The sequence below is a fragment of the Zootoca vivipara genome, chromosome 12 (genome assembly GCF_963506605.1).
Source record: "Zootoca vivipara chromosome 12, rZooViv1.1, whole genome shotgun sequence".
Taxonomy (NCBI): Eukaryota; Metazoa; Chordata; class Lepidosauria; order Squamata; family Lacertidae; genus Zootoca; species Zootoca vivipara.
The window spans coordinates 25,885,340-26,405,389 of record NC_083287.1 but is presented as its reverse complement, the minus strand read 5'-3'; the positions used below and the strand labels follow the sequence as shown (position 1 = coordinate 26,405,389).

Below are 520,050 nucleotides of genomic sequence, written 5' to 3'. Positions count from 1 at the left end.
GTGGGGAGAGTGCTGTTGCAACATACTTGCAGGCTTCCTATAGGCATCTAGTTAACTACTGTGAGACCTGGATAATAACAAGCCTTTGGCTTGATTTAGCATGTTCTTACTACTTTAGAGGGCCCTTTTTCTTTCTGTCCACCCCCCCAGCAGCCTGTTCTCCCCTCAACACTTTTCTCTATAGCTAAGCTATGACACCGGAAGAATCCTTGGAGAGAAGGTCTGTGGAGAGGTAGGGTTGGGGGTTGAGAGGATGGCTCTGGATTCCTTATCCTCACAACCCTTTAGCTCAGGCATCCCCAAACTTCAGCCCTCCAGATGTTTTGGACTACAATTCCCATCTTCCCCGACCACTGGTCCTGTTAGCTAGGGATCATGGGAGTTGTAGGCCAAAACATCTGGAGGGCCGCAGTTTGGGGATGCCTGCTTTAGCTGCCTCAGATAGATGCTGTCCCCCACCCCTCTTTCTATGTAATTGAGGCAGCTCCATGTTTAAACACACAGACTGCCTGCGAACATAATGGCTGGCATTGGTATGGAGCTACAAGTTTGAATGTATGAACTTACTCTAGATAGGCCTGGTTAATCTCCACTCAGTGAACATGCATAGACAATCACCGTCCCACTCATTGGTAATAGGAGTATCCCCCCCCCATAAATAAGTACAGTAAATAAAAACCATTACCACTCGATACACATGCTTGACTAACCTACCCTAAGCTTAGAGAGCTCATCACAGCGTAGTTCGTTGTATGGGTTGGCAATTCAGAGTAATGTTTATTGGTGTAATGGAAGGAAGAAAATTAGCAGCTAACTATTTTTATACCCAGGCCACGAAGGATTATACTGTAGTATTAACTGGGGTTAGGAGGGCATAGGAGCAGAGAACACAATAAACATTTCACATCCTTTGCTTGAAATCCCTTCTCTAACCTTACCCAGAGCACAGACAACCTGTTGCAAATACTTAGTGCCAGACTTTCCAGGAAGTACTGTTTCAGCAAAGTTTTACTCGAATAACTGGTTTGGCTAGAATAATTATGTGAGAAAGTTAATCAGAAATCCTCCAGATCTTTTGTAAAATAGTCACGCAATTTAGAAGATGATTGTTGTTGTTGTGATTGTTATTAGTATCTTTGTTGTAGTTCACTGGTGGATGTACTAGGGGGAGAAGGAACCATTTTAGATAAACATCTCCTTATGGTGAAAGAGGTTTGAAATTATGTGCAAACTAGGGAAAATAGATTTAAATTTAACTGCAGCAACACTTTCAACTTGGTAGCTGAATAACGGTACAAAAATAGCAAGGGATTCTGAGGAAGAGCATATGTTCTTCAGCAAATGAGAAGTGTATGCATAAAAAAGAAATTATATAGATAAACATAAATTTAGAAGGGAAGGTATTTTTCTGACAAATCAATAGAAGATGGACATAGCAGTGATGGCAAACTAGGATGACCACATAATGATTCATCCTTTCATTAAAGGCTGAATTGGGACCCCTACACTTCTGGCTTTCTAATATTAGAAGTATCTCACAGGGACTCAACCCCCAAAGAAACCCCAGGCAGCAGTAAAGCAATAAACAACACAATTTTAAAGAGTATTTAAAATCATGTACTGTATCTTCACAGCTAAATCATTTCAGTGTTGCCAGGAACATTATATTTCAGCCATCAAATGCCCAGATGAACCGAAATGTTTTGAATTTCAGCTGAAGGCTAGTAATGAGTGAGACAGACAGACCTCACCTGGAAGGGCATTCCATAAATAAAAGACCACTACCAAGGAGACCCTGTCATGAGTCAGCTCCATCCACATACAAGCCTGTTTTGTTTTTTTAAAATAAATATAGCATTCATGTTTCAACTGTTGTCTACCAGTTTTATTGCCTGCCTATCCATTCCCAGGTCCAATTTAAGGTGCTGTTTTTAAAGCTCTAAATCAGGCATCCCCAAACTGCGGCCCTCCAGATGTTTTGGCCTACAACTCCCATGATCCCTAGCTAAGAGGACCAGTGGTCAGGGATGATGGGAATTGTAGTCCAAAACATCTGGAGGGCTGAAGTTTGGGGATGCCTGCTCTAAATGGTTTGGGACCAGACTAGCTGAAGGATTGCACTTGTACCAGACTGCCCAGGCATTGAGATCAAGATTTAAAGCCACATCTGCAATTGTGTAGGTTTTTTTTTAGTAAAATAATTATCCACAGATGTCAATGATTAGCCTTTCTCCTCCCATGCTGAGAATGTGAGAGATACTGAGGATCCAATCTAAATGGCACATGAACAAGAAAGAGCCCCTGGAAAAGGTCACATTATTTCATTCTCAGATAGTGGTGGAAATCTTACAGTTCTTTTTCTCTTTGTTATTTAAGCTCTTTGGTAAATGAGACATCAAACACAGGGGACAGGATCCTATTAAGCACTTGCCATCAGTGCTTCAACCCTCACGCAGGAGTTGCTGATACGTATGGATACAACTATGAGGTTTAATTCATTGGAGGAAGAATGAATGAGGATTCGTGTCTTCGCTCTGTGTTTCATTTCCAAAGTTTTATTGAAATGTGCAGCTCTTCTGTAGCAGTTTTATCACCTGGCACTCCACTCGTCTTGTGCCATTCTCACCGAGTGCATGGTGTATGAGGTCAGATCATGCTGTGAAAAAAAAAGGAGATGTACGCTAATGAGAAACAGTATTATCAAAGAAAAAGGCTTCACTTTAAGGAAGGAAAAATGGGGGAATTATGAAAAGCACAGCAAGTTCTGGGACTTACCCGACACTATGAGAGTAGCAATTACATTATCATGACATAGAACAATTTGGGAACTAAAAGGGACTCCCATAATAATCACAAATTAAATTTTGCCATAGAAAACTCTTGTGGTTAGCTTTAGGGCTGGGGACTGACAGTGCTTCAAGAACCTACCGGTAAGAAGAACCTGCTGGATCAGGCCAAAAGTCCCATCTACTCTAGCATCATGCCACCCCACCCCACTTGGGAATACTGTACTGCATCTGACAGAGGAGGTAGCAATCAATAGCCTTATCATCCATAAATTTGTCATCATTGTCAAATTTTTGATTGTCACTCCCTTTGGGTATAAGCTATTTTTCTACATAAAGGAATTAGAAGGAAATTCATTGCCACAGGGCTGGAGATGGAGGAAAAAAGGCTCCAGATGCAGACAAACCCCGTATGTCCAGGCCTTTAAAGGGGCCAGCTTCCCCGCTCCAAATTGCTTTTGCAGTAAAGCATCAATGCGGCAGTGTAAATATTAAATAATGGACTATTGGTTAGCAAACTTTGAGAATACACGAAGAAGGATCAAGAAGCTGTCTTACACAAAACAGTCCTTGCCTCAAACACTTTTGGGTTTGGGTTCAGAATTCATTTAGAATGCTGTACTGAATAAATTCACATTCACCATCAAAGCACTTTCCTACTTGGCACAATACAACATTATTTTCTTGGTTTGGGACCAAAGCTGTAAACTGAAAAATGTTTTGGAGCCAATCACAGAGCATTTTGCTTCCATTCTCATCTGTTCAGGACTAAGTAATTGTGAGAATGAATAACTGATTTTATTTGCATTTTTTTTGTGTGTGTTAACATATACATCCTTAGAGCTTCTGGACAACCACTTCTTGAGTTAGGCAGATTGCTAGTTAACAGTCCAGTGTGGTTAATTGATGATTCCTCATGGGAGGTAATGGTTATGAGATGGTCTCTTGAGATGACCACTGGGTTGGTTTTTATGCAGTGTTCAGCCAAATCACCTGCTGGTGTGCTATAAACCCAAGAACAAGCTAAAGTTACATCTCATGGTTTGTCTTGAGTGAGACAAACCATAAATCTGGCCTTGGGTGGCACACCAAACCAGAACATGGCTATGGCACCATAATAACAATTATTATGAACAACTATCGTCATCATAATCACGTAAAGAAAGCAAAGGTTGCAATACAATGCACACTTACCTAGGAGTAAGCCCCATTAAATGGAATGGAACTTATTTCTGAGTAAATATGCATAAGCGTACATTTTAAATCTGGTTGCAATGCAGCCACATCTTCTCACTTCTGGGTGAAAGGGTGTATGTGTGTAACAATAAGTTGCCTGCTGTGAGCCTATATGATATGTCGGTGGGATGAGAGCTTCTTGCAGTCAGAGCAAATCTAGTTGTCTTTTAAAGAAAACAAAAAACAAACCTGAAGCATATGTTTTATGAGAATCTGCCACCAAAGCGTCTGAGATAAGAGCATATGGATTATATTTCTTTCCTTGTCACTTACTTTATCTCACCCATTACTGACAGCACGCAGCAAAATATTGTTTCTTGTGGTTTCTAAATGAGGCCAGGGAACAAACTCATGTGAAAAGGCAACTGTGTTGTGTGTTGATAACATTATAAAAAGTGGGTTGTCTCTGTCCCACAAAGACTCACACTCTGCATCAAGGACACCCCAGATTCTGGGCTCAAAATGAGATATGCAGATCATGTTTTTTTGTGTGTGCATAAAATTCCTTAATTGCCACACTGCTCAGACTTCAATATTTACATGGTGCTGTGTAGCATCTCTTTTAAATATTAACATCACAACAGACAGTGCTAGTATGCTTTGAACTTTTCTTTGCAACCATGAGGGGGAGACACTTGCAATTGTGTGTTTTGTTTTTTTAAAAAGCAAGCAAGCAAGCAAGCAGACAGGAACTCTTGGATTCTGCAATTGATTATACGGTTCAATCAAATATATGGCTTAGGCAGAAATCCTATGCACACTTTTTTTTTTTTAAATAATTTTTATTAAGGATTTTCTTGGTTTACAAAGGTAGTACAATGTCTTATAATCTTTCCCATGCATCGTTTTTACACATTGAACTTGACTATTAAGACATTAGGAAGAAAAAAGGGGGGGAGAGGTAGGTGGGTGGGGTGGGGGTGCCGATGTTTCTATTTTCCTTGGTATGTGTAGGGGTTCAGTGTCAGCGTTGGTCCTGCAGGTTTTCTGTTGTTCGCTTGTGCTCCTTTGTTAGTGAGAGAGGTCGGGGGTTGGCTTAGGATGCGCTTGTTCGTTTGTGTTTGGCTGTGATGGTCTTTGGTTTCTTGTGTGAGTGGGGTGGGTGGGTGCTTTGTTTAGGATAGCCATATTGATTTGTATGCTGGTGGAGGGTTTTTGTCATTGTCTCGTTGGGCTGTGTAGGTGATGAAGGGGAACCATATTGGGGTGAAGGTGTCTTCTTCCGTTTGTCCCCGTGTCAGTTTCAGCTTACTGGTTAGTTTTTCTAGTAGGGCTGTTTCCCATACTACTTGATACCATTGATCCATGTTTACTCCTGACAGGTCTTTCCAGTTTCTGGTTATGATGGTTCTGGTTGCTGACAGTAGGTGGGTTATGAGTTCTTTGTATTCTGCATGGGCGTTGTTGTCCTGGAAGATGTTTAATAAGACCAGTTCCGGGGTGATTTCTAGCACTTGCTTAGTTATCTTACAGATTTCTCGTATGGTTGTTGTCCAGAATGATTGGATTTTGGGGAGAAATCCTATGCACACTTAACTGGGAGTAAACTCTCGTGAATGTAGTTGGACTTTGACATAGGACTCTGACGTTAGCCTCTTACTCCTCATTCCAAAATGTAAGCTCTGATGGTAATTGGTCTTCATTTCTCTCTTTGTCTATCTCAGATTGTAAGCTTCACGGGGCAGGGACCTGTAAACCTTGCCCAGGAGAGGGCATGGACAGGGCTGAATAAAATTAGTAATAAATGAGATTTAAAACAAGCTGCTGTACTTTTTAGTTGCTTAATGGCAATGGAAGGAAGAAACAGGTTATGAGCACTTCTTTTTATCTAGCATTTGAAAAAGCCAAGCCATGGGGTCATAAAGGTTGAGCTATGAACTCAGCATTCCACCCTATTAATTGCTCCTGTCATGCTTCCCCAGTGTTGCATTATTGCTGTCTGGAAGGGTACTATAGGGCAATGCAAGCAGGGCAAAAAAAGAAAGAAAAGAAACTGAAACATTTGTGTATAGAAAGTTTCGTGATTTTATCAGGAAGTTACAGGACATGAACTAATTGGAAATGAAGCTGAAAAATTTGCAGACCCAACCAGCATAGTGGCATCGTGTATATCCAGCCCAATGCCATTGTGAGACAAGCCATCATGAATGTGCAATGAAAAGGACGTTTGGAGGGGCCCAAATTGGAATCAGGGGCATACTCCCCTGTGAGAGTGCATCCACACACAGGAGTATTGCATTAGTTTCCCTGATAATGATGCTAGGCTTCGGTCCCTTTTCCTGATGTTCCTATCACATTACAGTACCTGTAGTGCTTTGGAACTGTGGAGTTTTGACTTGTATACCAGCACATTGTGCTGAATTTCATTGACACCAGTGGGCATAGTGTGGCACAACAACAAATGCCATTAGACAATGTCACTACCCCCCCCCCGCCTATCTGCACATACGTGCTTCTATCCCCCATGATTCACCCATGAAAATAGTAGGAAAGAACTGTATGCCACCCCAAATTATGTTAATTTGCCCCTGCAATTTTCCAGGTTGGAAATAGTGTTTTTTTTTTAATCAACACAGAAATGAGCACAGAACATGTACTATATTAAAAGAAAGCATTTCTTCACACTCACTCCCACAGGAACTCACTCCCACTGGAGGCAATGATGGGCAGCAATCAGGATGGTCATTCATTCATTCAGCCTTATTGGCATAATAATCTAGGTGGTTTTAAAAGATTGGACAAATTATTGGAGGAGAGGGCTATCAAAGGCAGGAAGCAGGAATGCTTCTGAATGCTACTTGCTGGAGACCACAGGAGGGGAAACTGTTGGTCAAAACCAACAATTTTAAGGAACATCCTTGGCCTGTAGGGCTCATATATCTCCTTGTTCAGCTCTTGAGACTACAGGGGCAGGCACAACAGTAGGACTTAGAATAGCTGTCACATGGCTCAAGTTTGCTTCTGTGTTAATAACCTGGGAAGTGGCAACAAAAGACCTGAGATGGGTGATGGTAAGGTTTAGGGACAGAGAGGATGCCAAGGCAGGCAGAGCCAGAAGTCTGTGATATGTTAAGAGTGTCCCAGTAGACACAGCAGAGTGTGTCTGTGCCCAGACATGTGTGAGGTTTCTGTTTGCCTCTGCTGAAGAAATGACTGTCTTTTTTTCTCCTTTTGGCGGAGGGAGAAGGACAGGAATTAGAAGGTAGAGTAAATTTAGAAGGGGCCCCAAGATCAAAATGTTTGAGGAACGTTTCAAAGGTCACTTGAAAATGTCAATTTGTTTCCTGTCACCATGGATTTTGTTCTTTAGGAAGAAAGAAAAGAAAAATCTGTGGGCACACACATTTGAAAGAAATAGCTAGGGGAAATGAAACAGCACGTCCAAACTTCTAAAAGTTACACTTCCTCAAGGAATGACAGTAATGCATGACGACAAATCGGACTGAAAATGAGTTTTGGAACATTTGTGGTATTTTTGTTGCCTTTGTTTTTAATGGTTTTTTAAAGAACAGTTTCTCGAGAGAGCCATTATAGGCATTCTTGATCTTTGGCATGAAGTGAAAGCATTCTCCCCCTAATCTGATTTCAGTTTTCTGAATACAGGATGCAGTTATTTGCCTGTTCTCCCCCCCAACCCCCCCTCATCAGAACAGATTTGGGAAGGGAAGGTTCTATTGTGCAAATGCAAATCTTTGTCATAGCAAATCTGTTTAGCTGGATACTGCACCTGACAACGTAATAGTGGGGTGCTTCAAGGCATTATTTTATCCCCAAAGCTATTTAACATCTACATGTAGCTGTTGGGAGCAGTCATCAGGAATTTGGGGACATGCTGTTATCAGTATGGTGATTGGCACCCAGCTCTATTTCTCCATTAGATCTGTGCCAGGAGGGCGCACGCACAAGCCAAACCAGCACATGGATGCAGTGATGGGCTGGATGAAGCCCAACAGTTGAATCAGTGATGCTGCAGGTAAACAGTTCCCAGGTCCAGAATTGGGAATCTTGCCTGTTCCAGATGGGCTTGCACTCCCTCTGAAGAAACAGGTCGCAGCTCTTGAAGCCTTCTTTATACATGAAAGCAAAGGTGGTGTTCGTGATGAAGAGTGTCTACCACTTGCTTTGACTGTTGCATCAACTGCACAAGGGATGCTTGGCCACTCACGCCCTGGTGACCTCATGTTCGGACTACATAATGTGCTCTATGTGGGGCTTCCCTTACAGTTGGTTGGAGATTGCAGTTGTAGTCTGGGTGGTGAGTGGTGCTCATTTCTGGGGCCAAGGAAACTGCACTGGCTGCCATTAGCCACCAAGCCAGGTTTAAGGTCTTGTTGCCTACATATAAAGCCCTAAGTAGCTCTGGATCTGCTTACCTGAAAGACCAACTTCCCTTCCATCACCCAGTAAGGGCATTAAGATCTGCAGATGGTACCTAGGTAGCCTTACCATGGTCTGATGATTATTGGCTTGTGATGATGTGGAGGTGGGCATTTTCATTGGTGGCAACAGTGCTATGGAGTGCCCTTTTTGCTGAAATATGGGAAGACCATCTGTATTGGCATTCTGCCAGATTTTGAATACGCACCTGTTTACACATGCAATCCCTTGATCTCTCAACCTGTTTCACCTGCTTCAATTGCTGTGATGTTTTAATTGGTTTGTTTTATTTTATGTTTGAATCATGGAATTTATATTTTAGTGTTTCAGTGGAAATGCTTTACTGTGCATTTTAATTAGGATGTCTTTTCCTTTCTCTATTTTACAAATATTGTAAATATTGCAAAGAAGGAAACAGCAGCCAATGCCCAGAGAGGGCAATGCACGCAGGGGGAGCGGAGAGCTGTGCCGCCTCCCCAAGGCAGCTCCTTTCCTATTGCCGGGGGTGGGGGGGCAGCGAGGAAGGGTCACTGCCACTGGGCTACTCCTGCCGCCGGCAATCCGGCGCAAACGCCCCCACGCAGCTTCCTTGCAGCAGCCATGACCACCGCCTTCGGGCGCCCCCCCCACTCCTCCTTTGCGGGCTTCTGCCCACCGAGGCTGAACTGGCTCCTGTCGGTGCACTTCCTCTCCTGGCCCAGGAGGAGTCTCAGTAGCAACTCCTAACTCAGGGGGGGTAGGGGGGTGCGGAGGGGGGAAGGGGGCGATTCCCAGCCCGCGGCGCCGACGATCGCAGTGCAGCCTACCGGGAGGCAGAGCGCAGCAGCGGCTGCAACCAATGCAGGGAGCCGCGTCTCCTTCACTTGCCAGCCCAGCAGAACTCTTAGGCAGGATAGGTTGCCGCCCGGCAGGGCTTTCCATTGGGAGGCGCAGAGGCTTTAGTGGGTGGGAATTGGTGCAAATGTAGGCAGGGCGGGCTGAGAGGAGGAGCCACCACCGAGGAGCCACGGCACCAGCAGCGTTTCCTCCCCCTCCCCTCCTGTGTCAACAAGCGGGGCGCCTGCGCAAGGTATTTGCTTCCCTAGTTGGGCCCGCAGTTTGGTCTTCTAGGGGGGCAGCTGCACCCCCCTGCCCCATGCTGGGTACACCCATGCATGCACACCTTTCACCCCTGGGTAAAGACGTATGTGCTTCAAGACTTAGCTTGGGAGAAACAATCTGGGTTGGGTTCCCTTGAGCTTCCACTTCAGCCTCTCTCACGTTTCATCTGCCTGCAATTAGAGGAGGGGAAAGGAATGTAACAGCAGCTCTTGAGAAAATGAGACATTTAGAGAGCCAGTCTGCCACAGTGCTACCCCATCTGCCCTCCCTCAACACATTGTACTGTTTTAGGAACTTGTTTTAAAGTGTTTTAATTATTGTACTGGGAGCTTGTGGTCAAGGGTGGATAATAAAGTAAATAAATAATGGGCAGTATGCAGTGAAATACAGTCATACCTCAGAAGTTGAATGGAATCTGTTCCGGAAGTTTGTTCAAATTCCAAAATGTTCGGAAACCAAGGCACAATTTCTGATTGGCTGCAGGAAGCTTCACACACCCTCCCTCCCCTATTCTTCTCCTGTGCAGCCAGGAGGAGGAGAAGTTTGAAAGTGTTTGCTTAACTGTTTGCAGTTTCTTTTGAAACAGTGACATTGTTAGTTGAAACCAAGGCCAGGATAATGGTCTATGAAGCTAGTTTGTTGAACTGGTGGCACAAAGATGATGGAACTTCCTTGTGATGTCTGGTTGTGCTCCCTGCCCCAGCTTACAGGTGAAGGGCAATACCATTTTGCTTCACTAGATCTTTAGATTTGTTTGTTTAGTTGTTTAGTCGTGTCTGACTCTTTGTGGGATCTTTATATTATTTTAAGCAATTGTGTTTTTTGTGTGGCCATTCTTAATCTACTTAAATAAAGAAGGGTTAAGGACACAATATATTGAGTCAGGGGCTCCCAATCTTTTGTAAATAGGAACTGTAAATGAATACAAAAATTCAGTTAATTAAAATTCACTTGGTTATTAAAAACTGGATTAAAATGACAGTGAAAGAACAGCCTCAGGTGTGTGACTGTGCATTTTTAAAGCGCTACATTTAACATTTATGCAGGAGTCTTTTTTTGTATTTCAAAAAGTGATTAACACCTTGGCTGTACATCTCCCAGGATTTTTTTTATCTCCTGTAACACTGCATAAGATTTCGAGATTTTGCTTCAAAATCTGACCTACTTAGGAAATAAAGTTCTGATTAACCCAATATAATATTGTCCTTCTCTTTTCAAATGCCTCTGGGTAGTGTGTTGGAGGGTAATCTCATCAAAAATATAAATGTACCTATCACATTTTAAGGAAGAATGATCTCCCCCTCCCCTTGTTCATATACTTAATACAGGCTCCAGAATCCTATGTTTAATTATACCATCCTATAAACTGGGATACTTATTCTTTGCATACAACTTATGCATTTTTTTTTCATACAACTTAGTTTTGTATTGATCATACACTCTAGTTGTCTTCCCCATCGGAAAAAAAATACATGGATCTTAATACATTGTGAGAAGTTCCTATGTTTTGTTTCTAGGGCTGTCTCTGAATCCTTTAAATTTGCATAAGTGAGAAATTAGCCCTGAAGTAGCCTCTGCAGCACCTGGACTCTTTTAAACAGCTTTTAAACAGAAATGTATAGACAGGTGTACCTGCACTTGAATTAGAATCATCCAACTATTTTCCAGGTGCTATTTTACTTTAAAATATGACAGGAAATGCCATCGCAAATGCCTTGTATCAAACTGGACTTTCAAAATAGAAATTAGAAGGGCATTTCAGAATGTTATCTTTCTGCTGTTGCATGTAACCAAAATAATGATGTTCCTGCTTTCAGCTACATGCTGTAGTCTATTTTTATAGCTTACCTCCAGCAGCGTGTTTATTGTGGGCTTTGGGGAGACCACTGGGTTTTAAAAAGAAAACACACAATTCTTTGAAGGGAAGTTAAATGTCATATGAGAATTCAGGTGGAGAAATCCAGCTATATATGAAATTGAGTTTCCTGTTTTTGACTAACAGCTTTTCAAAGCTTGCGCCGAGACTGATAGATTTATTTTAGATGAGCATTTAGCTCAAACTTGAGGCCTCCAATGAAATATTAGTCTGGACAGTATCACCTTCTTTTTAATCCTTAGCCCCCTTTCCCTTCCTTCTCTTATCTTTAGATCCTCAACCCACTGGTGACTGACTTCCATATTTTCTGCCCTGGACATTCCACTCTTGCCATATACACTGTTCCTCTGGTTAATTGCAATATTATCATCATCAAACCATTTATTGGCATCACATACAATCATGCAAATCACATACAAACCCCACAACGGGGTGAGCTCCCGTTGCTCGGTCCCAGCTCCTGCCAACCTAGCAGTTCGAAAGCATGTCAAAGCCATAGCTGCCAAGTCTCCCGCTGACAAATGCGGGATCAGCAGCGGCATGGCACTGGAAGTCGCTTCTACGCATATCTGGACATGTGTAGAAGCAACTTCCAGTGCCGGCGCCGCCCAATTTCCGGTGCCCAGACATGGGTAGCGCGGCACTGGAAGTCATTTCTACGCATGTCCAGACATCTTCCGGTGCCGCTCTGACCGATTTCCGGTGCCCAGACATGGGCAGAGTGGCACCGGAAGTCGCTTCTACGCATGTCCGGACATGCGTAGAAGCGACTTCCGGTGCCGCGCTACCCATGTCTGGGCACCGGAAATTGGGCGGCGGCAGCACCCAAAATGGAGCCTCCCTGAGAGGTAGGAAATCCAGGGGATTTACGGGATTTTTTTCCAATCCGGGCTGCCAGCGGGAAACAGTTTAAAATACGGGGGTTTCCCACGAAAAAGGGAGACTGCAGCTATGGTCAAAGTGCAAGTAGATAAATAGGTACAGCTACAGCGGGAAGGTAAATGGTGTTTCTGTGTGCTGCTCTGGTTCGCCAGAAGCGGCTTTGTCATGCTGGCCACATGACCTGGAAGCTGTATGCCTGCTCCCTCGGCCAATAATGCAATATGAGCGCCGCAACTCCGGAGTCGGACCTAATGGTCAGGGGTCCCTTTACCTTTACCTTACAATCATCCATAACAAATCAATACAGAATTACCACCTCCCCAGTGGCACAAAACATTTGCCAAAAGAAAAGAGGCAAAGCAGTCTATCATCACATCTCTAGGTCTCCAGGGAGAACAGACATCTGCAATGTGTTTCGATGACAAAAAACCAAATAAAGATATTTAGCAACTAACTTGGTGAGCTCCTGATCATTTCCCAGTAATAGAAAATGTATGACCTCCAACTCTAGTTTACATTTGGGGATGCAGAGTTGATCTAGGAATTGCTGGCAGAGATCAGCATATAGTTTACATTTAAGAACCATATGTGAAAGAGTTTCCACCAGATTTCACATGGACAAATTCTTTCTCCTTCCACCATGCCTGAGAACCTTCCCCAAAGGAGGTTTGATGGATTTTAATTAAACCTGGCCAGTGAAAATGCCCTTCTTTCTTGAGGGTTAAGCAAAAATTCAAGATAATTGTGGTTAATTTCATGTGCCCAAGAAAGTTGAAAGTAAAGAGGGGGACATGTTTTCTCTGCTGCTACTGTTAGTTCCTGGCATTCAATATCCCACAACCTAGTTTTTATTATAGTCTTGGCAGATGGCAGGGACATCGATCAGAAAAGTTCCACTGACAGCCCAAATTGCTGTACCTTTATGTTAAATTGTTGTAGCCCTGGGGAAAGAAAGGGGTCTAACAAAACTTTGCTGAGGAGAGGATCTTTATCTGTTGTAAGGCAGATGCTTCCCTGGCCTAAACCCTGTCTGCTCTGGACCTATGATGTTGTTCTCATCAAGCCAAGTAGTTAGTTTATTTAACAGATGTTTAGCATTTCCCGATGTTTGACAATAGACTTATTGGCCGATACCCTGTTTCTCCGAAAATAAGACGTAGCCATAAAATAAGCCGTAGCAGGATTTTTAAGCATTCAAGGAATATAAGCCATACCCTGAAAATAAGACATAGTAATAGGCACAGCAGCAATGCCGGCCGCAACAGGAGAAGGAGGAAAAAATTAACACATCCCCTGAAAATAAGCCATAGTGTGTGTGTTTTTTTGAGAAAAAAATAAATATAAGACAGTGCCTTATTTTCGGAGAAACACGGTAGTTGGATGGCAGCTTTTTGTCACCCTTTTTAAAGATTGGGATAATTATATAATTGCAATATAATTAAGCTTATATTGTGTGAGCAAACATCTTCTGTGAGCTGGACTTTCAATCACTTAATACCCTCAGTTATGAGACTACAAGTTTTTATAATGGTGTTTTCTATAAAAAATATTGGGTTTTGGGGTCACCCCCCCAAAAAAAACCCCCAAAGGTGCTCCTACATTTTCATTTGGCTACACATTGTTTCCCATCTCCGAGCTATTGCAGTTTTGAAAACTGAGCATGCACATTAACCACAAATGATGTGCGAGGACATCAAAGCATGTTTTTTTAAAAATACCTTTCCCTTTATGGGTGAGGAAACTTAGGCACAGGGCCTAAATGTGGAGCTCTGGGACTCTCCATCTGGTCCTCAGCATTTGAACTCCGATAATACCTCTTGCTTTTCTGGATGGAGGATAGAGGGGTGTGTGTAGAAACAGACCTATTGTACAAAGATAAAATTTGCATTTGTTGCTCCTTCCGTCAGTGGCGGAGCTTCATGCTCCGGCACCAGGGACAGAGAGCAGGCGGGGGCGTGGCTGGCGCGCATTCTGGGGGTGTGATGCGCCGCCCGTAGGGGCGTGGTGCGCATTCTGGGGGCAGGGACCGCCGCCTGCAGGGGTGGGGCGCCCAGCACGGGCAGGGGGGCAGCCGCGATGGCGCCCTTGGGATCATGCTGCCTGGGGTGAAGCGCCTCTATTGCCCCCCTTCCTACACCCCTGCCTCCCGTTTTTCCCTCCGTCCTTGCCCAGCCCTGGGATGCTTTACATCCAGCTCTGAAATACTGTATCTACAAACTCTCAGCCTGGGAAGGACAAAGGGGTTATGGTGAGTCCATCCAAATCAACAAACCAATGAGAAAGGATCATGCCTTTGGTTGGTAAAAAAAACAATCTGGAACATATAAAGACTCTGACTATACTTCATTTCCTCAAAGCTACCTCTTCTTTGTTTTACTTTTGATCCATAAAAAGTTATGGGTAAGTACCCGATTATCCTGGAGCAACTAGGAAGCAGAGTAACCACCATCTAATTACTTATTCTCCATTTCTTTCACCGCCCTTCCAGTTGTTTTTAAACTCTCATTATAGATGTCATGAATTTCTACAGACTTCTCTGCAGTTCTATTTCTTTGACAGTGTATTCCCTTCAAACAGTTTGATGGAGCTGCTTGCTTTATGATATAGGCTCTCTGCAATTAAACATTGTGACATAGCACCAGATTTAGGCAACTTGGAAATATTTTGACAGATGAGAAACCTTTTCAGATTCATTTGGAAAGTAGCTAGATTCCACAAGTGGAATAATGGGGAAGTGATACATTAAATGCTGTTTTCAAGAAAAGTATCTTGTGTTCCATTATTACAATTTGGAACAAACTGGAATAAAAGTGGTTGGGTTATCCACACCCCTCTATGTGCTTTGTATTTTAACAAGAAACCTATGAGTCATAAGGGTTGTTATTATTGGGTATTAATAATTGTGAACCTCTTCCTTTATGCATAGGCAATGATTATGCTTTAGGGATGAAGATATCCTCTTGGCCTGATAAAATGAAGATGCAAGGACTCATTCTTTCCCCTTTTAACTAGGGCTGTTTACGTCTCATGAATTTAAAGCAACACTCCCCCCCCCCAAGATTTATGGGAACTGTAGTTTGTTAAGGGTATCCTGGGAATTGTAACTCTATGAAGGGTTAACTACAGTTCCAAGGATCCTTTGGTGGAAAATGTACTTCAAATATATGACGTGTATGCAGTCACCTAAACATCAATAACAAAGAGGGATTTCCTCCCGACATCCCCTTGCATATACCTGGAGAGATCCAAATATAAGGGAGTTCGTATAATACCTCCAGATCAGCAACAAAAAGAATGAGGCATAAAACAACTAAATTGTTATGCATTTTAAAGTCTTTGTGATAATTAATTTTTATGTTGTTATTTAACAATTAGGTGGGTAAGGAATGTTTAAAAGTGCCAGAAGGAGTGATATATATTGCTAGTGAAGCTATTTTGGTCTGAAATCAACATTTATTTAAAGAGGAAATTCATCTACCCCATCATCACTGATGTGTTGAAGAAAAACTTGGAAGACATGTAAACAGTTAGTTGCCCTTGAATAACCTTTCTCTCTTTCTTCACATTCATGCCACAACTGACGAATCCAACTTCCTCTTTAACTAAAACAGAACCTGCCTTGCATGAATATGAATTAAGGAATTGAGATATCATTTAAAATAATGTCAGTCCTCTCTTGAGATGTTTGTGAATGAAATGGACAAACTGACTTCTTGAAATGTTTTCTAAAAGGAAAATAATGTTCATTGACCCCAGAGTCCACTCACCAGACATTGTTGGTATTTCTCAAAAATGTGAGTACATACAGTATGTTAGTATGTGTGGGCATGTACATGAGAAGGGAGGGAGATTGCAGAAGGGAAAACATGCATTGCTTAAACTGCAGCACAAAAAGGAATCTAGATTATGTGATCGTTTTAATCACTGTGTCCTAATGCACACTTGTAACTAGCAGAGAGGAAGAGAAGAGTAAGACACGAATGGAGAATTGTAAGAAAACTGAACATGCGTAGCAATTAGAACAATGCCTAGAATTAATTTTTTGGGTGTTTTTTAATGGAAAAATGTTTGCTATTTTGCAAACAAGTTCGAGTAATCTGGAACTACAAAATTTTGTGAAAAAATTGATGCAGAGAAATTTGTGAGGATCACTAGCTGTGTAGAATATCTTGAGGCAGAATACTACCACTATGGCAACCACCACAGCCCTCAGTAATAGTTCTGATAGTTCCATTTCCAATAATTGTATGAATGAACTTGGTTGGTAAAATAAACTGTTGCATTGCTTCCTGGTTCACTTGTCCATTGCCCGCTGCCTATTTCACTTTTCCAGTGGTTTTAGTGACATTATGTGGCTCAGGACCTAATATTTTTTGGAGTGCCTCTCCCAGTCCAAACCTACTTGGACCTCTTGATCTTCATCAGGGGGCCTTTGACAGGTGCCCCCCTCCAAGGCAGGTTCAGAGGGTTGTGACAAGGGAGCTGGCATTTTCACGTGTGACTGCCGACGGTGCCTGAACTATCAGTAACACCATTCAACACCAGATAAAAACATATATTTTCTCCCATTCATTTGACTGATTAGGATAATGATGATTTTACTGTCAAACGATGTGGTTTTCTGCTGAGGTTATTCTGCTGTTTTGTTCATGTTTGTTTTATATTTCTTTACTGCATGTTTTTTTTTAATTCTAACGCGTTGTCCTTTTTCCGATTTCGTGACATCCTTAAGCTTTTAAGTTTTGTAAATTGCTTAAAGTGACTAATAAATTGAAATTATAATTAACAATTATAAGTATATGATTGCACTTAGCCTTTTCCTGAAGGCAGATTTTAGAAATTGTTAGAAAACTCCAGCTACTGATATTTGCAGTGCATAGAAATTATGATTTTATAGCTGTTCAGATGCTTCCAACCCATGCGTATAACAGAACCTGCTGGCCCTTGCCCTATAGGTACATGCCTGGCTGTGCTGCCGACCTCCAGTGGAGGGTTAGAAAAGGTTGGCTATAATGATTGAGATTCCCACTAGTGTGGACAGCTCTTTTATGTGTAGGTATCCCTTCCCAGTGGTCCACTGAGGTTGGAGCAGGGTCAGGGGGCATGCCCCCTTCCCTCTTCATTTATTAGGTATGTGCGCATGAGCATATGAACTGTTGGTGCAAGAACATATGAGCCCAGCTGGATGAGACCAAATACCCATCTAGCCCAGCATTCTCTTCTTACAGTAGCCAATCAGGTGCCTTTCAGAAGCAGACCTAAGCGCAATAGCAACCCCCCCCCCCCAATTATTGATCTCCAAACTGGTAGGAGCCTAATGCACCTGATGCTAGAGATAATATAGCTATCCTGACTGACAGTCATTGATACCCTTATCTTTCATGAATTTGTTTAATTCCCTTTCAAAGTCATCCAAATTAGTGGGCAGATCTACATATTGCCGGAGTGAGTTTGCTATTTTAACTGTTCCCCGTTTGAAGAAGCACTTTCTTTGGTCTGACGCTCCTATCATTGCACTTTATTGCCACTGAAAGACAAACCATTATAGTTAAGTGCTTTTAATTGCAATTGATTTCTATCAGAGTTAAGCTTAAAATCACTCTTGCTGAAATGAAGGGGACTTAAAGATGCTTATTTTGGATGAGGTTGTGCTGATGAAAATTTGAGATTTACTGATGAAAATCCTTTAAAACCAATAAAAACCTTCAGTGATTTTAAATGGGAGGGAAACAAGTAACATAAATAGGTGTTTAGGTGTGTTTGCATATTGACACTTCTGACATCAGCTGTGATGAGCTGAGTCAACATGGATCAATGGTTTCCATTTGGGGCATTTGCCTGCAATTGTGCAAGGGAGTCTTCAGTGGTGACTCGTCATGTAGTGACTAATGCCAGTAGCTTCACGCCTTCAATGCACTTACTAGTGTAACATGTTAAGTGTTAGCAATATCTTTCTCTACCAGTTGCAATTCATAAATATTTTCAAGCTATCGTCAAAGTCCTTTTAAGGGCTTTCCAGTGTGCCTTCTTGCAAAATGCTGGCTATAGACACAGATGAACTAAGAGAAGAAAAGAACAAAAGAAACACCCGGTGTTCTCTTTAACTTGCTTTCAAGTTATCATTACATTCGTTGACTCCTTATATCAATCACTGTAGTTGTTTTGCATCCTGACTAATGGGAAAAATACTTCTTGCACTTTTTTTTGTCTGCCCCGCACCATTGTGCTATGAAAACTCTTCTAAGAACTTCAAGCACAGCTTTATAATCCTGGTTTCATATACACAATCATTTTTGGATGGTGAACAGTTGTGATGACTGCTGCTGAGGTTGTACGCTACAATGAATGGTCGTAGTAGCTGTAGTAGTCATTGCTACACTGCATTATATAGCGGGCCAGCTGGAAGTACCTAGCATTGCCTGAGAATTCCAAGAAACCCCCCAAAATACTGAGATTTAAAAACATGATTTCTTAATTTCTCGGGGTGTGCACAACCACCCCTCGCAACCCAGATTAAACCTCAAATCTATTTAGGTTCCCTGTTCAGGGAGGCTTTTAATGTTTAATAGATTACTGTATTTTATTTTTCTGTTGGAAGCCACCCAGAGTGGTTGGGGAAACCCAGCCAGATGGGCTTGGTATAAATAATAAATTATTATTATTATTATTATTATTATTATTATTATTATTATTATTATTATTATTATATTATATAATGTTTAAGTCAGGAAGGGGGGAAGAGGTTGCTGCATCTCCTTCGCCTCTCCTCCTGACCCCATTTCAGAGAGCAGTAGGGTTCAATTCTGCTGGGTGCTGCTTGACCAGTGTGTTCCATGTGTGCAACACACTAGCAAAACAGATCTCTGCAACCAGCTGGACCGCATCCTTGGCATATGACTCCTCCAGTGCTGATCCATGTGTTCAGTTTCTGGGCCAGGCCTGCTTTACCTCCTCATTCTGCTGTCCCCTCCCATATTGTTGCCCCAACATGTGCTGGTACAGGTCCCAGCTGTCCCCATGACCGTTGCCACCACTTCCTCTTCCCAGTTGTCACTTACACAGCTGCCTGCTGCTCATAGGAATCGGCCTTCTGAGCGGAACCCAGCTCACTTGCCACCCACAACTGACTCCATCAGGTCAGCTGTTTAGCCCGCCATCGTACTGTAATTCAAATTGGTGTTTGGACCAAAATTCAAACCTCAATTTCAGGACCTGTCTTACCAAAGTGGGCAATGATATCTGTAGTTTGGAGTGGTGTTATCCACCATCTTGATTCAAGAGGCATCCACCTGTTTGTAAACAGACCAAAACCTGCTCCTTGTTCTTGAGAACTATCCTGCCAAATTGAGCAGTGGTATCTCCAGAGGTGTCCAAATCAGCACAGTTTGGAATGACTTGGTCCACCATCTAGACTCAAAACAGTGTCTGATGGTATCCAAATGTAAGCCAGAGCTCACTTCTCTGTCTTGGGAACTGTCATGCCAAGTTTACTGATGATATCTTGAGAAGCTTCTAAACTGCTATAGTTTGGAACATTTTGGTCTGCTGTCTTGATTCAAAATGGCATCCAAAGGTGTCCAAAAATTACAAAAGTGGCTTATCCACATGGGGAGCAGTCATGCCAATTTGGGTGGTGATATCTCAAGAGGCTCCCAGATTCATAGAGAACAGACAAACAGAAAATCACTTTCCAAATATGTAATAGAAGTAGATTATACCTTCAGAAAGAAAGTAATTTCATAATATATACAATAGCTGGAGTGATTCAATATTTGGCATTAACCTGTAAAATGGAATGGGTGAGTAACCAGTGCTCTGTATTACAGTTAGTGGTATACTGTACTGTTGGTAGTAATGCTACTACTGTGTGTAAGGTGGAGTCTTTTCTTTACTGGCATATCTGACCAATAAAAAACACCATCCCCAATGTTAGTCTAAGTTCCCAGTAGTATTTTCTTGTGTCTGTGGGCACCTCAAACATAGTTATCTGGAAGTGAGAGGAACATGAGTTATATATATCTTCTTTCAATCTCTCTCTCATGGTTTGGCTTTGACTACTGCTTTATTTTAGAGATAAAATGCTTCTTTCTTTTTAGAGAATGAAAGTACTGTTTCATAACCAGTGTTTGGTGGAATTCCCCAGCCTTCTAATGAGGACTTTGGCACTGCAGTTTTATAACTATGGGAAGAACTGCCAATTTGCTGGAAACCTTGCTGCCTTAATGGCATATAGAGAATTGGACTTAAATATGCAATTTTTCCAGATGGTCGACTTCCCTTCTAGATAATCACTCTGATTTATTTGTAAAAAATTATAGTGGAATATCACACTTACTCTGCATATGTTAAGTATATAAAGTGATAACTTTTACTGAAGTAGTTTTTTGCTACAGGTAGGTAGCCGTGTTGGTCTGAGTCGAAGCAAAATAAAAAAATTCCTTCAGTAGCACCTTAAAGACCAACTAAGTTTATATTTTGGTATGAGCTTTCGTGTGCATGCACACTTCTTCAGATACACTAGAAACAGAAGTGTCAGACCCTATATATATACAGAGGGTGGTGGGGGTGGGTGGGAATGGGTGATGGGCTGATGGGAGTGGTAAACCTGTAGATGGCTGTTAATGGCTGCTGATGGCTGCAATTAGTCCTGGGCTGAGGTGCTAAAGAAAGCTTGATCATGCATAATGAGATAAGAATCTGATGTCTCTATTCATCCCAGGTGCTTCCATGGTTTTAAGCTTGGTAATGATTTCCAATTCAGCAACTTCTCTTTCCAGTCTGTTCCTGAAATTTCTCTGTAATAAAACAGCTGCTTTGAGATCTTGTATAGAATGTCCTGGGAGATTGAAGTGTTCTCCTACTGGTTTTTCAGTCTTATGGTTCCTGATGTCAGATTTATGTCCATTTATCCTTTGGCGTAGGGTTTGGCCTGTTTGTCCAATATAGAGATAGCTGAAGGGCACCGTTGGCATTTGATGGCATACACAATGTTAGAAGATGAGCAATTAAATAGTCCTGAGATGGTATGTTGGATATTGTTGGGGCCAGTAATGATGTTGTCCGGGTGTATGTGGCAGCAAAGTTGGCATCTGGGTTTATTGCAGGCTCTGGTACCAGTGTCCATGTTAAGTCTGGTGGTTGTATTATTGTGGGTGAGGAGTTGTTTAAGATTGGGTGGCTGTCTGTAGGCAATGAAAGGTCTTCCTCCCAGAGCTTGAGAAAGGGAGCTGTCATTGTCCAGGAGAGGCTGTAGATCTCTGATGATGCGTTGTACTGTTTTAACTTGGGGGCTGTATGTGATGACTAGTGGTGTTCTGTTATTTTCTTTTTTGGGTCTGTCTTGCAGCAGGTTCTCCCTAGGTATCAGTCTGGCTCTGTTGATCTGTTGTTTAACTTCATCAGGTGGATATTTTAGTTCTAAAAAGGTTTGCTGTAGATCTCTTATAATCTCTTATAGTTTTTTGCTGTTAGAGGAACAAAGCCTTTTACTAGCTTTGTCTGGTTCAACAGCTGTGACTGTTTCTTGACAGAGACAGCCTGAGCAGTAGTCCACTGCTGGATTACTGCAATGTGTTCTGTGTCATTAACAAGACAGAGGAGGTAAGTGAATTTCTTGACTGTTGAAATCAAAAATTCAATTGATTAGACTAGACAGGGGTCAGCAAACTTTTTCAGAAGGGGGCCGGTCCACTGTCCCACAGACCTTGTGGGGGGCCGGACTATATTTTGAAAAAAAATATATGAAGGAATTCCTATGCCCCACAAATAACCCAGAGATGCATTTTAAATAAAAGCACACATTCTACTCAAGTAAAAAACACCAGGCAGGCCCCACAAATAACCCAGAGATGCATTTTAAATGAAAGGACACATTCTACTCATGTAAAAACACGCTGATTCCCGGACCATCCACGGGCCAGATTGAGAAGGAGATTGGGCCAGATCTGGACCCCGGGCCTTAGTTGGCCTACTCATGGGCTAGGAGCAAAAGAAGAGAAGGAAGCCTTGGCTAACTGAAGGACAGTTTTGCGGACTGCTATTTCTGACAGGTAGCTAGGCTGCAATCTTTTCCACACTTAGGTCTAAACCCCAATGAAAACAACAGTATTTATTTCTAAGCGAATATGCACAAGATTAGCCTGTACAACCCTGAAAGTTATTCATCCATTGGAAGGAATAGATAGCAGAATAGTTCCATGAGGCCACTAGGAATAGTGCCCAGGGTACTAGCTGGCACGATTCCAAGCCTGTAAGAAATGGTGCTAAAACAGATAAAACTTGAAAGCAGCCAATTCTTCCTGTTATAACTCAGGAAGCGGTAATTTACAGCAACTTCATATGTAATGAATTCCTACCCAAAGATCATGTCATTAAGGAAAACATCTCACAGACCACATTTTGTTAATTTGTGTTTGCGTAGAAGGAATGATTGTCTAGGGCTTTTCAAATCATGTTCTTTATGTGTGTGCACATATGACATAGTTGATGTTTGTGTGCCATCACAAGTGATGTAGTATATTTGATTTACACATGGTTTCCCAACAGTGAAGTACTGTATTCTCCCTATAGCAAGTATCATCCATGTTGCAAAGTGGTGCCTGGTCTCAAGGTTCAAGCCTTGAATATGGGATGGGTTCCATATTTTCAAAAATTGCTTCACATTTCTTTTAAAATAAGGCATGTTTCTGTTTTATGGGTTGCATAACCATAGCTAAATCCTGTTATTTCTGTGCTGAATGCAAGGCATCTTGAGTTGCAGTTACTGTATGGGTGATCAATCCCTAGCCACTTGTTGAGCCTGCCAGACCTCATATGTGTCTCCATTCTTTCTTGATGTTAAGAGGTAGGATGAAAATCAATATTGTCTTCAATAGAGAAAGGGAATTGTTGGCAATCCTATAGAAACACAGAAGAATGTATATTTTTTGGCTGTTCAAGACTTTTAATTTCTTGTTGTGAAATTTGGAAAAAGGAAGATGAGGATCACTTGCATGTTTGACCACTAATGGAAATGTTTCTTCTGGCAAGGTTGAACACTGTTATTTTAAGTCAATCCCGCACCCCACCCTCAACACCCTCACTTTTGCCATAGCTGTAAATGAGCAATATAATGGTAGTGTGTCTTGCTAGCGTTGGATCTGTTTTTCTCAGGTAGCAAGCTGTGACAAAGCACACACTTAAAAATGCTGTTGAGAAGAAGCAAAAGACTTTATTTTATTTGGGGAACTGCTGTGAAAGAAAGAGAGTGAACCTCTTGCCTTGTGAAAGGTGGGATAGCTATCCTTTATCTAAGAACTGGATGGTCTAGCTCAGGCATCCCCAAACTTCGCCCCCCCAGATTTTTGGACTACAATTCCCATCATCCCTGACCACTGGTCCTGTTAGCTAGAGATTATGGGAGGTGTAGTCCCAAAACATCTGGAGGGCCGCAGTTTGGGGATGCCTGGTCTAGCTATTGCTTCACTGTGCTTCTTTCTACAGCCTGCAGGCTGTACATAGTTGATGCTTTAAAACAGACTTATCCACTAAGGAACCCATGAAGGTGAGTTATTGTTCGAAGAAGTATTATTATTTGTTGGTCGTTTCTTTGTCCACTGGGGAGAAAGGCCCACTGGGTGCAGCATGGTTTACATTTGAGTAAGCCTTCATAGGGATGCACTATCAATCCAGTTACCAATTGATGAACTCTTCATGCAGGATATTAGTACAGTCCCTAAGATTCAGAGCAAAGCTCATTAAAGTGAAAGTTTGTTACCTGCCGGCAACACCTTATATTTTGGACCAGACCATCTATGAGTGCTTTAGAATGAGATTGATGCACCTACAGATGATTGGGTCACTTGAATTCTAAAGAAAAGGAATGCTCCATTTAGCAGCTTGACCAAATTGTTGCATTTGTCTTCTGGCACATACTTTGGTTCCCATGGTAGCATGCACTAGTCAGATTGGGGTGGAGTGAGGTCAGAGGAGGAGGTCAACATTGGCAACCCCACAGGTGCAGGCAGGGATATAGTACCACCACCAACCAGTAGCTCTCCCGACCTTACCATTGCTTCTTTCCACCCCCATCCTAACAAGCAGAGTGCCATCATCATTGAGAGGACAGTGTCTCTGCTCCCTCTGCCCCAACCACTGCTGAACCCCGGTTTGAATCCATTGCCGCAGGACACACTGATTTCGCTCCAAACAGATAGCTGGCTGAATCAACACTGACAAGGGCTAGACAGGATTGAGCCCTGGCCAAACAGGTGGTTGGTGCTCACAAAGCCGAGCATGCTAAGCCCACCATGCCATGACGATGTGCATGTCTTTTTGTAACTGCAGAAGCTAAGACAGCTGAGAAAGTGCTTGGCAAAGCTCTGCTTCTGCAGCTGGTTACTATTTTTGGATCAAGGTGTTGTGGCTTTCAAAAGGTGCTTCTAGTGACAGGACATGAGGTTGTCATAATCGGAATTCACTATGGTAACAAGCCACATGGGCAAAACCTATTGAAGCACTATTAAAATGTGTTCAGAGCATTCCACAGAACTGAACCAAAATGTAATGAGGTGCCTGATTTTAAGGGTGGGGGAAGAGATCTACTCCTGCTATTTCAGAGTGCAGTCTTTTCCTTAACTATCGTACGAGAGTTTTTATTTTGGTTCCATTTTGATTATTCCTGTACCTCTGGGTTTAAGCAAGTCCCCCAGTTCTAAGTTAATGCCATTTGTAAATGAAAATAAACACCGAGAAGTCAGAATTAGATTATTTCCTTTGTCATTATCTCTGGCTTATGATGATGATTTATGAAGCAGAATAAACACAGCTGGGTTTTGTTCATCTACATTAAGCCTGAGTTGCTGAGAATAGCAAAAAAATATTTCTCTGTGCTCAAATTGGGTCGACTGTGCTAGAAATATTCATAGCAGAAGCTAGATGTCTTCAAGGCGACACTTTTTATTTAGTACACATGGATGACTGGTTTGTGGTACTGAGAGGTCAATGGCAAATTTACATTATCTTCAGCTATCTTAATTCCTCTACACTTTGAACAGTGCAAGTTATTGTGCTAATAATACGTGCAGCATCTTGTCGTGCTATTTATTATCTACATGCAATTTTCTTTTTTCTTTTTCCAGACAGGCATGTAGAAAAAATGATTGTTGTCAGCTCTCCCACCTACGCATAGCTTATATGTGTCTTGCGGTGACATAAATGTTGAATCTGGCGAATAAATATATCCGAGTGAGTAAGTGTGCAAGGCTAGCTTCACATTTCTCCTAGCAATGCAGCACCCAGTTTTCAGGGGTGGTAAAAGGACCCAATAAAGCACACGTAATTTCATGTAAATATCCTTGACCCATTCTTTTCTGGGTATTACTGAAAGAGTAAAGGCACAAGCTGCAGCATGGCTCAATGGAGCAGCAAAGTCACTTCTGCATGCACTGCCCTGTTGATTACACTGGCTAGGAAAAGAAAGCTGTTTTGCTATACCAGCACCAGGACGGGTGTGGCTAATAGGCCTGGAATAGCCCCCTACTGCAACTTGTGGTTGCTGGGCCAGCTTACGATCCTTCTGTCTGAAATGACCTGTTTCAGAGCTTTATGCTGGCTACCAGCAGTAGTAATACCTCCAGCAGTAGCTTCAGCCCTCCTGAGCTTTTGGTGGATGGGGTGAGGAGTCTCCCTGCTGACGGAGCTCAGCACAGCTGGGCAGAGGAACGCCTCCACCCCACCCAAATCTCTTCAAGTATGGTGGCTCAGGGGTTGGATTGCTCAGTAAGTTTGATCAATTTCCTAACAAAGTAAAGGCAAAAATAATTGCACCCAGGTAACGCGGGTGGCGCTGTGGGTTAAACCACAGAGCCTAGGGTTTGCCGATCAGAAGGTTGGCGGTTTGAATCCCCGTGACGGGGTGAGCTCCTGTTGTTCAGTCCCAGCTCCTGCCAACCTAGCATTTCGAAAGCACATCAAAGTGCAAGTAGATAAATAGGTACCACTACAGCGGGAAGGTAAACGGCGTTTGCATGTGCTGCTCTGGTTCGCCAGAGGTGGCTTTGTCATGCTGGCCACATGACCTGGAAGCTGTATGCCGGCTCCCTCTGGAAATAACGCAATATGAGCGCCGCAACCCCAGAGTCAGTCATGACTGGACCTAATGGTCAGGGGTCCCTTTAGCTTTACTTTTAAGGACTGTCATACTGGAATATTGCCTTGGCAATATTCTCTGAAGGGACAATTAACACATTTCATGTTCCACCCAAATACTGTTCAGCTAGCAGACAGACAGTAGATGAACAAGGCAACTCTTAAGCATCGGAGGATCCTCGTTTAAGGAGGGGGGCAGTCCCTATGGGCAAGAAATGGTTAAACATTTGCTAGCTTCCCTAAACATTTACTACCTGCAAATGAAGTGATAACTCAGTTTCTTAGAGTTATTAGAATATCCAGGGGGGGAACGCTAGTTGCTTCTGAAACCTTGATTCACATTCATTTGAGTTTTAAATACATTTACCTGGAAGCAGACGTCTCAATTTCATTGGAACAAATTTCTTGGGGATCCCTTTCAACTCAGCAGACAAATGTTTCTTCTAAAAGTGTATGTGTTTTCATTCACCAAACCATAGTTAAGAATAACCATGGTTTGGCCAGGTTTCAGTGTCACAAGTAACCATGGTGCTCCTAGGTTTCCCTTTAGCGTCACTTAAAGTATTTGCCCTACCGCATACAGAGAATCTCGGACTTCTCAAATCTCCAAGGACATGCAGAGTGATGTGTAGAGCAGAACAGAGATTAGAGGTGCCCATACACAGTGTGAGACTCCTTGGGAAACATCTGGCAGAGGAGGAACCTTAGAGGGGGTTGAAGGTAGGGACCATCCGTCCTGGCAACTGCTCTATGGGGACAAGACTTACTGGGAAGTGTTGTTGAGTTGTATGTCATTTCTTTGAATAAAGAGTTAACTTTTCTGACAAACTCTGCTTCCTGACCTGCATCTCGCATAAGCCAGAATAAAAAAGTGCTCACTTTGCTGCAAACCAAAATGTGAATTGGGCAAATAACAGAATGTATGCGTGCGCATAAATCAAACAATGAAACTGAAATACAACACCATATAATAAAATAATCTTTAAAAAGGCAAAAGGCAAAATAAAAAAAATAGCAACACACTTAAAAAACATCTTAAAGATCAAGGAAAGCCTGTCAAAGCAGATGATTCTTCAGTTGCCATTTGAAGTGCATCATATTTGGTGCCTCCTGTTCTGCACAAGGGAAGGCATGTTATGCCTATGATTTTCTCTCGAGCATTAGGTAATTCTAAAGAAGTTAACAACAAATGTATAAATTACCCAGCCCTTAAACAGTTATCAGCTTGCTTTTACAGAAATTGCAGTGTAATCAAGTGACTGAGTAATAGCACCGCAGTAATTTCTGACTACAAGTTGCATAGTGCAGTTGGAAATTATAGGCATATGGAAATTTGCAGATCACTCAGAAAACATATCTCAAACAGCCCAGAAATCATATGTAACACCCACTGAGGTGAATGGGACTGCCCATGAATGAACCTGTGGGAAACCCCCTGCCCCATTCAAACTTGGAATATTCTTCAAACAAAACTTTCCAAAGCAACAGCTTCCGTCAGCTAGACAGATTCTCATAAAATACAGTGGTACCTCAGGTTATGAACACGATCCATTCCGGGACGCAGTTCGTAACCCGAAATGGTCGTAACCCGAAGCGCCATTTTGCGCATGCGCAAAGTGCAATTTTCATGATTTTCGTGCTTTGCGCATGCGCCGAATGTGTGCGGGGTTGAAAATACTTCTGAGTTTGTGGAGTTCGTAACCCGAGGTGTTCATAACCCGAGGTACGACTGTATAGATTTGGAGGTGTCAGAAGAACTGTTCTGGGGGAAAAAAACCTTCTCATATGCAACTCAAGTCTTCATGAGGATAAAATTAGGCCATAGGTTGTGCTGCTTTTGATGGGGAGGCCAAAAGTGCCAACCACAAGTGCCTTTGATCCTTGACCTTTTTGACCCTTGACTCTTTCCTATCATGGCTTGATGTCAGGATTGATAGATTACTTTCATTGTTAATGTGAGCTCGCGATGTTATTTTCTTCAGTATTTAGATTCACCTGTTTTGATCCTGGAATATGTGAGGCGGCTACACAGCAGCCTCTCCTCCCTCCCGGTTCCCTAGGTGTACACTGGGGAAGTAGCAAACTGCCCTGTATTTTCATGGTGTCTGTGTTTTGTATATAATGTGTCTATGGAAAAGATTTATTTCACTTTTGCAGTTTTAATATCCAAAATATGTAATAACCCTGCACAATCTGAAAAAGGCAGAAAGTTCATTTCATGTTGAGATTCGTTTTCTTAATACCTCAGTCTGCCAATATATATAAAACACACCCTCTTGATTAAGTGAGCCCAATAGGGTGGGTTGATGAAAGAGTGAGTTTTAGCAGAACCTTTGTGGCTCATGTTTCTTCTCTCCAAACCTCTGGAGTTATTTTAACCTATTTTCATGGTAACTTTTCACTTTTGTGTGTGTGTGTGAAGGAAGTTGAAACAATGCAGTGAAAACATTCTGGCGCAGAGGTGTGAGTGCTGAGACAACATTTTGGATGGATTAGAGCCATACATATAGCATGTGTGCATAACTATTATTATAATGGAATTGCTATTTTCTTTTTTTAAAAAAATGCTTTCACTGTGCGTATTTGCTTTTCAGGCTGCCAGCTGAATCTAGCTTTGCCTGATTAGTTCCATTCATTTCCCCTTATTCTCATTTTCGCTTCCCAGTTCTAATAAAAAGACAATTATGTTTGTTTCCAGGATTGCATGCATCTCTGTTTACCATTTCATTCCCCAATGCTGTTCCTGAGGGCATTACTTTGTTTCTTTGAATTGATGCTGTGGATTTCAAAGTTCATCCCCAAGTTTCTTACCTACACATCTATTTGGGACTTTCATTTTAGGTCCTAGCATAAACCTATTCCCCAAAACGTTGTTTTTGGTGTCCAGAGGTCCCAAAATGATTTATATGTCATGTACCACCAAAAGCAAGGCACATGATGGTACGATCTGAAGAGTATGAGGTGCATGCTTGTATTATTTGCTGCTGTAACCTTTGTAAAATGATATCACAGGAGACAAGTGTGGAACAAATGAACTTTGCCCAACAGTCCTAAATACTGCAGAACTCAGAAGAACTACTGCTTGAAGTTTCACTTCTCTGCTAGGGTTTCCCAGCATGGCATCCATCCTTGCATCAACCTACAGAAGACTTTGGTTCTTGCTGTCTTTATACTATTTCTGACCAGCTTGCAAAGTTCCAAAGGCTTTACATTACTTGAAACATCTGTTCTTATTCTTAGACCTGTATTGTTTGTGAACGTTTGCAACCCATCACCCAAGTAATGGCCTGGGAAGTGGTTGAGAATTCCACCATTTCTGCAGTCCTAGAAAGGCAGTAGATTCATTGAGCCTTAGAAATGGATTGAGCCTAAATGGGGACACGACTAAACGACTAAACAACAACAACAACAAAGGCAATAATATATGGGCAACCCCACCATTGGCATGTTGCCCTCAAAAGAGTGCCCAGAATGGAATGCAGCCCTTCAGCTGAAAAAAAGTTTTCTACCCCTGGGTTAGTGGTTCACATATTGTGCAGGCTTTGTTTGTATCAGATACCCACGTAGAAAATAAGGACCACATTCCCATGAACCTCTTTATATGAGCCACCCCCAGTGCCCACGTTCTTGAAATACAACTTGGCAATGCTAGTTTGCCCCAGGATGCAAATTTCGTTCCTTTGATTCCTTTGATACTATCAGAACAACGTGGACTAGACTCACATATTTGGAGACAGGCCACAGTCCCATGGTAATTACACACCTTTTACATGTACAAGAATTAGAACTAGAAGGGCTCAGAAATAGTTGCCTCAGCACCATGATTCTACCTAGGGTGACTTCCATTGGGAATCTCTTATTCCACCTTCTACTTCTTAAATCTTGAACAGAAGGAAACAACTGCCCTAGCAGAGTGAATTTGAGTGAGAAATTTCTGTGTGTGCACCAGGGTCAGAACCAAGAATCTTGGGTTGGCTGTGGGGTTGCCCTCTCTGGTGAGCTTTTGGAATTCCCACCCAGGCTCACTTTTGGATCCACCAGGACAGAAAGGGCTATAAAAGCCTTCCGGTTTAGACTGGGACTTTGCCTGAACAACAGAGTTTCCCTGGCTCTGCTTTGTTTCTCCACACTCCTCTGCTCTGCTTCCCTGGCTTATCTCTGTCTATGATTTTTCTAGGATGCTTGGCAGCAAGCCATGCGCCACCAGTAGCCACAGCCACCATAAAATGTTGTGTTCCATGGGCATGGCTTATTCACAGCGGCTTTGCTCAGTCATAAACCCTCTGCTCAGGCCGTGCTAATTTTTTTTTTCTAAACACAGGAGCTTATTTTCAATTTCTTTTTGTACTCTCCCATGGCGCTCAGAAACACGTCTTCCTAGCTATATGAAGCTGGCAACATCAGAAGCAAAACTCTGAATATAGAAAATGTTCCAGAAACTATCAGCTCTTATTTTCATTCTACGTTCCTTGAACATTTAAAAGAAAAATGGCAAAAACAATTTCCTTCCCAACATCTTCTAAAATATTTTTTTTGCTGAGTTTGATATTTTTTTGTTTCTAAAACGTGGCCTGGAGTACTTTTGTTTCAGAAAATTCTGCAGAATGTCACAATCACGGTTAAGGGCAGCTTTCATTAGATGTCTTATTAAGAAACCCATCCTACTTGGAGGGGGCAACAGGAAGTCTTGAGAACGTAAAGAGAACCAGGCTGGATCAGGCCAAAGGCCCATCTAGTCCAACATCACCCTTCCCACTTGCAGTTCCCAACAGCTGGTGGCAGTGAACATAGCTCCTGAACTAACAGTCCCAAACAGAGCCCGTCTTTGTGTTCACTGGTGTCCCTCTACCAGTTGCAATGCAACCTCTGCCTTTTTCTGAGTGGCCTGGGAAAGGAGATTTCAGATGTGGCTGCCGGAAAGGCATCTTGCTGCTTGAGGCAAAGCATCAAATGCTACCTTCCTCTCCTTCAAGACACATAGTGCAAGACGAGTCAAGCAGAAGTGGCTGGATATGGGCTTAGCAGTTCTGCTACTGCTCACTTATTGTGTGAAAGTGTGACAAACAATCTTGACAGGAATTGCAAGAGAAATTTAGATCAAAGCCTAAACATGAGCAAAAACAAACGATCCTGCTTGTGTTGACTAATTAACAGTGTGCTCCATTTATGCCTTGCAATCACACATACCGCATACAAAACAAGATGGGATGTCTTTGTAAACAAGAGCAAAAAATGCACTTAGGGCTAAATAGAAACAAGTCAAGTACTTATCTTTGTCCTGTGCTCTTTTTTTAAAATAAAAAAATAATGTTCCTTCATTACTATTATTTCTCATCAGTCATATTCAGATTAGTTACCTAATTTTAGTCAGGCAACCAAGTGTGTAATAATAAATGGATGAATTTAGTTGAGTTTAAATCTCCCCATTTAATTATCCTCTGCATTTGTTATTAATCTTAGATGTTTGAAGTATGATGGCAATTTCTTTCCCCCCATGGCAATTAAGGCGGCAGTGGAATTAAGGAGTTAGTGGAATGGTGAAGAACTTCAATCTATCACAGTTTGCTTCAGTGACATATAGAAGCTGCTGGCTTTAAATGTTATGAGATCTGAGGAGGAACACTTTGTGTTTTCTGAATGGGTAGAAGAAAAGTTGTCTTCTGCCTTTGGTCCATTTGCCCTTTGCTGGGTGAGTTTGTCTTCTTCTCTTTGAAACTTCAACAACACATTTCAGCAGGGCTGGAAGTTTCCTCATTTCCTTTTGGGAATAATAACTGCAGCCCCTCATAATAAGCAGGATGGAGGATGATCCATTAGAGCGTGTGGGACACTGCCCCGCCTCATTCTGCTCTTAGGCAGCACCTACCTGCCTGCCCCCTTACTTACAACCAGACAAAGAAGTAGCAATGGCTGTCAGCTTCCGCCTTAGAGCTGCCTTTGTAGAATTCAGCAGGGAAGAGAATAGGAACAAAACCAGAATTAGTTGGCTCCACCTATCCTTGACCTGATTATATTAATTTCAGGCCCCTGACTTCTCTCCTACCAGTCCCAACTGGCACCTGCCTTTTCTGATCCTATGATACAAGTTGCAGAGTTCTTTCCAGAAGAGAGGTTCTGAGATACAACATATTTCAGATTCTGTTTAGATGTTTCCAGGAAGGCAAGACTGAGAGTGACGTCTCAGTATTTATGGGAATCTGAGACCTTCAAAAGTCCCTTAGTAGAGATGGATTGTTCTTGGGCCTTTTCATGAGATCTGTTCCATTCTGAGTATCTGTAGAGAATCAGAAAGTTGCATAGAGGTTAGCTCCATTTTGCTAATAACTCTGAACTTAAACTTCAAAAGAAGATTACATTTTTGCCAGTTCGGACCTGTTGAGTCATTGTATAGGAAGGCTTTACTTTAAGACTTGCATTCAAAAAGAACGTCAAGAATAGTTGTCTATTCAGAGTTCACTGGGGTGTATATGTGTGTGTGAAATCCCAGAAATTCCAGTTGGCACTGTTGAGCTCCATCAAAATATAAGGTTTTGTAACAGGATCCTTAGGTAGGGTGGTTAAGATCCTGGACCAGGTTGTGCATACCATTCTCGGTCAACCATTGGTGGCACTTCTAAATGAATAAAAGTCAATCTGTGGCTGCCACTTTAGTGAATATTTGAAGCAACCCTATACTGAGTTAGACTGCTGGTTCATCTATCCTAATATTGACTATTCTGTTTGGCAGTGGCTTTGGGGGTCTTATGCAGGGGTATCTCCCAGCATCTCCTACAACTGGAGATGTTAGGGATTGAACCTGTGATCTTTTGTATGCAAAGCATTTGCTCTATCAATGTGCCATGCTTCCCTCACCTCTCCATCCCATGTTGTGACAGTTGGGAGGGCATGATGTACCTTCACATGGTCTTAAAGTGTGAAATATGTTGTGGGGGGCTGATGCCAGATGGGGAAGTCAATGGAAATTGGGGACCATCCTTTCATGACCAAGAGTGCCTTTAACTTGTGCTCTGATGTGTAGTGGTGGGAGGGAGAAGAAGAAGAAGAAGAAGAAGAAGAAGAAGAAGAAGAAGAAGAAGAAGAAGAAGAAGAAGAGTAGTTTGGATTTGATATCCCGCTTTATCACTACACAAAGGAGTCTCAAAGCGGCTAACATTCTCATTTCCCTTCCTCCCCCACAACAAACACTCTGTGAGGTGAGTGGGGCTGAGAGACTTCAAAGAAGTATGGCTAGCCCAAGGTCACCCAGCAGCTGCATGTGGAGGAGCGGGGAAGCGAACCCAGTTCACCAGATTACGAGTCTACCGCTCTTAACCACTACACCACACTGGAGGACAAGTATAGTGAAACCAGCTAGGTCTCATACATCCCTTTTCAACACTTCTGTATTTTTATTAATAGCAAAATACAATGGTCCTTTATTTCATCTGTGGTCAAAGAGGATGTTTGTTTTTGGAAACAAGAAAAAAGCATTTAGGAACAAGTCATAGGTGGGGGGTGGGGGATGCCACTAGCTCTCAGGAGGTTTCCATCGGCTTTCACTAGCACACTGGTTTAATTCAATCTAGGCCTAGGCTGCATAACCTAATTGGAACCGTGTCCTTTTTCCCCCTCTTTTTTTTGCTGTGTCTCTGTGTGTCTAATTCATAATTTAAAAACTCATTGGAAACTGGTAGTGGACAGTTTTTTGTTTGCATTTATCTGATTACATGAGATGTGTCTTAATTATTGAACTACTGACCATGCTTTTTGTAATATTATAATGTTGTTGTCGTTGCTTTAAATTTTAGTATGGTTTAAAATTGTTGTGAGTTGCCCAGAGGCCATTTGGTATTGCGGCAACTTTAATTAATTAGTCTTATAAATAAGGACATTTGTCGTATTTAACAATCACAAGGAGAAAAGATGAAGAATTGCTGTTGCATTTAAATAAAGGAGTTGGATTTGTTCTGAGGACCTCAGGTGCTGAACAAGCTTCTAGTAAATCTAATGCTCTCATATAATATGCTTTGGATTTAATAAAGTCATAACAAGGAAATTTTCCCTATTTCATGATGATACTCACACTGATGCAGTTCAGGGATACATCTTCATGGATTGAAGTAGCAAATCCTTTGAGAAGGGTGTTCATTTTTCAAAAAGCGATTCAAGCTCTTTTTTCTGTTTTCTTTCATATGCACTTAACTTCCCTCCATCCTATTGGCTGTTGCAGGAATGTGCTGCAAAACATTTTAACAGTGGCATTCCCTAAGCCTCTTAAGAATGAGCTAAATGATGTTTACCAGTCAGACTCGTGCTGCCTTAGCTTAACTTTAAACCATGGGTGCAGTGTAATCAAGTATTTCCTTTCTTTTTTGATATGGTAAACCAAACAGCTGCCTTTTCTTCTTATTTTTCCTCCTGAGAAATTTCACATTAATTTATCCCTTGAAAAGTAGCTTCTTCTTCTTTTTGCATCCTATTTAAATTCTGATTCTATCCCAAAAGACTGCTGTGGAGATAAGTACGTTCTGTATCCCACATTGCTTTGTTTAAAAGAGCTCTCTCTCTCTCTCTCTCTCTCTCTCTCTCTCTCTCTCTCTCTCTCTCTCTCTCTCTCTGTGTGTGTGTGTGTGTGTGTGTGTGTGTAACCAACCCAGCTTTTCTAGAAGGCCTTCTTAATGTCTTTAAATCCCTTTGCGAAATAAAGTCATAATGGGGTAGCGATGATTTTAAAAAGTCTCTCCTTTGTGGCACTGAATTTGTTCAAGCATATATACATTTGAAACTGCTTGCTGCATGAACGTGGCATTGAAAGTAAAATGCTGAACACAGAGGCCTTCTTCCAATCACGTTGCTGAAACCTGCAGTTCCTTATGGCAGCTTTCCTCACACTCTTTTTAAAAAGCAGGTCCATATCTTTTTGGCTTGGAAAATAATATGCTCCCTCAAAGCAGTACACCCCTAGGTTATTGCCAAGGTAATCGTGTTTCCCAGGCTTCCTCCCTACCCAATTTCATGTGCTTTTTCTCCCCCTGAAGAGATGCCTTTTTATTGTAATATTTGAAACACACACATGGAGATATACACTGTGACTGTGTTCAATGCAGTACATACTGCAGGAAAATTCATTTTTTAAAATGCATAATACTCCCTTTAAAAAAAGAGGGCGAGTGTTTAGGTTGGCGGTTCAAATCCCCGCGATGGGGTGAGCTCCCATTGTTCAGTCCCAGCTCCTGCCCACCTAACAGTTCGAAAGCATGTCAAAGTGCAAGTAGATAAATAGGTACCGCTCCGGCGGGAAGGTAAACGGTGTTTCCGTGCGCTGCTCTGGTTTGTCAGAAGTGGCTTAATCATGCTGGCCACATGACCCAGAAGCTGTCTGCGGACAAACGCCGGCTCCCTTGGCTTATAGAGCGAGATGAGCGCTGCAACCCCAAAGTCATCCGCAACTGGACCTAATGGTCAGGGGTACCTCTACCTTTATGGTCTTAGCAGTGCACCATTTTTGCCGCATTGAAACCCAGCATCCAGGCTCTCCTGGGCTTGTATAGCATCATCTCCTGCATTAGAAAATTTGAAACTAATTGTTCTATGCATTGAATATGAATGCTGTAAGTTGGTGTCACTGTGGAAATCCTATATGGGGGAAAAGTCTATTGGAGTGCCTTGGAAAAGCTGCCTGACTCCATCCTGCAGTATATACTGAAAACAGTATTGATAGTCACGGCTTCCCCAGAGACCCCCAAATTTATTGTTAAACTACTCTGGGAACTGCAACTTTGTGAGGGGGGTGGAAATCTCTGACAACTCGCAGCACTTTAAACAAATTGCAGCTCCCAGGATTCTTTGGCAGAAACCATGACTGTTTAAAGGGGTATAATGCCACTTTAACTGTCTGGTGCAGAAGGGACCTAAGATGATTATACTGTATATAACACTAAGGTCTCGCATCGAATGCAACTGATATATAGAAAATACTCTATGACCTGAAAAAAGAGGCAATGCATGTACTTTCGTAAGCAAAGAAAATCTTTGATATATATGAAGAACATATATTAGCATGCAGTACCTTGGGGCAGTTTGCAGCTTGACCCTAGATGGTTGCTGCCAGAGTAGACAGTACCGGGCTAGGTGGACAAGTAGTTTGACTTGGTATAAAGTTAAACAGTGCCATTTTTCTAGAAAAAGAGGTCCAGAACTCACGATGAACACCTCCCCTGTTCTCTTATAATGGCAATGGTGCCCATCTGAGAGCGGCCAGAACTGAGTTCAGGTGAGTTCTGGCTGATAAAAAGCCCTGGATATAAGGCAGCTTCCTGCACTCCTGACTTTTTTCTGGAACTTGCAAGGTATTCACTGACATAATGGAATTGTACGTAGGCCCTTTCCCAGGAATGTTGGGGCACTGAGGCTCGTGGCTTTAGTGTATCAGAATGTCAGAACTCATAAAACCAATTGACTTTTTTTTAGGGCTATAAGCTGCGCAGTTACACGTACATAATGCCAGTGAAGGACAAGGAAAGCTGTAGCTGTTCCATTTGTTTCCCTGGAACAAGCCCTAGAGTGCTTCGATTGTCTGGCAGATTTGTAACTTCTAATCCACTGATAAAAGAGGCTGGCCATTATATTAAGTAAATGATAAAGAACTAGCTTGCCAACTTCCAAAGGTAATGATTTTAGGCTTTAAGAAATCTGGAGCATAAAAAGCTAACTCTTGGGTATTAGCCAATCCTGAAATGCCATTCATTGCACCCACCCACCCACCCACACCAGTCCCCTTAGCCCCACTTTCAGTCATATTCCTAGGGCAGTTTACAAAAATATCCCCTCTCATACTGTCTCATTTTAGAACATCCTGCTATATTTCCTGGCTCAGCAGGCTGCACGTTGCTAATTGTGTGCAGCATTTAGAATGTATGTCATTATCTCCCTATCACATTTTTGGAAATTCTAGAGGTCAAGCTGGAAAAGTCAAGTGCTCTTTCCTTATAGTTGCATGAAGATAGGGGCATTGTCACCTGCCCATAGATATATCCCCTCTGTCAGAATGCATGCTTATATCTCACACTGATTATCCAGGCATTGCAAGCAATATACGCAACATGCTTTCGCTTAAATCACAGGTGGAGAACCTCAGGCTCAGGGACAAAATGTGACCCCCCCAGCCTCTCTTTCAGATCCTCAGAACTCCCCCTTGTCACATCTCCCCCACCCCAGGCTATGCCTCTCAGGGATCTGCTTTGCACCCCAGGTGTGTTTGTTTACCTAACTGGAATATGTCCTTGAATTATGGTAAGTTCTCTCATTTGCCCAAGTGGAGGATAAAGAGGTGTGTAGGTGTACACTAGCCTACTATGCACAGTGGTAAAAAATTGCTTTTTTGCCTCCACCAACATTTGCCTCTTGCATTGCCCACTACTGGGATATGGCCTTTGGAAGATTGCCTAGAAAGGAATACTGTAAAAGGTTCTTTAGCCCTGCTTTATATCCAGCACTGGAATGACAACAGGTTATGCCGAATCTACCCATATGAACAAGCCAGCAGGAAAGGATGGTGCCTTTAGCAGAAACAACCTGAAGTGTACAGAGGCTCAGAGTTATTGGAAGGCTTTCCAGAAAGGAATGCAGCTCTCAGGCTAAAAAAAAAAGGTTTCCCGTCCCTGGCTCACACCTTCTTGCCTACCAGATTTCTTCCCTCCATCCCCATACGTACTTGCAACGTCCTTCAGAAACACTGCTAGCTATTCCCTCCCTGCCATAGCGCAAGGGGAAAGTCCCCTGATGAGGCCAGTTCCTCTCTTCCCTCAGGAACACCCCAGCTAAGTTCTCTTCCCCTGCTACGCTTTGCTCCTTGTCAGGCACCACAACCACGAAGGAAGCGGTTGACTCTTAAAACAGGCAGGGACCAAGAATGGCAAAAACCAACGGCAGCTTCTCTCAGCAGGATGGCCAGAGTGCCCGGTGTCATGTCTGCTTTGGCAGCCTACCAGCCATCTGGCTACCCTTTCCAGGAATGTGCAATATTGGTAAGTGTCTACTGCCTCCCCGATCTTCCTTTCCAGCACCCACAAGCTGGTTGTTTTTGGTATGTGCCGTGGGCAGACTCAGTGGCAGGGCTCCAGTTGCCTCTGCTGATGCAGACACGGTGCCAGATGGCAGACATGTGGTCATGGATGGGTGCGGAGGGGGTGGGGGTGGGGACAGATTGACCATTGATTGTGAACTGTGGCAAATCTTGAAACACGGCGGTGTCGCACTGATTTCATGATGCTTCTGTAGCCTTTAGCAAACATCTGGGTGTCTCTTGAGCTAATTATGAAAGGGGAACAAGGAGGCTCATTCCCTTTCAAACTCTCCCCCCCCCCCGGTTTCTCCATAACAAAATATCTCGCACATAATTAGACCAAAATTGAGAAGCTAGTGGCAGAGAGAAAAGGGAAGAGAATGTAGATACTATTTTTGTCCGCTTTCTTTGATACGCTGTGTCCCCTTCTCCAACTGAATCCAAACCTAAGTGCTGCAGTTGTTCTCAGTCATCCCTTGTCCCATTTGCCTCTCCCTTTACTTCTTTCCATATATTGTTACCCCCCACCATTGGCATTTAGATTGAACTATCCTCTAGGGAAGGACTTTTTCTTTTGATGCTTCTGATGGGACTTGACCTGAATTGGCACAGGAGACAAAGAACTATTCTTATTCGTCAATCAGAGTCATATTGGGTCCAGGGCAGAATGGGCTGATCCTCCCACCACTGGTACCTGCCCCCCCTCTCAAGGTACCTGACCACTGCTGTTTAGATGGCAAAATAGCATTTTCCAGTTCTTCATGTCTCTGACACAGTGTAGATCATCACCATCTGTAGCCAGGTAAGCAGATGAAGTGGGAGATTTGGAGACCCACTGGCAGCTGTGAGGAGGGAGAGAACGAGTTGAGTTTTTATTGGGTTTAGATTCAGATCACTCCCTTCATAGAAAGGGTGAGCATTAAGAGCCACCCAAATTTCTATTCTGAGCTCAGGAGACAGCTACCGATACCAGAAGTGGGGAGCTACAAAACCCTGTTGAAAACCCCCCCTGTGCCTGTGGGTGGAATGCTGTGCACAACACATTCCCCAAACAAGTTATACTGGGGCAGTATTCAACTCATTTTTGTGCTAGTGTAGGGATTAGAACAGATTTGGGGAGGTGATGGGAGGAGAAGGGCATGTTGTTCTGCTGCGCAATGAGAAATCCATTCGCTGATGATAGAAGGATCTGCTAAGCGCTGCATTAGATACAACTCTTTATGCCTATTTTTTTTTCTTGCATCTCTGGGCAAACCATGTGTACTCAACAATATCTGACCTGGTGGCTTCAGGAGATGGAGAAAGTAACCCATTGTCACCATAGCTGCGTCAAACCTGCGCAAGGTTTTGTTGTATTGCAGCTAGGGTTGCCAGACTCAATAGCGGACAGGACTTCTGTGCCTTTAATTGCCCTGCTCTCTTTTGAGTCTGGAAACCTTAAAGAGAAACCAGCAGACCCTTTGCTTGGAAATTAAACAAAGGGTCTGCTGGTTTCTCTTTAAGGTTTCCAGACTCAAAAGAGAGCAGGGCAATTAAAGGCACAGAAGTCCTGTCCTCTATTGAGTCTGGCAACCCTAATTGCAACAGTTGTAGTGGCTTTCTACTCAGCAAAGGAGAATTAAAGGAGAGGCAAGGGTGGTTGGAAGGCCCCTTTGCCACATATAGAGAGGTTGCGTCTAGAACTGAGTGTCATTCTGAGGAATAGTTGGTGGGGTGTGTGTGTGGCAGGATAGTGGCCACCATTACAGAGTGATCATGAACATTTGGGGAAACTTCTTCAAAGTGGAATTCCTTTTCCCGAGAGAGCGGGGTGTGTGAAAAAGAAAAGGGAACCTTAGAAACTTCCCCAGAAAAAAAGCGTCCTCAGCGGTATTTAACAGTAGGTTGCAAAATAAAGCTCTGTTGCCGTTTTAGAAAATTGAACTGGGTGGTTAACTATCTGCATTCATAAATGCAGAGTTGTATCTCTCTGCTCTTTCAAAGGTTCCCATTGCCACACTTTTATTTTGGTGTTACATCCCCCCCTGCTGGCCACACCATGTCAGAGTCATGGTGCTGTGCTCTGTGTTTCCCATGCTCAGCGGCTTCGCTGCAAGTGCAAAGAGCAGCCCCCTGAGACATTTGCATTACAGATGCAATAAGAGTAAATTCGAAAACGTAATTGCACTTTGCAGTGTGGTTATACATTCAAATGGTTTCAGCATTTGCACTTGCTGTGGGAGCTCTTTTGTTGATTTTAAAAAAGCAAAAGCAAATGATAGTTCTGACAGAAGTGCTGAGACCTAGACGTTGTTTGCGTTCAGAAAGCTTCAGAGCCTTAATTTAAATCCTTTGTGAGCAAGACCTCAAGGGAAGACTTCTCTATTTCTCTCTCCTAAAAAGCTGGGTAGTTTTTACATAACCCACATGCAGTATACTTACAGAAACAAATAACAAGTGTTGTTTTATTTTATGTGTGTTGTTTTACCTACGGTATAGTGTAGCATTAAGTTTAGCTAGGAGTTCTCAAGTAATAAGGTTAAAGAAATAAACAGATAAATCCGGTTCCCCATCTGGTGCCTTCTGCTACTTCTCCGCATCTAGCCAGTCCATTACATTAGAGAATGATGCTTCCTTGGGCTTCCATTCAGAGCTGCTTTGGCCACGTGAGTTTTTCAGTAGGATTGTGGCATGGAAGGAAAGAATTAAACCCCCTCTTCAGGTGCCACAGCACCAATCTTGATGACCCCCCTTCCCATGGCAGCAGTTTACAGTAAAAAGACTCCCACTTCCAATGAGCTTTCACCACAGTTTCATCCATAGCTGGTTTCAATATTATCCTTAGGTAGAAAGTATGGTTTAACCCTATACAGTTGTACCTCGGCTCCCGAACGCCTTGGGAGTCGAACATTCCGGCTCATGAATGATCAAAACCCAGGAGTGTTCTGGTTTTTGAACTTTCTTTTGGAATGCGAATGTCTGATGGGGCTTCCGATTGGCTGCAAGAGCTTCCTGCAGCCAATCTGAAGCCACGCTTTGGTTCTGAACGTTTTGCAAGTCGAACGGACTTCTGGAACGGATTCCGTTTGACTTCCGAGGTACGACGCTACACATATTTCTTACAGTAACATAACTTGGTCTAAAAGTAGTAAACACACAGTGTTTTGAAACTGAATAGAACAGGGAAGTCTGACACATTTTCAAATGTTGCCTGGTTTGAACAGAGCAACTGCCCCAAGGATCAGACCCTGCATATTTCTCTTTGAATGTCAGACTTTATTCCCATTTCTTCAGAAATGCATTGTGAATGCAGGGAACCTTGATTTTCTGCTTACACGAGGAGGAAGGTAGCCGTGTCTGGAATGGTTCAGCTCCCACCATAGCCTGTGGCGTTTTCCCCAACCACCCCGTGTCAAAGGACCCTGAGAGTTATTTTATTTGTTTTCCCAAAGACTGTGATTTATGCAGGTTATTAACTAATATCATAACACACAACTTTGCAGGTGCAGCCCTGCTCTCCTGACCGGTCGCTAATCTCAACAGAAGCTGTGTGCGCACCACGGTTTTCAGTTTCAGAGCTGAAGGGGAGTAGATTCAAAGCTGCTTTGGGAGGGATTGGGTTTCCTCCAAGGCTTTCTCATTTATGTTTAAAAGATTGACTTAAGTTGTATCCACTTCCCATTAAATTGTGTATGAACTATTTATCACTCGTGATCAAATGGCCGCCTTGATAAATGTAACTTGTCCCTTCTCATAGTAGAGGGAATGCTCAGTGGTTCTGTTATGTAACAGGATATTGGCTATTTGCTTAAAACTCTGTACAGCTTGCTTTGGTGCTCTCTGTATTGCCCAGTGTGAAGAGGTAGTTTGGACAGAAGCCCAAACAAGCTGGAATAGTCATTCCCCCTTAATGATGGATAGAGCCAAGGGAAGTAAGTGCCTAGCTTGCTGCTAGCCTGAGTCAGAATTTATTTCTTAGGTTCTTTAACAGCTCTAGAACCAGTATGAAATCTGCAGTTGGCAGAATAGCAATTCAAGTAACATATTTCAGAAAATCACAGGAGTTGGATGTCACAAAATGTGTTCTCTGATTTCTTTTCAAAGAGTCTGGGATTAAAGTTTTGGAAGGCCCACTTTTCTCATCGAGATGGGGAAGAAAGTCAATTTTGTTAATGAGAAACTATTACCTAATTTGCACTTCTTAAACCAATAAATCAAAACAGCTATTCCTCAAAATATTCTCTGAATTTTGCGATGCATTCTCCAACCAATGTGTACAAAAATGCACATGCGAAGCTTGACTATAAGCTCCTTTGCATTTGTGAACTTCCAGGGATTTTCTCCCACTCTGTATAGGCTTCCAAAAGTCATGAAATGCGACTCTAATCAAGAAGGCAAGTTCCCTGAAGAAAATGCACAGGTATAATGGTGTGTCCTTTGCATGTAGATAATAATCACATACCACTAGGAAGTTCAAAATTGTCCTGCCCCACAAACCATAATATTTTTAAAATGCCATATGCACAGCCATTTACAATGCGATCCTAACTATGTCTACTCAGTAGTAAGTTCTGTTGAATTCAGTTGGAATTACTCCCAAGTGAGGTTAGGATTGCAGCCTGAATATTTGAGAATCTGACACGTTTGTTCAACTGTGCAATTTCCCCCCATTTCTTTGTTTGGTTCTCAGACTTGCTTTGATGTGGATCATTTTTATTTCTTGCTATGAGTCTGAAGCAAGCAGTGAAGCAGCTTTTGGTTGTTGAACTGTGTTTGTGTGTGCGCGCCTTTTATTTAGATTGTGTGTGTTAATTTGTCATTTTAAATTTTGATTGCGGGTTTGGGCCCCAAATGTTGGAAGTAACCTGGGCCCATCTGGACCTCCGAGAGGCCCTGCTAGCCACATTTCTGTAGAAAGCCTTGCCCTTATTCTTTCAGCTGACATCAAATCCTCTGTGTTTTACACATTGGTTAAGAACTGTTCTGCTTTCTTGGGGTTTTTATGCTCCCTAGCATGGCTTTGATTTTTCTGCAGCTTTTAATCTGCTTCTGGAACAAAGAGATTTCCATTTATATGAATCACAAAGTGTATTTCTCAATTATGGGTTGTGAAATAGCAAGGTAGAAAATTTTGCAGATTCGCTCTCAAAACAACAAACAAGCCTAATTTACTGTTAAATGAACCACCTCTAGAGGGCGGTGTAGCATTGCTGTTTTGTGATCTTGGTTTTACACCTCGGTTTTGTGGTAAATACCCAAATAAAATCTTCTAGGGTGGTATTTGCCATAATGCTCTAACTAATGACTGTAAGGACCAATGAGAAATTTGTTTCAGTTGTACCAACAAGTGTGGTGATTGTTTCCAATCTGAAGTATTCCAAGGAACCTTCATGAAAAAGCATATTTCAATATAATTATTAAATGCCCCTTTATTCCAGATCAGTCCCATTATACTCAGTGAGATCTGCTCCAGGCTAGGTAGATTGTATGTTGGAACATTTTATCATATGTCAGCTCATAAAAATGTACGAACTGGAGTCAGGAAGACAGGACAAAATTACTTTGTTGGAGGGAAAGGTCATAGCAAAGTGGTAAAACAACATACTGGTTCTCTCCCCCACTGCCCCAGCCCTTGTTCAAGTTGTATGCCCACATTTCTAGGGGCTAACTTTTAAATCTTATCTTCCATTTCTGTATTCTCTTGGTAGTATCCAACTATGCTATATTCAGAGTAGCAATGGCCCTACGCTGGTCATGTTCATTATTTCCAGTGAATCTACTCAAAATAGGACTAGCATTTGGTACAGTGGGTGATGTCTGATGTTAATCATACTCAAGAGTCCATTAATTTTAATGGGTCTACTTTGTATATCTTAGTTGGTTATCAGTTGACATATTTATTTATTAAAAATAAATAGCCTCACTCTTTTCTTCTTCTTCAAAAAATGAAATAGAGGTGGGGTTTTTAAAAAATAAAATACCAGTAAAAATAAAACATCGTACAGTGCACACTCACACACACACATGAACTAAGAGCAAAACAACAATCAATAAAACAGCACTCATGGAGACAACATCATTAATATAACAAGCTGAGGGAGTACTCAGTTGTGTTTCAACAAAACGTCTAAGTCAGGCATCCCCAAACTGAGGCCCTCCAGATGTTTTGGCTTACAACTCCCATGATCCCTAGCTAACAGGACCAGTGGTCAGGGAAGATGGGAATTGTAGTCCAAAACATCTGGAGGGCCGAAGTTTGGGGATGCCTGGTCTAAGTGAAGAATGTGCTGGTGCCTGAGAGGATCTCATTTGATAGAACATTTTACAAGATGGCTGCCGTATTGTTTTCTTAGGAACACCCCCACCACCCAGGGCATTTCTAGTTCTTCTTTTGAAACGCAACCTATGACTTTCTCCTTCAGACGCCAGCACAGTTTCACAAGATTATGCTATTGCTGGTGTTACAGACGGATGTGCCAAGTCCAATGTGTCGCTCTCCAGTAACTGTAAATTTTTAATCCAGAGTTTGAAAAATCTCGGTACAGAAATGTTCCGAAGGGAGATGGCTATCTTGGAGCTTTTCAGCAGGACAACATGTTTATGAGGGCTCTCAGATCTCATAACTCCAGAAGCACTTCAGAAATGAGCAGGTTATGAAAGGTTTCTCTCGCGAGCAAAATAAATGTGCTATTCAGCGATAAATCATGACAGGCTCCTGTTATACCACATAGAGCTAAAGAATGCTAAGCAAATGACTCCACCTCCCCTCCCCACCATGTGCTTCTGAGCCTCGTTATGAATGCTGGATTCCATTGCTGAGTGATACAAAAGCTACTGTTGCAACCTTCTATTCCCTGGGTGCCCATGAACCCTTTGTGAAGTAATTGAAGGAAATTGATGACATAATTGGGTATATCTTGGGTATCAAGAAGGCTGCAAGGGAAAACCAGAGCATAAAAGTAACCAGCTTTCCAAACCACTTTTACATGCAAGCTTCCGTTTCAACGAGGATTGTTCCTGAAACAGTTCATTGTGCAGGAAGCAGTGTTCTTTGGAATGCTACAGTTCATAAGTTCTGGCCAATGCTGTGTGGGAACAAGAGCTATTAGGTCTAAGCGGCTGGTTATGGTTTTCGACTCTTGTAGAATGTGCGGGATGGAAATAAAGCACCATTTTATTCAAGCACTGAGATTGTCTGTGACAACAGTTCCAAGAATGGTTTGAAACAAATAAACATTTAAAAGTGAATACCTTCAAGTATAGCCTGGATTCAGTTGTTTGTGGTCTGGTTATTTCCTGTCTGCAGGGCCGGCCCTATGGCCAGGCTGGGTGGCGCAGGGCGCCACGCAGCTGCGCCCGCCCTCCTGCCGCTCCGCCGCGCCCTCAGCAGCTGTGCTGCGTGCTGAGCCCGCCCACCTGTTGTGCAGCAGTGCCTACGGCAGACGCGCTGCACACTGTGCCCGCCTGCCAGACGCGCTGGGAAACGGGGCGGGGGGGGGGGGCGCCAGAGGGATCCGTCGTGCCAGGGCGCCAGAGGTGCTTAAGATGGCCCTGCCTGTCTGGACTACTGTAACTCACTGTATGCTGGGCTGCCCTTGAAGATGGTCTGGAGGCTGCAGCTAGGTTGGTAAGTGGGGCAGCCCGATGGGACTGTGTGCTACCATTCCTAGAAACTGTGTACTGGTGGCTACCAATGAGCAGATGAAGCTTTGGTGCTGGTGCTGTCACTTGGGGTGCCCTGTTGACATTGACCTGTGACAGGGCCTTCTCAGTGGTAGTTCCCCTTTTGTCGAATGCCCAACCTAGTGAGGTGCACCTTTTCCAGTAATTGATTTTTGGGGATAGTATATAAATTGCACACATAAGGAGGTGCCATAAAGAAAAACCAGAATGACTGTGTGTGACCAAGGGTAAAATTTTCTGAGAACTTTTCTTGGCAGAGGAAACATTTATTGCAAATTCTACCCTTTGGTCATAATTAGAGTGAAATTTTGAGGACAAAACTTGTTATGTATTCCCAAAGATTGGGGCGTTTCTGTGCAAGATGTGAGAGATAAAAAAGAAAAGAAAAAGGAATTTGAAAATTAAAAGCTTGCTTAAGATTTTATTTATTTGCTACATTCTTCTTGTTGATAATTCTTTTGGTTAGTTACATTTTGATGCCTATGCAGAGATTTTGATAGTAACAAACTACTGCAGTTTTCTTTGTAAGTAAAAATGTTTAAGGTTTCAATTATTACAATGAAGCTATTGGTTAAAAATAAATCTATCTGCAGTTTCCTCTGCAAGTGCTGATCACCTTGTCTTGACCCTCAGTGTTTATGTGTGAAGGTAACAATTATGCAACAGCTGAACTATGTAGACTGGACCTTATCTCCCAGAAAGAACTGCTGTCTTATGTAGTCTGATTTAGCACACTTCTCTGTTTATGAAGCTTCACTTCATAGCTTTACAAAGTCGGAGGGAAGTCCTGATGGGAGCCAAAAATACAGACTTTCGAACATGAGGATGCCAGATGTCATTTCCATCTACTTTGCTGGAACTGTCACTGGTTCTCTGTTAAAACTCCACAGCATGTTATGCGGTGAAATTCCTTGCCACGTTGTAAACTTATGCTTTAAAAGAATTCTAAGGAATAGTTTCCTTAGGATGTGTGCGTGTCAGCTGTTTCAACCCAGAAATTCCTCCATTGTATCTGCTTTGGATGGATACTAAACCCTATCACATCGCTGACTCGTCCTGTGTAATTATCTCATTCCAAGGCCAAATGAATATATACAAGTGGGGCCTTGCAACAAAATGTTGCAGTGTGGATTGCTTCTGTTTTGGGTCCCAGCCTCTTCTTCCCTTCCCTCTTATTTTCCTCCTCCCATAAGCATCACTTGACATCCCATGCCCATTGAGCAGGCTCAGTCTGTTTTGGGTTTACCACTCCCTTTGTTTCCCCTCCACCTAAATGGGGGTTGAATAGAGGGTGGGGTGGACACACTGGTGTCCGGTCAAAGCTAAATTCAAATCATTTCATTTCTCCATTGATGTTTATGGACAGTTCTGTCTTCTATCATTAGAACACTGAAAAAATCGCTTTTCGATATGAACTAGCAAGCGACTTATTCTGACTTATTCTTACTATACTGCCTTGGGTATACAGCCATACTTTGGTTTAAGTACGCCTCGGTTTGAGTACTTTCAGTTTAAGTACTCTGCGGACCCGTCTGGAACGGATTAATCCACTTTCCATTACTTTCAATGGGAAAGTTCGCTTCAGGTTATGTACGTTTCAGGTTAAGTACGGACTTCCGGAACCAATTACACTCATACCTCGGGTTAAGTACGCTTCAGGTTGAGTACTCCGCGGACCCGTCTGGAACAGACAGAGCTCAGCACAGCTGGGCAGAGGAACGCCTCCATCCCACCCAAATCTCTTCAAGTATGGTGGGTCAGGGGTTGGATTGCTCAGTAAGTTTGATCAATTCCCTAACAAAGTAAAGGCAAAAAAAATGCACCCAGGTAACGCGGGTGGTGCTGTGGGTTAAACCACAGAGCCTAGGGCTTGCCGATCAGAAGGTCAGCGGTTTGAATCCCCATGACGGGGTGAGCTCCCTTTGCTCAGTCCCTGCTCCTGCCAACCTAGCAGTTGGAAAGCACGTCAAAATGCAAGTAGATAAATAGGAACCGCTACAGCGGGAAGGTAAACGGCGTTTCCATGTGATGTTCTGGTTTGCCAGAAGCGGCTTTGTCATGCTGCCCACATGACCTGGAAGCTATACGCCGGCTCCCTCGGCCAATAATGCGAGATGAGTGCGCAACCCCAGAGTCGGTCACGACTGGACCTAATGGTCAGGGGTCCCTTTACCTTTACCTTTATACAAATTAAAATGAAATGAAATGAGATGGTCCATTCTAATATAATATAATAGTCTCCTGTTCCTCCCCCGCCTACTCAATCTTACTTTTCCCTGTACCCACTCATCAGGTTCATCCCCTGACCCATTAACGCAACATCCCATGCCATTAAATGGGGCTGTTTTCCCCTCTAGATGTTTCTTTCCGTGTGTGTGCATACCTTGAAGTTGCCCCAGATTTACTGAGACTTCCCTGTTGATCATTAGTGGTGTGGCTTTGGCTACAAGACCTTCTCCGCAGTCACCATCATTTCAGGCTGCGGGAGTAGCTGGAAGTGGGCTGCATTGCACAGGTAGGCTCATGTTGGGAGTGGGCACTCCAGTCCTGCAGGTACCCCAGGGCCAAACCGTACAGGGATTTGACTCATACAGAGTGTTTTTGAAAAGAGGCTTCAAGCCACTGGAGCTGTTGAAGATATTTCAATTGGCCAGGCCCAGTCAGCAGCTACCTAACGACTGCTCTCTAAACAAATTGCAGTTTCCAAACATCCATCAAATAGAGCCTCATATATCACACATCACAGTAGTCTATCTTGGAGGTTATCAAGAGCATGCATAACCGTGGCTAAGCTATCCACCTAGAAAAATAGTGTGAAATGCTATGTCTTCCAAAACAGTCCTATTAAAAGTTAGTGAAATGGCTTGGAAGGAAGTAGGCTGAAGATCACAAGACACACACCTATGTTTATATTTCGTTATGCTATTAAGGATGAAACCGTAGTTTTCATTTATATGATATGTTTATATCCTATTCTCCTCATTGGCCACAGTTTGACACAGAGTCAAATATATTAAGCCCATTCATTTTAGTGTGCTTACCCTCACTTAACTCTGTGTTGGATTGAGGCAAGAATGTCCTAGAAACAAATGTAAGCACATATGTTTTGATTTACTGCTCCCCTGCACCATGAAGTGCCCTTAAACTTCACAATATGAGGCTGCAGTCCTAAACACAGCTACTAGGAAGTAAGCTGCATTAAAAACAATGGAACTTACTTCCGAGTAAACATGCATTGGATTTCAGTATAAAATTGAGCCTCATATACACAAGTGCTGATTCTGAATTGGAAAATTGTTGTTTTATTACCATTTACGGGAACATTCTGAAACCTAATAGTCCAAATAAATTTCAGGTTCTTATGAGTGTAGAAACCAAGTGTAGAAACTGGCTATTCAATCATTTCAATTTTGATTCTTCCATACTACAATCAATCACACTTTGAATATAGGCTTTGCCTTGTTCTGGCTGTGGTGTGTATAAACTTTCACACCACTAAAAGATGAGACACTTTCACATTAGAATGAAAAACAGCTATCAGTATTGGGACACCTTAAAGACTAACAAGTTTGTTACTGCCTGAGGTTTTTGTAGACCAGGTTCTGCACTGTGAAATGCATGAATTGAAATCCTACATTTATTGGGATATTGGAACACTAGCTTTTACATTCACCTCAAATGATCTTGAATTGTTCAGTCTGCGTTGAAGCTTCCAAGATCTAGAGTTATGGGTCTACTCATGTGTAAGCAATCCCTTATTGCAGTTGGGGGTGTGATTTAGGAGGTCAGAGTACATAATGCCTTCCTCTGGAATTAACACTGGTCTCTGACTTCTTGTTCCTAGTCCTTCAGGTCAGTCTCCCTTCCTTGCTGCATTATACCTTGCCTGAATGCTTTGGGATGTTAACCTTGAACTTTGTCTCTGGATTATGTTTGGACTTTGACTGCTTTTCTGTGGTTGACCTTAGCTTGTTTAGACTGTGCTGCAGCTGCAACATTGCCTTTGTTGCTAAGTATTTGGTGAATGCTTATATCTTTAGTAACTGGGGCCTTAGCCCCCGAGAGCACCTTCCAGGCTGTGACACGTGTAGTTGTCATGCCCACATGTAGTTGACATGTCATGAACCCCCCTCCACCTGTGTGTTCATTTGGATTCTGAAGGGTCTTTATTCACATTCTTGATGGATGCAGAACTTTCCCCGTGTGAGGTGGGCCTCAACTGGGCCAGAATCCCTTGTCCTGTAGAGCCCTTTCACACCCTGGCTGAATGTTGTTCATAAACAAAACCAAGTGCAGAGGCTTTTGGCATTCATCAACTCTCAAATTTAACCCACCAAAGGTCCACGGGAAACTAAGGGACTTGCACTGTCCTTGCCCCCACCTGGTTCTCTGCTTCCCCCTGTTTTCTCCCTCCCAAGTCTATCCTTCCAAGTAGACCCTCCCTCCTTTTTCTGCTTCTGGAACCATCTGGCAGCCAAACGGGTGTTTCTCCTGAGACTTGGCTCCCTGCCTGGTCTGCCGCCACTCTTGGTCCTGAAGCTGGGGTGTGGGGATTGTAATGGAAAAACTGGCCATCAAGGTAGGACTTAGGAGTTCTTTGCAAACCCCAGGTGAAGCATGAGATCAACAGGTTGCCATTATAGCAATGTATGTGGGTTTCTCCATAGCAGGGTGCTCTCAACCCTCTTCCTCTGAAGATATCTCTCCATGGGCTAGGTCAGCTGGGATTCTGACAAACATGCAGTTGTTGTGGGAGGGCATGCCACTTAGGGTTGGGGTAGTCTATATGACCTCATGACCTCTCACACATTTTTCCAGTGTTGTGGGGGCCATCTGAATACTCCCCCACAACATCTTCCTGGGTCTGGGGATTTTCCTGTGCATTCCCATAGCTCTGACCCCTGACTTTGTTCTTCTCTGGCCCAACTCTTTCCTTCTGGTTCCCAGCAACTGACTTATTTATGACAAGGCTCTTGAAGGATTGACACTTCCATGTCCTTTGCTGATCTTCACCCTCTCTTTGATTTTTCTCTTAATTCCCAGGTAGATTTCAATCACAGAGAAGACTCTTGATCTGTACTCATGTGATCCCTCAAGCCTTTATCCCCTCAGTGCGCTGACAATTAAGTCATTGCAACATTGCTGATTTCTACAGGTGTGCAGAAGTGGTGTCATGCAGGGACTCCAGTTTAAAAATAATAATCCACTAACCGTTGATGAACTATATTTAGGACATTATGTAGTGATTAGATTGCTCACAGCCAAGAAGAAAGTTCAGTAAACTTGCTTCCACCCCCCACCCCAAATTACTTAGCCAAAATACTGCAGCTTGGAAGAAAGTGTCAAGCAGAGACTTGGCATCGCACTTTGGACTCGCCAGTGAAATAAGATGTATTGAGAAAACAGTGATTTGCAGTAACCTTAAAGATGATGGCTATAGTCTGTAAAGTTCCTTTAGGTGCATGGATGGCTTTCCAACTCCCCCAATTTCTAACAGCAACTTCTCATGCTGTGTCAGAGTCAGCTGCTGTGAACTCTATCCCCTCCAAAAGAAAGAAAGAAAGAAAAGCCAGCAGTTACTGTAGGGTTCTGTTATAGGCTATTACATGTATGACAAAGATATACCTTGGAAGTCCAGCTGGCCACGTAAACATCATCATGCTGTCCTCTGGCAAGAGTAAGCCGATGTTTTGTCCTCATTGTTGTGCTACAGCCCCCAAAGCATCTAGAGGGCACCAGGTTGGCCAAGGCTCCTTTAAAGCTAGAGGAGAGGTCCCACAGGCTCCATAGCTCTTCTGGCTGTAGAGAACTGCCTGGCTTGCTAGGCTGTTTTGAATGATCTAATATTGTAAGCTTCGCTACATGGTGTCAAAGGGAATGTGAGCTTTTTTGTCACACATGGCAGAGGCATAAATGAAGGAGCACTCTTGCGGGTCTCAAGTCAGCAAATGAAACTGAAATGCTAGTTTGTGGTGATCCCGGTTTGGGTATATTGTTTACATCAAGCGAGAATGAAGGCTGCACTATCCGCTTCATTCTGTAAGTACTAATTGTTTAGGTTATCCAGAGAATCAAAGAGATATGAGAACCTGACTGCAGCTCTCAAAGTGACAGCCAGACTGGTTTTAGCCCTCCGTTGGAGGACTGGTGGTTCCTGGGAGCTTCCTCTTCCTCTCTCCTAGGAAGAACTCCACAATTACTGTAAATTTGTGAAATCTTATAAGTGGCATGGTGCTCTCCAGATGTTGGTGGGTTACAACTCTGATCACCTCTGACCGTGGGCCACAGTGGCTGAGGCTGATTGGGAAATTTAGTCCAACATCTGGGTGGCACCATGTTGGCTACCCAGCATGAAAGATTAAACAATTTATTGTGGTGTAAGCCTTCATGAGCCACAGCCTACCTCATCTGGTATATCTGTCTATCTGAGTGAAGGCCATGAAAGCTTAGGCCAGGCATCCCCAAACTGCGGCCCTCCAGATGTTTTGGCCTACAATTCCCATGATCCCTAGCTAACAGGACCAGTGGTCAGGGAAGATGGGAATTGTAGGCCAAAACATCTGGAGGGCCGATGTTTGGGGATGCCTGGCTTAGGCAATAATAAACTGGTTAGTCTTTAAGATGCAACGAGACTCTTGGGTTTGTTTGTGTGGTCTTTTGTTTTGACTACCCGTTTGGAATTTGTTGGTTGCTCTGTGGCTACAGAAAAGGGCAGACGGTGTAACCAGAACTTCTGGGAGCTGGTTTCCCTCCCTCCAAGCAAGACACCTCTCTTGAGTCACTGGCTATCTGGAGGGGCATTTAGAAAAAGTTGGCTTGTTTCTTTTGCTTTCCTCAAGCCACCAAGAGGCTTAGGAACAGTGTGGAATGTATCTTCCTGCCAAAATATAGTCTTTATAATAGTGAAATCTGGGCCCAGTGTTGTACTCATTCAACAGACGTAGCACAGCTAGAAAGGTCATGGCAGCATCACCCACATGGAGGTAGGGGAGAGGTCTTTGCTTTCTCCAAAGGATAGTGTGCCCAGTAGTGCAGGTACAGTTGCAAACCCCTATTGCATAAAACGAGTCTATAAAATAGTGTGATTTTTTTTAAAAAAATTGTAATTGCCCTAAGCATTGTCATGTAATCATCAGAAAGCTAGAGAATATTACTCTCCATGGAGGCTACAAGCTTTATTACTCAGGTAGCAGCACAGTCTCGAAACATATCCTTAGTCTCTCAGGAGGTTACTTATCTATATTATAAAGAACCTTATAAAGGGGGGGGATTCTGGAGGTAGGGGGAAAGGGGGGATTTTGTTTCTGTGCCTGTTCTGTTTAGTTGGGTTTTTTACTTAATTGTTGTACATGTACAAATCAATAATAAACTTTATTTTTTTTTAAAAAAAAGGAGGTTACCTGAGTTACCTTGATATTTTTGGAAATGGGTTTAGATTTCTTTCATTGCTGGTTTCAACAGAAGATGCAGCTTGTACCATTGGCATGAACCAAAGGTTGTGGCCCCCCTTTCAGCCTCTGTTGTTTCAGGACTTTAATGCCTTCAACCTCCATATCCCTGATTACATTACAGTAATCCTGATACTTTCCCAAAATAGAAAAGGAGATTTTTGCTGTTTCTGATAATCATCCAGCTTCAGCATAAGGATGCTGGCTGGGGCTGATGGGAGATGTATGTTGGCACCTGTCTGTCTCAAGAGATAATGGAAGACTGCATCATTTTTTTGGGGGGGGGGTTAAGTTAAACCGCAGGACCAGATCCAGTTTTGGAAGAAACTGATTTTCTTGATTCATTTCAATAGAGGTTTAGGCCCGGTATTGACAAAGAAACTGCTTTGGCCACCCTGTATGATGACCTCTATCAAGAGAGAGGCAAGGGAAACATGTCCCTGTTAATTCTCCTCAACCTCTTAGTACAGGGAGGTCAAGGAAAGAACATGGAGGGAAGAAAGTTGCATGGAGGAAGTGGTGGCTGTGGTTAGACTTGTCATTCCACATTGGGGCCCAGGATGGATCAGTGAGACCCGATTCACTACTCTCCATAATTTTATCTTCTCAAAGTGACCCTCCTGTAAAAGTAGTTGATGACATGATTGCCTTTTACAGTAAGCTTTTGCTGTCATGTTTGTTCAGATGTCCTCTGTAAAGCGTGGTAGGTAAGCTCTGTTTCCTGAACTGGAGGTATGTTAAATGCATTGAAGCACATGGAGGTGTGTGTGTGTGTGTGTGTGTGTGTGTGTGTGTGTTTGTGTGTTTGTGTGTTTGTGTTTGTGTTTGTGTAACAACCATTTTACTTGGATTGTATTTTCTAGGATTGCTAATCACAAAGTTGCAAAGTTATGACTCGAAGGATGATAATTGCTTTGAAAAGTTTTTTTTAAATGTTTTTAAGTTTAAAGAGGTTTCTTTAATTAGAGCCTTCACAAGTTCATTTAGGTCAGCTTTTGAAGTCTTTTATCGCAAACATTCGATTAGCCTCTTTTCTGACATTTATACTTTTTATTACAAGTTTCAAAATTTCACCATAATACTCACCATAAAATTACAGAACTTTGTAACAAAGGCATTCTTTAGGGGAGGTTCTACCTTGGAAATATGTAGCTATTTCTGAGAAGGCAACTCAAGTCAAAACACCGGCAAGAAAGTTAATGAAATCATTTACCGTATATTCTGGTGTATAAGATGACTGGGCGTATAAGACAACCCCCAACTTTTCCAGTTAAAATATAGAGTTTGGGATACAGTATACTCGCCGTATAAGAAATACGACCCGGCGTATAAGACGACCCCCGACTTTTGAGAAGATTTTCCTGGGTTAAAAAGTAGTCTTATACGGAGGAATATACAGCATTCCTCCTCCTGTTTCCATAATCCCTGTATCCCAGCACTGTAGGAGTTGCCAAACTCATATAGTCAGCTTTCCATTCTTTAAATATCAGCAAGTCTTGAGGGTGCAGCTAGTTAAAATTAGGACTGAGTTTAAATTGGGATGGGGAATGTGTTTTTCATGAAAGCTTTCCCAAGACTAAAAAAAAGTCCCGTCCCCCCCCCCATGGCAGTGCCTATTCAGAATGAGGACAACACTATCTGCCCTCCTGAGTTGTCTTCAAGAACTCACATTGATGACATTGATGTTGTCAGTTTAAATATGTGGTTCCTACTTGGCTAGCATTGTAGTCCAGAAGGAGATTATGAGCTGAGTTCAAACTTTAGAAAGGTTTGGACTGCTGGTAATTAGCTGGAAGTTCTGAACTAGGGGAGCTCATACAGTGAGCCATCCAATTCTGAATTTTGGCTGCATCTTTAGCTAGAGTTAATTCACAAATGTGTAAGAAAACTGCTGAACTAGTCATTGCACCCCACCCCATAAAAGCTTTTCTGAATTTTGTGTTTTTGCAACCCCTTGAATGATATATTTAGCATTGAGGCCTGCCAGTACAGAAACGGATTGAGCCAGAATAATTGAAATTAACCAGGACTGTAGATTAGGTCATTAAAACACACACACACACCATTTGTTTAGCATGTATATAGTGATAATTGTCCCTGCCAGATCCTGTTCGCAATGCATTTCATCTTTGTTTTTTCCCAATGCATTCGAATATGAATTGAGAAACTGTGTTTCATCCATAACATTTTGTCTAAAGAGCTCTTTGTATGGGGTGAATTACATTTAACTGCTACAAGGGGTCATAATAAGATGTCAGGTGAAATGCACTGATTGGCACTGATGAACGGGCTTGTTGAAATACTGGAGAAGCTCTTATATGGAGGCACGGCTGCAGAAACATTGTTTAGAGCTTCTTCTCACTTAAGGGCCCGGGCTGTAATTACATAAACAGAACCACTTCAGCCATCCCAACATGTCATCGTGAATTTTCCAGCTAATCTGTCCATTCATCTTAATGGCCCAGAACTCACACTTTATGTCATCTCCGCCCCCCAGTCTTTGTACCCTCCTTTGATCTCTTGAAATGTCTGTCACAGGGAACACGTTTATCTTGAATTATGTGGGGAGGAAGGGTTAGGGAGCACACTTCTGAACCCTTGGCATGAAATTCCTAAGCAAACCTTTCTAGTTTCTCTGTAAAATAAATTAATATAATATAATATAATAATAATATAATAATAACAACCAAGGGACGTGTTGATTTTTAAAAAATTGTTTTGAAATCAATGACAAAATAGACACCAAGCAAATGAATCCTACTGAATAACATTCTCCTTAGTACTACTAAGTGAGAAGCCCTTCTTAACAAAAAAGTATCCTCCTCGTCCTCCTCCTCCTCCTCCTCCTCCTCCTCCTCCTCCTCCTCCTCCTCCTCATTCTATCATTTATGAATTGCTTCCTCTGAAGCATCTCAGAGCAATTTTACAATACAATAAAAACCATATACAAAACAATTGGATATATAAAATAGTTAAAACAACTGTGTATACCTTAGAAGGTTTGTTGAAGGAAGAAATTACAACTAAGCATTAGGATTTTCTCCATTTCCCAGTTTTGTGCTGGCCGAGCCACTTGCTTGCATTTTGTTGCGGTTGAATGGCAGGAAAGAATAGCTCTTTTGTACCTTGTGTGTGTGTTCTGTTGTACTAATGCTGGTATCAGGTTGCTATATAAACACATAATAAAAAGAGATGTGCAAGGAAGGTGTTAAGGATAAAAAGATACCTGAGGGGGAAACATGCAAGAAGCAGTTGAGCAGGAAGGACTTGAATCCGGAGTGAATCAGAGCTAATTTGGGGGTGGATAATAGGTCTGTGCAGTCCACGGCCATGTCGTGGGTCTTCAATCAAAAGTTTGTTCTGTCCTGTATCCACATTAATCTGCAAATTTATTTTTTTATACCCACGCAAGAATTCTATTGAAATGTTTGCGAAGGTAGATCAAGGACTATTTATGATGCCACAGTCGCAGTGAGAACTTTATTGGCCCAAAAGTGGAAGTTACAAGAGGTACCTACGATTGCAGAGTGGCAGGCGAAGATGATGGACTTTGCAGAACTGGCCAGACTGACTTGCAGGATTCGAGACCAGGGCGATCCAAAATTCCAAAGGGATTGGAGTAAATTCATTGTATATTTGAATAATAACTGCAAAAATCTGAAGACACTAGCAGGGTTGAAATAAATCATACAATGTGGATAATAGGTTAAAAGAACTAAATTGTGAGACTGGATTTGAAAATGGAAAACCTGTTGAAGGGAAGGAGGTAAGATGCATGAGTATCAGAAGGATGGGACCTTATCTGTTAAAACCAACAACAGATAATAACGTAAATTCGGTAAAAACAGGGCCTAATATTTTGGGTCAGAGAAAGTCTGGGCAAAACGATGTATATTTGCAAGATGTTTGAAACAACTGATGACTGATGTTTCATGTATGGCAGAAAGAAAAACATTCCAGAGTCCAGGGGTGATACTGGAAAATGTCCATTTTCAGGTCACCACCTTGTGATATTCTATAGGGTGCCACAAGTAAAAAAAACTTCCCAGAAGATCTAAGGATCTATAGAGGAGCAGGTGGCCCTTCAGTTAACCTGGTCATCTCTCTGATCCTGTGTTAACTTCCTTACTCTGCAAGCCTTACCTGATTCCACAGCCCAATCGGCTTACCTAGCTGCTTCCTTTCTCTATGTCTGCCTTACCTACCTGAAACTAAACTCAGCTTGCCTCTCCAAATGATAGCCAGCTAAGTTATACTCAGAGTAGATCCACTGAAATTAATAGACGTGACTCATTTAGCTCCATCAATTTCACTGGGTCTATTCTGAGTTGAACTTAGTTTTGCCTTGACTCTTGGCAAGATGCCTCAGTTTGGCCATCTTGGCTTAGAACTGAAGCCCAAGGCCTTCTCCTCCTCCGCCAGTGCATGGCACTGGAGCGAGACCATTTTCACCATATCAAAGTTTGCTGGGATTGAAATGTAAGTAACTGATGCGCACACAAGGTCTCCAAGAGTCATGTGCTGAATGCTACCCCCTCCCTTTGAACCTGTGAGGCAAACTCTTTATTGATCATTAACATTCCTCAGCTGTTCCTTGAAATCCCCGTTTTCTACGGACAAAGTTATGATGATATATATGTGAGTTCTGCTTTTAGGATCATGACAGTTCTTGTAAGGGACTTTAAAGAATTGCTAACAGATTTACTCCCTTGCTGTTCCTGCTCTGTGAGCCAACCTGCCATTTTCCTGCTTTCATTGCTTCTCTATGAAATTTAACTCTTTGGAGATTTAAGCTCTCTCCTATTTTATTATATTGGAATCAAGTCTGCTTCCAGGATTTACATTTTTTAAAAAACCCAGCCGTATGAATATGCCGTTCTCCATCTCTGGGCAAGCCCCATTGATGGATGGAGGCTGTACAACAGCAAGGCTTGATGGATTTTGCCCTATGTTAACAGACACACATCTAAAGTGAGGCTACATGCTTATTTAATCATCTGAGGAATGTCGCATACTATCCTTGGAGCAACCGTCTACTAGTAAAGAGGAAATCATGTTTGCTTTCATAATAATACATCAATCAGGCTCAGGGACATTCTTTCTTACAAGTCACCTGCTAGTCACTTTAATATATTAGGCATATCAAAAACAAACTGTCTCTGACTGTATCGTTTCATTTATAAATCCCTTCACTTCCTGTGGGGTGGAGAACCAGCCACCAAATAAACAATGCCAAACCTACAGACATCTCCCCAGTGTAAACCCCACTTTCGGTCATGCCGAACATTTAAAGAACATTTGGCGGACTGTAGTTTGTTAAGGGTGCTAGGAAATATAGCTCTATCAGGGGTAAACTACAGCTCCTGGAATATTTTGAAGGAAGCTATGTGCTTTAATAGGGACCCAGGTGGCGCTGTGGTTAAACCACCGAGCCTAGGGCTTGCTGATCAGAAGGTCGGCGGTTCGAATCCTTGTGACTGGGTGAGCTCCCGTTGCTTGGTCCCAGCTCCTGCCAACCTAGCAGTTCGAAAGCACGTCAAAATGCAAGTAGATAAATAGGAACCGCTACAGCGGGAAGGTAAACGGCGTTTCCATGTGCTGCTCTGGTTTGCCAGAAGCGGCTTTGTCATGCTGGCCACATGACCTGGAAGCTACACGCCGGCTCCCTCGGCCAATAATGCGAGATGAGCGCGCAACCCCAGAGTCGGTCACGACTAGACCTAATGGTCAGGGGTCCCTTTACCTTTACCTATGTTCTTTAAATTTATGATGTGGATGCGACTGGCGTTTCTTGGAGGCTGTTTAGATTGCTCCACATAGTAGTAATTATCATATAATGCAGGGGCGATGTTGTGATAAGTTGTGATGTTAGGACTGTGGGATGCAGGATAAAGTCCAGGTTTGTACAGCAACGTTGTTGTTGTTGTTGCTGTTGTTGCTAAACATATTTATATCCTGCCTTGGGATTCAGGGTTGCTGAATGCTTATGTTGAGTACAACTCTGGTGAGCTGTAGCCTAAGTTTGATGCAGCCCCTGGTGAAGTGGTGAAAGAGGAGCAGAGTAGACTTTGGGACTACCAAGAGGGCCAGGGCCTGGAGAGTTTTGACTAGGTGTTGGTGAGGGGCTACTTTGGGACACTGGTATATTTAATGGATGAGGATTCCCATACAGGCAGGAGCAGCAGAAGTAAATGCTGCTGCCAGCCATTTCTCATAACCACAATTCTACAGGTGGTTATGAACCCTATCATCTGTGTTACGTGGAACAAAACATCTTCCCTGTTCAAACTAATTGTGTATCCTCTCTTTGAAGCGCCATCTTATCATGGCCCTGTGTAAACAGGGTTGTCTAAATACCGAAATTGTTGGGATTTGTAACCCATAAAATGGCACATCAGTTGGCATGCAGTTGAGAAACCTAGGCTTCAGACTGCCTTCTCCACTGAAGTTTGAAGGGCTTGCGATTATGCCTCGATGTCAAAGGCAATTTCAGTGCCTCACTTTATTAGCCGATTAATGCTAATTCTACCAGCATCTGATTCTACCACTTACATTTCCTAGCCTCCCAATGGGAGGAATATGTCATGGCACATGTATTCAGTCCACAGACACATTTTACACACACTTGCAAGGCCCAGATGCTCTGGACTTGAAGTTTGGCGTTTAGATTGGTCTAATAATAGAGCAGCAACAAACCTTTAGGCCAATTCTATTCTCAGTTCTGTGCACTTAGATCCCACTGAAGTTAATGCCAACCTTATGTACTAAGCCAAGGACAGATTTTGTCCTTCATTTTCATCCAGTGTTGGATGATCAGCCTGGGAAATGGGCTTCTAAAGTGTACTTATTTTTTTATTGTTAACTTGGTAGCAGCTCCTTACTACCCGTTGAAACATAATATGGCAAAGAGCTGTTTTACTGCATTTTAGCCACTCTTAAAGTTCTGAAGTATGGAGTTGTGTATGTCTTTAGAGACACCGCCTTTGCTGGAAGAAAATAAAAATCTCACTTTATTATTTGAAACCATTTTACTATAGAACAACAAAAAAAAAACCTATCTGTGCTTCCTTTTGACCTTCTTTTGAATTTACTAGGGCAGGTTTGGATTTGAGTTGCGTCCATCTGGAGAAACAATTTGTCCAGATGTACAAACCTTTCACTATGCAATTGGATGAGGTTGACTGTATAAATGGTTGTGGATCCCTGGGGAGTAGACCAGCTTGTATCTAATCAGTCCTTCCAAAGCTAGGCATCCGAGTATGCAGAAATTGACTAATTGGAAGAGCAGCGTTTTATATACCGCTCTGTATTCTGTTAACACAGCCACTACCCACTTGGGCATGCATGCTCACAGATTTATACACAACACACACTCTTCTCCTTTTAAATGTAGCTTTTACAAAGTAAAGTGACAGGTGTCCTTGACTTGGAATGCTAGCGGCAGAACCCAGGTCCTTTACTCACTTTGCAACCATGGCAACGTGCCAAAGGAAACTTGCTGCTTTGCTGTAGTGCCACAGTGCCACCACAGTAGATGGGTGAAGCATGATATTGCAGATTTGAATCAGAAGGGATCAGGTGCCCCAGTGAGCCAGTAGGGCTCCACTTGTTTCCATAAAGCTGTTGGCTGCCCTGGCTCCATAATCTGGTCAATATATTGCTCAGACACAGCATTGAGTTTCTCATGGACCTTCATTCTGTGGCTCTAGACCAGACACCCCCAAACTTCGGCCCTCCAGATGTTTTGGACTACAATTCCCATCATCCCTGACCACTGGTCCTCTTAGCTAGGGATCATGGGAGTTGTAGGCCAAAACATCTGGAGGGCCGCAGTTTGGGGATGCCTGCTCTAGACTGCATAGAAGATAGATAGATAGATAGATAGATGATAGATAGATAGATAGATAGATAGATAGATAAATGATAGATAGATAGATGTGTGTGTGTGTTTGTGTTTATTTTGGCCTCTTGATTTTTTTATCCAGAAATGGTAGGCACTTTGCCACCACTGTGCTCCTATGGAAGTCTACCCTAGGGAGAGAAGTAATAATAGAGAAACTTATACAGTAAGGAGGTCTCTCACCAGGATTTGGGCAAACAAAATGCTGATACTTTCTGACTGGGATCATGTTTTATACATCAAAATGTGCTCAACCATGAGTTTTGTCAAGATCCCTAGTATCTAAAGCCATTCTATGGGGGGGGGGGGAACCAATCCACTTGAAAAAGGGAAAATAAAAGTACTGATAGAAAGTCAAGGAAAAACAATCACATATCCAGTACATGCAGAATGTTGTGCTGAAAACATTTCTTTGCCTGTAAATTTGTTTGGTTAATAGAGGTTTGGACTAACCGACTAGGTTGGAAATGTGATGTTTCTCCTGCATTATAAATGATGCAAAGATCAGTAGGTTGTGTTTATGTGTCTCTCACACACAAACCCATCATAGCTGCCAAGTTATCCCTTTTTTACAGGGATTCTCCCTTATGCTGAATAGGCTTCCTCGCGAGAAAAGGGAAAACTTGGCAGCTATGAAACCCATGTAGATTTTTGCAATGGGGTGACAGGGATATGTGTGGTTCTGGCATAAAAAATATCAAGTTGATTCTGCTATTCATATTCCCCCTCTTTTTTGGATGAAAAATATGACAGCAGGAATGGTACTAGGTATGCAGATTGTAAGGGTCTCTAGAAAAGAGCGAGGACCTGCTGGAGTTTGGCTATCTGAAAATGTTCCTTTTTTGTGTCTCAAGTTCTTCACAGCTCAGAACATGTTGGCAGTCACCATGCTATGAAATCATTTTCTTACAGCTGTGGGGAAATTTGAAATACTGATAGCCTGCCCAATATTTACTACATATAGCTTGTAGCGATGCTATTGAACTTCATTTTGTTTACATTTTTAAGTGAGCCAATCTATTTCACACTTTCCAGACTAAAAAATGCATTAGAAAACAATTCATCATTTGGTTTGCGTACTGAATTTTGCAGTGCAATTGTTGTTTTTTAAAAAGATACTTAAATGTGTATTTTATTGAAAGTTGCATACAAAAAAATGCATTGGAATTGCATATTTTGGAGGCAAATGCATGGAAAAGACATATGTAATGTATATTTTAAGGGAAATGCATACAATATGAATGCCAACTTTTGTGCTGTTTTTATTTTTAAATTCACATCCTTTGGCATAGAACTGATTTATGATTGAACACATTTGAGGCAAAGGCAGATCAGAAATGGATGGATAACTGAAAAATTTGAGATGTACTAAAGAAAAAGTAAAATGAGGGGCTGTTACTACCGTATTTAATGAAAAGTAATGAGGCGATGTCCCACCTTGTAGTCCAGACAGAGCCCTGAAAAGTAATCTTAACATGTTGCTAACTGTATCCATAATAAACAGACAAAACAGTAAAGTCATGCACAGGTCTTTAAGCTGCTGATTTTTTTTCTTGGTACTACCTCTCTGATTCCTGTAGAGGGAGCTGTAGTAGAAGACTCACCTTTCCATAATTAATACTGTATTACTTTTATCAGCTGGTGAAAAGAGTATAGCTGAAAGTTGCAGAAAGTCTTTTGCAGATAGCCTTTCTTCGCCTGGCCCACAAACTTGTAAATCATCTCAAGACATAGTTGCCAACTGCATTAGCATTTAAAATAATAATAATAAAGGAAATGACTATATTTTTTTGCAGCAGACATCCTGGAGCCCTCTGTTTTAGATGTTATAGGCATCATACTGAATAAATGTGTGTGTGTGTGTGTGTGTGTGTGTGTGTGTGTGTGTGTGTGTGTATGATCAAAATAAATCAAGGACAGGGAAAATTTCAAGAAATTAGCTTAGTGTGTTACACTCAGTACTTTTTTTATTAAAAACAAAACAAAAAAGAGGAGCTTTCCCCCTCTCTCTTTCTCTCTCCCCACCTCTCTTTTCTTCCCATGATGTTTGTGGCTTCCCCCTCACTCCCTTAATGTAATATGCCGGTTTCTTTTCTTCTTCTTTTAAGAGCTGCACACAGATATTTATGACATTCTTAAAATACGTGTTTGGTTTTCAGTTCGGGTTTATTTGTTTCCTCCATCAGCCAGAATAAATGGTTACAGTTGATGTTGGAAGTGTGAAGCGAGTGACTCCCGAAGGAAGCAGCTGCAGTTTCCCCCAGGAGGATAATTGTCCAGATGGGGGTGCAACTTGAATACAATATGGGGGGGGGCAGGTCGTTCGCACCCCATTTGAATGGCAATGCTCATCAACTTTGGGAGCCTGACCCCCTCAAATGTCTTAATGGGGGTGGTGGCGGGACCTCAGCTCCTAGGAGTTGGCTCCTATGGGTCCAGATACTCTTAATGAATGGAAATTGGATGTTTTTTTAAAGTGTCCTAGCGCAGCCTGCTTTGACAGTGATGCTCCTGATAAAGGATGCAAGTAGGAGGGCTACCAAGACACCCCGCCAATAAATCACACCTCACAAAATCTTTTAAGTTTAAGGTTTTGGGCATTAATTTGGCCACAACTTTATTTAAATACAACTGAATGTGAGTGGTTGCTTAGGCATTGGTTCTTGCCGTCTGTCCCTCGCCTGACCTAGTAGGGGAGCAAGTAGGTAAGCACCCTTACCAGGAGAGATCGGGGCAGGGGCCACGCCCTTCACCTCATCCCTCAGATGCTTCCCGATGCTTATGCGTGGCCCTGGCCCCTGCGGGGATATGCGGACTACATGTATAGCCCCAGGATTCCTTTAAAGGAATACCCCTAAAGGCAGCAGCAACCATGAGGGGCAGGCCCAACCAAATCTGTACCCCTCAACCATCCAATTTGAACCAATGCCTAACCGCCAACCTTACAAGTTGTGACTTATTGCAGCGTAGTAGGCAAAAACCACCTGGCACCAGCCAATCAGCCAAGTGGCAAAATTCCTACCAGGCCCCTGATCCAAAACAGGTGACCCCATGAGAGGCGCAGCAAGGTCAATGCAAAAACACCTAAAATTAGAGGAGGGCGGGCGGGGGATTAATTGCGAGCAGCAAAAGTGGAATTGAAAGCTGCTCTCTAAGCATATATAGGGTAAGGCTGTCAATCAATCACTTGCTACAAGCAAATTTCCCCAGCAACAGCACACCCACCAATCACACATGTGGCCATCCAAACTGACCCGCCTCTCCCACCCTGGGATGTCTTGTTAACCCTTCCGCAACCCATGCTCTACTTTATGGGAGAACCTGCTATCTGAATTGAGACATTCCCACAGGTGATTGCTGCTGTCGAATTTGACTATGCTGAGCATCTGTTAGTGGGAGCAGGTGAGGAGTCTTATCCAGCAATGGGTCTCTGTATGGCGACAATTTACCAGAACTGCCCACTGTTGTTGTTGACGATGTATAATTCCTGTTCCAGAGGTTTAGAGAGATACAACATCAAACCCTTGCTCACATTGTTCGAATTCTTCACATTATTATTTAGTAGAGCTGCTCAGGAAGATCCACCAAAATTTTGTTCTCCCTGATTTTATCCATTTGGGGCATCTTGCACCCAAAGGTTCTTGCTGGAATGCACCTAGACTGTAATGAAGGAAAAGCAAGCACAAATCAGGGAAGTAGTACTAATGCACTGCAGATCTGATAAAATGGATTTGAAAATGCCTAATTGCTTCGTGACAATTAAACACTTGGTATTGTATATGCCTCCGTTGCTGTTTATTTAAAAGAATATTCTGTTCTATTAATTAGGCAGACTAAGACCAGTAATTTGCAAAGAGGAAACCCGAGCTTTTACAAAGCTGACACTGACATTAAAGCACAATATCACTTTCACTTACAATAATATTTCCATTTGCCACTTTCCACTGACATGTTCCTTATGGAAACTCTTCCGTTTTGTATCAATCTCATCAGAGGGCTCTCGTTTCTTTTGTGGAGTGTTATAAGTCAGCCAAAGTGAGGATATTGTGATGCCTTTAAATGCCAATTTAGAGCAATTCTTTATGTTCATGAGAATTTCTTTTCAGAAAATGAAAGTGCAGATAGCTCATTTGAAACTTGCATGTTACGGCCGTGCTGATATTTTTACTTCTTATAACATGTTTCTCTCAAACCCAAATTATCCCACAGACAGTGGGAGACAATCTGTTAATTGAAACCTAGACTTCTTTCCTCCCTTTCTGAAGGCCTAATTTAGACTAGTTCTCAAAAACTAAATAAACAGCAGTCTGCCTGCCTATTAAAAAATGAGTGTGTCAGGTTTCTGTGTATTTAAGTCCTCGAGTAAATCTCCATTTAGCGTCTCACAAGGGGCCTTGAAATATTAGAAAGAACCCCTGAAATTCATATAGTGCCTACTAAATGAAGGGTGGGCATGAGATACCTTGTCCTGGGAGAACTAGAAGAATATAGTTAAAGCATGCACACACACACACACACAATTTCCAAATGAATTATTAGGGGATGGTCCCGGCCCCCCCCAGATCCTACAAGCCCCTGTCCTTTTGTGCTGGGCCTTTCCCCTCCCGTTTCTAAAACCTTTTTCAAGTTTTATTTTGCTGAGCGCACTGCAAAGTGCAGGGCTGGTGATTCCTCAGCTACCTGGTATATTCAGTTGCCCAGAGGCACACATATGCATATAAACCAGCAACTGTAGTAATAAAAATAGGTTGGTGAAAGTACTTCTCTTTTATTGTGAATTTGTATATGTTCCTGTCTCTGAATCAAGATTATGTTAGAACAATTCTGTTGAGCCTGATGCCCTCGGTGTTGTTTAGGACTACAGCTCCCTTGACCTTCCCGCACCAGATCAGTGAAGGTTAGGCTGCGACATTTAGGAGCAGGGTAATTATTAATAATAATAATAATAATAATAATAATAATCTCTCTCTCTATATATATATATGAATATAAACTGAGCATGTGGGTTACTTTTCTCCGAAACCGCTTCACCGATTGCATTCAAATTTGAACACAACGTCCAAAGCGAATGTCCGAAGGCTCTTATAAGGTTTTCAAAGACAGATGCCACACCTCCGCCAGGTGAAACCCCCCAAAACTCCTGTTCCAGAATGCACCACTCAGCCGAAAGTGCATGCTGGGAAAAGAACCAGGTTGCAAACCACCGCCCCCTAGCGGCGACTACACTGGTACTACACCTAGAGAACCTTCCTTCTCAACAGCACCTCAGCTGCCGTTTACATAACTAGGCTGAAGCCTTTACAGACTAGGCCGAATGGAGGTACTCACTCGCCCGGGTGGGGGGAGGAGGGGACGGGATAGGTCAGGACACAGTGGGGCCAGTCACAGGGATGACCCGGGGGTAGGGGGAAGAGGGGGCGTGATACGTCATGGGTCGGGACAGGGTGGTGGCAGTCACAGGGATTAGCCACGGCAACGCATGGCAGGGCCAGATAATAATAATAATAATTAATAATAATAATGTTTAAGTGCCCCATAGAGGTATTTGTAGCTGTCTGACTGCACACCAGGATATTAAAAAACACACAAAAAAACCTGGACTCTTTTGTACCTTCTTATTTTAATTCTGCATACCCAGAGCTGAGGATTCTCATGTAATATTTTGAGTCTGGCTTAGTTTTTATGTCTAAATAATGACCCTCTGGAAATCGTTTTTTTTTTTTATAGGGGAAACTGCAACTTAAGCTTAACCGGGGCAGCACCTTACAATAACACATTTTTTTGGAAACAGCACAATCCCTTTGGTCTCAAGGGTGCAGTCATAGTGAGAAAGTTGTATAATATAGTTTAATTTACCATAAATACATAACATATTTCATAATGATTTGAACATGCTGAAAAATTCACCATATAGATTGTAATAAAGCAGCCTACTAGTGAACGTATTGCTCTTTGCTTCCCTCACCCTTCTTCCCAGTGGTCTTAGTGGGGTAAAGCATGAGGTTTTTTTAAAAAATAAAATAAAAATATGTTGAACATTTATTTATTTATTTCCTCTCCTTTCGACTTGTTCATGAAGCTGATAAATTGCTAGTCTGGCAGCTCGTTAGTGTGCAACAAATTCATTCTCTACAATCCTTGATGCATACCTGCCAAGTCTCCCAAGAAACCCCCATTTTTAAAGCCGTTTCCCGCTGTTGTCCTGAATGGCGAAATATCCCGTAATTCCCCTGAATTTTCAAAAATCGGGAATTCTACGACATGCATAGAAGCGACTTCCGGTGCCGCTCTGCCCATGTCTGGGCACTGGAAATCGGGCAGCGCCGGCACCGGAAGTCGCTTCTGTGCATGTCTGGACATGCTTAGAAGCAACTTCCGGTGCCGCGCCGCTGTTGATCCAGGATTTTTCAATCCGGGAGTTGATGGGTATGCCTTGATGTGGTATTGAGTCAAGCAATATGGTAAGACACCCAATCCCTCCCCATTAAATATAACAAGTGTTCAAGCCTTCTTAAAGCAAAAGGCAGCTTCTCCATTACTTTGGCTGCTGATGTGGTTGTCACATGGCTGTTCTCAGGATCTTGGTAAAGTCCAGAAATAAACAGTAAATTGCAAGAACTCAGGCCAGAAGAAAAATGGATTTCAAATAAATCTTCACAAGGTTTTATTTGTGTGATGAGTTCAAATAGGAATCAATCCCAGTATTGAAGTCAAATAAAGATAAATTCCAGTAAAAATCAGGACAAGGCACTGTTTCAACAATTCTTCGTCAGCAAAGATTCACAGGTCAGAGTGTACCAAGTCAAAGATTCACAGGTCAGAGTGTACCAAGTCTGTTTGCCTTGCACTCTGGGTGGCTCCCAACAGAATAATAATAATAGTAATAATTGATGCTTTTGAATTATGGTGCTGGAAGGAAATCAGCCCTGAGTGCTCACTGGAAGGACAGATCCTGAAGCTGAGGCTCCAATACTTTGGCCACCTCATGAGAAGAGAAGACTCCTTGGAAAAGACCCTGATGTTGGGAAAGATTGAGGGCACAAGGAGAAGGGGACAACAGAGGACGAGATGGTTGGACAGTGTTCTCGAAGCTACCAACATGAGTCTGACCAAATTGCGGGAGGCAGTGGAAGACAGGAGTGCCTGGCGTGCTCTGGTCCATGGGGTCACGAAGAGTTGGACACGACTAAACGACTAAACAACAACACCAACAACAATAGTAATATTAAAGAGATAAAAGATCAAACATCAAAAACTTCCCTAAACAGGGCTGTCTTCAGATGTCTATGTTGCATTCCGACAAATTACTAAAAATGCAAAGGGGGAAAAGGTGAACACCAAATTATAACATAATATAGTATAATATATTCAATTGCTTACATGCCCTTTACCATGAGGTCCTAGGGTGGGTTACCACTCTCTCTCAGGGTTAAAGAGGTACACTTTCAGCATAGGAAGAATGCCAAATGCACCTAGTGAAGGTGCCAGCTTGGGCTGCCACAGAGAATGCCCTTTCCTAAGTTGCTGAACTTCTAACTTGAGAGGACTACCATCATGGATTACGAGATGGAATACGGAGCAGATATAATGGATTTCTATATGGTGGTAAATCAACCTGTAATGCAAATAACAAGGTGATACTTTAAGATACGCTATTCATTTCAATACAGTTGTTATGATGGTGGATGATTCCAGACAAACTTCCTCTGTGCCCAGTGGTTGGTTCAATAGAAAGTTTTAGGGGAGACTGGACCACCAGGGGTTGCATATTTGGAGAAATCTGAGAATTGGTTGTGGGCACCAAAAGAAAATGGTTACCATGGGCAGTGTGGCTGGCCACAAAATACAAGAAACCTTGTGCCACAATCTAAATAAGGTCATCTGATGGTGATCAGAAAGGGGAGCTTTTGTATTGTGGCACCCGCTCTTTGGAATAGCTTCCTCCCAGAAGCAAGGTGATGCAATTCCAATTCATGGCGACAACTTGCCTGTTTGCCGAAGCCTTTGTTGGTCACTGATACCAGCCACTTGCCGCAACTTTTTAAAGTTAAACTTTGTACCGACCGTTAATGCCGCTTGGTTTATTTTGTTACTGTATTTTTAAATTGATTTCATTTGTAAACAGCCTTGGGGTTCTTTATTCATAATGCACACTTTAAATAATTAAATAAACTTGAGTACAAGACAGAGTTTGGGAAACACAGTCATTAAAAAACATAAAAATAAAGCAACAGTCTTATTGCACGTCCCCCGTTTCTCCAAGCAGGGACAATGTCAAGGGGCAATAAGTGGAGGGAAACAGCAGGGGCTCCTCCAAGATAGCATAACTCCTAGCCATCATTATATTCCCAGAGAGAAGCCAAAAACGTTGAGATGCCTCAGCCAACTGACAGCTCTTTCTCTCTTTGTCTCCTCATCTGTCTCTTCCAAACTGCTGTTTTTATGCACACACACAATTTATTCTCTCCTGTTAGCATGGGTGTGTGCCTTTTCCCCAGGGTCTTTAAATCTTCCCCAGAGGCAGGGAGGAGGGGAGTGGTTACTGCACACACCCACCCCTGGTCTGCACCCTTGGTGGGGTCAACCTGGCCAACTCCTGTCCCCAAGCTGTAGAAATTTTATTCTAGTGCCCAGAGAGAATTCCAGTGATCTTTTAACCATTGGCTCCCATTAGCATGACCATTCTGTTCTATTAAGCAGAGTGGATGGGAGCCAATCAGATCAAGTTACAGGGAACCAGGCAGAGGGCCTTCTCGGTAGTGGCACCCACCCTGTGGAACTCCCTCCCATCAGATGTCAAAGAGAAAAACAACTACCAAACCTTTAGAAGACATCTGAAGGCAGCCCTGTTTAGGGAAGCTTTTAATGTTTGATGGACTATTGTATCTTAATATTCTGTTGGAAGCCACCCAGAGTTGTTGTTGTTGTTTGTTGTTATCACAGGAAAAACTGGGGCAGGGGGAAGTTGACCTTTTTCTTGCCTTCCATGATGGCTAGCTTGTTGAGGCTTCTGTCTTAGAAACAAAACAAAATACATTTTATTAGAAATTTGTGATTTTTATTTTTTTGCAGCTTAATACAGAGATCACATACCCCTTTTCCCTTCTGAAAAAGAAATAAAAAGAAGATAATTTGGATAATATGCTTGCCATTATGGATCCAATATGCTTTTGTCACCTGCAAATGAAAATAATTCTAACATAGACATTACTTTTTATGACAGTTTGCCATTTTTACACCTGAGAGTGTTTTTTTCTCCTTTTCTTCCCTTCCCTTCCCCACCCTCCTAGTTTTCATGCATATAAATCACATCAAAAGTATGACGGAAGGCTTGAATGAAATATTTTCTGCAGTTTGTGGGCCATCTAAATAGTTCATGCTCTGGAACTTTACCTAGTTGTTAATTGGCAGGTTAAACTTTTATGGGTTTCTGGTACCCTGGTGATACACGACTATTAAAAATTGCAGGTGGTTCATGGGGGAGGGAGAAGTAAGTTCCTGTGCTAGCAATATATAATAAAACTGTATATTTCATGTGCCTCTTGTGAAAGTGGAGACGTTAATACTCTCGTACAATGCCAGTCAATTAAGGAATCTTTATTGATCTCATTAAAGTATCCCCCACCCCCTGGAAATACTGAAAAGAGCCCTGCTTTTGGAGAGAAAAAAACACACAGGAAAAAATAATTAGCCTGAGTATTCTCTCCTTTGAATTAAGAAACACAGTGGGGCATTTAAATGCACCATTCAGTCCTGAGCTCAAATGTTTGTTATGTAAAAAATTCTGCCTGTGGTTTGAAAGGTTTCCTTTTTGATTTTTCTGCCATCAGATCAAGCCCAACTGCATGAGAGGCTGTTGCATCTGCCCCATCACACAAGGAAGCCTCTCTGCAAGTGCTTCCCGTATTTCAGGATTTACAAGTTGTTGGAAACTCTGTTCTGCGAGTCTGCTGGTTTCTGAATTTATGGGTGTTCAAGCCTAAGATACTCCATTGGGTTTCCTTTTGCAGACGTATGCGATCATATTGCAAGTTCTACAATATTTTTTCTCAAAAACCAGTGTTCCTAATTTTCCCTTTGGAGAAATAGTCGCACTGTTACTATGCCAGTTTAAATTCAAACTCTAATAGAAACTCGATATCTCACACAAATATGTCTCATAGAAGTATTCAATCTTTTCTCTTCCTCCTTCCATGTTATTACTACTACTACTACTACTACTACTACTACTATATTTGTATACCACCCTATACCCACAGGTTTCAGGGTGGTAAAGGTAAAGGTAAAGGTAAAGGGACCCCTGACCATTAGGTCCAGTCGCGGACGACTCTGGGGTTGCAGCGCTCATCTCACTTCACTGGCCGAGGGAGCCGGCGTACAGCTTCCGGGTCATGTGGCCAGCATGACAAAGCCACTTCTGGTGAACCATAGCAGCACACGGAAACACCGTTTACCTTCCCGCCAGAGCGGTACCTATTTATCTACTTGCACTTCATGCTTTCAAACTGCTAGGTTGGCAGGAGCAGGGACCGAGCAACGGGAGCTCACCCCATTGCGGGGATTCGAACCACTGACCTTCTGATCGGCAAGCCCTAGGCTCTGTGGTTTACACAGGATAAAATCACAATGTATTGCTTATTGAAGTGTAGTGGACATTGTTCATTGCCTAGATTCGAACTTAGCACTCTGCTTGATTTGCTCCCTATGACTTTAATGAGGCTTTTATGTGAATTCAGTGTTGCTGAGTCCCAATCAGGAGTGTAACAATAAAAGATCAGAAGTAGTCATTTCCAGAAGGTCTGCCATGTTACTCTCAACAAAAACAGTGAAGGGTCTTGCAGCACCTGAAAAAACTGAATGGTTTAAGCTTTTGTGGACAACAGTCCAACCATTAACTGAATGATGAGTTCTCCTGAGTTACAGACATATCTACATATGGTTGGCTGGGCGTGAGTGAGGATTGTAAATCATTAAGTTAGAAGAACATGAAATGCAGAGAGTGCAGGTTTATTGTGATTATGTTATTAATAGTGGCCATTCACAAAATGTAGTTGATGATGAGACAGATATCCTGGCGGTGGTAAATCAATTAGCAAATGCAGCGTGATGAAAGCATTCAGTTCACAGGACAACATCTTGATTAATTGTAACCTAGCGGTTTCACATAGCAGTCTCCCTTAAAACTTCCCTAATTCAAATATGGTGACTGCTATGGGAAGCTGAAATGTCCCCCCACTGGTTTTTGGATGCTGCCATTTCTGGTGTCCAATTTATATCCCTCTGTTGTTTTGCATAGTGACTGGCCTGTTACTTCTATGTGGAATGTAGAAGGGCATGGCTGGCAGATAATGGACAGGGCAGGGAGGGTGGTGCTGCCAGTTCTTGAGATGGAGAGGGGAAGGGGAAGGTGTAAGGAGTCGTCATGGCAGCAGGAGCAGCAGGTTAGCTCTGCTGCTGTGCACGCACTGCGCTGAGCTCCTTGCTCCTTTTCCTCTCAAGAACTGGCAGTGATGCTTGCTGTTGAGAAGGCAGGTGAGCAATGCCTGTGCCACCCTGTTGACCACCGTTGACGATGGCATGTAACACATTGGAAGATGAGCTGGTGAACGAACCCCTGGGGGTTGTGAATTACAATATAGCATTATAGTACAGTTGTACCTCGGAAGTCTGTTCAACTTCCAAAACGTTCAAAAACCAAGGCACAGCTTTCGATTGGCTGCAGGAGCAAGCCGCGGAAGCCACGTCAGACGTTCGGGTTCCAAATAAACGTTCAAAAACCGGAACACTCACTTCTGGGTTTGCGGCATTCAGGACCCAGAATATTCGACTCACAAGGCATTCGTCAACCAAGGTATGACTGTATTCCTAGAACAGACACGGGGGCAGAATATCTGAGTTTGCTGCTTGGTTTGGTCCCTGTGGCTGTATCTTTTTATAAAGCTCACCGCTCTATTGCTTCCTTCCTTCAGTCTTTTCTCCTGTCTTCTGTGGGACATAGAGACCTGCTTGGGAAAGGTCATAGCACTTGCTTTGCATGCAGGAAGGTTCAGGTTCAGTCACCAGCCTCTGCAGGACTGGGAGAGGTAAAGGTAAAGGGACCCCTGAACCATTAGGTCTAGTCGTGACCGACTCTGGGGTTGCGGCGCTCATCTCGCGTTATTGGCCGAGGGAGTCAGCGTACAGCTTCCGGGTCATGTGGCCAGCATGACAAAGCCGCTTCTGGCGAAGCAGAGCAGCGCACGGAAACGCCATTTACCTTCCCGCCGGAGTGGTACCTATTTATCTACTTGCACTTGATGTGGTTTTGAACTGCTAGGTTGGCAGGAGCTGGGACCGAGCAAAGGGAGCTCACCCCATCGCGGGGATTCGAACCGCCGATCTTCTGATCGGCAAGCCCTAGGCTCTGTGGTTTAATCCACAGCACCACCCACTGTCCCAAGACCTGCTTGGGAAAGGTCATAGCACCTGCTTTGAATGCAGGAAGGTTTCAGCTTCAGTCACCAGCCTCTGCAGGGCTGGGAGAGACCCCTACCCCAAATCCTGGAGAGCTGCTGCCAGTCAACGTAGACAATGCTCAGCTAGATGGACTGATGGTCTGACTCTGTGTAAGGCAGACTTCTGTGTTCCCAACAGGAAGAATTGGAGTTTGAAGTCCCTTACAATAGTGGGAGGAGTCACCGCAGTGTGATCTGCTGCTCCCTCCAAGCATTTAAAAGGGAAGAGCCGTAGAGAAGTAGACAACTGGTGACAGAGCTGCAGAGTTTTACTTGACCCCAACACTGAAGGCTTCAGATGTGATCTGTGCCTACCAGGCTAGAAAGAAGACAACTCTCCCTCCAGTTCCTTACCCTCACCAGCAATGTTGGTTTCAGATTTTGGATACATTTTGGGTGAGACAGACAGATGGCAATTGCTGAAAATTGTACATGGCTTAAAGGCCTCTTTGATTAAATGGTTTATAAACCTTTCTAAAAACAAATTGAATGAATTGAATGGGCTTCACTCAAAAAGGGCAGTATCTCATTGGTAGGACAGATGTTTTGCATGCAAAAGGTCCCAAATTCAATCGCTGGTATCCCCAGGCAGGGCTGGGAAAGACTTTGGTCTGGAACCCTAGGGAGCTGTTGCTAGTTGATGAAGGGGTGTACACCATTATAAACCTGCATGCGTAGCAGCTTTTATGGATATCTTTGTCTGCACAGTTAAAACCAGCATTCATTGGTCATGATCTGAGAGCAGAATGCAATAGCTAAAACAACAATGAGTACCATCAAACCATATAAACATTAATCAAAATGTAAAAAAAATGAATCTCACAATGATGAAAGCACGATGGTATGCCTGACCTTGAGCCATATCAAACCCTTCCAAAGGCTTAAGTGATATGTTAATGGTCAGCCATGCAAATATGGTAAATAAAACAAATAAATAAAATTTGCCCACCCTTGATTTCTAAGATTGCAATCCTAACCCCCGTTTACCTGGGAGAAAGCACCACTGAAATTCAGTAGGATTTCCCTCAGAGAAGACATGGTTTTGATTGCACTATAATAGTCTTGTCATGTCATTTTGGTGTCCTCAGTATTGTTCAGTACTTACAGTACATTCCACAGTAGGGAATAGGTGAAATAAATGATGTACAGTAGAATTTGAAACTCGCAAATTCATTGTTTTTATGTCAAAGTAGCTTTACAACAAGACACTATCAAGTTGGTGGACTGTATGTTTCTAAATTACAGCAAGTTTAACCTTGTGGAACATTTTTATTAATACTCATATTTGTTTTTACAATCCAATTACCTCAGAACACAGCAGTTTATTCAAAACAGGTATCTTGGATTTCATTTCTAAAAATATTTTGATAGATTTTTATGAACTTTTAAAACCCCAAAGCTGTGTGTGTTAAAAACAGAACCTAGAAACTTTATGACTTTATGAGGGAGGGTTTTTTTTCGTCAACTTGCTGTGCCAGACACCTGAATGAAGGTGGCTCTGGTAGGGAACATAAGAATTAAATAAGCCTATATTGGCAGTGTGTAGTCTTTGGTGTACCAGGCTCACCAGGGATAGCTTCTTAAGCCTGCGTATATGAAACGGACATAGCTGTGTTATTACCTTGCTTTTCCTGTGGGCTAAACTAATGCAACATTTGTCACATAGTTTGTCCTCGCCGAGTCCCCCCCCCTCTTTTTTGCAAATAGCTGGCATGGGGGTGGGGTGGGGAACCAAGCTAGATCAGAGCGCTGTTGTACTGAGTGATCCCTTTAATCCTTGACCTCTGCCATGGTCCTGACTGGAGTTGCCTACACCCAAGATTTGCAACAAGGACCTTCTGTTCACAGAAGGTGTCGCGGCCCAATTTTCTACAGTCTCCCCCTTCCTCTCTGTTCCAGTGCCCTATCCCATCCCATTCAGCATGGTTCCCTGTCCTTTGGCAGATAATTATTTGGGGGTGGGAGTTTCAGGGCTTCTGGGAAGAGGAAGAAACAGGAAAGCTTCTTTTTGGCCTACTACGTCCTTCCACGGGTTCTACGAATGCAACCCTATTCATATTTTTCTTGCGTAGTCTTTCATCTTAGCATTAGAGCCACAGCAGCTATTGAACTGAAATCTATGGGCACTGATGGCCCACTGTGAGATATGATATTAATTGTTGTTTTGCATTGAAACCTATTATGCAAATGTAGATATTGTTTGGGACTTTTTGTTGCTCGTGCACATTTGTGCGCATTTATTAACATTCCACTTTTTTTACTCACAGAACATCTATCATAAAATTAAGGAGAAGAAACAAATAATGGCACTTTTTATTTATTTATAAACTGCTTCGCAGAACAATGTAGTAGGAGATGATAAATTACCCCCAAAGTCTCAAACAGGATTCCCCAGCCATTAGTGATAATTTTATTGTTTTATGTTATTGTTTACCTCAATGACCGCCTCTTCCCATATGAACTGACCTGGACCCTGTGATCATAATCTGAGGCTCTTTCTTGTGTGCCTCCTCCATGAGAGGTCTGGAGGGTGGCAACACAAGAATGGGCATTTTCTACAGTTACTCCCTATTTGTGGAGTGCTCTCCTCAAGAAGGCTTGCCTGGCGCCTTCATTGTGTCTCTTTAGGCACCAGGAGAAAATATTTCTTTTTAACAAGCCCTTTGGCTGATTAACACTCTATGTCCTTTAAAATGTGTTTGTGGGAGGGGTTGTTGGATTGTTTTTGTTCTCTGTTTTTATTATGCATTTTGTGTTCTCATTTTGTATTTTTATATTGTGACCAGCCCTGTCATCTTCGGATGAAGGGCAGTATAAAAATTTAATAAATATATAAATTAAATTTTTTTTGTATTTTTATGCAAACAAACACATCATTTGTGGGAGTTCTTAAAGCTCACAGAACTTCTGTTCTGCCAGAAGCTGCCCTCTTTGTCATGTACCTCAGGCAATGGGGATATGCTGCCAACTGAGCCAGGTTTGTTATGACTTACCAACACAGTGAGGTCCCAAAAGATCTCCTTTTTTTTATTTGAGGAAGGCCACTTACAACTTTATTTGAAAATCCCCTCTGCACATCAAAATCTGATTAAATGCGTAATTGTACCTACCTTTATGTAATCTTATTTTGTAGAAGTCTGGAAATGACGTATGCAGCCCACAACATGATTTTCCAGGTTATGCCTATTAAAGTTTGTGGGATTATGTTGGCATAAGTAGCTTACGGGTTGCAGACAAAATGTTTTTAAGTAAGTTTGTGATGTGGAATGTTGGGGGGTAAGGAAAATAATCCTCCTGTTGCTTTTATTTACCGCTATGCCTTTTATTTGCGTATGGTTTATGAATCCACAAATTATTGCCTTTTATTGAAATGGCTATGCGTTATTCAAGATTACTTGTAAACTTTGCTCAGTCTTTCTTAGTAAAGGAAACAGGAAATGCCAGAGAACATTAGACTCAGTAAACCTATAAAATTTGAGAATGCAAACCTATTATTTCGACCAACTTTTCACATAACACTTGGGGAAGCAATGACTAATTAGTTTTTGGCTTTAACAATAACAGTTTCGGGGGCTTTTGTGTTTTGTTTTTACGGCTTTCATATTAGGTAGAAGAGGGGAAAGTGGCTCTGAGTGATGAAATATTGGCAGGGCATACACTTGCTTCTCAGTAGGAGCCCAGCTCTTTGATCCCCAATACAATTATATGTGTTGCCCAGGCTTTATTGCCGTCCCAAAGAGCTAACAAGCAGCTGCCATATTCACTGCCCTATCCTAATAGACCTTTGCTCAAGAGCCAGTCAAATACTTCAGATCAACATGAGAGATTCTCTACATTTTGGGCAACAGCTAAAGAGTCGCCAAGAATGGACCACAATAACAATAAGTTGTGCCACAGCAAGCTGGTTGTAGCTGCATCACAAAGTTGCTTTCCCTTATTTTCTGTAAATATTGCACCTGAAATGTTCCTAATATGCAGGGCTTCCCCCCCCCCCCCCGGGCCAGAACTCAGTTTTGGCACCTCTCTGGTGGGCGCCATTATAAGAGAACAAGGGAGGCGTTGATGGTGGGTTCTGACACCTCTCTTTTTAGAAAAATAGCACTGCTAATGTGCATTCGTGGCCTTGGGGGGGTAGGTTTGGGGGTGCAGGTTCACTGGGTGCACACCTGCCCCTCCCCTCCTCAAAAGCTGTGGTGAGAATTGCACCATTACGCAAATGAATTGCACTGGGAGCCGGTGTGGTGTAGTGGTTAAGAGCAGTAGACTCGTAATCTGGGGAGCTGGGTTCGTGTCTCCGCTCCTCCACATGCAGCTGCTAGGTGACCTTGGGCTAGTCACACTTCTTTGAAGTCTCTCAGCCCCGCTCACCTCACAGAGTGTTTGTGGTGGGGGAGGAAGGGAAAAGGAGATTGTTAGCCACTTTGAGACTCCTTCAGGTAGTGATAAAGTGGGATATCAAATCCAAATAAATGGCTGTAGTTGCTCAGTAGTAGAGCAGCCCCTTTGCATGCAGGAGTTCCCATGTTCAATCTCTGGCACACCCAGGTAGTGCTCCTGACTAAAACACCAGGTACCCTCCTGCTGCGGCCAGCATTGCTGCTGCGCCTATCACTATGTCTTATTTTCGGGGTATGGCTTATATTCCTTGAATGCTTAAAAATCCTGCTATGGCTTATTTTATGACTATGTCTTAAAATAGGGGAAACAGGGTAGGACTCCAATCTGAAACCCTGGAAAACCACCACCAGTCAGTGTAATGTAGATAATACTGATCTAGACCCTTGTTTGGGACGCGGATGGCGCTGTGGGTTAAACCACAGAGCCTAGGGCTTGCCAATCAGAAGGCCGGCGGTTCAAATCCCCACGACGGGGTGAGCTCCCGTTGCTCGGTCCCAGCTCCTGCCAACCTAGCAGTTCAAAAGCACGTCAAAGTGCAAGTAGATAAATAGGGACCGCTACAGCGGGAAGGTAAACGGCGTTTCCATGTGCTGCTCTGGTTTGCCAGAAGTGGCTTTGTCATGCTGGCCACATGACCTGGAAGCTGTACGCCGGCTCCCTCGGCCAATAATGTGAGATGAGCGCCGCAACCCCAGAGTCGGTCACGACTGGACCTAATGGTCAGGGGTCCCTTTACCTTTTTAGACCCTTGTTTGGTTCCGTATAAGACAGCTTCCTCTGTTTCTCTGTAAGGCTTTTTACTGTAAAATCTTTTAAGTTAGCCTTCCCTAACCTGATGCTGTGCAGCAACTCTCATCCTCAAGCATTGGCCATGTTGGCTGGGACTGATGGGAGTTGTAGTCCACTAACAGCTGGAGAGTGCCATCTTGCAGAAGTCTCCTTTAGTGAAATCTGGTCAGGATGAGGGTTGACATGGCCAATCCCACCTTCCTATGAGTAGGCAGAAGGGGCAAGGCAGTGGGGTAGGGCTAAGACAACTTCTGTCTCTAGCACACCCTCCTTGCTGCTTATCATCTTTCTCTTGTCAAAAGCAAGGCTTTATTTTCATTTACATGGGAGGGAACTGGGAGAAAGCGTGTGGGGGGGGCGGGGAATGGCGAACCTGGATTCAAGCTAGATATGGGGGAGAATTTTGATGCACTTTGCATTTAAAAGCAAACTTACTAGATTTCCACTTTCTTGAAACAGCATGTGGACGGAAACACAGCTGTACTTTTCCAAATTTTTGCAATGCTTCAACCAAATAATGTGTATAAAAATGCATTAAGTAGGGTAAACTGCATAAAGATGCATATATTGGTGAAAGGAATGAATAGCATTCAGGGAAATTGCATAAAAACGAGCATATTAGAAGAGGTTTGCAGTGAAATGCTGATGAAGTTTCATGACTTTTTTTAAAAAAAGGGAAAGTGATGTGGAAATGAGAAACTGCGGGAACCCAAAATTGACAGATCTGCCCGCCACTAGTGGAGGAAGCAACAGGTGGTGGGAAGGGCTGAGACATCTTCTTTCTCTAGCAATCCCTCCCTGCTGCTTGCCATCTTCCTCTTCTCAAAGGTCAGCTTTAAAAAATAATAATGTTTCTTTGGATGGCAACTGGGAGGAAGTGGCAGGGAAAGATGGCAAAGCTCAGTTCAAACTGAACCTGAATTTCAAAGATTTCTAGGTTCCATTTTTTTTAGTGGAATGAGGCTTTTTAAATGGGAGGATTTTGTATTTGCTCACCCAATTGTTAGCTTGAACTAGCTTTCGAGTAGCTAGTTAAGACTCAATGTAGTGATGCATTGTAGAGTGTCCACAGTAGGTTCTATGCAGATCCTCCATCAACAGTGGTTTGAGCTGCACAGTCAGTGCAAGACAGAGCCTGAAAGTCTACTGTTCTATTTGTAGGTCCTGTTTATTTGGGTCCCACTGAAAATAATACCAGAGCAGATAGCTTTTTGAAATTCCATCTGTCTTGATAATGAACGGCCGTGCTGAATTTAGCTAAAATGGTGGTGTTATTGCTGTTGGATGGCTGCAAATCTTGATTTTTGATATGTGGGTATTTACTTTCTAAAAGGCAACGGCAGGAATGTTTGAGTCAACGTAATATTTTGTCGTGATACCTGCTATGTATAAGAAGTGGCAAGAGGAGTCCTTTTTTGGACCAGGTGGAGGCTGAGAGGTAAGGTTGTTGCACCGGAAACAACAGACTGCACTCCTGAAATTCTACACTAGATTGAGCTAATTCACTAGTGGATGTGCCTAAACACATTAATAAGGTTAAAATAGTCAGAGGGACAAAATGACGCAAGCTGGGCTGGGGATAATGGAATAGTAGAGGGCTTTACTGAGGATCCGCTCCGCTGGGAACAGAGACTTTATATCCTAATTAAAGCCCTGTAAACCCCCATTTAGCTCTGGAAATCCAGTATCAAGTGTACTGAGCTGATTTTAATTAAAGCTGATGTTAGCCCCAATTTCATTTGGATTCCTGGCTAAAATAATCTTTTGGTAAGTAAGCTGTTCTATAAAAGAGGATGTATATATCTGATTGCCTCTGATGTGGAATGTATATTTGTGTGGGTGTTTGCAAGTGGCTGTACGCTTTTGCCATCATCACATTTTATTTTTTCCTTCATTCCTTTAGTAAGTATCCAGTAAAAACTGATTTAGTAATACAATAGCATTTTATATCTACCAGCTCTCCTTTTTTAAAAACAAATAAACAATATTCATGAATTATATACAGATAAGGAGAGAAACACCTATTTTTTTACACTATATATTGAACCTCACTAGAGTCCTACTGATAATAGAAAATGCACATATTTATATATGACAGTTGAAAAATTGCAGTACGGCAGCTTCTGTGCATCCATGTGTCGGGATTGCTGCAAATGGAACTGTTTCCGAAATATTCCCGCTTCATGGTGGAAATAGATGGGGCCGCCCATTATCTCCAGCATTACAGCCTCCATTTCCCCACTGGGAATGTTGCTGTGTCATAACATAGCTTCGCTGTAGGGCTTAGGGGAATTAAACATCATAGCTGACAGCAATGACAAGCTGATAAGTTTCATGCTCTCTACCTAATATTTCTTATACACCCCAAAACTAATTGAAATGCCCGCTTTCTCACTCTGCAGGTGGTGGGATGGGACTTTTTGTCCAACCTTCTTAGCACTGGGAAAGGGAAGCTTATAGTCATGAACTTCACTTCACTCCAGGAAGTACAAAGGAGAAGTCAGTCCAACCTCTCCCCTGCCGCTGCATCAATCCATCCCTGGCATTAGCAGTGATCTTTATAAAGAAGCCAGTCAGTATTTATTTTGCTTACAGTTGAACTCAAGGCTTCTGTACAGGTTCTTTACCAAGACTACTGTTACTGCCAATAATTGGGTTTGTGTATGTTTGTGTGTTGTGGTGCTGGTGGTGAAGACTGCCAGGCAAGAGATGACAAGCCAGTAAGCTTCACAGGCTATTTGGAATGCTGATGACACAAAGAAGTCATCAGAATTGCATCAGAGGAGGGCTTCTGTCTCCTCTGTAGTCCTTGATGAGTAGCCATTTGCTATATTAGAATTGCCAGGCATTTGAGTTAGTAAATATGTACCCAGTCAAAGCAAGAGGAATCATTTCCTGACCTCTGAGGATCAAAAGACAACGCAACTTTGCAAGCTAATGCAACTAAGTGCTTTTTATTTGCCAAACATTAAAATAAACCAGCTTCTAAGTACCATAATGACGTACAGTCATAGACACTATGGTAGCATCATAGAACTGTAGAGTTGGAAGGGACCCCGAGGGTCATCTAGTTGAACCCCCTGCAATGCAGGAATCTCAACTTGATCATACATGACAGGTGGTCATCCAACCTCTGCTTAAAAACCTCCAAGGAAGGAAAGTCCACCACCTCTTGTGGTAGACAAACAGTTCTTGCTGTCAGAAAGTTCTCCCTGATGTTTATTCAGAATCTTTTTTCTTGTAACTTGAATATATTCAATCAGGTCCTAGCCTCCAGAGAAGGACAAAACAAGCTTCCTCCATTCTCCATGTGACAGCCCTTTGGATATTTGAAGATGTACTGAGTCTGATCAGAATTTATGCATGTATATTGCTTGCATATTTCAGTGCTCCACCAGATGGCAGGAAGTTATGGCATATTGAGATTCTTGAGGTACAAGAAAATTCTTCACTGGAGTAATAATAATAATAATATTGGAAGACTCTACTTAAATGCTTTAGAGCATGTCATTTATTTGAGGAGATCCCAAAGAGAATAAACAACCATACTCTTGGAATATATTTTCCTGGAGAGGAGAATAGGTGTGATGTCAGAGCACTCTTACATTTTCTATCCTCTCGCTCCCATTTTGGCAGTATTATCCTTTGGTATTATCTTTGTCATTTATAGACCTGTGCTGGAGGTATCCTTCAAAGTGTGCACTGGAGAAAATAAAAGAGAAAGTCCTGATGACATTTACTTCCTGAATACTTGATTTGAAAAAGCTCTTGAATGTGTGAGCTAATGAGCCCTTTCCGTGCTGTTGTTCAAAATTTCATTCTGTATACTTTGGAAAATTCATAAATGTGGTCCCTTCAGTTTGTATGGAATAGCATTTAGGTTGAGAAAGCCATATAGAACTTCTAGTATTAAGGCATGTTTAAGAGAGATGTACTGCAATTGTTTTCCATATCTTCATAGAATCATAGGGACATCAATGTGCTAATATATCATTTCTGATAGATAATCGTCTACCCTGGTTGGGTATATAACAGTAACACAAGTTTACTGGTAACCGTATTCCATGTCCCCATTCGTTCACTGCAGTACTATTTATTGTGGATTAGAGAGATATATTTTTCTCTCTGCAGATCTCAATGGCAAAATTCCTACTGAGCTTTTATATGATTATTGAGGTGAATGTTGCAAATACTCAAGAACAGCCTCCCAGAAATCGCCGCTGAAGCCTGCTTTTGTAAAGACCTTTTGCATGTTTGATCTGGATAACTTAAGTCTAATGGTGAAATGATTTCTCATATTGACCCAACCAGCATGTCCAATGGCCAGGGATGATAGGAGTTGCTCTATCCTCTTGCATTAGCTGCAAGAATGAAGCCCGTTGTTTGGCCAAGCCTGATATAAAACGAGGAGCCCAGTTTGTGGTCTTTGCTTGGTCAGTGCTGCATATCTTTTTGCTTGATGCACTTTTGCTCAAGCCATTGACTTCAGGGGTGATGAGTTGGAGAGCATATCTTCCTTGCTCTGACAACCTCCAATCTTGAGACTTCCTTCACTTTCTAAGTTCTCTCAACATGTTGTTGGAAGAAACAATGAGTAGAGGTGAGAAATCTCTGTTGTGCTTCCAAAGGACTCTTCCTTCTGTTTCTGTCCGTTTTACCCACACTTGCCTATTTGAACAGCCCACGAGCCACACTACCCAGCCGCAAACATCTCTTGGGATTTTATTACATAATACTGTACTATTTCTTGCATAGGCATATGTGCTGAAATACAAGGGTGCTTTCGTTCCTGGGCATTTCATAGGATACGTTGAATGGCACAATAATGCCACTGGTGTTTGAAAATTGGCAAATAGTTTGCATATTCTCTGAAAACTGGCAAACTGATTCTGATTGTATTCTCCTTATATCAATAGGCTTATATCAATGGGACAATACTTCATCATGCCAAGGTTTTTAATATATTAGTTGCTGGGCAGCGGACCAGTATCAGTCAAGATCTTAAGGGAGAAATTCACAGTTGCAACAAAAACCATAGTGACCCCCTCCCCAATAAAATAACAATCACGTCTCAGGCAACAGATTACCTGCTTAATCAGGCATAATCAGCTTTCACTAATCACGGAAGGTAAATTTAGTTATTAGTGTCAGGACACAACTTTCTTTAAGTAGCACAGCCAATCTAATTACAGTAAGTTATTCTAAACCTGTCGTTTAATTCTGCATTGTTGTTCACAGAAGGCTCTGTAGAACTAGGGGCTATTTATAGATAGCTGGATAAATTATTCTTTTCTGCCTTTGCATTTTCCCCTCACTGAAAAGAACAGAAAGGTCAGTGTTTCTGCATAAACGAATAGCCTTATAAATAATATATCAGAACATATTTTGGAGTGGTGGAAATTCTCCATTGAAAATCAGGTCATACATAAATATGCCAACACACACACACACACACACACACACACACACACACACACACACACAGCAGCAGCAGCAGCACAATCTTTTATGTGTTCCCTGTGCAATTGCATACATGGGATTGTAAATGGTACAGGAGTGAGGAATCTCAGGCCTAGGGGGATAGGGAGGGGACAAATATGGCCTTAAGGCCCCACTCAACCCCTTGGAAGGCTGTCTGTGAGGGACTGTGACCCCCTGGCTAAAAAAGGTCCCCCAATCTGATGTAGTGCAAGTTTTCCAGATTGGCGGCAGAACCTTCCAGAGGCTTTCCTTCCCCTTCTCAGATAATGTTTCGGCACCAATCACTTGCTCAGTTCCTTTTCGAACAGGGAAAATTTAACTTTTCTTTTTAAGTCTGGGGTGTTTTTATTTATTTTCATTAATGTTCTTGGATTGGATTTGCTTTAATTAAAACTACTGTCACTCCCTCAAAGGGTGATTCTTCTACAATTTGGCTAGATTTTGTGGCACAAAGAGGACTTTTCAAAATGTGTGGCAAGTGTAGAAATCAGGTTTCTCCAACAGACTGGCATCACTGTGCCTCTGGGAAGAGCACAGTGTTGCAACTTGTGGGCTCGTCCACACTTTGCTTCTCCCGTGCCTAGGAAGCATGGCTCTGAAACAGTTTCCACTTCTCCTGTGCTTTCTAGGCATGGCTCCAAGCAAATTTCCATTTTCTCCACCGCTTTCTCTGGGAAAACCTGCTCTTTACCTCTAAATTGGAGCAAATGTCAATCCATGGAAAACCCAATTGATGTTTGCTCCAATTCAGCAGGCTTCCCTGGGGAAAGTAGGGAGGAAAATGGAAGTGTGGATGAGCCCATTGTATAGTCTGTCAATAGAACATTAGATATGTACAATCTGTGAGCTTGTCAAGGCTCAAGATTGTCCTGGAGGAGAAGGCATTGGCCACCCAATGTCTATGCACTTACCTAGTAAAAATGGGCAAAAACGGAAGGCTTAGCTTTTGAAGGGCCTCTCTTTAACCAAAAGATTTTCACCTTAAATGGTGAAAAAGTAACCCTGGGCTCGATTTATAGCCCAAGTGTAGGGCTTTTTGCTTGAATTTGTACTAAATAAATTGAAGGTTGGCGTTGCAAGGCTCTGGCAGAGTCCTAGAGTGCTCCCCCTTCCTTCCCAAAGCTGGGAAAGCCTTATTGCCTCCTTTCCAAAGCCTGGTGGCTCACTTACCTGGCTTTGGGAAGGCAGCACAAGGGCTGAGGGTGAGGGATCATCAACTGTTGCCAAGGGCCGCCAAAAAAGGCCTCAAGGGGTGCTCATTGGACCACCCTGATCTGGACTGTTCTACTCTTCTCTCTAGTCACAGTTTCCTCTGGGGGAAAAAGATTCTAAAATTAGGAGAGGTTAGAAAGTGAATGGCCCAGTGCTGCCAACACACCCTGTGACAGCAATTCAAGTTGTGTGCAGTGGAGGTTGTGTACTTGCTTGCACAATAAAACTGTGAACACTCTAAGATTTCTTCCACATTCCCCAGGTAGGTGTGCACAGGATGTTTTGTTCCTAGTTTTACCCAGGAACAGTTTCCAGTGCAATTTGCTCACTAAGATTGTGTACACACTATTTCTTTAAAGTGTGTGTGTGTGTGTGGGCACTGTGGTTTGTAAGAGTTGCTGGGAATTGTACCGTAACTCTCTGAGGGGTAAAATACAGTGTCTAGAAATCTTTGAGGGAAAGACTGTGCTTTAAATGTACTTTAAAGGTATAGTGCAGGCACCCACAAACCCGGCCCTCCAGATGTTTTGGGACTACAATTCCCATCATCCCTGACCACTGGTCCTGTTAGCTAGGGGTGATAGGAGTTGTAGTCCTGGAGGGCTGAGTTTGGGGATGCCTGGTATAGTGTGTGCGCAGGCTCTCTACCAATCTATTTTTAATACTTGGTGTGGGTAAAAAAAAGGTTACTTGGCACCCATTGAACCAACCCATGCTGGGAAATCTCTGCTAAAGAACATTAAAGAGAAGTCCAAAGAACATGAGTAGAGTTGAGGTCTCCGGATGCGGAGCTGGAATCTGGAACACAGCCTTGTTGGTGGACTGTGTTTCTTTATCACTCTATAGCCAACTAAGATCTGTATTTCTTGCTTTTAACTGTAGTTTTTAATAATTCGAAAGGAGCACACTGTTTCAGGGCTATTAAAAGAAAAGAACACCAATTTCTTATTTGATCCATGCTCAGATTTACTGAATTATTATTGGGAAAGAAAAACTTGCAGTGTTGTTTTACGTGCTGATGTCTGCATTTTGCAGAAACATTTCACTGAATTGTTGCCAATGCTTGGGTTTATGGGAATATGCTGTTGTTCTTCCACTTACTTTCTACCTCTGTTTATTCTCATCCTAGTTCTTTTTCTAGTAGTGAAGGTGCTATGAAAGGGGGGGAGGGTAAAACAATCCCTACCATTATTTTCTAAATGACATAATGTGCCACCATAATGTTGTGACTGTGTTTTCGTTGTTGCCTATTTTTACCTGTTGCCTGTTTTCTCAAGTCTACTCTTAATTACTCCAGGATGCACTAAATGCTATGTTGCACTATATATGGCAATCTGATTGCTACAGAGCAATCTCACATTATGATAATAAGTGGTGGACATTATAGTGCCCAGCAGTACAGCAGGGCCTTTTGCTAAAAGGAATTTTAACAAGATGTGGGGGGATGAACTCAAAAGGGAACTTTAAAAAAATCATACAAAATGGCATTTTAATCTTCATTTTACATATTCAAATATGTATTTTAATAGGAAAATTTAAAGGAACTTAGCATTTAAAATTTAACTAAAAATGTCCAGCATGTGTGTTTGTGTGTTTGTGTGTGTGTGTGTGTGTGTCTGTTTATCTGCAAAGAACAAAAACCTGCTTAACATAAACATCCAGAATGACTGACACTGTCTCCTGCCTCTGGTTGAAAGAAAGCAAACAACAGCAGGCCAGGGATCATAACAAGCTGTGCCAATCCCATTCAGAGCTGTTTTTGCTGTGCGTTAACTGTGTTGTCCTAGTTGTTTCTGTGCCATCCACTATAACAGAGATGGGAAGCCCTTTTGACTTTGTGGGTCAAATGCTGAACCTGGCCCCATCTTCACAGGCCGACTTTGACAGTGGATTGTCCTGCCCATCTGTCTATCATAGGATGCCATTAGGATACTGTATGAGAGACAGGTTGGGTGTCCTCCCTATGTTCTGTTCCATTCTGTTCTGGCAGATGCATTAGTCGGAAAATAGTTCTCAGGTTTCCATTCGTTATCTTCTATTTGTTTGCTGACAGTCTGAATGCCAGACATTCATCAAACATTTTTCTAGTTCTTTTTAGTTTTATGGCATTGATGCACTCCAGCATTTGCCTGTACAGTCATACCTCGGTTTAAGTATGCTTCGGTTTGAGTTTCAGTACTCTGCAGACCCGCCTGGAGCAGATTAATCCACTTTCCATTACTTTCAATGGGAAAGTTCGCTTCAGGTTAAGTACGCTTCAGGTTAAGTACGGACTTCCAGAACCAATTACACTCATACTTCGGGTTAAGTACGCTTCAGGTTGAGTACTCCGCAGACCCGTCTGGAACAGATTAATCCACTTTCCATTACTTTCAATGGGAAAGTTCATTTCAGGTTAAGTACGCTTCAGGTTAAGTACAGACTCCTGGAACCAATTGTGTACTTAAACCGAGGTACCACTGTAATCTATAGGATCTCTATAGTGTAGGCCAGAAGCTTCAGGGTTACTACCTCTGAGGGGAACATACACAAACACAATGGCAGAATCTGTTCAATTCTTCCTGTCACTAGATGAGGAACATGACAATAGAGAAGTTCTCTATTCTGCGTCAGAAGGAGAAAAAGGAGTTGGAAAGGGAAATCCACTCCGTCCTTTAGGATCTAGTCATCTTCTTCCCATCTCCCCAGTTGGGTCTCAGAAGAAACATTGGGAGTCTTGCTCATAATGATTTGAGAGTTTTAGTTAGTAAACTGGAAAGCAATTGAATTTCTCTTGAAGCCCTTTCTTTACCCTTTCATAGATATACTTTTATGAAGTTATTTTATTATTTTTAAAGGGTTTATGTTGCACTGTTCTGTCAAATATCTGGCTTTTCAAGGGGGCTATAAGCAATCAGAGATCAATACAGCGACTGAAAAGCCAAACAACGTTGCCCTCAACTATTTTCCAAAGCCCTCCTAAAAAGCTAGGTTTTGATCATGAGCTGGAACACAGGAAAAGATTGTACTAAATTGACTCTCTAGGGTGTGAGTGCGTGTCCATGGATGTATGGCATTTCACTGCTGAGACACAGTGATCAAGGAGGCCCCAATATACCATGAAGCCATCCATCAGACCTGAAATGGTGGTGGGACATGGAGCGAAGTGCGTTGGTATATATGAGACAATGTGGTTCTTCAAGCTCTTTCCATTTCAAAAACCCAGGAAAGCAAGGGTCCATTACTGCCTTAATATTCTTCTCAAGAACATTCAATAGTGTCTTTTCCTTACTACCGAGTAACAACATCCGAAGTGTTTTGTGGCACCTCGAAGGTGCATGTGATTAAGTGGACTCAAATCCACAAAAACCTGTGGTATAATAAATGTGTTTAAGGTGATACAATACTTAGTTGTTTTTGATGCAAAAGGCTAAAATGGATACTCCTCTGAAAATTGTTAGAGGGAAGAAGTTATGCTTTTAGGGAAAGACCCTCTCCACATTTGAACCCCCACATTTCAATATAAAGCCCTAACTGCAGAGAGGCTTCTATACAGATGCCCTTGCAGTGATGATACTATGAGCAGAATCATCTAAATATTTTCTGAGCAGCCATACAAATGCACGCAACAGAAACCAGATTTTTTTCATTTATCCTCATTTTTCATTTGTTTTTCATGTAAAGAAACCTATTAAAATAACTCCATGACTTGACTCACGCAGGCGAGCCTGTCATTAACAATCCTTCCTAAGCACTTGAAATCCATCCTTTGAAAATGCAGCCCTTGGTATACACAACAGTGTTTCTCTCTGTGATGAACTTCGTAAATATTTACTTTCAAATCCCCTCGGGTGCTTTTCTGAGTACTTTCATACGCAATGGAACCGTCTCTACATTTAGTAACAGTAAACAATTGCATATACACATGAAAAGTTATCCTTTGACCTGTAAATGCAGATGTTCGTTTGCTTTCTAAGCAATTAACTAAAGCTCCAAATCCTACAGCTCTCTTTGGCCGAAATGAAAGAGTATCTTGTTTCTTTCCAATGATGTGCTAATAGAACATGGGAAGCTGGGGTCAGAGCAGTGGCCCCTCTAGTCTAGCTCAGAGCTGTCTATGCTCTCCAGGAGCTCTCCATGCTTTCAGGCAGCAGACCTTTCCAAGCCCTACCTGTAGACGCCAGGAATTAAAGCTGGGTCCTCCTGCATGCAAGCCATGGGCTGTGCTACTGGTCTGTGGCTGCTACCTACCCAGAATGTGTACGAAGGAGCTGGGAATAGCAAGTGCAAAAGGGTGGCTATTCGGCTCTTTACTTTACTCTGCTTTATCTTCCTTAGGTTCAGGGTGGACAATAGAAGCCAAAGGATGTTGGTGGTGGTTATTATTATTTATTAATTTTATGTACTGCCCTTCATCTGATCATCACAGGGTGGTTACTGGTATAAAAACACCAAAATACTGTTTCGTTTGTTATTGCTGTATGTTATGTATTCCCCCTTCCCCATATTTTTAAAGGCTATAGGTTGTTTAATTAGCCAAGGACCTGGGAGAAGAGGAATGTTTTCGCTCAACTTCTAAAGATACGTAATGAAGCCACCAGGCAACCTCCCCAGAGAGAGATAATAATAATAATAATAATAATAATAATAATAATAATAATAATAATAATTTATATCCCGTCCATTTGGCTGGGTTTCCACTCTGGGCAGCTCCCAACAGAATATTAAAAACACAAGGCGGGGAGCCAGCGCAGGAAAGACCTGCTAGCGACTCAGCGACATTAGTAAAGAAAAAGTGTTTTACATGAAGTATTGCGCTGTGGAGTTCTGCCTTTTGCCAATTTGATTTCCCACTTTGAGGTTTACAACGTGTTTTTCTGAAACCCTTTTTTAATGTGTCTAGATCCAGTCCAGGATAGTTATGATGAGGGGGGGAACTATGTGAAACATCTGCTTTCCGCACTGCCATTGTAGTGTCCAAAGGAATAATATTCCCATCTTTCTCCCCAACTTCCATCCTAAAACATGTACTGGTATGTGTTGCATGTTGGAACTTCCACATGTCTTCAAAGGGGAGATATGGAAGCTACTGCTTTGTGTGCGCTCTGGATGTGCACAGCACCATTTTGGGCTAATCTGATGTATGATAAGCTACAACATTTATTTATTTAAACATGTGTAGCTCACTTTTCTATGATCAGTCATTGAGCAAAAAAACTGTTCCCCAGCATCATTAATATTGCAGACTCAAGCGAGATTATGTTAAAATTCCCATATGTCAAAAAAGCAGTGCTTATATACAATGCTATAATAATGATTACTAAAAGAGATAAGAAAATGCGTATAAAGGGACATGGCTTATAGGAAAAATCTGAACAAAATATCATGATTTTGAACTTGAAATTGCACGTGACTCATTTTTATACAGCTTGAGAGGGATGTTTTTTGTTTGTTTGTTTTTGTCCCTAAAGTTGTCATCAGGGACCTTTTAAAGTCAGTTTGTACCAGGTGAAGGTATTTTAGCTACTAGGCAACTGCAAATCCTGGCTAAATTTTGAATATAATAACCATTCCTCGGAGGGGGACATAACTTCAGAACTCATTTTCACAGTGATATAATAAGGATGTAATTCTTCCCTGGGGATCAAGCAAGTTTGACGTAAATGTTTATTCCTACTCAGTTGTGTTGTGCACTGATTTTTTAATTCCTTATTTATTAAGTGTCACATTTCCTTTAATTTGAAATTTGGCTTAATCACAAATAAGTGTATGTGTCACAGAAGGGTGCCAGCCTGTGAACAGGGTCTCCTTTAGCAGTTTTAGTATCAGTGCTAATGGTCTCAGACTTGATGCCAGAATTACTTGAAGGCACTTAGGCAGTGAATAGTATGCGAAGCACAAAAATTGCTGACCCTTTTGCTCTTCAAACTCTGTGATTTCTGCCCCCAACACAATTGTTAGATCCCACGCTATCAAGGAAATTTAATTTCATCTTTTGTTTTCGTTTTGTTTTCTCGTAATTGCATTCGTGTTTTTTTACCTTTGTTTTGCCATTGATTTCAAAATGGCATGGGATTTGGAAACTTTGCACCCCTCCCTCAGGCAGATTGGGCAAAGATGGATGTGAAAAACCAACACCAATGCCCCTCCCCACATTTTTTCACATTCGCTTTTATTTTTACATTTAGCTTTAAGTTAAAATAAAGGATGGTGCGTTCATTTCCTCTTTCATTTGCTTTTAAAAGAAATTTACACTGGTGAGTCTTCCCTAACAGCAAGCATTGCCTCTTTTGCCAGGAATTAGAGGATGCATCCGTTTCCTGTACTTCAAAACAGTAATATTAATAAACTCCATGTTAATTAAAAAGTAACTATTTTCGTATGTACCTCACTCTTTCTATCCTAGCCTACACGTCCCCACAATCACATGGCCAAGAAAGGAGTATTTGTTGTTGTTGTTGTTGTTGTTGTTGTTATTCTTATTTGTCCCTAGAGGTTTTCTGCAGCACAAAAGTGGCTTTGAAGTTGCAATTTAAACTGCCGCGGCTGGGAAAGCATGACTGCTCTGATAACACATTTCCTAAAAAATGTCGGTTCTCTAGACACTATAAAAGGCAGAATACCTGGCTAGAGAAATCAGCCCATTCCTATGCAATGCATTTTCAAATGGTCTATATCTTTATCGGCCATTGCAGTTCATATTACCTAGCTTTGCCCAGCTTTTAAAATCTAAACAGTATAATAAAAGAAAGAATTTCATTGTTGTTGTTGGCAGCAGACTTCCTAGATTTGCGTTCAGATCGGGGAATTGCTGTCTGCACTGGCTTCCAGTTTGCAGAATTATGGCCCCCCAGAGCTTTTAAGGTTGTGCCATTTAGAAGAGCCTTACAAGGTGTTCTTCAGCAAAGGGTTTAGCTAGAGTGAAACACTTCAGATATGTATATTTACAATGGGACAGTTTTATGAGAGGCATGCCATCATACATGTCTCCTGAAACAGGGACGCTTATTTCCACTCACAGCTGTCCCGTGCTAAGCTCTAGCACTTGAAAATAAAGTAAGTTTTTAATAAATAAGTACTGTAAAGCAACACAAGAGGGAAAATGAAAGGTTGTAAAACAAAAAACAAAAAACCCCTGAAATATAAGATTTTATTTATTGCATGCAAATACTGCCCATCTATCAAAGTCCTAAGATTAGCAGTGCTCTTCTGTCAGCAGGAGGTGAGTCTTTTCTAAATAAAATCGTTAGAATAGTTAAGGGAGGAACTGTTTACAGCCAGGAGAAGATAGTGCCATGTATCCATTGTGCCCCTTGAATTCGGTTACCAGAGGTATATTTCTCTTTAAACATTGTTGTTGTTGTTGTTTAGTCGTTTAGTCGTGTCCGACTCTTCGTGACCCCATGGACCAGAGCACGCCAGGCACTCCTGTCTTCCACTGCCTCCCGCAGTTTGGTCAGACACATGTTGGTGGCTTTGAGAACACTGTCCAACCATCTCGTCCTCTGTCGTTCCCCTCTCCTTGTGTCCTCAATCTTTCCCAGCATCAGGGTCTTTTCCAGGGAGTCTTCTCTTCTCATGAGGTGGCCAAAGTATTGGACATAGACACTGCTATAAGTTAATTATGTCAATGTGTGGCCAACAAGCTGGATTTTTTTCTTATCTCAGCTGTGTTTTAAAGTCATACCTTGTGTTTGCAAATGCAAATTTGACAATATGATGGCAAAAATGTTCAATATATACCCTGTCCACATTCAGGGTACCTACAAACTAAGGATCGGAAATTTACTTTTGGCGCACCACCCCCCCAAAAAAAGTTGTAGTCAAAGCTGTAAGTATGAATCCATGGCTTTGGGCTTTCTGTACCTTATCCATTAAAGTAAACAATGAAAAGGAAATCACAATGAGATTACATGAGTAGAGGGAAGATAAAACAACCAGCACTTCCTCTCTTCTGTGCCTAAACCCTCTCTACAGGGTTGGGGCTCATGAACTGCATGAGTGGGAAGCATAGATCATAGAATCATAGAGTTGGAAGAGACCACAAGGGCCATCCAGTCCAACCCCCCACCTAGCAGGAAACACCATCAAAGCATTCCTGACAGATGGCTGTCAAGCCTCTGCTTAAAGACCTCCAAAGAAGGAGACTCCACCACACTCCTTGGCAGCAATTCCACCAAAGCAGGTAGAGACATCTCTGCTAGACATTGGAGCTCCTCCATCAGCCCCCCCCCCCAACAGGCTGTTCAGGAGGACATCCTGAACCTCCACAGAGACTGAAAGAGGAGAGAAATTACCAGTAGATGCTATTTAAATCAGGCTTAGTGTACAGCTGAGCATCACAATAACAAAGCCCTTAGAGGTGTAGTTTGCATAGATCTGGGACAAGAGGGTTCATTCGCTAAAATAATCATTAACAGTGCCATATCTTCTCAGGAGCAAGGAAATGACAGGCTGCATGCAGTCTCAATCCCACTCACTTGGGAGTAAGCCCCGCTGAATTCCATAGGACTTACTTCTGAGTAGACACGGTTAGAATTTCACTGTTAGGCGTGAGTGCGTTCTGTCGGATTGTGCCCCTTGATGTTTACTATGCCTGCCTCTAAACTTGTGTGCATAGACAAATATCAGCAAAGCAAAACATTGTGAACCAACGATATTCATTCGTGAGTGTTTGCTAGTAATAAAAGAAGCTATTCTACACTGCTAATACATTGGTTTTGCTCAAAAGTTCCATGAGCAATGAATTCCTGCCGTGACACTATTACAATAAATTTTGCCTTCAGAGGCTTCATTAGCACTTGAAGCAGCAATAAGCTGTGCACCAGCTCTGCATAATAGACCTCTTTATTGTGGTAGATTTAGAAGGAAACTAACAATTACCTTGTCAGCTCTTGTCTCCAGGTGGCACAATAAAACACTTGGATCTTGTAGCTTTACTATTCAGGGATACTATTCAGAAGTTGCTGAACTGCAACTTATCACCAAGCTCAAAACCATGGAGGGACCTGGTTTGAACAGAGATATCGGATTTTTATCTCATTATACATGATAAGCGATCTTCAGCCATCTCAACCCTTGCTTTTTCATGCAAAACCATTTGCAGTCGTTTGCGGTAATCAACAGCTATCAGTCAGTCAATCACCCATTTCCACCACCCTTCTGAGTGATCCCCCCTCCCCATCCCCACCCCTCCCCACCCCTTCTCTACATAAGTGCCTGGAAACTTCCATTTCACTGTATCTGAAGAAGTGTGCATGCACACGAAAGCTCATACCAAAATAAAAACTTAGTTGGTCTTTAAGGTGCTACTGAAGGAATTTTTTTATTTTATTCAGGGATATTTATTTATAACCCCCTTCACAAAAGAATTAATATTTATTTCTATCCTCACATATAAATATATTTTCAGCCAGTCTAACTTGCCCTGCGGAATGAGTTTTATTGCAGTTTTGAAACTAGCTTAGAGTTGGGATATATATAAATATATTCCTACGAGTTCCATAGAAGCAACCTGCATTTTCAGAATACAAGTCCTTCTAGAGAGAATGATGGGAAATAGAGAAATAAAAATGCTGGGTTTGGGAGCGGGGCAGTGAGCAGCAGTGGCCTGTTAATTCCCTGCTATACGACCCCCTGTGCAAGCACAGCAGCAGCTTTGTGCCCAATATTCCCAGTTCTAGAGGACTATCCATAGCGTCCAGCTTTTATCACAGGTGAAGGAGGGCAGTGTCAAAGTGTGGATTTAGGTAAGATGGAACATAGCATTCCAGGAGTGTAGGAGACCCCCTTAAAATGTGTTCTGCATTTTATGGCTTATGCCAGGTAGGGCAATCACTGACTCAGAGGCTGCCCACCGTTTGGGGCCAATGGGCAGATTTGGAATGTTGAGAAGGTATTGTGGGCACAAAAGGGGGCAAGGCCTAACAAAATAGCTTCAGGGTGTGTTTGTCCCAATGGCACGAATTGGCTGCCACATATGAAAGAGCAGAAAGAGAGACAGGAACACAAACGGCACAGTTATGCCCCTCATCAGTCATGTCACTGGAACGAAAGGGACCTATATCAGCCACCACCATGTCCGTTCACAAAGAGAAGTGGTAAAGACCTTAGGACTTGGTTCAGACAATTTAAAGAAACATCTTCATCCGTATGAGCCTGCCCCAAATCTTTCCTTCTGCAGTCCTGCTTTGGGCCCTTTCACCATCAGAAATGGGGTGAATGGATAGCTGAGACATAATAATAATAATAATAATAATAATAATAATAATAATAATAATTTATTTCTACCCCGCCCATCTGGCTGGGCCTCCTCAGCCACTCTGGGCGGCTTCCAACAAACATTAAAATACAACAATCTATTAAACATTAAAAGCTTCCCTAAACAGGGCTGCCTTCAGGTGTCTCCTAAAAGTCTGGTAGCTGTTTTTCTTTTTGACATCTGATGGGAGGGTGTTCCACAGGGTGGGCGCTACTACCAAGAAGGCCCTCTGCCTGGTTCCCTGCAACTTGGCTTCTCGCAACGAGGGAACCACCAGAAGGCCCTCAGCTCTGGACCTCAGTGTCCAGGCAGAACGATGGGGGTGGAGACGCTCCTTCAGGTATACTGGACCGAGGCTGTTTAGGGCTTTAAAGGTCAACACCAACACTTTGAATTGTGCTCGGAAATGTACTGGGAGCCAATGAAGGTCTTTCAATGGCCTTTTCAGGTGTGGTGTCCCAAGATCTGGATGTGACTCTCAGGCTTCCCTGCCTGGCTCCATCATTGCTCGGTGGTGCAGCAAATGCCATTTTATTTTAGGGAGTTTTTTGGAGCCCCCTCCCCACAAAAGTCCACCCTTCTGTTGTGAGGTGGTCGTACTACAACCCTTTTTTGTAAATGGATAATTATCAGATTTTCAAAACTGCAAATGCCAACATTTGGACTTACTGGTGTGCCCCTCTAGCCATCATATTTTTCAATGTATGATCAGCTGTGGCAAAAAACCCTTTACTCCCTTCCCAGGTAGCTGAAGTTGTAGAGTTCAAGTTTCAGTCTGCAGTGGGCTTTCTATAACCTTGGGACCCTGGCATTTTCTTTAAATCCGACGAGGAGGAAATTGCAGCACTATTTATCACATGTGGAAAGGAAAACATTTGGAGAGATTCCTGAGATGCGATGTAATGCTTCTTGCCAGCGTTCTTCTCCACATCCTGAGCAGCATGCTTGTAGAGCTCAGCACGGGAATAGCTGGAGCTGAAAGCAAAAATATGCTAGGTGTCGTCTGCATACCTCTTCCATGATGCCACAATGCTTATCTTTTTATATAACCTACCAATTTCTTGAGTGGTTTTTTTTTTTAAAGTGAACTGGCTTGGCCACAGCACACCTATAAGCATTAACCTCTGCATATCCGGGTGGTTTTGTGGGCCTCACACGTTTATTGTTGTTGCATTAGCTATAAATGCAGGGTGAGCTGTAGGACCCAGGCTGTTAAATTCTGGGCAAAGACTAATTCAGTTCAGAGTTGTTATGTTTTCTTGTTGCTGGAGCGTGTGGGAAATGGCAAGCTCTTTTGTTGGTCCATAAAGAGCATTACTCCAATCAATGAGAGAATCAAGCACAAAATCATGAATAAGCAAGGAGAAAACAGTTCCCAGAAACTTGACCACAACTCTAAAAAAGCCCAGAGAAATTAACTGTGTCTCATCTGAGCTAGGAAGCATCTAATGTGGCCAAGCAATGGAGGAGCCAAGAGGCATACCTACCAGGTTCCTGTGGGAGAAATAAGGGACCGGGCCGGAAGTAGCAGACCAGAAGTAGTGCTGCCGCCATTTTGGAACTGGGCGGAGCATACTCAGAAGCAACTTTTGATGCTGCTTTGCCCAGTTCCAAAATGGCCACCGCGCCAGAAGTCGCACTGCAGCCATTTTGGAACTGGGCAGAGCTGCATCAAAAGTCACTTCTGAGCATGCTCCGCCCAGTTCCAAAATGGCCGCCGTGCCAGAAAAAACAAACTGGGAAAAAACAAAAAAATCTGTTTTTTCAGCTGAGAACAGCTAGAAAAACGGGGGTTTCCTGGGGAATACGGGAGACTTGGCAGCTATGCCAAGAGGCCTCTCAGATAGCACCCTGATCTGTTATTTCTCACAGTGGGGCGGAAGGCCCAAGGAAGTAGCCATGTTTGCTATTTGCTTGCACTTTGGTAGAGCATAAGAAGGGTCTTGCTGGATCAGGCCAGTGGCCCATCTAGCCCAACATCCCGTTCTCACAGTGACCAACCAGAGGCCTTGTGGGAAACTAGCAAGCAGGACAGTAATATTCTTCTTCTGCAAAATTCAGAAGCTCACTGCATCCAATTGTGGAGGCAAGAACAACCATGACTGAGTTGCCATACTAACTTGAGTAACTAACTAACCATGTTCCAGTTGGTTAGTTAGTTCAGGGATGAGGAAACTGAAGTGCTTTCCATGTTGCTGGACTCCAATTCCCCATCATCCTTGACCATTGGCCACACAGAGGCTCATGAGAGTTGAAGTCCCAACGAAGCCTTGAAGGCCACAGCTCCTCCACATCCTTGAGCTAGTATGTCAATTGTTCAATGGGACTAATCTTGAGGAGAAGGAGAAGCAATTTCTTTGTTCAAAGCCACCTCAACCTAATTGTCACTGCTAGGAAATCAGGCTGCTCGGAAAAGCAGGATTCCATAACCAGAGGGAGTATAGCTGCATCGTATTGTATGACAGCCGTCTTCAAATATCACATGGGAGATGGAGCAAGCTTGTTTTCTCCTGCTCTGGAGAACACAACCCAAACCAATGCATTCAAGTTACAAAAAAGGAGATTCCAGCTAAACATCAGGAAGAACTTTCTAACAGTAAGAGCTCTCTGATGGTAGAACAGGCTCCCATGAGAGGTGGCGGACTCTCCTTCACTGGAAGTTTTAAAGCAGAGTTTCGACAGCCGTCTGTCATAGATGCTTTAGTTGAGATTCCTGCATTGCAGAAGGTTGGACTAGATGACCCTTAGGGTCCCTTCCAACTCTACAATTCTATGATCCCTGCTCCTACTAGGGAGGGGCTGCCCATTTTGATTTATTTTTTATTTATTGAATTTATGCACCGCCCTATATCCAGAGGTCTCAGGGCAGTTTCTACATTTCTACAGCAATTTCTGTGTTGCTGTTTAAAAACAACAACCCTATCTATGGCTACATTTCTCTGAATTAACACATATTGGTATGCAGTTTTGACTAATCTACGTATTTTATTTTATTTGCAAACAATGGTTTTCTGTATGTTATTTTCACAAATACCCACTTCTTGTGCACATTTTCATCTACTGTATGCATTTCTGTACATGCGCAGTCCGTTCGGGGTGCCGCTGGCGTGCGCCGGCTCCACGGTGTTCCGCATGTGCTCAGCGGCACCCCTTAACGGGTCACCGTGCACGAGTGGCACTCCGTGGAGCCGCCGCAGGCCAGCAGCACCCCGAACGGACTGCGCAAGTGCCGGATCCAGCACGTTCGCATTCAGCATCGGGTCACGGTGACATCACCGTGACCGCGTGCTGACTGCGCACACGCTGGATCCGGTGCTACGTAATGCATGTGTTGTTACGTAGCGACACCATGCCCCTGGGTGCATGGCAATTTGCCGCTCCGGGTGTCTCAGCATCTCCCTACGCCCCTGCTTCACCTGTTAGGGGGAAAAAGTTCAGGGTAGCTTTGCTCGCCGTTCCAACTCTGTACCGTTCTATTATTTTTGCATCATGTTATTTTCCCTTGCAGAGCAAATGAATCATGCAAACTAACCACAAATTCCCCAAAGATAAAAATACCTTGAAGTATTTCAGTGTGAAAAGGGGAGGTAATAACAGCAGGTTAGTAATTATCCTAGCAGGTCAAATGATGCAGAAAATCTCACACGCTCAAATATCCTTAGGAGACACAGCTAGTCTCAGAGCTGTTTAACACTGTCTCTCTCTCTCCCCCCCCCCACAAATCCTCTAATTCAGGTTTGATTACTCTAGTCTGCCATGCCAAGGTTATTGAATGATTTGTAATTTCAGTTGCTTCTATGTCTTATATTTCTTATACAGAGCAGGCTACAATTTAGGCTTAGTTTACCCTTAAAATAACTCCATGATAAGCTGAGATGAATTGCCCCAAGCTACCCAGTAAGCTTCATGGATGAGCAGAGGTTTGAAAGTTCCTTGAAAGTCAAAGTCTCCATCTGCTGAAAAACAGAAATCAGTGTTGAGACCATGTATTATGTTCATGAATAAGCATGTACAGTGGTACCTCGGTTTATGAACACAATTGGTTCCGGAAGTCTGTTCATAAACTGAAGCATTCATAAACTGAAGCGAACTTTCCCATTGAAAATAATGGAAAGTGGATTAATCCGTTCCAGACAGTCTGCGGAGTACTTAAACTGAAGCGTTCATAAACTGAAGCGAACTTTCCCATTGAAAGTAATGTAAAGTGGATTAATCTGTTCCAGACGGGTCCGCGGAGTACTTAAACTGAAGCGTTCATAAACTGAAGCATGGGTGTAATTGGTTCTGGAAGTCTGTTCATAAACTGAAGCGTTCATAAACTGAAGCGAACTTTCCCATTGAAAGTAATGGAAAATGAATTAATCCGTTCCAGATGGGTCCGCAGCGTTCATAAACCGAAAATTCATAAACCGAGGTGTTCATAAACCGAGGTTCCACTGTATAAAACTTTTCAGCATCAGATATATGGATTGCTAGCTTATCAAGTACAGTATGCAACAAATCTGGAAAACAAATAATCAGGCCCATAATTTTTTTGAGGATAGCCATCCAATTCTACGTTCTAGAATTTGTGGTTCAATTTACCATTCAGTTCCCACCTTCAGGCATGTATGCCTCATTTGGAGCAGGCCTCTCTTACCTGACTGTGCCTCGAAAAGGACGGGAGCTGAGTAAAGCTGAGAGATTGGTACCAACTTGAGCTGCCATCTGAAGGCTCACACCCCCGAGATGTCAGACCTTCCCCATTTTTCTGGTTCTAGGGAGGGGTTTGTTAGCCTGCTAATAGTTTAAAGTTGGCTGCCAAAGGACAGTAGCATCTAGCATGGAGTACAACGATGTTTTTAGGCCCATGGACACAACCTAAATTTGTGAGCAAGTGCACTGGAAGGACAGATCATGAAGCTGAGGCTCCAATACTTTGGCCACCTCATGAGAAGAGAAGACTCCCTGGAAAAGCCCCTGATGTTGGGAAAGATTGAGGGCACTAGGAGAAGGGGACGACAGAGGACGAGATGGTTGGACAGTGTTCTCGAAGCTACGAACATGAGTTTGACCAAACTGCGGGAGGCAATGGAAGACAGGAGTGCCTGGCGTGCTCTGGTCCATGGGGTCACGAAGAGTCGGACACGACTAAACGACTAAACAACAACAACAAGCTATGGGCAGCACCCCTTCCATTTACTTCTCTCCCTTCTCCCTCAGCCCACAGATCACCCCTCACCACAGAGAGAGAGACACAGAGAACCCACACATAAACATTTTCTTTTCCAGGAGTTCTGGGATCCAGTAGAATTAATCCGAGGCTTGAAAAGGACATAGAGCTGAAATAAGTGGGAAAAAGTGTCACTTTTCCAGCTTCCTTCCTCAGGTCAATTCTCAAGGGAGAAAAGGGTAAGCACCCTCACCACTTACAGATCCTCCAAAAGTGTCCCTATTTTCCAGGGACGTCCTTGATCTGGAGAAGCTGCCCCAGTTTCTGATTTGATCCCAGAATGTCCCACTTTTCCTTAGGATGTCCCTATTTTCATTGGAGTAATGTTGGAGGGTATGGAGTTATCCAATCCCTGAGTTGTCTGAAGGCAATCCTGTATAGGGTTGTGCTGTGTTAAGTTCCCCAATACCCCCTCCATAACCCGGGGGGGGGATTTCAATGCCCGCACAGCCCCCAATTGGGACTCGACGACTAAGGCCAAGTGGTGGGTGGACCCCTGCTTCCAAAACTACGATCTAACTTTTATTTCATCAAGAACTTTTAAAGATACTAGAGTTAATGAAGCAGGAGTTCTTCTTTATCAAATGGCCATTTGCCTGAATCTAATCATAATGAATGGCAAATGCCCCCCTGATATACCGGGAGAGTTTACCCACCTGGGCATAAAATCTAACAGTGTCCTCGATTATTTTTTAGTCTCAAGGGATTTATTTTCGTGTTTTTCCCTCTTCAAGATAGATAATGTACAACCTAGCGATCATTTACCTCTAGTTGCCAAACTTATTCTAGACTTGCAGTTGGCTGATTGCAGGCATCTAACCCGCGTGGAAATGAATGCTGCCACCAAAGTAAGAGGAATTAAATGGTCAATGGCCCAGGCACAAAAGTACTCGGAATTTTTCCTAACTGAGTCCCAGCAGCTCCAGTTTGACACGGAGGTAGTTCCATTTGATCCCAACACGATTCTAAGACTTTTTTTCACTTTTTTTTAACGGATCTAACCGTCTTTTTTACATTACCATCCCATATAGTAAATCGGAGTCAGTTTAATTCTGTTGCACCTTGGTATAACTCCTTATGCAAGCAAGCCAGATTCCAGCTCTGTGCCATCTATAATGAATATAAATCCTCAGGCGCCTCTGTCCTCCTTTCAAATTACTCTCAGGCCAAAATTGCCTATAAGCAGGCACAGAAAACAGCCAAACGTGAGTGGCAATTAAATCACTGGCAGGCATTGATTGCCACCTCTAAGTCGCGTTGCTCACGTAAATTCTGGTCCTTAATCAATAGAAGAACAAGGAAATATCCCTTGATGGTCATTTCCACCCCCATATGGGAACAGTTCTTGAGGAAATGCTTTTCCCAGGCAGAAGTCCCTGTTGTTCATCTGGATCATTTATTTAGTCATCTACCCATTTGGCCAAGTACGGAACCAGAAGAAATTCTAGAATTAATAGCCCAGCTGAGAAGGGGCAAGGCCCCCGGGCCCAATTTGGTCCCTGTGGAGGCCATTAAACTTCATCTTGTATAGTGGGCCGAAATTCTAGCTAAAACCTTTTATGCAATCAATGCTACCGGCCTTGTACCTAGAGCGTGGAAGGAGGCCATCATAATTCCAATTTATTAAAAAGCCCCCTCAGATGATCCCGGAAACTACCAGAATAATAGCCTATTATCGATCATAGGGAAAATATATGCACGTTTTTTTGTTAACGAGACTGACTCAGTGGGCTGGTGAGTCCAATCTGATTGGACATGAACAAGCTGGGTTTAGACCTAACCATTCTACCACAGACCATGCTATAATCCTCTACCATTTAGCACGGAAATACTCGGCTGCTTGTCGTGGTCAGCTTTGTGCCGCCTTCATAGACCTGAAGGAAGCCTTTGATAGCACCCCCAGAGTTCTATTATGCGGAAAACTTGCGTGGTGGGGTATTGATAGAAGACTTATGTGGCTCACAATCCAACTACACGAAGGATCGGCCGCCAGGGTGTGACTTACCCCCGCGGGAGATCTCACTAAGTTAGTACCAATAAATAAAGGAGTCCGCCAAGGGTGCATACTAGCACCCTACCTATTCAGTTTGTTTATCAGTGATATGAGAAATCCACTAGTTGAGTCCCATCAAACCATCCATGCCCCCCGTCTCGCGGATTACCGCTGTCCCTTGCTGTTATATGTGGATGATGCAGTGATCCTTTCCTACTCGAGAATTGATCTTAAGAGGGCGCTTAAGATTTTTGCTCTTTATTGTCAATCTAATTTGCTAATTATAAATCATTCCAAATCTAAAGTACTGATCTTCTCTAGAAGTCGGAAACTTTATAAGTGGAAGCTTGGCGGGAAGGCAATTGAACAGGTCCTTAAATTTCAATATTTAGGAATTTACTTTCAATATAATACGGGATGGAAAGCACAAATTGAATATTTACATAACAAGGCCAAAGCCTTGTCCCGTTCTCTGCAGCGTTTCTTTTTCTCTGAGGAGGCCATGCATGTTCCATCGGCTTTAAAGGTATTTAATGTAAAAGTGGTTGCCACAATGGCCTATGCCGCCCCGTTATGGGTCGCGCTGGCTAACCTTGCGCCTTTAGTGACGCTGCAAAATCAATTTCTACATTGGCTCCTAAAGCTACCGTCGTGTGTAAGTAATACATCCATACGCTTAGAACTGAAGATCCCTTCATTAGAATCTCTCTTATGGAGGCATGTCTTTAACTATTGGCTGTTTCTCTGGCATGGATTATCCAGTCACTATCTTATACAATGCCTATGGCGAGACGAATTTGCTAGCCCATGGGCGAGTAAAATCCATGCCAAACTCCTATTTTATGGAATTTCTCCATCAGACTCCCTAAACTTAGACCTTGCTTCAGCCAAAAGGTCCATTAAACAAAGACTGGATCAGTGTTTCTCAACCTTTTTTGGGCCAAGGCACACTTGTTCCATGAAAAAAATCACGAGGCACACCACCATTAAAAAAGTTAAAAAATTTAACTCTGTGCCTATATTGACTATATATATATATATAGAGAGAGAGAGAGAGAGAGAGCCCAGTTTAGTTTGTGGGGTAAGTCCTAAATCTCAGTGAATTATGACTGTAAGAAACACTTGCCAATTGCTGTGTTGGTTGCAATCTCCTGTAATAAGGCTTCACAAGCCGCTGATTTCTCTGCCAGCACGTGCTTCTCGCCGAAGAGGCCGCTCACTCCCTCGTATACGCTGCTGGCTGCCCTCCGGAGGCTGTTCTGCTTGTCGGCCCGTGACCTCGCGCTGATCAAGCCCCGGGCGCCGCCAGCAAGAGCAGCGAGACCAAGACAAACAGCAGCAGCAGCACCCGCCGGCCGCCTCTCACGTCCGAGGCCGTGGTGGTGGCTGTTGAGAGCTGTGCTCGCCCCGCGTCGTGACCCGGCCGGCTTCCTTTCCAGTGGGTCAGTGCTGTGTATTGGTGGCCGCCAGGCACGTGACAATGCAAATCGCCCTTCTCGTCACGGCACGTCGCGGCACACCAGCCAGCGTCTCGCGGCACACTAGTGTGCCACGGAACAGCGGTTGAGAAACGCTGGACTGGATGACATTGACTTACAGTACAATCTTATGACGGGTGGAGAGGTCTGGTCACCGTTGAATATTGGTATCACCCCAATTTATCAGGTTCCAGCATATCCTTCCTCTCTCTCTGTTGCATCGCATAGGTTTGCGTTCATCAAAGAAAGATTTAATGTATTTCCCTCAAATGTTTTGAGTCACAGATTTTCCAAAGGTCATGTCTCTGCTCTATGTGGTTGCGACAATAGAACGATAGAATCTCTCCAGCATATAATGTTCAACTGCCCCTTATACAGTGCGGCCCGCACAAATATATTGAATTCAATAATTCAAGAAATTGCGGATAAACCACCAGAGTCCCATCTTGCACTCGTTTTGCAAGACAATGACTCGAACAGAACTCTGCAGGTGGCAAGATTCTTAACCTCAGTTCTCTCCCACAAGAGACGAACCAGAATGCTGTATGATTATTGAAACCTTTTAAATATATTATTTTATTCTATTATTTTTTTGGCAATTTTACACATATATAGAAATTCGATTGCGTTCACCCCAAATGGCTGTGGTGTAACTTTTATAGAGAGGCTGCCTCTGTTTGTCTTTGTTTTGTTTCTGAAATGCAGTTTGTTTGTTTTTTGCTTTTGTGTTTGCTATATTTCGCTTGTGTGGGCTTTTAGAATTTATCCTAAAAAAAAAAAAATCCTGTATAGGGAAGGTGTTTTTTTTTAAAAAAAACATTTTATTATGTTTTTTTTAAAAAATAAATAAATTGGAAGCTGCCCAGAGTGGCTGGGGAAACCCAGTAAGATGTGTGGGGTATAAATAGTAAAATTTCCATTATGGAATGGGACGTCCCTATTTTCATCGGAGAAATGTTGGAGAGCATGCACTTATGGCCTAGGGCAGGCCTCCTCAACCTCGACCCTCCAGATGTTTTTTTGCCTACAACTCCCATGAACTTTAGCTAGCAGGACCAGTGGTCAGGGATGATGGGAATTGTAGTCTCAAAACACCTGGAGGGCTGAGGTTGAGGAAGGCTGGCCTAGGGCCTTAAAAACCCAGTGAGCACCAGGGAAAGACCTCAAGAGTGCTCTTGCACTCATGGGCATCACATTACATCACATGGGCCTCAACTAGGGCCAGGGCCTTTTCAGTATTGGCCCTGATTTGGTGGAACGCTCTCTCACAGGAGACCAGGGCCCTGCAGGATTTGACATCTTTCCGCAGGGCCTGCAAGACGGAGCTGTTCCGCCTGGCCTTTGGGTTTTGATTTGGGCCATTTTAAAATGAGGCTGCATTTTAAAACAAGTTTTAAATCTAAATTGTATTTTAATCCGCATTTTAATCAATTGTTTTTCTTTCTTTTACGTTTTACTGTAATTTTATTGATGTGAGCCGCCCTGAGCCCGGGTCTCACTGGGGAGGGCGGGGTATAAATACAAATTTTATTATTATTATTTGTCACGGTGGCCGGAGTGGACTACTTCAGAGTAACGACGCCACGCAGCTCTGCATTTTATTCTTTTATTGGTGCTGCGTATTTACAGTGCTCAAGTCATTGCTATTTACACGGAGTGATGTGGTCAGTCGGTTTCAGAACCTCCTAATGGCTTTTGGCGCGTCTTTCTCCAACACAAAAGCTTTGGCAGACCCATCCTCTTGCCCCTCCTCTTCCTGCGTAATTCTGGAGTTGGGGGGATGGGTCTTCCCCCCTTGCTTGCCCCTTCCTGTCCCACCTGGGACCCTGGCTCCTCTACCTTGCCTGAGCCTCGGACACGACTTCCTGCTTCCCCACTGGAATCGGAACTCTCCCTGCTTTCCCCTTTGCTCGGGGACGGGCTTGAACTCAGGAGGGGAGGGACTTCGCGATATCCCCTGTCCCTCACATCCACCCCCCTCCCAAGCTCTCCTTCACCCCTCCCCAGGCCCCCCCCATGTGTCGGTGACGACTGGAAGCCTAAGAACTCAGTGCTCTCCGAGCCCGTTGGTGTGAATACCTCCCCCCAGTCCTGCGAGCCCCCCCCTTCCGCCTGGGCGGACGGGAATCCCAAAAAGTCCGTGGCGTCAGAGCTGGTGGGGGTAAAAACGTTCTGCCAATCTGCTCCTTCCTCTGACTGGGTGGATCTCGGTGACACCCATACCTCATCCTCTGGTTCCTCAAACTCCGCTTCCCAGCGCCATGGTGAGCTGCTCTCCCGTGCCTCCTCCTCCTCCCCCTCCCTTTCCATGTGCCAGGGCTTGGGTCTGTGGGGAAAGAGGGCGTGAAATTCTTCCACCAAGAATTCCTCCTGTATCTGAGTGGCTGGGACCCATTCATTCTGGGACAGTGGAGCATCCTCCCATGCCATGAGGTACTCCAGTCCCCCCACCCCCCACCTTGAATCCAGGATGGCCGTGGCCTCATTGAGTTGCTCCCTGCCTTCCCTCTCCCCCCCTCCCTCGGGGGTTTGTTCGCTGTCTCGGAGCCTGCTGCTTTCCCTGTACGGCGACAGCAGCGATCTATGAAACACTGGATGCACCCTCATGTCCTCTGGCAGTGCCAGCCTGTATGCCACCGGGTTTACCTGTTGCGTGACCGTGAAGGGGCCCAGCCTTTTGGGTGCCAGCTTTTTGCACCTCCCTCTGGTGGGAAGGCCCTCCGAGGACAACCACACCTTGTCCCCCACCCTGATGACCTCCCCTTGTCGCCTGTGGCGATCTGCCCCCTTTTTGTACGCTTCCTTGGCCCTCTCCAAGTGTTCTCTGAGCTGCTGGTGCACCGTCTCCAGTTCCTCTGCCCAATCCTCAGCCTGTGGGCCCTCCTCCTCCTCCTCCCCCTCCCTCTCTGGGAAAGATCTGAGGTCGCGCCCGTAATTGGCCTTAAAGGGCGACACCCCTGTGGAGACGTGCACTGCATTGTTGTAGGCAAATTCTGCTAGTGGCAGGCGATCCACCCAGTCCGTTTGCCTCTGGCTGACGTAGCATCTCAGGTACTGCTGCAGAATGGCGTTGACCCTCTCCGCTTGTCCGTTGGTCTGCGGGTGTCTAGCCGTCGACAAGCTGACCTCCACCTGCAGGAGGTTCATGAGCCGCCGCCAGAACCTGGAAACAAATTGGCGGCCACGATCCGAAATAACCCTTAAAGGTAATCCATGCAGTCTGAAAACGTGATCAACAAACAGTTTGGCTGTCTCTTCTGCAGAGACTGCCCTGGCACACGGTATAAAGTGGCACATTTTGGACATGAGGTCCACCACCACCAACACTGCGGTCTTACCCCGGGAAGAAGGCAGATCTGTGATGAAGTCCATGGACAGCACTTCCCACGGCCTGTGTGGCGTGGCTAAGGGCTCCAGCAACCCTGGTGGCGCTGCTCTGACCACCTTTGCCCGCTGGCAGGTGTCACAGCCCCGTACATAGTCTCGAACATCTTCCCTCACCCCTGGCCACCAGAAGTGTCTCATGACTAGGTGAGTGGTCTTGTCCCTTCCAAAATGCCCCGCCGTTGGGTTGTCGTGCATCTGTTTGAGGACCGTACGTCTGAGCTGGGTGGTGGGCAGGTACAGTGCCCCCTTGTAGAAAAGCAGCCCTCTGCGTTCTGCAAAGTCTTTTGCCTGCTCCCTCCCCCCTCTCAGTTCTCTGAAGATGCGGTTGGCAAAGTCATCCGCTGCCGTCAGTGCTGTGAGTTCTGCCTCGCTCACCACTGCTGCTCCGCAGGACCATGCCGACGGGGGGAAAATGTGCCTTGGGGCTGGTGGCTCCTCCTCCTCCATGTACTCTGGCTTGCGGGAGAGGGCATCCGCCCTGACGTTCTGCTCTCCCGGGATGTAGTGTATGGAGAAGTTGAAGTTCGAGAAGAACTCTGCCCACCGTATCTGCCGCTGGTTGAGCACCCTGGCAGTTCTCCAGAACTCCAGGTTCTTGTGGTCTGTGCACACCTGGATGGGGTGCTTGGCGCCCACCAGGAAGTGTCTCCAATGTTTGAACGCAGCGTGGATCGCAAGAAGTTCTTTGTCAAACACGGTGTAGTTGCGCTCGGGCTGTGTCAACTTCCTGGAGAAGAAGGCACAGGGTCTCCACTCCCTGTTGGCGTCCAGTTGCAACAAAATGGCGCCCACAGCTTTCTCAGAAGCATCTGTCTCAATGCGTAGGGGCGCGTCCTGGACCACGTGGAACAGGTTCTGGTCCGAGGCGAACACCCTCTTGAGGCTTTCGAACGCTGCTTGCGCCTCTGGTGTCCACCTGAACTTCTGCTTGCCTCTCAGGCAGTCAGTGATGGGAGCCGTAACGCGAGAGAAGTTCTTGATGAACTTCCTGTAGAAGTTGGCGAAGCCTAGTAGGCGTTGGGCATCTTTGCGCGTCCTGGGGCTGTGCCAGTCCAGGATGGCCTGTACCTTGTCCTTGTCCATCGCTAGCCCCTTGTCTGACAGCTTGTAGCCCAGGAAGTCCACCTCCTTGGTGTGAAACTTGCACTTCTCCAGCTTCACATACAGGTGGTTCTCCTTCAGGCGCTGCAACACTTCCCTGACATCTTTCACATGCTGCACTGGGTCATTGGAATAGATAAGGATGTCATCCAGAAAGACCAGGCAGTTCTTGAAGAGGAGGGACCCCAGGACGTGGTGCATGAAGGCCTGGAAGCAGGCTGAGCCCCCTTGCAACCCGAAGGGCATCACCAGATATTCAAAAGAGCCCAGAGGCGTGAACATCGTGGTCTTCCATTCATCGCCGTCCCGGATCCTGATCAAGTTGTACGCCCCCCTCAGGTCTAGCTTGGTGAAAATCTTGCCCCTGCGTGCTGCTGTCAGGAGATCATCCACTCTGGGCATGGGGAAAGCCACTGGCTCTGTCACCGAATTCAGCCGTCTAAAATCCACCACCAGGCGGCGCTGTTGCGTGTCTTTCTTGTCCACCCAGAAGACCGGGCTGCCCCCTGCTGCCTTGCTTTCTCTGATGAACCCCCGCTTGAGGTTCTTGTCGATGAAAGCGCGCAGATCCTCCAGTTCCTGGTCTGACATGGCGTACAGCTTGGCTGGGGGTATAGTTGCCCCTGGCACCAGGTTGATCTGGCAGTCAAAAGGCCTGTGTGGGGGTAGGTGGTCGGACTCCGCTTCGCTGAAGACCTCCTGCAGGTCCCAGTACGGCTTGGGTATCGCCTCACCCCCTTTGACGTGCATGGTGGCCACCGTGGCTATCGGAGGCCCCTCCCCTGGTTGGTGCTGCATGCAATGTTCCAGGCAAAAGTCCGATCCAAAAGTGATGCATCTCTGGTGCCAACTGATGGAGGGGTCGTGGCGCGCCAGCCAGCTCATGCCCAAGACGATGGGGGGGTCTGAGATGGTGGTGACGTTGAATGCCAGTGTCTCTGAGTGCCTTCCCACCGTCATTCTCATGGGGGGGGTTTGATGAGTGATGGCCCCCCCCAGCAGCTCTCTGCCGTCAATGGTTGCCACGTGAAGGGGAAAATCCAGCTGCAGAAGCTGGATCTGGTGCTCTTCTGCAAAGTTTCTCGAGAAGAAGTTGGCTGAGGCACCACTGTCAATTAAGGCAAGGACTGTCAGGGGATAGCCATTTGGGAGCGTTAGCGTGACTTCTAGAACCACTCCTGCTCTGGGAGGGGTGGGCTGGCTCTGCTCCTCTCTGTGCGGGTGGGTGGGCTGGGGCTGTTGTCTGCTGACTGTGCCTGGCTGCTGCCCCTTGTCTCCTGCAGCCAGGCTTTCCCGTTTCCCTGCTGTGGTGCTGCGTCAGTGGGGGAGGGCACCACCGTTCCCGCCCTTCCTTGCCACTCCCTGCGATGTGGGCAGTCTCTGACGAGATGCTGGGGGGAGTTGCAGAGAAAGCAATTCCCGCCCTTTCCCTCCTTGCGTCTTGGCGCCGCTGGGGTTTGAAAAGCCCGCGCGCGCGCGCTATCAATCTGCATGGGTTCCTGGTCCTGGCTGGCCCCAGGCGTGGCTTGAAAGGGTTGTTGGGGGAGTGGTTTCTCCTGCGACCGTGGGAACCAAGCCCGCTTTGCGCGCGTTGCTTGTTTGTCGCTCCACCGGGATTCCTGTCTCACCCCCACCGCCAGAGCCGCTTTGCTCAGCTGATCCATATCACTGGGCTTTGGACCTCTCGAGAGCTCATCCTTCACCTCCTCATGCAACCCCAAGTAGAACGCCGCTTGCATTGGGGGGGACCCCAGTTCCCACCCCAATCTGTGCACCAGCATGGTGAATTTCGCCCAATACGCGCGAACTGTCATATTTCCTTGGCGTAAATTATGAAGTTCCTCCTTAGTCTGGTCCATATGACTATCGGACGAATACATCGTTTTCAAACCTTCTAGAAATAGTTTGACATTCTTCATGCAAGGATTCCTTGTTGCAATTAACGGTCTTAGCCACTCCCTGGCTGCCCCGGTAAGGTGCTCCACAATAAACGCTACTCTGTGCTCATCATCAGGGAACTCATCGTGGTGCAGCTCAAGAGCATACACAATCTCAGTCTCAAAGCCTTGAAATTCCTTCGGGTCTCCATTGAACTTGCTAACTAGGGTCCCAGCTCTCCTTCCTGGCAGCACTTGGACTTGGGGTGCCCCTCCCGCCTTGTTTTTCTCTGCATCCAGCTTGTTTTGGAGGTCTACCGCCACCGCCCTTAATTGCTGCTCTTTTTCCTGAAGCTCTCTCACCTGTTCCGCAAGTTGTAGCCGGTCGTCCTGGACCTTCTTAGTCTCCTCTTTAGCTGCCTTCAATTCTCCCTGCGCCTGCAGCGACAGCTGCTGCAGTTCTAGCTGGGCTTGCTCCGCGATCTGCCGCCACTTCTCCGCCTCTGACACGCTCATCCCGGCAACTCCAAAGTAGCCCAAAAATGATTAGGAGGTTGCTGTCACGGTGGCCGGAGTGGACTACTTCAGAGTAACGACGCCACGCAGCTCTGCATTTTATTCTTTTATTGGTGCTGCGTATTTACAGTGCTCAAGTCATTGCTATTTACACGGAGTGATGTGGTCAGTCGGTTTCAGAACCTCCTAATGGCTTTTGGCGCGTCTTTCTCCAACACAAAAGCTTTGGCAGACCCATCCTCTTGCCCCTCCTCTTCCTGCGTAATTCTGGAGTTGGGGGGATGGGTCTTCCCCCCTTGCTTGCCCCTTCCTGTCCCACCTGGGACCCTGGCTCCTCTACCTTGCCTGAGCCTCGGACACGACTTCCTGCTTCCCCACTGGAATCGGAACTCTCCCTGCTTTCCCCTTTGCTCGGGGACGGGCTTGAACTCAGGAGGGGAGGGACTTCGCGATATCCCCTGTCCCTCACATTATTATTATTATTATTATTATTATTATTGACATTTGGCAGTTAGAGGGTAACAGAGTAGCATAACCTGGGTTTTGGAACTAACAATGAGTTTCGAAATGGTGCTGCCTTTGTTTTGAGTTGATTGTTAGTTACCTGAACCTTTTGTCATGGTGGGAGACAGCAGTCAAGGAAAATAAATAAAGCGAGCTTTCCCTTTGCTAGCTTATCTTCATTTCCTGCCAATCCAAATGCACAGCCCATTGAGGAGGACTTCTGAATAGCTTCCACTTAAATTAATGGGTGCAGCACAAAGGCACTCCTAGATTTTCATTCTTATCAGTGGGGGATAGAGATAAGCTCCTGCTGAATTGTTCCTGCTATGGATAGCCATGCCATGCTCTGTAATTTTCCTGCGTTCCACATGGGAATACAGAGAGTAGGTGCCAGTCACACCCAGTGTGAGGACGCAGTGACATTTTAGATTGTCTTGACGTCACTAGAAAGAGTGATCCATACAGTTTGGTCACTTTGCTCTGCTTCATATTGATTTGTGAGCAACCACGCATGAGAAGAAACTAGTAAACAAGAGAGCTTTATTTATACAAGTCTGCCCCACTAATTATTGTTAAATAATGGTGATTTCAGGCAATATTTAAAAAGGATTGGTTTAAGACGCATTTGTGGAGTGTGATTACATGTCTCTTGCATTTTGACCAGTTATTCTTTTCTACATTATTTGCAACATATTGTAGGATTGAAAAACGCACTATGGATGTTGCTAAATCAGGCACCTGCCATGGAAGCAGGACTACAGTCCCCTATATTGTGCTTAGGATAACTGCCTTCATGCGTCTACAACCTCCCCCCCTGGTCTTTCAGCCCTAGCTCTCTTCCTCTGGCAAATGGTGCTGGGTTTTTCTCATGTTTACATCCATACTTACCTCACTCTTGATTCTCTCTCTCTCTCTCTCTCTCTCTCTCTCTCTCTCTCTCTCTCTCTCTCTCTCTCTCTCTCTCTCTCTCTCTCTCTCTCTTTGATATTATTATTGTTATTATTGCTTGTGATTTGTTTGGAAGAAACAAATTATGAAAACTGATTTGCACATAACACTATGCCGACACTGTAGTTTGTTCTTTCCCACCATGGGAAAGGGGAGAAGCAGAGCAGGCATGATTTGAGCAGCATGCACATCCTGCCCATTTGTAGTAAACCATGGTTTGTGCTTCAGTTCTGTGCATACAAGGCCATTATCTCATTACATCCAATATATGGAAAGCTACATGGTGAATTTATTTGTCTTTCATTGGCTGGCTCCTTTGCTAAGTGAGGCCCCATTGGCCCTCTACATTTAAGGCATTATTGTGCCACTATAAACAGTCATAGCTTCCCCCAACCCCAAAGCATCCTGGGAGCTGTCGTTTGCTAAGGGTGCTGAAAATTGCTTAAAGGTAAAGGGACCCCTGACCATTAGGTCCAGTCGTGACCGACTCTGGGGTTGCGGTGCTCATCTCACTTTATTGGCCAAGGGAGCTGGCGTACAGGTTCCAGGTCATGTGGCCAGCATGACTAAGCCGCTTCTGGCGAACCAGAGCAGCACACGGAAACGGCATTTACCTTCCCGTCGGAGTGGTACCTATTTATCTACTTGCACTTTGAGGTGCTTTCAAACTGCTAGGTTGGCATGAGCAGGGACCAAGCAACGGGAGCTCACCCCATCACAGGGATGCGAACCTCCAACCTTCTGATCGGCAAGCCCTAGGCTCTGTGGTTTAACCCACAGCGCCACCCGAGTCCCAATTCCCCTCACAGAGCCCAATTTCCCTCACAGAGCTGCAATTCATTCAGTGGCTTAATCAATCCCTCTCCCTAAGGAATGACGACTGTTCAAAGTGGTATGATACTGCTTTAAATGTGTAGTGCAGACGAGGCCTGAGTCTACGATAGGAATGGGAGACTCTCCAGATGAAATTGCGATTAGCTCTCATTCACTCCAACCAGGAGGCCCGGTGGCCAGGGAGTTGTAGCCCAACAACATATGGAGAAACCATTAATCATGGACTGAGTTTGGGAACTGTTGCCTGGCAACTGGCATCAAAGGGAAGTCTGCTTCCATCGTGGCTAGGGGGAATCCAACAGCTCAGCCCCACTCCTTGGCCTCAGAGGAGTCTTTTGTGGGAGATGCTGTCTGGTATGCTGTCACAAAGAACAAAGTCAAGAGCCTGAATATTCCTGGTTCCGTATAGACACGCTGTGTGATTTTTTTTTGGTTGTCATTCCTGTCCCAGAATTGAGTAGGGTTTTGTTTTGAGGACCTTGCGTAAACTACTTTGAGAAGCTCTTGGAGCTATAAAGCAGGAAAGAAATACTCCAGATAAATGAATAAAGTACTGAAAGATAATTAGTGACCATTCTTGAGTGTGTATGCAGCAAACTGGAATATGATTACTTGACATGAGGAAAGGGCTGTGGAGAGCAAGAGATATGGGAACCTTGGCTTTCCTCTGGGTGCTCAGTTGGCACCACTGAATGCAGGCTGGACTGCAGCTTTATCCAAATGTTAGGCAGGTGCACAAAAATGTAAGCAGGGAACCAGGTCCTTTCTAAGTATAAGCAGATACCGAAGCAAAAAGCATATTGTCACACACATACCATTCAGAAGGAAGGCAATGAGACTTTGAGTGACGCACGTGACAACAACAGACTTGCTTTTGTTATCTGCTGCTTCGCATTTGCTTAGATGGTCTCGAATCCCCACTTGGCTTCTGTGCCTCTCCCTGCAGTGTAAACCACGAGTGGCTCTGAAAGACAGGATGAGGCGTGCCAGTGTGTATACCTTTAAACATTGCTATGCGACTCTGGAAGCAGCTATTTTAAGACAACACTTCCTTTTATATTTAGAGCGCTCTGCAGTATAAATTGTTTAGCACTTCCCTCCTCTCAGATGGAGGGGTATTGTAGCTTGCAGCGCTTAACACGCTGTGCTGCAGCTGAAAACTGACATTAAGGGGAACAATCTATTCAGAAATCAAAGTACAATTCCTTGTTGGATGTGCTTTCCCTTCCCTGGGGAGTGGGGCACGGCAGGGTGGGTGGGTGGGTGCGATGGCTTTCAGCTGGCTTATTTTCTTTCTTTCTTTCCTTTTTGGTTCTTTCTTTGTTGTCAGTTGCCTGTACATCCTGCAACTGAGCGGCGAGATAGTAGGGCTCCAGCCAACTCTCTGCAACACAGCCAGAGAGGCAGGCAACAAAAATAGGCTTGCTGCGCGTGGGAGAAGCAGAAGCCACATTATGAGCAGAACCTTCCATGGTATTATTTTAGACCCAGCATGGACCTGTTCCCCTTTTCCTCTTTTGTCAAAAGATGACACATAGTCCACTCAAAAGGAGCGAGGGCATCAAAAACACAATCGAAACGCAGGTCTCTCTCCATCACACATAAACATGCAGGGAGGCACAGTAACATAAACACATAATACAGACAGAGGCAGGTTTGGCAAGGTAATTGCTTTGGATAGGATCACGCTGGAAACCTGCAGCTTTTTTTTTTTGTGAGACAGGGACTGGCCAGCTGGGTGAGCCGAGGTATTTTTAAATGCATTCATGCAGGCTCCAATCATCTGGCCATGCTTGACCTATTTTTGGCTCAGGCCAGCCATTGTTCTATTTCTGTTGCCTGTGGGCCAGGCTGTTGTTGATCCGTATGCAAATGAGCTCTCACAAGCTCCGGCCAACTTTGCACACACACACAGAGAGGCAAGCAGGCAGGCAAGCAGGCAGGCAATCAAAGAGGAGGAGGAGGAGGAGGAGGAGGAGGAGGAGGAGGAGGAAGAGGACCCAGAGACAGAATCACTTGCCAGGGCTGGGAGTAATTGAAACTTAAACCCCTAGGGAGTCAGGTCCCTAGAAACTGTGCTTGCTTGTTTTTGTTTTTAAGTGGTTTTATTTCTCTCACTCGACTCCCAAGAATAACCTGAGGGAGAAATATATCCCTCCTCCACCTGCTCTTGGCTTCCAGAGCACAACTAACACAACTAGAGAGGTGCATAATAATTAACAGTTTTATTTTATTTTTATTTATTTTTTTAAAAAGTACCTGTGCATCATTGTGCCTTAAGCTTCTGCGTCAGAGTAAAATGGTTTTTAAACTGGATTGCTGTCATAGTTGGTACTTTAGAAAACCCTGCGTATAGAAATATTTCCTTTATATGTATACATATGCACATGTTGGTAATTTAGTGCCATTTGGTATTGTTTTTGGTTTGGCTTTTTTTTTTTTAACCACTCATCCTGGGGAGGAGGAAGCAGGAGCAGAAGGGGTCGTTTCCAACGCCTCTGAACAGTTGATGATGAATCTTTCATGTAGCAGAAGTGCAGCCTGATTGGAATATGCTGAAGACAATTTACGAGAGTGAATCGTGTTTTTCCTCAGATGGAGTTTCGGGACGTGACCAGCTCTTGGCTCAGCAAAGAATGCGCAGCATGATCAGCTCAGGTAAGAAGCTCTTTGCTGACTCAGCTTCTCGATCTGATAGTTGCATATGTGTGTGTGTGGCAGTGTGTGTCTCCATATAGAGTATATGTATGCATGTATTATATACCCATATACACAGAACCTGTCAAGAATTTGTTGCTGAGTTCTGCATCTGCATCTTTCGTTTATATCCAGCTCCTTGTTCAGCTAAGAGCTCTGCTACAGCATTACTTCCGAGATATAATGCTAGTTTCCAAGCAAAAGAAAGTAATTTTCTTTTCTTTTGCATTTTCCTGTCTTGCTTACAGTGGGCTTGACGGGTGGTTGTATTATGAAGCATTTTTGCTTGGAAGTAAGCCTGCACACTCCCAACCACAGTAAGGCAGCCATCTGAACCAGTGAGGCTTAGGGTTGCGGTAGCTGTTTGCAATCCTAAAAAAATTGATTTCCTGTACGGGCTCAGACCTCTATTGCAGTTGCTAGGACTACTTAGGTTTTCTCAGGTTTTTTTTGGGGGGGGGAGCGCGGAATTTACCAGTAGACAACAGCTCAGAATTGGAAGATGTAACTCATCCTATCCGGTGCAAATAAGCTTAAAGCTGCCTTCTGTAATGTTATCTCTGAAAATCGCAGACAATGAAAGATTTCTGCTAGCATGCTTTTCTGATTCCCTAGCGGTGCTTTGTCAGCTTAGTTCTAAAGTGCATCTGCTTGTACCAGATTTGTAGTTCCTTTCCACGGCTTGAAACATATTTGGGAACATTGAAGTGAAAGTTAGGTGCGATGACTCGCTGAAAGTATCTAGTGAACAGGTGTTTTAAAGATGCAGCTACCAGATTGTTGAAACTACCCCCCTCTCCAGGTTTAGAAGCTCTCCTGGCTACTGTCATCACCTGTTTGCAATGCATGGTATGTGAAAAATCACAGAAGCTTGATGAGGCCATAGGAAAAATCACATGTATTATTGCTTTTGGACACACATTTTAATAAACTGAGAAATACATAAATGCTCCCGAATACAGTACTTGCTTGGCACTGTGCGGTGCTACAGTGGTACAGTGCTGATTCTTAAATCACAATGAAGTTTTTCGTTTCCATGCCATAACTCCAGTTTTTTCCTTTCATTCATTTTACATTGTGTAAGGCTTGCTCATCTGAAATGTCTGATCAGTTGCATAATCTTATTCAAGCCTTCAAGTGGCTGCAACCATAATTAATGGAGAGGAAGCAAATGTTTGGTTGACAGCCTGCCCATTACGATGTCCATACTCCCAGGGCACCTGTTGATCTCTATGGGATTTTATGATATATAGGCTATGTGATAATCTGTTGCCCTTCCTGTTTTATAAGTAAAACTAAGCATGGCGATGGAATCTCATGGTTATGGTCAGTTGGGCAGTTTGAACAAGAACTGCAGGAAGCATGCTGTAGTGAGAACCCTGAAAAGCCTACACTTTTATTTCCTAATTACTCCCACCTTGTTTTTGTAGGTTCAAATCATGGTTTGTGCCATGTGCATTTTTAAAGTACCATTTTCTGTACCTTTAGCTAATGCATAGCAGGTAGAAACCAGCAGCAGCTGAAGCTTTATCCATCAATGCATCCCCATTGCCTGTTGGGCTTCTGTTGAAGCACCAGGACCTTTCCCCATGTGAAGGTGAGCACAATGCAGTGCATGCCCTCCATTGGCCCCACAATTGTTGCTATGTGTGATGTAGATTTAAAGGCGCACCTGGATTGCTGAGGGTTCAGGTTCTCTGGGTGCTTAGCTGCCCATCTCCTCTTCAAAGGCTGTGGTGAGAATTGTTGTGCGGATAGTAATTCATAGCAAAAAGAGGGGGGGGGGTGCCTGTCATTGCCCTGTGGTAGAGTGCCTGCTTTGCATGCAGGGAGTCCCGGGTTCAATCCCTGACCTCTCTGGGTAGGGCTGGGGAAGACTCCTGCCTGGAACCAGGAATAGCTACTGCCTGTCAGTGTAAACAGTACTGAGCTAGATGTGCCAGTGCGCTGACAGTATAGGGAGCAATGTTTCTATATTTAATTGGGGATGGGGTGAGTTGGCATTTCGAAAACTAAATTGGGTACATGGGCATTTATGCGGGACTTATGGACTTGTTGGTGTGTCTTGGTTTATCATAGGCTAAGAAAAGTGAGGAAAGTTGGACAGAGTTCTCCCTTACGGATGAGCAAAGTTTCAACACAAAGACTGCACTCCTATACTCACCGGGGTGCCAGCTCCTTGGGGCCCCAGTCTTTGGGGCTCCTCCTGCTCCTGCCACGGAGGGGAAGGAGTGTTGAAGAAGCCTCCCACCGGTGGCAATGCCAGGAGGAGGCAGAGACGGAGTAGAAGCCATTGAAGCTGTGCAGCTGCTCGGTTTGGCTCTACCTCTGGCTTCTCCCGACATTGTGGATGGCACGTCCGTTCCCCCCCCCCCCATTGCCCTCACAAGCTGGAGCCTCTGTATACCCACTTACCTGAGAGTAAGTGCCACTGAACACTGTGGAACTTGCTCCTGAGCAGACATGATTAGGATTACATTGTTGGGCTCCTATACCAAACAGATATATGGAAAACGGACTTTGGGCAGGTGTAGCTTTTCAAACTCCTGCAGGCCTTTGACACAAGAATCAGCATCTGCCAAAATAATCTCTTCTGTACAACAGTTAAAGTTGCATGATCCCTAAATGTTTGACCAGTGCTCTTCTACGTAATGTCATCTGTTGGAATGGCTTGACAGGATAATAAAGTTTCTAGGTCTTTATAGCCAGGCTTCTCTCCCTCTTGCAATAATAAGGGTGTGTCCATTGTGGGGTTAGAATCATAGAATCGTCGGATTGTAGAGTTTGAAGGGATCTTGACAGTCACCTAGTCCAACCATCTGCAATGCAGAAAGATTTCACCCAACGTGGGGCTCAAACCCACAACCCTGAGATTAAGAGTCTCATGCTCTACTGACTGAGCTATCCTCAAGTCCTTTGTGTCCACTTGAATAGTGCTTTTTTAAAAGAGGACTTATGTCACTTGGCGGGGAAAGGAGAGTTAGGAGGGGCCATAGCTCTGTGGTAGAACAACTGGTTCAGTCCCTGGCATCTCCAGGTAGAGCTAGACTAAAACCCCTAAAGAGCTGCTGCCAGTCAGTGTCGACACTAGATAGACCAGGCAACTTCTTGCGTTCCCTGAAGGGGAAACAAGTCAACAGACCAGGAGGGCCTAAGAAAGAGAGGTCCTGGTGGGCAAGCAGTGGTGGAGCTGGCGCAGCAGGGATTTCGCGAAGGTAGATCTGGTGAAGTAAAGAGGACCAAACAGCAAGGAGGCACTAAGGAAGCAGTGGCGTGAAAACAAGGCCACCGACAAGAAGAGCATGAACCTAGAGTAGGTCCCAGGGCATTCTTACTATTGGCCGCTGCTATCAATTCTGCTTACACAGCTGATCAAGAACCTTCAGCCCTCATCTGGGGGAGGTCATGGCAGGAGAAAGCATGTAGAGATGGTTGCCTGGCAACTGCCAAAATGCTTGCCTGCTGTTTCTGGGTAACCACATGCTTTCTGCTTTCCCTGTCTGTCCTGGAAGAGACCCAGGCAGACATGGCGCTGAGGGCTCCAGTCTGCTCAGTGTAGAGCTCATGGATTGGGTATGTGCATCCTATCTGGTCACAAGGAATTTCAAGGGACTTGGCATATTGCCTGTGCTTTTTTGACCACAGGTGCCAGCCATTAGATCCCGCTTTTTAAAATAAATAAATGTTGTGAGCAATCTAATGGATTTTTTCATGTAACGCAGACTTAAAATTCCACATGCTCCTTTATGTTCACGATGTACAGTTTGGATACCTGGACGAGAAAGCATTGGAGCGAATCCTTTTTCCCTGACCCTGATTGTGTGAGTCTCTGGATAACAATATCCGCGCCCCACAGCGGTTCCTCTCACCTTATCTCCATGGTGACTTCCTGCCTGCCAGGCTGCTTTAAAACTTAAGTCATCGAAACCAGGCCAGTGAAAAGTTGGCAGCTTTGATGGTGAATCCACCAACCATCAAATGCTAGGGTTTATTTGTTTCATTTTGTTTACCTTACGCGATGATTATAACCGCACTTGGTTCGAAACTAAGTTCCATTGAAATTGTTGAGCCTTGCTTCTGTATGGGTGTGCGTTCAAAGAAATGAGCTGGTTTTCTCTTTCACATAAATAACTTCACGGCTGTGCATTGCACTCTTTGTTGGACGATATAATTGCTTACATTGCCCTGTGGTTTGTCATGATACAGCACAGTGGTGGTGCGTATGATTTGCAGGTAAAAAGCCCCAGGTTCCATCTCTGCCCTCTCTAGGTATGGCTGGGGAAAGCCCTGAAACCCTGGCGAGCTGCTATTCAGTGTAGACAGTCCTGAGGTAGATGGACCAGTGTTCCAATTGCATAAGGAAGGTTCTCTCACGTGCATTAATTGTGATGGATAAACAGTTCCTTTAGCCAGAAAACGCAACATGTCCCATTTACACCACCTACCCACCAGCCATGAAAAACAATTAGGAATTTGCACGAATGAAGCACATACTAAATGGGTTCTGTTTCAGTCACAAAGCCTTAAATAAATTGTACAAGCATTCCTCAGCTCAGACGACTCAATCTTAAAAAATAAAATGGAATGGGTTGGCACTGGATACACATTCACAAACTAAACTGTCACAGGAGTTTCTGAGGCTACGAGGCTCGTGAAATATTGCTGTCATTTGAAGCAGCAGTTCTAGAATTCCCTTAATTACTGCTTCCTCCATTTGCCTCCTTCTCTGTCTGCAGCGTCTATTATGAATGGGCTGAACTGGAGATCAGAAATCAGGTTATGAATAAGACATTCTAGAAGGGTGCTAAGTAAAGGCACCTGCATGTTACTGTGGGATAATAATGACATGACCGTTATTATTTTGTTTTTTTTTAAATAAAAAAATCAGGTGGTAAAGTTCTCCAGGAAGAAAAGAAAAAAAGATAGAGAGTGACAGTTTCCAACACCCGCTAGTTCAAGGATCAGAAAATGAATTTCCATCATGTTGTAAAAGATAGAGAGAGATACTAGTTTCTTTTTTAAAATGTTTATTGCAAAAAGCTGCTCCCAGTTCTCCCTTCGCTCTCTCTGTCACTCACATGAACGTGTGGGATCTAAGTATAGATAGCTAGGCTCAGGACTGTTGCATCAGTGCATAACTTAATGTAAGTTAGCAAGACCAAACAGCAGAGAAAAGGGTGCGGTGGCTTGCAGCACTATAGGAAGATGAAGTTGGCATCCATGGCTGATATGTGTTTATTTACTGCATTGATACCCCAAGGAGCTCAAGGTGTTATCATCACAACAACCCTGTGAGGTGGGCTGTTCTGAGACATTGTTCAAACAAATCGCAAAAGAGTTGGAGGGTGACCAGAGTATGTGCAGATGGTTGGGTCACCAGATCAGTAGTGCACCTAGGTAATTTTAGATGCTGAACTTAATGGCCTTCTTTCTTCAGTTGCAAAGCACTCAATTAGCATTTATCTCCCCCATGCACACTGCCATTCCATGCCTTTACAGCCATTCTTACCTTCCTGATATGTCAGAACAAAAGCATTTGGCTAACCCTAATTAAAAGAGGCAGAAAAGAAAGTCTCTGAGCATATGCAGTTTTGCATTTTGAACTCGCTTCAGTCATAGCACCACTTGTGGAGCATAAGAGTAAAATGTTGTTGTTTTTCTTCTGCCTTGGCTGCTAAGCACATCTAGCTGGGAAGAAGACCTATTTTGTTGTAGAAAAGGATGATATGTTTTTTAAAATAATAAAATATATGTAGCCATGTATTTGCCTGGCTGGCCATTGCCCCCTGATGATAAAGCACTTAGAAAAGTAATAAACCGAGGATGCTGTGGCAATCAGTGTCAGTTCATAGGGTGGGGCTAGTGACTGGCATGCCGACACCATGTTTGTTTGCCATTGCCCCTGTCTTCTGATGGTCTTGAGGAGCAGTGGTGAAGGATCTGGAGTGGAGACCTGAGGGCCAGCCCTAGCTGCGCTACTGGACCAGACTGATTTAGCAATCCAACCGCAGGGCACCACACTGCAGAAAAGCAAATAGCTCAGTGGAGGAGCCAAGCTAATAAAAATATGTCCTCCTCTGCAATTGTCTTCATTCCATTTGACCAAATAGAAGACACCTTTCAAATTTGCCCAGGCTCATGAGAAAGCCACCCACCTGGTTTTCGGATGCACAGTTTTGTGTTTCTTAGTGAGGTACGGTATTATTCCTGTCGCTATTCTGCTGTGGCAATTTTTGCCTGGTATTGCTGCATATAGACACCCAGAAATGCTGTTTTGCTTCTGCTGTTTGCAAGTTAAGTACTTATTTGTTCTCTTGCTCACATTTCATTGTGCCAAGGTATTATTCCAACCTCTTTTTCAACAGGTTGGTAAACTGCTGTGTGCCTATCCTTTATTCAGCTTTATTCCTTGGGTCTCAAAACTGCACATACATTGAACATCAGGGCTGGTTCCAGAGGTTGGCAAAGACTAGCAAGGGGCCCACCGCCCTAATAGTGCTACCCTTTTCACTTTGCACAGAATATCCAAGAAGATGAAATAGTTCTCAGATTGCATGTCTTTTTGTCTTCCAGGTTAGCCCCCCCCCCTTCCCGGTGAGGATGCCATAACCGAGGGCCATTAATCCCCTATAGGATATACTTCTAAACATGGTGCATTATGCAAGGCTACACACAGAGACCACTTCTGAGACAATCTGGAGTTGTTGTTTTTCAACCCAAGCCATTCGGAGAAAGTCCCGAATGCACATGCTCCCATCATAGATATTTCCAGGCATGTGCCATTGAAACTATCCCCATTGAAGCTAAGCAGCAGTATTTATGAATGAGCATCATGTGTCCTCTCTTTTCTCAGTTTCTAAAATGGTAGAAAATGTTGCTGATACAAAACACTGGGAGTGAACTGAATACCAACTCTTTTATTGTTAACACTATTAACAGGAAAACTCATATTGAAATAAAGGAAAATTTCAAGAAAAGTTTGTTATTAACATTTTATCCCCCCCCCCCGGGGGCGCATCATGTTTGCCGCTCCGGGTGCCTGAGCGGCTTCCGACGGCACTGTCCCAAACAGGATGCGATCATTTGTTCACTGCTATAGCTTGCTAGACATATATCACAAGGCCTCTCATTGGGGAGAGTCATCTGTCTATTAATGGAACGGGGGGTGGGGGGAGGTGGTGGAAGATGTGTTAAGGCAGAGGGTTGATAGCAGATAACTACTTTCTCCCATAGTGCTTCCACAGGAATATGCTTGGTTTTGTGACTTATCTTTTTGAATTTTATGTCGAGGAGCTGAGCTTTTTTTGTTATCTGGGCTCCAGCCTAGGATAAACTGACTTGATGGCAACTTGATATGGCAAGCTCTAGAGGAGAGTTCACGCAGAGTTCTTCCCTTCCAACCACTTTGCCCTGCAGCAACTCATCTTGCTCAGCCTACCTGGGACCATGTGGCCACCGGCTTTACGGATTCACTAGCCCCTTTCTGATTCATTTTCTCCCTTCCCCTCACCCTCCCACACCGCCACTCCCAGCAAGAAAAAGCCCAAATGAAACAGAAAAGAAGAAACCTTGGCAAAATGATGTGCTTTGATTGCCATAGCATATGTGCTTCCTGTAGACTGCTGCATAGATCACAGGCTGGAGAACCTATGCTCCTCCACTTGTGGTTTGTATCCCTTCACCCCAGCAAACATGGCCCACGGGCATGGGTGATGGGAAGTTTGGTCCAGCAACATTCCCATCCCTGCTACAGGTGATTGGGTTTTAGTTGAGGGCCAAATCATGTTCTGGACCTGTGATGAGCCATTGGGGGGGGGAGAATATCAAAACCCCCCCAAAGAAAAACCCCCTTTCTGTATGTTTTTTTTACTTCAAAGAACTCCCTGCTCCCCCAACCATTGGTGATATTTAAGTGATGGAACTGGTGTGGAGGGAAATCTGCAGCCCTTGCTTTTCAAAGAAGAAAATTACATTGGGAATTCCAAACATGGAGCTTCGTTCAAATCTGTAGTTAGGCCCCAAGAAGCCTGGATTCCTCAGGTATGTACACTTTAAGCAGGATGCTACCTCTCAGCATATTAAGCAGCAGTGCTGTGCACTTCAGTTCACAAGCATAAGTGGGGCTGAGGGGCCTATAGCAAGGCGAAGGAATGCTGTTTTGCTTCCCTTGCCTGTAAAATGGGAATACAGTGGTACCTTGGTTCTCAAACGCCTTGGTACTCAAACACCTTGGTTCTCAAACGCAGAAAACCCAGAAGTAAGTGTTCCAGTTTTCAAACGTTTTTCAGAAGCCAAACATCCGATGTGGTTGTCGGGTATTGTTTCCGGGGCGCCTGCACCAATCAGAAGCTGCACCTTTGTTTTCGAACATTTCGGAACGCAAACGGACTTCCGGAACAGATTAAGTTTGGTGCTTTTGCTTTTTGCTATTTATTTTGCGTTTTTCTTTGTGAGGCTTTTTTGGTTAATTTGTGTTTGTGACTGTGTGGAACCCAGTTCAGCTACTGATTGTTTGTGTGACTGCAGAAATGGATAAACAATGACTATCATCAGTGCAGGTAAGGAAACAATAATAATTTTAATTTTTATCATCTACAATACTGTTTTATTTATTTTATAGTACAGAACTGCTTTCATTTTATGGCTCAATAGTAAAATTCATGTTAAATTGCTGTTTTAGGGGTTGTTTTTAAAAGTCTGGAATGGATTCATCCGCTTTGCCTTACTTTCTATGGGGAAGCACGCCTTGGTTTTGGAATGCTTTGGTTTTGGAACAGACCTCTGGAACAGATTAAGTTTGAGAACCAAGATAAAGGTAAAGGTACCCCTGACCATTAGGTCCAGTCGTGACCAACTCTGGGGTTGCGGTGCTCATCTCGTGTTATTGGCCGAGGGAGCCGGCGTACAGCTTCCAGGTCATGACAAAGCCACTTCTGGCAAACCAGAGCAGCACACGGAAACACCATTTACCTTCCCGCCAGAGCGGTACTTATTTATCTACTTGCACTTTGGCGTGCTTTCGAATTGCTAGGTTGGCAGAAGCTGGGATTGAGCAATGGGAGCTCACCCCGTCACAGGGATTCGAACCGCTGATCTTCTGATCGGCAAGCCCTAGGCTCTGTAGTTTAACCCACAGTGCCACCCGCGTCCCTTTTAAGAACCAAGGTACCACTGCAGTAAAAACAGTAGGATTGATGTGTGGAAAAGCAAAGTAAGGAAATGCTATTCCTGAGCATTACTCCTATCCTTTGAACGTAATCTGCAATCCATTAGACCTCCCTTATCTTCTGTTTCGTATCACGTTAAGGGGGAATGAGGGAAAACGCTTGCTTACTATAAATGGGTATTGAGTACCTGTCCGTGTTATGGATACGAATGCACACACATTGATTTTTATTACTGTACAAATACCATTGAAGCGATGTACCAAATTATAGAAAGTGTTTGTTATGCAGTTACACTGCATGTTCTTCAACTGCTTGGCTGGTCCCTCATGATAAAACGCCTCAAATAAACTGGTCAGGGATAGTTGCATTTATTATCTGGATTTTTTTTCTCCATGTCTTTACATGCTCACATTGTTTTCTTTAAAGGAAAACAGAGGGAGGGAGGGAGGGAGGGAGAGACGCCCTGATGAAATAAGTTGACAGGAATTATTCTATACTGGATGCTGATCTAAAGCACAGTCCTCTAGAACAGCCTGACTCCTCTGGGTCAGTTATTCTTAGCTTCGTTTATTTATATCTTATGGCATTACAGGTCTAAGATTAGTTGGTTAGGCGTTATCATACCATCTGAGTTACCTCCTAATATAACTCTACACCGGAATGATTATTTATAGAGGGAGCATTCTGTCATTTTTTTGAGTTATTTCTAGTGGTTTAAATAGAGAAGAGTAACAGTCAAGAAAAACCACAGATTCCTTCCTGCTGCCAGAGCAGCGCAAAGATAACTGCTTCTTGAGGGGACAGCGATATTGTTCCAAAACGTGTGTTGGTTGCAGATGTGACAACCCTTTTATCCCCACTGCTTTAGAGTAAAATGAGATGCCCGGGGGTATAGCTCACTCCTGCTTGGGCAGAGGAAGAAGACCAAATTGAAAAGCCTTGTCAGAAAGAACACATTATCCTGGCTGATGATGACAATGTGTAGGGACTTGTAAGCATCTCTCTCTCTCTCTCTCTCATATATATATATCAGACACGACTGGGCCTGATGGTCAGGGGCCCCTTTACCTTTATATATATATATATTCCTATGAAGCCTCTAAAAGTGATTTCATAGTATAAGAAACACATATGTTAAAGCAGTTGCCTGCTTCGTCAATCTATCTGCATATTTTCTTTTTTATTTATATACCACCTGACTGTAGGAAAACAAACAAACCTCAAAGAGATTTACAAGAACGGTAAAATAATAAAATGATCACTTTAAAATTTATATTCATAATTTAAAACATACAGGAGGGTAAGACTGCAAAAAAACAGTGACTAAAACAAATTAAAACCCCTGCAAACTTTCTAAACATCCAGGTAGGCTCGTCTAAATAAGAATGTCTTCAGCAGACACTGAAAGGAATACAGTGAAGGCTGCTGCCTGATATCAATAGGCAAGGAGTTCCAAAGTGTCACACTAAGCTATTGAGTTCTTACAGATGCGGTGCCAGGTATTATGTGGTATGCATAAGAGCGCCCATTCTGCTGAGGCAGCCAAGTGGGCACATACTGGGTAAGGCAGTCTCGCAGGTAAACTGGTCCCAGCTTTATATGCTGGGATGCATTAATGTTTTTTTTATCACCCACCCTTTTTCAACACTGATAGCAGGGCGGGCTACAGAACATAAAATAAAATAAAAACAAGCAACCACACCACAAAATAAAAAACAATGCGTACTGAAATATACCAGCTGTTCAACTCTTGTTTGGGTAGAAGAAGAAGACCAAATTGAAATATGCTGTCAGAAAGAACACATTATCCTGGCTAACGTTGATGACTAGGATATGTCCATTGCCTATTTTTAGGGGACACCTTGGTTGACTTCTGCATCCAGCCTAAGCAATGGCACATACACACAGCTCCCCCCCTCCCAATTCATAGCATAGACCTTTCTAGTGAAAATTCACTAACTGCAAGAGCAAAAAGTTAGCATTTAATGCAGTGTTTGGTTTTACACTTATTATTTTTTTCTGTTTTTTTTTTGTTCTTGTCCCATTTTTCTATCGATTGCTTTTTATGTGCTCCGTCTAGAAAGGCAAATAATTAAGCAATATTCAGCTGCCTTAAACTAAGAAATAAATAAAAACGTCTTGCTGCCGTAGGTGTACATTGTAACCAGGGCTTTATTTCAGCCGGAACTCAGTTCCGGCACCTCTCAGGTGGGCGCCATTGCCATTCTAAGAGAACAAGGGAGGTGTTCACAGTGAGTTCTGGCACCTCTTTTTCTAGAAAAATAGCAGTGGCTGTAATTGGATTTATTTGCTTATTTCAAATGTTTATAAAGGGGTCCTTAGACCCAAAATAGATTAGCCAACCAAGTGATATGTTGTTGTTTTTAAAAATAATAACAATACAGAGCTCAAATACTGCCGAGAGTAGACACTAAAACGATAATGAATGTTGGCTTTAAGCTGTTAAAAGGCCTGAGTGAACAAAAAGGTCTTCGCTTAACACCAAAATACGTTACTCTAGGCACCTGGTAGGCCTTTCTGGGGCAGAGGGCACACCTTTTCCCTTGTATTTGGCTTTTCATCATAGATGCCATTCCCAGTAGAAACTAAGTACGTAATCACTACTTTTTTTTCTGGGGGGGACGCAAGGGTAAGCATACCCCTAAACATTTTGTGAAGTTTGGCGTCATTGAGGGCCAGTATTTCAATATACAGTGGAACCACAGTTTGCGAACGTGATCCGTGCAGGAGGTATGTTTGCAATCCGCAGCGCCGCACCTGGGCATGCACGTGACGCGATTCGGCACTTCTGCGCATGCACAAAGCGCAATTTAGTGCTCCTGCGCATGCGCGAGCGCTGAAACCCGGAAGTTATCTGTTCCGGCACTTCTGGGTTCGGCGCGTCTGTAACCCGAAAATGCGCAACCTGCAATGATCGTAACCCGAGGTATGACTGTAAGTAGGAAAATGAGAGTACCCCTAAACATTTTTTAAGGGAAAAAAAGCACTGTACGTAGTATTGTATTCATCCCATTGCTTTAACTTCTCTCTTACCCACAGTCTATTGATGACATTATTTAGGAATGGATGAATGTTTTCCTTTTCCCACAGTAAACATTATAAAACAAAACAAAACCCCTATCAAAATACATATTTTGGAATACATATTTCGATGCACAAACTGTTGGGTGGGAGAGAGAGAGTTTGAGCTGTATTTTAACTTACGTTGCAGTGGCCAGTGGGATGGGTTAGAACTGCCCCCTCATCTCTGGTACCACTGCAGTTTACCTGGTTGGGAGTGAGTGGGTGAGAGGGAAGGAGGGGGAGGACACAGTGTGGCACAATGTGATGGATTGGTTCCAGTAGTGCTTCTGTGCAGCTCCAACCTCATCATTGCCGTGCCCAACGACAGCCCTTTTCCCATCCATGGTAACCAGCAGCAGCTCCAGTGTCAGGAGGGCAGCTGTGTGCCAGCACTTTCCGCTACCACACTTACATGCTCCTTCAGTACCTGAATGGTATTTTAAAATTTCCACAAATATAAAAAAATAATTCTGTGACGTATTATGTCTCACCACAGATGTAAGGTGGTGATGATTTACATTCCAACTTGTACCCATCACAACTAATGGCATTTCTGTTCTGCTGCCGTTCGGTTTCCGCCAAATGCTACATAACTCATCTGGCTGCCCACTATTTAACATAAGATGCGTAACTATTTGCACATCTTACATTCATTTCATTAGTACAGGAAACATCAAAACTATGCAAAAAAGAGTCAATGTTGTGAATCAATGATGATTATATTTACTTGGCTGGTTTATGATTTAACTTCTGCTTAGTTTTCAATTTCCAACAGAATTCTTCAGCATCCATGTCTCACCCATTCTGAAAAACTCTGAAACGTTCCCAATGTTCACATCATCCAAGTGAAATTTTGTTTTTCCTTTCCAGTTTCTGATCCCTCTCTCAGTTGCTCCCTCTACCATCAATAATTTCATTGCAATCTTCACAGGAAAGAAAAATATCTTTTTTTCCTTTACCATTCTGCAAAGTACCAAGAACGCAGATGGTATAGTGTAAATATTATTATTAATAGCAACAGCTTGCTACACTGCTTTTAAGCAAAGCTATATCTCTGACCCTCCACCGCCACATCTGTAATATGAATATTGTAAATATGACCCTAATTTGCAGGATTGTTGTAGTATTACTGAGACACTGTTAGAAGCATTTGGAAATTTTAGGAGAGCATCTTTTGCCAATAAAGAAAAGAGGGGCATGTCTCTTTGATATTTGTAGCTGTTGTAAATTATTTATATTTATAAATCACCATCTGATTAAAAAAAGATGGTGTGCAATGAAATCATTAAAACATATTAAAATTATAAAATAACTACAGAGCATATTATGCATACTATCTATGAAGACAACATATTCTTAGACAAATAATATAATCAAATTGAATTCAAAGAGGGGAGGAGCAGGCAAGCAGGCAGATATTTCTGGAAAACTGATCCGGGTCCTAATTAGTGTTGCCAGAATTGGTTCTTTTGCCCAACTTCAACTGATCATAGAACCAGGCTTTCAGCTTTCTACAAGCCTGTTTCATCCTTACTTTCACTTAATGCAACCTGATCTTAGCTTTTTATAGCTCAATATGGAACTACTAAGCAATCATGAACACAGACACAAGCACTGCTATTTTGACAGCCCTATACAAAATTGTAAAAAAAATTACTTGGGAGCTGCGTAAAATGCATGCAATTGTATTCAGATTACAAGAGTAGCAAACACAAGATTCCTCTAAATACAAGCTTTCTTGAATTTGTGCTGAGATGAATAATTTAATGGCAACATTCATACCTTGGCACACAAGTGATGGAGGAGAGAATGAAAATTACCACAGCGAGACTTCATGAATATAAACAGCAAAAAAGAATTATAGGTAATGTATGGATGGATTCATTACTTGCTGTCATTGTTTTCTTCAAGACATTTCCTCACTGTTGCATTTTCAGATTATCAAAAAGTACTGACTTTTTTTGTTTAAAAAAAAAGGAAAAAAGACTATTGAGTATAGCCGCATATTTGCTCTCAGGGTTATATCCGTATTTAATGATGCCATATCATATGAATTGCAGTGCTTGATGGAAACAAATGAGAGCAAAGATTAAGAAAACAGGTTCCAAAATGCAAAATTATAACAAATCAAAAGAAAGCAATTTGCTATCGTGAGGCTTGGAGTTGAAAATGGAGGGAGACATGTTGAGAAATAAGAAATTAAGAATGTGTGTAGATCCAAGAGCTATGAATAAAAATTATAAGAGAACATTATTCACCTGCCTAATGTAGAAGAAATTCTCAATAAGTTAACAGGAAAGGGACTTTTTATTTATTTTTCTGTTTTTATATGATAGAATCATAGAATTGTAGAGTTGGAAGAGATGACAAGGATCATCTAGTCCAACTATTTATTTGCATAACTTATATACCACTTACATTTCATCAAAACTCTTCAGTGCTTTACAACAATGGTGAAAATATCTTAAATGAACAACAGCTGCAAAAAAACAACAACCATGGAATTCCTTCCTTCTATAAAACAAAATAAACACTAGACATAACAATCAAAAATACAAGGGAAATTCAAAACTAAACTAAAGAGCCTCTAAATATCAGATAGTAAAATATTGCAAGTGAAAATCAGTTATATAACATATTGGGCAAAAAATATATAAATCAACTCTTTCCAACCATTGTATAACAATCCATCATACCATTAAACAAAACAGTCAGATTAAATTTCTAGCACCCTACAGCAATAGACACAAATATTCAAGTACAACTAAAGCGTATACCATTCACTTCCACTCAAGCACAACTATATACAGTCCTAATTCAAGGCAACTCAAATTTGGGCAAAGTGACATGAAAATAAGAGGACATTCTAGGAAAGGGGCAAGGAAACACAGGGGAAACGGCCAAATCCCAGGGAGGAAAATCTGGCATGTATCCCTAGCTTTCCAAGCCAGCTCTTGAACCTGCTGGGTCCAGCTGTGAAGACTCATATATGGATCCTTTCTGATGCTTTTCCATTCTTCACCTGCCTCTAGTTTCAACTGGGGGTGGGCAAATATGATCATTCAGCCACTTTCCCATCTTAAATTTGGTTCCCACGCTTCCACAACAGTTTGAGGGTTTTTTATTTCAAAAAAAGTCCTCACGGAAATTCACCGCCATTTCAGTGCAAAGTTGTCATAATACCTTTATATGCATTTTTTTACTAATACGCACATTTTTCCAGAGCAATTTTCTCCGATATAATGCATTTTATGTTATTTTCACTAATATGCACACTTCACTCTAGTTATATGCATTACTTGGCTGGAGAACTGCATTGCAAAATCCAGAGAAGCGAAAGTATCAAAGGGTGTTGACAATGATGTTGATGGCTTATTGTGTTTATATGTAGCTTTTCACACTGTAGTGACATACAGAAGAAGAAGAAACAAATAACAAGAAACTTTAAAGCTAAATATAAAACAGCAATAAAATGAGACCTAAAACTATATAAGGAACAATTCTAGCCGACTTAGGGATGCCTGTGGTTTGGTTTGCATATTCTTTTGGAAGGTGCAAATTAGGTTAAGTTCACCTTAAAATGTGAGTTCAATCAGATTTCTACCCCATTCCTTAGTTTCAACATAATGGCTGTAGATATTGCTTAGAAACAGTATCTGCTCTTAGTAGGACATTCTAGCCAGAACCTAATTCTTCTCTCCACCAATCTGTTCCTACTTACCTTTGTACCTTCTCAGCCTGCTGCTCAGGTACTAACTGTTGATAGGCAACTTCAAGGTCACTTTTCTCCCTTATGGTTCTTTACCATTAAACAGGACTTGAATCAGGCAGCCCTTCAGAAAGAGGCCTGATCCTTTGTAAAGGAGGACAGATGGTCACTGTACCAACACCCCAGACAGAGACAAATGCTGCAAAGATATACAGAATGGGCAGAGATCTGTTTTAGTGTGACATCAGCCATAGCATAAAATCCTGTTCAACAGGATTGGGGAAAGAGTGCCAAAAATGTGGCACAAATAATCATTTTCCTAAAATATGTAAAACTAGGAGCAGGAAAATCTCCAGCCAGAGATATGTTCCCGATGACAGGAACAGGTGAAACAGTTTCTTCAGTGAATTTCTCAGTTCTGGGAGACAAGTGCTATGTGGATCTTCTCATCAATGATTAGAAAACAATGGGTTTTAAAATAGATACAGGAGCCTGTTAAAAGTGTACAAAGCACTGCATGGTGAATGACTTCAACAGTAAATTATGATATTTGTAGCGCACTCTGGTTAAAAAAACCCAACCCCATTTCAAATGTAATATGAATTTGAGGTTTATTAGGTTTTGGTATATGAACTAAACCACATCTTAAACACTTCGGCTAATTTAAATTTGATGCCAATACAGTACATAATTTAATAGAAATAAAACCACAAAATCAAGGGGATGCTGATACAGATTACAAAGACGTATTTCAAGACCTAGGTTGCTTACAAGACTGGCAACCCATAAAAATGCATCTCAGAAGGGTCCCATCTGCCAGAGGCACCAGGTTGACCCCAAGATTGGGAAGGCCCAGTACACGTGTGCACATGACATTGCGCGTGCAACAAGCATTGTGCGTGTGTGATGCCATGTGAGCAACGCACGCACAATATGTCATCTAGAGAAGGCTGTGGAGGAGCTGGCCACTGAAACTGCAACATGCGAGATGCACACCAGGCTCCTTCACATTGAGGTGCCCTGGCCCCTTTCCAACAGAGATTGAGAGGGCCAGAGACATGGCGGCCCCCAAGAGTTGGTGCGCTTGCCATCTGCACTATGCATTTAAACCTGTATCATACCAGTCTAGACAGTCATGACTTCCTCTTGGGAACCACAGTTTACTATGGGTATTAAGAGTTGTTACGAGACCCCGCCTTCTCCTCACAGAACTACAGTTCCCAGAGTTCAATGGAAGGAGGGGTTGATTGTTAAACTACTCTGAGAATTGTACCTCTGTGAAGGAAATAGTTCCAAATACTTGATCCATTCTGTTCTGGGCAGATTCCAGGGTAATATAACTCACTCCCTGTTTTTGTCTCTTATTGGCACAGTTTAGCATATTTAAGGAGGGTCCTACTGTAGTATATAGCAGTGTTTCTCAACCAGTGTGCCTCCAGATGTTTTGGGACTACAACTCCCATCATCCCTAGCTAGCAAGACCAGTGGTCAGGAATGATGGGAGTTGTAGTCCCAAAACATCTGGAGGCACACTGGTTGAGAAACACTGGTATATAGTTCAGTGGGTGGTGATGACAGCAGTTTGTCTTGGATAAATGACCCAGTGGAGAGACAAGGTTATCACATGCATATCTATTTTGGATTACCCATTGACCAGGGTTTTGTATGATTCCTCACGGAAGTCACAATTAGGCATTATTTTTACAAAATTTGCAGGGGTTATCGTTATAGGAACTGCTTGTGGTCATTATGGTTTGCAGTTGACTCTCCTTCCCGACCCCCGACCCCCCAAAAGTACTACCCTAGTTTCCATATAATTTCAATTCATTTTTACAGTAAGCAATGCAAGAAAATGACACCTGTATTCATTCTTTCCTTCAATTCTTCCTATCAACGAGTGAAAAGGATTACTGTTTTTTTTAATGTGATAAATTGCAGCTTTTAAAAAGCCACTATTGAACCATTGAAACCTCTCTCTCTGGTTATGAGAAGTACAAAGACTAGTTTCATTCAGTATTTCTTAAATGTCAATCAGATTAAAATAAGCCAAGTGTAAATGAGGTTGCTTCAGCTGTTGCTGACTTATGCAGAAGTGTGTGGGCGACGTGTATCTCTTTATTCATAACACTTGCAAAAATGGTCACATACATTTTCCTAGAAAAGTGTTGCTTTTTCATGCCAATAGAGCTTTGTTTCCCATGAGAGTTTTAAGATAGAACTCTTAACTTTTAAATGTGCACACGTATAATACATTTGTACATATCATTTGTGAGGATTCTTCCTTTTCTGCCCTCAATTTTGAATGTAACCCCTCAGGGAAGAGATCTATCCCTTTTGCGTTTGTAAATTCTATTACTACTGCAGTTATGGGTTGAATCCAAAAGCGGTCATACTCATAGTAGACCCATTGAAATTAATGGCTATGACTAACTTAGAGCCAAGTCTTTTCCGAGTATGACTTACTTGGAGCTCACCTTAATATTGCTGAGTGAGATCCTGTGTGGAATGAGCAGGTTCTGCTTGCACAAAAGGACCATCATCTCCAGATGGTTGGTGGAGCCTCGGGAGTTGATTTGTGGGGATACAGGGGGCTGGAGGTAAAGAAGAGAAACTAATAGTCCAGTGAATTTCTGTTGCACAGGCAGATGGACAACACAGGATGCGACCCACTAGTACAGGTCAATGTGATGTGGATGTTCTCCCTCTTTTTCTGGAAGAGGAGCAATCCTATTCGAGAACCAGCTGTTCATCATTAAACTGAAAGAGAACGGTTCGTTTTATATCCAGAATACCAGGAAAAAATCATTTGTGATGAGACCTTCATGGATATAAAGAACACTCTGCTTTTGTTGTTGTTTTATTTTCCTGTACTATAGAGATATTTGTTTCAGGGCAAAATAATAATAATTCTGCAGAAGGTCCAGGTACTTTTATAAGGATGAAGAAAAATCATTGAAAATACAGAAGAGAGTTGCAAAAAGACAGGAGGATAAAGCATGTGCATGGGGATTAAGGGATCTCTATTTATAGTCTCTAAATGAAAAAGCTGGTGGTTGGAAGAGAAAGCATAATCATATGCTATAAATAACTTCAAGGTAACAATATAAATGAAGGGTAAGAATATTGGTTCTCTCAAAAGATGGTGTGAGATGGAAGGCTGGCCTAAAGCTGGTTTTTAAGGCTTGTGTGTGTGTGTGTGTGTGTGTGTGTGTGTGTGTAATGGCAATGAAAGCTAGCAAAAGTTGTAGCACATCACACTTAAGGCCACACAATCTAAATGCAGAACACAAGGATCACATAAGCACTGTTGCTTCAGTGGATTGTGTACAGCTATAATTCCCAAATATTGGGTTTAGACGTTGATTGTGTTGATGATAAACAATAAGCAATACAAAAAGGTTTTAACAACCGTAGCAAGAAATTAACTGTCACCTCCCCAGATAGCAGCAAATGATTAGTATGCTAAGGCTTACTTTGATCATTAAATTATTCCTATTATAAACATCCCTAAGAATGTATGTGGATGAATATTTCCTTGCATTGTATTGCTCAAGTATATTACAAACACACTCCGTTTCTCAACAGGTGCTCACCATTACTATATTAATTCTCCCTTATTCACTGACTCCCAGACCCTCAAACCAGATACCTTTTTTCCCATTTAAGACAAATTCTCACATGTCCCTTTGTTAATAGATTGCCATCTCTATATCATCTAGCCATGTTTCCAATCATTTTTGTTTGCAAAATATTTATGTAGACATCAGCTCTCTGCCTATGCACCGTATGCAAAACCTCTGGTTGTAACTATATGTGCCAATACATGGTAAGGAACTGCTGTGGTGGTACTATAGCAGGAAGACTAGAGCTACTTTGCCAAGTTCTGCTGTGGTACATTGACACAGGCTGCCTTATTTTCTAATTAAAGCTATTCCATCTTCTAGGATTATGGGACTTTCCTATGCCTCAGTTCCCCAGGTGGTGAGAAGCTTCAGGGGCACAGTGCTCACCTGGGTTTAGTTTTCTTTAGAAGGAGGGATTGCTGGAGGTTTGTGGTGTTTTGGCAATATTTGAGCTTATTTTCAGATCCTCGGGTTGAGCATAACTGAAGCCCAGATTGGGAAGCTAGTGGCCCTCTCTGTGTTACTGGACCCCTACTCCCATCTGCCCCAGCGGCCACTCCTGGTGTATTGTTGTATAGAAATGGAAGCCAATCCAGTTGTACCAATCATGGCATTATAGCAGGTGTGGAGAAATGTCACTACAAGGATGTAATTTTCAGAAGCACCCCTGTGCCCAAGGCAATGTGTCTTCTGCTCAAAGACACACAGACACAATTGAAAGCTCTGAACCTTTCCATGTAGGAGTTATCCGCATGTAGGGCAGGTGTGAGGGTTCTGTGGGCTTCCAGATGTTGCTGAACTACAACTCCCATGTTCATCGAACTTGCTTGCTAGGGCTGATGGAAGTTGTAGTTCAGGAACATCTGGAGGGCCAAAGATCCCCCCCACATTTATGTAGGGACTCTCCTATTCTCTCCTGTATTGGGAGAACATCTGCACCAACTATTGGAAATCGAGGAGCATTCCCACTCTGGAATGGAGCATTTTATTTATTTTTACCTTGTGAAAGTTTAGAATATGTTTTAGGATGTGCTGTACAAAATAAAGGTACTGTGCAAAAACAAAGATCCAGTTATTAGCATCTCTGTCCTCAAACATAAGGAACTCAACAAGAGAATGACTATTATATGCTTTGGTATTCTGGTATCATAATAATCAGATATAATATTAAACAGGGTCCTTTCAGACGGGGTTTTAATATTGTAAATGAACATTGAGATATTGCAAATTGGTCATGGGTGGCAGGTACTTTTAACATCAGATTTTACTGGAAGGAGTCAATCTGGATTGAAGAGGAGCTAGCATTTTGAGGACAGCGATGTTGTGTGGACACTGCACACACATAAAAGTGAACACATTATTACCACCGATCCCATAGTAATGAAAGCACCTCATAGTTGGTTTACTGTAGAATTCCTCTCCCGAGAATTAGGTGCACAATTGAATTTATGCCATAATGATGTATTGCTCTGTTAACATTTTCAGATGTGTTTTCTCCCATATTTCTATTTTTGCTTAAAGAGTGAGTGGCAAATACACACCTTCATTCTGACAGATTTCACAAAACGAAGGTGGCCAGGGTATGGAAATCCAGTTATCTTGCATACTGCTTGGCATATAGCAATGTTCTAATGCTTATTACATTTTGAATGAGCCATCCAGAATTGTTTTCCCATTGTCTTGACACCAAGAGGCAGCTGTCATTTTCTGTAAAGTCTTTATCATTTTGTTTACTCATTTCATGTTTGTGATTGGCAGAAACCTTGTCTTTATATAAGTTCACATTTTCTTCTTTTTCTCCCTGACAGTCTTCTCTATAGCTGCAAAAAAAAAACAATTATAATGAGGTTTTGAATGCCTGGATTTTGTTGTGTTTATTTTGTGGGAAAGATTTTATTCGCACGAGTTATTTTATTTTATTTTAAATTCATTCCATGCGACATAGACGTGGATATAAATGTGTGGGTGAGGAGAGCGGAGGAATGGGATCATGAGCATTAGCCCTGCTGCTTACCTCAATGCATTTTGCTGAAGACCTGAAAAGAGAGAGAGTGTGTGTGTATACACAGCAGTAGATGGTCGGGGATGTTGCCTTTTGCAGGGGTCCTGGTCATATGGGAAGAGGCTGTAAATACTATTCAGACCTTTAGCTGAACACACCAAGGTCAGGGATGGGGCCAATGAGTTGTGGTCTGCTATCAAAAAATAACAGTATCATAAAATAAAATAAAAGCTACCGTAAAATAACAGCATCTGACCAACATGATAGCTAATCAATTTTTATATGGTCCATTAAGTGGTTTGACAAATGCTCCACTTCCCATAACACTTAGAATTCTCAAGGCATTGCCAACCAATTCTATTGTTGTCTACACAGCACCTGAATGCCTAGAACTGGTATCTTTCAGAGTGAGAGTTCAACCCTATACCCACTTACCAGAGAGTAAGCTCCACAATGAACGCCTTGAAGCTTATATCTGAGGAGACATGCATAGGAGTGTAAAATTGAAAGGGAACATTTTACCATTAGATACAATAAGTCCCATCCAGCAAGTTGTGTGTACAGCTCGGTCTCACTGTTGCCTGCAAAATATAAAGAACCTTGAGCCAAAGATGTTTGGTAGGCAAGGCACAATCAGCACCTTGGAGAGAAGCATAGGTGTGGTGTGTGTGTGTGTGTTAGTTTTCCAATACAGTGGTACCTCTACTTACGAATTTAATGCGTTCCGAACACACATTCATAAGTCGGAAAAAATTCCTTCAGTAGCACCTTAAAGACCAACTAAGTTTTTATTTTGGTATGAGCTTTCGTGTGCATGCACACTTCTTCAGATACCTAGTGTGCATGCACACGAAAGCTCATACCAAAATAAAAACTTAGTTGGTCTTTAAGGTGCTACTGAAGGAATTTTTTTATTTTACTTCGACCCAGACCAACACGGCTACCTACCTGTAATCGGGAAAAGTCGAATCCCATAGGAATGCATTGGGAGAAAAAAATCCGTTAGTCGAAGCAACCCTATCTAAAAATTCCTAAGTAGAAAAAAATCCTATCTAAACCGCATCCAAGATAAACCGCATCCAAGATGACGGATGGGGCTCCGTTTGTAAGTAGAAACATTCGTAAGTAGAGTTATTTGTAAGGAGAGGTACCTCTGTATACCTAGGTGTGGGTTTTAAGAGAATGGTTGTCTCAGCAGGGTCCTCAAAATGCAAGGGTCTTGGACCACCTGACAGATCTCTATAACCAGGACTAAGTATTCATTGACTAGGCCTTCGTATTAATGCTGTATCTGGCCACTTATGCTGCTGCCTTTCTCTGCAGCTGCTGGCTTCCTCTAGGCGTTCAGGTCTCAAGTTATGTGAAAATCTATGAACCAGTTATTGGACCCTGGTGACCAAGATGTACCCTTGGCGTCCAGGGGAGGAGATACGGGCTCTGGTGGCTGTGATTCTGCATGTGACAGACTAGGCAGTGGATCCACCTGCTCCTTGGAACTGCTGTCATTAGAGGGCTCCGAGGATGACATAGTCTTCATCTATGGCAAGATCCTTGCAGTCATCCAGCAAAGTGAAATAACAGTACTTGGATAGCATTACTGCAAATCACAACTGTGTGATTATTGCTTTCTAGCGACACTTGAAGATAGGAGGGGTGCCTACTCTCCACCATTTTTCACATATATTTTTATCTGGTACATTAAGATGCTACTTAATAGCTTTCTTCTTTCATCTCATTACCATTTAGTGCCATTTAGGCATAGCAAATTTCTGCTGTGTTTCATTCTATGTCAGGACATGTATTGCATCTGTAGACTATTCCCCAACTTAGAAGGAAACAAGCAGTTACCTTCTCATGTTGAACCCCAGCTGTGCATATTATATTACATTTATCCAATTATCAAGTGACAGTAAACCATAGATAACAGTTTGCTGTGAATTCACACCAGAGGGAGATTTTGCTCCTCCCTGCTAGCAGTGAAGGCAAACAAACTACCGGTATCATTTCTGGCTTCCTGTTACTCTTACTGTGGCTTGTTTGATTCATAGGCCAGATTAGTTCTTGGCTTAAGGATAAGGGTTTGTTGGAGTAAAAAATACAGTACCATAATTTGGATGTAATGTGAAATCAGTGATCATCCTTTGTTTTCTTTGAACAAGTTAGGAGGAGAGAAAGAATCCCCTTAGGTATGATAATGGCAAACTATTAATATGAAATAGTATCTAGAAATTCATTTTGTAGCTGCTATATATATATATCTGGAAACATAGTGAATATCATGTATTAATAACATAGATAACCACTAGGTTTACAAAACAGATATAACTTCAGTGGAAGTCAGACCCCAAGACATTATCTCCCTGTAAACTAAACATAAAATACTCATTTTAACTTGAATTAAAATCGTTTAATTAAAAATGTTGCCTTCCAGAAAGCCAGTGGCAGTTTGTGGAAATGTTATTGCTCCCTGCAGAAAATGATGTTAAGTTTATGTATATTTCCCCCCTGTGAAATGCTATAAGATGGTTTTAAAAACTCATTACTATCTAATCATTCTTCGTGATGTATATTAAGAACCAAAGTGATATGAGATTTGTTACTTTGGGGTCATACTGGAAGGGTTTAAATGCAGGTCAATATTAGACAAGCACTTGTAGAAGGAAGATGAGATATAGGCCATATTCACACTCCACATTTAAAGTGCTGTGATGTCACTTGAAACAGTCATGGCTTCCACCAAAACATTATGGGAGATTTAGTTCATTTAGGGTGCTGAGTGCTGTAACAATCAATCCCCTTTTCAGAGTAAATACTTTGAACAAGCTACTACTGTACATTTAGTTGACAGACAGAGAATCAGAAGTCTTTTCATCTTTTTCATTTCTTCTTTCACTTTTCTCTTTTCTCTTTTTTCTCATTCAGAAGTGTTTTTTATTTGTTGGCTTCTCTTTGAACTATTTGGCATGCAAATAGTGGTTCAAAAGTACCAATCCTCAAACATTTAATGTGAAACTAAGAAGTCTGTAGTATGCGCAAAGGAACATGTAGAATGCATCTGCATTTTACAGTGATTTTAAATCGGAAAACCAGGAACAATGGCAAACTATGAAACTCAAGACTATGGAAAATGTATTGCAAAGTGAGAATTCCAGTCCGTGTCAATGGCAGGCTTTATTCTCCCTCACTACCTGGTTGACCACACCCATGGCTTTCCAGATTGGACACTGTTGACACTTGGAGGACAACCAGTTTAGATTTCTAGATCATTCTTCCTTGTCTTCCAGTTCCTATCACTGTCTTCCTATGGATAGCCTTCTTGGCGATGACCCTGGCTTCTCTTCTGTAGACATCCATTGATGAACAACAATGTTTCCTTTCTAAAATAAGTGCATCACTATGACTCATTTCTGGCAGCAGGACTGTTTGCCGACCTGTTGTCAGGCCCAGCCATAACTTGGGGGCAATTCCACCTGCATCCTAGAATTCACCCCAGAGAGACACATCTAGAACTCAAGAGAGCAGTGGGACACTTTCGGAATCCCGCTCAGGAGTCCCACCAAATACCAAAAGATCTAGAAGGAAAGAGTTAATTAAATTATACGCTTGATTTGGGGGAACAAATCAGAAGTGACACTTTTGCTTTAAGGTCTACTATAAGCTGCTGCAAAGTAGTGAAGTACTATCTGCATTCTATTTTTTCCACAGCCTTGAGAAAACCTGAAAGCTGCAGTGTCACAGCTAATTTGTTCTTACATTTTGTGCCGTTTGAGTCTCTCTCTCTCTCTCTCTCTCTCTCTCTCTCTCTCTCTCTCTCTCTCTCTCTCTCCTTTGAAATCTTTCCTTTTTATGCATGGTGCACTTGGCTTGCAAGGAGAAGAGTACCAGCTCTGAAGTGATGCATGATGTATGTTTTACCATGTACACCATGAATAAGTGTAAAAGCTTTATACCAAGCAAACGCCATCACTTACAATACATTAAAGAGCAACATTTCTGACATAGTACAGTGGTACCTCTACTTACGAATAACTCTACTTACGAATGTTTCTACTTACGAACGGAGCTCCGTCCTCCATATTGGATGCGGTTTAGATAGGATTTTTTCTACTTACGAATTTTTAGATAGGGTTGCTTCGACTTACGCTTTTTTTCTCCCAATGCATTCCTATGGGATTCGACTTACATTTTTTTTTCGACTTACGAATGTGTGTTCGGAACGCATTAAATTCGTAAGTAGAGGTACCACTGTATAGGTAACGGAAATAGTCCTGTTCAGATGTGTAAAGGAATAAGGTGTGCAGGGGAAACACACCTCAGCCCCAGTGTCTTAGTACACACCAACTCCACCCACTCCACGTTGAGTGGGAAGGTCCGTGGAGGGTTTCTGAGCACCTTCAGCTGAGCACAGTTAGAAGCCTCCCTGCAACTGGGGATCCTGTCTCAGACCTCCTCACTAAACTGGAGCAAAATGAAGGATGAGCTGAAATACATACAGCATAACCACAAATAAGATAAAACAAGTCAGCAAAACAGATCAAAACTCACCAGTAGAAGGAGCCAAACTTGTCTCCATTGCCCTCCTGGAGACCAGTAAAGATGCATCCAGGCTAACCTCCCAATGGAGGATTTTCCAAAGAATCAGTGCCATGATGAACCATGGTCTACAGTTCTAAGGGTGCATCTGAATCTTAGTGGGATTCTTAGCCAAGCACCCATGCTGCTAGTTAAGGCTCTGGGCATCTAGTTCAAAGTATTCTCAGGATTCCGGAGCATAAGTCATACCACATTTCAGTTCACCGAGAACTGAAATAAAACAAGTTTTGTAAAAGAAGTTAAGTATGACCTTAAGGATGTGTGATTTCTATATGAGACATGGCTAGATGTCCTGTTCCCTCTGGTATATGGATTAGAAATTGATGCTAGCCCTGTTTGGAGATTCTGTTCCACATAGTTAACATCATATAGCTTGTGAGAGTAGGCCTTGCTTCTGCTGCCATCTCCCCTTTGGCCCTGTGCCTCACCATAAAGGGCAAGGTTAGAAGAGGTGAACCTGCTCTATACCTGTACGCTCCTCCCACCATTTAGAATCCTGATTGCATGGGATTCTAAATCACAAGGTGAACCCTATGCACATAGATCAGGCTAGCTTCTCCATACCTCCTCCTAAATGCATTAATTGTAATGCTGAGACCCAATGGCAACGCAGGGGTGGAGCCTGTAGGGGCAGCCCTGCTGTCCTGCCCCACATCATGCAAATTATATGGAGCAAAATTCCTGGATAGGGCTGTTCTAATTCAGTCTGCTTTCAGCACAACCAAATCTCTTCTCTAGTGTTAAAAAGTCAGTGGTTCAATAACCCAGTGAAACCTTTCATGGTTGCTCTGCGGTGTGTCATTGAAATCAGCCTCTGTCATGCAGTAGGCATGCATGGAGATAGTAAAGGTAAAGGTAAAGGGACCCCTGACCATTAGGTCCAGTCGTGACCGACTCTGGGGTTGCGCGCTCATCTCGCATTATTGGCCGAGGGAGCCGGCGTTTGTCCGAAGACAGCTTCCAGGTCATGTGGCCAGCATGACAAAGCTGCTTCTGGCGAACCAGAGCAGCACATGGAAACGCCGTTTACCTTCCCGCTGTAGCGGTTCCTATTTATCTACTTGCATTTTGACGTGCTTTCGAACTGCTAGGTTGGCAGGAGCTGGGACCAAGCAATGGGAGCTCACCCCATCACAGGGATTCGAACCGCCGACCTTCTGATCAGCAAGCCCTAGGCTCAGTGGTTTAACCACAGCGCCACCTGGGTCCAACATGGAGATAGTAGGATCTGATAATCTTTGGGTCGCTTGTTGGCCTTGCAAATTTTACGACCCATTAAGCATGGGTGGCTGTTTATTCAAAAATGGGGAAATATGTGGCATAATTTTTGCACTTGCATAGTAAGGATACAGGAACCAGTGACCATATAATTCTCAGTGCCCTCCAAGAATAGATAGTAGCCAGTATGGGACATTTGCAAGGGAACTGAGTCTAATAGTAGTGTTATGCTTTATGTAAGGAGATACCTTATAAAACTGGAGCACTGCTTTGCTGCATTGACATATCTGGAGCTCAGAATAAAGCGGAGGTTCCTGCTTTAGCTATAGCCAGATCCTAAAATAACCCAAAGAAATTATAGCTCTGATTACATAGAAAGTAAAGGACTTTGAGCATTTTCTTAATAAAGACCCAGGAAGACACAAGTCTTGACTTCTTTGTGGTATTTTTGTAGCAAGCATTTCAGAGCGAAAAGCAGAACCTTAAAATTGAGTTATTTAATTTGCAATCAAGCCTAATCTTGTAAAGGACTCTACAAACCTCCTAGCTTTTTTGTTTCTAAAAAAGTTTTATAATCCAATTTGGAAGCAACAGGGCTGTAGCATTTCTTTGTAGTCTTTTCCAGATATTTTTAAATTTGTGAATTCTTTATAGGGTCTATTTTCTACTTAAATAAAATAAGCTTATAATTAAACCAGCTCTTTCCCATTCTTTCCTGACACTCTCTCCAAAATACCTACTTTCCTACATTCAGCTCCATAGCCCATTAGTGTTCTACGATTTGAAGAGTTGCAGCACTACATTGAATAGATTCAGAGTGAGAAAGCAGAGTGAATCTCTATTCATATTTATGAAGGAGAAGTACTTGTTTTGGCAGTTCTTATTTGCCTGATGAGATGGAGGAGTTCTCCATGTTATCATGCACCGTCTTTGTAAGATTCAAGAGGTTCACGTAACATTTTTAGAAATTGCCATGGATGAGGGCCTTCATAGTTTCTTTTTTATTCATTCATTTATTTAAACAGTGGTTCTGAATTAGCCAAGTACCGCAGACCCCTTGTGTTTTGTTTTTTTAAAAAACTACTTTTGAAAATTTTGATATATCTGTGGTACTTTTAGTTTTGTGAATGGTGCCACGGATCCCCTGGGTGGATTACATGGACCTCCTGGGGTCCACGGACCACCCATTGGGAGCCACTGATTTAAAGCATTCATAAATATTTCCAAGTGGTGTACAACATAAATGCAGTGTGTGTGTGGTGGTGGTGGTGGTGGGGAGTAAGTAATACAAAAATGTAACTTAACACCAGTAAAACAGTAGCATGAAAGTATATACAAACAAAAGCAGGAATTCATATAGATAAGAACAGGTCTGATCTATAGGTCAAGGAAAGCCTGGGCAAAAAGAGATGTCTTTGCAAGATGTCTGAAGCAGCTGATAGTTGCTGATTCACATATGGCAAAAGTGGAAATAGTGGGTGTGAGGGACAGGAGCTATAGACTACCCCCTCCCATCTTGACAACAAGCTCCTCCCCGAGCACAAGCGGGAGCGGGAAGGGAGATGAGTCGAGCGGGGAAGCAGGAAGTAGAGGGCAGGGCTCTGACAGGGTCACAGAGCCCCTGCTCCGCCCGGGAAAGGAAGGAAGGGAGAGGGAAGAGGGGAGGCAGGAAAACACGGCTAGAAGACCCCTCCCTCCAGTTCCGGAACTGCGCAAGAAGAAACGGGGGCGGAGATTGGGGATTCCCAGACTACTTTGTTGGAAAAAGACGCGGGAATCGCCATTCCGGGGTACTGACCCAGACTGAGAACATGTACACTGTACAGCTTCTGCACTGTAAATAGTCTGCACAGAATAAAAGCATGAAAAGGCAGTGTGTCTGAGAGTCGTTACTCTAGAGTAGCCGCCAGCGATCCTGTGACAGTGGGGAAAGAGCAGTAGTGGGAAAAGAGGCAATAGTGGACAGAGGCCAACTTTGGGTCACCACTCTATGGCAAGCTATGATGAGTAGAATTTCCCGCATAATCTCAGTGATGCTACAGGTCTATACAGGGACAGGTAACCTTTCAGATAACTTGGTCTTGAGTGTAGTGTTTATGTACATTATGGTGCCTTTCTCAGTAAATTCTTGTTTTTTCTGCTTCTGTTTGTCAAGCGATCTTACGTTGCACGTGACTGTGAAGGTAGACTTTGCATTTCTGAAAAATCCGAGTGAGCGTCAGCCTCCTAATAGTATCTGTCTGTAGCAAAGCTATAACAAAATTAGCCTGTGCAACTATTCTCGGGGCCAGACTTCATCCTGCGACAATGCAGTGAATGCTGAGAAGATGATGATAATAAGTCTTGCTAAGGAGGTGTCTTGTGTTTTCAGCTGAGAAAAGGATTCATCTCTCACCCGCCTGCACCACAGTTTCTTTCATTCCGCATTTCATGAAATTTGGGCCCTGGAGCTGCTGAACTGGGACACTTGAGACTGATTTCATTAGGCGAGCAAAGTGCTTGTTGCGTGCTTTATAGTGCAGTGTTAACATGTTACACCTGCTGAGGGAGACGCCAGTGTTACACCTGCCTTCTTCGTAGCATGTGGGGAAGTAACATATGCTCTGGGAACCCTAGCAGGCAGTGTTTAGAATGCCTCTTAGATGCTTATAATTATATTGCAGTGAAACAAGCTTTCGTTGCAATTTCTTGCTGTTTTACAACAGAAAAATATTCTCTAGGAATATTGTTGTCTTGTGTGGAACCTGAGATAATTTAAGTTGCCATCGTTTCTTTTTGTTACAAAGCTGTTGTTTCAAGCTCCCAGAGTAGCTGGCTAAATTCAGCATCAGGGAAGCCTTCAATTAAATGTTTTGCTTCTATTTCTGGTTGCAAAGCTTATGAGCAAACCGTAGAGCAAAGACAAAGGGAGGCTGAACAGAAAAGCTGCATGTTCCAGAAACACCCAGTAGATCAGCGATTGTCATTATTTAGAGACAGTGGATGTATTTGGATTGTGGGAAACGCCTTCAGAGAATATCAGGCTTGTGTGCTTGTCTCCTCTCCTCTCCTCTCCTCTCCTCTCCTCTCCTCTCCTCTCCTCTCCTCTCCTCTCCTCTCCTCTCCTAACATAGCTGCTTCTGTTTCCATTTTGGATTAACATTTTGGTGTGTCATCCTAATGCAAACTTAATAATGGTTTGTTGACGCAAGCCAGCTTCATAAACTAGGAATGAAATGTGGCATGCTTCAACCAAGCAGTTTAATCATTCGTTTCATTTATTTAATCAAAATACATCAATAATACATCAATAATGTATAAGAAATTAGTAAATAGAAATCAGGCAATTGAATGACAATGAAACTTGAAACAAGGGGACTACAAATTTGGGTTGTTGAATTCACAGTCCTTGGGAAGAATAATAATTAGTCATACTGGAGGGTGTTAACAAACCATAGTTATGTTTAACCATGGTTTGGCCCAATTCACATATCTGTTGAATGTGAATGCACGGTGTGCCAGTCCATGCTGTTGACACGTTTCCGCTCCATTCCTGCTGTTGCTGTGCCACCAGAAACCAAATGTGACATATGAACCTGAGCTTGTGGTTTGTTTCCCTCAGGCAAACCACAAGCACAGTGAAGAGGAGTTTAGAAGCTTGAGGTAGAGTGTTAGACTGTATTGAAAGACGAGAGCCGAAAATGGTGGCGCTCTAAACACTTTAAAACTGCATTAGGAGTGATGAGCAGCTGACAGTACAGGGATCACTACCACCTGAAAGAAAGGAGGAATGCTGGAAGTGAATGGGCTGGCGACATTAGGAGCGCTCTCCCCTCTTATGTACAACCACAGCCAAATGATTCAAAGATTTCTGAGGTGGGAGGCGACATCAACCAAAGCGTGTCAATGCATTCTAGCACCATTCTGCTTACTGCCTGGGCCATGACCTGTATGGATGTATATACCATGAGAGAAGAATAATGGCTACTGTAGGTCCGGGATAGAGAACCTTTCACCCTCCAGATAGTCTTGGTCTCCTACTTCTATAAGCCATGGCCAGTGGCCAGATATGGTGGGCGTTATAGTCTAGCAACATCTGGAAAGCTCCAGCTTCTCTATGCCTGCTTTAGGTGCTGGCCCAAACAGCCTGAAGCAGCCAAATCCCCATCTAGGGCCGACACTTTAGAAAGATGTGCTATACAATTGAGACACCGATTTCAAGCTCAGCGGTATACTTTGCATGCAGAAGGTTCAAGGTTCAAGCATCTCCTGGTAGGGCAAAGAGACAACCCTGTCTCTGAAACCCAGCAGAGCTGCTGTCAGTCAACAAGGAGAATACTAAAGAAGCTGGACCAATTGTGTGATTCCTTGTAAGGCAACTTCCTATGTTTCTGTATTCATCTCTGCTCTCCCTCTCATTATGCCACCTGAAGCAAGTTGCTTCATCGTGCCGGCCCTGGAAGTGATGATGACCTCATATATAAATCTAACAATCATAGCTGCCAAGTTATCCCTTTTTTACAGGGATTTTCCCTTATGCTGAATAGGCTTCCTCACGAGAAAAGGGAAAACTTGGCAGCTATGCTAACAATGGGATGCTCTGCCCTAACCCTTTATAGTGCATCACTCTGCCTGTTTGCTCAGAAGTAAGTTCCATTGAATGCAATGCAGCTTACTCTCAAGTAAGTGAGTATTGGATTGTGGCCTACACCTTTCCTTGCCACTGAAAGCAGTCCTTATTTTTTGTTACAATAGATGTAGTGGCTTTACTTGGGTGTAAATTCAACATGTACCAGGACCCAGTGCAAGAATAAAGGCAAATGTTGTGAATATTTGCGAGGCTAAGATGGGGGAGAGGAGTTCTAGTTAATCCACCTGACCTGGACCGCTTTTGTCTTCAGTCTCTCACTCCAAAGTCTGATTGTTTTATGGTAGCACTGAAACTCAACACTTCTGCCACTTTAACTCAGAGTTGTGTTTATTTGCTTGTGGCAGGTTTTATTATAAAATAAAAAAATTAAAGAATCCTGCTTTCAGGATGTTTCACACACACACACACCCCCCAAGAAGATTATAGTTGCTCTGAAGAGTAAATGGCTGCATTTTAATGGCACACAAAAAGATGCTGTGGAATATAAATCAAGGTAATTGTACATTTCAAGAAGAAACCTTCAGTGGGCACATTTTTATGGAAACACAAACTGCAGTCTCCAAAATGCCCAATAAAACCATTAGGAACATACCATGCTGGAGAATACAGGTATTTTGATCCATTAATCATTTTACCCAGCAGTTGCGGTAATGTGCTGACACTTGCGTGACTCAAGAGGCTGTGGCTTAGAGTCTTTGGTTTCCGTGGCGGAGCTGGGCCTTGGGGCTGCTGCAGTTCAGCAGGAATTGTTTGCTGGTACAGTGGTACCTCTGGTTAAGAACTTAATTCGTTCTGGAGGTCCGTTCTTAACCTGAAACTGTTCTTAACCTGAAGCAGCACTTTAGCTAATGGGGCCTCCCGCTGCTGCCGCGCCGCTGGAGCACAATTTCTGTTCTCATCCTGAAGCAAATTCTTAACCTGAGGTAATATTTCTGGGTTAGCGGAGTCTGTAACCTGAAGCATTTGTAACCTGAAGCATTTGTAACCAGAGGTACCACCTTATTCAGCTTATGTTTCAAACATTGCATTGTCCCACTACAAAAAGAAAGGGAAATCACAGAGGAATAAAATAAATCAACTCTGCATTCCTGGACCAACTTTACAGGGCTGCTCACAATGGGAAAGGTGGCAGTGCAATTTCACCATTAGACCATCTAGAGATCCTAAGGTGATCCAAGAGAGGGTTTTTTATTTTATTTTATTCCCCATATATCCTACCTTTCCTCCAAGGACCTCAAGGTGGTGAATATAGTTATCCTCTTCTCCTTTTTATCCTTGCAATAACCCTGTGAGGTAGATTAATCCACATAGAAACCTTTCACATTGCTTCTTGCTCCATTTTCAGCTTTAGTGTGCGTGTATCTTATTTTCTTCCCTGAATATCTTCTTCAAGTGGCACTTCAAAAAGTCAAGATGTGTGAGCTCCAGTGTCCCATTCAGTAACATTAGGGTGAAATTTATTAATGACTTCTAAATATGATAAATGTCTCCCAAAATGATGAATGTGAAAGAGATGAAGATATGCTATATAGGTGTAGTAATGTATTGTTGAAAGATTGGAGGTTGGACAGCGACTGGAACTGGAACTGTTCTGGAGGGTTAGTGGAACTGGAGGCAGCTGCCTTAAAAAATTTTAAATGGAGCAAATGGTTTTGTATTGTTTCAGTCCACTGTGTTTCAATTACTCCCCTTCAAAGAAGAGAAATTGTGAGGGTATTTATATATCAAGGACATTGTTTTCTAAAACTACAAAGAATGATTGAGCAGCATGAACCATAAGGAATTATTAGGTCACAATGACATCAAAATTAATTATTGCTAGAACTGTTCTCAGTAGTGATTATTATGGAAAAACTGAAGAGGAATATGATTTGGCCCAGACTGTGTAATAAAGTACAAAAAGTCATCTGTGGAGACAGAGTTTACTAATTAACAAACTTAATGTCACAGTGGCAAATATCAGAGACATTGGCTGGGTTGGTAATTTTGTTGTCTCATTCTACTGTAAGAGAGAGTTTCAAAGCCCTGACACCAATGGGTCTTGCTACCTTTCACAGAAGATAATTAGGAGGATTGTAGGAGAATCTGTTTAGAAGACTGAAGGCCATAAAAAAGTTGCACTATGTTCAATATGTCTCCCAAATGCATCCTGATTTAGCAGTTCCATTGCATATACAGGAGCTTGGAATACTACTCCCAAACATTAAAGTGGATGGTGTAGCAACAGGCTGAAATAGAGCTGTCTGTGCACCAAACCCCCTGCAAATCCTTTTTACAGTTAATACATGCTGCTCACTGGTTCATAATGTTCTCACAAAAGCCCTATGAGAGGTATGTCATGTTGAGAGATGGTGACTGTTCCAAGCTTTATGGCTGAGTGAAGATTTGAGCCTGGGTCTCTCTGAACTTAGACAAATGCTCAAACCACTACATCACACTGGGTTACAAAGAGCAGGCATGACATTTACATTAGATAAATTGAAAATCTATTAATTGAAGAGTTAAGGAAGAAAACGAATATCTTTACCCAAGGCAAGAAAATGAAAAACTAGGTTGTTGCTACCTTTGGTGGCCACTGGTGCTAATGTAGTTACTAATATTTTACAGTGGTTTTCTTGTGGATATATTCTGCTACATGTCATTGATAAATAATAGTTCATTTGTGTTGGATTTACACTGGACTGCCTTCATATCATTCTGTTTTATTAGTTCTGCAATGCTTCCCTGGTGTCACCACAGAAGTATCAGTCCTGCAAGAAATGGTTCGTGACATGTGCAATAAGTAAAAGCACGCCAGAAAATCTTTCTGTACATTATAAAGACGCTGGAGCCTAGTGATAGCAAAGGTCATTAAAGGCAAATATATTCTTGCAATGATTCAGTTTCTCACTTAAGCACCACAATTTCTCCTTCTACAAGCATATCATTGCAAAGCAGTTTGCCTCATACGATGCATTTTGTATGTTACTTTCACCGATTTATCTATTTATATGCACACTTAAAAAAAAAAACCAACATCAAAGAAACCAAGATCATGGCCACTGGTCCCATCACCTCCTGGCAAATAGAAGGGGAAGAAATGGAGGCAGTGAGAGATTTTACTTTCTTGGACTCCTTGATCACTGCAGATGGTGACAGCAGTCACGAAATTAAAAGACGCCTGCTTCTTGGGAGAAAAGCAATGACAAACCTAGACAGCATCTTAAAAAGCAGAGACATCACCTTGCCTACAAAGGTCCGTATAGTTAAAGCTATGGTTTTCCCAGTAGTGATGTATGGAAGTGAGAGCTGGACCATAAAGAAGGCTGATCGCCGAAGAATGGATGCTTTTGAATTATGGTGCTGGAGGAGACTCTTGAGAGTCCCATGGACTGCTAGAAGATCAAACCTATCCATTCTTGAGGAAATCAGCTCTGAGTGCTCACTGGGAGGACAGATCCTGAAGCTGAGGCTCCAATACTTTGGCCACCTCATGAGAAGAGAAGACTCCCTGGAAAAGATACTGATGTTGGGAAAGATGGAGGGCACTAGGAGAAGGGGACGACAGAGGATGAAAGGGTTGGATAGTGTTCACAAAGCTACCAATATGAGTTTGACCAAAGTGCGGGAGGCAGTGGAAGACAGGAGTGCCTGGTGTGCTATGGTGCATGGGGTCACGAAGAGTCGGACATGACTAAATGACTAAACAACAACAACATGCACACTTTACCATTGCATATGCATTTTTGTATGCATTTCTTTGCTGAAGGACTGTTTTTCAGATCCCAGAGGAGTTCAAACTTGAAAGGGTTGGAAAGATGTGTTTAAATTTAATATTGTTTTGGAAAATGTGAATCTGGTAAGTTCACATTTAAATGTAAATTGAATCAGATTTCTGACCCAGAGACTGGAGGTCCCCATAGCAGCTTCCAGGTCTCCTAGCTGATTCTCAGAGCCTGATTCTCCCCCCTGTTGCCACCTTCCCCAGGGCCAAAAGATCAAATGAGATGGTAAAACAGGCAGGATATTTTTGCATATATTCCCACTTTATATAATGCAGTTTTGTATGCTGTTTTCACCAATACATACTGTCAGGGGGACTTCCTACAGGGAGCCTCCCCCCACCATCCTGACCAGCACTTCGCTCAGCAACAGCGCTAGCAGCGGGTCAGGGGGAAGCGGAATGGAGGAGAGAAGGCTCAGCGAGGCATCAGAGCCCTGGCAACGCTCTGGGGAACAGACGGTGGAGGGAGGGCTCAGCAAGGCATCTGAGCCCCTGCACCACTCTGACCAACAAGTGGAGGAGGGACGGCTCAAAGATACGTCGGAGCCCAGGCACTGCCCCAGCCGGCCAGGGGGAGAAGGGGCACTGCTCCTTCCGGCACCCAAATTGAGGCGTGTGCCCAAACACAGGGTGAAGGGGCGGCGTTTTGGGGTGCCCAGGTTATTTTGCTGGCCCCAAAGCCGACGGGTGCCATTGCTGGGTTCTGAGAGTGACTAGGAGGTCATGTTTTCTGCTACCTCTGCACTGTAAATAGTATGCACAATAAAACCTTCAAAGACACAATGGACTGGAGCGTCTTTACTCAGGAGTAGCCACAACATCTCCCTGACACATACTACGGACACAGGGTGAACATTTGTTGAATACTGGAATATACATTTCCAGGAAAATATCACAAATGGCATTTTAAATTATTTAAATCCTTCGTATAATTATTGTAATCTGGTAATTATTGTTGGTTGGGTTGTTTTATGTATAATTATGTATACTGTGTAATCATTTATGTATAATAATTATGGAACAATTCATTGAAATATATCCGAAATAGAACATTAGTTTTGCTAATTTGCTAAGAACTAATTTCTTTTCCACTGATACAAGGCCCTTTTCTTTGTGATGTTTTCTATTTCTCAGATGGGTCCAAAAATGCTGTGCATAATAAAACTAGCAGTCTGTGCTTCCGATTAGTCAGTTAAATGACCTTTTGGAAGGTTGTCACACATTCAGAATTATGTTTATTCCAAAGTTCTTCATCTAGTGGGGGATCTGTGTAATTTGTCTTTTGATTAAAATATACAAAGATAAATCACGAAGGGCAAGGCTATCAATGGCTACCAGCCACAATGACAATCTTCCACCTCCTCTGAATGCCAGTTGCTGGGAATCACAGATGGACAGAGTACTGCTGTTGTGTCCATGTCAGGCTTCCCATGGGCATCTAGTAGGCCACTGTGAGAAAAGGATGCTGGACAAGATAGGCCATTGGCTTGATCAACTACAGTGGTGCCTCGCTAGGCGAATGCCCTGCTAGACAAATTTTTCGCTAGACGAATGGGTTTTGCGAGTGGAGGTTGCCTCGCAAGACGAATTCGTTTTGTGATATTTTTTTCTAGCGAATCGCAGTTTCCCATAGGCATGCATTGAAATTCAATTAATGCGTTCCTATGGGCAAAAAAAAATCAAAAAAATCAATGCATTCCTATGGGATTCGCTAGATGAATTTTTCGCAAAACGAATTGACTCACAGAACAAATTAAATTCGTCTTACGAGGCACCACTGTACATATACTCTAGTGAACTTGAAGCTCATTTCTTGTTTGTATCCATATGTTCTGTTCAAGACTGTTAGTCTTACCAGAATACATACCTTATTTGGCCGTAACTTGCGAGTAGGATTTATTCTAACATTGAAATTTATGGCCAGAGTTCTTGGTGTAAAAAAACCTTCTTTTCGGTGTATCTACAATTAGAACTCCAATTTATTGAACATTGGCTTGATCCAGCAGGCTCTTCTTGTGCTTGCATGCCTGCCCTCTGATCATTCCCCAAAGCCATAATTCACATAACACATGCACAAATGACAGAGATTGGAAGTAGACTGAGCTGTCATTTGATACTTGAAAGCAATCTGGATTGTAGTTGCAAACACACACGTCCCCAAGCCCACCATGGATCAGGAAGAGGTTCCTTACTTGATCTGGCAGCAGTCCAGTATTTCACAGGCAGTAGCGAAATCCATAGCTTGCACTACCAAAGCATCTCCTTGTGAAGCGCAAGTGAGAAAAAAAATATAGGGAGCCCTTAGAATCAGGAATGAACTGAAACTTAGAAAGTTACCTTATACCAAACCAGATCATTGGTCTATCTAGTGGTGTATTATCCACACTGATAGCGGCTCTCCAGGGTTACAGACAGAGGATGTTCCCAGCCCTACCTGGAGATGCCTGGGATTGAACTGGGGACTTTATGCGTGCAAAGCAAATGTCCACTGAACTACGACACTCTCATAACTGCGAATGAATGTTGGATTGGTTCTCTCGGCTACACTCCTTCCTGCTTGGCAAGATGGGGACTGCCAAGGCACCACACTGGTGTTCATGATGGGTTCTGTAAACAAAATGGCATGCCATGTTCGGCTTGCAATGATGTGGCTATGTGACACGCTTCCTGGAATCAAACTGACAAAGAAAATAACAAATCTGTTCTCTGTGGGTACATGGTTGAAAATCTGTGGACTTTGGCAAATTCCAAAGAGATTTGTAAAATGTGGTGGGTGGGAACTTTGGCTCAGCTATACTTCGCAATTCATTCACTGAGTATCCCCTATTAATGTCAGTTGAACTGCTCTAAAACAAATGATGGTTGCTCCAGATGATTGTTGTGATGTACTCAAGGAGCTGAAAGCTTTTCAGAGCTATTCAAACTGTTAATTGCTTTCATACTTCAACCCCAAGTTGACCCCCCCCCCACCCTGAAGATTGATTCTCATTGTGGCAGTTTTATCATCAATACATACTGACTTAGTTGTAAACAGAACAGACTGTGTTAAACTAGCATGGCCGCATTGCAAGAAGTGCAGAGCGCACTGTTTGCTTCCAGGAAGTCCCAAGTCTCGTCCCTGGCATCTTCATGTAGGGAATGGCAATATTCCTGCCTGGACTCCTGGAGAGCAGCTGCTAGTCAGTTTAAGCAAAAGGGAGCTAGATTGGCCTATGTTCTGACTGAGGCTGTGCACACTCCCCAAAGAAGCCTGGGAACTGTAGTTTCTTAAGGATGCTGGGCATTGTAGCTGTGTGAGTGGTAAACTAGAGTTCCCAGGATTATCAGGGGTGTTCATGTGCATGCTTGAAATGCACGGTTCATATGCCGCCTCAGTACAAAGCCACTTCCTATGTACAATTTGCTACATTACCTGATTTTTTTTGTGATGGAAAAGTCCCTACAGGTTGCCTTTTTTAAAAGTAGGCACAAGATTGAATGTGCTTCTGAAATAACCCCCCAAATGAAAAGATCACAAGTTGCTGCAGCCTCCACAATGGAGGAGTGAAAAACACATCCATAAGGGAGTTGCTTCTTTCCCCTTCCAGGTGTGTCCCCTCGGCACCTGCTCCAGAGTGCTCCCCACCCTTGGGGGGGGGGTAGCTTCTCAGGGGATTAGAAAAATCTCTCGCTTACTTGTAGTGTACATTATTCTATATTTTAAAACAAGGTTGCAGCTAGTGATGCATGGTTCTTTCAAAAGGACTTTTTTACTGTGAATATGGAACATTAGGAACACAGGAAGCTGCCTTATGCGGAGTCAGGGCATTGGTCCATCTATCTCAGTATTGTTTACATGGACTGCCATCAGCTCTCCAGGGTTTAAGGCAGCAGCCTTCCCCCAGCCCTGCCTGGAGATTACAGGGACTGAACGTGGAGCCTTCTGGATGCAAGGAAGAGCCACAGCCCTTCCCTAAAAGTAGAACTTTGCCCATACTTATCTTGTGCATTCAGAAGTTTTCTTGTTAGTGGTTTTTTTTAAAAAAAAAATGCTTACAGCAAATTATTTTAATTTGCATTTGGCAAACTATCAATATTTCAACGCAGGGAAAACCTATCTGCTTCTACATGGAGGGGTGCAGCGTCTCATCTGCTGTGTATATAATGACATGTGGGAAAGCGGGTACTTCAAGATGCTCACGTGCACATAAGCTGAATCAATGTGCCTCGGAGAAGGGAGAGCTGTACTATTCTGGCATCCGTGAGCAGAGGCCTCCATATGGAGCTGGCTCCTCACAACCTTTTTCATTATGTGCATTGTGGAAACTCGGCCACTTCTCCACCTTAACAAGGAGGACCACTACCTGGGAAATGTATCCGCAAGACCATACGGAGACGTCCTTACTGAATCTTCTTAACTGCGTTGCCAGCAAATAATTGTGTAGGCTTGGGAACAAGGACTGCTTTGGCAGCGCATTGCCATAGCATGTGGTGCTGTACTGGCATCACCAAGCAACTCAGGATGTGGCACTAAGATGGCTTGATATACTATATATATATATATATATATATATATATATATATATATATATATATATATCCCCACCCGGAGGCATCTTAGCATACACGATTTTGCTTGCCAGCTCGCTGGCATAATCATGGCAATCTAGTCTTTAAAGCACTCGAGTAAATTCAAAGGTTAAAACCCACATTTATTTCTGGACTATTTTTATCTCACCCTTAGCAGAAGTTGGCTGTATGAAAGATGCTCAGATTCCTTGTAAGGGAAAAAAGAGCCCTTTTTTGAAAAATGAGGGTTGCTTGATTACTTGGCAGGAAGCTGCATGCAGGGAAGCTTTAAAGGCTCTGCATATATATATATATATATATATATATATATATATATATATATATATCACACACACACACACACACACACAAACACACACACACACTGAGAAGCGGAGATATATTTCAGGTATTCTCCTGTTGACATATTTTTGCGGTTTGTCATGAGTTACTTAATTTGTTTCATCATGCCCCCCAGGTTCCCTGCTGGCAAATAGCAGGAGGCTGGCTTGAACCTCTAAGGCAGCAGGCAGATAAAGCCTCCTTTCCTAAGTGCTCGCTAAGCGATGGAACTCCGTAATGCAACAATTAGGAACTTGTCACATGTTTGGAATTAGGGGGCCGTTCATGATTATGCTTGGGTTTGTTTGCATATTTCCAAAGAGCAAGACGGATCTTAGAGAATCAGTGAAATAAAGCCATTAGTTTTCACACTGCTTGCCCGCCAGCTCTCTTTAACTTCAACAGCTACAGTTTCAATGCATCTCAGCAATGGTTTACTAGTGTGGTGTTGTCTTTCAGGCTATTGGAAGGAGGAAGGGAAGAGCTTTGCATATCAAAATTCTGATAACTGTTTACAGTCGTTTTAATTCTCATTTTTTGGCATGCATGCATTTGAAAGAAAGCATAATACAGTAGTAATAATAATAGTGGACAGGGAATAATGTGGTGTCCTTGGAGATATGCTTTTAGTCCTGCCCTCCACCTGGGGGCATCTCCTCACAGCTCCCTCGAAGCCCCCTCCACAAGGTTCAGAAAAAAGTGAAGAATCAGCCAACATTGTCCTGTGAAAACAGCATAGGAGCCAACTCCTATGGGTTGAGAGGTCTTCAGCCCCCCAATAAAATATTTGAGGGATCTGGGGGCCCCTAAAGTTGATGGGCATTGCCATTCAAATGGTGTGTGTGCACTGTGTCATGTGATTGATTGTGCAAGGCAGGTCTTATCTTCACACACACACACTATTTTATGCAAATTGGCACCCCTGGCAAACACTCAGTATTATTTCCTTATATATTAACCTGAAAGTTCCACATCTGGGATCGTTAGGAAAAGGAATAGAAGTGAAACTGCTATGCAAATCTATGGTGTGACTGTACTTGGAACATTATGTCCAGTTCTGGTTGCCACCCCTCAAAAAGGGGGACAAAGACAGAGTTCAGTCAAAATTATCAGGAGGCTGGAACAACTCCCCTGTGAGGAAATGTTATAACATCTGGAGCATTTTAGTTTGTAGAAAGGGAGAAGAGATAAAAGGGTACAAAATGATGCTAGGTGTGGAGAAAGTACACTCCTAATCTTATTATACTAGAACCAGGGGTCATCCAGTGATGGTTGATTTCGGATAAACAAAAGGAAGTATTTCTTTACGCAGCATATAGTTAGATTATAGAGGGAACCATATGTATCTGTCCTACACTGACAAATCTGCACAGAAGGATACATCCGTAGACCTCTGAAGCAGCAGAGGACAATTGAAGTCAACCCTTTCTAAAATTCTGCAGGAACCTTTTGACAATGTGCCCCAGAGACGGTTGTAAAAGTGAGGATCTCATTCCTGACCCTCCCTACCTCTCCATACACAAAGCTGCCCTGTATGATATTTCTATGCCTAGCCAGCTCACCTTTCTGGTGTTTTCTTTATCCGCCCTGTAATGGATTTTCTGCCCAAAATACGGGCACTTGCTTACCACCATAGGTCAGTGGTAGAGCATCTTCCTTGCATGTTCAATTCCCGCCATCTCCAAGTAGAGCCGGGAGAGATCCCTGTCTGAAACCCTGGAGAGCAGCTGCCAATCACTGGAGACAATACTGAGCTAGATGGACCAATCATCTGACTCCGTATAAGGCAGTTTCCTATGTTCCTAAGCAGGTAGACACCAAGGGGGTTGGCTGTTTGGGACTTGTGGTGTTAGAAACAAGCCTATAGAACAGGCACCCCCAAACTTCGGCCCTCCAGATGTTTTGGACTACAATTCCCATCTTCCCCGACCACTGGTCCTGTTAGCTAGGGATCATGGGAATTGTAGGCCAAAACATCTGGGGGGTGCCTGCTATAGAACATTGGTTCTAGAAAAAGAAGGAACAAGGCCAAATAAATTCTACTACACCTTGCAGTCATCATGTGACAGTTTTGTTTTGTTTTTAAAGAGATCCATTGTAGCTCCATGAACATATGTGGCCTGCCTTTGTGGCAGGATTTGTCCCCCACGCTCACAGGTGTGTGTCTGTGTTCTATTTTGGGCTTGAATATTTTTTTTTCTGTCGTCAATATTGGGAACGTTTCAACCTGCGCAGACTGCAGGCAGTCCTGGGGAGCAGGGTTTTTGCTCGGCTCTGGCATCTTTTATTGTCCCCAGTGAGGCTTATTATGTGGCACAATGGATAGAAGAAAATCCATCTCTCCACTTTAAACATGATAAGCCTTTGTCACCTACAATGCAATTAATGCTAAAAATAGACAAGCGGCTGTGATAAGGCGGTGGCTTGAAGGGGATGAGCCACTACCAAATAACAAAGACTTATCTGGAGGGCCTGAGGAGTCAGCTTCCACTGAGCTGTCAGTTTGCTGATTGCCATTTCTCTGTGAGTTTGATGAAATATTCATGCCTTTGCTCCGCTCGCTCTCCAAGCACTATTGATTTCTTGTATAAACGCTGCTATATTTAGTCTAGACAAATGGAATGTGGGTTGCTGCAGAATAAATTGGATGAAAGGGCTGGGATCTCGCTGTCCGCTTTTCTCTTGGTCTGGGACAATTATTTATAATCAAGGGGAGTTTTTGTAACTTAAGGGTGATTTCTTTCCTCCTTTTTTTTTTTTGCAATTTTGCCTCAGAACAAAAGCCAGGAGTTGGGCAATATCCTTCTGGCAGGTTTAAAAATGCTTGGTACATAAACTGTGCCTTGAGCTTCACGATAGCTGTTTCTGAAAGTTGAAAAAGAGAGAAAACCCATTATGTTTGATAGAAAAATGTAAGAGAGACTCAGCATCTTCTATCATCCATATGTTCTTCCCTTAGGCTAGAGCATTCCCAAGTGGTTTAAGGGCCTAAAAATATGTATGCAAGCATTTTTATTTTTATTTTTTAAAAAGAGCCTTGCATTTTTATGCTGCACGTTTCTTTTTGAAGAGCCAGAACACTAATATTATGTTTTTATAGTCCTCCGTTTTCCTTGTATTGAACTGTGGCAGTGAAAGAAAAGTGAGTGAAACAAAGAAAGGGGGTGTTGATTTAAAGGGATGGGATATTCTTCCAGTGCCCACATGCACATACTTCTGATATACGGATCTGGGCAAAGAGACTAACTCATAGTTTTGTTTTTTAAAACACTGTCTGGTATAGTTGGCTGCTTCTGCCCTCTACTGGATCTACTGTGCACCATGGGCCTTATTCTGCTCACAAGAGAAGAAGAACAATGCATAAAATTCTAAAGAGTAGATATGTGGTATGAATTCATATGTTTTCCAGCTGCCAGGAGAAAATGTCAGAAACTTTGGGGGATTCCGGAACTGCAGTCTGTAAAACAACGGGCATTTGTTATGTTCTGTGACTCTGGTGCTGTTGAATTAAATGGCATTTTAGGGGACTCTTAAGGGCTGCCTCAAAATAACCCATACGTTGGCTTTCCCACTGGTTTTATAATGGTTGCCAGAGCTCCCAGTTCCCACACCATAGCACTATGAGAGGACCCTGCTGTCAACCACGCTTAAAGATGGGAGCATCCACACATACCCCACCACTAAATACCCTGCTTCCCAAAGCCATGGTTCCCATTGCCTTCTAGAAACAAAAGGTGATACTGACAAAGAGTCTTCAATTTCCTGTTCCCTTCTTCTTTCAATTTTGTGGGCATAGTCTGGACTGTAGGAAAACCTGCAGGAAGAAGTTCGGCGGGAATGCCAAAAGTTGGGTGGGTGGGAATGAAAGGCAAATATTTCAAATTTCATTTAGTCTTGGAAGCCATGCTGAAATTCCCATTCTGACAAGAAATCCCTTCTCTGCCACTGGAAATATAGCACCAAATTCTGAAATCCAGAAATGAATTAATCCTGACAAGCATGGGTTTATGCCTTGTAAATGTTTCCTCATTTCTCTTCTCATTGTTGCTTCCAGAGGTGCCGAGGAGTATTACAGCAGCAATCCCAAACAGAGAGAACACCTCATATCAACATAGGAAGCTGCCTTATCTGGACTCAGGCCATTGATGAGTCTTGTCAACACTGATAGGAGCAGTTTCGGCCCTCCCTGGGCTTGAACCTGGGATGTTTCATGTGCAAAGCATGAGCAAAGCACTGGGCTGCGAAATAATGAAAGGCACCCAGAAGCCCACAGAGGTCCCTAGCCACCGAGAAGGAGCCACCCAGGCTGGCTGGGGGAACCCAATCAGATGGGCTGGGACAAATAATAAAATTATTATTACTATAAATTTATTCTGTACGTCGAAACAAAATTTTAAAAATCCTTCCAGTAGCACCTTAGATACCAACTAAGTTTGTCATTGCTGAACTTTCGTGTGCATGCACACTTTTTTACTTTTCTGGCCTTACCTTTTTCCAGTCAGCCTCTGGCTAGGACTGGTAATTCTTCCCTATCTCTGCAATTGCTATCATCAATCATTCAATCATTCCACATTTGGAAATGTAGTAGGAGGACTCCAGAAGAGGAGTCATTCCTGTTGCATCTCTGCATGTGTCGCTGCTTGGGGTGGCTGAGCACTTGTCTGTTCACCTTGCAGCAACCATCGCAGGAAGGATCTGTGGCTCAGTAGTCCAGTGCATGCCGAAGGTGCATGCTATCCCTCTCATCGCCAGGCATGGCAGAGAAAGACCCCTGCTTGGAACTCTGCAGAATCACTGTCAGAATGGACAATATTGAGCCAGGTAGACTAAAGGTCAGCTTGGTATAAGTAGCTTCCTGTGTTAAATAGCAACCTATATTCTTCTGGAAACCATTGGTGATTTGTGAGCATGCGTTGTTAGTGCTCACAAAGGATGCTCACAAACCCTCAGTGAGTCATTCCTTGCCCTCTCCAAGCTGGCCATGAAAATAAATGCTGCTTCCTGTTTCTATTGCTGCCAAAAGGTGACATTCAACAGGCTGTATGACTGACGATAGCTGGTGAATGGCAAATATCATGATTTTATAAAAACTCCTATCTGATCTTTCCCCTCCCTCCCCCCTACCCTTTCTGTTCCCACCTCCCCCCCCTTGTATATCCTTGTATATCAGTGGATGTGAAGTCAGAAGTTCCTGTGGGATTAGAACCTATCACGCCATTAGACCTGCGGACAGATCTCAGGATGATGGTTCCCATGGTGGACCCAATGATACGTGAAAAGCAGCTTCAGCAGGAACTCCTCCTGATCCAGCAGCAGCAACAAATTCAGAAACAGCTCCTTATAGCAGAATTTCAAAAGCAGCACGAGAACCTGACGCGACAGCACCAAGCTCAGATCCAGGAACACATAAAGGTAGCAACATGTTTCTCCTCTTCCCAGATTGTGCCATAACAAGCTAAATGTTCAAAGACTTGAGGGCGTTGTCTCTTGGGGTGCCATGCAGCAGAATGAAGCTTCAGCTATATGAGCAGCGTATGTGGTGAAAGTACACATTTGTTAGCGTGTGGATATTACTCCAAATGTGTTCATAAAAACGTTTGCAGGGCTGCACAACAGAGGGAGCCATCTGAAATTCACGTATTTTGCAGAAATGCATAGTATTCCAAATTGGAATGTTCTGAAAATGTTCCGGCCAATTAGTGAACACATTGAGAGCCGTATCAATCTGCTTTAGAAATGCATTGTTTCCTTCTCTTTGCTTATGTATGGGGTCACAGATTGATTCAGACACAGAAGACCTTCTTTAAGACACATGGCCATATTTTGCACTGTACTATCTTCAACCAGAAATTCGGCCAGATTTGTAAAAGGCACAACTCCAAAAAATAAAGGTGAGATCTTCAGAAGAGTCACCAAAGGCATCCAGTTGTGTTTAGCTCATAATTGTGTTAGCTTTGGAGAGTCTCTTTGTAAAATGCTTGTTAGTTTTGGACTGACTCTGCGCCTGTTAAAATGGAAACAGTTAATGTGACCTTTTAAAGTTAGCTCTGCTGAAGAGAATGAAAAATTAAATGGGGGCTTTTGCTTAAGCAATGCAAGAAAGTCCAAGATGGGCTTTTGCCTCTCATGCTTATAGCCTCCATCTGTAGCTCACGGTGCTTCAGAGCTGTGATTAGGTGGGCATGAAATAATTGCTTTTTGCTTGGTGTGTGAGAAGAGCAACCAGAGCCTTTGGTCACAATGGCAAATGTGCAAAAATAGCACCAAAAATGTGCTTACAAAAGAAAAAATCTGGTTATATGGAGATTAAAACACTAAGAAAACAATAATTATTGAGCTATGTCACATTTTATGGCACTTTTCTTGAAAATAGAAAAATCAGAATGCTGGACTGGAAGAGCAAAAGACATCTGAAGGCAAAGAAGGAAATTACTTTTCTTTTGGCCCTGATCCAGCTAAAGGGGTGCAGCAATCTTGTCCCCATGATCTGTGCTGCTGGCAGATGTTAAGATTCAGCAGAGATGCCTCCACTGCAGTCTGGTGGACTCTGCAGCTGTGGAAGCTCCTGCTGAGCCCACCGAAGGCATGGTGGGGCACACACTACTGCTGGCAGTATCTCCCATTAATAGTAGTTGTCATATGGGCTTGAAATGGGATATGGTGGGATTGCAGCAGAGCAGGACTGGTGGCAGATCCACTGGATCCAACGTCAGACCATTTCCTAGCAAGGGACCCAGTGAAGACCCTCTACTGCACCAGCCTGAGAGTTGGTACAGCAAGAATAAATAATCTGCTCACCACCAACACCTTCCACCCGGGTCATCAGGAACCACCACCACATTTATGAGTGCTTGCTTAACAATGATATATACTGCCATCAAGTATATTCTTGATTTACTTGGGAGTAAGTCCTGTTGAAATTGGCTGAGTGCTGCTGAGTCAGCACAGGTACTGAATTCAGTTGAAATCGGTGGGACAAGTTAGTCCCGGAGAAAGTAATTCATGTAGCTTTCAAAGGGACTAATGCACAAGTGATTTTGTTTGCTATAGGACCACGGACTGCAAGCGGGGTGGCGGCTTGGCATGTCCACCTCCAGCCTTAAGACTATACTTTCTTATGACTATGTCTTCTTTGCAAGTTACAACAGGAACTCTTAGCCATCAAGCAACAGCAAGAACTCATTGAGAAAGAGCAGAAACTGGAGCAACAAAGGCAAGAACAGGAACTGGAAAGGCACCACAGGGAGCAGCTTCCTCCAATCAGAAGCAAAGAAAGAAGCCGCGAAAGTAAGATCTGTTCAGCCAAGGTCCGGTTGAAAAACGCTATCTAACTTCTGTTGGCTTGCTCACTACTGCCTCCTCCGCCACCACTGCCCCCTCAGTAAATGACTGCATATATAAAAATATGGTCTGGCAATATAATTCCATTCAGGTCCAGGGCACTTCCAAGTGATTTGTTTATTGAGCATTTATCCTGATTTGTTTGCAAGGAGATTAGACAATGCTGGCTATTTAATGAGCATTCGTTCTGATTTGTTTGTGGGGAGGCTAGAGGATGTTGTGCTAAAGCAAGTGTTATTCCATCATTCCCAGTGCATTTTCCCATCGTGTTTCTTAATTCTAAAAGTCCAATCCCTCGTGGGTTTGTTGTGCAGGACCTATCAAACAAGTATAAATGTGCAACCTAAATTTGCCACAATTTGATTGAATCCCACCCAAAAATAGCAAAGGTCTGGAACTGCCCGCATTGTGTGTTCCATTAAAATCCAAAATCATCCATATTAATTGCATTGCTAATATTTGTATGGAAATGTAGATAGATGTAGATAGATAGACAGGGCACGTTGACAGTCTTCTATTACTGTGGCTTCTAGGCAAGTTTTTAAAAAAGAAATGGCATTACTGGAATGTGATACTCACTAGGGGGAGGCAGATACATATAATTCCCCTCACAAATGGAATGGCCGTGAAAACTAAGCTGTTTCAGTGCTTCAAAAATATTCATGGGGTAACAATTTATAAACACCAAATGTATTCATTATCCCCCTGGAATTTCTCATTGATAATAAAGTGTGTACTAATATTTAGCAAAATAGAGAATGTTGTGACCTCCTTTAAATATGCTTTTAGCTTATATGGGAAATTATATAAATTTAGCAGTAGCATAATGCCATGTTCAAAGTTTTGAAACAAGGTCTCAGAGACCTGTATTACTTCAGCAATCACAATGACACACATTTCAGAGTTTATACTGTGCTTTCAAAACCTATCCATAATATTTTTTTAAGTACCCAGGCTCTCATTTTTCTCTAATGACTGCAGTATTTGACATCTTCTCTAAAGAAAGGAAATCAGGGGAAAGGCATTATTTGATACAACTATTGTCTGTCACTCATATTCACATTTTTTTCTAGCAAAACTGTTGCTTGTGCATCTGTTGTTGTTTTTTTAAATGAATTCTGGACACTCTATACAATTACAAACATGAAAAAAAAATATTTCTTTTAGGAGCAGTGGCCAGTACAGAAGTGAAGCAGAAACTTCAAGAGTTTCTATTGAGTAAATCTGCAACGAAAGACTCTCCAGCCAATGGGAAGAATCATTCCGTTAGCCGGCACCCCAAGCTCTGGTACACGTATGTTTAGCCTTCTGCTATCTTAAACCCTCCCCATCCAATAAAGTGGAAACGCAAGTATTAAAAGTTCCACATTCCAAAATGATAGCAAACTGAGAAAGATGTTGCATATCATCATCTTTGCATCCTAAGGGCTAATGTACCTCTTCTGGATATTGACTTTACTTATAAAAACCTAACAGATAGATCTACCTTGTTTACTTAACATTCATCCTGATTTGCTTGCAAGGTGTTACACATCTTCCCCGTCAATTGTTCATTCTTCCTACGGTACACTTTTCAAAGTATATTCCCATCACATTCCCTACCACAAAAAGTCTGTTTAAGTGGATTTGTTGGGCTAGGGCAACAATCCAGTTGGATTGCACAAAAACTAAATATCTGGTATGCGATTGAATACTTCCCACAAAATAGTGACAGCCTAAAGGCCTGCCCCCCCTTAAGCTTATTAGAAGTATTTAATTTGTGGAAATATCATTAGTACCGAATAGGGCTTGATAAAAGCAATAGGGAGACATATTTCCCTATTGAATTTCACATATGCCAACACTCTTTAGTTTTGTAACCAATGTAAACAGCTGTGTTTAACCAAAATGACCACATTCAGGATCAAATTACACAATCTACCACTTGTTCCCATCAACAGGACTGAGATTCACTATTTTTGCTCAGATATCCTTGGGCAATCTTGAGGCTTTGAATTTGCTTTTAGCTTATGCCATTTTTCTGAATAGTTCATTACAATAGTCAGATGATTTTTGTTGTTGTTCAAAATGCCAAGCAAGGCATTCAGATTTATATTCTTCTGCAGATTCTTGAGAAAAATGAAAACGGGTGTTTTATTCTACACCTTAATAGGATAAATGGAATAGAATTTTTTTGGGGGGGGGAACGGTTCTCATTTCAACTATAAATGAGTTTCTTGATTAATCTTTGACTGAAGACCAGAATAAATTAGGCTGCTCCTTGACTCTAAAATGTCTTCACTACCTTTTTCATATAAAGAAAAGTTTGAGTTAGATTGGTGGAATGCTAAGTAAGTAAAGGTAAAAACCCTGGATGGTTAAGCCTTGTCAAAGGCAACTCATCTCACTTCAGGCCGAGGGAGCCGACATTTTTACTAAGTAGGGCATGAGGTTAGGTACATAGAGAATGTCAGTAAGTATTATTATTTTTTTGATGCTCAGTTGTCAAAAAGAGGTTTCTCATAAGCAGATATTTCACACCAAATAGGGGACCCGGACTTTCTTTTTCTTGGTAAGAATTTGTTTTGTCCCTAGAATTCAAATACTTTATTTTTTAAAAAAATATATATAAATTTTTATACCACCCTTCATTTGAAGATCACAGGGCAGTTCACAATATGAATATGAAATATATAATAAGAACAACAAGAAGAACAAAACAAACCACTAAGCCCACTCCAACAAACACATTTAATGTTAATCAGCCAAAGCTCTTGTTGAAGAGAGATGTTTTTGCTTTTTTCATTACATATAAAGATATGTAATGAAGGTGCCAGGTGAAAATCTTGATATAGACATGCAGCATACATGAGTCAGTCTCTATTAATGATACTGAAATGACTAGTCCAATGGCAAATTTTATCTGCACTGCCATGACACTTCTCTTGCGTGCATTTTATGAATTACTTAAAGAAAAATTATTGTGAAGTCTGAGCAGTCCATAACTTACTGTTAACTACGTGTGCCCCATAACTATGTGTGCCCCATAGGCTTTTTACACACTTGGAAGAATCAAGCTGCACCTATAGCTTTAACATTTTCTGTAACTTGGATGTATAAATTGTTAATTCACAAAACGTCAGGCATTGCAGTGACCATCTGTATCTTATGTAGGGCTGCCCACCATACCTCATTGGATCAAAGTTCTCCTCCCCTTAGTGGAACGTCCCCTTCCTACAAATACACGTTACCAGGAGCACAAGAAGCCAAGGATGATTTCCCGCTTCGAAAAACCGGTGAGTATAATAAGCTTACCTTAAATTCCAGCTCGGTTCTGCCTCCATCATTTTTTTTAACCAATATGAAGCTTAATTTGACCTTCGGATACAATGTGAACATAAAGGAACATACAACATCTAAGTTATTTGGGGTATATTCACTGACAACGCTAAAATTTAAACCACCTTCTAATGAGAATATTGCATACCATGAATTTCGCTTTTGTGTTCCGTTGCATATTTGCATTAGAAGGGCTGATAAATTTTGAATGAGTAGCTCAAAAAAAACTTGTAATGTCCAGGTGCAACCCAAGGTGAGCTCCATTGCCCCATAAATGTTCTTCTGTTCATAAATTTAAATATTGCAACCATGTGCTTCAATATTGTGCGCGCATGGTATGAATTACTCGCACTAAATGCTCAAAGACAGTTGTTGCTTGTGTTTCAAATGCATAGAGGAGATTAGCAAAACTTTCTAATCTGTCATCTTTTTTTTGGTCTAGCAATGAAGAAAAATGGGGGGAAAGTAGCAGTTCTGCACTCAAAATAACCAACAAATCCAGTATTTTGGTAGCTGGTGTGGTGGAGTGGAACCACTCTCCTGACACTGGTGTTGCTGCAGCTTCCTGGATATGGTTGGGGTGGAGCAAGGGGGTCAGGGGCAGAGCCAATTCCACTAGTGTGCCTGTGCTGCCCTGATTTTGTCACTACCCTGCCCCAAAATTCACACTTCTATGAATTTTGCAATGCAGTTCTTCAAACAATCGATTCATACAAAAATGCATATTTGTGGGGAGGGGAGCAGTGCACAAAACTTGTATATTGGGGAAAACATTAAAAATGCATTTTATTTGAGAATATTGTTTGTAAAATGTGTGTATTATTCAATTTACATTAAAAAATGTGTTTATTAGGAGAAACCGACGCTGATTATATATATATAAATGAAGGGGTTCGGCCCAAAGAATGCTATTTCAATTATCTTTTCTCCAGTCCCAATATAATATATAAACATATTATTCCTGCCTGGGTTATACTACAGTTTGGACATTTAAATTCCCCCCTCCACCCTTTAAAAAAATGCATTTCTCTTTTTTAAAAAAGCATTATTGATATTTATGAGGTGTAAAATTGTTGATTGGTAAGGCCAAACATTTTCAAACATTTTAACAGTATTGTTCTGGTGCAGCTGTTAATACTTTTACATCTCTGTGGGGGTTTATAAATATTCCTTAATTCAATTCTCATTGTCTGCATAAGAGGGCTACAATATAATTAAAGCCAGATGTTTTCTATACATTATTCCAAATATTTGGGCACGCCATACATCAGCTACAGAGAAAATGCACAACTACGAGGCTCTTTTTGAAACACAACATATGACATACACAGATGAATAATGAGCTGATCTCATTTTTGGTCACTTCTGTTCTTCTGTTTATGTGACAGGTTTTCAAAGTAAAAAAAAGAAAGCATAGGCAGAACATCAGTACAGTGTTAGGAAAATTCCCATTTTGTTTTACTGCATCTCTAAGAATCGGTCCGTGTATTGTATGCATCCTGTTTAAGTAAGCAACGCGGGACCCCTAATTGAAGTGGTCCTAATTTCTGCCCTCAGCTACAGATTCACAAAGCTCCCAATGATTGCCTAACAGTTTTAGAGGAAAAAGCAACAGGAACCAGGATGACACGAGTGAAATGACCCTAAACTGATCAGGATGGCTATGGGGCCATCCCTTAGGCAAAAGGGACATTCTGGAGCCTACGACATCCTCCTGGGACCATCCCAGACAAAGCTGTCCCATGAACCACTCATATGTATAGACAGGTTCTTTGCCCGCAAATGTTTGACCTTTGTCACAATAAGTGGTCTTTCCTCTCCCTCCTTCCCCTGTTCTTGGGCTATGAATGGTCAGAGATACTCGTTCTTAGCCAGCAGGTTTGTTGATGCTGACCGTGTGGTGTTTTAATCTAATTTTGAGGCTGCTGCTTCATAGGCATTAGCTTTTGTTTTGTCTGTAGGCTTGGGCCAGGGATTCTTACCTATCACAACTGTTAAATTAAACATTAACACACAACTGTCAAACTGTGCGGTTCCAATATACAGCTGTATATTTGGATTGAAAAAAAGCTAATTATTTAGAAAGTCTGGTTAAGGACTCCATCCAGTTGCTTTCTACAGCCGAGAACACACAAACTGTAAGAGAGGAGATGGGATGAGTAGGTTAGCAATATTTTGACTCAGCCTGGCCTGCGTATGCAATCACAGTCAAAAGTATTGCTCTGTTGATAAGAAGAAGAGGGGAGTTAGGATGGGAGACAAATAGTTAGTGGATTGTGTAGTGGGGCAGCCCCAGCACTTACCAAGATGGAGATGGAGATAGAGATGGAGATGATGGAGATGGAGGTGGGAGGACAGCTAGACACACTGTTGGGAACACTGAGTTGGCTCCGCTGATGTGTGTGCACAGTCCTTACCTAACCAACCCCTTGCTCTGTCCCAGTCATGTCCAGGCAAAGCTACAGCAAAGCCAGTGCCAGGAGGACAGCTCCATAGTGTATCAAGTGAATCAAGGGTACCCATCTGAATATGGTTTTGAGGCTAAGGAGGATACTTGGGGACCAGATGTAGGGATCGGCTACAGGTCCAGCCGCAGTAAACATGACCAATGGCCAGGGGTGATGGGAGTTGTAGTTCAGCAGAATCTGGAGGGCCAAAGCTTCCCCACACTTGGTGTATGTGGTTGGAGGGCAAAATGGACATTTGAATCCAGAAAGGATGGAATTACATTGCTCACATCTCCCACAGATAAAATGTACTAAGCATTTTATCAGAACCGGCCCTCAGTCTGTACAGTACAAAGCTCGCTTACATCATAGGTAGCATTCCCATTGTATAAAATGGCAAATTCCCATTGTATAAAATGCCAAAAGTACTGATTATTTAGAAACAAAGTGTAACTTGAGATTGATTTTCATATGGTTAGACTAGTGGAGGTATTTTCTGAAAATATTGAACTCTCTTCTGAAGTGCCTGGTGAAATATTGCAGAGTTGAGAATCAGATTTATATATTTGCCTTAGATTTCTTCTTCCCATGCAGTGTCTAATAATTAGTCTCCTTTTATTGGAACCTCAATTTTTTTTAACATATTTTTGGCATATGGAATACATGCTTGTTCTGCATTTTTTTTCCATTTCCGTTCTGCTGATCAAACTGAAGCCATTGGTAGCACATATTCCCACATGTTGCAAGGCAGCCTTCTGCAGCCTCATGCCCTCCAAAGGTTTTCAACTACAATTCCCATAATTCCTGACCGTTGGCCATGACGGCTCAGGCTGATGGGGGTTGTAGTCCGAAACCTCTGGAAGGAACCAGGTTGGGAGAGGCTGTTGTAGGTTCTCCAGTTACTGCCTCATGATACTACTAGCATTAGTGAACAATAGTGATTCCTCCAGTGTGAGGCCAGCATGCAGCTTGCTAATTACTCTTCACTGGGTCAGGTGGGGAAATGATCAACTTCCTCCTCCTCCTTTCAGGAAACTGCATTATTTGAGGTTCTGATGAACCACTATGACAGATCTGCAAAAAGAAAGGTAGATGCAGGACTGTGAACTGTGCAACCCCAAATCACCATAAAGCTGCACGAGAACCAGGAGAATCTCATTTTACTTATACAAATTGGCCTATTCACACTCTACAATAAAAACTCCCACCGCTCTGAGAGTGTAAGAAGCCCTAGGACTTCATAGTTGTAGCCGTAGTAGTCAAGACCTCTAAAACAGATTGTTTAGGTTATTGAACAAAGATACATTTGAACTTACAAAGAAGCACACTTAACATTGGATATGTGATCAGGCCTGTGATTAGAGGTTCTTGCTGCCAAGTAGCATGTCTTGGCTAAAGCAGAGTGCTCTAAGTATTTCAGAGCTATTTATGAATAACAGCACTAGCTTTATAGTTCTCTCTTGATTTTCTCATGGGAAAGTAATATAAATGAGAGTGATTCCTCCCAGTTGGATTTCTCTGTTAGCAATGCAAATCATGCCGAAATTGTACATAATTCCCTTCCAAAGGAAAGGAAATAGCATTTCAATGGTTTTCCTCAGTGTCTCATTGACTTATGGTGGTATACAATTAATTCTGCTAAATTACTCTACCAGATGGAAGGTTTTACATTGTGTATGAAGCTAATTAAGTTTGGTTGTTGTTATAACTCCAGATAGAAAGGACCAAATCTTAACGGGAGCTTATTTTAATCAACTTTCTTAGTGAGGCAAATCCTCAAGTACTGTACTATGAAGAGGTAGCATTTTTCCTCCCCCCTAGCCTTTCTTATATTTAACACACTTATGCCCCACCTTTCTACAAGGAGCCAAAGACAACATACCTCCCTCAATTTAGCCTGTTAACCTTGTGGGGTAGGTTGTGCTGCCCTGACCCAAGGTGACCAGAGAAGCTTCATGGCTAAGTGGGCATTTGAACCTAGCCTCATTATGACATAATGGGTCTCACTATGCAGATAACAGTGTTGCACTTTCCAAACAAAACAAACAACAACAGGCAACTTTTATTTTTATTTTGTACAGCAGCTGTGGTCCCCCCCCCCTCTGGATGTACCACAAAGTTCTGTATTCATATCACCTTTCTTAAATATATTGTCACAAATTATGGTATCATTGAGAAATTGGGGCATGTCACAATAAAAAAGCATTGTGGCCAAATTTAGTAATTTGGACATTTATGGTCCTATTTTTTAGGTACAGCCTACAGGCTAAATGTTTCATTTATAATATCATCTTTAGTAATGTTTTCCGAAACTCTAGTTTCTTATATATGAGCGTATGACCTGGAGTCACGAAGAGTCGGACACGACTAAACGACTAAACAAGAACAACAACATGGCCTGGAGATAAAGGACTTGCTTACTATGACGAGACATATTCAGAGCACACTCTGCACCCTCAAAGAATCCAGGGAGCTGTAGTTTCTCTCTCATAGAGCTAAAATTCTCCACACCCTTAATAAACTACAGTTTGCAGGATTCTTTTTTCTACACCGATTAAATAGTATACTTTATCATACTTCCTGATGAGGTTCATTAAGTAGTGATCTACAATTGGAGCAAATCATATTGATACAAAGAACTATTTTGTTGCTGGGATCTTATGAGAACGATAGCCTGTTCTCTGTCAGAATCCAATCTTTATAAAGCATTTCCCAGCACAAATAAGAGAAATCTCTGCTTCAATCCCCCGGCCTTTTACACGTACCAGACAATGGAGAGGACAGAATTGGTGACAAAGATATTTGTGGGCCTCTACTGTCAATTTCTCCATGTTGCAGATGCCCTCCTCCCCAAATCAAGGTCATGGTTAGGTTCAAGGTGATGGTTTTGATGTATGAAGCCCAATACAGATTGGAAGCAGGATACCTGAGAGTTTATCTCACCCCTTCTATACCCAGTCCATCACTGTGCAGGTGAGGACCACCTGCAGATGCCATCTTATTGGGAGGTCCATTCCACAAAGCATAGGAATTGGAGCTTAGCATTGTTGCGCCTCTCATTGCATCTTAGACATGAGGAATTTCTGTTGTCTTTTCAGCATCTACTGAAGACCTTCCTCTTTTCAACAAGCATTTTAAATTGAGATTCTTCCCAGTCTGCCTCTGCATTGGAATTGTTTTAAAGGGGTTTTTTATATTTAAAAAAAATCATTCATTTGTTGTTTGCCTCCCTGCAAGATATGCATTCAATAAATAAACAAAAACCAAGGTTCTGTTTGAAACAGTCATACTACATTCTAGTCCTAGGTATATCAAGAACATATTCAGGACAGGGGTAGGCAACATGCAGTCCTCCAGATGTTCTAGGCTTTCATTATCCCCAGCCAACATGGCTAATGGTCAGGATTACGGTCTAAAAACATCTGTCGGGGCACCATGTTGCTTACTCCTGTTCTAGGCATTTTCTCTCATTTGGTAAAGTTTTTAATTTCTTTCTTACAGCAAGGGGTGAGGTAGGAATCTGATTTCTACCCCTGTGGTGAAATAGTTTTCATTTAAGTAACGATGCTTCATCTTTAATGGAAGTAGTTTATCTTTTCCACTGGAGCATAAATTCAGTCCTCCACAGAAAGGCGGTCTTGTGTTTATGCTATTGATTGAAATGCAGAGTGCGATGGGGGAGGTGGTTAAAAATAGAAAGGCAATCAAAGCAGCTGGGCATGAAAACACATTCAGAGGCAAGTGGGACTTCTCCCTAGCGAAATGGCGAAGAGCTTTTTCTTCGGGCCCTGAAGAGTACATCCCATCATTCAGGCACCAATATGGGAAACTTCAGCAGTTGGAGGAACATGGAGACCTATAAATATAATATAACCCTACAAGTAAATTGAGTCGAAGCCAGAGATGACTTCACTGCAAATTGTAATTATTGTCAGGTGGGATTATAGGTTGAAAGAGAGAGGGAGAGGGAAAAACAACTTGGTGATAATGCAGTGCTGATAGGGCAAGTTGTCTTAGGGAGAAAGTATTTGTTTTGAAAATATTAAAAACAGAATTGCTTTCCCATCACTGGTGAAATGAAGCACTTTTAACAGGTCATTTCTGTTGAAAGGTGATGAACTAGGTGTTACGTGGGAGATGTCTGATCAGACTGCCAATATTGGTTTTTTCTTTCTTTAAAAGGAGCTGTGGGGAAGAGAGTTGGCATTGGGATATTGTCATGGGTAACATCTCCCTTGCTGTTTCTTCCATTGAAATCCTCCCTGAAGCATGGGAGGGTGGAAGAAATTGTATTGTATATTGTATTTAAGAGCATAAGAAGAGCTTACTGGATCAGGCCAATAGCCACTGAGTCCTGGATCCTCTTTTCACGGTGGCCAACCAGATGCCTCTGGGAAGCCTGCGAGCAGGATGCAAGCACAAGAGCCCTCTCCACTCCTGCTGTCTCCAGCAATTGGTATTCAGAAGCACACTGCCCCTGGCTGTGGAGGCACAGCATAGCCATCATTGCCAGTAGCCACCACCAATTGCCTTCACAGTTAATAGCAGGATTGGGCGGGCAGGGATATGCAATGTGTCAGGGAAATGGTTATGTCAGGGGCAGATTAAACTCCAGTTACCCGGGACCAGAAATCAGAGCCAGATCTCCATCTTGCAAATGCTTTAACCCAATGGAAAAACACACCAAGAGAAATTATCGTAGATCCCCTATTTACCCATTAGTTTTCCCATTAGAAGGACCCAGGTGGCGCTGTGGGTTAAACCACTGAGCCTAGGGCTTGCTGATCAGAAGGTCAGTGGTTCGAATCCCTGTGACGGGGTGAGCTCCTGTTGCTCGGTCCTAGCTCCTGCCAACCTAGCAGTTCGAAAGCACGTCAAAGTGCAAGTAGATAAATAGGAACCGCTACAGCAGGAAGGTAAACATTTCCATGTGCTGCTCTGGTTTGCCAGAAGTGGCTTTGTCATGCTGGCCACATGACCTGGAAGCTGTACGCCGGCTCCCTCGGCCAATAATGCGAGATGAGCACGCAACCCCAGAGTCGGTCACGACTGGACCTAATGGTCAGGGGTCCCTTTACCTTTACCTTTACCTTTCCCTTTCCCGTTAGAGCAGGGATGGAGAACCCGTGGCCCTCCAGATTTGCTGGACTCCAACTTCCATCTTCCCCATGGCTAGAGCTGATGGGAGTTCAGCAACAGCTGGAGGGGCACAGGCTGCCCATCCCCACCTTACATCCCTGGAACGGTGCTTACAGAAACACCGGGAGCAGTATGTATGACAAGTGCAGCGCTACCTACGATTTGAAATATTAAACATATTGTTAGCATTTTTTAAGATGAGAAGCTACTTTGAGAACACATGAATCTCTCATGATGTTAGCTGGAATATAGCACTGTGTCTGATGACGGGCTATTAATTGAAATGCATCGGGCATTTCTAAAATAAATCATTATTTAGCATCTTGGAGTTTGACTCTACCTTGGGGGGGGGGGTCATATGTGACCTCTGCCATGAACTTAGTACATGGCCTCTAATCAAGCCCAAGACTCCATCCATTAAATAATGTTGCTCTGCCTTACAGGGTGTTGTGAAGGTGAATATAGTAAAAAGAAAGAAAGAAAGAAAGAAAGAGAGAGAAAGAGAAAGTTGCAGAGTAAAAAAACCCACATGCTTATGAATAAATACTATTTATAACTGATATCCTACTGCGCAGTTGACTTGCTTGTGATTTAAGAGGGATAAAAACTATTTATTCCCACTTCCTAACCTCTATAGCTTTCTGTATCGTAAACATGTATTTTCTTCTCTCCATTCCCAGCCTCCGAGCCCAACTTAAAAGTTCGCTCCAGATTAAAACAAAAGGTGACGGAAAGGAGAAGCAGCCCTTTACTCAGGAGAAAGGATGGAACTGTCGTCTGCTCCTTCAAGAAAAGATTGTTTGAGGTGACAGGTAATGAAAGACTGGACCGGAGAGATCCTGTTCGCATTTGGGGGGAAATATCATCTTTATAAATGAGCGTGTTTATTAAGTCCATACTAGAGTAATATCTTCACTGAGACAACCAAATTGTCATAGAGTAGTGTGCAAGCTTTTGAGTTCACCAGAACTCTTCATCAGGCTATATGTTGAAACTTGTAGAGGGAGCGGCTGGTGTGGTGGGCCATGGATCTACTTCCTGGGATGGTGCAGGGGTGAGGCCACTGCCCTTTTCTGTTCCCTCACTGTTCCAGGATGCCACAATGACACTGTTGTTGGAAGAGCAGTTTCACACCACCACACTGGCCACTCCTGGCAAAAAAAAATTTAAAATGGTTTTTGGTGTTTGTCAAACCAGCCATGTCTGCATTTGGTTAGTTTAAACATCTAGCCTGGTAAAGGGTTCTGGGGAACTCAAAAGCTTGCGTACAGTATTTACATTTTGTTTGACGCTACAAAGATTTTGCCCTAATAAGGACTTTGGGATTTTTCTTCCCGGCTAGCAGGGCTACCTTTACTCTTTGCCCTATGTTGTGTAAATTAAATCAGATGATGCAGATAATTTAGAAAAGTCAGTCCAAATGATACATGTCTTAAAGTTAATGCTGAGGAGAACTTCAATTCTTCTGATGTTAATGAAAATCTTATTTTATTTTATTTTTGCAAAATCAGAGTTTGCACAAAACTAGGTGGTGGAAGGAATTATTATTATTATTTATTTATACCCCGCCCATCTGGCTGGGTTTTCCCCGCCACTCTGGGCAGCTTCCAACAAATACAAAAATACATCCTTTTATTAGGAAAACAACCAACAATCTTTCAGTAGTTATCTCCAGTTTATTGTTGTTATTGTTTTTTGAGCTCTGTGGTTTTTTTCTAAAGGTCCTTTTCTAAAGGTACTAGTGTTAACTGAAATGTGTGACATCTCAGACAGATGGACAAAATAAACAGTGGTCATTTTTGTTCTTTATTCCTCTGGAAAAATTAAAAATACATCCCATAAGATACACAGTCAGGGTTGTTGAGTTTGATGAGGGGAAATAAACTATTTTAAATGAAAGGATTTAATTCTTTGTATGGTTCAGAAAATTTTCAAATCAGTTAAAAAAAAATTCCCTTCCTTTGTATGAAATGCTGGGGTTCACTGTAATATGATTTTAAAATATGTCAATTTCACAGATGTACTACAAATGTTTTGGGTTTTAAAAGGGGGGGCTACACTACCCCTAAAGTGTCAGGAATAGGCGTGAAAGAGAGAGAGATAAAATGGGCAACAATAAATGAGTAGAAAACGAGCTGGTCTTTTTACTTGCTTTGCATTATAAAGTTTGCATTAAAATTGATGGCAAGGGTGATATTTTTACCGACTGACCACATGGATCCAAGCTCAGCAACGGTTGTTTTCCTCAGCTGCAATAAGGAGCTCACGTCTTTAAACAATTGTGTGATATATTAGTGAAAGCTCCCCTTTATTCTTTAGAAAGCATGCAGAAATGTACTGCATCAAAACAAAATAAGATATAACCATGAAAACGCCACGTTAAGATGTTTTAAGCTTCATGCTTTCCCCCAGAGTTCACTGACAGAGATGCACTGCCAATGAGGTATTGTTTTTTATTGGTTACTCATATAAAGGCTGGTTCACAACTGAAGTCCTCCAGGGGTTTATCCAAACAGCCTAGGAATGGCAGTAGGCCTCATGAATTGATGACATGTTATTATGACCTTTGAGTGTCCAGTATCTCTGTCATGCTGATCTCTCACAGAGGCAGCAGAGAATGCAGCCAAAGGTACTTCCTTTTCCTTTACTCATTAGTAACTCCCTTTCAGTATTTTCCTGCCGCTGAGTAACTTGCCATCTCTGAGGCAGCAGTGAGAGGGGGTAGAATTGCCCGAGTTATAAATTGTGCCCTTTGTCTATTGGAAGAATCATGGAATTGATTCTGAGAGTGAATAAAAAGATACATTGCAAATGGAACTTGGTTGTCTTATATTATATGCCAACCCTTATGTTATAGTCCTTTGAGAGGAAGAGCAGGAAGTAGTAGTAGTAGTAGTAGTAGTAGTAGTAGTAGTAGTAGTAATATGCTGTTTGCTGTAGCTGAAACAGTGGTACCTCGGTTTAAGTACACAATTGGTTCCGGAAGTCTGTACTTAACCTGAAGCGTACTTAACCTGAAGCAAACTTTCCCATAGAACAGGCATCCCCAAACTGCGGCCCTCCAGATGTTTTGGCCTACAACTCCCATGATCACTAGCTAACGGGACCAGTGGGGAAGATGGGAATTGTAGTCCAAAACATCTGGAGGGCTGAAGTTTGAGGATGCCTGCCATACAAAGTAATGGAAAGTGGATTAATCCGTTCCAGACGGGTCAACAGAGTACTCAACCTGAAGCGTACTTAACCTGAAGTATGAGTGCAATTGGTTCTGGATGTCCGTACTTAACCTGAAGCGTACTTAACCTGAAGCGAACTTTCCCATTGAAAGTAATGGAAAGTGGATTAATCTGCTCCAGACGGGTCCATGGAGTACTCAAACCGAAGCGTACTTAAACCGAAGTATGACTGTATTTCCTAAATACTATGTGTACTTATTTTTATTTCTTCTTTCCACCCCCAGAATCATCAGTCAGTAGCAGTTCACCAGTTTCAGGTCCCAGTTCACCAAGTAACGCCCCTGCTGGGAATACAGAGAACGACACCTCAGTGTTGCCAATGAATTCCCAAGCTGAGGTAAGACCAGAATCCCTTCATTGTACCCTTGGCATGGAGTCCTCTGGTGCCCCTCCTAGTGGGGGGCACCCAGTGGGATGTGCATGTTAGCCTGTCCCCTTCCTCTCCGACATGTTTCCACCTAGTGTAGGGATGAGTGAGCAACCTTACTGATGGATAAGAGGGGGAGGAGGTTGGTTAACCCTCCAATGGTGGTCACCACTGAAATTCCCCAGATTTGTAATGTTACCCTGTGGGCAATTACTAGGGCAGCTGCCCTGAGCTCTTTTTGAGTGCTGGAAGATGTGGCCTAGGGGAAGGGCAGCAACAGCAGGAGACCCTCATCAGCTTCCTAAGGATATTATCTGCTGACCACCAGCCCTGCTCTCTGTCTCAAGCTGCTTCGATCAGCTCTTTTGGACCAGTAGGCAATAGCAATAGAAGTGGCACCTGGGAACACTGGTTGGAGACTGCAACTCTATTTTCCCGATTTCAGTTATTTTGAGACGTGTATCCCATCCTTTTGCTCATGACAAAATCTTTCAAAGTGGCTTACAAAAATTGAAATACACAGTAAAATTCAATAAAATTTGAAATGCACACACACACACAAAACTTGTGAGAGCACATTAACCTCTGGGAACCGTACGGGTTGGTCCAGTTCTCCCCATGCTATCCCTTTAAAGGAAGAGAGGACAACAAGAAATAGAATGGGGAAGAGTGCTAGAGCAATTTAGTAATAGCCCAAATCTACCAAAACATTATTATCAAATGGAATAGTGAAATGATGCACTTTCCCTGCAGAGACACTTCTGCATAATTCACTGGTGCTGACATGCCTCTATGCACTGAATATATATAAGCACTGAATGATGTGCCTATAAAAGTGGAAGGCGGGGCAAGAGCCCGTTAGTGGGAGGAGCTTGTGAACAATCCTAAAAGATATATAGCAGCTGTATGTCTTGTGGGATGTACGCCAGCTGGTTGCGAGTTTTAACCTTCCGCAATCAAAATGACCAAATTCCTCTAGTCTCTGGGTATGCGCCATTGTTTTCACCAGAGCGATATTGGGAAAAGACTATGCCACTGACCTAATGCTCAAACATGAGAAGAACGACAAAGGAAGAAAGGGACTGGAAGTGGAAAAGTAGATGGGAGGGGTTACATATAAAAGGGAATTAAGGCAGTTATAGCCAAAAGGGACTCGGGGGGGGGGGAGATGACTCATCATCATCATCTGACCTGCATGCACACACATGCTCCCTCTTTCTACCATTTCCTTGATCTAGGTGTAGCTGTCATGTCCAAGAGGGTCATTCAAAAACCCAGAAATAATGCTTTGTGTTAGCGTGGTCTGATGGTCTATAAATCTGCGCACATGGAACTAAAGAGCAGCTCACACAACCACAATAAACAAGTCTCCGGCATGTGGCAAAGTGCTCAGGTGGCTGGCCAGCTCATCACTTAACTTGCATGCTGCACTATTGCTGGTGGCTAGTGGTGTCGTCCTGACTGCGAGTTGGGCTGAAAGTTGGGTGCAAAGTGAAAACTGTAACAAAATCAGTACACATCAAGCTGGGTGGGGATGCACTCAAGTCATATTATCAGTCAGTTTGGTGATTTATTTATTTTTTAATATGTAACAGGGCCTTAAATGAGAAATCTAAGAATACTGGTGTCTAATGCTTCACAGTAGCAGATAGGGGCAGTTTTAGACAACGCCACAGATGCTTAAGTCAGATGTTATGACCAGAGATGAGGGAGAAATTAGATTCAGTTCACCTTTAAAGACGAAACTTTGCATAGCAATATACCAGTGGGAACACAGCCATCCTTCAAAATTTGCACTTCCTTGAATTTTACAATGCCCTTCTCCAGGCAAGTAATGGGTACAGAAATGCATGCATTGGGGTAAAATGTGCATAGAAATGCACATATTAGTGAAAACAGCATACAAAATGTTTGCATTAGATTAGGAAAAACTGCTTTGCAAAACTATACATTAGGGAAAATATCAGGAGCAGTTCACCCTAAAATGCTGGTGAATTTTCATGGGGACTTTACAAATGATCACAGACTGATGTGGAAATTTGGGGAACTGAACTTGAGACTGGAATCTGAAATTGACATATTTGCTCTTCCTTAGTTGTGATGCATAGCAGTAAAATATTTCTGATATAAATGTGAGCCCCCAATTGAGCAGAACGCTAAATGAAGAATATATAAATATTTCTTAATATGACTGCCTTGGGGACACACAAGCTTTTAGTGTGTGGAGAACAACAGAAAGCCTAGATTTGGAGCATGTAACTCAAAAATATATACAATAACTGACACATAGCCAGAGCTGCATACAACCCATTTAGCCCAAATTACTTGGATTTCAGCCAGTTTAGTACTTTGACTTTACTGAGTTGTGGTTCATGTTGGTAATTTCCTGTCTAGATTAAACATATTGTTTGTTATCCTGCAGTACATACCGAAAAGCAGTAAAATAATTTGTCTGGTTACTCTCTGGAAGTTTATTGTCGCAAGTGTTCTGTTTTTAAGTATAAATGTACTATACTCTAGTAATCTTATTACAACACATCTGTAAAGAGAGGGGCTTTTGCATCGCACTCATCACTAGCTGGTAGTGAGAAAGTTTCTCTTTTACTTACTTAGAGGAATGTATACATGTCCAAATGTGTACCCTTTAAAATAGAGCTAAAGCATACTTTCCCCCAAGACACTATAATTTTTCTTGCATGCATTTTTTTTAATGTATATACCTGCAGCCTTCAAATAAGTTCATAATACTTGCTTTGTTCATTTATTTCAAATACAGTATAGGCAGCCCAAACTTCACCCACCCACCCTGCGGAGGGTGGGGAGCTGCAGCAGATGCCCCAACTTCATCATAGTGGGTAGTAGCAATATAACCCCTACATAAGAAGTTGGTGGCTTTCCCCCAAAGTGGCATATCAAAGACAAAAGACAAAGCAATCCCGCCTTCTGCATTAGCCAGCAGCACTTAGGATATAGCAGTAGATGTGCCATGTTGTTCCTCTATGTCCCCTCATTAGGATTGCCCTGTTAAGCAGACAAACAAGGTCTTAACCTAGCACCAACTATTTGCCTTACTGAATATTTTAATTCTGGATGTGTTTAATGCTATGATGGGACTCCTTTATTGTGTATTTTAATTATGTGTGGATATCTTACAATTGATTTTATGCTCGTCAGCTGCTTAGAAGCCATTTTGGCATGCCGTCAGTATATTAATTAATTAGCCAATTGTAATAGAAAAGTGTGTTAAATTGCTGTTCTCATGTCTGACAGTGTCAGCTGCTTACTAGATCTGTTCTTCCCCTCCAGTTGTACCCAGTTCCCTAATCTCTTTGTAGAGATACATAGCTTTGTTTATTGTAAAATAGCAAGAATAGCAATAGCTTGAATAAGATGCCTCTTCCACTAAAATCTTCACACTTCTCCTTACCGTAGATGTACTGAGGCAAGTAGGTGACACAAACTTCCCTACCCTCCAGATATTTTGGACTACAGCTTCTATCACCCCAGGCGGTAGTGACTGGGGCTGGTGGGAACTGTAGCTCAAAACACCAGGTTGGGGAAGGGTGAGATAGCGAAACAAATCTAGGTTTGGGGGTGAACAGCAAGTACGAAGACTTCAACCCTTAAATCTTCTGAGAACCATATGTAGTTCCATATTGGCTTAATTCCATTAAAACAAACAATTCAAAGGAAGGTTTTGCTCTATCCCCCCGTTTTTTCCCCGGGCTCTTCACCGCTTTTCTCACAGTCCCATGCTTTTTATCACCCCATATATGAGCATGTGAGGTTGGTTAAAAGGTTTTAATAGGTGTGAGCACCACACAAAAGAGTGGGTGTCTTAAATATATACACAGAGCTTCATACCTTCTTAGAGAATTACTAGAAAGAGGAATATTTCATTATGAGAAAATGTAGGTTCCTAGCTCTCAAAGATTGGTCATCACAGACTTGATAATAGGCAGGCATACCTTGACGTTTTCACTTAGAAAATGCCTGCTTGATGCCATAGCATGTTTTAGCTTCTGTTGTTATTACTTCTGCTGCTGCTACCACCACTACTACTTTTTAATATTAATTCATTACTAACAGGGAAAGTAGCTGTTATGTGCATCGTATATTATTTATAGTATGCCTGTTGCCTTGACTGATATACCTTCCTTGTGATCTTCTTACATGGAGCATTCAGAATACTTTTTTGCAGCTATCCATCTGCATAGAGTTTGCAGGTTTACTCAGAAGCCAATCTTACCAAGATCAGCAGGTTTACTTCAAAATAAGTGTTATAGGATTGCACTATTAATATAGCATAACTACGTGAGGCCATAATATCTTTAACCGATAATACTGAACATGCAGAAAATGATTGCCATCTGCAGCTTCAAACTTGCATCGAAATCTGGGCACCTTAAAGACTTAACACATTTATTATGACATCAGCACGCAACATGGTACTGTATTGCATTGCATCAATCCTATTAATTGCATAGAAACTATGTGTGGATCTTCTGATTTAGAAAAAAAAAGAACATAAGGGAAAGTAATTTGTCAGATAGAAGGCTAATGGGATAATTTCTTCAGGTCACTGCCAGGACAGTAACCCCTGAAGACTGGAAAGCCCAGTTCAATCTCCAACAGTGACTTTCCCTAATAATGAATTAATTGTGTGTGTGAACTCTGATCCAAGGGGCAGGCGTGTGACCTCTTCACACTGATAAGTAGCTTTTCTTTGGCCCAGAACAACCCCGTTCCCTAAAAGACTACATTGATAGCAAACATGTGGGGGTTTGACTCATAATCCTCTGTGCAGGATTCCAGGAAGTTCAGACTGTAGAGTTTCAAAACAGGGTGGCTAATCTGTACTTCGGTGTTGTCAGCCAACAATGTTTGCGTCAGGCAATAAAATAATGCTACGGTGTCATATGAACCATCTTGGACAGTAAGGTCTTCAGGGGAAACTCTGCTCCGTGATCTAGCATTTTGAGCAGAAGAGGGGAGTAGAGAGAGCAAGGGCAGCCAACATAGTGACCTCCAGATGTTCTGGACAACAACTCCCATCATCTTCAATCAGCCTGGTCAATGCTCAGGGGTGATAGTTATAATCCACAACATCTGGAGGGTACCACAGTGGCTGCATCTGGAGTAGGGCTTTTCCATAATGCTGTCAGAATTGGGGAACTCCCTCATCAGCATTCTCACTAGGCCAGGAGGAGTCAACATGCTGCCCCCCCCAATGTTGCTGGAGGACAGCTTCCAGCATCCCTGAGCATTGACTATAGTGCTAGCTGGGGTTGATGTGAGTTAGACTCCCAACAACCCTGCACAAGTTTTATGTAACCTGTTAAAATCCTATATATGATGGGCTTAGAATAGGCTTCTAAAAATGATGCTGTCATAGGACACTTACAAAACCACTCCTCCTTTGCCATTGCTTTGTATTACACAGTACTGTTTTTTAAGTGTCATTTTCATGCTTGGTTGTTTCAAAGCTATACATTGCCATGAGTAATAGCTTAAAAGGCAGCCAGCACATTTGGATCAGTAGCAGCAGCAGCAGTTTGTTGTGCTAGAAATAAGATCAAACTGCACAATATGACTTGAAAAGTGGTCCAGTAATGTTAACAGCATAGTTAGCACACTTCTGAGCATTTTTAACCATAGGCACTTCAGTTCTCAAACAATAATTTATTACTGAGAAACTCTCAGGTGATGTTATCGGCTCAGGTGCAATTTCAGTGAGATGGAAATAGGGCATCTGAGATGTACCACTCCCACTATCTAGTTACTTGATGGTTAGTGTTGTGGTTCTGTGGGCTGGAACATTTTTTTCCAAGGGACAGTATGATTGATTTGAGCTGGGGCTCTTTTGATTATTTAAGAGTAACCAAACAATGAAGAATGTTCAAGTTGTATGCTGGCTGCTGGCTCAAAAAAGGTTAGCTATCAAATCAATTTTTCATCAGACACAGAAGAAACATTTCTAACAATAGGTTTAAGTGGTTTATTTATTTTAAAAAACAACCGCCACCATGCTATTGAGCCCTCATAGCTGCCAAGTCTCCTGTTTTTCGCAGGAAACCTCTGGATTTTAATCCATTTCCCGCTGTTATGCCGAATAGAAAAAAAAATCCCGGAAATCCCTGATTTCCTACTTGCCAGGGAGGCGCCATTTCGGGTGCCACTCTGCCCATACCTGAGCACCGGAAATCGGGCAGAGCGGCACCGGAAGTTGCTTCTACGCATGTCTGGACATGCGTAGAAGCGACTTCCGATGCCGCACCACTGCTTATCCCACATTTTTCAGCGGGAGACTTGACAGCTATTGTCCTCCCCACCTCACGATCCAGCCCAACTCATATTCTTCTGGTTGTATAATGTTGGGACATTCTTCACAGAGCGTCACTTTCACATCTGAGTGGGTGTGCACAGCCTTGGTTTTCATGGCAAAACCACCAGAATGCCTATATTACGCAAATCCAATTGAAAAAAAACCACGTAAATGTAATAGGCTGTATGATAACAATTGCCAAGTTATTTACTAGAAACTACTTCTCAAAAATTAGATACAGCTTCTCATAGTGTCAAAATCAACATCGTGACATAATATATTAAAATGTAACTTATTCAGTTGACAACTAAGCCCAGTATGTACAAAATACAAATCCTATTTTGTCAGTGCCGTAATGCATTCATTTCTAGTTTCTTCATCTTCTCTTGTATTTTTCTGCCTGATGTATTCCTTAGAAGAGTGACAACCTATCCTTATTTGCCACCCTTTTTGCAATGTTAATTCATCCTTGTTTCTCCACAAGGTTAACTCCAAAGCAAGAAATTTGTTTTCTTATCTGGTTGCAACAAGTATATGTAGATGCTGTAATGGAGCTTGGAAGTTTTCACCATCCATACAGAGCCCTTAACTAGTATCTCACAGTAGGCTTCTTCTTTTTTTAAAAAAAACAACAACAACATTGCACAAACATGTTTGAAAACATTTAATGTTGTTGGATGCTTTCAGAGCAATTCCAGGCTAACAAGACATCAGGAAAATGTAAAAAGCAGCTCTTTGTGTAACAAAAATATTAAATCTTTATTTCTGCATGATCCTCATTCAGTTTACTACAATGCTGGGGCAGGAAAGGAATGACATATATAGACTATTCTGTTATTATGTCAGCGATAGGTTTAGTCTCCAAACAAACTGTATGGGGAAGGTTATGTTTTGGAATAACATCCTGTGTTTTCACGCTGCCCAGCTCTTTAGTGACAGTCTGAGGTTGCATTGTATTAACCCAAGGCATTTTCCAACGTTAATTGATATCCCAGGTTTGTCCAGAGGAAAATCTACAGCTCCCCACAACATGCTTGACAAGTTATTATATTTATTTTGGTCAAAGCCTCGGTGCACAGGATCCCTCATGGAGGTGGTCTATTATTGGAGTCCCATATGCTTTTTGTTTGGGAAGAAAGCAGTCACTGTGTCATACTGTTACAGAGGGTATTCTTTTTCAAGGATGTTGTTCCCTTGAGGACTATATCATGCCAGAGTTCCGAAGCCTAATAAGACCTTTTGTAGCTCTTATTGTGCAAAGGGTCTGGGAGGGAGGCAGGAGTTAAACAACAAGAAAAAAGAGAGGTAATTTAAGAAACGATAGCAGACCACATGTTGAAGAATGTGAATATCAGGGAAGAAAAAGGTAAATGTGACCCTGCTGTTCTTTTTAAACTACTATCTATGCAAGGATGTGATCGATATGCCACGCATACCCATATGTTTTCTGAAATGGTTAATAATCAGTGAAATGCATTTTTAATACAAAAAGGTTAATTTTTCTGGTTCTCAGCAGCCTCTGAAATAAGTGAAACATTCAGAGTACTGGAGAAACTGGAGAGCCATTTGTATGATTCTTGGAGGCCTGCAGTGACTTTAAAGCAGACTTTTTCAGCTCAGGGGCTGTTCTCCTTTGTGGCTAATCTTCTGGGGGCCACGTGGTAGTAGTGGGCAGGGCCAATGCAAAAACCTCACCAGCTAGAATCCACAGACATCGGTGAAGCTGAAAGCTGAAAGATTCAAGACACATAAAATCAAGTACTCTTTTATGCAGCACACAGTTAGACTATGGCACTTGCTCCCAAGGGCAGGCAATGATAGTCACTAACTTGGGCAATTTCCTCTACTATTAGAGCTTTAGCAGGATACGTTAGTTGACTATGCATTTCTGTAAAGGATACATGACTAACACAAAGGAGAAATACTTTCCTTTTGCTTCCATGGCACAACTGTGGACATAACCTTGACTAGTGACCATGTGACCTTCTTTCTTTTTTAATTCTCCCCCCGCCCAGCATTTGGTTCCACCACAACGCATTTGCATCAGTGAAGAATCAATGAACCTTTTGAGTCTCTACACATCCCCTTCTTTGCCCAACATCACTTTGGGACTTCCAGCCGTACAACCACAACTCAGTGTAAGTAATCTATTTAGGGGGGATTTTCATTGGCTTTGGCTATGGATCACTCAAGGTATATCAGTTCTTTTAGATTGCATAAAGTTCTCTCTGGATGTTATTTCAAGACAATGTTGGACTTGTTCTAGGCAATGCTACTGTTAAATTTTGTACCAGATAGGGAGGTCCTTTGTCTTCACAGATGGCAACCCTCTGTTTGAAGGACTGTCTGATCCAAGTCCAGTTTAAAGACAAAGAATCATAAAAAAGAACAGGGATCCATCAAGAGTTAGACAGCAGACTGGGCAGACACACAGATTGTCTGGTGAAAGTATTCCTCACTGTGGTGAGTAGGGATAGAGAAGTTCACTGTTTTCTCACCAGACCTGCTCAACCAGATGCTTCTGAACTTGCTTATGGATTGGAATGCAACTTCCAGTTGGATTATACATTTTCCCCACCAAATACACACACACACACATATGCATAATCTAGAAATAGCAAATTCACAAACTGATAAATGTGTATTTTACATTAAAAGTGTGTCATTTAAGTGTGGGCTGTTCATGCATTCTTTAAAAATCCATACAAAGTTTACCTTCTGTCACACCTGGAATATTCAACATGGTGCCCCCTCCAGATGCGTTTGGATTCCAGCTCCCATCAACTCCAGCCAGCAAGTCCAGTGCGCAAGGATGATGGGAGTTGTAGCCCAACAACATCTGGGAGCAACCATGTTGACTACTCCCATGTTATACTCCAAACTACATCATCAAGAACACAACAGACCAACAAGCTTCCCGGTTCTCCTTCATGTTTCTCCTCCCACTGCTTTTCTCTGAGCTGAGCTTTTCAGACATAGTTGTCTACCTGGGAGATAAGCATAGCTGCCAAGTTTTCCCTTTTCTCGCGAGGAAGCCTATTCAGCATAATGGAATTTCCCTTTAAAAAAGGGAGAACTTGGCAGCTATGGAGATAAGTGGTGGCTGTTATAAGAGAAGAACACAAAAGAGAAATGGCAGCTTGCAAGGAGGGTTAAGCAACCCTTACCCAACCTGCATTCCAAATCATGTCCTGCCTCATAGGCACATCACTTCTTAGATGTTTCCTGGAGACCAGGGTCTCAACTGACCTCCAACCTTAGTTTGTGGAAATAGTGTGGAAATAGTGAGGTGCTCTCAACTAATTTGATGCTGGTTCATCAGCCTTTATTGTCTGGACTTTTGTTTGTTTGTTTGTTTGTTTGTTTAACTATCATTTTCATTGATTGATACAGGCATCAGCGCCATTCAAAGAAAAACAGAAGTGCGAGACCCAGACAATCAGGCAAGGAGTAGTTTTGCCAGGACAGTACAGAGGAAGCATCTCTTCACCTTCTGCCCCTCAGCCAATTGTCCTAGAAGGAAAGCCTAACAGTAGCCACCAAGCTCTCCTCCAGCATTTATTACTGAAGGAACAAATGAGACAGCAGAAACTCCTGGCTCCAGGTAATTAGCAGTGACTATTTATGGGCAGATTCTTCCCTTTTGAGAATAAACATGTTATAACAGAATATAAGGAGCTCCTTTAGACTAGTGTTTCTCAACCACTGTTCCGTGGCACACTAGTGTGCCGCGAGATGTTCCCTGGTGTGCCGTGGGAGAATTACTTTATATATAGTCAATATAGGCACAGAGTTAATTTTTTTTAACATTTTCTAATGGTGGTGTGCCTCGTGATTTTTTTTCATGAAACAAGTGTGCCTTTGCCCAAAAAAGGTTGAGAAACACTGCTTTAGACCATAGCCATCTAGTCCGATTTTCTCAAGTCTGACCCATAGCAGCCTTTCAGGGGCTCAGCCAAAGGTCTGGTTACTTGGTCCTTTTAACTGGAAATGCCAGGGATTGGAGATGGAATCTTCTGTACAGAGACATATCTAGAGATTGGTAAAACCAGCCCCGCCGGGGCAGAGGGCACAAAAATCATGCTTGGATTGTCGTACGTCCGGGTTTCCCCAGACATTTTAGTGATTTTGGGATTCCACCCAGACACTATTTCCAGCGGACAAATCCCAGACATATATCAGCCCTAATATTATGCATATGTGTGTGGCAACACACCACCGCTATCCTGGCAAGATCAAATGTGGGAGAAGCTTCCCATCCTTCTCACATCATGGTACAAAGGCGTGCACGTATTCCCCCCCCCCCGTACTTCCGCCTCACCTCACCCTCCCTTTGGACACTTCAAGTACTTGGGTCACATAAAACATAGTCATTTCTTATGTGGCTATTGCGGTAAAATGATTTTTTTCCCTGGTGTGTGTGTGTGTGTGTGTGTGTGTGTGTGTGTGTGTGTGGATACAGCTGCTTGCCAAGGGTGTAAGGCAGGGGTGAAACTAGGCTTTATTTCACCTGGGTCAAAGACCCAATTTGGCACACCCACCAATGCACATTTGTCTACACACACAGGCTGGAAGTCTCAATGACGCCCCTCTGGAAACTTCACTCAGGGCAAAAAAAAACTAGCTAGCCCCTCCCCCATAGCAATGGTATTGTATAAGGGACCGTAGATCCACCTCCACTTCTGCATGTGCTCAAATCCTCCTTAGCTATCGGTTCATCCTCTGTTTCCTCACTGCTAATTCCCCTAAGGAGAAAAAAATCTATCCATTGTGATTCTGCTTTCAAGTCAAAGCTGTTCTGCTCTTTTATTTTCTGGCCCCATGACTTACAAAGCCCATTAGTTTGTATCTGCTGATTTAAAAAAATTAATACAGTGGTACCTCTGGTTAAGAACTTAATTCGTTGCGGATGTCCGTTCTTAACCTGAAACTGTTTTTAACCTGAAGCACCACTTTAGCTAGTGGGGCCTCTTGCTGCCGCCGCGCCGCCGGAACATATTTTTTGTTCTCATCCTGAAGCAAAGTTCTTAACCTGAGGTACTATTTCTGGGTTAGCGGAGTTTGTAACCTGAAGCGTTTGTAACCCGAGGTACCACTGTAGTGGGATGGGTTAAGAATATGTAAGCATGGCTGTCACTTCATTCGTTTTTACTCTTATTTGTGATTGTTGTTGTTGTTGTTTTAAAAAAGACATACGGTATGGAAGAGCATTCCTTATAGTGTGATAATTCAAGGGCTCCCACATTTGAGTTCCTAAGCTTCTCAAGTCCACATGTTCCTTCATGTTTGGTTTTGTCTTCAATGGAGCATCTTAAGAAGACTTCCCAATGTTATTGATGGGCATATTTGAATATTGGAATGTCGTTGGCTTGTAGGAGGGGTGCCTCTTCATCCTCAGTCTCCACTGGCAACAAAAGAAAGAGTCTCACCTGGCTTAAGAGTTGCACATAAGTTACCTAGACACAGGCCACTAAATCGGACCCAGTCCGCTCCGCTTCCTCAGAGCACCTTGGCACAACTTGTTATTCAGCAACAGCATCAGCAATTTCTGGAGAAGCAAAAACAGTATCAGCAACAGATCCACATGAACAAAGTAAGTATGCCATTCAAAACCCTAACATACAATGAATACGGTGCTTTTACAGTGTACATGCCATTGAAGAAAAAGGGAAAGCCTTGCATGTCAGTTTACAGTAAGGTTTGCTTATATTAAAAGCGGTTTGATAAAAAAAAATGTTTGCCGAACTAACTCCCAGAGAAGGTCTCTTGCACCAAACTGCAAGTACATGCTATTTTTCATTATGTCATTGAAATAAGTATTGTTTTGTATAGCCAGATTGTTCCTTTTAATGACCTCTTTGTAAACGTTAGGCTTTTTGTAAATTGCTCAAGTTACCAAGACTTCTAAACAGCCATTGCTCATTCACATTTGAACTTTTCATTCCGTTGTCGCAGATAAAATTATGAAGCTTTCACTGCAAACGGACCGAGCAGAGCTAACAGCTTTTACTTTCAAGGTTATAGGCCAGTTTTGAGGATCACAGTTTAGTAAACTGAGACATGAAGACTCTTGCCTCCAAACACAAACCCTTTTTGCCACTTTTCCACTGCCTGCATGAATGCAGTGTAGAGGTTGTCAATGAAATTTAGTTTATTGTTTCATCTGAACCAGAAAATGGGAAACTTTGTTTAATTGAAGACTTCTAGTGGCATTCAAACATGCTGAGAGGAAAGAGATGCATGCATGGACAGAAAGATCATTCACCTCTCATCTTATTAAGATATAAGCCATAAACAGCAACCATAAACAATAGCCATTTTAATTTTCAATATTTCCTACCAAACAGCTTCAAATTAGTCACATAAGATCTTGTTCTGAAATTTTGGAAGTAAATTTTTACGTAGAGACAAACCGACTATAAACGTTAGCTGGGACTAAGAATGTATATAACTGCCAGTGTTTAGTTGGCCTATGTCATAGTTTACTGTGGTGAAAGACTATTCTGTCAGGTATTTTATACATCTACTTAGCGATTTCAACATCTGCTATGCCTATTCCCATAGGCAAGTTATTTAAGAAATTTCTAGGGCTCCGACACAGAATCTCTTCATTATGGCAGTGGATGTGATTGGCAATCACATGAAAGGAAACCATAATGAAAAATAAAAAGTATAGGGGAACCAATCTTGCTAAGGAACACTTCCCCCAATGGGTGCTGATTTCTTGGAATCTCTTAAGAATTCCCAACCAAATTAAAAACACAACCTTGAGTTTAAGTACATAGTTTGTACAGTGGTTTGATTATTAAATCTCATCTTAATTAGGAAAAATGAAGACTAGAGAACTTCAAAGTTCAGAGCTGATCCTTGCATGTTAACCCCTCTCAACTTGGGTGTTTTGATTACTCAACTTGGACTCCACTTGGCTTTTCATTTACTATGTGTTCCATATGTTTAATCAAGATGCCATAGGTACATCTTGGTTTTCAAAATATTTCACCTTCCTGCAATTGTCTGAACAAAAGCAAGCTTTTATTACTGATTGAAAGACAGAAGCTCTGTGATTTCCCCCCCCCCCCAAGGGTGTCCAAAATAAATAGCGATTAGCTACCTTCTAGGTTTTTTTCTCTCTCAAAAAGAATTAAACCACCATTTCATCTTGCATTTTTTCTTGAGCTTTCTTGCACAGGGTTGTTTGTTTTGCAGACCCACTAATAAGCCAGACATAACCCACCAGGTATGCATTATGGTCTGTCAAGTGCTACATAACATCCCTTGATTTTTGCAACTCTGGTCAGGCAGATTAGTGATGCTCCTGGTGGGCTGCAATACATAGCATGGTGCAAATTTGGTTTGATGGGTCACAAGTTGTGCAGGGTTGTGTTATATGACTTGATCCTTAAAAGCTACTTAGAAGATTCTACTTTGGATAGAAAAAAAGGAATATAAATGTTAATAAATAAGATGGATCTGTATTCATTTGCAACTTTTAACAAACTATTTTTTTACATTATTTTTTATTAAAAATTGTTGCATGCCACCATTCATTATCACATTCCAGGGCAGTTTGTACAATACATTAAAATCATCAATATTACAAACCACAACAGAAAAAAGTGTAACGTTTCACTAGGTATTCACATTGTTTTGCTAAATAAATAGGTTTTTCATATGCATGAAAAATATAACTAAGGTTGATGCCTTTCACATGTCAGGCACCAACCTTTCATCTAGCATGAAATGAAATAGGTCCAGATGTCATTTTGACTGCAAATGGTGTGGGGAGATAAAAAAAATTTCCTCACTTGAAACAAATATAGTTCTTTAAAAACCAAACAATGCTGTAATTTCAGCAACCAGCTATGCTGCAGTGTACATGTTATTTCTATTGAGTTGTCCCATTCAATGTAAAAAGTTGGTTGCTCCAGAACAGCCTTTCTCAACCTCATCCCCAGCTAGCAGGACCAGTGGTCATGGATGAATTTACTACAAAATCATAATAAAATGAAACGATTGAAATAGCAATATATTCATAGCTCAGGGAAATGAAAACCTCCTTGCCGTTTGCAAAAATAATAATATTGTGCTGAGTGATTTTCTTTTGGGGGAAATTACACAAGCAGGATGCCACCACCAAGAAGGCCTCTTCCTTGGTTGCTACCCACCTTACTTTATTTGGGGAACGCTTGAAGGAGATAACAGTAGAACTGGGAAAATTCCCGGTCTGAAAAGTTGCCATGTGATCCACCTGGATCAACACATTTTAGCAACATCAGGAAAACCACTTAAACGTTAAGGTTGATCCGGCATCTGCATGAATTGTTTCACACTGTGACAAGTTGTGACTTGTCCCTCGATGCCCATTTGTAAAGTGTGGATAATAATGACAGCAACAACAAGTTGCTTTGGAAAGCAAATTATCCCGTGGGTAAGAATGAAAAGTCCTTGTTTGCGCCGTGATCATTTTTATTTTTTGTGTAATTGCAATGCCATGTAAAAACTTACAGTTTTACAGATCACCTCTGGATTAACACGAGCTCTGATCTATAAGAAGACCTTTGGAGTGTTTAGCCTTGCAAAGTTGCAGGAATCAATCGAGTTCTTTTCTTTGATAAAGTTAATAAATTCCAGCTATAAGCCAGCACGGTGACTGGGGTGATAACTAGCAAAAGCTAACACAGGCCAAAGGTAAAGCTTCCCCCCCCCCTGAATTGTTTCTGCTATAAAAAGAATAAAACAATCAACTGGACCAAAAAGTTTGCCTTACTTCCTTATAGCAGGAGAAGATCCCCCATGGTTCCTTCTGTCATTTGTCAGAGGCCATGTGTTTGAAGTGGGAAACAGTATACCTCTTCATTGGAGTCTGAAGTTTATACCTAAGGGATGCAATACACTGACCTTCTCAAAACATTTTAGCTGAAATGCAAATTTTGACATCTCATCCAGAAGTCAGTGGAGAGTCTTGCCCTTGCTTTTGAAAAATGAACGTGTGGAAACCTGAACTGGGCTTTCCCTTTAAAAGATAGTCTTTGCTGTTGCCAGATTTAATATACTTCTGTCTAGATGACAGCTTGTTTCCTCACAGAGTCCTTTGATCACAATTTTTAGAACTCCATTCTGCCCAATAAAAGGGATAGCATGTCTGGCAGCTCCAGTTAAACTAATTGTCATAGGTACCAAAAGACTGGCTCTACAACAGAACTCTTACTGTTTTGACTCCTGTTCCTGTCTCTGCAAATAACTTAAAAGATGCAATTTCTACTCGCACCATCGGCACCGGGTTACTGGCACGCATCTAAAAACATTAGAACCACAGGGAAAGCAAGATAGCGAATATTTTCACGAACCCTGGAAAGCAATTAATAGAGAGTGTCTTCAGAACTGTACCCAAACTTACTGCATCATATTATGAACCCTGTGATCACGTTGTATTGTGTGATGAATACACGCTCAGATTTGCAATTACTGTACGCTTTAATAAATATCCTAAATATTTTGAAAAGTGGTTTTCCTTAAGTGCTTGATGCGTTTCCCTGAAATCATTTTAGTAATCATTCCAAAAATCAGACCTGTAAGGTAGAATGAGTTTATCATTCTCACACTACAGAGAAAAATGTCTCAGCTTGAGGTGTATGGGCTTTCCTAAGGTGGACTAATGATGCAATCTGGTTAGTACTTTCCCCTATCCAAGTGCTGCTCGGCTACAACCACAGCCACATCAATAAATTGTGTATATTATATATATATATGTGTGTGTGTGTGTGTGTGTGTGTGTGTGTGTGTGTAGTCAATTAATGGCTACTCCAACTTGTACTGGTCTTAGGATAAAAAAATTGCCAGAACTTAGAACAGGTCACAACTAGGGAACTTTGAATATTTTATCCTTTCTTTGTTTGTTTGCTATAGATGCTTACAAAAGGCATTAATTTTCAATTAGTAGAGATATTTTCTCTCAAAGGTTTGAAGTTGAATGGGATATGTTTTCGTTGGATATGCAAGCCTCTGCTCACTGCCACAAGTGGTTAGGTGCGTGGACAGATTTGTGCATAATATTGGTTTTAGCTCAACTGACTAGTACAAATGATGCCCCTTAGGCATTTGTGTCATGCTTTTTGGATTAGTTTGCAGACAGCACACAGGGCAGCTCATCTCTGCGCAGTCCTTTATGCTGCTGCTCCTGTTCGTAGGTACACTCGGGGCACTTTTTTCTTCGAATGTCTGTGCAGCGATTTCATTGAAAGGGTTTCAGGAAATTATGGATTTTATGAAAGCTTACACTTGGGGAAGAATACATGAAAAGACTTGCTGTAAGCAAAATATATAATGTATTTATATGGCTTGTGTTCTGCGGCTAGGTTATTTACTTACCATATTTTCATGCAGAGTGAACCAGGTACAGCTGCCTTTTGAAGTCCTTTCTTCGTTAGACTAATTTCTCAAAACACTTCCTCTGCTGCTGCTGCTGTTTACTTTGGCTTAGACGTATTCCTGATGGTTTAATTTCCTGCAAACAAAAGAAACAAAATGGTCCAGGTTCCATTTGCTGGAAGCTGTTCCACCAAGTAACTTTCTCACTTTGGATCAATTGCCAATACTGCTTTTGAGAACTGCACTTTGTACAGTTAGCCCAAATGTGGCTGAATGGTCATTATTAAAGTACTGTCTTTCTAGATCTGTTCGTTTTGTTTTGGGCAGCACTTCATATATTTTATATAAACAGCACATCTTAATGATTGCCTCCTTCGAATACCAGTTAAGGATCCTATTTCCAACCAAAGATGAGGATAAATTACCTTTCATCTTGAGTGTTAGAATTCTGTGGGCTTCATGCTGCCAAAGTTAACAGTGTTCGAATCAGCCATGAAGCTCCCTGGGTGATCTTGGTCCAGTCACCATCTCTTAGCCTAGCCTAACATCACAGGGTTGTTGTGGGGATAAAGTGGAGAGGAGGAAAACCATGCACACCACCTTGAGTTACTTGGAAGATAAAGCTGGTATATAAATGTAATAAATAAATAACTTGATGCTCCCATGTGGGCCATTAACAGTACTTTAACCAAGCACAGAAATCATCCCTCTTGCTCTTTTTACACCTCTGTGTCAAGGCATCTAGCCGTCTCTTGCTACATTGCAGCCTTGTTCTGGCTACTCCAGGTCCCCCAAGCCCAATTCCTCTTCCCTGTCCGAACTTGACTTCCCACTTGCTAGGCCACAAACAATTCAATTCCATGCTGTTTCACCCCAGTGCTTTTTGTGCCTCTGTTTGAATGCAACCCTTGCTCTGATAGATCTCTCCAGCTTTCTCCTTTGTGCTGGCTTTCATGCGGCCAGATTCACAGTTCTTCACAGCTGCCGGGAGACAAATAAATGCATGCCTAGTTCCAAGCCTCTCTCCTGTGAAAACAGGGTTGGTTTTCAGATTCCCCCACACCCACCCACCCCATCACAACCATGTGTGCCTCTCCCCTTGACATTCTGATCTGGAGCTGATCTTCTTGCAACTGCTTGGGAAGGAAGTGCTCAGTTACAGTTGGGGAAGCTCAAAGGCTGTCTTAAAATTTCAACTTAGGATACTTTAACCGGATCCTCACCTGAATTTCAGCACACTGACTTGCAGCCACATGATCTTGGGAAAATGTCACTGTTTATACAACTTTACAAAAAGCCTTGGAATTCATTTAATATATTAATGCCAAAGTTGCTCCAAGGGTGCTCTTTCCATGAACTACCCCGTATGTCACACGAGGGTTGCAACATCTGCCTTATCAGGTCTGCAGGAATGGTGCTATAATGCATCACAAAAGAGAAAGATATCCCCACTTTGAACTTGAAAGCATGCAGAAGGAGTACAGTGAGGGAATAAATATGTTTCCTAACTGGGCGGCAGTCTGGATCTCATTCTCTCTCAGATTCTCTTTAAGGCTAACCCACCTGATGCCGAGGAACTGGCATATGGAATGTTTTACAGATGGCCCAGCATCAGTGACTCATATAGCTGTAGATGATTATCTGTCACACAGATGTTTCAGCCTCTCCTTTTCTGCTATCCCCATTCAGCAGTCAGCCATTCCTGGTGGCTCAGCAACAGATGTTTCCAATGCCAGTATATCTTGCCCATTCTGAATATAAGCGGCTGGTATCTTTGCATACTTGGTCATCTTCACCCATTTTGATTGCAACTGGAGAGTGCTTGTGTGCTATAGGATGAGGGGATCTTGTCTAGATCCCCTGTTTTGTATCATTAGCTGCAGAAATATCTATTATCAGTAACTATGTCAATGAAGATAACGTATTTTGAGTGATAGTTGAACCTAAGAAAGTAATTGATACAATTGGTGATATGGACAGCATCCAACAGGGTTAATTGATCAATACAGCCCACTGATTTAAACTCTGACAAATGTGTTTTCCATTTCAAGGTAGCCACAATTGGTTAATGTATAAATCAATTTACACAGATATTGGTAATACCCATGGTGCTGTTGGTGGTAAAAGGCTCTGATGTTGTTTTTTTATGGGTGGGGAGGGTAGTTCAGCTACAGGAGATTCTGGGATCGTTTTCTCCAATGTCCCTGTATCTCATCAGGTCCTTCTAGCATGACAGTTGGTGGTAGATGACCACATAGGGAAGAGCAGGCACCCCCAAACTTTGGCCCTCCAGAAGTTTTGGACTACAATTCCCATCTTCCCCGACCACTGGTCCTGTTAGCTAGGGATCATGGGAGTTGTAGGCAAAATATCTGGAGGGCCGCAGTTTGGGGATGCCTGGGGAAGAGGATAGCTTAGCTGGAGTTGCCTCTGAGGTAGTCTGTGCCTGCCTGTTGCTCTTTCCTGAAGTGGCGACAACTGGGGATGATTAGATTGTGGTCTTTCTGCCCCACCACCTCTTTGGCGTACAAATTCACGGTCTTCATAACACCATTCAGAGTTGCTGTTTTTGCAATCCTTCAGTTCACTGTGACTTCCACCAATAGTGAGTTGAAGTTCTCTGATATCTCCATTTTGGGCCTCTTTAAAGAATCACGCCAAACAGCTATTTCATCTTTCATTTCTATGTTTTCTGCCCCCACCCAATCCTCTTTCTTTGTTTCAGATACTTTCTAAATCTATTGAACAGTTAAAACAGCCCGGCAGCCTCGAAGAAGCCGAGGAAGAGCTTCATGGAGAACATTTGATGCAGGAAGAAAGAGCATCCTCTCTTGGTAGCAGCATTCGGGATGACAGCAGTAGCATTTCTTCGGACGACAGACTGGGGCAGCCTTTAGGGGCCGTGAAGGTGAAAGAGGAACCACAGGACAGTGATGATGATATTCAAAGTCAGCAAATGGAATCTGGGGAGAAAGCTGCTTTTGTGCAACAGGTAATAGGCAAAGATTTAGCTCCAGGCTTCGTAATTAAAGTGATTATCTGAATACTCTCATAATAAGCATTTCTGAATCCTTGGTGAACAACATGTGTTTTTCTTCCCCCATCCACAGGGTTCAATTGAATTGCGTGTTTTTAGCAATCAGCAAATCTAACAACGCCAGATATGTTCACACCTTAAGCATAGCGAGAAGGTTTTTGTTAGATCGGGAAACTCTTATTGCCGTGCGAGCTTTGGGGTAATTCGTAGAATTGGTATTCGCTCCAATGGATTCTACCACATTAGTTCTAGTGAAATGGAACTCATTGTTGTGTGAACTTTCTGATCAGGCTACTGCTGATCAGACCTCGGAATTTCTCTTCCCTTTTGGTTTCGCTCCATTTCTAAACTTCTTTGACATCTCAATGTATACTTTTGTCAATTTGTATATAATGTACCATACTGTAGTCCTAAACACTGTTTAAAAAGAAGGGGATTTTCCCCCTTCCTTGGTACTACCAGCCCAAATACCAGTGATCTGAGCTTTGTATATAGAATGTAACCTGGAGAAAATGAGTCGGAAGGCAAATGAAGACCGGCATAGAATGCACTTTTAAAAACTAAATTGGTTTTCCCTATCTGCGCTACTTAATTTTATGCCCCATCTTTTTATCACTATCTTCATCTGTTTCCTTTGAGGATATTTCTTATGTGCAACATTATGCATGATATACCTGTATTTGTGTTGAGATGGTGGTGGCAAGGAACCAAATTATGGCGGTGATTGCCAATTTATTTATTCAGCAAAAACTAAGTACAGTGGTACCTCGGTTTATGAACACAATTGGTTCCGGAAGTCTGTTCATAAACTGAAGCGTTCATAAACTGAAGCGAACTTTCCCATTGAAAGTAATGGAAAATGAATTAATCTGTTCCAGATGGGTCCGCGGTGTTCATAAACCGAAAATTCATAAACCGAGGTGTTCATAAACCGAGGTTCCACTGTATCACAATAGCACACAGCCTAGCACAGAGGTTTACATGCTTATACCAGTAGCAGGCGAACACATTTGTGTTTCCAGCACCCATCTTGGGGCCAACTTTCTCCACTACCCTCCTCTCCTAGTTGGAAAATTAAGTCAGCTGTTCATCCCAGAGTGCCCAGTCAAAGCCATTGAGCCTTAGTGTACTTGGTTTACCCAGACCCCTGGCCAGCTACTCTGTGTGTCAAGTAAAGGGGAATGTCTAGGTCTGATTCTCTTGGGAAATTTGTCTAAAAACAGAGCAGGTTGGCAAATACTTTTCAATAATGCTGTAAGTATTATTTACTAAGGCACGCATCCAGCTATAGGTAGTTGCAGCTCCAGAAGGACCAAAGTCCTTTTGAATGCTTTAAAATCAGAACAACTCAGTATGTAGCAGAAGCTGCCGTTTACTTAAGCCATTGCTGTGTCAGGTCCCTGCTGTTCTCCTGCAGAAAAGTAATTGTGTGAAGGTGGACAGGAAATGCCTTATAGAAACAGGAAGTCCAAGTGACTCATGCACTGTGGAATGTAAGAGGGGGCAAAGGGGAGCAGAGGATAGGGTTTTATTCTCTGTTTTCTAAAGGGCACTCTATGAAATGATTTATTGTCAAAGAAAATAACAAAGCAAGTAGGGAAATTGTTAAGGAAGCTTTCCAGTGAAACATTTCCTTTATATTCCCTTTTGATATGTTTACTTTGTTGTAGAGGTTTACTTTTGTTAAGCTAAAGATGCATTGTATTAAGGCCCCCTTTAATATGGATAATCCAAAACTGACCTGGAATCCTTGTCAGCCCCCCCCCCCAAAAAATTAAAATGTTTATATTTCTAAGGTATTTTAAGGTGCAGTATCTTTTTCAAAAAGAGAGCGCTGTTTTGCCAAATGGAAAAGTTCTAATAAAAGCACGTGGTGTTTACATTTTTATTTTCTAGAATCCCATATAAAATGCTACAGTTTCGAAAGATACATTATCCTACCCGCAACCCCTACATCACGAAGAGACTTGCTAACAGCACCAGTAAATATGATTTGTGCCACAGTTGACCATTTTCCTATTAATATATCATTTAAGTGTAGAAAGATGAATGTACACAAGAGACACACTGTCTTGAGTGACAGGTGTATACACCAGGGGTCAGCAAACAAATTTTTTCAGCAGGGGGCGGGTCCACTGTCCCTCAGACCTTGTGGTGGGGCTGGACTATATTTTTTGGGGGGAGGGGAATGAATGAATTCCTATGCCCGACAAATAACCCAGAGATGCATTTTAAATAAAAGCACACATTCTACTCATGTAATAATAATAATAATAATAATAATAATAATAATAATAATAATAATAATAATATATTTATACCCCACCCATCTGGCTGGGTTTCCCCAGCCACTCTGGGCGGCTTCCAACAGAAGAATAAAATAATTGATTAAAGATTAAAAACCTCCCTAAACAGGGATGCCTTCAGATGTCTTCTAAAAATTCTCTTTGACATCTGGTGGGAGGGCGTTCCACAGGGCGGGCACCACTACCGAGAAGGCCCTCTGCCTGGTTCCCTGCAAATTGGCTTCTCGCAACGAGGGAACCGCCAGAAGGCCCTAGGTAAAAACACCAGGCAGGCCCCACAAATAACCCAGAGATGCATTTTAAATAAAAGGACACATTTGACTCATGTAAAAACACACTGATTCCCGGACCGTCTGCGGGCTGGATTTAGAAGGCATTTGGGCCGGATCCGGTCCCCGGGCCTTAGTTTGCCTACCCATGGTATATACCTATTCCACTCCCTGTGCATTTTATGACCGTGGTAGCTCATTGCATCTTCCCGTCATGTATACACACAGCAAAGCAGACATGCGAGTGCTTGTCACATGTGGTGGTGTACATTCCTGCCCCGCCCCCACTTTCACAGAAGAAATTCTAAAGGGGAAAATGTGGTGCTGTGTGAAGCAATTCTGACTGTTTCAAGATATTGCTTCAACACAGCAGTAGAGCTGGGCGATATATTGCTATATCATCCCAAACGGGTTTGAAGTTCATATCAGCTGCATTTGTGACCTAGCAATAATATTGCAAATCATGGTGCGTGTGTGTGTGCGCGCTAGGCAGAAATCACAATGTGGGGGGAAACCATGAAGCCAGCCAATGCTTCTCTTGATTCCTGCAGCCCCTCTTAACTCTGCTGGCTCAGCTCTTTCCTGCCTCCTGCAGGGCTCAGCAAATCACAAGAGCAGGCGATGGCAAAAATCACGATGCGGGGAAAACTGTGAAGCCAGCCAATGCCGCTACATAGCTCCATCCTTTTTCAGACATCATGATATATAAGTATATTACAATGTTAAACTGGTGATATATCACAATGTTGAAAATCAGATATTGCCGCAGCTGTCCAGACAGGTCATATTCTGGGAACTGGGTGCACTTTCCCAACATTTGTATTCCCTGGAGTCTAGCTGAGTAGGTTGCTCAGCTGGTACTATTTCCCTCTGATTTTAAAAAGTACCTGTGATAATTAGTCTAGGAAGAAAGGCCCCTATGGTATAATCCTGCTTATATGCACCGTAGCTCAAGCAGAAATATAGAAACCCACTGTTCAGACAAGCTCCTAAATGCATGCAGCCCATTTTCTTGTGTGTGTGTGGTGGCAGTGCAGAATGTCATGCCAATGTTTAGGAGCAAAATGCTAATTTCAATAGAGGGGCAACAAAAAATGTTTCCATCAGCTTTATTAGAAGATGCATGAACACCGACTCTCAGATTTAAGGGCTTTAATGTAAACAGAGAGATCATCTTCCTTCTTGAAGAAAAGTAAGAAATCTGATATTTAGATCCATAAAGTAGATCATTTGTGAAAATATATTTTCCCATCTTGTACATTCTTTTTCTGATCTTAGCCCACTCAACAATGGATAGAACATCTTTTAAAATATTTTATTTGGGCAGATACCTGGATATAAGCAAACTTTTGTACAATAATATTTCAAAAATGTGTAACTGTAAAGATATTTTTATAAAGAATTGAGGAGAGCTTCCCCAGTATAGCCAGTGGACTTTCATGCCACTCATTTTTTTTTAAAAAAAAGAGAGAAGTTACCTGGAACCAGTGAAAAAGGAAAACTGGGTTTACGCAACCATCTTTCTAATTGCTAATTGTCACATTTTAAATCTATTGTATTTATTATAATTTACACCTTTGGTGATCTCTTGTTTTGTGTTGTAAATATATTATGTTTGTATGTTCCCTATTTTGCCTTCTGATACAAGTCTATATATTCCTTTCTCAAATAAAGTTTTTTTTCTCAAAAGATTCCCTTTCACATACTTGGCTTTGTGTAAACTTGATAATTCTAAGGCACTGCTTTCTCTTTGATATAGGCAAATATATTTGCTTATTATTGTAGAAGTAACAGATTTAGGAGCATGCTTTTTATTCCATTACACATTGACCTGTTACTTGATCCCACTTCAGCCATTACACATCGTACAAAAATGGAAGTATCTGTGCATGTTCATTTTATCCTCATCACATTTGTCTTGAACATGTGGGTCAACCATTGTATCATCAAAAAACTGCAATAACGCAAGTAAATACCATTTTTCTGGTTATCCAGAATTTTGATAGCTAACCATTGTTACTCAAGTCCCCCCCCCCAACAAAAAACAAAAAAACCTTAAGTGACTTATTTGCCTGTGAAAAGTTGTAGAAGTGTTAAGTGATGCTGATGATTGCAGATCTGGGGTCTTTATATCTATATATAAAATGACAGTGCTAAAACATCACAGGTAAGGACCTTTCCATTGAAGATGGTTTCTTAAAAGCTAGTGGCCTCAGTCTGGAACAAACTGGTTACGTTTAAGTTTCAGTGAAATCAATGGGGCACGTGGCCCTTGAGACATATATAGAGTGATATAAGGCCCCTGTATTGGAGCAGCATTCAGAACCCCTGTAAAAACTTTATATTCAGTCTGGAATGGGATGTGTTGCACTTCATTATCTGTGGGGAAATGGATTGCCTACACACTGGTCCCCACTCTTTGTTGTCTTCAGATATCTTTGCACGTGTGCAATAGGTGGTGGACCGGATAGGAAGGAACCAGAGAGCACTTCACCTTCAGTTCAAGCAAGAGTAAAATCAGAGCAAGGGGAGCTCAGGGAAGAGGTTGCAGTGCCTTTGGAAGCCACCCATGCCTCCTTGGGGTGATCACCCCATTGAAGACAAGGTGGCTTTTAAAGGTGCTTCATGTAACTAGAATTCTTCCATGATGACATTGTTATGGTCTGCATATTGTGGAAATGCATTGCTGGCATGCAACTTTTAAGAAAGAGAGATCTAAAAACAGGCAAAATGTGCATAACTGGCCAACTGGACAGTGCATCTGGATATGAAAACCATATTCTGTGGGTTCCAGCCATTTTATAAATGGCGCTCATTTTTGCAGATGCCACTACAAATGCTGCCATGATTCTTGGATCTTCAAGATCAGGCATCCCCAAACTTCAGCCCTCCAGATGTTTTGGACTACAGTTCCCATCATCCCTGACCACTGGTCCTGTTAGCTAGGGATCATGGGAGTTGTAGGCCAAAACATCTGGAGGGCCGCAGTTTGGGGATGCCTGTTCAAGATGCTCCCTGCCAGTAATTAATGTAGGCAGAGCAATGCAGTTTCATTAATTGGCAACACAGTCGTGCAATCCAGTCATTCCCACTGAAGTCCTCACTGAAATAAATTCTGTCTCTTTTCAATGCAACTATGCTGTTCTTGCCATCTTCATTTCCATCCCTGAGTAAAGGATGGAGTTGTGTTGAATTAATGGCAAAGTCTCAACTGATTTCCATGTAAATAAATTTCACTCAACATCTTCCATTTCCATCATTGTCTGAAATCTTAGCTGCAGTGAATGAAATCTTAGTTGACCAATTTCTCTGCAACTAGATGTTACACACCATGTTCAAAATTTGTAATTCCAAGCTCTATTTCCCCTGTTTTATCTTCACTGGCATCCTGGGGTACTTTTAGATAGATATAGGAGATTCCATTCTCCACTCAGAATCTGACTAAGATATATTTTTCTCTCTCCTATGTATTAGATTTAAAATTTTAATACTCCAAATTAACATTTGAAATTATTTGTCCCAGTAATTTTATTGAGATACTTAGGGACCCTACCAACAGTGCTCTCCATCAGACTGTATTAAGGTCCTGTATAGTGTGGACTGGGATGTGGGTGGCGCTGTGGTCTAAACCACAGAGCCTTGGGCTTGCCGGTCAAAAGGTTGGCGGTTTGAATCCCCACAAGATAATGAGCTCCCGTTGCTCGGTCTCAGCTCCTGCCAACCTAGCAGTTTGAAAGCTCGCCAAAAAGTGCAAGTAGATTAATAGGTACCGCTCTGGTGGGAAGATAAACGGCGTTTCCGTGCACTGCTCTGATGTCGGTGTTCCATTGCGCCAGAAGTGGCCACATGACCCGGAAAAATTCTCTGCGGAGCGGACAAACACCAGCTCCCTCAGCCTGTAAAGCGAGATGAGCGCTGCAACCCCAGAGTTGTTCGTGACTGGACTTATCTCAGGGGCCCCTTTACCTTTATAGTATGGATTCAATTTTTACTCCACTAATAAAGGTCTTTACTGTAAATTCACTTCCCTGAACTAGTGTTTTCTGGGGTCACCCTTGCCTACTAGCACACTTGTTGCTTAGTTTTTTATTTTATTTTATTTTTAAATGGTCACTTCAATAGCCGAGTTTTGCATGGGGCCAAGATTCAAAGAAGCGATGTGTATGCAAGGTTAGATGTGAGGAGAGAGAATGGCATGAGTAGGTAGCCAGAGTGTCATCTCTCGCTTTGTCTGTGCTCATCTACTGTTTTGCTGTTGCTAAAGAGAGGTCTGTGTTTAGATTCAAAAGTCGTTTGCTCATCTAGTTTGTTGGAACGGTTGCATGGAGAGAAACAAATGAAGTCTCAGCTGTGCTTGAGTGTCCTGAACCCCTGGCCTACCTGGCAGCAAGTCAGTATGTCAAGTCCAAAGTTCAAAGACCAGGGGTCAATCCACACAAGCAAAGTCCGAAGGTCAGGAAACAAAGTCCATGGTCAATCCAACTAAATCAAGTCCAACAGTCAGGATACAGTCCAGAGTCATACCCCAAGCGCAGTCCCATAGAGGTCCAGAAGCATCCAAGCCAAGGTCCATCAACAGCACCTCAGCTCTGCTTCCCTGTTGTACTTTGCCTGCTGATTGCAGCATCTGGGCTTGATGGGGCAGGTGACCCTGACCTGTTCCAAGCTTCCTCCAGCTGAGGAATCACACACCTCCTCCCAGAGCTAGCCAGCCCCACCTGGCCAGCTAGGGAGCTGAGTGGTGGGCCCTTGCCTGACTCAGCCTCCTAGAGCGTCCCTCCTGCTGCTCCCTATACTTCAAAGCCCACTGAGACCATGGAGACAGGGGGCCCTCTGGCTCTGGTGATGGGTCCTGCTGCTCTGATTCCTGTGCACTGACTCCCATCCTCCGTCACCCTGTGAGTACTTCTCCATCCCCTGCTTGCCCCGGTGTGTCCCAGTCACAGCTACACCCCTTGCCAGGTTCCTTTTCCTCCTTCCCATTGTCCTGCCAGTTCAATTAGCTTCTCCCTCGTGGGTCCATAACAGTTATTCAGATCCCAACCTCCAGTACCTAGAGGAATAGATTTTTGCAGTACAGTACAGTATGTAATCATAGGGACCCAGGTGGCGCTGTGGGTTAAACCACAGAGCCTAGGGCTTGCTGATCAGAAGGTTGGCGGTTCGAATCCCTGCAATGGGGTGAGCTCCCGTTGCTCGGTCCCAGCTCCTGCCAACCTAGCAGTTTGAAAGCACGTCAAAGTGCAAGTAGATAAATAGGGACCGCTCCGGCGGGAAGGTAAACGGTGTTTCCGTGCGCTGCTCTGGTTCGCCAGAAGCAGCTTTGTCATGCTGGCCACATGACCCGGAAGCTGTCTGCGGACAAACGCTGGCTCCCTCGGCCTATAGAGCGAGATGAGCGCCGCAACCCCAGAGTCGGACACGACTGGACCTGATGATCAGGGGTCCCTTTGCCTTTACAGTATGTAATCATTAAAAAAAACCCACTTCAAGCTCAAGCCCCAATACTTGTCTCCCTCAGTGTTTTCTGTTAAGATGTTTCCAAGAAGTATAATCCTGTAAAACACTGGGCTTACTTCAATGGGTCTACTTCCATGTGAACAGCTATAATATTGTTCTTTAAATATTCCTGAGATGTTCTATAGCTGGGTGATTTTGTCCTAACCTGGCTTCACACTGGGAGAGTTCTGTTGATGGACACAGGGCTGCATCATTGAATATCAGTGCTGTTACCCAGAACAGACACTACTACCATTAGTCAAGTGGGGTAGTTGACTCAGACAACAGATGCTGGAGAGTGGGGAGCGGTACTGAGATTTTAGGGGGTGGTATAGCTGTGTAGCCTGTCCACTGTTAGCCCTAAATCTAGCTTGCACTCTTCAGATACGGTGGAGCGTGCTGTTCCATTATCAGATTTGAAGTAAGATTCGACGCCTGGTCTGATTGGCTTTGGTACGTGGAGTTGGGCTTGTGGACTTTTGTTCTTTGCCTCAGGCAGCACAATGTCTTGGTCTCACAGTGACTAGTACTTCTGGACTTCAGGGTGTTCATTACAAGTTTTGTGTTCCGTTGGTATGGTGCATTGAAAAAGAAACGACATATATTTGGCACATTTGCGCAAGTTGCGTGCATTTCTTCTTAAGTGAAGTGAAATAAGTACTTAGTTTAGTGCTTTGCCAAAAGGTTATTGGGCAAACAACAGTCTTAGTGTGCCAAGCAGGGTTTTCTTTCCAAAATATATTCTTCTTTATGTTGAAACACATTTTATAATGATGGCTGAGGTTTATCTCATTTGAGAAATTTTCTAGACATCTCTTTTTAAAAAAATAGTAGTGATTAATCTACTCTACCACCATGACAATCATTGATGAGGTGCTTCTTCCAAATAGGCTAGTAATCTTGGCAGATGGATCCTCTAAGCTTTACCGGTGATCTAATCTGGCACTCGTGTCTGCTGAGCAGCTGAGCTAGGAGTTCTTTACCAGCACACATTTGAGCTAGTTGGGATCATCCTCTGCCAAACAAAGCCGATGGTGACAGATTAGGTCAGCCTGCCAATGGCAATTCCACTGGAAACATCAGAAAGTGCTGATAAATCTACTACGTAACTAAGAGCCAATATACACATCAAGAAGAAGGCAAATTGTACAGCCTTCCTGGGACTCGGCTCCTTAAGAATGCAAATGGGCCATCATATGATGGGATATCTTCTCAGTCAGGAATAGGGAACCTGTAGCCCTCCAGATGTTGGACTCGGCTCACATCATCCCTAGCCATTGGCCATGTTGACTGAGAACTGGAGTCCAGCAACATCTGCAGGACCACAGGCTCCCATCTCTGTCCCAGCTTTCTTTAAAAATGTGTGTAGAAAACCAGTTAGGAAGAAGACAAAGTATCTACCTGACCTGCTTACTTCCCACAGGCAAGAGGCATCATCCAACCACCTGTAATTGAAGGAATGCAGTAGCTTTGGGGAGGTTACACCATGAACTTTCCACCACCACCACCACCACCCGCCCCCGAATGTGCAGATCACCTAAAATGTAGTGGAATGACCTTGAACCTGCACTGAGTTTTGCATTTCAGTGCCAGACTGGAAGTTGGGGGAAGACATCCTCATAGAAAGAATCATAGAATCATAGACTTGTAGGGTTGGAAAGGGCCACGAGGGTCCTCTAATCTAACCCTCTGCAATGCAGGAATCATTTACCCAACTGTTGGAAGGTTGTAGAGACCGATGCAGGAGAGACATGTTTTGTTGCAGCTGGGGCAGATGAAGGCATCCGGTTGTGCTGCTTCAGATTCACCGTGGGCATTTCTTCGCTCTGTGCTCCTCCCACTTGTTGAGGGAGCAATAACAGGAGAGGGCAGTGGCCTTGATGCCCTGCTCAAGAACTTTTCAGAGGTATCGAGCTGGTCAGGCTATATGGATCTTTTGCTTGATCCAGCAGGACTCTTCATATTTCTCAAAGGAGGAAGTTGTGTGACTCTCTTTTAACAATGTGTGCATCTGCGCAGTTTTGAGAGGGGCACGCTACACTGATTCAGGAAGGGTCTTGAAAACGCGAAACTTGAGCATTACCGATTCCCTAAACTGCTGGATCTTGCCCATTTGACCTTGCAGCCTTCCAAATACAGATATATCCACGCAGGCCGTTTGAGCACAATGGCAAGGAGTTGATGAAGGGTCTTTATTATTCTTAACTTTAACTTTTCTTTTTGTGAGCATCTTACATTTCTCAAACGATTACGCTTTTCCCAGCACTGGCCTAGCATAAAAGATTTACTGTTACAGTTTGTGTGTGGCCAGGCAGTGGCATATGGAAAACATGTTTCCTGCTATTTAATTTAATTACTCCAATCTCGTGCCAGCCCCGGGCATGTCATGCTGGACCTGTGAGGCTCATTGTCTGTCAAAGAGATGGACAATATCTTGGCTTTGTTTAGTTGCTCTGCAGGCTGCAGATAAAAAAACAAAAAAAACCCTGAAATGCCGACTGTTTGTTTAACCAAACTTTGCGTTTTTTACCATTTGGCTTTGATTCCTTTTTTGCAAGTGAGAGAGAGAGAGAGAGGAGAGAGAGAGAATGACATTTTGGCCCTGTTGAGCTGAAAGAGAAACATTAAGGATCGGAAGATGAACTGTCACATTCTGAGGTTTCCTATATGAAAAAGTTTTCTGGTTTAGAAATGAGCTTTGTTAGCAGAAATTAAAGAGACATGAATCACAGTTTATTTTAGACTTTGCTGCTAGCGTGGCACAATGTGGGGAGCGGGGTGGGGAGGAAGGCCCCGGCTGTGTTTATTTCATTATAATGAATTTAATTTTGATTTAGCTTTTGGTGGTCTGGCAGTACCACTATGTTTTTTAATTTGCCTTCATTCTTAATGCATCAAGCATCAAACCACTGTTTCGTTTTGAACTAATTCACAGGGGTATAGGAAGTGGTCTATCTAGCTGACACTGGCAGGCAGCTGCTCATGGATTCAGGTAGAGGTTTCGTTGAACGAGAGACTTTCTTCCCAGAATTTGAACCTGAGACCTTCTACAGAAAGCAGATGCCCTACCACTGAGCTGTAGCCCTTCATACTCTACACCATTTTGTGTGTGTGAAGATTTTTCAATTTCATTCCATAAGGTATATAAAGCAGAGATAACAACAGATGAAAAACAAAGCTGTAAAATGGGCACATAGAGTAAGTACAGGTATATATGGGTTAAATAACAAAGTCCAAGTGTTGGAAGGTCTTCCATTGGTAGGTCGGGATCTGCTGTTGGGTGGGCTGATCTGAGGTGAGCTGCAATATCAATAATAATAATAATAATAATAATAATAATAATAATAATAATAGATTGCTTATATCCCGCCATCTGGCTGGGTTTCCCCAGCCACTCTGGGCGGCTTCCAGTAAAATATTAAAAACACGGTAAAGCATCAACCATTAAAAACATCCCTATACGTGGCTGCCTTCAGATGATTTTTAAAAGTTGTATAGTTATTTATCTCCTTGACATCTGATGGGAGGGTGTTCCACAGGGCGGGTGCCACTACCAAGAAGGCCCTCTGCCTGGTTCCCTGCAACCTCACTTCTTGCACTGAGGGAACTGCCAGAAAGCCCTCAGAGCTAGACTTCAGTGTTCAGGCTGAACGATGGGGGTGGAGATGCTCCTTCAGGTATACTGGGCCGAGGCCGTTTAAATAAAAGAAATGGATCCCCAGGTGCAACCTTTTCAGTTAAAGGTGGGTCTGATTCTGAAAAGGTTGGAGATTACCAAGTCTGACTGACTAGCTCTGCAGAGTTTCAGTCAGGATCCATTTCTCAGCTCATCCTGGAGATGCCAGGGATTGAATCGGGCACCGTTTGCTGTGCATCCTACTCTTCAGTAGAGGGTGGGCTTCTATTTGGAGGGCTGCCTGGTCCATGTCTGGTTTAAAGACAAAGAAGCAAGAGCAAGCAGGGCCCTTGAAGTTGTCCACCACGGGTCACCTGCTCACAGTATTCCCCCCCCCATGGAGAGATGCATTGCATTTCTGTGGAAATCACAGCAGTTATTTCTGTTTGCAGAGTGGTTTATTATTTCTGTAAATCACCACGGGTGGATCTAAACACAGGAATACAACCATGTTCAATTTTATTATCCAAATCGGTGCCCACTTTTTGGGTGGTGCTTAAGTGGCTGCCATGCGAGTGGCGCTGTGGTTTAAACCACAGAGCCTAGGGCTTGCTGATCAGAAGGTCGGTGGTTCGAATCCCCGCGACGGGATGAGCTCCCATTGCTCGGTCCCAGCTCCTGCCAACCTAGCAGTTCGAAGGCATGTCAAAGTGCAAGTAGATAAATAGGTGCCGCTCCGGCGGGAAGGTAAACGGCATTTCTGTATGCTGCTCTGGTTCGCCAGAAGTGGTTTAGTCATGCTGGCCACATGACCTGGAAGCTGTACGTTGGCTCCCTTGGCCAATAACGCGAGATGAGCGGCGCAACCCCAGAGTCATCCGTGGCTGGGCCTAATGGTCAGGGGTCCCTTTACCTTTAAGTGGCTGCCCCTGAGCTAGGACCCTCCACTAGTACAATGGGGGGCAAGGGGCAGAGAGAGACATCAGCGTAATCATTCAGAAATATGGGGGGGGGTGCTGTCTGCATATCTCTGCAGGAATAGCCTGGCCATTAAAAAAAAACCTTACCAACTGTCAATGTAGAGATCACACCTGTAGACTTCTTGTGGGGAAGGAATCTTGGGAAGGAATGCAGCTATGACGACACTAGAGTCAAGCCACCACTCTTTGTGACTTGCTCACAAAAACTTTTACTACTTTACCTGCCCTCCATTTGTGGTACATAGATGGCAGAAGGAAACTGTCCTACAGTTTATCAAGTTTTGCCTGGTTGCCTAGATATTATTTTGAATCACCACAGGTGATCAGGCATATAGTTATTTACAAGCTGGTCTTCAGGGTTCTGATTGTCAAGGCTGGAGGTCCACATCAATGGTAATATTATCAAAGAAAGCTGTACAGAATCCAGTGCGGCCCTGGAGCACTTCCACAAATGGAGCAGCTCTACAAACTCAGGTGGAATTTGGCTGCAGTTAGGAGATGTGTGTGTAAACGAAGAGCATTTTTTTTTCCGTGGGATCTCCATCTTAATATTTACCCAGCTGGTTGACGAAGTGCCTGAAAGACAAATTGACCACTGATTATTCTTCTGTTGGGAAGCCAGCTTGTAATGCCACAGATAACTGCTACCACTCAAAAGGGGGAAATGGCATTTATCTCAATAAACACAGTCGTGAGGCCAGTAATGATTTAAACATAGTTTGAGAACAAATTTCTGTGTACAGCAAATTGAGCCAAAACCAAAAAATGTATAGAACGCATTCAGCCCCAATTTATTAAAGGCACTCTGTATGTTTATGTATATAAGCAAATGCAATCTCCCATCAGGAAGAAGGAGCTCAGTGGGAACAGGAACCAACTCTAAACCAATTACTCCAAATAACCTATCGCATGGCCAATTCCCTGGGTGATCCCCATGTACCAGGCCACAGTAAAAGTGCTAAAATTAATGATTCTAGAATAAACTCTTTGAGCCCAGGTTAAGTTACTTGTGATTCAGGCTCACCAAAACCAATGGAACAAGTTAGCAGTGGCTGACTGAAGCCCCGTTGCTTTCAGTGCAACTTTGTCAAACTGAATTTTCAGGAAGATTCACGTTGTTGACTTCAGGGAGAAGGTGGAAGGTGGCAAAACTGGGTTACGTTGAAATTGATGGCCATTACACCCACGTTTAACTCCCGTTGATTTTAATAGGGCTTCAGCATGTTTGTCTCTGGATTACACCCTCATTTTCTTCCATAGATTCAGTTAGATATGAATGGGAAATAAACAGCAATTCAGTCACTTATGAGCACAGCCCAAGAGGGGCCCCAACTCAGTGGGAGGTGATATGGATACAGAAGCTCCCAGGTTCAATCTCCAGAATCCCTAGGTTACAGCTGGAGAAAGTCTCCTGTTTGAAGCTCAGGAGATATGCTGCCAGTCAGTGTACACAGTACTGAGCTAGATGGCTCAATGGTTCCACTCATTATAAGGCTGTGTTCTTTTGATCCAGTTTCTAAACCAGCAGGACCCACCATGCTGCTTACATGGAAATGGCACTGCTTGCCAGCAAAGGTGTGTGATACCTGGTCATGACCTGGATAGGATGTCCCAATTTTCATCAGAGAAATGTTGGAGGGTATGGATAATCTGGGTAGATAATGGGGTGCAGGTTTACTAAAAAGGAGGTCTTCTGGAATCTCTTAACCATCTACTGAGGTCCAGCACCGAGGGCCTTCTAGCGGTTCCCTTACTGCGAGAAGTGAGGTTACAGGGAAACAGGCAGAGGGCCTTCTCAGTGGTGGCGCCCGCCCTGTGGAACGCCCTCTTGTTCAGATGTCTAGGAAATAAACAACTATTTGACTTTTAGAAGACATCTTAAGACAACCGTGTTTAGAGAAGTTTTTAATGTTTGATGTTTTATTATGTTTTGAATATTCTGTTGGGAGCCAGCCAGATGGATAGGGTATAAGTAATAATAATAATAATAATAATAATAATAATAATAATAATAATAATCCAACTCTCCAATTCCCATCAGCCCCAGCCAGCATGGCTAATAGTGCAGGCTGATGGGAGCTGAAGTTCAACAACATCCAGCCTGGAACAGGTTCCCCACAGCATACAAATAATCCTCTGAATCAGGCTTCCTTAAACTCGGCCCTCCAGATGTTTTGAGACCACAATTCCCATAATCCCTGACCACTGGTCCTGCTAGCTAGGGATCATGGGAGTTGTAGGCCAAAAACATCTGGAGGGCCGAGTTTGAGGAAGCTTGCTCTGAATCCTCATTACTTTAGTCCACAAAGTAAAAAATGGAACTGGAAAGAATATAGGAAAATGACATAAAGACAGAGGTGGGGAATTCTCTCTCTCTCTGTGTGTGCGTGTGCTGCTTACTGTGGCCCTCCAAGCAGCACTGCCAGGCCCTTGAGGGAATTTCCATCACTAGCCTTGCTCCCCACCCCACAGTGCTTCTGACTGGCTGGAATGTGTCCTTGAACTCCTACAACATCTCTTGCTTGTTTGGACAGAGGATAGATAGGCGTGAGCTTGTGTAGAAACTAGCCTGTAGCACAAAGAGGGATTTAACAACCAGTCCCCCTTCCCAAGGAACTCTGGGAACTGCAGTTCTTTAAGAGGAGCAGGCAGCTCCTAAGACAGGCATCCCCAAACAATGTTTTGGCCTACAACTCCCATGATCCCTAGCTAACAGGACCAGTGGTCAGGGAAGATGGGAATTGTAGGCCAAAACATCTGGAGGGCCGAAGTTTGGGGATGCCTGTCCTAAGAACTCTCAACACCCTTAGTTCCCAGAATTCTTTGGGGGGGAGCCATGACAGTTGAAAGTGGAATCACAGTACTTGAAGGCTATGGTGCGAATGTGACTTTAATGAAATTTGCCCCGCATCCTCCTTAGATGTGATCACAGCTATCAGCCATAGCAGAATAAATGGAGGGAGTAAGAGGGCACAGGTGATCAGCATAACACAGGCAAATGAACTACAGGCAAGGAAGCCATTGCTGGTTTGGGGTCCAAGAAAACAATAACCTTTCCTCACTCATCCCTGTTCCAAGTAGCCACTTTTTGTACTCTTTTGGCTGTAGAAGATACCTAACAAACTGGTGACTCTGCGAGGAGTTTCTGGAAATCTTTTCCTGCGGCTAACACTGCTCTCTTGCCGTTCCAGCTTCCAACGTTTTTTAAATGATCTGTGATTGAACCTTCCTTTGAAGATAATTTATGGAGGGAGCAGCTCCCTACCTTCTTTGTGGTTCACCACAACTTCTAGAAAGGTTAGTGGGAGTACACTGAAATAATAGGACAGGCTTGGGCTCAGACTAGCCTTGGCTCCTGCGAAACTGCTACACACGTGTTTCTGTGGTCTCTCTGCGTAATAGGTACAAATGCAAACACAGCTTTCCCAAGGATGTGTGTGTCTGGGCAAAGAGACAGACAAGGTTGTGCATTTACCTTGCAAATACAGATTTTAGCAGCGTTAAGGTGAGGTTTGGATGTCAAACTTCCTTAGAGCTAAAAACCAAAACCCCATAACCTTGTGGAATGTAAGCAGACAAGTAGTCCTGTTATCTTAGGTGCCACCTAGTAGCATTGTTAGAGTTCAGTGGCAATGCTGTCAAAATATTTTGGAAATGGCAAATGGTTTTTTCATCAATCCAGGTGGTTTTTTCTTTTCTTTTCTTGAGGGGGGTGAGGAACACTCATTTGTCACTAGCAGTTCAAAGGCCATGTTAAATTCCATGTTCAGTGGAAACAAATCTCTGGCCACAACCCTCCAGGAAATATTATTCAAGGGGGACTATTATTTAACGGGATTTATAGATTGCTTAATCACCCACAACCTCTAAGGGGTTTTCATAGAATGTAAAATGTTCATTAAATCCCCCCAACCCCTGATAAATTGAAAGGTTGAAAGCAAGCTAACCTAAAATTAAGCAAAATATAAGCATATTATAAAATATAATTATATAATAAAATTGTATGTCTTGATTGGCTTGCCTCACCAAACTCATTTTTAGCAGGTGCCTAAAAACAATATAAGGGACCCAGGTGGCGCTGTGGGCTAAACCACTGAGCCTAGGGCTTGCTGATCAGAATGTCGGCGGTTCGAATCCCTGTGACGGGGTGAGCTCCCGTTGCATGGTCCCAGCTCCTGCCAACCTAGCAGTTCGAAAGCACGTCAAAATGCAAGTAGATAAATAGGAACCGCTATAGTGGGAAGGTAAACGGTGTTTCCATGTGCTGCTCTGGTTTGCCAGAAGCGGCTTTGTCATGCTGGCCACATGACCTGGAGGCTATACGCCAGCTCCCTCGGCCAATAACGTGAGATGAGCGCGCAACCCCAGAGTCGGTCACGACTGGACCTAATGGTCAGGGGTCCCTTTAAAAACAATATAGCAAAGGTGTTTGCCTAGCACAGGTGATAGAGAATGCAGGTGATATAACTAAGGGGTGCTGCCACACTGAAGACATGCTGAAGGCGCCATGTTCAACCCCTGGCTTTGTTATTTAAAAGTTTTTGAGGTAAAGGATTTCAGTGGCTACTAGCCTTAATGGCTCATCAGAGACAGTATGTTTCTGAACACCAGTTGCTGGAAACCTCAAGAGAGAAGAACCCTCTTGTGTTCAGGTCCTGCTTGCCCAGGACAGTGACCCACCTAGTCCAGCATACTCTTGTCTTCTTACATTCTTAAGTATGACATTGCAGATGATGGGAAAGATAAAGGCATGAAATGGCGAAGAAACCGCTGTCAGAATAGACAGGGCTGGACTAGATGGGCCTATGGTCTGAGCTGGCTGAGATAACTTCCTATGTCAAATATCAGTGTTCATACCACATGGTGATATATGATGGCATGGATTCGTGTGCTGATATCTTGATTGGCAAAGGGAATGAATTCAGTAAGGTGGTGCCTCCTTGCTACAGCCATATTTTGAGCAGAATGTCTAGGTTCATTCTCCGGAAGGAAGGTCTTTGGGTGGCCCTGTGTAAGTTGCAGTCTCCAAGTCTATCCTTCCTACCTCCCAAAGGTAGGATAGGTATGTTGATCTGATCTTCTTAAAACACACACACATATACACAGAAGCAAATGTGTCAAATGCTTCTTGTATCTCTAATTCTGTTTTGGAACAACAACAGCAGCAGCAACAGCAACAGCAACAACAACGACAACAACAACAACAATTAATAATAATTTTTATTTATATCCCGCCCTCCCCAGTATAATGTATAATACATTAAGGCATAAAATTCAACAATCGACTAAAATACAGCTTAAAAATGGGTGAAAATCAAAATGAGGTCAGTTGGCTACCCGCAAATTATAAATATAGGGGTTGTGAACCTTAAGTACTCACCGGGCTCAGCTATTTGTATGAGCTGGTGAGAAGAGTTAGAGAAGTCACTTATATGCAGGGTGTTGTAAGAGGAGAGGGGTCAGACTGAGCCCCAACCAAAGGGCTGGCGGAACAGCTCCATAGTACAGGCTGTGCGGAAAGATGTCAAATCCCGCAGGGCCCTGGCCTCTTGGGACAGGGTGTTCCACCAGACTGGGGCCAGGGCCGAAAAGGCCCTGACTCTGCTCGAGGCCAGTCTAACCTCCTTGAGGCCCAGGACCTTCAAGATGTTATTGTCTGCAGACCGTAAGGTCCTCCATGGGGCATACCAGGAGAGGCGGTCCCGTAGGTACGAGGGTCCCAGGTCATATAAGTCTTTAAAGGTTAGTTTAAGGAAGATGATACTAATGTTTTCTAGGGATGAGAGCGAAATTAGTTTGGTCCATGTTTCAATGCGAATCTAGCTAATTTGCACTTTCTGAACCCATACGCCAACACAAATGCAGCTATTCTTTAACATCTTCTGTCTCAGAATTTTGCAGAGTTCTCCAAACTCCCCTCCCGAAAGTGTACAAAAATGTGCACACCGATTAAATAATGTGCAAAATTAATTATATTAGGGGAGATTACTTGCAATGATGTATATATTAAGCATAGCTGCCAAGTTCTCCCTTTTTTTTAAGGGAAATTCCATTATGCTGAATAGGCTTCCTCGCGAGAAAAGGGAAAACTTGGCAGCTATGATATTAAGCAAATCTGCATGCAAAACGGTGTAAGAAATGTGTGCATAAGCCCAGACTAATATTCCTGTGGACTCTTTTTTTTTGGGGGGGGAAGCAAACAGCTGTGGAAATGGCATGAACTGAAGTTGAGATTAGAAAATGGAGAGAAACGGAAAGTGACCAAGCCATTCAATTCCTCCATTATACTCCATTACACGAAAATTTGATTCCAGATCCACCTGGTTAAAAAGCCGATGAGAAGAGCAGTCTTATACATTGTTGTGTGTACTTAAGTCCTGCCGAAAACAGGGGGCTTCAGTGTGCAGAATGCAAAAAGAGCCCCGGTGGATCAGGTCTAAGCCCCATCTGCTCCAACATCCTGTTCTCACAGTGGCCAGGCAGATACCTCCCATAACCAGGAGCAGGATTGTAGGACTTTAAAGCAAAGCGGCCTGGTTTTTTTTTACTGGTCTAAGCCAGAAATGTGAAAGGTGGGTGGGCCAAGCTTATGAAATACAATTCAAGATGTTTTGAAAGAAGAGGCCTAGGAGCTGCACCTACAGCATGTTCTCGTAGCAACCAACCCCTTTGCGGAAATCATTGTCATATCTGGGCTTAGGCACTGGAGGTAGTGAGCGATGTCCAAGAGGAGAGATTTATAGCATATGCTGAGCATAACGGTATGAGCAGGCTTGGCTGCCAAATGGGACTGTGATTTCAAGAGGGGCGCCTTTGGTTTGATAGCTGGTGTATTTGTTCAGTGGCTAGAATTCACTCAAGGAAGGGTGGTTTATTATTACCGTTGCATTTGATGCCCTGGCCAACGATAACTGGGGAAATGGAGAGGTCCAAATCGCCCAGGTTTTGGTGAGAGGACGGAACGAAATACTGGGCCACGGTGGGGATGGGGAGCCAAATTTCATGGTGCTGTGGAGTGGCTGGGTTCAGAGAGCACTTATGTGGTTTATCACCTTTCAAAAAAGAACCAACGAGCCCAAATCGTGGAAATCTGAAAGTAGCAAGCAGTGTTCTTTTCTTTAGAGGGAAGGCTGCCTAAAACGGAGGAGACAGCGATTTTGGAACACGTCCCTGAACTTTTACCAAAAAATGTGGGGGGGACGGGACTCTTACTACTAGCTTGGCTTCACTTTTGAGATCACTGCCTACTTTTAAATCCTTTCAGCAAGACCTCACTCCATTCGGGTGACCCGCATGAATCACCGCGGAGGAAATCAATGCACTTTCCCTTTACACACACACACACACCCAACCGCTCCCCCGTTCCCAATCTGGTTTGGATTTGATTTTTAGCATCAGAAATATAAACAGAAGCGAAACGTTTCATAAGATCACAGGATGCGGCTGCAATTCAGCTTAATGCAGCTACGAGAGTACCTTGAGCTGGAAAGCGCTTGTAATTCTTAGAAAGAAAAGATGTGTCTGCTATGACCCAGAACTGTATCTTTGAACTTTGACTGGGACTCTCGGTTTGCCCAGGAGAACAAAGTTATGCATTTAACATCTTAGCCTAGTAAATCATCGGCTTAATGGGTTCGCCTTTTCGGACTCCCCTTTATAGCTGATGCTAGTCTTTAGCGATAATGTCTGTATTCCTTCTCTCTCATGTAGCATTCTCCTGAGCAGGCTCTTTGGAGTGGGGCTTTAGAACTGGCAAATATCTTAGCAACTCATACTGAGTTTTAATGATGACAAGGCACAAAGGCATCTGGGGCCTTTGGGTAGGAAGTTTAGGCAAAAGGGTGTTTGCCGTGAAAGAAAGAATAAACCGAATCCTTGGTTTTTCTCTCCGGTTCCAAAACATTCTATTCTGTTTGCGACAGAATTCCCTAAGATTTTAATGATGATAATAATAACAATAGAAAGAAAGCGTTGTGCATTTTGGTAAACACCCAGCCTGATATATGAGCTTCTCTTTGTATGATGCCCAGTTCATAGCAAGAACGTTCCAAAAATTACTTCTACACGGTCTCCCACATCGCAGGAAGTCGGTAGAAAATGTATTGAAAAACAGATACAGGAAAGGGTAGAAGGCAGAAACCCATCCTTGGCTTCATTTAGTGTTTTTTTTATATATATATATAAAAACTACCAAGTTCAAGATGTGGGCAGTTTCCCTGCACGACCATTTCATGCTTAAACGAAACCTACAAATGGGCTTTACTAGTTCACCCACTGCTGACTTCCCTACCTGCCCGTACATATGCGGGTCACTTCAGAATCGCAAATGCCTCTTTTACCATGAAATGAAAACACCCGTGTATTGATTTAAATGCTTACACACACGCATGAGTTGAGTTTTACGTGCAAATAGGGTCCATATAACTAGGGGTGGTGAGACGAAAGCAAGGCTACAGTATATCCCCCTTGTGAGAAGGAGGCGCGGCCGAATGTACGACAATTTTTCGGGACGGGGTGACTGTTAAACTGACTCTGCCCTCCTCTTTCAATAAGTGTTTTCTGAAAGAGAAGGAAATGCTTGAAAGTACCTTCAGAACTGCTGGAAGTGTGCCTAGGTTCGCACATGTCAGTAGCAGCCCCGTGCTAAGTACATCTTACTCGGGAGCAAGACCCATTCATTTCAGTACTTCCAAGAAACTCTATTCAATTGCTTTTTCTTGCATGTCGGTTGGTTCAGGCATTAAAAAACATACTGGCTAGGTGCAGCAAGCAGCCTAATATACGGTTATGTTATTTTTTCCATGGGCTATTAATATCTTGTTACTGTGGGACTCTGCTGGTTGGTGGTTTCTGGTTTGTGGTATTTGGCTTCAAGGTAAAAGGGATGAGGGGGAAAACTTAAGACCACCTCCAATATGAATATTTACCTCCAACTGCTACTTAACATAAATTACCATTCGTTATTTCCATACTTACATTTCGACAGAGAGGGAGCTTTTGATGTTCTTCCCAGCCAAATGGCACGCAGATCTTCAGCAGCATGCAGTGCGCTCCCCGAGACCCTCATCAATTTCAACACACATGTTAAATGCTCAACATCCTATACACTGCGGCTTGCGCAATATTAACAATGACAGTGTGTAAGGGCCGTGGTGATATCTCCAAGCAGGTCCACGGGGCAATAAGAATAAATGGCGAGGCATTGAACCTCGGGACTCTGCTTCTTAATATTTTGTTTCCATCCCGGGTTTTTCAGATGGGCTGCAGTCTAATGCAGCATGCCCTGAGCTCACATGTGTGTGGTGGACAGCTTTCCAACAGGGCATCAACCCACTTGTAATGAATCCAGGCAAATTCTGAATAAAGTGATGCAGTTTCTACTTTGAGCTGGTGGGGAGCCAACATAGCCTAGCAAACAGATTGACAAAATATCATCCAAAACTGGTTTGAAGTCCATATCATGATATCGGTTTCGTAATTTTTGACCTGGCAATATATTGCAAATCATGGTGTGTGAGTGTGTGTGTGTGTGTACGCTATGCAAAAATCACAATGTGGGAAAAACTGTGAAGCCAGCCCATGCTTCTCTTGATTCCTGCAGCCCCTGTTAGCTCAGCTCTTCCCTGCCTCCTGCAGGGCGCAGCGAATCACAAGAGCAGGCGCCAGCAAAAATCACCATGCCGGCGGGGACGGGGGGACGGGACGGGACCAGGGGACTGCAAAGCCAGCCAGTGCCTCTACATAGCTCCATCCTTCTTTCAGACGTCATGATATATCAATGTATTGATATATCACAATGTATAGTTGCACTGTGTGTTTGTGTGTGCACACGCAGGCAGGGGCACTAGAGTCATACTGTGTTTGTGTGTGTGTGTGTGTGTGTAGAGGACCAGCCACACTGGCACTCACTGTCCCTTGGATTAATATCCCTGATTGTATGGTGCTAACCAGATGATCCTCTTTTTATCCAATGTGCAAAGAAGTCTGGGCCAGGTCACAAAGCAAAAATTTCTCTGCTAACCCCCCAGAGCCTTTTCTCTGTGGGTCTTAGACAGGCAAGGATTCTTATGTTCACAGGCACATTCAGTCCTGACACAGAAAATGCATGAATATTTTTTTTTAAAATGAATTGCTCATTAGTACCATTTCTTTAACCAAGGATCCTTCTGAAAATCAAAGCAACTAAGCCACAGTTATTAAATCTGACATCTGTCCTCTTAAGTAGAGAGAGAATATCTATTTATGTAGGGAGAAGAAAAAAGCTTCGACCCACACATTCCTCATGTGCCAAACATTTTGTTAAAAGAGAAATATAAATAAGAGACCTGACTCTAAGGGCTCTACATAGCTGTCCTAAAACTAGTCATCATGCAGATTTGGCAAACCCATGCCCAAGCAGCTACAAAATATATATTTCCAAAGAATCTGCAAATTTAAGGCCTTTCCTTATAGACGTGGTTTGCCACATGAAACCTGTATATGGGAGGCAACATACGCAAATTGTACATGTGGGTTTTTTTTTAATATATAAGTGCACACGCAGCAAGATTGCCATACACCTGCTCATAAGTCTTGGCTGCATGCATTTTGATTTGTTTTCTTTAACTGCATCCAGGTAATCGGAATACTGGCCTAGTAATCGCCATCAGAAAATACAAAAAGTCTTGCTGGATCAGGCCAATGGCTCATCTAGTCACAGAATCATAGAACTGCAGAGGGTCCTATCGTCTGGTGGTTTTCAACCAGTGTGCCATGGCACACTGGGGTGCCTTAAAGGATGGCCAGGGGTGTCACAGGTAACACTTGCCTCTGTCCCTGTTTCCTTCTCCCTTCCTCTGATGTCCTCTCGCATCTCTGCCTCCCAAAGGCTTGCGTAGCTGTTTGTTGCAGCAGCCCTGGCGACAAGCTCTCCAGTCGAATGGCTCCTCTGGGACTGGCCAGGGGTTGCTTCCCAGGCCCCTGTGGGGCAGTGTGATGAGGCACCTCTCTTTGGGGTGCAGGGGGGTGGCAGAAGTGGCTGCCCAGAAGACTCCCAAGGAGAGGGGAGAGGAGAGGAGGCTGAGGGAACACTCCACAAGGGAGGCTGTTCGGAAAAGGGTGAGAGGCTGCCAGCTCTGCAGGCAAGGGGTAACGTAATTGGGCTCCTGAACCCCACAGGGGTGTCGCAGAAAGAATGTAGTTGGTCAAGGGAGCTGTGGACCCAAAAAGGTTGAAAACCTCTGATCTAGTCCAAAGCCCTGCAGTGCAGGAATATGCAACTGCCCCGTACAGGAATTGAATTTGCAACCTTGGCATTATCAGCTCAGCACCATGCTGTAACCAACTGAGCTATCCAACATCCTGTTCTCACAATGGTCAACCAGATGTAGGAAGCCCACAAGCAGGACATGAGTGTAACAGTGCTGTCCCTACTTGAGATTCCCAGCAACTGGTGTTGAGAGGCAATGTGCTTCTGGCAGTGGAGATAGAAAATAGTTGTTGTGGCTACTCGCCACTGGTGGCTTTGTCTTCCTCCTCCTCCTCCTCCTCCTCCTCCTCCTCCTCCTCCTCCTCCTCCTCCCTCTCCTCCTCCATCACCATCTTTCTCTTGTGAGTGGTATATTATGCAAATAGAATACTGACAGTTTTGCAAACGCCAAATTCAGTGGGATGGAGGCAGGAACCTATGCAAGCTCTGAATCCAACTGCCAGAAATGATTCATCCAGCTTTCTGGTTTTAAGATTGAAATATGCATTGCTCATCATCTCTTGAGGACATCTTTGCTGTCGAGAGGCCTAGAAACTTGCTTTTTAAAGAAAAAGCGGACGTCGAGATGTTTAGGAAGCTGAACTCTGAACCCAATATTACATTTGGCGGGGTTTCTTTCTCTTGATGAACCCCGTGCAGACCTGTGCTTGGTAGCTGAGGTGTTTTACAAGTTCTGTGCCAATAAGCAACTGTGGGCAGAGAGAGGGGAAGAAAAGAGGCAAGCACTATAATGGAGATTTAATAGATTTGGATTAATAGACAAAATGCAGGAGGAAAAGTTAATATAAGGACCCACAAAGGGGAGGAGGGAAGTCCAGGAGTTTCTTTGGAATTCTCTTTCTGTGTAGGTTGTTTGATAATTGTTTGTAAATTTCAAAATCTGAAAAAAACACTAAACAAAATTAAGAAAAAGAAAAAGGAAGAGCAGCAACCACAAAGAGGATGATCATTGGCTCCCAGCCCCAGTCCTGGTTAACTGAATGCAAATGTGCACATACACCCTGAACTGTTGGATATAAAGGAAAATACATTTATGACTTAGGGTTATGAGACTTGGGCCAATGCTCCTCATGGAATAGAAGCTTCTGAAACCATGAGATGCATTTTGAAACAAAAACAGCCAAGGAATGGATTATCTCATTTCTTTCTTTTGTGGTGTCCCAAAGGACAAGGCTAGGCACAGCATCCCGTAGTGTCCAGCAGGTGTTGCTGTAAGAGCAGCAGAGTCCTGCAGCCTCTTCCAAGAGCATCAAATTCAATCACGGCCTGGGACTCCCAGTTCCACTATAAAATGCAGGCATCTCACTTGGCAATGCAGGAGGCTACTGCTGTGCTACTGGAGTGACCCCACTTCTCAGGCACACCGTGCCAAAAAGCTTGTAGCAGACAACAGAGAGAGAGAGAGAGAGAGAGAGAGAGAGGAGGAGGAGGAGGAGGAGGAGGAGGAGGAGGAGGGGAAGTTAAATTGATGGCCATGAAAGAGCCTTTAGGTTTGGGGCTCCTTAACATCCTCCTGGCCTTTTGAAAACACACCCCAGGCCAAAAAACAAAACAAAAAAATGCAGCATGGGTCAAGAGAACGGGATGATGCACCACTGTGCTTCTCCACCACCCCATGCAAAATCAAAAGCGTCATTAAATAGTTTTAAAATGCAAATTTGCAGAATGAAATTTCATAGCACTGCAAAGCGGCCAATGAAAGCAAGAGCAGCTGGAATGCCGGTGACCGATTATGAGCCCAGCATCCAAGCAAAACATCTTGAATTGCTGGTACAGTAATAAATTACAGTTTTCACTTTCCTATTTTGCAAGTGAAAACAGCACTACATCAAACTCGGAGGAGCGGAGACAAAATGATGACCTTTTCCTTTGGCCTTCCTCGGCTTCTAGATGAGTTGCCGAACTACTGATGCTTGCTTGTGTTGCACTGAAGAGTTAAACGGGAGCTGTGAAATGAGGACCCGGTTGCTGAAGGGAAATGGTCAGGTAGCAATAGATGAAAGCCTAAAAGGCCTATAAGATGGTCTGCTCCAGTGGCTGTCCATTCATTTTCTTCCCAGGATTAATTTGCCCTCTTTAACTATAATAAGATAAAAGTCTGAGGGCAAGAGGTGGCCCTGGAGTGTTCAAAGGGCAAGAAGTGGCCAAGAGCTGGCTTATCTCAGTCTTTGATTAGCCCATTTGAGAGCTGATACACAGCAACCTGCTTGATCTAATGAATGAGGGGTTCCTCCAGAGGTGAATGAATGGGAAATGCCACCTCCCTCAGCCTAGGGAACAAATCAGGACAGCCCTCTTCTTTAAAAGGGTATCTACATTCTTTATGGTGACAATGATTTATATTCCGATTTTGTCCTGGACTGTCTCTATTTTGATGGACTCCCTTGATCTTGACACAACTAACTTGGTTTTCAGACAGAGGGTGAAAATAGAAGATAAAGGAGGAGACACTGGAGAGGTCCTTAGAGTTTATTGTAAACAGAATGTTATCTTCAAAGGCAAAGCATCTTGAAGCGACAATGGAAAATTATGCTCCATCACAATGCCTCTGTTCATTTGGGGCCATCTAGATGATGTTGGAGCCATTTGGGGCCATCTAGATGATGTTGGAGTCCATCAGCCCCAGCCAGCATGGTCAATGGTCAGGGATGATGGGAGTTGTAGTTCATCAGCTTCTGGGTGGCTGCAGGATTCTCCATCCTTACATATCTAGATATCCTCAGGGTTGAGCTATTACTGAAATTGCAAGTTACAAGTAACCAGGATGTGACTCTCAGATAACTTTCAGCCGCACCAATATATGTTGGAAGCTACAAGCGACATGACAAGGCAATAACCCAAAGCTTGAAGTTTTCAGAAAGCTCAACATTTCCGGGGGGGGGGGGTTATAACAAGATAGGATGAATATGGGCATTGTGCTCTATTTGTAAACTTCCCTGCATTATCTGCCATTGGTTGCTTGACCGAAGTCTGCTTAGTGCTGTGCTAGTAATTCTCTTCCAAACTATTGAAATTGTTCTTACCCCATAAAAGAGGCATCTGTTTTCCTGCCTCATTTTCAGGGCACTTTGGAATTGCTTTATAATTTTGGTGGGTGTGAAGTTGACCTTATCTTATTGCTGTGAGGCAACTGAGGGTTTTCCTGCATGTGTTTTCTGCAGCCTCCCCAGCTGCCTGCACCTGATCTGGGGAAAAAAAGACCCATAGAAGGAGTTACCTCATGATATCTTCCCCTGGGCTGTGACTAAATCATATTTAAACTGAATCAAAGAAAGCCCAAGACGATGGCTAGTGAGTGCCAGAGATTGACACACTTTCTTTAAAAGGAGAAATCCTTGCTTTTATATTTAGAAAGTTTCTGCTCTGATTTCTTTTAAAAAAATTTTTTTAAGACTTCACTTTAAAAACAATCAATTAACAGCTGTCCAGAGTATAATAGGCAGCCTTCTCAGCTTCTCAAAACTTAGATGAAAGCTCAGTCGAGGACATCCACTGGATATTTCAGAAACATGGTCACCCAGGAAGGCTGCAGAATGCTGACCACCAGATACATGGTTTGTAGAATGAAGGAAAGGACACTCAAAAACCCTGCCACATTCAAAGCAAGGTAAGCACACATACAAAAACAACCCTCTCCCCAATGAGAATTTCACTAGTATTTTCTCCCCCTGTTACTAATTTTCAACTGCCATTACTTCCCTCTTTAACTGATGGATCATCAAAATCTTAGATGAACCACATCCATTTCAGGAAGGGGAAGTGGTTTAAGTTGATTTGTACTGTATCAACAAGTGCCCCCACAATGCCACTTTTTGGGAAGTTCTGCCAGCTGAGCCAACATAGCGCCAGCTGAGCTGGTTTGAGGATATTAAAGCTGGTACAGTGGTACCTCGGTTTAAGTACACAATTGGTTCCGGAAGTCTGTACTTAACCTGAAGCAAACTTTCCCATTGAAAGTAATGGAAAGTGGATTAATTCATTCCAGACGGTCCGCGGAGTACTTAAACTGAAGCGTACTTAACCTGAAGTGAACTTTCCCATTAAAAGTAATGGAAAGTGGATTAATCCATTCAAGACGGGTCCGCGGAGTACTCAACCTGAAGCGTACTTAACCCGAAGTATGTGTGTAATTGGTTCTGGAAGTCCGTACTCAACCTGAAGCGTACTTTACCTGAAGCGAACTTTCCCATTGAAAGTAATGGAAAGTGGATTAATCTGTTCCAGATGGGTCCGCGGAGTACTTAAACTGAAAGTACTCAAACCGAAGCGTACGTAAACCGAGGTATGACTGTATATTCCTGGCTCAACCAGGATGTGGGGATTACATGGGCAGAGCCTGAACTCAGCCAGGAACTGCCCAAGTTCCACCTCTTCCAAATGTGCTCGTCCCAGAAGACCTGGGGTTTGGGTTGCACTGAGGAACAGTTACAGAAGAGAGGCAAAAACATTGGAGGAGAAAAAGTATATGAGAATCTGGGCAAATGAGATGTGTAGAAGTTTAAGAAAGATGGGGAAATAATGCAAACCATTGCAAGAAGGGTCTCTCTACTCCACTAATGCCCTCCCCACTTCTCTGAAAGTCTTTCCACAGACTTGAGCAGATGTTTGATCCAATCATGAGGTATATAACTTCAGTATATAACTTCGTGGCAAAGGAAAGCTTGAACATATTAATTAGACTAACATTTATCCTAGAAGTGACCTCTGAGGAATAAGCTTTGTGCAATTAGCCTCCCCACAACGGTTCTTGCCAGAATCTTCCTGTACCCCAGAAGAGCAGCAGCTTCGGAAATAAGAGGAGCATGGCTTGAATATAGACACCATACTATACCTAGCACTTGGGCCTTGAGGGGGCCATCGCTTGCCACCCTGCCAATTACCACAGCCAGGCAAAACTATGTAAAAGGCAGAAAATGTTGCCGGGCACAGCAGATCCCAGTGCCCCTTAGAGACAGCCCTTTCCAAAGCAACAGGGATTTCATATCTATACATTTCCCTTGGCTCCTGGCCAGCGTATTTAGTTGCCATCCGAAATGAAAGCGCTTCTGAGTCGCTTTATCACCTGTCTTTCAGCTGATTAAATCAATCAAACTGAATACATTTCAATACATTTGCATTTTCAAAAAGCTCAGTGCAGATGCCTTTTTTGAGATATCATAAGGAATAAGAGATTGTTTAACAACCAAATAAAGAAAAGCTACTTTCTTGGAAGAAGGTTAGGGTTCTAAAAACAAAAAAACAAAAAACCCAACAGCATAAATGTGTCTCTAATTCGCAGTCCCAGTGATTAAAATTTTACTGTGGTCCAACAGAAATACACAGATTGAATGCTATTTCCAATAGCTGCAGCAAATGGAAATTTTCCTATTTTGAATCTGCATATCTATGCACATTTAGGTACCAACAGTGAAGTGATGATTTGAGTCAGACCTGCAGGATCGTTTCAGCAGAAGCCATAGGAGAAATAAGTATGAACAACAGCGGAGCAAGCCGATCGGGCGCCTGGGGTGGCACACATGCCCTGCGTCCAGGGGCGAGGCCAGCCACCCGTGGGGCAGGGCAAGCCGGGGCAGGATGCTCCGTGGGGCCCCTGAGGAGTCTGCCTGCCTCCTCCCACTCAGCCGCCCTACAGCTGAGGGGGAGGCAGCGGGCAGACCGTTTAGGGCAGCGCGGAGCCTGCGGGCACAAAAGCCACCACGTCACTCCCAGGAGAGATATGTGGCTCGGGCAGGCTGCGGGCCCCATGGTGAGTGCCGCCTGGCATTTGTCACCCCCTCAGTGGTGACACCCGGGGCAGACCTCTCCCACCGCACAGCCTTTCCTCCATCCCTGGGTATGAAAGCAAAGGATGCATATCAGCAACAGCAGGCACCATCACAGTGGGTGAATGCTGGGCAGTACAGCTCTGCAACTTTATTCAGAGCAGGTGTGATAGTGTTATCTGCTGGAGTGCCAGGTTTAATAATAATAATAATAATAATAATAATAATAATAATAATAATATAGTTGCTGTATTCACAAAAGTGATCTGAAGTGCCTTACAAACAACAGAAATACTAAGACCAATTACAATAAACACAACCAATAAAGCCCTAAAAAGCACCAAAGGATGGCCTTTCCTCGCTCTGGCAAGTGAATGAGGTGATAATGAGGCGTTCAGGTTTCTTTGTGTGACACAGTAGCATACAGGAAGCCAGAGAATGAAGAAAAGCAGAAGTTGAATACAGTCATACCTTGGTTTAAGTATGCTTCGGTTTGAGTATTTTCAGTTTAAGTACTTCGCGGACCCGTCTGGAACGGATTAATCCACTTTCCATTACTTTCAATGGGAAAGTTCACTTCAGGTTAAGTACACTTCAGTTTAAGTACTCCGTGGACCGTCTGGAACGGATAAATCCACATTCCATTAAATTCAATGGGAAAGTTCGCTTCAGGTTAGGTACACTTCAGGTTAAGTACGGACTTCTGGAACCAATTGTGTACTTAAACCGAGGTACCACTGTACACCTTACCTTTCCTCCAATGTGCTACCAATATAAATGATAGCATTTCTTCGAAAGGTTTTTTTGAATTTTTAGTTGAAAACTAAAGGTTGGCTGAAAATCATTTGTTAAAACGCAGTGGGCTTTACAAGTTGAAACTATTTTATGGACATATTTTGTTTTTGTTTTTTAATTTCCATTATGCGTCACTGTGTGTGTGTGTGTGTGTGTGTGTGTGTGTGTGTGTGTGTGCCTTGTGTGATTGCAGGCAATGCATCCTTTAGTCTAGAACAATAGACCGTAGTGGCATCTTAATGAAGCTTTTGAATATCCATGAACTGAGGAGAGCTTCCATTTGGGGGAAAATATGAAGATTAAAATATAATAAAGTATATGAGGGAGAAGAAAAACAACAGTACACCATTCTATAAGATTACTCTTTCCAAAAGGGGGCCGAGAATTGTAGGATCTCAAAAACAGCAATTTGCTATTACAACCGTTTGCAACAGAATGTCAGTGTTGCACTCTAACACAGTTTTTCCAAATCACATGCTCTGTGAATCTTGCAAAGCGTCAGCTCATGATCTTCCTGTTGGCTACTGGCCTGTCCAAATGCTGCAAAACTGGTACGTTAAGGGCCTGAATATCTGGCTGCACAGATTATGATGGATGGATATATACGTAGACAGGAAGAGAAGGCAGTGACCAGGCCCTAGACATTTTACCAAGGTTTGTAATTACCAGGTTTGGCGCATGAATTTGCCCAGCTCCTAATGCTTGGCTGCATTATGAATCAAACCTTATTTTGGCCTGGAATTTCTTCTCTGTCCCCCCCCCCCCAATAACATTTATTAATTTTCAAATATTTTAACACATAAACATAAACAAAAAAGCAACAATAAAACATAATTAAAAACGAAAAAACATATCAATTCATTACATTAACTTGACATTGTGGACTGCATCAATTCCCCCCACACTGGGTCCATTCATTAAATCTAAATTAAGCAATTTTCTTTTTACAGGTAGGTAGCCGTGTTGGTCTGAGTCAAAACAAAATAAAAAATTCCTTCAGTAGCACCTTAAAGACCAACTAAGTTTTTATTTTGGTATGAGCTTTTGTGTGCATGCACACTTCTTAAGATACACATATCTGATACTGTATCTGAAGAAGTGTGCATGCACACGAAAGCTCATACCAAAATAAAAACTTAGTTGGTCTTTAAGGTGCTACTGAATGAATTTTTTTTATTTTATTCAATTTTCTTTTGTTCATCTTAAATCATTCTGACACAATTTTTCCATTATTTCCCAACCAATTCTAATCTACTCAAAGAAACAAAAAGACATTGACTATCCTCAACCGATAATTCATTAATTAATCCAAATCTAACTTTATTTTCCCATCCGTCTCTTATTCTTCCCTTAGCCTCACATTTTATACCCCAATTTTTTTTTCATACATTCAAATGATTTTTCTTCTATCATACCTTTAACCACATTTGTCTAATTCTACCCCCCTTCCCCTGGACTCCGGGTCTCAACCAGCTCCATAAAACGTTCCAGTTTCGGACCATCTTAATCAATCAGAAAATAACCCATTGTCACTCCTCACCCTATTCCCACTCTTTCGCCACCTATCCACCACTCTCCCTTCTTTGTCCCCTGCTGCCCCCCCCCAAATTTTCATCCGGCTATGTTTCAACTTTCCAGCCCTATCTCAATTTTGGAATTTCTTCTCTGGCTCAGAATGGAAAATAAGATTTCGCACATACATGGCCAATGTTTAGGCTGTCCAGGTGGCTTTGCAGCTGCTTTGTAATCAAATGCACTAAGCATCTTCAATCTTAAGCCCTTTTCTCCTGGTGAAGCTCTCACTGATTGCAGTGAAATGACGAGGCTTTTATTTATTTACCATTCAAGCATTCAACAGAAACATAGACATTTCCTTAAAGCTAACCCTTTACTCATAATGAAACTCTTGCTGTGTGCTGTGATTGTGAACTATATGACCAGATCGCCCAACAATAACTCCTTTGCTTGTGAGAACCTACTCTCTAGAGGGCCAGCTCCCTAATTTGTACATGGTTGTCGCCCCTGATCCAAAATCTTTCTTATTTCATGGTGTATTTGTTTTTGTAGAGGTGGGGTTTTATTTCCAAGTGGTCCTAATGCACAAGGGCTACTTGGAAGTGGTGCCCACCCTGTGGAATGCCCTCCCATCAGATATCAAGGAAATAAATAACTATCTGGCTTTTAGAAGACACCTGAAGGCAGCCCTGTTTAGGGAAGTTTTTAATGTTTGATGTCTTATTGTATTTTTAAGATTCTGTTGGGAGACGCCTAGAGTGGCTAGGGAAACCCAGCCAGATAGGCGGGGTATAAATAAAATATTATTATTATTATTATTATTATTATTATTATTATTATTATTATTATGTTGCTGAGTTAATTTGCACACATGTGCACGCTCACACATGCACACACATTGTTTCTGAGCACAATTCAAAGTGTTGGTGCTGACCTTTAAAGCCCTAAATGGCCTCGGTCCAGTATACCTGAAGGAGCGTCTCCACCTCCATCGCTTTGCCCGGACACTGAGGTCCAGTGCTGATGGCCTTCTGGTGGTTCCCTCGCTACGAGAAGCCAGGTTGCAGGGAACCAGGCAGAGGGCCACCAGATGTCAAAAAGAAAAATAACTACCAGACTTTTAGAGGACACCTGAAGGCAGCCCTGTTTAGGGAGGCTTTTAATGTTTAATCGATTATTTTATTTTTCTGTTTTCTTATTTATACCCCACCCAGCCAGATGGGTGGGGTATAAATAATAAGTTGTTGTTGTTGTTGTTGTTGTTGTTGGAATGAGGGAATCTGGACATGAAGGGTTTAAAAAACTCAGGAGCCTGGGCAAAGTTGGCAAGTGTCTCTTTCGTTAGGGAACTTACAGGCGATTTGTCTCCATGGGAAATCATTGTTAGATGTCTTCCTTATGTCTTCTGAAGGGGACAAAAGCAACAATGCCCACCTTCACTTCCAACTAAGGATGAAATCATGTAGGTATCTGTGAATGAAACAAAGAGGGCAGGTGGCGGCTTTTAAACGGGATTAAGACAAATGAGAAAGAGGCAGAGAGCTGAATTGAGGCTCTGTAAACTAACAGCATTTTGGGGTGCTGGCTGATTCTCTCTGGACATGGCCTTGCTAAAGCTAACCTTAAAGTGTAGGCTGGGATAATTTGCTCTTTGTCTTTGGGCATTGGAAGGTACTGAGATTCTTCGGGGGGGGGGGGGTTCTGTCTATTAAGTTATGCTTCAGAAGGGATAAGCCATGAAAAGGCACCTTCCACATTATGATTGTCCAACTGAATAGTCTAGCTGTGATTTTGTGTGTTCACACACAGAGACAATACATATACAGACATTTTTATTTTTATTTTTTAAATGCCGCTGCATGTATGCATTCCCCATGTTGCTTTCCGAACAGCCAAAGTAACTAGATAGGCGCTTATTTGCCCCCAAGTTGAAAGTATCCTATGAAAATTCCTTCGTCTCGATGCTCTTTAAAAATGCACGGCTTCGGAAAATTAAATTACAAAAAATTTATCTGTTTGGGATCAGTCTTGTTTCCTCTTTCCCTTTGTGTTTACTTTCCTGCAGTAGCTCACATCAAAATGTTTTCTGGAATGCCAGGGCTAAATAAGTTATGCTTAACTCAATATCTAATACAAATAGCTTCTGGGAAGCTTTTTGCCACACCATCATAAAAGCTGCATTTTCTTTTAATAGCTCACCACACTTTGCTGATATAGTATTTCTCTAATCACCAATCTTGATGTGCCTTCCTGACCTTGCCGCTCTCTGCCCAAATAACTGTGTGGGTATCAAAGGTCCATGTCATTGCAAGAGTGAATGGCTTTCATTTCCCCCCTCCTTGAAACTTCCGGTCCCTGGCATCTGCAAAGAATTATTCCAATGAGGGTTTTTGCTGCCTTGCGGCGAGTGCCCTGTAGTGGCCTGTTGGTTGGAGGGAGGCAGCTCTTGCCAAAACAGTTCTTGTGGTCAGCAAATAGATCGACGCTGCTGCTGTGTTTTTAGCATGGAAGAGGCTGGTCTGCTTACTTAAGCAATTCTCTTTTGGCTTTTAGTCGTCTTGATGGCATCACAGTGTTTGGGGTGATGGCAGGATAGAAGTTCCTTTGTTTTCCCCGCCCTGGAGAAGGAATAAATATCCTCCCCTCCTCCTCCCATCATCTTCTTCTAAGTCAGTCAGTTGCATCACAGCAAAGCAAAGCAACAGAGCGATAGCTCAGTGGAAAGATTTCACCATTTTTGTAGCAAGTTGATCTTTTGGCAGGATGCCTATGGAAGCATTCTTCAGAGTTTTGTTATAAAATACACAGAAGCTCCCAAAAGCTAGGCACTGATGAACCAATGTGTCTAACTGAATGTTAAATATAATATATTAAAAATGTTAAATATAATATATCGAAAATTGCACAATAACTTTCCAGGAGTAGAAGGGAGCAACCAAATTAGATGGGGTGGGTGGGAGGGGGAGGTTGAATGCCTTCCGTTTCAGGCAGCCAAATGTTTTGAAATATGTGGGTTTTTTAAAAAAATATCTATATACAAAAATAAAGCTTGGGTATCGGAAAATCTCCGCATCCATACAAAGTTAAAAGGAGAATTTCCAAGTCTGATAAAAACAGACCGTAATTACATTACAGGCTCGATCATCTGCAGGGCTTTTGCCAAGTTTACATTCAAATATGTTTTGAGACCAGAGGCTCTTAACCTTCTGCTGCATACACATCCTTGTGCTTCATGCTAATTAAATTTAGAATAAATACCACTCTCCATCATTCTCTTAATCTACTAATACAGATTAGAATCCCCACTCTGCCCATAAGTATTCCTTGAAGGGATTGGAATAAATCCATCCCATTAAACCAGCAGGGAGGATAAACTGGTGTTAACAGATAGCTAATCCATGTCTTGACCTTGAAAAGAATTGTCCGTTACAGTGTTGGTGATGGATGCATTCCGAGTCTGGCCAATATGTCGAAGGCCATGGAGCTAGTCCATCTGAGGAAAGGGAGAACTCTGGAATGAACTAATGAGGTTGGCTGCTGCAGATCATGTGATCCAAAAATGCAGATGGGCAGGGTGTCAGCAGTAAAATTGTTATTATTAAATTATTAAAATTATTGTTATTAAGCTTTCCAAGTGCATGTTTGCTTCCTGAAGCATCACAATCAGTGCCTGCTATTTCTCATGTTCCCATATATAGGAACCTGGAACCTTGTTTGGTACTTATTCAGACACCCATTGGAAAATGTGCGTGGATGGCAGCTATTAACCCCTTAATGCCTCTTTTTTCCTTTCTAGAATGTCCTCCCTTTCTTCCATTGCTGTACATCCTGCTCAGGGCCGTCTTAAGCATGTCGGGCGCCCGGGCACCGTGGTGCGGAGATCGCTCCGGCGCCCGGGCGCCCCGCCCCGTTTCTTGCCGTGGCTGGTGGGCGGGCGCAGCGCTCAGTGGGGCTGCCGCACGGCTCTGCCGCGCAGCGCCCCCCCCGGCGCCCTGCACCACCCAGCATTCCCCTAGAGCTGGCCCTGATCCTGCTGAGAATCTGTTGCATCCTCTCATGCATCTAAACACAACCAAAAGGGTTGTAACTCCAAACATTGTGGTCCAGAATGAGGAATTTTCCATTCACAGAAGAAGGGTGAATATAGCTGTTCAAGGGATGGAGGATAATTATGTTTGGCCCACATTTTATAGCAACCTGACCTAATATGCACCTCTGAGACTAATGTGCAGATCAGAGCAGAATTAGCCTTCAGAATTCACACTTCTCTGAATTTTGCAATACAATTTTTGGCTCTATAAAATACATGGAAAGGGGTGTGTTTGGGGGTAAAATAGTTTTGGAATTGCATTTATTGGGATAAAATGCGGATTTAAATAGGTATCTTGTGAAAAAAATGCACATGTGGGTATGCATTTTAAAACACACATTTAAGTAATAATAATAATAATAATAATAATAATAATAATAATAATAATTTATTCATACCCCGCCCATCTGGCTGGGTTTCCCCAGCCACTCTGGGCAGCTTACAACAGAAAAATGAAATGAAACAATTAAACATTAAAAGCCTGCCTAAACAGGGATGCCTTCAGATGTCTTCTAAAAATCTGGTAGCTGTTTTTCTCTTTGACATCTGATGGGAGGGCGTTCCACAGGGCGGGCGCCACTACCAAGAAGGCCCTCTGCCTGGTTCCCTGCAACTTGGCTTCTCGCAATGAGGGAACCGCCAGAAGGCCCTCGGCACTGGACCTCAGTGTCCGGGCAGAGCGATGGGGGTGGAGACGCTCCTTTAGGTATACTGGACCAAGGCCATAAGAATGTTGCGTGGTTTTTCTTTTCTTTAGAATTATGCAGATTAATGTGGGAACGGAATAGACTTATGAATAAACACATGTGAAATTGAAGCAGCCCAGAGAGTACTTCATTCATCCCTACCAGGATCTGAGGCAGGAAGGGGTTTTTCTCATCTTAGCTTGAATTGTCAGGGACTGAGTGAGCTCAGGAACATCTCGTCTTCATACAAAGCATGTGGTCTCCTGCAGAGCTATGCTCAAACAGCAGCTGACTGACATCTTAAGGCTTCCAGTTAATTTGGGGGAAGTATGTAAGTCCTCATGTTGAAGAGAAAAAGTATCTGGGAAGTATCTGGTCTGCATCTATTGCCGTCTCCGCTTCTAAAATGTTTCAACTGGGTTTTAAGAGTCTAGAAGCCACTCTTTTATATTCCTTTGCCTTTACTGCCCTTGTGTCCTGATATCCACACACTTCCCTTTCTACAAGATGTGCCTTTTTCTAATCACGGAAGATTAAGTCACACTGGTCCCATGAATAGGCAGACCTCTAACTAGCAGCAACAGTTAATTACCTGCAAGTAAATTGCCTGCGGTAACATATGTGCTGGCTTTGTGATTTCCACAAAACAAAAATGGAGAACTTGTGATAACGCTGGACTACAACTCTCATCATCTCTCTGGCTATTGGTTGGGGCTGATGGGAGTTGGAGTCCAACAATAGCAGTGCCAAAAGTGTTCTTTCCTTAGTGCTCTTTGATACAACTGAGTCCAACAGAATCACAGGCACTGCAGTTTTAATTATGACTGAATTAAAATTAAATTAATTACAGTGAAATCACGTATATTCGAAACACCATTGAAAAAGCCTGCAAACACCCCATTCTGCCCCCTTCCTGCTCTCTTCTGCCATTTTTGTGACATTTGCAGGTTACTTCCAGTTTTGGGTGTGATGGATGTGCCTGAAACGATTGCTGCTTGTCTGGTTTATTCACCAATTTAATTAATTAATTAATTTTAAAAATTGTTCTGACATTTATTTATTTATTGGTTTCTTGACCAAAACCTCTACAGGCTCCTAAATATGCCAAGGCCACAATTCCAACCTCTAGAGAGCCAGTGTGGTGTAGTGGTTAAGAGCAGTAGACTCGTAATCTGGGGAACCGGGTTCGCTTCTCCGCTCCTCCACATGCAGCTGCTGGGCGACCTTCGGCTAGTCACACTTCTTTGAAGTCTCTCAGCCCCACTCACTTCACAGAGTGTTTGTTGTGGGGGAGGAAGGGAAAGGAGAATGTTAGCCGCTTTGAGACTCCTTCGGGTAGTGATAAAGCGGGATATCAAATCCAAACTCCTCCTCCTCCTCCTCCTCCTCCTCCTCCTCCTCCTCCTCCTCCTCCTCCTCCTCCTCCTCCTCCTCCTCCTCTTCTTCTTCTTCTTCTTCTTCTTCTTCTTCTTCTTCTTCTTCTTCTTCTTCTTCTTCTTCAATTTAAGAACCTGTAAATGTCTGCAAGTTTGCCTCCACTCCTTGTCATTTAACCCACTGCATGCCTCGTACTCTGCATCTAGATGTGTTGCAGTGTACAAATATTTCTGACTATAGACTGCCGTTCCTGCTTGCTCGACTCGCCAACCCTGCCTGTCCCATTGGTTTTCCCCCACACCTGACCAACTTTACACCTTTACACCTCACCAACTCCCTTGCCTATTCCCCCCACAGCTCACTGCAGGCACACAGCGGTTTGCTAAATCGCTGTGAAACACCCCACCTCTGTTAAATAGCCTGCTTGTCATTCCTCATGCTGCTGTTGGCAAGGCTGCACAGGAACCAGAATATGACGATGGCATACATTTTTTTTATATAGGAAGACAAAATAAATGCACTTTAACTCAATAAGTTTTTTTAGTCCATATTGTATATTCCTTTTGTAGGGAAGGGGGGATTTTAGAAACAGCACCAGGGTCCTCAATCCCTTTGATGCCACCTTGGCAAAGGCTCAAATCTCCTTACCACTCTGAGGACTTATTGTAAGAGTCCTGCCAAGGTGCAGTTAGTTGGCCATATAGTCAAGAAAAGCAACAGTTGGGAAGGGCACTTAAGGAGAGGCCAAGGAAAACCAGCTGTTCCTGTCCTGCAGCTGAGCTGTCCACCCCCAAATCTCCTCAACTTCTTTTGCCAGCTTGAAACCTGCCCTCTCACTGTTAGCTAGGAAACAAAGTAAAGGAATGAGCCATTCTCTACAACAAATAAACATGAAAACAGAGACCTCACCAGCCCCACGACTTCCTATTCTTCCTTCCTTCCTTCATCTCTCCATCCATCTTTTCCTCAGCAAAGTCCCTTTTATTAGTGCAACAGAGACCACCTGCTTCTCTATCTTCAGCCCTCAACTCTGATCTTTCTTCTGGAGAACTTCCTGGCTCCTCGTTCTTCTTGTTTATTTGTTTGTTTATAATCCACACTTTCATAAAAGTATATCAAGGAATGTTCTACAACATCCAAACTAGTAATAAAATCAGTAAATGCATCCACAAAACATTATTAAAATTGTCAATAATTGGACCACTGCACTGATACTCTCTGAAATGTTTGGCTGGGAGGAACTGGCATATTCACTGCACTCAAACTCTGAACCCTGTTTCACCACCACCACCCAAAAATTGCAAAGCTCATCTCATTCAAGGTGCCTTGCGTATTGTGCACTTGAACATTTGTGATATAAACAGTTTCTTCTTATGCAAATGGCTGTGGATGCCTCCGAATATTTCTGCTGGTATCCATCAGCCCCGTGTGCCAAAAGCCAAAATAATGGAAGGCATGTTGCCAAAATTCATGCCACTCACGCCAGGTGGGAGTTAGTGGTTGAACGAGTTAGTGAGACATACATGATGAATGTACAGAATGCCAAGGGTCTTCATTAAAAGATGCATTGCGAGGAATAGCAATTCCTCTTTGAAATGGCAAAAGAACTATTCGCGGACCGTTCCCTGATTCAACTGCATAACAGACACGGATAATCAATCCCAGTGAATCCACCCTTTCCACTCATGGGGATTTTTGTCGACATTGTGTGCCTTGATCAACCACACTGGAAACAGACCCTTAGGCAATTGGCCCGATCTCCTGTCCTTCCCTTAATTTGAACAGGCAAAGGCCCGGGGACTGCAATCAGGAATGCTGGTGATTCTCAAAGACACCGGGCTGCATAATTAGCTACAAGGTCAACCCAGCTTAAATCTCAAAGGAACAAGGTTTTCAAAGTAGCTAATCATCCGTTGCTTCAAACTAGTTCTCCAAAATTATGGCTGTTCATGGTGGGACAAATCTTAAGTCCCTTATTTGTGTCAAGTGGAGAAACCGGAGGAGTTTTATGTGATATATAGCTGAAGATGTTCCTTGCTTGCTGGACCTCTTCAGACAACCCAGGTCTACTTGATCCCTGCTATTTGGGAATAGCAAATGTTGAGAAGCATATCTGGATCACCTTATGAATGCTATTGTGCACTAGTGATGGCCAGGGAGGTTGTCTGCTAGTTAGCAGCTGAGTGGGGAAGGACATATCTGCCATTTTTGGATAACTATCTTGATCCCTTGAGGTGGAGTAGAGGGCAACTCTGCTAGCACCATGTAGCTGCCTTTGCTCATGGCCGTACCAGTGCTTGCATGGTGCTGGTTGAGATACTCCCTGCCTCCATCACCACCCCTGACTCAGATAACAATTCACTCTCCCTGGTGGTTATAGCTAGCAAACTGACTCACCAGCACTTACTGGCTGAGAACATCTCTGTTATCTTGGAGGATTTAAATCAGGCATCCCCAAACTGCGGCCCTCCAGATGTTTTGGCCTACAACTCCCATGATCCCTAGCTAACAGGGCCAGTGGTCGGGGAAGATGGGAATTGTAGTTCAAAACATCTGGAGGGCCAAAGTTCGGGGATGCCTGATTTAAATGAAGCCCATGACATTCTACCAGGACATAGGAATCAGCAGGAGCTGTACAGTGGTGCCTCGCTAGACAAATTTAATTCGTTCTGTGAGTCAATTCGTTTTGCAAAAAATTCATCTGGCGAATCCCATAGGAATGCATTGAATTTTATTTATTTATTTATTTTTGCCCATAGGAACGCATTAATTGAATTTCAATGCATTCCTATGGGAAACCGCAATTCGCCAGACGAATTTTTCACAAAACGAATTCGTCTTGCGAGGCAACCTCCGCTCGAAAAATCTCTTCGTTAAGCGAAAAATTTGTCTTGCAGGGCATTCGTCTAGCGAGGCACCACTGTACATAGGAAAGAAAGTGAGGACACTGAGGTAAAAATGTTCCATACAAGAGCAATGCAGGTCGAGGGCAGCATTCTGAGTAACTACTACTAAGTGAGGCCACTTAGGAAAATCACCCAGGAGAACATCTCTGGTGTGCTTTTGAAATTAACTGGTGGCACAAAGTGTGTCATGCATGGATCCAGGAAGATTTCCTTTTGCTACATCATGTTGTAAGTCTGTCACAAACCTACACTGCTCTTGTGCTTTCCATGTTTCCACATGTAGGAGAACTAAGGGTGAATTTCAATGTCTCTCTTTTTAAAAGGGAACTCTTATTATGAAGGTTGAAATTCAGCTCTCTCTGTGTGTAGATTTAAATCTGTATCTAGCTAGATAATCAATAGCAATATAGATAAAGCTATAGGAATAAAACTCGAGGCTGTTGAACAGAGCTGTCAATAGGAGAGAATCTAGAGCAATTGCAGGGGCTGAGGAACAGAGAGGCTCTGTGGCCAGCCATATTTTAGGTCTTGAGTCTATGAACTGGACTCATTATTCTGAATGATATGTATCACTCAGAGGGCACTTGCAAATATCCCACTATGGTGTACCATACATAGCAATTAAACTCCTCATGTGGCAGACGTTCTAGGCATTTTAAATTGCTCCTGCTTTCCTGTCATATGATAAGCAAACATGAGGGGGGGCTTTAAAGGGTGAACCATTGGTTCACACCCCACATAATGCTCCCTGGTGGTTAAACCACTTTAGGAATCCCAGTTGTGGCTTATATTGCCTAGCCTCGAATCCGGCATTCATCTTCGACTGCTTCCTCAGCAGCCATTTAATCAGTCTTGCAGATCCCAGTTATACCTTCTGGGTACATAATAAAGCACAATGAAAGATGATAGCAGTCCCAGTGGGTAGTCCCTTCCAGAAGGAGAGTCCTATTGGAGAGGGCCAATGGGCATCTACCCCTCTTCTCACAGTGGCCAACCAGCGGCTCATAGGCAGCAGTGGAGGAAGCCGCTCAGGTGCCTGGGGCGGCACGTCCAGGGGCGGGGCGAGCCACCCATAGGGGCAGGGCGCACCATGGGGCCTCCGGAGTCTGCCTGCCTCCTTCCATTCAGCCACCCTACAGCTGGAGGGGAGGCAGCGAGTGGACCGTTTGGGCAGCATGGAGCCAGCGCGCGCCCAAACCACAGCATCTCTCCCAGGAGATACGCATGGCTCGGCCGTGCTGCAGGCCCCGTCATGAGTGCTGCCCGGCATTTTGTCACCCCCCTCAGTGGTGACACCTGGGCAGGACCACATCCACCCGCTTCCTCCACCCCCTGCTCATAGGAAGCTCTCAAGTACTCTTCCTCCATTGCGAGCCCCAGCAAGTGGTTTTCAGCAGGGCCAGCTCTAGGCTTGGGCTGGGTGGCACAGTGCAGCAGGGACATAGGTGAGATCTCCCCACCTGCACCCCGTGTCTCTCCCTTAGCCACCTCGCCAGCCACAACTCTGGGAAACAGGGGGCGGGGCGCCGGAGAGATCTTTGCACCACGGCGCCAGATATGCTTAAGACGGCCCTGGTTTTCAGAGGCATTCTATGGCCACGAAACATTCTTCCAAGCATGGAGGAAGTACTTAGAGCTGCCGGTTTGCACTAATATAAAATGTTTTCATTTTCAAACAAGGCTCTTTTATCAAATAGGACAGCATCTTAAACCTTATCTTTGTTTGAGGCATCCTCAAGCCCGAACAAACCTTGTGTTGCCAAAAGCAATTGCCTTATTTCGAACGTAGTCCTCCCTCAAATCTTTTTTGGTTGGTTGTTTCATAAGTGGCTCATCTGTTGCTTTGGGGGTATTTTTTGTTATTGCAGTTGTTTTTACAGCGCCCTTGCCTTTTTAATTGTAGATCACTTTCGATTTTTCTTTGGAAAATCAGGGTGCAAATATTTTAATGCAGCAAATAAAAGAGGCATTATTAAAAAATGGTAGTGTTCAGAAACTAGTGAGGAAACATTTTGGTCTCCCAGGTCACTCCCTTGTTGACCCCAAAGTCTCCAGTAAAGAGAGCTGGAGCTGCTGACCCAGATTGTCTTAGCAAATTTAATACTGTGCAAGGAAAATCAGGGTTAGCTCCACCTACAATCTAAATTAGCCTAGCATAGCTAAAAAGACACTATCATCACCAATGGCTAGTGTTGTGTATGGATCACTATTCTTATCTAGTTCTTGTATACTACCTGTGACCCTCTGGGTACTGTTGCAGTTTCTATCATCAAGTTATGGACCAATGCCAATACAGCGGTGAAAAATCTGTTGGTAGCAAAAAAAAAAAAAAATTAAAAAATGTATGGCTGCCTTTCAGTGAGGTTTTCTTTTTTACGTATCCAAATGCTGGATAATTTAGTTTGTCACTCATCCCGAATGAGAACTCTCAGGGACAATGGCAGTATTTCACTGAGTGAACACAGGGCCAAGATAATTAGGAATAAAGAGGTGAGTTTCAAGAAGAGTCATCTGTGTAACTTCACTTGCTAAAAGGGAGGGTGGCAGGTAGGAAATCTGTAAAATACCAAGCTTGTCACAACCAAGGCCAGCTAAACAGAACAATTAGAATCAACATTTTGCACGATCTGGGATTTAAGGTCTTCGTACTCTTACCATGTATACCGGTAGTTAAAACTTATTTTGAAAAATTAATCACACTGGCACAATCCCTTCCCCCATTGAACACACATGGGCAAGATGGAAGAGCATCTGTAATAATTAGATCTCATTCCATACCCAGGTTTGGTTTTGATAAAACACAGCACAGATCCCCTCAACAAGTAAATATTGTTGTATGTATGTTATGGTATGTATTTCAGCTAAAAAAATAATACTAACACCATCAGATGTATGCCTGCTCAGAAGTAAACCCCAGGGAGCTCAACTGAGCTTTCTCCTAAGAAAATGTTCATAGGAGTCCAGTTTAACAGCGTACTCATGTGAATGTATACTCAGAAGCAAATCTGGTTGAGTTCAGTCGACTTACTCCTAGGTCAGTGGATAGAGGATTGCAGGTTAATGGTACAATCCTATACAGTCATGCCTTGGTTTTCTGAATGCTGCAAACCCGGAAGTGACTGTTCCAATTTGTGAACTATTTTTGGAAGCTGAATGTCCGACGAGGCTACTGCGGCTTCCGATTGGCTGCAGGAACTTCCTGCAGCCAATCAGAAGATGCGCTTTGGTTTTCGAATGTTTCGGAAGTCGAATGGACTTCTGGAATGGATTCCGTTCGACTTCCAATGTACGACTGTATACGCCTTCTCAGAAAACCGCACTGAGTTAAATGGGAGTTCTCACATCCTCAGAAAAGAAGTAAGGTGGTGTTGCTTAACTCCCCTCTTAGGAATACTTTAACTAAGACAATTTATTACAGAAATGCCACTTCTATGTAGGAAGATCACATTGTGCGCCAGAATGTGCAGCAAACTCATATGTGTCTATTTCATTACTATCTCCTGCATTCCCACCGCATTTGCACATGACATGCATGTTTCTCACACCTTGTGGCTTTCCTCAAGAGTATGGTGTGTGCTTAGGAAACTGCATCATGGTGTGTGACATGATCTGAAACTGCACAACAAAACAATTGATTTGTGATTCTCTCTCACTGAATGATGAAAAAATAAATAAATTCTGGAGTGGCTTTAATTTTGGGAAGAGTGGATGCTATAAATGCTGGATGTTATGAAAACTGGTATATTTAGTAGTACAATGGAACAGCTCTTGTGGGGGTACAGAAACAGGCTCCAGTGCTAAAATGCCAGCAGAAGTCCTTGATCTACTTATGGTTTGATTTTTAAGCAGTCATCACACACACACAGCAGTCATCACACACACACACACACACACACACACACACACACACACACAGAGAGAGAGAGAGAGAGGACAAAAGCCAATTTCATAGCATCTTCCTGACCCTCCAAATGGGAGAATTGATCTACTGCTTTGATCACTCACTAATTTTCATTTGCCTTTGTGGCCAATCACAAGCTAAAGAAACCAAAGAAAGAGAAGACAGTACCAATAAGGGGGGGATGAAACCCCATGGGGTGCACAAAAATAAATATTTTATTTATTCAAAGTGCACTTTGGATAAAAATTCTTTGGGGGTACTTTGAAAGCATGCCATTATGTGGTGTAATTCTGTTTAGGACAACGAGAGAACGTAGCGGCGAGCTTTTAAAATGTGCATTGGGCCAATAAAATCTCTCTTTCCTTCTGCACCCTTGGGATTTCCTCTCCCTCCCCCCGCCCAGTCTTGCTAATGCCAGGATATCCATTAACATTTACTGGGGCTTTCCTGTACATCCACATAATTCCACTGGTCTCAGTTGCTATGATTACTTTAAAATGTATTCTGCTTTCCTTGGTCCAAAATCAGTTGGAGACATCAGAAGCTGGAACGTCTGCTGTGCTGCACAGCCTGTAATATAGTATGTGCTAACGCAGCCCTAATTTTATTTTCCACATTTTGATCCTCTCGTTCTACCTAGCTCAGCAAGTATAGACACCCCCACCCCACCCCTCCCTGCCCAACCCGAAATTAACTCACTCTGGCAATGAGTGATCTCACATTAAACACAGTAATGCCCCAAAGATTCCATTCCCTGAGAAATGGCCAACACATTAAAAGCACCTCCATAGCTTCCAAGAGTTGCTTTGGGCAGAGATGGCGGTGAGAGAGGGTCAGATGCGTTTAGGGTGGCCCCATGCCCTCCTTGACAGACAGTTCTCTATTGGAAAGGCATTTCTTTGAAAACAAAGCCTAATAAGAAGGGTGAAAAGGAGCCTTGAGGTTGGTCATTAACAGTGATCACCCGGCTACAATCTTCCCCACGATGGTGAGATGTACAGAATTTCTGTTTAAATTATAGTGATTCTCAGTTTGCATCTATACACATTTTGTGCACACCTATGCTCAAGAAAGATACAAAAGTAGAGCTGCCATCCCTCTTCCTGAGCTGCCATCCCTCTTCCTGAGGGACTCTGGGAATTGTAGCGAAGGCAATAAAAAGGTAAAGGGGCCCCTGACCATCAGGTCCAGTCGTGTCCGACTCTGGGGTTGCGGCGCTCATCTCGCTCTATAGGCCGAGGGAGCCAGCGTTTGTCTGCAGACAGCTTCCGGGTCATGTGGCCAGCATGACAAAGCTGCTTCTGGTGAACCAGAGCAGCACACGGAAACGCCGTTTACCTTCCCGGCGGAGCGGTCCCTATTTATCTACTTGCACTTTGATGTGCTTTTGAATTGCTAGGTGGGCAGGAGCTGGGACCGAGCAACGGGAGCTCACCCCGTTGCAGGGATTCGAACCGCCAACCTTCTGATCAGCAAGCCCTAGACTCTGTGATTTAACCCACAGCGCCACCTGGGTCCCCTTAGCGAAGGCAATAAGGGTATCCAAATGACTCCAAGCACCCTGAACAAACTACAGTTCCCAGGATTCTTTGGGAGAAGCCGTTACTGTCTAAAGTGTCAGGATAAGACCTGAGATAGCTCTGTCGGTAGAGCGTGAGACTCTTAATTCCAGGGTCATGAGTTCGTGCCCCGCGTTGGACAATTCTATGATTCTGTATATAGTGCAATTACTTTGGCCACCTCATGAGAAGAGAAGAATCCTTGGAAAAGACCCTGATGTTGGGAAAGATTGAGAGCACTAGGAGTAGGGGAAGACAGAGGACGAGATGGTTGGACAGTGTTCTCGAAGCTACGAACATGAGTTTGACCAAACTGCGGGAGGCAGTGCAAGACAGGAGTGCCTGGCGTGCTATGGTCCATGGGGTCACGAAGAGTCGGACACGACTAAACGACTAAACAACAACAATAGTGCAATTGGAGCTTGTGTGTGAAGGAAATATTCCCACATTATTTGTGTGTGTGGCTGGATGTGGTTTTTGCAGGGGTGCTGGGTGGAGTTGTGAGGAATATTTTGTGTCTTGTATTTCTAGTCATCGGGATTTCTCCCTCCCCCAGCAAAGCATCCTCCCACTTTCAGCTGCCTGTTGCGTGAGCACCCTAACAATTCGGAAAGCCCAAGCGAGCAATTGAATAAGCAGGCCTAAGCACAATGATATTATTCACAGCCTGTTGAGATAGCATATGATTTATTAGCAGGCCACTTTACTGGGTAAAATCATGTCTTCTATTATTCCGAAATAGAGTTTTCCCATGTAAAGTCATTTAACACAGAAGAGTTGTTTCGTTAAATCCACATTAGCTTGACAGTTATTAGATGCAAGGCTTGCTTGGGTCCCTTTTCACACGGTGAAGGAGCCAAGGGATCATTGCTGATGTGGAAATAATATTCCATTCACTTCAATGGGAGAAGTAGATCTCAATGAACCTTTCTCTTTCCAAGGATCTGCCCCCTTCATTGAAATATTTATGACACCCTGCATGCACAAGAGCATTAGGAAAACTGATATGAGTCATACCTGAGGGCTGAGTCACTGTGAAAATAATTTTATTATTTGTTGATTGAATAAATAAGCATTCCTGAAGCCTCCACCTTATCTGACCATCTCTCTGAAGCTGTATTGGATGATCTCTTCTGTTTAGATCATGTGGCCTCATCTGAGATCTTGTTACTGAATACCTTTCTTTCCAGTATCTGTATTCCCCTAATGGGAGTTTTCTTCTGCAGCTACCTGGTGGAGGATGCAGAAGTTATTCTGGGCATGGCAAAAGATGCAGGCAGCCCCTGACATACCCTTCAACATTTCTCTGATGAAAATAGGGAACCTCCTATTCCAAACTATATAAAAACATAATAAAACATTAAACATTTAAAAAAGCTTCCCTATACAGGGCTACCTTCAGAAGTCTCCTAAAGTCTCTATAGTTACTTGTCTCCTTGGCTTGGGGGAGGGGGGGGTTGCATAGCTCCAACATTTCTCCGATGACGATAGAGACGTCCTAAGGAAAATCAGGACATTCCAGGACCAATTCAGAAACTGGGGCGGCTTCTGTAAAGCCAGGGCTGTCTCTGGAATATAGGGGCACTTGGAGAGGGTCAGTGTGAACACATCTATTGGGTAGATTTATTGAGTATCTCTCAGGCGGGCCTTGTTTACTTTGCACCCATTTCCCTCCAGTCTTCCGCTTGATCCCTTCTCACATTTCTTTCTGCTGTGCTTCTTTCCTGACAACAGCAGATCCTGGAGCGCCGGCGAATCCAGCAGTTGCAAATGTACCGGGCTCAGATGGCTGCAGTTGGCATGGCGCAATTGGACAGACGTCAGCCCATTGCCAGGACACAGTCTTCCCCGGCGACTCCTGCATTACCTCACCCAGCGGTGGATCAGCCTGTGGCTCATAGCTTCATGACTGGTAGGACTCCCTGAAGGCTCCGCTTAACAGGCGGAGTAAATGCACGCTTCATGTAGGATCAATTGATTTAAATGCCATGAATGCCTCTTGTAGCCGTAGCAATGCATTCATTCCTAACCTCAATCCCACCGGACTTTATGATGCTTTATTGGCTGCCAGTCAACTAGTGCAGCTGATAAGAGATAATATTCACACACTCATAAATTAATACCGTTGACTTGGCTCCATAACTTGAGCAACAGGTGCATTTGTGTTCCCTCCCCCCTCCCCCAGCCGCCCCAACTCATGTCATTCCCCCCCTTTTTGTTTCTTTCTCCCTCCCTCCATGTTGCCTCTTTTTTGCCTCTGTTGAGACCACCAGCAGGTTGAAACAAAACCCTTACGAAATTGCATGACTGGAGTATATATAAAGCTGAGGCCCGTCCTTTGCCTCCAGTAGGAATGCCACTTGCTGATGCAGAAGGTGTTGTTCTTCACTGTGACAAGCAAAGCCACAATCAAGACACAAATGACCTGATCACTTATGGGGAAGGGATACCTGCTTATCAGCAAAGGCTGATTGGCATGCGCTTGTGGTATTTGTAGGCGCTTGCCGGCACATGTGCTCTTTGAATTAGAGAGAGATAAGAAGGGGGGGGGCTTCAGGGTTTGTGGGTAGGTGTTTGTTTGTTTTTCCTACAACATCTCACACTCTTCCTTTTATCCAAATGTATCAGAGATTAAAGTCTACTAAATTTCAGCCATAATAGAAAGTTGATACTTTTGCAAACAAAAAAAGTGCAATTTCCATAATGAGGAATGATATGTGAAATGTGTTTGGGCTGCATTGGGCTATCATTATTGTTATGGGTTTGTTTTGGTTTTAACTATTCATTTTGTGCTTTTATCCTTTATTTTTATCTCGTGAACTGCCCTGAGATCTTCAGATGAAGGATGTCATATAAATTTAACGAATAATAATTATAATTACAAAATAGTAACGTTTACTGGGTTTGATCTCATTTTAAAGCCTCTTTGATTCTTTTCTTGACTTTCTTCACATCCCACTGTGGGTTAACTTTAATGGACCTGATATTGAGCTTTTTGAAATCTCTTAATCCTCCCGTTAAGGCTTTCAACTAAGGCCATACGGACATGTTCTCAGTGCTCCAAATGTCAACACTGAGTCACTGACAGCAAACGCAGAGGAATTTGTGTTGCTTGTGCCCCGCTTGTGGGACTTTCCTTTCACAGAGTCTCATGCAAATCCAAGGGGTGATTCCTGTGTGGAGTTTAGCATTTGTTTGCTTATTTATTAATTAAATATATATCCCATCTGAAATATACTCAGAGTCGAGAGTGAATTTCATGCTCTTTATTCAGCTCATAGTCATCAAGGAGAAGAAGAGAAGAATCCCTTTTCCCAAAACCATCTGCTTATATACATTATTTACACAATGGGCTTTGTGTGATTGGCTACTTCAGGGATACACCTGTGGGCCAATCAGTTTGTGGATTGACTTCTGCCAGGAGCCTGATTGGCTGCTCCTGCAGGCCAATCAGGTTGAGGATTCACTTCCACCTGGAGTTGGATTGGGTGGCTCCTGCGGACCAATCAGACTGCTGATTCTGGATCCTATTCAGCTCAGTACATAACACCATCCTACCTCCCAACGGAGCCTGGGCTATGTCAGGGACTAACAGGACAGTGATGAGTGTGTACCAGGGACTGGAGTCTGACCTGTACCCGCCAGGAGGAAAGAATCAGAGGTAGGGGAAGCTTCAGAGCTGGAGGAAGAGGAGGAAAAAGAGGCAGGCCAGGCCAGTGAATGGCCGGGTGCTGCCCCACCTCTCCTGCCCCACTGTCTCCCAGAACCAGAAAAGAATTGAAGCAGAAAGCACAGAGGCAGCTTCCACTCAGGCGTAGTCTCAGGCTGCATGTGCACAATCCATCAGGGAAAGGTGCATAAATGGATAAATGATCCCCTGATGCTACAACAGCTCCACAGAGTGCAAATCTGGGAATAGCTGTCTAGATGCCAGAATGGTGTGTACAGGTCTCCAGAGCTGTAGAAGCGAGTGTAAGGGTTATCTTTGTTAGGTTAACTCTGCTGTGTGCATTCCTCTGGGCAGGGTGGCAAACACATCTGTTGTTTAAAAAATACAATTAAAAATGAGGCAAAAGCATATTGTGAATATTTAAAAATTGTTAGAAGCGCCTAAAAACAACGCATTAAAAACAGATAGGTGTGCTCTAGACAGGGCTGCTGAAGCAGAGGGTCTTTCGGTGGGCATCTGAAAGAGTTCAGTGATGGTCACAGGGAGCTCTGAAGCACAAATCCTGCCAGACTAAAGAACTTTGTGTGACAGTAGTAGACATACAAGTTTCACCAATCAAAGTGATTGAATTGGCAGGTATGGGGCAAGGCCTTAGGTCAGGCATCCCCAAACTTCGGCCCTCCAGATGTTTTGGACTACAATTCCCATCATCCCTGACCACTGGTCCTCTTAGCTAGGGATCATGGGAGTTGTAGGCCAAAACATCTGGAGGGCCGCAGTTTGGGGGTGCCTGCCTTAAGTGAAGTGGTCGCAAGTGAATGATGGAGCACACATAAGCCCACTCCACCCTCTTCTCTGGTCACCTCTGGGTTGCTGTGATGCCACAAGTCAAGGTGAGCAGGACCCAAGGCAAGTCAAGTACAACATTCCTTGTTTTCCTAGAGCGGACATGCAAAGGGATGTTTGGACCAGCCAGTTGAAAACTTCCTGTTTCCGCCTGGGCTGGGACATACTTCCTCTTGCATGTGACTAGAGGTTGGTGTGGCCTTACCTGTGCAGGTAACGAAAGCACAGGACCCGCAGCCCTCCACCCTTCTTCTCCATCTTCCTTTTATTGTGTGAGCTGCAGTGACTGTCAGTCTGCAGTTACTGGGATTAACCCCCATATGGGGTAGATCCACATATCTGTAACTAAGCCTGCCTTCAGGGATCCAGATGTGAACTGATGATGTGAGTAAACTACTTTTATATATCTTAAATAAGATTGTGGCATGTTTATTCTTTTAAGGGGGAACTAAGGGATCTTACCAGGAATCTATACAGTGGTACCTCAGGTTAAGAACTTAATTTGTTCTGGAGGTCCGTTCTTAACCTGAAACTGTTCTTAACCTGCGGTACCACTTTAGCTAATGGGGCCTCCCATTGCTGCCACGCCACCACCGTTCTTAACCCGAGGTACTATTTCTGGCTTAGCAGAGTGTGTAACCTGAAGCATCTGTAACCTGAAGCATCTGTAACCCGAGGTACCACTGTATTGAGAAGCTTAAACAAGCTTGCAAGCAGCTACCAGCTGTGCATTTAAAGGGGAATGTTAAAACTCTGCTAAGGTATAGAACTTGCTAGCGCAAGTTAGGAGGGATATTAATAAACAATCTATCCTCTCCTGCCTCCCTGAACATTCCCACAAGTCTCTCCCAGCCCTACCTTGAGATGTTAGGGATTGAACCCAGGACGTTCCGCATGAGCTACAGCACTTCTGCTGCCTTTTCACAGCACCCATTTCACAGCAGATAGTCTGACCGCTTTCTGCTTTTCACTTAGGCAGGCAAGGGAGAAGCTTAGGATCCTTCCCTGTTCTAAGTATATTTCATCGCCCCGTTCAGTGAACGTTCATAAAGGTTGTCACCCACTGCGAGCCTTAAGGGTAATAAAAAGTGATGCATTTGAAATACATGTATATTTCTCCCTGGAGGTCAATTTCCACCCTGACATCTGAGGAGGCAAGTTCACAATTTACAGGACTGCAATTAGATGAGCATCTGACTCAAAGCAGGAGCAGGGTTTTTGCAGAAAGAGAGAAAGAGCAAGTGAAAATATTGGATCTTCTGATTTCAGTGGGGAGTTTTGCCAGTGGCTTCAATGAAGACAACATTCCAGGCTGAATAATTATCTCCCACTAACATTCCACAGCAGCTAGCAATTGAAAACATTTGTCTCTTCTCTCTTTACTTTGGGGGTGGGAGCTGTAGCCTTGGCTGGATTGTGTTAGGGAATCCTACTGTCTATTTTTAGAAGGCAACTCTGTTGCTGTGTTGTGGTACTGTAGCACACGTGCTGCGTGACCCGCAGCTGCAGAAGTGAATTATTTGCACATCCTAAATCAATTTAGATGTTTGAAGTGAATGAAGAAGGAAAGGGGTGGGTGGGAACGACCCATTCAGATTTCATTTTTTGAAACCAAGAAACTCTTCATCAGACACGATGCAGTTAGAAGGGCAAATATATTACTGTCAAACAGTCTGAGCTGAACGTTTCTGACAAAGGCCCAAAAGACGCAGCGTTTTTTATTTTATTTTTACTGGATTCAAACAGAATTAACGATCCTTTGAGGCAAAAGATTTATACGATCTGAAGAGAAACCAGAGTTAAGTTGGGAGAGTCCTCAGAACAGCACAAGATTGAATTGCACCCTAAGAGACTGCGAAGAGTTTGTGAAACTTTGTTGCCACGTATAGTTGGCTCTCTGTCACTTACTGAGAAGGCAAATGGTTAGGCATTTGTTTGTTTGTTTGTTTGTTTGTTTGTCTGTCTGTTTGTTTTAATAAACTTCCCTTCATAAGATCTCAGGGCAGTTCACAAGATAAAAATGCAAGGTAAATGCACATATAAATAGTTTAAACCAAAATAATAACACCCCCCATCCCACAAATAAATTTTAAAGGCTGTAGAATGTTAATCAGTCTAAGGCCTGGTTGAAGAGGAATGTTTTCGCCTGGCGCTTAAAGATATATCATGAAGGCGCCAGACGAACCTCCCTGGGAAGAGCATTCCACAAACGGGGAGCCACTGCAGAAAAGGCCTGCTGGACCTCTTGTGGAGGTGGCACATGAAGAAGGTCCTCGGTTGGTTTATACAGGGAGAGGCGATCCTTGAGCATGTACTTATCATTTTTTGTTATATTGTCTTTATGCTGAAGGTGTTGCATACGACACGCTAATGTTGAAGCACCAGTGCATGTGTGGAAATTACAGCAACCACCCTGAGCATGCTGGAAGAATACAAAGCATCTGGTCGAGGCTGCAAGAAAGTGGCTTGCTGAACAAGTGTGAGGTAATCGAAAACATGGCCACACAGATAGGTTTGATGACACAATGTTATTAGCTTGTGTTTCTATTCCTTGTGTAAGCACCAAGCAGCTAGCTCTGTAAATATCCCTTGTACTTCATGATAAAAATTAAATAAACTATGGACTCACAGTGGATTCATGTGTGGATCATAATAGGTAAAGGTAAAGGGACCCCTGACCATTAGGTCCAGTCGTGACCGACTCTGGGGTTGCGCGCTCATCTCGCGTTATTGGCCGAGGGAGCCGACGTACAGCTTCCAGGTCATGTGGCCAGCATGACAAAGCCACTTCTGGCAAACCAGAGCAGCACACGGAAACGCCGTTTACCTTCCCGCTGTAGTGGTACCTATTTATCTACTTGCACTTTGACGTGCTTTTGAACTGCTAGGTTGGGAGGAGCTGGGACCGAGCAACGGGAGCTCACCCCGTCGCAGGGCTTCGAACCGCCGACCTTCTGATCAGCAAGTCCTAGGCTCTGTGGTTTAACCCACAGTGCCACATACAAAAAATGACAGATTAAGTTACCCCCCCCCTTTGTGATTGCATCCATGATGTGCAGCTTCCATTTGAACTCTGAGACACACACATCTTATTTGTGATGGTACCACTAGAAGCTTCCATTTGAACTCTGAGACACACACATCTTATTTGTGATGGTACCACTAGAAGTGTTTGAACAATCATATTTCAGCATAAAATTATTTGGGGGGACATAGGGTTTATAATAATAATAATAATAATAATAATAATAATAATAATAATAATAATAAACCAGTTCCCTCTTTCCTTTGCACAAGTGAGTGAACAAGTGCATACACACCACAAATTCAAAATGCAAATCTTCCTCAAAGATATAATTCCCAACACCCTTTAACAAACTACAGTTCCCATGATTATTTGGGGGAAAGTAACATGCTTTACATGTATTGTGTAACTGTAGCTTTTTGTTATGTCAAAAATGGGAAATGATGGTGAATTGTTTCCAAACAAGACCTGATATGAACCCATGGTTTAAAGTTGGCTACCCTTGGCTTGTTTGGAGCCACTAAACCAGGCATCCCCAAACTGCGGCCCTCCAGATGTTTTGGCCTACAACTCCCATGATCCCTAGCTAACAGGACCAGTGGTCAGGGAAGATGGGAATTGTAGTCCAAAACATCTGGAGGGCTGAAGTTTGGGGATGCCTGCACTAAACCATAGTCCCCACCAGTTTGATCACAATGGGAAGTTGTACTTTAATGCTTTCTGACTTGTTTCCCAGTTCACATGAAGGGAAGAACAAAACAGCTGCATATGGGGTGTATGCTGCTCATTCATAACTTGGCCAGGATGTACCATGTAAATGCAGCCATTGTGAATGAATGGAGCTGAGCCTTTCCTGATGTAAGACTGAGGAACCACCAGGCCTCTAATGTGTTGCGAGATCGAGGTGCTTCTGATTTGGGATCTCCTTCTATAGAACCCCCAAACACTTAACCCAGACACTTAACCCAATTGCTGTGAGCCAGTTAGATTAGCAAAATGTCTATAGTGGGTGACCATAGGAAGGAAATAAACTTTAGGTAAAGGTAAAGGGACCCCTGATGGTTAGGTTCAGTCGCGGATGACTCTGGGGTTGCAGCGCTCATCTCGCTTTACTGGCCAAGGCAGCTGATGTACGGCTTCCGGGTCATGTGGCCAGCATGACAGCTGCTTCTGGCGAACCAGAGCAGCGCACGGAAACACTGTTTACCTTCCCGCTGGAGTGGTACCTATTTACCGTGTTTCTCATATTATAAGACACGTCTTATATTTATTTTTTTCCTCAAAAAAACACACTATGGCTTATTTTCAAGGGATGTATTATTATTTTCCTCCTCCTCCTGCCGCGGCCGGCATTGCTGCTGCGCCTGTCACTATGTCTTATTTTCATGGTATGGCTTATATTCCTTGAATGCTTAAAAATCCTGCAATGGCTTATTTTATGGGTATGTCTTAAAATATGAGAAACAGGGTATCTACTTGCACTTTGACATGCTTTCGAACTGCTAGGTTGGCAGGAGCTGGGACCGAGCAACGGGAGCTCACTCCGTCGTGGGTATTCGAACCTATGACCTTCTGATTGGCAAGCCCAAGGCTCTGTGGTTTTAGACCACAGCAGATAACAAATTGATTGATTGATTGAGGTTTATGTGCCTTTTCCCCACAATGAGCTGTGCCCAAAGCAACTTGCCGCAAACATTCAACACATCAAAATACAAATAGATGAAAATGCAGAGCATACCGTTAAATTCAAAAATGACAAAACCCAATAATTTAACAAACACAGAATAAATTCAGTTACAGTATATATATTTTAAAGAAGTACATAAATATTTAAGTACATAAGTACAAAATATTTAAGTGCATATATACAAAGCAAAAGGAAGGTTTGACAATCAAGTGTCTGGTATTGGTTTTTCTGCCCTCCAATGAGTTTGGCTTAAATACAGTTCAGAGGGGAAGGGTCCTCTCACCAGGCTAGAAGACATACAGTTGACTCCCGACTCCCATATCCTGACTCCAGAGAAGGTTGGCAGCAGCAAAGGGCAAATGTTGAGGAAGTCAGTGGCGATCAGTCTCTTCCCCAGCTACCAGGAAGTGCCAACTGCTGGCACAGGTCTTATTGCATTGGCTTTTCTGAATGCAACTCCTTTGTATAATGTTTTTCCTCCAGGAGTGTTACATTTTGTATAAGTCATTCATTTTATCATTTGGGTTAAATAACTATAAGTAAACTGTTGCTGCAGTTTATGGTGCTGCTGCGTAAATTCAACCAGACTAGGTTAGATTTGACAGAAGCTAAAGAGAGGAGGGTGATTATTCAGACAGAGATAAAAGAAGGATTGTGTTTCCACTTAGAATCCACCAAACAATTGGACAACGTTCAAACAATCTAGGAGCGTTGTTCCCATCACCGGATAAATGCTGTGAACTGAAAATATTCTGATTCTCTCTTAAGTCAATCATCAGGCTGTCATAAAGGTCATACTCAGTTCCCATAAGAAATGTATTGGCAGTAAAATAATGATTTGATGGATATTGGGCGAAGCAAGCCAAGCTTTATGATGCCACATTCTTTACATGCAATCCAAGTTACATTTATTCTGAGCATTATTTTGACGTCTGTGCTGATCAAAGCTTGATCATACATTTGCATCTGATTGAGCTGGTAGAACTTTCCATCCAACTTTTCGAAGCCTTGGGGGGGAAATGACGGAGAGCTGGTTTTTCCAGGTGCTAGATCTATGGGTTCGCTACGCTTTTATTTATGGGGCTCGTAAACAATGAGTGCCGGGCTTGGCTTTCTGACACAGGGCAGGAGCCTAGGATTTGAGCAACCTTGTGAAAATAGGAGATTGGCGCAATCGCGCACACACACACATTTGATCCTGGTGGGTCCTGTGTTTAGCAGTGCAAGTAGTAATCCCCTGCCTTCTGCTCCCCAGTGAAGCTTGAACCCATTCACACATAGCTACCTATGTGTATCCTCCAGCTTTTTTGTTTGTTCCATCCCACCCCCACCCCCCACCCCCAGTTCCCTCAGCAACCTGGTCCCACCAGCTACTCTTTGCTTAAGGGTCAGGTTAGCCTTTGCACTCTCCAGACCAATCTTTGTCTTGTGGCCTCTACATGGAAGCCGCTCCAAATGCTTCTATTTGATGTTGTGGGCTGTGATGTATACCTCTACTCGCTGTGTAGTGCTACTGAAGATCTGTGGTTTTAAATCACCATGCCAGTCCTATGGATGTGTGATAAAGGTGTGGAAAACGCCCAACACAATATCAAGGTGGAATGTGGTTAAATGACATCTTGTGGAGAATCCACCACATGGAGATAGTTTTTGACACTCTACATAGGGGCCATGATGCTTTGATCAGCACAGGAGCCTGGGACCAATGGGCTACTGCTTCTTCCCTGCTCATGCTCATCTTCATGTCCTGGCCTCTCACTTTCCTTTGTTTCTTTATGAAACCTTTATTCTTTCACTATTCCCTGCTATTTCTGAGGCCTACAAGAACATGCACCCGGGCGCGGGTGACACTGTGGTCTCAACCACTGAGCCTCTTAGGCTTCCTGATCAGAAGGTTGGCGGTTCGAATCCCCACGACAGGGTGAGCTCCTGTTGCTCTGTCCCAGCTTCTCCCAACCTAGCAGTTCAAAAGCATGCCAGTGCAAGTAGATAAATAGGTACCGCTGTGGTGGGAAGGTAAACAGTATTTCCATGCGCTCTGGCTTCCATCACGGTGTTTTGTTGTGTCAATAGCAGTTTAGTCATGATGGCCACATGACCCAGAGAGCTGTCTGTGGACAAATGCCAGCTCCCTCGGCCTGAAAGTGAGATGAGTGCCACAACTCCATAGTCGCCTTTGACTGGACTTAACTGTCCAGGGGTCCTTTACTTTTTTACCTTTACCAGGAAAGAAAGGTCCCATCTTCTGCTGTATATAGCTAAAGGGTAGCCCCTACACAGAGTTGCTCTGTGATCATCTAGAGATGTTTCTCTGCTGTATCACTTACTGCAAGACCAACTGTTTATATATGTGCAGACCATATATGTATTGCAGATATTAATATTGCACAGTTTAAAGTGACTGGATGCATAAAATCTGACTCCTTCTGGAAATGAAGCATTGTCCAGACCAATGAGATATTATTCAAAACTTTACTTGCAGAACTTTCTTCATAACAGAATTAAAACATCAAATGATACACCCAAACAGTTCCATAAGACATATGCCAGTAAAATGGACATTTTACAAAATATGAAATAATCCAAACAGTTCCTAGAAGCAAAGGTCCACAAAGTCTAGGAACAAAGACACTCTTCCAAGATGGTGATTTTGAATTCAATAGCCTTCCATGTGATCTAAAGTTTAACACTCAAGTGTTAGCTACTAGAGAATGACAACGGTTAATTATCCACTTAGTTAAAACTCAGAGAGCCCATCCTTGGCCTGAATATAGCCCCATGGAAAATCCCCATGTTAAAGCCTTCGTTAATGCACATAGCCATTCACAATTTCAGTGTCTATTAAATAATTATACTTAGCAAAATGCACTAGGAAGCACAAGCACACATGCAGCAAACACACAACTTGTTCCCTGTGCCATTGGCCTTGTCACATATCCCTACGTATTAGGATGCGACGAGATACATTTTTTGTTAGCCTGGACTTCCAATGGGATAGGCGCTGCAGTGAGCCATCCTTAAAATATACAATTGGAAAACCATGATGCTCTTGTGAGCATTAAAAAAGAATTAGACGAGGGTTGCAGTCCCTGAGCATATTTAGCAGGAAGCAAATTCCCCTGAACTCAGTGGGACTTTGGTCTGGGTAAACATGTTAAGGATTGGACTGCAAATCATTCAAAGGGTCTTTTAAAATTTAAAACAACAGTCTAGCTGTTGTTCTTATCTCCTTATGTACAGTGAGGTTTATGGTACTTCAGTGTGTCTGGACTAATAGACAAAAGTGCTACAATGACTAATAATTACCCCAGCCTCTTAAATATTTTAATTAGCTTTCTTATAGAATACACAACCCTCAGTGGAAATGGAAGGGGTCTTCCACAGTACTGGCCACCTGGGGTTTCTTCGTTGATTTGCTATGCAGTCATCTGAAGCCCATTCCAGGAAAAACATTTATATTATACCACATCCCTTTTGCCTTCCTTCAAGAAAATACATACATACAACTTTTAGGAGAGCGAGAGAATGTTATCAATCACCTGACGTTTGAAGAACACTGTAGCTTTGTTTGTTTTTAGAGCAGCCCCAGAAGAACCATTTATTGTCTCCACAAAGTAACATTGTATTCTCGACTTTAGGCAACTGCGCCTCAGATATCGTTCCTCAGCTATGAGTTCTCTTAAGAGTTCTGGGAGAGGTGGAGAAATCAGTTCTTTAAAACCCCATTGTGAAGGTCTTTAGACTGTGAAGCTAAAGTACCGTATTCAGTTGGAAAGAAATTCCACTGAAATGAGACTTTATGCTAACATTTCAACTAAAGCACATTTTGAAGTAAACCGAGGGGTGCTGGAGTGGGAAGAGAAAGGTTTTTCAGTCATGGTGCTGCAAACTAGTTTGTCCATGGAAATTTGATGGAAGCTGAAATGGTTTGAAGAAGATTAGCAACATGAAGGGAGAAAATATTATACCTTCCCTAACCGAAATAAGTTACTTCTAAATAAAGGTGTTTCAGAGTGAGGCATACATCCTTGGATAGCAAAATCCCCCTGAATTATTTGGTATGTTTCAGTTTCAAATTGTAGAAATAAAATAGAGGTTTCCACTACTTCCTTTGGAGACTGTTTTGTGACTTAATTCAAAGTTTTAGGGAACATAGTCCATTTTTTTTAGACAGAGGCAAGGCTAAATCCTAGATTCGGTCCATTGTATCAAGTCCTGTTGCCAGTCGCAGAAAATAGCCTCTTCCCTTAAATGTTTTTTGGCCTTTGAAAACAAGCAATGTTTGCATTGGAATACTAGTAAGGAGTATAAATCTTTTGTGCAGTTTCTTTCTGGCTCCTGCTGCAGAAACAACATTCAAGGTTTGGTTACCAGAAATTTCTTTCAAATGCTCTTGATTTCTAACCAGGCAAAGCCCTGTTACGTCTCCGGTAAGCAATTGTGAAGAAAATCCAAACATGCCATTAGCAGGGCAAGACAATGATGTCTCCAGAGGAGGCAACTTTGTAACTGAAACAAGACAGAGAGTGAGGAACAGCATATTAATGCAATGTGATCAAAGGCATGTGAAAATATTGGCTGTATTTTATCAGTATAAGGAAAAATAGATCCCTGAATTTTAACAGTGCTAGATTCTAGAAAGGCAGTTTAACTATGTTACCTATGCCAAATGTTTATCAGTATAAAATCATTTTGCCTCTAAAGAAGCCTGATTTCAACACATTGGGAATAGCATTTTTCCTGATAAATTTCTCAGTTCTGACCGCAAGTTGTGTTGACCCTCTGGCTGGGTCGGGATGGCATAGGGTTGGGGGACTAACTCACTTCTCTTGCAGGGGCTCAATTAGTGCCAGTGCCTTCCATTAAGAGTTTGGGTGTAATCCTTGATGCCTCCCTTTCCATGGAGGGGCAGGTTGCAGCAACAGCCAAGGCGACTTTTTTCCATCTTCGCCATATCAAGCAGTTGGTCCCTTACCTTTCCCACCCCAACCAGGCCACAGTGATCCATGCAACGGTCACCTCCACTGTACTTAGAAGAAGGCACATTTTCTAGGAATGAAATTCAAACTCACCTCTCCCGTTTCCTGTTACATTGCTCTTTCCCACTGAGCTGCCAGCGAACCCTAAACCTTTCATACCCAACATGAGAACTCTAGACCAGGGTTGAACTTATCATTGAACTGTGCCCTGTGCTTCCTGGATGGAGAATGGACAGGTGTGTGTGTGTGTAGAAATCCTCTGACCTTTGTGTGGCTGCACAATGATAAGAGCCATCTTTATTGCCCTGCCTACATCTTTGCCTCTGGACCTGCCCATTAAGCTACACAGCCCCTATAAGCCCCTTCTGAAGAAGTGTGCATGCACATGAAAGCTCATACCAAAATAAAAACTTAGTTGGTCTTTAAGGTGCTACTGAAGGAATTTTTTTCTATTTTGCTTCAACTCAGACCAACACGGCTACCTACCTGTAACTAGCCCCTATAAGGACACCCATGAGAGAATGTGGCCCTCAAGCAGAAAATTGTTGCCCACTCCTGCTCTAGATAAACAAGACTGACCATCAATCATTCTACAAGAATATAAACCATTTCAGCTTCCATCAGATTTCTGTGGACAAACTCTTTGCAGAAAAACCTCTGTGCATCAGATATTGTGAATAAATGACCCTTCAATGCAAATATCCTGAAGACAAGTTAATTAGGAAACTTTTATTAGTATTATTAACTTAGGGCAGGAGTAGTCTACCTGATGCTCTCCACATGTCATTGGACTACAATTCCCATCTACAGTATTGTTGTCAGGGATCAGGGATAATGGGAGTTGTAGTCCAACAACATCTGGAAGGCACCATACTGACTCCCCCTGCCTTAGGACAAAACTAAATGTAACCTCATTCACACTATGAACAATTGTTTGGATGGGCTTCTAAAGTGTAAATAGCAGACATGGAAGTTCTAACCAAGACCCTGGTGGGGGAAGGAGAAGGCTTTAAACCTTTGGTCCTTGCTGCAATCCCACTCTGGATAACTAATCGTAGAGTTGTAAGGTACCACAAGCATCATCGAGTCCAACCCCCTGCAATGCAGGAATCTGATCTAAAGCATCCATGGCAGATGACCATCCAACCTGTGCTTCAAAACCTCCAAGGAAGGAGAGTCCACAACCTCTCAAGGGAGACCATCCCACTGTCAAACAGCTCCTACTGTCAGAAAGCTTTTCCTGATGTTTAGTCAGAATCTCATTTCTTGTAACTTGAAGCCACTGGTAATCATGTGAATGGTGTCCCTGTGATTTTGCATGGAAGGGGAGGGGGAACATGTCTGGGGGCGGGGCATTTATTTTTTGCATGCAAAGTTCTGTGTGGTTCTAACATGTGTGATTTACCACGGGGCCAATGCATTTGTTAAAACCACGCTCGCTTTTCCTTTCTTGACGAATATTAAACAAAACCAGTCTCACATTCTCATATGATGCAATTGCTGCCCATGATTAATCCTATTTAATGTTATTTTGGATTTGCTCCCCGCCCCCTCAACTCCCTGTCTTCCTTATATTATCGGTGGAATATTGTAGACCTCTGCTGCTTTCTTTCAGCGGATCCGAGGTCGAAAAGCCAGTCTGGAAGAAATACAGCTGGTTCACTCTGAACATCATTCACTGCTGTATGGCACCAGCCCCCTGAACAGACAGAAGCTGGACCCCAGGAAAATCCTAGGTCTGTAAAGGGCTCTATTCTACTGAGAACAGCACATTCCAGCACTGTCATTAGTCATAGCTGGTGTCAGTTTAAAATACTTGGCAAGCAGTATAACACACACAAAAAGCATCACTTTTTCCAAATGCATTGCATTGTAGAAAGAGAATGTTGCAGCAGCAGCCAACACAGATTAGGAAAAGGTCCTTGCTGGGAAGTAGAGATCTTTCTCTTTCTATCTCTTTCTCTCTCTGCTTTCTTATCCTCTGGACATTAACCCTTTTGTGGCATAATATTTAAATTGCATGGGCAGATAGAACCCTGAACAGAAGGCTGTTTGACTTATTTCACAGGACTCTTCCCTGCCATGCAGCCAGTGGCAGAGATTCATGCTCCGGCACTAGGGGGGCGAAGAGCAACCGGGGGCAGGGCTGACACACACCCCGCAGGGGCGTGACGTGCGTCCTGGGGGCGGGGCATGCCACCTGCGGGGGCGTAGCAGCCAGTGCGAACAGGCATAATGGCACCCCACCGGGATCACGCTGCCGGGGGCAGTGCGCTCCCCCCGCACTCCTCTTCCTCTGCCAGTGCATGCAGCAGGAAGGGAGCTGAGGATAAGTGAAGGTAGGACTTCTGCAGGCCCGAAACAAGAGCATGCTGTAGGGCTCTACAGCATGTACGAAAATATCTTTGACTAGTGCGTGCTGAATACACCTGATAACACAACATGGAGTAATGTTTAGTTCTGTCAGCCCAATACATGTTGTTAGCCAAATGGTCCAACTTCCTTGCTAGGACCAACATTCAAAACTATTGCTGCACTATTTGGACACTAAGAACAAACTAAGTGCCCAGCCAGATCAGACCCAAGGTCCATCTAGCACAGCACTTGTGTGCTCATAGTAGCCAACTGGATCCTTATGGAAATCCCACAATCAGGACGTGAGCATAATGGTCCTCTCCCACTCATGTTCCCCAGCAGCTGATCTTAGAGGATTTGGGGGGGGGGGTGAGAGTGAGGCGCTGGTCACATGATTTGCCCAGGAGCACGTCCTAGAAGATGCATGTCCCAGTTTGGGGCTTGAAAAAGTTGAGTGATATTAGGGATGCCATACTTCAAAAAGTGAAATTCCAGACACAAAAGTTTTTGAGCTTTTTTTTTTTGCCAAAGTTGTTGAACTTTTTTTTTTAGTTTTGCCCAAAATCAAATTTTTCAAAAGAAGTTGAACTCTAGTAGATAGTGACAGAACATTCATATTGTACAAGACTCTGCTATATGTTTTTTTTAAATGCCACTACCACAAAGGCAAAATACTTAGGTTTTACAAAACATCAGTAAATAAAGGTTCAAAGAAGAGTTAAAAAGAGACTTACAGAAATAAATAAATGCTTTTTCGTGAACTTTACATTAAGAAGTAAATTCAAAAACACTACAGCAGAAATTAGAAGATGGTTAAGTATGTGTTCATATCCTGATGTCATTTAACTGAGCATCTACTTAAGAGGTTTCCTAAACCAAATGTAACTTTTAAAAAAAAATCCTTTAACATGCTGCCTTTGACAACTTATAGTTCATTACAATCTGCCATACAACATTACATCTTGATGTGATGTAAATTATCATGATTTTCAAATTGGCACCATACCATGTTCCTTTAATAAGCACAGTTCAGAACAATTGCCCATTTTCAGTTTCCATTCCTCCCCCACCGCCACCCTGACAAACATAGCATTTCTAAAAAAAACCAACTATTCCTAATTATGGCAAATTTATAAATGCCAAAATTATGTGTCGGGGCATCACAATGGCTAATGCTTCATTTTAAGCAGAGCTGACATTCTAAAGAATCTGGACAGTATGTGTGAATATATTACAGCTTTGAGGCAAGTTTTTCATGTTCTTACCAGAGTCACCACTGGCCTGAAGTGATGATAATGAAAACCACTAAGGACCTCCAGACCTCTCCTGGTTTCTATTAACTTGCAACCAATGGCAGATATTCCCGTACACAAACACTGGCATGTGACCACCAAACCATCAGCTTTCAACAGAAGTGAGCCTCCAAAGATTGCAAATTCAGCCACAGAAATAATTCGATAATGAGACTTTACGCAATACTGCTTTCCTGGAACCAAGGTAGACTAACCAGGGTTCCAGTTGCTGCGATTTAACTGCTTCGGAAGTTTCCTAAATGTCAATATTTTTGACTCTTATCGAGGAGTATTTGTAAATCCGCCGCATTGCACAAAATTCTATCCCATTACAAATGTGCTGACTGGGGCTGATAGGAGTTGTCATCCAAAACATGAAGTTCTATCTTAATGCTTACTGTTTTCCCCTCTTTTTTAATATATAGGTAGCGTGCCTCAGAAACTATTTTCGTTGTTGCCCTGCGGAGGCCTTGGGGTAAGTAGGTTTCACTTTGGTGTAGTAAGGTAGCATAAACAGCTTTCTGCTGGGTAACTCAATGGTGTATATATATACTCTGGTTACACCTTTTGGGTAAAGGTAAAGGGACCCCTGACCATTAGGTCCAGTCGTGACCGACTCTGGGGTTGCGCGCTCATCTCGCATTATTGGCCGAGGGAGCCAGCGTATAGCTTCCAGGTCATGTGGCCAGCATGACAAAGCCGCTTCTGGCAAACCAGAGCAGCACACGGAAATGCCGTTTACCTTCCCGCTGTAGCGGTTCCTATTTATCTACTTGCATTTTGACGTGCTTTCGAACTGCTAGGTTGGCAGGAGCTGGGACCAAGCAACAGGAGCTCACCCCGTCACAGGGATTCGAACCGCCGACCTTCTGATCAGCAGCTTTTGGGAGCCTTTTGGGAGCTAGGTGCAAAATAGATTGGGATCATGATGCTAAGCTTCACAATATGTGGATGGTTTCGCCATATCGTTCTAACCAAGTTACAACTGTCACAGTTCTAGCACTCGATACAATGTCCTGGTGTGCAAATGCAAATGAACATATGACAGGCACACATTTGTCTTCATGGTATTGCAAACTTCATCGAGGATACATTAATATAGTAAACAATGCAGCCTTGGCAGAGGAAATGTGATCATGCTGCCTTGTGCATCTAAACTCAAGCTACTGGAATACGATCAATGTCGTCTTTGCATTAGTGCCGGGTTCAATCATTGGGATTCCTTAATCATAGAATCATAGAATTGCAGAGTAGGAAGAGACCACGAGGGTCAGCTAGTCCAACCCCCTACAATGCGGGAATCTTTTGCCCAACATGGGTCTTGAACCCACTGCCCTGAGATTAAGATTCTCATGCTCTACTGATATGTGGGTGTATGGGTAGATTGTAAGAATGTATTTATTACTCAGTGTATGCAAAACTCAATGAAACATATATTATTGATATATAAACACCTCCTTGGGCAAGAATGGGCCATTCTCTGCCTCCAGAAACCTAAAATAAGGTGGGACTTCCCTACTGTGGCAGGTCCTGCCCTGTGGAACTCCCTGCCAGTGGATGTTTGGCAGGATTCACCCCTGCCTTCTTTTAGATAAGGTCTTAAAATGATGTTAATTAGACAGGCCTTTGAAATGCGAATTTTCTTTCAACCAACTGGTATTTGTGGATTTTAAAAATTCTTTGTGCTTTTTAAGATGTTTTTATTGCTGTTGTAACTTTGGTATGGTGTGTTGGTGCTATGGAAATGATAAATAACGCAACAGCAGGAGTAATGGTCAAATATCAGTACAACCTAAATCAGGGATCCCCAAACTAAGGCCCGGGGGCCGGATGCGGCCCAATCGCCTTCTAAATCTGGCTCACGGACGGTCCAGGAATCAGCATGTTTTTACATGAGCAGAATGTGCCCTTTTATTTAAAATGCATCTCTGGGTTATTTGTGGGTTCTGCCTGGTGTTTTTACATGAGTAGAATGTGTCCTTTTATTTAAAATGCATATCTGGGTTATTTGTGGGGCATAGGAATTCATTTTTTTAAAAAAAAAATACAGTCCGGCCCCCCACAAAGTCTGAGAGACAGTGGACTGGCCCCCTGCTGAAAAAGTTTGCTGACCCCTGACCTAAATCAAATCATATATCTATATGAATATATATTGATATATACAGTATGTGTGCATGCACACATTTGTGTGTGGTGATATAGATCTACCTGTCATCTATCTATGATTTATTAATAGGAAATTAATAAGGAAAGAAGAACAGGGCCTCTGATAGCATAATCAGATTCCAGCTTCAAAACTTCTGTGGCATTTGAGTTGTTGTCATTTATAACTTGGAGGTGAACCTGCCCCAAATTCCCTGGATACACATAGAGAAATTGATAACAGACTGCCTCTTTTATGACTCCAAGGAGGCCGCACCAATCACATCACTATTGGCAGTCAATATGATTTTTGACATGCTGTAAAAAAAGAAGAAGGGAGCAAGCAAGCCTAAATGGTCTTACGCCATTTGTTTAGATGAGGAATGGGCTCTCAAGCTGTGCTGGGGCAAAGTTTGGGTTTCAGTCCTGGTACCCCAGGGATTGTACTGCAGACAAAAGAGAATTCCACATTTATCTTATAAAACGAGGCAGCTGCCCAATACAACGATGCTTAAAAAATAAAGATGGGAGGAGGAGGAGGCCGGGGATGGGTGGGTGGGTGGGAAGGACCAAGCAGAAAGGGAAAGGTCAATGTGCAGTGTCAGACTTCCAAGCTGAAAGATCTCAGGAAGTGCCAATGTGACACCTTGCAGGAATTCAGGCACTCAGGGCAGAAGTGTTAAATTAGGCTTAGCTGCCGACTTCAATGTGCCAAACGCTGTATCCCCTTGGAGTCAGCCAAGCTCCTTTCAGCAGATCAGAATGATTTGATGTTTGTACTACAAATGTACGTCTCTGAAAAAAAAAGTGAAGCTGCATCAACCCTTCTGATTTAGGGGGAATTTTTTTTTTTTAAGGAAAGGACCAAGCAACATATTTTGTGCAGAAGGATACACTGATGATATATCATGAGCCAGAAAGTTGTGGCTCTTTTGCATGGTTTAGTTGCATGTAATTGGCATTAGCTGCTTATGATTTCCATGAACATGGTGGATGCCAACATCAACGGGCACATGTTTAGAACTCCTTGGAGAAGAATATTTTTCTTCTGATATTCTTATCCTCAGTGTTTGATAAAGCACTGGCTATGTAAGAACGGGGCGGGAGAGAGAGAGAGAGAGAGAGAGAGAGAGAGAGAGAGAGAGAGAGAGAGAGAGAGAGAGAGAGAGAAAGAACCACCATTGGAATCCTGAGAATTATACTCTTAAAAGTTTTGCTTTTTACGTGCCTCCTTTTTCTACTACTTTTTGGTTTTGCATTTCATGAAACGGCCAGAAATACTTCCCATTTCTTTAAAAAAAAATCTGAAAGTTTTAGTGCAAATAGGATAGGCAGAGAAAGTGTGTGTTTGTTTGTGTGTGTGATAGCACAATGCTCTGGAGGCATAGCTTGACCGCTCCTGATTTAGGACAAGTTCACAGCACACCTGGTTTCGAGTATTTCTTTTATGATTCTCATGCAGAGATGAAGGAACTGCCTTTCTCAATTGATCCTCAGCGTTCAGGAGCGATAGTGATGAATAAATATCCATGCCTTGCTTTGGCAACAGCCCTACTTATCTGTTCCCACATACTTAGGGATACAGAATGAGGTCTTCCATTTCAGGTCCACATCCCAGGTAACAGGTAAAGGAGCAAATGGGTGAAATGCATCTTTATGGAGAGTACATAGGAGCTGAAGACCAGACTTCCTTCAATTGCAATTGTCTGATGACCAGGGCTCCATCCCAAGTCATAATCTGGCAATCCTGTTTCATAATAGCAAACATGTAATACCAGAAGAACACAGTGCTAGAGCATCTTCCTTCTAAAGCAGACATCCCCAAACTTCGGCCCTCCAGATGTTTTGGACTACAATTCCCATCTTCCCCAACCACTGGTCTTGTTAGCTAGGGATCATGGGAGTTGTAGGCCAAAACATCTGGAGGACCGAAGTTTGGGGATGCCTGCTCTAAAGTGTCTTACATATTACTGTGTGAAGTCTGGGCAGGGTAGTGGGGACTGTCCTGCCGATGACAAGTAACATTTTTTTTTTACCTCTTTCATAGCCTGACAGCCACATACGCAGTGCTGGATTTACGTATAAGCTAAACAAGCTATAGCTTACAGCCCCATTCTCTTGGGGGCCCTCAAAAAATTTAAAGGGGGAAAAACACCTGGATGTACGTTTCCAAAATATAAGATAAAAAACAAATAAAATAAAAAACCTACATACAGCAACAATGTTTTGTGTTGTGTAGGCTCCTATGATATAAGTAATGGGCCTCACCTTCTAGCCTGCTCCATAAATTATCACTGGTTTGCTCATTTGTATATGTAGGGTGCCTACATTCTGCTACTTATAATTATTAGTAGTTTGCATCATTTATTTACACCTATTATTATTTCATGTTATAGCAAGTTTCTAGAGACTATTTTATGAGTCTTTGTAAATTGTGTTTCTAAAGGAACTTTTGTCATTGCCAAATGCCAGTGTGTTTGCATTATTAAGTTTGTTATGAATAAAAAATCATTTTAAGTTAGAGCTTAATAATTATTTTGCTATTACCGGTAATATACTTCTTCTTATTTGTTTTTCAGTTCAGTTTTTTCAGTTCAGTTCAGTTGATAAAATACATATTTTTGTTATGTGCAAATGGCTTAGATACCTATTAGGTCCATAAATTACCATGTAGCATATATTCAACACAAAAAACAGAGACAATTTGTTGTTAGCAAAGGACAGCTGGACATATAAAGGGCCCCATTACCTTCAGTAGCTTAGGGCCTCATCAAACCTAAATCCACTAAGGGTGACTTAAGTTCTGATGTATATGTCTTTGCCTCTTCGGCCGTGTTCAAACAAAACACAAAGTGGAGAAGCTGAACTTTTGGCTCTGTAACACAATGATGCATGCAATGTGCAGCAATTTCATTCCCGTGAAATTTACCTAGCTATCGTAGGCATATTTATGTAGATCTGAGTTCAATGAAATTGGTGCAACTTGCTTCAGACTGAGGAGCCTTGGAAAGGCCATTTCAGACAAATGTCTTCACAGTAAGAAATTGACAGTAAGAAATTGTTAGGTGCTGCCATCTGGGGACCCGTGCCCTGGTTCTTTTGCGGTGGGTCCTGGATTTCAATAGCAGACAGCATTAGTGGAGCAGCAACAGCAGCCGCGGTACTCACCTGACCTCCCAGCAGCTGAGTCCCCACCCTGAAACGACAGCAGGCTTATGTGCTAGATTGCGTCACCTTTGCTGGAAGCATGGACTTCTGCCAACAAGGCCTGGGAATGGCAGGCTCTTTGATGACACTTGGATCTTAATGGCACACAGAGTTCCTAAAGGCAGGAACACTTTGCGAAAGGAATGGATTTAGTTTCTACTTGCTTGCCACTAAAGAGCAAGGGGTGGGGTGAGTTGGAGGCAACGTATTTTCTCTGGAAGCAAACGGCCAAGTGTGAGCTTCTAAAAGCTTTTGTACCTACGAAGACACATGGATTCAGTAAAGAAGGCATAAATCACCAGATGACATGGCAAATCTGTGGCTTCCAGAATGACTTCTCATTCTCACTGTGGATGATACCTGCAGATCCCGCCCCAAACCTGAAACTCTGTATCTGTGAGTTCAGAATCTAAGAGGAGACGTGCCCAGCCAGTTCCTTTGATAGGGCATTGACCTTAGCTGACTAGTTAAGTACTTCCATGTACTTTAAAAAGAGGTCGCCCTGTCACCAGTGAGACAAATGGGGTAAGCTCCCTCACCTGGTTGAACATGAAATCACTGTGTATGGAAGAAAGAAAGAAGAAGAAGAAGAAGAAGAAGAAGAAGAAGAAGAAGAAGAAGAAGAAGAAGAAGAAGAAGAAGAAGAAGAAGAAGAGTAGTAGTTTGGATTTGATATCCTCAAAGCGGCTAACATTCTCCTTTCCCTTCCTCCCCCACAATAAACACTCTGCAAGGTGAGTGGGGCTGAGAGACTTCAGAGAAGTGTGACTAGCCCAAGGTCACCCAGCAGCTGCATGTGGAGGAGCGGAGACGCAAACCCGGTTATGAGTCTACCTCTCTTAACCACTACACCAAACTGGTTCTGAGTTTGGCTGATGCTGGAAGTTGGAGACACAGAGGCTCATATTTGCTCTTGACTAAAGCTGTGGCTCTTGAAACCATTGGAAACCCAATGGGGAAGCAAGCCCCTCTGTCCTATGCTCAGTTTGTATACATGTACCAATGAAACCATATATCCTAGGGACACCACAGTCTCCGATGACCTTCATTTTAAGGAAAGCTAACCCTGGGTAAGCACTGGAACCCCTGGAGTCTCTTGCTACTCGGAGACTGGGGTGTGTGTGTGTGTGCAACACTAGCTTTCACCCCACAGTTCCAGAGCACAAGAATGCTGCTGAGAGTGTAGAGGAGAATAACTCATCTTCCTTTCAGAACATATTACATGGCCCTATTATTTCTGCAAGAGTTGCAGGTGGTGGTGGGGAGGCACACTTATGCACGCTGTAGGTAAAAATCCGGTAGCTTTCACATGGGATAAATGTAAATTAATTTTTATTTAAGCCATCCAGCCTTTTTGAATAACTCCACATACACACACACTTCTGGGACAGGTAGTTTAATTTCTATCATCTGGGGCTTTCCTAAGGTCTAGCTTTGTTACACATGCCAGTGATTGAGCTACGTTGGATGTATTTGGAAAAGCTCGAAACGACTATATTCATTCAGGAAATTCTGAATGAAGTAAATCCATATGTGCCTTAAGAGTCTTAGACTTCAGAGTGGGGCGGCATATTCTGGCTTGTAACATTGTCATGAATAATTCTGCCTGTTTGAAGTGTTGCTGAAATATGAACAATGTTGATGCCTTAAATTTTAGTGTAGTTGTATTTCAAAACTTAAGTGTTGGTGCTCATTTTCCCTTAGATATATATTACCTATAGCATTCCATGATCATTTAGCTGGTCCAATGTTGGTTCATATGGAAGAGGGCTTTTTCGATTGGGGGGGGGCACATTTTGGCGCCCACATTTAGGATTCAACAATCTCCATCACTGAACTGAAAACATATTTGTTTACTATCACCTTTTCAAAATCTTAAGGATTTTAGTTGTGCTGTCATTATGCCGCTGTTTTATCTTGCTATCGCTGGTTATATAGCGCTGACCACTGTTTTAATGTTACCTCTGGCTGCCTCTGTTCGATTTTGTTGTGATAGTTTCCTTTTAGTTTAAACGGTGATGTGTTTACAGTGATATCAATTTGTTTAATTTATATTTGTTTAATATATTTGGTTTTTATATAAACCAATTTATATATAAACCAATGTATACATTTGTTTAATTTATATATTACTGCAAGTTGCCCTGCAAAACTGTCCCCCCCAAAAGGGGAATATAAATTTAATAAAAAATAAAATAAATACAAAGGGACAGAGAAGGCTAGTAATCATCAAGCTATTACTGGTGGCCTCCCGTCTATGATCCCATTGGTCTGGGCCCACTTTTGCTCTGTTCCAATAAGTGCTGGGCAGCTGTCCTTCTTAATTACTTTTGAGTAATGTTACAGGGCTTTGAAGAACCATGGGAAATCACAGTGGTAGCCACTAGAAGAATACAGCTAGCACTATCACCCTTGTCCTTATCAATGCCAGGATATCTGTGCTATCTATGGCAGTTTCTTGAAAATGGTTCCCTGCCCTACCACAGCTCTTAACAGTCATCTCAGCAATTCTGCTATTGCAGAACCTTAAAAGCGCATCTATTTGATGCATATTTAAGCTTTATTGATCACTTACTGTGATTGTTGTATCCAATTGCCATTCAACCTCCTTAGCATATTCTCCTTTATGTGCCTCCCAGCCAAGATTTCGTTTCATGTATGAGACGGAATGAGCTTGAGTCTGCAAAAGAGGTTTGTTTTTGAAGGTACCAAACGTCTTTTGGGTTGCTCCCATGAGTGACATGTTAATCCCTGAGGAAGGTGATGCCCGTGGGACCACCCCCCCTTATTTGTACAACTATCCCCCCCCCATCTGACCATCTAGATGACACAGCTGCCACCTGTGTCAGCTGGCAGTGGGAGCAAAGAGAGGAGGAGCCCATTTGCTCTGGCCATCGGAGGGGTCCTCTCACAGTCATACCCCTCAAATTTGACCTGCCTTCCCTGCCTGCTCACAGGTGCTAAATTGCAGACCCTTTTCTGATTCATGTTGGCAGCGACTTTGAAATGCCTCTTATTTTAGGAATATGAACCATAGTTGCCTCCCTCCAATACACTAAAAAAAAAAAAAGGTGTTTGCTACAGCTTGAGTTCATTATAACAGAGCTTTCCTGTAAGCACATGCCATTTCATTGAAGCTTTTGTTCTGGCTTTTGCAAAAGCAAATTCTTTTCTTAGAAGTAAGGCTACTCCGAGCGTATGCTGCATCTATTACTGCGGCCTGGTGTCTAACGGGCCTGTTAGCTAAGGCCAGCTCTGGCCTATGTAATGCTGTTTGTAATGAGAAATCTAAACAGGGAATGGCAGTGAGGCATGACAGGAATGTGTTTCCATTGGAGAAGTTGGTGCAGAGAAAAAGTATAAGCAAAGCCATGTCCAGAAGGCCTTTTCAGCTGGCCAAGTCGGAAGACTAATGTTATTGTACATTGGCTGTCACCCTGCCAGCCCTCCCTCACTGATTTGTTTTCTCTTAAACTCTCTCTCTCTCTCTCTCTCTCTCTCTCTCTCTCTCTCTCTCTCTCTCTCCCTCCCTCCCTCCCCACCCCCTCTGCTAACTGTTTGCTCAGGTGGACAGTGACACCATTTGGAATGAGCTGCATTCGTCCGGTGCTGCACGCATGGCTGTTGGCTGTGTCATCGAATTGGCTTCCAAAGTGGCCTCAGGAGAGCTGAAGGTGAGGTCTAGGTTGCAATGTGTGTGGGAAAAGTGGGGCAGGGGGGGAGCTTAAAGCGATGTTGTTGTTCTGGGGTTGAAGGAAGGGGAGCGGAGACCGGAGAATGGGGAAGATGGCGGGTCACTAAGGTGTGGTAATCTAAATAGACTCGCTTGGCAATCAGCAGATCGTTTTATTACTCGGAGCCTTCCAATTCACTAGAGAGAGTTTTGCTTGCCAGCGTACTACAGTATTATTGCAGTCTCTCTCTCTCTCTTTTGTTTTCCCCGCCCCGGAGTCAATTGCACAACCGTTGTCCGAGTTAGAAATGACTCAGAGGATGTACAGATCTGGCACGCCATTCTGAAATTCCCTTTTGAAATGAATTTTAAATAAATTATTATCGGGTTGAAAGCATGGCCTCAGAAATGCCACCCAAGGCGAAGAAAAGTAAATAATGGACCTGTGGGCTTTGAAGAAAGAATGAAAGTGTTGATTGGAAGGGTAATGGTGCAGGCTACGCCTTTCCATCAAACAATCGCAAATTCAAAGCACTTCCCCAACCCAAACTCGGCTTTTGAGCTTCCTTTCTACACGATCTGAAAAGAATGAGACACAAAACCCAAATTATCCCCAGTCTAAACAATTTATAAAACCTGCATGCTCGACGAACGTTGACATTTTATTTGATGTTATAACAACTGGGTTTTAAAGGTAGGCTCTGCACGGCCCGAATGGTCAGATATCCCAATAAACTTTCTTGGATGTGACACGTCATCAATACAATTGATGTTAGGTAAAATAGCAATGGATTTCACCCAGTGACCAAAGTCTACTGTTGCGGTTCAGATCTGACGACAAATGGAATTAAATGAAAAGTATGTAACTTTCTTTCACATGCTTACAGTTTTGTGGTGATTTAGGGCTCTTTTGTTTTTCCTCCATTGGGGCAAAAGCAGTTGGGACCTCCCAGGAGATGGGGCGCTTCCTGATACCTGCCCGTCTATGCTATACAGCTTGGGGGTAAGGACAGGAGATTGAAAGAGTGAGAAACTGCGAGAACTGAAATTGACAGGTTCTTTCGTTCCTAGCCATGGCTACCATAGACTTGGGACACCATCCCGCAAAACCTGGACTGTAATGAACAGATTACTTAAATCCCAGTGATTACAGTAGGATTTAAGCATGGTTCCATTAGCAGGTTATATTTGCGTGCTTACTGAGGAAGACACTACACCTCAGATTCAATCACCTATCTGTAAAATGTGAAGAACAATGAAGACACTAAAGTACAGAGATCAAAAGCACCTTATTTATATGGTGTACAGGGATCATAGCTGCCAAGTCTCCCGTATTCCCCGGGAAACCCCCGTTTTTCCAGCCATTTCCCGCTGGCAGCCCGGGTTTTAAAAACCCCCGTAAATCCCCCAGATTTTTACCGGCCTGGGGAGGCTCCTTCTGCACATATCTGGAGTCTCTGGACATGCACAGAAGCAATTTCTGGCACTGCGGCTGTTTTGGAAATGGGCAGAGCATGCGTAGAAGCAACTTCCAGTGCTGCTCTGCCCAGTTCCAAAATGGCCGTAGCGCAACTTCCGGTGCCGATCCCTGGACTTTTCAATCTGGGAGTTGGCACCTATGACAGGGATTTACATTGTAACAAATCTGAACATTTGCAAAATGGTGGCCTCTTGAGGACATATTGCACAGCGATGATCTGGCTATGCAGAAGGCTGATCACCTGGAGCCACCAGCTAAAAGAAATCGGCATCATCACTGTGACCTCTATTCTCCAGTTTTCCCAGTTGTTGCAAATATATGGTAACTATTCCTTCACTGGGTGCAGGACCTTGAAAGCTTTAACTATGGATATGTGGAATAATGTTCTACAGAGGCTCTGAATATGCCCTACTTTCTACACTTTTTAAGCCACCATGCTTGCAAGTTTCCCAGAGAAAATACATGTTTGCTTTATGTATCATTTATTTATTTATTTAGATAGCTTGTTTCCTGCTGTTCAGTTTAAATTTTTCAATGAATCCTTCAAAGCTGAAAATAAACATAAAATCAAAATAACAAAACAGTAAATAGCTTGGGTTCTCTCTGAGAGAGTCATGCTCTGAGTAAACTCAGATGAAGTCAGTGGACATTGACTACGGCAGGCATCCCCAAACTTCGGCCCTCCAGATGTTTTGGACTACAATTCCCATCTTTCCCAACCACTGGTCCTGTTAGCTAGGGATCATGGGAGTTGTAGGCCAAAACATCTGGAGGGCCGCAGTTTGGGGATGCCTGGACTACGGTATGAGTTTGACACTGAAACAACCCATTGAAAACCAGCATAGAATACGAAACACTGCGATAAAGCATGAAAGCAGTAGTAAAAATCAAATCATTATGTAGTTTAAAGCATGGGCAAACAAATCAGTTTTGTCCAGGTTTTGAAAGCTTAACACGAGAACAGCCTTCCATTATGTAGGTGCCACCACTGAGAAGGCCCTATTGCTGCTAGACTATGTCTACCCTGCAAAGAAAGGCACCCACACAGTTGCCTTTGTGGAAGTTCGCAACATGAATCGTGGATTCATACGGGTACAATCAGTCCCTTACATATTCATGCCCAAAGCCATTATATATATTTAAAAAACCACACCAGCACATTAATTTTCGTCTGGAAGCCCACAAGAACCTCATGGAGCCATTTTAATGCAGGTGAACTAGGCTTCATGTGGCTAGTTCCAGTCAATGACCTACTGGTAGCTGCCAGAATTTACAGCAATTTATAGGAAACGTCTTGTGTTAACTGACTTGGGCTATGTACAGGCTTGTGCTATTATGCACATGACTTCCCCCAAAGAAGCCTGGGAACTGAAGTGTGTTAAAGGTGCTGGGAACTGTAGCTCCATGAGGGGGAAACTATCGTTTCCAGGATTCTTTGAGGCAAGTCACGTGCTTTAAATGAAAGATGTGTATGCAGACGTACATGCTCCAAAATAATAATTCAGACTTCCATTTTTTTTCCTGCTTAGGAAGTATAATTGGGATGATGAATATATCAGAATTTAAAAGCTGGCCTAGATAAGAATAATCAGACATGCTTTATGTGCAGTTGACACAACCAGGATTTGCTGCAGGACCTTTATTGCTTATCTCCCAGGATTTATGGGGTCTTTCACATGGTGGATTTACTCTTCACTGTTTATCTCTGTGTAATGAAGAGCTCTAAAAACAAAGTTGTCAATCAATCTATTTTCTCAATGGCCACTGAAGTAGCTGCAGTAAAGCAACAAATACTTACATGGGTTGGGGAGGGGGCGGCGACGGCGGTTCCCCCTCACCCATATTTATTTGCAGTTTATTTTAAGAAGAAGATTTAAAAGATTTCCAAATGGAATGTTTGTCTGGAACTGAATCCTGCAGATCAAGGTCACGCACAGAGTGTTACTGCAGAATACCAATTGCATTACAATTTGAGAACACAGTGTCGTTAAAATACTATGCGACTCGGGGTCTATAAATCACTCTTTTATTTGCCTTCGGAGGCACCAGGGAAGGTCAGCAGAGGATAGCCCCAGGATGACACACTTTTATCCCAAATTAACATATTCATTTAGAATAACTATCCCCCCTCTGGCCCTGTCCTCACAGTCACTAATACAGATCCATCAGCTTACACCTAATGTCCTCCTTCAGACATCCATCTCATTGCCACTCCTAATACCTTGGGTGTATGAAAAACACACACCAGGAATCAAATGGGGATTAGCTTATGCGGTGAACAAGCACGCACAGTGCAGATTTTTTATGAAGCCCGTTCAAAGGTTTCTTGACTCTCATTTCCCCTGTGGTTCTCCTCGCTCCATTCATGCTCACCAGCTATCATCTCCTCTTGTAACCTTCCAATATACATGCTTTGGGCTTATGCTATGCCTACAACTAGAACAACAAAGAGCCTTGCGGCACCTTATATAGGCTTATTATGGCATATGCATGAAGTGTTATCCTCGGCTGAAGGTATCGATGGACATGGGGAGTGGGGGGACCGTAGACACTGAAGCGGAAGAGCCCAGAGCTCAGGGGTAGAGCACTGCTTCACATGCAAAAGGTCCCAGGATCAATCCTCACCATTCCCAGATCATAGAATCATGGAATCGTAGAATTGGAAGGGACCCCATGGGTCCTCTAGTCCAACCTCTCTGCAATGCAGGAATCTCAACTAATGCATCCATGACAAATGGCCATCCAACCTCTTCTTGAAGACCTCCAGTGAAGGAGAGTCCAGATAGGGCTGGGAATGTGCCCAGCAGAAATCTGGAGATAATTGGGAAAGGATTGCAGCAGCCAAAGTAGACACTAGGGCTGCAATCCTCTGCCCATTTACTTGGTTATACATTCATGCTGAAGAGTTCACAACTGATTGATTTTAACCAGCAGTCTATTATGAATTTGTGTACATGAACCTGTACATTTTTTTAAAATGAAAGGAGGGAGGAATCAGCTATGATTTCACTATTTTGTCCACTTAGGCTGCATTTTTAGGCATACCTGGTAGTAAGTCCCATTGATCTAAATGGGACATATTTCTGTGCAGGATTCCACTGCTAATATATGGAGACTTCCCTATGGTCACATAACATGCCTGTGGTATAGCGGAACAGTGAGCCTATTTATCAAAATCTAGGCTATTCCCACCACTGGACTCCTTGTAGAGATATGCCAGATTCTATACTATGACCTGGAAATACATTTAATTTTTTGAACGAAATGAATCCTTTGTGTCCTCTCCTCCCATCTTACGTAAGTCTCAGATCAGCAACGTAACTCGATAACTGACCAAAAAGCAGGGGAATCGGATTGAAACACTGAATCCATAGCTATAATAAACATCTCTCCATTCCATTTGAAATCCCTTGTGAACTATTTGGTCTTTTTTATTGTTCCTGGCTAATGGACAGAATACCAGCTGTGAAACTGTAAAACAATACAGCCTACTTGAATCCCACTTTAAGGAGAGATAGTAAATGGCTTCTTTGGGTTAGGAGAATGTTGCCTCTACCTGTGGAATCTGAACAAGAATATTTTCCCACATATAAAAGTGGGTGAAATCATCCATCGAAACCAAGCTTTTTCTATTGTTATGTGGGCGCAGTTCAGGGATACTAGGCATATCACTCTACATTTTAAGCAGGACCCTAGATCACTGGTGTGTAAGCATATCATAAATAATGAGGTGTCCAATGGCCTTGCTTTCATTCAGTTCTCACCCTGTATCTACTTAACTTTTTATACAGGGTTGCTTCTAAGACATGAAACCTAAAGGAGATAGACAGATTCCCCTCTCCTGGAGAGCTTTAGCACTCCATTAACTCACCTGCCCCCTACCCTGAAGTTTCAGTAATTTGGAACCTTAAAAGTGAATTTTCTCTGGGCTTGCATTGGGATTTGGCAGATTGATTGGTGTGCTTTAATGTGCATGCATATCTCATGTATCAATGTAAGGACCCAGGTGGTGCTGTGGGTTAAACCACAAAGTCTAGGGCTTGCTGATCAGAAGGTCAGCGGTTTGAATCCCTGCAATGGGGTGAGCTCCCATTTCTCGGTCCCAGCTCCTGCCCACCTAGCAGTTCGAAAGCACATCAAAGTGCAAGTAGATAAATAGGGACCGCTACACTGGGAAGGTAAATGGCGTTTCCATGTGCTGCTCTGGTTCGCCAGAAGTGGCTTAGTCATGCTGGCCACATGACCTGGAAGCTATACGCCGGCTCCCTCAGCCAATAATGCGAGATGAGCGCGCAACCCCAGAGTCGGTCACGACTTTTGACCTTTTACCTATTCCTTTAGATCCAAAGTCTACAGTAGATTTTAATCAGGCTGCCATCTCTCTCTCTCTCTCTCTCTCTCTCTCTCTCTCTCTCTCTCTCTCTCTCTCTCTCTCTTGCTTAATATCTAGCCTGATGAAGAATTCTTAAGAACTTGAAAAGCTTGCTTGCTATTTGTTACATTTTGATTGCTTCTAACATTTTTGTACTTTCCCCCCCTCTATGGAGCAACACACAGTTATCTGTGCTGTTCTCTTTTGCTCCTCGGGCTGAGACCACAGCCTTATGAGGCTGGCAATTCCTTTACTATGGACAGAGCAGCACAAGAAATATGCCCCTTTCTGGATAACATTGCCATGGGGGGCAAAACACTTTGGGAATAGGGCTACATTATCCAAGTCAGGGCAGTCTCGAGCAGGTCGGGTGCCCTGGCACTGAGGGGTGGAGATCGCTCCGGCGCCCCCGCCCTCGCAGGGCACAGCATGGTTTCCGCGCGGCTTTGCCGTGCAGCGCCCTACCTACCCACCCGGCGCCCTGGCGCACCGCGCCACCGGGGCTCTACCTAGAGCCGGCCCTGATCTAAGTTTTAAAAGAGTCTGTAGTTCTTCTTCCTCACAAATTCCTCTCTGCAAACTGGCAAGAAATCCAGATGCTCTAAGAACTTGCTAATTGTTTGCATGTTTGTATCCTGACCTTCCCTCAACCATGTATAGTCCCTTCTTCAGACATCCAGAATGGGGCTCAAATAAGCATATAAGGAGGAGAGTGTGCGTGAAAGTGCATTAGCAAATCTGAATGTTCAAGAGTGACTTTTGGCAATGGGGAAAGCTACTGTGGCCCTAGAGACTTCCGTACATTTCGACTCCCTGGTTTCCCCACGTTCTAAAGTGCAGGAGCCTCCATGAGAACAGGAGCCTTCTCTGCTGGAGACAGTCAACCTTGAATATGCAGAGGACAATAGGGGCAATGGCGTCAAGAACATAACGGTAGGTGAATGAAACTAGTCCACATCCTCCTCCCATGTTTATGTAAGCCCTATTCGGAATAACTGAACAGCATGTTTTTTTTAGCACTTGAAACCTTCTCATGAGACTTGGCTTCACCACACACTGATAAAATCAGAGGATCATAGAACCAGTTGGGTTTTTTTGTTAAAGCATTAAGTTCCGGTACTCATATCTTGATAAAAGTGTTGTGGCTGCCAAAACAAAATGGCTGCCACCAGCATCCCCAAAAGGGATGATGGTACTCCATACTGGTGAGTACCATCACAAAAAGCACTGCTCAGCACCACTGCTTTAATTAATAATATGTTTAATTAAAATAAGTTTTCCTGTAAATTTCAAAAAGTTCTTCTAAAATTCAACCAGTTGAGAAGCAAAACCACTGGAATAGGTTGGTGGGGGAGGGGTAATCCATCTCAGGATGATGCATTCTGACATTATCTTGCACATCCATTTGCACTGAAGCAAAACAAGCATGAGTCCCTTGAAACCCCTCTTCAGATGGCGTATATGGAATTGGCCTCTTGGTAGTCAGGGATCATTTAACTGAATTAAAATAGTTTGAAATGAATATCCTTGGAAACTAAAACTGTAGGCTTTCCTGGGATGGTTCCTTTTGATATGTCAAGACTGATCAGTATCAGAACGATTTTTGCTGTATCCCGTCACTATTACGCTTGCTGCCTGTTTGCTATTTCTGGGTAACATAAAGGAAACATAAAATTGCTATTTCAAATAAGTTTATATGTTTGATGTTACTCAAGGCCTTTGCCATAAAAGTCAAATACACAGGGCAGAGGTCTCAAAATATCCATCAGCCTTAAAGGCTTCCAGAATAAGGGGCAAAAATGTGTTTTTTCTCTCCTTCAGTCAATACAATTGACTGAAAACAATTGGCCTAACCCCAACCCCAGAACACATAAATACAATATTTGGGATTAACTATGAGCCACAACTTTATTTGTAAATAAGTAAAGTGGGGTGCACACTCAACAGGGCAAGTCAAACTCCACCTTTTCAGTTTGGACATGCTATCTACCAAGATGATGGCTAGGAATTTCCACTTCCCCTGCTTACCTTGGGCAGGTGATGTCACCCTGGTCCCAAACATTGGATGAAACTGACCTTTGCCCTTTCTAGCCCCCCCCCACTTGTTTATTTAAGTGTCATCAGCTCTTCTCCACTGTGATGCCTTACAGAGGGCTGGTGTGGCTACCTGCCTCCATGCGAGACATGATATGGGGCAGAATTCCTTTCATGGTTTCTTGTTTTCACATAGTAAAATATGTTTGAGAAAGGGATGAGAACAGCCCGTTTTGGTTTAGCCATTGTGGGGGGAAAGAACTGAGAATGGCTACCGAATGAGGGCAAGGGCAGAGATATGTGACTTTCCCTCACCACTGAGGAAGCAACGGAACATCACATTAAAGGTAAGTCTGGATGACAGAGACAGGCTGCTCTGGATTGAGGCATTGCCGGCTGAAAATCTAGGGACCACAGACCACAAATTTTCCATGTCTCTGAATCTTATCTTAAACCTGGCAGATGGTGTTTTTAAGATGCCGTGAATCACTCTTCCTTGTCAGTCTGTAAAGCACGTATCATAAACTCTGTGAGGTGGAAAGACTTGCCAAACAATTTCTGTGCTATTTCCGACAATGTTTAACTGGGACACCAGCACAGGGAAATTTTTGTGTAATAATGTTATTGCTTCGTTAACATAAACGAAGTTCATGATTGTACTTCTCTGAGATGACGGTTTTGTTTCAGGTTCATTGGGGGATTTTCAGAGTATCTCTCCCACATGCATAACAATGCCAACAAGAAATGCCAGCTTGATAATCTGTATAATAAGAGGCAAAGAATAACGACTGTGTGACTAAAAAGTTAAGGCACTTAAATGAAGCAGTATGGTCACTGATGCTCAATAACTAGCACAGGCTAACAAGCTTACACTTAAAAATAATATAAACATAGTAGTGGGATTATCTGGGCCAGCCCACTAAAGTAATAGATTTCTCTAGTCTTACATCAATTTGCACCAGATTCTTCTTTAAAACTGTCACTGACAGTCAATTTGTTTCCTTGACTAACTGTGATTAGAAGACGTGGCCTGGTATTCAACCTAAAACTGACTTGCAGCTTGAGCCAACTGCTTCTTTCCTCTCCTTGGTTTCCTTGGTGATCCAATATGGTTTCCAGCATTTTTTTTTCCAGCTTCGCTAGTTGGCCAAAGTGATTGCAAGAAACCAATCATGGCTTCTATCAGGCCCCTGAAGTGTGTTCTGAAGGCTTCTATTTTCATTATCTGAAAATTCCTGAACTGCATTCCGGTGAGGAAAACGAAGATGGTGTATGGGATTCATTCTGTTTGGAAAATAAACAATATGCCACATATTTAGCACGTAACTGAGTGATACTTTATAAATGAGGAGACTGGGCTTTCATTGCCCTTTCCAGTGATATGAGATGAAAGAGTGATTCCTCCCCACTCAGACTTTGATATACTGCTGATTTGTCATTCCTGTTTTAAGCATTTCTAGACTTTAGACCAAGTTTGATGCATTTCTACTCCATCATATCCTGAAGTTTAAAACACACAAAAATCAGGCCTATAATGACAAAGACATGAATCTCTCCTCTAATGTGCATTTCTGTCAGTCAGTTTAACCTTCTGTTGACGTATAATGGTGTCTGTATCCTAGTATAAACAAGCGTCTGTGTAAAAATGCTTTGAATTTATGTGTGTTGGCTACATTTTCAACATATCGCTCCATGTTAGACTGTCTATCTCTGGAGTATATTTTTACGTTTCTGTCTGACCTTCACCCACTGTTCTGAGATCACTGTCTGGTATTTAGTATTGCCCAAATAAATGAATTCACATTCCCTCCTGCTAATATGGGACAATGTTGTGAAGAACTAGTAGCCACAGACGTGTGAAGACTTTTGGGAGAAATGAAGAACTGCTGATTAGCAAAGTCTGGCATAAGTGCTTAACAATGATTAGTCATTTGCTGTGGGGAGAAATATCATGCCCTCAAAGTAATTTAGTACCAGGGTCATACTATAGCCCCCCCCCCCAAAAAAACACCTATTATGATGATCCTGAGATAGCCTAAGATCTCCTTTGGAAAGCAGCCAAATGGGGGAAATGTAAAAACTAGGGTTGAATGAAGAATGGGTCTCCCGAAATTCTACATACTTTTGTGGATGACATATTGCAAGAGTGACAGATGCCCTGCTCAGCCTCTGATCCAAGGTTTGGCCATCCGTTAACACACATTAACATACACAATACAGACAATAGCGTGTCATAGGCCAAGAGAGCCTAAAGTGTACCGTAATAAGTTGAGTCAAGCAAGTAACCAGCCCATTTGCTTCAGTCACAATGGCTTGAAGCACTCACCGAAAACAAATCCTATCTCAGTCTCCCAATCAAATGACAATGAGTCAGACTCTGAGCAAAACCCACACCACTCCGAAAGTTATTTTGTATTAACTGCCACTTATCAAATTCCCATTCACTCTGTGGGAAGAAGAGGCAACCCATAATTTGATGGGTGATTTAGCAGAAATGGGATGGCTGGCTGGGTTCAGAAGGTAGCAAATTCCTCATTAAGAAGAGGAGTGGTCCCAGCCTTCTTAAAGAGGCAGGAGTGTGGCCACTCCTGAGAAACACCTCCTCTGGATCTGGAACCAACATTCCCTTCCTGGGCAAGGTGCTTAAGATAGAGTCGATCAACTCAGGTTGTTAATGGGTGAAACTGATTTTCTAGATCTGTTTTCAACTGAGTTTTCAGCTGGGCACTGAAACTACCTTACTGCCCTGCTAGAGACAAGGCAAGTGTGACTCTGTTGATTATTGTGGACCTCTCATGGGGTTCCTGTGCCATCCTTCTGGAGCAGCTGGCTGAACTGTTTCCAGTTGTTCCTGGGGTATCTTTCCTCTGGCATTTATAATTTTGGGTCCTCTAGGATTCTATTCTGTCCCCCGTGCTGCTGTTCCTACATGAAATCACTGAGTGAGGTCACCCTGGGATTTAGTGCCACCCGTGAGCTGATGACATGTAGTTCTATTTCTCTTTTTCATAAAGCGAGCTGAGGTGGTGGTGTTAAATCAGCGCTTGACTGAGGAGGATGGCTTGGATGAGTGCCAGTCAATCCAGACAAAGAACAGTCTGGAAAGTTCAGTTGATGCAGAATATGGGAAGAAGAGCATTAAGTGGGACTGAGCATTATGAACATATGAAGCCAATCCTGTATTGGCTCCCAGTACGTTTCCGAGCACAGTTCAAAGTGTTGGTGCTGACCTTTAAAGCCCTAAATGGCCTCGGTCCAGTATACCTGAAGGAGCGTCTCCACCCCCATAGTTCTGCCCGGACACTGAGGTCCAGTACCGAGGGCCGTCTGGCGGTTCCCTCGTTGCAAGAAGCCAAGTTGCAGGGAACCAGGCAGAAGGCCTTCTCGGTGGTGGCGCCTGCCCCATGGAATGCCCTCCCATCAGATGTCAAAGAGAAAAATAGTTACCAGATTTTTAGAAGACGTCTGAAGGCAGCCCTGTTTAGGGAGGCTTTTAATGTTTAATAGATTATTTTATTTCATTTTTTTGTTGGAAGCCACCCAGAGTGACTGGGGAAACCCAGCCAGATGGGCGGGGTATAAATAAAATTATTATTATTATTATTATTATTATTATTATTATTATTATTATCTTCATTTCTACACCGGATTCATCTCATCACCTTCTCGGCTGCTTTACCCTTCCTGCTTTCAGTAAGTACAGCAATTTGGCTGATGGGAGGCCAGATGCATGGTGGTCCTTGCTGACCACCCTTCCTTGCTGGTTTCCTCCAGTTGACTATACCAACTTTTGTCACTTGGGATCATATCTAAAGGATTTATTCTTCCCTTAAGTACTAAAGCCCTTCTCTATGTGCCGCCATCAACTGAAATGTGGTGGGTGGCTGAGAGAATCATAGAATCATAGAACTGTAGACTTGGAAGGAACCATGAGGGTCTTTTTGTCCAAAAGAAAGGACCTTGTCTGCTGTGACATCCTCAGTAGTGGAACTAAAATGTCTTCTCTCCCACAATAACCCGCCTGGCATCTACCTTAATGTCTTCTTGTCTTATTTTCCCAGGCCTTTTAAACTTTACTATGTGTTTTTATTTTTAAAAACTGTGAGAAGTTTGTTCTTTTTTGGCTCTCTGTTCTAGTTGATCACTGCTCAGGGCCGGTGCGTCCATTTACGCGGACTAGGCCATTGCCTAGGGCATGAAAATGGAGGGGGTGCTGCCGAGCCTGCCCCGCAATACCCCCATGCTGCCGCTGCCCGCCCACCCGCTCTCCGAGGAGCTCACAGCGTCCCCTCCACAGGTGGGAGGAGCGCGAGCCAAAAGGAGAGCTCAGCGCCCTCCCGCCCACAGAGGGGACGCTGTGAGCTCCCCAGAGGTTGCAGCTAGCAAGCGGCGGCAGCGCCCGCAGCTGAAGCCTTCGGCTATGGGCACTGCTGCTGGTGCCGGCGCCGCTCGCTCGCTGCAGCCGCCGCCGCTGAGGAGCTCAAAGCATCCCCTCCACAGGTGGAAGGGCGCCGAGCTCCCCCCTTGGCCCGCGCTCCTCCCGCCAATGGAGGGGATGCAAGGGCATCAGCGGTGTGCGTGCGTGCGTCATGACGCATGCACCCGGGGGGCGCCAGAAGGTGTTTTTGTCTAGGGCGCAAAAAGTTCTAGCACCGCTCCTGTCACTGCTGCAGTATTTTAATCCCTTGAACCCTGTTTTAAAGTGATTTTTTCTTCTTATTTCAGCCTTATTTCCTGCTGCTTGCTTTTTTTAAAGAGTTTTAATTAGTTTTTATTTTGTACATCGCCCAAGGGAACTGTTGTTATTAGGTGACAGATACATGGTATAGATAAATACATACAAAAATAGAAGATATCAAGCATCTCTCAATGCCTTCCTAAACAGAGAAGAATAAACAAGCATCTGCACCCCCCATCATTCAGCCTGGACACTGAGGTCCTGCACCGAGGGCCTTCTGGCTGTTCCCTCACTGCAAGACGTGAGGTTACAGGGAACCAGGCAGAGGGGCTTCTCAGTAGTGGCGCCCATCAGATGTCAAGAAAATAAACAACTATCTGACTTTTAGAAGACATCTGAAGGCAACACTGTTTAGGGAAGTTTTTAATGTTTGATGTTTTATCATGTTTTTAATATTATGTTGCGAGCCCCCCAGAGTGGCTGGGGAAACCCAGCCCAGATGGGTGGGGTATAAATTATTATTATTATTATTATTATTATTATTATTATTATTATTATTATTATTATTTTCAGTTACCTCCTGAAAGAATACCATGAACTCCAAAAGCATCATTATATGTCTGTGTCTATATCTTAATGCAGCTTTGTGGATGTTTTCTCTAGCCCAGAACATAGGAAACTGTCTTCAGGCAATTCGTCTATCAAGCTCAGTATTGTCTACATTGACTGCAGTGGCTTTCCAAGGTTCCAGGCAGGGGATGTTCCCAGCCCTACCTGGAACCACCAGGGATTGAACCTGGGACCTTCTGCATACAAAACAAATACTTTACCACTGAGCTATGACCCTGTGCTGTGAGATCCCCTGGTGTAGATGGACTGCAACCTCCATCTCCCCAGCTAACATGGCCAGCCTAATGGTCAGAGAAGATGGGAGCTCTGGTTGAACAACATCTTGTAGACCCAAGGTTGGGGAAGGCTATCCTAAGATTTCTGTAGCATGAAAGCAAATGCCCCAGTCCCTCCTTCCCAGATCCATTACTTTAAAAATGCAGCTTGGTGAATAATAGAGTGTATACATTCAGCCATTGCCATATTCATTATGAGTGTGGGAAAGAAAATGAAGATAACTTAACCTGAAACTTTCTTTTCATTTGTATAATGTTGATTCTTCCTCTTCATCTGTATGAACCTGAGAGAGTGATCTCTGGCATCTGGGTTTGGAGCTATGATGTCAAACACACACAGAGAAATGAGTCGCACTTGCGGTTACTGTCTCATGGAAACAGTAAAAATAATAATTCCTCCTCATTCATTTGGAGATGTATGATCAGGTGTTGGTTAACAGTGAGCTCCTTATCAGCAAAGAATGTTTGCATGTCTGCTACCTACCCTGAGTTTGGGGGGGGAGTCATCATTTAGCAAAGATTTATAGGTCTTTGCTTCATGGTGTTCTGGGAGGGAACGGAGGCTCGTTGTAAGTGGTGCATTGCAGTGAAGCAGTAGCTTCAGGTATTCCTAGAAAATCACAACTTTTGATGACTGGTCTGTATGAAAACCTCCTATAAAATGTCCAGAATGTGTGTTATAAACTGACTTAGGAAATCCAATAAAGTTGCAAGCTTTGGCAGGCTTCTAGATGAGATTTATAGACTACTGAAATATGGAATTTCCATCATCCTTTTTCTCATATCCACAGCAACCCTTTTTTGTTGTTATGTGAGGGCTCGTCATCCTTGTCACACAAAAAAGAAAAAAAAATTTTGAGGCACTTTTGAGGCAAATCGATGTAAACGAAAAGAAGTTAAAATAGTTTTGAACTGCTTCATATGTTGAGCAATTTACATTTCCCTTAATTTTGTTTTAAATGTAGTGTTGCGCGGAAAATTTCTCCTGATTAATATGGAAATAAATTGCATTTGAAAAAGGGAGAGAGAGAAATTCAGTGAAATTCTCATGGGTGAGGTGCAGGGCTTTGGATGTGCTGAACTTCCTTTTTCAGGTGACCAAAAGGTGTTGCTAAGTACCCTTCCCTTCAGTCTACGAATTCTCTCAGTGTTTTGCAGCCTCCCTGCATGGTTGTGCTTCAATTAAAGCCCAGGGGAATACTTCATGAGGTGACTCCTCCTATCATGGGGCCTTTCCAGTCAGGAAGTACAGTCAGTCAGGAAGGTTGCAGAGTGCTGGAGAAATGTTCACTGGGGCAGAGGGTGGCTGGCTGGGTGGGGGAAGCTCCCAGGCACACACCTCTTGGTTACCTTGCAACAATAAGGTAAGCTCAGCCCCCCACCTGCTGAAATTGCAAAGTGCCCCAAGAATAAGGCAGACAAATGTGAACCTCTTGCTTAGAGAAAGAAAACTTTAAAACAAAACATTTTGGCACATCACTAATTCAATATGGTTCTGTGGTTTTTCTAGCCTCCTTGTCATATGTGCCTTCTGGATATAACAGGCATAGCTGCCAAGTTCCGGATTGAAAAATCCGGGACCAGCAGCAGCACGGCACTGGAAGTTGCTTCTACGCAACTTCCGGACATGCGTAGAAGCAACTTCTGGTGCCGCTCTGCCCATTTCCAAAATGGCTGCGGAGCCAGAAGTCACTTCTACGCAACTTCCGGACATGCGTAGAAGCAACTTCTGGTGCCGCTCTGCCCATTTCCAAAATGGCTGCGGAGCCAGAAGTCACTTCTACGCAACTTCCGGACATGCGTAGAAGCAACTTCTGGTGCCGCTCTGCCCATTTCCAAAATGGCTGCGGAGCCAGAAGTCACTTCTACGCATGTCCAGAAGTGCGTAGAAGCGACTTCCGGCGCCGCTCTGCCCATCTCCAAAATGTCTGCAGTGCCAGAAGTCGCTTCTACGTGACTTCTGGATATGCGTAGAAGCGACTTCTGGTGCTGCGGACATTTTGTAAATGGGCAGAGTGGCTCTGGAAGTCGCTTCTATGCACTTCCGGACATGCGTAGAAGCAACTTCTAATGCCGGCGCTGCCTGATTTCTGGTGCCCATACATGGACAGAGCGGCACCAGAAACATGGCCGCCAGCAGGAGCTGCTTTCCAGGGGATTTACGGGATATAAATCCATTTGGGAGACCAGCGGGAAATGGTAAGAAAATATGGGGGTTTCCCGGGAAAAACGGGGTACTTGGCAGCTATGTATAACAGGTTGCTTGTGCTGCTCCCTTGCAATGCATGGCTTATCTTGATTTAATGCAGGCATCCCCAAACTGTGGCCCTCCAGATGTTTTGGACTACAATTCCCATCATCCCTGACCACTGGTCCTGTTAGCTAGGGATCATGGGAGTTGTAGGCCAAAACATCTGGAGGGCCGCAGTTTGGGGATGCCTGATTTAATGTGTTTCTTCCATTGATGTTGCCTGCAGTTTCTGCATGGGCACAGCTAGGAATCAGTGAAACTACTGGGCTTCCATGCTTACATAGCCTTGCTGGATTGAGCAATGGTTAAATCATACCATTTCCCTTCTAGCACAAGAAACTCAATGCTGACCAAAATCTCGCATTATATCTGGGGCTCTGCCACCAAGACACTTGCCCCATTTCGTACCCTCCTACATGACACAACCCAAATCTGGGACACTATTTTCTGGGTCCAAAATCCAGCACGAGATCACAGACCTGAAAAGGTGCTTTTTTGTGTGGGGGTGTGTGTGTGAGATATTGGCCCCAAATCACGAGACAGCAAGAGCCCCAAATGGCTGCCGTACTCTCAATGGAAAAAACAGGATTCTCCGGTTTTTCTGAGGCAGTTGACGGGTATGCCATTTTCCTGTTATGTCTGCCCATTTGAGCATATTTTCTATGGAGTTTCTTATTTTCCTCTCCTCTTCCATGATCAGCGCATAACTGGGGAACATAAATGAATGTTTCCAGCCCTGCCAAAAGACATCTCTTATATTCTAGCATAACCAAAGCTAGACACAAGGAAAAAAGAAAATATTTATTCTATAGGGGATCAACGGGTAGAAGGAGACAGTGCAAACAGCTGTACGCAACTAAGAGTAAAGGTGCACAAAAAGAAAAAGGGTTATCTTGTGGTATGAACATCACTCGGAGGTTGGTAGAAAATATTAAATCAGCTGCACTGAGCAAAACAATGGAGATTCAGCACCTGAATTGAGGCTTCTGACGCCCCTAATTCTCACCCAATGTGGCAACAAATGCACATTGGGTTGGATACAGCTTAGTCATGCTTGCAGTAGGCCCACTGAAATCAGTGGGACTTAGGTTAGCCATGTCCAAGTTCCACTGATTTCAGGTATGACTCAGCCCCCTACCTCTGCCCCTACCAGTGTCACATGCATCAGTCCATCCTTGCAGACCTCCCCCTTCCACCCACTAAACAGGCAGAAGGACCACTGGTAGTATCCTCATGGGTGGAACTCCCCCCAATGGGGCCTTTTGAGGATGGGGAGGGGCTGAGACAGCCACGAATCTGCTGGAAATGGAGTCTCACAACTGGGGCAGACGGGCATTGGTCTCAATCTGGGCCTGATCTCTGCACCAGCCTGCTCCCACTTCTATTACTGCAGCCACCATGAGTGGTCAGGCTGTGGAAGCAACAGCAGCAGAGAGTTTGGACTGCTGGGTCAGTCTCAATCCAAACACATCCCCGACATGAAAAAGAATGGGCCACCTCTGCTGGTGCAGTTCTGCGCCCACATAATAGTCATGCGGAATTTTAGGTTGCGGAATCAGTCTATCCAGTCTATCACATGTCATGAGGCAAAGTGGAAGCTTCATGTTCAGAAATAGCATGTTAAGTAAGCTCTCTCTGTTTTATCCTTTGCACTTAAAATGTTCTTATTGAGCTAGGCTGCCCCTGCAGCATGACCAGCTTTTGTGTTACAGTGGTACCTGGTATTATGTACTTAATCCGTTCTGGAGGTCCATTTGTAACAGGAAACCACCTGTAATATGAGGCGCGCTTTCTCTAATGCCGCCTCCCACTTCTGCCGTGCTGCCGGAGTGCGACTTCCTGCTCGCATCCCGGGTCGCAACAAGGGGCATCTACTTCCGGGTTAGCGGAACGTAAGCGGGACGGTACGTAACATGAGGTACCACTGTAGTTTACTTAACTGCTGAATTGTTCTCAATGTTTTGAATTTTTATACTGACTTGCATGGTTTTATTGCTCCCTGCTTAGAAAAATTCTCTTGGTATGAGAAATGTTGGCTTGTGAGCTTCTGGGGTGAGCTATCTATCTAGCCTGGAATCCTTGACATACGGCCTATTTTTTAAAAAAAATCGCTCAGCTGAGATCCTTTGCATTTGCCCCACTTATTCTATGAAAGGGTAATGAGTGCTGGGGTGGGGAGGTGTTTAGTAGCTTTTAATACATTCCAAACCTGTTTACTTGCTGCTCTTTGCTCCACAGAAAAGAGAAGAGATCACTCCCCTTCTTCTTTTAAAATCTGGTAATTGAAAACCTATCTTGTTCTTACAGAATGGTTTTGCTGTTGTAAGGCCCCCAGGCCATCATGCTGAAGAATCAACAGCCATGTAAGTACCAGGGAATATTGCCCATCTTGGAGTGCTAGGGTTACTGGCAATCACCTGCATTGTGCATGTCTCTGGGGAGCTCTAATTGTTAGCAGATGACTGAAAAGGTTTTCGAGGTACTCACAGAAGCAGATTTATGGTCTTAGAGATCATATAGTGGGGTTTTTTTAACACACACACACACACACACACACACACACACACACACACACACACGCCCTGAACATTATTTATAACTGTTTTCCTGACTGATGTGCTTTGTAAAATTTCTGTTCTTCTCTATTCCACAGGGGGTTCTGCTTTTTTAATTCGGTTGCAATTACTGCCAAATACTTGAGAGACAAGCTAAATATGGGCAAGATATTGATTGTAGATCTGGTATGTATTATTGGCAAGCATCATCATTTGAGTGGATCTAGATAAAAAAAAGGTTGGGGTAGGGGTGGAAGGAAATGGGGAGGGGAAAAGGGGTTTTGTGTTTTTCTTTTATATGTTAGGCTTTCCTGCCTTTAATACTTAGGAGTAATAAAGGTGTGTGTTTTTCCTCTGAATTTGGGAACTCATTAAATCCAGGATGGCAGGACTGAAACCATAAACATGTATGTTTCACTTTAATGGTGTTAACTGCAATTTTAATGAGAAGAAGGCGCAGATCAGGGTGACTTTTATGGTCCTTAAATGAATTGATACTTCCACTGTTAAAATGACCCAACAAGTACCAACGTTTACTTTTCCCTGCAGAATATAAATTTGAAATACTTAAATTGCGTGGCTTTGGTTTGGTAACCAGTTTGGCTTTGCTCCTTAAGCTGACAATAGCTTGGCTTAGTTGTGCAGTGCAAACATTATTGCAACAAAGGAACAAGGCCTTTGTCTCTCCCCACCCCACCCTCCCCTGGTTCCAAATCACGTGTGCCAGTACGGGATGCCTTCCATGCAGGAAATCTAATTTAATAACAACAAAGAGCCAGCCTTCGTGGCTTAGATTAATCTTTTGCTGCATAGTACAGTTTCAAACAAATGGTTAGTTCAAATGCGGTTGTCACTGGGTAAGTTTTCTCTCCATTCGGCTTGTGAATAATGAATTGAGCTTTGCCTCCTACTTAAGGACCAACTTCATGCATAGCCTGGAGGAAAAGCTGGGGGTTGATTTATGAGCACCATTTTTGTTTTGCCTACACTTTGGGAGGAGGTGTAATAAGTTGTCTGAAAAAGCATAGACAGGAAATGAACCCTGGCATCCAAACCTAACCTGTTACATCTGCATTTAATTAATTTTTGCAGGTGATAAAAGATTTAAAGACAAAATGCGTTAAAGATCCCGCCCCACCCCCAAGCTATGGAATTAATAGTTTAAATCTTATTCATATCAGCGCTCATAATTAAATCTCCTTGTGACCTTGCCCCAGTGGAGGACGGTGCAAAGAAAACAGGGCTTGTGGTTTAGTTGTATGAACAACAATTGTTTTCTAATATATTTAATCATGTGATACAAAATGCACAATTAAGCAGAGAAAACAATCAAGATGTTTCTGTACACTTCTGGGCAAGTGATAGGAAGAGTCTGTAGTCTACAGCTGCAGTCCTATGCTAAATCAGCAGCAGATATTGCACCCCAGGAATAGCAGTAGTGCAGCAAAATGCGCCCATAGCAGTAACCCTGTCATGCTCACCAACCAGGAAGAAGCTTGCCATCAACGCTCCCACATTAGCTGTGCAGGGAAAGGCAACAATGAGCATATAGACCATAGCTGCCAAGTTTTCCCTTTTCTCATGAGGAAGCCTATTCAGCATAAGGGAAAATCCCTTTAAAAAAGGGATAACTTGGCAGCTATGATATAGACATGGCGGAACAAACACATGTTGTCACAACGGACGAGCCAGAAATTTGATTCAGTTCACATTTAAGGGTGGGCCCACCTAATACAAGCGTTCTTTAACAATGTGTGAAGTGTATCCTTTGAAATGTGCACCTCTCCAAATTCTGCAATGCAGGTCTCCTGCTACATAATGTGTACAAAAATGCACAGAGTGGGTCAAGGTGTTCATAAAAATACATATGAGTGAAAATAACATGCCAAAATCCATTATATTACAGGAAATACTTTGCAAAAATGTGTGCGTTAGACAGAAATTGCAATAGGGATTTTCTCCCCTATCCACCATGCCTGGGTTTTTGTGTTTGTTTGTTTGTTTGTTTGTTGCAATCGTAAACAAGCTCTAGTTTCCTTTGTAGCTGTTTCAGAGTTGACTTTAAGAGTTGTCTTATAGAAACAGAAAAAATAATGACAAATGTGAAAAGTAAAGGGGAGCAACTGGAACCGGTGACTGGGTGTTCATACGTTGAGAATCTCTGCTGCTCTTTCATTCCACATATCTGGCCTGGCACCCCATTATGCCAGTGGTGTCTTGGATAAAATCATGAATGTTTGGCAAGCATTGAGAATCAATGCAATAGCAGGTTTGGTGCTCATTGACAAAAGTACCTGTGCGTCTCATTGTTGCCACTGAGAGCTATCTTGTATTTGGGAGTTTGTGGCAAACAGAAGCTCCCTTTCTGTATACTTACCATGTATTCTACCATTTGGGAGATACTGCTACAGTCTGTGAAAGAATGGAGGGTCTTTAACCTAGCTAACACAGTCGTACATTGGTTTTTGAACAGCTTAGTTCCTGAACGTTTTGGCTCCCAAACGCCGCAAGCCCATTAGTGACTGTTCCGGTTTGCGAACTATTTTTGGAAGCCAAATGTCCGCCGGGGCTTCCACAGCTTCCAATTGGCTGCAGGAGCTTCCTGCAGCCAATCAGAAGCTGCGCTTTGGTTTTTGAATGTTTGGGAAGTCGAACAGACTTCTGGAACTGATTCTGTTTGACTTCCAAGGTACAACTGCACATGGTTTCATAAGGAGGAGGGAGATCCTTTCTCTGGCTGCTATGTTTGAATAACCTGTACGCTGGAGGTGGCCAACAGCAGTGATAGATGTTGTTTGGGTGTTCCACCTGGAGATATGGGAATTCCCCTCCCTGATTTGGACTCTCCTTCATTGGGCGGTGTTAAACAGAGGTTGGATGGCCATCTATCAGGGATTATTTAGCTGTGATTACAGGGAAATGGACTAGAGGACTCGTCCAACCCTACAATTCTACGATTTACATGCATTAGGGATCCCTGATGGGTGTTTGTATCTGAGTTCTAAATCAGGGTTCTGAGAAGACTCACTTCACAGCGAGCCTTGCATGTTTGTTCTGTTCTTTGTATCAGCCCAGCCACCCTGTATGAAATGATGTTAAAGATTGTGTTTACGATAGGGAGCAACACACCTAGAACCAGCGTAGAAGCCTCTTTTTATGAGTGATGCTCCTTCAAGTGAATGGGGCTATGGAAAAATGGTGATCATTTGTTTGTGTGCTCAGATGATCAAACACAGATCAGGATTCCCACTTTATCCATAAATTGGCAATCCCACAAGTCTGCCTCCCTTTAGGCTGTCTCCTTCAGCAGGACTAAGTAAAGTACAGTGGTACCTCGGTTTAAGAACAGCCCTGTTTACAAACTATTCGGTTTACGAACTCCACAAAACCGGAAGTAGTGTCCCGGTTTGAGAACTTTACCTCGGTCTAAGAACGGAAGCCAAACGGTGGAAGGGCACCGGCAGTGGGAGGCCTCATTAGGGAAAGTGTGCCTTGGTTTAAGAACGGTTTCGGTTTAAGAACAGACTTCCGGGATGAATTAAGTTTGTAAACTGAGGTACCACTGTATGTGTGTGTGTGCATGCTCAGAATCCCACATTCTGTAAATCATGGACTGAGGTGTAGGTCCAGAACAAACAGAGAGTAGCTCAAAAAAGGGATAACGTATTTTTGACACAGAGGGTGACTTCAGAAAGGTATAATGAATTATATGGCAGTGGGTAATTTGAATCAATTAGTTCCCTGCAATATACATATTGAAAGAAAGATGGCAGGTGCCAAACTGCTACAATATTTTCATATCTGAAATTTCTGCCGACACATATTAAACATTTGACTCAGCCCTGGAAACTGCTTTTCTCCTGGATTTGGGGATTATGTGCATTGAAAAAATATAATGAAGCCAGATTGTTTCAACTAACTTCCCTCCTTCTGATCCTTGGAGCTTTTACCATTCCTTTTAAAGATTTAAATCTGCAATCCTGAAAGGATTTTCAGTGTTTACATGCTGAAAAATAGGAATGGCATAGGAAGAATTTTCTCATAGTTACCAAATAGTTCTTGAAGGAGACTGTCCCATGTGTGGCACACAGCTCCCAAACCAAATGCCCTAAATGGGACTGTTGTGCTTTTGTGTGAAGTTCGTGAGGCTGTATAATATATTGCGTGTCAAGGCCCCAAGAAATCCCAATAACTCACAACGGACACAATAATTATGGTTTGGTTTTGGGGCATTATTTTGGCCACAACTTTATTTAAAATACAATTTAATTCTGAGTGTTGGCTTAGGCTTTGGTTAATCCATCTGTCCACCCTAAGGGACAGGACCATTTCCATCTGACCCTTTGGTCAGGACCATACCATCTGCCCGATGGGCAGGACCAATTCCATCTGACCATTTGGGTCAGGACCAGCTCCGACTTACCTAGTGGTTGGTAAGTCAAGTAAAGACCCCAAGGGATTGGAGGTACGGTTTTTCAATACTCTCCTTCCCCCAAGGAGTGTTCCCCAAGGCTCGGCTCTGTAATGGACACACCATCCTTGCTTATGGCCGGATGATGGACTAGAGTCCCTGAGCCCCAGGATTCCTTTAACGGAATACTTCTATGAGGAGCAAATAATGGGGGGTAGACATTTAGCCATGCCCCTCCAATACCATTTAACCAAAGCCTAACGGCCAACCTAACAAGTTGTGACAGATTGCTTGACAGTAGGTGAAAACCAAATGGCAACAGCCAATCAGCCAAGTGGAAAAATTCCTACTGGACCCCTGAATACAGGCGAGCCCCGCTAGTCGGGAAAGCAGCGTCGACTAAAGCCTAAAGTCAGGGCGGGTGGGTGGGGATTCGGAACTTTCCAAAAGACTGGTGAAATCGAAAGCAACACAAACATTAAGTTAGATGTGCCTGTCAATCAAACTCAAGGCATGCCCCATGACTCAGCTTACACTTGGCCCACCCCCTCCCAGATTTCTTTCAGGCCTGTCCACAAACGCCACTACACTCTATTAGTGTAATGGTCTTTATCTCCATCTTCTCTACTCAACAGAAGATAATACCACCATCCTCATTCAAAGCTTTATGTATACTGCATGTTCACACCGAGTTCCTATAAATTCAGCAGAAGTCAGCTCCATCCATTTATATGAAATACCTACTCCCTCCATTGCAGTGAATCAGTAAATGCTTTTTTTAAAAAATATTTTAAAAGGCAGGAGAGTTTTGTGTATCCACCCTGAATCTACAAGGTTTGGCTGCATCAGAGTAAACATACTGCTTGCCATCAGGGCTGAAGATACCCATCTTCTTTCATGCTGTCTCCTTTTCTCAATGGAATCAAGTATCCAACAGACCTCTAAACATTTTTCCAGAATTTTTTTCCCAATCAGAACCTAAAACCAATTTCTGTGCACTGGTATTTTGAGACAGTAACTTCCACATCATTGCCTATGTTGGATCTGAGAAGGTTCTCCTTCATGGGAAGAGAAGTATCATTACTACATTTCGGAAATAATTTGTGGAAGCACCCCACAAAAATGCAGAATGGATGTTAGAAAAAGTATTGAAAATATTATCGTTTCTTTAGCTTTGCCCTTGGATAAAATTGTGCATGGAACCCAAAGGTTTGGTGTTTCAACTATGCACTGTGCAACAAAAATGTCCCCATTTATCCTGCTATCAGCAACTATGCTAGAACTATTTCCTTTATTTCTGTTGAGGTAACCATTTATCAGACAAAAAAATTACTTGCCCTCTTTCTTTGTCTATCAGCATTACTACTCGTGTTACGTTGAAAAATAACGTGTATAATTCCATTTTTATCCCATACAACATATATGGGGAGAAAACGCACCAGTATTTACAATAATTTGTTAAAATTATTTGTGGCATCTGGAGGTGGAAGAAGGCAAAATTTCCCACTCCGTCCTGTGTTTGCTGCATTCAGCATTGTTTCTGTTCCACTGCAGTTTAGCTTCTGTTGAAACCTACATTGTTCATCTCACTATCTGATAGGGCTGAAACTAATGTAATTAACCACATAATTAACTTCAGTGTGTTTCAATGGAAGGAAAACCATGAGAACAATGCAGACAATAATGTCATTTATTCAGTGTTTGTAATCTAAAAAACAAAACAAAAACAAACAGAGATAGAGAATACCACTCATATTTGCTTGCATGATTTTCGTTCCGGACCTCAGACAAACATGCAAATTGTCACAGTTTCCACTCCTGTTTCTGTTTCTGATGGAATTTTCCAACATCCTTAATGGCAGCATCTGTTTCCAAGGAACAAATAACATATTTGACTTGCACATGTCTACTCGGAAGAAAGCCTCATTGTCTTCCGTAGGATTTGTTTCCAGACACGTATGTGTAGCAGTGTAGCCTTTGTGGCAATATTAGAAATAGCATACACAAAGTTAATGTATACAGGAAAAAAATAGCATGCACAAGAGGCTTACTGCCCATGTTTTGCTGTCTCAGCAAAAGTTTATTTGGACAGATAAATGGAAGAGTAACATCCATATACTGTGAAAACAATGTTTACAAAATCATATAAGTTAGACCATTGGTCTAACTCAGTATTTACTATACATTGACTGCAGCGGCTCTCCATGGTCTCTGCTAGTGCTGCCTGGAGATGTCAAAGATTTAATGCAAAATGTGATGTACAATGGAGCCACAGCCCTGCCCTGCCTTGCCCTGCCCTGCCTTGCCCTGCCCTTTAGTTTCTGGAGAGAAAATAAATGCCATTGTACGTCTCAGAAATATCAAAATAGGAATGCATATTCTGAAGATAGCATCAGTGCTGAGAACTCAATTGGCATGTATTATTATAGACGTTATCTATGGTAGTTCACGAGCTCATATCTTGGGCTCACGCATTGGCAGAAAGAGACCTTTTGGTTTGGTGGGGAGGGCAGGAGACCCTGCAAATTGCGCAGCCGAAGCTCTGCACCCAAACTTCCCTTTTGGGCTTCTTTTGGGGTGCACAGCGCCTTTGTGCTCTCCCCAGTACCCTCTCGATGATCGAGCTTTCCCCAGTGGTTAAAGCTCTCGCTCCATCTCCATTAACGGACACCTAAGAAAAGCATAACAAGAATAGTGGGAATGTGCATTAACTGAAGCAGGGGAAAGTTCTCAAGAGCTAAATTAGTGAGTAGTGTTACTGTTAAGTGGCATCTAGGTAATTTCTGTTGCAGCCCTGAGCCACCATTATATTGTGTCCTGCAAGGTTGTGCTTTAGTACCATGCACGCCCTTTAGGCTAATGTTCTAGCATTTCCAAAAGATTTTATGGGCCTATGTGGCTTAGAAATTGCATCTAAATTTTAATAACTAGAGCTGAGGTGAAAATGCCAATAAAATGTTTTTCAATGAAGCCCTCCTGAAAGATGATAGGAAGGGAAGAATTTCTCTCAGTTTTTCAGAAGGAGGTTCCTACTTGCATTACCTATTATTATTATTATTATTATTATTATTATTATTATTATTATTTGTAGGGGAGAATATCTTTAGGAAACTATGAGGGAATTTTGGTCAAGTCTTAGTTAGAATTGACATTTTTAAGAGTTGGCAACACAGATGTCTATAGTAGCAACTGCAACTAGACTACATTTGGCTTCATTATACTTGGAAATCTTTGAATGGCGTACTGTGATATATTGCGATGATTACCTGCACAATAAGCCATTACGGCTCCTTGGGAACAGGTTTTGCTGAACATACTAATGAGCTCACCATGAATTTTAAAATTCCTTAAACTATGTTTTGCGGTTTTCATTTCCCCAGGAGCTATTTTCCTTAATGAAATAACACAATCCCATTTCAGCATTAATTTGAACGTATCAATAATAGCTTAATAATATTATGGATTCATAAAAACATCCTGCAGGATTACTGTGTAACTCCAACTCTGCATTGCCCCAAAATAACTGAAACTAAACCTCAGCTTGTGTAGAGAATAGATAGCCAGTATGCTCAAATTTCATTATTTTGGAAGATTCCTATCCCCACTGGAGCTGAATGCATTTAATGACACGGAGAGGCAGATCCAAGGTTTGTAGGTCACCTGCTCTCCTTTTTTACTTGATGTGTGGCCTTGTTTAAATCCATAATGGTCACAGAGCCAAGTGCAAAAGAGAAGCACAAATAGGTTGAGCGGCAACCTAATTAAATTGGAGTTCTATGCTTCAGTTTTGGGAAATTATCTCTAGCACAGATTTGACTGACTTTTTTATTTGGTGCATTTTTATCCCGCCTTCCTTTCATCATAGAGCTCCATGTTGTGCATATGGAATTTCCATAGAGTCTCCCTTCCATGGCTAGCCAGACCATCTTTGCTTTTTGTATGGTGGCTGTAGAATCTGCCCTGAGACCAAGTTCCAATACGTCTGGCATGTGTTCTTCCTTATTTGTCGCATTATAATTTAAACACTTTAACCTGTGTTCCTCTATCAGTTTCAACTTGGACCCTTCCAGGTCAAACCCAGCACCAATAATCTGTTCCACAGAAGAGTGTACAGAAGTAGACACTCGTGGATAGATACAAGCTGACCTGCAAGGATCTGTGGGCTGGCTTTTTAATTCCAAAACTAGAAGCAGATCTCTCTTCCCTAAAACCATGTACAAGGAAACCTCATAAGAACAAAAAAGCAGAGGCCCTTTCTTCCTAAATCACATTGAGATGATTGGGTACATACACACAAATCCAAAGAAACCAAAACTTTTTGTAGGTTCCCCCATCAGAGGAGCATTTGAACCACGAGACTCTGTTGGAGAAGAAAGCAGCATCTGCCTCAGGATCCTAACCTTCTCTGAAACTTCATGCCCCCCTCCAAATGTTCCATACACCCAAAAGCGAACAGTTCCATGGCGTGAGAACTACTGACCTAAGCAATCATAAGTCCATCTTTATGACTGCCAGTCCTGTAACTGCATCTCACTGCCAAGTCAGGAAATAGGAATATTCTCAGTTTAAGCAATCAACTTTTTCACCAGTCAGTATGAAATGGCAAACAGCGATGCTTGTGGCAGTTTAACAGAAACTTTGTAAGACTGGACAGTTCTCCTAATGCATTCAACAACTTCAAAACCAAAACCAAAATGGGCACGTAGGCTTTTCTAACCAGTCTCACACCAAGTTCGCTGCCCTAGTACACAGACATATTTTACCCACTCCTCCTAGCTTTCCCACTTGGGCTCCATGCATCCCACAGGTACATTTCAGTTCCTTACAGTTACCTGCTAGGTGACCACCAGGTACCTGCTAATTCAGTTGTAGATTATATGAGATAGTGTGATCTAAGATGCAAGGTTATGGAAAACACCGGTGAAGGGTTGCTGAGGAATTGGCATAGGGTGGCTGGGCTGGTGACTCTCTCCCTTTGTTGCTCTGACTAAAGGTAGGGTTACCAGACTCAATAGAGGACAGGACTTCTGTGCCTTTAATTGCCCTGCTCTCTTTTGAGTTTGGAAGCCTTAAAGAGAAACCAGCAGACCCTTTGCTTGGAAATTAAACAAAGGGTCTGCTGGTTTCTCTTTAAGGTTTCCAGACTCAAAAGAGAGCAGGGCAATTAAAGGCACAGAAGTCCTGTCCTCTATTGAGTCTGGCAACCCTAACCAAAGGGGTGCTCCTAGCTTGGCATCAGCCCTTTTTAAAAGGGTCACGTAACTTCCTCTGGCTCAGACTTCACCAACTTGATATCTTTCAGATGCTATGGATGACAATTCCATTCACTTGATGGGCACTGTGCTCCAAAACATCTGGAGGGCACCAGGTTGGCAAAAGCAACTCTGGTCTGGGTGGCTGTTATTCGTTTGGCTGCTCTCCTTGTAATTTCCGAATGGACAGTAATTATCTGTGTCAATATGCAAACTTTATGGAAGCAGCCCTCACAAGACCATAGCTGCCAAGTACCCCGTTTTCTCCGGGAAAACCCCGATTGTACTTACCTTTTCCCAGTGGTCCCCCGTATCACTTCGTCTCCCGTTTTTCTCCGTTATTTTCTCCTGCCGGCGGCCATTTTTTTCTTTCCTATTTGCCCTTCTATGGGCACCAAAAATGGCCGTCGCCGGCTTCAAAAGTCGCATCTACGCATGTCCGGAAGTGCATAGACACGACTTCCGGTGTTGGCGGCGGCCATTTTTTGTGCCCATAGATGGGCGAAGCGACACCGGAAGTTGCGTCGACGCACTTCCTGACATGCGTACAAGTGACTTTCGAAGCCGGCGGTGGCCATTTTTGGTGCCCATAGAAGGGCAAAGCGACACCGGAAGTTACGTCGACGCAACTTCCGGTGTCACACGGCTGCCGGTCCCGGATTCTGCAGTCCGGGACTGCCAAGGTAAGCACAAGACTGCTGTGACTATGAACAAATTCAGTCTCGAAAAGCTATTTTGCACACCAGCATCCTAAGTGTATTTCCTTGGAAGCAAGTTCCGTGGATTTTCAGTGGCAATTATTTCCAAGCATGCATGTTTAGCACTGCAGCTTAAAATGTGATCATAGATGCTAATAATTTGTGCATGTGAATTATTGTTACCAATGATTTGTATGTGTGTAGCTGCATTGTATTGATGGAATATGCTGTCCTTTGTCAGAGGATTTGCAATTCATTCTTCAAAGTGGCCTGCCAGCAAATAGCGTAGAGGATGAATGGCACTTGTGGCCTTTTGAGGATCAGGCTGCTCCAAGCTAATGAGATCATATTCTTACATCGTCAACTACAGCCGTCATGATTTTATGAACATAACGTATGAAGTCCTTTCTGCATCTGGGTTCCCTTTTGATGTGGATCTCGCTGCGGAGGGACTGCTAACTGAACTGAACGTTTCAAGGAAGCCAATTTACTCAGCTGGTTGCAAACCCTTTGACCTCAATAGTGGAACTTGGCAAATCAATGAATACTGGAATATTTAGTGCTCTTTCAAGAATTGCAAAAATGCTCCATACCCCATAGATCCTCCTGCAGAATTCTAGTTTGTATTTTAAACATTAGTCTTTCTTCTTCTTTCTTTTTTAGGCCAATGAGACTAGTTAGTTAAGCCTGAGGGGTTATGAACTGTTGGCAGTTAATAAGTCATAAAATTCCTCCATAAAACAGGATGCTAGATTCCATCACTGAGACAAGGAGTACAAAGAGCCGGTGTATAATATCTAATTGTACAAAAGGACTGGGATTTCTCAATGACTGCTCATCTGGAGTCTCAAGGGCACGCTCACTGTGGTTTCCTGATTTTTAGAAGCCGGTTTAAAAAATGAGTGTATTAAAGAGTAATTTGCCTGAAAGTTCAGGAAGTTTGGGGTGGTGAAGGGCGGGTGGAAAGGGGGGAGAGAGAGAGAGAAGAGGAAGGAAGGAAAAAGAAAGAGGGAGAAACACAAAGAGAGGAGAGAAAAAAGAGAAGGAGAAGAGAAAGCAAAAGGGCTCTCGGCACACTGGCTTGGACATGATTGTGTTTGTCATCTATTTTCTTTCCCCTTTAGGATGTTCACCATGGCAACGGTACACAGCAGGCTTTTTATGCTGACCCCAGCATCCTGTACGTCTCTCTTCATCGCTATGATGAAGGCAACTTCTTCCCTGGCAGCGGAGCCCCAAATGAGGTTAGGTTTATTTCTTTAGAGCCCCAATTTTATTTGTATCTTTTCGGGTAATTGCATTGCATGATTACCCCTAATTTTCTCATCCTCGGCTGGTGCTTTAAATTGCACTAGATTACCAAATAGTCCACTGGGGCCAAGGGACCGGCGTAGAACAAGTGCATAACCCAGAACAGTCCTTGTCAAATGGGGGCCGGGTTGATTTGACATGCCGTTTGATGTTTGTTTCAAAAGGACGTTTTTTGGATGTTTTCTTATTTTGATTCACTCCTGGCCTTTCCTCTCTCCCACCCCCCCTTTCCTCTGGCACTCCCCCCCCTCCTCTCCCACTTCTCCTTTCAGGTTGGAAGTGGCCCTGGCGAAGGTTATAATATAAATATTGCTTGGACAGGTGGCTTGGATCCTCCCATGGGAGACGCAGAGTACCTCGCAGCATACAGGTTGGTTCTTGTTTCCTTCTGAAAGTGCCAAACAGAAGTAACCGAGCCTGAAACGTACAAGAGTTAGAATTGCAGCAATCTTGAAAGCCGTAAACATGACCCGTGGTGGAACCTGGCTTAAAGTTTTTGAAGAAAGAAAGATCTGTTATTATGTAGCGTTTGGAGACTTCGCAGAATTTCATAAAGAGTCAATGTTAATATTGCTGCCCACCCACGAGAGAAACGCACATGCCATTTCATGCCTGAAGCAGTTGTGAAGTAGCCTAGATTGCTGGATTGTTTGGTTTTTTTGCCCCCACCCTGTAAACTGGTTAAAATTAAAAGCCTTTTCAAAGGTGAGAAATATAATGAAAATCCTGAGTAAAGTGTTGGCATCATGATCTAACCAGGATCACGCTCAGTTCCCATTCATTCCCTGGAACTTGCTTCCTGGTATATGGAAACTCACTGTTACACCCTAACCAAACATATACAGAACCAAGACCTACTGTTGGCAATGGATCTTCCATGTAAGATGTATAAGAATGTGGGTGTCAATTAATGGGAATGCAAGTTGAGTGGTTAACAGGCATCACAACCAGCCATTGTGCACATTCCCCTGGCCTCATGGAGAATATGCACACAGTCCATTCGTGAAGAGGGAATTGTGCATCTTCCCAAGTCAATATAGCAGACTTTGGGGGATGTGCCTATCTCGGCTGAATGTTGTACATTCTCTGGGCAGTATGCACAACCTCCATGAAATATGCCTTATTCTTTCTGTGTCTCATTCAGAAATGTGAGCCCCTTCCTGGCTGCTTCTGGACCACGGCCTAATCTTAAATAGCCCACAACATACCATTCAAGCCAAGAGGACTCCAGAAAAATATTAACTTTCTTCTAATGTTCAACCTCCTTTACATCACTCTCGGTTGTTCCCCAGTCAGCTGAGCTACACAAGGGGGATTCCACATGTGTATTGTGGTCAACAAATGAATATTCATTGAGAGAGTGAGAGAGAAGTAGAGTTTTCACCTCTTAAAGAACAGTTAGACTGCAATCTTATAAATATTTAGCTGGGAGTATGCCTCATTGATTCAGCAGGGCTTACTTCTGAGTAGACCCACACAGGATTGGGCTATTAGTTGACCATTTCAGCCAATTAATTAATTATATGTACATAGATTTTCATATGGTTAAATATAATTTCTGCAGAGGGAGAAAGTATATTCTGTTTTTATACTATGTGTGTACTGTGATTCCGCAGTCACCATCCTAGAAGGGACATTTCAGTCTGAGTTTCAGGAAAAGGGGGGAGTGCCTCTTATTGGATGGCTACAATTTTTGCAAGTATTTATATTTGAAATAATGGAGGGAGAATCTGCTGCCAGATTGATCGGTGGCATTGTTTAGCAAATTGCAATATTTTAAGTCGGTTGATTGTTTGTTTGCTGTGTATTATTCATACCCTGCATTGCTATACAATTAAAATAGTTGTCAAAAGGACCGCAACAGTCATGTACTCCAACTCCCTGCAATACAGGAATCTCTTACCCAATGTGGCGCTTGAACCCTGAGATTAAGAGTCTCATGCTCTAGGGACTGTGCTATCCAGCCTGTTAGGTTAATTAGCCCCCCCCCCCCGGGAACATCATTTGGCCAACCAGGTAATTTCAGTGAAGGCACACTGACCTGGTGGGATAGGCTAACTTGTGGGTGCAAAGAGTGCCAAATTCAAAAAGGAAGAATGCTCCTGATTCTTCCTTTCCTGCTGTAGCTCGAATTTTGTGCTTCTAAAATTTGATACCCTTTTCTATCATCCTCAGCTTGAATTCAAAGCAGAACTGCAAAGGAAAAAAATGGGAGTGCACCTGGGGTCACATCCACACCTTTACATTTAGAGCACATGACTTCCCCCAAAGCATCCTGGGAACTGTAGGGGTTTTTTAAGGGTGCTGGAAATTGTAACTCTGTAAAGCATAAACTACAGCTCCCAGGATTCTTTGGGGGAAGCCATGACGTATCAAAGTGCTCTAAATGTATGGTGGGGATGTGGCCTTAGAGTTCACTCCCCATTTTCCATTTGTACCCATAGAAGGAAGTTAAAACCACCTGACACCATGTGACACATTCAGTGATTGATAGGTAGGCAGCCCAACCAACATGTCAAAGCAGCTCATGGAGGCTTGGCCAATCTTGGATCCAGCTCTTTGTTGTATCCAGTTCCCTACCCATAGAAGTGTGTTCAGAAGATTTTTCTTGTCCTTGGCAGCTGGTGTTCCATTCTGTTTCTTCTGGAGGGAGTGGGCAGAAGTTACTGCCATTGGATTCGTGGGTTCGGGGATAGCAAAGATGCCAACACACTGAAATAGCCCTTTGGATATAGCCTCACCTCCTCTTGGTCCCTGACTGTTGATACCACAGTTTAACCAATTAATCAAATAAATGTGGCATCCCTCATTGATCTGCTGCTTTAAGATATCAAACCTGCCTTTCACATCCAAATTCAGATGTACAGTGGTACCTCGGCTTACGAATGACTCGACTTACAAATGTTTCTACTTACGAACGGAGCTCCGTCCGCCATCTTGGATGCGGTTTAGATAGGATTTTTTCGACTTACGAATTTTTAGATAGGGTTGCTTCAGCTTAGGAATTTTTTCTCCCAATGCATTCCTATGGGATTCGACTTATGAATTTTTTTGACTTACGAATGTGCATTCGGAACACATTAAATTCGTAAGTCGAAGTAAGGTAAGGGACCCCTGACCATTAGGTCCAGTCGTGACCGACTCTGGGGTTGCGCGCTCATCTCGCATTATTGGCCGAGGGAGCCGGCGTACAGCTTCCAGGTCATGTGGCCAGCATGACAAAGCCACTTCTGGTGAACCAGAGCAGCACACGGAAACGCCGTTTACCTTCCCGCTGTAGCGGTTCCTATTTATCTACTTGCATTTTGAGGTGCTTTCGAACTGCTAGGTTGGCAGGAGCTGGGACCGAGCAACGGGAGCTCACCCCGTTGCAGGGATTCAAACCGCTGACCTTCTGATCAGCACGCCCTAGACTCTGTGGTTTAACCCACAGCGCCACCTGGGTCCTTACATGGGTCCTTACATTGATACATGAGATATGCATGCACATTAAAGCACACCAATCAATCTGCCAAATCCCAATGCAAGCCCAGAGAAAATTCACTTTTAAGGTTCCAAATTACTGCCACCTGGGTCCCAGGTGTAAGTCGAAGTACCACTGTATTAATAAGGCAGCCAAATGCAGGTTGTTGCCAAACAGTAGCATATAAATTTAAAATGTAGCTAAGAATTATACATATAAATAAAAAAACAATGATCTATGCAATAAATAAAATACACATGAAAGAAGTGAATCTTAAATCTCATCTACCTAGTCTATGTTGAGCAGCCTTCACTGTGAGTTTAGCTATATCAAACATTACAAACTTGTATGAACCAGACATCAGTTATTTAATCTTATCCATGTCACTGAGTGTAGCAGCCAGCGCTAAAGATTTCTCCTTATATTTTTGCCTAGGTGTTTCAGACAGTTTAATGTGTAGTGTATTGTGTACTCTACCCAGGGGCTACTGCATAATCCAAAGTACTTTCATGTCCAGTTTTCTGCTATTGCAGCTGCACAGCTCATTTTTTCTCTCCTCCCTCTTACGGCGAAAGTGCTTGATGAAGTAATCCATGTCAGGACTGGGCAAACAGTTGGCATTGGGTCAAGAATGCCAGGTCAAGTTTGCAAAAGCTAGTTCAGAACTTTTACCAGCTGACAACGAAACCACTAATTTCTGCTCTGACCAATGTCAGAATTTATAATTTCAAATGTTATATCTGCTGCATACCTTAGCTGCACTGCAAATATACCACAAAATCTATAAAACCTGCTTTTCCTCTACCCCCCAAGACTCTTGGGTGGTCCAGGAAAGCACAGCGCTGAGGTGGTTTTATATTCAGACATAACACACCTGACATCGACCCCCAAACACACAAGCAACATAAAATCACAGCCTCGCACTGTTTCTGTAAAATGGGTTTTGATTTCATATACATAATTTGCCTATCATGGAAAACACCTTGTCAAATATTCAATTACTTTTAAGGTACGCCGTCCAAGCTGGTGAACCTCAGATGGTACCCACTTCTATATTTTCATTAATCCTTTGCTGAGGTCAATCAAAAAGTTGGACAAAAAAATAGGGTGTTTAGATGGCACAAGGGTTCGGTGATGGAGTTCAGCTTCTCTCACCTCCTAAAAGCTTGGTTCACATTCAACCCCAGTTAGTGAATAAGGGTAGAATACTGGAAGCTGAGCCAAACACATTTGGTGTTTAGTTCAACCGCATCGCTATCAGAAAAATTACCACAGTTGGACCGATGGTATCTCATCTGAAGGGGCAGGGAGGAATGCACCCTGAGGTAACTTAGCACATGTGTCAGTCATTGAAACTAAACCCAGTCTTTTTCATTCGGAATCAATAAGCATTTGGGACCTGCGGTGTGAAGTGAATTGTGCCGTGCTCCCGCTCTCCAAATGGCTTCTGATGCTGTGGAGGTTTGCTTGTGGCCAAGGAAAGTGGCTGCCTTGCCATATCCACATGCTTTGATTTCACTTCCTTTCGTGTATGAAAGAGCAATTTAGCCCATTTAACTGAACAGTTTACTTAGGCGGATAGCCTGGACTGAATGCCCTTGTGGAAAAATAAGAGGCCTAGCCCTGTGTGGGACATAAGCTGAACATCCTACTCCATGGCTGCTATGCCTTCTTGTTCTTTTTTTCCCTTTTTTGATAAACATTTTTATTAGATTTTCCAATTTAAACATCTAATCCATTTTCAAATTATACAAATTATACAAATATCAATTAAACAATTAATCCAAATCTTCTGCCGAATTATACAAATTTAAACTTGACTTCCCACACTTCAGACTCAGAAAGCCTAGTCCTCGTATATTCGCTGCTTTCTAATCAATCAAGTCCAGATCTTATCCAATAGTCTATTAAAATCCTTCTGTCTTCTTTCAAGCCCCTGAGTTTTTTTTTCAAGCAGGCGAGTTTGACCAAGGCTCCTATGCCTTCTTGACTATCGTAGTCATCATCTCCCCACACCCGCCCAGAGGTGTCTGGTGTCCTTAGGGACAGGACGGGCAGAATGTAGGAAGACCAACAGTATGTGGTGCCAGAACCAATGACAGCCAGAGCCAATTTATTCTAGCTTTGTCCCCACCTTTCCCCTGCTAGGATTATGCTGAGGCAATACTGAGACTAAGGAGGAGGAGGAGGAGGAACACCCCAGACCTGTTGTAAGTGAGAAGGCAAGCAGGTGGTAGCTGGCAGGTGGCAGACTGAGGGTGACGGAGCAGTGCTCAATTCACTCTAATGGATTAGCTCCCACATCCTCTTTCTTTCTATTTTTCTTTATGGGTCAGGGATTTTCTGTTACATACGCTCTCCATAATTTTTACAGTTGCTGTGCCCATGTCCTAAAACAGGCATCCCCAAACTGCGGCCCTCCAGATGTTTTGGCCTACAACTCCCATAATCCCTAGCTAAGAGGACCAGTGGTCAGGGATGATGGGAATTGTAGTCCAAAACATCTGGAGGGCCAAAGTTTGGGGATGCCTGTCCTAAAATGTAGAGCAGGGAATTCGAAGGAAGTGGACTCTCGAATTACAGGACAGACCCCGTAGTTACACAGGGGGTACTGTACAAGCAAGGAAGCAGAAAAATTGATTTGACTGTCAGTGGTCAAAACTCTTACTGATATGAAATCATTGTTTACCCAGGTAGATTAAAGGAAGAGTTAGACACTGGTTTTCACTAGGTTGTGTAGAGGAGGAAACACCCAGTGATTGGGATGCAAAAAAATGGGGGCATGCCTAGACTTGGGGGGATAATGTAAACTAGAGTTGCTTTGAAAATGAACAAAAATGTAATGCAAGGCAAAAATAGTGGCTCTGTCAAAATAGAAAATGTTCCAAAACATTGGCAAAAAAACCCCATCAAAATCTGAATTGATGTTGTTTCAAATCTGCCACCTCTTTATCCAAGAAAAGGTTGTTATTTTCAGGTTGGATTCTTGAAACCTCTTCCTTCTTGCAGAATTCTAACTCTTTCCATACCAAACCACTTTTTTAGGATTTCCAAAGCCTGTGGAAACCTCTTTGAGCCAAGATCCTTTTAAAACTGGGAATGTTTATTCCCCAGTTTTCTTGAATTATGGTTTCCTACTACAACCTTTGTTTGCAATAGCACTACAGGCTTGGTACGTGTTAATGAAAATGGTTAATGGTTTAGCATTGTGTAGCCTTAAAGATGTGTAAATATATAAACATGCTCATCAGAACATATCTTGTTTGAGGGGCCAATGTGCAAGGGATGATGGATGGTGAAAGGGGAGCAAGGAGCATCAATGTGGAACAAAATCATGCTCATAATCTCACGGTCATGGGTTCGAGTCCCATGTTGGGCAAAAGATCCCTGTATTGCAGGAAGTTGGCCTAGATGACACTCGTGGTCCCTTCCAGCTCTACAGTTCTAAGATTTGAAGGATCTATGCCACAGCCTGCTTGCTCTTTTAATGCATTGTCATGGGTTTTAGAGTTATATCTGAATCGTTCCAGTGCGGCTGTGAGCAAAAATGCTCATGCCGAAATATCTGTGGGTCTGCATTAAAAAGAACAATTGCAAAAACAGTGAAGGACGGAGACCCAAGTGGAATTTTGCTTTGGGCAATGGATTTTCCGCATATATCTGTCTGGGGGAGGCAGGAAAACAGAATTCCAATGGAATCTATTCCCTTAGTGGGCTTCACACATCCCTCATTTAAACCCTTTAAATGCACAAAGGAAACAAAGCAAAACAGATGCAAGAGACATCTCCTCCCTCAAGCTCACTTTACAAAAGAAAATGAATGGGGTGGGCGTTCTCTTTAGGAGTCCGGCAATGATGACAGCTGCAAACATTTGATTTTTAAAAGCTGCCTTCCCAAGATGGGGCATAGAAATAAAGGCAGGGGACCTCCAATGGAAACTGCTGAATTAGAAATGGAGCTGAATTAGAAATGGTCCCATCACCTCCTGGCAAATAGAAGGAGAAGAAATGGAGGCAGTGAGAGATTTTACTTTCTTGGGCTCCTTGAACACTGCAGATGGTGACAGCAGTCACAAAATTAAAAGACGCCTTCTTCTTGGGAGAAAAGCAATGACAAACCTAGACAGCATCTTAAAAAGCAGAGACATCACCTTGCCGACAAAGGTCCGTATAGTTAAAGCTATGGATTTCCCAGTAGTGATGTATGGAAGTGAGAGCTGCACCATAAAGAAGGCTGATTGCCGAAGAATGGATGCTTTTGAATTATGGTGCTGGAGGAGACTCTTGAGAGTCCCATGTACTGCAAGAAGATCAAACCTATCCATTCTTAAGGAAATCAGCCCTGAGTGCTCACTGGAAGGACAGATCGTGAAGCTGAGGCTCCAATACTTTGGCCACCTCATGAGAAGAGAAGAATCCTTGGAAAAGACCCTGATGTTGGGAAAGATTGAGGGCACTAGGAGAAGGGGACGACAGAGGACAAGATGGTTGGACAGTGTTCTCGAAGCTACGAACATGATTTTGACCAAACTGCGGGTTGCAGTGCAAGACAGGAGTGCCTGGCGTGCTATGGTCCATGGGGTCACGAAGAGTCGGACACGACTAAACGACTAAACAACAAAAGAAATGGAGCCAGTGGGGAACCTGACAGGTCAGAGAAGGAGCTCAGTAGAAAGTAGTCGATTACAGGCAATAGAGATTCACAGGCCTTCCATCATTTGGCCTGAGAAGTGCTTTTGTGAGTGCTCAGTGCAGGCCTCCCCATTTGGCCCATGAGGCTGTTTTGGCCACACCCACCTGTTCTACACCTGGCATCATCTGTGGCATCGGGTGGGGAGGGGGCTGATGGCACCTGCAAGGGCCAATGCATACCATGTGAAGTTTTTTCAAGCAGTTGATCAGCTTGGACAGCTCAGAGAGGACAAATGGACACAAACAGGCCCCAGCCATACCCTCTGCTACCATGACTTTCCTTTTGCAGAATTCTAAAATAATTCCTTGGTCTTGGGAGTGGGGAGAGAGAAGGCGGCAGAAGTGGAGGGAGGTCATAAGATCAGGGTGACACACAAGCAACCCCACTCAAGTATTTGAACAAAAGCTCTTGAATGCTACCTGCCTAACTGAATCCTGCAATTCAAAGATAAAGGAAAACCAGGACACACACACACACACACACACAATCATACCTCAGTTTAAGTACACTTCGGTTTGAGTACTTTCAGTTTAAATACTCCGTCTGGAACGGATTAATCCACTTTCCATTACTTTCAATGGGAAAGTTCGCTTCAGGTTAAATACAGACTTCCGGAACCAGTGGTGTACTTAAATCGAGGTACCACTGTACACCCACCTGGCTTTGGCGCTAGCTGACTTTTCATATTCTAATATTCTTTACCTATCGAAATTTTTGATTTTACTGGTTGGGAAGTTTTAGTAGTAGCTGACGGGCAGCCTTAAGTGATGATAATGCCTTTTAAACTGGGCCATTTCAGAAACTAGCATGAGCACCGTCCCATTAGGTTTATCTAAAAAACAGCTTGGGATGGTTGAACACCTGTCCTTTTAGCATCATTTTAGCAAAGACTAACATTTTTATAACTCAAAAAATGTATACTATGTGAACAGTGTCTACCCATTTCCTCCAGGATTGGCCTGTGTTCCCCATATGTCCCCCTGCTTCTCAAGGGAGGGGGGGCATTTTCTAATGCTTAAGTGAATGGCTCACCTTCTTCTCTTTTGCTTACTATGTACACAAATGATTTAGATATTAGGGGTGCGTGTTTTGTGCCATGTTTCGTTCTGGGGAAAACAAGTTTTCCCAGGGATTGTTTCATCCTTGTATGGGCCTCCAAAAGAGCCCATTTTCTTGTAGATATGTAACAGAATACCCTTGAGTAGATTGCCAGTGGAGGGAACTAAAGCCGAGTGCTACTTTTACAACCACAGCCTTCTCCTGTGTGAGATAAAAGTTCCAGGCCTGCTAGTTTGGAGTCAGCAGGGAGCTCCGAAGTGATAGCTCCAGCAAGAGTATCCCAAGGGCTATTTATTTAAAAGCAAAGGAGCCAAGTTCATTCCCTACCTTTGTACTTGCCTTTAAGGTTTCTTGCAGCAATTATGCAAAACCTCAATGATTCTACATTTCAAACCTCAGTGATTCTACGTTTCACATTTGTGGGGCATTTTTAGCTGCTCATGGTATGGTTGTGAAAGTTGTGTCTCTTCATGGAGGCTTTTTTTAAAGAAAGAAAGTTTGACTTCTTTAGTTATTTTAGCCAGGGCTTTTTTTTCAGCCGCAACTCAGTTCTGGCACCTCTCAGGTGGGCACCATTGCCATTCTGCGAGAACAAGGGAGGTGTTTGTGGTGAGTTCTGGAACCTCTTTTTCTAGACAAATAGCCCTGGTTTTAGGACACATAGCTCTTTCAGAACCTGCGGCTTGTTTTCAGTTCTTTGGTTCAGCCATCGAGCAACCCTACAAAGCCTGTAACTATTTTCCCCATTTTGCAGTTGGGCAAATAGGGGTCAGCAGAGCCTGGGGTGAAGGACCCAATGGTGCTACCTATTCAAAACCAACTGGGCTGGCGGCTGAATCTTCAGCATCTGTGATGGGACAGCATTGTGCATCGTACTCGAGAGGAGCAGGCTGGGTTAAGAAGAGCAGTGTAGGATGCCTAGCTCTCCTCAACACCTTGCCGTTGCTCACTGCGCCCCTCCAGAAGTGGTCATAGGGGGGCCACTTCTGCAGCTTCCAAGAAAAGAGGAAACACGCCACTACTTCCACCCCCCAAAAGAGGAAGACACCAACTTGCATAAAATGTGCATGAGCTATTCACATAGATTCAAATTTATAAATAATAATTCATGCATTTATTAATTACATTTATTTTCCTCCAAGGATCACAGGGCGATGCACTTGGTTTTCTGATCCCCATATTATATTCACAACTACCCTGTGAGGTTGAGAGACAGTGGTAGGCCCAATTTCACTCAATGAGCTTCATGGCTGAGTAGGGATTTGAAACCCTAGGCCAAAGCCCAACACTCTTGACCAGGCATTCCCAAACTGCGACCCTCCAGATGTTTTAGCCTACAACTCCCATGATCCCTAGCTAACAAGACCAGTGGTTGGGGAAGATGGGAATTGTAGTCCAAAACATCTGGAGGGCCGAAGTTTGGGGATGCCTGCTCTTGACCATTCCAACACACTTGTAATTGAAACAGAAAGAGCAAACATAGGGGGGAAGACTGTGACCAGGTGCCATTTGTGGCTGCTCAGTCTGCTGTCGAGGTGCTTCCTGTTGATAGGCAACTTCAAGACTTCCGTTGTCTCTGCTTGTGGTTGCTTGCATTCAACTGGACTTGGGCTGGACAGCTCTTCAAGAAGAGGACTCCATCAATTGGAGGGTCGTACTCTGTAAAGTAGGCCACACAGTCAAACCGACTGACTGCTTCCTAGATTTCTCACAGGGCCTGTTTGAGGAGATTCTGGCTTCTACCCTTCTGAGTCTCACACATGTTTCTCCACATTTAACATCTCATGGCGGGGAGGGGGAAGCTGCAGGGAAAAGAACAGTCCATGAAAGGCTTAAGTGCTCCTCTGCTCCTGTTTACCCCCTTGGTACCCAGCTCTTCTACATTTCAGTGGCCAATGGGGCTACAGCTATGCAAGTCTGTAATGTATAGTTTGTCCAAAACAGTTGGCCACACTGGCTCTAAACCACCATTAATCCTTGAGAAACATAATTTCAGAAGGAATTCTTTTTTTAAAAAAAAATGTAAAGCAAAGAACATTTTCTGAAGGTGGAAGTAATCACTACAGCACCCTGTTCAGTAGTGAAATGGGAATATTTTCAGGATGACAAGTGAGAAATAGACTAACTGGTGTCTTCATGGCTAGAGTGACAATAGCGAGAAAGAAAGCATCGACCGGGGGGGGGGGGGAGGAACTATATGAGAGCTGCATACTGTGCTTGAAAATGAACAGAACTCAGGAATTGCCAGAAAACATTTCCCAGAGCTCCACAATCATCACATTCCCTCCAAGCTTGTCCTTGTTTCCAAGTTTGTTCTCATATGATGTAATCAGGGTGAAAAGTGATGAGGCGAGATAAAACTCACTATCCGTGGGCTCGCTTGCTTTCCACTTTATTCCTGTTATATGTTTGGTTTGCCTGAGTTAAGTTCTGTAGTGTCACCGTTTTTTAATTTTTTAAAAATGCAACTTCCAGAGAGGGTTGACCTTACATCGCACCACAAAGCAATGAATGTTAGGTGCTCTCCTGAAGTGTGGGGGGGGATTGCCTCTTGCATTTTCACTTCCAAGAACAGTCTATTCTTGCAGCTTGTCTGAAGAGCACCAGCTGCTTTCGTAGGGAAATGTTGAGAAACCCTCCGAGGGGGTCCTTGATAAAAATTAATTTCCCCCAGAAAAGTACAAGGATTTATGTGGCACTTCCATAATAATTATTGGGTTATTTAATTCTGCTGAGCAAGAGTTGATTTCCTTGACAGGCTGAGTTGTTGCACACTGTGCCTGCGTGTCTTAATTCTTGGCATCTTTAATGTCAATGTCCAAGGGACATTGTTTGGAGGAAGGAATGGAAAAAGGTTTGTTAGGGGAACGAGAGAGAGAGAAAATGCAACACCTAGAGGTCTTCTGACTAGGTTATTATACTTCAAAGTTTACAATAAAGCTATACCAGCAACCCTGCTTTTATTTTGTGACACACAATCTCCTTTTTTCTTTCCTTCTTTTTCTTTTTTTTTATTTGGGAACTCCAACTTCTTCTCGCCAAAACACCTTTGACTCCCTTTGCTATCCCCCCTGAAAGCAGCTTTTGAAAACAGCAGATGAAGCTCATTTAATCCACTGGAGAGCCAGAACAAAACCTTTTCATTGCACAAATTAATTACTGCAACTCAACTTTCTTACGGATGTGCAATTCCTTTTATTGGCACGTCTGCATAGGGGGCAGGCAAGAGAGAAGATAATAAACAGGGCATGCATCCACTTTTATGTGATTTGAGTTGAAAACTGATTAAAGTCCTAGCCTCTAGATATTTTTCAAAAAATGGTGAAATGAAATATTACAAGTGTATGGGTGATAAATCATGTTCCCCGTTTTATATACAAATGTTTTATAGAAACTGGCAACGAGAGGAGAAAAATCATCTGCAAGATCCTTGGAAAAAAAGAAAACAAAATTATTATGATTTTTATTTATTGAATTTATATACCTCCCTATACCCGGAGGTCTTAGGGTGGAACTCCAAGTTTCTGTGGGTGCATTCATCAATATTTTAAACTATTCTCCCCATACATTGAATTGTATGGATACCTGCAAGCTGTAGCTAACCAAAGCTGTTTCCAGGTTAGTTAGAAGGAGCAATATAATTCACTGATTGACCCTGAAACATCCTGACACAACTATGGCTAGTTGGGGCTTATAGAATTGCAATAGTAATGGGGGGACAAATTCAGATTGTTTTGCACCTGGTTATCACTTCCTGAAACAATATGTGAACCGAAATGCAGGCCACCTTTGAAATTTGCACTTTTTCCGAATTTGTGATACAGTTCCTAAACCCCCCAAAATGTATACATTAATAGGCATATGGTGCTTAAAATGCAAAAATTAATGAACATAAAGTTAAAAATGCATTCTGCTAAGGGGAACTGCTTGTAGAAATGCGTCAATTAGGCAAAATCACAAGCAAACATGGGCATGTTTGGTGAAATCCACAGTAAAGTCCTGACACACTTTGGTGAGGGCTTAAAAATAGTATACAATTTCAGACTGATGTTTCTATTTATGTTGGAAGCTGCCCTGAGTTGCTGGGACAGCCCAGTCAATGGGCAGGGCACAAATAATAAAATTATTATTAATAATAATAAAAGTGGAGAAGTAAACTTAAGTTTGTAAAAATGACAGGTTGAGAGAAGCTGAATTGGACAGTTTAGTTGGGGAAATTACTCAGTGTATACTCTTGATTATCTATACTGAGGTTGCTGAAAATAATATCTACAATTGGCACACTTTCCTGTGCCAGTGCCCAGTATGTTTTAGTTGTCCAGCCCAGTTCTAATGCATAATTGTGTAAGCATTTGGGTCTTTGATGCAACCCTTCTAGAAGTTAACATCATTACAGCATTTGCACCCTGGTGCTTTATATGTATTGTTTAACTGCTTTCCTTTGGTGGATATTTTATTAAGGTCTCATTTTCCAGAATGAGAAGGAAGGGTCATATCCAAAGTAGCAGAAACCAGGTTAGCCACATGCTTCTTTTAAATATCTGTTTTATGTAGCTTAGCTAATGAGACCATCTCTGCCTATTCTTCTTAATTTTTCTTAAAATATATTTTTTTAATGTCACAGTGTGGATGCAGCTGTATAAATGTGTTTCTGCCTATTAATATGTAAACACACCCTATCAGGACAAAGTAGAGGTACTGTTAGCAGGTCTGCCTGTCTGCAAACTCTTTAGGAGGAGATAATGCTCATCTTAAAGTTTCAGGTGCCAAGGCAGGTGTCTTTGAATCCCACAAAGTAACTAGAAGAGGGTCAAGTGGCCTGGTCGGTGACTCAGTGGTTGTCCAGGTAGGGCTCAGAAACACTCCTTTCTGAAATGACGAACAGTTGCTGCTAGTCAGCATATATAATGCCTAAGATGCTAAGAACAGCCTGGCTGTTTTACACTCATTTATCTAAGCAGATGCTTCCGTGAAGCCCAAAAGCAGGACATGGTCGCAATAGCACTCACCCTACTTGCAATTCCCAGCAGCAGCAGAGTGTATATGGCTTCTGGCGCTACGGGACTATTGGTCTGACACCTATGTTTCTAAAAGAGATGCGGGTGGTGCTGTGGTCTAAACCACTGGGCCTCTTGGACTTGCTGATCGGAAGGTCAGCGGTTCAAATCCCCACAACAGTCACAGTGTCCCATTGCGCCAAAAGCGTCTTAATCATGCTGGCTACATGACCCGGAAGGCTGTCTGTGGAGAAACGGCGGCTCCCTTGGCCTGAAAGCGAGATGAGCGCCGCAACTCCATAGTCGCCTTTGACTGGACTTAACCGTCCAGGGGTCCTTTACCTTTTTACCTATGTTTCTAACCTTACAGCACCTTGGTTTTTCACTCTCCCTCCTTACCTGCCTCAGAACTCCCCCTTCTTCTCCAACATCCTCTGAATATTCAGCCCTCCCTTGGGAAGGCAATCTCTTTTCAAACCTCAGTTCAAATTATAGCTACTGTGTTGAATTAAGGAGGCTTGTTTGTTGTTGTTGTTTAGTCGTTTATTCGTGTACGACTCTTTGTGACCCCATGGACCAGAGCACGCCAGGCACTCCTGTCTTCCACTGCCTCCCGCAGTTTGGTCAAACTCATGTTCGTAGCTTCGAGAACACTGTCCAACCATCTCGTCCTCTGTCGTCCCCTTCTCCTTGTGCCCTCAGTCTTTCCCAACATCAGGGTCTTTTCCAGGGAGCCTTCTCTTCTCATGAGGTGGCCAAAGTATTGGAGCCTCAGCTTCAGGATCTGTCCTTCCAGTGAGCACTCAGGGCTGATTTCCTTCAGAATGGATAGGTTTGATCTTCTTGCAGTCCATGGGACTCTCAAGAGTCTGCCCCAGCACCATAATTCAAAAGCATCAATTCTTCGGTGATCAGCCTTCTTTATGGTCCTGCTCTCACTTCCATACATCACTACTGGGAAAACCATAGCTTTAACTATATGGACCTTTGTCGGCAAGGTGATGTCTCTGCTTTTTAAGATGCTGTCTAGGTTTGTCATTGCTTTTCTCCCAAGAAGCAGACGTCTTTTAATTTTGTGACTGTTGTCACCATCTGCAGCGATCAAGGAGCCCAAGAAAGTAAAATCTCTCACTGCCTCCATTTCTTCCCCTTCTATTTGCCAGGAGGTGATGGGACCAGTGGCCATGATCTTGGTTTTTTTGATGTTGAGCTTCAGACCATAATTTGCGCTCTCCTCTTTCACCCTCATTAAAAGGTTCTTTAATTCCCTTCTGCTTGAAGATCCACACACCCATTGCTGGTGCATATGTCCCAAGTGCTTAAAAATATAACTAGATCTTGATTGCGCTGCATTCGGTTATAAATTTAAGCATGTGAGTATCATGCAAAGGGGTTAAGAACAAACCTATCTCCATCCAGTATGGCATAACAGTTAGAGTGCTGGACTAAGGTCTGGGAGAGCAGGGTTCAAATTCCCACTCAGCCATGAAGCTCACTAGGTGTCCTTGGGCCAGTCACTGCCTCTCAGCCTCACTTACCTTACAGGGATGTTGTGGGGAATACATAAGGGGAGAGGGAACCATGTACTCCACCTTGAGGTCCTTGGAAGAAAAGGTAGAATAAAAATGGATAAATATCATAAATGTGTGAAACACTAGAAGAGGTTGAAGCAAAACAAGTTTAAGAGAGCTACCATTGAACTGGCTAATCCTAAATTAGGAGAAGCCAACATAGTTGCTGGATCCCAACTTCCTCCATCGCTGATCATTGGCTGTGCTGTTTGGGGCAGTTTTAGCTCAGTCTGTATCTGTGTTGGATTTCAAATTGTTTTTATTCATGACATTGTTTTCATTGTTGATGTTTTAATAGTTAAATCGCTTCAATATGTTTTCTGGGAAGCAATTAATAAATGAAATGAAAAAGCTTCTGGAAGGTACTCTGTTGGCTACCCTGTCTGAGGCCAAAGCAATGGGATCAGAGCACTTCTTCAAATGACAAATTTAAGGGGGTTTTGAGGAGGCAGAAAAAACTGTGCCATCTAACATGAGTTCCATATGTGATACCAAATAGGTGGCACAGTTTTACACAGCTGCATGGAATATGATTGGGGAACTTATTCATTCATTCATTCATTCATTCATTCATTTTATTTGCATGTGTCTTTTACACACACACACACACACACACACACACACACACACACACAATCATGCTCAAAGCAGCTTGCAACAAAGAAACAGGGATGCGTTTCAAACAAACACTACAAAAAGAGTTTCATAATAATGTAGCAATATTGATTTCATAGTGACATAGTCAAACAACAAGATAGTAACGATTTCATAAGAACACAGCAAAACAAAGAGAGAATAACATCCATAAACCACATTTCCATATTTTAAATATAACAAAATTTCTTAAACAACATGCAGCAGCCAACAGCAAAAATAACAAGGGAGCTTCATAGTTTCACCTCAGTCCTAAAACATCCCTCCACGTTCCTCAAATTCTTGAAGCAAAACCATAAAATGGAAAACCTCATGTGATGCTTAAAACAGATTATGGATTAGGTTGTTTCACCTTCTTCAGTGGTAAAGGGATTTTGTTCCACTTAGATGGAGTCTACATACATGTTTAAAATGTTGTGAAAATGCTTTTTTAAAAAAATCATTTTGAAAAATGCATTGAATTTGTTATAGCTCACAGTATCTGTCTAGTCTAGTGTCTCAAATCGGGTCCTCCCTAACAAGAGGGCACGTGTTGCGGTGTGACCTGGCAACCAATGGGATGCCAGCTAAATTCTATCGAGGGACCTCTATTTAAGCCCATGCATGTGTCCCTGAGCTTCCTCTTTTAGGCCAGAGCATCAGAACACACGCCCACTTCTCCCTATATTTAGGGCTTGCACGCATGACTTTGCTAAGCTATTGTGTGCCGTCTGTCGCTGGGACAGGGGCATGGCAGGATTTCCCCCACTTGGCTGATTGGCTGGTGCCATTTGGGGTTTGCCTGCTGCGTAGCAAATTGTCACAACTTGTAAGGTTGCGGATAGGCTCTGGTTCAGGTGATGGGGTGACAGAATGCTCTCGCCATCCCTGCGTGATGGGTATTCCATTAAAGGGATCCAGGGACTCTTTGGTTGGTCAACCCTGAGAGGGGTTCTGCCCTGAGCTTGAGTCCAGGGGATATCTGGCTGGTGGACTGGCTTGACCCTGTTTGTGCTGGGTGTTCACCCAAGGCTGACCTATGGTGTGCCCTGGGTCAGCGCTACCTGCAACAGTGCAGGGAGCTAGTTGAACCAGAGCTTATGCAACCACTCACTTGATTGTAATCAATAAAGTTGTGGTCTAAATTCTGCCAAAAACCAAACCAAAATTTGAGTCTTGTCTGAATTTATTTTGGGGTGGTTAAAGGGTCTACACGCAGGGACCCAGGTGGCACTGTGGGTTAATCCACAGAGTCTAGGGCTTGCTGATCAGAAGGTCGGCGGTTCGAATCCCTGCAATGGGGTGAGCTCCCGTTGCTTGGTCCCAGCTCCTGCCCACCTAGCAGTTCGAAAGCACATCAAAGTGCAAGTAGATAAATAGGGACCGCTCCGGCGGGAAGGTAAACGGCGTTTCAGTGTGCTGCTCTGGTTCGCCAGAAGCAGCTTTGTCATGCTGGCCACATGACCCGGAAGCTGTCTGCGGACAAACGCCAGCTCCCTCGGCCTATAGAGCGAGATGAGCGCCGCAACCCCAGAGTCGGACACGACTGGACCTGATGGTCAGGGGCCCCTTTACCTTTACCTTTAAAGGGTCTACACACGCAATTGTACATTGCACTTTACAGCACATTCAAAATGTTTTATTTGCAGCTGTATAGCTGAGTCCTATTACCGTGGCACTTCATTTGGTTTGTTGTTTCAAGCAACTGTGGAACACAGAACAGTTGAATGTGTTGGACACACTATTATTTCACAAAAAATTCATTTTGAGGCTTTGCTTTCACCTTCACACACAATTCTTTGGTTTCCAGACCTCATGGTGCTGCCCTGAATTTTTTTCTCCTTGAACTTAAGTACTTCCCAAACCATGTTTCCTATGGTGCCACATCCAATAACGACAGAAGATTAAAGCACAGATAATTTAGAATCCATTCTAGAGCTGGCATGAGTTCATTACTCTCCAGAGCTTGAATATGTTGGAAATTCACAGCATTAAGGAAGTTCGTGAAAACTATTATGCAATAAATCAATTCAAACTTAAAATGACATCAGATATTCATTACAATAAGGAATTGGCAGATAAATGGGTATTAGGAAATTTTCTGTATTTTAATGTTTTGTTGGAAGCCGCCCAAAGTGGCTGGGGGAACCCGGCCAGATGGGCGGGGTATAAATAATAATAATAATAATAATAATAATAATAATAATAATAATATATATATATATATTATTATTATTATTATTATTATTACAAATTTGGGGAGATTGCAGTCTAATTGAGACCAGAAATTTATTGGGAAATGGTCTAACAAAGATCTGCAGGCAAATTATTGGTGATGGTGAAACATACATTTCCTATATTCCATTTCCCCAGTATTTACATAGTGTCTTCTATAATTGCTAAGCTTAGTTCATTGAGGGACAGCACACAGTTTGAGATGATACTGACTGGTAAGCCAGTTAAAGGAATCTTGAGTCAACTATATAAAATTCTAGATTATCTAGAAACTATAAGATACTGGGATAATGAGAAAATGAGATGAATACAAACATCTCACAAACAAGATGTTTCCAATACTTTACAGAGGAAAAAAGAAGTTGATTTTCTGGTGGTGTTTAACGCCACAGAGATTAAGATGGATATACATCAATGGGAAAGTCAACTGTTAGACATAGGATGCAGCTTGTGCTATCTTATTTCATATAAGGTCCTATCCCCAAATAAGAAACTATTGGGTTTTGATAGTAAATGAAATTATCCCTGGCTATGAGCTGCCTGTGGATCTCTAGGCCATAGCTGCCAAGTTTTCCCTTTTCTCACGAGGAAGCCTATTCAGCATAAGGGAATTTCCCTTAAAAAAGGGATAATTTGGCAGCTATGCTCTAGGCTAAGTGGAAGTGTAAAACCTTCGATAATGGGGAAATGGCTGCACATTTACTGATGAATCTGTCAACCACTGAAGATTGGTTTTATATGGTTAAAATTGCTAATATTAAAAGAGTAAGAGAGGGAACGCAGCAAATGACTCATTTATGCAGAAGTGCAGCATGTTTGTCCATTATTGGAGTGATAAGGTCCAGAACACAGTTTTGTTACATGTTACAGTTTTGTTACATGTTGTGATAGGAACAATCTGATTAATATTTTCCTTCCTTCCTTCCTTCCTTCCTTCCTTCCTTCCTTCCTTCCTTCCCCCACCCCCTTCTTCCTTGGTTTTTCTTTTCCATGCTCTTTTGTCTTTTTATCTGGAGAATGTAGATAAATAAAATAGACACCCCTTATTTATTTATTTATTTATTTATTTATTTATTTATTTATCAGTTCTGGAGAACCTAAAATAATGAATCCGATGTAGGTTGTTTGTTTGTTTGTTTATTTAAAATACTATTGATCTACTCCTTCCTTATTGTTGAATTAAGATACTCTGCATATTTCTTCATTATTTTATTTATTTGGTACATTCACATGCCACATTTCCTCCAGTGACCTCATAGATATGGAATCCTTGGCCTGATTTCAAAATAAAAATATTATTGGGGGCATGGGGGGGGGAGAAAACTATACCAGACTTCCTATGCACATTTTGCTAATGCATCAAACAACACTTTCAATCTGAAGTACAATCCGAATGTTGGGGTATGTGTGTGTGTCTGTGTTTGTGTGTGTGTGTTTCCCCTTTCCCCTCCCTTTCTATTATAGCCTTATTTCCAGTGGTATTTTCTTGACAAGCTCAGTAAATTGCTGGGTGTATTGGACCTTTGAGGCTTGGGGCAAAGAATGGGAAAATTATTTACAAAAGCTTGAAAATATTTAATCACAAGAGGCAGGGGGCAACAATGTTTTAATTATCAGTACCTTAGGCCATTGGCTGGCTGGAGGCTTTCTCAAACAACCAAATGCACTGAATAGCTGTTTGCCAGCCTTAGGGTCAGGCCTGAGATGAAACAGATAAGATAATTGGCTCTAATGAAATCCAGAAGGCCTTGGCTTTCTTGTTTGAGCTTGGATTTGAAAAGTGCGTGTGGAAGTGAGGCTTAATTCAAACCAGTCCTGAACTAGGCCCATTCCTCAATGACTTTGATATTGTTTGAAGTTCTAAAAGTGTTCGCCACACCACTGGCCTGCTGGGCCGGGCCTCCCCGGTCACCTTAATTACTAAGCTTTATTGCTGACTTTACTACACAGGAAAGGAGCCATTATATGTTCCATCAACATCAGCTCTCCTCAGATTGGAGGAAAGGGCAGGGTGAAAGGCCACTGTAGGAAGGCAAAAACTTCACTTTGAGGTAGTCGGATCATTTACCAGTGTTGAATTTCACTGTGCTATGTGTGGACATTCCTTACAACACAGAAGTCAGATTTCTACTTTAAAAAACATTTTTTAAAAAACCCTCCCATGAAAAAAACCCAAGTGATTAGTTTTCAAAACATTTTGTTTGCACTCGATTTGTGAAGGAAGCCTTTCCATTTGTTTTTGAGGTTGGGATTCTGGCAAAAAAATTGGCTATTTAATCACCTTTGAGGGGAAAGAAAGATACCGAAGTTTAAGGTGCGTTGCAAATAGAATGGATTCTTAATGCTTCTCTGAAGTGCAAATTCAAGAGGAAACCCTTAGAGTGAGGCCTGATGCCCTAAAGGGTTGCTTCTCCTATATCTGGTGTAGTATCTTAGTTTAGGGAAATATGAGTGAATGCAAGGTGTTCTGGAAACATAGGAGGAGTTCCTGTGAGGAGTCCCTGCAGTGGAGGTAGATTATATCTACCCTTCTTCTAAAAAGTGGATTATTGTGCCGTGTCCACCAAACAAGCATCACTGTGTTTTAGTTCAGAAACCAGTTGGCTTCATAATGTGCCAAGTGCTACTTCCTCTTCCACTGTTGCTTTAATAAGCATTTGCAAACAAAGGAGTGGGGAAACCTCAAAGGTGCATAAGAAACACTGAAGTTTATAAGACTTTTCCTTGGGGAACGAACACTGAGGGTGTTGCCAGCCATGACAATTTAGCTCTTCTAATCATTTTGCTTCAAGCTGAAAACAGAACAGCAACTCTGCTTCTAGGGCTCTAGAATCCAAACGGTTCTCACTAACAAGGAGGACATTTCCCCTTTCCCCAGACTCAAACATAGGCTGAGATTGGTGTGTTTGGCAGCACCATGGCATGATGGCAGAATAGGGTTAAACACACCCTCACACCTCACTGCAATTTGAACCATGATTGTGCTCCTCTCCCTGTGGCTGCAACTTAGAGGGTAGAGCAGAAATGGATGTTGTTGGGTGTTGTTGTTGTTGTTGTTGTTGTTGTTGTTGTTGTTGTTGTTGTTGTTTGCAAAAGGGAAGGTTTAAGTAAGGCATGGCCAAACTTGGCCCTCCAGATGTTTTGGGACTACAGTTCCCATCATCCCTGACCACTGGTCCTGTTAGCTAGGGATGATGGGAGTTGTAGTTTGTAGTTGTAGGGATGATGGGAGTTGCCAAGTTTGGCCATACCTGGTTTAAGCAAAAGATATCTAGAGAGGAGGGACAGATCATAAGGAAGGAAGTGACCAGAGCAATCTGTACCAGCCATGATCAGCTGAGAAAGCATAGCTGCCAAGTTTTCCCTTTTCTCGCGAGGAAGCCTATTCAGCATAAGGGAAAATCCCTTTTAAAAAGGGATAACTTGGCAGCTATGTGAGAAAGCTATTGAACAGCTGTGTGGGATGGCTCATCTACACCTGTGGAGATTGCACAGCTTTTCCATTGTGTTTTTAAGAAGTCAGATTATTCTTCTTCTAAGCTTAGGGGGAGGGCGTGCAACACACTGGAGGGGTGAACACATGGGAAGGAGGGTGGTTTTCTCATAGCGTCATGAGGGTGCCTCGTAAAAAGTGAGCGAACAAAGCTTAGCTTTTCCAGAATAAATGTTCAATGGTTCATGATGGCACAGAACTGCTTGCGATTGTTTGCTCACCAATCAGCAAATGAAATAGGTATGAAACTGTCCGAGCCACTCTTTTCAGGGAGTCGTTTTACTTGCCGCTGAGGAAATCTCAGCTGCATTGGGTTTTTTGCACCATTGAGGGTCATTCTATCCCATGCTCCTCAGGTTAACTCATCCCTCTCTTTCGCCTCACTAAGGACTTACCCGCATAAGTAAATCCTTATTTGTAGTGTGCATCCAGCATAAAAGATGCTTCTGTGTTAACTTACGGAAATGATGACATGGTCACACCAACCTTAAACACATTGTCCATGATCCAGCCATTCAGCTGGAATGGGTGGAAATAGAACACTCCTGTTACCCGCTATTACAGAGGAAATCACCTCCCAAAAGGAGACATATAAGATATTGGATTGCATACATTTGAGCTGATCTGAAGCACTATGTGGCTTCCAGTGCACCAACTGTATATCTGCATGTGTGTGCTGCTCTTTTCAGCCAAGGGAAAAGCTCTATGGGTGTTAAAGTGTTGTGCATGTGAAAAAGTTGTTTCCTTTGCTGAAGTAGGCAGTAGGGGAGCACTTGCAAGCCGAGAGGCTTGTTGCGTGAACTGGATCCCCCAACTCCACAGTGAATCTCCTGGGCAGGCAGTGCTGCGCGGGCAAAAGAGCCACTTATAAATATGGGGACTGGTTATCTAGGTTGTGATCCAGAGAGCCCCTTTCTAGGCAAGGACATCATAATTTCCCCTACAATATTCTGCAGCAGCAACTCCTGTGGCATTAGAGGTTTCTGTGGCACGTTTTGGCTCCAGCTTGTTGGACAGCTGTCAGGATATTGTGGCTTGGAAATGCTGTGGTATGCAAGGGTATGCAAGCATGCCTCCTTCGCTGCGGGTCAGGTCTGGCAGTTTTTTTGTTTCTGCAGCCAATCTCAGGGTCAGACTGTTCAAGATCAAGAAGAAAACGAGGGAACCATGAAACGAGGTTCTCTCAAAGATGGTAGATTAAATTAGGCTGCCTATATACCATAGATTGAAAGCGCAATCCACCAAAGAACCCTGAGGACCGTAGCTTACCCTTCGCACCATCCACAAACAACAGTTCCCAGGATTCTTTGCCAGGTGTGTGTGTGTGTGTGTACTTGAAATGTGCTTTAAACATATGGCGTAAATGTAGCATTAGTCATTTTCCACTCTGGGATTTATTCAGCATTAGCAGATAGAAAACATTTCATCGCTGAAAAGCTGAACATAGGATCTTCTAGTAAAACAATAATTTGGAAGCATTGGGATTAAAAAAGAAAATCATTCATAGATTGAACTCTCAAAGATTACTAGAGGTGTTGGGAGGGGTGACAGAGGAGATAAAAGAAAAGTATATGTTTTTGCTTTCCTGATTGCAATGAGCATGAAAGAGCAAAAAGGGGATAAGGGGAAACCTCTCAGGAAAAAAAATGGTAGATATGTAGCTCAAAGGCAAAATAGCTAATAGAAGCAGAACTGGCCCTAGCACACGTCTTTCTTTATTTGGCTTTCCGTGTGAAGAAGCACACATACTTGTTAACAAGGTCAAAACTACCATTAAGGGGAGCCATCTTCTACGGCACATCATGCTCCTAGTTGCAGCTTTGTTCCTGTGAAACTGAACTGTTCTAATTTAAATCATATGGATGTGATTTCATAGTAAGAGCAAGGATGAAAGCAAGCAGAAGGTGGGGGGGGGGGAGGATGAAAATCAAAGGGGGAGTTGGGGAAAGTAAGATTCAGAACCGAATATGAAATGAAACCTAATAGGATATTGTTTGCATACTTTATATGACAATTGGGAAGGAATAATTTCTTCCTTTCTTTTTTACTTTCTTGCATTATATATGCACCTAGTAAAGAACTCACCCCCCCAAAAAAAACTGCAATCAAGATTAACACAGGCACCACAGATTCCTTATAAATTAAATGATTGCACACAAGAGAAGAGTGAAGTAAAAGATAAAAAGACTAAAGTCACACAAGCGCTGCAGAACATTCACTGACGTTGTTTGGGCTGTTCTGAAATCTGCTCTCCAGTTTATCCAAAGCGTTCTTTGGATGGTGTTCAGCAGATTGAGGTTGAATCCCCAAAAGACAGGAGGACTGTTTCTGGAGGAAAGGGGATGGACAGGTGTGGGGAATTCCCTGGTCCTGAATGGGGTAAATGTGCCCCTAAAGGACCAGGTGCACAGCATGGGAGTCATTTCAGAGCAACAATTCAAGAGGGATATGGGCAAGCTGGAACATGCGCAGAGGAGGGCAACCAAGATTATCAAGGATCTAGAAACCAACCCTTATGAGGAACAGTTGAGAGAGCTGGGTATGTTTAGCCTGGATAAGAGGAGACTGAGAGGAGCTGTGACAGCCATCTTCAAATATCTAAAGGGCTGTCACATGGAATGGCTTCAAGTTACAATAAAGGAGATTCCAACTAAACATCAGAAAGAACTTTCTGACAGTAAGAGCTGTTTTGACAGTGGAACGGGCTCCCACAGAAGGTGGGAGGTTTCTAAGCGGAGGTTGGGTGGCCATCTGTCATGGATGCTACTGCCCCTTTATATAGGGAAGAGCTTTTCATGTGGATAAGGTTTATCATCATTGGAAGAACCATTTTGGATGTTTCTACCTTGGATTCCAGAATGTTTTGAACCATCTCTGACGCTGTGCAAAATCTTGACATTGTATTATTTGTGCAAAATCACCTCGTTTTAGGCTTTCTAGCTTTGGGGGAACTTCTGGGACAAAGGGCTGGCCTACATATTACGTTGTTCCTGGCCCATGCAATTCTTCAGGGCGGTTCTCTTTGCCCTACTGTGATGTCTCACAAAGCTTGCTGTGAAATGTCCCAGAGCTTCCTATCAATGACAAGGGAATTTTCTATATAAGCAGGAGCTGTCCAGAGTAAACACACACAATATAAGCAGAGCACATGAAGCTGAATCAAGCCTCCAAATTACTTTAGTCAACTATACGTTGTGTATTTTGTGTTCTCATTTTGTATTTTTATGTTGTGAATCACCCTGTGACCTTTGGATGAAGATCATAAATAACTTGTAATCTTGAGGATGCTCGACCAGTCGGAAGGTCGGTAGCTTTTAAAACTAAGGCTGCAGTTCCATCCAGAACTCCCTCTAAGCTCTAAAAGAGTCGTGTGTGTGTGTGTGTGTGTGTGTGTGTGTGTGTGTGTGTGTCTTCATTTAGGATACTGCAAGGTCCTGGTTGTACATGCAAATCTTTGCACACATACAATTTCTACATTTCGTTTCAGGCATTACCTTGATAATTAATTAATTAATTTTGTCACAAAGCTCTTAATGAAAACAAGTTTAAGTTATACTAAAAAGGCACATATAATGTCTAGAGTTATCCCAGAGTTTGTTCCTGAAAGATTGAAGTCTGGAACCTCTGCTGTATCTCTTTATAATTACCCTGAAGAATTCAGCACATCAGCTCTCCTGGCACTTGGGGTATTATGAATTCACATTGTCTGTGGTCTGTTCTTAACTAGTGTCTAAAGTCCTGCTGGCCCTTTTAAATGGATGTTTTGAAAAGAATGTACCAATTTAATGTTTTTGTCTTGGGGGAAATGTGTCATCGTTTCAGTGAGAAGTTCACAGCTCTGCTGAGACTCAGGAGGGCCAACAGTACTGGATGCTGCTGCAATCTCTAATGTCAACATCTTCCTGACTTAGATCAGAGAGATTCCTTTATAAATGGAAAGAAATTTCCATGTCATTATTTTCAGCTTCTTCATTTTTCTACTTAGCCTTTTCCAGAAGAAAAAGGACAGCCACAAAACATTGATTCGTAGAAGGAATCAATCCATGACGCAACTTCCAAATTCTTTCCAGTTGAAAGATTATTGAGCAATGGGAAAGGCTAGTTATGAAAGCGCTGCAGTGAGAATGATTAAAAACCAGGCGGTCAGATGAACGACCAAATATACTTTTAGAAACTCATTTCAACTCTTGGTTGGTGAGATTGGTGAGCTCTGATAAGGTGCGCAGGCAACTCAGATATCCCAAAGGCAAGATTTCAGCATCTATGGTATGGAGAAGAAGAGATCTTAAGCTTAAACAATATTGTTTTTGTCCAGCCGAGTTACATTTCTTTTGGTTAATGCTGGAAGTGATTTTGCAGAATAGATTGTCTAACATAGCAAGCTGGTATACTAGTTTTGTGATTGCTGTTGGAGTAAAATAATATTAAGTTAGAAGACATGAACTATAAGTGAGAATAATTTTTGAAGTGAACTTATTGCCATGGAAATGGATTCAGTACTATAACCATTAAGTTTTTTCTGTTCTGAAAAACGTGTATCTCAGTATCTCAAACTAAAATGCAAATGCATGATCAGATCATCCCATTGTCCTTCCTCTTTTAAACAGCCATGCATTTTTCAGCTTGGCAAAACTTTAATTCCAGGTTTGGCTCATTTGCTTTGGTCCATCAGGCATAAACTGTGATTTAGTCCCCCCCCCCCATTTTCCAAACTGAAATCATATATTGTGGATTATTCTTCCGCTGAAATTAATATGTAGATGATTCATGTACCTGCTGCTTTATGGAGTTACATAAACAAAAGACATGCCTCTTTCACCAGATTATCAATAGTGAGAAACACAAGAAGGGAGACGAGCACTGAAGACCCATTTCCAACATTGTGCAGAAGGGACCTCTTTACGAGATGGCATCCTGCAGAGCACAGTAATCAGTTGGGTATATAAAGGGCAAGATGCTGCTTTCAGTATCCTGGCCCCAAGCAGTACAGGGCTCTGTAGACCAGTACCAGCACCTTGAACTGAGCTCAGTAGCTAATTGATAGCCAGCCGCAAATGTTTCAATAGCACCGTAATATGACGGTGATCTTCTGGCCCAGTGATCAGTCAAGTCTTGGCATTCTGCACTAGCTGCAGTTACTGTGTCAACCTCAGGGGCAGCCCCACACAGAGTGCATTACTGTAATCCAATCTGAAGGCTACCAGCACATGGATGACAGTGGTCAGGTTAACCCCATCCAGAAATAGCCATAGTTGAAGCTGGTAAAAGCACTCCTAGCCACTGAGGCCACCTGGGAGACTAGTGACCAAGATGGATCCAGGAGCACCCCCAGACAACGAACCTGCTCCTTAATTAGGAGCATGGCCCCATCCAAAGCAGCCAATTGACCAACAACACCTTGGCACACCACCTCAGTTTTGCTGGGGTCAGGGCCAGTTTTTTGCCCCTCGTCTAGCCTGCCCATTTACAGGTCACTCCTTCCTTCATCTAGAGCAAACACCAAGCATTGACCTGTGTGTCAGACCGATGACAACTTGAGGCAGCCCCATGGAGGCAATGAAGTCCTCAACACAGATGTTGAAGTCATTCTCATTCTGGTTTCCTCCCAACACCAGACCCGAGGCCAGCCAACTCAGTCAAAGAAGCTGCTGGGAAGCAGGTTGGATGGTACACCAGCAACAAGCCTAGTTTACTTGGACCGGCACCAAGTACAGGCCTTGGCAGCCGGCTTCAAAACAGGGGGGCTTCCTGGTGAAGGAGATGAACCGCAGCAAATCCCCCTCCATCTCTGCAGCCTGTACCAAGTATCTGGGCGAGCACAGCTGGGTCAGATTATTTCCTCCCAGTTTGCCCACCCAGGTCTCAGTAATATACACCAGATCAACACCCTCATCCAAAATCAAATCATGGATGAGTGAAGTATTATTGCATACTGATTTGGCATTAAACAACAGCATTCATAGACTGGTGGACACAGCAGATGAGCAACCAGGAACCTGGCCAAGGGAGGGGTAGGAGCCAGGAACTAGCTGTAAATAGCCTCCTCTCCCTCACCTTCCGTGAAGACCTATCTCCTCCTCATGGCTGTGTCCCCCTCTATGCATGTTCACTGAAATTGGGGCAGCATCACCCCGATTTTCAGTTCACAGTCATCTCTGCTCCGTGTGCTGTAAAACCCATACAAGATAAATGAGAGTAATTCAGAGTGGTGAGGGAAGTTCCAAGGTTGTTGGGTTTTTGTTTATAACCCTCTCTCGCTGCCCGAATGACTTGCATCTGACATTCATAGTGTTAGAAGCAAGGATCGCGTGCTAGATGGTTTAACAATGGCTGGAAACAATCCTGTGACTTCTTTACAGACAGCAGAATGCACCAGACTGAATGTATTAGAACTCAGGGGAAAGAATCTCTCCAGACATGTTGTTGTTGTTGAGCAATACTTTTGGAATACAGGAAGAGCTGCTTTGCTTGGAAAGGAGGAAACTGTTCCAGAAGGCCTGTGCAACTCTACGGCAGACATCATTGGACTACAACTCCTATTATCCTTTATCAATACCAGTAGCTGTGCTAGCTGGGGCTGATGTGAACAATTTTTGGAGAGCCACAGGTTCCCTAACCTTGTTTTATGGAGTGGAAAAAGTTAATACCTTGGCTTGTTAGAAGAATGAACCACAGTCTTTGGTTTATATGTTTCAAAGAAGATGCCTAGCAGAAGAGGGAAACTGGCATTTACATAAACGGTCATTTGCATAAATGATTTCCATTTATGAATCTCCCACCTCTTTTAAGGCCAAGCAAAATAGGGTGAAATAAGAACCAGCATTAAAATAGTACAAAAAAATCAAAATAATTCATTAGAACAACATCATCAAATTAAAATGCAGTTAAGTCTTGATGATTTTTTTTTAAAAAAAAAAGTTTTCATGGTCCATTTGGAAGCCACAGGAGTGGGATGGGAACTTCCAAAGATGACACTGCATAAATCAGTTTTACTCATTTAATTTGTGGACATGACTTTCTGATAGTCTACCTTGAGTATTATCACATTGCCCTTGCACTTGCTGTTCACAATATTGCCTTATTGCCTGGTCTTGCTCACTGTATTTCCCTAAGGTCCTAGATTTTGTCTCTTTGGTGAAACTCCATGATCCAGGAGTGGTTTGTAGCTGTCTGTTGATGAGCAATGGTGTTTAAAAAACATCTGAAAGATTTCAGCAGTTCTCATAAGGTTGCTCAGGAGTATGGGGCTACTTCCCTGCATCATTAGTGCCAACAGAAGATCTCAGATTCAGACAGTCCTGTCCTATGTGGCTTCTTGGGCTGTGGAGCTGGTGTTCTGCAGTCAGTTCCATGCAGGTGCAATCTGAATTTGTCATATATCCTAATTTGCATAGGACCAAGGGCATAGCTAGCTGCTCCGGGACCCAGAGCGGCGGGGGCGGGGTGAGCCACCCACGGGGGTGCCGTGGCAATCCGCACACGGGGGCACCACAGGGGGGTGCGGTGCAGCAATCCGCTCAGGGAGGGCAGGGCAGTGAGCTGCCCACAGAGTCCGCCTGGCACACACGAGCCCCATGCTGCCATTTCGGGCAGTGCTGGGCCCCCGAGCCACCGCGTCACTCCCAGGAGAGACGCATGACTTGGACACGCTGCAAGCCAGGACCTGTGGTGTGCCATTTTGTCACCCCCCCTCAAGGATGACACCTGGAGAGGGCCACAACCCCCCCACCCCTTCATACGACCCTGCATAGGACAGTCCTCTAATTGAAGTATGTTGCTGACAGTCCTCTGTTTGAAGCGCTGTCTGGTCCAAGTCCTGGGAATGGAGAGCCAGAGCCTCGAGGAAGCCCATCAACAGTTATAGCAGACTGAGTCTTACAGACTGCTTGGCCACAGTGTTTCCACTATAATGCGACCTTATAGAGTATTTCTATTTGGAGAATAGAAATTATGTAAAAATTTGCATTTATACATGAATCAACATATGCACATTTCCTGCAAATATGTGTCCTTTTTTGTTGCTGTTGAGGCATCCACCCTCTTTTTGGGGTGACTTGTAAGTGACCACCCTGCTAAATTACTAAATATGTCGTTGAATTTTCAAGTCACTGAGGGCTAGACTCTTGGAAATACCAATGTGAAGATTTCTGGTTTAGACAGGCCTTCAACTTGACACTGGCAAACTGATTCCAAATTCTTGCCAACCTAAGATGTTATGCTGCCAAAGGACACCTCTTTCCTTTTGCTATGGCCAACACTTTAAAAATAGGCTCGTCTCCCCATTCAGAAATCAGTTTCCCCTTAATTCCACTGCCCAAAGTAAACTGCATTACCTAAACCTTGTAGGGCTGGTCCAAACCGAAGAGGCTGATATAAAACACTGGATACGAAGGAGTTAATAAGTTGAGAATCGAAAAACCTCGGAAGTTTCTTCCTGAAACCAGCAGGGGGCGCTTTTCCTGATTTGTGGTAGCCAAATTCCTACCAGGCATGACCTCAGAAAATGCCTGACAGCGGGACCTGAATATGATTATGGGAATTTGTGTGGGTCCCCACCCCACCCTTTCTACAAGAGTTACCCCCTCCCCCCCCATCTTGACAAACATTTTAAAATGTTAAGAGGATGGGAAATAAGTTTGAAAAGCAAACATTTTCCCCCAAAGAAATTTATAGTTCAAATTTACACCAAGTTCGCACTCACTGGAGCAATGCCGGTTTCCACTGAGACTTCAGAGTTCTCTTTGTAATCCATTAGTCACTTCCCTTGAAGAGTCAGCCTTTATAGGCAGGAGGGTAAAGCAGGCCCAGATGTGGGTGTAACATTAGAAGCTCTCGCGTGTACCTGCAAATTATGGGGGTCTTTTTATAATAATAATATTAAAAATCCCCAGAAAGGAGAGAGGGAGAGAGAGAGAGAGAGAGAGAGAGAGAGAGAGAGAGAGAGAGAGAGAGAGAGAGAGAGAGAACATGGAAATAGACTTTGAGGGAGATGAGCTAGACAAGAGCTAATTATGGTATCATGCTAATCAGTGCGTTTTAAATGAAGCCTCTTGTTCATAACCGCTTGCCTATTCTTTGTCTTTAGGACTGTGATTATGCCCATCGCCTCTGAGTTCGAGCCCGACATTGTCTTAGTATCGGCTGGCTTTGATGCTGTGGAAGGCCACGACCCTCCTCTAGGCGGGTACAAACTGACAGCTAAATGTACGTACGCATTTTTAAAAGTCTCTCTTCCCCTTCCACCCACCCCCCGCCGCCGCCCAGAACCCAAGGAAATTATTCTAGCCCAAATTTTGCCTGATATGCTCATGTAACCATTTTGCAGCAGTTAGCAAGGTGCGAAGTCAACACACAAGTCGACAGGCGGTAGTGTCTGATATACCTGCATCCCATGACGAGGGCATAAGCAACGTTCTGGCTTTTGTAGCACCACAAAAAGTTTTGTTTGGGGATGGTGGTGTTCATTTGGCTTGGTTTGTTTTTGGTTTTGAGTCTGGCGGTCAGAGATCATAGCAGGAATAGCCTTTGCTCTTTGGGGAGACTCACTTGCTAAGGGTTTGAAGCAAAGATGCAGTAAATGGCCCAACTACATTAGCACAATTTTTTCTGGGGAGCTCATCCTGTGTTTCTGCCTTGACTAAGTAAATAATTGACTCAGTTGGATATTGCTATACTTCGAAAGAAAGAAAGGCCAACACACACACACACTTTTTTCTCATTTCGTAATAGTGCATAAACTGGATCATATGTTGCTGCTTCAGATCCTATATTGACTTTTAGTGCAACACCCCATAAAGGGTCTCCCCAAGGCCCCAGATAAAGACCATATATACTGTCTTTGATCTTCATACGCAGCAGTTGTTGATATCAATGGAAATGTTTTGTGCAGCTCATGATCCAGATATTCCCCTTTGCCACGTTATAGCCCTGCTCAATAATTTCAGCATTTCCTTTCCACTGCTAAAATGTTATTAAATTTTTAATAAGACAAACTGTAATATCAGTGTGGCTCACAACGCGTTATGAATATTCACTGTATAAAAAGATAAAGGAGTGAAAGAGGAGGAGAGCCATATCAGCAGTGAAATAAAAGATTGCCATGATCATGCCCAGTGGCTTCCCATCCAGCAGGATAGGCCAGGGGGTAGGTGCTCTCATGCGTACATAGAGCTGCTCCACCCATTCACTTTAATGGACAGAAAAATGATACCTGTGCATTCCATTGGATATGTGAAGCTTCATCCTCTGAAAGGTTGAGTCTGCTTATGCAAGGACTCCACATATGGGCTTAGTCTATGGCAGTGGTCAGCAAACCTTATCAGCAGGGGGCCGGTTCACTGTCCCTCAGACTTTGGGAGGGGCGGACTATATTTGGGGTGTGTGTGTGTGTGAACGATTTCCTATGCCCCACAAATAACTCAGAGATGCATTTGAAATCAAAGCACACTTTCTACTCATGTAAAAACACGCTGATTCCCGGACCGTCCGCAGGCTGGATTTAGAAGGCAATTGGGCCGGATCCGGCCCCCGGGCCTTATTTTGCCTACCCATGGTCTATGGGCAACAGAGAGCATATGGTTGGTATGTTCTGTATTTCTGCATTACAGTTTCATCTCTACACATTAAGTTAAATCAAATTCTCATGCCATACAATTGTTTGTTTGTTTGTTTTCAGGCAGACTTTGTAACCCTGAGTAGATTTAGTTACCTGTGGTGCTATTTTGACTTCTGTTGATGAGTTTTTATTCTCATGTTATGTCATTGTGTTACTATTCTTGTTTTGATTTGTGGTTCTCTCGTTTGAGGATCTTCTGACTGGGGATTGTACATTTTTGTAAATAAGAAACAATAATAATGGGAGGAGCAATCCTACGGAGGTCAAGGTGGGGAGATGTTACAGGTAGGTAGCCGTGTTGGTCTGACGTAGTCGAAACAAAAAATAAAAAAATCCTTCCAGTAGTACCTTAGAGACCAACTCATAGGTAATAATAATAATAATAAGAGCTTTTGTGCGCATGCACACTTCTTCAGGTGGAGAGAGTTCATGGCAGAGGAGCTGCCACTTCCTCTCTGAGGAAGGGAAGATCCACAGTATCCTATGTCTCCCAGGAGACCCTCTCAGGGACCATAAGATTGCACCCAAAATGCCCATCCATCCATTCAGCCACCATCTCTATTAATTGCATTTATATCCCAGCCATACTCCAAGAAACTCAGGGCAGAATATATGACAATTCCTCATTTTTGCCCTCAAAAAATTCATGTGAGCTGGTGAGTGACCGAGATCCAATACTCCAACCTCCTAACTGGTGTGCAAGACCAGACATGCATTTTCCATTGCATCCATGAAAAATGATACATTCTTCCTTAGTTCATATTTATTAATATTCTGTTGGGAGCCTCCCAGACTGTCTGGGGAAACCCAGCCAGATGGGCAGGGTATAAATAATAATATATCATCATATTTCTATACTTTAAAGTTTTTTCTCTGCGTGCATCTTGTAATTTTAATAATAATAGAAAAATAACATTCTCTTCTTATCTGTCCTGAATAAAGAACTACATGCAAAATACCGTATTTTCACCATGATCCAGCTCGAAGGAAGCAGTTTTAAACCCCGTTGATTTAAAGGAGTAGCTTAAGCATGTGCTTAAGTGTCTCCCACAGAAAAACCTGTGGGATGTGAAAACAAAAACAGAAAACACTTAACCTTGGCTGGTTTGTGCCCTTTGTATTTGCTTTATCATAAAATGCTTGGGGAGAAAAATGTTGTGCCTAAAGTTCTTGATACTGCCTTATCACCCGGTGCAGTAATTGAACCATTATATGGGAACTATCTCAAAGATGGTAAACAGTAAAGTGTCAAACAAAGCGCTGGGTGACTTTTTTGTCTGTGGTGGCAGCGGGGAGAGAGGGGTAAGGGGAGCTTCTGCCTTTCCCAGAAAGGCTGGACTTAGTGACTTTCTAGAACTCGGCTCTTGCTTTTTTCTCTGTTATCTCAAAGAAAACATTTGGCACCATGGGGCAAAGTGGAATGACAATTAGCAGTAGTTTAACAAAAGATGCCCTTGAAGCATTTATTTAGAAGGCACATCAGTCAATGTGAGATTGGATATCTACTTGCTGCTGAGCCCAATTATCGGAGTCCCTAATGTATACAGTATGGCATGATAAAACTAATTTTCAAGTATATGCAGTACTGGCAAACTATGCCAAACTTCTGTTCCTCTCTGTGTGTAGAGATTTGTCTCTGTTTTGAACAGGTGAAATTACATTTCAGAGAAAATTGCTGAGATTTGAAAAAAAATTCCTGCCCCAGAAGTCACTTTGCTGAATTTTTCTCTGAATATTCTCCACTTCTTCTTTTTTCCGGCAAGGCCTGCCATTAATCAAGTGTAGTATCATTTCTTATCCATTTAATATCGGGTATGTCCTTTATTTGAGGACTGTATATTAAATATGTTTTCGTTGTTTCCTGCATTGCACAGGGGGTGTTGGACCAGATTTTTAATTTTAATTTTAATTAATTAATTAATTGAATTTATAGACTACCCTATACCTGCAGATCTCAGGGCATTTCACAAGACCTTTGGGTCCCTTCCAACTCTATGATTCTATATGTTTCTAATGCCCCAGAGTGATGTTAGGTCTGGGGCATTGTGGGGAATGCAGAACATTGGCCAGGCTGCCAAGACAGTTGCAGATACCTCAGGGAAAGAAAAAAAATAAGTTGGTCTTCTGCCAGTACTAATTGAGATTCCAACCCCAAAGAAACTGTCCCTGAAGCAATTGCGTGGAATGTTCTCCTACTTCCCATTCCTCTACCCTGAAATAGGGTGGGAAATTTCACAAAACCATTTGTGCCCAGTTGTAATTACCAAACATGTAAATATTATTGCATCATATCCCAATTTTCCTCTAAGGAGGTCGGTGTGTGTGTGTGTGTACACTGCTCCTCCTAACAACCCTGTGGAGTAGACGTGGCTAATGGTGAATTGTCCAAGGTCACCCAGTGAACTTCATGGCCGAGTGGAACTTCAGACCCTCGTCTGCCATGTCTTAGTCCAGCACTATAACCACTATATCACACTGCATTCTCAGGACTTTAATTTTAAGAATTTTTTATATTTTCTCAAAAATTGGTCTTTATTTATCAGAATTTCACCCCCTTGCTATTCAAGGCAGACTTAAAAGGAATGTTTGATGCCCCTAATATTTAGAAGGGTTTTTTCCCCACAAGGCAAATATCTTCTTATTTGCACAGGCTTTTGGGATTACTTTTGGAACTTTGACCTGATCTGCACTTCTGCTTTTGGGTTTTTATTTGATCATTTGCTTTCTTGTGTTTTGTTACTTTTACCTTTCGTTATGTTTAAAAATTGTATTTAAGATGAGTCGCGTGAAGTGGTTTAACCACGCTTTGGTAAAACACCCTGGAAACTTTAGATGCAGGGCAGTGGAGAAACATTTTTAATAAGTAAAGTATAGCAAGTTTGTGACATAATTTCAATGGATCTTTATACACGAGATCAGAAAATACCATGATGGCATTTATTTATTTATGGAGAGTAGCCCTGAAACCAACAGGGAACCGGGAGACATTAGCTGGAGCTCATAGGTCCCTGCTGAACTGTTAAGGGCTCCACGGATTGTTACCTCAAGTATTTTTCAAAGCAGACACCTCTTATCTGAGGCAATATTCTCTCCCTGGCCCCTTGGCCATGGACTTCAAAAGCTGAGCACAGGGAAAGCCAGAGAGGCAATAACCTTTAATTTGACAGAGAGGCCATCCTGGTAGGGACAGACAAGTTAAGGAGTCTCTAAAAAGTCTGCTGTGGTGTTTTAACCCCATCAAGCAATTAAAGGCCATTTGTTTCATGGTCTGCACCTTTTCTGCACTCCCCAACTAACACACACATATATTATGTTTAAAAAACTAGCTTCAGTATTTGGGATCCTTCCTTCATTAGTCCACCAATGCATTTCTCTTTATCTCAAGCAAATGCCCAAGTTGTTGTTGTTTTTAAGCAAACAACACATTCTGTGTATTGCATTATTTTTCAAGCTATTATGAGTAGAGTACGGGTGGAGCTCTGCATCCACCCGGCGTGATTCAAAGCAGACCCGTTCCTCCTCCCCTGTTGCGGCCTTTGATTTAACCCCCACCCTCCTACTCACGATGTAGATCTTCACTCCCTACTTGTTCTCAATGTAAAGGTAAAGGTAAAGGCCCCTGGTCGGTTAAGTCCAATCAAACGTGACTATGGGGTTGCGGCACTCATCTCACTTTCAGGCTGAGGGTGGCCGGCGTTTGTCCACAGACAGTTTTCTGGGTCATGTGGCCAGAATGACTAAACTGCTTCTGGTGCAACAGAACACTGTGACGGAAACCAGAGTGCATGGAAACGCCGTTTACCTTCCTGCCGCAGTGGTAGGCTACCTATTTATCTACTTGCACTGGCGTGCTTTCGAACTGCTAGGTTGCCAGGAGCTGGAACAGAGCAATGGGAGCTCACCCCATCACGGGGATTCGAACCGCCAACCTTCTGATTGGCAAGCCCAAGATGCTCAGTGGTTTAGACCACAGCGCCACCTGCATCCTGTTCCCAATGTAGATCTGTATTCATCCCCTTGTTCTTGATGTAGATCTTCACTCACCCTTTCTTCCTTGACGGAGTGGAGCTGCCATTTTGTAGTTCATCCCAGGTGCCAAAATGTCTTTGGCCATTCCTGTCTGGAGGGCCACAGGTTTCCATTCAATGAAGCAAAGAATGGTGTCACAGCATGAAATATACTCGGAGTCAAGAGTGAATTCATGCTCTTTATTCAGCTCATAGTCGTCAAGGAGAAGAAGAGAAGAATGCCATTTTCCCAAAACCATCTGCTTATATACATTATTTACACAATGGGCTTTGCTTGATTGGTTACTTCAGGGCTACACCTGTGGGCCAATCAGTTTGTGGATTGAATTCTGCCAGCCGCCTGATTGGCTGCTCATGCAGGCCAATCAGGTTGCGGATTCACTTCCACCTGGAGTTGCATTGGGTGGCTCCTGCGGACTAATCAGACTGCTGATTCTGGATCCTATTGTTCTATGATTCAGCTCAGTACATAACACAGCAGAACATAGCTGTGGCAACAGCCTCACCAGTGCAATGCATAGACCAGCTCTCATCCCCATCGATGAGAACTAGGAGCTTGGAGTCTTAGGCTGTGTACGCACTGTAACTTTACAGCATATTTGAAGCACTGTCTTTCCCTTAAAGACTTCTGGGCCCTGTAGTTTACCCCTTACAGAGTTAGAGTTTCCAACAACCCTTAGCAAACAACAGTGCCCAGAATCCTTTGAGGGAAATGATGTGCTTTGAATATGCTTTAAAAGTGCCATGTGTATACAGTCCGAGTACAAAATTAAATTACATTGCACAAACTGAGGGGTGTGCTGTGAGTCCTTCACATTCCAATTCCAAACACTTATAATAATGCCAGTGGCCTGAAGGTAACACCAGTGATCAAAGAAACAAATCAGAAAAGTGTGATTGTAGAAAGCCAACTAGGGCAGATTTTGTTGTTATTTCTGGGTTGAGAGGGACCGGAAAAGAACTGTTCCCCTTGCGGCAAATTATTCTGGCTTTTTGTGCCTTTCTGACAATATTTTGGACTATAAATCAGGAAATGAAGTGCTATAAATAGGGACTTTCAAGTATGGCCTTGGAACACACTAATGTGTAACCTAAGCACAAAAAGCAAGCATGTCAACCTTTCTTCTTTATTCAAGGTCTAAGTGGGATATACAGTGAATACCGAAAAGAAAGTGGGTTAGCATATTCAGTCCCTGATTTGACCTTCTTTAAAAAATCCTTTGTTTAATATATTAGCATAGACTTGTTGGTTTACTTTGTCTTTAGGAAATTGCAGTTCATCTGTGCTTGTGATTTGTCCTGTACCGAACTCATGTCAATAACTCCATGATCAAAACAGGCTTCAGTATGGGGCTGTCCCAGTTTAGGCAGGAACCGGCCTTCCCATTGATCGCACTGCACCGGAAGGCTATCTTGGACTTTTACCAGTGCCTAGCATGCAGGCTCTCCAAGTGTCTCTATTTTCCAGGGACAGTCCCAGATTTAAGGAAGCCGTCCCAGTTTCTGACTTGATCCCAGAATGTCCCACTTTTCCTTAGGGCGCCCCTATTTTCTTCAGAGAAATGTTGGAGGGTATGGAATAAGATGTCCCTATTTCCATCGGAGAAATGTTGGAGGCTATGTGCTTGCTGTTTGCAGATGGGACACATTTCAGGGAAATAAATCTCAAGCAAAGTATTCTCATTTGAATTTGCTGATTGTAAAGAAATCCCCTCAGTATCCGACTTTGGGCTCTCGACTTTCAGTGGTGCCCCGTGCCACTGGCAGAGGAAGGGGATGCGATGGGTGTGGCCCACCCCGAGTGTCATCCTGGGGAGGTGACATCACCGCCCCGTCCCCCAGATACTCGCGCCTCCCCGGGGTGCACAGCATGTGCACTGCTCCGGGTGCCAAATCAGCTAGCTCCACCTCTGCCCTGTGCAGCACTAAAATTTGGTGCCCCCGTGCCCCTCACACTCTGTCCTACATCGTTGTTGCAGCGCCCCCTGTGGCATCACCCTGAAACTGCCTCTGATCCCCTTTCCTTTGGCTCATTTTTAAAACCCCGAATTCCGAGTACAGTGTTCACGGAAGATAAATGTTCCATTAACTGGTTTCCTTTTGCCACCTGTCTGGCGCAAGGTGGTATCCAGATCACTGTGACTGTGCAGAAATTAACTGGGTGGCTGCATGAGCAACAAACACCTGCACCCTCTAGTGCTGGGATTCAGCGGGGCTCTCATGAATGAATTGCAAAACAAATGAAGATTTTAATAATGAAAATGTAGGATTGGAAAGGCGAATAAGGAGGGACTTTTTTATTTCCTTGCACACACACACACACCCTATAGAGAAGTGGGTTGGGCTGACAAAGGGAGGTGGGCAGCAGGAGTTGGGGAAGAAAGGCAAGGAGAAAACTCAATGCCAATTGGAGCAGGGTGGGTGGGGAGGAACTGACCTCATTGCACCCTCAGAAATAATGGTTTGATGGAAATGGTTGCTTTTTCTTTTCCGAGGCTCTGGGGACTCAAATGCCTTTCCGAAACCAAAATAGCCTTATGTAAATTAAGAGCACAAAAGCCCAGTTTTATGATTTGGGTTGCAGTTTAATTCCTTTCTATCTTTCTTGCCATTGTTTAAAAAGGCAGCCCGAAACATCAAAGGAAAATGGCATGTGTTCTAAATCAGGGCTCCAGCACTGAAGTATGACAGCACAAAAATTAAAGCTAAATAAATGTGCTGTTTTAGCTCTCATATTTTCCTCAGAATTGCGTCTTACGAAATCGGTTCCTTTAAAGATGTGGAGGTTTGGTTGCTTGCTTGTTGGAATTGTTCTCTCTCTTTCTTCTTTCTAAATGCCTTTATTTTGTTTGATCTAACTCTGATGTTGGTGCCGTGGCAAAAGAAGTACAATAATAAAATAGGTAGTTGTCACAATACGTTTGAACACCGGATCCTGGCTTCTTAGTTCCTCAAGCATGCATGGAATAAAATGAAACATTCAAAAGTGTGCTGTGGTGTGACTTGACAGGCAAGTATGATTTTTAACAAACAGCAAACCTGCCTCAATATGCAAGGGGGATATTAAAAGCAACCATGGAAGTGTACCACATGCCAAAGGGTTCTGGGTTACAATAAATTGCATTTTCTGTAAAATGCTTTTCTCCTTGTCCTGCAAATGCTTATTCATAGGTTCCTCTTTTTGCTTGTGTGTGTGTGTGTCAGAGAGAGAGAGAGAGAGAGAGAGAGAGAGAGAGAGAGAGAGAGAGAGAGAGAGAGAGAGAATAAAGTCCCACTCAAAGCAGTACAAAATAATCATTAAAATGACTGGCTAATCAAAGAAGTTTTTTAATGGCTGCATAGGTCTGTCAGTATTAAAAGGTCTTCCAAAAATAATTGATAGGGAGGATGCCTGCTAAATCTCTGCTGGAAAGGTATTCCACAGCAGGGGACCATCAACATTTAATACCTGATTTCTACTTCAGACTATTCAAGCCTCTGTTACACAGGGTACAACTAACAGCAGTCCTCCAGATTATCTCAGTGACTTGAGTTGGGAAATAAGGGCTCCAGCGGTCCTTAAGGTATCCTAGACCCAAGTTGTTCAGGGCTTTGTATATCAGCGCAAGAGAATTATCTACATATCCTTGCAATGGCAGCAGACGTGAGGTTTGCTCTTCTTTAGCAGGATAGACCAGTAAAATTCACAAATACACAGTTTCATACATTGGGGCAGGAGTGCCAACTTGGCCCTGTGACCATGGGTGCCTGGAGCCATGGGTGCCATGCAGCTTCCATGGCCCTGGCTCCAAAATTTGTGGGTGCCTGGCCCCTTCATGGGGAATTTTGTGGGTGCTTGGGTACTCAGAGCCCCAGGGAGTTCGCACCTATGCACTGGGGGGCTAAACAGCCTTGCATCTGGAAAATTTTAGTGTCTGATGTTTTTACAATTTTTTATATGCTGTAAGCCGCCCAGAGTGGCTGGGGAAACCCAGCAAGATGGGCAGCATAATAATAATAATAATAATAATAATAATAATAATAATAATAATAATTCATAATTAAGCATAAGATCCAGGGTTGTATGCTACCATAAATCAAGCATCTAGCATTTCATCCAGCAAGACCCAACAGCTGCTACTTGATTTGATACTAGAGTTGCCATATTTTAAAAAGTAAAAACGAGGACACACTGAAAGTTGTTGAGGAAGACCCCAAGATTGTTGAGCCTTTCTTAAATAAAAACATGCATTGGCTCATTAATAATCTGAAATGCTTTATTTCTATGGGCTTATCTTAATTTTAAGCAAATGGATTATGTATCTCAAACACAATGCAGAATATTTGACTTCAGTTGCTTCTGGGTTGCAGCCCAGGTTGCATTAGGCAAAATGTTGGGGGACAGGAAGCAGTGTAATTCTGCTTGATGGAATGCAGTGTGATTGTCCCAATGAGGAATGGCTTGTTCTTTTCCATTCTGGCTGGAATCTTGCTTTCCGAAGTTTGCCTTCCAATATTCCCGATATCCTTCAACAACGTAGAAGAGCATCCAAACTCCACAAATTGCAATCCAGTAGAGTTCTTTGTAGGCTGTTACCTCTGCACTTTTACCCCAGGCATACATTTCCAGGCAGCAAAGCCACAGGGCTGTATTATGGTCACATTTGCAGAAAGTCCTGAAGGCATTTGAAAAAGAAATAGGATTTATGTGATACCCCAATGAGGAATTGGCATTCCCCTACTACAGATTTTATAAGAGTAGGAGGCAAATCTATCTATCATCTATCTATATCTATCTATCATCTATCTATCTATCTATCTATCTATCTATCTATCATCTATCTATCTATCTAGCTATCTATCTATCTATCTATCTATCATCTATCTGATCATCTGTCTATTTATCTCACACAACCTCTTTCCATTTATTTCTCTTGTAGAAGCCCACCAATGCATGATTTATTCCTAAACCTTTACTGATTCACCTTCCAGGTTACACGATAGCTTCACAAACATAGTTCCTGACCCTTATCACCCTTACACATACATCTGACATGTGTGCCCATTGCTTAACTTACTTCCTCTGAGTGCAATACTTTTTGCCCTTTCACACTGCCGCTACTTTGCCCAATGGCTCAAACATACACATAGAATCATAGAGTTGGAAGATACCACAAGGGCCATCCAGTCCAACCCCCTGCCAAGCAGGAAACACCATCAAAGCATTCCTGACAGATGGCTGTCAAGCCTCCGCTTAAAGACCTCCAAAGAAGGAGACGCCACCACACTCCTAGGCAGCAAATTCCACTGTCGAACAGCTCTTACTTTCAGGAAGTTCTTCCTAATGTTTAGGTGGAATCTTCTTTCTTGTAGCTTGAATCCATTGCTCTGTGTCCGCTTCTCTGGAGCAGCAGAAAACAACCTTTCACCCTCTTCCATATGACATCCTTTTATATATTTGAACATAGCTATCATATCACCCCTTAATCTTCTCTTCTCCAGGCTAAACATACCCAGCTCCCTAAGCCGTTCCTCATAAGGCATCGTTTCCAGGCCTTTGACCATTTTGGTTGCCATCCTCTGGACACGTTCCAGCTTGTCAGTATCCTTCTTGAACTGTGGTGCCCAGAATTGGACACAGTATTCCAGGTGAGGTCTGACCACAGCGGAATACAGTGGTACTCTTACTTCCCTTGATCTAGATGCTATACTCCTATTGATACAGTCTGGAATTGCATTGGCTTTTTTAGCTGCTGCATCACACTGTTGACTCATGTCAAGTTTGTGGTCTACCAAGACTCCTAGATCCTTTTCACATGTACTGCTCTCAAGCCAGGTGTCACCCATCCTGTATTTGGGCCTTTCAATTTTTTTGCCCAAGTGTAGTACCTTACATTTCTCCTTGTTAAAATTCATCTTGTTTGCTTTGGCCCAGTTGTCTAATCTGTTAAGGTCATTTTGAAGTGTGATCCTGTCCTCTGGGGTATTAGCCACCCCTCCCAATTTGGTGTCATCTTCAAACTTGCTCAGGATGCCCACATGGTGGGCTCTGATGCACACTTGGGATTCTGGCATGAGCAAGAACTGTCCAATTCACTTTAGTGTTTGGGGATGGGGTGTGGCTTGCTGTCCAGTCAGCATTTTATGAAACACTGTTGTTGGCATCTGTCTGTTTCAGAAGACAATGGAGGAGTGCACCTTTGAGGGTCGAGTCAAATGGTTGAAAGGCGCCTGCTGTGACTGTAGAGATCAATATGGGAGAGACATGTTTTGTTGCAGCTGGGACAGATGATGGCATCTGGCTTTCCTGCTGCAAATATACCATGGCATTTCTACTATCTGAGTTCCTCCCAGTAGTTGTTTTTCCTCTGGTCACAGCTATGGACGCATAACCTGACTGTTTCCAAGCACTGCAATCGTCTGCAAGGGGCACTGTTGTGTAACCATTAATGCTTATGTACCACCCCTGCTCCATGAGCCTGGTATAAATGCAGAACTAGTCCTCAAATGGCTTATCAAATTGTTTTGAAATACACTGCTTAGAGCAGATTTGTACATTAATAGTAAGGGGAATGAATGTACAGTTCTCTGCCATAGTGAGATGTATATGGGCAATAGGCACTGGAATTCCCAGCCTCCCCCCCCCCCCCAGCTTACTGGTGATTTGCACTACAACTGACATCAGCCCCAGCCAGCACAGCCAATGATCAGGGATGATGGGAGTTGTAGTTCAAAGCATCCAGAGGGCATCAGGTCAAGGGTGGCTGGTGTAGCTCAGTTATCTCTCCATGAAAGAGATGCATGAGTTGCCTCTTGCACATTCCTTCTGAAGCACAAAAACAGATGCAGAAGCCCCTACAAACTGTGTTTCCTGCTTCTTTATAATGCCCAGAATTGCTCCACATTTTAAAAGATAAAAAATGCAGTTTACTGATTTGTGAACTGCAAACTGGAAAGGAAGCCTGAGAACATGCTATATGCACTCGTTGTGCCCTTTTCTGGATAATATCCAATGTGTGTAGGACCAGGATATTGGATATATCAAGCCTTTTCTCTGACACACTCACAATATCTCTTTGGCTCCAGTGTGCATAATCTGTTTCATTGGCTGTCTTAGTCATTCACTGACACACCACAGATCGTTTATTCTCTCGCTGACACACCCTGAGCAAATCTTCTTTCAATTGCCAATATCCGCCCACATATATACTCACTTAGGAACTATATCAGGATAAGAGGGAGGATTCATATGTGAAGTTTGGATCTAAGCACATTCTGGAGTTCGGATTTGGAATGTCGGGTCACTTTGTGTCTTATTGCAATAACTATATTTAGATATCCAGCATTAAGAATGAGAGATTCTTTTCATCTGCGTAGAGTGATAAAACTACCATTAACATTTTTGTATGAGTTATGGTCCCTATTAAGCAGGCAGTTTAACTCTGTTCACACACCAGTGAAGAGCTGAAAACTTGCTGTGAAATATTCTCTGCAAAATAAGGTTACTGGACGGAACAACCCAACCTCCTTACACCTGGCTGGGGTTGTTGCAGTTGGAATGCCCAGGTCTCCCAGTTAAGCCAGCGCCTTGCTGGCTGATGCTGCCGGAGCAATAGAAGCATCATTTTGATGGCACTGACCTCCCACTTCCATGTGCCAATCATGTGGGTGGGCTGGCTGCTGATGAGACCTTTGGCAGCAGTTACCAGTGTGAAAACCCCAAATGGGGCATTGCATCCTGCTCCTCACCGTGCCTGCTCCAGCATCCTGCTCCTCACCGTGATCGACTAGAGATGTCTATGGTGATTTATAGATTCCACAGTCTTGTATCCTTCCTCTCTCCCCACATACATGCACACTGCTCCAAACCAGGGGTGTACCTTGGGGTTGGGCAGGTTGGCCTCCAACAAAGGTGCAGGCCTGCCCCCCCTTGCAAAAATCACACCTCTTCACTCTGGCTTAGAGTTTCCCATCTACATGCTCTAGGAGGCCAGGCCAGGTATGCAGGCTCCTCTGGGTGTCTTGGCAGAGGAATCTGGCTGTCACTGGCATTGGCCATGGCAGCAGCCCTGTGAGGCCTGCTTCCCAGTTGGCTATTAGAAGTGTTAGTGGAGTGCCCGGGGAGCTTGGAGGGAAGAAAGATGGAGAGAACAGGTGACAGTTGCAGGAGGGAGGGAGGGAGGGAGGGAGGGAGGGAGGGAGGGAGGGAGGGAGGGAGGGAGATGGATGGATTGAAAGAGGAGGGGAGGCGGAGCAGAGCAGACCCAACCCCGATGGCCACAGAGGAAGTCACTGGTGGAGCATAAAAGGAAACAAACCTTTTGCGTTTTTGGTCTCATGGCTTCAGAGGCACCGATACAGCTCCTTGCCAAGGGTGCAAGGGAACCTAGGTATGCCTCCACTGCAAACAAATTATTACCCCACCCCCTGCCATGGCTTAAAAGTCAAGAAATCCATCGTGGACCTCCAACATTACATGTCTTTTACCTTTAAGATCATGAGCATGGAAGTTCAGGATTCAAGTGTTAACAATTAACTAGTGCGGTGGCCATAGAGAAGCTACTGTCTCTCACCTTCCTAACACCACACACCTCCAGTCTGCAACACAAGAGGAATATCATTCTGGCCTCAAGTTGGCTGATATAATATAAATGATGTGATGTAAACATTCCCAAAGTGCTATATGCTGTCTGCCAGCTTTTGCTGCAACATTATCCACATCGTTTTGGGGAGTTGAGAGATGTGAATATTATTATTATTATTATTATTATTATTATTATTATTATTATTATTAAAGTGTGCCTTTGCCCTCCCTTCTCCCCCAAAATATGCATCTCTAGCACCCCTCTCTCCAAACAACTTTGAGTTATCAGCGATCAGCAGCCATGAGAGCAGACTGGACAAGACATATATTTTTCAATTTGCCCTTTTAATCCGTTAAAAAGAGAGAGAGAGAGAGAGAGAGAGAGAGAGAGAGAGAGAGAGAGAGAGAGAGAGAGAGAGAGATTAAATCAGCTGGGAGATGCTTAAAGTACTACTATGATTCCTCCTTGTCTCTTGGAAGAGACACATTGCCTGCTTCTTCTTAGAAACCACATTCCTAGGTTTCTTAGGGTTAGTTCCAATAACTCATTTCTTAACAGGAAAATGTTCTGGTTTAGGAAGGATTACTCTGAAAAGTTTTGACAATAAAATTTCAGCAACTTCTAAATTGTCCGTGTTTCCTAAATACCCAGCCACTTGGGGATCGGCCTCTAGTCTTCTGAAGCCCAGGCTGATTGATAACAGGGCTCCATCGCACTGTCCAGTGGAAGGGGGGAATTCAATGTGGTAGAACCAGCAATGTCGTCTGTATATCAGCCCTAGTTTAGGTGCCTCGAGGGGAATTGTAATAAGTAATGCAGGCATTGAAACAGCTTCTCAGTACCTCTGGCCAGGCTCCAATGGGCTATACAGTGTTGGCAAGAACTTCCAAGTTTCGCTTGACACGTCTTTGTAATAGAACGTAGCAGAAAGTTGCTCAAGATGTTTTATTTGGAAATTACAATTAATCAGGAGGCTTTGAGGGGCCAAAACTCAATTTCAACACAAGTTTCCTCTGTTTTGCTGAATTTCACCCATTACCTCTGCAATAAAGAATGACAGGCGGTGCATTTCTGGCTGATTATGGCATGTGTCAGGTGGATCGAGGAGGCAGGAAGCCAAAAGGAAAGTGACTAACTACCCAAGATGTGCAGTAATCCCTTAGAAATGCACTGTGCTTCAGAGTCCCTCTGCTCCGATGAAATGGAATTGATTAAACACAGTGGCCCGCATCCAGAAGGTGCTGAGCACTTTCGACACTCAGTGAAAGGGTAGGTGCTAATCAGGGCCAGGAGATTTAGCCCCATCCCCCGAGGCCATTTACTAACACAAAACTCATTCCTGTTGTACTACTGCGGCTTTTGGAAAGGGTGGATTATTCATACACAGGATCTCGATGAGGTCTACTCACTAGGACCTTTGCCTGGGGTTCAGGGGACTTCGGGGTTCTGTGTTTCACCCAACCACAAATGTTCATTGGGATGCTACAAGAGAAATCACAGCTGAGTCAGATTGCCTAAGAAGCGCTCTTTTAACCCCAATTGTACTTGTCAAACGCTGCCTTGTTTTTGATATTTGGAAGTGGTTCTGGGAGCCTTTATCAGCTACAGAATGGGATAAAAAATGGAAGTGGCACTCTTACAGGTGCCATACAATACCCATTCTACATTTGTAACAAATTGATCGATGGAACTCCTTGACTGTTAACATCAGGCAGACTGTTATCAGGCAGACTGATAACATCCCAGTACCAATTGCTTGGAAACACAGGTGGGCAGAGTGCTATTGTGCGCATCTCCAGTTTGCAGGTTTCTGATGCTGAACTAGATCAATAGGATCTGAAATAGGATGCTGAACTAGATGGGCCATTGGCTTGATCCATCAGGCTCGTATTATGTTCCAAGCATGCCATCTGTCAGCCATGGTAGAAAGTTGGTACTTGGCCATGGGTGGAAAAACTGTAGCCCTCCTGTGGACTAAGATTCCTATCTTCTCTGACCATTTGCCTTACTCTCTGGACCTGATGAGTGCTGGAGTGTAACAGCATCCCAAGAGTCACAGTTTCCTCACCCCTGCACTAGACTATGCTGGCCGTTGCTATGACACAGCCTATCCTTTTATATACGTACAGTCCTAGCGCATTTTAAGTGGGGAGCATTTTTAATAATCGGATTTTAATTTATTATTTTAGTTTCATATTTTTCCATTGTAAATTGCTGTTTGACATAATTTTTAGCAGTAGCAATGTGACGGTGCAATGCTTAACATGGTTATCCTATACACGCTTACTTGAGAGCAAGGCCATTATTATTATTATTATTATTATTATTATTATTATTATTATTATTATTATTAATATCCCGCCCATCTGGCTGAGTTTCTCTAGCCACTCTGGGCGGCCTCCATCAGAACAGAACATTAAAATGCAATAATCTATTAAACATTAAAAACAGGGCTGCCTTCAGATGTCTTCTAAAAGTCTGGTAGTTGTTTTTCTCTTTGTCATCTGGTGGGAGGGCATTCCACAGGGCGGGTGCCACTACCGAGAAGGCCCTCTGCCTGGCTCCCTGTAACTTGGCTTCTCATAGTGAGGGAACCACCAGAAGGCCCTCGGCACTGGACCTCAGTGTCTGGGCAGAATGACGGGGGTGAAGATGCTCCTTCAGGTATACTGGACCGAGGCCAAGAGAAAATATGTGGCATTTATGTCTGAGTGAACATGAAAAGGCTGAACATGGATTAATGTACTTTCATGTATCCGAGTGCCAGTGAAAAGACATAAAAAGTTCACTATTTGTATAGCTGGAAGCCCATGCAGGAAATCTCAGGTTCAGTTCTTGGCATTTCATGGTAGGGGTAGGAAATACCCTTGTCTGAACCCTGGAGAGTCAGTGTACAATACTAAGCCAGGTGAACTAATGGTCTGATCCTATGGTGCTGTTTACTAGGAAATGGCTATGCAAATGGCAAACAGTAAGTTGGCAGAATACAACTGAGGTAACCAAAGTTTAGAAAATGAGGGTTCTGCTCCGCTTTCTATGGGCTTGTTAAAATAGTTATTATTTAGCAATCAAAGATTAATTGTTGGAAACAAATTACTGCAGAACCAACAGCCACATAATGAAATTATCTATTATATAAATCGTGTCTTCCTGCAAAGTGTGTTTTCAAACCGCTAATATTTGTTTAACATACAATTACTGTCTAACACAATCAAAATTAAAAGCCAGTAAGGAACATACCATTTAAATGATTGCTGAGCGCTCTCGCTCTCTCTTTTTCTTAAAAGCTGTCCTGCCCTCCCCCCCCCAAAAAAATTAAGAAACACTAGTTACTGCCAAAAGTCAAAGGTCCATCTTTCATAATAAGGTATTTTTAGAATTAGGATTAATGGCTGTGGAATGTGTACATGTGTTTATGTATATATGACGCTAATGGGAACATGTGACACATGGGGCCTTCTTATGGCACTGATCCTATTGGGGATATTGCGTTCATGAAGCAATTGATCCAACCGCTAATGAAGATTGGTAGCAGAGCATGTGTTTTGTATTCAAAATGGCCCAGGTTCAGCTGTTGGCATCTTAGGGTAGGACTAACAAGACTTCTGTAGGAAATCCTGAAGAGCCACTGTCAGTCATATAAACCAGGGTTTCCCAAACGTGGGCCTCTGGCTGTTTTTGGACATATTATTATTATTATTATTATTATTATTATTATTATTAGCTTGCCCATATGGCTGGGTTTCCCCAGCCACTCTGGGCAGCTTACAGCATATCTAAAAATATAATAAAAACATCAAGCATTAAAAACCTCCCAATACAGGGCTGCCTTCAGATGTATTCTAAGAATTGGGTAATTCTTTATCTCCTGGACATCTGAAGGGAGGGTGTTCCACAGGGAGGGTGCCACTACTGAGAAGGCCATTGCTAGCAGGACCCAGTGGTCAAGGATGATGGGAACTGCAGTCCAAAAGCACCTGGAGCTCCAATTTTGTGTAGACAACATTGAGGTAAGTCACATCTACACTGTACATTTAAAGCATGTGGCTTCTCCCAAAGAATCATGGAAATTGTTGTTTAGCCCTTGAAGAGCTGCAGTTCCCAGCACCCATAACAAATTGCAGCTTCCAGTATTCTTTGAAAGAAGCCATAGATTTTAAATGTGTGTGAAATGTGCTTGAAATGTATAGTGTGACCCTTAGATTAACCAATGATCTGACTTGGTATAAGGCAGCTTCCTGCCTTCCACTTATTTGTCACGACACAAGGCTTAAGTCAATGGTTTTCTTACTTCCAAGAACCCCATACACTGGCCCATTTGGCAAGGAACCACTGAACATCTGCCATGGAAACCCAGCAGGAGAGCCTGTTTCATGATGTAAGATGCACCTTCAGCTCACGTATGGCACTGACCAGACCTGCTGGGTCTCACCACTGGCCCTCATGAACTAACAGCACTGGTGGACAAGGTGTCTTTCAGTACATCTGTATTGCTCTTTTTATTGAGGGACACCTGAGAAGCTTCCAATGGATTCTAGGGTTCCCTGGACCAGAGTTTGAATGCCACTGCTATAGAAAAATGTGTGCTTGCTGGAGAGTAGAAAGAAGGTGTGCTCCAGCAACATCACTGCAGCTAAGCAGGCCTGGGTCTAATGAATGCCTGAATAAGAGCCCACCTTGAAACCACCTGGATGCCAAATTGAGTTCCGCGATGGAACAGAGGCAATATAAAAATGGACTCAATAAATGAGCACCATACTATAATAATAAGTTATTATTTATACCCCACCCATCTGGCTGGGTTTCCCCAGCCACTCTGGGCGGCTCCCAACAGAATATTAAAAACACGATAAAACATCAAACATAAAAAACTTCCCTAAACAGGGCTGCCTTCTAAAAGTCAGGTACAGTGGTACCTCTACTTACGAATTTAATGCGTTCTGAACACACATTTGTAAGTAGAAAAAAAATTGTAAGTCGAATCCCATAGGTATGCATTGGGAGAAAAAAAATCGTAAGTCGAAGCAACCCTATCTAAAAATTCATAAGTAGAAAAAATCCTATCTAAACCGCTTCCAAGATGGCGGACGGAGCTCCATTCGTAAGTAGAAACATTCATAAGTAGAGTTATTCGTAAGTAGAGGTACCACTGTAGTTGTTTATTTCCTTGACATAGGGCTTTCCACAGGGGGGGGGGCACTACCGAGAAGGCCCTCTGCCTGGTTCCCTGTAACTTCATTTCTCTCAGTGAGGGGACGGCCAGAAGGCCCTCGGAGCTGGACCTCAGTGTCTGAGCTGAACGATGCATATGTCTTACTTAGAAAGGACAATTCTCTATCTGTGGGGTGATGGTCCTGCATTTGAAAGAGTCCTCTCTTTGAAGGGTTGACTAATCCGAGGCCAGTGTAAAGATGAAGAAGGCTAAGAAGGAAGTGGAGAGGTTGTAAAGTTCCACACCAACACTTTTATCCTGAACAGTAGACTGACCTGGTCACTCTCACTGTGTTGGGATAGATTGTATTTCTATTTCAGTAATAGTAATTATTTTAAAAATCACATCCCTCTATATAAATTAGCATATGCAACTTTTAATGCAAAACTCTTTTTTGGCGATGCATCTCCTCCCTCTTTTATTTATTTATTGTTTTTTAGTGATGCTATGCTAGGAGAGAAATACAGCAGCCCTCTAAACTAGCACATTGTTTTCTTTAGTTCTCACTAGCTCCAGCCCGTTGCTGGAAGGGTGAACTATCATTTCATGCTTGTATGGATGTATTTATTTAGGACACAGAGCCTGATGACTCAGGAAGTTATGTAAAAAAAGAAAAAAAAGACCTGACCCAGTTAATTTTAGATGCTATTGTTGGAAGCATATCAATGAAAATTAATCAAACGGTCATGAAAGAACCGCAAGGATAAAGTGCAGAACATTGGTGGGTGGGAAGACTCTTGGCAGCGGCCACTACAAAGGTTTTAATGAGAGGAAAACACATTCTCAAGCAAATTAGAGAGTAATGGTATGATTAAATGGTAAATAATGGTTAAGTGCATGACTAAAAGACAAGGACAGTGGAGATCCAAAGTTGCAGGAGTGGTGTGTCCTCAGTGTGCTCCTCTGAATAGTCAATTCCTTTCCTAGGAATTCAGCATGGATTTCAAGGAGGATGAGGGGAGTGTAGGGGCTTTGCAGTAGGAGGCAGGAGGATCTGCCGTCCATTGGGACTGGTAGGGCGGAAGGCTGGGAGCCAAGCAGTAGGTGGCGCCAGATCCAATGACAGACAGACCCAACTAATTCCATCTTAGTCCCTGCCTTCCTCCCTGCAGAGTTCTACAAGGGCGACACTGAGACGAAGCAGCAGCAGAAAGCTCATGGACTGGTTATAAGTAAGAAGGCAGGTACCGGTAGGTGTGAGCTGGCCAAGGCAGACCCACCCCAGTGGGGAGGATAAGCGTTTTAGAGAAATTGCCCGTGAAACAAAAAAAATGAGATCTTCCAGAAGATGAGAGTAAGGCTCTTTGCACAAGCGTGAGGAGGAAGATCTGGAGACACCCTGTGAGTGTTAGCTTATTGATCACCTTTCTGATGAATTAATGGACTGAAATTATAATTGTTGCCCACGATCTAAAAAAAGACGTCAGGTGGTTCCATGCACTTAAAGGGGGCTTTGGTCATATATATGGCTTGAGAGCAGTACATGTGAAAAGGATCTAGGAGTCTTGGTAGACCACAAACTTGACATGAGTCAGCCGTGTGATGCAGCAGCTAAAAAAGCCAATGCAATTCTGGGCTGCATCAATAGGAGTATAGCATCTAGATCTAGGGAAGTAATAGTACCACTGTATTCTGCTCTGGTCAGACCTCACCTGGAGTACTGTGTCCAGTTCTGGGCACCACAGTTCAAGAAGGATACTGACAAACTGGAACGTGTCCAGAGGAGGGCAACCAAAATGGCCAAAGGCCTGGAAACGATGCCTTATGAAAAACGGCTTAGGGAGCTGGGTATGTTTAGCCTGGAGAAGAGAAGGTTAAGGGGTGATATGATAGCCATGTTCAAATATATGAAAGGATGTCATATGGAGGAGGGAGAAAGATTGTTTTCTGTTGCTCCAGAGAAGCGGACACGGAGCAATGGATTCAAACTACAAGAAAGAAGATTCCACCTAAACATTAGGAAGAACTTCCTGACAGTAAGAGCTGTTCGGCAGTGGAATTTGCTACCAAGGAGTGTGGTGGAGTCTCCTTCTTTGGAGGTCTTTAAGCAGAGGCTTGACAGGCATATGTCAAGAATGCTTTGATGGTGTTTCCTGCTTGGCAGGGGGTTGGACTGGATAACCCTTGTGGACTCTTCCAACTCTATGATTCTATGATTCTATGATATATATAATCTCAGGGATGAGACCAAGGGTAGTGAAAGTTAATGGGCACTCCACACAAAAAAGCCTTCCTTTCCTCATTTGCCCCTCCAGCTTTCAGGCACAGTGTATGATGTAATTAATTTTCAGAGGTGTACCTAGGGTCCCTTGCACCCTTGGCAAGGAGCTGTATCCCTGCTTCCAAAAAAGAATCACTTTATTGCATTATTATTATTATTATTATTATTATTATTATTATTATTATTACTTTTTGGGGGGGGGGACACAGGTACGCATAAAGGTAAAGGGACCCCTGACCGTTAGGTCCAGTTGTGACCGACTCTGGGGTTGCGGTACTCATTTCACGTTATTGGCCGAGGGAGCCGGCGTACAGCTTCCAGGTCATGTGGCCAGCATGACAAAGCTGCTTCTGACGAACCAGAGCAGCACACGGAAACACCGTTTACCTTCCCGCTTGGAGCGGTACCTACTTATCTACTTGCACTTTTAGGTGCTTTCAAACTGCTAGGTTGGCAGGAGCTGGGACCGAGCAACAGGAACTCATCCCGTCGCAGGGATTCAAACCGCCGACCTTCTGATCGGCAAGCCCTAGGCTCTGTGGTTTAACCCACAGCACCACCTGTGTCCCTTAGGGGTACGCATACCCCTAAACATTTTGTGAATCTTTGTACTTTTGTCCATTTACTGTATTCATTTTTCCCGATTTGAACTCTAAAATGGTGATTTTCTTGAGTCAAAATGAGAGTACCCTCAACTCTTTTTTAAGAAAAAAAGCACTGATTATATTTATTTATTTATTTATTTATTTATTTATTTATTTATTTATTTGCTTGTACTGCACACATCTGACTGGGTTGCCCCAACCACTCTGGGCAGCTCCCAAGAGAATATAACAGAACACAACAAAACATCAGCCTTTGCGCTGCAGTGTGAGTAGGATGAGAAGCTTATCCCATCTTTGATCTCGCTATGATAGATGTGGTGCATTGCCACACATATATATACCATACATCCCATAGTCTGAGAAGTGATTTTTGCACTTCCGCGGGGCCTGTCCCCAGGCAGGATCCAGTTTTGCCAGCCTCTAAGTATGCCTCTGTCCACAGTGAAATCTTTGTTCACCGAATAATGGTCGCTATCACCCTAAACTAGTTTTTCGGAGTCTCCACTTGAGGACTTAGGAAAGTTGCCTTACACTGAATCAGATCATTGGTCCACATAGAGTGGTACTCTCTGCGCTGACTAGGAGCGGCTCCCTAGGGCAGCCAGTTGGTATTGGGCTATGTCTCCCATCAGTCCCTCTCCAGCGCAGCAAATGATCAGGGATGGTGGGACGTGTAGTACAATAGCATCTGGAGGACAACATCTGGAGGGGAAGTCTTCTCTAGGGTTTCAGACACACCTGTTTCCCCAGCCTACCTGCAACTCCAATGATTAAACCTGGGACCTTTCGAATGCAAAGCATGTGCTATGCCACTGAGCTACCGCACTTCTCCAGCAGAGGGACTTAGAAGAGTGAATTCATAGGTGTAGTTGACCTGCTCAGCTTCCGTTGTTCTGGAGTGGATCATTGAAACGGATGGGACTGATCAAACATAGCTTCTGCCTGATACGCAACAATGATTTGGGATGGATTGGGCTGGCAAATATTGGCACCCACCAAACTGGTGGTTCTGAAAGGGGTTTCTATTTAAGGCTCGACTGGAAACCTGATTTTCCAATTGAAAAAGAATTTCCATTCTAAATGTTTTCCCCAAACTGTCACAGTTCGTAGAAAAGGCCATTTCACTATAAATCTTACAAACCACTGTGAGGTGGGGTGGGGGGTGGGCGGGAACCCACCTCCTTTCTGGTATGGTATGCCCAAATGGAAATGGGATTTGTGGAGCCACTTTCACAATTGGCACAAATTGTCCGTGTCTCATCTGGAAGGCCAGGGCCAGGATCTGCTCCTGGTTTCTGAGGTTTCGTGTGACTCAGAAGACGTGGGAAGAAAGCAGAATGTCCTCGCTGACCTCTCCCTTGTCCTACCTCCTCATCTGACAGGAGTTTGGAAGGTTGATTGTCCTGGTTGTGTTTCGAGAAGAAGAACAGCTTGCTCCTCCAAGTTCTTGTGACTATGTTGGTTTTCGGTTTGGGGGTTTTCTTAATCGTTTGGCACAAACCAAAGCCCATCAAAAGGCATGTCTGGGATTTCTATTCCACTGTTTTGCTCCTCTCGCACTGCAGGGGGATTTCCTTTAGGAAGCTAATGTCTTTTGAAGGTTTTTGGAACATGCAGGATCCAAGCCTGCCTTAAGATTTTCCACAGGCTGCTGTGGGGCTCTTGGGCAAAGTCATTTCCACTCCATGCAGCAAAGTCACCTAGGTGGCTGTTGTGGGTTTTTTTAACCATGTATTATTAGGCCAAAGAAAAGCCCCAATTCCCAATTGTTATTCTGGTAACTTTGAACATTGATAAACGGCATTTTTCGTCTTCTTCTGGGAGATTGTAAACCAAAGGTGCAGTTGTTTGCATGAGTGTTTTCTGGGGCTTAATCTGAGCTTGGGCTCACTATGCTTATCCCAGGCCCTAATAATTCATTTATTTAGTTTCTTACATTTATACAACACCTTCATTACATTGCAGAACCCAAGGCAGCATACCTGTGCTTCCTAACTAGCCGCACAACACACCCAGCCTCATCAAGATGGCTGCCCCAGTAATTTCAAATGCACCGAGAAATGTGAAGAAGACGTTGTCTCTGAACATGGTCAGAGTGTCTTTCCCTTACCACTGAGTATGCTCAGCCCATCCCTTATTATGAGGCTGGCCTTCCCCTTCAAATATGGTAGCTTCAAGAAGACTCAAGTCCTGGTTCCTTGCAAAATAAATATCTGGCATTGTCTCCAGAGACATCAACAAATATTCCACATCGATATTTCCTGGAAGCATCAGCACGTAGATTGCCTTCCATTAACATGAAAGAAAAGAAAAAATCAAATTGTTTGCTTACATTCTGTGGCTTGTCCCAGGGAATTCATAATTTGTGGTACCTTTTACAGGGAATATTTTTCACTGGTCTTCCTGGGAATATATTATAATAATTATTTTTTAACCACAGCTGCCAGAGACATAATTCCTCAATGTCTTCTTCCATTGATGTCACCAGTAAAAATTGTGGTAGAGAGTGGGCAGAAATAAGCCCTGAAGCACATTGTAAGTCTCCACCGCAGCAAACAGGGTAGGTGTGCTGGTCAGTTACAGCAAAGAATACACAAAAGTAGTCTCATGGCCCCTTAATTTTTTTGACAGATTTATTGTGGCAGAAACTTACAGTATCTGGACTAAAATTCACTTCATCAGATAGATGATAGATAGATTTTGTTGTTTAGTCGCTTAGTCGTGTCCGACTCTTCATGACCCCATGGACCAGAGCACGCCAGGCACTCCTGTCTTCCACTGCCTCCCGCAGTTTGGTCAGACTCATGTTTGAGAACACTGTCCAACCATCTCGTCCTCAGGTAGGTAGGTAGGTAGATAGGTAGATAGGTAGATAGGTAGATAGGTAGATAGATAGATCAGGATATCGGTGAACACAGCAAAGCACATCATAAATGTGCTACAGCACATGCTAAAATACATCATAAAACAGCATAGCCCAACAGCCTGAAACTGACATAGGGACAAATAGAAGAAGATGCTTTCACTCTGATATGGCTCCCCTTTATTACATATCACAGCCCAACAGGACAACAAAAACCCACAACAGCATATGAACCAATATGGCTAACTTGACCCAACAATCCCTTTCCCTGCACATGCAAGCAAATTTTACTGCAGCCAACTAAGGACAACCAACCACAGCCTGCCCTCCCAACCTCTCTCATTACCAAGGTAATATAATAAACGAATAGAAAGATAACCTACCCAAGTGACACTGACATAAACACACACATACACACACACACACACACACTAAGTGAAAGAATACAAGTTTTACCACTCTACTCCACCCACCCCTCTCCCCTCACTTCCCCTTTTTCGCTTCTTCACCAACCTTATTCTGTATACAACACTAATGTCCCATATCAAATGTAACTGATCTGTAGAAAAGACTCTACAACCTGAAATAAGAGACAATGCACATACTTTTGTAAACCAAGAAAATCTTTCATAATAATAATAATAATAATAATAATAATAATAATAATAATAATTGTGGGGAGCACGAGATAAAGAACACAGCGGGAGACAGAATGTGGATCGGAAGGTCGCCCAGAATGAAAGCAGGCACCCCCTTTTATTGTAAAGTTTCAGAACTGTCAATGATTAACTAGAGGTGCATCCTTCATCCAATGACAAGTGGTCAACTCCAAAAGAGGTGGTGTCCTTGCATAGGTCACATCCTGCCAACACCCCAAAACTCCGCCATAGCGGAAGTGCCTGGTCCTCACATACTCCTCAGACCTCGCCCTGTCACATGCCTACTCCTTAAACATCCCCCTCCTCTCAATCTTGTGGTCCTTGGGGTTTTTCCACCACTCTGCCATTTTCCCATTGTCTTCCTCCTAACCTGTGTCTGACCCTTCAGGCTTGGACCAGCCTACCCTGTTTTAACCTGCTCTAACTGGTTCCATCAGGATCCTCCCAACTCTGGCCAGCCCAGTAGTGACCTGCTGCCCTCTAATGTCCCCCTGACCCAACTTGTGGATGCGTGTTTGTGCATACTGACGTACAGGAAGGTTTGCCAGCACTGTACGTTGTGTTGATAGCGGAGGGTTTTGATAGCTAGCTTTTATCTGATGCGGTTTGCCAGCATCAATCTAAAATCACTGCTACAATAATAATTCAGCATAGCTCAAACTCTGTTTGGTGTAGTGTAGTGTTTGGTGTAGATCAGGCATCCCCAAACTGCGGCCCTCCAGATGTTTTGGCCTACAACTCCCATGATCCCTAGCTAACAGGACCAGTGGTCAGGGGTGATGGGGATTGTAGTCCAAAACACCTGGAGGGCCAAAGTTTGGGGGTGCCTGGTGTAGATGGTTTAAGAGCGGTAGACTCATAATCTGGGGAACCGGGTTCACGTCTCCGCTCCTCCACATGCAGCTGCTAGTCACACTTCTTGGAAGTCTTTCAGCCCCACTCACCTCACAGAGTGTTTGTTGTGGGGGAGGAAGGGAAAGAGAATGTTAGCCACTTTGAGACTCCTTCAGGTAGTGATAAAGCGGGATATCAAATCCAAACCCTTCTTCTTCTTTTATTCCCACCCCTCCGGCCATTTCTGCCTTTGATGATGAATGCCTACTTCATTAATCCAATAGATTAGGCTTTATTTCTGCCCACTAACTTCATATTTGTTGGTGGTTGTATAGAAGTGCAAGGTAACAGCTTTACCTTTCAACCAGGTATGGGGAACCTGTGGTCCTCCAGCGGTTGCTGGTCAATACCCCCATCATCCTTGGTGGGGTGGGGAGGAGCTTGAAAAGGGTTGGTTGCCTCATTTTTGGCAATCATTGTTTACATAGGTTATATACTGGAATGAAACATGATTATTATGCTCATCGGGTTAGTTTTCTGTTATCCATTTGCATGTTCCTGAAAGGTAGGAGTCTTAGTCACTTACACGAAAAGCTGAGAGAAGTCCTGACGTACCTATGAGTTGGATCCAGACCAAGTTAGTTGCACAAATCCTGCTTGCGGGTTTCCCACAGGCATCTGTTCGGACACTGTGAGAACAGGATGCTAGTTCCACTTCTACAACATCCAGTTTGGGGTGTACGGACTAGCTCCTGCTGTCAGTCGCCTCCACCAAAAAGTGAACAAACCTATCGATTTCAATTTCTCTCAGTTCCTCTTTTTCACAATCTTAAATTCATTTTTCCACATGTCCAAAACAACTTGCGAAAATTCTCAGGAAGATTGCTCAGTGTTTGAGTGTGAATCTCTCGTAAAATACACATTTTTGTATGCAGTTCTAAGATACATATTTCGACATGCATTTTCTCCTGCTATAGTGGATTTTTGAAATAACAATTTTCACAAATATATGCATTTCTTTTCACTCTTTTCCCTAACCTATGCATTCTTGTATACATTATTTGATTGGAAAACTGGTTTGTAATAGTACACAGTATGAATAAATTGAAAGTAAAACAAAGTGGAAGTATGAGGAAATCCAGGGGAGGGGGACAGGAAAAATGGAAAATTGTTAAGAGAGATATTTCATAAAACCAATAAAAACTTCTTTTTAAAAAAGAAAACTGGTTTGCAAAATTCAGAGATGTGCAAATTTCAAAGGATACATTTCAGTTCATGTACTGGATTGAGAAGTGTGAATTAGGTAGCTACTCATTAAAATGTGAACAAGATCAAAATTCTCCTCCATCCCACTCCCCCCATTAGTTTAAGTGAGCACAAAGGTGACAGAGGCCCCCCTGGTGGCATAGCCCAACACAGCCAGGCAAATCTGGGCAGAGGAACATCTCCCCATCCAATTCCCCTCCAGTATGGCAGAGCAGAGTTGTGGTTGCTTTGTCAGAATGCAAACAAGATATTGGACTAAGATGAATTTTTCATTCTTAACAGAAGCAGTTAAAAAAAAGAGAGAATTAAGTTTCTTGCACAGTTAAACAGTCTATGGAAGTAAGTTGCCCATTAGACATTAATTTCCTGTAATACAGCAAAGAAGATTCACTACCCCCTGCACTGCCTTGATATTCTGCATCTGAAGATTGTATGTATAACACACAGGTGGAAATATAGATCCTTAAGGTAAAATAGAAAGTGACAATTGGCAAAACATCAAAGTTTATCCACATCCCATTCCTTCCTTGCTTTTTTATTATCCTGTCTAAATTTAGTCTTTTGTAGAAGTATCCCTCCCCACCCCTCCAGTTTTCTCCACCAAGGAAAGCTGAGATTAAATTGCAGGATTAAGTTTTGCTTTTTAAGCTGCATGTAATTTAAAAGCAGCAAAATGGCCACAGCATGGTAAAAGAGCAAACCTGGAAAGATGAATTTTCTAACAACTCGCACCCTAGAGCAAAAATAGGAAAGCTGTGGCCCTCTGTTGGACTCCGACTCCCATCAGGCCCGGCCAGTATGGCAAATGATCGTGGATGATGGGAGTTGTAATCAACATCTGCAGTCAACATCTGAAGGGCTACCCTATTCTAGAGATCTCTGATAAAGGTTGACAAAGGTGGTGTTACAAACAGTGAGAATGGAGCATTATTAAGTCCCCAATTCTGAAAACACACAAATATCCACCTGCGGGCAAAATAGCAGCGGTAGAATTAGAAAGAGGTCATTATGTGGGTTGAGTCAGTGGTGGCACATAACCACTTTGGGTTTGTGGCAAATTGTTCCTATGATCACTATGTGTTATTGCATAACATACTCTAACATACAGCATGTACTTAATGTGTGCTTGTTCTCCTGTAACAACTTGCATGGTTGTTGTTGTTTTTCTACATGCTAGGTTTTGGTCACCTCATCCAACAGTTGTTGACGCTTGCAGATGGTCGCATGGTACTGGTCTTGGAGGGAGGACATGACCTTACTGCCATCTGCGATGCCTCCGAAGCCTGTCTAAATGCCCTACTAGGAAATCAGGTAATCAATAGGCTGAAACGCTAACAAACAATGCATGCTTCCTAGATATTTTCCCATGCCATGGTGGATTCATGGTATGTGATATCAGGGTGACAGGATGGTGGGGTGGGTTTGCCCTCAATGTAGAATGAAAATGTCACCCGGGTATGTTTGGGGGCAGAACTTGACATGGTGGCAGCAAAGCCCGGATCTCCAAACGTGGATTGCAATGAGCAGCTTGTAAAACAGTGGCGGTGAACATTTTTCAGCCTGAGAGCCACATTACCATTTTGAAGAACCTTCTGGAGAGATCGCATGCTGGTGGTGAGTGAGGCCAGAGACAAAAGTGGGTGGGGTAAGGGATGTAAATGTTACCTTTGTATACTAGGCTAGTTTCTACACATGTTCATGCACCACTCTCTATCCTTCATCCAGACAATAAAGAAGCATTAGAAGAAATTGAGGGTGTATTCCGTGCAGGCATAAACACTCAAGCAGGGCCGGTGTTCTCCTGTGGGCCAGATAGAGAGACCTGGAGGGCCGCATTTGGCCTGTGGGCCAGAGATTCTCTACCTCCATTGTAAAGATGTGGGGTGGAAAGTGGAAAGTGAGCAGCAGGTGGGAAGAGGAGCCAAACTCCATTTTTAAATGGATTTAGTTATCAGAACACCAGATCGCTGCTCCCCAAAGGTGCTTTTTTTTCAGGGCGAAATTGTGGCCCCAGAACATGGCGGCCACATGGCTAGCAACCTTTGCCCTTATCAACCCCCTTTTCAAAAATGATCTCTCCACCATTTTCACCGGCTAGCCATGGAGCAGTGAAAATGAAGGATCTTGGAGGGAAACACACATGTAAAACAGCCCTTCTGTAAGTAGAAGGCACCATAATCAATATCCTACAAACCACTTTGAAGCCTTATATTCAAATGGGGCAGTGCTAGACTGAATGCTTACCCATTACAGCACAAAGAGAGGATACAGATTCACATTAAAAAAGCATTTATATGTGTGTGTGTGTGCATGTGCATGTGGAAATTTAGAAATCATTACTATAATTGAAGCAGAAATGAATTCCACTTTAGCATTGTTGGGAAAGCTGTCACCAGGTGACCTCTTCAGGGGCTAATGGTTGGTGGGTGACATCAAGGACCCCTCTGCTTTCCCTTCTTAATCTTTAAAATGGACACGGACCAGAGATTCCTTCCAATAGAAGATTGTCCTCTGATAGCCCTCCCAATGCACACCCTAAGCTAGGTTATTTTTTTTAATAGCTAAAAGCCCAGTATATTCGGAATATGACTGGCCATCCACTAACTTTCATGGCCAGCAGGAAAGTATGTTTCAAACAACAACAACAACAACAACAACAACAACAACAACAACAACAACAACAACGGTTAAATTGAGCCACGCATTATCATAATTAGAAGATGCCGCTCCCTGCAGGTGCTTAACTGGGTAATTAGAACTCATTTCCCAGCAATTCCCTTCTGCAAACAGTGCTAGCAGAGCCCTAGCCGTAGTTCAGAAAACACTGGCAAGGCCAAAGCTGCCTTCTCAACACGGTGCACGCAATTGAGCTTAAATTAGGAAGGTCAGGAAAGGCCTTTTTAAGGCACTCTGCAGTTTGTCAGACGTATTTATTCATGTGCTGAGGATTAGAATTCATAAACATGAATGCAGGGGGCTTTGGAATACTTTTGCTTTGCCTTTGTTGTTCTTGGCTGGGACTCGTCAATGCAGCAGTATGCGGCTCTGTCCACGCTACTATCAGCACACACACACCCCACACACACCCCACACACACAGCCGTACACACACAAAAATCTATAAAACAAGCAACTGTCAAATGAGCAGGGACCTTCCAGCATTCATGGGGAGCCAGGCAGACATGCAGATGTAACGCCCCAGACTCTGCAGCAAGAAGAGCTTGTTTGAATTAATTTTGTCTCAGAATCTCTGGAAGGAAAACATCCTGAATCCCAACAATGTGGAAGAAATGAATAAATGGAGGACCGGGCTGGAGAAGAAGAATTGCTTTCTGCATTGTCACTTGCACAAATGCACAGATCAGTTTAAGAAGATCACATTGTCTCCCACTTCAGAAATGGATGAAAATTAGAGAAGGAAGAAATGATTGGGGGAGGGGGGAAAGCATTCAGAAAAAATTCTTCTGGCAATAGTGTAGAAATAAAACATGGATTAGGATGAATTGGTTGGAGTTGATGGATTATGGAGAATCACCTTCAGCTCTCGTGGCTCAAGCAGATTAAGGCTGCAACTCATGCTGGCCAGAGGCTGTGTGAAAGGTCATTGGATGCAGGGGAAAGGGAGATCCATTGGTGGGATAGTACTTCCACCAATGGTCTGCAATAACTTGTTCCATGGAATAGCATTCCTGTCAAGATATGACAGCCACCCGCTAACCTGCGCTTTTTGGAAACGGTTGAAGATATTTTCGTTCCAGCTTTCCCAGATGGATAAATGGGTCCATTCTGTATTGTTTTAATTTTCTAAGAAATATATTTGCTATTTTTTGTGTTTTCAACTGTTTCCTGCTGGTTTTTTTTTTATTGTACATCCCCTTTAAGATGACTGTGCAGAAGGTGATTAATATATTGATGACGATGATAAGAAGAGCAACAATAATAATTGGATTCCCCTACTCTGTGGTGCCTGTGGAACAATCTATGGATGTAGATGTAGGCCTCTCTTGGGGGGAGGGTCCAAAGCCTAGGGATGATGGGAGTTGTAGTCCCAAAACAACTGGAGGGCCGAGTTTGGGGGTGCCTGGCCTAGGCACAGAGCCGCAGAAAAAGCTCTCTTCCCACCCCTAATCCAACACACTTGTAATATTGGTGGGATGTGCAAGAGGGGTTCTGTTGCTGATTCCAACAAGTAGACAAGCTTGTAGGGGGGAAATCACAGCAAGTAAGAACTAAGAGCTTATCGACTTTCCTCTTGACCTGCCGCTTTCCCCCCAGGGAAAACTGCTCTTTAGCATTCAGTTGGAGGAAACAGCAAATTGCTTTTTCGCAGATGGTTGGTAGTGCTCAAGAGAAGGTTTTCCCTGGGAAAGGAACACGGGAAGAGGGAAACCACTTGGACCCATGCATTCTAGGCACAGGACAAGTGGAAGTGTGATGAGCCCTAAGTAGCTTGACCAGGTAACCTTCTTAGGGACAGGAAATTCATATACAGTGGTACCTCGACTTACGAACGACTCGACAACCGAATTTTTCGACTTGCGAATGGGGGTAATGGCCGCGTGCTTACGAATGTCTCAACATCCGGGGGGGAACGCGGCAGTTTTAGATACGGATTTTTCGACTTACGAATTTTTAGATAGGGTTGCTTCGACTTACGAATTTTTCCGTTTCCAATGCATTCCTATGGAAAATCGCGTTTCCAATGGCGTTTTTTTACTTACGAATTTTTTGACTTACGAAGGTGCCTTCGGAACAGATTAAATTCGTAAGTCGAGGCACCACTGTATGCGCTGACAAGTTAAAGCTAACCCAAAATTTTGTTGCGCGAGGAATGCTACATACTCAGATTATTCTTCGGTGCCTGCATTTCTGCTCCAGAGCCAGCCCCAAACTTCCTACCAGCCTAAGATTAGCAAGCACCCCTAAACATCATCCCAAAATGCTCCCCAGAACTGCAGAAGATGCAGTGATCCATCTTCCTCGTGAAGGTCAGCCACACTGTTAAAAAAAAAAAGCAACAGACCACGTGCCACTTTGGCCTGACGGCTGCCCCCCTTCAATTTTGCTGCCACAGGCGACTGCCTGGATGGTCAAAACCAACCCTGCTTCACCTTGAATATTATGCCTCAGCTCTAAATACATTTGACTTGGAAGGGAGTCCCATTAATTTCAGTGTATTTGCTTTCCAAGTATGTGTTCTTTGGGTCGCAGCCCAAATTTGGAAAATACACAGAAACCTAACTTGGATCCAAATCACACTTACTTGCATTCCAGGGAAACCAGTGGGACCTACTTATAAGTGCAAAAAATATAAAAATTTAGGTTTCAATATACCATTGAGAATCCATGGGGTTCCTCCCAGAGGGATCTATATCAGTTTATAAAGACAAACAATGGGGAAATTTATTAAGAATGTGAGAGTACCCAAAGTCCAGGTTTGTGAGTTGTATCAGTGGACAGGAACCAATGGCTATTACAAAGAAGGCGGAGGAAATATTAATCAGAAGCCTCTTTCCCACTTCCCACCATAGATTGCCTCTTAGGAGGAAACCCTCTTGAGAGGTGTGAAAAGATTAAGCAATTGGATCCCCCTGAACTCTGAAATAAAAATACTGAAATCCTTAATTCAGGTATCGAAAGGAAGGGGGAGATTAAGCTGCTGCAAAATACCCCCCCCAAGTCTTCAGTTAGCACTTTTTAGGACACATCCATTATACTGGCATCTGTCAAAACAAAAGGAACGGGTGGTTTCAGCTAATGGGGGGGGGGCGACTTGCAAAGGAACAAGTTCTTCAGAGGGCTATATAGCTTTAGACTGCAATTTGAGACCCTGGTTTGGCAGACTGGGGGAGGGGCTCCCTCCATTGCATCTGAATTAGTCAACCAAAATTTATTATTCATATATATATACACACACACACCTTTTTTAAAATAAAGAAAGAAAGAAAGAAATACAACTGGACTGAAGTGAACTTTCGTTAGGGCAAATGTCATATAAATCTGGAAGACTGAACTGAAGATGAGTGATTTTTCTAAGGTCAATGCCAGGAATCCTTCTGATGCAGAAATGCTCTCCCCCAGGACAGTTTTAAGCTATAACAACAACAACAACAACAACAACAACAACAACAACAACTTCTTATTGTCTCCAGTTGAAGGTCTTTGAAGCCTAAATGCAGTGCTGGTAGAAGGGAGGACGGGGATGCCACATCTGTCCCACCGGCCAATCATTATTATTACAATAATTATTTATCAAATTTGAATACCATCCTTCGAGGATCACATTGTAGCTTACAATATATATATAAAAAACACATAACATAATAACAAACAAAACAGCAAACACACACACACCCCAATACATTTCTTTTCCTTACCCCTGTGTTACAGGCTAAAATCAGCTAAAAACTGGTGTGGGCTTTTGGTTTCATAATGGTTTTGTGCTGGTGTGTGATGATTTTATATTGGCAGCATGCTGGTAAAGATAAAGGTAAAGGTCCAGTCATGGATGACTCTGGGCTTGCGGCGCTCATCTCGCTTTACTGGCCAAGGGAGCCAGTGTACAGCTTCCAGGTCATGTGCCAGCATGACTAAGCTGCTTCTGGTGAACCAGAGCAGTGCACAGAAACGCTGTTTACCTTCCCGCCGGAGTGGTACCTATTTATCTACTTGCACTTTGACATGCTTTCGAACTGCTAGGTTGGCAGGAGCTGGGACCAAGCAACGGGAGCTCACCCCATCGCGGGGATTCGAACCGCCGGCCTTCTGATCGGCAAGGCCTAGGCTCGGTAGAATGGCTTAAATACATACTCCCCCCCCCAAAAAAAAACTTTGCATCTATGTGCATGCAGGTAAAATCAATTTAATCAAATCATTAAGAAGAAGTAAAGATTCTGGGGCTTGAGCCAGGGACCTTCTGTACTGAGAACAGAATTTCTACCTCCAAATACTATCTCTTCCTTAAGTAGAAGGAAGAAGTTGCCTTATAGATTCTATTCGATATAATGCACCTCCTTCCTTCTATGTGTCTAACCATGTATCTCACCTCGCCCATTTCCCTTCCGGTCCAAGAATTTTACAACTCCATAATACAGCTTAGCTCACATCTGCTTGTAAAGACATGGCGGTGGAGCTCTGGCAAACTTCACCTGGCTTGCACTAGGATGCCATTTCTTTGAAAGCCCTTTCGACGTGCATACCGACTTATCTGGAAGCAAGTACAAGAAAGCATGCAACAGGCCAATTGGGCTGGCTTCAAACCCTTTGAAAAAAACATTGCTCGGTGTATCTTTTTCAAGCATATCCATCAAACGGCTATGTTGCTCCTGCACTGACCTTAGTCAGTTGTTTATGCAAAATTCTTTTATAAAGATGTATTTCCACTTCTTTTGCAGTCCCCCCACCCCTTCACTCTTTGGCTCCGGAGCTTATAAAATGCCAAGAAGTGTAGGAGTGAAGGTGACACTGCTATGTCTGTCAGCTGCGGAGTCATTCCTTTTGTTCATTGCTGGGTCTCATGACATTTTCCAGGGACACCCTCTTGTCTACTTAGTTTAATGATTATTTTTATTTTAAAAATGGATCGTTGCCATCAGAAATTATTCTTCAAAAAGACATATCTTGCTATAATCCGCTTGGCTTTTATTTTTTTAGTGGTGTTTTCATAACAATGGTGCATCTATCTGGGTCAAATAGGGTGTGAGATCCTACCTCCGAAGGCTGATGAGGTTTTACTGACATGGAGCAGAAACTGACAAGAGAATAGAGGCCATCTCATGAATGAGCTGTTAACTATTTTACAGGAGGAACTTTTAAACAGAATCTGGGAGCTCCAGATCTACTTCCTTATCATAAAGTGGGGTCCTTTCTGCCTTGCTCTATATTCACCCCTTTTCACACCAACAGATAGCGTCCAGATTATCATATACAGTACAGGGAAGAGCTGTACAGGTCCAGAACTGATGCTGGCACAGAACCCTAAACTAATAACAGGCAATAGAACGAAAGAACAATACCCTATCTCTCCCCCCCCCCACCCTTTCCCCCCATATGCAAGATGTCTATGACAAAAGTGTGAAAAAGACTATGAACTGAAAGTGGAGACAATAGATGTACCTTTCCCTGTTTATCTGTTTGTTTTATACCAAAAAATATCTGATTAAAACAATTTTTTTAAAGGTCCCAAATGCTTCATGCAAACAATTCCTTCATGATAGCCTGTTTCTTTGAACTCTATAGACCATTTGTTATTAAGTACTGTTTCCCTCGGGCAGTGGCAACTTTAGGGTTGCCGTGTTTCGAAGAGCAAAAAAGGGGGCACATTTGCCGACTTCAACTTTTAACTATGGATCTCCAGGACGACTCTCATTTTACATGCCCATGAAAAATCGGACATGTCTTAGGAAAAGAGGATGTATGGCAACCCTGATCCTTGCATGTAGGTCTAATGCCATAGATAGAAATTATCAAACATCATTTCAGAAGTTTGAGGAAGGGATGAAGCTCAGTAGTAGAACCATCTGCATTGGTTCAATCTGCAGCATCTTCTGATAGGGCTAGGAGAGATCCCCTGACAGTTACTGCAAACAATACTGAGCTAGACAGATAAATGGTTTGACTTGGTATAAGGCAGCCTCTTTTATTCCAAGAAGGCACAATGGACCCAAACCAACTGTGTGTTTCTATCCATGGCAGCACGAGCTGTGTTTACATATCCTGCCTCCAAAAGCCAGTCATTGCACCATTCATTTAAGCCAGGAGGAGAAATGAGCATTTGTGCTCCTAAAGCCATAGAAGCCTGTTCTGCGTAACTAGGTTCTAGTGGGTTGCCAATGGTCCTTATTGAATGAATGAATGGGAAATGCTGTGCACCACAAAATCACATCTTCGCTTAGGCAAGAATGTGCAAAGGATGTTAAATTGATCTTGGCCCGAGATATCAGCTGCAAAATAACATACAGAAATGAAGAAAACATCAGGACAAATTTGTGTGTGGTCAGTTTATGTATATATATATAATTTCTTTCAAGGATTTATATACACTTAACTTCAATAACCTCTAAGCAGTGTACAATATTTTTTTAAAAAAAATGTAAAAATCAATTAAAACTATAATATCAGACTTCCATTAAAAGGACTGATGGAATTATTTCTTATTCCATTTATTTGAACATTCGAAAAATGTTTGCACATTTTTATGACTGTAAACAGATATTTAACAGTACTTGTTTTGAAGTATGGAATTTTCTGCGCATAAAATTAATTTCTGGTGTTTTCCCTTCTATGAATTATGGGGAGAAGGGGATAAGAAGAAGAAAGGGAACAATGGCATGCCCCCTTGAGTTCTAAGGCAACTTCAACAATGCTTTGTTTCAGCATACAGCTGTACATAGAGACACACTGGAATTTGATTTGTGAGGAGCCTACAAAAAAAATTGCCCAGATAACTAGCATTTTCAAATGACTAATGCACAGCCATGCACCTGCTTGAGAGGCTCCGTAGATTAGTCTTGCAGTCACTGGAAAGGCCCCCTGGAATTCAATTACATCGCTGAAAAACAGAAAGCAAAACTGAGCCCCTGTTCATTTGGTGGGAGGAATCCCCACAACGTGTTAGCTACTTCTTTGGCTGAGATTTTCATGAGGCTTAAGCGTTTTCAGCGAGCCTTACTTCCGTGCAGCTAACTGCAAATTCTTACCGTTTTGCACTTGATTTGTTCCTGTCTTGCAGCTGGAGCCCCTGTCTGAGGATATCCTCCACCGAACCCCAAACTTAAATGCCATGGCGTCTTTGCAAAAGATCACCAAAATTCATAGTAAGTTGCAAGGTTTGTTCATTCTTCTTTTTAAAAAGCTACTAGGGCTTACAAACTGAGCAGTGCTGGAAGGTACATGGACATCCCAAAATGTACAGGCTTCACTTTCCCACCATGTGCAGATCAATGCACAGGACTTTCCTGACAACACTGTCTCCCTCTCTCCATAGACAGACCTCTCATAAGTGTGCAGCTGCACTCACGAGACAGCTGCCCATACCTAAGGGGGCACCTAATGGACCAACTGGACCAATCTCTAAGAAGATCTAGGAGCTTGATCAGGCATCCCCAAACTGCAGCCCTCCAGATGTTTTGGCCTACAACTCCCATGATTCCTAGCTAACAGGACCAGTGGTCAGGGAAGATGGGAATTGTAGTCCAAAACATCTGGAGGGCCAAAGTTTGGGGATGCCTGAGCTTGATGCTCCCAGAAAACGTAATTGTGATAGTATATTGTAGGTATTAATAGTGTCAGTATATACTATATTGTAGGTATTAATAGTGTCAGCATGCACAAAAGCTGATGTTTCTTCTTTTGGAAGAAACATTGTCCAGTCTGGTTTGTGCCCCCTGCCCCAAGATTCTGCGCCCAGGTCCACGACCCCCCTGATCCCCCCCATGCCACACCACGGCACTATCTTTTCTCTCCAAGTCTCTCTAACACAGGCATCCCCAAACTTCAGCCCTCCAGATGTTTTGGACTACAATTCCCATCATCCCTGACCACTGGTCCTCTTAGCTAGGGATCATGGAAGTTGTAGGCCAAAACATCTGGAGGGCCGCAGTTTGGGGATGCCTGCTCTAACACATGGCTCCCCCTGTAGTGTTTCAGCCTCTTTGAATTGCTTTCCTGTCCCCCTCCACTTTCGTTGTCTAGTTCTGCCCTCCTCCCTCTGGAAAATCATGAACATTTTCACCTCCATCCCTTGGGAATGATCCATCCCCAAACCGGATGCTCCTCAGCTCCTGTAGGCTTTCCGCTGGGTATCAGTTGAAAAGCTACTCTTCTTTTTTTATTGCGAGTGCCAGTAGTCTGATCCTACTCTGGTTCAATTTTGGCACCCAATTCAAATTGCAATTAATCAGCTGCTTAACTCTGTTGGGTTTGGAGTGGGGTGGGAGTCACAATCAAAAAGTAGAGAGTCAAAATTTGGTTTTACTTTATTTTATTCATTCCTTTGCAAAAACTCCAGTGGTGAACATGGGTTCATTTCTTTTATGACAGGGCAGGGTATTATTCCCATGCCAACAGATCTGGTTTTCTTGCACATCTGTTTTTCTAGCAAAGAACTGCCCCCACCCTGAAACCCATAAATAATGGAGTTTGAATTGCTTGTTCATTGCAAACTAACTGCTGTGTGAATGTTCTGTGGGAACATTGTGGAATGCCCATATAACTTTTTTATTAATTTTTTTGTTTTAATGAATAGAGATTATAGTCTCTAAATGCACCATTAATAGAGAATGTTTCTGTCTTGGTTTTTTAAAATAGAATTTGCCAGACCCAGTGATTGTTCGGTGCTTTATATACACCATTTTTAAAGTGATGGATTTTACACTATTGGAGAAAAGCCAAGTTTCTATCACTTGGATCTTTTTTTATTTTAAGATACATAATATGCTGCAGATTTAATCCCCTTAAATTTTCTGTTTTTAAAGGATCCTGCTAGCAACTCAAATGGTCATGAGGCTTCATGTCCAAGAAACCACCTTCCTATCATGTTACCGGTTGATTAAACAGATTGCCCTTTTCCTGCTGCTTGGCTTCCATTGATGTCCCCTCTTGTGAATGAAGGAGATATCCTGAAAGGATTCAAGCTTTGCTACATCATAAATAACATGGGACCCAGGTGGCGCTGTGGGCTAAACCACTGAGCCTAGGGCTTGCTGATCAGAAGGTCGGCGGTTCGAATCCCTGTGATGGGGTGAGCTCCCATTGCTTGGTCCCAGCTCCTGCCAACCTAGCAGTTCGAAAGCACGTCAAAATGCAAGTAGATAAATAGGAACCGCTACAGCGGGAGGTAAGCGGCGTTTCCATGTGCTGCTCTGGTTTGCCAGAAGCGGCTTTGTCATGCTGGCCACATGACCTGGAAGCTATACGCCGGCTCCCTCGGCCAATAATGCGAGATGAGCGCGCAACCCCAGAGTCGGTCACGACTGGACCTAATGGTCAGGGGTCTCTTTACCTTTACCTTACATCATAAATAAGAGAATCCAGTTCAGTTCCATCCAGTTCAGTTCTAAGCCCTCATACTACCTATTGAACTCCTTCAACCCCATATCTCAGGGTTACAACACATCTTTTGCATGCAAACGGTCTCAAGTTCAATCCTTGGCATCTTGACATAGGGCTCAGATGAAGCCCTGGAAAGCATAGACCAATGGTCCATCTCAGTATTGGGAAAGAACTGTGACTCAGTGGTAGAGCATATGTCTTGCATGCAGAAAGTCCCAGGTACAATCTCTGATGTCTCCAGGTAGTCTGGGAAAAGCTTCTGCCTGACAACCTGGAGAGCTGCTGCCAATCAGTGTAGACAGTACTGAGTCAGATGGACAAACAGTTACATTGAAGTATAATCAAGTCATCTGGTTGCTATTGAAACCCTAGCATAGATCTCCTATTTTATTATGACAAGCTTACGTCAAGGTCTCCTGAATAGGATGCTATAATTTTCCAGGACTATCAGAGATTTGGTATCTCTGGATTATTCTTGCTATGGCAAACAGCTTGACAGAGCTACCCAGCTCAGCATCTGAAGGCTCACGCCAAGGCCTAAGGTGTCTTTACCACATCAGTTTTATGAGACACATACAGTCGTACCTTGGAAGTCAAACGGAATCTGTTCTGGAAGTCCGTTCGACTTCCAAAATGTTTGGAAACCAAGGCACGGCTTCCAATTGGCTGCAGGAAGCTCCTGCAGCCAATCAGAAGCCACGTCGGACATTCGGGTACCAAAGAATGTTCACAAACCAGAACACTCACTTCCAGGTTTGTGGCGTTCAGGAGCCAAATTGTTTGAGTCACAAGGTATTTGTCAACCAAGGTACGATTGTATTGGATTTGAATACAACCCTGATATTTAGCATGTCAGGGGAATTAAAAAACCAACCAGCCAACAACATTGAGCTCATCCTGACATAGGAAACCCCCAACTCTGCCGCATGAGATTGTATTCATAAATATAAAAGCCAAGCTTGACAATTTATTCATCCAAATTTGAACTCTTAAACTATAGGAAATATTTGTGCCCATTTTCTAGCTCCTTTCTCCTCTTGTTGCTGTAGGCTGGCTTCTTGAGCTTTGAAAAGGTACCAATTTTTCAAAGAAGTTAATGGGTTTGGGGAGTTCCTCCAAGGAAGATGTTCTCCAATCTGAGGCCATCTCTTAGTTTCTGTGTGTATACGTAGAACTGATCTGGGCTCCAGCTACTGCAGTGTGTTTGCTCACCCTGGAAAAACTAGGCTGCAGCACCTATTTTCTGAAACTCCCTGCCTATTAATAGTACAGTGGTACCTTGGGTTACAGACGCTTCAGGTTACAGACGCTTCAGGTTACAGACTCTGCTAACCCAGAAATAGTACTTCGGGTTAAGAACTTTGCTTCAGGATGAGAACAGAAATTGTGCGGCGGCAGCGGGAGGCCCCATTAGCTAAAAGTTAAGAACAGTTTCAGGGTAAGAATGGACGTCCAGAACGAATTAAGTTCTTAACCCGAGGTACCACTGTAACCAGGAGCTTTCATTGTGCCCTTTTTGACATCTACTTGAACTGTTTTTGTTTAAGGAAGCCAATCCAGACACTTATTATGTGCATTTGCTCTTTTAAACCATTGGCATTATCTACATTTTGGTAACTTTCGACACGGCTACTTTTTAAAAGCCTGTTTTTATTGCTATTTTTAATGAACATTTTATACCATTTTATGTAAGCTGGTTTGAGATATCCATTAAATGTTATATACACCTTGCTGATTTGAACTGGATAATTTGCTTCAGAGACAGGTAGGTAGCCGTGTTGGTCTGAGTCAAAGCAAAATAAAAAAAATTCCTTCGGTAGCACCTTAAAGACCAACTAAGTTTATATCTAAGCTCATACCAAAATATAAACTTAGTTGGTCTTTAAGGTGCTACCGAAGGAATTTTTTTATTTTGCTTCAGAGACTTTTTGATGTTGCAATAAGCAGGAGGTTGAAAACTCAGGGTTGGTTTTTGGGTTGGTTTGCTTTTTAATTCCGCACATTATATAATGTACCACTATTCCCTTGCCTGCCTTATTCTAAGCTACCCTCTAATATATCGCAGTGCTCCCATAGCAGCCGGTACATATATTAACATTTTAAATAAATTATTGTTCTAGTGCACGCCCTGAGGTTAGAGCAAAAGAACATCCAGGACTAACAAACCTGATTGTTCTGGCAACACAGATGCACAGTGCCTTCTGGCATACCAAACTTCTGTTCTAGTTGCTGTCGTCTCTGGGTTTTTTTCCTCCCACTGCCTGCTGTTTATGTTTGCATTAAATGTACCTGCCATTTCACAAATCTCCGATTTTGCAAATGCTGAAATGCTCACACTGTTAGCAACAGCCCGCCAACGGCTCCAGGGTCCCAGATACTAAGAGTTCATTAAACTGTGTGCTGCTCTTTCACTTTATTGCTTTTCTTAGGAAGGGCTGTGACACAGACCTTGGAAAGAGAGCACTTTCCAACTTGGCACTGTGGGATCCAGAATCATAACTTCATCACAGCCGTTTGAAATTCCCCGTTGCAACCACTCCACACACTTATAAGCACTCTGGGTTGGACCTAAGCAATTACTAGGGTTATACCACCATGCTAGCTAAAATTCCCATAAATTATGGGACTGCACAGTTATTATGGTGTGTTTTCTTTAGGCAAGTACTGGAAGTCTGTGGAGCCTTACGTTGTGCCAGTTAGTTGTAAGCTGGCTGAGACTCAGAAACAAGAAACAGAGGAGACAGAGGCAGTCTCAGCGATGGCCTTACTCTCGGTGGATGTGGAGCAGCCTTTCTCACATGAACATGCCAGGTGCGTGCCAAATCTTAGAACGGCAAGTGACAAGTGTTTGTGCACTTCTGTTGTGTGACTGAAGGAACGTGTTTTAAGACCTTTTTTAAAAATAATAATCCAGACTCTTTTTTGCATGCTTTAACTTCATGTTGTTTTCCTTGACAATGTTGGAATAACAAGCATTCTATAGTTGCCTTGGATTGTTAGCCTTTCAGGAAATTGGGCTGCTCTAGATGTCATTTTTTATTGTGCATTCCTTATTATTATTATTATTATTATTATTATTATTATTATTATTATTAAGATTGTCATCCAATTTAGCATGATGGTTCCTGAGTTGGGTGTGCCAGTTTTTCTCTGGGTTTGGACATCTTTGGATACCATTTTGAATCAAGATGGTGGGCCAAAATATTCCAAAATGCAGATATATCATTGGCCAAGGATATATCATTGGCCAATGGTTCTTGAAATTAAGTGGGTTTGGCCTACATTTGGATAACTTCGGGCACAGTTTTGAGTCCATATAATGGAGCCAACTGTGCTAGTTTGGATGGCTCTGAATAGACTGTTTATAGTTTGGTGTGACAGTTCCTGAAATGATGGAGTGGGGTTTGGTCTGTATTTGGATACCTCCTGCATCCATTTGGAATCAGGATGGTGAGCTGAACAGCTGGTGCAGGAGTCAGTTGGAGACAGCAAATGAGGTGGGGCCAGGTCAGGTGACCACTGCCTACTTGTACCAGCAGTTGCAGGAGGGTAACTGGCAGCTACAGAATGGGAGGAGGCAGCACTGTTGTTGATAGTGGCCGCAGAACAGCTGGGACTTGAACCACACCAAACTGAGGCACCTTGGGGGTCAACTATTGGGGATGGCAGAACGAGGAGGCAAGACATGCCTGGCACAGCAGCTGAGCATGTGAAGCAGCACAGCAGGAAACATGCCTCAAGGGTACAGTCCCGCTGGTGGCAGAGGACTGCTTCACCGGCATGTTTCTCACAAGCATAGAAGCCAACTCCTAGGGGCTGAGGTCAATATATTATTTGATGGGGCAGGGGCTCCCAAAAGTTGGTGGGCATTGCCACTCAAATAGTGTGCATGCATGCTGCATACGGTGATTGAATATGTGGTGTGGGGCTTACCTGGATGTCGCCCCCCCCCAATATTTTATTCAAGTTGGTACCCCTGCTTTCAAGGAATGCTCTGACAAAGCAATGCCCAGCAGGATACAACCCTCCTGCTCTCTTAGGTGTAGTCAGGAGGGGAGGGGGGAAGAAGATGCAGCAACTCCTTCATCGCCACCTCCACCTCCACCACCTTGACCATAAAGGTAAAGGTAAAGGGACCCCTGACCATTAGGGCCAGTCATGACCAACTCTGGGGTTGCGGCGCTCATCTCGCGTTATTGGCCGAGGGAGCCGGCGTACAGCTTCTGGGTCATGTGGCCAGCATGACAAAGCCACTTCTGGCGAACCAGAGCAGCACATGGAAACACCGTTTACCTTCCCGCTGTAGCGGTACCTATTTATCTACTTGCACTTTGACATGTTTTTTTCCGAACTGCTAGGTTGGCAGGAGCTGGGGAGCTCACCCCGTCGCAGGGATTTGAACCGCCGACCTTCTGATCAGCAAGCCCTAGGCTCAGTGGTTTAACCCACAGCGCCACCCGCGTCCCGACCATATAGGGCTTTAAAAAAAACCAAATTAAACATCATTCCCCACCAAAAAACAACAACCTGGATTCAATTGATGCCATGTCAGAGAGGATGGAAGTGGGGTAATAAACAGCCCTAAAACGAACAAATTGCATGAGCCACTTAAAAATCTCATATTTTTTTTGTTTTTGTTTCTTTGAATTCCTGGGCAACACTGGGCACTTTCAGCTAGTCAATGAATAAGGATGGGAGTGTTCCTTTTCCCTGCCTGCCAGCTGTTGTTTCACACTGACCTAACATGACTGACTTGGACCTGAATTTAACAATTCCGTAAAATGAAAGAACAACTGCCAATGCGCTTCACCGATCAAGTATTTCAATATGATGTGTGAATAGTTCCATGCGCAGAACAGCATATTGTCAGGAAAGCAACTCTGTAAAAAAGGATGTTATAGAGTTCTTTGCATTTATTCATGCCAAGTGCTTTTTGGCACTTCTGCAAAGCAAAGGAGAGTCCAAATGTAGTGGAACTGGTCTGAATCCATTAAGTGGAAGAAAGGGGAAAGAGGGAAAGGAGAAGCAAATCCCATAGAGATGAACTTCTTTGGATGCTGTGAGCACACCATTGAAAGAAGGAGTTGGAGACATTTGGTGTGGCCAATGTTCATCCACCTTGGGTCCCTGCATATTGCTGGAATATGACTCTCAACATCCATGATAATTTGCTAAATTGGCTGGTGATTATGGGAGCTGTAGTCTACTCAGAAGTAAACCCAAGAGGTTCAGTGGGGCTTCTTATTGGGCCAGTGAATTCAGGATTAGTCTTAATTTCATGGGGATTTTAGGTGTGGGGAAGCAGAATTTAGCTTATTGGTTTTATCTTGGGAGCCAGATGTAAAAGAACTGCAGAGTTCTTTTTATCAGCCAAAGATGTAAACACAAGACATCTTTTACCAATGTGGAGAGATTTGAAACGAAATGCAAGCCATAATTTAAGTCTGAGTGAATCTAATTTTTATGGTGAAATAAAGCCAAGTTTTCGGTTAATGAAAACGAAGCGTAATTAGTTTGGCCTATCAAATTGCAGAGTTTAAACTAATTAGCAGCTAATTGCCATATTTTGAGAGTGTGTTAATTTGAAACCACTGCCACTTAGCAGTAATTGATTTGCTAGGAGCTTAAATAAAGCCACCTTCTCTTCTTCTAACAATGCATTTGCTTCTGCAAATATCGAGCCACCAGAGCATCACATGTGGTCATTTCAGCCTCCAAGCCTTTTTAAAAAAAGAAATAAAGAAAAGAAAACAACCGCACAAATTGAACTGAAGAGTGGAGTTAAAGAAAATGAGAGAAATAAAGATACCAGGGCATATGATCACATGCATTCAGGTAGTTCAGCTTCCAGATTCATCTTAGTTCATCAGTCTGTACTGAAATCAGTAGGCATTCATCATCTTGAACTGTAAAAGGATTCACTTTCTTCCACAATCCCTATTAAGGTAATATTTTTCTTTGGCCAAAATCCATACTAGTTTCATATTTTTGAGGTGGGGAGTGAGGGTGTGTAGCCTCGTGCTTTTTCCTACCTTAACAAAATTCAGAGGAGATCAAGTGGTGTGTATTAATGCCCCAATGCTATTTTAACTTTCAGCCCCACTCCAGCCTTACCAACTTCATTTTTTAAAATAAATTTTTAAATTAATCTACATGTCAAAATAAACATTTTACATAATACCATGTAACAGTTGACTTCCCTCCTTCCCTTTCATGGTTCATTTTACTTCTCTATCATTCCTGCATATTTTACTATAGCCAGTCTAATTGTTTCTCCATTTTACATCCTTCAAATACGGTATTTACCATACTGTTGAATTTATCTAAATGCTACCAGTGTTTTCAATTGTACACAATTATTTTCTAAATATTCAGCAAAAAATTTCCACTCCACTTTGAATAAAGATTCTTCTTGCTCTCTTATCCTGTAAGTTAAACCTGCTGCTTCTGCAAATTCTATCATCTTAAGTCGCCAATCTTCTATACTAGGGATCTTGCTCACTTTCCATCTTTGGGCTAGCAAAATTCAAGCTGCCGTGGTTGCGAGCATAAATATTTTTTTCTGACAACTGGGAACTTCAGACTGAAGTATTCCTAACAAAAAGGCCTCAGGTTTTTGGAGAATGTTGTTTAAAACATTTTTTTAACCCATTGTAGATTATTTCCCAATAGCCTTTAACCATTTTACATCTCCACCACATGTGAAAAAATGTTCCTTCTGTTTCTTTGCATTTCCAGCACAGATCTGACCCAACTTTGTACATCTTAACCAACCTACTTGCTGTTAAATACCATCTATGCATCATTTTCACATAATTCTCTTTCAAAGTATAACATGCAGTAAATTTCAAATCATTCTTCAAGAGTTTAGGTCTTTGTTATGCCCTGTATCCATTGCCCCAGCCTTACAAGCTTCCAGTGGGCCTTACAGTACGTGACTGTCGAAATGTTGCCTGTGGAGTTCTGAAGAGCTGTGAGTTTTTGTTGCCGTGGTAAAGCAGAACAATATATGGTTTCTTAAAATTAAAAAAAACCACTTAAATGAAGGTTTTAACTTTTAAAAATATCCTCCACTGCTGTGCATCATAATCACCATCATCAACAATATCCTGTAGCGCTCTTTAGTGCTCCACAGGGAACTTTTGGACAGCCGCATTTCTTGCAAAATGGAAGACTGGACCCAGGCAAGCATGGAAATATTGGAAAGCATAGAGCGAAAAAGGTACAGCAACAGACAAAAACAACAAAACAACATAAGGCTTTGTGTGGGCCATGACTCATGGGGGGTTATTGACATTGCACTGGGGGACGGAAGAGAAAGTACCCCAAATTGCTGTGCTTCACGTCATCATTCAGTCTTCACAAAGAACCCATCATAGTGCAACTAGATATAAGGCACATTCCAATGACAGACAAGAGCATTCTCCCATTTCCTCCAGGGTTCTTCTCAGTTTAGAACTGTCAGCACGGCATCCCATGATGTTCAGTGTTATTCGCCAGCACACAAAAAACACTCACATCAAACAGGGATAGTTGGAAAACCCAGCCCTGTGTTCTGATTGATTAGTTGACATCTGTTATCCAGAACGTGGTCTTGGGTTGTGTGTGTGTGTGTGTGTGTGTGTGTGTGTGTGTGTGTGTGTGTGTGTGTTTGGTGAGAAAAACATTCTCCTTGCAAAAGACTTGCCAATTATGTTGGAGGTTATATTGGTGCGCAGAGTAGCATGATTCATTTCCATCTCAGAGTTTGAATAAAGCATCTCTTTCCCTGGCCAACTAATATCTGACTCATTTACCACCAAGAGAAGAAAGAGAGAATGGTTTGGCTGAGCACCTCTCTCTCTCTCTCTCTCTCTCTCCCCCCCCCCCTCTTGTTCTTCCTTCTTGCTAAAGTGACATCATCGAGTAAACAGTTATTTCATTTTGATTTGTTCTGACATGCCAAATGGAGCAGGCTTCAGGGGGAAGCTGTGATTTTCTGGGTGTTTTAACATTTTGTTTGGTAAAGCAGAGCTTTCTACGTTCGTGAGAGCTCTCTATGTTCGGAACTTAATTGAAATTGTCAAGAGGGTGGGGAAGGAATAAGGAAGAGAGGTGGGGTCGGTTCAAGATGAAAGAAAAGGGCTGAAAATGAGGCTACGATTGATTTAAATGAAAAGATTGATCCGTAAACAGCAGCCACGGCCCTGTAATGCCCTGCGCATCGTATGTGCTGATAAGTACCCATTCATTTTTGGAAATGAGATTATACCGGCCTGATTAGAGCCTTGTGTCGGACCAAGAGCTACATCCAAATAATCACTGATTTTGGAAACAATGTGGGAGCTTGCTTTTGCATGCTTTCTGATTTAGGTAATTCTGGGGGCAGATGAAGTGACACAACATAAAAATCCTACCCAAATATATAAATATATCTCAGGGGTGAAGAACCTGGGCCCTCCAGATGTTGCTAGACTACATCTCCCATCAGTCCCAGCCGACATGGCCAGTGGCCAAGGCTACAGTCCAGGAACAGCTAGAGAGACCCAAGTTCCCTCATCCCTGATATATAAATATATTTTGCTGCCTGTAGCAAAAGACAGGATGGTTCCCTCTCCCATTCCATGTGGAGAAGAGAAGTGGGCATGCAGCTGAATCTTACTTCAACACTAGTGACAGGACAGCATCGTCAACTGGGTGCATGGGAGCAAATGAACGCAGTCTATCAACAGTCCTTATAGCGAAAGGAAATCTCCCTGTACACATGCAGTATATCACATTGACTACTCTATGCTAGGGGCAACAGGAAGGAGTGGCCACCAGCTGAATTTACATAGTCACCCAGTTGACAACTATTGGAAACAAAATGGTGGATTAGATCACTCCAGCAAGGCAATCCTTTTCTTTCTACCGTGTTTCCCCTTTTTTAATACATAGTCAAAAAGTAAGCCAGGGCAGGGTTTTTAAGCATTTGAGACATATAAGACATACCCTGAAAATAAGCCATACTTAAGTGCCGCGCGGCGCAAGACCACCAAGTGCCCCAGCCAGCTAGTGGGACCCAGCACGCCGGCCGCTACAGGAGGAGGAAGCCTGCCGGGTTGGGACAGTGCCCGGAAGCGGCTGCGCAGCAGCCGATAAAGCATGCAGCAGCCGCACGGAGCACCGAGGGCACAAGCCAGCAGGACCCAGTTCCTGCAATGCCGGCTGCGGCAGGAGGAGGAAGCCTGCCGGGTCGGGTCGGCGCCCGGAAGCGGCGGCGACTGCAGCGCTAACAAAGCGCGAAGCAGCGCCGCACGGAGCACCAAGGGCACGAGCGGCAGGAGGAAAGAGAGGCTCGTTACTTGCGGCACTTTAAGAGAAACGATCTCCACATTCCGAGCCTCCCTTTTGCGCGTGCATGCGTGTTAAAGCCCCAGTCGGTTCACTCCCCGCTTCCTCATCGCCATCCCTCCCTTTCAAATGTTGCCTCGGCCCCACAGACCCCTCCCTGGCCATCTTCCCCTAAGTGCGGTGCTGCTTCGTGCTTTGTCAACGCTGCAGCAACCGCCGCTTCCAACAAAGCGCAAAGCAGCGCCGCACTCTCTCTGTGTGTGCGCGTCCGTCCGTCTCTGTGTGTGCGCGTGCGTCTCTCCCCGTGCGTGCCTGTCTCTCTCTGTGTGCGCGTCTGTCTCCCCCCCCGTGTGCACGCCTGTCTCTCTGTGTTTGCGCGCGCGTCTCTCCCCCCCCCCCGTGTGCACATCTCTCTCTGTGTGCATGCGTCTCTCTCTCCCCCCCCCCCACTCCACAATTCCCTGTTCAGGAGCTGAGTGAATGCGCGTCTCTCTCTCCCCGTGCGTGTCTGTCTCTGTCTCTCTCTGTGTGTGCGCGCGTCTGTCTTCCCCCCCGTGTGCACGTCTGTCTCTCTGTGTTTGCGCGCGCGTCTCTCTCTCCCCCCCGTGTGCACATCTCTCTCTGTGTGCATGCGTCTCTCTCTCTCCCCCCCCCCCACTCCACAATTCCCTGTTCAGGAGCTGAGTGAATGCGCGTCTCTCTCTCCCCCCCCCCACTCCACAATTCCCTGTTCAGGAGCTGAGTGAATGCGTGTCTCTCTCTCCCCGTGCGTGTCTGTCTCTGTCTCTCTCTGTGTGTGCGCGCGTCTGTCTTCCCCCCCCCCCGTGTGCACGTCTGTCTCTCTTGTGTTTGCGCGCGCGTCTCTCTCTCCCCCCCCCGTGTGCACATCTCTCTCTGTGTGCATGCGTCTCTCTCTCTCCCCCCCCCCACTCCACAATTCCCTGTTCAGGAGCTGAGTGAATGCGCGTCTCTCTCTCCCCGTGCGTGTCTGTCTCTGTCTCTCTCTGTGTGTGCGCGCGTCTGTCTTCCCCCCCGTGTGCACGTCTGTCTCTCTGTGTTTGCGCGCGCGTCCCTCTCTCCCCCCCCCGTGTGCATATCTCTCTCTGTGTGCATGCGTCTCTCTCTCTCTCTCCCCCCCCCCACTCCACAATTCCCTGTTCAGGAGCTGAGTGAATGCGCGTCTCTCTCTCCCCGTGCGTGTCTGTCTCTGTCTCTCTGTGTGTGTGTGCGCGTCTTTCTCCCCCCCCCCCGTGTGCACGTCTGTCTCTCTGTGTTTGCGCGCGCGTCTCTCTCTCCCCCCCGTGTGCACATCTCTCTCTGTGTGCATGCGTCTCTCTCTTCCCCCCCCCCCCACTCCACAATTCCCTGTTCAGGAGCTGAGTGAATTCACAGTTGAATCTTGCTTCAACACTGATGTTTACAATATACCGTAGTATCCTGCACTGCAGCTGAGGGCTAGAGTAGGCAGGGCAGGTGGTGTGACATACACAACATGAAACTTCCAATAAAGTAGTAAAGGAACTGACAGTTCAAATGTGAAGATTGTAGAGGCAGACTTGGCAAACTCTTCTGTGAACTGTCATGGCATGTAATCTGATGCTTTTGGAAGCATAAAGTGGCTCCAGTCGGGTGTACATTTGCCCAATGGGGAAGGTAATGGTATCTTCCTGGGCAATGCTGCTTACAGATGTTCTATGGCCATAGGGTGGTTCAGAATAGCTTCATTTCATTTTCTGCTTGTTTTCATATCTAAAAAGCACCGTCTGGCTTTTTAAAAAACTGACGTCCCCTCCCCGTCTAGTTTTGCCAAGAGACCCACTGCAAATCTGGAGGAGGAGTGGCTTTGGCGGGCTCTGAATAATCTCTCTCTCCCTTTCTCCTGGAGGAGGATCTGGTGTGTAGGACTTACAAACCTTCAGAGACCCAGCTCTTGGGGGGGGGGGGCTTTTGGACACCACGCTTTGCCTCCCCTCCGATTGGGAACATTCTGGCATCACAGGAGGTGGCCAAGCGGGTGGTGTCACTTCCGCACCGCCCCCCGCAAGACTTGGCAATAAGATATAGTGATAGGCGCAGTTCTGGAGGGCACCAAGGAAGAGGCGAGGCTGGACACTGCGCCTCCGAGCAACAGCTCCAGCCCCGCCGGCAGCACCCTTAAGACAGCCCTGGATAAATGTGCTGTAGATTGCTTTACCATACCGGTACTTATGTGGTAATAAAAAAATAAGACACCACCTGAAAATAAGCCACCGTGTGGTTTTTTGAGGAAAAAAAGTTATAAGACGGTGTCTTAAAAAAGGGGAAACACGGTATGTTAAGGGATGCTGCTCTTACTTCCATTTTACAGATGCAGAACCAGCTTTGAGATGTTGCAATTTGTCCAAGTGAATCTTAGCTGGAATTTGAATGGACATTTCCAAGATCCAAGTCCAACAATTTATCTACAGAACCCAGGATACCAAGAAAAATACAAGGATAGGCTTAGCTTTATAATGAGAAAGTGTTATGCTGCAAATGAGCTATGCATTTTCCCCAAAACAAGTGCCAAAAATTGAACAACATTCAGTGCTGTGCTGTATTATGCTTAGCAGCTGTTATAGAAGTTTCACCGTTGTGTTTATATTTCACATGCCTGCAAAGTCAGGCATTATAGGTTTTGATCACATCACTTGGTTTTCACCTAGGGAAGTTAGGTGCCATCGGGTGTTGCTAGCTTCTGCTCTCATTGAGAATAGATCTAGATATACCAATGCAGCGGTGGAAACAGAATGGTAGCGCTGATATTGTCTGCCACAGCACCAGTGTAATTTGATGGACTGTCCTTGCTCCAACATTTGAATGAGATAATAATGAGACTTTGGAGTTTGTTTGTAACAGTTTAGCATAGAGGAAGAGGTTCTGACTCTTTGAAGTTTCTTCCTTTTTTGCATTATTTGTTTGCAAAAGGTAAAAGGTAAAGGACCCCTGGACAGTTAAGTCCACTCAAAGGTGACTATGGGGTTGTGGCACTCATCTCGCTTCAGGCCAAGGGATCCAGTGTTTGTCCACAGACAGCTTTCCAGGTCATGTGCCCAGCATGTCTAAACTGCTTCTGGCGCAACAGAACACCGTGACGGAAGCCAGAGCGCACAGAAATGCCGTTTACCTTCCTGCCGCAACAGTACCTATTTATCTACTTGCACTGGTGTGCTTTCAAACGGCTAGGTTGGTAGAAGCTGGGACAGAGCAACGGGAGCTCACTCCGTCAGGGGGATTCGAACCACCAACCTTCTGATCGGCAAGCCCATTTGCATTTCTAAGTAAAAGCTAGAGGTTGCATTTCAGCTGGTTGAATATTTCCTTTTAAAACGCAGTGTGATTTATTTGAACCTATGCAGTCAGTCACTGTGTTCATTGGACCTGACACTCAGGTAGCTATGCATAATACTGCTATCATGATGGACCTAATATATTGTATATTATGCAATGCATTGGAGGCGGGCTGTTTGTATAGATAGATGATAAATAGACATCTATAACTAAAATAATGGATCAACACATCTACCTACTTACCCAGTCAAGGCCGCCTTTTCCTAACAGTACTGCTGGCTTTGAGACTGTTTTTTGTAAACCTGTTTTTAGGGATGTAAGGAGGCAGGGATTTACATTCCAACCGATATTATTATTACTACTGTATTATTAATTGATTATTATTACTGTATTATTCATTTAATACCTATCTTTCAACAGCAGGTTCCAGGATGGATTAGAACAATTTAAAATTCAGAATTAAGTACAGTTCAATCAGATTACAGGTTATTGACCTTGCTGTCCACTGTTTACTGTAAGTTACATATGTTAGGTAGCTATTTGCACTCCTTAACGTATCTTACATTCATGTAAAGGAAACATCAAACCAATGTAAAAAAAAAAGTCATTCCGTATCACTTGCAGACATAAAAGCAAGGCTCCCTTGTGTGAGTCCCTCGATATTATTCCTAGCAGGGTGGGGCTATCTGCCATTAGTCAAACTTGTGTGTGACACATCACGCACAACATGAAAGAATCACCATTGCATCAGGCACATCCATGAGAAAAAAAACACCCTAGTTTCCTTCTTGCAGCAATTCAAGGAACACAAAGCAAGCTACAATGGTAAATATTTTGGATATTAATAAATTCCCCCATCATATTTGCAATTTCCCTGGTGAAAGTAATCTGGAAATGGGCATCCAGCAATAACAAAGAGGGTGTGTGCGTGTGTGTGTGCGTGCGCGCTTGTTCTCAAGCATCGCTGTAGGATTAGATTCACATATTATCTGATTTCTCATTCTGTCGGCAACATAGTTTTTAAAAATAATCTCTCATTCTTTACTCTCCAGAGCAATCAGGAAGGGGGCAGGGGGAGAAATACTTTGTCTTCTCTGTTTTTACATTCCCAACAGCCAATTTAGTTCAGCCTGTTGGCTGTCTCCCAGGTGATTCCTAATAAAAATGATGTGCATAATCAGATTATTTATTATTATTAGATACCTGCTTTATGGCAGCAGTCTGCTAATCAAATTCAGAATTGGAGCTCGGAAGTTTTAGGCAGGCAAGCAGCCAACAGGGTCTTGAAAGCGAAGCAGCGCGACCAAGATGACTTGGAAACCCTGCTACATTCTTTACGTGTTACCTGATTTTGAAGAGGGTATTCTCCGTCGTTAAATTGGATAAATTAGAAGGAAAGAAGGAGAGATGGTGGGCTTGCACCTTTCCCTGCATTTAAATTTTCTGATTTTGCTGACACAAAGCATGTGCATTTCTGAACCTAAAGTTATAAAATATTCTGACAATTTTAATATAAACAGGAACCTTTTGCAGTGATTGCTTGGAACAAAAATGTTTTTCCACTTGACATTTGTTTATACTTCCTAGGAAAGAAATTTTTATTTATGGATAGCTGAAGAATACAAATAAACATGGGGGAGAGCTGAAAAATCAGCTTTGATTATGCATGAAAATCTACAATGTCATTGTGTACTCTGGTTCCATATTCTGATTGCCTGTTTATTTTTCTAGAGCTGCCGGCGAGCCTATGGAAGAAGAGCCAGCCTTGTGAAATGCCAAGTTCTCTCTGATATTTCCTGTGTGTGACATCATTGTGTATTTCCCCCTCCTCTTACCCCCAAAAAAGCACCCTTAGACATGTCTTGTCTGCTGCTTGGGTGGCAGAGATCAGATGGAGCATAAACACTGGGCACAGAATTCAGAACAGCAGCTTCACTTGTTCGTTGGATGGACTTAAAAGGGTCTTCCGAGACTCCTTCGATGTAACCGCTGCCATTCTAAAGTTACAGGGAACCAGACCTTGCAAAGCGAGCCTGAGCCTAGAGCCTGCTTTCGTGCGCTGTGTGATCCACTTGCCGGCCTAAATGGTAGAATAGAAAACACTTAAAGCAATTCTACATTCTCAACTATGGTTGCCGAGGGAAATTGAAAGCAGCCTGCGAAGCATCAAGGGGAGGGACAAAACAGTGTCACAAAATCCCACCGTTTCTAGCATTTTGAACATGTCTGACTGGATCGGGTTTTGTTTTTCTTCACATTGTCAAAAGAGTTGATAGGATTGGTTTAATGCTCCCGATGGGCCGTTCCTCTGTAGTGCCATTTTTAAAATGCTGAGTCAGGAGGACTCAGCCGAAAGAGAGCTCTGCTCCACTGCTTTTCAGCTGTCCCCCAAATGAAATGTGCAACATTGCTTTTTTAAATTAGCCCCTTTCCTCCCTTTTTTGAGGGTTATTTTGCTTTCTGTTCTCTCACTTTTCATGTGGCATTTTATAAACCCGTGCAACAAAACGCTCTCCGCAAGAGAGAAAGAGCAGTGGTTTGACTCTGGGAGAATGCTGCTCACTTTGGAGCTGATATCAGCTAGTCAGTATATGATTGCAAGAGGTTCCAGTTAGCTCACACACAAAAATCCCCTGCTTTAAGCTGTTGCTCTGCTCCAGCTTCAGGGCAAGCAAGCAGAAGGGACCTTCCTGCGTTTCCCTCAAGGTTCGGGTGCTTCTGCAGATTCCTTGTTTTTAAACCTGACCAGAGCATGAGATGTTCTTTTCTTTTTGAGGCTTTTCAAAAGTTGGAGCCTAGTGCTAAACAAAAACAAAAACAAAAAAACAAAAAAAACCCAAGAGGTGTCTCCTGTTATTTATTTTTCTCCTTCCATTATAGTGAGTAACTGTGGATGCACGACAAACTGTGCCTTTTGCTGAAAGTTTAAAACTCTCACACATGCTGCCTTATTGTCACAGAAAGGGAAATAGCACTTATTCAGAATGGGAGAATTTTTAAGGGATGCAAATAGCAATAGAGGAGTTACAGTAGCTGTACCCTCTCCCCACTGACACACACACACACACACACTGACACACACACACACACACACACACACACACACACACACACACACATCTAAATAACACAGTGCATTATTTTCTACCTTCCGTCATTCCATTTTGCAGTATCCGATAGCCTCCCTTTGTTTGAACGGCAAGTGATGCTCTTCCTTTATATATTTTCCAAGCTCAAAGGGATACATTAAAGCCATAAATGAACACTGTCATGCTTTTTATTCAGAAATCTGAAAGGGACCTTAATTAGAACAAGATTTTAGGGAAAGCTGTGGTATGAAAGATATGGAGCAAATGTGGTTTGAGTTATAGCAGACTCAAACCTGTAAATCAAAGATGAAAGATTTCACTCAAATGGAATTATATACAGTAATTCTCTTTTGTTATATCATCGGCCTGCATTCTCTCCCCACCTTCACCCCCGCAATGTGTTTGGGTTTGTTTACAATTAACATTTTCATTTGAAAGACTGTTTCCTTCTTATATGGAAACTGTTTGATATAACTTGGAAATTTGAGACGGTGCTTGAAATAGGAAGTTGGAGGAGAATTCAGCCCGGTTGAACATGCCTTTGTTTATGAAAGTGTTATGATAAGATGGGCATTTACAACTAATTATTTGAAAAAATCAAACCCTCCTCAAAGCTTTATCATCCAACTCCAGTTTTCCTGGCTATTGCAAGTAATCTGAAGAACTTTAAACTATCTGGAAATGGATACTGACTCTAAGGCTTTGATTCCAATAGCATTACATTTGTAAGGCAATATGTTCTAACTGCTTCTCTGAATGATCGTACTTGACAAATTACTCCAATTGTCTAATAGTCATCCTATAAACAACGCTTCGTGAAAAATCAACCACCATGCCTAATGGTGTTTATTATTTGACTTTCATGGCTTAAACTTGTGGCATCCTATTTTACACGGAAGTGCTGCAAACCTCCACTTAATAGTTATTAAAATCCATTCTTTTCCTTTAGAATCCTAATCTAAAATTGATGGGATAAAATAGGAACAAATAAGATTTGCCCATTTAGCTTTAATTTTATAGTGTGGAAATGTGCCTGTTTTAGCTGCAGAGCACTCGGCTTATTACAGATACTTTGCGAAACTGTGCCAAAACAAAGCAGGAGTAAGTTCTGTTGAACGCAGGAGGAATTCCTTCCGAGTAAACATGTGTTTATCTGACTGTAAGTCAGACTCCTCTTTGGACTTCACACATGGCATCCTCATTTTGCCATGCGAAAGCTAAGTTGAACAGCAGTGTCAAAGCCACAGTCTAGGAACACTAGCTGCTGCAACACTGCTTCAGCTAAACAGGTTAAGAGCACAGGAAAGTGGCTTGTATTGAGTCTCTGTATTAGCTCACCTAGCTCAGTATTGCATACAATGTCTTGGCGGTGGCTCGCTAGGTCTTTAGGCAAAGGTCTTCTCCAGCCCTACTAGTTGATGATGTATCTGGGACTTCCTGCATGCAAAGCAGCGACTGAGCGACTGCCCTTCGCCTTGATATGGGCCAGGGATTAATGGTCAGCAATCTGGGTTACTGGGAGCTCCACGTGATATCAGGATGTGCTTGCAATAAGGAAACTGTTTAAATACAGGCAAACAAAAGAAAACACCAGCCAATGAATCCCCTCTTATTATTTTTGAAGCCCCAAATGTTGCACATACAGAAATGCTTTGGGCTGCCTCCAAGTTGTATTCTGAACCTTTTGGAGGAGGAAAGTTCATGCATGCAGTTCAGGTGCCTGTTGATATGCTTGTGTGATGTTGAAACTTTATGGGGGCAGAGGCATTGGAAAATTCAAAGTAACGGGTTGACTTCCATGCATAGGATCAGGCTATGCCCCTTTAAAGCTATGTTGGTCACAAATAACTCAGTTGCAAGGACATGGCAAACTTCAGGTGGATTGGTTCGAGGTCGGAGAGAGAGGGATATCGTTGTTGTCCCTTGAATAAATTACTGTATGTGGTTATAAGTTAACCAGCTATAAAAGAGGAGCACTTTCAGACAATAAAGAAAAAGCAGTACGTAAGAATGCAAAATATTGCACCATTAATTGCAAGAAGAATAAATGCCCCATAATAAGTACATAAGTTTTCACTTACACCATACACGTGTTTGTGTGTGTGTGTAAAACTCTCTTAAAGTACCGTACTGATGCAACATTAAGGCTGCAAAATCCTATCCACGCTTACTAGGGAGTAAGTCCCCACAAAGGAAGTCAGTGGGGTTTGCTTCTGAATATACGTGCATTTGATTGGGCAGCAAATTCTCCTAGGAAAGCACACAGATAATGCTTTTAATTTTTCAAGGTCTTCCCAATGGTATTTATTACATTCCAGGCTGGCGTGCGCATCTGCAGTAAGCGAGTCACACACAGCCAGATCCATATGTAGCTGACGCCAGCTACAGCTTGGAGACAGACAACAGTTTTTTTAAAGGCAGTTGAAAGGAACTGTAGTATGTCCACAGGTTTTTTTCATTGTGCAGTTCCTTCTGATCAAACAGCCTTTGCAGGTGTTTTCATTTGGGGGGGGGGAGGACCCCGAAAAGCGGGAGCAAAAGGGATGAGTGCACAGACCATGAACAGTGATCCCTATTCAAACCGCTTCCGACACACATATTGCAGACTTCCAAGACAGATCAAAACAGACGAGAGTGATCTGGGTTCCCATCATTTTCATTCTAACTTAGAAGTAGTTGCAGAGCTTCTCCTAGAAATGGAGTTGGGACCACAGGGCTGGGGGTAGGGCATGATACTTCCCCACATTTGAGTCCCAATTGGAGAGGGTGGGGCACAGTTTTTAAGGCAGCTTGAAAGGGGCCTGGTTTAGATTGGTGCAAAGTCAGGGAAAGAGTTAAGACTCCCCCCTCAGATCCCCTGCTGCAATCCAATTTGGGGTGGTCCCGCAGCTGTGCTTTGTTCATATTAAAACGCCAGGAGATCCCATCACTGATCCCCCACATCTCATCTGGTCTGGTCCTCAAGTGTCTCACGATATTGACTGGGCTGCGGTGGATGGGATTCATATGAGTGAGTTAAACTTTAATGCTTGAATTCTGGAAGAGTTGAGTTTAAGATGCAAAGCAGAACTGACAATTTATATACTTAGCAACCCTTTCTCTCCCTGGAATATTTCCATAGACCTTAATGAACTTTTTAATCACTATTTAAAAAAGAATAATCCATCTCTCCCCTTATTTTTTTTTCTGTTGCAAAGCTAAGTATTTTAAAATATGATGCCATTTTTTAAAAAGAAGAAGCATCTGCTTACTATAAGATCACTTGATATGGAAAAGTAAAGTCAACATTGACTCCCTAATTCACCCCCACCACCCACAACTTCCACTATAAGGTAAACCTAGGTGGGGAGGGAGTATATTTTGCCTACTATTCAAGGGCCAAACCAGACTAGACTTTAAAAATAAAAGCCATGGAGGCCCCCAGTCAGGGACAGGAACACAACATATAGATTTCTTCCTGCTCAATAGACCAAATTAAAATATCCCACTTCCCTAATGGTTATTTTCCTTCAGATTGGGGTTGCCATTGACACCGGTGGAAGTTCCCTCCACACTAGGGATGGAAGGATCTGTCAGTGCTCTCCGACTGCTGTTCTATTCTGGCAAGCCCACCTCCACAGACCACCTTAGGTGCCCCAAGTTGGCCTGGGGGGGGTGAGGAAAGGTCCCGATACTGGGGGCACTTATACAGTGTTACCTTGGTTTAAGTACACAATTGGTTCTGGAAGTCTGTACTTAACCTGAAGCGTACTTAACCCGAAGCGAACTTTCCCATTGAAAGTAATGGAAAGAGGATTAATCCGTTCCAGACGGTCCACAGAGTACCTAAACTGAAGCATACTTAACCTGAAGCGAACTTTCCAATTGAAAGTAATGGAAAGTGGATTAATCCGTTCCAGATGGGTCCGTGGAATACTCCACCTGAAGCGTACTTAACCCGAAGTATGAGTGTAATTGGTTCTGGAATTCCGTACTTAATCTGAAGCGTACTTAACCTGAAGCAAACTTTCCCATTGAAAGTAATGGAAATTGGATTAATCCGTTCCAGACGGGTCCGTGGAGTACTTAAACTGAAAGTACTCAAACCGGAGTGTACTTAAACCGAGGTATGACTGTATTCAGTTCTCCACATTTTGCAACAACTTGCATTTTAAAAAAACAAAAACAAAACAAAAACACACAAATCCTCATGAAAATTCATCAGCATTTTAGTGTGAATGTCTCTTAACAAACACATTTTTTATGCTGTATTGACTAATGCACACCCTTTTACAAACAACCTCTCTGGTATGTGTTTTTGAACTCATTTTTACGCACACCTCCCCTAAAATAATGCATTTTTGTAAGCAGTGTTTGGTTGGAGAATTGCATCGCAAAATTCAGATAAGTGTGAACTTGGAAGAATGGTGGCGTTGTGGTTCTCATACCGCTTTGGAAAGTGTGAATTTGATCGAGTCAGCTGAAATGCAAACGGAATCAATTTTCTCCTCTATCCCTACTCCCCACCCACACACTGCAGTCCCAGTCTTGATCAGGCCCTACCGCAGATATCATTTTGTGATTTAAAAAAGCCATGCAAAACTCATGTGTGCATTTAACACCTCATCAGATAAGGCCCAAAGACTTCACTGCCACTGGGAATGTTTTAATTGGGCAAAGCTCAACTAGGGTACTATAAAAGGCACTAAAAGGAATCATCTTGGTATGACAAGGAGGAATCTGTGGAGCATTATTCTCATTATTATTCCTGATACGTTTTTGTATCTGAGAGAATCCAGTGAATAACTGAAAGTCATCTTGTGCTCCAAATCTTTGTCTGTTGTAAATATGTAGGCTTTGGGATTGCTTGATGTAGTCTTCAATCAGGCTGAAAGGGGGGTGTCCTTTGGTCTTGTGTTTTGTATAATTATTTGGCTATACTCTCATTCTTGTGTGCATTAAAAAACCGTTTGAAATAAGAATATTTGATGTTTGTCTCTCCTTCTTAAATATATAAATATATTAAGAATCCACTTGAAGGGGGGGAAACCTGGATGAAATGGAAGTTTCGGAAGCAGCATCTGATCCTGCCACCCTCGTTGAATTGTTGGGATTTAGCTCTTAAAACATAATGTCACTGAGCACCATCAAGCTGGAGTACATAAAAAAAAGAACCGCGAGCATTAATCTGAAACTAATGTTACTTGTCAGCCTAAAAAACCACAGAAAGAAAGAAAAAACGATACAGATCTAAAGACGGCAACTTTGAGCTCTGATTCTATGCTTAGTTCGGTTTCTTTTGCTGCTGTGGATCAGGGCCCAACCGGACTTCCTTTCTCATCTCGCCGAGAACCAGTGGTGGCAGCAGGAAAAAAATTCGGGGAGAAGGAGAAGGGGCAAAGGATATTTCTAGGTGGGCGAGTTGTGTCTCACATGTTAATGACAAGAGCCCAACAATGTGAGGGCAAGGGGAAGCAAGTTTTTGGTTGGGAGGGAACTTCCCTTCTTCACACACACACCTCCAGCACCGCCCATGCTAAGAACATCTTGCTTGCACACAGTGTTTGATTTCTACACTTTGAGGTGTGTAATTGCAAAAGTTTGAAAAGGTTTGACCTCTTCATTTGGTGGAACTTCCCTCTCATGCGAGATGGTGGTGACTTGTGGCTCTTTTGGTGGAAAAACACTCTGTACACGCTTAGATACACTCTTCATAATCCCATTCAAGGGCTGACCTCTGGAACACCAGATCTTTAAAAGAAAACCCACACACATTAATTAATGGATTATCTGAATTATTTGATTTCATATGTTGATTTGTTCCTGCATTTGTGCACAGTCAAAACAATCTCCTCTGGGGTTTTCCTGGAGGTTGTTCTGAAAATGAGATAGGTCTAATAAACAAAGACGTGGCAGGATATGATTCATTAAAAAGAAACTCACATTTTGTTTTCTACAAGCATTCTTCTATGAGAAGCCACATAAAAGTTGCTAGCTAGTTATCCCCAGTAAATAGGGAACTGCATCATCAGCTATTGCATCCTGTTGCATGGAATGTAGGAAGAAAAAGCTAGAAGTCTAGTAATGTGGGCAGCATATCTAACTATAGCTACAGCTATATACACATAGTACATATATACCCTTAACATGCTCCTATTTTCCTAAACAAACATTTGGGATGGGATGGCTGGAACAGCCCATTAAAAAAATAAGGAAACATGAGACTGTAGCAGGTTATTCAAACATCGCCACCATTTGCAATGGAATTGGGAAGGAACGGCCCATAATTTTAAATGGAATGTGGCAATATTAAAACTCTGGGCATGAACACCTCTTGCCTTTCTTACCTGTGGGAATGAATCAACACTAGGGATCGTATATTCACTGCTGCAGCGATGGAAAGTCAATACTAAGCTTCTTTTGTTGCTACAAAGGGCAGCAACAGGAAGCAGAAGGGACCTGCACTTCCTGCTTTCTCTCTATATTATGTGTCATGATAAAAATCTGTGGCCTGCACCCGCCCCATAATCAGGAATTTGTATGTCAATAGTTAAAGTATGACAAACCATTATATGGGAGGGATTATGTCCCTTTGCATCAGATCCATGCGGTACTGGACAGTTTCCCAGGGCTTCAGATACTACCATTCTACTTTCTAGCTCAGAGGCAGCCAACATGGAGCCTTCCAGATGTTTGGGAGTGCAACTTCTATTCATCCTCAGCCAACAGGGTCAGTGACCAAGGATGATGGGAGTTGTACTCCAAAGCACCTGTAGGCACTACATTAGCTACCCCCTCTTCTAGCAGGATATAGCCTTGCCATTCATCAGAAGGAACTGACTTGGGCAAACCTGATTTGTGGAACGGTGGGAATTATCGATGTTGAGAGATTGGAGGAACTGAGCTCTTTGTAAGGAAGCTGTGGAGTATAAAAGACAAAAGAGGCCTCTTGCTAAATCTCCTGCTGTGTAGAGATGGGTGGGATCTACAGCAGGTGCAGAGGACCAAATATTGCTCAACTACAACTCCCATCACCCCTGGCCATTGGTGGGACTTGCTGGTGAGAGTTGTAGTTCAGCAACATCTGGAGGGCCAAAGCTTTGCTGCACCTGATTTACGGAAAAGGAAGTGAGCTATCTCTGACCAAAAGGGGGGCCACTGAGGACACATGGGCACCCAGAGGGCTTCACATGCTTGAAAGTCTACTCAGCACATTGTCAAAATAGGCATTGATGTCATGTTAAATGGGATAGAAAGGAAGGCACACCAGTTATGGATCCCAAAGATGCCAGCTTGATCTTTTAAACAACATTATGGCGTGATTTCATTTGGCCCTGTTATCACTGATAAGAAACAGGGATAAGGGAAAGAAAGAAAGGGAGGGAAACCATTAGCTGCATTTCATATGATAAGAGGCTGTTCATCACATGCCACGCTAATATTTCAGTTCTTTTAAATAAATAAAAAAGTTGCCTAAAATAGAGCCATATGAGAAAAGACGTTCCATATGCCCCAAGAGGTCACAGGAAAATCTTATGAAGTCAACGGAAGACATCATTTAACAATCAAATTCTCTTTAACTTCAAACTGAGGTTAAGAGTGAGAACCAACTTGGCTGATTGAAATTTGTTTTCCCCTTACCCTGCCGTTGCTTATTCCCATCTGATTTTATTTAGTTTCCACTACAGATATTGGCTCCCTTTGAACTATTGTTTCCCACCCCGCCCTCTCCCAAATGTATGGAAAGCCATAGGAAGACGTGCGTGGAAAAAAACGCAGGCACAGAACAAGGCGCCTTCGTTTCATCCTCCATAGCCCAAGCTACAAAGCGGTCATTTAAGAAGTCAGAATCCAGTGCTACAAAAGGCCTCAGATTGTGATGCAAAAATGAGAAGTGGATGAGAAAACTTCAATGGGAAGCTGACGTTTTCCAGGAAAGGGGTGGTTGGGGAGTGCAGAGACTTCCTTCTGCGAAATTACATCAAGTGATATTTTTTTAGCAAGTAGTTACACAAAGAGAATTTGAAACCAGGGCTACGTGGCAAAAACTGGGAAGGCAATGAGGGGAAAGCTCTGCTTATTGTTAGGGGATAGTTGACTGGTATTATTTATTTATTTTTGCTCCTGGGGGGGAGTGATAAGGACGGTGTGCCCCCAACTTTCTTCATCTTCAATAGAAACATATGGGATTTGGTGTTGGTGTGATATTACTATCTTGGGAATCATAGCAGTTGAATGGGCAAATTTTGGGGCTGCAGCTCAGTACGCACTCAAAACATATGTGATTGGGAATGGAACACTGGAGCAATTACTCAAAGGTTGTGGCATGCATCCTCTATCCACTCTCTCCATGCCACTCACTATTTTGTTAACTTCTATCATGTCACCTTTTACTTACCTTTTCTCTAAACTAGGAATTCCCTAAATTCTCTTCCTCGCAGAAGAGTCTCTCCAGCCCTTTGATCATTTTGGTTATTTGGTAAAAGAGAGAGTTAAACGAGAAATTAAATCCAAGATGGACAATCCCATATGGACTCATCCTTGGCAGAAGTCCAGTTGCTGCTGAGTAGACCAATGGCAATATGGGGAATGCATTCTCCAAGGATGGACAACTTAATTATTAGGAATGCACTAAAGACAGAAGTGTTGCAGCTCACATTGCAGAAATACAGTAAGTGATGGAGATTACATCTGGATGATAATATTATGTTCTGGGTTCCTGTTGTCCAGTTCTGGGTTCCTGTTGTCCAGTGTTCCAGGTCTCTGGCAGAATTTGATTATTATTTAAAAGAGTTATATCTCATCCTTCCTCGGTAGTGAGGGGCAGCTATAAAATAGGTTCTTAAAAAAGCAATCAGTGAAGCAGAATCCATAAAAAGGGGCAAATAGCAGCACCCAAAAGCACCTAAAGAGAGCAGAAGACTATTACTCAGGTAATAGTTGAAAGTTCTTTGCAGAACTAGTAAGATGAGGGAAGGAAACCAATCCTTCTGGACGGGCCGATTGGTCTCACTGAATTTCTGAGCAAGCTTGTCTCTGGTTTCTCTGCCATCACAAAAGCAGTTAAATATTTCATTCTGAAAAGAAAATTGAACAGAAGTTAACACTGTTTTGATAACTAAATATATATGGCATTACAGTCAAACCACAGTTCCCAAATGCCTCTGTTTTGGAACGGTTCAGCTCCTGAACGCCAAAAACCCGGAAGTAAATGTTCTGGTTTTCAAACATTTTTCAGAAGTTGAACATCTGACGTAGCTTCGGTTTGAGTGCAGGACGCTCCTCCAACCAAAGCCACAGCAGCTCTCTGGTGTTTCAGTCAGAAGCCCTTTCCAACCTTACCCGGCGATGCCAGAGTTTGAATCTGTGACCAAAGCAGGTGCTCGACTGCTGAGCAACATCCCTTCCCAAAGTGCTTTTTATGTCATTTTGAATAACTCCTTAGCAGATCAGTTTGGGAGTTTCGTTTGCCGCAGCCTACATGTTTATAAAACACTACGAGTGAACTCTCTTGGGCTATGTCCTACACACTGTGCCTTCTGTTTCTTGTGCAAACTTAGGGGAGTGTTGCTGCCATTCAAGTCCAGGGCCGTCAGAGTAGGCCAGAAAAGCATCACAGTTTTACATATGGAGCTTGTTTGCTGATGCAACCTTGACTAATTGAATTTGGCAAGTGGGAACTTAATGTTATTGCCTTAAGATGAGTCAGCAAGATTTTTGACACATATCCATCTAAGATAAAGTCCAAAGGGGAAGGGGGAAACCTAGATATTGTCCATATTATAGACATATATTATATGGCAGAGAAGTGTGGAATACTTTTGTTGAGGGCTCCCTTTTCCAGGATACTTCATTCCACCCCCAGCTTTCTGTTTCTTCCCTCCAATAGTCAGTCAGCATTCCACATCTACGGAGCATGCTCAGTCCCCACTGAGCTAAGCCTGTGCTTTCCCCTTCTTCGGATTATTTTTTCTATTTTTTTCTATTTGTTTTGTTTCTAAAAAGTATGTATATACTGCTATTCATTAGAAAAACATAGTGGTTTACAGTAATGGTACACAAAACCATACAGTAAAAAACCCTTACAAAAAAAGTTAAAATCAGAAATCAGCTAATTATTGTGGAATGGTGTACTGCATTCTTTATTGTCTGCATAGGCCTGACAGAATAGAAAAGATCCCAGCAGGTGTTTAGCTCTGAGGGCCTTCAGGTGGTTCCCTCACTGCAAGAATTAAGATTACAGAGAACCAGGCAGAGGGCCTTCTCGGTAGTGGCGCCCGCCCTGTGGAATGCCCTCCCATCAGATGACAAGGAGATAAAGAACTATACAACTTTTAGAAGACATCTGAAGGCAGCCCTATATAAGGAAGTTTTTAATGCTTCTGCTTTGTGTTTTTGTATATGCTGGAAGCCACTGAGAGTGACTGGGGTACAAATAATGAAATTAGTGACTGGGGTATAAATAATGAAATTATTAATTTTTGTTATTATGGAATTTTCTGCCAGAAGATGTGGTGATGACCATAAAAAAAAACCTCACCAACCTGGGGAGGGGTTTGTTCAGGGGGCATTTTCAGTCAGAACTCACCAGAACTCAGTTCTGGCACCTCTCAGGTGGGCGCCATTGCCATTATAAGAGAACAAGTATGGCACTCATGGGGAGTTCTGGCATATCTTTTTGTAGAAAGGCAGCACTGGGAATGTTGTTGTTTAGTCGTTTAGTCGTGTCCGACTCTTCGTGACCCCATGGACCATAGCACGGCAGGCACTCCTGTCTTCCACTGCCTCCTGCAGTTTGGTCCAACTCATGTTCGTAGCTTCGAGAACGCCGTCCAACCATCTCGTCCTCTGTCATCCCCTTCTCCTTGTGCCCTCAATCTTTCCCAACATCAGGGTCTTTTCCAAGGATTCTTCTCTTCTCATGAGGTGACCAAAGTATTGGAGCCTCAGCTTCAGGATCTGTCCTTCCAGTGAGCACTCAGGGCTGATTTCCTTCAGAATGGATAGGTTTGATCTTCTTGCAGTCCATGGGACTCTCAAGAGTCTCCTCCAGCACCATAATTCAAAAGCATCAATTCTTCGGCGATCAGCCTTCTTTATGGTGCAGCTCTCACTTCCATACATCACTACTGGGAAAACCATAGCTTTAACTATACGGACCTTTGTAGGCAAGGTGATGTCTCTGCTTTTTAAGATGCTGTCTAGGTTTGTCATTGCTTTTCTCCCAAGAAGCAGGCGTCTTTTAATTTCGTGACTGCTGTCACCATCTGCAGTGATCAAGGAGCCCAAGAAAGTAAAATCTCCCACTGCCTCCATTTCTTCCCCTTCTATTTGCCAGGAGGTGATAGGACCAGTGGCCATGATCTTGGCTTTTTTGATGTTGAGCTTCAGGGAATAACCAATTATATTATATGCACTGGGAATAACCAATTATATTCCTGCAGATGATCTCAGTGACCGAGCTGGGATATAAGGGTTCAAGTGGTGCCTGAGGTACCCTGGTGTTCAGGGCTTAGTAAATTAATAAATTTTAAGTTCTGTAAAACATAGGACTACCCCACACCTGCTGATAGCAGCCCCTTGGGCAAGGATGGCGCCAAACTGACTATGTAAGGATCCACACTCAGACAATGTCTTCTATCTAAAACACATAGGGTTTTTTAAAGGGGGGGTGTTGTTGTTGTTGTTTTACTTCTGAAAGGTTACAAGAGTTCATTGTGCCACTGCACAGTTTAGCTGGGAAGAGAGCTAGTAGCTATTGCTTCCATTTTTAAAGATACAGGCAAGTTGCACTATGATGATCTCCAACTCTAGCAGATGTCCTGGATCAGGATTCTTGAGCATCTTGACTTTTAGGGCTCATAGAATATTAGAACGTAGGCAGCTCAGCAGTGTCTGCAATGACTTGCAGTGGCTCTCCGTAATTCTGGACAGGGATCTTTCCCAGCCCTGGGTATGCCTGGGATTGAACCTGGAACCTTCTGCAGGCAAAGCAAATGCTCTACCTTCTGAGCTACAGCCCGTCCAAGAAATCCTGTACCAATGCTTCCATTTATTGCAACACCTCTGAGGATTCCTCCCACGACAGAATAGCAAGGGACCATTCAGGGCTGCAAAAGTGATATGGCTGGCTTCCCACATCCATCAGGGGAGTCTGGTGGTTGTTTTCTGTCCACAACACTTCCTATGTTTCATGTTGTGTGCCACAGCACTACAAATGACTAGCATTTAGGTCATGGTTACTCTCATTCTACTCATCCGTGTGTAGGAATCTTACACTGGAAACTCATCAGAGGGATGGCTTGCTTTCTTTTTATCTGAAATGGAAAGACTGTTTCGTGCAAAAGAGAGCATGTTCTACCAGAGCTTTCAGTTTGAATTACACACTTCAAAAGGGACTTTGACCTCCTATTGAAAAGAACCATGAATTTATATACTTGGCTAGGCTAACTTTGGCCTTTCCTTTTGAATCCGGATACGAGCAGTCTAGTGTGGTGGAAGACTTTTGTTCCTGCCTCAGATTTTAACCTCTGTAGATATATATATATATATTCAGGAATACGTTCGGAGGGGAAAATATATGTAATGTGTTCAGTTGGATACCTTCCATCACTTTTAAGTCATTAGTGACCCCTCTGTGCGATCTACTCCCTCTTTCTCCGTGCAGCTTTCTAGCTTCAAGAAATGTGGGCCACATTGACAAAAGCAGGATGCTGAATAAGTCATATGGTTTTCGGTCAAATGAGTTAATTAAAACCTGGACTCTTCCCCCCTCCCCTCTTTAATACAGCTAATTTAGGCATTGCAGGACTGATCTTTGAAATACAAGGATCTCAGTTTTTTAGCTGAGCTCTAGTCCATACTTAGAAGCAAGTAGCTTCATGATGGTTGAATAGAATATCTCTTAAAACATACATGTATGTATGTATGTATGTATGTGAATTATATTCATGCCAGAGGTCACCAACCTTATTGTGCACATTTATAAACTGGAAAACACAACACCCTCTGCATACCGCAAGCACACACCACAACCTAATCCATTGGCTACAACAGAATGCTTCTTTCTTTCTTTCCTTCTTTCTTTCTTTCTTTCTTTCTTTCTTTTCCATAAGATTTTTTTGGAAATGTTGCACACGACATCTTTCCAAACAGCATCAGTTATCACTTTCTCGCTGCATTTGTTTTCTCGTTTGAAACTGAAATGACAACACAGCATCTTCGCAAGCCGAGCAGCTCCTTCTCTGCCAGCTTCCGCCTCCACATCTGTTGCCTCTGCTTAAACTCATCCCCTAAATTATTAGCTGAAGTTCAACAGCATCCATTAGTTTTCCCAATTAATCCATCAGTTAGCAATTCCTAATAGGCGATCCCATTGGGTGATCCCTGATCCTCTGAGGACAAACAAGTCCTTTAGTACGAAGGGGAGTGGTGATTTATTTTTATTTCTAAAACTCCATTAACTCTCTTTGGCTGTGAATGCTGATCAGCTTGTATCATCAGGGAATGTTTTGCTGTTATACACAAACAAGTTTTCTAAAATAAAATTAAAAACCCGGAGAGGCAGAGATGGGCTTTCATGTTTCTGTCAAGTACTCCAAGTTCACAATTAATACTCTATCCTTCCCTTCGCCATTACCTATTTAGCATGGAATAATGTCCATTACGTCCTTGAATCCTCATGTGGCTCTTGATTGCCTTATAGAAGAACATGATCAAAAGGCTCCTCTCGAAGGCACATGATTGGGCTGCCTGGTCTTCTCAATGGCAATTTATTTAAATATGATACTCTGCAGGGGAAGCCCATTCAAAGTGGAGGCACACCAAGCCGTTTATCATTTCCATGCGAGGTATTTAAGATTGTGCCATCTTGAAAGCTTTACAAAAGGGGAGGGTGGAGAGAGGGGGAGAATTAAAAGCAAAGAGAAGAGGGGGTTAAAAAAAGTGATGTAATCTCCAAAGGCTGTTATCTATAAGATGCAGCAGTTAAAACCCAGACGTCTGACAGCAAGTGCATCTGTAACGCAGACCAGCTTCCAACCTGGAAAAAGGGATGCCAGAGTGTGCCTTTATTATAGGTCATATTGGAGCATGCTTCCCCAATGGACCAATGTTACTCGAGGGGAGGGGAGTGTAAAGGTTGGCTTTGCAGAGGATCAAAATGTAGCCTTAGACCTGGGTAGGGTTGCCAGACTCAATAGTGGACAGGACTTCTGTGCCTTTAATTGCCCTGCTCTCTTTTGAGTCTGGAAACCTTAAAGAGAAACCAGCAGACCCTTTGCTTGGAAATTAAACAAAGGGTCTCCTGGTTTCTCTTTAAGGTTTCCAGACTCAAAAGAGAGCAGGGCAATTGTTGTTGTTGTTGTTTAGTCGTTTAGTCGTGTCCGACTCTTCGTGACCCCATGGACCATAGCACGCCAGGCACTCCTGTCTTCCACTGCCTCCCGCAGTTAAAGGCACAGAAGTCCTGTCCTCTATTGAGTCTGGCAACCCTAGACATGGGCGTAGCCAGGATTTTTCCCGGGGGGACAGGCTTTTCTTAGAAAGGAAGGCAAAACCTCAGTTTGTATTGATTTAGATTGATTTAGGAGGAGGAGCTGCCCCCCCCCGGCTATACACATGGCCTTAGACATATTGACTACAAGGCACCCAGAGAGTGAGGTGTGCTGAAATTTCATTGAAATCAGTAAGTCTGGAGTGCACTTTCAATGTACAAGTCCCATTTCTTTCAAAGGTATGGAGACACTGTTTATTTTATTCATTGCACGTACATCCCCGCTTTCCTCCAAGGAGCTCAGTGTGGCATATGTGGGTCTCTTCCTCCCTATTTTACCTCACAACAACCCTGTGAGGTAGGTTAGGCTGAGAGACTGTGACTGGCCCAAGGTCACCCAGTGAGTTTCATGGCTAGGCAGGGATTTGAACCATGGTCCTAGTCCAACGTTCTAACCTCCACATGTCATTCTAGACAGCAAAGCACTGCAATAAAACATGGTGAGTTTACACCAATCTGGCTGTAATGTTTGAAGTGCCCACTGCATGGTGCAGCATATGGGGGTTGGAGCTCAGAAGTGGGGGGTATTAATGGGACGTTAAGCAGGGAAAGATTTTGCTTCCCTTATAAGTGATTGTTACGGCATGAACAGAAGGTGCCTGTGAATCAACCCTTTAATTTTCTATGGGGGTGGGGGCAGACCAGAAATTAGCTTGGGGGCCAATATCCATGTGACTCATCCTGAGAAGAAGCTCAGGAAATATATCCCACAATACCTTTCATCCTCAAGCCTGAGAAGCCAGTCCAACCAAACTATTCCAAGGTGAATTTTGGATAGAGTGACATGTCAGCCCTGAATTTTCGCTTTAACTCTCCATTCCTGGCTCTTTGAGGGTTTTAGGCAGACCCTTCGCATTACTTTAATGTCCTTTTTGTGGTTTAATATTTCCAAGGGCAGTAAATTATTTCCAGCATATTTTTTTTTAAAGACAAATTTCTCCTGTGGTTAGTGACCACAAAACAAAACAAGAAGCAGAAATACAAGAGAGAACCTTTCTCAAGAAAAGGTTACAAGGCTTCAGACCTCAGCTTTGATGTCTCGAGGAAGGGAAGTTCAGCTCGAACCTGATGACTAATTCCTTTCTGAAGCAAAGTAGCAAATAAACACAACCAAAACCATTGTCCTTCACAAACACCAGCGCAACCAATTAAACCAAATGCCGTCCTCCCACCACAATAAAAATGAACTGCTGAAGCACAAATCTATCCAGATTAATGAGCCTAAGGACTATTACTGTCAAAATATAAGGAACAAGATGAAGACAAGTAGATCTCCTCAGCTTCCTACTTCAGCACACAGGCACCAAAAATATGACCAAATGCTACACTTCTCTGTGGCACTTGTCACCTGTTGGTGATGGACAGCTGTAGTGCTTGTGAGGTGGCTTATGTTCTTCACCCCCACCACTCTCTGACCCGCAGGTGTCACCATCATAGCTTATGGTGGAGACTATTCACCGTGATCGCATCAACAGTCGCCCAAATCCATCTGTGGAAGAATGCTGAGAGAGGAGTAGATTCCTGAAATATTCTCCTGTGGTGAGGAGGTTTTGGACTGATGTTATAAGACTAGAACATACTGTGGGCCGTCAAGAGTCAACCATGGCTTCCCAGAGAGCTAGCCCAGGCATCTCCAAACTGCGGCCCTCCAGATGTTTTGACCTACAACTCCCATGATCCCTAGCTAACAGGACCAGTGGTTGGGGAAGATGGGAATTGTAGTCCAAAACATCTGGAGGGCCGAAGTCTGGGGATGCCTGAGCTAGCCCATAATCAGTGTTATGATGAGGGGAACCTGCTGGGGCTGGAGAGTCATTGCAGAAGAGCCAGGACATAAATAAAGAGTGCACCAGGGAGGTGCAGGTGGGGTGAATCCCTCTGTGATTTCTAGTAAAATGTTTTCACCCTGTGAAAATGGAAAGGTGGATCTCTTGAGAGAGGCTTGCTGCTTGCTGGATCCTGCCATGTTATGCTCATCCATAAAGGGACATAACTTCGCTACCAGCTGAAGTCGGTAGAAGGCACTCAATGTCACAGAGGCCACTTGTGCTTCTGGTGCATACCTGCCAAGTCTCCCACTGAAAAATGCGGGATCAACAGCGTAGAAGCAACTTCCGGGGCCGCTCTTCCCATGTGGGGGCACCGGAAATCGGGCAGAGCGGCACCGGAAGCCGTTTCTACACATGCCCAGCGGCCATCTTGGCGGCCATCTTGGTGACAGCCACCGCCATGCGGCCACCACCAAGAGGGCCACCAGGCATGCATAGAAGCGACTTCCGGTGCTGCTCTGCCCGATTTCCGGTGCCCACACATGGGAAGAGCGGCACCCAAAATGGAGGCTCCCTGGCAGGTTGGAAATCTGGGGGATTTCCAGGATTTTTCTCCATTCGGGAGAACAGCGGGAAACCGATTAAAATTGGCAGCTAAGTTCCAGTGACAGTAGTAGATCCAGGTGTATCCCCAAAGCTATGAGCCTGATCCTTTGGGGAAATTTACTCCCATCTATAACTGGTATAATTTATAATTTATCTAGGCCAAGGAACCAACCACACACAGCATGTCTTGTCTAGATTGAGCTTCAGTTTGTTAGCCCTCATCAAGTCCATTGCCACAGCTCAGATGCCAATGAAAAGGAGATAACAAATCACTTTGAAACTCCAAATAAACCCACTCAGCAGTTTTATGGAGATGTTGAATAACATCGCAGATATGAACGAATCCTCCAGAACCCCATACTGATAGCTCCATGGGAGTCAAACAATACCACCTCCCATACCACTTTCTGGATTTGGTAGTTCAATTGGGGCCAGAACCAATGCAAAGCAGTCATAGCTAGTCCCAATTTGGACAGTTACTCCAGAAGCAAATTATCTTTGATGGTACTGAAAGCTGCTAAATTAAGGAAAATCAACAGGGCCATTTTTCTCCATCTCTCTTCTAACGGTGGGCAAGACACTGTCAGTGCCAAATCTAGACCTAAACATGAATGAAATGTATCCAAAAAAAACCTATGTATTAATCACCAACCACTTGCTGCTAGGTTTCATAAGCCACAACGGGCGAGAAACAAGCATATAAGTAATTGTATAGACCTGACCAAACATATTCTCCACATCCATGACCTGTACCAACTTCAAGATCATCCAACCATAAACAGGGCTCTGGACACTCTGCACTGACCTGCTACAATTGTGGTGTCCAGCTATAGACTCCAAGTCTTTATCTCCAAAGTATTTTGTAGAGAGATCATGACTGGGCACCACAAACCATGTGCTTTCCCCAGGCTCATCGGTACAGAGGACATAGTTTATATCAGACTACAACCATTTTCCCTTACAAATATTTTTCTCCTTGCTGCTTACACTCATAAGCTATACACACACATCTGTCATGGAAATGGATGCAGCTGCCACGGGGCATCCCATAAACTTAAGCATTGTCCTCTAGTACAAGAATTGGAGCTCCTGTCAGAATTAATTGCAAATCAGTGGCCAGCATTCGATTTGCAAGAGGAAGAGAGTGGGCAAGGTTTTGACCAGCAAATATGAAAATATATTGTTCACTTTCCTCTCAATATCAATATTGAGAATTTCTTCTTCTTCTTCTTCTTCTTCTTCTTCTTCTTCTTCTTCTTCTTCTTCTTCTTCTTCTTCTTCTTCTTCTTCTTCTTTTCTAAGTGCTCCCATATGTTTCAGAAATAATTAAATTTTTAACTGACATTTTGGCCTCACTCCTAAAAGCGAATATCCTTCTCAGCTGCTAAACATTTGATAGGCTTGAAGTTTGGGGAAGCATCGCTTTTAAAATTCTCTCCAAAATGTTCATGAAACAGGACAAAAGTTACCCAAACCTTTTGATCTGCTTGGTGATCATCAGGAAGCCAAGCGGAAGAGGGAGGGGTTAAAGAAAATGATTTTTGTTTTTTAAAATTTTATTTTTAAAGGTCAGAGTTGCCATTTTCAAAAAAAAAAAAAACATGGACAGAATCACATAGTTGGGTGTTATGTCATTTCAGCACCATCCGGTAAAAATCTGATTTGATGGATTAGTCAGCATTCTTGCAATCCTAGCCAACCTGGTCTACTGAACAAGAAATAATGTTTATTTAGCCAAGAGCAAATGATTTCAAATGTTGGATGGGCTGCTAATGAGTTCGACCTCTCAACTCTGGAGTAACCATTGCTGTGTTGAGACATACCGTCAAGATAGATACACTAAAAAAAAAAGGTAAATTCCTGCATATACCTTGTGTTTCTGTTGTTTTATTATATTGTCTTATATCAAGGTGGGGAACAGTTTTTCAGCCTAAGGGTCACATTCCCTTCTCAGAAATGTTTTGGGGGCCACATGGCAGTGGTGGGCAGGGTCAAAGTCAAAAGTGGGCGGAGCAATGGAGGTACATTATTCCTTTGAACTTCAGTGGGTTTATTTACTTTCTACACACTCTCTTCTCTGTCTTCCAAACAGGAAACCAAGATGTATCATTATCTACTATCTACATGCCAAAGTGGCTTCTAAGCAGTTTACACGTATAAAGTCAATTTTTAAAAGCATACAAATGCACAATTTAAATTTTTTTAAAAATTAAAACACTCAATAAAACTATTTCATTAAAGCTATTAAAAGCATCCACAATTTAAAAATGTAAACAAGCTATTTAAATAGCATAACAATGACAACAGTTAAAAAGCAATCAGAACAATTTTATTTATAAGATTCTTGCTGGGAATCTTATTTTTTTTAATTTTTTAAAGATGATTTCCAACCCACTTTCAAAATAAATAAGATTCCCAATGGAGAAGCAGAACAAGTTTACAAGGCTTATTCACAAAAGATCTGACGGCATGAACCACACAGTATTTTTCTCCCGTATTTTTATTCTCCCAGGCTTTTCAAGTCCTGGAAGCATTTTAAAAATCTTCTTGGTGGCTCTGCCAATTGTTATTGTTGTTGTTTTCATAAATTTGGTTTATGGTATAGGACCCACCTTATTATTGTGATTGGTTTAAAGTTGTGTTTTCAATTGTGGCAGTCTGTCTTGGGACCTTTGGGTGAAGGGTGAATAATTAGGAAGAAGAAGAAGAAGAAGAAGAAGAAGAAGAAGAAGAAGAAGAAGAAGAAGAAGAAGAAGAAGAAGAAGAAGAAGAAGAAGAAGAAGAAGAAGTTATTATGAAATTGATACCAAATTTGGTTTAAATGGTATTTTAAAAACAATAAAATAAATCTGACGGAGATCCTTGGAAACTGTCTACTTCCCCATGTCCTCAAACTGTGGGCATGGGCCCTATAACACCTGGAGGAAGTTTCATTGAGGGAGAGAATCCTGAAGTATGTCAACAGGTTGAGTGGAGAGGAATCTAGATCCACACACTAGCATAGCTGCCAAGTCTCCTGTTTTCCCCGGGAAATCCCCGTTTTTCCAGCTGTTCCTAGCTGAAAAAATGATTTTTTTTTGTTTTTTCCCAGTTTATTCTGGCGTGGCGGCCATTTTGGAACTGGGCGGAGCATGCTCAGAAGCGACTTTTGATGCTGCTCTGCCCAGTTCCAAAATGGCTGCGGTGCGACTTCTGGCGCGGCAGCCATTTTGGAACTGGGCAAAGCAGCATCAAAAGTCACTTCTGAGCATGCTCCACCCAGTTCCAAAATGGCGGCAGTGCTACTTCCAGTCTGCTATTTCCGGCCCGGTCCCTTATTTCTCTGACAGCAACTTGGCAGGTATGCACTAGGTTTTTCTGAGGTGAGGAAGAATTGCTCCCCAGTCACTCCATCCTCTTCCCCTGTAGCGGGATGCTAAGAAACAGCTACTGCTTTGTTTTAGTGATGGTTTCCTGTGAATATCCTGGTATCAAAGATCCTGTTATGTTAAGTTAGATCAATGACCACAGACCTTCCTCGTGTTCCTCTGATGGGCTCATGCACTCAAATGAATGCAAGAGATCGCTGCATGGTCATCTGCAGAACATATGGTTGATTTCGGTTCAGGGGCTGCACGGATTCCGTGTGTTTAGAAAGGAAAGAGGAGCATTTCCCTACCAAAGATGTGTGACTTGTGGCCCTCCAGAAGTTGCTGGCCTTGGACACCCATCAGTCCCATACAGCATGACCAATGATCGGGGATGATGGGAGTTGTAGTCCAACAACATTTGAAGGGCTGCAAATTTCCCAGGCTGTCGTGAAAATCCACAATACATGGGAGACTGTTTACTCTTCCCGCTCAATTCCTGTTTGCACTGGCACATTGAACACACCCTCTTAAACATGCCCTCCTTTCATTGGATGCCGAGATTGGAGACCCACTGTCTCATCTCTTCTGAACGGAGGAGAGGTGTAAATAGCGTCTCAATCAATGAGCCAGATAGTGGCTGATGTAGGTGACTTTTTTCTCATTGATGGGGGACATGCCCACACAATTTTCCCTGTCTCGTTTTCCTTCAAGATGTGGCTATTTTGCATTGTGCCACACATCCATGCCAGCTAATTTGAGAAGCATCAACAGCACTTTTTTCAAAATTCCAAATGTGCCCACACTGGACCAAAGTGGTAGGTGGTGCCATCTCTTTATAATCCATAAAACTCCCCTCTGAATCCAAACAAATCTTCTACCCTCAATCATCCAACGTCTTCACTTTCAGTTCAATAAACATCCAGTGTCCACATTACACTTCCTAGAATGCCAGTGTCACTGTTAACTATGGACAACAGGGATGGGATTTTCTGAAAAATATCGATGTGGTTATCTGCACAGTTCCATCCTTATAGAATAAAATAATTGTAGAGTTGGAAGGGATCCTGAGGATCATCTAGTCCAAATTGCAATGTAGGATATGCAGCTGTCCCATACGGGGATCAAACCTGCAACTTTGGCATTATCAGCACCACGCTCTAACCAATTGAGCTATCCAGGCTCTCACTCCTTGATGAGAAGGGAGGTTACCTCTCCTTCTGCTATGAATATGGACAATTCATGCATATTATATACTTTGTCATACATATGATATTATCTGCATATATACTCCAATTTTTAAAAAGTCGCCAGCACATGAACAGCTAAATGAAACTATGCATATAACTGTACAATTCCTTATGTTTTGATATAAAATTACTGAAATACCATTGCAGAAGTACAATACAGCATGGGGCTTGACTCTTTTGTGCATATTATATCTATCTTATGCATCTGATTGTTTTGGTGCATATTTTTGCATGTAATTAGTTGGACTTTTTTAATTTAAAAAAAGTAACAAGTAACCCAGCAATGCACAAGCAGCTTGAACATAGATAGGTATGTGAGTCTGAATAATGCAGAAATCCAATTTGAAATGGATTCCTCTTCCATCTCCAATGACCAACGCAGCTATGACTGTATCATTTCTTTTAATGTGTTAATCAGCCTCCAGCCAAAATGAGTTTCCACAGAATTAATTCAAATACTATGTCTGCTCTATTAGCCAAATTCCTTTTGATTTCATTTTGGAAAGGATCCTATTCCAGATGCTCACTTTAAAATTCATTGTTGTAGCCACAGATTAATGGATTTGTCCTTGGGATCCTCCAGCCTGGCCAAATGCACACACGCCCCCGGCACCACCGCTACTAGTCTTGTTTTTTAAACCCCGCTTGCTCCTTTCCCTTCTCCTATCCCAGGCTGTGCAAAGCTGAAAAAGTGATCACATTTGATGTTGCATGCCATCCGAAATGACAGCTGTTGCCACCATCTGTCCCATTCGAGGCTCTCTCCTTCTGCAGAGTAGGAAGAAACTGGTGTGAATCATTCATATGGAGGCTCTTGACCCACATATTAGAACCTGCTTGGCAGGGGGTTGGACTGGATGACCCTTGTGGTCTCTTCCAACTCTATGATTCTAACCTGGGCAGGAGTTGTAAGGGGATCCACAGCCATTTGTGTGATTTTTAATGTGAGGGACCTGGGAGTGATCTCCTGCTCCAGAGAAACAGGCAGCAGCTCGCACATCTCCCTCAAACCCTGGAAGCAGCACCCAACGGATGAAGTTTCTCAGACACTTCCTGTTGTTGAGGTCAAGGCCTAGAGCATCCAGGTGGGTCCTGTTGCCAGGCAGGAGAAGGAGGATGACAGGGCTGTGGGGAGAAGAGTTCAATGCTTCTCCTGCTTATCTTCCTCCACTTCAGTCTTCACATTCTCAAATGTAGCAGCGCAGGATACATGTTGCTGTGATCTCTCTTTCTTCCTCTCCTTTACACACACCAAATACCCTCCCCAGACTCACCTGCCAAACAGATGGTTGAAAACCAAGCTGGGAAGGTCCAGGAAAGCAAAGTTAAGAAGGCGAGGGGGAGTACAAGTTCAAAAAGATGGAGAGCACTAAATTCATACATAGTGTCATCATCCCATATCCTGTTGCTTCATTCATTCCACCACTCAACTTGGGGTTGTGGTTTAACTTGGGTCTCAAGTAATCTTCTAAGCTTTTTAAATTCTTTTCACACTGCCCATGGAGGTCACTTTGGTGCTGCTAAACTAGCCTTTTGACTTCACCCCCAGAGGTGCACTCCATTGTCTCTCGAGATGGGTGGATGCCAACAACAACATCCGACAGCTGTAAATTGACTGTGGGCATTTCTATGGATGAGACCTGTGATTCTCAGACTTCTTTTACATGGGAAACTACCTTGTACTCTCTAGCTTGGTGAATGTGTACTCCAAAGGTTCTCAGACTTTCTACCCCTAAGGGCCAGAGGTAGCTGAAAAATACTGGGGCCCACCAGTCACAAAAGACATAGCCCCCAATGGGCTGTGGCATGGCTAGGGGCTATGGTAGGCAAGTGAAGAGGCACTGGGCAGCCTGTGGCACTGGTGCCCTCTCAAAGTGGCCCTGGAATCACTGCTGGATCCCAGCCAACTCTCTGAGAAACACAGGTATAATTGATACTGAAGAGCAGCAGCTCTCCAAGACAATAGTCTTTCTCCATCCTTCCTGGATTTGCCTAGGATTGAACCTGGGACCTTTTGCATGCAAAGTGCAAGCTCTACCATCAACCTATGACCTCCCTCCAAGTGCCCCTTTGTTGAGGCTTCATTCATCGCTGTGTTTTGGAAGGGAATGGTTGTGAAGCAACTTACTCGCAGGAAAGTGTACATAGTACTGCAACCTGAGACAAGTTTGCATTAAATCAATTAAGCAGTATTTGGTTGGGTGATAGGAGACATGGACTGCCATTTTACCGATTCACTTTCAATGTACAATGGCAAAGAAAGTCCTAGACGTGGCTGCGAATTTGGCCCACAATTAAAGAGAGAGCTGTTTACGAGGTTTGATTAACCTTGATGGTAGAGTTCCGTCAGCTCAATCCTCTGCACACAGAGACGGTATTCAGTACACACAGGGCACTGGATAGTGTGCAGGTGAACAGTGAGAACTGGTGCAGGGTAATGCAGTGGCTGAGAGTGTGAAATGGGAAATCCTCTGGTCTTTAACCAATGTAAACTATCCCCTCTGCATCTGAAACATCTGTTGAGTTCCATGCTCCGTTAAGAACAGCTGGAGCAGGAATTTTACTGATTCCACGTGCATGGATTCAATCTTCGCATTGTTTCACGTCTCCCAATATCTGTAACCCTCAAACTATTGAGAAGCTAACAGTGTAACATTATACAAGTGATTTAGCTTCAAAGTCCAGTACAGCTTGGGATCTGAAGGATCAGCAGCCATCAGCCTGTCCATTCATTCAAATCAGGGATGGAGAACATGTAGCTGTCCAGGTGTTTCTGGACTACAACTCCCATCAGCCTCAGAGTCAGCATGTCTAATGGTCAGAGATTATGAGAATTGCAGGACAACAATTTCTGGAGGATCACAGGCTCGCCATCCCTAATGGAAATCTTCCTCAGAGGCCATCCTTTGGGAGCCCACACCCTCTGAGGTGAGTTAGGACTCCTTTTTTCAGTGGTGGCATCCTGGCTTGAGGAATGCTCTCCTTGTTATGGTTTGCCTGGGCCCTTCTTTGTATTCATCTCTCTTTAGTTTTAAAATGCCTGTCCTGCTTCTGCAAAGCAGCTCACAGCATAAACTGAAAACAATAAAATTCACAGTACCAGTTCACTTTGGAACCGCAGGAAAACTGTGAGATAAATTAGACATCCCAGCAGAGCAAGTTCCTTCAAACAGCTGCAAAAAGTAACCCAGCAACCCCCCAAAAAATAATAATAATTAACAATCAGAACAAAACCAAGCTGAGTATGTGACCTATGCAGAAGCCTTTATGAAAAGAAAGGGCTTTGCTATATGGGGAGAAGCTGAGATCAGCTTCTTTAGGAGGCACTCCTGAAGCAAGTTATGACTATGGAGAAGATTCTCCACAGTCAGAGACCCTGACCCTGTTGTGCAACCCCATCCAACCATGTCCATTCTGTGGGGGGCCTACACAGAAAGAGGAGAGGGTTTGCATCTCCGTGGAGGGAGTCCCTGTGCATCTATGCAAATATGTGTCAGCTGGGATGGGAACAGCTGCCACGCAAGCCAGCATCTAGCAGGAAGAGCAATCCAGGTACTAGGGAGACTGTCTTCATGCCATCTTAACCATGAGTACCAAATGACTGAACCAGGGATGCTACAGAGATCATACAATGTAAGGCTCATTTGTAATCAAGAGGAAATCCAAACCAAACAGCCTGAACTCTTGGAAACTATGCAACACTGTTTTGTTTCAAAAATAACAGGTGCTGAGGCACAGGAGTCTGCCTCCAAGTTGTACCCTCTGACCTGGAAGTTCGGCTTCCTAATCCCAGATCTGTGGGAGTCATTTTACAGCTGAGGTTTCCGCCGCTTGGAGATTGGGATGCATGCAACAATATTTTTTGCTCCAACAGGGTGCTAATTGTGGTCTAGAGCTCAGGAATGTCAACGCTCCAGAGTACAAGCTAGGTTCCCAAAGCAGCAGAGATCTTTGGATTTAAGAGGAGATCTTTGGATCTTTTCTTCCTTTTGTTGTTAACCCATAACGGGAGGCAATTTTAGGCACACCTAATAGGCAGCAATCCCATCAACACAGGGGGGCATATGCCTGAGGTTTCCACAGCATCACTTGGTATATTTTCAGGAATAAGCAAAACCAGGCTGGTGTGGAATCAAGCTCAGAGCCCCTTCCCTCCCCCTTCCTCTTTGCTTTCTGCAGGGTAAGAGGTTCTACATCTGGCGATGTCAGAAAGAAGCCTTTGCTCATAAATCAAAGCCAAACGGCGCTCCCATCACCCCCAGTGCCTTGGGACCCCTCGCAGGTTTCACCCTCCCGGGTCCTGAGATCAAAAGGCTGTTCCTCAAGCCTTAAACACCTAGGAAAGGCAAAGGGTGATTTGTCAAGAGGATGCACCTTGATCAGGAGGGGGAAAGTGTGGGGGGGGGAGAAGAAGGGAGGAATGGGTTTTCCTCTCTGAGACCTCCACACCACCCCCCAACAGGTTGCCTCACAGTTCTATCAGGCAAAAACCAACAACAGCAAACCCCTTGAATTACATTAACAGAAAGCACTGCCTTTTTCTTTTCCATATATTAATCAACCTGCTTAAAAGTCTCCCCACCCCTTCTCTCTGCAACACAGATGTGGGGGAGCTGTGGCCCTCCAGATGTTCTCAGACTCCAGGTGAAGGTTTTTATCTCCTTTATCTCTCAGACTGGGCATGGAGGGAGGGCAGAATAGGATGGCAAATACAAAGGCTGAGATCTCCATGGTCAAAACCTGGTGTGCCTTCCGAACAGATCAGCCATGAAACGAGACCAGGCTGTTGCAAGAGAGCCAGGGCAGTGTAGAGATTAAAGGGTGCTGCCTGGGGAGATCAAGGTTCAAATGCTTGCTCGGCCATGAAACTCAGGAACTTTCTCTCAGACTAACCTACCTCACAGGGTTGCTGTGGGGATAATATGTGTGCGTGCTGGGGGAAACCATGTAGGTCACCTTAAGAGATGTGGCTTAAAAAATGAGATATAAATTGAAGAAACAATGTTTAAGATTTAATTTAAAAAATTTAAGATTTAATTAGAATAGATTTATATTTTAAGATAAGTATAAAAGATTTATTGTATAGATAGGTATTAAGAGTGTTAATAGGTATAAATAATTATTTAAAAGATTGGAATCAAGATTTGGAAAGTATTAAGGAAGTGATATATAGAAATGTAGTAGGAAGGGAATGGAGGAGGTCGACAGAGATATGTGATATAAGATTGATTGGAAATATTTTTGTTTTTGTTGTAATGTGGATATTCTGTTATGTTGTGTATGTATGTATTGTGTTTTTTCTTGTTCTGTTTTTATGCTGTCTGTTGAAAAAATCAATAAATTTATTATTATTATTATTATTATTATTATTAATAATAATAATAATAAATACACATTTTCTGGAAGAAAAAAAACAATGTTGCCTGCACACACACTCCTGTCAATTTGGACTGCTTTATACTGATTCATTGTCCTTGCTGTGTTTTATAATTCTGTGTTGTAGACCACTTTAGATCTATAAAAATATAAAGTAGCAAATAAATATTTTTAACAGCAGCAACCATATGCAAGAGTGCATGGAGTGGCCAGAAACACTCGTCATCTTCACACTTGTATTCCACTTTGCATCCATGGTGTTCAGGGCAGCATGTGGTATGTTTGTGCCTAATGACATTTTAGCTCCACAAGAGCCCTTTAAGAGAGGCTAAAGCAGCCTCCCCCAACCTGGTACCTTCCCAGTGCAGTTGGACTCCAAATCCCATCAGCCCCAGCCAGCCCAGGCAATGGTCAGCGAGGTCATAAGTTGGAGGCAGAAACTCCTGAAAGGCCATGGGGTTCTCTGTCCTGGCCCTAGACCATCCCCATTGCTTGATCAGCCATTAGAGTACACTGGCTCTTCATTCAGAATGTGCCCTACAGAGCATAGCTGCCAAGTTATCCCTTTTTTACAGGGATTTCCCCTTATGCTGAATAGGCTTCCTCGCGAGAAAAGGGAAAACTTGGCAGCTATGCTACAGAGAATCCTTGGCTAGTAACACACACACACACACACACACACACACACACACACACACACACACAAAAGCCAACACTCTCCACTGTCTCAAGATTTGGCTCAGGTTCATGCCTCACCTTTGCCAGGGATACAGCATGTGGCTATTCCAATTTGTGAAATGGGGATGATCATCACCAATTATGAAAAGGACTGTAAAGCACTTTGCAGGTTAAAAGCTAGACTTGAAATATACTACAGTGGTACCTTGGTTCTCAAACTTGATCCATTTCGGAAGTCCGTTCCAAAACCAAAGCATTCCAAAACCAAGGCGCACTTTCCCATAGAAAGTAATGCAAAATGGATTAATCTGTTCTGGACTTTTAAAAACAACCCCTAAAACAGCAATTTAACGTGATTTTTACTATCTCATGAGACCATTGATCCATAAAATGAAAGCAATAAACAATGTACTACAGTCACACAATCAATCAGTCAGTAGCTGAACTGGGTTCCACACAGTCAGAAAAACAAAACAAAAAGAGCCACAGAAACAAAAACGCAAAATAAATAGCAACAAAGGACAGAGTCCTCAGTGTAACGCTCAAAATCGAAGTGTGACACTCAAATTGGAAGCATAACACTCAAAACAGAGCATGTTCGGCTTCTGAAAAAAGTTCACAAACTGGAACACTTACGGGTTTGCAGTGTTTGGGTTCCAAGTTGTTTGAGTACCAAGGCATTTGAGAACCAAGGGACCACTGTACTTGGCTATCTGATGAGCTCACTTTCCTTTCTGCTTTAAACATCTTGCCTTATCAATCTTGTCAATCTTCAATCTTGTTTTGATATCCATATGAACTGCTTTGGTTAATGTACATGTTTAAGGCAGGATTGATGGATTATTTCTTATTGCTAATGTGATCTGACAATGTTTCGATGTTATCTTTTTCTACTTCTGCCAATTAAATTGCACCAACAACAACAACAATAACAACAACAACAAATGTGCTTACCTAAAGGCTTTTTAGGATTTTTAGGTCCCATTGATTTCAAATCCCAGAAGTGTCACCTTGTTGGTTTGCTGTGGTATAAACCAGGGTGGCGCTGATGCGTTAATACGAAGAGAGGACAGAAAATCCAGAAATGCAAGACACAGGTGTGGTACTTATGGGTGCAATCCTATGCACAATTGTTACCTGCTTTGCAGTAAACTTGCTTAGGGAACTGCTGCATGAGAACAGGATTTCATTTCTTAATTTGGAGAGGGATATCTGGACTTTTCTCCAAGCAGTCCCAACCCAATGAGGTAGATTAAACTGACTGGCCTGCGGTCACCCATTTTGACTGAATTGTATACATTTTAATTGAAATATGTGCAGAAAGGTCCTACTGACTTTAGTGAAACAGAATTGCAGGTACCTTGTAATTTATTACATTGGGGGTGGGGTTCCTAACAAGAAATTGTTGCTGACCTTTTTCTGTTTACACGGAGTCAGTGGGACTCAGATCCTACGAAATTCTGGGAAAGGACATTGATGCTCAGGCATAAAACATCTGCATATATTCAGGAGGACATAGGTTGGTGCAGAATTTGCTTTCAGGTAATTTGTGAGACAGCTCCCCCCCCCCCGATCCCATTGATTCAAGCAAGAGAGTTTCCAGCTCAATCCTAAACACAGTTAATAATGCAGATGTGTATATCCTAATCAGTTCAAGGGTGTGATACTCACAGGTAAGTGTGCATTGGAATCATATCCACAATGTCACTGATCAGGTGTGTGTGTGTGTTTGTGTGTGTGTGTGTGTGTGTGTGTGTGTGTGTGTGTGTGTGTGTGTGTGTAGCCTCCACCATTTTTTTATACATGAATTCAACTCCACTAAAGCATGAAAAATCACAGAGAGAGGATGAGCTGATTGCAAGTCAGGGGTGCCAATACAGAAAAGGGAAATTTAGAAGCTCTTTGGACACAATAAGCTGGCCAGAGGCAGGTCAAAATGAATAATGAGGAGATGGGTAGGGATAGAGTGAACTTCAAAGTGAGATTCCAGCATGTGAGTCTCAGCAACCTTTGATTCCATGTGTTTAGGACTCAATCCAGACCAGGGTTTTCTCTCCCACAGCAGGTGTAATATTAGCATATAAAAGCTAGGATGATTTTTGTTCTTACCAGCTGGTACTGCTGTTGTGAATGGTTCAGTACATTACCTTGAATATTCTGAGCTTTGCATCAAAAACTATTATCGCAGATATTTCCTATCATGCAAATGGAAGTAAGGTGTGTGTAGGTGTGTGTAGGTGTGTGTGTGTGTGTGTGTGTGTGTGTGTGTGTGTGTGTGTGAGAGAGAGAGAGAGAGAGAGAGAGAGAGAGAGAGAGAGAGAGAGAGAGAGAGAGAGAGAAAGAAAGAAAGAAAGAAAGAAAGAAAGAAAGAAAGAAAGAAAGAAAGAAAGAAGGAAATTCTGCCACCTAATTTATAACATGTCATCCATGAGATGAAGTGGGCTGTGCTCCATAGAAATTTCATAATAATTAATCTGTTAATCCTGTAAATAATGACAAACATATTTCATTTAAAGCATACTTAAAGCACATGGCTGCACACACACACACACCCAAGAATCCTAGAAGCTGTAGTTTAAAGGTACTGGGAATTGTAGTTCTGTGATGGGTAAACTACAGTTCTCAATGTTCTTTGGGGGGGAGTCATTAAATGTGATTTAAATGTATGGTGCATGTCCCAGACAAAAGCAACAATTTCTGTGAAATAGCAATGTGTGTGTTTTACACCAAGTAGGACCAGCTGCATCTCATGACCAAAAATAGGATAAAGAGGACCATTGTTGGTGTGTGTGTGTGTGTGTGTGTGTGTGTGTGTGTGTGTGTGTGTGTGTGTAAACTCATGGCCCTTAGAAATTGTGCAGGGTCTTAGAGCTGAGCTGATATTTCATTATTTCTCTTCATTTTTATTTTTCCTTTTGTTGGGGGTGGGGAGGCGGGGAATCAAAATCAAAGACCCGAGAATTGTCTTCCTCCCTCTCCCTCCTTCCCTAACTCAACTGTTTAAAAGGGAAAAGAAAGGGGGGAAACCCTGTCATTATCCCCATTTCCAGATTCCTGTTTGAAATTCGCGATTCAAGCCGGAGGACATTTAATAGCTGGCTGGATTAAATATAGCAGACTCCAGCCTCGACTGCCTTTGAAAAGACAGGTCTCGGGGTTGCGCCTAAATTCGCAGGATGAAAACTGATCTATGATATATGTTTTAAGTTTAGATCTGAAGGGAGAGAGTGAGGTGGGGCGGCGGCGGAGCGGGGAGGAAAAGCCGCCCGGCTCTGGATCTGGTTTATATTGGTGCAAAGCCCTTGAAGTTGAAAGGTGCTCCGCGAACAGAAGAAACTGGCGGGGGGGGGGCGGGGGGAGGCAGCCACGGCATAACTGGAATATTTGATTATGTTACATTTCCACGTGGCTCCAATGTTTGCCTTCTCCCCAGCGTCAGAAGGAGAACGCAAGGCAATGGTAACTGATGATGATGATAGGTTAATAATAGGTCAATAATAGGTTAATAATAATAATAATAATAATAATAATAATAATAATAATAATAGATTTGGTGGTGGTGGTGTAGGAATGTTAATACAAGAAGAAGAAGAAGAAGAAGAAGAAGAAGAAGAAGAAGAAGAAGAAGAAGAAGAAGAAGAAGAAGAAGAAGAAGAAGAAGAAGAAGAAGAAGAAGAAGAAGAAGATTGATATGATTAATAATAATGACAAAATGTGGCTAAAAGTTGCATGGGATAAGAAGGCTGCAGTCCTTTACGGGCATACTGTACCTGGAAGTACCGGTAAGTCCTATTGACTACAATGGGGCTTACGTCTGAGTAGACCTCCGGTTCCACGTCCACACCGCTTGAGGTCCACGTCAGCAGCATCAGGCCGGGTACCCCTCGTTCTCGCTTGAGCGCTTGTGGGGGGAAGGCACCGCTGTTCGTCTGAATCCTAGAATCAGAAGAGTTGGGAGGTATCCCCCGGGGTCATCTAGTCCAACCCGCTGCGATGCAGGAAACTCAATTCGATCATACCTGACGTCTGCTTTTTTTTAAGGAGAGCCCACCACCTCTCATGGAACAGCTGTTACTGCTGTCAGAAAGTTATCCGGACAGAAGCCAAGATGCAATTCCTCCTCTTCATATTACACACATACTGTATTTCCCCCTTCCTCCAAAGGAACGCGCCACACGTCGTTCTCTCGCTGCCTCGTTCAGTCTCACAACAACCCTGCAAGGTAGAGCACTGACCATAATAGTTTCCAGTCAATCCAACTGCGGAGCCATAGACCGGGTCTGAATCTGTTAAAGCGCGTGGCAAAACTGGCGGCTGCTTAAAATTGTGTGAAATGGGAAGCGGGGGTGGGGTGGGGTGGGGGGGACTAAAGGTGTGTCGCTAGTCAATAACTTGAGTCAGACCCTTTAGCTCCATATTGTCTACACTGGCAGCAGCTCTTCAGGGTTTCGGGGAGGGGGTGACCCCAGCCCCAGAAATGCCAGGAATTGAACCTGGGAGCTTCTGCTTGCCAAGCGATTGCTCTCCCACTGAGTCACGGCCCGAAGTGCCACCCTAACGAGGGACAGTCCAGCTGCTGTTTTATTCCTCACCATGCCCCACCATTGAATTTATTTCGCTCCTGTTCACAAGATCGGAGGCGAAGCGCAACACGACGACTTTTGGAAGGGGGGTGCTTTTCACAGAGCAATCTTATGTCTGCTGAGTCTCTTTCAGTTCGGTGAGGCTTCTTGACAGTTAAATGGGCAGCGGCTGCAGCTATTCTGTACGCCCCTGCTCAGAAGTAGGTCCCATTGAATCCAATGGGGCTGACTCCCAGGTTTAAATGGGGACAAGACTGCAGCCTTAACAGCACAATCCGAACCACGTCTTTACTCAGAAAGGCTGAATTCGATAGGAAAATCGGGTTTATAGGTAGGATTTGCGTTAGAATTGCAACCCTAGTCTGTTACAGCACATAAACTCTCACGCACGCGGTCCGGGTCATGTGGCCCTTTAAAGACTAACAGGCTGGTTCAGTTTTCCTGGGTTGTTATTTAATAAAAATGGACTCAAATTCAGAAAAGCTTCTGCCCGGAGAAAGCTACGAGACTCGTATTTGTTTGTGTATGTGTGTGATATTCCCCCCCCCTTTTAAGCAATAAAAATAAGATCTAATGTTAGAGCGATTATGATAAAAACACTCCGGGAGGAAAGCGAAGGGGTGACTCCTCGTTCCGCTCGTTATCCCAATTTAATTCGGTGCATTTTATCTATCTATCTATCTATCTATCTATCTCCTGAAGGGCGAGAAGAGTATGTCTCAGGGTCGTGCTAACTCAGACTCTGTAAAAGGGACGAAACACCGTGAATTTCTAATGCTTGGGGTGTCTCTCGGGCAACCGCTCTTGCATTGCAGGAATGCGTAAACCTGCGTAAACCCGAAAAGCGAGCCGCCCTCCCGAAACCGGGTGTGCGGAAAATATGCGTTTAAAGTCCGCTGCTTCCAACCAGCGGTCGAAATCCCGACAGCTCGACCGTGAGGATGTTGAGTCGGAAGTTTAAAGTCCTCGTGTGCTCGGCTAACTTCAGCATAAATCAGTGCGGCCCGAATCCGAGCGAGCTGCGCAGTGGCATGGATAATTCAAGTCCCGCTTGGAATAATAATCCTGACAGAGGCCCGATCCACGGAGAAGTCATTGAAACGAACAGAAGCTGGGAGCGCAGCCTATCTTTTCGTTCAGTTCAATGGGTTTCGTGGCAGGGTGAGTCTCTTTCGACGGTAACTCACACTTGTGGGTACAAAATCCCGTCGCGCCCTACGCAACCAACCTCCCAGCTGGTTTGATGCGCGCCCATCCTCGGGAGTCTAAGAGCACTGCGGAATGAACCGGTGTGACTCCGGTTGTGTAAGGCTGAAATACACTGCGGGTGCGAGACGCTAATTTATGAGATCTAGAGGGAGGGAACAAGCAGGACTCTACCATGCAGCAGCTAAGCAGAGCTTAAGTGCTCAGCCTTTCTCCATCTTCCACCCCTTTGGCCAATCCTGTGAGCAGGATTCCTGCAAGGACTAGATGACCCTCTGGGTCCCTTTCAACTCAACAATTCTATGATTCTATGATTTATTACAACGTGTAAGCGCCTCGGGGCGGGGGCCTGGCGGAGTCTTTTGTTCGCAAAGCCACCTCCCACACTTGAAGGCGTGGCCCAAACCAGTCAGAAGAAGTCCGACTGTCGTGGCTAGAGGTTCTTACAGGGCGTGTCTTTAGATGTCTGGTCGAAACTGAAACTAGTGGGACTCAGTAGGGCTGTAGCCTTAGTTCCTCTTAAAAAAATTACACACCGGGTATAAAACGTCCTTACAAGAGCTGGGAAACCTCCTTTCTAATCCTAGCAGGGCTCATTGGTAGAGTATCTGCTTCTCACGTAGAAGGTCATAGAATCATAGAATTGGAAGGGACCACGAGGGTCATTTAGTCCAACCCCTTGCAATGCAGGTATCTTTGGCCCATCACGGGGCTTGAGAACACGGCCCTGAGATTAAGTGTCTCATGCTCTATATTGGCTGAGATCTTCCTCCTGGGTTCAATCCCCGGCACTTCCGGGTAGGGCTTGCAATACACCTCCAGTCTAAAACCCTGGAGAGCAGCTGCGAGTCGGCGTAGACAGCAGTGAGTTACATGGACCAATGGACAGAAGGCAGCCTCCATTGTAGCAACGGTGGCCCCGAATATATGGGCCCAGAGAGCGTCTTCTTTAATTCAGATTTCTGACACAGAAATGCCACGTTAACGATCCCACCCTGTATTCTCTGGAAAGGATCCTGTTTGTTTCAAGGAGGTTAACTGTCAAAGAAATAGCCTGAGGATTGCAGCTTAACTTTAACTTCTAGCTTCGGACCCATTCCTGGTTTGCAGATGAAAAGTACATCTCCTTCAGGGAACTCCTGGTACAGAAGTATGGGTGGTGGAGGCGGCGTCCGTCCTCCTGCCTCCCACCCCTATTAATCCTAGACATGCAGGTTGCGCTCGGCATTTTCTATGAAGTGATTTGCACGCGAGAGGGGCAGAAGGAAGCACTCTCCAAAGCAAAGGAGCAGCCATTTACTAGCAAGGGTCGAAAACGTCTTACACCGAGTATTTCCCATGTTTTCTCTCTCTCTCTCAAACTCCCAACAACCACCCAGCCAGATCATTGTGAGGCAGATCGGCTTAAGATGTTGCCTCCAAGGTCACCCGACGCTGGATTTCTGGAGAAACACCTGAAACTGGGATTGTCATCATAGCCAAGGCCATGTCGTGTGATCGCTGCGCACACCCCTCGTTTCCCTCCAGGTATTCAATAAGACACTCCTGTTTTAAGGGACTTCAGCGCCGAGTTCCTACCAAAAAAAGGTATTGAAGTGTGGGGTTTTGTTCTTAGTGGACTTGGAGTACAACGTTCTGCCTTGTTCTGTAGCCCTTTATTTTAATCATCTCGGCCATCCGCACCATAAACACACGAGGGAGGTTGTTCGATTTGGTTCCATTTTACAGAATAGTAAAACAGATGGAAGATACCTCATACCCGACGTGGCAAATGGAGATGGGGAGACCAGCGTCGTGTTAAGGCGGTGTATAAGTCAGCTCTGTCCTACATAAATTCAGCTCAGCATCCTTCAGCATGAAAGATTCTCCTAATCCAAATCACGGGGGGGGGCGGTTGTGAGAAGGAAATATATATGCGCAAGTCAATACATGACTACGTAACTCCTGGTCAGTTGCTCCCAAGTCAGTGTGTATAGGATTGGAGCCTGCTAATGTAGTCGCAATCTATAGTGCAAGCCTATCAGTTTTTACTCGGAAGTAAGACCTACCGTGTGCACAATGGGGCTTCCCACAAGCAGATGATTGCCCTGCAAAATGTATTCAGAAAGTAACTTTCCAAAGAGCCCCCATACCAATAAAATTCTACAGCCCCTCCATCGCTCCCTCTATCGCTCCGATTGCTTGCAAGTCTGTCTCTCGGATTTCGACAGCACTTTCTTTCAGATGAGCCAGCTAAAGATAGCAGATTGACACACCTCAAGCCAAAGATATCGACGGGTCTTGCATCCAGGATAGGGCACTATCAATTCTATTCCCTTTAATTTCTGTTCAAAGGGGTACCGAACATGGTGCCCTTGACACATGGTTGGGCTACAACTCCCAGTCCCAGCCGATGTGACCAATGGTCAAGGAAGATGGGAGTTGTATTCTAACAATACTTGGAGAACGCCATATTATAGCAGGCACTTCATTCATCTTGGGTCCGTTGTGGATCACTTAAGGACCAGCCAAGTGAAGAGAAGGAGTAGGGGTACAGAGGGGTTCCCCACCTGTCCGCCGCTGTCTGTTGTAGAAGGCATTCCAGAGGGGTAGGGAACAAAGGTGCGTATTCCCTCTCAGGGATGTCTCTCTTACAAGTCCCTCCGCAGTGTTGGCGAGGGATAAGAATAGTGACAAGGGTTATCCAAGGGAAAATTATTGCTGAAATTCCCACCACCCCTGACTGTGGACTATGCTGCCTGGGACTGATGGAAGTTGTGGTCCAGCAACATCTGGAGGGGAGAGCACAGGCTGCCTGTCCCAGACTGAAGACCGTTATAGAAGCGAGTCGTAGACTCCTGCATTGCAGGGAGTTAGATGACCCTCATTGCCCCTTCCAACTCTGCAACTCTATGATTCTATCAAAAAGCTTGAAGAGAGGAGCTTGAAGAGAGGAACAACTCCATTATGACTAAGCCTTTGAGGACTAGAGTGCTTGGAAGCGGATACAAATGTATATCCTTTCTTCCGAATCTTTGCCACAACTATCCTGGCTCCCCTTCTGGAAATTGGCAAAAAAAAAAAAAGGCCCGCCTGCTACATTCGTCTATCTGAACAAATATATTTTTAGACCACCTTTTCTCAAAGGAACAAGATCCATGTCATCCTCACAAGAACCCTGCGAGGTAGGCTAGAGAGTGACTGGCAAGTAAGCCCCACTGAACTGAATGCAAGGAACCTTGACTTCCACGTTAAAGCGCTGCCCTCATTTGGCACCACTGAAATTCAGTAGGAACTCTGCATATAAGAACACAGCATGCAAGCTGCCCTGCCTCAGGTCAGAGACCCCGCCCAGCCTAGTGTCACCTGCTCTGGCTGGCAGCTGCTATTCTCCAGGGTTTAAGGTAGGAAGAAACTTTTCCCCATCACTGGCTGCTTTTAACGAGTTATGACAGGAACTTCAAGCTAGGTCTCGCTTACATGGGTGAGCTGCTCGTGTCTTTTAGACTGGACACCAGGCCTCGTTGGAACCGACGGGATCCTCTGTCAGCTAAAAACTCTCAAAAATTGGGTCGCATACTCAGAAACTCTCCTAATAGTTCAGCCAGGTATCCCACCCACGTTCGACCACGGGGGATGAGGCGCCTGTGGCCCTCAGGGTGCCTTTGAACTCCATTTCCCGTCAGCCCCAGAACCTAATAACACCTGGAGGGGCGGGGCCTACCAACTCTGTTCTGCACCCCGCAGGATATCCCCACTAATATCACTGACGAATAAAATAGCAGTGGAACTGCGATTAAAAAATAAACAAATAAATAAATAATACACTCTGCACTTCCTCAGAGGCAATCTGCTTGATGACGTCCCCCCGGGTTCCAGGGTTAAGGCTCAGCACTCAGATGACATTGGAAAGCTCAGTTGGTAGAGCATGAGACCCTTAATCTCAGGGTCATGGCTTCGAGCCCCATGTTGGGCAAAACCATAGGACAAGAGCGGTGGTGGTCTGTCTGTCTCTCTCTCTCTCTCTCTCCCTCTCTCCCTCTCTCTCTCTCTCTCTGTGTGTGTGTGTGTGTGTGTGTGTGTGAACTATGTCAAAGGTACGGCAGTGGGAAAGGAGAAGGCTCTTGGCTCAGCGGTAGAGCATCTGCCCTGTACACAGAATATTCCGAGTTCAATCCCTGGCATCTCTACATAGGACCTGGAAGAGAATCCTGCACACCTTCTGCCACTCAGCGTTTCAATACTGAGCTAGGCGCGCGAGTAGTCTAACTCTGGATAAGGCAACTTCCTGCGTTCCTACGTTCTTTGCAAGGCAAAGTTTTTACAAGCAGTAAAAAAAATGGGGCATTGTGGGGAGCGGAGGGTTGTTTCCTCGATTTAAAGTTCAACTTCCTTTCTTCCAAGCCTGGCTCTGGCTGTTCACTGGCAAGAAGACGGAGGAGGGGGGGGGGAGCGCCCGGCTGGCAATTTCCACATCTGTTCGCTTCACGTGACAATCCCTCCACCCTCAGTTCCAACATCTGGCCAAAATCAAGCTCCTTCAGGTACCTGCTTAGCTGTGAAGCTCCCCTTTTTCAGTGCTGATAGTAGGATCGCGCCCCCCCCAAACTCTAAATTATGTGTCCGTCCACACATAATCACAGAAAACATAATTAGGAACAAAATCGGCTGCTGCGGGGGCTGGCGGCGAGCGAAAGCTGCAACACTTAAGGCTGCAATCCTATGCAGTTATTTGGGACCCAACACTATGACGAATTATACTTTCGTGTAAACGTGCGCGTAAGATCAAGCAGCCATCTGATGCGCCCGTTTGCATACTTTCGACCGGATGCGGCCAGTTCCTCCGCCAAATTAAAGGGTGCGGAGTGCTGTGAAATTATCTCGGACTTACTCCCGAGGAAACACGCATCGGATCGGGCCGTGCAAAGTGAAAGAAAGTCGCATTGACCTCCCTGCCATTCCGCAGCCTATTTCCTTTGCAAGAGAACTTTCCGTTCCAAATGCAGAATCGTCAAGGCTTCCTTTAGGGGACGAGGATTCGGATCGGTCGGTGTTTGGTGGATGTTTCCGTTCGAATTCGAATCGAGAGACCCTTACCTGTTTTATATTCCTTTCTCGGCACGTGCGGGTGACAACCGAGAAGGAGAAAGCGAAGTCAAGCTTCTGTCCTCCTCAGCTCTGAAGCTTTGACGTGACAACAAGCGCGTTCTCGGCACAGCCTCGACAGTTGGAGGCCACGACAGGCAGATGTCAACCCGATTTGACTGCCGATTAGGTTACACAACAAGACTGACGTCCGTTGTGAAGGCAAAGCGGCAAACGCGACTGACATCTCTCTTTGGAAAGACTGACACCTCTCTAAAGAAAATACGAACGCCTGGACACAGCTCTCAAGACCCGTGCCTTTTACAGGCTGACTTCGGGAGTCCCATTGCCTTGAATGGGACTCTTTCCTTGACCCCCCCCCCCAAAAAAATGCCACCAGCTGCCGCGGGCGCATTCAGTTTCTGCAGGAAAACAAAAAATCGTCAACAAAAATCGGGCGCATGAAAAATCAGACATTTTGAGCGCTCTCAAAGGGGGTCGAGTTTTTTCTACTTCCTTGAACTTTTTGTTCTAGGGTTTTGTCACCGCAAAAAGGCTTGCGGCATTTGGAGAAAGCAGCAGAGCAATGCAATACGGGCCCACCCCGAAGCAAGTCCCATTTACTTCCATGGCGTTTATTCCCAATAAAGGGAGGCTGCGGCATCGCAGATCTCTGAGGGCATCAGATTTCGTCCGATGCCCAAGGACGGTTCTGTGCCAATTTACCTGGGAGTAAGGTCCCTTTACTTACCTCTGAGTAGATACCGCATTGCACTGTGTTAAGTCTTTTAAGATGCCGCTCCTTTCTTGGACGGCGTGTTCCCACCCTTTCAAATCGAATTGTAAAAGAAAAAAGAAAAAAAGCTTACCATGTATGTACGTGTAAGAAAAAAAACATTTCATACACAGCTGCGGCAAAAAGACGCATCTGAGACTAATCAAAAGCAGGAAGTCATATTGGCCATTAGAACAAAATTCAAACAGAGACAGTAAAATAAGACCTTTATTGAGATCAAGCAAGGTTCAGAAATGTGCCAGCTTTCCAGTAACTCAGGACTCTTCAACAGAGAAAATTCTGAAAGGGTGTCGTTTCTTCTTCATGACCTTCTAAGAGGTTTCAACAAAAAACTACTTTTTGATCAACGCCGATATCAAGCCAAATTTCTCACCCCAACCCTCCCGCTTGGCTTAATATCAATGATATCTCCTGGACTCTGAAGCTTGATCACTTTTCCCTAACATTTTAGTTGGTCAGTATAAAAAGAGGAATTTGTATTCCCACCTTCAAAAGAAAAATGGCCGTTTAACTTTTAGTCCTGCGTTGTAATCTAACCTATATTTACCACCTTAGCCTATTTAGAGAGTATCTACCTGGGGGGGGGGGAGCTTAATTGTTTAGCAGGCAGATTGGGTAAGACCCTCCCCCCGGAAATGACACCAGTGTCCCTGATGTGAAGACAAAGCTGGCAATTTAAGGGGGGGGGGGAGGAAAACGGGGTGGGGATATTCTGTCAGAGAAACGCCTCTCTTCCCCTCCCCCAACAAGCATCTTGAGGAAGAGTGCAGTATCCCTCAAAAGCTGGCACACCACACCATGAATATTGGTCGATTTCATGAATATTTCCCCTCCTCCCTCCCTTATATTAAAACTTCGTAATCTAGAGAGATGACATTTTCGGAGGAAAGAGCAACTGGGAGGTTTTCTTTGGGTTTCTAAATTGAGGGTTGGATCATATGATTCAGAACCACTTCCAGGAATTCTAGCTGATGAAGGACTCATTTAACCGGTCAAATTGACGTGGGTATGTCGAAGCACTCTTTAGGAAAGAGAGAAAATCCAGTCCCCAATACGAAACACGTTTACTGGGATGCGAAATGCAACTGATTCGGATGAGATTGATTCCCAAGTATATTAGTTCAAGGGGTGAGATCTTCCCATTCCAATGTTGCTTCTTTTTAGCTGTCTGCTTTAAAGCACGTGATTTTTATGTAGTAGAAGCTCGCATGGGGGTGTGTGGATGCGACTGCCTTAAACTAACCTCTTTCTCGGCGTCTTTTAAATCCAATATTGATTATTCCCAAGCAAGGCAACCCTTTCTGGATTCGCCGATCACGTGCTCAGTTGCTTCTAAAGTGGAAACAGGGTCTGCTGTTCAGAAGAGGGCGGGGGATGTGGAGAGGGGGGGCATCCTGTGCGAGTGATTTTAACCTGCTCCACCTTGAAGTGACCTGCCAAATGCACTTTCTTATTTTATAGACATCTGGGAATTCCATACATGCCTTAAACGCCAATTACACACCTTCTTCAAAGGACACGTGCTTTGATTTGCCAAGAACATTTAAAGTCGGCCGAAGTTTGAAAGAGAAAAGAGAAAAACACTACTGCAAAGGAGAGGGGGGGGGGAGAAAACGCATGTTTTTTTGTTTTTAAAAGGTGGGGGATCCTGTACAATGTTCTCTGCCTGGAGAAAGGGGAAGCGGGGAGATTATGTTGTTTTGTGAACGAATCAATCTTGGGGACGAAAGCTTCTAATTTTCCCGGGTCTTCCAGACTGGAGTGTGGCCCTGACCTCATTTATTTCGCTAAACCTAGAGGCTTCCTTCCTTCCGATGGCATTGCTTAAAGAAAATGGACCAAGGCTGCGATTCTATGCACGCTCCCTTGAGCAGCACGTGCATTAGGATTGAAACTCCATGCACAGATACTCTGGAGTGAGCACTACTGAGCCTGGGATGCGCAGTTAACCTACCTGCCTACCTTTGCTCTATTACAGCAAAAAAAAAAAAGGTGTTACGCTAACTGCAAATGCAGAATCCCGAATCGGAATCGAAGCCAATAATAATAATAATCACAATAACCGCATGAAGAAGACGACTCGCGATCACTTATTGGCTATTACCCGTCCTTCAAAATGCACGCAACGATCGATATAAGGCGGAATCTGGAGGCGAAGGGTCGTGCTCTCGTGTGGTGCCATTGCCAAGACCCGCTGGGGGTGCTCATCGCCGATCTTTGGTGCTCAGTCTCATGGTCTGGGGTTGCTTTGTGGGATTCTCTTCCCAGGTCTCTCCGAGGTTCCTCCTCTCGACCTGAATCTGGTCTATCCTACCAACTGGCACCCAAGAGTCCTTGGAAGGCTTTCAATGGAGCCTCCTCGCAGAGAAGTGCGCGGCGAGAAGGAATTGAGTGTCACGGATCCGCATCATGGATGAGGAGGGAGACTGCGGCCCCTCCAGCTTTTGCTGGACTCCGACTCCCATCAGCCCCAGTCGATGGGAGCTGGAGTGCAGTAGCAACCAGGAGAGTCACCCCTGAAACGATTTTCCAGGCAGTACTCGAATGAGCGGGTTCCTTCCCACAAGTTTCTCACTGAACCCAAAGCAGCAGGAACAGCCTCAGTCAAGAGCTGAGATTTACAAGTCTCAGTTGCACCCCACAAATCGAACGTGAGATACCCCCCCAAATCAAACCTCTCTATGGTCTGACTCAGGGTAAGGTGGCTTTCAGGTTTACAACCTCAGTCAAGCACATAGGGGCAGCGTAAGCATATATATGTGCAAAAAAAGAGCACCCACTCACCCAAGAATCCTGGGCACTGAAATTTGTTAAGGGTGCTGCAAATTACAGTGCTGCGATGGGCAAACTACAGCTCCCAGGATTCCTGGGGAGTAAGCTTTACATGTGCTTTTAATGTACGGTGTGTTACACAGCCACGGTTATCATATTTATATTTACTAGGAAAGCAGGTCTCCTTGCTTAAATATTGAACACTTATTACTTCGAAGTATGTTTCCTTGACTCCCCTGGGATTTCCTTTCACCTCTGCTTGGACGACACTACAGGTGCGATCCCCACCCCGATTGCTCTACCAGAGGGCTTCTATGTATGTAGTTCCTCAAAAGTAAGTCTCATGGGATTTAGTGGGATCTACTCTCCAGTAAGTGCACCCTAAGATGAATCCAAGTGAATAATAGGACACTTTTGAGTAAATGCAATAATGCATAATTTATGTAAACCGCTTAGAGGTTATGAGGATTGTGTGGTATATAAATCCAGGTAAATAAATATAACATAATATAAATTGATGAGGGTTTTTTTTCCCCGAGGGCCCTAATATTTGCATGCTAACGGATTGCATCTTTTGATATAACGTAATTGCTTCGGTTTGGGTGTTTTAGGTAGGGTCTCCTGCCGCTCATCATATACCCCATTACATGCTTAGGATCCAAAACGCGTCTACTCGAAACAGTAGCATTTCTAAACCTAGATACGCCTAAACCAAAATCCACCCACTTATTTACTCAGAATATTCCATCCATTTCCTGAACCTGTTCTCAAGCAGGGCTGCGGTCCAGCACCCCCTTACTTCGAGGTAAGCTCTACTCCACGATTATGCCATAATGAATTTGCCACTGCTCCACAAGACTCATAACTGTTTGCGTTGCAACAGAGACGATTACAACCCCTCTGGAAATGAAAATTAAGGGTATCCCAGTGGACCCGGCCCTCCAGACTGGTTTGTGGGTGGGTGTGCATTCTGCAACGTGTCATCGTTGACACAATAAATTACTGCATTACTGGTGGAGTTCCACCGGTCCATCCACACAGAATTCCGGTTTATTCGTTGTTCTGCAGTGTCTTCCCAACGTTACAGCATTAGCGTGGTCTGCAGGGACGCTCTTCCGCTATAGCTCAACAAAAGAGGCACACAGACCCGGAATATTTGGGGCATAAAAAGTTACGAGATGCACCAATTGGAAACGCAGCATGCACACCCTGAAACCTTTGCAGGAGCAAAAAGTATTGAAAGCATGACCACCGTGATAAGTACTAATGATAAGGGTACAGTGAAAATACGTCTGCAGGTGCCCTGTGTCTTTAAAGTACAGTATCTCTGCACCCTTACATGCGAGTAAGCCCTGCTGATCTCAAGGAGGCTGACTTCTGAGTAGACATGCCTAGGATCGTCATTTAAAACAGCAATCCTCGCAACCCTTTACTTTGCAGCAAGCCCCATGGAAATCAGAAGGGCTTACTCGCGAGTAAGCATGCCCAACGCCACCCAAACCGCCAAGCCCAAAGCCCCGTCACTGCGTGGGACGAAGTTAAGACTTAAGCACAAACACTACCACCAACGCCACCCAAATGCACGCGCCCTTCTTCCAATTTTCATTGGATCTGCTTGGATTTCCCTAACATTTGTTGTTTCCCCGCACATTTAAGTTTGTTTTTCATCTCCCCTCGCCCCTTAAAAAAAAAACCAACAACTTTTTTTAAAAAAAGATTACAGATGCAGGGAAAAACCGCCTGACATCATGAGAGCGGGGACAAACGCTCACTTTGAAGGATTCCTGGGCAGGACTTCAAGTGAAATCGTATGCCTGAGAAGAATTTGATACTGGACTAGAGAAAATAACTAGATCGGCGTTTGCCAAACCGTGGAATGTGCAAGAAGGCTCCGCGGGTGCTCTCGCTCTCTCTCCAGCGCGCGCGAGGGCCAAGCTGCAGCAAAAGGTTGCTTTGCTTCTAGGCCCTAGGGCAGTTGCAGCAGCCCCAGCACCGCACACTCCATTCCCTGCACCGGAACACCGGCAGCCGGAGCCCTCGCTCTCTCCTGCTTTGATGGGCAAAAAGAAAACAAAAAGTCCCAGGAGCCCTTGCAAAATTAAAGGGGAGGTGTGTGTCTCTCTCTGTGTGTGTGTGTGTGTGAATGGCCTGGGACTTGGGTGGCGCTATGGGTTAAACTACAAACCCTAGGCTAGGGCTTGCTGATCAGAAGGTCAGCAGTTTGAATGCCCACGACGGGGTGAGCTCCCATTGCTCGGTCCCAGCTCCTGCCAACCTAGCAGTTTGAAAGCACGTCAAAGTGCAAGTACATAATAGGTACCGCTACAGCAGGAAGGTAAACGGCGTTTCCATGTGCTGCTCTGGTTCGCCAGAAGCGGCTTTGTCACGCTGGCCACATGACCCGGAAGCTGTACGCAGCTCCCTCGGCCAAAATGGTCAGGGATCCCTTTACCTTTTGTGCAGGGCAGTCACGAGCAGGCCGGGCACCCTGGAGCTGAGGCGCGGAGATCGCTCCTACGCCGCCACCCTCGCAGCCGCCGCGCAGCACCCCACCTACCAGCCCGGCGTCCTGGCGCCCCGCGCCACCGGGACTATACCTAGAGCCGGCCCTGCTTTTGTGTGTGTGTGTGTGTGAAGTGGGTTGCTGTAGGGGGATATCCCAGAATTCATTTGTTGTCTTCCAGGTTTCTAAGTGGTCCAAGTCCTCTTGCCAGTCATCAGAGCCCTGTTTCGCAAGAGGATGAACACCATGGCAACCAAACATGGCCGGCTTCCTTATGGGGAAGCAGATCAGTGGGTGAGGAATGTACAAGGCTTGAGGGGGCAGGGGGGGGGAGAGAAGTCAGAAAAGTTTGGCTGCTCCAAATGCAGTGTAGACTCTCCCCACCAATTGTCAGCGAGTTTCTCAATACTCAGAAAACTATAGCCATCCTTGTTTTTTTATTTAAAAAATAGAAAAATTCCTTCCAGTAGCACCTTTAGAGACCAACTAAGTTTGTCATTGGTATGAGCTTTCGTGTGCATGCACACTTCTTCAGATATACTGAAACAGAAGTCACCAGACCCTTATAAATAGTGAGAGGGTGGGGAAGGGTATTACTCAGAAGGGTGGTGGGAATGGGTGATTGGCTGATAGGTGTGGTAAACCTGTTGACTGTTAACAACTGCAATTGGTCTCACAGGAAAAAGCAAGGGGTAAGATGGCTAAAAATAGCTTTATCATGTATAATGAGATAAGAATCCAATGTCTCTATTCAGACCAGGCCTGTGCATGGTTTTAAATTTGGTAATAAGTTGCAATTCAGCAACTTCTCTTTCCAGTCTATTTTTGAAATTCTTTCGTAATAAGACAGCTACTTTGAGATCTTGTATAGAATGTCCTGGGAGATTGAAGTGTTCTCCTACTGGTTTCTCTGTCTTGTGATTCCTGATGTCAGATTGATGTCCTTTTATCCTTGGATATAAATGGACAGAGACATCACCTTGCCTACAAAGCAGAGACATCACCTTGCCGACAAAGGTCCGTATAGTTAAAGCTATGGTTTTCCCAGTAGTGATGTATAGAGGTGAGAGCTGGACCATAAAGAAGGCTGATCGCCGAAGAATTGATGCTTTTGAATTATGGTGCTGGAGGAGACTCTTGAGAGTCCCATGGACTGCAAGAAGATCAAACCTATCCATTCTGAAGGAAATCAGCCCTGAGTGCTCCCTGGAAGGACAGATCCTGAAGCTGAGGCTCCAATACTTTGGCCACCTCATGAGAAGAGAAGACTCCCTGGAAGAGACCCTGATGTTGGGAAAGATGGAGGGCACTAGGAGAAGGGGACGACAGAGGACGAGATGGTTGGACAGTGTTCTCGAAGCTACGAAGACGAGTTTGACCAAACTGCGGGAGGCAGTGGAAACAGGAGTGCCTGGCGTGCTATGGTCCATGGGGTCACGAAGAGTCGGACACGACTAAACAACAAATAAATGGATATCCTTATATCCATTTATCCTTGTTTTTTTATGCTACACACAGATCTATATCTATCTATCCATCCATCCTCCAATTTATCCACACAATAACCCTGCGAGGTAGGTGAAACAGAGACAGTGGCTAGCCCTAAGTCACCCAGTGGGCATCACCATTGAGCGGGGCAGGGGTGCCAGGTTGAATAAAAAAAAATGGGGGGAGGGGAAGGTAAGCCCCACCTCACATAACCATAAGACATTGCTCATCAGCTTTGAGGTCAGAGCCCTCAAATATTTTATTTGGGGTGGGGTGGGCGAAGGGACCTTGGCACCTAGGAGTTGGCTCCTGTGGGGTGCGAACTTGAACCCTGGTCTCTCAGGTACTGACGGGTAGGCCAGCAGTCTGCACCGCCCCCCCCAAAAAAATACCCAAAGCAGAAGGCGAGCTGGAAAATGCGAGAATCCATCCTATGGCTCTTTAGTATACCAAGTGAACGCCTTCCTGCTTGAACCAGTCCCACAATGCCCTAAATCCCGAACATTTCTCTAAAGGGTCATCTCGACTGAGACGGCAGCATCCTCTCCCTCCCTCCCAGGGGTGCCAACTTGAATAAAATATTAAACCCTGGCCCCCTCAAATATTTTATTGTGGGGCTGAGGGGATCTTGGCGCCCTGCAGTTGGCTCCTATGCTCCCCCCCCACTCCCCTCTCTGAAAGGAACAAGGATATCTACAATTCTATGATCCTTTACTAAGGGGGGATACCAATAACATCAGCTAGCCAGCATAAAGAGAGTGGAAGAGAAGGGCCCCTGTTCAGAAAGGGGAGGGGGGCGGTGGCCTTCTGAATGCTGTTGGACTTCATCTCCCATCAGTCCCAGCCATTGTGGCCAATGGTCAGGGGTGACTGGAGCTGGAGTCCAAACAATATTCTGGAAGGTCACTAGTTCTCCACTCTTTGCCCTAGTTGGAAACCCTCTCCAGGAGTGACGGACGTTCTCCCCACCCTCCTGCACAACGAATAACATCTAAAGGCTCCCGTCCCAGTTAAAGTCGCCTGTAATTTCAAGCACGCCCAATGAAACCAAAGCAGGCAGCCGGACGCGTTTTACCTGGAAGCGAATCCCACTGGTGTTTGCCCTCACTTCCGCACAGAAGTATGCAAAGAATGACCTCGGATCTCCTTTCAGCGCCACAGCCTAAGGCAGCCTTTGGAAACGAGAGTACTTGGAAATCAGTTCCGCGGAAAATCGGAGGGCCTTACTTTCGAGTAAGCATCGTCCAGTTCTGGCTGTAAGGCTGAGATAATTCTGTGCATCTTTACTTGGTTCAAAGGGGCTCAGCTCCCCAGGAAGTGCATTTTAGTCTTGGAGCCCTAAACAGCAATCCTGAACATACTTTCTTAGAAGGAAGTTAGGCTGGAAAAAACAGGAAGGAGAGTAGGCCTAAACGTTTGCTCAAAAGCACGTCGCACTGGATTCAAAAAGGGTTAATCCCATGTGTAGAGACCCAGGATGGATACAGTGCTAAACAGCCGGATCCTGTGCACATTTACCCCCACTGAATCCAAGGGGAAGACTTACTTCTCGCAAGCGCCTACAGTCCGTGGAACCGAACTGAAACCAATTCCTCTCGGAGTAGATGAATGAATTCGAATTTCACGCGTAGGGCGTGAGCGTCAGGTTTACATGGTGCATAGCTGCCAAGTTTTCCCTTTTCTCACGAGGAAACCTGTTCAGCATAAGGGAATTTCCCTTAAAAAAGGGAGAACTTGGCAGCTATGACATGGTGATCCATATATTTAGAAACAAGCTTCCTGACAAACCAGTGGCAACTACCCCTCACCATCTCCACCGATAAATTCGGAGGTGCCAACCGGGGACAACTTTTAGGATCAAGTCCATTCAAGAGGGAGACTAGACAAAGGTTTTTGCACCTTACCTTTTCCAACAGCCCAGACCATGCTCTGATTCCTGCTCTCTGCTTTCTAGCTCTCCTCCAGGTCGGAAATGCCCCCAATATCTCTGCAATCTCAGGCCACTTCATTTGGGGAAATCCAGTCGATTCCAAAGCTTGCTGGGCGACACTGCCGGGGGTACCCTTCCTCCTTCTGACGGGCGGGACCGCAGCAAGACTCAAATCCAGTTTTTGTCAAAGTCCTGGCTAATCCCCGCCCTTAAACACAAATAAACTCTGCCGTTTATCTATCTATTTATTTATTTTTAAAATTCTGTCAACAGCGCTCACCGGCCCCCGACACGGCCGGTCTTGGGAACCGTGAGGAGCTGGGGAAGGCGCGAGAGGTGGCCTAAAGGTGGCCAGGAAAAGGCAAACAAGGCATCCGGAAACGTCAACCCGAACCTGAGCAAAACAAACAGGGATTGTTGGGATGAGGGGGACCAGCCCGGCTTATTTATACTACCAGAGTAATCAGACATGGTTAAGGCAGAGCAAACTAGCATCTGCTACCTCCCAGATGCTTCCATTTCAATACAAATGCGGACCAAGGACCTCAAGGTCCGCTTTGCATGGCAGGCAGCTCGCTTCCTCGAGTGTAAACCCGCGCGGATCTGAACCGCAGGTCAGCGTCAGAAGGCGCTTTGGATTTTGCAGCTCATCCCAAGCGAGCCGATCCGAATAGTTGTGGGGGGGGGGGGGCGGGGGCGGGATAGATGTGCTACCGGATCTTATTACACGTTTACACGAAAGGAAGCCCAGTTGCTTCTGGCTTGAGGAATGCTAGAGGCACCACCTCGAGACTCGACGTTCGCTTCTGTCTAATGGGCACCGCGGGGAGGATCGCGTCGCACCCAACCGTGTCAATCGGATCGGGAGTGCCTCTACTTCGGCTTATATAAACTGGAATGAAGGGGCTGGGGTGGGGGTGGGGTCACTTGGAAAGGGATAAGGCGAGCCCAGGGGTTGCCCGACGTGCCATTTGTTCGCCTGGTGTGAAACAACAACATAAAAACTGATGCTTAAAAAAAGCAAGCAGTGAAATAGGAGACCTTGGTCTTCCCTACTCCTGGAGTAAGCCGCTCGCCTACAAGCCACCGTTTTTATCACTGCTGGGCTGGTGCTATAGCCGGACACGCTGCTTGGAAGCAAAGCTCCCTCCGAATGAATGGGGGCTTATTTGCTTGCAAGGCGTTGAGTTGGACATGGGCTGTTTTCCTGCATGGACATTCGTCGTCGAGTTCCTTCTGCGGCATCACCGTCTATTTGTCTGATCTATGGCAACAAAACAATCCGGGGGGGGGGGTGAGGGGACACACACAATCTGAAGACCTCAAGTCTGATGCTCAAACTTTTGGTCATCTATCTGCAACGCCGCGCACGTCGGTGCTACAAAACTTGTCAAAGGTCGGCCAATTCTCATTGGAAAGCCAGCGTGCCTGACCCGAGGAAGTCAGTCCCAGCAAAATCAATGCAATCTCTCTCTCTCTCTCCTTACTTTCGAACACACGTTTCTGGAGGCAGGTGTGAAAAGCCATCACCCACTCCCTGCTCCCGACTTAATTCGTTACAAAAACAAAACTTTGGATGCGTTTGGCTTAATGGATGGGCTTCAATCAACCTACACTCCGCCCCAAACCCTCAACAAACACAAATAGCTAAGCGACCGCTGAGCACCTTTATCTGCCCCCCACCCCCAGATAGCAAGAAACACAGCGGTGGAGAAATTACAAGCGGGCCGATGGGTGGTTCTTAATTTAGATCGAAGGAGAATGAGGATGAGGATGAGGATGATAATAATAATAATAATAATAATAATAATAATAATACTGTAATACACTTTACCATGATAAAATTCGCTATGTTGATTAAAAGGGGGAGAGAATCCGAAGTCCTGCAAAACCTTCCAGCAGAATCATAAAGCTGTCTCGATAATTAACACTCATGTGTCTGTCAGTAGCTAGTTTATTTGCGTTTTTCTCTCGTTTGTTTATATTCCCCCCCCCCTCTGACCCTGGCCCCTTACTCTCTTGGGTAATTTCAGATCTACCCGATCGAGCATTATTTACCTTCGATTTCAAGCCCGCTTTCCTCCGTACAGACCAAACTTTAAAATTCTTTTAACATTTCAATTTATTTATTGCAGGAAAAAATATACAATGATATTTACAAAACAATCATAAAAATAGGAATGCATTTAGACACCGGATCTATTTGCATTTTTTTAAACATGGGTCATCAATAAATAAATAGAATGTTTCATTTTTTTTCTCTCGCTCTCCCCCCACCCCATTTTTCCTCCTTTTTTCCTTGCAGGAAAAATAAAATATAAATGAAAGAGGAGCAGGATTATAAGAGTTTTGGAGCCAATAATGCATAGCTACCCTAAACATATTTTCTTAAAAAATATTTTTTCCTTTCTCACTCGTTCTAAACGGGTTTTTTCCGGGTTTCTCTGTCATTAGATCTGTTCCAAAAAGAGAGCGAGGGGATAGGGGGAGTCCACAGTAACGTATTTCCTTTCATGAGTGGCTCATAAACTCTCTTGGGAATGCATGCATGCAAGAACAAAAAAAAGGAAGTAAAGAGGAAAAAAAGTTAAATTCCAACATTCTTCGTCAAAATAGAAAAATAAAAATAAAACCGGTTCAGATTTTTGATCAGAATGCAGAGATGTCTGGTAGGGCCCTTTGGCCGCCTCTGGATCAGCCGCCTCACCATCCGAGGAGCCCCCCCGGGTCTCTCGCCTCTCCTGGTCTCCCAACGCCCTGCTCCTTGCAATGTGGGCCAAGAACGCCGCTCAATTTCCAAGAAAATCCTTGGCGTTATATATTGTCTTAGAGGGAACAAAGGGGGAGAGAAAAACAAAGGAGGGGAGCCGAATCCAAGTGCAGAGTCTCTCTCTATATTGTCCGTTTTCTCTCCTTCTTTGGAAACAAATGTCATCTGCAAAAACCCAGAGACAGAAAGAGAAAGAGAAGAAGGGAATGTTGGTTACTGGAAATGGAAAATTAAATATATTGCGCACATATACTAAAAGAAAGAGGCATATTTTTTAATTATTTTTTTAAAAAAGAAACACCTCCTTATATATATATAGGTACACCGCCCTGGTTGAGTACGATTGAAGGGCGGCGTAAAAATATGCGTGACAATTCCAGCAAACAACACCGCTGCAAATGCTTGATTCTAGCCTGCTCTACACAATGTGCTTCTGTGTGTCCACGGGGGTGGGGGGGGGGAAGGAGGAATTAAAGCACAAAGGAAGGAGGGGGGAGGGCCCTGCTGGAGAGGCATGAAATTAGGAAACGCGCAGAGGGGAGTGTTACGGATATCTAGGCGAATCTAGTGCATGGGGGGGGCACCGCTTCCCCCCTGGTGCTCTTAAGCTCAACTACTTGGAAGCAGATCCCCTCAGATCTGGGGTAGCTTGCTTTCAAGGAAGCCTGGTCAGCAGCCCGAGGTGGGTCGTTTCCCAGTTGCTTCAAGGAATCATAGTAATAATAATGGTTCATGAGTTATCCCCACCTAATTTCCCTGTGTGCGTTGTAAGTACTCCTAAGAGACTGAGGCACAACCTCAAAACAAAACATTTTTTTTTGGCTGGTCGTGGTTCTCTGCCCATCTGGAGAGAGGCGGTAGGAGGCTGACCGGCAGCCAGTCAGCTCCTTCTGCCGATTGCGGTTCGATTGCAAGCTGCGGTCCCCGTGACAGTTAAGCTGCTTTGTTTAACCTGACCAGGTAGGCGCTCTGGTCTGGGCCCTCAACCTCCGGCCTAGCTCAGCAGCCGCCTGGTGCTACTGGAAGAGAAAATGCTGGGCGGCCCTTGGCTTCGCCCAATGCTCCAATCCCGATCATGTTTACTTGGAAGCAAACCCCAAATGTCTTCAAAGGGGAGCTGTGGTGGCAAGGAACCCTGGCTGCCGGGATAGTCTCATTTGCACCTCAATTCATCCCCGCTGCTGAGCCGATGGGACTTTTTGCTCCGGGGGAAGCGTGTACAGTATAGGATTGCCGCTATGCAGCACCCGGGTGCTGCCCGTGTTTTCCCTGGGGAATGTCATATGCAGCTCAGAGTAGTGTTGGTACTTTAAGTCCGTCTGCACAAGACAAGACCTTAAGACGCGGTCCTGGGTGGGTGTGACTTCCCAGTAAACATGCATGGGATCGGGAGTTGCGGTGCTTCTTTCTCTCCCAAATTCCCACGCCATCCTAAGCGTCTCCTGAAAATTCCACGGGCAGGAACGTATAGCGCATTCCCACGTGCCTGTCCTCCTCAAAGCAAGCAAGGCCGCAAGCCAGGAGACTTACAGCCTCGTTCTATATATTTTCAGTACTCGGAAGTCGGTTAATGGAACTGCAGCCCCAATAGGGAGACTCTCCGAGGATCCCTCAGGCCAGGCTCTCCCTTGAACATCTCATTATACTCCGCCACATTTTGTTAGAAGACTGAGAATCAGGTTGCCTACACGCCACTCATTTCAAGCACATGACTTCGCCGAAAGAACCCCGGGAACTGTAGTTCCTTAAGGGCGCTGGGAATTGCAGCTCTGTGAGAGGTTAAAAACTACAACACCCCCGGGTTCTTTTGGGGGCGGGGTGTCTCTTTGAGTTCTTCCGCAGCTTTACGTGGTTGAGTAACCCTCAGCAGAGTAACGCACCATTTGGATCAGTATTGATATGTATTACTGATAAAGGTTCGAATTAAGGCTTAAAATCCATTTCGTTTCCAAGAAAGCAGATTTATCAGCTCGATCCTATCCGTGCTTGCTCTTTATGTTTTCTCCCTAGGTGTTGTGTGCAGAGGATCGCAGCATCAGGATGGAGGTACAAATGTAGCCTACTTGAGATTCTTCCATGGTGGCGCCACCAGTCTCCAGGCTGGGACAAGCCAATGCATGGCTACCAGCTCGACCGGACTCCGTGGGACCTACCTCCGAGTAAACATGCGCAGGAGCCGCCTGCTGACCTAAGCATATTAATTTGGCAGCAAGGACTGGCTGGGATCCGTGGGACTTACTCATGGAAAGAGGCTGCAACAGCCAGTCATAATAAGGACCTGTTTGATTATGGGGGCTCATTGAGCTTCTTAAAAAATGAAGCGGCGCGCGCTGACTCTGAGACTCCTGTAACCCAACATAGAACGCTTTGCAAACCTTAAATAAGAAGTCACCACTACGCCCAAACCAGTTTAGTTGCGTAATTTGAGAGGTTATGTTTAGGGCAGCCGATCCAATTTGCCTAAGAATCCCAGCGAGAATCAGTCAACGTCCCATCAGACTTTCGGGACCCCGATGCCACAGGCACACAGAATTTTTTTCGTGAGAAAAGGAAAAGGCGCATGTAAGTCTTCCCACAACCCGCGATCTGCTTCCAACAGCCCTTTCCTTGGGAAGGAGCTTCATCGGAATCAACGCATTTGGAAAGTCCGCAAGATTTTTGGGGTGGGGCTAACTAAACAAAACATTAAACTTAACGCCACGGTCCAACGCAAGGCACATGCTCTTTAAAGCAGACGCTTCTGTGGACAGCGTGTTATATCTGGCTGGCTCCACGACCAGTTAACCAGCCTTGACTTCAAGGAAGGACCTCCGCAAGAAAGCGTGTGTCTAGGATCTAGCGGTGTGTGTGTGGGTCGGTGTTAGGAAATGCGATTCCCTTCCTGCTCAAGAATTTACTTCTTCCTTTTCAAGCCGAAGTGGCTTCCAAGGAAGCTTTCTTGGGATGGGATCACCCGGATCTCCCCCGAAGTGGAGGACGACTCGAATAAATGCTGAAGTGGGAGCTTTTCTGCTTTGGGTTGGCGAATCTAGCGAGTTAGCTGACTGTTTGCGAGCGGGGTGCCTGCGTACATGTCTAGCAATTGGGATTTTAAATAAAGGCTTTCCCTGATTTTTGGCCTAATTCCCTTCTCAGGCTGCAGGCCCAGAAGTCCCGTTTCAACCTTTCCCCACCACCAAGGAATTCGGATCGGGTAGAGAGGATCCGGGGTGCACCCCTGGTAGGACACGTGTTCAGAAGGGAAGGGAAAAGAATGCCTTAACGATACAGTTCAGGGGTGGACCCACTCTCTGCCATCCAGGACGACTTGCTACCCTCGCTTTTTCGCTTGCTCCCATTGGTCTAGTCTAGCTAGCCTGAGTTTCCTTCATCCTGCACGCGGAAATCCATCCCGCCTAAGCCGGGCGGCTAAGGCCTACGCGCTTTGCTTTGGAAAGGCAGCCTTCCATCTTTGAAAGCTGGGGGAAGGCAGGGCGTGTTACTCGAATGCTTTTTTCCACCCCAGAAAAAAAGTTAGTCCAGAGGGACTTACTCAGGAGGATGCGGGAAGTTAAGGAGGCGTCAGAGTGGCGGGCGAGCCTCAGCATCTCCGAAATCGGGAGGGAGCGTCCTAGAGGCCTTCTTTCTCCCGTCTCCAAGAAAGAGGGGGGCTCTCTCTCTATGGATACCAGCTGCCTTGGACGGATTCTTAACTAACACTGAAGTGAGGATTCAAAGGGATACTCTCTCTCTCTCTCTCTCTCTCTCTCTCTCTCTCTCTCTCTCTCTCTCTCTCTCGCAAAGGATCGAGAGGAGGGGAGAGAAGTTGTGAGACAGCCAGCGCTTCCTCACAAGGAAGCCTAGCCCAGCTTGATTTGCAGGCAAAAGGCCCCGATTTCCCAGGGAACTTGGCCGCTCCACCCGGCCGGATGCGTGTCCGGGGTCCCGAGATCGTGCGCAAAGCGAGTTTCTTTCGCAGTCTAGGGGAGGCTGCAGTCCAGCTGCGCCCGCCTGTCTCAGAGGGATTCCTCGAGAGTCAGGCTGCTCCAGCAGGCCCACGGCAAAGGCCAAGTCTGAGCGCGGCCCTCCTCTTCTTTCCCAGATCCCAGATCTCTCTCTCTCTCCCCTGCCCTTTCCCGTCCCTTTCCCGCTTACCTCGGTCTCCGGCCGGGCCAGTCGGCGCGGGAGGCTAGTGAGAGGCAGACATGGACCAGGCTCCCTCCATGCGCCACACGGAGAAGGCGTAGCTGAGGCGCTCGTGGGCCACATAGCTGCAGCTGGCCATCTTGGAGTCGAGCTCGTCGCTCTGCAGGACCTGGTAGAGGAAGTCGATGTAGCGCGCGGCCAGCTTGAGCGTCTGGATCTTGCTCAGCTTGTCCGACGGCAGCGTCGGGATGATCTTGCGCAGCGCCGCGAACGCTTCGTTCAGCGACTGCGTGCGCTGCCGCTCGCGCACGTTGGCCATCACCCGCTGCGTCTGGAGCTCCTCGTAAGATTGCGGGCTGCCCCCTCCGCTGCTGCTCCCGCCGCCGCCTCCGCCGCTGCTCCCGCCGCCTCCGCCGGATTTCTTGCCCCGCTTGCCTTGCGCCGGGCTGCACGGCTCCTCGGTCGCCGATCCGATACCCCCGCCGGCTCCTCCTCCTCCTGCGCCTCCTCCTCCTCCGCCGACCCCGGCGGCGCTCCTGCGGCTCGATCGCCTCTTGCGTCCCCCTCGCTTGCCGGAGCCCTGAAGCTGCTGCTGCTGCCGGTCGGGCTCCTCCTCGCTGTTGCTCAGGCTGTCGTCGGCGGGCGAGACTGGAGAGTTCGACTCGTCCTGCTGCATCATCTCGGGGGCCAACCCGCAGCGCGCTGAGCAGCCCTTTTTAGGGGGCGAGGGAGGAGGGGAGAGGAGAGGGGGGAGGAGAGGAGAGGGTGCCTAGCCAGCCAGCTCCCCCTGGCTGGATCCTGGGCCTGCGGAAGAAAAGGAGGAGGAGGAGGACCAGGGTGTGGGTGGGTGGGGGCTTGGGGGAGGGCCTCAGTTGGGTGGGTGGGGGGAGGCCATCGGGAGCCGGGGGAAAAAGAGAAAGAGTGAGAGAGAAAGAGAAAGAGGGAGGAGAGGACGAGGACGGTGGAAATCTCTCTGGCGGTGTCAGCTCCCCTCCCGATGGCTCCTTGGAGCTGGCTGGGAGTTGGGCGAAAGTTGCAGCCAGGGACGCTCTTATAGCTCCTGCTGGCGGAAAGTTCGGGGGTAGCGGTGTCATTGGCTTGACGTGGAGAGGAGGGACTTTGCCGAGGTTGAGAGGAAAGTTTCCGCTTCCCTCCCGCACCCTCCCCTCCCAAACGGTTCCCAGACCGTTAGCCAGAGATCGAATGGAGGAGCCCCCGCTTCCAAAACCCCCGGGTTCCCCTCGTTTGAAGTAGGTCGTCTCGGAGCAGATTGCTTTTGGAAAAAGAGCTTTTGTTAAGTATAGCAAAAGAAAACCCCAGTTCCCCCTTCTGACGGCCTCCTAAACTCAGCAAGCCGTTTCCTTCCGAGATTGCGCTTTTAAACACACTCCCTCAGCAAAGCTAGTTCCCCCCCCCATCAGATCAAAATAAATACCTTCGCATCCCACCCCGTTTCCTTGAAAGCAGGGCCCGTTGGATTCCATAGGCTTGGCTTCCGAGACCCTCATTCGCATATGTTTCAGCAGGTCTGGGATCGCTGAAGCCATTGGTTCGCAACTGCAACGAGCCTTCCAGATCAATGGGTTGGGGATCAAATTGTGACCGCGGGGTGGGGAAGGATCACCGCAACAATCCAGCTAAAGCAGATCGCCACCAGTTCCTTTTCCGCTCCGATCCCCAACGCATTTCCTTGGAAGGACTGCGATCCTAAAGGTAGGCGCAAATTCTGGAAGTGAATCGCCGTGAAGAATCCACGGGACCTCCTTCCGGGTGAAGATGGCTAAGAGGAGGACCGGAGTCCTGTAGAGCTGGCGGATTCAAATTTTAAGCTGGATCCCAATCCGCAGTGCTTCTTACTTAAGCCTCTAATCCAGTTTCGCTCCGCAGTTCAATTAGCGTGTGAACTCAGCTGCCAGCCCCCCCACTGCCTTTAGCGGGGAAGTGAAACCCTCAGATCACCAAGGGGCGACCTTGCAGTCCAGTAGCCCGGCTTAAGGGCTCTGGGGATCGCTCCGGGAGGACGGCGGCTGTACCCTCCACCGCAGCGCCTATGGCAGTTCGGGGAACTTGATAGCTTTGCGCCTCACTCGGCGGTTTCCCCTCCTTAGTCGCGGCTTTTCGAGGCGAGGAGGTGAAATTGACAAGCGACCTGGATAGGCTCCCTTTTCCTTATGCGCTTCTGCGCCCGCTCAGCGCAGCCCGCCCAGGTAAACATCTCTCTGTCTGCTTCTCGGGCAGTGGGTCAGCAAGCCGGGTGATGTCACTCGCGGGGGAAAGAAAGGCTGTGTCCATAATACGGATCAGATCTGAAGCGAATCCACTTCCGTGGGTTGCAGCAGCCCTGAGCTTGCTGGCTGGGAAAGGAACCCTGATGGGATCGGCTTCCAAAGGCAGGCGGGCTCGTTTGGGACAAGGATGCCCTCTAATTTTCAGTAGGTGCAACAATCCTTGGAAAGGTTAAAAAGGAGAAGAAAGATTCAGACCCCGTCACCTCACACCCACCTCCGTCCCAGCGCGAAGAAGAAACCTCGAAGAACACAAACCTCGTCTGAGTTGAGACTCGTCGTCAAACTGGATTTAGAACTGGATGTGTTGGGGCAATCCTCAGCGTCAACTGGGCATCAGATTCCCCAGCGGGCCTGGGGTTGAGGATTGCCCCTAGGAGGGCACCTGAATCTGAAGGCCATTGGCTTAGAAAAGGAGCCACTTGGATCTGAACGGCTCCACATCCAGGGGATTAGAATCATCAAGGTGTTTGAGGGAAATGGAAGATGACCCTGTTGGGCCCACTTTGAGGACCTGTTATTTTCTGAAAGTAAAAGCGGTTCAGATGTATCTACTTGCTTGGCTGTCATAACCACACCACACCAAACATACCCTGCTTTTCTCCAAAGTGAAATTTCCTAGGCACATATTCCCAAAACAGCGTGTGTAGAAGTGAAGCCATACACAGAAAGGAGTCGTTCTGAAAACCACGAGTTTTCTTATATCGAACTTTCTGTTTCTGTTTATTTTATTTTATTTGAAGGGAGGTGTCTTGTTGTTCTGGAACATATTCGATTTTATATTGTCATTTGGCTATCTTCCTACCTGATTCTAGCATTCCCCTTCGCTTCCCCCATTTCAGAACAGGTGGTTTTCTTGCTTGGTTGTTTCCCCTTCCCCCCAAAAGTAAGCAAGTAAGTAGGCCGAAACTGAGCAGCAGCCCAGGGAATGTACCTCTATAAAGCGAGTGGCAATAAATGCGGTTTTCTTTTTAATTAAAAAAAAATCAGGTCACTGCAATTGGAAAAGAGTTTGCATACATTATTTTTAAAAGGTTTGTTGATTCTCCATCTATCTCAAAAAATAAAAGTAAAAAACAGAATCAAGATCTACAATTTTTTTCTTTGCATTCTATTCCCCTAATTTTAAACAAACAAAGGAAAAATAGTTTGCTCTCTATCTGAAAAAAGATATTCCAATAAATTAAGTGCTCCCAGTCCTTGTCCCTTAAAAAATTGTTTTATCCAGCCTGATTTTCATCTCATTTCATTTCCTTAAAATTCGGGATGTTTTGTTAACGGAGGCATAACTGGTAATGCCCACGATATTTGGATGTGCGGAGAAAATGTGTCTCTATTGCAGAGAAACCTGAATCGAGTTGCCTGAGAAAATCCTGCTTGTTTTTCCAAGACAGGGACCCTGTTGTTCTAATCTACCAGGACGGATGTGTGGAATCTCACCGTTAAGCGTGTAGAACTGAATGCAAAGCATGTGCCGCCCACCGCATTCCTTTTTGCAAATACAGTAACATAAAAAGCGTACAGGTGGGCCTTTCAAAGGCACCCGCCTAGCCCCACCCTAGACGTAAGGAAACCCGCAGAGGCCTCGCATGTTCTGCAGTAGCCTAAACTCGTGTGGTTACCCGCAGGATTGATTTCCCGGCTGCTGATCGATCGAAGTCATTCCCAAAGGGCGGAAAGGGGGAGGAATGCTGTCTCCGGACTCCAGCCGACGCACCAGACGGGGAGACAGTTGGGCGCGTCGGACGTACAAGCCACGCCTACGCCACTCCTAAACTATTGAAAGGGGCCAAGCGCATTGTTGCCAATGGTGCGCGTGGAGGGCAGGTGTCAGGCGACTCTATTTATGTGGACCACTTTCTTGAATTAGGATAATGAACGAATTACTGGGGGACATCTCAGGATGCGAGGATGGGAGCCCCAGAAGAGGCGAAGAGGGGCTTCACCTGCACCTTGCAAAAGGAAGACATCATCCTCACCGTCGTAAACAACTTCCCTTTTCCACACATGACATGGCATAGTAACATCTCGACAATTGGGAGAAACTGGCATGCGAGCGCTGCAATTGGAGAACAGCCTTTATCAAAGGTGTAGAAGACTTTGAAGACGATCGAACATAGGACAAAAGGGAGAAATGTGCTATTAAGAGGAAGACATGTTTGGCAAACCCTCATCGCAATCAACTCCCGCCCGGAAACATTTGTCCCCACTGGGGAAGGACGTGTGGATCCAGAATTGGCCTTCACAGTCGCTTACGGACTCACTGTTAAAACCGTGTTCATATGAGGAAGACAATCTTCTTACTCGGCCATGAGTGCTCGCCAAAGAAAGAAGAACACGTCCGTTTCCTTCATTTGCTATCTTTTCGATCTTCTGTCACCCTGAACCCAAACTTATGAAGAGACTCTTAAGACCTGGAAAAGATCCAACTCCGCTGTTCCATGTAGGGAAGCCAGAGCTAGGTGAAGTCCTCAAGCGAGGAAGAGCCCATCACTTCTCTAGGGAACTGCTTCCACTGTCAGTCCTGAGAAGTGGATCCCAATGTTCAACCCAAACCTCCTGTCACTTATGCTCATTCCATCTAGGTACTACAGAGTTTCCCAAACTTGGGTCTCCTGCTCTTCTTGGACTATAACTCCCATCACCCCTAACTAGCAGGACCCAGTGTGGTCAGGGATGAGGGGAGTTGTAGCCGAACAACAGCTGGATACCCTAGTTCTGGGAAATCCTGATCTAGTAACTGGTTCTTTCCTCAGGGGCAGCCCGGATTAATGTCTCATTGGGACATTGGAAGGGTGCTAGCGTTGCTCTTCCAGGCTTCCCTTCTGCATGCCCAGTTCCTTGGACCTCACAAGTCAAAGTGTATGGTTTGCAATGCAGCTGGTTCTCTTTGTTTAAAGCTCGGTGAGCAGTATCCAGACCCCTCAAAGTGCTTGCTTTTGGGAACCTTCAGCTCTTAAGAAGAAGGCCACATTGAAAGGGGCTTTCTTGAGGGCAATTCAGGGGAGATTTTTGACCCAAGAATGGGTAACCTGTGGTTCTCTAGATGTTGCTGGATTCAGCTCCCACCCCAAGTCGAGCCAATGATCAGGGCTAGTAGTTGTTGTTCAGCAACACCTTCAGAGAACATCCCTGGGCCAAAGATCTTCTCAATGGAGCCACTTCCAAAGCTGAAGGATCCAAAAGCCAAGCACTTTGTGGGGCATGCAGGCTGCTCAAGCGAGCGGTATAGAAAGAGGAACAGCTGCATTGGAAACCGTTTCTTTTGGACTGGGAGGTTTCCTGGGCAGCATTTGAAGGTCGGCGGATCAGAGTTTCCGTGGTCCTCCATACCTCCGTGGTTCTCCATACTTTTCAGAGTATGGAGGGGAAAGTAACATGTAGCTACGGTCTTTACAGTGAGGGGAAAAGGGTGGGAGGGGGAAGGGAGAAAAATGAAACGTTTGCCTATTTTGCGTATAGTCTATTCTATGTACGGCTATATAATTGGTAGTCTGCAACTGAGCAGGTTTGGGTATTCAGTGTTATTCTGCAAAGCCACGGACTAGCGCCTTACTGCAGGCCACACGTAGCAAAATCCCAAGGGTGGGCGGAGATGAAAGGATGTCTCTCAACCTCACCCCGCCCACCGTTCCTCCCCCCTAGATCTCTCCCAATTCCCCATCGCGCTGCCGGGAGCGCCTGTTTCCTTCGGTTTTGACATTTAGTTCGGGAATACATTCCATTGCAGCTGAAGGCCACGGAGCACTTATTTGACCTCGTTCCACTGAACTCAACCAGGCTCGCTTCAAAGCAAAGGAGGTTAGGGTCGGAGTGGTGACCTGACATCCGAAGCACGCACCATTTGGGACGCAGGTCCCTTTTGAGGCGAGTTGCTCCATTCCTTCGGAAGTCTAATGCAAGCACACCCGAGGAAGAAGTTTGAAAATAAGGGTTCGGTATCCTGATTCTAAGCGCGCTTCCGGTTTAGGCGTTACAAAAGTCTTCCGCGATAGCCGGTCCACACGTTCAGGCACATCGCTGATTTCGCTCGACTTGGTTAGTTAATATTTAATGTCTACTAGAGACTGAATGTAGGCCAGCGCTGTGTCTTAGGAAAGAGGCAAGCGGTGTCCTTTTCACAGGAGCCTTCACACGTGCACATATGATTAGCAGCACGTATGTGTGAACTAGCAGGCCCTGGAAAGAGAATCCGCGTGCTTTGCTCGGAAAGGCTGTCTACGATGTAGATTGTTGTTTCAGTTGTCTCAGGGCTGATGTTATGTCTCTTATAATTTTGCAAAAAAACCACTGAAACAGAAAGCAATAATCATATGCATTTCTACCTGGTCGCTCTTCCAGGAACACAAAGCGACGTATATTTCACCCCCATTTCCTTTTTTATCCTCCCAACAACCCTGCGAGGTAGGTTAAGCTGGCGAGAAACAGCCAGTGAGTTTCCTGCCTGTGCCGAACTGCGAATGTCGTAAACCGCCTTGTGTAGGCTAATATAGAAAGGCGGTATACAGATTAAAAGTGAAATGAAAGAGTCGAAATTCCGAGTTCTTCCCACTACAGCATGCTGGGATCTGGAACCTGCGACCCTTCGGCACCATAAATTGCTGGACTGCAGCCCCCATCATCCTGAATGGCTGCGGCTAATGGGAGCTGAAGGCCACCAAAATTTGGAAGGCCACGCGTCCCCCACCCACCAGAGGAATGTTGGCCAGGCAGTATCGAAAGGCCGCTTTGCTATCGAGCGGAAACAGAGTTGTTCGAAGCGAACTTTCCCTTTCTTCCCCAGCGGTCCATGAAATCGACCTAAGAGCGTCCTAACTCAAACCAAGGCTAATCTCTATCTTCTCCGCTGGAGCAACCCACACGGGGCAACCTTCTGCCGGCCGAAGCAGCTTTGGCAGCGAAAACAAAAAAAGTGTTCAAGGAAACCCACCATTCTTCCGAAGCAGGAGGGTTGCCCGAGTGTGCCAAGTTTATTTATTTCCCTCTAGCATCTCGAGTCGAAATGCCCCGTTTGCTTAACAGCACCAGATATAATGTTTTATTATTATTATTTTGCAGCCCAAGGCGATTGCGTTATCTGGAACTTACCACTCCAATCTAATATAACCACCCAACAAAAACGCACGAGATGGAGCTTTTTTATTTTTTAATAAGCCACAAGTCAGTTGCTGGAAAAAAGGAATAAACGGAACCCCTTCAAGTGCTGCCAACGAAAAAGAGAGAGAGAAATCTTGGAAACTTAACAGATCTCCCCCTTCTCCCCCTTCTTCCTGCACGTGAATACAATTGCCAGCGTCCTGGAAGAGAGGCTCTAGTTAAAACCTTAAAAAAAGCGAGGCCTGCCTTAAATCCCCCAGCTGCTTTCGAGCTTAAATTTGGTGGATAATTACTAAAAAGAGTGAGGTTTTAGCCTCTCAGGCAATTAACGGAAAGCGAAGGGCCACTTTACACGGACCTTGGGGCGTTTTCACACGTGACAGGAAAGGTGTTTCCACACCGGAGGCTGTGTTTTGCTTTTCTTAAATCCGTCAGCAATAAGAGTTTAATATCTAGGCTTAATAGATGGTGCCCAGCTTACTAGACAGCACGCTGCATTTGCAGAGGGTTCTGTTCTTTCAAACCTGAAACAAAAACATTAGTAACAGATAAGCAAGATCTGTATTACACTGCTGCAGTTGAAACAGACTCGTGTCTTAGGCATAGCTGTCAAGTTTTCCCTTTGCTCGCTAGGAAGCCTATTCAGCATAAGGGAATTTCCCTTAAAAAAAGGGAGAACTTGACAGCTATGGTTAGGCCCCTTAAAGACAATCACATTTATAAGCTTTCATGGACCAGAGAGCCCACTTCATTGCTGTGACCCTGGGAAGCTTGAGCCATAATGAATTTGATGTTGCTGTTTTTGCTGCAGTGAGAAAAAGGAGGACATGTAAATTGCTCTACCAGTGCAATCCTAACTGTGTCTATCCAGAAGGAATTCAGTGGTGCTTACCTCCAGGAAACTGACGTTACTGTTGCAGCATTAGGCCGAGATCCTATGTGCACTCTTACATGGAAATAAGACTGATGGAACACAGAGGAACTTACTTCTGAGTGCAAAAGCATAGGGCTAGACAGTGTCATGGAAAGCTCTTCTGGAGAAGACAAAAGCAGCAGCGGCTGGTGTCCATTGGGACTAATAGGGTGGATGGGAGGGAGACCAGTAGTAGGGGAGGGCAGAGCCAATGGCAGGTAGAGACAACTAATTCTGGGCTTGCTCACATCTTCCTCCCTGCTGAGTTAGTTGCAAAACTAAGGAGGACGCTGACAGCCAGTGGACTGGTTGGCAGGCAGGTGGCAGCTAACTGCCCCATTAGCCCCCATCAGTCTCCAACTAGTTCAGCAACCCCCTGCCAGAAGCTGCCAAGATGCCTCTCTGAAGCAGCTCATCAGTCATCTCTCTCTTCTTTACCACCCCAATATCCAGTATATTTCCTTATTTAGATGATTTCTATATTGCTTTCCATTTCCACCCTGCACCACCAAACTGTCCCTTGACTACCCCCACCTCCATGTGATTTGGAGCATATCTTGAGACACCGGCTAGAACACTGGGAAATGTCAGAATAGAGCATTGCAAATGAAAATGAAATACAAACTGCAGTAAAGACACAGTTAAGAGTGAAATAAAATATCCTCTTGAATATGAAAGAGACAAGTAAGTAAACAAACACCCACCCAGAAAATGCTGAGAAAAGAGCAACCAAAATGATTGAGAGGCTGGAGCAACTTCCATATGAAAAAAGGTTACATTATTTGGGGATTCTTCATTTAGAGAAAAGGCGAGTAAGAGGTGAAATGATAGAATTTTTAAAAGTTATGCACAGCATGGAGAAATGGGATAGAGAAAAGTTTTTTAAAATAATAATAATAATAATAATAATAATAATAATAATAATAAAAGTTATTTATACCCCACCGGTCTGGCTGGGGCTTACAGCATATAAAACCCCCCACTAAATAGATGATAGATAGATAGATAGATAGATAGATAGATAGATACTTTATTGTCATTGTACATGTTGTTGTTTAGTCGTTTAGTCGTGTCCGACTCTTCGTGACCCCATGGACCATAGCACGCCAGGCACTCCTGTCTTGCACTGCCTCCCGTAGTTTGGTCAAACTCATGTTCGTAGCTTCGAGAACACTGTCCAACCATCTTGTCCTCTGTCGTCCCCTTCTCCTTGTGCCCTCCATCTTTCCCAACATCAGGGTCTTTTCCAAGGATTCTTCTCTTCTCATGAGGTGGCCAAAGTATTGGAGCCTCAGCTTCACGATCTGTCCTTCCAGGGAGCACTCAGGGCTGATTTCCTTAAGAATGGATAGGTTTGATCTTCTAGCAGTCCATGGGACTCTCAAGAGTCTCCTCCAGCACCATAATTCAAAAGCATCAATTCTTCGTCGATCAGCCTTCTTTATGGTCCAGCTCTCACTTCCATACATCACTACTGGGAAAACCATAGCTTTAACTATACGGACCTTTGTCGGCAAGGTGATGTCTCTGCTTTTTAAGATGCTGTCTAGGTTTGTCATTGCTTTTCTCCCAAGAAGCAGGCGTCTTTTAATTTCGTGACTGCTGTCACCATCTGCAGTGATCAAGGAGCCCAATAAAGTAAAATCTCTCACTGCCTCCATTTCTTCCCCTTCTATTTGCCAGGAGGTGATGGGACCAGTGGCCATGATCTTGGTTTTTTTGATGTTGAGCTTCAGACCATATTTTGCGCTCTCCTCTTTCACCCTCATTAAAAGGTTCTTTAATTCCTCCTCACTTTCTGCCATCAAGGTTGTGTCATCTGCATATCTGAGGTTGTTGATATTTCTTCCGGCAATCTTAATTCCTGCTTGGGATTCATCTAGTCCAGCCTTTCGCATGATGAATTCTGCATATAAGTTAAATAAGCAGGGAGACAATATACAACCTTGTCGTACTCCTTTCCCAATTTTGAACCAATCAGTTGTTCCATATCCAGTTCTAACTGTAGCTTCTTGTCCCGCGTAGAGATTTCTAAGGAGACAGATGAGGTGATCAGGCACTCCCATTTCTTTAAGAACTTGCCATAGTTTGCTGTGGTCGACACAGTCAAAGGCTTTTGCATAGTCAATGAAGCAGAAGTAGACGTTTTTCTGGAACTCTCTAGCTTTCTCCATAATCCAGCGCATGTTTGCTATTTGGTCTCTGGTTCCTCTGCCTTTTCGAAATCCAGCTTGCACTTCTGGGAGTTCTCGGTCCACATACTGCCTAAGCCTGCCTTGTAGAATTTTAAGCATAACCTTGCTAGCGTGTGAAATGAGGGCAATTGTGCGGTAGTTGGAGCATTCTTTGGCACTGCCCTTCTTTGGAATTGGGATGTAGACTGATCTTCTCCAATCCTCTGGCCATTGCTGAGTTTTCCAAACTTGCTGGCATATTGGGTGTAGCACCTTAACAGCATCATCTTTTAAAATTTTAAATAGTTCAGCTGGAATATCATCACTTCCACTGGCCTTGTTATTAGCAGTGCTTTCTAAGGCCCATTTGACTTCACTCTCCAAGATGTCTGGCTCAAGGTCAGCAACCACACTACCTGGGGTGTACGAGACCTCCATATCTTTCTGGTATAATTCCTCTGTGTATTCTTGCCACCTCTTCTTGATGTCTTCTGCTTCTGTTAGGTCCTTACCACTTTTGTCCTTGATTATGGTAATCTTTGTACGAAATGTTCCTTTCATATCTCCAATTTTCTTGAACAGATCTCTGGTTTTCCCCATTCTATTGTTTTCCTCTATTTCTTTGCATTGCTCATTTAAGAAGACCCTCTTATCTCTCCTTGCTATTTTTTGGAAATCTGCATTCAGTTTCCTGTATCTTTCCCTATCTCCCTTGCATTTTGCTTGCCTCCTCTCCTCCGCTATTCGTAAGGCCTCGTTGGACAGCCATTTTGCCTTCTTGCATTTCCTTTTCCTTGGGATGGTTTTCGTTGCTGCCTCCTGTATAATGTTACGAGCCTCCATCCATAGTTCTTCAGGCACTCTGTCCACCAAATCTAAATCCTTAAACCTGTTCCTCACTTCCACTGTGTATTCATAAGGGATTTGATTCAGATTGTATCTTACTGGCCCAGTGGTTTTTCCTACTTTCTTCAGTTTAAGCTGGAATTTTGCTATAAGAAGCTGATGATCTGAGTTACAGTCAGCTCCAGGTCTTGTTTTTGCTGACTGTATAGAGCTTCTCCATCTTTGGCTGCAGAGAATATAATCAATCTGATTTCGATGCTGCCCATTTGGTGATATCCATGTGTAGAGTCGTCTCTTGTGTTGTTGGAAAAGAGTGTTTGTGATGACCAGCTTGTTCTCTTGACAGAACTCTATTAGCCTTTGCCCTGCTTCGTTTTGAACTCCAAGGCCAAACTTGCCAGTTGTTCCTTTTATCTCTTGATTCCCTACTTTAGCATTCCAATCCCCTGTAATGAGAAGAACATCCTTCTTTGGTGTCATTTCTAGAAGGTGTTGTAGGTCTTCATAGAATTGGTCAATTTCACTTTCTTCAGCACCGGTAGTTGGTGCATAAACTTGAATTACTGTGATGTTAAAAGGTCTGCCTTGGATTCGTATCGAGATCATTCTGTCATTTTTGAGATTGCATCCCATTACAGCTTTTGCCACTCTTTTGTTGACTATGAGGGCCACTCCATTTCTTCTACAGGATTCTTGCCCACAGTAGTAGATATGATAGTCACCCGAACTGAATTCACCCATTCCCTTCCATTTTAGTTCACTGATGCCCAGGATGTCGATATTTATTCTTGTCATCTCATTTTTGACCACATCCAGCTTACCTCTATTCATGGTTCTTACATTCCAGGTTCCTATGCAATATTTTTCTTTACAGCATCGGACTTTCCTTTTGCTTCCAGGCATATCCGCAACTGAGCGTCCTTTCGGCTTTGGCCCAGCCGCTTCATCAGCTCTGAATCTACTTGTACTTGTCCTCCGCTCTTCCTCAGTAGCATGTTGGACGCCTTCCGACCTGAGGGGCTCATCTTCCAGCGTCATAACTTTTATATGCCTGTTGTCTTTGTCCATGGAGTTTTCTTGGCAGGGATACTGGAGTGGCTTGCCAGTTCCTTCTCCAGGTGGATCACGTTTAGTCAAAACTCTCCACTATGATCTGTCCATCTTGGGTGGCCCTGCATGGCATAGCTCATAGCTTCTCTGAGTTATTCAAGCCCCTTTGCCGCGACAAGGCATTGATCCATGAAGGGGGTCATTGTACATAGTGCATCCCATAAAAATGCCATCCCATAAAAAACAAAACAAAAACACAATTACAGCCACACACACACACACACACACACACACATCACTACATAAACACAAACACCCAAAACATAAAACATTCAAAACTTCCTGGTACAGATGTCTTCTAAAAGTTTTATAGTTCTTTATCTCCTTCACATCTGAAGGGAGGTTTTCCACAGGGCAGTTGCCACTGCTGAGAAGGCCCAATAACTTTGATTTTCACAGTTAGGGAACCAGCAGAAGACCCTCAGAGGAGGACCTCAGTGTCTGGGCTGAGCGATGGGGATGGAGACGCTCCTTCAGGTATAACACTAGGAAGAGATATCCTCTAAAGCTGAATATTGCAGCATATTAACTATGGAATTCATTCCCATGAGATGTAGCGATCTCCACCAGCTTGGATGGCTTTCAAAGAGGAATAGAGAACTTCATGGAGGATATGGCTATCAATGGCCACATTGGCTGTGCCTCTGAATACCAGTTGCTGGGGACAACAAGTGGATACAGTTCTAGTGTACAGTTAATTCATGGTGTGTGTTTGTGAAATCATACAAGCTCATGACTTCAAATAGTGAGACAACCATATACAGTTCAAACAAGTCCATAGATGTCAAAAACTTTTAAAGTGCACTTTTAATATGATGAACATGGTGAAGACTGCAGTTTTCCCCAAATTATTAGGATTCTGCAACTGATCAGGCTGAATCCCAAACCAAATTGAGCCTGGAAACTAACCAGCAGCTCATTTAGTTGGGCCAGGCTCAGTGTTACGTGTTCAAACCTCTTGGTCTCAGTCAACAATATGGCCACTGAATTCTGCATCAGCTGCTGTTTCTGAATTATCTTCAAAGGCAGAACCATGTGTAATACATTGTAGTGAAGAACAAACAAATAAATATTTATTAAATAACTTGAAACATGGGTTGGATTATCACATCCTGAAATCAGCAGCACAATAAAAGGAGTATAAGGGTTCATTCCCTAGGCACACTGTAGGACACACTTAACACAGAAGTCCCATTGAAATCAAATTCAAGTAGGAACCAATCAATGGAAATCTATCAAACCAACAGAAGCATTGTGGCTATTTACTTATACAGCACGCCCAGGGCATCAATCCTTAGATCTCCCTGGTCTACAAAACATGGAAACCCAGGCTGAGAGAATCACAAACCACAAGTATTTCCATGTATGATCAGGGATCAGTGGACCACACTGTTTCTTTCAGTAAAGTATAGAGATTGCTCCAATATTCGCACAGAATATTGTTTTTAATTCTGTTGTTTCAGTTTAGAGATGTGGCAATTCCATCCTCCAACAGCCATGCTGGAATCACGTGGAGACTATTGATCCTACAAAGGGCCCATTTTTACAGTGGAGAGGGGGAGACTGAAGTCATTCTGGCAGGCCTTTAGAGCCCTGGACCTTGTCCAGCGTGAGAGATAGACCTGCACAGCATAGAATCCCATCATCACTGACCCTTTCCGTAGATAGTTATCTGGATCTTTGTTAACAAAGTCATAAAAATGAAGATCAGCAAGTTAAACATCCATGACATCAAATGCTTTTTAAAAAATCAAAATGAGCTGTTTTGGGGGTGGGTAGGAAGGGGCTTGGTCAGCCATGACAATAAAAAGAGGCAATAACCAGCTGTCTCTAATGAGCAGAGGCAAGCTTTGACCTTGGTCAGCTTGACCTGGGTTGAATTTCTCTTTGCTGACTCCCAAGGCCAGGCTCAGCCAAGACTTGGACGGAGGCCCTTGAAAATGAAAGGATCTGTCAAGGTCCAGCCTCACATATATGGCAACGGAACTGGAACCTCGCCAGATGGCAAAATGGTGCCTCTTACTTTTTGCTCTGCTCTTGGGAGGGTAGGTTAGAATGACTTCATTAACTATCACTGGGATTTCAAAAGTATTTGTAATGTCAAGACAACTGATTCCAAACTTTTTTTAAAAAAAGAAAGAAAGCAGTGTTCCTAGATATACAGATAAAGTCTCAGGGTGGGGGGAACCCATAGCTCTCTAGATACCCCTAGACTAAAAGTCCCATCACCTGTGACAGTTGACCTTGCTGGTTTGGGCTGATGTGAGTTGGAGTCCAACAACATCTGGAGTTGTCTATCCCTGACATATGTATGGTCAAATCCTATGCATCTTTACTTAGAAATAAGAGTCTGAGATCAACTGGGTTTCTTGTAAGTGCCTAGAATTGCAGTTTTGAGCTGAAATTGGACACACGCTTACCTGGGAGTAAGTCCCAATGAACATGTCTGAGTAGACAAGTATAGGATTGCAACTTCAGACTCTGAAGAGAGCTGGTATGAGAGAGTTCTGAAAAGACGTGTGGGATGGAACACTGGGGCAGACAAGTCACAACAGTTCCTAGAGTGTCCACTAATAGGAAGTTACCTGGAGGGACACCTGATTAAGTTCCTGTTCCTAAAGACATGCAAATGAGATGGACTAGCTGGGAGAAAAGCCCCTGGCTAGCAGCCACTCTCTCTCTTAGCCTTCTCTCCTTCGATGGGAACACATCTCCAGAGAATCTCCAGTTAGGATGGTTCTCCATCTTGGCCTGCAGCCAAGACAGAGACCAAATGGAGCCTCACTTTACCAAGTAGTCTCCACATGTATATAACTGTAACTTTTCTAAGCAAGCCTGCCTTTCTGAGATTATGCTGTTAACTCAGGATAAAGCTGTAAGTAAACTCTATCTTATTTTGTAAACACTGTGTTGTGTATTTCTTTTAAGAGGGACAAAGGGGACTTTGCTGGGAAGTATAATATTGTACAGGTTTTAGCAAACTTGAGCGCACACGCTTTGCTGTGAACAAAAGGGGAATGTCACTCTGCTGATATTGGAAGCTTGCTAACACAAGCTTGGATACGATCTATCTAATAATATATCCTAATCCACATCCCTAACATTCCCACAAGACGTTGGTGTGATAAGTAAAAGTTGGATATTAAGGATTCTAATTCACAATAGGATAGCTTGATTATATTTTAAAAATTGTATTTGAGCCTTTGATTATGGGCATTTACTTGCTCTGATCCCTTAGAATCATAGACTCATAGAAGCACAGAATCATAGAGTTGGAAGGTACCCACAAGAGTCATCTAGTCCAACCCCCTGCAATGCAGGAATCTCAACCAAAGCTGCCATGACAGATGGCCATCCAACCTCTGCTTAAAAACTGCCAATGAAGGAGAGCCCATCACCTCTCATGGGAGTCCATTCCACTGTTGAGCAGCTCATACTGTCAGAAAGTTCCTGATGTTTAGTCAGAATCTCATTTCTTGTAACTTGAATCCACAGGTTTGAGTCGTACCCTCCAGAGCAGGAGAAAACAAGCTTTTTCCATCTTCCATGTGACAGCCCTTCAGATATTTGAAGATGGCTATCACATCTCCTCTCAGTTTCCTCTTTTCCAGGCTAAGCATTCCCAGCTCCTTCAACTGCTCCTAATGCTTGGTTTCCAGACCCGTGATCACAGGGTTGCCATGTTTCAAAAAAATGAAAATCCGGGCACAAAAAATTGCCGTATTTGAGCTATTTGGAGCTATTTTTTAAAGGAAAATTGGCAAAACCAACACTGCTGACATGGCTTGTCATGTGTCCGGATTTTCCTGGACATTTTCTTTCCCCCCTATTTCCGCCTTTCAACTACAGTATTCTGGGTATGTCTGGCAAATTCTGGACGTGTGGCAACCCTACATGATCATCTTGGTTGCCTGCTTCTTCTGCACATGTTCCAGCTTGTCAACATCCTTCTTAAATTGTAGTGGCCAGAACTGGACACAGTGTTCCAAATGTGGCCTGACCAAGGCAGAATAGAGTGGTACTATTACGTTCTTTGATCTGGACAATACATTTCTGTTGAAGAATATTGTATATTCTTTGGTATACACATTAAGAAGTGCCTTCATCCTTTTTTCCTTCAGAGACTGAGACCAATCCACACACACAAAAATGATGAATGGTAGAGTTATGTAGCTACACATGCACATCAGAGAAAATATGTGGCTCAGGCTTGGAGAAACCTTATATATATGCCACAAAGTCTCATGCCAATGCAGTCCTATATACAGTGCTGATTACTCAGAGACTGGGTTACCCTCAGTGCCGGATTTATGTATAAGCTAAACAAGCTAAAGCTTAGTGCCCCACTCTCTTGCCCCCCCCAAACTTAAAGAAAAAATCAACTGGATGTACATTTCCAAAATATAAGATAAAAAACAAATAAAATAAAACCTACATACAGCAACAGTGTTTTGTGTTGCGTAGGCTCCTATGATGTAAGTAATGGGCTCCGCCTGCTAGCCTGCTCCCTAAAATATCCCTGGTTTGCTCATTTCTATATATAGGGACCCAGGTGGCACTGTGGATTAAACCACTGAGCCTAGGGCTTGCTGATCAGAAGGTCGGCGGTTCAAATCCCTGTGGCGGGGTGAGCTCCCGTTGCTTGGTCCCAGCTCCTGCCAACCTAGCAGTTCGAAAGCACGTCAAAATGCAAGTAGATAAATAGGAACCGCTACAGCGGGAAGGTAGGGGACCCAGGTGGCGCTGTGGTTAAACCACTGAGCCTAGGGCTTGCTGATCAGAAGGTCGGCGGTTCGAATCCCTGTGACGGGGTGAGCTCCCGTTGCTTGGTCCCAGCTCCTGCCAACCTAGCAGTTCGAAAGCACGTCAAAGTGCAAGTAGATAAATAGGAACCGCTACAGCGGGAAGGTAAACGGCGTTTCCGTGTGCTGCTCTGGTTTGCCAGAAGCAGCTTTGTCATGCTGGCCACATGACCTGGAAGCTATACGCCGGCTTCCTCGGCCAATAATGCGAGATGAGCGCGCAACCCCAGAGTCAGTCACGACTGGACCTAATGGTCAGGGGTCCCTTTACCTTTACCTTACATTCTGCATGTGCAAATGGCTTTAGATACCTATTAGGTCCATAAATTACCATATAGCATATATTCAACACAAAAAACAGTGACAATTTGTTGTTGACAAAGGACAGCTGGACATATAAAGGGCCCCATTACCTTCAGTAGCTTAGGGCTTCATCAAACCAAAATCCGGCCCTGGCCCTGGTTACCCTTTTGCTCATTCAGACAAATAACGATGTTCTGTATATATTTACACATTAAAATCAAACTTCCTCTTGACAAATTGGTACTTCAAAATTCTAAGGACTATATGTGGTCCTTGGAACCACAAACAGAAATGTAAAAGATCCCACGGTGGAGAATCATTTTACTTGTTCCCATTCATTTTTTTAAAAATGTACTTTTTTAAAAAAAATCCATCATAATATTGATTAGCAAGTCGAAAGTATATCAGTATATAATAACATGGGAATAAAAATTTAATCTCAAATGAGAACACTATTTTGATGTAAACCAAATGAAAGCCATATCTTCTTTAATTCTAACTTCTGTACACTTTGGATCCTTGTTCAGGAGGTGTGAAAGAGAGTGTGTTGTATTACTAATGGCCACAAGAGGATGCAATTTCCCAGAGAACCCCATTTTAATTAAAGAAAAGTGGTTCAGGAAGAGGATCAGAAGCCTATCAGCTAAGTAAACTGTATCAGTTCAACTCTCCTTTTCTACATAATACTTTGGTATAAACAAGTATATTGAGTACATGGTTCTCAGTAGAAAATCCAGGACCACTCTTTAAACCTCTGTGGAATTATTTAGGATTAATCCTGGTGGTTTTGGCAGTTCCATTAGTTGTTCCATGCACTTTAACATTAATATTTTCATTAGCTTTCAGGACAGAAGTATTTCAACAGAATAACAGTAAATATTTTTTTGTATTGGAGTTCTTGCAGTAGCAGTGGGGAATGCTAGTTCTGTCACACTTGCTACAGCTCAGCCATGTGCCAATTTGTAAATACTATATGGTGTGGGTGACTATTATGAGCTTTAAAAATGTAAACAAGGTGAAATATTTGGTTGAAATCCTGCGCCAGTTATGAAATCCTGTTTACAGCAGAGGCAGGGGAACCAGCAACCCCTCCAGATGTTGTTGGACTCTGACTCCCATCAGCCTCAGGCAGCATAGTCAGTGGTCAAGGAAGATGGGATCTGTGGACCAGCACCGTCTCAGCATCACAACTTTGCCTTTTCTAGCTTGCAACACCATCCTATGCATGTTTGCTCCAAGAGAAATCCTACTGAATTCAGTGGAATTTACTCTCAAGTAAAGCTTTATTATTCATTGAAAGCAAGGGTGGAGAGCCCTTTCCAGGCTGAGGTCACCTTTCCTGGTGGGGAAGCATCCAGGGTGTGCCTGGCAGAGGTGAGCAGAGTCAGAAGCAAAAATGTCAGCACAATCAATGTGACCTTCACCTATTGTAGGCAAAATTCCATCCATGCAGAATGTATCTACAAACACATTCTGTCTCCCTCCAGGCCAGCAAAAGGAAAGATTCCCACCAGGCAACAGCACTCAAGCAAAGTGTGCAGCATAGCTGGTAAGGGTTGTGATGTGAGGGGAATCTCAAGAACTGGTCAGGGAGGCCTGAAGGACTGTCTCTGCTCCCTGGGGTGGAGGTTCCCCACCACAATTTAAAGTAGCTTAAGCCATTTTTTAGATGTCAGTCCTCACAGAGCAACATATGAAGGCAAGAGGAAGAGTCTCAGCAGACAGATGTACAGATTGATATAAGCAGTGCTATTCTTTTTCTAGAAAAAGAGGTGCTGGAGCTCAACATGACCTAGGTGCCAACGTGCTGGGGATCTGGGTGCCCAAGCACCCACAAAAGCACCTGCACCATGAACGCCTCTCTTGTTCTCTTATAAGGGCAATGGCACCCACCTGAGAGGTGCTGGAATTGAGTTCCGGTGAGTTCTGGCTGAAAAAAAAAGCCCTGGATACAAGAAGCTGGTTTGACTCTGGAGACAGTATCAAATGATGGTGGAGGTCTTCAAGGACTTCCTATATATCAGTCTTGGAGATGTAAGGAGTAAATTAAGTGAAATGGAGTTTCATAGTCATTGTGGTTTAATGAACAGAGTGTTAGAACCAAGGCAATCCAGGTTTGTATTCCCGGTCAGCCACAAAGTTCACTTGGAAATGTTTAACTAGTATTTCTTAGCTCAATCTACTTCACAGAATTGTGAGGACAAAAAAATGGGCTTGAGAACATCATATAGTACCCTGGGTTCCTAAAGTACATTCCAGAAAATTAACATAGTCAAAGGTTGGCTTGGCACAACATTATGAGATATTGGAGTGTGAGTGCTTAGCAATGTTCTCATGTGAGAACTGGTGGCTTTATTGTGTGAAATGACTTGGAAAGGCCTTTAGACCAGGATTTATACAAGACAACTAATGTCTAAATGGGCATGTGAGCTCAGATATGAATCACAACTTTCTGTGATGGAACGTACTGGCTGTATGAAGCTTCTTCACTAAAAGAATGGAATTCATACCCATGAGGAACCCAAGTGGCCATCATCTGCCTTACGACAGTGAACAGGTGTGTGGGTACCTGAAGAAGGAAAGGGCAGAGTAAATCTTTCTTACTAGAAGCAAGTTGTATTCAGAGGCTGGTGTGAGTGAAAAGGAACAGAAGCTTGTTGTCCCAATATGCACGTATATGCCCTTATGGGTAAATGGAAAGATTTTCCAGCCAGCCTAACTGATTGGAAGCCAATGCTGGAACTGTTCCAACTCCTCCTCCCTCCCAATCCAGCTAAGGACCACACAAGCAGATTAGTTTGGGCTAATGAATTGGGGAATGGCAACTACCTAGGGAAATTTAAAGCTCATGTAAATGAAGGCTGATTTCATACCTTCTGCAATTATCATGGTTCCTCTCTAGACCTGGCCAGTGCAGGAAGTCATGCCAGGATGTACTTTCTGGCTATTAACCAGAGGTTTGGAAGTTTGAGCCCACCCAAGGATAGCTGTTGGCAGGATTCCTGCATTGCAGAGGGCTGACCCTTCCAACTCTACGATTCTATCACTTCTGTGTGATCATGTATGAAAGGGGACAATGCATCGAAAGGGAAGTGAGGATGATGAGATCTCTTTCTGGAATATCCCTGGTTTAGGCTTCAGATTGTGCAGATTTGAAATTAGTTATAAGTTTTTGCCAGCACTCAATTCTTACTGTCACACCTAAGTTCCACATAAGTTGGAATTAATCCCCGAATGACAAATTTGCTCAACATTCAATATCCAATTTCAAAACCTATATCCTGAGTGTTGTTGTTTTCTTTATTGCATGAAGAACCAATGATCTGAATCCCTATGAATTACTTCAGCTCCAGTTATTGGCTTTTGTAGCAGGGATGTTCACAGATGCACCCCCTTCTACCACCTCACTAGTCATGCCCACTACCTGCATGTGTGGTGTACATGGGAAGAGGCCCTATGTACATACCAATGCATAGAACACCTCCATGGGAGCAGGGAGGGGCCCAGGGCCAATGAGGATCTCTCCTTGCATGGAGATGCTCTATGTGTGTATGTTCACACATGCACAGGGCTCCTTCTCTGCACACAGAATGTGTTAGTGTGTGTGGCTGTCAGGTGCACCAGTGGCCGTGGGCTGGTTTAGCCTACAGTTGAACTCCTCTGGTAAGATGTGGCTTCAATAGCTATATGTCTATTTGGCCATTGGGACATGCCTTGAGGTCCTGACAATACCCAGACTCCTTTCCCTACTGATGTTCTGTTCCTATTGAACACTGGGCATGTCTTGTGCATTTTGTGGGAAGCATTAGCACTGTGCTGCTGCCTTTCACAGATTCCTTCAATGAAAGCCACTTAGCGTATGCACAACATGTAGCATGTTGCAGCCAGTGAAATACTAGTTAATACTAGCTAAACGAATGAGACAGAATTTTTTCAATGGGAAGGTGACCTCGAGCCTTTTCGAGCGCTCCCTTTTATTAGTGATCTTTACAAGCTGTTAAAGATTAACCCGCTAGAGCAACTTTTAGCCAATGACAGTAGCGCGACTCCATACAAGTTGATGTTCCTGGGCATGTCACTTTCTGGCACACCGTGAACCTCCCCCAAATGATCACCATTATGGATGTGCTGTTTCCTCACATACTCTGCCCATGCTCTTGTCACATGTCACTCTCTAAACACCCCCTCCTTGACCATCCCATTGTTTTCACCCCACAGCTCCAACCTGATCTTTCCTGTTTCATCCTGCCATGCCTTTGGCTTGGTTTGCGAAAGCTGCCCTAACTTATGCAGAAGCAGCCTGGTATGCCAGTGCTATAATTACCTACCTTTGGCATGGCATCCCAGTGTCAACCTAACTATGTCATTCCTACATTAGCAGATGTATATGAGAAAGCCAGTTTCATTATCCCTTTTGGACAGTTACCACCTTATGAGAAAAGGTCATAATGAATAGTACTGTTTGCCATCTAGACCACCAGGGATGAGGAACCCGTGGCCGTGCCAATATTATTGGACTCCAACTCCCATCAGTCCCAGTCAGTGTGACCAATGGCCAGGGACAATAGGAAATGTGCCCCAACAACGTCTAGAGGGCTAGAGATCTCTGATCTCATCCATGTTCATATCTTAGTCATCCAGAGCTCCTAGCAAAACACCATAGATTCAGATTTATCAGACTATCTAAGTACTATATCAACACACAGGGAGAGGTTTGGGTTATTAACACAGTAGGCTATGGGAACTGGGCTTGCTTTCATATTAACTTACAGTGCTGAAGACACGACATTTGAATGAACAATCCCATTGTGTCAATGGGGTGTCAAACATATCACTGTGTAAAAATATACCAGTGATGTACATCAGGCTTGTTTGTTGCTACACTGTAGCCCTGGGAAGCATAGAGTATATTTTGTTTTAATAGCTTAGTACCGCTATAGGGTGTTAGACGTTGAACTGTCTGTTGGACCTCACCCACAAGTTTCTCCCCCTCCTATAGGATTGTATGAAGCAAAGGATACATTGCTTGGCTAACATTTAATTCTATACACGCCCATGATTAACAGTTGTGTTCTGTGTATGGAGAAGATACCATCTTAAGAGGAGCTAAAATATCAGCTTAATGATCATTTGGCAAAGTTTCCAGAGACCTGATAAGATTTCGTGGATATTCAACACCAACTCCAATGCAGAATAAAATTAATTCCATACAAAAGGAATTTTACCAAAAACAAACAAACCATTATTTCTCCCCTCACCCATATACTTTCATCTTCAGCTTCTTACAGATCTGATTATTCTCCTTCTAAGACTTAAGAAGTGAACAAATCAAACCATCCCCTCAGATCTGCTGCTTTTTAAGATGTAAGACACAGTGTCCACCCCCAAAATAGTACTGAGTTGGAAGAGAGAGGGAGAGCACACTCGGTTTACTGCTCAGTTTCAAGAGATAAAAGGATCCATGATGGAAGAAGAGCAACAATCCTTTTAACTGTGGCAGTGAGGTATAAAGGAGACACATCTCTAAAAGTCTGTGTAGAAAATGGGTTTTCAGCAGGTGTAGCTTGCAAGGCATACTGTGCCTGCTGAAATCTCCATGTCTATACAGCTATTCAGGAATAGACCAAGACATTTCATTGCCTGATATCTACACAAGACCTCTTCTCATGTACATTAAGCATATGGGTATGGAAGCCATGCTTGTTTAAAGGGATATCACAGTGCTTTAAATGTATAGCGTGAATGTGGCCTTAGAATAAATTAATAAATGAAATCATTTATGATGATGATGTTGTTGTTGTTTAGTCGTTTAGTCGTGTCTGACTCTTCGTGACCCCATGGACCATAGCACGCCAGGCACTCCTATCTTCCACTGCCTCCCGCAGTTTGGTCAAACTCATGCTCATAGCTTCGAGAACACTGTCCAATGATCTCGTCCTCTGTCGTCCCCTTCTCCTAGTGCCCTCCATCTTTCCCAACATCTACATACAAAACCCAAGTGGACTTGCAGTTGCATCTTCAACACTGGTGATGAGAGAGGGTCATTTACTGCGCTTGAAAGTAGCAGTATAGTTTAGCACTTACAACTCTGTTTTAAATCAGCTGTTGTGATAGATCAGGGTTTCCCCAACTCGAGTCTCCAGCTGTTTTTGCACTACAACTCTCAGAATCCCTAACTAGTGAGACCAGTGGTCAGGGATGATGGGTATTGTAGTCTAAAAACAGCTGGAGACTCGAATTTTGGGGACCCTGTGATAGATCATGAAACTGGGTCTTGTTGTGTAGCCAAAATATCTTCTAGAACACCAAACAGAAGACAACTCTCATGTTCTCAGGGTAGGTGGGGAATGCGAAAGGAGAAAATTTTATCACAGTCTACGGTGGTTAATTACACCCATCTGTCACCCAATTTCCACCTTGAGATAAGTTTGCCATGTGACACATACACCCAAAGTACATCCAAAAAACTGCTGGAAGATTCAGGAAATCCAAAAGAAAGTATATATTTACAGAGGGCATAGTTAAACTTTGGAATTAGCTCCCACAATCAGTAGTGATGGCCACCAACTTAAAGCTTTAGGTAAAGGGACCCCTGACCACTAGGTCCAGTTGTGGATGACTCTGGGGTTGCGGCGCTCATCTCGCTTTACTGGCTGAGGGAGCCAGCGTACAGCTTCTGGGTCATGTGGCCAGCCTGACTAAGCCGCTTCTGGTGAACCAGAGCAGTGCATGGAAATGCCATTTACCTTCCCGCCGGAGCAGTACCTGTTTATTTACTTGCACTTTGACGTGCTTTCGAACTGCTAGGTTGGCAGGAGCAGGGACCGAGCAATGGGAGCTCACCCCGTTGCGGGGATTCGAACCGGCAACCTTCTGATCGGCAAGCCCTAGGCTCAGTGGTTTAACCCACAGCACCACCCGTGTCACCAACTCGGATGACTTTAAAAGAGGACTAGAGAAATTCATGGAGTGTAAGGCCCTCAGTGGATACTAGCCATGATGACTATTTAACTATTGGGGGCAGAATTCCTTTGAAGACCATTTGCTGGGCATTGCAGGAGTGAAGAGGACTCCCCCACTTAGATTCTGCTTTGGGCTTCTCATAGGCATCTGGTTCGCCACTGTAAGAACAGACAGCTGAACTCAATGGGTCCTCGGCCTGATCCAGGAGGGCTCTCCTTATGTTCTGAAGCACAACATTAGTGATTGAGTAACCATCTGTTAGGAGCATTTATTTTTGGCTGCTCATTGGGCATATCTCCATTCAAAATCTAAACCAATTACAGATCTGTTTAACTCAAGCCTGCCAGATAAGGAACTCTGGGACTATAGTTTTAGAATCAAAAGCCTCCAATAAAAAATTTCAAAAGCCCTCAGAAAACGACAATTCCCAGGTTTCTTTCCAGGAATCTATGCTAGGAATGTGGAATTTGTATTGCATTTTTAATATGATTTCTTTCTTTTATTTGGATGTGTAAACCACTTAGATGTTACTGTCGAAATACAAAATGGTATATAAGTTAAATTAAAAATGTCCCAGGCTGATTGGGAAACATTGCCCTGATGAAAAAAAAAGAAAAAGGCAGGTGAATAAGATACACCTGCTGAATATTCCCGATAAATTCTAAACCAGAAACTAAGGTCATAATTATTTCCTGGGTGGTTTCTTATTATATGTTTTGTACTCTGGTTCTGATAGCTAAATGAAACAAACAAACAAACAAAGACTTCAGTTATCAAGTGTGTTTACCTAATTTTCTGTTTCTCCTTCATCATATTTGTATGTCAGAGGTAACCAATGTGATGCCCTCTAGAGATTGGTGTGCATCAGTCCCAGCCTGCAGAGCCAATGTTCAGGGATAATGGGAGCTGTAATCTATGAAGATCTGGAAGACACCATTTTTGCTACACCTGTGATCAGCAGCTGCCCGAGAAGGACCAAGTCTCCCCTTCTGAGTATTTTGAAGGCAAAAGCCACAAATTACTTGCACTCTTCACCAACGAGCTATTTATATGTTCTCACCTATCAGAAGCAGGATCCAACGGAGGGTGATCTAATGTGGATATGGGTTCTGTTCCAGGCTTGGAATCCCTGTGGGAACATTCAGCAAATCATCACATCCATTTGATGGATGTGTAAGAACAGATCACAGATGACACACATTTCCAATGCCTTTATTGAATCCAGATAACCAAATTCTGTCTTCCAAAGATTATATTGGGTATCAGAAGCTCAGTTGCTACATGGTTAACCTATTTACATGCTTAAAACAGATATTTATACTTTCTGTGGGTCTGGCTACTGGTTGATACCTGGCACGACACCCTTGCTCCACTGGAAAGTTCTGATATAGTAAAGTCATAATAACCAATTGTTTGAATACTATAAGGACCATGAATTTGGGGGGCGAAGCATGAACAGAATTTTTTTCATTGTATAAAAATGCAATTTAGTAATGTTCCAGTGTTTTAACATTAAGCCAAGAAGGGCAAAGTAGCAACATATGTATTATTTGGCAGAGATATTCTTAATTATGGAGAATTCCACTTAAAATAGTGATAACATTTTAATTTTATCAAAGCACACTAGGTGGAAAGCAGAGTTGTGTAGTGAACACAGTGTTTATTTTATGAAACCAAAACCTCAGGGGACTTCTGAGTACTCTTAATGAACTTGTCTGTGTCCGACATTGTCCACAGTGACAGAGTGAAATATAATCTGATCACAAATATCCTGGTATGTGAAATCCACCAGTTATACCATGAGCTCCAGGCCAGTCTCTGTAGGAAAAGACATCCAATTAACTCTGAGATAAATGATGAAGACTAGGGAGGCCTTTTAACAAACACACAAAACACTATATCATAATGTATAAAGGGGAGCAACAATGATAACACTCTTGGTGGTTTTGACTAGATCATTTCCAGTTTATGGAGCATTATCCTAATTAGTTTGTAGGGAGCTTATACAACACCAGCTATTTATAACACTTGCATTCTGAAATGCTTGTGGAGAGGTTATACAAGGTTGCATCAAGCAATTGTTGTCCCCGCACTTTCCAGTGCAGTTTCCCCATCGCCACAAAAAGTCCTGTTCTTTCTCAAGCAGATTTTGTTGCACAAGACAGCCCAATCCACTGTAACTGCATAGCCTGAATTTGCAGCTATGCACTTGAATCCCACCTGCAAAAAAATGAGAGTCTGGAAGCCACCTAATGCAATATAATATCAATAAAAAGAATATTTGGAGGCAAATTTCAACTGAGATAGATATATTGTAAGAAATACAAAGGAGGACCTTTCTGGCATAGTTCCAGACTTTTACAAAGGCAACAATGGCACCTAATGCAAATTGTGAATGCCCTTACAGTTTGCCCTTACATTTCACTGGAGTCAAATAGAAAAGAGAAAAGCAACAAACACTACATTGAACCTGGATGGATATATAAAAGTTACAGAAAATCCAGTTCAGTCAAAGTACTTGGAAGCACAAATACCACTTCACGTGATATCTTATATGATCCAGAAATTAATCTCTGTGTAAGATATCATGTGAAGTGTTCACCTTGGAACACGTGATGGAAGCATCTTTTCATGGGGGGGGGGCATATGAGTGTGTATTTGATGCCAAACAGCCCCCTGGCACATGTACCAAAGGTGGTGGCGGTGGGAGCAAGAAGCCATCCACCTATGTGTTCATTCATACATTGCAAGGTATTTGACTTTGCTTAGTGCTTAAAACCATATGGCTTGTGGGTTGAGCAGACGGGGTGTGTGTTTGTGTGTGTGTGTTCTTTGCTCTTTCAGCCCCCACCTTCCGGAAAATTAAACAGCTTCCCCACCCCACCAGCATTTCAGTTCCTTGATGAAACAGGTGACTATGTATGAAGGAGCGAAGGAAGATCATCGTTCAGTTTGTCAAAACAAAGATTACATCTGATCACTTTGTGGTAGTAAAAAATCCATCGCTGGGAGGAGGATCGGGGCGTTAATCAGAAAATGGAAAACGGAACTGTGAACAAATCTGGGCCACACAGCACTCTGGGGATCCACAAGTTCCGCTGTATTCCGCCACACTCACATTGCCCCCAAGAAGCCTTTCCTCAAGAATTGCCTTGTTATCCTTCCCTTGCCGAGATGGAAAGGCAAGGAAATGGAAACATGTGCATCGCAACCCGCATTCTGAAAGAGGGCGAAAGAGAGGCGCGGGAGGATTTTTTGGGGGGTGGGGCAGGACTTTGTTAAGAGAGACAGGGCTTTTGTTAAGTGGGCCGAAACAACGTGTTTGGTGAGTTAGTTAAGTATTTTTTATTGTTTTACTTGATCTAGGGGGGCACCTGCCCTCCTCTGCCCCCCCCCCGCTATTCCCGTGACTGGAAATGCTTTTGCCCCCCAATCTACCCCTCCTCTCCACTCTCTTCTTCCGACAGCCATTACATCCCCTAAACTCAATCAAAAATCCTTTCCAGCTTCCCTTTAATGTTCCAAGCTACCTGCTGATTTCACATCCCTTAGCATTTCCCCTCTCGCTCCTCTTCTACATCGCCTGGATTTTATTCCGTGTCTTTCCAACTTTCGTCCAGTGCGCCCTTCCTTGCCTGGAACCGCACTCCCAACTGGGCGGAGCCAGAGAGAAGAAGGCGAAGCCCCACAAACAAGGAGTTAATACCCACTTGTCCCCCATTTCTGCATTTCTATAATTAAAAAGCTGTTATTTTCCTTTCTCACCCACCTAGAAATATACTTGCCCCTTCTGCGCCGGCCCCTTAGAATTTTTTTCCCTCTGGCTCCCTCCTTTTAAAACAAATGGTCCTGGGATTCCAACTCTCGCGAAGTAAGCGTGTCAAGTCGCCCACTGGGGGTCCAAACGACCCCTTTCCCTTGTCAGTTGCCGCATCATCCCATCAGATCTCCTCTCCCGTCCAAAAGAAGCGGCAGAGGAGTCCTTCGTTGCAAGTCAGCGGTGATAACTGAAGAGTGCCAGTTATATGGCTTCGACGTGCGCCCGCTCCTTATCTTCTCTAGAGAAGACCGACTCAGGAGCTGCCTTCAGCCTGAAGGAAATGTCTCCCTGCGTCTTCTCTTCCGCCTTCCAGCCTTCCTTGGGAGCGCGCAGCTATGGGCTTCAGAGTGCTCTCCATCCTTGGATGGACAGCGGTCCCGCCTCGCCCTAGCTGGCTCCGCGGCCTTCTAGCAGCTCGGTCATGAAGGAGATGTAGACGATGGCCAAGCGCAGCGTCTCAATCCTGGAGAGGCGCTTCTCGTAGGCGAAGGTGGGCACCTTCCTACGCAGCTGGTCGAAGGCTTCGTTGAGGTTGAACATCCTCTTCCTCTCCCGCACGTTGGCCGCCTGGCGCTGGGTGTGCGTGATGAGGCGCTTGCGCTTGGGTCTGCCCAGGAAAGCGGCCCTCCTCAGCCCTCCATCTGGCCCCCGTTCTCTTTCTTCCTCCCCCTCCTCCCCCTCTTCTTCTTCCACCTCGGGGTCTCCCTCACCCATGCGGAGCAGTCCTCCGGAGGCAGTAGAAGACCTTTGGCCAAAGGGAGCGCCAGAGGGGAATGCGTAGAGATCCAAAGGGGCCGCCGCCAGTCGGGGAAGCCCTTCGGTGCTGAGATCAGCCAACAGGTCCAGCATGGATGGGGCCCCCAGCCTTCCTTCGTGGTGGTGGTGAGGGGGCCATTCGCTGGATGTGGAGGATGTGCTGGGACTAGCGGTGGAGGAGGTCATAGTGTCCTGAGCCGTCCTCTGACGCTTATAGCCCCGACGGGAAGGCGCTGCTGGTGGTGATGATGGTCGTGGTGGGCATTAATATTTATAAGCCCGGAGGATCACCGGATTAAGGGCTTGGAGGAGGCTGGCCAAAGAGGAGAGGCTAATGCGAAGCGACAGGCGAGGCTGTCGGAGACACAGGAGCCGTGCCAGAGGCTAGTTGCCGCCGGGGACGAAGCAGCCCTTGCCCCAGAGATGAGGCCGCCAGTTCCTTCTTGGCAACAGCCCCTCTCAGCCACCTGGGGAGAGACCCTTTTCATCCCCATCTGCAGCCGCGACCAAAGGATTTTCACTCTGGAAAGAGCCAGGGAGGGGTGGCGGAGGGAGGGAGGGACACTTGGCCTGTGGGGTGGGGAGAAGAAGCCCTTTCAATGGATGTCACAGACAAGCGCAGGGATGCTTTTAATGATGCCCTGAAGAGTGAACCTGCCTGCCAAGGGTCACGGGGGAATGTTTGCCCCGTATCCCAGCGCAATGGCAGATGAATGAGAAGGCCTCCATTAGCCTAAGTAAGCATAGTTGGGAACTGGTGAGGGGAGAGAGGGAGGGAGGAGACCCTCCATTGCATTCCCAGTGGTAACTCTGGGACTCGTTCCTCAAACATCCCACCCCTCTCCTGGCATAAGTGTGCAAACAGCTCTCTGCTCAGCAGGGCTTATAAAGGCGGGAGGGGAGGAGGAAGACAGCTGAGAGAGTCTACAGGGGTCTCCGAACACTTTTTCGGTGCCTCTTAGCAGCAGTCTCGGCTGAGAAATTGAGACATAATAATGAATCATAATAGGGACTGCCCTCCGCTTGTTGGAGGCCACAGGGCAGGGACTCTTCTTCAGGGACATCCATATATCTTGTGAGGAAGCATTTTATTGTTTGTATTGTATTTACACCCCATATTTTTCTCCAAGGAGCTCACGGTGGTGGACAAGGTTCTGCCCCGCCCCATTTAATCCTGCGCAGCAACCTTGTGAGGAAGGTTAGATTGAGAAGCAGTGAATGGCTGAAGGACACCCAGGGAGGACCTGAACTCTGGTCTCCCAGGTCTAACTAACCATTACAGCATATTGACTCAGCTGCAGGAAATGCTCTAAAAAGACACTGGAGGGTTTCGGGGTTTTGATGAATTTTTTTTATTTTTGGTATTTTCTTCTTCCTCATTTCGTTTGGCAAATACCTAGCAGTAAGTACCTTAGGTGACTCTCCCTCCACACCTTAAATTTTTATAGCACTTATAATAGTCATGGCTTTTCCCAAATAAGCTTGGGAACAGTAATTTGCCAAGGGGGCTGAGAGTTGTTAGGTGACTCCTCACAGAGCTACGTTCCCAGCGTCTTTAACAAACTACAGTTCCCAGGATTCTTGGGTGGGGGGTGGGGAATGAGACCATCATGGTTAAAGTGCTATTAAGAGAGATTTATATGCACGGGGCGGATGTGACCTCTGCGACCAGCCTCTTCCGAAACTTGAAATGGCACCCCTGATGAGCTGTGAGCTTTTCATTTCCTATTCCAGAAGAAAACCTGGGCTTTATTGCTTTTAGCAGCGGCCGCGGGGTGCTGTGGTTACCGTATTAGCAAGCAAATACTAGTTTGTTGCCCTCCTACGTTCCCATGAAACGGGGCACTAGATCTTAAATGCGACACCAGCGAAAGCTTACTCTCTGTCAGGTGCGCGCTCACCCTTCCAATACCATCTGGCTGCTGATTTCTAAACTGGCCTCCTGATTTTTTTCTCCCCAATCCCGTCTTCCCCTGGAATGTTTTTGCCTAACTCACCCAAAGGCTATTATTAATTCCTCCTACTGCAGGTACTATAATTTAAGAGAATGTTTTGGCTCTCCTTGAGCCCAGGACGAATGAAGATGACGACGACAACAAGGACAACACCAATAATAATAATAATAATAACAGCCCTTCACTTTGGATGGTTTTCTTTCAACTATCCTCAAACAAAGAGCATCGTCAGTAAACATTCCCCACCGAGCACAAAAATCGGCCCTGTTTGTTGCAGGCTGGGCAGCAGCTGCCGCGATTAAACCAGCCTTTGCAGCGGGGAAACGAGGGGAGAAAGATAAGTCCTCCTTGACTCCTTTTCAAGGCGAGGCAAACAGATCTTCCCTTCTTCGCTTTCCCTAACGTATTGAAAATGAACAATCTGGTCCATCTGGGATGCAGGCAATCCCTGGAGAATGATGTTACAGTTTAGCTCGGAGAGAACATCCCTCTGACGGACACTGTGGATACAAAGGTCCTGTTAAGTACATTGGACAGCTCCCGGAACCCAGCGTCTTCCAAGGCGGATGCAACAGGTAAACAACATTTGCCTACCGCACAGTCGGGATATCTTGCTCTCCTTCCCCACTTCTTCCAACGATTCCTTAATAACATAGACACAGACACGGTTAGTTTGTCCTTGGGCAACATCTTGTTAAGATAGGTATAAACATGAATAATTTCATAAGATAATTTCATCAGTTTACTAGAGGATTTTGTTTGTTTGTTTTAGGTGGCATTCGAGCTTGATTCTGTTTGTGAGAATTTTAAGTGTTTCCTCAAAAATAAATACATGTTAATGCCATTCATTCTGTATCATTAATTTCTAGTGATCAGTACAGTATTCTGACATTTTTGAGTACTATGTAATGGGGCGGGATTAGACAAGTACGCAACAGAGTAAAACCAAGGCTTGTTAACAACTGTTGAATAACAATACAGAATTATAAAGGTCTAGACTGCTTTATTTTAGAAAAAGTGGAACAACTGGTGATATTTTGTTAAAACCATCTCACATGTATTTGCTTTGAAACTCTATAAATAAATAAAATTCATTTTTTTTTTACTCCTGAAAGCATAGAAGTGTAAACTGGCCTAACGGAATTTATGACCATACACAATTATTTCTCAATATGTGTTTACTTTGCGACACTAAAACAACAGGTTGTGATAAGGGAGTGGTTATAGAGTACTTCTCTTTCACTGGAAACTCGCTTTTATTAGAAACAGTGGCAAGTGATATGGTTGTATTTACTACCGTAGTTGTGTTTAAAAGAGAAAAAGAAAAAGAAAACTTTGCATGGGATCTCAAGTGGCTGTTGTTCACATCTTATTTCAAGAGGAACAGTGCAATGCTTTGCACATATACTCAGAAGTAAGTTCCATTGAGTTCAATGGGGCTTAATCCTAAAAAAAGTCTGCATAGGACCATAGCACCAGTTACAAAAGTTATTAAGGGCTAAAACATAGCTTTTAGTCACAACTGGTATCCAGCAAACAACTGTTACACCATAATTTGTCCTCTAAAGTAAGAAATAGAGACCAGAGAAACTGCCATTCACTATGGGTTAGTCACATTGTTCCTTAGAAGCACAGAAAGTTGTTTGATACTAAAACAGACCATTGGTTCCCTCTATCTGTGTTGTTTGCATTGACCAGCAGTGACTCTACCCCTAAAAGGTGATCACTTTATCCCAAGCATTGGTTTTGTATGTGGGCCAAATAATGAGGGGAATCAAGATGATTCAAGGGTCTTTCCCCTCTCTTGGGTAAAAGTACAATGTCACCACCAAGAAGTAACTATTCTGAATGACAAACAGTAGGGCAGTCCATCAACAAGAAGGTTAATTAATTTCAGCTAAGTGAATACTGGAGCCATTTTGGGCAGGGGCTAAAAAGTGAAGTTTAGTGGATTCCTGGTTATCAAACAGGCTTCCTAGACAGGTTCACCTGACACCATCTTGAAGACCAGGCGAATATCTTCTTGTTTATTCAGTCCTGTTGAATAACTTAAGTAGTCTGGGCATCCAGCCTTCCTGGGTGTTCATTAGGGCGATGCCTTTTTCACAACCTCATTTCCCTGTATCATAATTTGATGAGCTTTCATTAAAGATTAGATAAAATCTTACTTTCAAAGAGAGTTGATAAAAAAACCTCACGCACAAAATGATTTTAAAAAAATTATTTATCAGTTTTTGACCATTTTTGAAGTCACTGTAAGCAGATATAAAATTGAACCCAAGCTTTAGAGTCACATATATACAACATTATATAGGGTCATCAAACACAAAAGGAAGCTTTTTTTAGCTGCAGAAACAGTATAGACGCCACTAGAGGACGATATTTTGCTACCTCTCCTGTAGGTTCTTTTCCCAGCATGCCCAGCAGGGTCTGCTGGCTGAGTTTTGAGGTCCCAAAAAGGGGCTTTTACCTTGCACAGGTGTGACATTTGTATACCCTATCTTGCTAAGAACACTCCCCATTGTGGAATGTGGTGTTGTGTCCAAATGTGATACGAAATATATATAGAATTGTTAATACAATTTTATGAAATGGTAAAACGGCATACAAAAAAATTAAAACCGGTTTGTGCGTAACCTTTTTAAATATTTCAATGGAATATACCCCATTTTAGTCATTAATAGGCAAACGTTCATCCATTTGTGCTACAGGAAATAATTTTTGAGAAAAAAATGAAAAAGTCATCACCATAGTGTCCATGGTTCAATTAAAGTCTAGCAGAAGACATCATGAGTAGTGATTGCTATTCAGAGCTTGGAAATTTGGTGTCAACCATTGCCATTTGCATTTGCAAGAAGTTAATCCAGTTCTGACAACGAGTCAATATGTGAACGGCAGCAATTTCTGTCTCCCTTTCTGTTTCGATCTGAGTTCTACAACATCCCTAATCGTGACGTGGGACTTCTTCCATGGGACTTCTTCAAAGCAGAAATCTTAGGCAGCCAGGGAGGCTGTAGAGTGCTGGAAGAAAACGTCTGCTAGAAAAAAAAATCACATAGACCACACACATCCCCACTTGGTCACTTTGCAATGGTAGATTAAGCTCAGAAGCTGCCACTTACCAAAATTTCAAAGCAACTCTAATTTGGCAAAATAAAAATAAAAATGGAAGATTTTTTCCAGAGAGGAAGAAAACTTCTGAGAAACTGGAGGCCAAGATTTTGGCACAGCACTCTTCCCTGGTGTGTCCAGCAGATGAAGTCTTTCTGGTTGCATTAATCTTGCAGAGCAGACAGATGGGGAAATCTGTTGCAGAGGGTACCATAGATCATCCTTTTCGACATGAATAAGGTGCAACATGGATCCATTCTGGTCTATCATGTTGCCACAATCATAACTGCATTAGCCCTTTGTAAACACTGGGGCTGTAGGCTGCGTCTCTAGCTGGTGCTTTCAAACTTGAGTGAGCAGGTGCGGGCCTGTCCACGGCTGAAGCTCTCAGCGGACTCAACCTTGGAGTCTTGAGCAAAGGGCTTCATTTCACTGCTTCAGAGGCTGCAGATGCGACCTTGTCATTGCCATTTGTCACACATTTTTGGCTGCTCTTTTATCTTACTGTAGCCTCATCTCCCAGCCGGTTGCACTAGATGGAGAGCCCAGGAACAAAGCTCAGTGTCAATCTGCAATAAGCAGAGGTGAAGTCCCACAGGGAAAATCATACATGCATTTAAATACTCCGACAAGCTAACCCTTCTCAGCTGCGCAAGAGTTATGCTGTTTGGGAAAGCTGACAGTGTACTATTGCCAAAGTTTCTGCTACATCCGTCTTGGCCTTATCTTTAGGTGGCTGTGCTAATTGTCATAAATCTAGAGAGAGAGAGAGAGAGAGAATGAAACACACAGACACATTCAGTGCCTAAGTACTGAGTTGCTGTTTATTAGCAGCAATTAGCAATTAGATCTTAGGAACTTTTAGCTGAGAAATGCTTCCCTCCCCTTTATACAACACTATGAGTTTCACTTGTTTTGTAAAATTAATAACCTGGAAGCAAGGAACCAAATAAAAATGTTAAGTATGTATAGATGCACATTCTGGGCAAAATGCATTTAATTTTCATGTCTAATGTCACATGAATTAAAATTAAATGTAATCACCAAAGCTAAACTGCAAACAAAACTAGCATATTTTTTTATTCTTACAGATTTTTAGGTAGCAGCAGAGGGTTTTGAAACTCATTTTCTACATTCAGAGATATAGTCACCTAACTAAATCAAAATTCTGCTATGTTTTCAAAGATGATAAGGTTCTAAACCTATTCCAAAGGTTCCTATACTGCAGGGGTGGCCAACTCCCAAGAGATTGTGATCTACTCACAGAGTTAAGAACTGGCAGTGATCTACTCACTTTTGGGGGGTTCAGGTCAAAGTTGTTGAGCTTTTCTTAGAAAGGAAAGCCCTGTTTTGGGGGGTTCAGGTCAAATTGCTGAGCTTTTTTAGGGAGGAGGAAAGCCCTGTTTTGGGGGATTGCAGGGCTTTTTTTAGGGGAGCCAAAGTTGTTTAGCTTCTTTGGGGAGAGCCAGTGATCTACCACAGACGTCCAGTGATCTACCGGTAGATCACAATCTACCTGTTGGACGTGCCTGCTATACTGCATTTTGAAAGCTACTCTGTGAACTTCCCTGAGACCTCTGAATATAGGGCAGTATATAAATAATAATAATAATAATAATAATAATAATAATAATAATAATAATACTCAGGTTCCAATCCAAATATGCTAAGGATACAATTGAATGCATACTAATTTAGGAGTAAGCCTACCTGGGCATCCACCAGCAAGGCTGGGTCTAGGAAGATACACATGTTGTGAACATGAGCTTCAAGCAGGAGTGTGACTCCATGAATAGCAGGTCAAACATCACTTCCCTGAGCAGTGCCCAAGAAATGGGCCTGGGGCCACCGCCCTGGCAGCTTCCCCATGCTATGCCACTCTCTGTGGGAGCATCACCCCCTGGAATTCTGCCGCCCAAGGCCCTGATTGCTGACAGATTATATCCTGTGCGTGGATGCTATTATACTGGGAAAGTATTGATTTTAAGAGGAGGACTTAAGATTGAGGCATTTGGCTCTTCACTTCTTGCACACAAATTGCATGCATGATTTTATGACTGTACTTCTCCAATACAGAGTTTATTGGAAGTCATTTTCATGTTCCTGGTTTTCCCCTCCCTTTGTTTTTATTGTTGTTTTCATTTGTGGCCCCTTGCTGCAGATTTGGTTCAGAAACCAGAATTGTGTCCAGTCCTATGGAGTAGATTTTGGGGAGACTTTCCACCATGGGACCTATGTAGGCCACATCAGTTGTTAAGTCTGCACAATCCCTGATTGCACCTGTTAGCTTTCTTTCTATGTATGCTGATCTTCCTTCGAAGTTTCGAATGACTTGCTTGGAACCAGGTATAATGGATTTCAATCCAAACACAATTCAGTGAAAATGTACTTGGGATCATAGCCTAAGGCAGAGAAACCTTCAAATTTATTATTATTTTTTACAGTGCTATCGTACCTTTATCTCAAAGGGTTTATAATAACCTTTTGAGAAAATTTATGCATCTGTGATTCTTCTGAATGCATAATTCTATTCTTGTTTTACATTATGTCACAAAAAATAATTTAACACGAGACTCTATTTCAATCCCTTTCGCTTGCCAGTATGATGTAAAGCAACCAAGAGTTAGATAAGAATCATCCATATGTGTGTTTGTGTATGTAAAAAGGGAGAGTGCAAAGATGTGTTTGTCATCCTTGGGTTGGGTCTTCACTCCAGTCTTGGTACAAAACAGGACACTCATTGTATAAAGAGGTCATTGTCTCAAAATGAATGATAATGATATAATGGTGAGTTGGTATAAGAGAATAAAATATATACAGAACCGAGGACCGCTGTCTCTTCATCTCGCTATCATTTGCAATCTATCAATACAAAAATTCCGTATCTAGCCATACATCCAGATGGTTGACGTTATATGTGATTGGATGAAAGCTCCGATATAAAATGCCTATGGCTTACTGGATTACCCTTTGGCCACATGTTTTAAATTATATATATATATATATATATATATATATATATATATATATATATGAACCATTGCAATCTTGCAACAAAAGAACAAGACTTTATTGTATAACAGGGTTGCAGATGTAGAAAGGTGCTCCTAATAAAGTCAAAATATTTTTTACTCATTGAGCATCTGGAATGCCAAAAGATCTCTGAAGTCACCAGAAACTAATGCTCGACAATCTTAGGTTTGTGATTAATTTAATATTCAGAAATATATATATAAACTTCTTTCAAAATTCTGTGCCATTCATCATTATATTGTCGTCCCGTTGTAGGTAATCCCAAAATGATTTACAAATCCAGACCCCCCCCTAATTTCTGAAACAACGTTAAGACATCAAAGAGTTTCCGATGCAAACATCAAAGGGGCAGTCCAAATCAGAGATTGCTGGCTAAGACAGTTTAGTTCATTTAATATCCTCTAGTTCTCTCAGGATTAAGTTACAGCATATAAAATTCTTGGAATCTAGTTAAGGAAGGAGTACTGTATGTTTATTATTTATTGCAATGAGGTTCTTTTGGGGGGGGGGCAGAATACTTTTTGGCAGAGAGGAAGCCATCCTTGACCTCCTCCCCATCCACTGCTGCAAAAACTCAGGTCCCAAATTGAATTTCTAGGGACATCTAAGATTCAGCGGTATTGTCATATAGATAAATCCAGATATGGTACAACACAGGAAATATTCACATATAAGCGGGAGATAAAATTCAGTGGATAACACTTCGGTCAACCTTTTTGGACCAAAACACTGGGATGCTCATTTCGCTTGTGTCACCTGAGTGGCTTCACCTATTTGTGAATGAGCCTGATGGATGATTATTTAGGGTTGCTGGAGAACTCAGGTGGTGCAGGGAGCCTGGACCTTCCAACATGCATGCTTAGGCACTAAAATGGATCCCAAAAGCATGCTCCTGAACACATCATTGGGCAAGCGCTTTCCTCTGGTGTAGATTGGAGCCTCCCTACCCCTTGATTAATTTTGTGTGGCATATCTAGAAAGGCTAGTGCATTCCAGAAGAGCTACAACAAATTCAGAGGGTTCAAAGGTCCAGGGGTAGGAGATCCAGAATTATTTCAGGCAGATCAGATTAATTATTGCTGGGCTTAAAGTGGTTTACAAAGCCTGGGTCTCCTAAATCTGGCCTAAAAATCCAATTGAACAGGAGTTTGCTGGCAACTCAATAAGAATGGTTGGGGAGAAGGAAATGTATCTGACTATTTTCTTACGCAGTTTCCTAGCTTGTTTTTGAATTCTGGTTAAAACCGAGGATCAGCTATACTGAAATAGTTTTGTGGAAGTTCTCATTTAAGCCTATTAACAGCATTTATGACTAACCCTAAGTATTGAGCTGTTACCATTATGCCTTATCCCTCATTGGTCGCTTGTTAAATAAAGTACAGTTTCATTCCCACAGTTCCTCAGCGTAATTTTTTACCCAGAACTGGAAATAAGTTGCCTAAGGAACTCTAACACTAAGAGTCCTTGATTCATGGTGTACGCTTCTACTCACACAGATTTCTTCTTCTTCTTCTTCTTCTTCTTCTTCTTCTTCTTCTTCTTCTTCTTCTTCTTCTTCTTCTTCTTCCTGTATTGCCTTTCATCTTAAGATCTCAGGATGGCTCACAACATAAAGATACAAAATGAGAACACAACATACGTAATACAACAAAAACAGAAAGAAACCCACAAGCACATTTAAAAGGCCATTGAATGTTTAATCACCCAAAGACCTGGTTATAGAGAAACGTTTTCTCCTGGCACCTGAAGATATGTAGTGAAGGCACCAGGTAAGCCTCCTTGGGGAGAGCATTCCACAAATGGGGAGCCACCACCAAAAATGCCCATCCTTGTGTTGCCACCCTCTAAATTTCTTATGGAGGGAGCACACGAATAAGGGTCTCAGATGATGATTGCAGAGTCTGGGTCAGTTCATATGGGGAAGAGGCAGTCCTTGAGGTAATGTGGTCTGAGCCATTTAGGGCTTTATAGGTCAAAGCCAGAACTTTGAATCGGGCCCGGTAAGTAATTGACAGCCAATGCTATCAGGTCAGGATTGGTGTAATATGCTCTGGCGAGCAACCTGGCCAATGAATTCTGCTCCAGCTGAAGTTTCTGAACCATTTTCATCACTGAATTCACAGTTGACCAAGGATAAAGCTCCCCAGTCTCGGTCATATTACCTTGCTCCCATCTTCACTGAGGAAGTTTGTCGCAGATGCCTTCCTGATAAAACAAAGAAATTTTTTTTAAAAAACAACCATTGGTGAAAAGTTCATGCGTTTTGTACAACAACACAGAATTTGAATTTAGTTCATTGATGACAACTTGAAACAGGGTTGGGGAAATTGTGGCCCTCCAGATGTTGTGGGCTCCATCTCCCATCAGCTCCAGTCAGCATGGCCAATGGTCAGGTATGGTGGGAGGTGTAGTCTAGCAACCTCTGGAGAGCCACAGCTTCCTCATTCCCAACAAAAAACAATTATTATTTAATTGAGTGTTTTCCAAACTTGGGTCTGCAGCTGCTTTGGGATTACAACTCCCATCATCACTAGCTAGCAGGACCAGTGGACAGGGATGAGGGGAATTGTAGTTCAAAAACAGCTGGAGACCTAAGTTTGGGGAACACTGAATTAAATTAACCTGCCCACAGAACTATCTCTTTAAGATTTTTTATTTCATTTTTACAACTTTGGCAACTACAGCAAATACCAGAGGCTGACCATCACTCCTCCTCCTAATTTCTGTCATTTGAAAAAAAGATTATCACCCTCAAAATGATGGATATACATGATGATAAGTTTCATATTTCAAGAGGGAGGCTGCTCACTCTTCATCTCCTGAAAGTCCTGGGAATTAAAACCTAACCACTGCAAGACACACACACTTAACTTCTGGACTTTCCTTTTAGATCATGTATCATGTAAGTACAGACTTCATTATATCACTTGTAGAACTGGTGCCAAATTGAAAACCGTCTAACTCACAGCGAAGCTTTACCAATGCTTTCCACTTCTATTATCTGCTTGTCTCAACGACTCTCTGGGGATTGCTGTGGTCTCATTATTTGCGAGACGCGATACACTTTGGGACATGATTTTTTTTATTTATTAAAAAAAAGACTTTAAAGAGCCTCTTGACAATTGTCCAAGGCAGCACCATCAGCCTGTCAGACAGTTCATCTGGTAAATGTGTTTATGCGAGCTCACTCTGGCCCTATAAATCTCAGGCCTTGTACGGCAGGGGTCTTAAAGGTGTTTCAGACTAGTTTGTTTGCCACGACAATTATGTCATTATGTATGTGAAGCTAAAAATGGTTTTTTAAAGGATGCTGGCAAAACCGATGCTGGCTCACAAATGGAGGAAGACCACAGCAAAGAGACACAGTCTTCCAACTAGAACATAAAGTGTGGCTATTCATAGCCCTCAGCCAAAGAGGCAATTTTCAATGGCGCGGCTCATAAAGTGGATTTATAACAGTAGCAACATCTGAGCTGTTTCAGGATATCACAAGACAAGGATGGTAATTTCTCTCTCATGCTTTTTGGCTTGCATAAATTGGAACAAACAACACGGAGAGATGCACACACACATTAAAGATATATATATAGTCATTAGAAGAGACTGTAAATCTGTCTTAATACAAATGAATCTGAAGAAATGAGCTCATAGTTAGTATTTAGGAAACCCAAACAGGGCCTCAGTATGTGCTGAATATGGTAGCAAGCGCGGGGGGGAACACCCTTTCGAATACAGGAGATCTCCTATCTAAGACTAAGTTTCATAATGCTAAGGAATGAAAAATGCAATCAGGATAATTTCTGAAGAAACCCACAATTTTTCAGTTGTGTTCCTTTACTTTATTCCTAAATGGCTATTTAAACCTCCACCTTTCTGATGCCTGTGCCACTCAAAGCAGGTGACATCAATCAAATTTACAGGCTTGTAATGGACACTGTACCAATAAAATACAATAGAGTTGGGTATGGCATAAAAAAAACCCAAAACAATCACCCCAAATCAAGACATTATCTACTTGGTAAGGCAAAAAGCCTGCTGGATTATGAAGGTCTTTGCTAGCCAGAGCAAAATAATGCAAGGGGCGGGTAGTTGAACCACCTCTCTCTGGTCACCACCAACTGCACTTGCACATAGGCAACTGACAGAGAAGGGCATCTCCATCAGATCTGAGGCAATGGGCATGAGAGGAAATGCTGCTGTGATACCACATGGCATACTTACCTATATCTTGCTCATCTTTGTGCAGAGTTGGGGTGATGCACACCCCTGTGGGACTCTCCTTCTTGACTGATTGCCCAACCAATTGTCTAAGACCTCAGGAGGAGAAAGGGATGTTGGTTACTATCACCCTTGGGGTAGACCTCTCCTCACTAGCCATGACTTGTATAGGTTTCTTCTTGGCTACAACTTGTTAGGAGAGAACTGAGCAATGTGTGGCAGTAAAAAAGGGCTGGGGAGGATCAAAGTGCTTGTGAGCTCCTCTTGGGGACCTCACATATTCACATGGTCACAATAATTCATAGTTCAGAGTACCATTTTGTGTGAAACAGGTCTATATGCCTTACTTTTTTGCAAACTTGGAAATACACAAATAAAGAAATGTAGCTCTCGGGAGAGATACAATATTATCAGGAAGTAGAATGGAAATTCAGTGGTAAGATTTCCTCTTTCTTTGATATTTTTTCCTCTTTTGCTTCTTCTCATCCCCTGTGGGTTTTTCTTTTTTCTTTTGGATAAGTGATGTTTGCTTTCATATCTCATTTGCCAGATCCTTATCTTGTATCCATTGTGAACATGTGTTCAGATTGCGCTATCTGACTAAGGGTTTCTCAGATTACAATTTGCTGTCCAAATATGTACTGAAATTAATGTAGGAAGCAGGTTTCTCTGTTTTAGGCTAGCTGACGAAGATTTGTAAAATTGGTCCAACATATATCCAGTAAAGTTATATCAAAAGGTAAAGGAAACAGTTTGGATGCGTTAAGCCTTTGACTGGCAGACAACTAGCGCATATCCCACCAGGATCCAAACTAGAGGTATAACTATAGCAGTTCTCATTGTGACAAAGAGGCAAGCCACTCTTTGGTTCTAAAAGTTGCTTGTGTTTTTGGCAGTGGGAAATGGTGCTGCAAAATCAGAAAGCAAAGCACTCTCCTTGTGAATGCTCCATCTTTGATACTCAGACTAGATCAGCAAATATGCTTAGAGCATGGTTACAAATTAGCATCTTTCTGGCACAGCTGTAGGAATCATAGTAGTTAAGCCTAACACTTGATATGTTTATTATAGAATTCACCCAGAGTTTTCTTATCCACCTAACTTAGTAGTTGATAGAGTTTCCCAGATTTATTTGTTGGCATGAATAAGAAAGAAACCACTTTGGCAGGGTAGTTACAGAACCTTCTTTGCTATACCATTCAGTTACAGTTACTGAAATTTTTGCTCCACCTATACTAAATGCAACCACAAAGGTACCGGGCAAACAATAATATGTAACTTACCTTCACAGCTGGCAGTGCACTGAGGATTGGTAGAACATCACCAGCAGTGGTGATGGATACTGCAAACAGGGTAGCTGCCTGACTTTTGAAGATTCTGCCACAAAACACAGGGACCCCCTCTGAAATTTGTAGTTGCAATGGCGTTTGTATAATTCAGTTACTGTCTGCAACCAGAAGAACTGAAAACCACATTTTTTAAAAAGACAATTCACTGTTCTCCCAACACTTTCCAGTAGAAAAGAAGAGAATATCATCTGAGCAATGTTGACACTAAAAATGAAAAAGCTGGTTAATCCTCTGATCTGCAAACTACAGGAAAAAGGATACTGTGAATGTTTTAAAATTGCTCTGGATTTTTATACATGGTTCCTATAAAATGCTTTTAATCTGTTGCTACTTTCCCTTTTAAAACATCAACAACATGTGGTTGTTCTTTATCATCTTGGTGTTATCCCCCTTGGGTGCCCCAGTTAAAGGATATAAAAGCAGCAGGCTACAAATATATATTTTTAAGCAAGAAACAAAGCCACCAAATGAATCAAGATCATTACAGTGCCAAACATGTGTTGGCCTACATGTTTCCTGGCATAACTGTAAGTGAGGATTTGGGAAGTGGTAGCTTAATGGCAGAACATCTGCTTTAGACACAGAAGGTTCCAGGTTCAACTCTAGGCATCTCTGGTGGGGCTGGAAGAGATCCTAGTCTGAAACTCTGAAAAGTCACTGCCAGTCAGAGTAAACAGGGCTGAGCTAGATGGGCCAATGGTCTGACTATGGCAGCTAACCGTAGACTCTCCTTACCCACTACCTTGCAGAACATCTTCAGGAGAAGAAAGGGCTAAGGAGTAAGCCCTACACATATTTGGAGTGGTGTTCCTAAGACAGTTAGATGGTCTCTTGTACGCCTCCTTCTGGCAACTCCTGGAGCCAAGCTGGTGCCTAATGTATTGCTCTGCTTTCCTTTAGACCATGTTAGCGAGGCCGAGAGGAAGGTCTTATTGTCTGGCCAGCCCAGGACCTCCATGCATACTGTCTAGGCTTCCACCTTGGAGAGGTCTCTTTGGTGCTGCTAAGGCAGCAAAAACAACATGGGAGGCCGAAGTTGCAAGTCAGGGGCATACCCAGGATCAAAACTAGGGGGGAAAGGGGCGGGGCCAAGGCACGGGAGGGGAGGGGTCACAAAGTGGGAATGTGGGTGGGGCTACAGAGCCTAGGTGAAACTGACTCGGGTCTCACCTAGGCGCCGCGAAGCTTTTTGCAGTCGGAGGCGCCGGGGCTCCGCTGACAGCACGCAGCCAGGGCGCTTGCTCTGGCCCGCCAGGCTGCCCCCGGTGCACTATGGCCAGGACCCCGGCGGAGCGCACAGCCGTGGGCGAGAGTGGCGCTGCCGGCGGGGCTGGTGGGCAGAGGTGGAGGCGGAGCACAGCCCAGCGGAGCACGAGTTCGGTGTTCCAGCCCACTGTGCTGCGCCCTCCAGCTTCCTGTCACGCTCTCTGGTTCCCCGCCGCGCTTGGCCTTGCCGGTGGGCGCAACGGGGAGATGGAGGAAGGGTGTGGCGCGGCGGGCGGGAACGCCGAACTCGCGCTCCGCCGGGCTGTGCTCCACCTCCGCCTCTGCCCACCAGCCCCGCTGGCAGCGCCGCTCTCGCCCACGGCTGCACCGGCCCTGCTTCTAGGGGGGCAGCTGCCCCCCTGCTCCGCGCTGGGTACGCCCATGTTGCAAGTTATTGGCCTCTGCAGCCACAGCAGGCCCTGTGATTCTCTAGCAGTTTGACTTCACCCCAGAGCCACACTCCATTGTCTCTTGAGACAGACAGGTGACAACAACAGCTATGGACTCAACTACAAATGGGCTTTCCCCCTTTCTCCCCAGATTTGTTTTTCCTTGGGAAAAAGGGGCATATATATAAAAATAGATTTTTGGCTCGTTTGACCACACACCCTCAGAAATTTGAATCCTTGGGAGGTTTATTGATTTGCACTCATATGCCTAAGACCTCCAGCCATTTTTCAAAGGTTTGGCTTCTGCGGTTTCCTATACAGTTTTGACAAACATTGCTTAATTAGGATAACTTTGATAAACAGAGCTGGGTATGCAAAGCTCAATGGCATTTGGGCTAGATTGGGCACTGTAGGTGACTTACGTGCCTCTCACTTGTAGATTTATCTCTCTCACAACATAGCCATGTTAATGCAAAGCTAGACTCTTAATTGCAATAGCACAGAAAGGCATTCCCCGCAGCCCGTCTCCTGGTGGAGCTGGCTACTTTAGTTTTACTTATTTTCTTAGCAGAAAGGGAAACACAATGCTTACATTCCAGACATTGCTATGGTGACAGCAAGAAAGTGCAGCTGTAGACCTGAAGCAAAAAAACTGAGGTAATTTTGAGCCCTGGAGACTCAGTAAATATTAACTATGTTGAAGAAAGCTAAGAAGAGCAGCCAGAAATATACTCCCTTAATATTGATGAGTCAGGTTTTTTTTTTTAAGGACTGGAAAAAAATACTATCTTGAGATTAGCTGTGACTTTTAAGTAATTTTTATGGGTGTTTCAAAATTTGACATGATGGCAGGCCTTTTTGTATGTGCCAGTGTTCAAATATTTGGCTTCGGCTCTGGTTTTGCTGGAAGTCCAATCTTTCAGATTTCTCCTCAGAGCCAAAAGAATTATGGCTGGGACACTCTTTTCAGGCACTTTTGCACTTTTTTTATTATACCTCCTAGTACTGAATGGATGATTCCTTTGTCAAATGTGAACTATTTCCAAGGAGGATCATGGGGAAGGCTATGCATTCTTGCTGTTGCTTGAGTCAGGAGGCACTGAAGACAAGCCTTCACTCTTTTAGTGAATAAACTAATGCTCAAATAGTGGAAATGCAACCCTTCAGCAAAGATATACCGTATATACGCGAGTATAAGCTGATGCAAATATAAGCCGAGGCACCTAATTTTACCCCTCAAAACTGGGAAAACCTTTTGACCCGAGAATAAGCCGGTTCACCACACCACAAACCAGTGGAGGAGGAAGGAGCAGCCCAAAAGGGCTGTTTTCAGGCTGCTCATTTCTCCTCCATGACAGCGGCAAAGGTGGTGGAGGAGGAAGGAGCAGCCCGAAAGGGCTGCTTTCAGGCTGCTCATTCCTACTCCTCCTCCGCCGCCAGCAGCTCCTGTGCCTGCCCTTGCGAGAGGCGGGCAGCGGCAGCAGGACCAGCGGTCAGAAATGGCTCCTTTCTCGCCACTTGTCCCTCCACTGCCGCCGCCCGCCTCACTCGAGTATAAACGGAGGGGGCTTTTTCAGCACGAAAAATGTGCTGAAAAAGTAGGCTTATACTCGAGTATATATGGTAATCCATTGTCAACTGGGCAGCCCAGGACCTCCATGCACACAGGCTTGTGCCCCACTTTTGTGCTGCTAACACAGAAGTTTGACTTCACCCCTGGAAGTGCACTCCATTGTCTCTTGAGACAGGCAGGTGCCAACAGCAACAACAATTATCATTGTCATCATCATCATCAAAACCCAGCCATTCTCCATAGGAAGGAAACTGCCCTGAGACCTGATGGTACCAGTAACAGGTACTCTCCTTCATTAGAGATATATAAGCAGATGTAGGGTTATCTCCTAACAGGCATGTTGGTGCAGCAGCACATTTTCTGCATCTACAAAGGGTTGGGGTGGCCAGCTCCCAAGAGTCTGCGATCTACTCACAGAGTTAAAGATTGACAGTGATCTACCCCCTTTTGGGGGGATGCAGGGCAAAAAATGTTGAGCTTTTTTTAGAGGAACCAAACTTGTTGAGCTTCTTTGGGGGGAGCCGGTGATCTACCAGTGATCTACCACAGACGTCCAGTGATCTACCGGTAGATCACGATCTAATCTGGGCGTGCCTGGATTAGATGATCTTCAAGGTACCATGATTCTATGAGAAGGGGAGGATTTCATTCTCAGTAGCAGATTCCAATTCTCTCTTCCCTCAGTCACTCCGATCATTTCACATCCTCCAGAGTTGTGCTCTGAAGTTCCAGATAAGTTCTCATATGGTACCCAAGAGGAAGCTCTGGCTCAGGACTGGACTAGGCATGACCCCAAATGCATCATGGGTAATAAGTTGACAAAGAAAAATCCCAGAATTTGGGGTGGTAGTAACCTGGGAGAGGACATTTTCTGTGGCAGTCCCAAAGTTGTGGAATCTCCTCTTTACGTGGCTTTTTCACTATACAGCTTTGAGTGAATGATGAAGATGCACCTCTTTATCCTGCCTTTGACACCTAAGACGTGTATTTTTAGGGCACACTCTGTTCTTGTGATTGCAATCACAATTTTGACAATTTTCAATTCTAAAATGTTGTAACCTGCCTTGGTATCTGCTGGTGAAGAATGGGTAATAAATTTGATTTTTTTTTAAAAAAAATTAAATACTTTTTATTGAAAAATTTCAACATAAGATACAATAAAAGCCAAATTAATCTTAAAAAAAGATAAAGGAAAGCCAAAATAAGAGAGAATAAGAAACAAGAAATAAAAAAGCGAGCGAGAGAGAGAAAAGATGCAAAAGCCCTCTATCACAATTGTAACATATCCTTTATCCATATACAGAAAAGTAGAGGAAAAAAGGAGACAGAGAGTATGACTGGCTGAAGGTCACCCAGCAAGGTAAATGACTGAGTGGGTATTTGAACCCTGGTCTCCCAGGTCCTAGTCTGACACTCTAACCACTATGTCACACTGGCTCCTTGGAATTTGTAAGCAACTACTCATACACTGGTTGCCCTACAACAAACTGCCATGCTGATTTTCATGCCTTCTTTTGGGGGATGCTTTCAGGTGTGTGTGTGTGTGTGTGTGTGTGTGTGTGTGTGTGTAATTGCTTGACTGGGATCGAAGGATCTGCCCATTTTGGTCCTCTCTGTTTCTCATATTGTTTTGGAAAGTGTGGATTTGATAGATCCACCTTTAAATGCAAACAGAATCTAATCCCCGGCCGCCCACCCCATCCACACTATGTATGATGAGTGCAAATCCTAGGAAAAAAAGGGAGGGAAGTGTAAGAACCACCTGAAAAAAGCCACCATAACAATGGGTTGATGGTGTGTACAGTTCCAGAGAACAGGTGGTGCGACAGGACCGTTGCCAACATTAAGAATACTAGGTGCAAGAGTCTGTAAATCTTGGGTTCTGGGGCTGCCAGGGAGAATGGGGACTTTTAAAGGGCTATGCTGTTCAAGCCCGTTAAAGGACCAGCTGGTAGAGTTTTGTGATGGTGAGACCCAAAGGGGCTGTATTGCAGAGTGTTGATCACGTTTTCATGTGTGAGTACTGGTGGGGAAAGGGGGAGATTTAAATACAATGAACAGAAGAAGAAAAACCAAGCCAGAAAGAAAGAAAGCATAGCAAGGAAATTTGCGAACAAGCCATAGGAGAAAACGCAGACTTTTTTATTGGCCCAAATGTGCTGTCACTGATAGGTGCAGGAATGAACCATTGCTACCTTGCTAGTGAAAGGTTACGTCAAACAGCATTTCTGGTGCTCAGAGAAACGTGTGAGATGCAGAGCCCACCAGAAACGTTTTTCTGCCTGAGGCAAAGGACAAGGTGATGCCCTTCTGTGCTCAGATCCCAAGTACAGACAGTAAACAGAGTGGCAGTTGAGTCGAAATTCACCACACCTCTGGGCAGCAGGCTAGCATAAGGGCATGCAAGGCAGCCATCAAAACCAGCAACAAGCAAGCTTTGCTATCACTGAAGGTGTTGACTCAGAAACTTTTGAGGACCTTAAAAAGGAATTGTTGGGGATGGGGGTGAGTTTCTGCTGGTGTCCCTAGGGATGTAAGAAGCCACTGTTTTCCGTTTTGCTCTGTATTCATCACAGGCAGCGCTGTTGCCATTCCACTGCAGTTCACCTTCCACCAAAAGCTACATAACTCAACTCATTGTCTGCTGTGGCGAAATTCAGCAACATTCACAATCAATGCAATTAATTACGTAAATTACATATGTTATGTTGTCATTACATTTCCCCCCTCCATTTATTTCAATGTAAGTGAGATTGAATGTCAGTGCACACCCAGAGAGAGTGTTGTACTTGCAATGGTTATTTTGAAACGGGCTGTGTATAGTAAAAGAAAGCTCTATTTTAAAATGCTCAAATTCCCCACAGGATTGGTGTGGCCCTCATTATAGAATTTTACAATTCTGCTGCCGTCGCACAGTAACCCTTCTTTCACCTTCGTGTGTGTGTGTGTGTGTGTGTGTGTGTGTGTGTGTGCAGACACACGCACAAGGGCACACTCCCCACTTCAACCACATACACAGCATGCAGTTAGATTTTCCACTCAGCCCCAATCTTCTCCTTTCATAACAAGGCTGGGAAATACTGTATTACACAGAAATTTTTTGCTCCTCATAAAAGTAACTACTTCTGAGCCAGCCTCCCGTGCATGTTCTGGACCACCAGGTCTTTTTCTTAATGAATTTCCACACTGTTGTAATGAAACACCCCTGTCCAGGGAGAGGGGAGGGGGAGATATTTAGCAACAGGCTCCCCAAAGTGCAGCACACTATGTGCCATTCTGATATATTGAGCATTTTGAGAAGCTCTTACCCTGGTGAAGCCCCAGACTGCTGTGCATGTCACCTTGCCTCTCGACAAGCTTCTTCTTGGCAGCAGAGCCATGATAATCCCTTTCTCAGGACTCAGCTGTAAAGCCCATCTTGCTTGTAATTTCCCTCTTGCTTGCATTCTGTCTGGCAGCATATTGGAAGCCCAAGGTGCCAAGCATTGTCATAAAAAGATAGAGAAACTTAAAAAGTGGATCCTGCAACAAAACCCTGGAGTCTGGAGTACTCCTTTCCAGGGCTCCAGCCAGCCAGCCATGCCCGCCTCCAAGAGACTCCATTCCACCCCACACTTCTTCTTCTGTCTCATCAACTCAGCATCTGTAGCCACTAAGCATGCATTGTTCTTAAGAACACAAGAAGAGCTTTCTGGATCAGGCCAATAGCCCATCTTGCCCAGCCTGCAAGCAGGGTTTGAGCACAAGCGCACTTTCCCCTTCTGCCATTCCCAGCAATTGGTATTCAGAGGAAAATTCCCTCTGACAGGAGGGGATGGGGAGGTTGACACGGTGCGACTGTACCAGCAGAGCCAATCCAGTGTTCCTGCCAGTGCATTTGCACTGTGCCAGCTTTGTTGGAGCTTCAGCCTTCCTCCTCTTGGTAAGCAATAGCGACCCACCTGGTGGAAACAAATGGGACGGTTCCACCCCACTATTCTGACAAAACTTTTACATGAACTAGAAGACGGGAGTTCAGCTGAAGTATGTGTGTTTTCAGGACCCATTGTATTCTTGGAATGGCATATGTTTTAACCAGTTTTAAATCTGAATTTTAAATGGTTGTAACCTGCTATCCTGGTGAAGGGTGGGTAATTACTAATAGAGTAATAATAGCAATCGTGATGATGACGACGACAATGAAGATATACTTCTCTCCTTTTTATTTTAAAATAGCAGTTTTTAATATTAGTTCTCTGACATAAAAAAATATTGGGAGGAAATCTAAATTTAAGACTTGCAGCCTTCCACACCTATGCTCCTATTCTCTCTCTCTCTCTCTCTCTCTCTCTCTCTCTCTCTCTCTCTCGTTGTTGTTTAGTCGTTTAGTCGTGTCCGACTCTTCGTGACCCCATGGACCATAGCACGCCAGGTACTCCTGTCTACCACTGCCTCCCACAGTTTGGTCAAACTCATGCTCGTAGCTTCGAGAACACTGTCTGGATATCCAAGTGGCTGTTTTCTGTTATTGGAAAAGCAGCTCGTAAAGACCTCTTTAATTAGAGAAAAGTACCAGAGAAAAGCTGGTAGTGCACAATAAAGGCTGGGATTTTCTTTGGAAGATGGCTTGGGATGAAATTGTAGTTTGGCACACAATCTGAAACCACATCACTCAGTTTTTAGCTGTGATCAATTGGCCGTTTTTGTCTCTCAAAAGAAAACTGTCCTCTTTATGCAAAATATACCACATGCATTGCAAACACTGCAATTGCTTGAGCTCCATGTGTCCTGCAGAGGAATGTAGCCACTGGAAAAGAAGCCTTTGTGAAAGAGTTGCTGTCTGTCAGGGATCACAACAGCAAGCTACATGGACCAGTGGTCTGGCTCAGTATGTTACAGCTTCCTAACAGTTCCTGTTTTAAATGTGGCAGAGGATGCTCAGGGACCTCTTATCACAGAAGCAACAAATTGGCAGTTACACTTCACCCAAGATACCCTTCAACCCTCCTAGAAAACAACAGCAATCAATGCTGCATTACGCACAGTTTCCTTGATCCTCTGTACTAGCTGAGTCATAGGTTGTTCCAGCTCATGCCAGTCATCTTCTAATGGTTTTTCCCTTGGCACAGGACCGGAGGAGTTTTCAATTCCTTGCAGTTAAATGCAGCTGAGCTTCACTGACCTGAATGAACTGGACTGGTTGAAAGTGCCACTTAGGAGATACACAGTAGAGAAGACAACCCATCGTGTTCTTATAATTATATACAACAAAAAGCTCTGCTAGGTTTCCACCTTCAAAACTTTTACAGACCCAGCTAAGGAAGCCTGGTACGATCTCTCTCTTTGTATAGCTTTCACTGCTTAACTTTACAAAGTTGTTGTTGATATATGACACAATCTGATCTATGACTTCTGATCCATGGCTGATGTGTGGCATCATGTGATAGGGGAGGTGCTGTAATGATGAAATGCAAGATCTGCTGCCAATCTAGGTGCCTCAGTTGTGTATATGGGAACTTTCTCCAATGGCGCAATGGCTAAAACAGGGTGGTACCATGGGAGGGATGCAGGAAGCATCATAGCTGCCAAGTTCTCCCTTTTTTTAAAGGGAAATTCCCTTATGCTGAATAGGCTTCCTCGCGAGAAAAGGGAAAACTTGGCAGCTATGGGAAGCATAGGGGATGAGCAAACCTATGCCATATCCTCCACCCATCCATTAATAGGCCCCATACTTGCTACAATAAATTTCCATCCCATTTAATTCAATTGATTGATTTTTCCTTTAAAAAAAAACACACACACACACACAAACACACACAAAAGCTTAAAACCTTCTATTTTCCAGGTCCAGTGATATTTGTTTTCACTTCTGGAGTTTCTTTATACCCTCTGTATCTTCACTTGCTCCCCATAGGCAGCTGCTACAGGACCCAAAATACACTGCAAAGGAGGCTCACCCCATAAGGAGCAGTAACTAGGATGCTCCTGTGGTGGAATAGTGCCTGATGATGATTCTGGTTCATCATGGGTTAACCTATCACTCCCATGATAGGCAGGTGTTCCCTGGGAGGCGGAGCTAGATGGCATTCTAAATGGAGGGGGAACAACTGTTGAAAGGCAGTTGGGGTTGGCAGTTGGGGAGTGGAGGGTTAGAGAGGGAGCAGGAGGTTAGGTTCGGGTGGATGGGAAGAAAGGTTATAACCGTTATTATCAAGATGCAGGAGATGCATTAACAAGTCTGTATTATATGAAAAGAAGATATGCACTTTTAAGAACCAGAGAAATCCATGTTTTCAAGTTAAATAATAAAGTTAAATGTGCCTAAACGTTCGTGGACTCGGGCAGTGTCTCAGTACCTTCAGAGGTGTGACTAAGAGGCGAGAACAAAGCTTTCCTGTGGAAGAGGAAACTGTTTGCTTTTTCTCCTGTCATACAAAGGGCTGGTTAGTGAAGCCAAGGGAGCCACATAGTTGCCTAAGGGAGAGGCAAATTGTAGCAGTAGGGATCCATGGGAGGCAAATTGTAGCCATAGCTGCCAAGTCTCCCGTTTCCCCCAGGAAATCCCTGTTTTTCCAGCAATTCCTAGCTGAAAAAACAGATTTTTTTGTTTCCCCCCGGTTTATTCTGGTGCAGTGGCCATTTTGGAACTGGGCGGAACATGCTCAGAAGCGACTTTTGATGCTGCTTTGCCCAGTTCCAAAATGGCTGCAGTGTGACTTCTGGTGCGGCGAAAGTAGCATCAAAAGTCACTTCTGAGCATGCTCCGCCCAGTTCCAAAATGGCGGCAGCGCTACTTCCGGTCTGCTATTTCCGCCCGGTCCCTTATTTCTCTGACAGCAACTTGGCAGGTATGATTGTAGCAGTAGGGATCCCACTGGTGGCAATAGGTTTCAAACACAGAGCCCTGAGGTACCCTGGAGATAAGTCCAATTTGGACACTGGAGGTTTTACTCCCGTTTGTATAGACGCACAGGGAGAGCCTCTGTTGTTAAAGCAGTGATGGGTGGGAAATGGAGAATCCCTCACAGCTCCTAGCTGAGCTTCCATGGGGTATGACCAACTCACTGTTCCCAGCAGTTTCCTGTACCCATTCAAGCTCCTTTTGCAGTTAGCTCTGGAACTGATGGAGGTATTCCAGCTGAGTGCCACCAGGACCACTGCACCTGCCACATCACAGTTGGGCAAGCCACTATCAAAAGCACAGGAGCCCTGCTGCAGCAACCGGTTGCCAACCCCAAATACGTTTCTTTCATTTTCAGGACTTCCTCTCCTCCCAGGTGAGGATCAATAAAGGCCGGATCTTCCCATAAGAAGGTAATGCTTAGCAACAGGCCAAACTTGCTTCTTCCATCAGCAATTAGTTCTTAAGCTCTCATTCTGATTTCAGCTGGAGAGGCCATTTCCCCCTAACTATTCTTCAAAAGAAGATGGAAATTCTCCCAACATTTCAGGAGGAGCTTGACTAAGAAAATTTCCCAAAATTTCTCGGGAAATTCTTCACTGAGACATTTCAGCTCACTTGAACTGCCCTGTTTTCTTTGGCTCCAGATACTCAGCAGTTTCTATAAAAGGAAGCAGGAAGAGGTTTCTCGATGGCTGGTCGACAGCTCATCATATTTGGAGGAGCTCCTTGGCTCTAGTCCCTTTGGTTAGCTGCTTTTCTAAAGCCTCTTCTTTGATTTTCATCAAAGAAGTCATGCTTGCCTGCCTGGTGACAATGCTGGCCAAATCAATGGACTTTCTTCTGATCCAACCCTGCCACCCATCTCCCAGCCAAGCCATGTCAAGGTGCTTTTAGTGGAAGATTCAGATATTTTTGTAAGTTGCTGCAAACCCTACCCCCCCAACCTGGTGCCTTTCAGATGGTTTGGACTACAAATCCCATTGTCCTCTGCCATTGCTGATGCTGGACGGCAGTGATGGAAGGTGTAGTCTGAAACATATGAAAGGAGGAAGGCTGGGTGACAGGGAAACTTATTAATAGGAGTACATGAGAGTCCAGAGCAACAAACAAATCATTTTGCAGCACAGTCCTATGAATCTCTACTTAGAAGCCCCACTGAGTTTACTTAAGCTTCATTCAGAATCTCTGGTAAGTGTGTATAAGAATGCAGCCTTAATTTTATCAATAAGATTTTGATAGGCTTTGGATTTTGGACTCTAAGATCCACATTTGCATTTAAGAGCCTTTTCTTTTCTTTTTCCAAGGAAGGGAAACAAAATAATTTTCTTTGGTGTGCTCCATTGATTCCTTTGACTCTGATTCAGCTGTTACCTTGCTTCAGCCTACCAGGAATTCAACTTCTGTTCAGTCTCACTGTGTAGCACTAGAAAGGCTATCGGACAGTAAATTCTAGAGATTGTCAGAAGCATAGCACACAGAGATTCTGGAGAAGGCTTACCCAGGCCAGAGCAGTCAGTGTTGTCAAAACAAATTTGCTGCCCATAATTATATGCGTACTATACAATAATGGACTGGCCATCTTATTTAGGAAGCCACTGCTGGCTGGATCATCATTCAGGTGGTCAGCTTCTGAAATAGCAGACGTACAAATGAGAGGTACTTTGCTTTATTTATGAGGCTGAAAATGCATTTTAGGATTCTGTGCTGTAAATTGGTTGCCACAAATGGTACATCTCTTAAGGCATGGCAATGGAGATCTGGCTCCAAAGCATTTTTCACTGCCAAATAAGATTCCACAAAAACCTATATCCTTAAATAAAGACTTCAGAATGCCAGCCAGCTTGCGCTTGCTGTGCTCCTAAACTCTGTGAACTAAGTCAAAGTGGCTGCTGTGTCTTGCTGTTACAAGACTGGGTGCTAATAATTAAAATGCCGTGTCTTAGACATTGCAGCAAGGAACCATGGGATTGTTGAATGAGGGCGAACATCACGTTACCAGCTAATGGAAACACAATGTGGATGTGGACCTTGTCCATATGGAAATAAGGGTTTGGTTGGCACACCATGCTAAGTCAAACCACGACTTAAAGAAAACAGGTAAGCATGCAGGCTCCACGAGAGAAGATTGCAATGGTAAGTGAAGCGAAACCATGGTCTAGCTTAGTGTGTCATCCAGACCTAGACTCATGGTTTAGCTCTATTCATACTGGCGAGGAGCCATAACCAAGGTTTCTCCTATGGTTTATGGCTCATATCTTGTACAGGAGAGCTAAACTATGACACTGGGTTTGGAGAACGTATTAAGCCAAACCATGTATTAGGGTTTATCCACACTTGCTCTTGCCCTGCTGCTTTCCCCCTGGGGAAAACCATTCTTAAGTGCTCAGTCAGTGCAAATGGGAATTTCTGGGTTTTCTGCGGATTGCTGTTTGTTCCAATTTAGAGCTAAAGTGTGGGTTTTCCCTGGGAAAGGAGAGGGGTGAGGAGAACACCACTAGGACCTGTGCTTTGTAGGCACAGAACAAGTGGAAGTGCAGAGGAGCCCAAAGATGAGCCAAGCACAGCAGCAGAATCATAGAACCATAGAACTGCAGAGTTGAAGGGGACTACAGGGGTCATCTAGTCCATCCCTCTGCAATGCAGGAATCTTTCGCCGAACATGGGGCTCAAATCCACAACCCAGAGATTAAGAGTCTCACGCTCTACCGACTGAGCTACCAAGAGCAACCAGGAAGGAGCAGAGATGTTGCAAGCCTTTCTCCCAGAGCCTGCACATCCATGTATTTAAGATTTGGCTTGGTGTTGTGAGCAAACCAGGCCAGTGTGGATGACAACTGCCTGTGTCACCTGTCTTAACAGCATCTTAGATCCTAATGGTGCGGCCATACTTTGTTGTTGGTTGGAAGTTGCTCTAGACCCAGCATGGGAAACCTGAGACTCTCCAGATGTTGTTGGACTCCAAGTCCCATCAGTCCCAGCTCCACCATGGCCAATGATCAGAGATGATGGGTGTCCAACATAATCTAGAGCAGGGGTGGCCAACTCCGAAGAGACTGCGATCTACACACAGAGTTAAAAACTGGCAGTGATCTACCCCCCTTTGGGGTGTTCAGGTCAAAGTTGTTAAGCTTTTTTTTAGGGAGGAGGAAAGCCTCGTTTTTTAGGGGTTCAGGTCAAAGTGGTTGAGATTTTTTAGGAAGGAGGAAGCCCCATTTGTTAAGGGTTCAGGTCAGAGTTGTTGAGCTTTTCTGAGGTGGGAAAGCCCTGTTTTGGGGGGTGAAGGGCTAAAATGTTGAGCATTTTTTAGGGGAGCCTAAGTTGTTGAGCTTCTTTGAGGGGAGCCAGTGATCTACCAGTGATCTACCACAGACATCCAGTGATCTACTGTTAGATCACAACCTACCTGTTGGACATGCCTGATCTAGAGGACCACAGGTTTCCATGGTGCTAAATTTTGGGCCCTCTGGAAAAAAACCACACAAGACACATTCTGTTACTTCATGGCTTCTTTAAAATATTTGGGATCTCCACATTCATTTTGACACTGCATTCTGAATTTCTAGCACAAACAATTGAATTTTCTTCACAAAGAAGCCTGACATTCGGAGTACAGTAGCAAACTTTGGGTTTTCCTCTCACACATAATTATGTATAAGCGTGTACAATTAGGATTGTACTATTTGGAGTCATGCAGGAGGTTTTAATATTGGTGACTCTGAATTGAATATTTCTACCCCCCCCCCCTTTTGGGGGGTTGCAATTTTCATGTGTTTAACATTTGTTTCTGTTCTTGGAGGATTCTCAGAAAAGTCACTGACTGGGCAATCCTATACGTGTTTACGAAGACGCAAGTCTCACTGAGTTCAAAGGAGTGCATTCTCAGCTAAGGGGGTATAAGATTGCAGCCTTCATGTCACAGAGTTCTTGATTCACATCACACTCCATAGTTTTGATGATTGAGAATTGTCCCCTGAAGCCAGGGCCTATAACATTATGTAATGATAGTCATTTACCACCTCCCCTTCTCCAAGCCTAAATGTGTTTCCGCCTGCAAAAATGGAATTTCATAAAAAGGCACAGGCTAGTTTCAAACATCCAAACTCTTCCCCCCCACCATCCAATAGTCTCCAAAATTCCTCTTCCATGCCTTTAAAATGGGTGGTAATTTGCATCAGTGTGTTGCGGTACGTAGAATGTTTGATTTGCCCTGGAAAGACTTGGACACACCTGGGAATAAGCCCTATCGAAAATGGATAGGATAGGATTCATTATGCTTATGCAGCCCATAGCCCATGGAACTCACTCCCACAGGGGAAAGTGGTGACCACCAACTTAGATGACTTTGAAAGAGGATTGGACAAAATCATGTAGGAAAAGGCTATTGATGGTTGCTAGTCATGATGGCTACTAGTCATAATGGTTGGAGGTAGTAGCGCTTCTGAATACCAGTTGCTGGAAACCTCAGGAAGGGAGATTGCTGTTGTGCTTGGGTCCCGCTTGCAGCTTCTCCACGCGCATCTGCTTGGGCACTGTGAAACAAGATGCTTGACTCGATGGGTCATCGGCCTGATCCAGCAGGCTGTTCTTTCGTTCTTAAGTTGACTGCTTAACCTTGGGTCAAGTATTAAGACATAGGTTGCAATCCTACCTATGCTTAATCAGGAGTAAGTCCCTCTGCATTCAGTGGGCCTTACTCCCAGGTAATTAGGTTTGGGATTAGGATTTCAGCCTAAACTATTCATAAATTTGTTGTGAGGATGAAATGGAACATCACTTCCAGGAACATTAGCTTATTGAAGGAAGTAGGATTGTTTTGAAATTCCAGTTTCATAATAGATAATTTTGTTTCTTTTCGATGATAGTGGGAGACGCATATTTGTGATGGCGGCCCAGTGCTCTTTCTCGTTCCTACATATTGTGGGCTGGCCCCTGAGTCCGCTAGATGTTATCGCGGGAGGCCGTTGCCTCAGAAGGGCGAGGAACATTCTCAGGGACGACTCACACCCTGGCCAGCACCTTTTAAAACTCCTGCCCTCGGGCAGGAGATATAGAAGCATGGTAAGTCGCACCAACAGGTTAAAGAACAGTTTCTACCCATGGGCCGTGAGGCTGCTGAATGGAAGACAGCAACATTGCAGCTGACATTCGGGGTTGGTGGTCGTACAACAGCACCCAGAGTGTAACAAGAGATTGGGGGGGGAATGGGGGACTCGTTTAATCTCACTGTAAACAAGTGGTACAGTGACAATAAAGTATTTCTATCTATTTCTATTTCTATTTCTACACAACTTTTATTCCCCTTCCTATTTTTCTCCACATGAATACAAATGTTCTTTGTCATTCTTGTAAAAAATCACCATGCTGCAATTAAATATGGAAGAGTATTTTTTTTTAAAAAAAACCCAACCCAAAATGGTTAGGTTTGGCCAATGCTTGTTTTGAGGCTCAGACTTCCTAGACAAAGTTGGCATTTTTTTTTCTTTATAAGGATGTGTGTTTTGCTGAGCAATATTATTCAGCCAGAGGCTGCCCCATCACATGGTCCGACACTATGCTGACACGTGTGATATCTGGCATTTTGGAATGCAACAGAAAAGACTTTCAAACAAAATCCTTTCTGTCAGTGGTTGTCTATAAACATCCTTTACTGGGAGTCGCAGCTGGAAAATTGGAACGCAGTCAAAAGTACATCGAGTAAGCTCATTCCATAGACTTAAAATGTGCCTCCAAACTCAGCCACAGAAACCCTTAAGTTTTAGTGATGACTTGGTGTCTTATAACAGTCAGCTATGAAGTATTATTTCCCAGCTAAAGAAAACAAATCAGATTCTTCAGGCAACACTATTTATTTGCCTTTCCATATAAAGCTGCAACAAGCAATATTTGAGACCTGGTTTTGCAACAGAAAAGCAACATGCATTTTGCATCTGTAGCTGAGCACAAGCGATTTCATGCCTAAGTGATAACAGAATGGGTAATAAAGAAGAGGAAAGCAGAGCTATGGCTTGCAGTAAGAGCACCTCACTATTATTAATTGTGAATCATGTGATCTGGCCGCACTTTGATATGCCAGCATAGTCCACTCCCTTGTAAATCCCACTTGGCATTCCCATACATTATTATGTGGATTTCATACAACCACTTCCCTTTCTGATTTTTCCAGAGACAGCATATAAAGTTTCCCCAAATGCCAATAAAATGCGAAATGCAATCCCGTTCGTTAGGTTTGCTTTGTGTAGTCATCTTCTAAAATAAGCACCAACAACGGTTTTAAAACATGGCCCTTTTCTATTTTTACATTCATTCAACAATCACTATTCTTCATAAACATCACAGTTATTGTTTTAGCTTTTGTACAGCTAAAAATAAAACAAACCCTTTTGACATTAATATTGAGGACTTCCCCCCCTCTGTTCTCTAGATTTTTTAAAAAATTGTTTGATCCTTACCTGTTTGCTTTTTCACAACAGGCTAGCCATGTGCAAGTTAATTGTGAAAGACTTTTTACACAAAGCATCAAACGAGACAGACACAATATGTTATTATTGATTAACATCAGTGGTTTTTTTTCTAAAAAATTGTTTAGGGGTGCTCTCATTTAGACTCGAGAAAATCACCATTTTATAATTCAAATTGGGAAAAGTAAATTCAGTAAATAGTTTTTGGCAGAATTTAGGCCACAACTTTATTGATTACAGAAAGTGATTGGTTGCATAGGCTCTGGTTCGACTAGCTCCCTGCACCCTTGCAGGTAGCGCTAACCCAGAGCACCAGCATAGGTCACCCAAGGGTGAACACCTGGATAGGCAGAAAGCCGGGAACAGGCTATGTCCACCACCCAGATGGACTCGGGCACGGGCACAACCCCCTCACAGAGGTTGACCAAACCATTTGAGTCCCTGGATTCCTTTAACGGAATACCCTTCACATAGGGATGGCGAGAGTGTTCTCCCATCCCTATCACCTGAACCAGTGCCTATCCGCAACCTTACAAGTTGTGGTGATTTGCTACGCGGCAGGCGAAACCCAAATGGCAACAGCCAATCAGCCAAGTGGGGGAAATTCCTGCCGTGCCCCTGTCCCAAAGTCAGACGACACACGACGGCATAGCAAGGTCAAGCCCAACAAAGCCCTAAAAGTAGGGAGAAGTGGGCGGGTGTTCCGAATGCACGCACCGAAAGAGGAAGCTCTGGGTCATGTGTAGGGGTATAAATAGGTCCCTCGATCCATTTGGACTGTGCCCCATTGGCCAGATTGAATCCAACATCGAGGGACCTTCCAATCTTACCCATCCACAACACAGGGTGTCGGTCTCCAGGTCTCAGCGCAACACGTACCCTCTTTGAGGGATTAATTAATTCCAATTAATCTGGAAGGGATTGCCGCATGGCAGGGTTAATGTTGCCAGCCTTCGTGTCATGTTTGCAAGGATCTTTATAACACCAAGTTCATCTGCCAACAGGCCTGGTGCCTGAATCCACCTCCCTTTGGAGCACATCCTTGGGGATTCTGCCATCTTCCATTCTGTAGGCATGACCAAGCCAGTGTAGATGTCACTGAAACAGAAGTGTGAAAATGATGGGAATGTGGGCTTGGAAGATGCCATATTTGTTGGAGATTCTGTCCTGCAAATGTCTGTCAGGTTTGATGCTCAGTTTTAATCTCTTCCACAATTCCATGTGTGTGTGTGTGTGTGTGTGTGTGTGTGTGTGTGTAGCCACAGGATAAAATGATACCCAATGAGACTTTTGTGTAAACTAGTTTTCCCTAGTTCCCTTTTAAATCCACCTGGTCAGGACTAACTTTTCACACTGATTTCACCCATTTTACTTTTTTTTTAATGGCCACCCTCTAATTTGTTTATATCGTTCTTGTGGGATAGAGTGGGGTGACAAATGTATTCGCTTCAGTGCAAATAGACAAAGGTCCGTATAGTTAAAGCCAGGCACCCCCAAACTGCGGCCCTCCAGATGTTTTGGCCTATAACTCCCATGATCCCTAGCTAACAGGACCAGTGGTCAGGGATGATGGGAATTGTAGTCCAAAACATCTGGAGGGCCGAAGTTTGTGGATGCCTGGTTAAAGCTATGGTTTTCCCAGTAGTGATGTATAGAGGTGAGAGCTGGACCATAAAGAAGGCTGATCGCCGAAGAATTGATGCTTTTGAATTATGGTGCTGGAGGAGACTCTTGAGAGTCCCATGGACTGCAAGAAGATCAAACCTAGATGGTTGGACAGTGTTCTTGAAGCCACCAACATGAGTCTGACCAAGTTGCGGGAGGCAGTGGAAGACAGGAGTGCCTGGTGTGCTCTGATCCATGGGGTCACGAAGAGTCGGACATGACTAAACAACAAAGCAACAACAAATTTATTCTGAAATTTTAATATAGTTAGCTTGAATTGATCTTAGTTGGTGGGAAACTAGAAGCAACAGCTAAGCTTAAATGTGACAAAATATTTAAAAATGCAAAAGAAAGTAAATGTGGGGTGTGCAGAGTTCTTCTCCCCTTTCTGCTTTAGTCGAGGGAAAAATACATTTAGGTAAGGAATTATTTATTTATCTTTCTGTGAATAGTGAACTGTGCCGGTGCACTGAGGAGAATAATAGGAAATTGACTAAAGACATATGATTAGTTGATTTATGCTTGGGAGTCTAAAAGCCTAGGGCTGTGGCACAATTCACCAGGATGTTCTCCCACATGAGCACCACTGAAGTAATGGGACTTGCACAACAGGGAGATCTTACTCCTAAGACACAGCACTAAGAGAGCTGAAAAACTAAATGAGAGAAGAAAAAAGTCTGTGTATCCCACTTAACAGAGCTTTAATGAATTTCATAAATAAAATTAATGACTTTATGTGCACAATAATGTACATGAATTAATGTACACAAAAATGAAATAATTTTTTAAAGATATCTATCTATCTATCCCTCTATCTATCCATATATCAAACATGGATATGCATTCCAAACTGTGTGCTCCTCCAAATATTGGGGGAAAAAATAGCTCCTGCCCAAATATTTCACAATAAGAATTCATAGCTAATGTGATAATTAAATGCCACATTTTATCTTAAATATTTTATCTTTCCTTATGCTACAAACATTACATTAACATACAATACAATCCCTAATCCACATTTTATGTATTGCACAACTGGCTTCCAGTCATCCACACTTGTTTTACACTTACCTTGTTTTTTTCCACATTATTGTCAGTTTAACAATTGCCATTTGCTCCCCTAAGTTTTTAATGACTGATTTTTAAATGTATTTTAAATCTTTTGTTGGAAGCTGCCCAGAGTGGCTAGGGAAACCCAGGCAGATGGGCGGGGTATGAATAAATAAATAAATAAATAAATAAATTTTTAACTATGGCTACCTTTCCAAGTCTTTCCAAAGGAGATCATTGGTAATGAGTAAAAAAGATAGCCCTAATTTCACTTTTAGGGACATTATATAATATGTATATTGTATGGGTTTCAGCTGACAAACCTTAATTTTTAATGCTTCCATAGTTTTCATAGTTATTAAGTCAGGAATAATTGTGTTTATTTTGTCTGTCAGGTCTGATGTTCAGCTTTCATCTCTTCCACAATTGTGTGTGTGTGTGTGTGTGTACGTGTGGTCACAGAGGTATAAAGGATAAAATGAGACCAAATGAGTCTTTTACCTGCCTCGGCCTGAATTTAGGCATTTCCAGGAAACTCTTGTCCAAATGCCTGCTCAAAATAGGGAAAGAAGTTTAGGCGTAACGTTTAACCTGGGGATGATGACAATGGCTTGCAATAGGGAAAGTTCAATTCACAAAGGCATTCGCTGAAAATTGAGGATGCTTATGTAAATATTAGTAAACTAAGAAAGAACAAAGCATGCCATGAAACGAGCTTTAAATTAGGGCCACACAGCTTTATACAGCTGGCTTACTGCTAATTGAAAATTAGGCAGAACTGTGGTTAGTTTAATGACAAGGCAAGTGACTGGATCTTGGGCCGATGGCAAAGAGAGCTAAATCTAAAGATAGACAAGCTTTGCTTGATTATAGTGATTACATCATGCTCATTAGAATTTAAACCAACTAACCCAAACACAGACATCATATCTTTATTTGATAGCTGCAGTCTAGTAAATAGTGGGAAAGGATGTTATGTATGGATTTAGGCTTGATGAAATAAAACCAGACATTCTTTTTGAACCTGTCTGGCACTGAAAATGAAAACTTCAAAATCAGGCAGTAAAGTTAACTTGTAAAGACAGAGGCCTTTGATTGGGAAGCATCTGCACAGTGTTTTTTAGCCATGCTTTGTTTTACAGGAAAACCACCTCAGCAACTGGGTATGAGACATCCGTACACATTTCTGAACTTGCATAAGGCGTCTGTGGGAACGCAGGGATATGAACAATGTTCTCCTTTCTGCTACATGGCCAAAAAAAAGTGCTCCCCTCTGCTTGATGACTCACTGATATGTCTTCCTTAGCCCTGCCTAGACTAACAATGATAAAACTGAAATTAAGAAACCCAGCAAACTTGAATTCATTTCAATCGACTTTTAACATTCTTGTTTTATTTATTGATTTTTTAAAAAAATTTTTAATTCCCACAATATTTATATTATGCAACCATAGCACTTAGCCAGTGGCAAGTATTCTAACACCGTTCTATTCTAGGGCTGCAGTACTACTGTAGCCACAGTTAAGAAGGGTACCCAGTGTAATAATTTAAGAACCTGTATTCCAATACAATCATACCTTGGTTCGTGAATGCCTTGCGAGTCGAATGTTTTGGCTCCTGAACACCGCAAACCCGGAAGTGAGTGTTCTGGTTTGCAAACATTGTTTGGAACCCGAACATCCAACGTGGCTTCCATGGTTTCCGATTGGTTGCAGGAGCTTCCTGCAGCCAATTGGAAGCCGCGCCTTCGTTTCGAACATTTTGGAAGTCGAACGGACTGTCTGTTCGACTTTTGAGGTATGACTGTAATCCAGTACTTTTATTCACATGGGAAATTGTGGACTACAGATCCCATCACCCCCAGCTATCATAGCCAGGGATGATAGGAATTGCAGTTCACAGCATCTAGATGACACCATATTCACTGCCCCTGTACTAGATATGAGGGTGGACAGATCAGTCTGTTTCCAGTTTGTGTCACTTCCACACTGGTTTGCTCATGAGTTTTCTCTGCCACATTTCTGCATTAATCTGCTTTGTGGGTGGGGTTGATCAGACAAAAATTCACATGTATTACTATGCATATTTATGAACGCGTTTTCTCTTAAAACATGCATTTCTAAATGTAATTGATAAGATTACACATTACTAAAACTGCTTTCAAATATCTTTGGAAGTGCCAAGTTTGATGGATAGCAGTGTCCTGATCTTCATGTTTGTTTGAGAGGTGTAGATCAGGTCAGCTTGTATGTCAAAGACTGAATTCTAGACTAGACTGGAGACTAGTATTCTACTAGTGGGGAGTATTCAGCTGAATTCTTGCACTTCAACAAAGATTAGCGCGAGCACAGCACAATTTTCCTCTTTCCAACCCCATGCGACCCCTAAATCTGTTCTGGAATGTTGGGAGTATCCCCAGAACAAATTTAGGAAGGAGAGGGAGAGATTATTCTATTGTGCAAGGAAAAATTCTTGCACTGATGTAAAGTTCATCATATTGCAACACTGAAGAGAACTCAGTGGGACTATTGAGCTCAGTTCGAAAGCACGTCAAAGTGCAAGTAGATAAATAGGGACCGCTACAGCAGGAAGGTAAATGGCGTTTCCGTGTGCTGCTCTGGTTCGCCAGAAGCGGCTTTGTCATGCTGGCCACATGACCTGGAAGCTGTACGCCGGCTCCCTCGGCCAATAATGCGAGATGAGCGTGCAACCCCAGAGTCGGTCACAACTGGACCTAATGGTCAGGGGTCCTTTTACCTTTAAACATGGTCAAGATTATTTTTACCCTTACCAACACCTGCGTCTAAGTTTCAGGGTTTGTCCACACTGTTACTGTGTGTCTGCAACTGTTTGTGTTTAAAAATCCATTCAATAAATATTCATCAATATTCATAATCTAGCCAAACCTCATATTCTTTTGACCATTTGTGATCTTCAAACAAAACTGGGAGAGCAATATCTACTGGAAAATTCATCTGAGGAAGCCCTGTTGAATCAAACAGAAAACCCAGAGGACTTTCCTGAATCGGCTTCTGCAACAACTATTGTGTGTGATCACATTTTTTTAAAAAAGCAAACCTAATGTGTGCATTTTTAATGGCTGGTGGAGTTTAGATTATATAGCCCCACCGCAAAGTTGTCATAAATCAGCTTATTCATTGGGTTTTACAACACAGACATAATGTTAGGCAATGACTAAACACAGAGATTAAAATATATCTCAATATGTGGGAAGTAGCCTTTGAGGCTATGATTCACAATGCAGTGACAAAGTGGTGTAAAATAATTAATTATTCTCTATCTATAAACATTAAACCAACCCAGCATAAAGCAGTAAACAATATTTACATATTGGCAAAATTAGCAAACCTCTCATTGAAATCCTTCATTGTGCCCATCTTCCTCCACTGTTGCTGTTTTTGTAATGATTTTCCACCTTAAAATAACAATAGAAGACCATAGGCTGGATATACAGAGTATCATTTACATGCCCAGAAGGGCTGCTGCAAATTGTGGAAGGGACTGAGATCTGGTAGCGGCTCCGCCTGGTGAGTGGGAGGGGAAGTGATTTCTGCCTTCCACCTTCAGCAGCTCCTCATGGCACCTTCCACACTGTTCCAGAGAATTTCCCCAGCTTTCCAAGGAGTACAGGGGACTGCTGGGAGAATTGGTGAACTGCAACCTTATATATGCTTCCACGAGTCTTACTGGGCTCCAGGGCCGGCTCGCCCATTGGCTCTAGTGGCATGGGGCGCCGGGGCGCCTGGACGCTGAGGGGCACTGAGGGGCGCCCCAGCAAGTGGAGGAGCTGTGCGGCGGCCTCCCTTTTCCCTCCTCTGAGTCTTGCACGCCCGCCAGCCGCGCCGCACAGGGGAGGGCAGGGAACAGGGGTACTAGGACCCTGTTCTGCTCTGCAGCGCCAGGGTCATCCCTCACCCCAGCGCTGCGTTTCATTGGTAAAGGTGACGCCACATGGCAGCAACTCTACCAATGAAACACAGCACCCTGTTGGCACAAGGAAATGACCAGGAGGCCTCCTGGCACTGCCCGGACCCACCCAGGCCCTGCGGCCCACCCACGGGAGGGGGGAGGCCGTGTGGACCCAGCAAGCGCCAGAGTTGCGGGAGGCAGCCGGGAAGGCCCCGGCGCAGCCCGGGCCCACCCAGGCACCTCGGCCCGCTGGGAGAAGGGAGGAAGGCCGTGCGGAGCAGCGGCACCCCCTCCCCCACTCAATCCGGCATCTCCGGCCCCACGGGAGACAGACAGGGCCCCAGAAGCCGCTGTGAGGCTCCCCCCGCTGCCCGGCACGCCAGGCCCTAACACTGTGCCAGGGAGGCTCTCCTCGCTGGCTCCATGGCGTACCCATCTGGCCTCCGCTGCCAGCGGGAGGGCTCTGGGAAGCCCCGAGGCCTTCCGGCGCGAGCGTCTCCAGGGAAGGTAAGAGCTTTCATTTTCCCTTTTTTTAAAAAAGAGGGGTGGGGGTGGGGTGCCCGAGGGATCCCTGCACCAGGGCGCGCAATGAGCTTAAGACGGCCCTGCTGGGCTCAGTAGACCATAGGCTTGCACTGTGAATGCATCTTTCATTAATACTTTCAAATCACATCAATAAGCTTTTGCCTGAAGCAAACATAAGAAAGGGGTATTTATTTTTAAAATCTTGACTACGACATGTTGGTCTTTAATGTATTTTTATTAAAGATTTCTTTTTTACAAAAGTATGTGCAATGTCTCTTTTTTCAAGTTACATTTTCTACACATCAGTTTCATTTGTTGAAACATTAGTGTTACATTAGAAAGAAAAGGGGGAAAGAGGTGGAGGGGAGAATGGTGAGTGGGGGTAGGGTGGCAATGTTTCTATTTTGATTAATGTATGTGTGGGGTTTTGTGTCAGCGTCGCGTGTGCAGGTTCTCTTTGCTATTCGCTTGTGTTCCTTTGGTGGTGAGAAAGGTTGGGGTTGGCCTAGGGTGTGGTTGTTTGTTTGTGATTGACTGTGGTGAATTTTGTTTTCATGTGTGAGTGGGGTGTGTGTGTGTTTTGGATCAGGTTGTTGTTTAGTCGTTTAGTCGTGTCCGACTCTTCGTGACCCCATGGACCGTAGCACGCCAGGCACTCCTGTCTTCCACTGCCTCCCACAGTTTTGTCAGACTCATGTTGGTAGCTTCGGGAACACTGTCCAACCATCTCGTCCTCTGTCGTCCCCTTCTCCTTGTGCCCTCCATCTTTCCCAACATTAGGGTCTTTTCCAGGGAGTCTTCTCTTCTCATGAGGTGGCCAAAGTATTGGAGCCTCAGCTTCAGGATCTGTCCTTCCAGCCCTCTCTTCTCATGAGGTGGCCAAAGTATTGGAGCCTCAGCTTCACGATCTGTCCTTCCAGTGAGCAGTCAAGGCTGATTTCCTTCAGAATGGATAGGTTTGATCTTCTTGCAGTCCATGGGACTCTCAAGAGTCTCCTCCAGCACCATAATTCAAAAGTATCAATTCTTCGGCAATCAGCTCTCACTTCCATACATCACTACTGGGAAAACCATAGCTTTAACTATATGGACCTTTGTTGGCAAAGTAATGTCTCTGCTTTTTAAGATGCTGTCTAGGTTTGTCATTCCTTTTCTCCCAAGAAGCAGGCATCTTCTAATTTCGTGACTGCTGTCACCATCTGCAATGATCATGGAACCCAAGAAAGTAAAATCTCTCACTGCCTCCATTTCTTCCCCTTCTATTTGCCAGGAGGTGATGGAACCAGTGGCCATGATCTTGGTTTTTTTTAATGTTGAGCTTCAGACCATATTTTGTGCTCTCCTCTTTCACCCTCATTAAAAGGTTCTTTAATTCCTCCTCACTTTCTGCCACCAAGGTTGTGTCATCTGCTAATCTGAGGTTGTTGATATTTCTTCCGGCAATCTTAATTCCGGCTTGGGATTCATCTAGTCCAGCCTATCGCATGATGAATTCTGCATATAAGTTAAATAAGCAGGGAGACAATATACAACCTTGTCGTACTCCTTTCCCAATTTTGAACCAATCAGTTATTCCGTATCCAGTTCTAACTGTAGCTTCTTGTCCCACATAGAGATTTCTCAGGAGACAGATGAGGTGATCAGGCACTCCCATTTCTGGATCAGGTTAGCCATATGGATTCGTATGCTGTTGGTGGATTCTCGTCGTTAAATTGTTGTGGCACCAGAATTGAGCAATGAATAAGGCACCAAGTCAGAGGCTGAAGAGTTACCTGCTATGGAAACAAACTGGGTTCCTGACTCTGATACTAATGTTGGGGTTGTTGTTGTTGTTGTTGTTTAGTCGTTTAGTCGTGTCCGACTCTTCGTGGCCCCATGGACCATAGCACGCCAGGCACTCCTGTCTTGCACTGCCTCCCGCAGTTTGGTCAAACTCATGTTGGTAGCTTCGAGAACACTGTCCAACCATCTCGTCCTCTGTCGTCCCCTTCTCCTAGTGCCCTCAATCTTTCCCAACACCAGGGTCTTTTCCAAGGATTCTTCTCTTCTCATGATGTTGGGGAGGGGGTACTAAATCCCAAGGCTGGAATGCTGTACCTCCTTGGGCTAGATCCCACAGTGTCAGGCCCCATATTGCTGAGACCCACATGGGTGCCCTCCCTTGGGCTGGAGGAGCCAAGTGTACCCCAACTTACTTTTGTCATTCTACCAGCTCAGAAAGTCCACCAGGTGGGAGTTCAGAGAGTGCAGGTAAAGTACCTGGCTGCAGGCCAGATGGCTGGCTCCTTAAGGATGGTAATTCTCAAAACAGGAGGAGGAGACTAAGACGCAGACAGGAGGTAGAGGAAGAAAAGGCCTCAGTTCACCTCTCGACTCTGCATATCAACATTCTGAGTCCCAAAACCAGGATGCGCATCTTCCGGGCTGTGCTCATGTGACCTGCACAAAATCATGGCACCCCAAAGACACACTTTTTGAGGGCTGTGCTCTCATATTAGAGCACAGTGCCCAAAAATGCATGTTTGGGAGCACCGCACAAGATCACAACCCCTTTAAAAAGCACTTTTCCCAGGGCAGAACTTGGCTCGAAATCACACGAGATCATGGCACCCAAAATGGCCACCATGCTCTTGCACGAGAAAAGGGGTTGTCCCGGTTTTTCTGGGACGCTTGTGGGGTATGGGCTTTGTAGGAACACATTGGTCACTCAGTGGTGATGAAATACCTGGATAGCTTGCATTTCCCCATCTGCACATCTTGAAGACCAGAAAAGGTCACTTACGGGGAATAAAAAATGTGACCCAGAACATTGTTTCAAATAAACAAGAATAATTTCACTTCTGATGTTTAGATTTTGGATGCTGTAGCCCAGGAACTTTTGGCCCTCCATGTGTTGCTGAACTACAATTCCCTTCACTCCTGGCCATACTTCCTGGGGCTCATAGGAGCTGTTGTGATACCCAATGGCAACTGAGTATTTAATGGCTATTGTATCCTGACCAAGAAAAGGGATAAACAAAATGGGAGGACATTTATTTCTCATTTAATCATACAAAGAATTAGCGTCTAGCTTTCTAGTGCCACTTATGCACCTCAGAGGATGGCTAACAGCAATTAAAAAGCAACCATCATGTACACTATAATTCCAAAAATGCAATATGGTGAAGAGAAAGGTGCATCAGAAAATGGATTGAAGCGCCTGGGATCCTGATCAGCAGAACTCAATGCTACGATCATTTGTTGCAGCATCACTTGAAATTAGTTGCAGTGAGAGCATATCTACAATAATCTAGTAAATCTTTCTGATTGAAGTCCAGCACCAGTGCACCCTGAAAAATCATTACAAAGCAATCAACCAGGTTTGAAAAGAAGATCTATCTTAATACTGTGGTTTTCATAGTGAACAAACATCTCTGGTGGGCAGCATAGCTCAACTTGGGGGTGGTCTAAGTCTGAGCCAGCTGCAGAAATCACAGTATATAAGTGGAATGGGTCTACAATGAACTTCTGTGATTTATTATTATAGAATATTTCAATCCTTCCCACCCAGTGCCAGTGCTTTAGATAATGGGTGTGAATTTCTGTTTTCTTTCCAAAACCTATTAAATTCTCTTAATTCAAGATGGCAGGTTGGGAGTATTCCTTCTTTTAGCAATTGGGGGATTCTGGACTTTTCTGATCTTATTTAGAAAGCTTTTAAAAAAATTATACACAGTTCCTTTGGAAGAAAATACTTTTTATTATTATTTACTAATTTAGTTAAATGCATAATTTACAATGTCCCACAGACTTTGGGCAAGTATTGACATTAAAAAAACCCCAACTAGTAACCTCAATAACATTTAAATCACACTGCCAACCTAGTCTTAAACGTATTTCCCACTGAAATATAATAGTGTGAACCAAGTGAGGGAAAAGTACTGTTTATGGAATGATCCAGTCAACAGCTAGATTTGGACTTGTCTGTGTAGATAAAAATGGATGGTTTTTTTTTAAATAAAAAAAATCTGATCAAAAAAAAGTATTTTACTTAAGGAAAAAAAAGCTAAATCCCAAATTTCTCTAGCTGAATTACTAGGTTAATAGCAAATATAAGGACTGCTTAGATCCTTACAGTATATCCCAGCCTGAGATCATCTGCAGGAACATCAATGGTTGCCCCTGAGTTGGTGAGCTTTATCTGAAAGCAACAAGAAACAGAGCCTTTAGTGACATTGACCTACCCCTGGGGAATGTTCTGCCCACAGAGATTCAACCTTTAAATGCCTACTGAGAATATTTCTATTCTGACTTTTTTATGGCTTTATAATGGGATTAAAGAAATTCATGGAGCCTAAAGCGGTCAATGGTTTCTAGTCACGATGGCTACATACAATCACCAGAATGCCCCTGAATGCTAGTTGCTGGAATCACAAGTGGGGCGAGTGCTGTTGTGCTCAAGTTCTTCTTGAGGGCTCCTCATGGGCTATGACTGCCCACTGTGAGAATAGGATACTGGGTTTGTGGGACAGTGACCCATTTGCCCTAATGGGCCACCTACGTTAGCACATCTCTCAAGTGTCCTGGGGAAAAATGGGACACCCCATTTTCTCGTGTGAGAGCATGGCAGCCATTTTGGGTGCCACGATTTTGTGCTGAAATCTCACCCCGAAAGAAGTGCAAGCATTGCCCTGAAAAAAGTATGTCTTTGGGGCTTTGTGATCTCATGCCGGTAATGGGACTCACACAGGAGCATGGGCAGGAAGACATGTGTCCCAGTTTTGGGACTCAAGATGTTGGAGGGGATGAGTTAGTTGAGCCCCTGGCTGGGAACCTGGCAAATGCACCAATCAGATTCTGTACCAGCAATGCATTCTTTAATAGACCCCTGCAAGGATACCACCCCCTTTTTGCGGAATGGAGGGTTGCTGAATTGCACACTTCAAAGTAAGATTCACAGTGTTTGATGTGGCTCTAGAATTATGCTTGAGAATGCCTCTACTGTATATTTCTCCTTGAAGTGATCTTGTTTGAAGCACAGTGAGGTGGGATCTAAAGAACTGGAAATGTGCTTCTGAGGTCTCCATTTCAAGTATTACCTCTCAATATTCCAACACCATTTCAGAAGGTGTTGAAATCAAGTTATAGTAGGCTCTTGGTGAATAGGAGACGTTGCTGGTTTCCTCCCATCCTTGTTCCTGATGTAGGTCTTCATTCACCACTGCATTCCTGGCTGAGGGGGGCACCATTTTATGGTTCATCTCAGATGCCAAAATGTCAAGGGCCAGCTTTGGCCCCAGATGTTGCTGGACTATAACTCCCATCATTCCTGTTGGTCATGCTAGCTGGGCGCTCATGCGAGCTGGAGTCCAACAACATCAGAAGGCTCATAAGTTTCCCAATCTTGCATTATAGGCTTCCATAGAGCACAGAGAGAATCTGTGTACACACTATACCTTTAAATCACATTGGAAGCACACACACATATACCCCAGAATTCTGGGCCTTGTAGTTTTCCTCTCACAGAGTTGCAATTCCCAGCAATCCTTTACAAACCACAGTGCCCAGAATTCTTTGAGGGATAGTGGTGCGTATGCAGCCTGAGCGAGAGAGTACAGTGTGTTTTACCAGGACTTAAAATGTTCAAGCCCTTCAGATGTCCTTGGTATAGCTGCTGGGTTTCCCATCAAATGTCAAAGAGAAAAACAACTACCAGACTTTTAGAAGACATCTGAAGGCAGCCCTGTTTAGGGAGGCTTTTAATGTTTAATCCATTATTGTATTTTATTTTTCTGTTGGAAGCCGCCCAGAGTGGCTGGGGAAACCCAGCCAGATGGTCGGGGTATAAATAAAAAATTATTATTATTATTATTATTATTATTATTATTATTATTATTATTATTATTTCATTGCCTATATCAGTCAGTTACCTGTCAAAAAACAGCAGGCCACTTTCAAAAGCATTTTCACCTTTATAAATGCATTTTACCCATTCAGAGCAGTACTGATTGAAAAAAGAAAAACAAATTAGATTTTTTGATAATATAGGAAGGAAATATTATTATCACTGCTCAAAATCTTTAAACGAGGACTCCTAAATGGGGTAAACATGAAAGTCGGATAGGAATTCAATTACAGGAAGATTTTCAACCTGTCAAAAATAATTGCATTAATGTCAGCAATCCTAAAAAGTCTTAAACAGAGTAACCATTGTAAAATGCCACTACAGGAGAGAAAACGAAAAATACTGAAACAGTTGTATGGTGCAGCTGTAGTCAAATAAGGCTCACTTTTTAGTTGTTTTAAAGTCTGAGACCAAAGTCCACGATACTGTAAAAAAGATAAATAAAAAGATAAATAAATGTCCCTCGACAGGTTTTCCTTCATATGTATACCAGGAAATACTTATTACAATAAATCATTATGTTATTTCAAAAGTGAACTGGAATTAGAAATAGTGTGGCATAGATTAAGATGGATAAAATTAATTTTGGAGTGAAATGATTTGCCTTCTGGTTGAAAGCTTTCTGTTTTTAATGCATTAGTTGCTTTGAATTGGACACTAGACCTTTGATGACAGATGGATAAGAGCTCTTGTTAATGGCCATTGATTAAAACCATAGAGTTTGTTGACTTTGTGCTTCTTATCAGATCTAACTTTTGCTCCAAACTGTGGCGTATGCCCAGCTCTGCCTTCTATGAACATTCATTTCCTCTCTGGCCTGACTGGGTGATCACAAACAATAGTTTATTAAATTGGGAATGACTGTTGGGCTCCATTGCTACTCCCTCTCTCCTTGCATCCAACATTAGTCATATTCAGAGTAGTCCCACTGAAATTAATGGGCATGGCTAATATAGATACATTGGTTTGAAAGGGGGGAATTTGAGTAGAACTTAGATGGATAAAAACCCACATCTATTCCTCTGAAGTGGTTGAGAAAAGGAACACACACCTCATTCAACCAGCAATTACATGTTGATCAAGATCAAATCGACAAAATTCTGAAAGAAAAGATAGGGTCGTTAACCGCAAATTCCTATGAAAGTGCAAATACTGTGAGTTTTCCACATAAACAGGTTCTGTTTGTATATTGACATGAAGTCTGGTGCTCATTCAAATCAGTCGGGCAAATCTACCTTGATCATTGAAAGCACAGGGTATGCTTTGATATGAAAACATGTCATATTAAAGAGGCATGGTAGTTCTTTCTTGGAATTAATATTGTATTTGTGGTCTGGACGCTGTAACCTTCGTAGGCACAGGGAAACTATCCAGGAATTCTGCATGTGTGAAAACAGGTGTTGGGCGCACATGTTTTCTCACTGGTGTACAAGATAACGTGATGCAGGTGAAGTGTGAAGATGTTCTGTTGTGAAATCCCTGTCATTGTAGCTGAATAGTAAATGGTACCATCCAAGGGACATTGTAAGGAAATGGGCCCATACAGGCCACCCCTCATGTACTTGGGAAGGGACAGCATGTCATCACATTGACACCCCCCCCTTATGGCTTTGATCTATAGACTGCCACTAAAACAAGGCTGCATTTTAAGCTGCATTTTAAACTGTATTCGAACTGTTCTGTTTTTAATGTTTTTACTGTTTTTACTGTATTTATATTCAGTGTTAGCCACCCTGAGCCTGGTCTTGGCCAGGGAGGGCGGGGTATAAATAAATCATCATCATCATCATCATCATCATCATCATCATCATCATCATCATCATCACATTGCTCCCAGAGGTATTTGCAGTCACATTCTGAATGTGCATGGCAGCAGAAGTGGCAGTTGCTTGGCCACTTGGTTGGCTATTACCTATAGAATAAAAATAAAAAGACTTGAGCTACAGGATGGGCAATTTCAACAATCTGTATAAGACCCTGTGTATCTGAAGAAGTGTGCATGCACACAAAAGCTCATACCAATAACAAACTTAGTTGGTCTCTAAGGTGCTACTGGAAGGATTTTTTTTTGTTTCAAAAATAAAAAGGATTTTGAAAAATTCATCAAGAGGGAGCTCTTGAACCACTTTGCAAAATGGGTTCAAGTGTGAACTCCGAAAGAAAACCTGTCTGGGATATGTGGAATCATCAGGTATGGCAAATTCACTTTGGAATAGGAACTAAACGAATTCTGCAAATATCCCTACAAGCACCGCATGCAGAAACTCCCAGGATTAGATTCCAGGTTACATAAGTATCTGGTAGCAGAAATTATTCATGCCATACCCATAGCTGCCAAGTTATCCCTTTTTAAAAGGGATTTTCCCTTATGCTGAATAGGCTTCCTCGCGAGAAAAGGGAAAACTTGGCAGCTATGGCCATACCTTTGCCCAGGCAGGCACATTATGTGACCCATGAGAGCAAAGCACAATGACACCACTTTAAATAGCCATGGCTTCTCCCAAAGAATTCTGGGAGCTGCAGTTTGTTAAGGGTCCTGATAATTGTCAGGAGACCCCTATTCCCCTCAGAGAGGTGCAATTCCCAGAGTGATTTAACAACCAATACCTCTCCACAGGGAATTCTGAGAATTGTAGCTCTGCGAGGGGAAGAGGGGTCTCCTAACAACTCTCAGCACTTAACACACTACAGCTCCCAGAATTCTTTGGAGCAAGCCATAACTGTTTAAAGTGGTATCACGGTGCTTTAAATGTATAGTGTGAATGTGGCCAGAGTTAGCAAATAAATGGACAACTAGACAAATGGCGGGCTCTGATTGGTCATGTCTTGACTTCATATGCTTCAAGCCCTATGCTTTCTTTTTTCTTTTTTCTTTTTGGTATTTCAGTTATGGCTTTGTTTTTTAAGCTAACACAAAATTTGACATTTCTCAGGCTTTGACAAGCATTCAAGGCATTTCTCAGCAAGCAGTTCAGGCTGAGTTTAAACCTCTAATTAGAAAATAAAAACTGGAAGTGATACAAAGACGCCCAAGTCAGTTAACAGAACATGTACATCTTAATCCCATGATTGTATTGCTATTTTATGACTGCAGGACAACAAGCCATATTGCTGGTTTTGTTCTAGAAGAGCGGATGTTGGTGAGATGCACTCTGTACTTTTGAGTGAGCTGCGGATGGAACAAATTTGTCGAGAGCCTTGTGCCTTCCCACAGTGTAAGGGAGTACCTCAAGTTCATTACTTGATTTTCAGAATTATGATAATTGTATGGAGCACTTTTTTTTAAAATGATCCCTTCCTAACAATTTCAAATTTACAGCTGCGGCTTACCTAGTAGCCCAGCAGCTCACATATGGCTTATGTCAATGGCAGAAACCATGTTATTTTCTAAATCACATTGATTTGTTATGTGGTACTGAAAGATCTTAAACAGAATCATTGGCTATAAATTAGAGGATCTAGTCCTCGACATTCTTATCTGTGCTTCAGATTCGTCAAAACGAGTCAAGTCTTCTGTGTACACAATGCTACCAGTCAAAGAGTAAGAACTAAGACTGTTCAATTTCCTCCCTTTTGGGAACAGGGCCAGGCTGACATTTTTCCTTTCTGTTAGTTTTGGCAAGGAGGAGAGAGAGGGGAAACTTTACTGCTCTGTTACCGATATTATTTTTTTATTTTGTTTTTATTAAAAATGTTGAAACATGGGCTCTCTGTCAAAATTATTGTATTATTGAAGACTGGGTGGAGTGAATGAATGAGCTGGCAGCTGTTCAGAAAGCCATTAACGGCACTGATAATGGCGAATCCTATTCAGGCACTACAGTGTAGCAACTCTTAATTGCAATAAATTTCCCCACAGTCTGGTGACTGATGTGCATAGTTAATGAATCGGTACAGCCTCAAAGGTTAATCTTCTGGGAGGTAACGAGTTCTGCCC

General features: G+C 43.5%; 3 protein-coding genes, 1 non-coding gene and 1 pseudogene across 6 annotated transcripts; 2 read left to right on the top strand and 3 right to left on the bottom strand.

Moving 5' to 3' along the window:
* Positions 1–37,596: 37,596 nt before the first annotated feature.
* Positions 37,597–376,293, top strand: HDAC9 (histone deacetylase 9). Of its 3 annotated transcripts, XM_035130280.2 has the most exons (25): positions 37,597–38,390; positions 116,498–116,560; positions 162,449–162,690; positions 164,418–164,565; positions 165,787–165,913; positions 167,773–167,894; positions 176,204–176,335; positions 178,984–179,096; positions 187,467–187,589; positions 188,845–189,055; positions 190,827–191,044; positions 198,545–198,811; positions 247,100–247,277; positions 252,232–252,365; positions 261,188–261,308; positions 263,645–263,694; positions 272,135–272,242; positions 290,269–290,324; positions 290,615–290,702; positions 302,002–302,121; positions 302,461–302,558; positions 333,418–333,536; positions 362,377–362,510; positions 370,929–371,013; positions 375,907–376,293. In XM_035130280.2, the coding sequence occupies exons 1-25, from the start codon at positions 38,276–38,278 to the stop codon at positions 376,116–376,118; spliced, it is 3,384 nt and encodes a 1,127-aa protein (XP_034986171.2). In that variant the 5' UTR covers positions 37,597–38,275; the 3' UTR covers positions 376,119–376,293. The 3 variants fall into 3 exon arrangements, with proteins under 3 accessions (XP_034986171.2, XP_034986166.1, XP_034986163.1); XM_035130275.2 differs by lacking the exons at positions 247,100–247,277; positions 252,232–252,365; positions 261,188–261,308; ... (8 more) ...; positions 370,929–371,013; positions 375,907–376,293 and having other exon boundaries at positions 164,427–164,565; positions 165,787–165,907; positions 198,545–204,820; XM_035130272.2 differs by lacking the exons at positions 247,100–247,277; positions 252,232–252,365; positions 261,188–261,308; ... (8 more) ...; positions 370,929–371,013; positions 375,907–376,293 and having other exon boundaries at positions 165,787–165,907; positions 198,545–204,820.
* On the bottom strand, positions 285,581–285,652 carry TRNAT-UGU (transfer RNA threonine (anticodon UGU)). Its single transcript has one exon. It is a non-coding gene; the product is annotated as a tRNA-Thr (tRNA).
* On the top strand, positions 336,694–336,838 carry LOC118092398 (U2 spliceosomal RNA; annotated as a pseudogene).
* Positions 376,294–438,964: 62,671 nt separating the features above from the next.
* Positions 438,965–444,863, bottom strand: TWIST1 (twist family bHLH transcription factor 1). The gene is made up of 2 exons (XM_035130281.2): positions 443,765–444,863; positions 438,965–439,795 (listed from the first exon to the last, which is right to left on the bottom strand). Exon 1 carries the CDS (start codon positions 444,432–444,434, stop codon positions 443,799–443,801), a length of 636 nt encoding a protein of 211 aa, XP_034986172.1. The 5' UTR covers positions 444,435–444,863; the 3' UTR covers positions 438,965–439,795; positions 443,765–443,798.
* Positions 444,864–472,455: 27,592 nt separating this feature from the next.
* On the bottom strand, positions 472,456–473,010 carry FERD3L (Fer3 like bHLH transcription factor). Its single transcript, XM_035129893.2, has one exon. It carries the CDS (start codon positions 473,008–473,010, stop codon positions 472,456–472,458), a length of 555 nt encoding a protein of 184 aa, XP_034985784.2.
* Between the last annotated feature and the right edge of the window lie 47,040 nt (positions 473,011–520,050).

What these genes read in the sequence shown, in the direction of transcription:
- HDAC9 (XM_035130280.2), top strand. Translation starts at nt 38,276, where the DNA reads ATGGCAAAAACCAACGGCAGCTTCTCTCAGCAGGATGGCCAGAGTGCC. An exon ending in CAATGAATTCCCAAGCTGAG is followed by an intron (nt 179,097 to 187,466) that starts GTAAGACCAGAA and finishes CCCCCCGCCCAG; the next exon opens with CATTTGGTTCCACCACAACG. An exon ending in AGATATTGATTGTAGATCTG is followed by an intron (nt 290,703 to 302,001) that starts GTATGTATTATT and finishes TTTCCCCTTTAG; the next exon opens with GATGTTCACCATGGCAACGG.
- FERD3L (XM_035129893.2), bottom strand. Translation starts at nt 473,010, where the DNA reads ATGACCTCCTCCACCGCTAGTCCCAGCACATCCTCCACATCCAGCGAA.
- TWIST1 (XM_035130281.2), bottom strand. Translation starts at nt 444,434, where the DNA reads ATGATGCAGCAGGACGAGTCGAACTCTCCAGTCTCGCCCGCCGACGAC.